The sequence below is a fragment of the Zeugodacus cucurbitae genome, chromosome 2 (assembly GCF_028554725.1).
Source record: "Zeugodacus cucurbitae isolate PBARC_wt_2022May chromosome 2, idZeuCucr1.2, whole genome shotgun sequence".
Lineage (NCBI taxonomy): Eukaryota > Metazoa > Arthropoda > Insecta > Diptera > Tephritidae > Zeugodacus > Zeugodacus cucurbitae.
In genome coordinates, this window is record NC_071667.1 from 23983313 (window position 1) to 24473792 (window position 490480).

The 490480-nt window shown below is 35.5% G+C and overlaps 40 protein-coding genes and 4 long non-coding RNA genes across 76 annotated transcripts; 25 read left to right on the forward strand and 19 right to left on the reverse strand.

Moving 5' to 3' along the window:
• Window positions 1-23904: 23904 nt before the first annotated feature.
• Window positions 23905-29618, reverse strand: LOC105219836 (uncharacterized). Its single transcript, XM_011196169.2, has 4 exons — window positions 29339-29618; window positions 28914-29134; window positions 24324-24443; window positions 23905-24248 (listed from the first exon to the last, which is right to left on the reverse strand). Exons 1-4 carry the CDS (start codon window positions 29528-29530, stop codon window positions 24029-24031), a joined length of 753 nt encoding a protein of 250 aa, XP_011194471.1. The 5' UTR covers window positions 29531-29618; the 3' UTR covers window positions 23905-24028.
• A 2279-nt stretch (window positions 29619-31897) lies between these two features.
• LOC105219835 (uncharacterized) lies at window positions 31898-32965 on the forward strand. Its single transcript, XR_852228.2, has 3 exons — window positions 31898-32093; window positions 32285-32590; window positions 32645-32965. It is a non-coding gene; the product is annotated as an uncharacterized LOC105219835 (long non-coding RNA).
• Window positions 32966-71152: 38187 nt separating this feature from the next.
• Window positions 71153-75064, forward strand: LOC105219833 (mucin-2). The gene is made up of 4 exons (XM_011196166.3): window positions 71153-73082; window positions 74292-74503; window positions 74620-74730; window positions 74794-75064. Exons 1-4 carry the CDS (start codon window positions 71541-71543, stop codon window positions 74984-74986), a joined length of 2058 nt encoding a protein of 685 aa, XP_011194468.1. The 5' UTR covers window positions 71153-71540; the 3' UTR covers window positions 74987-75064.
• A 14853-nt stretch (window positions 75065-89917) lies between these two features.
• On the reverse strand, window positions 89918-105856 carry LOC105217750 (uncharacterized). Of its 3 annotated transcripts, none has more exons than XM_054236172.1 (5): window positions 105556-105856; window positions 95559-96086; window positions 95100-95257; window positions 94919-95032; window positions 89918-90135 (listed from the first exon to the last, which is right to left on the reverse strand). In XM_054236172.1, exons 2-5 carry the CDS (start codon window positions 96009-96011, stop codon window positions 90015-90017), a joined length of 846 nt encoding a protein of 281 aa, XP_054092147.1. In that variant the 5' UTR covers window positions 96012-96086; window positions 105556-105856; the 3' UTR covers window positions 89918-90014. The 3 variants fall into 3 exon arrangements, with proteins under 3 accessions (XP_054092147.1, XP_011191212.1, XP_011191213.1); XM_011192910.3 differs by having other exon boundaries at window positions 105662-105855; XM_011192911.3 differs by lacking the exon at window positions 105556-105856 and adding an exon at window positions 105109-105442.
• A 39199-nt stretch (window positions 105857-145055) lies between these two features.
• LOC105217797 (uncharacterized) lies at window positions 145056-155171 on the forward strand. The gene is made up of 5 exons (XM_011192989.3): window positions 145056-145508; window positions 149703-150736; window positions 151774-152716; window positions 153706-154026; window positions 154181-155171. Exons 2-5 carry the CDS (start codon window positions 150013-150015, stop codon window positions 154479-154481), a joined length of 2289 nt encoding a protein of 762 aa, XP_011191291.3. The 5' UTR covers window positions 145056-145508; window positions 149703-150012; the 3' UTR covers window positions 154482-155171.
• Window positions 155172-159161: 3990 nt separating this feature from the next.
• On the forward strand, window positions 159162-184449 carry LOC105217751 (uncharacterized). Its single transcript, XM_011192912.3, has 4 exons — window positions 159162-160234; window positions 164708-165428; window positions 170509-170985; window positions 184091-184449. The coding sequence occupies exons 1-4, from the start codon at window positions 159715-159717 to the stop codon at window positions 184356-184358; spliced, it is 1986 nt and encodes a 661-aa protein (XP_011191214.2). The 5' UTR covers window positions 159162-159714; the 3' UTR covers window positions 184359-184449.
• A 62-nt stretch (window positions 184450-184511) lies between these two features.
• LOC105217798 (uncharacterized) lies at window positions 184512-186571 on the reverse strand. Its single transcript, XM_011192990.3, has 3 exons — window positions 185339-186571; window positions 184759-184869; window positions 184512-184668 (listed from the first exon to the last, which is right to left on the reverse strand). Exons 1-3 carry the CDS (start codon window positions 186427-186429, stop codon window positions 184533-184535), a joined length of 1338 nt encoding a protein of 445 aa, XP_011191292.1. The 5' UTR covers window positions 186430-186571; the 3' UTR covers window positions 184512-184532.
• A 199-nt stretch (window positions 186572-186770) lies between these two features.
• Window positions 186771-188387, forward strand: LOC105217752 (uncharacterized; the record flags this gene model as incomplete). Its single annotated transcript, XM_011192913.3, has 4 exons — window positions 186771-187041; window positions 187119-187429; window positions 188048-188158; window positions 188231-188387. Coding segments are annotated over exons 1-4 (672 nt in total), but the record flags the coding sequence as incomplete, so codon positions are not given.
• Window positions 188388-189413: 1026 nt separating this feature from the next.
• LOC105217753 (uncharacterized) lies at window positions 189414-191366 on the forward strand. 5 transcript variants are annotated; one of them, XM_054233666.1, is made up of 5 exons: window positions 189435-189577; window positions 189649-190537; window positions 190603-190919; window positions 190979-191089; window positions 191149-191366. In XM_054233666.1, the coding sequence occupies exons 2-5, from the start codon at window positions 190427-190429 to the stop codon at window positions 191312-191314; spliced, it is 705 nt and encodes a 234-aa protein (XP_054089641.1). In that variant the 5' UTR covers window positions 189435-189577; window positions 189649-190426; the 3' UTR covers window positions 191315-191366. The 5 variants fall into 5 exon arrangements, with proteins under 5 accessions (XP_028899566.1, XP_054089641.1, XP_054089649.1 ...); XM_054233674.1 differs by having other exon boundaries at window positions 189649-189774; XM_054233668.1 differs by having other exon boundaries at window positions 189448-189587.
• A 7007-nt stretch (window positions 191367-198373) lies between these two features.
• On the forward strand, window positions 198374-200766 carry LOC105217754 (uncharacterized). The gene is made up of 4 exons (XM_011192916.3): window positions 198374-199408; window positions 199673-199929; window positions 200003-200134; window positions 200206-200766. The coding sequence occupies exons 1-4, from the start codon at window positions 198788-198790 to the stop codon at window positions 200342-200344; spliced, it is 1149 nt and encodes a 382-aa protein (XP_011191218.1). The 5' UTR covers window positions 198374-198787; the 3' UTR covers window positions 200345-200766.
• Window positions 200767-201972: 1206 nt separating this feature from the next.
• Window positions 201973-202922, forward strand: LOC105217756 (uncharacterized). The gene has a single exon (XM_011192917.3). The coding sequence runs from the start codon at window positions 202138-202140 to the stop codon at window positions 202852-202854; it is 717 nt and encodes a 238-aa protein (XP_011191219.1). The 5' UTR covers window positions 201973-202137; the 3' UTR covers window positions 202855-202922.
• A 1023-nt stretch (window positions 202923-203945) lies between these two features.
• LOC105217757 (mitochondrial thiamine pyrophosphate carrier) lies at window positions 203946-206843 on the forward strand. The gene is made up of 3 exons (XM_029043730.2): window positions 203946-204387; window positions 205233-206088; window positions 206158-206843. Exons 2-3 carry the CDS (start codon window positions 205328-205330, stop codon window positions 206462-206464), a joined length of 1068 nt encoding a protein of 355 aa, XP_028899563.1. The 5' UTR covers window positions 203946-204387; window positions 205233-205327; the 3' UTR covers window positions 206465-206843.
• A 144-nt stretch (window positions 206844-206987) lies between these two features.
• LOC105217758 (uncharacterized) lies at window positions 206988-208630 on the forward strand. The gene has a single exon (XM_011192920.3). It carries the CDS (start codon window positions 207554-207556, stop codon window positions 208595-208597), a length of 1044 nt encoding a protein of 347 aa, XP_011191222.1. The 5' UTR covers window positions 206988-207553; the 3' UTR covers window positions 208598-208630.
• A 129-nt stretch (window positions 208631-208759) lies between these two features.
• LOC105217760 (N(6)-adenine-specific methyltransferase METTL4) lies at window positions 208760-210206 on the forward strand. The gene has a single exon (XM_011192922.3). It carries the CDS (start codon window positions 208773-208775, stop codon window positions 209907-209909), a length of 1137 nt encoding a protein of 378 aa, XP_011191224.1. The 5' UTR covers window positions 208760-208772; the 3' UTR covers window positions 209910-210206.
• On the reverse strand, window positions 209928-212326 carry LOC105217759 (T-complex protein 1 subunit gamma). The gene is made up of 5 exons (XM_011192921.3): window positions 212169-212326; window positions 212048-212109; window positions 211453-211952; window positions 210581-211395; window positions 209928-210516 (listed from the first exon to the last, which is right to left on the reverse strand). The coding sequence occupies exons 1-5, from the start codon at window positions 212200-212202 to the stop codon at window positions 210296-210298; spliced, it is 1632 nt and encodes a 543-aa protein (XP_011191223.1). The 5' UTR covers window positions 212203-212326; the 3' UTR covers window positions 209928-210295.
• A 499-nt stretch (window positions 212327-212825) lies between these two features.
• LOC105217761 (splicing regulatory glutamine/lysine-rich protein 1) lies at window positions 212826-215072 on the forward strand. Its single transcript, XM_029043739.2, has 3 exons — window positions 212826-213071; window positions 213129-213838; window positions 213894-215072. Exons 1-3 carry the CDS (start codon window positions 212929-212931, stop codon window positions 214709-214711), a joined length of 1671 nt encoding a protein of 556 aa, XP_028899572.1. The 5' UTR covers window positions 212826-212928; the 3' UTR covers window positions 214712-215072.
• Window positions 215073-215135: 63 nt separating this feature from the next.
• LOC105217762 (ADP-ribosylation factor-like protein 6-interacting protein 1) lies at window positions 215136-216754 on the reverse strand. Its single transcript, XM_011192924.3, has 3 exons — window positions 216458-216754; window positions 215903-216274; window positions 215136-215845 (listed from the first exon to the last, which is right to left on the reverse strand). Exons 1-3 carry the CDS (start codon window positions 216470-216472, stop codon window positions 215633-215635), a joined length of 600 nt encoding a protein of 199 aa, XP_011191226.1. The 5' UTR covers window positions 216473-216754; the 3' UTR covers window positions 215136-215632.
• Window positions 216755-217369: 615 nt separating this feature from the next.
• On the reverse strand, window positions 217370-219899 carry LOC105217763 (inhibitor of growth protein 1). The gene is made up of 4 exons (XM_011192925.3): window positions 219509-219899; window positions 219029-219391; window positions 218435-218973; window positions 217370-218352 (listed from the first exon to the last, which is right to left on the reverse strand). Exons 1-4 carry the CDS (start codon window positions 219645-219647, stop codon window positions 218146-218148), a joined length of 1248 nt encoding a protein of 415 aa, XP_011191227.1. The 5' UTR covers window positions 219648-219899; the 3' UTR covers window positions 217370-218145.
• A 196-nt stretch (window positions 219900-220095) lies between these two features.
• Window positions 220096-364658, forward strand: Jupiter (microtubule-associated protein Jupiter). 11 transcript variants are annotated; one of them, XM_054233260.1, is made up of 8 exons: window positions 307552-307914; window positions 308719-309003; window positions 357243-357376; window positions 358323-358355; window positions 360514-360780; window positions 361581-361598; window positions 361730-362230; window positions 363073-364658. In XM_054233260.1, the coding sequence occupies exons 2-8, from the start codon at window positions 308942-308944 to the stop codon at window positions 363207-363209; spliced, it is 1152 nt and encodes a 383-aa protein (XP_054089235.1). In that variant the 5' UTR covers window positions 307552-307914; window positions 308719-308941; the 3' UTR covers window positions 363210-364658. The 11 variants fall into 11 exon arrangements, with proteins under 11 accessions (XP_054089243.1, XP_054089249.1, XP_054089233.1 ...); XM_054233268.1 differs by lacking the exons at window positions 307552-307914; window positions 308719-309003 and adding an exon at window positions 220096-220496; XM_054233258.1 differs by lacking the exons at window positions 307552-307914; window positions 308719-309003 and adding an exon at window positions 224850-225021.
• LOC128922531 (uncharacterized) lies at window positions 258198-259961 on the reverse strand. 2 transcript variants are annotated; one of them, XR_008471748.1, is made up of 2 exons: window positions 259322-259961; window positions 258198-259253 (listed from the first exon to the last, which is right to left on the reverse strand). It is a non-coding gene; the product is annotated as an uncharacterized LOC128922531 (long non-coding RNA). The 2 variants fall into 2 exon arrangements; XR_008471747.1 differs by having other exon boundaries at window positions 259318-259961.
• On the reverse strand, window positions 260500-261805 carry LOC128922530 (uncharacterized). Its single transcript, XR_008471746.1, has 4 exons — window positions 261765-261805; window positions 261676-261706; window positions 261555-261607; window positions 260500-260688 (listed from the first exon to the last, which is right to left on the reverse strand). It is a non-coding gene; the product is annotated as an uncharacterized LOC128922530 (long non-coding RNA).
• A 1871-nt stretch (window positions 364659-366529) lies between the features above and the next one.
• Window positions 366530-367405, reverse strand: LOC105217764 (D-aminoacyl-tRNA deacylase). Its single transcript, XM_011192926.3, has 4 exons — window positions 367229-367405; window positions 367077-367167; window positions 366788-367023; window positions 366530-366722 (listed from the first exon to the last, which is right to left on the reverse strand). The coding sequence occupies exons 1-4, from the start codon at window positions 367269-367271 to the stop codon at window positions 366559-366561; spliced, it is 534 nt and encodes a 177-aa protein (XP_011191228.2). The 5' UTR covers window positions 367272-367405; the 3' UTR covers window positions 366530-366558.
• A 436-nt stretch (window positions 367406-367841) lies between these two features.
• LOC105217767 (uncharacterized) lies at window positions 367842-369128 on the reverse strand. The gene is made up of 5 exons (XM_011192941.3): window positions 368908-369128; window positions 368656-368844; window positions 368514-368598; window positions 368268-368423; window positions 367842-368209 (listed from the first exon to the last, which is right to left on the reverse strand). Exons 1-5 carry the CDS (start codon window positions 369126-369128, stop codon window positions 368078-368080), a joined length of 783 nt encoding a protein of 260 aa, XP_011191243.2. The 3' UTR covers window positions 367842-368077.
• A 783-nt stretch (window positions 369129-369911) lies between these two features.
• On the reverse strand, window positions 369912-370779 carry LOC105217768 (28S ribosomal protein S10, mitochondrial). The gene is made up of 3 exons (XM_011192942.3): window positions 370631-370779; window positions 370308-370573; window positions 369912-370240 (listed from the first exon to the last, which is right to left on the reverse strand). The coding sequence occupies exons 1-3, from the start codon at window positions 370637-370639 to the stop codon at window positions 369985-369987; spliced, it is 531 nt and encodes a 176-aa protein (XP_011191244.2). The 5' UTR covers window positions 370640-370779; the 3' UTR covers window positions 369912-369984.
• A 100-nt stretch (window positions 370780-370879) lies between these two features.
• On the forward strand, window positions 370880-372926 carry LOC105217769 (protein arginine N-methyltransferase 1). The gene is made up of 5 exons (XM_011192943.3): window positions 370880-371028; window positions 371106-371465; window positions 371537-371847; window positions 371907-372094; window positions 372158-372926. The coding sequence occupies exons 1-5, from the start codon at window positions 371019-371021 to the stop codon at window positions 372849-372851; spliced, it is 1563 nt and encodes a 520-aa protein (XP_011191245.1). The 5' UTR covers window positions 370880-371018; the 3' UTR covers window positions 372852-372926.
• A 119-nt stretch (window positions 372927-373045) lies between these two features.
• Window positions 373046-375091, reverse strand: Caf1_0 (chromatin assembly factor 1 p55 subunit). Its single transcript, XM_011192944.3, has 3 exons — window positions 374746-375091; window positions 374124-374681; window positions 373046-374066 (listed from the first exon to the last, which is right to left on the reverse strand). Exons 1-3 carry the CDS (start codon window positions 374765-374767, stop codon window positions 373357-373359), a joined length of 1290 nt encoding a protein of 429 aa, XP_011191246.1. The 5' UTR covers window positions 374768-375091; the 3' UTR covers window positions 373046-373356.
• A 998-nt stretch (window positions 375092-376089) lies between these two features.
• LOC105217771 (THO complex subunit 4) lies at window positions 376090-378121 on the reverse strand. The gene is made up of 4 exons (XM_011192946.3): window positions 377723-378121; window positions 376671-376872; window positions 376382-376606; window positions 376090-376327 (listed from the first exon to the last, which is right to left on the reverse strand). The coding sequence occupies exons 1-4, from the start codon at window positions 377945-377947 to the stop codon at window positions 376185-376187; spliced, it is 795 nt and encodes a 264-aa protein (XP_011191248.1). The 5' UTR covers window positions 377948-378121; the 3' UTR covers window positions 376090-376184.
• Window positions 378122-378396: 275 nt separating this feature from the next.
• LOC105217772 (dephospho-CoA kinase domain-containing protein) lies at window positions 378397-379638 on the forward strand. Its single transcript, XM_011192947.3, has 3 exons — window positions 378397-378622; window positions 378705-378996; window positions 379080-379638. The coding sequence occupies exons 1-3, from the start codon at window positions 378511-378513 to the stop codon at window positions 379366-379368; spliced, it is 693 nt and encodes a 230-aa protein (XP_011191249.1). The 5' UTR covers window positions 378397-378510; the 3' UTR covers window positions 379369-379638.
• Window positions 379639-389364: 9726 nt separating this feature from the next.
• Tgfbi_5 (transforming growth factor-beta-induced protein ig-h3) lies at window positions 389365-416409 on the forward strand. The gene is made up of 9 exons (XM_011192949.3): window positions 389365-389620; window positions 389780-389906; window positions 400770-400852; window positions 401407-401557; window positions 409448-409630; window positions 409800-410073; window positions 410146-410614; window positions 410680-411380; window positions 411454-416409. The coding sequence occupies exons 2-9, from the start codon at window positions 389830-389832 to the stop codon at window positions 411937-411939; spliced, it is 2424 nt and encodes an 807-aa protein (XP_011191251.1). The 5' UTR covers window positions 389365-389620; window positions 389780-389829; the 3' UTR covers window positions 411940-416409.
• Window positions 416243-420274, forward strand: LOC105217774 (uncharacterized). The gene is made up of 5 exons (XM_011192950.3): window positions 416243-416502; window positions 416688-416967; window positions 417464-417628; window positions 417707-418080; window positions 420101-420274. The coding sequence occupies exons 1-5, from the start codon at window positions 416360-416362 to the stop codon at window positions 420177-420179; spliced, it is 1041 nt and encodes a 346-aa protein (XP_011191252.1). The 5' UTR covers window positions 416243-416359; the 3' UTR covers window positions 420180-420274.
• Window positions 420275-423601: 3327 nt separating this feature from the next.
• On the forward strand, window positions 423602-426963 carry LOC105217775 (uncharacterized). 4 transcript variants are annotated; one of them, XM_029043735.2, is made up of 4 exons: window positions 423602-423970; window positions 425396-425789; window positions 426266-426611; window positions 426740-426963. In XM_029043735.2, the coding sequence occupies exons 1-3, from the start codon at window positions 423883-423885 to the stop codon at window positions 426483-426485; spliced, it is 702 nt and encodes a 233-aa protein (XP_028899568.2). In that variant the 5' UTR covers window positions 423602-423882; the 3' UTR covers window positions 426486-426611; window positions 426740-426963. The 4 variants fall into 4 exon arrangements, with proteins under 4 accessions (XP_028899568.2, XP_011191254.2, XP_054081138.1 ...); XM_054225163.1 differs by lacking the exon at window positions 426740-426963 and adding an exon at window positions 425887-425981 and having other exon boundaries at window positions 423622-423970; window positions 426266-426391; XM_011192951.3 differs by lacking the exon at window positions 426266-426611 and adding an exon at window positions 425887-425981 and having other exon boundaries at window positions 423626-423970.
• A 324-nt stretch (window positions 426964-427287) lies between these two features.
• On the forward strand, window positions 427288-429333 carry LOC105217776 (solute carrier family 35 member F6). The gene is made up of 4 exons (XM_011192953.3): window positions 427288-427570; window positions 427691-427838; window positions 427979-428132; window positions 428385-429333. Exons 1-4 carry the CDS (start codon window positions 427512-427514, stop codon window positions 429176-429178), a joined length of 1155 nt encoding a protein of 384 aa, XP_011191255.2. The 5' UTR covers window positions 427288-427511; the 3' UTR covers window positions 429179-429333.
• A 1766-nt stretch (window positions 429334-431099) lies between these two features.
• LOC105217777 (mitochondrial glutamate carrier 1) lies at window positions 431100-436505 on the reverse strand. The gene is made up of 6 exons (XM_011192955.3): window positions 436252-436505; window positions 435088-435132; window positions 432226-432360; window positions 431670-432155; window positions 431464-431604; window positions 431100-431394 (listed from the first exon to the last, which is right to left on the reverse strand). Exons 2-6 carry the CDS (start codon window positions 435129-435131, stop codon window positions 431247-431249), a joined length of 954 nt encoding a protein of 317 aa, XP_011191257.1. The 5' UTR covers window position 435132; window positions 436252-436505; the 3' UTR covers window positions 431100-431246.
• Window positions 436506-436781: 276 nt separating this feature from the next.
• LOC105217778 (interaptin) lies at window positions 436782-439333 on the forward strand. 3 transcript variants are annotated; one of them, XM_029043737.2, is made up of 5 exons: window positions 436783-437108; window positions 437172-437500; window positions 437567-437971; window positions 438098-438923; window positions 438982-439333. In XM_029043737.2, the coding sequence occupies exons 1-5, from the start codon at window positions 436928-436930 to the stop codon at window positions 439038-439040; spliced, it is 1800 nt and encodes a 599-aa protein (XP_028899570.1). In that variant the 5' UTR covers window positions 436783-436927; the 3' UTR covers window positions 439041-439333. The 3 variants fall into 3 exon arrangements, with proteins under 3 accessions (XP_011191258.1, XP_028899570.1, XP_011191259.1); XM_011192957.3 differs by having other exon boundaries at window positions 436784-437108; window positions 437567-437812; XM_011192956.3 differs by having other exon boundaries at window positions 436782-437108; window positions 437567-438923.
• Window positions 439334-439404: 71 nt separating this feature from the next.
• On the reverse strand, window positions 439405-443762 carry LOC105217788 (ATPase family AAA domain-containing protein 3A homolog). Its single transcript, XM_011192972.3, has 7 exons — window positions 443303-443762; window positions 442947-443101; window positions 442723-442835; window positions 442457-442663; window positions 441565-442389; window positions 441303-441501; window positions 439405-441238 (listed from the first exon to the last, which is right to left on the reverse strand). The coding sequence occupies exons 1-7, from the start codon at window positions 443508-443510 to the stop codon at window positions 441173-441175; spliced, it is 1773 nt and encodes a 590-aa protein (XP_011191274.1). The 5' UTR covers window positions 443511-443762; the 3' UTR covers window positions 439405-441172.
• Window positions 443763-445036: 1274 nt separating this feature from the next.
• Window positions 445037-447686, forward strand: LOC105217787 (protein asunder). The gene is made up of 6 exons (XM_011192971.3): window positions 445037-446040; window positions 446101-446393; window positions 446450-446908; window positions 446965-447134; window positions 447191-447317; window positions 447375-447686. Exons 1-6 carry the CDS (start codon window positions 445204-445206, stop codon window positions 447583-447585), a joined length of 2097 nt encoding a protein of 698 aa, XP_011191273.1. The 5' UTR covers window positions 445037-445203; the 3' UTR covers window positions 447586-447686.
• Window positions 447687-448073: 387 nt separating this feature from the next.
• LOC105217786 (zinc finger protein 431) lies at window positions 448074-450555 on the forward strand. 2 transcript variants are annotated; one of them, XM_011192970.3, is made up of 3 exons: window positions 448074-448382; window positions 448446-448879; window positions 448948-450555. In XM_011192970.3, exons 1-3 carry the CDS (start codon window positions 448212-448214, stop codon window positions 449822-449824), a joined length of 1482 nt encoding a protein of 493 aa, XP_011191272.2. In that variant the 5' UTR covers window positions 448074-448211; the 3' UTR covers window positions 449825-450555. The 2 variants fall into 2 exon arrangements, with proteins under 2 accessions (XP_011191272.2, XP_028899571.2); XM_029043738.2 differs by having other exon boundaries at window positions 448951-450555.
• On the reverse strand, window positions 450444-455370 carry LOC105217785 (arginine/serine-rich protein PNISR). The gene is made up of 9 exons (XM_011192969.3): window positions 454750-455370; window positions 454414-454690; window positions 454191-454356; window positions 453810-454034; window positions 453329-453431; window positions 453033-453089; window positions 452420-452523; window positions 452056-452353; window positions 450444-451549 (listed from the first exon to the last, which is right to left on the reverse strand). The coding sequence occupies exons 1-9, from the start codon at window positions 455192-455194 to the stop codon at window positions 450558-450560; spliced, it is 2667 nt and encodes an 888-aa protein (XP_011191271.2). The 5' UTR covers window positions 455195-455370; the 3' UTR covers window positions 450444-450557.
• Window positions 455371-455671: 301 nt separating this feature from the next.
• LOC105217784 (aurora kinase C) lies at window positions 455672-457845 on the forward strand. The gene is made up of 2 exons (XM_011192968.3): window positions 455672-455946; window positions 456019-457845. Exons 1-2 carry the CDS (start codon window positions 455839-455841, stop codon window positions 457279-457281), a joined length of 1371 nt encoding a protein of 456 aa, XP_011191270.2. The 5' UTR covers window positions 455672-455838; the 3' UTR covers window positions 457282-457845.
• A 124-nt stretch (window positions 457846-457969) lies between these two features.
• On the forward strand, window positions 457970-459798 carry LOC105217783 (uncharacterized). The gene is made up of 4 exons (XM_011192967.3): window positions 457970-458205; window positions 458271-458372; window positions 458914-459245; window positions 459351-459798. The coding sequence occupies exons 1-4, from the start codon at window positions 458139-458141 to the stop codon at window positions 459585-459587; spliced, it is 738 nt and encodes a 245-aa protein (XP_011191269.2). The 5' UTR covers window positions 457970-458138; the 3' UTR covers window positions 459588-459798.
• Window positions 459763-464615, reverse strand: LOC105217782 (nucleolar protein 6). Its single transcript, XM_011192965.3, has 8 exons — window positions 464461-464615; window positions 463108-464377; window positions 462488-462776; window positions 462309-462419; window positions 461570-462246; window positions 460952-461509; window positions 460488-460888; window positions 459763-460332 (listed from the first exon to the last, which is right to left on the reverse strand). The coding sequence occupies exons 1-8, from the start codon at window positions 464494-464496 to the stop codon at window positions 459763-459765; spliced, it is 3912 nt and encodes a 1303-aa protein (XP_011191267.1). The 5' UTR covers window positions 464497-464615.
• Window positions 464616-464981: 366 nt separating this feature from the next.
• On the reverse strand, window positions 464982-468548 carry LOC105217780 (E3 ubiquitin-protein ligase HRD1). 3 transcript variants are annotated; one of them, XM_011192962.3, is made up of 7 exons: window positions 468526-468548; window positions 467518-467685; window positions 467363-467419; window positions 467114-467302; window positions 466487-466992; window positions 465846-466422; window positions 464982-465784 (listed from the first exon to the last, which is right to left on the reverse strand). In XM_011192962.3, the coding sequence occupies exons 2-7, from the start codon at window positions 467641-467643 to the stop codon at window positions 465215-465217; spliced, it is 2025 nt and encodes a 674-aa protein (XP_011191264.2). In that variant the 5' UTR covers window positions 467644-467685; window positions 468526-468548; the 3' UTR covers window positions 464982-465214. The 3 variants fall into 3 exon arrangements, with proteins under 3 accessions (XP_011191264.2, XP_054092166.1, XP_054092165.1); XM_054236191.1 differs by lacking the exon at window positions 468526-468548 and adding an exon at window positions 467899-468053; XM_054236190.1 differs by lacking the exon at window positions 468526-468548 and adding an exon at window positions 467899-468046 and having other exon boundaries at window positions 467518-467771.
• Window positions 468549-468618: 70 nt separating this feature from the next.
• On the forward strand, window positions 468619-487041 carry LOC105217779 (probable ubiquitin carboxyl-terminal hydrolase FAF). Of its 8 annotated transcripts, none has more exons than XM_011192959.3 (21): window positions 468619-469151; window positions 470246-470523; window positions 470657-470984; window positions 471538-471686; window positions 471772-472757; window positions 472963-473220; window positions 473306-473905; window positions 476021-477400; window positions 477462-479224; window positions 479292-479607; window positions 479747-479900; window positions 480031-480181; window positions 480258-480566; window positions 480641-480752; window positions 480817-480926; window positions 481054-481405; window positions 481811-482070; window positions 482134-482704; window positions 482785-483192; window positions 484348-484489; window positions 485835-486070. In XM_011192959.3, exons 3-20 carry the CDS (start codon window positions 470725-470727, stop codon window positions 484471-484473), a joined length of 8265 nt encoding a protein of 2754 aa, XP_011191261.2. In that variant the 5' UTR covers window positions 468619-469151; window positions 470246-470523; window positions 470657-470724; the 3' UTR covers window positions 484474-484489; window positions 485835-486070. The 8 variants fall into 8 exon arrangements, 6 of the variants coding, with proteins under 6 accessions (XP_011191261.2, XP_011191262.2, XP_054092125.1 ...); XM_011192960.3 differs by having other exon boundaries at window positions 484348-484447; XR_852012.3 differs by lacking the exon at window positions 484348-484489 and having other exon boundaries at window positions 482785-483265.
• Window positions 484829-485828, reverse strand: LOC128919809 (uncharacterized). The gene is made up of 2 exons (XR_008469943.1): window positions 485695-485828; window positions 484829-485625 (listed from the first exon to the last, which is right to left on the reverse strand). It is a non-coding gene; the product is annotated as an uncharacterized LOC128919809 (long non-coding RNA).
• Window positions 487042-490480: the final 3439 nt, after the last annotated feature.

A 490480-nucleotide genomic window follows, 5' to 3' on the forward strand; every position in this document is an offset into this window, starting at 1 on the left:
AAAAGCTATAAAACATAATTTGTTTTACTCGCACTTATTTGTGATTTCGTAAATAATTTATTGATAATACGCTTTTGACAACACCTTGAGCTTTCAATGGAGCTTTCACATATGATAACCACACACATCGTATAGGCTTCAACGTCTGAAACGAAATTTGCTTTTAGTATTTCTTAAATACTTTCCACATACTCTACAAATTATTTAAACAATTTAACAAAAAGCTCTCCACTTCGTATAAACTTTGATGTAATTGGCGGTTGCAATTTCATGCATTTCTTTATTGATTTCATTAAAAGAAATAGGCCTCTTGAGTGCTTTTTGTATTTAACTATTGTTGCTAGCACAGCAAGTTAGTTAGACAGAGCTATACAGCGTGACGTCACTAAAAATTACTAAAAAAATATGTACATATTTCCTTTTATACTCAAAATCATTGGTATTCTAGTCGAAGATATCATATACACCTAAATATCTATCCCAATTCGAGCCAATTAAGGTAATATAGACTTTGATCCCCGTACGACGAAGCTTTATCTACTCTAATCGGAACCGAAATTAGTTTATGATAACTTAGTCTATAGTACTACCGATTTCGGGTATTGGATGCAAAACGGAAGCAGTGGGAGTAATAATTTTTTTATGGTTCAAACCAGAGTAAGATACCAATCAACATAACCCTACAAATAATATTTTGAGAGTATTGCTTCGTAAATAAGTATATAGTATATAGTCATATATATATATAATAGTCTTACACTAATAATTAACTAATTGAAGGTTAAATAAGTAACCAGATTATTCAAAAGCTATACTTATTTTTATATTCCACAAAGCAACTGAATGTGTTTGATATTTCAGTCATTGTTCTCATTTCTTTGTGCCAAATCTAACAGCGTTTATCCGTTAGCATTGGAACCATATTTAAAACCACTTAAAAACTTTTCTCTTCACAAACTCTCTGTACTTGGGGTTACAATAATTGAGCACACAAATGTTACAACAAGTTCGACTCGCTCGCTAATTCAATTGTTGTTTGACAACAAAGCAAGGATAAGCAAATTTTTACAACTAATATTACTTCAACATTTCGCCGTTTTAGCGTTGACCTTTTGTCGCTTGCATTTTGCTTGCCACTTCCGACAAATGAAATGCAAACTTCTTTTACTTACTCAAATACGTCCTGCCTTCAAAGTGTAATTCAAATTAACTGCATTCATTTCGAATAATTGTAATTTTTTGTAACTTGAGTCGAGTTATAGTTGGGCTAAAAGAAATTCGTTAAAAAATGATTACCATTTGACAAGCAATTTTAGTTGCTCTCTCTCGGATCGCATTTTTTGCTATTGTCAGAAAAGAATATGCGGCGCGAGGGCAAATCAAATTATAGGTGAGAGCAATGGAAGTCAAATTTGAGAATTCACCTTCCAATTACCTTAATCAACATTTGTATGACATTTGAAATATGACAACTCTTTTCTTGTTAGAGTGTAATCCCTTCTTCTTGACCTATTTGTCAGATCTTCTAATTTCATTTTTCATTATCCTTGGAATGCGACTATCTTTTGACCTCGCTCAACCTTTGCACTGTGAAGTGATCGCTGCTCTACTGCCTGAGAGAGGCGTTTCAACAATTCTCTCATCCTTGTTGAGTAGTATTCTTAGGCCCTAAGAGGACAAGGGCTTCCTTTTGGAAAACAGTGACAGAATTAAAGGCGTGGAAAGGGAGTAACAGAGAAAGCTAGAAGATAGAGAGAAAGAGAAAGGGAGAGGGAGAGAGATCTACGCCACAACTTCTTCCATATGAAAAGAACTCCACATGCAACTTGCTGCTACTAATTTCAGTGGCAATAACAACGATCAAAAGTATTTTCAGAAAACTCTAAAAATTCCACCACTTTCTGCATCACATTATATATGTATATTCGCATAATAACCAAAAAGTTTTAGTGTCAATTTTTTCGATGTACTCAAGTAGCTGCACTGTCGCTTATGCTGTCAAGTTCTGCACTGTTGTTGCCACAAACTGCTATTACACAACACTGTTGTCACTTAAGTGAGGCAGCTCACTTTTACTGCGCATCGCAATTATATTGTTTATGCGCTTGTTGTTGTTGGCACATATTGAATTATGTATGCATGCGCATGTGAACTTGTTTCTGTGTGTTCGTGTGAAGTGTGCAAAGTTTAATTAAAATTCCTAATCAAAAATGCTCAACATTTGAATGAAAAATTAATTAAAATAGTTTTCACACGCAACAGCAAATTTTCGAAACTTACAACAACAACAACCACAGGCGCAAACTGGCAAGCGTACAGCTCTGGTAGGCACAAAATAGCAATTTGTTGTTAATGTATGTATGTACTAGTTTTCACATTTACATACAACATCCATATTTAATGCGTTTACTTACATATGCGAAGCTGTTATGTAAACACAGCACTCATTTGTAAATAATATGGCAACTCTTACTTAAGGGGTTTCCTTCGCTTTGGCAGTGCTATAAGCTTCAGTTTAATTTGGTCCTTTATGTGGCTAATTATTATACTTAAATGTATGCATTTCTAGAACTTGCTTGATATTTACAGGGCTTCATATTTTAATTTTTAAACAATTCAAAAAACCTCCAAACATTCCGTTAGTTATGCTTTCTGCGGTCTTGATTGTGATCACAATGACACTTCCATGCTAAATGAGTACGTGACTTGGGAAACCTTTCTGATTCACCGTTGGTGCTCTTGGTTCCCTTTTAAAGTAAATTCGTTTCGACGGTGAAACCACACCTTTGATGTCTAATTCAAACGAAAACTTATTTTATTTTAGACTATTTTTTAACAAATATTTAGTTTTTTACTTCTAAATTATTAAACAACCGCAAACAGCCCACAGAGCAATTGAAACAACAAAATTACATGTCTGAACTTCCTTTGCACATAAATACCATATACAAATGAATCATGGAACATGACATAATTAAACATAATACAACATAACGTAAAGTAACGAAATATAACACAACATAGCATTAAATAAAATAACACAACACAACATAATAATTTAAACATAGCATAACTTAACATAGCATAACATAACATGACACAACATAACATAAAACTGTAAACATGAAGCATCATGCATAAAAGTTAACATTTTTTAATATTTAGGAAATTAAAAAAGTAGTAAAATAAAAAAAAAACAAAATGTGTGTAATAAAATTAAATAAATATTAAATATTCAAATTGCTAAACACACAATTAACAATTCAACAAAATTAAACCAAAATTATAAATGTTAATAAATAAATGTGTGCTAAAAGTAAAATTTAATAAATGTTAATATGCAAAATAAAATACACAAATAAAGAGTAACACTTAAATTAGTATTAAAATTAAAACAACAAGCGTGTTTCATAACTAAGCAGCGAACAAGTTTTGTAAATAATATTTGTAACTTAATTAATTTATATATATATATTTTTTTAATTTTGATGTTTTTTTTTGTAAAACATTTAAAAGAAAAACATAAATATTTTATTTACATTTACATTTACACTAAGGCACAAAACCAGCTGATTTCAGCTGCTGAATTCAAAATATCAGTATGTGCAGTAACAACAACAACAAATTTTGGCCACGGGTCATATAGAAAGTTCTAGTGAAAATCAAACGCATATACATATAATATATATTCAAATATACCTTCATATATGTATGTATGTACATTCACCGGCGTAATTGCATCGAATTCCAAATGTTCGTCAAATTAGTGTGCTAAAGTGCCTGAAAGGCAACTAAAGGCAATGACATAAACGATTTGTTTCAGTTTAATTAAATTATCGCATAACGATTGCGCTGCCTATTGATGGTCTATTCACAACAACAAAAACACTTAAAATATTTTAAAACACAATTTCAAATAAATTGCGCTTAAAAGCGCTGAAATTCGCAATTATTGGTAACTTCAAACAAAATGAATGAAGTCATCAACTTAAAATTCCAAATATATTTTTAATATTTCAATTTAATAGGTCAATAGGAATATTATTCATAGAACAACTCTATACCTTCCTTCGATTTATCAAAACGTAAATGAAAACATACAGTAATTTGTTTCCTGTTCGAATCAACGTTATAATGTAGGAAAAATTACTCTTTACTACGATTAAATTATAAACACATTTGCTTATTGCCTTTTCGCACAGCCAAATTAATTGATCAATTCAAATTTTAATTGAGAAACCTGTTTTTGCTCTTTGCACTGCCGGCTACTCAATATTCGCCCCTATTCCCGTTGTCGTTATCGTTTTAAAACGACTTAAGAACGCCTATTTGGCATTCCTGTTGGCGTTAACGACATTTATCGAAAATAAATTGAGATTTCCCAATTGGCAACGACTATATAGAAACGACATAGAAACAGTCGTTTTTTGTCGTTGCTATAATTGTGAGCGTCATAGAAACGACGCGGTTGTTTGAAGGAATATTTGAAGTAAAGATGAAAATTCCAAATCGGAAACACTTAATTTCTGAAATGGAAAAATATCCTGCATATGCCAAGGACTTTAGAAAAGGGATAAATCCTTTAAATTTCGATTTCTTGTGTGGGATATTTTTTTTCTCAAAAAAAAAAAACTATAGCCATTCCACTGCTTACTCGCGTCGGAAATTGTTGGCATTAATAAAATTGCATTTTTATATCTAAGAGTATATTTAAGATATGAAAGGTCTAAAAATTCAAAACGAAGAAAAAAATAGTACTACAACAAGACGAGGAGTTAATAAACACCTACCCATGTCTCTTTTGGCTGGACCACTAGGTAGAGTAGTCGGATTAGCCAGAAGCAAGGAGCATGAGACGCTGGAAGTATAACACATTTTAGAAGAAAGTTAGGAGGACGCAGATGTCACCACTACTTCTTTTAAAAAATCAAATAAAGATGGAAGACTAACATTGTTGTACGTAAGTACAATAATTACAGTGATAACGTTGTTTAGAGTAAATAGAGAATAGCATAAAATCCATTAAGGACTGCTTTAAAAAATTGTCTCGTTACATAAGAAAGAAATTTTTATATGGGAAAAGAGCGCCTTAAAGTATACTATATAAAATATGTAGACAAATTTCGATAACTTATCTTAGGCGTTACGATATACTTCAAGAATACCAATTTAGGAACGAAACGACGATAAGAACGACGACGACTTAGAAACGAATATTAAAACGACAACGACAACGGGAATAGGGCCGATTGATCAGCTGTTATGCATTCTTGTGTTTGTTTTTCATATGAAGTTTGTAAGTTTCTTCAGCTGATTGATGTCAGTAGCGACATCTACCGTCGAGCAGCTTGATTACAAATACGTTCTTTGTCGCATTGTTGCATTTCAATCGATAATTCGATTAAGAATTAATTTAGAAAAATTAAGTTTGTATATTGATGGTAAATCGATCAAAATCAGCGCTTTAATCGATCAAAGCCAATGATCAATTAGTTCCTATGCGAAATGGCTACTACTATAGACGCAATCTATTATTTAGGTATATTTCAGTGAATAGATCTAATCTTAAAATGTGTCAGAGATCGCCATCGTAATCACAGCTCTATTTATTTGGCCTAATAACTTTAATTTAGAGAAGCAAAGGCCGAAGAAAACTCTTAATTTCAATTGAGACTCTTTTGATTCACTTGAAAATCTCTTTGAACACAGGCTGCATAAAATGTGTTTCTATTTTCATAAGTCGCTGTGCTTCACTATGAACTTAGCCTTACATACAACGTAGAGATGCTTTCGATATTTGACTTCCGATTGAATTAGACTTTGCTTGGAAAATGTTCAAAAAGTTTTTTATTGTTTCCTCAGGGGCTATGTTGTACTGAAATATTTATTAAATCAATCAATTTATTCTTATATTTAAAAAAATACAATATAATTATACAGAGCTATTTTATGATTTTTTATTAATATTTTTGTTTTTATTTATTTTTTTTCTTTTTTTTTGCAATCAATATTTTATTAAATTTTTAAAATTACATTTCCTTTATTAGCATTTTTAGACAATCAAAAAAACAGTAAAAATAATATTAAAACAAATATTTATAAAGTAAATATTTATTTAAGGAAAACGTGTGACTTTTGTATGTAGTTTGTATGTAAATAAATGACGTTAATTGTAACGCATTATCATTTTTTATATGTATGTATATAAAAATTGTAAGATAATATTCACAAAATATTACATAATGTATTACATAGTGTATTCGTAAATGTGTTTAACTTGTGTGAACCACTGTATTGAATACACATAACGAAGCAACAACACAAAATCGGGAAAATCAACACGCTAAAATGTTCATGAAGCATATATTTTTATTAAAAAATTAATTACAATTTAATTAAATATGCTATAAAATGGTATAATTTTGTTACTTAGTAAATAAAAAATAAAATTAAAAATATAAAAAAAAATAATTAAAATTATAAAAGACCAATTGAATATCCCCTAAATAACTATTGCAACAAAAGCGAATAAATAAAATTTAACAAACAGATGCTCTCATTGGTTGTGTTTTTAGGTAAAGAATTATAAGCGTAGAAAGTAGGTGGACAATTCTTGTATTTTTTTCTAAATATTATTTTTCTAATACTCAAAAATATTGAAAAAATAATTGCAGCTTAAATATTTTTATTAAAAAAATATATATTTTTATTAAAATAAAATAGTTTTTATTTCTTTCTTTTATTAAAAAAGAAATATTAGTTTAAAACAATTAAAACAAATACATTTTTTATTTTTATATTTAATATAAAACCCTTTCCTCAAACCCCTAAACATAAAAATACAACAAAAATTGATTTTTGTAAACTTAAAGCACTTATATGTAGTGTTTTTCATTTAGAAACTCTAATAATGCTGTACTTGTATATAATATTTAGCCACTAAGTGCGTAAGCGTGTGAAACCGTGTGCTAAGTTATTTTTTAAAGGTAAACTAGTTGTAAGCGTAAATTAATAACTGCCACGAAAAAGACAAAGACAACACAGTACTAGTAGTTTAAAGCAATTGTAACATACCAAGCATATTGCGTAAGGCCTGATAGCCAACACATTCACCTAAATAGTCGCAAACAAGCGTGAAAAATAAACACGAAATTTGTCATAAAACAAAAATAAAATTTAATGGAAATGTAATAAAACAGTTAGCACAACTATTAATTATATAGCAAACAGTTAAGTAATTGTAATCAAATACAATTACAACAATTATGCAATTAAGGCCATGTAAAATAGCAAAGCGAAATATTCAATGAATTTTATTAGATCAAATAGTATGCAAAGGCATTTTAGATAACAAAAATTACATAAATCACATAACGTTCAGTAATAAACTGTGTGTGTGTAAGGGATGTGATGGTTTATTGGTTTTGAATATTGTCAAAACAATATATTTTAAATATATTGTATCAATATTTAATAATTTTTACTTATGTGTAATTTTCTAACATGATAAAAATATTTTTTGTGTCCTTTTAATTTACTTATTTTTTAATTAATTCAACTACTACTATTAAAAATTTTATTCTAATATACATGTGGATTTATGTCCATTTAAATAAATATTCTGTATTTTCAAAATTATTCTACCGCTAGTTGGCGAATTAGTAAACGTCCCGGTATAATAAGTTTACTCATTTCGGAAACAAAATTCACAGTGAATTCGCAAAAACCCCCAAAAAAAGCTATTTATGAAGACTTCACTTAATTCCTATCATTTTTGTCGTTAATTTAGATCTTAAAGCATCGTAAGGAGTTTTATAAAAGATAAATGTAAATGTTATGATAAATGTTTAAATATTTTTCATAACGCATGAAACTTGATTACTCAAATGGGACCTCCCGTTGACACACGATGGAATCCATATCTTGTTAGGAATCAAAGTATCCTAACAGCACATAATTCAATTAATCCCCTCACTGTGTTTTTACAATTCCCGATATTTCTCTTGAAGCTTTATGCGTTTTAAGCTACTTACAATACCGTTTATTTTATAGAATTAGAAGTTTGGACTTTTTATGCCTTCTGATAACCTCACTACCATATCCGTACAACAAGATTGAGGACTAGACTGTGTATGAAACGCAGAAGATAACCTCAAATACTTCATAATCTTTAGGTATAATAAAATAATGAATTTTTGGAGTTGCTCGCTGTAGCTGAGATATTCCGACTATAGAAAACATCGTAACCTGGTAACGAAAGAGAGCGATAGTTTTTATCAGGGATAAAGGGATGTTCAACTTATTCCAGTGTGAGAGCGCCTCAAAATTTGCGTTTTTTATAACATTTTGCATTATTACCAGATCAGACAAAATACTAATTTTTGGGCATTTAAATTAAAATACCCAACATTTATTATGGTTAAAAATTATTATATACTAAATGTTTAATATAAAATAACTTATTTCAATTTCATTTAGCGATAAAATAGTATATTAAAATAGCCGATTTTCGAAGTTTCAGTAATAAATAAGGTCAATTATTAAGTGTCAACTGAAAATAAATCAATTTCTTTTATAATTTTCCATGAAAAATTAGTTTCTCGATGCTGCAATTCACAAAAATATTCTTAAACCACTTTTAAATTACGCGTTTTCATTTATATTTATTGTTTTAAGTTCGTATTAGTGATCTTGCAAGGCGGCTAAAAATGTCTCCATCGCATTATTTTTTTGGCAACATTTCAATCTGGCCTTTCCAGTTTCCCAATTGCGAAACGTCAAAACCTTCCCCATCTCGACAAACTGTCAAAGTTTAGGTGGTTTTGACGTTTAATATTGCGCTCTCACTTCCAGTGATATGAGAGTTGTACATCTCTTTATCTCTGGTTTTTATACTCTCGCAACAAATGTTGCTAAAGAGAGTATTATAGTTTTGTTCACATAACGGTTGTTTGTAACACCCAAACGAGTTAGATATAGGGTTATATATACCAAAGTGATCAGGGTGAAGAGTGGAGTTCAAATCCGAATGTCTGTCTGTCCGTCCGTCTGTGCAAGCTGTAACTTGAGTAAAAATTAAGATATCTTGATGAAACTTGGAACACTTATTTCTTGGCACCATAGGAAAGTTGGTTTCGAAAATGAGCAAAATCGGACCACTGCCACGTCCACAAAATGACGAAACCCGAAAACACATAAAGTGCCATAATTAAGCCATAAATAAAGCTATGGAAATAAAATTTGGTATGAAGGATCGCTCTATGAAGGGGCATATTTGGATGTAATTTTTTTGGGGAAGTGGGTGTGGCCCCGCCACCTACTAAGTTTTGTACATATCTCGCAAACCAATAGAGCTATATAAACCAAACTTTCTGCAGTCGTTTTTTAGCCACTTCCTAATGTAGTCCAAAAATGAAAGAAATCGGATAATAACCACGCCCACATCCCATACAAAAGTTAGGTTGAAAATTACTAAAAGTGGGTTAATTCATTAACGAAAAACGTCAGAAACACTAAATTTCACATAAGAAATGGCAGATGAAAGCTGCACTCAGATATTTTACAAATTGGAAAATGGGCGTGGCGTCGCCCACTTATGAGTCAAAAACCATATCTCAGGAACTACTCGACCGATTTCAATGAAACTTGGTTTGTAATAGTTTCCTTACATCCCAATGATATGTTGTGAAAATAGGCCAAATCACTTCACAAGCACGCCTACTTCCTACATATGTATATACCAGAACTTTGAAGACAATCTGAATTGTTTACTTTACAATATATAAAGTAAGTACCAGTGAAGATATCGGTGCAGCACTTGCACAAATACTGCGTTAATAGTGTGGCAGCCCCATTCTAAAAATCGCCGAAATCGGACCATAGGTTTTTAAGGCCCCATATATCGAACACGAGGACCTCGGTGCTTCTAACCTAATATTATGGTTTCCAACTTTCAATGGACTTTATACAATATATATCACGAATATGTGGGTCAAATTGTGTATTATATAATATAAATAAAGTTAAATATATAAATTGCGAGAGTATAAAATGTTCGGTTGCACCCGAACTTAGCCCTTCCTTACTTGTTTCCTATACAATCAGTTTACAGACACAGACAAATACAAGAAGAATCTTAAATGGTTTCGAAAATACCCTGGCTAAGGCTTCTGTTATGAGTTATATTCGCTCTCTGAATTTCATTAAAGAACGAATTTATATTTTGATCAGTTAAAGAGAGTTTCTTCATTCGAGAGCATACATTTTGTAGATTCTTGTATTATATTTTTGTAAAATTTATATTTTTAATTATTTGTATTTCGAACACCATCCTCCCACACCCACAGCGTTGCATTCTCACAGCTCATGCCGTTACAACGCTCAACTTAATGCTATCAATCACAAGCATACATACATACATATATGTACATACACATATAACGCATATATCCATATACATATAGGTATATAGTGCATACATAGCAGCAGAAGCATAAGTATGTAAATCTATATCTCGTATAAATATATATATATATATGTATGTATTTCCATATGAAAACCGATTAAAGACGCAGAAACGTCAGCAACGTGGCGCCAAGTTAACATTTGTGTGTAAGTTGTATTTATACTTGTAGTATAAGAAAACATTGAACTAACTAATTACCGCTAAGTGCATAGGTATGTAATGTATATTGAAATTCAGTAATTAAGCTAGTTATTTACAAAAAAGAAAATCTGAAAATACTAATTACAATAAAAATACTAAGTAAATTTAATGAACTGGTATGTGCTAATTGAGTAATCGAAGAATTAAGTAATTCTTTGGCTTAATAATGCAAATATTTATAAGTATTCAAATAATTATAGCAATTAAGGCATGAAATTATTAAAACAAAATAATTAAAGAACTCTAAATGTAAATAGCTTACATACACAAACATTTTTGTTTTTTGTTGCAACCCATATAGTATGTATATGCGTTTTTTAAATAATTATGTTTCACACGAAAATTTCATTTAAGCAGTAAAAAATAAAACTACACACGTATATCGCCCGCTTAAGCTCACTTAAACTATGCCGTGCAGCTGCGAAGTATAAACATAATTGTATGTCTATATATAAGTTTAGTGTTAAAACATGTGTAAGTGTATACTTGAAGCACTACAGTCGCCATTTAGTGTAAACTTAAATATAAATTTAATAATAAATTGTTTTAATTGCATCGCAAAGAAAGCTTACAAATTGATTATTGGCACACAACTAAAACACTTTGAAGTTAAAATACCAAAAAATCACAGCAAAATAAATATTCAGAACACAAACGTTAAAAAATCGATATACGATAATTTCGATAATATGAATTATATAATTTCTTCGTGCTTTAACTTCAGTTAATATTTTATATTGAGCTTAATTTTTGCTACAGATAAATCGAAATATAGTATTTTTAGCTATAATTAATTTTGTTTTAACAAATACCATGACTTTGGGAATAAAAAATGTACTCTTCTATATTTGATATTATTATTTAAAATATATCGATTACGATTGTGAGAGTTTGATCCCATTTGTTTCAAATAAAATAAAGAATATTACAATGAAGTATATAAACAAATAAGATAGAAATTGCTACCAAAAATGTATCGAAACTGTGAAACGAACGATAACAGTGTTGTCGATTATTATTATTAGGACTACAAATTTGCTTCCGCCGTTTTTTTGTAAATTTAAGTTTTTTTTTATAAAAACGGTCAATGTTACAAATGTCGATGAGCCTCAGTCGCAGGATTTAAAAATTAAAAAAGAAAAACAAAATTTCCCGCAAATGTCGAGAATTCGGCTCAAAAAGCAACAGATCTCTTCAAATATTTTGTTGGGTTAATGTTGACACAAATGTCCAAGATCGATATATAAAACGATTTAATCGATTTAATCGACCAGTGCTTGACCCTAGAGACACATCCCGCAAACGTCGAGAATTCGGCTCAAAAAGTGACATTTTCAGTTGAGAATAAATTTGGGATGCAAACAAAAATTTTGTTGGGTTAATGTTGACACAAATGTCCAAGATCGATATAAAACGATTTAACCGATTTAATCGACCAGTGCTTGACAATAGAGACATCTATTGGAAAACGGCCGAAGCAAAGTTGTAGACCTAATATTATTTTGAATAGCATTATACAGTTATCAAAACTTTAAGATTCACCTTATATTATCATTTGCTTTCACTAATTTTTCGAATATTTTTCTATTACACAGCTTTTGGACTATACATACTTCGATACAAATGAAAACTTTTATCGCCTCCAGAGTTGTGTTTATTGTGTTTCACTATATGTATATGGATTTTTCATCACTTCGGGTAGCCAATGAATTCTTTAGAGTTTCAAATACGGATGGATTATTTGATAGATCATAGTAGTCACTACTCTCATTATATAATCTTTGACTAAGGAATTAAATGTATCCCTCAACTTTCGCTCTAAAATAATATCAAAAGTGATCGTTGGTCTTATGGAATTAAAGAGGGTGAATGATTTTCATGACGCTTTAGAATATTACATATACAATTGTATAGATCCCTTGAAGGTTTTAGAATTGAGACCTTAACGCGTTTGCATATAAAACTCGGAAACTTTTGAAAAAAAAATATTATAAATTTTCTTACGGAAATTAGCGCAATTTTTGTACTTCTATCCTATGTAAGTATCATATTTGTCATGTTATTGCCATATGCAGTGACCAAGTCGGTCGTATTGAAAATTCTCTCACTTATTTCCAAACAAGTCATGGTTCGAAGTTAATTTTCACTTTAATTTTATTTATTTTACTTTTTACAATTAAAATATTTTTGCACACCTTTGAAACATTCCAATTGAAACCATTAAATAACCACCAACGAGTCAATAAGCATGTATCTGTATATTCAAATAGCACTGTGTTAAATATTTGTATTACAAAAGAAATTCGAAACCAAATGCCAAACAATAATAGAAAACAATAAAAACCAATCATAAATAATGATGCATATGAATAACACACAAAAACCAATGCACTTTATGTGGCATTAAACAAACAAAAATAAACAAATGTGAAATGGAAAAAATGCAATTACAAATAAAAACAAAAACAAAAACAACACAAAAAATGAGATAAAACCCTGATTTAGTTTTTTTTATTAAGAAAACATTTAAAAAATGCGTAAAATGAATAAAATCGAATGTCTTCCAAACAAAGGTCGTCTTTTTGTAGTGTCTGCGTATTGCTAAATACAACTACACACGCAATAACAGCAGCTAACAGCAACGGTGAACAAGTTTAAGTGACAACAAACTGCATTAAAACTAACTGAACAATTTATATAATTGCAAAAAATGCCAACAAAATAAATTCAAGTCAAACCCATGTTGTATGTCAATGTCAATGTAACAGCAGTATACATATGTATATATTACTACACTGTGCGAAATGAAAAACAAAAATATAAAAACTTATTTGGGTGAAATGTTCTCAAAAGATTGTTATAGTGCAATAACAAAGCCAACACATAAATATTCGTCACAACAATTCATACATGCATATGGATATGAAGTTCATATATGGTATGTAGTTCACGGGAAAATTCAAGGCGCTTTAAAATCTAACTAACTGAACTCTTTTTACTACCTAACACAAATACCAAACATTAAAAACATATTTTTTTGTTCTTAAAAGAAACTACAAACGCTACAACTTAATGTTGACTGCTAATGCGCTTTCATAATTACAGAAACTCTAGGGTACTTAGAATCTTACACAACTACTTTTGTATCTACTCTTTTAGAAGTTTACCTCATTTTCGATATCAAGTTCGTGTTTAGCAACTTTCAGTCAAAAGTTTTATTTTCAAGAATTAGTGAAAGCTTATCTCAAAGCTGTCGCTGAACAAAAAATCAAAACTTATGATAGCTTATTTTTAAGTATAACATTTATTTCATTAACACTTTACCAGTGAAAGCTCAGAGCATGTAAAGAGTAACTTAAATTAAAGTTCAATTTTGCCACTCAACCGCCGACTATTACCATTATTTCATGTGAAGCATGTCAATAGCTTTCGATTCAAAATGACATAATTGTGCTGATAAAAGCTATTATTATTTATCAAAATTGACTTAAATATATCAAACTTAACATTTCAGACTAAATTTTAAATTTCAACAACTAAAGCTTCAATGAAATACGTATGTATATCTTAAGTTCGTGAAGGCTCTAAAAAACTTAATGAGCGCTGAACTTATAGTAATAAAAAATTATGTTTTCATGTCTGTTCATAATGGATCTTATATTAGTTTTTACTTTACTGAAAGCTCAAGTGATGTAAGCTTATTCAGAATTTTACGTTATTCTTAATAACAGAGAGATGCATACATAAATGCCGTAGAATTTCAAGCTCTTAAAAATGGTTTTTAACTTTTAAAAGTGCTACAGTCAAATCGTTGATCTTAAAACAACAGGCATATTACTACCACAAATTGGATGAACTTCACAAAAATTATCCCCGCAACATTTTAGACTTGTACTGAAAACTACTAAAGACCGAAAAAGCAGCTAATAATTAACATTTTTAGGCTAGAATTTTTCGCGCCATTTTTACAAATAATATTGCAAGAATATAATTTAAATATAATATATACACTTATATATGTATTTATAAAGAGGTATGTGTGGAAACATAAGAAATTGTAATTCAAATGCAACCCTGTCTGCGAATTGTCACAACTATTTTATTTGCAGCTGATTTTCTAAGCTTAAAAGTGTACGGAAAATGATAAAAAACTTATACAAATTGTGTATCACGTCCATTTTTTCAGTACTAAAAAATATAGTACTATACTATAAAATAATATAAAACCTATACTAACTTATAACCCGTAAATTCACATAAACTAATTTTTCACTCAAATGAATTTCTAAATGAATAATTAATTAAAATTATATAAATTAGTTTTTGAAAATTAAAATATTTATTTTTAATTAAAATCAAGTTTTCAAAGCTCTCACAAGCATAGTAAAACCAGTAAGATACACGATATTTGATAACTCTCTTCTGAGAGCTTGTGAGAGCTTTCGAAACATGATTTAAATGAAAACAGTAGCATCAATTCTAATGAAAGCTCAAAAGCTCTTTCTAAATACAAAACTCATAAATTTAAAAACTGTATGAGCTGGAGTAATCCAGTTCGAATATTGAATACGTTTTACTACGCCTATTAATGAACAATTACTTCAAAATATTAGCACAATATTTAGCTTTTAAAAAATTTCTTAATCAACGATTTCGCGGTTGTATTTATCACATAATAAGAGCGTACTTAGTATTGCACAAATAATTTAGATCTCAAAAAGTTGATAAATTCTTGAAATATTCTTGAACATTTAGTACAAAAAACGTTGGACATGATAGATAATTATGCTATTGTGTAAGATGCTGATTTCGACTTCGCACGTGATTGGAATTTTCATGCTATATTTATTGCCGGCCATTTTCATAGCGCTTTCTGCTATTATTTAAATGTTCAGCACAAATTCAAAAAAAAAACTATTTTCAAGTTAAAGTGAAAGCATGAATCTAGTTTGATTCTTAATAAAGAACAAATTGAATAATATGAATAAGAAATAAAACAGTTTTAGCAATGAAAAATAGTTTAACGACATTCAATAAAATTGTAAACAGTTTTATATTGAACTTTTATAATACTGATTTTACCATTATTTACCTAAATTTACTCATCCATGAAATCAAAAGCAATTAAACATACACCTTAAACCATGTAAACAATAATTAAAACACACAAAAACCATAGCAAAATATAAGAATATATTCGAAAATACCGAAATGTATGTAATGTATAAATGTAATCAAAAAGCAAATATTAAAATTCTGCTTGCCAATAAATAATTCTTAAAAAATAATATAAATATAAATCTATAAAACATGGTACTTAAGAAAATATAATAGTTAAGTAAAGCAAAATATGCAAAAAAAATTGTGGCAAACGTCATTGAAGCGGTTTCAATTTTAATGACTAGTGTTAGTACGATTTCAACGTAAAACAAATAATGATACAAAAATTTACAAATTAAAAATATTGCGTAAGCGACAGGCAACTATTTAGCAAGCTGTACTCTAGCTAGAAGTAATTAGAAATTATGAAACTAATATTACATATGACAGCACATGTTAACGCATACAAACACTTATAGATAATGAAACTTTGCAAAAACTTTCTTTCCTTGGGGTTGTGAAAAGCTACACAGAACATACTTCGTTTTCCATATTTTCAAATGGTGAGCCAATAAAATTCGTTTTAAAACTGTATAATTTGGCTGTATTTTAAACATTTTAGAATTGCATACAAAAGCTCTCAAGGAAGCTTAGAGTTTTCAAAGCGCTAACCACTTTACAATGTTTGTAAAGCTTTATTATTTCTTTCTTACTATTTTTAATGAAAATTAAGTTAAATAGTAGATTGGAGACATAACTAACGGCCGTTTTGATCTACGAAATTGTAAAATTTGGAAGCTTCCACTTCACATTCGTAAATTTCCTTTAAAGCTTTTATGCTTTAATGAAGTTCCTCATATTCAAAAAAATCGTACTTATCTATATTTTGTGAGACGCTTCATTTATCAACATTAACAATGTCAAAAATAAAGCTTTCATGCGATTTTATCGGCTAGATAATAATAGTAATAGTCAATATTGAAGTACATTCCAATTCAAATTTAAGCAAATAACAAATGCATTATGTATGTATGTAATCATGACGAATTTGAAAGCAGCAACTCTTATAAATACAATATAACGGTTAAATGTACATAGATCAATTACTATGTACTTACTATTTAAGTCACTTTTAAACAAATTTACACGTTCACATACAGGTATTTAAAATATAATATAATAATAAAAAAACTTAACAGGAGTAATAATGCTAAATTAAAATCAATAAAATTATGAAATTACAGTGTCAAATGCCATTTGAAACAGCTGACAAGAAAATCAGCGAGAAATATTGAATTTAAAAACTACTACTATTTACCAATACTAAAAAGGAAAATTGCAATAATTGTTACCCAAATCCAATAAGCATACATATTCATATAAATACATACTGTTGTACAGAAATATATATGCAACAAAAAAGCGTGCACCCGTTTCTACAATTGACCCGAAAAAGTTCGTTAATGTGTAAATTAAGCTTCTTCTTTTAAACAAATTTCTCGCCAAGCTTTGGCATATTTACAAATGAAAGCCCGTTGTCAAAGCTTGCATTTTGACATAAGGAAATAAGTGGAAGCTGCACATTTGAAAGCTCATTTCAAAGCAAAGCTTTCACCATATTTACAGTTCAGAGGTTTCATTCAATGAAGATTTAACCGAGATGTTTATCTTTTTTCTTTGCAAATACCCATACTTCAATTCACATTCGAAATGAAAGCTCATATTTCAAACAATATTATATACAAACCCGTTCATCATATCTATTGTATAAAATATAAAGGTTACTAGAAATGTTTCACATTTCATTTTACATATAGATTTTTCTCATTTTCTTTTCATAGGTTTTTATGTATATATTAAAGACAAGAGTTTATTATATTTGTTTGCTGATTTTTATATTATTATAGAATATGCTTTAATAAGTTTTGTTCTTTTATATTTCAAAAAGATTTCACTGAATTTAAAAAATACCAAAATAGTTTTGCTAGATTTACGTTTTTTTTTTTGTAAAAGCTTTGACGGAGCTTACATTCTGCTCTTCGCTTAAAATTTCCATACGATAACACGCTCACATGCTTATAAATATACAATGGTAAGACGCGCTCAGACGCCGTAAAATGCAAAAATTTTAAGAAAAAATATTAATTTACAACAAAAATGTATATATTAACAAAAATATAATAATATTAACTGTAAGCGCTGAGGGCTAAGTTAAAATGAGCTAAAACCATTACATAAGCACTCACTGCTGAGTTTTAAGTGTATTGTAAATGTGTGTAAATGATTTTTTGTACTAGACTATGTATGTATATTGTAAATTTTTTGTAATTTTGAATAAAAAAATAAATTAAAATACTAGTCCCTAAGCAACAAATTAGTAATAAGATTTTTGGTTTAAAGTAAAAGCTAAACGTTTTAACAAAAAACCGATAGTTATATGTATTGTAGATAAAATTTATTTCATAGTTTTAATTGCTTCAGAGGTCGGAGTAATAACTCTAAACAGCGAAGCGTCACTGGGGAAAACAACACCACAATAATAAAAAATAGATTATATTTTAACGAAAACACGGTTAAAACAAAATAAAGAGCAGACAAAGTAAACGGTTTTTTATTTCATTACATCAAACATGCTTTCCATTAAGTTTCTATTTACTTCATTTCATAGAACTGCCAGCTTGCATTAGAAGCAGCGTTGCCATGTGTGTGTGGTTTTAGCAACACAAAAAACGGTAAAAGAAGTGTTAATTTTGATAAACCAAAAGTTGGATGCCAAAAATTTAACAATACAGAATCGAAATTCTTAAGCATAATAGTAGTAAAAAAATTACAAACACACATGAGACAGCATGACGCAGATAATTTTAATTTTAGTAAAAAAAACCGATAGTTATATGTATTGTAGATAAAATTTATTTCATAGTTTTAATTGCTTCAGAGGTCGGAGTAACAACTCTAAACAGCGAAGCGTCACTGGGGAAAACAACACCACAATAATAAAAAAATATATTATATTTTAACGAAAACACGGTTAAAACAAAATAAAAAGCAGACAAAGTAAACGGTTTTTTATTTCATTACAACAATCATGCTTTCCATTAAGTTTCTATTTACTTAATTTCATAGAACTGCCAGCTTGTATTAGAAGCGGCGTTGCCATGTGTGTGTGGTTTTAGCAACACAAAAAACGGTAAAAGAAGTGTTAATTTTGATAAACCAAAAGTTGGATGCCAAAAATTTAACAATACAGAATCGAAATTCTTAAGCATAATAGTAGTAAAAAAATTACAAACACACATGAGACAGCATGACGCAGATAATTTTAATTTTAGTAAAAAAAACCGATAGTTATATGTATTGTAGATAAAATTTATTTCATAGTTTTAATTGCTTCAGAGGTCGGAGTAACAACTCTAAACAGCGAAGCGTCACTGGGGAAAACAACACCACAATAATAAAAAAATATATTATATTTTAACGAAAACACGGTTAAAACAAAATAAAAAGCAGACAAAGTAAACGGTTTTTTATTTCATTACAACAAACATGCTTTCCATTAAGTTTCTATTTACTTCATTTCATAGAACTGCCAGCTTGCATTAGAAGCAGCGTTGCCATGTGTGTGTGGTTTTAGCAACACAAAAAACGGTAAAAGAAGTGTTAATTTTGATAAACCAAAAGTTGGATGCCAAAAATTTAACAATACAGAATCGAAATTCTTAAGCATAATAGTAGTAAAAAAATTACAAACACACATGAGACAGCATGACGCAGATAATTTTAATTTTAGTAAAAAAAACCGATAGTTATATGTATTGTAGATAAAATTTATTTCATAGTTTTAATTGCTTCAGAGGTCGGAGTAATAACTCTAAACAGCGAAGCGTCACTGGGGAAAACAACACCACAATAATAAAAAAATATATTATATTTTAACGAAAACAGGGTTAAAACAAAATAAAAAGCAGTAAAAGTAAACGGTTTTTTTATTTCATTACAACAAACATGCTTTCCATTAAGTTTCGATTTGCTTCATTTCATTTTCATTTCATAGAACTGCCAGCTTGGATTAGAAGCAGCGTTGACATGTGTGTGTGGTTTTAGCAACACAAAAAACGGTAAAAAAAGTGTTAATTTTGATAAACCAAAAGTTGGATGCCAAAAATTTAACAATACAAAACCGAAATTGTTAAGCATAATAGTAGTAAAAAAAATGACAAACACACATGAGACAGCATGACGCAGATAATTTAAATTTTAGTAAAAAAATTATAAAAAATAAATAAATAAACAACTAATGCTACGCCAAAGTTACAAAAACACTACTATTTATGCTTACTACAATTGTATTTAAAATAAAACTGCATTACACTACCAACTAAACAACATAATACTATATATTTTGGTAAAATTACTGAATGTACTGCAAACACATTGCTATAACAGTAATGTAATCTATGTATATTCGATGTCTAAGGCGCTAAGTTTACGAAGATTTTTAATAAGAAATACAATAATAAATAAAATACCAAAAAAAAAAAAAAATTAGATAAAAACAAACTAACAACAACACACTAAATACTTATACACATGTTATCGGTGTATGGATTTGAAATACATAATTTTCGAATTACCGAAAAATTAAGAAGTAAGTAAAACCATACGAAATTGTATTGCATTTACATCTCACATATGAAAAGTTAATACAAAAAAACAAAATTACAAAAAATACACTACAACAATAAAGTAAAAATGTTAAAAAGTACTGAATAATATTTCTAAACACACTGCAAAGCTGTTTAACACTCAAATGTTAAGTTAATGTTAACGGGTACATACAGTTTGCGAGAGAAGAGAGTGAAAGAGATGGGAAAAGAAAATATTGTAAAAGACGCAATAGAAACATAAGACAAATTTGTAGATAGAGTGAGAGAGTGAGTGTAATAAATGCAACCATTCAGCCTAAGGCTGAGATCACACTATATGACAAGGAAAGGTAACGCTAATAAACTGGTTGTGAAGGAGAGTTGAGAGAGTTGCAGAAAACTAATTTCAACTAAATAAGCTGACAGCTTTTAGCAATGAATCAAAGAATTTAAATAAACTGGTTTTTACTAGCCACTTTTTTAACTAAAAATAATAATTTGATTGAAAAAGTTTTTGATTTTTTTAAATTGCAGTTTTTTTCTAATATGTTATCTCAAATTACTTCAAATTCATTAAAAAAATTCTCAGAATTTATTTAGTTTTCATTTTTAGAAGCAAATCATTTTTAGAAATTTTGTACAGAAATGCGAAAGAACATGCATATTTATTTTATTAAAGTTTATAGTGACCTACAATGCTTAAAGAATTTAGTATGCTGAACTAGCTGTCCATTTCTTGACCCACTTTGATAAAATGGAACGATATCACATTTGATAGATTAAAAGCTCTAACATGTGTTTGTCACAATAACTTTTACCGTCGTATAGTGTGATCTTACCTTTAGATATGAAAAGAGAAAACTCAAAAAAAGCGAAAAGAAAGTTACCGAAGACACAACAAACACGAAATCAACACTATACTAACAAACATTGCCACGCCTAAGATAATTGCATGTCAATAATTAAGAACAAAAAATGTTAACAACAATATAAAATAAAAGAGAGCGTCACATTAGAGACATTAGAGTAAGAGAGAGAGAGAGAGAACAGTTGTATTACGTATGTACCAGGAAGCGTTATAATTGTATTAAAACTAAAGGCTCGTTCACACGCGTACGATTTTTAAGTTTTGCGTCGAAAGATGCAACACAATTACAACACACTGTATATTAAAAATGTTAGACTATAATATTAAAGAATTATGCATAAATTATAAATTAATAAGAAAAACAAAAAAATACATATTAAAAAACACAAATGCAAAACATACGAAAATTTAAATTAATTAATTAATAGAGAATAAGTATAGATAATTCGAAAAAAAGTAAACAAAGTGAGAAAAACTAGTCTTTACAACATGGAATTCATGAAAATCAACATTTTGAAATTTAAATGCAAAATAACAGCATACAAATAAAACTAACACTTAAGTGCATAAATTATATAAAAAAATAAATAAAATTAATTTAATAAAGTAAACAACTCGTTGTAGCACATAAATAAAAATGTATGCGTTAAAAAATGCAAATTCTTGCATTGCAAAGTGAACAATTGAGAGTAAATTGACGCAGCAACACTATGAAACACACATGGAAAATAAATTAAGTACTAAGAAATTACTAAGAGCCTAAAGTAAAAACATAGATATGTAAGTTTAAGCAAACCATTTGACGGATTTTGTGACGTAATTGCAAATATGAAAAAATAAATTTGTGCAAGCAAACTTAAAAAAATATATATATAAAAAAAACTAAAATAACATATATATATAAAGAATCATAGTAAAAGTACTAATACAGTTAAAGTAATTATAAAATAATTGAAATAAACAAATGGTAATTATTATATAAATAAATGTTATGCGTTATTAAAAATACAACCAATAAAAAATGAGAAAATAATGAATTAAAAGCAAGAAAACAACTGATGAATAAAACAACAGAATCAATAAAATGCAAAAAATATATAAAAATAAAAACAAATTTGTTTTAAAAAATCTTCTAGTTATATTTCATTTGTTGGTAACAAAAGTCAACGTAAGTACTACAAGGAAGTTTTGAAAATCTAGTATTCTTAGCAAGCCAGTAAAGATTGTGACATTCTCTACATGCATGCAAATAGGAAAATTCGTTGTAATTATATAATATATACAGAGGAAAAGGAAATGTAGGAATCGGGTTTCAAGAACTTTCGTAAATTTAAGAAATAACCAAACGTAGAACTACGTAGCTTTCAGCCATGCCATAGGATCGCTATAACAAATTATTTCTGGATGACTTAACATATGATGCAAGAATCTCGATATCACCATGCAGTGGATGGGCTCGTCGATAAAGTGAGAACTAAGAAGAATTTAAAATTATGAAAGATAATAACCTAAGGTTAGGCTTAAGTAAGAAGCTGTTTTAACTTGCACCAAATATTCACCAGAAGTTTTCTTTACTAGAAATTTTTTAGAAATATAAATAAAAGGGTTTTAATTTTTATAAGTCTTAGTAATACTCTTTGATCTGGAAAGATATTCTTCCATTTGTTTTCCGCTTCTATTTTATTAAGACAAAGTATGTTCTATTTAAAGTAGGGACATCAAACGACGCTATAGTTTTTCCCACTCTTTGCACATTACGATACGATATACGATCCAACATCGAGTCGAAATTATAATAATAAAAATTTATTACCGAAATCGGAGTCAGTGACTTCGTCAATAATCAAAATCTGCATTACTGGTTAGGCCGAAATCCACACGTCACCATTGCAACCCCACGGTTTGGGACGGTTTATGGGTCGGCAGCGTGATTGGGCCGTACTTCTTCGGTGATGATCAAAACCGGCACGCTACCGCTCAATGATAACCGAATATTTTTGGCCCGAATTGGTTGATATGAACTTGGACAATATGTGGTTCCAACGGGACGGCGCCACAAGCCACACAGCCAATGTCACAATCGATTTATTGAAAATCAAGTTTGGTGAACGAGTTATCTCACGAAATGGCGTAGTCAATTGACCGCCTCGGTCGTGCGATTTGACGTCGTTAGAATATTTCCTGTGAGGCTACGTTAAGTCTATGGTCTATGACAACAAGCCATCGACGATTGATGAACTTCGTATGAATATCAAAAGTGAAATTGAGCAGTATCGGCTGATTTTGCTTGAAAACCGTCGAAAATTGCGTTCAGCGTCTGGGCTTCTGAAAGCGTGCCCGTGATGACTATGCAAAAGAAATCGAGTTCCATACATAATGTCATCGAATGTAATTTCACAAGAATGAAGAATTTCATTGATACCCAAACCCGTTTTTTATTTAAATTGTTGCATTACTCTTATTGAAAACCACTTTATATATATTTTAATGTAGGTCTTTGAGTTAATTTACTATTTAATCGATATTCTGCGAATAATTTTTGAGATATGTACTCTAATTCTCTCTCATGAACCAGTTAAACCATGTTCGATCAAATCCCGTTTTTTCATCAATGTGAAACAACATTTTTAAATAAAAAACAAAATAAATTTATTATATTAATAATTTTTTACACATTCTTATTATTAATCCTAGTTAGTAAATTATACAATATGACTAATATAAAATATTATCTTATGACTAATTATTCTACATAAACCCACGACCTTTATGCAAGCTCGTTAACAATTGTGGACTCTGCTTTGCCGGTGTTATGGAATATTTGCCAAAGGCCATTTCCAGCAAGGAGAAATGGCATTGCGCATGCTGAACGCTACAATCGAGTACCTCGCGACGTGCTCTTTTATATATACGATCATAGTGATGCACAATATCCGGTTCGTTATCATACACTGGATCCGTGGGTAAGCTGCATAAATTGGAAAGAAACAAATACTCACATATGGTTATTAATGTTTATCCAAATATTGTTGAAATTACTCACCTGAATATGGTTTTTACAATTTCCGTTAACATATTCCCGCGTTCTTGGCGATCGGCATGTAAATATTTCGACGACTCACAAAGCGCACGCGCAACGCACTCATGTCCGGCGAAACCCATGCTAAAAAAAAACCAAAAATTTAACAGAAATGAGTATAGTAAATAAAATGGAAATAAGAGGAGAAGTATTTATTTGTTTCGATAGATTATTGAACATGGCGCTTTCATAAACTGGAGTATGTTGTTATTCGTTGTCATATCAGTTAGACTTACGAAACGAATTTGTAACGAACTGTTTGAAATAAAATTTAAATTGTAAGTTATATCTTGACCTCTTCTTCTAATTATAAATGTAACTGTAAATTTATTACACTCTCTTTGAAGATTCGTACTGTCTATATAGGTTGTTCAGAAGTCATTTGTTTCCAAAAAGTGGTCTTTCAGAGTTTTCTGATAATTATTCTGGCAGGAAACTTTAAAAATTTAAAAAAATATTTAGGATCTCAACTCATATTGAACATTTTATGTCGAAACGGACTTGTTTCCTCTTCGAGTTTCAAATTAACACCAATTTAGGCAGTTTCTAATCGGGCGTCATTGCGAAGCCGATCAGTTATAGAACCAATTAAAAACTAATGATTCTTTACTCATTATGCTCTCGCAACATATTCCATAGAAGATAGTAGTTTTGTTGCAGATGAGCTAAATCGGACCATAGCCAGGCCCGCAAAATTACGAATCCTAGAAAGTGCAATAACTATGCCATAAATAAAGGTATGAAAGTCACATATAAATAAAATGGATCAACTTTTTAAATTAATTGTTTTTGGGAAAGTGGGCGTAGCTTCGTCCCCTACTAAAGTTCTGGATCTTATATCGTAAACTACCAAAGCTACATCAACCAAACTTTCTGGAGGTGAGGTCAACCTGAAATTTGGAGGTGGTGTTTTCATTTAAAGGAGGATGGAGTCATATGTAGAAGTTCACGTAAGTGAGGAAAGTTTCTGACTGGGACCCACCACATAAAAACGAATAACCAGTGAATAAGAAACACAGGCCTCGGATGAGAAACCCTTCTTTTGATGACGACCACGGCAAACGTATAAAGGACTATGATTTAAGGGCATGCACCTGGAATGTCCGGACCCTTAATTGGGAAGGTGCCTCTGCCCAGCTGGTTGATGTCCTCGTAAGAGTAAAGGCTGACATCACCGCAATCCAAGAAATGCGATGGACGGGACAAGGACGGAAGAAGGTGGGTCCTTGTGATATCTACTACAGCGGCCATATAAAGGAGCTCAAATTCGGTGTGGGATTCGTGGTGGGAGAGAGACTCCGTCGTCGAGTCCTGGCATTCACTCCGGTGGATGAACGTCTAGCCACAATCCGCATCAAAGCGAGGTTCTTCAACATATCGCTGATTTGCGCCCACGCGCCGACGGAAGAGAAGGACGAAGTGATCAAAGATACCTTCTATGAGCGCCTAGAACGTACCTATGAGCGCTGCCCCCGCCACGATGTCAAAATCGTGCTTGGCGATTTCAACGCTAGGGTGGGTAAAGAAGGTGTCTTTGGCACGACAGTCGGAAAATTCAGCCTCCATGACAAAACATCACCAAACGGTCTGAGGCTGATCGACTTCGCCGGGGCCCGAAATATGGTCATCTGTAGTACTAGATTCCAGCATAAGAAAATCCATCAAGCTACTTGGCTGTCCCCGGATCGAATAACTCGCAACCAGATCGATCATGTTGTGATAGATGGACGACATGTCTCCAGTGTTTTTGATGTGCGTACGCTTCGTGGTCCCAACATTGACTCGGACCACTATCTTGTAGCAGCTAAGATACGCACCCGCCTCTGTGTAGAAAAGCGCACACGTCAACAAACACAAGGAAGGTTCGACATCGAGAAGCTGCAATCACAACCGACAGCCGAACGATTTTCTACTCGACTTGCACTCCTGCTCTCTGAGAGCACTCATCAGCATCTCGGTATAAGGGAGCTGTGGGACGGCATATCAAACTCCTTACATACAGCTGCAACCGAAACCATTGGCTTTCGGAAAAGCCAAAAAAAAACAGCTGGTATGATGAGGATTGTCGTCTCGCAGTGGAGAGAAAACAGATTGCCTACCTTGCAATGTTGCGATCGACCGCAACACGAGCGGGATGGGAAAGATACCGAGAGCTGAAGAGGGAAGCGAGACGCATTTGCAGAAAAAGAAAGAAAGAGGCAGAAATGCGTGAGTATGAAGAGCTTGACAAACTGGCCGACAGGGGTAATGCTCGAAAATTTTACGACAAGATCCGGCGACTAACTGAAGGTTTCAAGACCGGAGCACACTCCTGTAGGACCCCCAGAGGTGATCTAGTGGTTGATGACCAGAGTATACTGTGTTTGTGGAGGGAACACTTCTCCAGCCTGCTGAATGGCAGTGAAAGTACAACACCAGGAGATGGCGAACCCGATTCCCCAATCGACGACGATGGAACAGATGTTCCATTGCCCGACCGTGAAGAAATTCGAATAGCAATTACCCGCTTGAAGAACAACAAGGCGGCGGGGACCGATGGATTGCCGGCCGAGCTATTCAAATACGGCGGCGAAGAGCTGATAAGGTGCATGCATCAGCTTCTTTGCGAAATATGGTCGGAAGAAAGCATGCCCGACGATTGAAATCTCAGTGTACTCTGCCCAATCCACAAAAAGGGAGACCCCACAATCTGCGCCAACTATCGTGGGATAAGCCTCCTTAACATCGCGTATAAGGTTCTATCGAGCGTATTGTGTGAAAGGCTAAAGCCCACCGTCAACAAACTGATTGGACCTTATCAGTGTGGCTTTAGACCTGGAAAATCAACAACTGACCAGATATTCACCATGCGCCAAATCTTGGAGAAGACCCGTGAAAAAAGGATCGACACACACCATCTATTTGTCGACTTTAAAGCTGCTTTCGACAGCACGAAAAGGATCTGCCTTTATGCCGCGATATCTGAATTTGGTATCCCCGCAAAACTAATACGGCTGTGTAAGTTGACGTTGAGCAACACCAAAAGCTCCGTCAGGATCGGGAAGGACCTCTCCGAGCCGTTCGATACCAAACGAGGTTTCAGACAAGGTGACTCGCTATCGTGCGACTTCTTTAACTTGATGCTGGAGAAAATTATAAGAGCTGCAGAGCTAAATAGAGAAGGTACAATCTTCTATAAGAGTGTACAGCTACTGGCGTACGCCGATGATATCGATATCATAGGAAACAACACCCGCGCCGTTAGTTCTGCTTTTTCCCGCCTGGGTAAGGAAGCGAAGCGAATGGGTCTGGTGGTGAACGAGGACAAGACGAAATATCTCCTGTCATCAAACAAACAGTCAGCGCATTCGCGTCTTGGCTCCCACGTCACTGTTGACAGTCATAACTTTGAAGTTGTAGATAATTTCGTATACCTAGGAACCAACATTAACACCGATAATAATGTCAGCCTTGAAATCCAACGCAGAATCACTCTTGCCAACAGGTGCTACTATGGACTAAGTAGGCAATTGAAAAGTAAAGTCCTCTCTCGACGAACAAAAACTAAACTCTACAAGTCCCTCATCATTCCCGTCCTACTTTATGGTGCAGAAGCGTGGACGGTTTCAACATCCGATGAGACGGCACTAGGAGTTTTCGAGAGAAAGGTTTTGCGGAAGATTTACGGTCCCTTAAACATTGGCAACGGCGAATACCGCAGAAGATGGAATGATGAGCTGTATGTGTTGTTCGACGACATAGACATAGTCCAGCTAATAAAAAGACAGCGGCTACGCTGGCTGGGTCATGTTTTTCGAATGGATGAAAGTGCCCCAGCTCTGAAAGTTTTCGATGCAGTACCCGCTGGTGGAAGCCGAGGAAGAGGGAGACCTCCACTCCGGTGGAAGGACCAGGTGGAGAAGGACCTGTCTTCACTTGGTATTACCAATTGGCGCCAAACCGCCAAAAGGAGAGATGCGTGGCGCACTGTTGTGGACTCGGCTATAACCGCGTAAGCGGTTTCTACGCCAGTTAAGAAGAAGAAGTTTTCATTTAAAGAGTGTGTCTTTGCCAAAAAAGGGTAAAATCGGGTCAATACTTCCTCCAGACACCATATAACTGATAAAAGGATTTCTAAACTTCCGGTGGACTTTATAACGTATATTTCGTGAAATATGTGAGATGTCTTAGTGCATTTAGTATATATATAATCTTGGATCTACATTATATCCAATAATGATGGCAAAAATATTGGAAATTGGTCGAAGAATAACCTCAGTCCTCATATTCTATACCCGAACTTAGCCCTTCCTTAATTGTATTTTATTGATAATGTGAAAATTTTAAAATCGAAAGAGGAATGAAAAGTTGAAATGGAAGAGTGGAGTACAAAAAGTGCAGAATATCTTTTAGTGCACATGGTCAATTTGTTTTCTGCCAATAACATTTAACTTTGTCCATCATTCCTCCTTTCCGCCCATCCACTCATACATTTTCAGCAGTTATCAAGCATCTCTCACTTGTAACACACTGAAAGCAATCATTTTTTTATTAACTACTTTATTGCTTACTTACTTCTCAATAATTGTTTCGAGCTTTCCAAATAAATCACGTCTCGACCGACGCATCGCCATCGCTTTGGTTTTCTTCACATCCTCGTCTTTCTTGAAGCCACGCGAATGCTCCTTCACCCAAGTGTAATTGGGCAGATTGTAAGCCACACCCCAATTTTCGGCCCAACTCAGATACTCCGTGATGGGATTGCCAATAACACCGATGGTCAAACAAAGTGAGGCCTTAAAACATAACGATTATCGCATGCGAGAAAAGCAATTAAAAATGTTGTAAAACTGTCACTGTTTGTCACTTGTTTTGTATATAGCAATGGCAGCGGCTTTCATTGCGCCACCTACAACTTTTTTAACACTTATAATGTTATTTACTATTTGCATTTTTTATTTTTCTTGTTATTTTCTTTTGTTTTGTTTTGTGACACTCACCGCCAAAGAGGAACCATCCGGAAAGGCTACATAACGCCTCTTGCGTGATAACACTTTCTCCTCACCGCCGGCCGCCTCTCGCTTCGGGCGCGGCGGACTGAGCGTGGCGAGCGTGCTGCTGATGCACAGCAGAAGCAACAAAACAGTTTGCAACTCCTTGTTGCCACTACTGCTACTGCGGCGGTGGCACATTTCATGTGGTGATTACTGACAGGACAGGACTGGACAGCTGGCGGGTTGACTGCTTGCTGGCCTACTAGTGACTGCTTGCCACCACTCAGCCACCGTGTCGAATACATTTTTATGATTTTCCAGCGGCGGTTTGTATCATTGTAGCTCGACTGTAAATGAAATCAGCAGTCAACTGCTACATACATGTACATATGTATGTAATTGTTCTGTGTTAAATGCTGTTAAAACGCCTTTTATGACGAAGCGAAGGTGTTATTGACTTAATGTTTTAGCATAAAAAGGCATTTAAATGCATTTACTTAGTGGTAATTATTCTGATTCATTGTTATTGCCAGTTTTTGTATAATTTTTGGTGGTTCTTTGCCATTGTTGTTGTAGCATCAGTCTCGTTGTGTAGTCGGCTCTTAAAAGCATATAATGTGTAAATTCACACGACAAAAGAATGATTGACAGGCATAATGCGCACACAATGTGCTTGATGACCGAATTTCATGGTAGAATAAGAAGTTGTTGAAGTGAGATATAACGTAGTAAGTAGAAGATCATATATAATTTCCGAACACAACATAAAAGCGTGGCATAGATGTCTCTCAAAACTAAAACTGGGTTATGTTGCATATGCTCGTATTAGGTCCATAGTGTTCCAAAGAGAAAACCTTATTAAAACTGGAAATACCCGGATGAGGCTGTGAGACCTTTAGACAATACACTGATCACAAAAACGAATCTATAACATATACTTTGTCGAAACATCGAACCTCTTAATTAGATTCTGACCCTGAAATGCAATTATAGGCCTAGAACCCATGATAGTAAGCACTACTTCGAACAACGAGGCTATCATTAAATAAAAAGTACGTAATCGGTATGCACACTTTTGCACACTTTTGCATCCATTTCCATTCTTTTATACCTTATAAGTTCTTCGCCGCCGTAATTTGAATAGCTCGGCCGGCAATCCATCGGCCCCGCTGCTCTGTTCTTCCTCTAGCTGATTCCCCAATCGATGACGATGGAATAGATATTCCATTACCCGACCATGAAGAAATTCGAATAGCAATTACCCGCTTGAAGAACAACAAAGCGGCGGGGGCCGATGCACTACCGGCCGAGCTATTCAAATACGGCGGCGAAGAACTGATAAGGTGCATGCATCAGCTTCTTTGTAGAATATGGTCGGAAGAAAGCATGCCCGACGATTGGAATCTCAGTGTGCTCTGCCCAATCCATAAGAAGGGAGACCCCACAATCTGCGCCAATTACCGTGGTATAAGTCTCCTCAATATCGCAAATAGGGTTTTGTCGAGCGTATTGTGTGAAAGACTAAAGCCCACCGTCAACGAACTGATTGGACCTTATCAGTGTGGCTTTAGACCTGAAAAATCGACAATGGACCAGATATTCACTATGCGCCAAATCTTGGAAAAGACCCGAGAGAGAAGAATCGATACTCACCATCTTTTCATCGATTTTAAAGCTGCCTTCGATAGCACGAAAAGGAGCTGCCTTTATGCCGCGATGTCTGAATTTGGTATCCCTGCAAAACTAATACGGCTATGTAAACTGACGTTGAGCAACACCAAAAGCTCCGTCAGGATCGGGAAGGACCTCTCCGAGCCGTTCGATACCAAACGAGGCTTCAGATAGGGTGACTCACTATCGTGCGACTTCTTCAATCTATTACTGGAAAAAATAATACGATCTGCAGAGCTAAATAGAGAAGGTACAATCTTCTACAAGAGTGTACAGCTGCTGGCGTATGTCGATGATATTGATATCATCGGAAGCAACAACCGCGCCGTTTGTTCTGCGTTTTCCAGACTAGATAAAGAAGCTAAGCGTATGGGTCTGGTGGTGAATGAGGACAAGACGAAATATCTCCTGTCATCAAACAAACAGTCAGCGCACTCGCGTCTTGGCTCCCACGTCACTGTTGACAGTCATACCTTTGAAGTAGTAGATAGTTTCGTCTACTTGGGAACCAGCGTTAACAACACCAACAATGTCAGCCTTGAAATCCAACGCAGAATCACTCTTGCCAACAGGTGTTACTTTGCACTGAGTAGGCAATTGCAAAGTAAAGTCATCTCTCGACGAACAAAAATCAAACTCTACAAGTACATAGTTCAGCGAATAAAAAGACAGCGGCTACGCTGGCTAGGTCATGTAGTACGAATGGATGAAAACACTCCAGCTTTGAAAGTGTTCGATGCAGTACCCGCTGGAGGAAGCCGCGGAAGAGGACGACCTCCACTCCGGTGGAAAGACCAAGTGTAAAGTAAAAAACGTAATTGTCTATTACCACAAAATCCTTTAGCTACATATTTTTAGATTGTGCGGCAACACTATCATGTGTTTTGTTTTCACCATAACCTCACTTTGTTTTTCAAACGTGTGAAAGAAATTTGGTGTTTTGTTCAATTTACGATGTCGCGAAATAATGAGTAAATTTATGTTGTTATATCTTCAAGTTGTGATATTTTTTTGTTAAAGTTTATAAATATATCTTTGTTGAGTGGAAAAGTAAAGTCAAAAGTGGTTTTTATTGGTTCTGTGAAGTTTTGTAAGAGATATTTTGTGACGCCCCATTTTTGGGGCGCTGAGCACATATGCCCACATGTTTTTTCATAAACTTTTTGTTTACATTTGTTAATTTTCAGTAAATGTATGACACATTTTTTCTTTCCGATTTCTTTTTTTCTGTTTTTTTTTTTATATTTTACGGAAATTCCATAACTGAAACTCACTATTCAGGTTAACTGTTGCTGACATAGTCGATATATATGTATAAGCTAGCTATATAAAAGATAGCTATTCCACAGCCATTATGTATCCAGCAGTACAATAGATATATGGGCGGTACTGACCGACTAGATCAGAATGTGGGATGTTATCGAATCAGTATCAATCGTAAAAAGTGGTACTGGCAGTTGATGATGTGGCCTTTGAACGTATCCGTGAACAATGCGTTTCAACTTTATAAACTGTCTCCAGATGGTCAAGAAAATCGTTCATTAGACTATCTTGCATTTATCAGAGTAATAACTACTACATATCTCGGTAAATATATTCATTATTCATGTTTCTATTTGCCATAATTACTTCTTTGCTTAGGAAATTACTCCCTTCCACGTACAATGGGTCGCCCCTTGAAGCCTTGTTGCAAGAGACGTAGCGTTCCAGACGGAGTTCGCCTTGATGGTCAAGGCCACATAATAATTTCAAATGCAACTCAAATAAGATGTGCAATGTGCCATAAAAACACAACTAAAAAGTGTCGAACATGTGATGTTTGATGTCACACAAACTGTTTTGAGGCTTTCCATTCATAATTTTATTTATATTTATTTTAATTCAATCAATTAAAAAGTGGAATCTGAATTAAATTTATAATTTTCTTTAATAAAACTGAAATCACATCTTATATTAACTGAACTACATAGTATATTTTTAGTGCTCCCTGGTGTGGCCAGCGCCCCATTTTTGGGGCGGCTATTTTCTCAAAAACTACGAGAGATATGAATAAAAGGCCTTAAGCGCTTGGTTACTGGTGTCTCATAGCTAACCGCAATTGCTTTCGTTCCTTCAAATTTTTTCTAGAAAAAAGTTGGGATTATATGGGTTAAAGAAGAAACTGGAGAGTCATGGAATCTTCTTAGCTCAAAATGAGCAATTTACATAAATCCATCAAAAACGCCCAGCTTTTGAAATGCATTTCATCAAATATATTACCAAAATAAAACGCCCTTCTACTATTCGACATTTCATCAACACTGTCGTCATTGAAATCACAAATATCCGTTCATACATGCAAATGATGGAGATGCGTTCAACTATAGCTTGCCGAGATTAAATTCGCTATTTTGTTGTTGTGCGTGAAAATAATTTTCATTGCTGTTGTTGCTGCTGTTGTTTTCACCACAAGTGATAACTGAAATATGCAAACTAAAGGAAGCGTAGCAATTTTCGTAATTTCCAAAGCTTGAGCGTTGGTAAGACTTGATAACAAACTTTGGTGTCAACGCAGCGTATAAAACGCGTCGCAGACGCTCATCCATGGATATGTATGTACATAAGTACTAAGCGTATATTGTTGTGCATACACATATGCGTTTATGCAAACGAATAACCTGCCCTTTTTGCCTGGCAAACCATTCATCTTTTCAGGTGCAATCCACACATGCACACGCGTTTCGCTCCGCAATTTTGTTGTAGCTGACTGGTAGTTGATTATGCACAGTTGGCCGTTGTTGGCGGCTGGAGATACAAGATTGCTGAAAATCTCAATTTGACTCGATGGAACACCGCTAGTTAAAATTGTATGACAAAGAACTATCACACACACACACATATGTGAACACTCAGTCTCGCCGATATATATACATATATGTATATAAGCTATATATTATATATATTTATTTACATCCTTCAAGGCTGCATAAACGCGCACGCGATGTGAGTGAGAAATTTACAATGCACCCACGCACACATATATAACCCATGTAGGATGCTATATTCCAAATAAGTTTGCCCCAATGTACATGTGTGTGCATATGTTTTTGCGAATATTTGCATATGCAAGTATGCAAGTTTGTTTGCCATGCGCACACACATACACGTGTATGAACATAAATTTCCGCATCTGCTTTGATGAATATTCATTTAAATTAACCAGCTGTTGACTGTTCTGTAGCCACAGACATATTAATATTCGCCAACAGTAAGGCGTCAATATAATTTAATGGAAACAGTCATAATAAACGGGACTCTTTAGTGCCACTAGGCTTAGGTTAGGTTAAATGAGGTAGAACGTTAAAACATATACAATGGGATGCATTTATGGTCTCGACATCAAACGATGGATGTCTACGGAATGTCTAGAGAGTAATGAAATGTAGTATTCGATACCAGGGTTATTTAGACAGGGTTATTCCTTATCGTGCATCTTCTTCCAAGAACGCCATAATAATTGTATAGCATTGAACCACAATCAACCATGTGTGAGAACAATCATAGCAATATTGAACATGTAGAAAGTCTTCAAAATGTTTGGTCATGCGCAGCGTAGATCAATTATCATTATCTTCAACACCAGAAGGTTGGACTTTAAGTTAAACGAGAAGACTATTATCAATGGGGTTTTAAGAAAAAAAACTTGCATTTTTCGAGAATTTTTCACGTTATAGGAATATCAATATAATGATGGAAAAAATGATACCGTTAATCGTTAATATCTGAACCACATAGGCACTATATATTCTAAAAGAACAATGCAAATGATGTTGGCATCATAGGCTTTACCAACACAGCTGTTTCCAGTCTAGAAAAAGAAGCGAAAGAGCTTACTATTGTGGTGAACGAGGGCAGGACAAAGTAGCTGGAGGTCACACAAAAAGATTCCCCTCGTCTTATGAAGTGCGTCATTGTTGTCAGCTATGTATTTGAAAAAGTGAAGAGCTTTGTGTATCTCGGAACCAGCAATTGGGAAGCTGATCCGTCTCTCCCACTCTATAAGTTTCTTATCATTCACTTCCTATTATACGGCGCAGAAACATGGACGATGACAAACCGAGATACTTTCTCATCATGAGATACTTCTCATCTTAGAGCATTCGAGAATACTGTTCTTCGCAAGATCTTTCGAGTCGTCCGCGTGAGCGAGAAATACCAAAGAAGATGGGACCATGAACTGTATGATCATCATCATCATCATTTGGTTCAGAGAGCTCTCTGTGAGATTTGGTCTGCTGAAAAATACGCCTCCAAGCTACTTTGTCTTTTGCAGTCTCTCTCCAGTTTTCCAGTCGGATCTTCTTCAGATCTTCGTTTAATTCGTTCTTCCATCTTGATTTTAGCCTTGCTCTGCCGATGAATGCTTTCTCGTCCAATACCTTCTTTTGGGCGACATGGATATAGTTAAATGCATAAAAATCCAACGAATGAGCGCCCACGCATCCAATGGAAAAACCAAGTACATGGGGAACTGTCTGCACTTGCGATGTATAATTGGCAAGACTTCTCAAAAGATATATATAGCACACAAAGAATTGTTAAATTTTTTTTATGAAACTCGTAACACTAAAATATATAGCCTCGAGCTTAGACTATGATTTCTTCTTGAACTGAATGTTATCATTTCGTTGTTGGACAGTAAACGCTGTGTTTAATTATTATTTTCAAATAGATGATCAATAATTCAGTTTCGATTGTGAATAATATTTAACCCTTCTGCTATGTTAGGAAAAAATTACACATATAGTGTTTTGGGTCAATTTGACCCACTTATAAAAACTCCACTAATAACACTATTTTATTTAAAGAGTTCATATTTTTTTATTTGAATCAAGTTAAGTGTATGTTAATCGTAGAAAATAGTTGAGATATGTATGTTTTAACGGCAATTTTCACAAACTAAGCTACTGTGTTCCTTGCAAACAAATTTTTGGCACGTACTACAAACAGCTGAATATTTGTTCGAATTTTTTGTATGATGACAGAAGAAACATCGCAGTCGTTTTTTGGTGGATTCATTTCTGGCAGAGCATAGAGCTGTGCAAAATATACTCGATTTCCGATAACTAGCTTTCTTTGTCGGCGTTTTTGATCGAGTGATGTAATAATAAACGGCAAAATGTTTAAAAATACTAGGTGGGTCAAATTGACCCAACAACGTAATAAGTGTAATGAAATTACATTTGGCATCCTCCAGCAACATAAAAAACAGATATTATTTTAATTTTCATATTTATCTATTCCTTTTACTGCAGTTAACAAATAGAAGAAGAATCAATACATTATAATACGAGTTTTACTGAAAATTGGGTCAAATTGACCCAAATTGCTGTTATTTATCGATTATGTCAACATTTTAAAAGCATTTGAATGAGAAATTGCGCTTAAATATTTATAAAAACAAGTAAGGAAGGGCTAAGTTCGGGTGTAACCGAACATTTTATACTCTCGCAGTTTATTTATTTAACTTCATTTATATTATATAATACACAATTTATATATTGTATAGAGTCCATTGAAAGTTGGAAACCATAATATTAGGTTAAAAGCACCGAGGTCCTCGTGTTCGATATATGGGACCTTAAAAACCTATCGTCCGATTTCAGCGATTTTTAGAATGGGGATGCCACACTATTAACATAGTATTTGTGCAAAGTTCTGCACCGATATCTTCACTAGTACTTACTTTATATATTGTAAAGTAAACGATTCAGATTGTCTTCAAAGTTCTGGTATATAGGAAGCAGGAGTGGTTGTGAAGTGATTTGGCCTATTTTCACAACATATCATTGGGATATAAGGAAACTATTACAAACCAAGTTTCATTGAAATCGGTCGAGTAGTTCCTGAGTTATGGTTTTTGACCCATAAGTGGGCGAAGCCACGCCCATTTTCCATTTTGTAAAAAAATCTGAGTGCAGTTTTTATCTGCCATTTCTTATGTGAAATTTAGTGTTTCTAACGTTTTTCGTTAGTGAGTTTAAATAAACTGCGAGAGTATAAAATGTTCGGTTACACCCGAACTTAGCCCTTCCTTACTTGTTTTCAACCTAACGGTGCGCGTGGTTATGATCCGATTTCTTTCATTTTTGGACTGTATTAGGAAGTGGCTAAAAACGACTACAGAAAGTTTGGTTTATATAGCTCTATTGGTTTGCGAGATATGTACAAAAACTTAGTAGGTGGCGGGGCCACGCCCACTTCTCCAAAAAAATTACATCCAATAATGCCCCTTCATAGTGCGATTCTCCATACCAAATTTTATTTCCATAGCTTTATTTATGGCTTAGTTATGGCACTTTATTTTGTCGGCGTGGCAGTGGTCCGATTTTGCTCATTTTCGAAAGCAACCTTCCTATGGTGCCAAGAAATAAGTGTGCCAAGTTTCATCAAGAAATCTTAATTTTTACTCAAGTTACAGCTTGCACAGACGGACGGACGGACGGACGGACAGACAGACATTCGGATTTGAACTCCACTCTTCACCCTGATCACTTTGGTATATATAACCCTATAACTAACTCGTTTAGTTTTAGGTGTTACAAACAACCGTTATGTGAACAAAACTATAATACTCTCTTTAGCAACATTTGTAGCGAGAGTATAAAAAATGCAGTATTAAAAGTAAAATATTGAACATTTCATGAATGCTATAAATCAAGGGAACAGTCATGCAGCACAACCGTTATTTACATATACATATATACATATGTGATATGAGATATAGTGTAATCTATATTCTAGCTTACATTTCATCCGTTTCACTTACTGATTCCAAAGCAATTTTTGCGTAAATAAATGCAAATAAAAGATTTATTGCAAATAGCCATCGTAGATTAATTTTGACTTTTACTCAGAACAAATTAATGTTCAAATAATTGAAAATGTGTCTGCGTTGATATGCTAGCCATGCCGTTATCAAAATTTAAAATTCACACATATGCATAATTATGTATATACGGAATGGAAAAAAATAAATATTGCAACAAGAAGCTAAAATATTACAAATAAATGGCTGAGTGAAAGTTGACAAATGAATTGATGATTTATTGACATATTAAGTGAACCTTTTATGCCATGCTATGCACACAGAATTGCAAATGGACATGAACTCAAATATAGCACAGAGCATAAATGCATATTCCATATAAGAGTATTCATAGCTATATGGCAACACTGTCGCACTCTCGCACTAATACATTTGCACACTCATGCAACATTTCGTATAAACTGAATATTGAAAAGGACAGCCATTAATTTGATATTTGGTTGCAGCAGCAAATGCAAATGCTGTTTACCAAATTGAAACAACAAGAACAACTACAACATATTGAAATGCCATGACATCCAGTTTTGCGCCGTAATTTCTGCACAGACAGCGATAAAGTGCTGGCAATCTGCAAATCTTTATTCATTTGCTTTGCGAAAAAATTCAGAAGCTTTCGAAACACACATATACTCACATATTCGTATGCAATCCCATACATACTAACTATATATAATTCATTTATGCAATATCCGTAATTGCGTAGCTAAAAAAATTCGCCACAAATGGTGAGCTTGACTTGGAAAAAGCGGTGTTGATGGTAGTGCTCACAGTTGACTTTGTTAAACCTTTTAAATAAATACAAATTTGTTGTTGTTGTTTTTTTAACTGTGAGACAATGTTAGTTTGAATTTCACTTTTTTCTTCGCAAGGTTGTTGAGCAAAAATATATGCGTGCCTTGGAGCTTTACCAACAAAGCATTTCGTTGAATCCAGACACCAAACAAAAACTCGTAATATCAACTGAAATGGATTTTATTTATTTTTTCCAATTTATTTGTTTGCATTTTACAAGTTTTTTTAGTGGAGAAAGTTTTATAACCCGCGTACAAAGATTCTTGAAGGCAATTCCAGAGCATAGAAGTAAAAAATTAAAAGTATAACTGAAGAGACATATTATCATTATAAGTTCCATGAAATAATTTTAAAATAAAAAATTATTATTTTAATACGACTTAACGTTCGTATTTAAGTGTGCCTTGAAAAAGTATTGTACGTAAACAGTAAAAAAGTTAAAACGCCAAGTAGATTACACTTTCCGACAGCACAGCAGCAAAGTAACAGTAATAAAGCTGATTTATAAAGAGCTATCAAATACACAAAAGTACTGTAACAGAAATTCCTATGAACAACAACAAGTACGGTAGAGCTCCTAGGCCCACAGACGGGTTAATATTTTAAAAATTTAGATGGTATTTATATTAAAAGTGTATTTCGTTCTCTTAATTTTACTAAGCCATATTGCAATAGTGACCGATATATGTATATGGTCTAAAGTCCATCGAAAGTTCGAAAATTTTTAGACTCTCGCAATAAAGTTGCACAGCAACAAATCTGCTTAGAGAGTATAATATTTTTGTTCACATAAAAAAGGGGTTATATGAATCAAAATGATCAGGATGACTAGACGAGTTAAAATCCGGATGTCTGTCCGTCCGTCCACACGCCTTGAAAAAAGTTTAAATCGGATAATAATCACGCCCAGCTCCCATACGAAGGTTACTATTAAATTACTAAAAGTGCGTTAATTCACTCATGAAACACTAGATTTTGCAGAAGAAATGCAAAAGGACCGATTTCAATGATTTGGTATATAATATTATCTTGACACCCCGATAACACGGTGATGAAAAATGGACGAAATCGGTTCACAACCACGCCTACTTCCCATATAACACAATTTTGAATTCCATCTTTTTCGTTCACTTTATAATATGTATATTGGAACCAATGAAGATAGCGGAATAAAACTTTACACAAATACTAAATTTGAGGTGAGGCATCACTTGTGGAAAAATTGTCGAAATGGGACTATAACGTTTCAAGGCCGGATATCGAACATAAAGAACTCAGTGGCTAAGGATAATTTTTGACCGAAAATATCTGAAAATCTCTCAGATATTTCAATTTAATTAATTTTGCTTTCAATAGTTGTGTTTCTGTACCATAAATGGTTAATATCGGCTCATAACTTCCCCTAGCTCCCATATATATTCGGATTATCAAACTTCCGGTGGGCTTTATACCGCATACATCGGTTAATATGTGAGATATCTTAGCAAAATAAATTGAGCATATAGTCTTGGATATAAGGTACACTCTTGGTTGTAAAAATGAGTGAAATCAGTACAGGAATCACCTTACCCCTCATATACTATATGTGATGATTTTCGTTATTCTATTGGACTTTATACCGAATATATGGGTCAAACTCAATCTGGATTTCATTTATTCATTCAGTCGGATCGATTTTTGGAGAATATTTGAAACATAATTGACTTGTTAAAAATATATTTTTTTTTCAAATTTCGAAATTTGGAAAGTCACCTACCACTCACTTTGGTCATACTTTAAGTTATTATTAATATTGCCGATATCTACTCCTTAAAATATTAATTTTTTTATAGAGCGAGCTGCAGCAAATAGTTGTCATTAAGCCTATGAGACAAAATTGCATACAAAATTTAATCAAAATATTTTAAAGCGAAATTGCTATAAAAAATATGGCAGCACTGTCAAATAAAATCAAGTGTGTGCTTGTTAAGCGGCACAAAATGCAGACAATAAAATAAATACCGCTAAATATGGCGTGTAAAATAAAGGCAACACCAACAACAACAACAACCATACAAGCTACAACGCCTCAATACCGGCATGCGGAAGCGCTATTTTTAATACTTGTCACTTTTATTTACTGATTTTTATTTATGTTTTATTTACATTGCGTATTTTGTATTTTATTGCACCACACACACACACGTATTTATCTATATTTACATTTCATTGCAATTGGGCGGCCATATTTTATATAACATTTGCGTTTACACGCTGCGCGTATTTATTTATTGCATTTATGCGCATATTTGTGAGTATGTGTGTGTGTGCTATGCTGCATGTTTACACACACTTCTCTCGCTCTCCAGCTCGCCCTTCGTGGTTATTGCATAAATCGTCCGTGCACAAGTTCGTTGATATGTTGCAGAAAGCTTAAGCCGCAGAGTGTTGCATAGTGTTGGGCGCAGTCGCTTAAATTGTCATGCGAAATCGCTTTTTTATATGTGGCATGACGACGTGCGGCCGGCAATGCGGCACTGCGCACAGACATACATAAATACATATATAAAGATATATGGATAATCCCGCGAAGTAATCAACAACGGTCAGTGTGACGTGTATAAAAAGAGAGATGAGAAGAAGCAGCAGCAAATAAATAAATATTATATAGTTTGTTGAAATTGCAGTATATAAATAAATACATACACATACATACATATGTATATAAATGGCTGTAAGCGCATAGAAAGCTTGCAATGAACCGCGGTAACCAAGTATATACATAAAATTGAATTTAATTCTTGTTGTCAGCTTCTAATTCACACACACTTGCATACATAGAAACATGTCTACTCTCCTCACAATAACAACCCATTTTATTACCACATTTATTACGCAGTTCGACCTCTCACCACGCTACACGCTATCGCACCACTCTACACCCTACCTCCTACCCTCCACTTCAACTGCGTTTAGTTGCGTCTATTTAAAGCCATTTTCCGCCTTTCAACGGTCTATTTGTAAAAAGTTGAAAAAAATCACATCCTTTGCATTGTCCTTTTCCGGGATATCACGTAAATTATGAGTGACTGCTAAGTGTAGTAACAAAAACAAATCTGAACAATGTAGAGTTATAGAGCACACGGAGAATGCTTGTGGCCCTCCGCTATGCAGTTTGCTATATGTACGTGTATGTAAGAGCACATAATAAAGTCGCATTTAATCGAGTTTTATGTCCGAGCTGACATTCATTACGTTGCATTAAAATGGACTGACTGCACGCGAACTGGCGTTCAAACAAAAAAAAAGAATTCATTTGTGGGCAGTTCGGGAGGTTTAATTAAATGCAATGCTAAAATATGGTAAACGCTTGTCAGTAGCTGCATAAAATAATACAATTTAATAAAAACATAAATGTAGCAACTAATTCTAATTTACAGCAAAGTAAATCAAGTTTTCAGTAATTAAATTACAGCAATTACATTACACAACTCAACACTTGAATTACTCAACAATTACATTAGATTTCCAAAGCGGTACTTAAAGCTTTCCCAGTGAGTTTGGCTTTAGCTTTATGGTGTATGTCTTGAAAGCAGTTTTTGCATAGTTTGACTCAGATTTTCTTATAGAAAATGAGTGTTACATTAAGATTTTTCAGAAATATTTCTCACTTTATAGACAATCTCGAAAGTTTAAATTCTCTTACAGAAGATAAGTGTAAATTAGACTAATTACATTGCAGTACATTAAGAGGATGGGGTCATGTGTAGAAATTCACGCAAATGAGGAAAGTTCCTGACTGTCATTCACTGGAGAGTGGTCAGAAACGATTATTCTCCACATGGTTCAAGCAGCTTACGACTCCCGGTTTTAGACCAATTATCCTCTGGGTAGAAAACAACCAGCTATTTGGAGGCGAGCTAAAGCGAGAAGGCGAAGCCCGCTTCAGCGGTTGTAGGGTTTGGTACTCAGCACATAAAAACGAATCACACAATTAATAATCGAAATTAGATGAGATCGGATGAGAAACGTCCCTTTTAATGTCGACCACGGCAAACATTTTAAGGATCACGATTTGAGGGACTGTCACTTAATTGGGACCTCTGTCCAGCTGGTTGATGTCCTCATACGACTGAAGGCTGAGATCACCACCATCCAAGAAGTGCGACGGACGGCACAAGAACGGTAGAAGGTAAATCCTTGTGACATCCAGTACATCGGCCATATAGAGGAGCGTAAATTTGGTGTTGGAATTGTGGTGGGAAAGAGGCTCCGTCGCCGAGTCCTGGTTTTCACCCTGCTAGATGAACCCTAGCCACAATCGGCATATCAATCAATCAAGGTTCTTCAACATATCACTTATTTGCGCCCACGGCCCAACTAAAGAGAAGGACGATGTGACCATAGATACTTTCTATGAGCGCCTAGAACGCACTTATGAGCGCTGCTCCCGCCACGATTTCAAAATCGTGCTTGGCGATTGCAACACTAGGGTGGGTAAAGAAGGTGTCTTTGGCACAACAGTCGGAAAATTCAGCCTCCATGACGAAACATCACCAAACGGCCTGAGGCTGATCGACTTCGCTGGGGCCCCAAATATGGTTGTCTGTAGTAGAAGATTCCAGCACAAGCAAATTCATCAAGCTACATGGTTGTTTCATAATCGAAACACGTGCAACCAATTCGATCATATTGTGATAGACGGAAGACATGTCTACAGTGTTTTTGACGTGCGTATGCTCCGTGGTCCTAACATCGACTCGGACCACTCGAACCACCAGCAAAGAATGCCCGTCAGCAAACTCGCGGAAGGTTCGACGTCGAAAATCTGTAATCGCAACAGACAGCCGAGCAATTGTCTACCCGACTTAGACTCCTGATCTTCTCAAAACATCTCCCAACTATAGATAAGTTCAAATACATATGTCCAAGTTCAATGTACATTTGTATGTAAAAATATAATTAAAATTCCGAATATACTCACTCGATTAGAATTCGCAGCAAATCGTGAAACAGCGATTGTCCACGCGCCGCCAGCAAATGGCGCGATTCACAGAAGGTGCGCATTATACAGTAATGAGGTGGGTAATTATAACTATTGTTTATGCAGCATAATAGCGAGAGCAACCATTTCGAGCGAGTAGGCGCCAAAGCACACCGGAAGCGCACCATATTCGGAAGTGGAATGTAAATCGATGAACCGAAAACGGGAACAAAGAACATGATTGAGAAAGGGCAAGTGGTTAAAGGGGGAGACAGCAACCTAATGAAATCAATTAACAGTGTCATTACAATGCAATTACAGGTACAGGCCAACAACAACAATAAATGATTGCATAAGCAAAACACCGAGAGGTATTTTTGTTGCGTGTAGGTGTGTGTGTGGGTGCAAATAGGAAGCAATTTTGAGGAAATATTTGAGTTCAAAAGCGTTCACGAAGGGAATGAAAAGTCTGGGGAAGAGTCTAGGGAATTGAGTAAACTTTGCTAACGCTGCAGCTTGTTTTTGCAAGACTTTTAAGTGTTTAGCATAGAAGACATGAAATGTCTGGGAATGGAATGTTGGGTGTTAATCGAAAGCGGTGAGGCAGCAGCAACACTAATTGTTGTGTTGTTGCTTCCCACCTGCTATAATTCCAGCAACAAATTGCCGTTCTATACATATATATAAACATCTGTAGGTACTTACATGTGCGCCCATTGCGCTAACAAATCAAAGAAAACACGTTCAGCATTTGTGGCAAAATGAAAGCCTTTAGCACGCTCATCAATTCGATGGCCGGTATCATCATTATTTTCAACATTTTCACCAACACCATCACTCCTCTGCTTTCGACCACGCTCAAACGTTTTCGCAGCGGCCGCACACAAGAGTGGTACATTCTGTTGCCAACTACCGTAGACATTTCGTCGTGTACACATGGCAAGTTGCTGCTGTGGCGGATGAGCAATCACTGGAAGTTTTGAAAGTTTTCTCGACAATTGGGGCGGTGTGAAGGTAACTGCATTCGCTGGTTGCAACGGCGCAGGGAATCCGTGTTGCTGTCGAACATTGTATTGTTTTCCGTATTTTTGTAGTTGCTGTGTATGTCCGCTGAGCCATTGTCGTCGTCGCGCTGGCATTTGCCACCAAGTTGGTATAGTTTCTTCCGCTGCAGGCCAATCGGTTGCAGTTGCATGCCACGGCGATAGCCAAATTTTCTCGGCATTGTTGTTGCTGTAATTGCTCTGACTTCCGCCAAAGGTTAATAATTTCGGCGTATGTACTGTTGTTGCATTTATTGTTGTATTTTGCTTTGTCATTGCCACTTGCTTCGTCTTGGTCTTCGCCTTCGTCGTCGGATGCGCTTTCCTAGGTTTGGGCCATATATCATCCACCGATGAGGGTAAAGGATAGCTAGTACTATATTCATATGTCATAAACATACCTCGTGGGTACTCTGATATTACAGCCTTCGCACAAAGTGTGTCCAACTACAGTGCAGAGAGGGGTGATACAAGAAAGATTATTTGATTAATTTCGCGACATTTGGCACGTATGGTCATTTATATTTCGAAGGTTATAGCACCCACCACTCCCATAAAAATTGCCATACTTGTCCGTTAATTACTTACTATCATTATTGTACCCTTCCCAAACAGCAAATACCGCCGCTGTCGTCGTAGCCAATTTTGTGGCATGTTGCTGTGTTGACTTGTCGTTGCTAACATGCTAGTGACCGCAGCTGTTGTTGCTGTCACTGCATTGGTTGTTGCATGTGTTATGCCTGTCGTCTCCACGATGAGGATACAATGAATTAGCAGCTTTGCTAGCAACACAAATATGCGTTGCAACATTCTGCGTTTTCGCTGGTGCAGCATTGCTGCAAAGTTACTTGCAACGTTGTTTATTTGCAACTGTTGGGTTTACTGCTGTTGAGTAGTCTTAAAATACTATTTTTGTTTTCGTCTACGCCGTGCTGTGAGCTGCATATGTATGTGCATATGCTACATGTAAGGCACCAAGTAGTTGATAATTTATGCTAATTCGAGAATTGTTAGTCGTCTGGCGATTTGAGATACTTTTTCCGCTCGAATTCTTAAAGTCGCAAAATTCTAAGTCATGCTTCGACAGTTAACTGTCACTAATTAAACATTTTACCAAGGAAATTATTATTTCTTTATCCTTCTAAATTGAGCTAAAAATCTCTGTAAGTTAATCCATGATTATTTTCTCAAAGTCCATTGTATGAATTACGCTCCCTAATAAAAGTACTTTCATCTGCTTCTTCGAAACCCCTATGAAAAAGAGAAAGCCTGAAAAATTGTATACTCTCGCAACATGTTCCACAGAGTAAAATAGTTTTATTCACATAACAGTTGTTTGTAAGTCCTAAAACCTAACGATTGAGATATGGTATATATATATATAATATATACCAAAGTGATCAGAATGTCGAGAATAGATTTGGAATACGCTAGCGATAGCTTGAATAAAATTTAAAATATCTTAATAAAACTTGGTACACGTGATCGGACCACAGCCACGTCTACAAAATGGCGATAATCGAAAACCAATAAAATGCTACAACTAAGCCATAAATAAAGCTATGAAAATTAAACTTTACCTTAGGCACTTAATTATGCAGAAAAAAATGGCTTAAGTCGGATTATAACCACGCCTACTTCCTATACCAAAGTTATGTTGAAAACTGCTGAAAATGCTTTAATTCACTAAGGAAAACAACCAGAAACCCTAAATTCTATGGAAAGATGGTAAAAAAACTGCACTATGACTGGTATACCAAATGGACGATAAGCCAATTTCACCATAATTCGGTCCATAACATTTTTTCACATCTCAATGGTACAGTTTGAAAATGATTGAAGATAATACCCCAATTTTTAATTCTTTCTCTATCCTACACTTTATATGTGATTGGCGTTGAACCGTTTAGCCGGTTATAACCGAATCGATGAGAGCGCGCCACTCCTCTCTTTCTTTCGCAGTTCGGCGCCAGTTGGAGATTCCAAGTGTAACCAGGTCGCTCTCCACCTGGTCCCTCCAACGGAGTGGAGGCCTTCCCCTTCCTCGGCTTCCTACGGCGGGTACTGCATCGAACACTATCAGGGCTGGAGTGTTTTTGTCCATTCGGACGACATGACCTAGCTGAACTATGTCAATGTCGTCGTATAACTCGTACCATCATACCATCGTTCCATCGTCTGCGGTATTCGCCGTTGCCAATGTTCTGAGGACCATAAATCTTGCGCCAAATACCTCTTATGAGGATTATATATTATGAGAAATTTTAGCAAAATTAAGCGAACGTAAAATCTTGGATGTAATGTAGCTTGATGGCAAAAATAATTGAAATCGATCCAGGAATTACCCCTGCTTAAATATCTATACTACTATTATAAAGAGAAAAGATTTGTTACATACATACAATCTCAAAAACTACTGTGCCTGCGTTTTGCAAGTCATTCTCTTCGCATCTCAATCGCGTCCAGTAAAGAGCGCTCACAACTACTTGCTGAACAAAATTTCAAAACCTCTCAAGTACGCGCTTGAGAGTCGAGTACGGAGCGTGTGCAGCGGCTTGAAGAACAAAATATTAGAAATATACAAGCACGCACTAGGGCGTCGCACTCGAAACCCCAGGCGTTCCCAACGCCTTCATAATCAGAGAGAAGGACATCGGACACCAAAGACTAGAGGTCGTAATCAAGTTTTAGCTCATTGCAAATATAATATAATTTCATGTTCGAATTTTCCTCATTTTACTTTTTTAAATGAACCCACGCAAGAAACGGGAAAGTACGTACACACAGAGGTAGTCAAAATTATTTACACACGGCGATTTAGCCTTTATCCTTGGATTTGGTTTGAGCAAGAGTAGTAATTGGATTCTATTGCATTCATAACAACCTAACTCAGCCTTAAAAATTTAAAAAAACAAAGGAATTATCGATTATAACTAGATTGGAGACTGTTACTAAGTTTAAGACTCGGGTTTCGGCTTCGGAGTTAGTAAAACTTTATAGAATTTAAAGGAATACTGTTTATAATGTTAATAGTAAAAAGAAGGAACCGAAAGGGCAATTTAAAGATAACTTGGCGGAAACCTGTGATAACTCAAAGAGAATGCAGAAGATTAGTAGGATATGTCATACAAAATCCCACAATTCGTCCTGTTAATATTGCAGCAGCATCGAATCAGCATATTGCATGAACAGTCAATGATGCTACACTGTTAAGGACATTTAAAAATAGTAACATAAAAACCAACGTGTGCATAAAGTTAACCACATCCGAAACCATGAAACTTTTATTTCCGAAACAAAAAAAGCGATATGCCTCTCATTTGCCATTGATTGCATCCTAAATACTGTCGTGGGCAGATAAGGCTAAATTTTAGTTCCAGGGCTTCTTTAGTAAACGCTTTATGCATTTACCATGTGAAAAGGAGAATAATGCAGTTTAGACGCTAAATGGAGTCGGGAGTGACATTACGATTTCTTGAAATTTTTTTGGAAATTTTCCTTACTTCTGTTTTGAAGATTTGGTACTAATTTAGGGACCCTAAATCATCCGGATATATCAGAATTCACATGACCATGCCATTCTAGTGGTCCGTCGGCCTGTTCCAACTATTGACTACATTTTACAACAGGATAATGCTCCACTTCATGAAGGATCTTTACCTTCAAAAGTTTTAAATGAAGCAAATCAAGTTGACCTCCACACAGCCCTGACCAAAACTTTAGTCAAAATGATTGGTCTTTCTTTAAATTTCAGAGGACAATTGATATAATAACCGAAAATGCCGAAATTACCGACATTTGGTCCAAATTAACAGTTAACTTAGCGCACAATTGTGTTGAATCAATTCGGACCATAAAGCAGGCTGTTATTGATGCCAAAGGCGGTGTAACCAATTATGAATTTATCACCTTAAAATAGTAACTTAGACTAAATTAAATTAAAACAAGTAAGGAAAGGCTAGGTTCGGGTGTAGCCGAACATTTTATACTCTCGCAATTTATTGAAGGAATTTGATTAAGATAACGCACAAATTTACCCATAAATTCGGCATAAAGTTTAATAGAATAACGAAAATCGTCATATATAGATATGAGGGCTGAGGTAATTCCTGAACCGATTTCATTCAATTTCACCAGCAAGGGAGACTCTATCCAATACTATACGCTCACTAAATTTTGCTAAGATATATCACATATTAACCAATACATATATGCGTAATAAAGCCCAACGAATTTTTGAAAAACCTATAATTAGGTATATGGGAGCTAGGAGATGTTGTGACCCGATTTTAATAATTTTTGGAACAGAGACACACTATTGGAAGAAAACAATTTCCTCTGAATCACATTAAATTAGCTGAGATATTTACCCATATTTTCAGTTAAAATTTAACCTTAGGCGCTGAGTTCAACATGTTCGATATATGGGGCCTTGAAAAGTTATAGTCCGTTTTCGACAATTTTTTCACAAGTGATGCCACTGATCATACACTGTATTTGTGTAAAGTATTATTTCGCTATCATCATTGGTTCCTAATGTATATATTATAAAGTGAAGGATTCAGATGGAATTCAAAATTGAGTTATAAAGAAAGATCGTGGTTGTGAACCGATTTCATCCATTTTCCACACATGTCATCAGGGTGTCAATAAAATATTATATACCGAATTTCATTGAAATCTGTCGAGTACTTCCTGACATAAACGACCCATAAATGGGCGATGCCACGCCCATTTTCCAATTTGTAAAAAGATCTGAGTGCAGCTTCCTTCTGCTATCATTTCTGTGAAATTTTGTGTTTCTGACGTTTCTCGTTAGTAAGTTAACGTACTTTTAGTCATTTTTAACCTAACCTTTGTATGGGAGGTGGGCGTGGTTATTAACCGATTTCTTTCATTTTTGGACTGTATAAGGAAACGGCTAAAAGAAACGACTGCAGAAAGTTTGGTTTATATAGCTTAATTGGTTTGCAAGATATATTCAAAAAACATATTTGGGGGCGGGGTCACACCCACTTTTCCTAATTTTATTTTCATAACTTTATTTATGGCTTAGTTATAGCTCTTTATGTGTTTTTGGTTATCGCCATTTTGTGGGCGTGGCAGTGGTCCGATTCCGCCCATCTTCGAACTCAACCTTCTTATGGTGCCAAGGAACACGCGTTCCAAGTTTCATTAAGATATCTCAATTTTTACTCAAGTTACAGCTTGCACGGACGGACAGACGGACAGACAGACATCCGGATTTGAACTTTACCCGTCACCCTGAGCACGTTGGTATATATAACCCTATATCTAACTCGTTTAGTTTTACGACTTACAAACAACCGTTATGTGGACAAAACTATAATACTCTCTTTAGCAACTTTTGTTGCGAGAGTATAAAAATTATCATTAAATAAGAACAGGATAATAGAGTTCAAGTTGTGTGTAAATAATTTTGTCTACTGCAAGCCCCTTACTAAGTTTTTTATACATATCTCGCAAACCAATAGAGCTATATAAACCAAACTTTCTGTAGTCGTTTTTTTTAGCCACTTCCTAATACAGTCCAAAAATGAAAGAAATCGGATTATAACCACGCCCACCTCCCATACAAAAGTTAGGTTGAACATTACTAAAAGTGGGTTAACTCACTAACGAAAAATGTCAGAAACACTAAATTTCACATAAGAAATGACAGATGGAAGCTGCACTCAGATTTCATGGAAAATGGGCGTGGCGTCGCCCACTTATTAGTCAAAAACCATATCTCAGGAACTACTCGACCGATTTCAATGGAACTTGGTTTGTAATAGTTTCCTAACCTCCCAATAATATGCTGTGAAGGCCAAATCGCTTCACAACCACGCCTACTTCCTATATACCAGAACTTTGAAGACGATCTGAATCGTTTACATTACAATATATAAAGTAAGCACTAGTGAAGATATCGGTGCAGAACTTTGCATAAATACTATGTTAATAGTGTGGCAGCCCCATTCTAAAAATCGCCAAAATCGGACCATATGTTTTCAAGGCCCCATATATCGAACATGAGGACCTCGGTGCTTCTAACCTAATATTAGGGTTTCCAACTTTCAATGGACTTTATATGACATATATAACGAATATGTGGGTCAAATTGTGTATTATATTATATTAATTAAGTTAAATAAATAAATTGCGAGAGTATAAAATGTTCGGTTACACCCGAACTTAGCCCTTCCTTACTTGTTGTAAATATTGTTATTGCATAGTAGATTGTTTTTTTTCTTGAATTATATATTTATATATTTGTTTTGTTTATTACAAGTAGATTGTTTTGCAACTAAATGTGACTGAATTGTACCTGAATTTTATATACTTATTATTATTTACTCATATTTATTTTATTTACTCATATATTATTACTTGGTTTTGTGTAGTATTGTATATATTATATGGGTGAAAATAGGCCCCTTCGAGAACCGAACACCCGAAAAAATCGGTAACGCGCCTATATTGCAACCTCTGAGGTGGTGAGGAAGAGCAATACATACGCAATTAATTATTGTTACGAATGAAATTTTTCATTAATATTTTCTTTCCAAATTCACAAAAATATTTCCATTTTGCAGTACGTTTATTTAAAACTCTGTGTCGAAATATGTAGTAAATCGAACAGGTGATCTAAGCTATGAAACATTTCCCCTTATCCAGCTGATTCTTTTGCTACTTGTAGGCATATACAATGGATTAAAGTTCCGCACTTCGGCTTTCGATGCTTCCCCCTACTATAAAAAAAGGGACGAATTACGGTTACACCCGAACTTCGCCCTTCCTTACTTGCTTTAATATTTATTGGTGCAAATTCTTGCCACAACTGATATTTACTGATAAAATTTAATTCCAAAAAAATTTGCTTGCTTTCTTATCAGTTGGAACTTTTCAATGAAACTTTTCACTTGGTTTTCTGTTTTGTCCGATTATCCGTTGAGCAAAAAAAATGCATAAAATTGTATAATTTTTATTAATTTATCAGTTAGAAAAAACCTTAAATTACCATTAATTACGAAAAAATTGTTACAGTATATTTAGTTGATTCTGAGTAGTTATATGACACAATCACTTTCGTAAACACGTGTCCGATTATTCGATGGAGCCACCATTAATGCTTTAGTTCCTAATGTCAAAGTTTTGAGAAATAAATAAGAACTAAATGACGTTGTTCCTGTTGGCTTTTTGTCGATATTCATATTTAGAGATCATCATCAAAAGGTTGAAGCAATGTTTTGCTTAACATGTTGCAAAATCTCTGGAGATATGGAATTCCATATTAAAGTGTGCGTAGCCTGAGGCAAAACTAGATAGTTTCTTAAATTTTAGATAGTTTATAGAGCAGTATCGCATGTTTAGTAGTAAATTTTGTTTTTGTAGCTGCTTGTTTTGAGGAACACAGCTATAATATTAGCTATACTATTATTATGAGTTAAGGACCTTCTGTAGAGTCATAAATCATCCCATTTTTATAATTTGTTTCTCATCTTATGATGTCTTTGGGTAATACTACTTTTTGAGCTTGAGAATTAATCAACATTCTTAGAATTATCTTCTAAAGTTTGGACCACTCTTGAAGATATATCTTCCAAAGATACATTAGAATTGAAAGCGATTAATTAACACATCTCGTACCAAATTTCCTAGAAAACCCCCCTGAAAAGCTTTTTTGGCAACCTATTTGTTTTTATAAATTAATATACATATATTTATGTAACGGTCTTATCGAGAATGCACGTATTCTCTTATTTACCATTGTCGTTAGCACTTAATGCAAATGTGCTCAATAGTTCCTATTGTCGCTGCTGTTGTTGTCGTTGTCGTTGTTAATATGCTTGCCAGCATTTAGAACAATAAGTGAACCACTTCTGCAATAAGAGGTTCGAACTAATTTAATTAACAACTAAATTCTACACTCGACTTTCTTTGTTTTCCAAGCTCTAGCCTCGCCTCCCCTTGTCACGCTTGCGTCTGTCATTCGTGTATGACGACAACGACGTCGTCACGATGCTGCTGTTACCGCTTCTCTTTTGTGCGCGCTTGTTGCTTTTGTTTTCCTCATACAACAAGAACAAACAGAGCATGATGCAGAGGGCCCTGGTGATTACGTTCATGGACGAAAGCTTGGACGGACGGACGGATGGTTGGTTGCTTGATTGGTTGTTTGACTACTCGCTTTGCCGGAATTGATTGGATTGGTAGGATTTGAATTGTTTTTGTCGTTCTCAACATTTGCGTCATTTGACGAACGAAACGGATGATGGATGGTGAAGGGCAGAGCTCTGGAGCGACGAAGCATGGGTAATGGTGACAAAGACATTTCGAAGATTGGTAATAGAACTTGGAGGAAACTCGAACGAGCGATTACTGGCAGCAATAACAACAACAAAAAAATACTAGAAACAACAGCACTAATATAAAAAAACATTACCAAACACAGCTACGCGCTGCACCGAACAACACAACCAACAACAACAATTTGTAGCTAAAGTGGCATTGAAGTTGTCATGCCAGAAATCTCTTTTATTGTTTTCTTCTTCGCCTCCACGATTTTGTTTTTACGCTCTAAACAGTTGTTTTTGTTCTTGCGCTTTTAGTTGCTGTTGTTGTTGTTGTTCGCCTCATATTCCGCCATCTGTTTGCAGCAGTCAGAACAAAGAAACAAGAACAAAGAAGGAGCAGCAGTCGCACGGAAATTGTAGGCAATCGCAGCAACTCAATTCAAAATCAAAGTGACACTCGAACAAAGTGGACTGCCACCAGTTTCGAATAGCGGTATAGCTTAAAATTTCCGTGCGGCACAAGGAAAAGTTGCTGAAAAGGTCAGGCGGCAAGTGAATTACCGACGCGTGTGAGAGCACAAGGCTGCAGTTGTAAACAAAATACGGCGCTGTGGTCATACAACAACAACAACAAAAACTCAATAGTGTATATGTGAGCGTGCGTGTGAATGTGACAGTGTAGTTTTCATTGCACGTTGCGCTTGTCGCCACATCATTTTGTATAGCCACCCTGTGACTCTACCATCTCCCCCCGCAACTGACTTGTGTCAGCTAATCCGCACATTCCGTTAGACAACAACATACCGTCAGTAAAACAAAAATCTCTGCAACAATTCCACGAACAACAACAAAACCAACAGCAAGTTAATACAACTGGCAACAATAGCAGTGGCAGCAGCAGCCGGCCACCAGCGAAGATGTTGCAAGTACAAGTACTTTTCGCATGCAACACCATTATAAGCCGCCGACCACTCGCACTCGTCTTGTGTGCTTTGTTTGCTTTTGTTATAATGGCTAATGTCGCCACAGTCAATGGCAAGTCTTTCGAGGCGTTGGATTTTGTTGAGAATTTCGTTGTTGCATCGCAGTCAAATGCGAAACTTGCGCACTTATCACAATACAAGTGTGGTAGCTGCAATAACAAAAACAACAATGACGGCCTTTATAATCTCACAAGTGTGCGGAATGTGACTAAGACGGGCGAGCTTTTATCGCGCCGCAAACGTTTCTTGGCATTTCCAGTGGGCTCATCATTTGCAGTGAGTACACTTTGGTGAATTTTGTTTGTGACTCTTTGCACAACTTGAAGTCGGTTGAAGTTGAAGTGTATCAGTATATATTTAGATAATTAATTTAGCATTAACGTGTATTATATAATTTTTTAATAAGTCTAAGCAATCACTTATCAACTGCAGGATCTAGCGGAACATTCATTCAAAACGAAAAAATTTTAAGCTCAAGTAAAGGATTTTTCAATAAGAACGGTTTGGGATATCAATGAAATTCCTTATTCCTGTGAAAGTACATTCGGTGTCAGTATGTATAGAACTCGATTTCTTTGTACGGCCACCACGGGCACGCTTGCAGAAACCCAGCAGACGCTGAACCGAATATTCGACGGCACAAATCGGCCGATACTGCTGCAATTTCACGTTTGATATTCGTACGAAGCTCATCAATAGTCGCTGGCTTGTTGGCATAGACCATAGACTTGACGTTGCCCCACAGGAAATAGTATAACAGCGTCAAATCGCACGACCGACGCTGGCAATTGACGGGGCCATTTCGTGAGATAACACGTTTACCAAACTTGGTTTACTATTAATCGCCGGCCCATAAATCGCACCAAACCGTATTTTTTTGACTGACTCCGAATTTCGGCAGCAAATTTTAATAAAAATAAAAATATGGCGTCGTTTGCTGTCCCTATCTGTCTACTTTTATAGCGTCTCTATTAAAAACTCCTTTAAATATCTGCTCAAAATCAGTAGAAAGTATTGATTTAGACAGAAAGTACGAGAATTGGAAATGATTTCACAAACTATGTATATAGCATAAACCAAGCTTTTCAGCTCTCTTGTTTTAAACTTTAGCTCATATTCGTGTATGTAAAGTTAGAATCTATTTTAAAATGAAGAAATCCTTACCTTAGTAATTGTAAACCTAGAGAAAAGTATGATGATCTTTGATGATATATTCGACTGGTTTAAAGTGCTGAAAAACGTTACTAGTTAATAAACGTACAGATAAGCCTATGAGTACCAGCCGAACTTCCATAGAAGCTCTTGCTGAGAGACAAACTTAATTTGTTCTACCTATAAGAAATCATTAGCATTCGGAGTGAAATACACTTTTGCCATCACTAACTCGGTATGAATATTTATAATATACTTTCTATAAACAAATAACTATTTATAGTTACGTAAATCTAAGCCTTCGCTGAGATCAATAGTTCATGGGAGATATATGTATATGTATTGCATTTTGAACCAAACTCATTTCGTTCGTCTATCTATCCTTGGAAGTAATACTAAGGTAGAACTTGTAGGCCTAATGGCAGTCTCAGAACTATTATTCTAAGAATATTCATATGACTCTAGAACATTATGTCCAGCTTACCCTTCGCTACGACTACTTTTGTTATGAATTTATTGTCTAAATTTTTGTATTTATAATTTGCCTGAGAATAATCAAACTATTATTTTATTTTTTCAAGTGCACCATCTGCTTGACCACCGGTGTGATTGGCAATCCTAACTATCAATACCTGAGCATGGGTCTAAATTGGGGAGTTGCCTATGATTTGCCAAATGCCACTTGGGTGCTGGATCATGCGAACGCATTGGGTCGCAAAAAGGATGACAAAGATATGGAAAAGAACACCATAAAAAGGCGCCATCGCAGGGATCTGTATCACAAAGTCGAAACCATTATAAATAGGTAAGTGAAAGTAATATGAACAAAGTAAGCTGAGCAAGCGTGTTTGAAAGGAATAATAATAATAATGATTACAAGTAATCCACCGATACTTAAATTGTTCAACAACCCAAAAAACATTTAATTAATCCCCCTACATGGTAACTCTAGAACGCATATGATAATTTGTATCTCAGTTCGCTTGTTGTTACTGCTTTCAACCACTACACGTATGTGTGTGTCTTCCATATCGTTCTCTTATTTGGCTCAAGTATGCTTTACTGCGGTTTTGTCGTAATTTTCCAGCCACTGAATAGTTACATTGCGAAAATGAAAATAAACAGTATTACCCTATAATTGTGCAGGCAAACACGTATGTATGTATGTAGTTGGGTGTTGTTACAACAGGCAGCATATCATGTAGCCGCAGAAAAAATTAACAAACGAAATAAATCACTCGATCAATATTGACTTTGTTGCGGCCAGGTAATTTATTCATTATTAAAGTGTTTACATACCTACTTGTAACTGTAACATAGTACATATATACGATGATATACATATATGTAAGTGGAAGCATACATTTCGAGTTTGTATATGTATGTATGTGATTGATGTATTCAACCGTTTAGCCGGTTATAGCCGAATCGATGAGAGCGCGCCACTCCTCTCTTTCCTTCGCAGTTCGGCGCCAGTTGGAGATTCCAAGTGTAACCAGGTCGCTCTCCACCTGGTCCCTCCAACGGAATGGAGGCCTTCCCCTTCCTCGGCTTCCTCCGGCGGGTACTGCATCGAACACTTTCAGAGCTGGAGTGTTTTCGTCCATTCGGACAACATGACCTAGCCAGCATAGCCGCTGTCTTTTTATTCGCTGAACTATGTCAATGTCGTCGTATAACTCGTACAGCTCATCGTTCCATCGTCTGCGGTATTCGCCGTTGCCAATGTTCTGAGGTCCATAAATCTTGCGCAAAATTTTCCTCTTGAAAACTCCTAGTGTCGTCTCACCTGATGTTGACATCGTCCAAGCTTCTGCACCATAAAGCAGGACGGGAATTATAAGCGTCTTGTAGAGTTTCATTTTGGTTCGTCGAGAGAGGACTTTACTTTTCAATTGCCTACTCAGTCCAAAGTAGCACCTGTTGGCAAGAGTGATTCTGCGCTGGATTTCGAGGCTGACATTGTTGGTGTTGTTGATACTGGTTCCCAGGTATACGAAATTATCTACAACTTCAAAGTTATGACTGTCAACAGTGACGTGGGAGCCAAGACGCGAGTGCGCCGATTCATGACGGAGCTTTTGGTGTTGCTCAACGTCAATTTACACAGTCGTATTAGTTTTGCGGGGATACCAAATTCAGACATCGCGGCATAAAGGCAGCTCCTTTTCGTGCTGTCGAAAGCAGCTTTGAAATCGACAAAAAGGTGGTGTGTGTCGATCCTCTTTTCACAGGTCTTCTCTAAGATTCATGGTGGACTTTCCAGGTTTAAAGCCACACTGATAAGGTCCAATCAGTTTGTTGACGGTGGGCTTAAGTCTTTCACACAGTACGCTCGATGGAACCTTATAGGCGATATTTAGGAGGCTTTTCCCACGGTAATTGGCACAGTTTGTGGGATCTCACTTTTTATGGATTGGGCAGAGCACACTGAGATTCCAATCGTCAGGCATGCTTTCTTCCGACCATATTTTGCAAAGAAGCTGATTCATGCACCTTATCAGTTCTTCGCCGCCGTATTTGAATAGCTCAGCCGGTAATCTATAGCCCCTGCCGCTTCGTTGTTCTTCAGGCGGGTAATTGCTATTCGAATTTCTTCATGGTCGGGTAATGGAACATCTATTCCATCGTCATCGATTGGGGAATCGGGTTCGCCGTCTTATGATGTTGTACTTTCACTGCCATTCAGCAGGTCGGAGAAGTGTTCCCTCCCATCCCGCACGTGTTGTGGTCGTTTGCAACGTTGCGAGGTAGGCAGTCTGTTTTGTCTCCGCTGCGAGACGGCATTCCTCATCGTACCAGCTGTTTTTTTGACTTTTCCGAAAGCAAATGGTTTCGGCTGCAGCGGTACGCAGTGAGTTTGAGATGCCGTTCCACAGTTCTCTTATACCGAGATGCTGATGAGTGCTCTCAGAGAGCAGGAGTGCAAGTCGAGTAGAGTATTTCGTGGCTGTCTGTTGTGTCTGCAGCTTTTCGACGTCGAACCTTCCTTGTGTTTGTTGACGGGCGTTCTTTGCTGCACAGAGGCGGGTGCGTATCTTCGCTGCAACCAGATAATGGTCCGAGTCTATATTTGGTCCTCGGAGCGTACGCACGTCTAAAACACTGGATACATGTCTTCCGTCTATCACAACGTGATCGATTTGGTTGCGCGTGTTTTTCCATCAGGAGACAGCCCAGTAGCTTGATGTGTTTTCTTATGCCGGAATCTGGTACTACAGACGACCATATTTCGGGCCCCAGCGAAGTAGATCAGCCTCAGACCGTTTGGCGATGTTTCGTCATGGAGGCTGAATTTTCCGACTGTTGTGCCAAAGACACCTTCTTTACCCACCCTAGCGTTAAAATCGCCAAGCACGATTTTGACATCGTGACGGGGGCAGCGCTCATAGGTGCGTTCCTGGCGCTCATATCAAGCATCTTTGGTCACATCGTCCTTCTCTTCCGTTGGGGCGTGGGCACAAATAAGCGATATGTTGAAGAACCTCGCTTTTATGCGGATTGTGGCTAGACGTTCATCCACCGGGGTGAATGCCAGGACTCGGCGACGGAGTCTCTCTCCCACCACAAATCCAACACCAAATTTACGCTCCTTTATATGGCCGCTGTAGTAGATGTCACAAGGACCCACCTTCTTCCCTCCTTGTCCCGTACATCGCACTTCTTGGATGGCGGTGATGTCAGCCTTTAGTCGTATGAGAACATCAACCAGCTGGGCAGCGGCACCTTCCCAATTAAGGGTCCGGACATTCCAGGTGCATGCCCTTATATCATTATCTTTAAACCGTTTGCAGGGGTCGTCATCAAAAGGGGGGTGTCTCATCCGAGGCTTTCTTTTTCGATTTTTGATTGGTACTCCGTTTTTATGTGGTGGGTCCCAAGCCCTACGCACAACCGCATAATTCGCCTTCTCACTTTAGCTCGCCTCCAAACGGATGTCTGTTGGCTACCCAGAGGATACTTAGTCTAAGACTGAGCTGCTTGAGCCACATGCAAAAGAATCGTTCCTGACCACTCCGAAGTGAATGACAGTCAGAAACTTTCCTCACTTACGTGAACTTCTACATGAGACTCAATCCTCCTCTCTTGCTATTATAAAAGTTATATTAACCGAACAACCACAACTTCATTATAAAATATTGAAACAATTGAAGCCGATAACCCCACACCTACTTCCCATACAAATTTCATGTGGAAAACCACTAAAAATTCATTCCATTCAATTAACAGCAAAAGGTTGATTTGAATTATATCCTGTAATTAATAATAATTTGTTTAATAATTTTTTTTTTTGAGGTATTCACTTTTTATACTCTCGCAACCTGTTGCACAGAGTATTATATTTTTGTTCACATAACGGTTGTTTGTAACACCCAAAACTAAACGAGTTAGATATAGGGTTATATATACCAAAGTGATCAGGGTGAAGAGTGGAGTTCAAATCCGAATATCTGTCTGTCCGTCCGTCCGTGCAAGCGATAACTTGAGTAAAAATTAAGATATCTTAATGAAACTTGGAACACATGTTCCTTGGCACCCTGAGGAGGATGCTAACTATATAAACCAAACTTTCTGCAGTCGTTTATTTTAGCCATTTCCTTATACAGTTCAAAAATGAAAGAAATCAGATAATAACCACGCCCACCTCCCATACAATGGTTAGGTTGAAAATTACTAAAAGTGCGTTAACTCACTAACGAAAAACGTCAGAAACACCAAATTTTACATAAGAAATGGCAGAACGAAGCTGCACTGAGATTTTTTTACAAAATGGAAAATGGGCGTGGCGTCGCCCACTTATGGGTCAAAAACCATATCTCAAGAACTATTCGATCGATTTCAAATTCGGTATATAACACTTTCTTGACACCCTGATGACACGGGTGGAATATGGGCGAAATCGGTTTACAACTACGTCTACTTCCCATATAACTCAATTTTGAATTTTTTTGATTCGTTCACTTTATAATACATATATACATTACGAACAAATGAAGAGAGCGGAATAAAACATTACACAAATACTGTATTTGAGCTGTGACATCACTTGAGGAAAAATTGTCAAAATCGGACCATGACTTTTTAAGGCCCCTGATATCGAGCATGAAGAACTCAGTGCCTAAGGGTAATTTTTCACCGAAAATATAGGTAAATCTCTCAGATATTTTTATGTTATTCATTCCCTCTGACTTTTTTTCTTATAACAGTTTCTCTCTGTACCTGAAATGGTAAAAATCGGGTCATAACTTCCCCCAGATCCCATATACCTAATTATAAGTAATATTAAATTAAGTGCGCGTATAGTCTTCGCTACATTGTATCTTGGTGGTGGTTTCGTTATTATATTGAACTTTATGCTGAAGATATGGGTCGAATTCTGTTATCTTTATAAAATTGCATCAATAAATTGCGAGAGTATAAAATGTTCGGTTGCACCCGAACTTAGCCCTTCCTTACTTGTTTTACTTATGACTCAATCTCCCGAAAAAAAATAGTTTGGGTCAACACCCAACCGAGGGTTATATCGTGTTATTGATTGAGGGTACAGACATAATAATGAATAATTATATGTTCCCATTTCAAAAAACTTACTATCGCACCCTCGTATCTATAGAGTGCCATTATATAAAATAATGATTATTGAATTGACCTCGTAGCAAATATTGACCTCAAGTTGTAATTTACTTATTGCGAAATTGATTTAAAACTGCCTTAAGCCATTAGATTTTTAATTTCCTCTCTACCAAACTAAATTATCTTGCACCCTTCTAAGAAGAAGGCGATTGCGAAATAAAACAGGCAATAGAGGGTTATGTTTATCACCACAGGCATGTGTATTTTGCCACTATACGATAGTAAAAAACTTATCGATAAAATACAATAGTATTGTAAACATCGCTGCTGGCAATAACAAAAACATATGTACAGACACGCATACGCAGAAGCAAATACACTTACGTAAATGTGAGCAATGCTTTTGTTGTAAATGTTTGTCTAGTTCAAGTTCGTCTAGCTGGACTCATCAGCTGGTCCGACATATGCAATCATAAAACGGCCGCTAGCATTGCTAACCAAAACAACAACAATAATAATAAATTTTGGTCACCAATCAACTAGGCAACTGAACAACAACGGTTCTAACTAGAAGCTATCCAAAGTATATGTGAGTGTAAGTATGTGTTCGTGTGTGTGTAGTCGTAAATAAAATGAAAATCGAAATCGAAATGAGCATGAACATGAAAATGTAAATAAAATAAATAAAAGCATTTGATGTTTGTATTGAAAGTTGTGCAACGAGAAATTTTACCGCTAACCCAAGCGACCACATGGACTTGAATATATTTTATTGGCTTTACGAAGCTTTTCCTGTTTGACAAAGGCGCAGCCCAAGTAGACACACATACATATATACATTTACATATGTAGCTGTTTCTTCAATTGTTGTTGTTGCTATAACATTATTATTTTCATGTTTTTTGTTGTTGTTGCTTTCCTATTGCGTTTTCTATTCTGTTTTCATTTCATTTTCGAATTTGCGCCCATTTCGGCATTTATTTTTTTGTCTGCTGTTTTAGTCGTTAAAGTGTGGTTGTACTTACATATATATGTATGTACATATGTATTGTGATGTTGTTGTAGGTGTATATGTACTATCTTATAGACTACTATTGCCATTGCCAACTCTCGCATAGTGTATATGTACTATCTTATAGACTACTATTGCCATTGCCAACTCTCGCAAGCCGCATTTGTTTAGGTTGTAATTTGGAAAAATAAATGTGGGTTTTGTTGTTGTTGTGTTTACAATTCAATAGCCAAAAAGCTCTTTATTCCCTAACACAACATCTTCCAAGGTATTTTTATAGTTTTATTTAGTTAATTTATTCAGTGTCCTCCAAAAGACACCAGGTAGAAAGTAGTCCTGGCACTATAGGGCATGTATAGCACAAATTCTGATTAGTTTAGACCTTGGGTGATATATCGTCAGTATTTCAATGGAAAGTCTTCGCATTACTCAAACTTATCAGTTGGTTTCATAATAGGAAGTGATCCGATCTTAATCATGGGCTATTAGATTAGAGTCGCGCTCAAATATTACAACATTCAAAACTCTCAAAAAGTATCCCAACACACCACACTGATTTACAAATTATAGACGAGAATGTAACGGAGCACGAAAAAGTCTTTGTTACCTTAGGGCTTGGTACTACACATGTTACAGGAAAAGAATGTACGGGGACGTGTCGATGCTATGAATTCATAGACTGCTATATTTAATTGTTGTTCTAAGACTTACTTCTGAGAACTGAACTCATAACTCATAGTTGAGCTATTTAAGTAACATCCAATTCTTTTGAAAAGACGAAGTGAAAGCGTCAATAAAATAAAAATGCAGATACTTTTGTTTTTTTTTTTTTCAAAATCTTAAGACGAACCGTGACATTAACTGAATATACTAATATAAGACAATGATCTCTTTTAATGAAGCTATTTGATATGTAATTGTAACTTTAATATTGAAATCAATCTGTTCAAGACCATTATGCCAAATTTTAAATGCAAAAATTAAATAAAACAAAAGCGATCAAGAACGAGAACACGTGGCTCTCAGTAAGATGCGATACCAAAATAATGTAACTACTACACCAAAAATATATATTACGCAGCCATAAAGCGGATTCCTAACAAAGCTCCTATCTCCCTTACTTGTATTTTTATCTATCTATCAACGCCATTGCCAAGTTGCTGTTTGCTGGACTCTAATTTACTTTGAACTCTAAAAGTTCGCCTACAACAAAGAGACTTTGTGCAGCTGTACACGCTGCGGTCGAGGGAACATGTACATCGACAGACGGTTGAGTGTACACTAACCAGGCGAGCCACAGCGCACAAATCCAACCACACAGAGACACAACGACAAAGCTGATTTGCAATCAAGCAATCGGTCGATACAGCGTATATTAGTGGCACGCCCTGAGGTTAATGAAATTTGGTCGTTGCTTCGAGTAATTTTACGAATTGTTTAGACGGTTCGCTCATTGCGCAAAAAGACACAGAAAAACTGTGAGCTCCGGTATGGACTCGATTGATTTCGGCATTTTATTTGCTTGCTTCTCCTTCTTTCGCAGCTGCTTCGTAGGCCTCTCTGTATGAAATTGGAAATAACTTAGTTTGTATCTAGTTCTTTCACTCCTCAATCCTGTTTTTTATTTCTTCTTTTCAATCTCGGTTTTTTTTATTAACATTTGTGTGTATATTTATCTATCTGTTTTATTGTGTATCCACCCGAGCATCATTAATACCAGTATAGTTGTTTGGTTCATTTGTTGTAAGGCGCTGTGTACATAACTCCTCAGCCTCCTGCTTCCAGTTTTGCACTCACATTCATTTAGTTTGATCTTTATTACGTCTCCTCGTCCTCTTTGTTCTATTCGACTATTAGACTGAAAAATACGGAGCAATAAAATTGAAATTCAAGTAGAAAATGAAAATGGCCTAAACTAGGTGATGGGAAAAATCATAATAAAATCATCATGCCTTCAAATAGTTTTAAAAAACCTTAAACTCACAGAATGAAAAAAGTCATAATGTTTTTTAACATCACTTCGACTTTTTGGCTATCTTCAAAGAATTGGTGCAGAGATTGGTGACAATCTCTGGAGGTACTTCGCACTCTCCTCTACATTCAATCTTTCATCCTGATCCATAAATCGGAAATGCTAACTTGATCATAATTTTTATACCCTGAACAGACAGGGTATATTAAGTTTGTCACGATGTTTGTAACACCCAGAAGGAAGCGTCGGAGACCCCATAAAGTATATATATAAATGATCAGTATGTTGAGCTGAGTCGATTTAGCCATGTCCGTCTGTATATATACGAACTAGTCCTTCAGTTTTTAAGATATCGTTTTGAAATTTTTCAGATGTTATTTTCTCTTCAAGAAGCTGCTCATTTGTCGGAACTGTCGATATCGGACCACTATATCATATAGCTGTCATACAAACTGAACGATCGGAATCAAGGGCTTGTATGGAAAACTTCCGCATTTTACTACATATCTTCACGAAATTTGGTGTGAGTTATTGTTCATAGAAATAATTTAATCTCCGAAAAAAATGTTTCAGATCGGTTCACTATAGCAAATAGCTGCCATAAAAACCGAACGATCGGAATCAATGGCTTGTATGGAACATTTTCGCATTTGACGTGGTATCTTCACGAAATTTGACATGGATTACTGCTTAAGGTAATAATATAATATTCGAAGAAATTGTTCAGATCTTCTTCTTCTTGACTGGCGTAGACACCGCTTACGCGGTTATAGCCGAGTCCAAAACAGAGCGCCACGTATCCCTCCTTCTGGCAGTTTGGCGCCAATTGGTTATTCCAAGCGAAGCCAGGTTCCTCTCCACCTGGTCCTTCCATCGGAGTGGAGGTCTCCCTCTTCCTCGACTTCCACCAGCGGGTACTGCATCGAATACTTTCAGAGCTGGAGCACTTTCATCCATTCGAACAACATGACCTTGCCAGCGTAGCCGCTGTTTTTTTATTCGCTGGACTATGTCTACGTCGTCAAATAACACATACAGCTCATCATTCCATCGTCTGCGGTATTCGCCGTTGCCAATGTTTAAGGGCCCATAAATCTTCCGCAAAAACTTTCTCTCGAAAACTCCTAGTGCCGTCTCATCGGATGTTGACATCGTCCACGCTTCTGCACCGTAAAGTAGGACGGGAATGATGAGAGACTTGTAGAGTTTTGTTTTTGTTCGTCGAGAGAGGACTTTACTGTTCAATTGCCTACTCAGTCCAAAGTAGCACCTGTTGGCAAGAGTGATTCTGCGCTGCATTTCGAGGCTGGCATTGTTGGTGTTGTTGATACTGGTTCCCAGGTAGACGAAATTATCTACAACTTCAATGTTATGACTGTCAACAGTGACTTGGGAGCCAAGACGCGAATGCGCTGACTGTTTGTTTGACGACAGGATATATTTCGTCTTGTCCTCAGTCACCACCAGACCCATACGCTTCGCTTCCTTATCCAGTCTGCAAAAAGCAGAACTAACGGCGCGGATGTTGTTTCCAATGATATCGATATCATCGGCGTACGCCAGTAGCTGTACACTCTTATGGAAGATTGTACCTTCCCTATTTAGCTCTGCAGCTCGTATTATTTTTTCCAGCATCAGGTTAAAGAAATCACACGAGAGTGAGTCACCTTGTCTGAAACCTCGTCTGGTATCGAACGGCTCGGAGAGGTCCTTCCTGATCCTGACGGAGCTTTTGGGGTTGGTCAACGTCAGCTTACACAGCCGTATTAGTTTTGCGGGGACACCAAATTCAGACATCGCGGCATAAAGGCAGCTCCTTTTCGTGCTGTCGAAAGCAGCTTTAAAGTCAACAAAGAGATGGTGTGTGTCGATCTTATTTCACGGGTCTTCTCCAAAATTTGGCGAATGGTGAATATCTGGTCTGTTGTTGATTTTCCAGGTCTAAAGCCACACTGATAAGGTCCAATCAGTTTGTTAACGGTGGGCTTTAGTCTTTCACACAATACGCTCGACAGAACCTTCTACGCGATGTTGAGGAGGCTTATCCCACGGTAATTGGCGCAAATTGTGGGGTCTCCCTTTTTGTGTATTGAGTACACTGAGATTCCAATCGTCAGGCATGCTTACTTCCGACCATATTCTGCAAAGAAGCTGCATGCACCTTATCAGCTCTTCACCGCCGTATTTGAATAGCTCGGCCGGTAATCCATCGGCCCCCGCCGCCTTATTGTTCTTCAAGCGGGTAATTGCTACTCGAATTTCTTCACGGTCGGGCAATGGAACATCTGCTCCATCATCGTCGATTGTGGAATCGGGTTCGCCACCTCCTGATGTTGTACTTTCACTGCCATTCAGCAGGCTGGAGAAGTGTTCCCTCCACAAACTCAGTATACTCTGGTCATCAATAACTAGATCACCTCTGGGGGTCCTTCAGGAGTGTGCTCCGATCTTGAAACCTTCAGTTAGTCGCCGCATCTTTTCGGATCACTAATTAATTTAATCTGTAGAATCAGATGGCCGAGGTCAGTTAGTGGAAACTCATTTAACAGTAAAGTGTAATAAATATTGAATATTTATCTCTCATTCACTCGTCCCCTCTCTACTCATACTCTCTCTCTGCCTCTCAATCTTCCATTGCCGTTATTGAAGAATAATTATTTTCTTTTGTTAATCAAACGCACACACATGCTCACCATTTCCCTTTCGGGTTCAAAGCGACTAATAGCAATTGTCGGCAGCTAATTAACTGCAACGAATGCAAACATAAACGCAGACAATCGAACGAGGCACGCAAAATTACACACACATAAACCTTTAGAATGTGTATGTACAGTTAGCAAAGCTTCTTTGTCATGCGCTTGCACGCTGCCAAACTGCCAAATTTGCACGCAACACACACGAGCACATGAACTTATATGAATGTATATATATATATGTGTGTATACAGCTGGTAATATGAGTGTATATGGATTAGTGTTGGCATGTAAATCCGTGCCGTTTGCAAAGTGGCCATGTGCATAGTTGATGCTTACACATGCAATTCAATTAGTACCAATTGCACGCATACAACACGCAACACATGTACCGTATGTTGTTGTTTTCGTTCGTGTTGTTGTTGTTACTGTTGCAGTTACTAAAATTTTCGTGTTCTCCATTTCGTTACTTGTTTGTCCATGTCCGTGCATTGTCAGCTAGCAAGTGACACACCTGCTCACATCCTGTTATATTCATAGATGTACCGTTAGAACAATTGCATCTCAAATTGCTTTTCATTGCAGTCAATTTCATTTCTGAAATTTTTTTTGGACATTTTGAATGATTGGTTAAGGTTTTCGTGGGTGTAAACTGATAGCAGATCAAAGAGACCAAATAACGATATTACAAACTCACGACCTTATTGGCAGGGCTATTAATCCTGTAGGGAACATCAAAAATTGTATCCGTTGGAAGAATAGATACTTAGCTTTTTCACATAAATGTCAAAAAGCATTTGAAGATCATCAGGTACTGAACTTAATGTGGTAATCACAACAAAAGATTTCTTTCTGTCTGGCATAAGTACGCGCAGAGAAGTTTTGTACTAGTTTTTTTTTAATCAGACTTCAATTCTTTTCTTTCCTTTGGCAAACAGATTCTTGACAGGACCTTAGATTTAAGTAGACAAATCTACTTGAGTTCTTTATAACCATTGCAGCTAATTTACCAGGCTATTCGAATATATTAGATCCAAATTGTTTCAGCTTTCATCTCGCGAAGACGCAGCATTACTTGGCTAACTAAAGGCGCCGGTCCGCAAAGAAGAATATCGCTGACGCGCTTTGTGTCTATCACAAATTTTATGAGGCTAATGCTCATTTCGGCCATTTCACTTGGTTTGCCAAAAGGTATAACTATCGAGATGTTTCAACCTCAGTCTTGGGAACCCTAGACAGTGGAGGGAAATTCCCAACCTCATCGCATGTATGCCTATTCCGAAGTGCCAGTGGAACTCCCACTATTGCGACAAGATGAACTTTTTAAAATTAAATAGTTCAGTCGACACTTTCGTTTCAGTCTGGGCCAACCGAACAGGTTCTGGTTGTTAACCAGCGTTTACCGAACTCGCGAGAGGTTAATCCATTGATCCAGCGCAAGAACGCAAGAGTACAACGGAATCCCGGCTCGTTGCCAGATCGATCTGTTAAGGTCTGATAGTGAAATAGCTTTACACTATTGATAATGAGCTTAAACACTCCTTAACTAGCTTTGGACACACATTCAGCGACCTTAGCTTCATCTACTGCTACATTAATTGCAGACACATCTGCTTGAAAGACACTGCATCTAGACCAATGCACTGAAACAAAGTTTGATGGAAAGCTCCTCACGGAAGAATTGGGCATTTAAGAAGGAAGTGATTCTCTATCATGAAAATACTACACGCAACAGGGTTTGATCCTCGACTTCACAGGGAGTAACTTGGTGCTATTGATAGTAAGGCTTAACTGATTTTGAGCACACGACCAGTAACCTTAAAACTATAGGGATATAACTGTAAATTCATTTCACGAAATCTAAGCTTCATTTTCTTTTTTTTTTCTTTGCTTCACGTCGTTGTGTTAATGAAAGTCGACGTAATTTGTGTCACAACAAATTAGAACGCTAGCCACTGCTCATTCGCTAAACGAAAACGCGGCTGAAATACTAGCAAACATGCGCGCTTTCAATGCATGCGCGTATGTATTGGAATGGGCAAACTGGAATAATACAGCGTTTAGCACATTTTCCTGGCAACACGCTTTTGACCAACTTTGCCATGCCGCGAGGTTGGCCCAGTTAACACGGGTGGCAGTGCAATTACAAGCAGCTGAAATGAAGTGTTATTGCAATGCACATATGTATAACAATGTATTTGTGTGAGTGTGTGTTAGTGCATTTCTGCAACAGCAATTTCTATGGCTCAACAATCACTCATCGTTTAACTGCTGCATCATTGGTATTTCCATCATTCATTGAAAATAGCTAAACTAACTGCTGCAGCAGCATCAAATGCAATCTATATTGTTGCTGTTGTTGTTGTTTTTACCATTTAGTCTGCCGGAAAAAAAGTTCGCTTCCACTGTTGTGTAGCGGCGCTGTGGTTTTGCTCGGCTCAGCCAACACCAAGAGTTAGCGGTCCAAACACCATCATTGTTCCGCTTGTCAACAACAGCAGTTGCAACTGCCCGCAACAACAACAACAAGAACAGTACACCAACAACAATCATTCACCGACATAGTGAAATCAGCACAGCACAGCAAAACAACAAAACACCAGCACTTACATCTAGCCCATTCAGTTGGCAGTTCACCAAATGGTGGCTGCTTTTCGGTTCGTTTTCAGTGTCATTGTAATTTCAGTGTGCGCCCGAATAACACAAACGAAGTGTGGAAGCTACAAAAGTTGAAAAGTTTTGAAATTTAAGTACCGTGAAGTGTTGCAGGGAACTGTGTAAATAATATTCGCTCAGTGATTTAAGAGGAATATCGAATTTCAGGACGTGTCTCTTAAATTAAAAGAAGTTGTTAGTTCTCGGAAAAGTCGAAACATCTTCGCTTCAGAGTTGTCGCAGCATATCATTTATTCCATAACACGTATCAAGCTAATATTCCATATCATCACGGATTTCTGCAAAATTTTCGCCTAAAATATTTTAAATTTAGCCAAGTAAAGTCTCCAATTATAAAATTATTATCTCTTCTCAACCTTTAAAATCGAGAAAGAAAAGTACTCAATATACTTAACTTTGTATTGTTATTATGGCTGCTACACATAGTTATTTTTCAAGGAGCAGTCGAGTTCATCTAATATAATTTCACTTGTTCGGAGATATCAGCATAACAATCTTCTTCTGGACCCACTTCGGTTTAGTAGATACTTATGTCTGATTACGTGTTATGTATGAGTAACAGTTTTACTGATGTCATTAGAGTTCAAGTACTCTGAAAATGGCTACCATGGAGGATAACGTGAAAGTTCATTATCTGGTATTGGCAGGTCGGTGATTGAATAGGTGTGAGAAAGCTGTGATACTGAAAGACTGACCATATGCATAAAGTATTCAGAAATGTTCTTCACTGTTTAAGTGCAAATAGCAGGAACTTCTGCGCCGTCGTTTCGTGACCGTTGCTAAAACATGGATCCACTGATATACACCAGAGACTAAAGAAAAATCGAAACAGTCGACTTCTTCCGGCAAACTTGATGCGTAGTATGTGAAGGTCATCTCAACGGTGGGAATGGTAACCACCGTTTTTAGGGATTCATAAAATGCATTTTCATCGACTATCTTAATTATTTGATCGATTTGACAACGAATTTGGGAAAATTGGTTCCATTTTATTATGCGCTGAGTGGAGTTTTCCCTTGATATCGAAGTTCATAAAAAACGTTTATAATAATTCAGTGTGTTCGTTCTAAAATCTCCGAAAATATTACATTATGAAGTACCTACTGATTGGCTTCTCGTGCGGATTTTCCGATCTGCATATTTTTAATAAAGTAGCCTTTTCATAAAACAGGTAGCATCTATATATGTATATATGTGTGTGATAGGCGTTGAACCGTTTGGCCGGTTATAGCCGAATCGATGAGAGCGAGCCACTCCTCTCTTTCCTTCGCAGTTCGGCGACAGTTGGAGATTCCAAGTGGAACCAGGTCGCTCTCCACCTGGTCCCTGCAACGGCCTTCCCTTCCTCGGCTTCCTCCGGCGGGTGTTGCATCGAACACTTCCAGAGCTGGAGTGTTTTCGTCCATCCGGACAACATGACCTTGTCAGCGTAGCCGCTGTCTTTTTATTTGCTGAACTATGTCAATGTCATCATCTAACTCGTACGTTTAGGTCTAAAACCACACTGATAAGGTCCAATCAGTTTGTTGACGGTGGGCTTTAGTCTTTCACACAGTACGCTTGAAAGGTTCTATCACGATATTTAGGAGGCTTATCCCACGGTAATTGGCAAATTGGCACAGATTGTGGAATTTCCCTTTTTATGGATTGGGCAGAGCACACTGAGATTCCAATCGTCAGGCATGCTTTCTTATCAAGCTGATGCATGCACCTTATCAGTTCTTCGCCGCCGTATTTGAATAGCTCGGTCGGTAATCTCTCGGCCCCCGCCGCTTTGATGTTCTTCAGGCGGGTAATTGCTATTCGAATTTCTTCATGGTCGGGTTATGGAACATCTGTCCATCGTCATCCATTGGGGAATCGGGTTCGCCATCTCCTGGTGTTGTACTTTCACTGCCATTCAGCAGGTCGGAGAAGTGTTCCCTCCATAATCCCAGTATGCCCTGGACATCGGTTACCAGATTACCACCTTGGTCTCTACATGAGGATGCTCCGGTCTTGAAACCTTCGTTAAGTCGCTTAATTTTTTCATTAAATTTTCGAGCATTACCTCTGTCTGCTAGCTTCTCAAGCTCTTCATACTCACTCATTCTTCATATATATACATATATCGTTTCAGAAAAAGTTGATTTCGTCAATCTTACATTGCCGAGCAGTCTTATGATTGTCAAATGTCATATGTTTTTCCCTGATTACCTCTTGACATACTTGGGTTGGAAAATTAAAGAAGTTACAGGGATTTCATGTCATTAACATATACTCGTCGCATGGAACCTTTTATAGCGAAACTCCTAAGGACCAATATAATTTAACGCCGTCAAGGATAACAATAAAAAACAATTTAAAAATCTCTTTATCATTCAAGTCAAGCTTGGTATTATCTGCCAACAACAATTTAGTAAACGCGGAAAATATTCTGTAATTTCAAAACAAAAAGTCAAATACAAAGAGAATAACGGTAACCAGCATTCAAATCCAAATCAGCAGCACTCAATCAAATACGCGCAAAATGTTTTGGCTCTGCAGCGTGTCACTCTCATTATTGGATTATCGTTTAATCGCAATAAATGCATTGATTTACGATTTAATTGCAACGGAAATTGTAAATGCGAATGCCCGCGTTGTTGTTGCGGCCACCTGCATGACAGAATTTGACAAATCAGCAACACGTGGAATAACAGGAACAAAAACAATAGCACCAACTAATACCAAGCAACAATGGATTGCACATGAAATGTCTATTACAAGTGAAGCAACAACAATGAAAACAACGACAACAAAAACAAGCACAATACGCAGCAATGCCACAGCTGACGTGGCATTTTTCGGCCAAAAACTGAGTGATGACAGCGATGACGATGAAATAAGTACCAACAACAACAGCAACAACGAATGTACACAAACAACAAATGATAGAAGCAACAACACCGCAGAACTGGCAGTACCAGCAGCAAGTGCCAACTTCACATTTGTTTCTACTGCTGCTGCAGCAAGGCCACTTGCTATGTGGGCGCACAACAACACTATGACCGTTATGCCAACAATAAATGGACGCGTTGACAATTTTCGTAATGGCAAAAAGCAAACGAATGAACGCACCACAACAACAACAATGGGGACGGCGACGGCGATGGCAGCAAAGGTCGAACGAAATGTGGCAGCCTCAACAGTTGCGGTTGTGGCACCAAAACGAACAACAATAACAAAGAGGATTGCAGCAACGTTAGCAAAGCGTCCCACAATAAAACCAACAGTCATAACAACAATAAAATCGACAGCAATGCATTTGACGACATCAGCGTTGGCCACGCCAACGATAATGACAGCAAGAACAACTGAAGCAACAACAACAACTACAGCAGGCGCACAAGTTGCAGAGTCAGCAATAGACAATACAGCAACAGCCGAAGCGTTCAAAGTCGGCTCCAAATGGGCAACAGCGTTAGCAACAACAACAACAGCAGCAACAGCAGTGAGGCATGCAACACCATCATGGCCAACATTGCGCAGTCATGATTTATTATCGTCAACAAATGGGATGCCAAATTGTCGTAACGCCATGTCCGTGTGTGTGCCCACAGAAAAATCGCATGCCGAAACAAATATTAATACAGCAGCAACCGCAACAACAACAACAGCGTTAAAGCAGACTACACTTGCACCAACAACGACAGCCATGAAATCAGCAACAGCAGCATTATTGTCCACATCATCGGCAGTTACGAGCACAACGACGTTCCAACGCACACACGTGACGGCTACTGCGTCGCATGCAGCAACGACAACAAACGCAGCCGCTGCGTTCAAAGCATATGTAACGAACTCACTTGACACAACAACTAACAGAGTTGCATCGACGCCAACGGGGTCTCTAACGCCTTGTTCCACTTACAGTTCACCCGCAACAACAACACTAGAAGCAACAAACACAACTACCATAACGGATAATGCAACTACAAATTCAACCGCGGCAGCATTGCAAACGCAGTGGCAACGCATTCTGTCGCGTCGCAAACGTTATCTTGCATTTCCGGAGGGAACGTCATTTACCGTATGTGGCAGCAGCAAAGTTTTATTGCTTTATTAATGATTGGTTGGGGAATTATAATGCGTTGAAAAATGCTTGTTTGCTGCCATCACTAAAATTACATAATTGCTTTGAAGCAATTACATATAAAGGGTGTTTCTTCAGAGGTGTCGAACTTTTAATTCGGTCAAATTTACATTCAGAGATTTTTAAGCGATTGCATACGATGAAGTCCGTCTTTTCGGTTCGGTCCAATTTTGACCCAATTTATCCAACATTTTTTCAAATATCTCGTCAGATATTATTTTCCATCGATGCAATTATAATTAGTTTATTATGCAAGTCCCTTCCATTGACGTATTTTTCTTCTTTATTGGTGTAGACACCGCTTATGTGGTTATAGAAGAGTTTACAACAGCGCGCCATTCATATTTCCTTTTGGCTGTTTAGCGCCAATTGGAAATCCCAAGAGCAACCAGGTCCTACTCCACCTGGTCGTCCCAACGGAGTGGAGGTCTTCCCCTTCCTCTGCTTCCACCAGCGGGTACTGCACTGAACATTTTCAGAGCTGGAGTTTTTTCGTCCATTCGGACAACATGACCTGCGTAGCCGCTGTCTTTTTATTCGCTAAACTATGTCAGTGTCGTCGAATAACTCATAAAGCCATAAATCTTCCGCCAAACATTTCTCTCGAAAACTCCTAGTGCCATCTCCCATTGATGTACTCTTCATAAATAGTAGACTAACGAAATATGATTCCTCATAAATTAGAGGGCTAACTGAGAGACCCATTCCGTAACTCTTCTTTAAAACATAACCATTTCAGAAACCCAATTTATAACATAGACTATCGATATTGAGGTGGAGTACCGTAACGCCGTCAATAATTTTCTTTCGGGGTGCTACACTAGACACAGGAACATTTCCAGATTTTAACTAGACAATAGTTTATGACGTCATTAACGAAAGAAGAGAAAGTCTTTATTTCGAACTATTATGAAAATTTAACGTATAATTTCGTTTATGACATCTTTTGATAGCTGTCCCTATATATCTCATACCTGAAAAAACACCATTTATCTGGTACTTTTGAAAATGGTTTCTCAAGAACCCAAATTTTCCGTGTCCTGTAATACATTTTGTTTTCAAATCCTTCCTTAATCTTAAAACTCGATTTTGTTTACAAATGTCAACTGACTTTGTCTACAAAAGCATAATCGTTCACCCTTTCAGGTCTCAGTCTGCGTTACAGTGGGTATCATTGGCAACCCCAATAACAGTTTAATGGCCTATGGTCTCAATTGGGGTATCGCCTATGATTTGCCCAACGCCTCATGGGTGCTCAATCAGCTGCATGGTCTCAGCCAACGTCCGAGGCCGATGTCTGCGCATCATAGACGCAGCAAGCGTACCATCTATGAGCGTATCGCTGAAACTGTGGACAAGTAAATGAATCTGTTTTACTGTAATTTTTGTATTTAAAATATCAAATATTTCTCTCAAATTCTCAATTATTCAAAGAACTAAATTTATTATTATATTAATCATCATCTACTTCCAGCATGGGCTATAATGGTCGCAACTGTGTGCTGCGTGCTTTGTGCGAGAGCCGTCAGTATTTTGCGCGCACGAAAATGGGCATGATTGGTGAGATTCTACGCGTCATCTTTAGGTGAGTTTGCATTCGAGTTTTTTCTTACAGATATAAAATTTAAATAAAAAATTTTTGCTGCAGTTTGCCAAAGCAACGCATATTTAGCCGCGAGTTACAAGATAATTCCGATATTGTCGACTATGACCACGCCTACCGCAAAGCCCGTTCGCTGGACTGCGTCGCTCAGTATGACTGTCCGTTTTCGCTGCTTGAATTAGCTTTTGGAAAGTATTTGATTCCGCCTGTTGATTACTATGGTAACTCAGGCATGTGACAGCAAGCATTTTTGCAATACAAATTTAATAAATATTCTATATTTCTATACATATATGTGGCTTTAGATATCTATAAATGCTTGTGTTAAATAAAAGAAATATTTATTTCATTAAACTCGACTGACCCCATCTGACGCCTCAAATGGTAAGCAAATCGAACTTCACGTGACCTCTTAAAATCCTAAGAAATCTGAAGTAACGTGACCCCATAAAATGTCAACAAACTTAACGTTACTTTACCCCCTAAAATGTACGCAATCCTGCTTTCACCTGGACCCCTTAAATGTAGACAAATTTGAACCCTTGAGGGGTCACTCAAAATATATACAAACCTGACCCCAAATGACCCCTCAAATTGTTCTCATTTTAAGGAGCCACATAAGATCAAGTTTATTAAATTTTGAGCGATTACGTGATACGAGGTTTTTATATATTTAGAAGCGTCACGTGAGGCAAGTTTGTGTACATTTATGAGTGCAGGTCAGCTTTGTATATATTTTGAGGGGTCAGGATAGGTCAAGTTTATTTATAATTTCAATGATTCAAGTTTGTTGACACTTAAATAATCTACTTTGGTACATGGTACAGGAAATTGGAATAAAGCCGAATTTTTGAACGAGCGAAATCTGTAACGGACACATAAATTTTGCTGCAATCAAAATGCTTCTCTCAATGAAAAGTAAGTATAAATAAACCTAACCCTTCCCCACAACACATATTAATGCCACCATACGCCTCGATTCTTCTTCGCAAAAGAAATAACACATCATTAAATAAAAAGTTTTCCAAGTTATCGATGTTTAATTTAATGGCGGAAAATTAATTGCCCCTCACATTCGCATGTGTAAAGAGAGCGAAAACCAAGTAAGAGCCCAATTGGCAACGAAGAACGTATGGAAGTGAACGAATGACGAAAATCGAATGGCCATTAAGAGTGAAATTCAAATTTTATTGAATTTTAATTACAGAAATTTTTACTTGCAGCCGCTTTCATGATAAATGGCGCTCCCACTTTCGAGTGCCTCTCTGCTGTGAGAGGAAAATTTATGCGCATTTTTGCATTTTCAATTAAGGTAATTAATTCGAGGTATTCAGCAACACGAAATTTTTGAATTTTCTTACCGCGCAGCGTTAAATTATTTTACACCCTTGATTTTGTATATATTTGCCTTTGTGTACATTAAATCTTAAAAGAAAGCAGTCATATGTGAACAGAAAGATATAGTGAGACAGACTTGAGTTCGTACAAATAGACCAATAAATAAAGAGCAAATTATTTTAGCTGCATCTCTGAACAGTGTATAATATTTACTCCAGTTTATTAAAGCTATCAGAGCTCGCAAAAAAATTCTCATATTCTAGATCTCGTAAATAAGATATGAAAATAAGCTCTAAAGATTTACTTTTATAAATTAGAAATGTTAACCATGCCAAGAAAGCTTTGAAAATATTCTTACAAGTCAAAGTTCAATAGAAAGAAATTTTAGAAAGATTAAACAACAAAAATCCCAAGATTTGTTAAATGCGAAATGAGCTCATGCTATGAAAGCTCTAAAGATTTACTTACAAGTCAAAGTTTTCTCAAATACAATATTACTAAAAACCCAAATTTCCGAAAGTGGAAATATATACATACATACATAGTGGATTCGTCCTCTGATTTTCAAATTCTAAAACCCTATCCTCGTTAGCTCGAATATTATTTACTGATTTTCAGGGAAACCAGCAGTTTCCCGAAATTTCCCGAAAGCTTTCCATTAAATAACCATCACTTGCAAATTTTATATAGACAATACTGATTCATTAAAACTAATTACCTCATACCCATCCTCACTTAAAACTCGGCAGCTCATTTACACCGTTTCGTCGGTTTTTTTTTTTTTGCCATCTGATATCAGCGTTTTCTCTTTAAATCCCCAAAATATTACCACTCCTCTCACAATTTATCGCATTCTTTGTGAAGAGTTTTTAAGTTTGCGTAGTTCTTCATTTAAGAACTTAAGTGTCCATTTCCGTGGATTTTGCAAATAATTCCCAAAAGCTGTCAGAACACTTGTAACAACAACTACTCTGCTCGCACTACTAAGCCACGAAAGCAAAGAGCAACACAAGTGCTGTCGAAGCGTCAGCGCACGTCGCGTCTTGATGTTGTAACATTTTCGTTTGATTGCAAGATTGATGAGGCGAGCTTACGTGATGCCATCGCAAGTTGAAACTTTTTCCATTAAAATTGCCAACATTAAGTGACGCTTGCAACACCCTGCAGTCAACCCACTCGCTCTCTCATACTCCACAGCTAATATCAGGCATCCTTTTTTCTTTATTAGAAGACAACACCTAAATCTCGCACTTCACAATGACCTCCGCAACTTTGGCCGCGCAATCGGCGACCACATAATAGACACCGCCGCGCCGTGCCGCGCCACTTGATCGGTTCAAGCTCTGCACCAAGCCAAGCCCAACAGTCAAGCAATTGTGCTCGTAATATGCCCCAAGCACGGCGCTTTGTGCTAATATCCACGGCAAGCGAAATCCACCGGTGCCATCCATATTGGCTGGCTGCTCATTGACCCGTTGCGCTGATAGCCATATTTCAAAAATGTTGACGCTACAGTTGTAAGCCGTATTGCCATACATACATATATACGAGAATGGAATGCTCAAAAAGGAGAAATTGCCAAGTTGTTAACAACAATAGCAACAATAACATATAGGCATTACTACAATTGCGGCACGTCTGAATGCTAAATTGGCGCACGAAACAAAAACGAATGAATGAATAGACGCGGCAGCCGCCAGGACGAAGAAAGGCAAGCACAGACACACAGTTGTACTAACTTATTGCCAACAGGAAGATGTTACGAATGCGCGGTTGTATGGATGATTTGTTGTAGTTACCTTTGGGCTGGCTGCTGTGGCATGCAGCATTTGTTGTTGTTGTTGCTGTTGTCACGGTGTTCGCTGTAGTAATGGCGGCAGGTAAACGGAAGTGAGAAATGTCCACAGCGAATGTTGAATGAAAATTTATGGTAGCAGCAGTAAGCCAAGGAAAAAGAGCAAAACGCGCTTAAGCAGCAGAATAAGAGCACGAACAACAACAACATACACAGCTACAACATACAACATGTAGCGGCTGTTTGTTTTGTTATTGCCTTTTTCGATTTTCTTCTTATTCACTTCTTTTATTTGCAACGTTTGCAGTTTTTCTCTACTTCTTTTGTGCTTCGTCACGTGAGTCGTTTGCACTCGCGCTCTGCTTGTTGCTCACCTAGTTTTCGTCTAGTAGCGTTTTTATTTTCCGTTTGCTCCTTCGCACTCTTTTTCATCTCCGTTGTAATAGGTTTTGCTGTCATAACTCAATCCTGTCGCGTTGTTAACGGTGTTCTGTCTGTCCAGCATAAGCCATGGGTCGGCTACAGGTGGTCGGTCAATCAATGTTGGCAAATTATGTCCAAACCGAATTTTATAAATGGAGGTGGCTTAAATGGAAATAAAAAAAAATAACGGCGAAATAAAGTCATTTTATTAGCAGATTCCACATTCAAATGAACATTACTTACATTTAAAAATATCGTTCTTAAAATCTCTATCCAAAGTAGCTGATATTTCTGAGCGAAATACTACATTTTCCACCTGGAGGGCTTGCTCTTCTCACATAGGAGCATTGATCGAAGAAACAGACATACTTCCCAATAACAAGCCAACTGTTTTTTCTTATGCTAAGTGAGACTTACAGACGATACACTCTCTCTTACCAATCAAAATGAAAAAGTTAAAGCCAATATATGGTATACTCTTCTATAGCCACTTAACTAAGTAATCCGAGCTGCTAAAATCACAGAGAACGCAGCCATATCCATGAATTACCAAAACGTTCAAGGAACAACCGCAGCAGTTAGCTTTAAAGAGCAAACCGGTCATAGAGCGACTCACTTCTCAGATGAATTGGTATCACAGCCGAATTGAACGAATAAGGCAACGCCCCATGAAACGGATTCTGGCGATTACTTTTTATTTCCAAACTTGGAAGGACGTGGAGCAAACGTTTTAGTTGAAGGATGACATTATCGCTACCAAGCCCACATAATGGCGAAAACCGAAAACACATAAAAATCCATAATCAAGCCATAAATAAAGCTATGAAAGTAAATCTTGGTACAACGGATCGCACTATGAAAGGTCGTATTTGGATGTAAGTTTTTCGGGGAAGTGGGCGTGGCCCCGCCCTCTACTAAGTTTTTGGTACGTTTCGTTTAGGTATCTTATATAGTCCAAAATGGAGGAAATCGAATTATAACCATTCCTACCCCCAATGCAAAGGTTATGTCGAAAACTACTAAAAATGCTTTCATTCAGTAAGGAAAAACACTAAAAACTTTAAATTCCATTATAAAGGAGGTACAGAAGAGCAGCACTTAAATTGGTATACAAAATTTTAAATGGGTGTGGCTGCGCCCACTTATGGGTCAAAAACCATATCTCTGAAATTACTGGACCACTTTCAATGAAATTCCGTTCGTAATATCTTCCTAGTTTCCCACTGATATGTTGTGAAAATTGTCCAAATCGGTACACAACCACGCTTACTTCCCATATACCAGGACTTTGAAGTCGATCTGAATCGTTTACTTTACAATATATAAAGTTAGCACTAGTGTATATATCCGACTTTGCGCAAATACTGCATTTATAATATGGCATCGTCCTTCTATCGCCGGAATCGGACCATAAGTGTTCAAAGCCCCATATATATGTGGGGATCACCACTCTACACTAATTATAATATGTTATCATAACTATTTACTAAATATATTCAATTATTTGTACTGTACATATTTATCTATTCGTACTCTACTTCTTAAGTTTCACATTACATATATTTTCTCCTAAAACTTAACGAAAGTAACAATGTAAGGATGTAAAAGCATAAGCATTGAAATAAAGCACAGTTGGTCAGAGATTAGCAAACCAATCGCACGCGTTCTTTAATTCGCTATCGCCAACGACAACTACAACAACAACTAGTACCGCATCACCACCAAATATATATATATATATATATATGGGTGATTCTACGATAAAAGGGAACTTGTGCGGCAATCAGCTTAAAGTATTGTTTTTGTCCTTTATGTTGCTATTTTTTTAAATGAATCACAACATATTAATGTATTATTAAAACACTTTTTTCTGAAATTCCTTACAAAGTCTAAAAAAGTCTCTCCCCTGGCTTGTCCCATTGCTACTTTTTAATTAACTTTCGGACAATACATATATTTTTTGTATGAGATGCTAAACCAAAACTAAGTTCAATCGGAAGTAAAATAATTAAAATTAAGTATTGTTAAATAAATAACAAAATTATTTTGTTTAGTTCATATAATTTTTATACTCTCCCAACAAAAGTTGCTAAAGAGAGTATTATAGTTTTGTTCGCATAACGGTTGTTTGTAACACCCAAAACTAAACGAGTTAGATATAGGGTTATATATACCAAAGTGATCAGGGTGACGAGTAGATTTGAAATCCGGATGTCTGTCCGTCCGTCCGTCTGTCCGTCTGTCCGTCTGTACAAGCTGTAACTTGAGTAAAAATTAAGATATCTCGACGAAACTTGGCACAAATATTCCTTGGCACCATAAAAAGATCAAGTTCGGAAATGGGCAGAATCGGACCATTGCCACGCCCACAAAATGGCGAAAACCAAAAACACATAAAGTGTAATAACTAAGCCATAAATGTGGATATAAAAGTAAAATTTGGAATAAAGGATCGCACTGGGAGGGGGCATATTTGGATGTAATTTTTTATATAAGTGGGCGTGGCCCCGCCCACAAATCGGTTATTTGTATTTAACTCGCAAACTAATAAAGCTATATAAACCAAACTTTCTGCAGTCGGTTCTTTTACATACCCCACCACACACCATGAAAATAGTTGAAATCAGATAATAACCACGCCCACCTCCCAAACAAAGGTTAGGTTGAAAATTACTAAAAGTGGGTTAACTAACTAACGAAAAACGTCAGAAACACCAAATTTTACATAAGAAATGGCAGAGGGGAGCTGTACTCAGATTTTTTACAAAATGGAAAATGGGCGTGGCATCGCCCATTTATGGGTCAAAAACCATATCTCAGGAACCGATTCGAATGACATTTTCCGTATATAACATTTTCTTGACACCCTGATAACACGGACAAAAAATGGGCGAAATCGGTTCACAACCACTACTACTTTCCTTATAACTCAATTTTGAAATCAATCTTTATAATGTAAACATAAGGAACCAATGAAGATAACGGAATAAAACTTTACACAATTAGTGCATATCATCTCTGGCTTCACTTGTGAAAAAATTGTCGAAAACAGACCATAACTTTTCAAGGCCCCAGATATCGAACATGTAATCTGCGCATAAGGATAAATTTTAACCGAAAATATGGGTAAATCTCTCAGATATTTCAATTGAATTCAGATGAAATTGTTTTCTTCTAATAGTGTGTCTCTGTTCCAAAAATTATTACAATCGGGTTATAACATTTCCATATACCTAATTATAGGTTTTTCAAAAATACGGGGAGCTTTATTCCGCATATATGTATTGGTTAAATTTCTTCAATAAATTGCGAGAGTATAAAATGTTCGGTTGCACCCGAACTTAGCCTTTCCTTACTTGTTTAAATTAACTTTTGTCCCGATTTTTTTATGTATCTCCCCTGCCAAATTTTGTTCCGTTTGTACGACATAAATTCAAAGACGATCGCATTGAAAAAAGTGCTCATGGACTCCTTTCAGCCTGAAGTTAACAATACTCACGAAATCCGTTTGAGCGCATTAGTTTTTTTTAGTTATTGCGCCCCGATCGTACAGTGTACTGGATTCGAAAACTGATTTTGTCTTTCCCCTGGCAATTCATATAACGTATGCTATTAATTTATTTTATTTGCCTTTATTGTCCTAAGTTACTAATACTGTGATAATTAAAGTGAAATAAATAATTAACCTAAAAAATAATTCAGTCAATTAAAACAATTAAATTTTTCATGAAAACTTCTCTCCCCTGTCGTTTTCCTCCTGGCAAAATAACTGCCAGGGGAGAGCGTTAGAGACCAGTACTATTCGTCATGACACCCGGACCGGAAGTCGTGAGCTGCTTGAGTCTTGATACTTTCTTGCGTGAGCTTCTGAACATGACCCCTCCCCCATTTCCACCCATCACCAGCATCTACAAAACCAAAAATATTAGCCTCGCAATCCAACGCAGAATCGCTCTTACCGACAGATGCTAGTTTGGACTGAGTGGACATTTAAATGTTAAAGTCCTCTCTCGATGAACCAAAACCAAACTCTACAAGTCCCTTATCATCCCCGTTCTGCTTTATGGTGCAGAAGCATGGACGATGTCAACACCCTATGAGACGGCACTAGGAGAATATATATATATACATATATATGTATATATAAATAAGATCAGGTTGGACCCTCCCCATGCCAAATCTTCTTTTCAAAGCACAGAGGATATATTACGTTTTTAAAAGGTCAGAAATGTTTTTGAAAGATCTTAAGATTTTAAATTTAATATTTTTTTTCGTTTATTTATGATAAAGAGTGAATTTATTGTTTTGTTACTTTAATTTTAGGGTTTATTCATCTATTAAAGAGAGTACCTTTAATTTGTAAAATTATTTTAATTTAATTTTGTGCTTTTGGTAAAATAATTTTCTACCATAAACTTTACGTCTCTCCCCTGGCCGATGTATTTACCCTGGTCGTCGAAAAAGTAATAAAATAAGTATTAAGTGACTTGCCCTTACGTGAGACGATAAATAAAAGGGGCACAAATCATAATATAGAGGTTTCATGAAAAAAATCCAAAGTTTTTCTTTGGCCGTTTTCTCTATGCAATTGAAACCTCTTATCGTAGAATCACCCATATATAGGTAAGTCTCTCAGATATTTTGAAGAAATTTGTATGGAATATTTTTCTTTTAATAATATGTCTCCGTGCCAAAAATGGGTGAAATCGGGTCATATCTTCACCTAGCTCCCATATACCTAAAATTAGGGTTTCAAACTTTCAATGCACTTCAATGCACCATATATGTATATGAAGAATATGTGGGTCAAATTATGTGTTATATTAATAAAATTAATAAAATTAAATCAATAAATTGCGGGAGTATAAAATGTTCGGTTGCACCCGAACTTAGCCCTTCCTTACTTGTTAATGGGGTTTATATTCTAATGATTTTTATATACCAAAAGGCACCATATGACAACTACGCACTAACGCTTTTGTTTTTACTGTACAGAATCGTTTAATCAGAGATCAACTTTTGACAAGGACCATATCCTCACTTATTTTTGTGTATATGGGGAGTATAATAAGCATACTCTCTTAATAAAGAAACAGAAAATTAGCCTTCGTAAACTGCTGCTCCTACAGTCCAGTCATGATTACACTTACATCTGATACTCCCAATATATCCCCTTTTGCAAGGTAAACAGTTTTTTAAGCTTCTTCCCACATTTCTAATTACTTTTTCACACCACTTTTTAATTTGCCGTATACCTATTAGTATGTGTTACTTAAACATATGTATATTTGGAACAGTCGTTTACGCAAACATATGCGTTTTCATGCTTACACATGTACGAATAAATGCCACACCCACCACGAATCATTAAAGGAGTTCTTGAAGTATACCATGTAGAGTAATAGTGTATGTTTGTGTGTGTTCATAGAAGGTCCATTCTATTCCTCGTTTGCCACTTCAGTATTCAGTCACGTACATTGTTGGCATTTCCAATCTACGAAGATACGCCTTTGTTTCCGCTGAACATGTTCTTTAGTTTCCCCCCTTCGGTAAATGTAATTAATGAGGAACCGACAACAAATTGCATACAAATGTAAATGCTCTATTATATGTGAATGTGTCCTACTTTAGTACGAGCGCTTCAGATTGTATTTATATATAGCCGTGAGCATATTCATATTTCTATGAATAAAGTGGTTTGTGATCAAATACTGAATGTTCTATATATGTGGGACGATAACATTTCTGAATTTTCGAGATGTTGTACTTTTCATAGAATTTAACCGTTTTTTGCACCATACAGGCTACAGTATTTCGGAAAACATTATTAAATTAGAAAAAACAAGTAAGGAAGAGCTAAGTTCGGGTGGAAAAGAGCATTTTATAATCTCGCAATTAATTTTTGTAATTTCATTAAGATCCCCATTTGACCCATTTATTCAGCATAAAGTCCACTGCGTAATTCCTGAATCGATTTCACTAATCTTTCACATTTTGGTCAGAAAGTTATTACCCTATTTCACTATTTTTTGGCACAGAGACACATTATACTATAAGAAGAAAACGATTCCCTCTGAATTTCTTAAAAATATCTAAAAGAGATTTGTCGGTATTTTCGGTAAAAAACTATACCAGTATCTTCATTGGTTCTTAATCTATATAGTGAATAGTGCACGATTCAGATGGAATTCCAAATTATGTTATTTGAGAAGTAGGTGTAGTTGTTAACCGATTCCATTATTTTTCCATCGGTAACATCAAAATGTCAAAAATATTTTATGTACCTATGTTCCTAGAGATTGGTCGAACAGTTTATTCGTATATTTTAGGTGTTTTTTTTTTAAATAAAAAATAGAACAAAAATGTGATAACTAATGTTATTAAGAATGATTATTATCCAAGTGGTCCAGGTGGTGGTAAGTATTGAAATCCTCTACTTCCACGGCAGGGAATGGTTTTAAGAGGTTTCAAATTGAATGAACTTAGATCCCTGAATCCTAACAAAGAAGAAACGATTGTTTCTTTCCATTTCTGGAGGTCAGTAGTTTAAACGCACAGTTTCGATATATATCTCCAGAAGGTTAGGTTTAAATTGAAATCTTCTAAAAGTCGTATCACAGTTACAGTTTTGTGATATTTACGCCGTTTTGTCAGCCTGCATTTGCATCAATATACTTCTTTAAATATCAGGATAGGTTTATACTTATATTTTGAACCTCAGATACCTATTCAGAAGAAGTGTTGAGTTTTTTTTTCAATTTGAATCCAGACGATAGTCTCCCGAGATCTGCATTGAATTAAATCATGTTTCTACCAATTCCTTTTAACTTATTGCCATTACAATACCGTTACGCAAATTCTATACAACTTAATGTCCATCCATTGTCGTAAATATTCGATTTGCTCTTGATTACTAACCAAAGTTGAGCATTCTTACTCAGTAGAAAAGTAAATTATTAGCTCTCTCTAAGTGGCTGAAGATTAAGTAGACTTATGCTCACACCCAATGCCTACACTGCGGGCAGCACATATACTTGGGTGGTCCTCATATCACCCCCTCAACAAATACAACTTTAATGACCAAAGCTTGACGTGTAACACACACTTTGGCGTTAAGTTGTGAAACGCCTTTCTCACAAAGGCGACAGACACACCAAGACGAATGTGCCACAGGCGCTGAATGTGCACCAAAGAAAGTATGTATGTATGTACCGTTAGTTTGCTTGAGAATGTGCGCACATTTATTTATGTCTCTCTGTTGGCCAGCGGAGAGTAGTGAAAGTTGGAAAATTTTAATTAACTAATTTTTCTCTTTAAATGCTAAATGCCAACGTAAGTGCAATTTTAAAATGAAAATACGCTAATTATGTGCGTACAAAGTGTGTTAAGCCCCCTCGAAAATATGCCACGAGCAGTTAATTTAGATTTGTTTGAATGCATAATGAAATGGAATTAATATTATTGCCTTTTTAAAGAGCACAGTCGCATTAAAGTACTTGCATAAATTATAAGAATTTTTAGAGGAATTATGTGAATTCAATAAATTATTGATATAAAATTATGCCTCACAATAATTGTATTTGTAGTTCAATTTAATAGAGAACCCAAGTATAAGATTGACTAGTACAGTTGAGAGTTTGGAGTACACTTGCCACATTCAAGTCAGCTATTAACCTACTTTTGGACTTCCCTATATCCAACTACACTTATAATACTGTGGAAGAACTCCTATATTTATTGTAAAAGCTATGTCGGAAATTTTAAATGTAGTGTATAGGAAGTACAGACCAAAAAGGCTACAAATTTTGATTGAAATTGGTCGTGTAGTACCTGAGATAAAGTTTTTGAAAAAAAGTCGGCGTTGCCACACCAGTAGTCCTCAAGGTATTAATCCAATATGTCACTTCGTACAGTGATCCCCTCTACCAAAATTAATATTTTAGCGCTTATTTGTGGATTAATCTTTCAAAAATTCTTCGAGAATAGTGTATCAAATCTCTTGGATTTTTTCTTGAAGTAATATTTTATTTAGAGCTTTGTAAACAATTAACTAGATTTATATCAAAACTAGCAGACCCGGCCACACGTTTTGTGGCTAAGATATATAATCAATCTTGGCTTCGATGATGATACAAAGTTAATTACAAAGTCGAGGTTGATTTATGTTATACAGCATGATGACAACTGATGCTACTCTTAAATGTTAAATTAAGTGGTGATAATCCAAGCAATTCCAATGATTATAAAAATCCTTTAGGATTGTTGGCTACGTCATCCTAATTTGTATCTGTGTCAGCTCTCCTGTAACGAAATTCTAAATTGTCGCATTGACATCGAAGACATCTTTGTTTTTTTGCGACCAATATAGGTCGTTCACTCAGCCAATTATGGGTATTAACTATATTGTAGTTTTTTGTCCGGAAAGAGACAGAAATCTGTTTGAAATGTTATTAATCCATTGAGGTGTCAACTGTGACCTTACCAATTCCAATATCTAGCAACTGCTTCTACAATCGCAGTTTCATCATGTTGCAAAAACACTTGTATGTTTAAATAAGCGATTTTTTATGCGCCGTACTTCCCAAATTATCAACTTGCATATCTGGAGAATCTTCGCTATAGCGCTATTTTTGGCGATTTTGCAAACTGGTGTTTCGTTGATTTGCAATTTAGGAGTAATTTTAATGCCGAATGTGCCGTTTGTGTGCCTACTAACAGGTTGCCAAGTTGCCCCTATTCCCGTTATGCTTTGATGGTGAAAATGAGTGAAATCGGTTCAGGAATTACCACGGTCCTCATATACAATATATGATGATTTTCGTTATTCTATTCTTCTTTATGAATATATGGGTCAGTATTGTGTGTTATCTTAATAAAATTACATCAACAAATTCCGAGAGTATAAAATGTTCGGTTGCACCCAAACTTTGACTTTCCTTACTTGTTGCAAATTGTTTTGGGCTATCGACAAAACCTTATACAATTGAACAATGACAAACATATTTTAACAAAGCAACAATGACTACCTTCAAAATATTATTATTTATATCATTAACAATATGCTACATACATATGAACATGCACATGAATTGAGAATTAACAAATGAAAGCGACTGCAAAAGTAAAGAATAATACGTATCTGAGTAAACCAAGAGATATGAATGATTGGTTAAGAAAATACTTACATCTAACAACTACCTTAACTACCTAATAATAAAAATGTAACTAAGTACTATCTATGTATCTCCTAACTAAATTTCATCAAAATCCGTTCAGCCGTTTATGCATAGCAAAACTCCCAGCAAAAACCATAAAAAAATCACTAACTCAATTCAGTTTTCTGCTTACTTCCTACCCTTAAGAACGATGGCGTGATTATTTATAGCCTATGACCATTTCTAGGTTATCATCTATCACCATACCAAATTTCATCAAAATCCGATCAGCCGTTTAGGCGTGAAAGAGTAACAGACAGACAGAGTTACTTTCGCATTTATAATATTAATATGGATATGGATGCTATTTTTGAAAAGACTCTTTCATATAGTTTACATTTCTGAATATGTAAATATTTTCTTGGACCCTTTAAGAAAGATATGGTTAAATTACAACCTCAAAACCCGATGACTTTAAAGAGTTTATAAGCTCTCGATATGAAAACATAGAACCCCATATTCTTAGACATATTCTTCTCTATTTCTATTTTCAGCCTTTTATATATAAACTAAGTAAACGCATTTCAATTTTTCCATAAATTATTCATTATAGTTTGCGATGAGAATAAGTTTGCTCCGAAATGTATGCTAGCAAATAAATTTATGGATAATAGAATTACCATAAACCGAATATGCATATATATATATATGTATATTCATAAACAAACATACACCATTAGTATTGTTTATTTTCAATCAATTTGGCTTTTAACATGCAGCAAATTAATTTGTCATTTCGCCAAAGGCATAAAACTCAGATGCAAACACACATCAACAAATTTAATTTTTTTATAATTTTTAATCAATCACAATAACAACAACAACCCAAAATACACATTGACCTTCAAACTATGGCACATTCATTGATTAACCACAACAAATAAACCACAAACATCTATATTCAAGCCATTTTATTGCTTGCATGCTTCCAAGCGCCCACCCAGTAAAAAATCGGATGATCCAAAGATTAATCTTAGATCGCTCCTTTGCGAGTAATGAATTACTCCACAATGCTCCGAGGCCCATGCATTTATTACTCCTTTTTAACATAGCATGTCCTTACGAGGGATCACAGCTTTTAAGCTCCTAATGGAGCGCAAACCGAGCATTCTTTTGAGCTCTTTTTGACCTCCGAAACGAGAGCAGAGGGAGTGATCTTTTTTATCTCCAGAAAAAGTACAAAAGGAGTAATGATTTTGGAATAGAATAGTACAAAAAGAGTAATGATTTTTGCCTCCAGAAATAGCACAAAAAAGAGTAATATAATTTACATCCAAAAAGAGCAGAGAAAAATATAAACAGTTTTTTTAAATAATTGAATTCAATGTTTTAATTTTCAAAATATAAGTATTAGTAATTCACATAAATTATAAATACATTGTATATGCATAGTTATAATGATTTAAAATCAAGTTATTATTTCGGTATTTTCCTGAGATGAAGCAGATTTTATTGAATAGGTCTTTCGGTAAAAAGTTGCCTTACATTTTCGAAAGGCCAGTTTAATCGCTTTTCCAAAATCTCCGTAGGTCGAATATGTTTCTTTAACTTATTCCGCAAAAGATGAAAAAATACATATGTACATATATGTATAAGTTACTTAAAATAAAATATACAAAACTCAGATCTTACCGTAAAAGAAAAAGTTAAACAGTCTGTATTTGTTTGTGTTTCAATTTCATTATCCAAATGTGTTGATATCAAATCATTTGGTTTCGACGCCTCTGCACAAGAAGTAGCTTCTCGATTCTTTGTTGAAAATGTTTGAGTTTCTTTTTTCACTAATCGCCTTGACGCTTAGACGCTTAGGATAAATATTTTCACACATTTTTTAAAATTAATTATCACTTGTTACCCGTATATATTCGCGACAGTTGACCACTTTTTATCTAATTATATTCACGATACTACAATACAATAATGTTCACGGGTTGATTACAAAATTCAGACTATTTTAAAGTGACAAAATACGCGTTTATTGTAAACAAAAGAATTCCATCAAAATTAACAGTTATGATTGGCCGTTATGGTTACTCCGTTATTGATACATTTTGGAGTAATAAACGAGCAATAGAAGTATGCGTTGCGTCTATTCCTCCAAAATGTATCAATAAGCGAGAAAACGATTTTTGTAAAAACTAACGAAAATGCTTCATTGCTCACTTAATGCTCGAAATGGACTCCAGTAATTACTCCTTTATTACTCGATTTTGGTATTAATCCAAAGATTTTTTACTGGGCAGGTATAGCTTTTATATACATATATACAGCTGTTGCCTAAAAAGCAACTATTGTTTAATTTCAACGGTTTTATGTCTGGGTGTGCGTGTCTACATAAATAATTGTGTATATTTATCGCACCACATTTGTGATGAAAATAGTGAAAATTAATTTTATTTTGCAAAAAATTACAAATTTATTACCACTTTTATTTACACATAATCAAACATTTTTGCTCACAATTTATTTCAATATTTCAATTCACACGTGCTCTCTCAAACGTCATCGGTATACGGTGATATGCTGTCGAAACTCAACGGACAATGGCTGTGTAATATTTGTTTACAATTTTCCAGTCGTAGGTAGGAGAAGTGGCGTTTGTCATGCTCATGCAAGCTGTAAATATTTTCAAAATGAAATTAAAAATGTTTACAATTTGGTTTATAAACAAATAAACAAATAAATTTCAAATTAAATGGATTACATTTCATTTGTACATAATCAACGAAATTGTACGTTTAATATTTAATTGGGTTTGAAATTACATTTTCAATGCATCCTAAAAGTATGCAGTTGATTTTCAACTGGGGCTAACGTTGCAGCATACTTCTAAGAGCCGAAAATTTTAACACCCCTTTATGGTTACAGCGAACATGCACCAATCATCAACATTGACTATTATTTGACATCTAGGATATATTCAGAGATGTCTAATGTAATTTCGATCTGACTTTGTTTCAACTCGGTCTTAACAATTTCACTTTTAGTAACGGAGCTCTAGAGAAAATTAGCATACCAAAGCACAACAAAATCACGTTGTGATAACAGGAACATATAGCTAATAAACTCAATACGCAATTTTTACATCAGCTCTCTGGAACCATTCATCAGAAAAATTAGCAACAAGAGTAAAATAGATCAAAAAATGAGATGCGGATTTACATATGAAAGGAAGAAAATTTATGAAGCATTCAATGAGTGGAAAGAATATAACATACTAAAGTACAGAAGGATAGTTTTAAAGCGTTATCAGAAGACTTAAAGAAGTTTTCAGGCCCATACCAGATTTCCAAATTATTCCACATAATAAGGTAATTTCGTATGAAACCTTCTCTGTCGATTGAAACTTAAGTATACTCCACTCCACTGGGCGATGTGGTCTACCCAACAAACAGCCATTTGGAAGCGAGCTAAAGCGGTTGTGCGGAGGGTTTGAACCCTCCATATATAAAACCCTTCCCAATGAAATGGAAACAATAGCCTCGGATGAGAAACCCCGACTTTGATGACATCCTTAGCAAACGTATTAAGGACTTCGATTTAAGGGCAATCATCTGGAATTTACGGTCCCTTACGGTGCCGGCGCTGCCTCCGCCCTCCGATGTCAAAATCGTACTTGTTGATTTCTACGGTGGGTAAAGAAGGTGTCTTTCGCACAACAGTCGGAAAATTCAGCCTCCAATGCCTGAAAATTCTACGAAAAGGTGCGGCGCCTAACAGAAGTTTTCGGTGCATTATCTTGTAAGACCCCTAGAGGTGATCTTGCGATTAATGCTCTGAGTATACTGAATTTATGTAGAGAGCACTTCTCCAGCCTGCTGTGATGTGGCAGTAAAAGTACAGAAACAGGAGATGGCGAACTTCATCGATAATCACGAGGGAAAATATGTTCCATTGGCCGACCATGAAGAAATTCGAATAGCAATTATCCACATGAAGAGGAACAGAGCGGCGAGGACCGATAGATTGCCGACCGATCTATTCAAATACGGTGGAAAAGAACTGATAAGGTGCATATTCTTTGCAGAATATGGTCAGACGAAATCATGCCCAACGATTGGAACCCAACTGTACTCTGCCCAATTCACAAATAAGAGAGACAATATCGTATATAAGGTCCTGTCGAGCTTACTGTATGAAGGACTAAAGCCCAGCGTCAACAAACTGATTAGACCTTAGCAGTGTGGCTTTAGACCTAGAAAATCTACAACTCAACAGATCTTCACCATACGCCAAATCTTTTAAAAGACCCGTGAAAAGATGATCGACACCATCTCTTTGTCGATTTTACGGTGTGACATTCTAATCATAAAGAGTACTACGGACTAAATATTAGATCAACAACCACCCTGGAATTTACTTCAAGGAACAAAATCAACTCAAATGAAATCTGTCCTACAAATACCTGTGTAAGACTAGTTAAAATCTATATTGATAAAATTCGACTGAGTAATATGGAACCGAATTCATTTTGATTTTTGTCTTATTGGCCAAAGTAAATCAAATATTTATATATTCGAGGGTATTAAAACCGTACAGAAACACTTCCTGAACGGTGAGACATTGAATGGATGTCACCACAAACGTTGCCACCGGGATTCACTACAATCGGCAATGTCGCAAAAGCCGCAACAACAATAAAAACAAGGTATATACACACAACCTTGAAATAAAGAACCTTAATGAATTCATGAAAAGAAAAAAACTCTCTAGACATCGAAAAGCCATCAACGCCATTGGACGCACTACACTACATACACAAACAGTTAACAATTTATATTACATTGCATTGCATTGCATGGCATTGCATTGCATAGCATAGCACAGCTTGGCATTGGCAAATGCTGCAGCCGCTTGTTCGATTGTGTTGTTGTTGTTATTGTATACGTTGTGACTAAGTTAAGTGTCTGCCGAATTTAAAAGCGCATCCCCTTAACACAACACATTCCACGCGAATGGCATTATGTGCTTGCGCTTGTTCGATGTTTTTTGTCCTTGCCATGTCGCGCTGTCATTAAATTAAAATAAATTGGTTTAAATTGAAAATAAAGCGTTGCACAAAAATTCACTTTATGTAACTTTACTTTTTACGATGGCAACGAGTTCGCGAAATGTTGATTGAAGAAGAGAGCATTTATATGAGGGTGTGTGTGTGCGCATAGACTTGGCAGATACCGAGAGTATAAAGGAATATGGAATAGTATGAGTGGATGTGTATTTGCGCAAAAAGAGTGTTTTTTTGGGGATATGAAGAGCTTTTTTGTTAATTAATTTGAAAATTTTATGGCATTTCGACTTTGAAGAGGGTCATATTTAGTACACATATCTGTAAAAATCTGAACCACATTCTCCGGCATAACCTTCACACGCCAATAGCGTTCCAAACATTGGTTTCTAACTGATCAGTTGTGCCGGTTTCTGAGTATAGATCACAAAGCGTAGCTGTGAAAAATTGCATGAACAAAGAGACCAATTGCTTGGCTAACCTAATGATATGATGCGGTCATCAAAAGTTATTTCTAATATAAGAATGGTTAGACAGGGAAATTCGGAGGTGACATATGAGTAAGTATGCTAGATATTAATGTCAAACTTTAGGCTCTACTTTAACAATAGTTTCACGGTTTTACCTCTAATAAATTGTAAACCACTTAAAAAAGCACCCTTTATGTATATGTACTGATTCACAGTTCAGGTTAGCCAGAGAACTCATAATGCAGTGATAGCTGTGGTGATGCTACTTTTGTGGCAACGGATATATTTATGATTAAATATGCATTGAATACTTAAATGGATATCAACAAATATTATATTTACCGATATTCAGTTATGCATATGTACATATAGACGGACATCATAGAAAGTACGTCATTGTAATTCTTAGTAATTTGTAAATATTTTGTATGATAATAAAAAGTGGGACAAGTATCTGATCATTCGGTGAATCCAGTGTTCACCAATCGAATATTCGAAATTATCAATTAAAATTACAACAGCCGCTCGCCGCCATTATCATCTTAATTCGAGAGCGTTAAGTGACCTTTCAATTTATGTGACACTTTAAGTGGCGATGAGGTCTATTAAGAAAGTGAGAGACTCACGGCTAATTGCATTGTCAGGCATTGAATTATTATCTGTTCACACCCTGTCATATTAAATTGAATATTGCAGCGAATTATTAATATTTATCTAATCACCGCACTCAATAGAACCAATTTATTTGGCAATGAATTATTTCGAAAATGATAATGGCATTTAATATACATAATTCAATCGACCATCTATCCTACTGCCAGTCGACACTTGCTATAGAGGTGTATATTTTAAGAGGGCAAATTGAACGTCAAGCAATTCAAGAATATAAACTTATGTAGAAGCCTTCACGAAGATAGCTCTATTTTAACTCAAGTTATTGCCAATACTGGCCGAGCTATACAAATACAGCGGCGAAGACCTGATAAGGTACATGCATCAGCTTCGTTGTAGTATATGGTCGGAAGAAATCATGCCTGACGATTGGAATCTCATTGTGATCTGCCAAATCCATGAAAACGGAGATCCCACAATCTGCGCCAATTACCGTGGGTAAGCCTCCTAAATATCGCTTATAAGATTTAATCGACCGTACTGTGTGAAAGACTAAAGCACGCCGTCAAATTGATTGGATCTTATCAGTGTGGCTTTACACCTGGAAAATCCACAATTGACCAGATATTCTTCTTGGAGAAGACCCGTGAAAAGAAGATCGACACACATCACTTTTTTGTCGATATTAAAGCTGATTTTGACAGCACAAAAAGGAGCTGCCTTTAGGTCGCGATGTCTGAATTTGTTAATCCCGCAAACCTAATACGGCTGTGTAAGTTGACGTTGAGCAACACCGTCATGATTGGGAAGGACCTCTCCGAGCCGTTCGATACTAAACGAGGTTTCAGATAAGGTGACTCACTATCGTGTGACTTCCTTAACCTGATACTGGGAAAAATAATACGAGCTGCAGAGCTAAATAGAGAAGGTACAATCTTCTATAAGAGTGTACAGCTGTTGGCCTACGCCGATGATATTGATATCATCGGAAGCAACAACCCCGCCGTTAGTTCTGCTTTTTCCCGCTCTTGCCAAAAGTTTCTACTTTGGACTGAGTAGGTCCTCTCTCGACGACCCAAAATCAAACTCTACAAGGCGCTTATCATTCCCATCCTGCTTTATGGTGCAGAAGCGAGGACGATGTTTACATCAAATGAGACGACTCTAGGAGTTTTCGTGAGGAAAATTTTGCGCAAGATTTATGGTCTTCAGAACATTGGCAACGGCGAATACCGCAGACGATGGAACGATGAGCTGTACGAGTTATACGACGACATTGATATAAATATAAATCAACACTTTATTTACTTACGTGAAAATCAGTTTCAGCATTTTAAAAAGCATGCCGCCGCTGATACTTGAATCCACGTCCAAAGCTGCGGTACAATAAGACTTCAAAACGCAAGCGCGTCCATCCAAGCCATGCCTAAAACACGAAATAAAGGTAAATAATAATCCCATATCTCTAGTTTTATTCAACCAAATGCACAAACCCATTGAGCACATCTTCCAAGGAATGTAACACATTGCGCTTAAAGAATGGACGACGTGACTCATCAGGACCGGGGAAGGGAAAATTAACACGAAATCCATAACCATAAGCCCAAAGGGTGTTGATATTCAAAATATTGTTTTTGCCTGCTGTACGCCACTTGTAATGGAAAATTAAAAAATTAAAATAAATAAATATTTATTTTAAAAAGTAGAGATACATTTTCCGATAGTAATCCATCGATCTATGCTGAATATATTTATAGAACCAAACACCATAGGTCGGATAAGGTATGAACTTAGTGGAGCTTAAAAGTTTAACTTTCAAAAAAAATTCTTCAACTCAAATGACTCAAAGGTAGCAAAGCAAATCTTACAGCAGCGAGATCTTTGGATTGTCAAAGAGAAGCTTATGTGGACTTGTCTTCACAGATATAATAAAAACACATTTAATTGCTTACCGAAACACGAGAACCCTTGGCAAACTGCAGATAACGCTTTCCACGTCGCAAGATACGCTCACCACCTCCGTTCTTTAGTAAGCCCTTCTTCTCAGCAACTGCGGCAATTGCTCGCTGATGGCGAGGCAGTTTTCTGTACGAACTCGCCGGTGCCAGTTCTTTGGGATCGCTGCTCTTTATATTATTACTCTCGCTGGTGGCGAACAAGGATTCGAAATCAGAGCTATTGTTTATAATGACAACACTGTCTAATAGCTTGTTGTTGTGGTTTAAATTATGAATTTCACTCTTATTGAAAGCGATCTCATCATTGTTGTTTGCTTGACGATTCAATAACTCATCCTCACTACTTTTGCTGAAGTTGTTTAGTTCTTCAATCTCAATGTGGTTTTTGTTACAGCTTATGCTTACTATCACTGTGCATAAAATAAGTGCACAGGTTTGCAATCGCATCGTGGATTCTTCTACTTTGTGAGGAACTTCGAAATATGTATTGTACTAGTTCAGTGAAGTTAGATTTAGGCAAAACTGCAAGAAAAAAATATGAATTTTTATAATGCGATTGTTTTTTTTTTAATTTATTTTAAAACTTTAACTTTAAAGTTAGCTTGGCTTAGGTTTCGGGTAGATCGTCTTCTATTGAAAAATGCTTGGAACCAATAACAAATATCTTAAAACAAGTAAAATCGACCTGACCTACCCATTAAACTACGGCTACTACTCGAGAATATTTTATGAGTGCTATATTTCATACGAATTTCCATTATTTTTCTCATTTCTTTTTCATGATTTATAAAAATTTGGGAACTTCAAACGGTTTAATTTATTTAATTAGCCTTTGACTCGAAAAATAGAAAAGTGAAAACCTTAATTTTAGGAAAATTTTACTTCTAGCGTGTTTTGAGGCGAGCGTTGGTATTCGTAGGTCATCAAGATCCGGGATTTGCTATGCACAGATATCCGAGAATCCCGAACTATTATTATTATTCCCGGAATTCTGGCATTTTTAGTAACAAATCATAACAGTATTTCGAAACATCCCATCGATATCCTCAAGAACCCGAATTATCAATTCTAAAACCGTCTCTGAGAAAAGTTGGCCTCGAATTGCATATACTGTTTACTTCAGTGGCCTTCCATGCTGTTACACCATCTTAACACCGTTAATTAATCATTTCTGCGACAACTAAAATTAAATTCATTCCCACGAAATTGTGGCCGAAGTAACGCAGCTGAGTAAACCAAACAGAAATTAACTAAAAATCAGCACAAAAAATAGAACATAAAATAGAGATTATCATGAGCAAGGCCAACTAAAATATCACCACAACAACAAGAACAACAAATGCAACCACAATAACATTACGCAGAAATAATGAGCAATATAATTCTAGGTAACAGCAACAAACTGTCTGCGAGCGACCACAATTGCAGCTGCAAGAAGAATAAGCAGAAGAAAGCGCTAACAAGAGTAGTACAAGGAAAATGTGAAAACAAAGACAAAAAACCGCATGCATTGGAAATTTACAAGGGGAACAGCGCAACGCGTGCATTTTGCATGAATTTGCGCACATTAGGGTGGTGCTTAAATTTTGAAAAATTAATTTTGTTGCATTTTCTCGTTTTCTAACGCAAAATTAGTTTAGCATTTGAGTGTATGTTGTATTTGCAAGTGTTCCTAAGTACACATTCTTAAGACGAGATGCAGTGGTCAAAGTACAAATTTTCAATCTGACCTGAAATTGGCTTCTGCATGCCATATATTCGATAATAGTAAGGTTTGTTGAGATTATGAGACCTAAAAAAATCAATTAAAATTAATTAATCAATTAAATTTTTTATTTTTTTAAGTACCCCCCTAAATTGTTAACCTATTTACACACATTATGCGCACATCATACACACCTACATAGCCCCATGCATTGTGAATGAGGTCGTCCATATCGCTACACTGGCAATCCTTCTGGGCTCACCTAAATTCGTTGCCGACAGAACTGCATAAATACAAACAGCCAACTGCCACATTTTGCAGCCAATGCTAGGCAGCTAACTAACTACCGTTGCCGCCGCTTCCGATGCCATCTCCGTTGTCGTTGCCACTGCCTTTGTCGCTTTTCGTTGTTGCCAATGGCAATGGGACAGCAAATACAACAACAACTACAATAGCGAGCAACTTGCAACATTAGCACCACCACTTCGGCGCTGACGGCAACTTGAGTGCGAAAAATGCAGCATAAATTGATAAATTGTTACAATTTGTCGCGTCTACTGATGCATTGCGTTGTTGTTTCAACCTCTATTTACTTGTTGTTATTGTACTGCGAGCTAGTTTAGCACGCTTCGTTTTGGTTTTAGTTTTTTATTATTGTTGGTTTGCTGCGCGTACGCGGTAATTAGTCATTTTCGCACATTAACACACGCACACACATACACCCATACATACACACTCAGTCGCACATACAATGCAATAGTCGCAGAGTTGCACTTTAAATTCAACTTTATTGCACTCTGCGCTGGCAATTTTTCACTTCACCTTTCGTATTAATTTGCTCATTACGGCCTTAGTAATGATGTTGCTGGATACTGTACTATACTATGCTGCGCTGTGCTATGTTGTTTTTGTTTTTGTTTTTTGTAGAGCAATATATGCATGTATGTACATATAAGTTATCACAGCTTGAGTAGCTATCAAAATATAACAACAACAAAGTTGTCGTAGCTTTCAAAATATACAAACAAGAACGTTGAACTTTAATCAGAAATTCAATTCAGCAATATTCTGCAAATAAACAATATCATTTGTTGCTCAATAAAATTCATTTCCAAAAATAACAACAACAACACATTCCGTCGGCACTAAACCAGAGCAGAAGCCGTGCCGCCGCAATGTAGGCTGTTTCTTGAGGTTTGCTATGATTATTGCTTAGGTTAGCATTATTGAATATATAGAAATAAGTACTAGTAAGTAAGAATTCGTACATATGTAAGTTTATAGTAAATAAGAGAAATATTGTATAAAAAGAAATGCAGTCAATAAAGTAGTTGAGTTCAACTTTACCATTCTAAGCAGTGCGTGATTATTTACACGGCGACAACCATTAACTGGCGCCCGAGAACTTTAAAACTTTGAATTGCCTACTGTACGTTTTGCAAGTTAAAAAAGTGAATAGTGCGAATTTTTTTCAAATCAAATGCAATGCAATCCTTTTTCGATGGTGTATAAAATTCTGTGCAAAAAATTATTGCTTATAGACATAAAGTGAAAAATCGTTTTAACAGTAAAAGCAAACTATTAAGTGTGTGACAAATCAAATCACAATACTAAAGTGGGCAACCAAAACGAAAACGCCGCCAAATCAACGCTTAAAGTGACATCATCCACCCCCCAGTAGAGGACTAACGCTTCAAAAAGGATCACGTGGACCGTCCGAAGAGAATGCAGAAGCTGATACTCCTGTAAGTTAATTTTAAGCTTATATAAAATTTAGAAGTACCCGATATATAAAATTGTTTAAAAAATTGTTAATAGCAATAAATATAGTCGGAAAAATAAACTTTTGAGTGTATGTAAAACTTATAACTATCTGACATATAAAAATTTTGTTAAAAATTGCTAAAGCAATAAAAATAATTAGTCAAATAAAAATTGTTGTAAAACCATAGTAAACCTCAGAAATGGAACAAATTCAGGAAGCCATTACACACCTAACAGGTGCTGTTAATGCACAGATCGAACAGTCCAAAATATTGAGCAATAGGATAAATCAATTAGAAAGCAGAATAAATCCCCACAACAAAAGTTCTATTTCTAATAACTATATTCACTTAACTGAGTCAGACCTAATAGAAATTAGCAGATTACCTGACAGCGTGAAGAACCTCCCAACATTCGAAGGAGATCCGATTCAATTCATATCCTGGATCCACAACGTCGAATCTGTTTTGCAGGACTACGAAGTAGTCAGAACAAAGCCATTGTATAGAGCCATCTTACGGCATATTAGACAGAAAATTAAAGGCCCTGCGGATACGGCCTTAATCTCATATAACATATTCAATGATGATTGGGGAACAATCAAAAACTGTTTATCACTTCACTATGCAGACAAACGCGACCTTAGGACTCTAGAACACGAACTAGGAACCTTATCCCAAAAACACTTCAGCATAGAACAATTCTACGCAAGAGTCAATCATCAATTATCACTGATAATAAACAAAATAAAGAGTCAGGATCATTCCAAAGAAACAAATAGTGTTCTACTGGAAACCTATACTAACCGAGCCCTTGATATATTTATCAGAGGCCTAAACGGCGAATTGTCCAGAATGCTAGTCATTCAACGGCCCAGGAACCTACCCGAAGCATACGCTTCCTGCCTGGAAATTCAAAACATTAACTTAAGAAATTATTCAATCTACGCAAAGAATGGAGATTACTCCAATCAAATTCAAAAACACCAAATGAATCAAAAACCAATATTTGTACCAAGGGTATTAAACCCTGCCGAAAAAAATTTAATCTATAATAAAAACTTCCAAAATCAAGCTCCGCCACCACCCAGACCAACCAATCCTAAACCACCAGTCCCGATGGAGGTGGACCCTTCAATACATTCACGACGAATAAACTATATGAATCGACCGAACAATACGCCTATAGTAAGGCCATCAAATTATTCTTCAAATATTCCTAGGAAAACCCAAAAATTATTTAACGTCCAAACAGAAGCCGAGGAAATAAATTTTATGACAGACGCCTGTCTAGCCTACCCTATTTAGAACTAACTTTAAAAAACGGGGATATCGTTAAGTTCCTTATAGATACGGGAGCTAATAAAAACTTTGTCTCCGAAAAACTTTAAAAAAATTCAAGGAAACTTGAGTGTCCTTTCAAAGTTCACTCAGCCGCAGGTCAAGTAAATATAACCCATAAACTATGTGGACCATTCTTCGGAAGTATAGGTATTACAAATAATTTTGATTTTTTTATATTACCTAATTTAAAACCCTTTGGTGGCATCATTGGCGATGATACCCTCAAAGAATTGGGAGCAGTCATAAATAGAAAAAATGACACGATAACTCTCAAGGATGTGGTACTGCCACTAAAACAAAATATCTCTAAACAAATAAATAATATTCAAGATAACCCCTATGAACATGATGTTAAGGAAATGATAAATAAATATGCGGAACTTTTCGGACCAGTCTCCGACAGTGGGACAATCGACACAACTGTATTAGCAGAAATTAGAACAACAAGCGAAGAACCGATCTATACAAAATCATATCCTTACCCAACCAACCTACGGGGCGAAGTAGAAAAACAAATAACAGAACTTCTAAACAATGGTGTAATAAGGCCTTCAAAGAGTCCGTACAACTCCCCATTGTGGATTGTTCCAAAAAAACCAGGCCCATCAGGAGAAAAAAAGTATAGAGTAGTTGTTGATTTTAAACGACTAAACGCAATAACAATACCTGATTCCTATCCAATACCTGATATAAACAACACTCTCGCTAGCTTAGGCGAATGTAAGTATTTTACTACACTCGACCTTACATCCGGATTCCACCATATCAGGATGAAGGAAAGGGACATAGAAAAGACAGCCTTTTCTACAGCCAATGGTAAATATGAATTTACTAGGTTGCCATTCGGTCTTAAAAATGCCCCTTCCATTTTTCAGAGAATGATCAATGATGTTCTCAAAACACTTATAGGAAAATCCTGCTACGTTTATATCGATGACATTATAATAATGGGAAAAACTAAAGAAGAACACTTACAAAATATTGAAGATGTGTTCATGCTTTTGTATAAAGCAAATTTAAAAGTCAATCTGGAAAAATCTAAATTTTTTAGAACAGAAGTGAATTTTCTAGGTCACATCGTTACGGGCAAAGGTATTTTGCCAGGTCCTGAAAAAATATCCGCTATTAAAAAAATTCCTGCACCTGCTAACCTTAAGGAATTAAAAGGTTTCCTAGGTTTTGCATCGTATTATAGGAGATTTATAAAAGACTTTGCAAAAATTGTCAAGCCACTTACCAATTTAACTAGAGGTGAAAATGCTCAAATAAAAGCAAGTCAATCAAAACGGATACAAATTTCACCAACAGAGGAAGGCTTAAAATCATTTAATGATATAAAATATCTACTTACGTCTTCTGAAATTCTGGTATTCCCAGACTTCAATAAACCCTTTATTCTGACAACAGATGCTTCCAATACTGCAATCGGAGCAGTGCTTTCACAAGGAACAATCGGGCAAGACAGACCAATAACTTACATATCTAGATCACTAAATACAACCGAAGAGAATTACTCGACAATAGAAAAAGAAATGCTCGCTATAGTATGGTCTCTTGACAAACTAAGGACTTACCTGTATGGAGCTAAAGAAATAAAAATACTTACAGATCACCAGCCACTGACTTTTGCATTAAGTAATAGTAATAACAATGCTAAGTTGAAAAGGTGGAAAGCAAGGATAGAAGAGTATAATTATAAACTCATTTACAAACCAGGAAAAACAAACGTTGTCGCCGATGCGTTATCACGGCTGCCAATAGAAATTAATATACTAATATCCACAGACGAAAATTCACAACATAGCGCAGAAGAGGATAGCTCAAAGCTCATTCCTCACTGTGAAGCTCCACTAAACGTTTTCAAAAATCAAGTTATATTTACAGAAGGAAAGGAGGAAATTATACATGAAGAACCTCATCCAAGCTTCCACAGATACCGCATTAAATGTGTAGTTTACGATACAGAAAACCTAAATAAAATATTGAAAAGAGTTTTAAACCCAAACATAATAAATGGAATTAAAATCCAAGAGAAATACATTTCATTGCTACAGCAAGTGTATCAAGAAAATTTCTCACAATTTCGTATCAGGATAACACAAAAAGTAGTTACTGATATCGCAGATGAAGATGTTAAATTTAAAATAATAGAACAGGAACATAAAAGAGCCCATCGCAATAGTAAAGAAAATAAAGACCAGATATTGGAAAAATACTATTTTCCACAAATGAGTAAACTGATTAAAAAATACACTAAGTCATGTGAAATTTGCGGATGTAATAAGTACGATCGACATCCATAAAAACCCATGTTACAGGCAACACCTATACCTTCGTACCCAATAGAAATATTGCATATCGACATTATAGAAATGTCCGGCGAAAAATATATTTCGTGCGTTGACAAATTCTCTAAATTTGTAAAATTTTTCAGAATAAAAAATAAATCAGTATTGCATATCAGGGATAAATTGATAAAGCTTCTACACTATTTCACTGTACCAAAGACTTTAGTCATGGACAATGAGGGCAGCTTTATAAGCCCAATAACTCTAAACTATTTGGAGGGGTTAGGAATTGAAATCTATCTAGCACCACCTCAGAAAAGTGAAGTCAATGGTGCGATAGAACGTGTGCATTCCACTATTATTGAAATAATCGGATGTCTCCAAGTAGAATATCCTGATTCTTTTATTAAAGAAATCGTCAACATTGCAGTTGACAGATATAATAACACGATACATTCAGTTACAAAACGGAAACCAGCCGACATTTTCTTTGGAAGAACACAAAGAATTAATTATCAAAATTTAACAAACTTTAAGGAAATAGTTAATTGTGACCTTCGAAATGAAATAGCTAGAAACCAAAAAAATACGTTAAATTACCACAACAAAAATAGGTAAAAAAAAATAAAAGAAATAAAAATAAAAAAATAAAAAAAAAATAAAGAATTACGAAGCAGGTGACACTATATTTAAAAAGAATAAACAAATTAAAGGCAAAACCAAACCAATTTTTAAGAAAGAAACTGTCGCTAAAGACAATACCGTCACAATAACTACTAAAGACAATAGAAAAATTCATAAATCGCATTTAAAAAATAACTGACATTTACTCTTTAGACTCTTACCGTACTGGACAACTGCTACAGTGGACACCTACGAATACTTTCCACAACACATGAACTGACTGAAAACAGTAACACTATCATTAGCTTTGTATATCATACTTAAACCAAAAAACAGAAATTCATTCTTTATCCCACCAATAATAGACTATCCACAGCTTTCAGTAACCAATAATTCTTAATCAGCGAGACGCTGATGCTTAAGAAGGGGGGAGTTATCACAGCTAGAGTAGCTATCAAAATATAACAACAACAAAGTTGTCGTAGCTTTCAAAATATACAAACAAGAACGTTGAACTTTAATCAGAAATTCAATTCAGCAATATTCTGCAAATAAACAATATCATTTGTTGCTCAATAAAGTTCATTTCCAAAAATAACAACAACAACACATTCCGTCGGCACTAAACCAGAGCGGAAGCCGTGCCGCCGCAATGTAGGCTGTTTCTTGAGGTTTGCTATGATTATTGCTTAGGTTAGCATTATTGAATATATAGAAATAAGTACTAGTAAGTAAGAATTCGTACATATGTAAGTTTATAGTAAATAAGAGAAATATTGTATAAAAAGAAATGCAGTCAATAAAGTAGTTGAGTTCAACTTTACCATTCTAAGCAGTGCGTGATTATTTACACGGCGACAACCATTAACTTATATGTGCCGTTTTAGAGGTAAAGAGCGAGGTCATAAGAAGCGACTTCTCTGTGTTCGTTCTTTTGCCCATGTAGTTGTAAGTCATGTAGGAACCAAGGTGGTAATCTGGTCACCGATGACCAGATCATACTGGGTTTATGCTCTGCTGAATGGCAGTGAATGTGCAATACCAGGAGATGGCGAAACCGATTCCCCAATCGATGATGATGGAACAGTTGTTACACTGCCCGACTATGAAGAAATACGAACAGCAATTACCCGCTTGAATAACAAAAAAAGCGGCGGGTGCAAAAGGATTTCCGGTCGAGCTATTCAAATACAGCGGCGAAGAACTGATAAGACGCATGCATCAACGTCTTTGCAGAATATGGTCGGACAAAAGCATACACGATGATTGGAATCTCAATGTGCTCTGCTCAATCCACAAAAAGGGAGACCCCACAATCTGTGCCGATTACAGTGGGATAAGCCTTCTAAATATTGCTTATGTGCGAAAGACTAAAGCCCACCGTCAACAGACTGATTGGATCTTATCAGTGTGGCTTTAGACCTAAAAAAAAACAGTCCAGATATTGACCATGCGCCAAATCTTGGAGAAGACACACACCACCTTTAGTCCATTTAAAGCTGCTTTTGACAGCACGAAAAAAAGTCTTTATGCCGCTATGTCTGAATTTGGTATCCCGGCAAAGTTTATACGGCTGTGTAAGCTGACGTTCAGCAACACGAAGAACTCCGTCAGGAGCGGGGCAACCGCACCATAAGTTCATCACTTTATTATCTGGGATAGATTACATTGAAATATTCCATAGATTGACCAATATTTTTGTAAAAAGTTAGTCATAGGTATTGAGGTACTCGTAGCCGATTTTTACCTTGGCTTTACCACTCCCAAAATTCTCTATTTGCGCACAGTTTTATTGATTGGTTATTGAATTATATACTTACATATATGTATTGTAAAGCAGGTGAATGAAATGGAATTGAAAATTTATTATAGGGGAAGTAGCTGTAGTCGTAAATCTCGTTTGAAACTGTAACATCAGGATATCTTGGAAATATTATTTCGTTCACATTAATTGAAACTTTTCGAGTTATTATTTTTTTTTTGCAGTGCTTCTATGCCATCTATAAAATTTACTACTTATGATTTTTTAGGCCTATTTAGAAGCAAAAGGCCACACGTGCTATAAATATTTTATTTATTTTATCGCTCTGGATAGACTTTTTGTTAAATAATAATTTCCTCCTAATTTATTTATATTTTTAGTTGCATAATTTAATTAAGTTTGCCACAAATCCATTTTTTGTTTCATTACGTTCATCCATTAACTTTTACCACACCTTCACACTCTGTGCAATACTATTTAACTGCATTAGTATGGTTTTACTCACTATATATTTTTCACTTGTATTGCAAAACACTGCACATTAATGCAATACACAATTTTGCAGCACTTTTGTTGTTGCACACTTCACAAACATCGGTTGCAGTACTCACCGTGTTGCTTCCAGACCAAGCTTCATACGAATGTCAAGCCACACAGCAAATGCTGGTGACAACCATCAATAGATAATAAAAAAATTGAAGGCCTCAATTACTAACAACAAATATACACCTAGAACATTGCTCCCACTTCTTACACGAGCCTAAACTCTCTGTGCATCAAAGTTAATTGAGTTGTTATTCGAGACTAGTTTGGTTTGTGTTCCTCATACTCATTTTGTCAACTTCCCTCTCTCCCACAAAAAAAACATATGTACTTCTCTTGACTTTACCAACAAGTCTGCACTCTCTCCCCACTTCTTTGACATCTCTTTTGGTACTGTTAATTTCAATGTTTAATATTGACTTTCAGTGCTTTATTTATGTTTACTATTAACCTATATTGTCGCACGCACTTACACACCTATATAACTGTATAGTTGTCAGAACTGTCACAGCTTGTACTTGTCATAGTTGTGTCAACTTTTACCTGATTCTGTTTATGCACATATTGTATAAGTACATGGGTAAACATATGGCATGACACAAGCTACGCTTTTCATGACAACTGCTTCAGTAATTAATAACATTGTTCACAAGAGTGGGTGGTTTTAAATCTTCAACATTTATCCATTCGAATTGTACACCTTAAGCCGAGGAGGATCATATTTTTTAAAACTTCAATTTTCCATTAAAAAAAATATATTTTTTTTAAACTCTGACCTTTCATTAAAAATTCTTTAGTTATACCCCAATCAATTTTTTTTTAATTTCAACTATTATAAAATTTGAGTTTCCTAAGTCTAAGTCAACGACAAGATTTTACGGAACTACTAAAGGGAAAATTGGACAAGCTTATTGTGGGACAAACCAACATAACATTCCCTTGACATCCTCGTATTCGAAAAATCGGCCAAATCGAAAAGCAACCACGATTATTTTCCATATAAATCTGTTTAAATTCTTTCGGACTCCTCACAATAAATAAATCGAACATCTATATCTTTTTTCAAGTTCTAGATACGACATTTGTGCTTATGTCTAACTTTATACCAAACAAATCATATCATTGGCCATATGAAAATCAGGATTTTTTAGATCCAACCCACAAATTGACATTGTTTGACCTTATGACTTATTAATAGTCATAGTAAATGCCAAGCGAATTGCAAATTGCAGACGTCTGAGTTAAATTATGGATCATTGAGATTCGTGGCAGGTAAACCACTTCACATTATAGCTTCAAGAACATTGCCATATACCAAAATTTTGCATCCAATCTGATTCGTCCACTTTACAATATATGTACGTATAAAGTAAGCACCAGTAAAGATATTTGAACAAAACTTTGCACAAATACTGCATTTCTAGTGTGAGATCGCGCGCCTAAAAACTCAAAAATTGGACTATAACATTCCCAGGCTCCAGACATCGAACATAAGGACCTCAGTGCTTGTGGTCAATTTCTTCCGAAAATATCTGTAACTCTCCCGAATAAACTAGAGAATTTCAAAGGAGATGGGTTCCTTATAATTGTGTGTTTTTTATAAAAAAAAAGAAATGAGCAAAATTAGGACCATATCCCCCATATACTTGATATACGGTTTTTCAAACTTCTGGTGGACTTTATATCGTATATATCGGGTAATATGTGAGATATCTTAGCAAAATTAAGTAAACGTAAAATCTTGGATATTATGTAGCTTAGTGGCAAAAATAGTTGAAATCGATCCAGGAATTACCACAGTTTCCATACACTATATATTACGATTTTCGCCATTCTAATTATTTAATGACGAATAAGCGGGACGAATTGTGTCTTAATAAAATTGAAAAATCCGAACTTACCCATTCCTTACTTATTCAAACATATTTGGTTTGCAAATAGTGATCGGATTTAGTTCAAATATGCGCTGTTTCGTTCGACTCTAATGTAATCTCGATGTTTTCACTGATTTGATCGGTATTCGTCGTCACAGGTCTTCAGCCGGCTGGCTTTTTTCACCCGATCTGAATCGTCGAAACCATTCCTCCGCAGTTCGGAGTGATAGAGTACCATCCCCCAAAACACCATTAATCTCACGGAACTTTTCTCTAGCGGGTTTGACTTTAACGAAGGAAAACTTTAAAATAGTGCGAATTTCGGCGTTAGTTTACGCTATTTTTACACTTATATAACTGTTGAACGTAATATCTAAACTAATCATGCATAGCGTCGTTTGGAAGTTATGTCAAAACCTTTCAAAGATGCATGGTATTGCCAGAGCGCTTTATACATAGCCGCGAAATTCCAAAGATAACAAGTAGGGAAGAGCTAAGTTCGGTTGTGACCGAACATTTTATACTTTCGCAATTTATTTATTTAATATTATATAATAGACAATTTTACCCACATATTTGTCATATATATGGTATAAAGTCCATTGAAAGTTGGAAACCCTAATATTAGGTTACAAGCGCCGAGGTCCTCATGTTCGATATATTAGGTCTTGAAAACTTATGGTCCGATTTCGGCGATTTTTAGAAAAGGACTGCCACACTATAAATGCAGTATTTATGCAAAGTTCTGTTCCGATATCTTCACTAGTGCCTATTCCGGTCGACTTCAAAGTTCTGGTATATGAGAAGTAGGCGTGGTACATACATACATATAATTGGGATGCAAGGAAAATATTATAAACCAAATTTCATTGATATTGGTCGAGTAGTTTCGGTGATATGGTTTCTGACCCATAAGTGGGCGGAGCCACACCCCCTTAAAATTTTGTGTACCAGTTTGGGTGGAGCCCTTCTGTACCTTCTTTATAATGGAATTTAAGGTTTCTGGTGTTTTCCCTTACTGAATTAAAGCATTTTTAGTCGTTTTCAACCTAACCTTTGTATGGGAGGTGGACGTGGTTATAATCCGATATCCTCCCTTTTTGGACTATATAAGGAAATGCTTATTAGGGGGTGGGGCCATACCCACTTTCCCAAAAAAATTACATCCATATATGCCCCTTCCTAGAACAATCCTTTGGAACAAATTTTATTTTCATAGCTTTATTTATGGCTTAGTTATGGCACTTTATTAGTTTTCAGTTTTCGCCATTTTGTGGGCGTGGCAGTGGACCGATTTTGCCCATCTTCGAAAGCAGCCTCCTCAGGACGCCAAGGAATATGTGTTCCAAGTTTCATCAATATACCTTAATTTTTACTCAAGTTACTGCTTGCACAGACGGACGGACAGACGGACGGACAGACAGACATCCGGATTTGAACTCCACTCTTCACCCTGATCACTTTGGTATATATAACCCTATATCCAACTCGTTTAGTTTTGGGTGTTACAAACAACCGTTATGTGAACAAAACTATAATACTCTCTTTAGCAACTTTGTTGCGAGAGTATAAAAAGGCGAAAGGTAGATGTTTTCCAACCCAATATTATTATCGTGAGGAAGGATTGGTTCAGGCAAATATGAATAAAACTGTGTTTTATAAGATGAACAGAAGACTGTATAGTTTAAGCTTTTAAGAAATCAATAATGTAAAAAAAAATTATGTAAGTGTAATTTAAAAGAAGTAGAAAGAATCGGTATAAGCCCTACTACACTACACTAGTACTTGTGATAAAATTTGCCGAAAATAGGCAGGTAAGTGCAAATGAATTTATAATTAAAATACAATTTCACTTATCTATTTATCAGTTGCTGTGTCCGATTGAAAAAATCCCCGTATCACGAAGGCCTCCAAGGCAAATATGGTGCAGATGATAGTTATTAAAACTTGAAATTCAGCAAAAAATACACGGATCGTACAAAAACACGTCCTCTTTAAACACTATCCTCTTTACTCGGATCCAATTGTAAGGTTGTGCCTAATCTGGCTAGTTCATCTGCCACACAGTTACCTGGAATATCACTGTGTCCAGAAACCCATAGCAGGTTTATCGTGTAGTATGAAGTCAGTTCCATTAATGTTTCTTGGCATTCTTTTACTATCTTAGAAAAGTGTCTCCTTAGTGTCTTAAGTGATTTTAAAGCCGCTACAGATAGCAAGTAAAAATATAAAATATATATAAAATTTCTCGTCGTAAGCATTTCTTTTTCCTTGTCTACCTCGCCCTCGTCCCTGATTATAAGTGACTAGTAGTGAAGATTCCCTCAGGCTAATTGCAGACTTAACTGCAATTTGCTTACAAAACAAGTCTATAGGCAGTAAGTAAAGAATAACATCTAATGCCTGACTTGGCGTTGTTCGACTAGCTCCGCTGATACATATACTTGCCGCTCTTTGTAAACTTTCCAAACGCTTTATTGTGTATTTCTTTTCCATTATTGGCCAACAGACCAGTATGCCGTAATTTAAAAATATAGTGGATTACTGAAATCGATTTTCATAACCCCCCTTATGGATTTCAGAGCTTCTAGCGGATTCCAAACATATGTACTGATATTTCCATAACAGTTGAGCATACTAAATGAAGCAAACACAAATAGTTTTGCATAATTAAAACAAACGCTAAACACGAACATTAAATTAGAGCAGGTGACAATGCCGCAATTTCGCGTGCAATTCTATTGAGACACACACACCCATACATACTTGTACGTAACATATGAGCGCTAGTGTGTCGTTGGGCATTAATATTTAATTGCTTTTCGAGCGTTTAATACGCAAAAATTTATGCTATGCACTATGCAATGATTGCAACAAATATTTAGATAAACGCGAATTTGCTTTGCATAAGGCAATAATATTAATGATAATTTTAATTGAATACAATTTAATAAAATTAATAACACCAACAATGCAGGCAGGCGGGCAATCGAAAATGCAGCAAATTGTGTTTAACTAGCAGCAATACCAGCAGCTAACTGTGAATTACAATATTGTCTGACTGTAGGGATGGCCTATCAAAGCCAGCTCAAATGAAGCACCCCCCACCACCACGACACACAAAGAAATGTCAGTGTTAATTTACTGTGGCCACAGTCAATCAACGTTGCAATTTGTTGCAGCAAAATATTTGCACTCTGCCACACACACCGACTCACAGACAGACAACAGCACACAAATAAATTGCGTTGCATGCAGGTGAAAGCCGCAACAATCACTGACTTTTGAATACTCCTGCATAGCTATCATTGTGTGTGTGTATATATCTCTCTCGCTATTTGTAAGTGTGTGTGTGTGTGTGTGTGTGCTTGTGTAGTTTGCCATTGTGGTTAGCCAGCAGCCAACCGGTTGTCATCATTATTTGTCGGTGTTGCTGCCAGACTGACACACAGAATAACCAATGTCAAATGTCACCGAAACGAAACGAAAAACAGCAACAACAAAACAGCTAAGTAAAATAAAAAAATAAATAAATGCAACAACAACAAATCAGCATTTGTGGGCGTGCGTCAGTCGAATTAATTCCGCAATGGTTATTGCCGAGAATTATTTTGTTGGCATGAGTCATCAGCGTACAAATGCAACTCTGCGCTGTGTCAAAAAACATTTTATTTTGGTAATTTTAATTAGTGCAATGTTAATTAGTTGGCAAATTGGCTAACTGTAAAGTGTATGCTGAAGGTTGAAGGACACACCATTACAAGTATTTTGGTAATCAGCAATTTATCTAACTTCAGCGATTGTGCTGTTACCACTGCGCTGGTTGTTGTTGTTGTAGTGCTGCGCATTAAAATTTCCTAATTGACGTTGCTGCTCGGCTGGCATAAGCTTGGTCGCGCTTTTTAGTTGCCAATCAAAATTGTCAATTTCGTGGCGCGGTGAAAATCTGCAACATTTCAGCTTTGTGTGGTTGTTGTACATACGAATATATATGTCAAGGTGGCTAGACCTTGTTGTACAACTCACATCTATCGGACAAATATATTTGTCAAGGTGGCTAGACCTTGTTGTACAACTCTCATTTAAAGCGTAAATTTACACTTTTTGAAGTTCTAGGCTGCGGTAACTCACGAAGTTGTTGTTGCTACTCCCCCGAGTCTACACCATCGGACTGCATCCGCATAATTCGGGAACCAAGGACCTTCACAGCGGCAGGCCTCTTCAAAACTACTTCGCTAAATTTTCAATGACTCTAAACAAAGACAATACAAACCAACATCGAAATTGACTCCCAGAAACGAGCCTCCAATATAGACAAACAAATTCTTTCCTCGAAAGAAAGGTATTTAAAAGTATTCAAGGTTTTTAAAGCTAAGACATATCCACAAACAGATAGATGAATTTACGTTGAAGCTCAAGCTCGTTCCTCATAATGTAGTGGTGGGATAGTCTTCTTGAAATACATATAGACGAGTACGCGAAATTTGTATACTCTCGCAATATGTTGCACAGAGAGTAATATAGTTTTTTTTTCACACAACAGTTGCTTGTAGACCATAAAATTAAACGAGTTAGATAGGGTTATATACATACATATATCAAAATCATCAGGATATCGAGACTAGTTGAGTGGGCTGGCTGTCTGTAAGCCCGTCCATGTTTCTTGGCACTGTGGGAGGATTACCATTGAAAATGGGCGATATTGCACCATCGCAAGTCCACAAAATGGCGATAACCGAAATGCTGTAAAGTGTTATAAATAAGCAATAAAAATGATATTTGGTGCAGAGAATAACAATATGCCCCTTCCGTTTTTGGATGAACTAAATGGGTTATTTGTATATTTCTTTCAAACTACCAAAGCTATATATACTAAACTTACTAGAAACACTTCCCTTCCGTACACCATCATGTACCATTAACACTGGTGAAATCGGATAATAACCACGCCTACCTCCATACCAAGTTAATGTTGAAAACTACTTAAAGTGCGTTAACTTCTTCTTCTTCTTCTTGACTGGCGTAGACACCGCTTACGCGGTTATAGCCGAGTCCACAACAGCGCGCCACGTATCCCTCCTTTTGGCAGTTTGGCGCCAATTGGTTATACCAAGCGAAGCCAGGTCCCTCTCCACCTGGTCCTTCCATCGGAGTGGAGGTCTCCCTCTTCCTCGGCTTCCACCAGCGGGTACTGCATCGAATACTTTCAGAGCAGGAGCACCTTCATCCATTCGAACAACATGTCCTAGTCAGCGTAGCCGCTGTTTTTTTATTCGCTGGACTATGTCTATGTCGTCGAATAACACATACAGCTCATCGTTCCATCGTCTGCGGTATTCGCCGTTGCCAATGTTATAAGGAACCATAAATCTTCCGCAAAACCTTTCTCTCGAAAACTCCTAGTGTCGTCTCATCGGATTTTGACATCGTCCACGCTTCTGCACCGTAAAGTAGGACGGGAATGATGAGAGACTATTAGAGTTTGGTTTTTGTTCGTCGAGAGAGGACTTTACCTTTCAATTGCCTACTTAGTCCATAGTAGCACCTGTTGGCAAGAGTGATTGTGCGTTGGATTTCCAGGCTGACATTGTTATTGCTGTTAATGCTGGTTCCCAGATAGACTAAACTATCTACAACCTCAAAATTATGACTGTCAATAGTGACGTGGGAGCCAAGACGCGATTGCGCTGACTGTTTGTTTGACGACAGGAGATATTTCGTCTTATCCTCGTTTACCACCAGACCCATACGCTTCGCTTCCTTATCCAGTCTGGAACAAGCAGAACTAACGGCGCGGGTGTTGTTTCCAATGATATCGATATCATCGGCGTACGCCAGTAGCTGTACACTCTTATAGAAGATTGTACCTTCTCTATTCTGCAGAGCTCGTATTATTTTCTCCAGCATCAGGTTAAAGAAATCATCACTTTTGGTGTTGCTCAACGTCAGCTTACACAGCCGTATTAGTTTTGCGGGGATACCAAATTCAGACATCGCGGCATGAAGGCAGCTCCTTTTCGTGCTGTCGAAAGCAGCTTTAAAGTCAACAAAGAGATGGTGTGTGTCGATCATATTTTCAAGGGTCTTCTCCAAAATTTGGCGCATGGTCAATATCTGGTCTGTTGTTGATTTTCCAGGTCCAAACGAAAATGTCCGAACCGTTTGCTCTTCGTACATTGCTGAAAAGCTGAAAGTTGAAAAGTTTCAATTGCTAAGTCCAAACTCCAAACCAAAATGAACTCCGCACAAAACATTTTTAACGTGCAGTTTTAATTAATTTAATTTTCAACTACTACAAATTATTTTCGTTAAAATGTTTAGGTTTTACAACTATTTGCAAATTTAAATATTTGATGACAAAATATTTTGAATTTAATTTAAATTGTCACAGCTTTAATAAGTTAGTGTACAATACCTAATTAAACAGCCTTATTTTATAATTACGTTTTCCGTGTACCTTTTTCACACCTATATCACTAATTTGGCTCAATTCCCGCTTCCGCGCTCGCAACTCACCATCAACTCAACGTACAGCGCTGTCCTTCGAGCTTGTTAGTATTGCAGCTTCAATTAGCTTCTTATTGCGTTACTAAATATTTTATGCAAATTAAGAAAGATTTAATGGATCAACAGCAACGAAGGCAAACACACACAAACAAACAAACTTACATAGATGCTTTGCTATGATATATTTATCTGTATGACTTTTTATTGAGAGTTTTAACAGGTAACACCGACATTATACGTTGATTCAGACGACGTTCTGCATCCTGCAAGCATGTATATATGCGCGTCTTTATATGTTTACAGTTTTATGGCAGCAGTCTCACAAGCCTTACCGCTCCTTGGCGACTTGGCAACTTAACGACACAGCTCAATGGCATAGTTTATCTAGGCCGTATAAACGAAAATATCCTGCAGCCATTGCCTGCAATGAGGCCGATCCATCTACCCATTACGCTCGCAGCGCGTACACCAACACCAAAACAGACTCACACACACCGGTGTACAGTTAGTCGACGGCAGTCATTATCTGTTTGGCGTATTCAGCTGTCAGTCGCTGCGGCGCTTGTTTGCCTTTAACGAGCACTTCTTAAGACTAATAAGACCGAATAAGAAAATATGACTTAAACCAAATTCGTAGCCGTATAGTATAGTACAGATATACATATTCTTGCTGTGTCACCTTTTTTCCACTGTATTTTTAGTAGCATGTAGTAAAATGCTCGTAAATTACACTGAAATAAAAGACGACGCGCTGCTTTATCGGTAGACGAAAGGACTAACGAACTACTTCGTTTGAATTTGCTTATTTACATGCAAAAACATCCACCATTTTGTTGTTGTCTAGTTGTCTTATCTGTGATTTATGACTGTTTTGTTATTATTACGCTGTGATTTAAATATTATTATTTTTGTGTTCTAAAAAATTTGTCAAGTCATGTAATAAAAGCTTTTTAGTAACTATATCTCCTTGGTGAAGGTGTTGAAGTTATTATCATAAATTAATAAAATAATACTTTTTTCATATATTTTGTAAACAAAGTAGTAGGAGAAAAGCATGCAAAGATCTTGTGAGCTTTAAGCTTTCACTAAAAAAAATTCATATAGTTTAAATATCCACTCATTGTGCGGAGCGGTGATGAAAGCTGACACTTAGGGGAGTATTTTATCTCATAGTGTTCCCTACTATAAACCCAGTATTGAAATTTCAAGCGAAGCTTTCATATAAAAAGCTTTTTGTGAAACTTACCAACCGATTAGAAGCACTACTTTTTTTCAGCAACCCCTATTGTTTTATGATGAAAGTCGATAATTAAATTAAATTCCACAAATTCGAATCGAATTTTATTTTATCTTTCATTATTTTCAAATCCAGTTGAAATGTTGAGCATATTTTTGTTTCCAAAAAATTTCAAACGAATTTCAAAACAATCTTTATCTACAAAAAATTATAAAACTAGCATATCGTTGATGGATCTGGAATAAAAATTCGCATGGAAGCATCACAAGACATAATTAAGGGCTTCAGGGTAGTCAGGATTTTCAAAAAATCTATTTTTTTTTGCATTTTCGTTAAGTGTAATATCTTAAAAATATTCTCTGAAAATTTTGGTCCGATAATAACTTTTCGAGTTATTCGACAAATAACAAAGATCGCTCGGGCGCTCAAAAGGCTCGAGTGAAACTTTAAATGCGTTTATCTGAAAACTATGTTTTTTGAACTGGTGACAACTGTAACTTGATAACCGCTCAGTAGATTTTAATGAAATTCATACTGCTTTTAGAATACATAATAAACTCAGGCGTGATCGAAGGATTTTTTTTCAAAAAGTTCGATTTTTTAAGACCATTTAACTGTTGATCCGAAAATCTAGAAAAAAATTTCCTGAGACTGCCATTTTGTTAATTTTTGAAAAAAAAGCTTCGATCAGGCCCAGGATTATCTATTTATAAAAGTAATTTTTTTTATCCGATTGATTTTAGATGAATCTCCAAGGATTTATGATTGTCACTGCAAAGACCTTTTTTTGAAACTTGGTCAACACAGACAGCTATAACTTAGGAAATTATAATTTTTTTTCAAATTTTCGTGACTTTAAGTCAAATTATTGTATAATAATGCCATATTATTACTTTTGTAAAACAACATGATTTAATAGCAAAACAAATACTGAAAACTCTAATTTTTTCGTGCCTCTGACTACCCCTAACCCCTTAATATATAATTGCGCTGTAATCAGCTGCAGTTGAACTTCCCTAACTCGAATCACCATAATCCACAAAAAATATTCGAGTTAGAAGGACTTTCGAGTTACGGAACGTAATTTGTATGAAGTTTGGCTTCTATTGCCAAATCAAGGGTTCGAGTTAAGGAGAATTTCGAGTTATAGAAGTTCGAGTTATGGAAGTTCTACTGTAGTTACAACCTTTAACTAATTTGAAGTACAAGCCGAACTGGTTCAGATTCCACAGCGAAAATTGTCATATTCATATTTAAAAGTCGCTGACATTTAATATGCAAATGTCCAACATTGCTTAGCATAGCCGCTGTTGCGTTGCTTTCATAAATAGAACACAAAATAAAATAAAATAAAACGCATAACACAAAACATTTGAACGAAATATTCTAGAAGTATCTTCAATTTTTACGTGATTTCATGTTGCACGTCAAACGAAAACTTGATCCATCAACAATGTGCTGGAACACGAAATGTCAATAAAGTCTTAACGGTACCGTGCTATGTATCTAAAACACACGAAGAAACGTTTACATAGACATTTTAGGTGGCAGCTACTCTCTTACGGGTCTGTATACATATGTATGTATGTCTGTATACATATGTATGTATGTAGTGCTTAGCAACATTTAGCTAGTAAATACCCCAAAGAGATATACATACATATTTGAGGCATCATTGTGAGACATGCATAAATGTGTATACAAATGTATATGCATACAAACAAATCACTGGGTAAATAAAAAATGATCTTGTAAATATTAAAAGTAGCACAATTTCATGCTAAAAGAATTTTGTTGATAACGGTATCTTTCATTGACCGTTAATCACGCGCGCACGCCAACGAAAAACGGCAGCTCAAAAGAAAATACTAATATACTAACTAGTACACATTTAGATACAAAAGCATATATGTACATACAGCTAAACAACTATATATAACACCAAAGTACTGACTGACTTACGGGCTAAGTGCTGAGGAAACAAGTGAGGTAAATGAGTAGAACGTATATATGTATCTGAGTATCCATATGTATTTCTTTAAGTCTGTGTTGGGAGCGCATTTTCGCACCTGAGTGTGACTTTTTACTTGTGCTCTATATTCTACAAGTATTGCTAAAGAATATATGTTAAACAAATAGACAAGAATATTCCGCTTCTATGTATACACTGACCATACGTATTTATATATGTTGATTTGTACTAAATAGTCCGTCATTTTTATTAATTCTTAAAGAATCTATCAAATCAGTAACTGACACACATTTAGTTGCTAATTTATTCTTCACGTTCAATCCAGTCATTCACCTATTTTGTGCTTGGATTTTCACATTTTACTAATTTATCACATATATTACTTTGGTGGTAAAGGTGTGAAAAAGTGGGAAAATAACTAGCTGTTAGCCAAATCTAAATACTTAACCGAACAACTTACTCAAAATATATATGTATGTATTTTCCCACAGTTCCTAATATGGAACATAGGCATAAAGACACTTTTTCATAAAGTCAACTGATATTATTTATATTTAGATAACACCCAAGTTAGATTTCGTAAAAAATATCATAGTATATGTAGAAACAAATAATTCCGAGGCTATATATGGTCCTCAGGTCATACATGTCTGGATATACATGTCTTACGTCGATCATAACCTGATCGATTTGGTTGCGCAATTTTCGATCACAAGTCAGCCATGTAGCTTGATGAATTTTCCTGTTCCGGAATGTGGTACTATAGATAACCATATTAAAGGCCCAAGCGAAGTCGACCTGATGATGTTTCGTCATAGAATGCCGAAGATATTATTAACTATGGGCTCATATTATAAGGCATAAAGCCGACAGTATGTTTTAAATTTCTTATACCAAGTATGCGGAGGCTAGAGGTAGCCCCCAGAAATTAATATGTGTAAACTTCTACTTTAGACACCTATATTACATATCATTTACTCTTTTAAATAAGTTGGTGGGAACTTTGAGATATTTCCACCAATTTTGTACATACTCAGCCTACTTGAACAGAGAATTAACGTAACCACGAAAACATTTAACGCACTCATTTTTATACACACAAAATACGTAAGTTGAGCAACTTCAAATTTCCATAATTCAGATTAAATACACCACCAAACGACAAAAAAACTCATTCATTTCCATTAGTGCGGACCAAATAAACATTATTTATGGAATTTATGAATTCTCATGCAAATTGCAGAAAATGTTCAAAGTATGGTAGAAGGCCAGAGCAGCGAGAGCAACCAAAGCGGATAACAAGTTGCTGGCATTTATATCACGTGACTTTTCAAATAGTTTAATGTAAATTTGTAAGCCGGTAAGCAACAAGTAACCCTGTAGTCAAATAGAGTGCGAAAAGACGTTTTAGAGAGCGTTAAGCCATCATTACCCTCACCTCGGGTAGGCAAGAAGATGCTCCGGTTAATTTAAGAATTCTCTGGTATATATTATATATGTATGTTCCCCCTGGATTTTATCCATGAGTTATTATTCTTATGAATATTTCTACCCACAAAGCTTTACAATGTGACATAATACCTCGCTTGGAAGTTCTCGGAATGTTTTATCAATAGTGAACAGTACTTAATCTATAGACTGAGCATGAAGTCACTGAAATCGGTCCAGACAGAAACCTTTATTATTTGGCATGCCCTTCAACGAAGCTATGCAAATCTCTATATTATTTATTATTGCTTCTACATCTCAGAAGACAGAACATATCGTGAAGTTTTTGTTGATCAATCCTTCAATTCAGCAATTCAAAGCCGACATAATCGGTTAAAATTTAAAGGAACCTTTATAATTAATAATGTGAAAGAGGAGATTTTAATTGGTCTGGTGTCTTTAGATAGAACATTCACATCTAGCATTATACTGATATTTTCTATATCTTAGACAAGGTTTTCCGTGGGTTCCCTTTTACCAGAATGTATTTTTTAAGTTTATAGAGCGAACTAAATGATGTGATCCAGTATCCCGTTTCTTTCCTATTACACTTTTTCGTTTTCAAACTACGGACCTTGTTGTAGTGTCATAAAACGTCCCATATATCTGGAAAACAAAGCCGAGTAGATGATGATAAATCCAGACTGGTTTCGACTTGATGGATCTGACAGTTGAGAGTACGGTCAGTCGTTCAATATCTCCTTTCATGATAAATTAATTCTAATCGACTATTTTTGGTACATACTATTCCACCTGGGTTGTAAATGATATGATTGGTTAATAAATGATATGAATTATTTGAAAACAGCCTTCAGAGCTTTTTTCGAGCTTTTTAACGCTTTCATCCAGTCATTATATACATACATATAATTAATAAGGTTTTAGGTGTTTTAAACTCGAGCTTCAAATTGTGTAGATTGCTTCTAAGATGCTCTTCAGGAAATCTAAAATTTAAAAGAAGATCTTGATTATCACATATGTCGATCTATGGTGAAGAAAGTTTTATATGACAACTTTCTGCAAAGAATATTATTTTTTATTTCCACAAATAATTTAAGATCCCTTTGTATTCTATTATTCAAATATTTTCCTCGCCAGGCAATTATAAATTTTACTGCTCGTTTATTTGCGAGCAAAGACTTTTACAGTTTGCAGCCAAATACAAACACACAAACAAAGAAGGACGTACATGTCATTTCAGTGCTGCATGTGCACGGAATAAACCGAGCATTTTATTTTGTTTTTATTGTGACGCAAATTTGTGAATTGCTGCAACAGCAAATAACTAAATGAACAAAACGAAAAACGAAACAATAAAACTTAGCATTCCATATTTAACAAAAACAAACACAACAAAAACAAAAAACATGGAAAATATTACATAAAAGTAAAAGTTAAACTATGCAACTCGAAAATGCGCAAACACACACGTGCATACACTTACACGAAAAATGGCAGGCAACTATGGAAAAGTCAAAACTTTAATTAGCGCTATTTGTCTGGCGAAGTAATGTGGCATGCATATATATATATATGTATGTGCTTACAACAAGTTTCTGTGTTGCTCGAAAGGCGGAACAAATACCTATAGCCACAATAGATACTATCTACGCATGTGTTTTTGGCTTTGCCCCCATTGTAGTTGGCGGTAAAACTTTTGTGTGCGCTCGCAAGTAGTAGTGGCAGCTTCCAAATCTAGTATTTGTGGATGCACGCACACATCCGGTTGTGTAAAATGTATTTGTAATATTAAGACTCTGCAAATTTCAAGAGGTGTTTGGCCGCACTTTTCATACAACGTCATGCAACAAGCTTGATTTTATGCATCATATTTGGGATCCGAGTGGCCACTGAATTTCAAACTTCAGAAAGGGAATGTCGAAAAAAATTTAACATTGCCTGTTGTAAGCTAACCACTGATAGTAAAATATATTCACCACCTCTGGTTTCCGAACTCAGCGTACATGCCACGTACTCAACGCTTAGTTACATTTTATATCTGAATTTTCAGTTTCATATATACATATGTAGCTATTTTTGAACCATCTTGCATGGCTCTGTATACGAAAATATTCACTTGTATACGAAAATAGAGCACACTGGGATTATGGAGGGAACACTTCTCCGACCTGCTCAATGGCAGTGAAAGTACAACACCAGGAGATGGCGAACCCGATTCCCCAATCGATGACGATGGAATAGATGTTCCATTACCCGACCATGAAGAAATTCGAATAGCAATTACCCGCTTGAAGAACAACAAAGCGGCGGGGGCCGATGGATTACCGGCCGAGCTATTCAAATACGGCGGCGAAGAACTGATAAGGTGCATGCATCAGCTTCTTTGTAGAATATGGTCGGAAGAAAGCATGCCTGACGATTGGAATCTTAGTGTGCTCTGCCCAATCCACAAGAAGGGAGACCCCACAATCTGCGCCAACTACCGTGGTATAAGTCTCCTCAATATCGCATATAAGGTTTTGTCGAGCGTATTGTGTGAAAGACTAAAGCCCACCGTCAACGAACTGATTGGACCTTATCAGTGTGGCTTTAGACCTGGAAAATCTACAATGGACCAGATATTCACCATGCGCCAAATCTTGGAAAAGACCCGAGAGAGAAGAATCGATACCCACCATCTTTTTATCGATTTTAAAGCTGCCTTCGATAGCACGAAAAGGAGCTGCCTTTATGCCGCGATGTCTGAATTTGGTATCCCTGCAAAACTAATACGGCTATGTAAGCTGACGTTGAGCAACACCAAAAGCTCCGTCAGGATCGGGAAGGACCTCTCCGAGCCGTTCGATACCAAACGAGGCTTCAGACAGGGTGACTCACTATCGTGCGACTTCTTCAATCTATTGCTGGAAAAAATAATACGAGCTGCAGAACTAAATAGAGAGGGTACAATCTTCTACAAGAGTGTACAGCTCCTGGCGTATGCCGATGATATTGATATCATCGGAAGCAACAACCGCGCCGTTTGTTCTGCGTTTTCCAGACTAGATAAAGAAGCGAAGCGTATGGGTCTGGTGGTGAATGAGGACAAGACGAAATATCTCCTGTCATCAAACAAACAGTCAGCGCACTCGCGTCTTGGCTCCCACGTCACTGTTGACAGTCATAACTTTGAAGTTGTAGATAATTTCGTTTATCTGGGAACCAGCATTAATAACACCAACAATGTCAGCCTTGAAATCCAACGCAGAATCACTCTTGCCAACAGGTGCTACTTTGGACTGAGTAGGCAATTGAAAAGTAAAGTCCTCTCTCGACGAACCAAAATCAAACTCTATAAGTCGCTCATTATTCCCGTCCTGATGTATGGCGCTGAAGCGTGGACGATGACAACATCCGATGAGACGACTCTTGGGGTTTTCGAGAGAAAGGTTTTGCGCAAGATTTATGGTCCTCTAAACATTGGCAACGGCGAATACCGCAGACGATGGAACGATGAGCTGTACGATTTATACGACGACATTGACATAGTTCAGCGAATAAAAAGACAGCGGCTACGCTGGCTAGGTCATGTTGTACGGATGGAAGAAAACACTCCAGCTCTGAAAGTATTCGATGCAGTACCCGCTGGAGGAAGCCGCGGAAGAGGACGACCTCCACTCCGGTGGAAAGACCAAGTGCAAAGTGACCTGGCTTCACTTGGTGTTTCCAGTTGGCGCCAAAAAGCAAAAAGGAGGAATGAGTGGCGCGCTCTGGTGGATTCGGCTATAATCGCTTAAAGCGGTTCCTACGCCAAATATATATATATATATACGAAAATATTCACTTTTAGATACATATTCACTTGGTATCTGGTATTGTCTGGCTTTCACTGTTCTGCCGCTTATGCTCTAAAACTATTCTTTAAATAGATCAGCAAATTTCGTCAGCTTCCTTCGTCTTACTCTGAGACGTATTTACTTACCACCGAAAGTAATGTAAAAAATTCTTACAATAAGGCGAGTCCAAGTTTTATATCCAAACCAGGACTATCAGATCGGAACAGAACAAAACATTATCCGAATAATTTTATGCTGTGACGAAAGCAACAACGGCAAAGAAAAGAAAACCAAATTGATGGAATTTATAGAATATAACTATGAAATGCAATGTCTTTTACGAAAAAGTAACTACAAGCAACACAAAATTAAACAAGTAAGGAGAGGCTAAGTTCGGGTGCAACCGAACATTTTATACTCTCGCAATTTATTGCTAAAGTTTTATTAAGATAACACACAATTTGACCCATATATTCGGCATAAAGTCCAAAAGAATAACGAAAATCATCATAAATAGTTTATGGGGACTGAGGTAATTCCTGAACCGATTTCACTGATTTTCACCACCAAGACACAATATATCGAGGACTATACACTCACTACTCAGGATGGAGTCATAGGTAGAATTCACGTAAGTGTAGAAAGTTTCTGACTGACTTCTTCTGATTCCCTTGGAAGTGGCCAGGGACGATTCTTTTGCATCCGTTTGGAGGCGAGCTAAAGTGAGAAGGCGAATCCCGCTTATGCGATTGTGCGTAGGGTTTGGAACCCACCACATAAAAACGAATAACCAATGAATAGGAAGCAACAGCCTCGGATAAGGAACCCCAATTTTTATGACGACCACAGCAAACGTATAAAGGACTATGATTTAAGGGCATGCACCTGGAATGTCCGGACCCTTAATTGGGATGGTGCCTCTGCCCAGCTGGTTGATGTCCTCGTAAGAGTAAAGGCTGATATCACCGCAATCCAAGAAATGCGATAGGTGGGACAAGGACGGAAGAAGGTGGGTCCATGTGACATCTACTACAGCGGCCATATAAAGGAGCGCAAATTCGGTGTCGTCAAGTCCTGGCATTCACCCTGGTGGATGAACGTCTAGCCACAATCCGCATCAAAGCGAGGTTCTTTAACATATCGCTGATTTGCGCCCACGCCCCGACGGAAAAGAAGAGAGAGCGCCTATGAACGTACCTATGAGCGCTGCCCCGGCCACGATGTCAAAATCGTGCTTGGCGATTTCAACGCTAGGGTGGGTAGAGAAGGTGTCTTTGGCACAACAGTCGGAAAACTCAGCCTCCACGACGAAACATCGCCAAACGGTCTGAGGCTGGTCGACTTCGCCGGGGCCCGAAATATGGTCGTCTGTAATACTAGATTCCAGCATAAGAAAATCCATCAAGCTACTTGGCTGTCCCCGGATCGAATCACTCGCAACAGATCGATCATGTTGTGATAGATGGACGACATGTCTCCAGTGTTTTTGATGTGCGTACGCTTCGTGGTCCCACCATCGACACGGACCACTTTCTTGTAGCAGCTAGGATACGCACCCGCGTCTGTGTAGAAAAGCGCACACGTCAACAAACACAAGGAAAGTTCGACATCGAGAAGCTGCAATCACAACCGAAAGCCGAACGATTTTCTACTCGACTTGGACTCCTGCTCTCTGAGAGCACTAATCAGCATCTCGGTATAAGGGAACTGTGGGATGGCATATCAAACTCCTTACGTACAGCTGCAACCGAAACCATTGGCTTTCGGAAAAGTCAAAAAAACAGCTGGTATGATGAGGATTGTCGTCTCGCAGTGGAGAGAAAACAGACTGCCTACCTCGCAATGTTGCGATCGACCGCAACACGAGCGGGATGGGAAAGATACCGAGAGCTGAAGAGGGAAGCGAGACGCATATGGTCGGAAGAAAGCATGCCCGACGATTGGAATCTCAGTGTACTGTGCCCAATACACAAAAAGGGAGACCCCACAATCTTATAAGGTTCTATCGAGCGTACTGTGTGAAAGACTAAAGCCCACCGTCAACAAACTGATTGGACCTTATCAGTGTGGCTTTAGACCTGGAAAATCAACAACTGACCAGATATTAACCATGCGCCAAATCTTGGAGAAGAACCGTGAAAAGAGGATCGACACACACCATCTATTTGTCGACTTTAAAACTGCTTTCGACAGCACGAAAAGGAGCTGCCTTTATGCCGCGATGTCTAAATTTGGAATCCCCGCAAAACTAAAACGGCTGTGTAAGCTGACGTTGAGCAACACCAAAAGCTCCGTCAGGATCGGGTAGAACCTCTCCGAGCCGTGCGATACCAAACGAGGTTTCAGACAAGGTGACTCGCTATCGTGTGACTTCTTTAACCTTGAAAAAATAGTTCGAGCCGCAGAGATAAACAGAGAAGGTACATTTTTTTATAAGAGTGTACAGCTACTGGCGTACTCCGATGATATCGATATCTTTGGAAACAACTCCCGCGCCGTTAGTTCTGCTTTTTCCAACCTGGATAGGGAAGCGAAGCGAATGGGTCTGGTGGTGAACGAGAACAAGACGAAGTATCTCCTGTCGTCAAACAAACAGTCAGCGCATTCGCGTCTTGGCTCCCACGTCACTGTTGACAGTCATAACTTTGAAGTTGTAGATAATTTCGTCTACCTGAGAACCAGCATTAACAGCAATAACAATGTCAGCCTGGAAATCCAACGCAGAATCACTCTTGCCAACAGGTGCTACTATGAACTGAGTAGGCAATTGAAAAGTAAAGTCCTCTCTCGACGAACAAAAACTAAACTCTACAAGTCCCTCATCATTCTCGTCCTACTTTATGGTGCAGAAGCGTGGATGGTGTCAATATCCGATGAGAAGAAGTTTTCGAAAGAAAGGTTTTGCGGAAGATGTATGGTCCCTTAAACATTGGCAACGGCGAATAACACAGACTATGGAATGATGAGCTGTATGTGTTATTCGACGATTGGGTGCAATGGGAATATGTATATGTACATTACGTTAGTATATTTTTTTAGATTTTAAAATGGATATGCAAAGTTTTTACTACAAAGGACGTAAGAAGAATGTCCATCAGCCAAAGTTAATCGCCGTGGTCCATTAAAAGAAAATTAAAATAAACGGTAACATAAGAAGTCTCGCACTGAGATCTTACAAGTGATCACTCATACCATATAGAGTTTGGAGGATTGTTGAAAGAATTTAAAATTCAACTATTAAATACCACTTTATGATGCTGGAGCTAGATATGTATATAGTGAGCAGAATTCTGCCACATTTTTCATTTCAGATATTTCAAATTGCCAGATAAGTATAAATACTTGGACTGACTTCTAGAGGCTACTTCTACTTCCGTCAGGATCGGGATGACCTCTCCGAGCCGTTCGATACCAAACGAGGTTTAATAGAGGGTGTCTCACTATTGTGTGACTTCTTCATTCTATTGCTGGAGAACATAATACGAGCTGCAGAGCTAAATAGTGAGGGAGGTGTAGTCGAAATATCTCCGAAACAAACAGTGAGCGCTTTCGCGCTTTGGTTCTCACGTCACTGAAGTTGTAGATAATGTCGTCTATATTGGAACCAGCAGCTTTGAAAGTGTTCGTTGCAGTACCCAGAGGAAAGGAAGACCTCCACACCGTTGGAAATACCAAGTGGGGAAGACCCTGGCTCCAGTTGATATCACGAATTGGCACCAAACTGCTCGAAAAAGAGAGAAATTTCGCCCTATTATTGATTCTACAGTCTTACAAGGTACGAATATTATTCATCTAAACAGGTTTGAGATGGACACAAAATAACATTTTGGAGCGTTTTCGGGGTCTCGTCGAATTCTGTTGAAACTCGTTATTCGAGGGTTTTCGCGGTCGCTGATTACGAATTCGGTGTCGGTTTTCCAAAATTCAAAATGGCAGATGCAATGTGGCCAATTTTTAAAATGTGTTCACCATATTGGTTCGCCATTTTGACTAAATACCTTTTGGTATTTGGTCTTTCAAGCCGAGTACATGGTTATTCAAGCAATTGGTACATGGTTATTACAAAAGCAAATTTGCGTATCAATATTTAATCTATTTTCTTAATATATATCATATATGTATAAACAATATACAAATATAATACAAGTAAGGAAGGGCTAAGTTCGGGTGTAACCGAACATTTTATACTCTCGCAATTTATTTATTTAACTTTACTTATATTATATAATACACAATTTGACCCACATATTCGTCATATATATTGTATAAAGTCCATTGAAAGTTGGAAACCATAATATTAGGTTAGAAGCACCGAGGTCCTCGTGTTCGATATATGGGGCCTTAAAAACCTATGGTCCGATTTCGGCGCTTTTTAGAATGGGGCTGCCACACTATTAACATAGTATTTGTGCAAAATTCCATTTTGTAAAAAAATCTGAGTGCAGCTTCCATCTGCCATTTCTTATGTGAAATTTAGTGTTTCTAACGTTTTTCGTTAATGAGTTAACCCGCTTTTAGAAATTTTCAACCTAACCTTTGTATGGGAGGTGGGCGTGGTTATGATCCGATTTCTTTCATTTTTGGACTATATTAGGAAGTGGCTAAAAAAAAACGACTGCAGAAAGTTTGGTTTATATAGCTCTATTGGTTTGCGAGATATGTACAAAAAACTTAGTAGGGGGCGGAGCCACACCCACTTTCCCATAAAAATTACATCCAAATATGCCCCTTCATAGTGCGATCCTTCATACCAAATTTTATTTCCATAGCTTTATTTATGGCTTAGTTATGGCACTTTATGTGTTTTCGGTTTTCGCCATTTTGTGGGCGTGGCAGTGGTCCGATTTTGCTCATTTTCTAAAGCAACCTTCCTATGGTACCAAGAAATAAGTGTGCCAAGTTTCATCAAGATATCTTAATTTTTACTCAAGTTACAGCTTGCACAGACGGACGGACAGACAGACATTCGGATTTGAACTCCACTCTTTACCCTGATTACTTTGGTATATATAACCCTATATCTAACTCGTTTAGTTTTGGGTGTTACAAACAACCGTTATGTGAACAAAACTATAATACTCTCTTTAGCAACATTTATTGCGAGAGTATAATAATAATAATATAGTAGCCAAAAAACAGTTAGCTTTTAGCACTGAAAATGAAATTCATGCGAAATTGATATTAATGAAATGCAAAATTAACAATAAGCCGATATTAAGCGCATACAAACAAACAACGTCAAATAGCAAAGCGCTATAAGCTCAACTATACACTTTCCCTTCAGAATAGGGATGGACAGGGCGTATGAGTAACCACAATTGGAAATCGAGTCGTATTAGCACAGCAAATGTGGCTGGTAATTCTTAACTGCCAAACCACTTGCCGCAATAAACACAATGTTGACATAAGATGCAAATAAGTATGTTTTGGTTGCATTTAACACAATAAATAGATATGTGTCTGTATCTGTGTGTGTTCATTTGTGGATTTGTGCAATCTATTGTCATAAGGCTACAATGGCAATGCACTCAAATCAATTAACAAATTTCCTCACGCGCTCACACTCATACATGCATATACGCACATGAACAGTGAGTGACGAGTAAGCCATACGGCAATAATTTATTGGCAACTGCAATTACAACTACAAATTCTTACATATATATATCTATTTATACAGTAGAGTGCATATGTACAACAAATTACCTAATGCTCTTTAGCACTGACGTTTGCCACAAATGGCAAAATAGCCAAGGTAAATACACATACAATCGTACGTAGACCAACACAGATGTAAAATACATATATATGCATCGATATTCAATTAATTTTGTTATTGCTCATGCCAGTTTTGTTGTCTCCAGAGTTAATATTATTGTTGTTGTAGCTGTGTGTTATGTTGTTATTATGGTTGCGGTTTTGCCGCTGTTGTGGCCTGTCAACAGTTATGGTCGCAGTTCATGTTTGTATTTATTTATGTCTCGTTGTTGCATTATGCAACTATAATTTTGATAGCTGCTATATATATTTCTGGCCTAGGCAACACTAAGTGTTGCCAGGTGCAATCTGACATTTCCATTGGAAAGTTTGACATTTTTTAGCATAACATCACTCAGAACGTTTTGTCATTTAATCGTGAATTGTTTTATTTACAGGGAATTAAAAAATTCATCTCGGCCAAAAAATGGAATTAACTCGTGAACATTTTCGTGCGATCATTTTTCACAACTTTCGACGTGGATTATCGCGACAAGAGTGCATCGATGAACTAAAATCTTTGTATGGCTATGAAGCACCATCCTATAGCACTGTGAAAAACTGGTACAACGAATTCAATCGTAGCCGACGCTCGCTCAAAGACGAATTCCGTGAAGGTCGTCCAAAAACAGCTGTTGTGCCAGAAATCATCGATGCCGTACGTGAACTGATAATGCAAGACCCTCATGTAACATACATTCAAATAGAGGCATACCTATGCATTTCTCCCACCAGCATACATTCGATATTGCATGAACACCTGGCCGTAAAAAAGGTTTGTTCTCGTTGGATCCCGCACAATTTGACAATCGCTCAAAGAAAGCCTCAAAAAAAGTGCTTAGAAAATTGGTTTGAGCGCATGCAAAAGTGTATAAATCTTGATGGAGAATATTCTGAAAAACCATTTTCGTTGATAAATATTCCTATTTTCATAATTAATATGATATGATTAAGGAGTGTTCTGTGGTCGAACTTCGATCTGTATTTGAAACTTTCCCCAATTCTGTACCGAAAAAACTTCGAAGCAATAAGGGTATACGTAGAGTCTTTCTAACAATTCGTTTCTTTTTCTCAAGCATTCTTGTGGATCTTGATTGGATCTATCGCAATATTCTTTTTATACTCTCGCAACAAAAGTTGCTAAGAGAGTATTATAGTTTTATCCACATAACGGTTATTCGTAAGTCCTAAAACTAAACGAGTTAGATATAATATCTGTCTGTCCGTCCGTGCAAGCTGTAAATTGGGTAATAATTGTTGTTTCTTGGCACCGTAGGAAGGTTGCTTTCGAAGATGGGCAAAATCGGATCACTGCCACGCCCACACAATGGCGAAAATCGAAAATACATAAAGTGCCATAACTAAGCCATAAATAAAGCTATTGGTACAAAGGATCGCACTATGAAGGGGCATATTTGGATGTAATTTTTTTGTAGAATTGGGCGAGGCCCCGCCCCCTACTAAGTTTTTTGTACATATCTCGTAAACTACTTGAGCTATATCAACGTCGTTCTTTTAGGTAATACCTTATACAGTCCAAAAATGGATGATATAATTTAGTAAGGAAAACCAACAGAAAACCTTAAATTTCATTATAAAGAAGGTCCAGAAGACCTGCACTCAAAATGGTAAACAAAATTTTTAATGGGCGTGGTTCCGCTCACTTATGGGTCAAAAACCATATCTCCGAAACTACTCAACCAATATCAATGAAATTTGGTTTGTAATATTCTCCTTGCATCCCAATGATATGTTGTGAAAATAGTCCAAATCGGTTCACAACCATACCTACTTCCTATATACCATAACTTTAAAGTCGACCTGAATAGTTTACTTTTCAATATATAAAGTAAGCACTAGTGAAGATATCGGAACAGAACATTGGTTAAATTCTGCATTTTTAGTGTGGCAGCCCCTTTCTAAAATTCGCCGAAATCGGACCATAGGTTTTCAAGACCCCTATATATTGTACATGAGGATCTCGGTGCTTCTAACCTAATATTAGGGTTTCCAACTTTCAATGGACTTTATACCATATATGTGATGAATATGTGGGTCAAATTGTCTATTATATAATAGGCGTGTTTTATTTGACCAGCAAATTAAGTTATTAGCTTATTTTGTATGGAAGACTTAGCCAACATAATTATGTTGGCTTGTCATAAGCTATCATAGCTTGTATATTGAACTAGAGGCATTGCCAGTTCATCACTTTTTTTCATTCACAATAGTTTGGTTCTTTCCATAAAAAAGTAGTTGGCAATAGCGAGAAACCCCATTTTGCCATATAAAAATGTAAACAAACAAAAATTTTAAATTCTATCGAACTTTATCCATATTTATTTTGACCATCCCGGATCGAATAATACTTGTAGATTCCTTAAAAATCAGAATATTATAGAAAAGCGGTAAACAAAAGGAAATTTGATTTATAAATTCAACTTTTTTTTCAAATAAATTACATTTCAGCTGAGAGTTCGGGACCGCATTGCCAACACAATTCATTTTTAAGCGAAGATATGAAATAAGCTAAATGCGTTTTATTTGTCCATGATTTAGCTATTAGCTTGTGGTGGTCAAATAAAACACGCCTAATATTAAATAAATAAATTGCGAGAGTGTAAAATGTTCGGTGACACCCGAACTTAGCCCTTCCTTACTTGTTTGTTTTGATAACTTTATAGACAAAAACCTCTAAATTGCACGATATCATGGATAATAAAGAGGTGCTTAGTATTTTTTATACCAATCTGAAAAACACTATTTCTTTCTTACTAGATTATACAACGAAAAATATATGAATGATAACACCGGTCAACACGATTTTTGGGTCTGACATCTAAAATACCGGACAATTTTTTTCCGGTTAAAGTTTGTTTTCGTAGAAATTAGAGCAATTTCACTATAGATTACTTTGATTACTGAATTTTGGGTTAAAATAGGCTTCATAGGCTTCGCAAAGTTTCAAATTTATTGATAGAGCAAATTTTTTACTTCTTTAATAAATCCACCGCAAATAAAACAGAATGAATTGCTGTTCGTTTGTGCCGCAGAAAAACGAGAACGGCCAAACCGATCTGGCTAATTTTAGTCTTGAAATATTCGTGGACCAGAAAAAGATTAGAAAGTGAGTAAATATGGAAAAATTGCGAGGAAGATAATAATAAGAGAATTTTATTCGAGTTGACAAGAAAAATATAAAAAGAGAAAACAAAAAAATAATATTTTGAAGGTTGTCATTGTTGCTTTGTTAAAATATTTTTGTTATTGTTCAATTGTATAAGGTTGTGTCGATAGCCCAAAACAATTTGTAACAAATAAGGAAAGGCTAAGTTCGGGTCCAACCGAACATTTTATACTCTCGCAATTTATTGATGTAATTTTATTAACTTAACACACAATTTGACCCATATATTCGGCATAAAGTTCAATAGAAAATCATCATATATAGTATATCTGATGTAATTCCAGAACCAATTTCAGTCATTTTCACCACAAGGTTAACGGGAATAGGGGCAACTTGGCACCTGTTAGTAGGCAAACAAACGGCACATTCGGCCCTGAAATTACTCCTAAATTGCAAATGAACGAAACACCAGTCGGCAAAATCGCCAAAAATAGCGCTATAACGGAAGATTTTCCAAATAATTTCATCTGTTAGCAGATGATTTACGCCAGACTTTTCCAATTATTCTTGGATCAACTGTTACTGACGGGCTAATCGCATTCCCAAAATCTTTTCATTTGTGGCGACACATAAAGAATCGCCAATTAACAACTAACATATGAGTGGTTTTGCAACAATATCAAATTGCGAATGTAGAAGCAGTTGGAAATGGTAGGGTCGCAGTTGACATCTCGATGGCTTAATAGCATTTCCAACAGATTTCTGTCACTTCATTGACTCGAAAGAGAAGTTTTCCTGACATGAAACCTCAGGTTATCATACCATAAATGACTGATTGAATGACCTATATTGGTAGTAAAAAAAAAGATATCGATGATCTTAATGCGACAAATTAGAGTTTCGGTTCAAGAGAGTTGACACAGCTACAAACCACAATGACAATTATTATCCAAAACTATTTAAACTTGCCTGTACTATTACCACTCACTTTGCAAATAAAGGTAGTGTGAGTTGTCATAATGTTACGCAGCATTATAAATCAACCTCGAGTAATCAATATCGTTGCCGTAGCCAAGATTGGACCAACTTAATTTAATGTATACCTTAGCCACAAAAGCGTGTGGCCGGGTCTGCTAGTGTATAAATAAATGTATACGATATCATTTTTAACATAATGCCATTTAAATTAATCAATTAATTTTAAAGGGCTAAATGCGCAGATATGTTTTCGTAATGACAACAATACATAGTGCAATCATTGTATTTAATTAATCGAGATTAAATATTTCACCAAATGCTTTTAATAATTGCACTCCTGGAAGTTTCTTCAAATCACTTGCCTGAATAAAAATATATATTATCTGGATATAACCGCAGTCATTACGTTGATTTATCTCCGATAAAATGTTTGTTCGAGAATGACCAGAAACGTAATTGAGTTCTTTGAGTTCACGTATTCATAAGAAAGTTCGGCTCTAGTTCGCTCCTAAAAACATTTGGAACTTTTATCTGCCTTAACAACCAAAAAACAATAACTTAGGTTTCCGACTATTTTGATCTACAGTGTGAAGTAATTTCTTTATGTTCTTCAATTACTCCAATTCATTATTAAATACTGGAACATCTATGTTTTCAGTCAAATGAAAGGAAAATATAAGGAAAATACCTCAAACAGTTGAGGAAACTAGTCAATAAGCACATACTTACTACAACCGAATTCGTTCCACTTAAATTTCTCTGTGCGAATTAAATGTAGACTAGCAACTTCTAAAATACTTTGGTTACAATTTATTCATGATTTATCAGTTTGATTCCTATTTACCTGTAAATATATGCTAAGCTTATTATAAATGTGGTTAAACTACACCACTTTATCATCCTTTCCCTGTTCGCAACAAATTCTATTGACCGCCCAAACATAAACAAATCAAAATAATTGCAGTGGCAATTATACATATATGGATGTGCGTATGCTGGTGTTCTCCATAGTTTTGGTTCAGTAATCAATGCAAATTGGGAATTTCATCGATGCACTGACAGACATCGCTCACTCATTAAATTAATTGATGTGACATGTTGATGCCTGCGACATTAGCATTGAATTTATTTAGCCAAATATGAACAGATTTATACATACTAGATATGGGAAAAAATTTTAAGTGCAACATAATATGCAGCTTAAGGCAATTAATTTATATATGCTCCATTTAACAGGCATAATTTTTGAGCCTGTTTAGATTTTACGGACATGGCCAGTGAAACTCCACAAATAATGTGCACACATTGTATTATATGTACGTAGTGAGAGAAATCATAGCCGTAAGCTACGCATAAAATACGTGCAAAATATAAGTGCCTCATTAGAATATATACTCTGCAAATGCTAGCGGCGCATAAACTGATAGATAATTTTTTAAGCTCATATTCAATACTTTATTGCGCTGACAGTTGGATTAAATTATAAACGGTCCATTGGTGAATTCAGGATTCAGTTGGCAATATATACATTATATATTTTGAAATACACCCTCTTCTTGTCATACCCTAAGAATTAGCATTAGCACTATTGCATTAGTGTTGCCGTATGTTCACACATACACATATACAACAGTGCCGTATATATGTACATTCTCTCAAACATTCCTCAGTACATTCATTAAAATAAAATATCAAATAATATGGAAATCAAATTTAGTGCAATTAAAACTCAGACATCAGCACTGACTGTTAATCGATTAAAACATACTTAATTTTGTCATTAAACAATTATTACCCACATTGATACTACACATTGATATATGTAGCCAATGAATTAATTATAAATATTTTCATTTTATTTAAATCTAATGTTGCGACTATTGACTATAATTTGATATGAAAACTTGCCAAAATTAAATGGCCACTAAAAAGTTTATTTGTATTGATAAACTCTAAAACACATTAAATATGGCTAATATGCGGAGTAGCTTAGTAGAAATACCCTTGCAGATTAGTGCCTTTTCCATAAATGAAATTCCATCCACAAATACTCGTACGAATATGCAAGTAAAATGTAAATATTCCTTTATATGTATTTGTATGTAAATATGTATTTAGTCATGTGCAATGACAAGCAACGTGCAAAGATGTATTTGAATTTTCGATGCTTTGAAGGTAAATGTAATGTAACGTTATGTACGAATGTAATTAACATGCATACAACCAAGATATCAGCTTAAAAATGTATATGTGTAGATGTTAAATATACAGGATACGCAGAAAACAACGGCGGTTTGGTGCAAAAGACGTAACATTTTTCACGATGGCGAAAGCTTACTAAAATATTTATATATCTCACGCGACCTATCGTCCAAGCTTAACGATATAGTGAACAGTATATTACTGGCGAAATTTTAACTAGATATGCCAATACCTCGAGCGATATTTTAATCGTCCAGTGAATAGGAGATTATGTTCCAAAGGTAACATACTGTGAACAATTATAGGAACTCAGTTATTCTAGATCTAATAGCAAAATTTAGATTTTACTTCACCTATTTTACCGCAGTTTCGTTTCCAAATTTAAAGGAGGCTCAAATGCAAGATGTTCTTTTAACATCTATACAGAAGATATAGCTTTCAATTCAGCGATTCTAACTCTATATTTCAAGTAGGAGATTGCATTTCAAGGCTACAAAATGGTCACATTCTTTTCTAGAAATTTCTAAACTTCAATAAATTCACAATGAAAAATAATACAGAGTAGGTGGCTCTTATATCTAAGCCACAGGGGCTTTAATAAATATTAACTCCCTCGAGATTTCTTTGGAACATCAGTTGGCGTAGGAACATTGTAGATCTTGGAACAACGTTAGTGCAGGGTGGACTGAAAACGTACTTTGGGATCAGATACGTTGCAGAATTAGATCCTGAACTGAACATGATGAAACTTAAGAGGAAAACATTTGTGAGTATCATACATATAGCCCCGCTAGGTCTTAATAGGGGTTTTCCGGCGGTCAGATAACTCACGCGGTAGTCAGGGAGTTCAATAAGTTGAGCTTAAGTAGCATCACTGCTTTTAAAACAAAATTAAATTGAGCGCTTCGAGTATGTTCTCACTCTTTTCTTATATTGAGTATGAAATATGTTTCTAAAAACCATGAAACTTTTTTAATATATCACTTTCATCTTTCTAAAAACTGATCATTTTTTCCACCCTGTATTTACGGGGATGCATGTATATTATTCGCTCGAAACGTATGGCTTTCATACTACGCTTTACTGCATTGGAATATTACTCTCGATATCAATGAAGAGCTTATAAATCTCTAATTCTCTCAGAATGCAATTATGCATATTCTTGTGCAAACAATATGTATATACATATATCAATATATATATTTACATATGTTTATACATTCAGTATTTCAGAGTTGTTTGGCAACTGATTAATTTAATACAAATATTTATCAAATTTATGGAAACGCATACATTTCGAAAACCACTATATATATTTTAAGTATGTAATAATATCTATACGAGTATAATGCTACAAAGGCTAGAAACCGAAATGTCACAAATTTGTTCATTTCATTTGCTCTTACAGTCAAGTACAAAGTCAAGTTGGTTATTCCAAATTTCGTTGGTACTTCATATCAAAATTAATTACTAGTAAATATTCGTGTCATCTGATTTGATTGCTGCTACTAGTAATTTGGTTAGATATTGCAAAGTATAAGAGTAAGTGAGTGGTGCGAATGGCAGGCACCTTGCCGTGGTGCAGAGGCTTACTCACACTCAGCCAGCCTCCGTCAGATCGTCAAGTTAGTTCCTTAGGGTACTACATGGGGCATCTGACGTCGGCTATGGGAGGGCGATGACCAAGAGCTGCCACCTCCTACTCCATGGTGTTATGCGAATACCATGCCCATTGGATGGTTTGCAGCCAGGAGGTAAATCCGACTGTATTTGTACGGAGCTGTGGGAAGTAACTGTGGCCTTACTACGTCAAGGGGCTCTGGCAGACCCTCTTGTTTCCCCACAGAAAATATAGACCATGAGGCTCACCCTTGAGCCAACTGGTCGTACGAAACAGATGATGCAACAACAAAAACAAAAACAACAACAACAAGCACAAACAGACAGCGCCAAGAGTACACCCAAATCGAGACGAAAACCTCGCTTCTTGGATGCATTGACAGCAGAGGAACGATCGCTGTTTGAAGAATATGCAAAGGACGACGACGTACCGTCCAGAAGTAGCGGCAAGGTAGGTAATTCACTACCACTGGCATCCCAGAGAGGGAAAAAGTGTACTAGGGAAGTTCGAGCAGAATCCAACCCCACTGAAGGGAGCGCTAAGGTAGTCAATAGCACACAGCGTGAGTGTAGAAGGCCCATAGCTGTGGCCCACAGAAGGACAAGGCACCCTCCCCTTCCTGATGCAGGATGTCTAGGTGGCCCTGACGACCCTCGCAGGATTGGCATGAGTGGTGCTACAGTGAAGTGGTACTTAAGGCATCTCGAAGAGGGAAAATCGCCCGATGCAGCGCAAGAGCTTGCTCTTGGCAGAGTGAGAGGGGACAGAAAGATGTCTCCAACGACTGACTCACCCCGTGAGAGGCGTTGCTCTGACCCCAAACGGTATGGATCGGACAGAGCTGGAAAGAGAAATAGCAGTCATGTATCGCCGCGCGAAATGCCCAATTCCAAACGGCCAAGACAAATCCCTTCACAGGACAAGGGCGGGCATTCTCAGGTCCAGCAACCAACGCGGGTAGTAGACAGCCAGCGCAGGTATGCTGATGCTCTAAGAAGTATACGCATAGAATTACTGCCGCTGAACTTCCCGGCTGAAGCAATGGAACCAAAAACGCTCACCGTCCTCCAAAACAGGATAATGAAACAGGTAGCTAAAGGTTGAGACACGCTCTTTCCTTCAATGGAATCTACTTCCGATCAGGTATGCTTCTGGTCGACTGCAGGGACGAAGAGACCGCCACCTGGCTTACGGAGACTGATCCCAAGCTTGAAGGGTGGGATGGTCCAGTCCTCCGTACAAAAAGAGGAGATGAGATACCACCAATGCATAGCACGACGGTATTCCTTCCTAGGAGCGCTGAAGAGCCTCTGGAGTTCGCCTTGGAGCTAATAACGGCACAAAATTCATTAATACCGCAGCTTAGCGTACTCTCAACAGTACCATCGAAGATTCCGGCATAAGACTCTACATTGGCATTGACGATGTGTCTTATAGAATTCTCCGGAAGGCGGGCTTCCGCCTAAACTACAGGTTTAGCGCAGTCCATATGCGCCCCTGGCGGCCTAAGCCCCAAAACGATAAAGAGGGAAGCAGCGCTAAGGCTCAAGGTGAGAAGAAATCAACCACCACTACTGCCCCCGTGTGTCCAGGAAAACAGGAATCCACTGTCAGCAAGATGGACACTCTTGTAGCGCCCCCCGTGAAAGAGTAGAGGAGACTACCTCTACCCAAAGTGATAAAGACAGTAGGAGCGCTAAGGCTCAAAGCGGAACGAAACCAATCGGCACTACCGCCCCCGTGTGTCCAGGTAAACAGACAACCACTGTCTGTAAGATGGACACACTCGAAGCGCCCCCTCGTGAGACAGTAGAGGAAGCCCCCTCTACCCAAGAGTTGATGGAGGGAATGGACAAATTAGTCGCTAAGGATGGAGAAGTTAGCGACTCTGAAGACTTGTCTCTCCTGGAGCCCATCCTGTGATGGACTCCCCCTTACAGATTGCTCAGGTGAACCTGCACCACGCCGTGGCAGCGTCAGCGGTTATCGCTAACAGGTACACAACAGAAAATCTGATCATCATCCTAGCCCAGGAACCTTGGGCTATAAATAGGGAAATCAAAGGCCTCAAGACCCTTAACAACAAGGTAATCTGGGACCTCGCTAGCGACTGGCCTAGAGCTTGTATTGTCTTGAAGAAAGATATTGATTTCTTCTGCATTTCAGAGCTTTTAACACAGGATCTGGTGGCTGTGCAGGTCAAGGATACAGAGGGGTTTTAAGTGGTCCTAGCATCAGCCAATTTTCCAGGCGAGACCAGGGTGGTGCCCCCTCATGGTCGAGTATTGCAGTCGCCACAACCTGCCACTTATCCTGGTGTGACGCAAATGCACACCATACAGGAAGGGGTAGCACTGACTGCAACGCAAGGGGTGAGTCATTACTAGAATTTATTATGAGTAAGAACTTAGCCGTTGAAAATGTGGGTTGTGGACCCACCTTTATCACTAGAGTTAGGGAGGAAGTCTTGGATATCACCTTAAGCAACGACCTTGCGACAAATGTGATCTCACAGTAGAGAGTATCCTCGGAGCCCTCCATGTCAGACCACAGAATCATAAGGTTTGGTCTTGAGGTTAAGATCAGACCTAACCCTCCAACACGTAACCCAAGAAATACAAATTGGGTGCCTTAGGCTGCGTGCATGTCGGAGCTGCGATAAGCGATAAGAGCGTCGATAAGAGCGAAGCGTAGAAAATTGATACATGTAATTTAATACAAGTGTGCATGTCGGAGCAGCGCGCGAACCCACTCTTTGCTGGCTATCATCGATAAGAGCGTGGAAATTGTAGGTCAGTAATTTCTTCGCTCTTATCGATGATGGACACGGAAGACTTAATAAGTGCAGTATTTTTGAAACCAGCAATCTGGTATCAAAAAGATCCAAACCACCACAACAGGTTCGTTTTGGATAAATTGTGGTTAGAAATATCCACACAATATAAAAATAAATTTGAAGCCCTAAATGTTCCACCATCACTCTGTTTACCGTAACCACCAACATCAATGCATATAAACTTGTAATTGGCATCTACTAATACTTGTAAAACAATAGAAAAAAAATTTTTGTAATTATAGTACATTGTTCCAGAATGTGCAGGACATTGAACACAAACGTGTTTCCCGTCTCTACTCCCAATACAATTAGGGTAATCCCACAAATTTTTGAAATCGTCCGCAATTTTTAAAAAGTCACTTTCGTCTGGAACTTTCATGTGGATGGGATGAAGCACTTCCCAGATAACATTAACAACTTCTTTTACAATTTGTCCAACTGTTGAAGCTTCCATTCGAAACGAAAACGCTAAACTCCGAAATGACTGACCAGTTGATAAATATCTTAAATAAAAAAGATTTAAAAACACATTTTAACAAATATATAAATTTAAAATTTGCATTAAGTATTGTTTAATTTTTTATTGTAGTACCCGTAGTTCGAAATAAATGGAAAGGCCTACGTGACAAATACAGAATTACACTGGCAAACATTTCCAAACCAAAATCTGGTTCCGCTCGATTGGTATTATTATGCATTAGTATTATGCATATGATAATATGCAGCAGTAGATGTCAACAACAAAATATTTTCTTCTTCAGAATCACTAATTTTTTTAGCTGTTCACTATACAAAACTTAAATTGCAAATGCAATTTACGCTCTTATCGCAGCTCTGTTATCCACACCACACAAAACTATAACTCGACGCTATGCTCATGTCGCTGCTCTTATCGACGCTCTTATCGCTTATCGCAGCTCCGACATGCACGCAGCCTTACAGGGCTAACCTAAATCTAAACCTATACAGGGTTGATCAAGATAAAACGGGCAGGTCTGTGGAATCTTTAGATACTAAGGTAACTACTGTAACCTGATTCGTTATAGACGCCTTCCATAGCAGCTGTCCCTTAAACAGAACCACCAAGAAGCAGACATGCAAATGGTGGAACAACAAACTTTCTCGTCTCAGGACAACAGTGCGTAAACTATTCAACAGAGCGAGACGCACTGGGTGCTGGGAAGAGTACAAATCTAGTCTGACCAACTACAACAAAGAGACAGACAGGCAAAGAGGAATAGTTTTAGGAACTTCTGCGAAGGCTCTCGTCAACACCTGAGGCGACCAGGCTGTATAAAGCTCTGGTCAGGGGAAATAGCGATACCACGCTAGCAATAAAACTCCCTGACGGGTCATATACAACCAGTGCAGAAGATAGAATTAGGGCACTGCTGAGCACTCACTTCCCGGAGTCGATCCGGGACAGTGAAATTGTAGAACCGGTCTTCTATAGACCCAACTACTCCGACTGGACCTTTTTGAAGTCTCTATTCACCTTCCACTCCGTGAAGTGGTCATTAGGGACTTTCAGGAAACTCCGCGCTCCGGGAGGGGACGGTATCTTCCCGGCCCTACTAATAGAAGGTGGAGACTTGTTGTTTCACTGCCTAGTAGGAATGATGAGAGAAAGTATGGCGTTAGCCTACATCCCTCTCCCGTGGAGGATTGCGAGAGTTATCTTTATTCCCAAAATAAGAAAGAAGGACTATTCACTGGCCAATTCTTTTAGGCCGATAAGCCTTACTTCTTTCTTGCTGAAAAGCATGGAGAAAATCATAGACAACGAGATCAGGACGAAGTTGCTAGAAACACACCCTCTGCATAACAGTCAGCACGCCTACAGAGCTGGCAGGTCCACAAACACCGCACAAGCTCTCCAACTGACGTTCGAAATCCAGAAATCCCTGGAGGGTGGTGAGGTAGCACTTTTCGCCTTTATTGACAATGAGGGTGCGTTCGACCACGCCTCTCACACCAGTATTATCGAGGCGATGAGGGGTAGGCGGATTGCTGAGCCTATTTGCAGATGGACAGAAGCGCTGCTTCGTTCGAGGGTAGCTGAAACATAGTCTGGAGACAATTCAATCCAAATAGGCAACACGAAAGGCTGTCCAGAGGGAGGAGTTCTCTCCTCCCTGCTATGGAGCCTTATCTTATATAACAGAGAATGATATCCGATGCAGGGTTACGCTGATGACATCGTGTTAATCGCAAAGGGCAAGTTCGAGAGCACTCTCTGCGACATAATACAGAGAGGACTTGGTCTAGCGAAAAGATGGTGTAGGGAAGTCGGGCTGAATATAAACCCAGATAAGACTACCATTGTGCCCTTCACCAGACGAAGAACCCTGCCAGCTCTAAGCACTATAAAACTTAGCGGCAGTGATATTGCCTTCTCCAGCCAAGTGAAGTATCTGGGCGTAACCCTGGACTCTTCACTTCGATGGAACACGCACTTAGACAACACGGTTGCGAAGGCGACTAAAGCACTCATGGTATGCAAAAGGACTTGGGGTTGTAGCCCATACATCATCAGATGGATGTACACCATGATAGTTAGGCCGATAGTCACTTATGGAGCGGTAGCTTGGGCCCACAAGGCATTGTTGTCCACAATGCAACAGAAGTTTGCAAAACTGCAAAGGCTTGCCTGCGTATGCATATGTGGAGCTATGAGAATATGCCCAACGGATGCACTCGAGGCAATCCTAGAACTCACACCGCTGCATATAGTGATCAAGCATTGCGCCAACCAAATAATCATGCAGATGACGGCAGATGGATATGGCAAAGGTAAGGTGAAAAAAAAAATATGATGGAGATCAGTACGAGGTTTCCTCTAGCTCCCCTACCTAGGGATGATATCACCAGAGAGACAACTTTTTTCAGGAGATTCAATATCACATTAGGCAGTATAGGCAGTATGGGACAGTCTGGCATTTGAAACGTTACTCAAAGGCCACTTACTGCACTGGTATACGGATGGCTCAAAAACATGCGAAGGCATAGGTGCATGCATTATGGGCCCTCGTACAAAACTTTAGGTGCCAATGGGCATGTTCCCTAGCAAATTCCAAGCAGAAGTATATGCTATCTACCGATGCGCCGAGGCCAACATCGAGCGTAAATATCGGAATGAACGCATTGCTATTATGAGTGATAGCCAAGCGGCACTTAAAGCTATCTCTTCATATGAGACAAAGTCCCGCTTGGTAAAAGAGTGCATTGATAGGCTAAATACTCTGTCTCTGCAAGACAGTTTTCACCTAATTTGGGTGCCAGGACACAAGGGAATAGCAGGGAACGAAGTAGCTGATGAACTGGCGCGATCGGCTGCCTCCACTAAGCTGCTTGGCCCAGAACGCTTCATAGCAGTGGGGCCACACACAATTAGGGAAGTGTTTCGGAAGGAACTGAGAAAAGAAAGGGAGAAGTACTGGCGGCAGACTACGGGTCTACGCCAAGCAAAGTGTTTCATTGGAGGGTATAACATTAAAAGATTTAGGTGTGTAATAAACCTCCCCAGAAATAAACTAAGAGTCTTGGTGGGACTATACACAGGCTACTGTAAGCTTAGGTACCACCTACATAGCCTAGGCATAGTCTCATCCGCAACGTGTCGCTTCTGTGACTTGGAGGCAGAAACTCCCCTACACCTACTCTTAAATTGTGTAGCACTTCACAGAAATGGAGAGAATTATAGGGTCTCAGCAACCGAACGGAGGATCGCATTGACTCTCTCACTCCAAGCACCATTCTTGAATTTGTTAGGGTGCTGGGACTGATGGAGTTGTTGTAAACTTAGGGAGGGTACAAAAGACCACAGGTCGTAGTGCATTCCTCTATAATTTCTATTCATTCTATTCTAAGTGAGTGGTGGCTGTTAAACCTTGGAGATTCGTGAATCGAACAAGCAACTGGTAGAAATCAAATAAATTGACATAAACTGTTTGATGTTGAATAACAACTTTGTATACCACTTTTATAACAAATAGTAACTTTTTTGTGGTTCTTAAAAAATTTGAAAAGAGAGTAGAGCTAAAAATGGGTAAGCAAATAAGTGGCGAATCGAAAAATCAAAATTATTTTTTTTATCCATCAACATTGTGTTATAATCCCGTCTTTTCCCCTTAACTACTATTTATAACCTCGTTCCTTATATTAAAGATAAAGAAGATATTATTTAGAGTGACAGTCACAACAAAACTGCAAACTTTCCTTTCCACACTCCATTAAGTACTTAAGTACAATTTAATTGAGCAGCCATGCCCAAGCGATAATTTCTGAAGCATTTCATTGAATCTCTCGTGCGAACCGTAAAAAGTTAAGTGTCAAGTATAAAACTGTATTTGCTTTTGCAACAGCTGGCTTCAGTATTTTAAATGGAATGAGTACGAACTAAGTACAAATTTATTCACTGTAAATACGAGCGAAAAAATACGTAAAAGTTGAAGTGATATTTAAAAGGCATTTAGCGCCCATAATTTCACGCACGTTGAGAAAGTTAAAAATAACTATGCAGGGAGAATGTTCTTGAACCAACAACTGACGATCTCTAGAAGTTCTATTAATATATTGTCAAGTTTCCCTATCATCAATCCCTTCTAAATCCCACACGGATATATGCAGCTTTAAATAGCCTATATATCATAAACAAGAATGTAGTGATTGTAAGCAAGTATTATAAGCGAGTACATCGGGATTACTCTCTATACACATGTTTTAAAGTAGAATTTAGTTTTAATTAGTTAGTTTTATGGAGTTCTATTGCTGAAGCTAGATGGACGATAGATGATCATTGTAGTATATTTTAAATATCTCTACGCTTTTAAGAGAAAATCTCTCAGGAAAAATAAATTAAAGTGAAGAAGACTAAGAAATGAAATGAAACTAAGCGATTATGATTACAGATGAGAATGTTGAACAAATCGTCAAGCTTTCAGGTCGCAATCAGTTAGAGTTCTCTGAAGGAAGTATCGACGTAAACGATCTAGCTAAAGTCATTATAATTTGCCAAAATTGGCTGGCGCTAACAGACGCTCGCATCCTCACTGATTGTTCCATATTCAGCCGTGGAAAACCTAAGATCGATAGGGAAGTCGCTGAAAAGTTTCTGTTTTTGTTTTTTGTTGTTGTTGTAACGATTATTCAGACCTCAATTGGAGTCTAGTTGTCAATGGGAAGGCCCAGAAATCAGACTGTTTCGACAGTTCCGACTCTATTGTAGATTGGTGTTAGATGAGTTCGGTTCATTGGATATGCACATAGGTTGGTACGAAGTCTACTCTGAATACGAAGTTTAGTCTAGGATTTAGACTCTTATTTCCCGAGTCAACTCGAGCTCGTCGTCTGCAATGGGTGGTGTTCGTCCAAGGACGCCATTCACTAGAAGGGCATTGGTGGAAGGTGTTAATGGTTCCGCTGTGAATTGCATTCAATTGTATAAGACGCTCTAACCCTGATTGTATCGGTCAGTTTTAAATATAAATTTCTTTCTTCTGTCCTTTCTGAATTCTTTAAGACACTCGATTTTTCGAATCACCTCAAGACTTCCACTACAAACAAGAGAGTTGCTTTAGAAGCCGACTAGAAAGTACGTTGACTGTATTCTTTAAGCGTATAATTACCAGTAAGTTAAACCAATCCCACAAATCTGTGCATCAGTTAACTATTTATGGTTGCACTATACACTCATACTCACTCGCAAAGCGCTGCCCACACACGCGATTAAATAAATATTGAATGGCTTTTAACAACGCTGGTACATGAACCATGCATTCCTATACATACATATATTGATATAGACTGGTGTTAACATAAAAATGTGTTAATTGTACAATTAAATTTCAGCAAGAGCAACAATGGACGCAACACAATAGTAACAACAAAACTGTTAATCTACTTATGTACGAATGTTGTTTACACTTCAGCGCCACAGAAGCAGCAATTTACAACAACAACAACAATACACAATGTAAAGTAACAACATTCGAAAAAAAACTCGACATTTTACTAAAATTATTTGCTTCATAAATTTGTTGAATGGCTTTTTAAGAGTAATGCTTGAGCACAACCGGAAAGTAACAACAGCAACAACAACAGGCGCCGAAAAAGCAAGCGTTTACGTTGCACTGCCGCCAAACTTCCACAACAGTCGTCGAGTACACTTAATTGTAATAGATACCCAGTGGACGAACGACAACGCCAGCCAACTTTGACTAGGCGCGCGATTTTCGACGCAAAAATAAGTGAAATATAATTTACGAAAAAAAATAAAATAAAATAATAAAACAATAAAAGGAACGCCAGATGCCAGCGGCAGTGTAAAACAGTGACCAACAGTTTGAAGCGTCCATCCAAACTTTCAGTTGGCGCTCGAAAATTTGCGTGAAATGAAATTAAATATTTTGTGGCTTATTATAAATGAGACAAATTTTGGGTGGAGCGAACGTACAAAAAGCAATAAAAAAATCACAATTATTACCAAACAAAAAGGAACATATTGACAGCGGCTACAAGTCTGGTGGCGTATAAAAATCTGTAAATATTTTGTATGCATACATTTTTCAAAGTGACAACAGCAACATAGTTTGTGCAACATGTTGAATAACTTTACAGCAACGCGTGAGTGGGTATATGAGTGCAATGTTTGTGTATGACAGTGTCGTTTGTAGAGTTTGTGCAATTTCGCGCTTGTATTGCTGGCATATTTTGTAAATTACAAATTATTATTTTTTCGCTTTATTCATATAAAAATTTACGCTTGATTTGTGGCGCGTAATGTTGCATATCGAATGGCTGGCATATTTTTGTGTTCGCTATTTGTAGCTGTAGCGCAGTCAACAGAGAAGTATGCGTGTGGAAAATTTATTTCGAAATTTTTTATTTTTAAAGTATCTCAAGTATGTAATAACACTGGTCTACAAAATGTAACTTTTTGTGTGCCTTTCAATTGAATACTTTATTTTTATATTGCTTTGAGGTTACTGAATAGAAAAACAAGAATATGTTTTTTGAATTAGCTCTAATTTTGGAAATATACCTAATATACAAAATTTGGCTTTTAGTAACACGTTAAAGTACAAAACATTTTATGAAAAAAACTATAATAATTATTTACTATTATTTTTTTCTTTTCACTTATATAAAATTGGAAATATTACAATTTTAAAAAATAACGTATTTGATTAAGATTTTCTCTTCTTTTTCGGTTGTCTTTTGTAATCACTGTTAGGGGTATCTCTTTTCAAATTCCAGCAGTAGTCCGCTAACATCGGCCCTCGTATCTCTTTTCCATTGTCGAGATATCTTGGTGGAATCGTTCACCATGTTCGTCACTTACATCACCGCAGTTAGAAGGGAAAAAATCAAAAAAAAAAAAAATAGGCATCTAAAATTAATTTCATATTTTCGTATGTTTCTTTAGTATGTGCAGCGTGGCATAACGGAATCGATGGTTGTGTGTTACCTTTATGGAGAAGAACAGCTTTTAAACTTAATTTTGAGGAGTCTATGAACAGCCGCCATTCCTGTGGATGGTATTCAATGTTCAAAGCGTTCATCAAGCCATTTACGTTATTACAGAATGCAAGCTGCTTTTCGGATTTGAAATAGGGCATCAAGTTCTTCTGACGATATCTGTATAAACTGATTTTGACATCCGGTTGAAGCAAATTCCATTGCTTAAGTCTCGATCCTAGTAATTCCGCTTTATCTTTTGGCAAATTTAAATCTCGTATAAGGTCGCTGAGTTCATCTTTCGAAATCCTATGAAGTTCGTCACCAAAAATATTATCACCCACAAACTGTGGCGATTGTGAGGTTGTAGGCTCATTGTAGTCAACTTCCATTGAATTAATCGCTTCTTCAGAATCTTGCTGGTATTCTTCGGGAGGTCGAGGAACAGGTAAATCGATTCCATGTAATACAGGTCGCGATACAGAGGCTACGTCAGGGTATACTACACTTCGTTTCTTTTTCCGTGCTGGATGGGTGGAGTCAAGCAAAAGTAACAGTCATTCGCATGATTGGTAGGTTCCCTCCACATCATTGATACACCAAAAGGCAATGCACGTTTCTTTTTGTTTAGCCACTTAATCAGATTTGTGGAGCAAGTTGTGCAACTAAAATGTGGTACCCACGATTTGTCTTGGTTTTTAATTTTAATTCCAAAATAATGGAAATAAGCAGTTTCTAAACGTTGTGTTATTGAGCATCTTTGGTTAGTAAGGGTCACCTTACCACAAATGTAGCAAAAATTGTCTGCACTATTAACACATTTACGCGACATAACGAAAACTGCAGATTTTTCACTAAAAATGCCAAAAAAAAACGGTAACAATTTCACGTTTTAACTGTTGAACAAAACACAGTCAACGTTAAACACAACAAACAAATGTGAAATAATAAAATTTCCGCGGGTAATCACTAAATATTTTGAGTTATCATCATTAATGTTATAAATCTGTAGCGCTACCCTCTATTATATTTATAAGGCATAAATGCACAATACGAGCTAATTATGAATTTTAACTTGTATATTTATGTTCAACGAGTGAAATACAATCAATATAGTATATTTTTATGTAGAAGGCAATTTTGATGTAGACCAGTGTAATTTTTAATATTTTTAAGCGGAAATATCTTTCGTTTTGAGTGTAAATATTTGAGATTTTAAAGTGCAGAATTCAATATTTTTAATTACAATATTTACAGGCCAACGTTGAGCCGCTTCAAGTTAATTGCTTGAATAAATTTGTGAAATGTCTGAAATATATCTAGATTGAAGAATAATTCTTCATTTTCTGGAATTTTGCCTAACGCCGTACGTTTGTAACTTAATTTATAATATTTGAATTATTTTTTGCGATTGGCAAAAGTGTACAAAATGAACAAGTAAGGAAGGGCTAAGATCGGATGCAATCGAACATTTTATACTCTCGCAATTTATTGATTTAATTTTATTAATATAACACACAATTTGACCCACATATTCGGCATATGTATATATGGAAACTAATTTTTGGCAGAGAGAGATATGTGTTATTAGAATAAAAATATTTCTTCTGAATTTCTTCAAAATATCTGAGATACTTACCTAAATTTTCGGTTAAAAATGTATTAGAAGGACTGAGGTCCTCATTATCGGTATATGGGGCCTTTAAAACTTATGACCCGATTTCGGATTTTTATAATGGCGATGACACACTATAAATTCAGTATTTGTGCAAAGTTTTGTTCCGATATCTTCACTAGAGCTTACTTTATATATTGCAAAGTAAAAGATTCATATTGACTTCAAAGTTCTGGTATGTGGGAAGTAGGCGTGGTTGTGAAACGATTTGGACTATTTTCACAACATATAATTGGGATGCCAAATATTATGAACCAAATTGGTCGAATAGTTTCGGAGATATGGTTTTTGACCCATTTAAAATTTTGTATACCAATTTGAGTGCTGCCCTTCTGTATCATCACTGGGACCGCGCCCACTTTCCAACAAAAATTTCCCCAAATATATTCTATCCTAGTATGATTTTCTCTACTAAATTTTACTTTCATAACTTTATTTATGGCTTAATTATTAGCTTATGGTGGGCGTGTCAGTGATCCGATTTCGCCCATTTACGAAAGCAAACTTCTTATGGTGCCAAGAAACATGTGTACCACGTTTCTTCAAGATATCTCAATTTTTGAACATGTTATCCCTTGCAGAATCCGAATTTCAATTCTACTCGTCACCTTGATTATTTTGATATATATATCTATCTAACTAACTCGTTTAGTTTTATGACTTACAAACAACCGTTATGTGAACAAAACTATTATACTCTCTAAGCTAAAAAAGTTCCCTAACTGCTGACATGATTCCGACCGAATGAGTAGAGTTCGAAAAGGTAATATTAAAATTGAAGATATATCCTATACAATGACCTAAAATTTAAAAAAAATATCAAAAATTAACAAAATGGTGTGGTTCTTAAAAAATATTCCTTTTGTTGGGCAAAAAATGGTCAAATCAAAATCGTATTTCATTGTATAGTAAATATATACAAATATATATATGAATATATATATGAATACTCAGTTTCTCGTTAAGTTATGGTATCAGCAAATTTGAGAAATGTCGTTTCGAGAAAAACGCGTTTAAAGTTTAGACTATAGCGGCTTATACCTGCGAGCGGTCGCTTTTTAAAACGCTGTCATTCAAAAACTGTGCAAGATACGCATTAACAGGAACATTTTGAAAATACAAAGTCAATTCTTTAAAAATGTCACAAAGCTTCTAAAGTTCTTATTACGACCACCTACTGTACGGTTTTTACCTCAGTAAAATTCTTGCCTTGTTATAATAATTGAACATCATTTAAAGCTTCATGAGTATAAGCTTTGAAATATCGGAATGTTTCGAACGCCGGAATGTTTCAATATGATGAATTTTGGAATTGGCACTTCAACGAACAGTCATTAGCTGAAAAGCTTAGTGAAAGCTTTTATCAGGGTTTTCGCATATTTATCCCTCATGAAAGCTTTCACTAACCCTCAAAGTCAGAAATCGAAGCAGCTTTCAAGCTGTTTATTTAAGTTTTAACACAAACGTATATTAAATTAATGAAATCTATTTCAGCAGAATTTCAGGAAACTTTACAGCAATTTACATATTTAAATAGCATATAAATATTTATGCGATATTATGTAAATATTTCGTAATAAATTTGTTTACTTTTACTCAAGTGCAGAGTAGTGTTTCGGCTATTTTGATGATTGAATGATAAAAAATAAATATTTCATTTGAATTGTGGATTAAAAACGCCAAATAACAACACACTAAAAAACGCAGAAAACCAAAACAGTACAAGAAAAACAAATATTACCAAAACCAAATGATATTGCAAATTAATTGCAAAATCAATTTGAAAAATTGAATTTCAACAGCGCAACACAAAAAAGTGGTGTCAAACCGCAGTTGAACTTAATTAAATTTTACACACTTACAAACGAACGCAAGCGACCGAAAAAACATAATATAAAATTGTGAGCGGCGATGGCTTTGACAAGCCGCACAAAACCGCTCAGCATCACACCGTTTGTAGCTGTCGGTATGTTGATGTTTATGCTGGTGTTGGGCAATGCAATTGTAGTCTTCATGAAATACAAAAACAACAACAATGGAGATGCAAGCGTTTCAAGCTTGGAATATACGAGTGGCAACAACAACCAAGTCAAAACTCAGCTAACCGGCGCCGTTGAAATAACGCTGTTAACGAATGAATTAGCAACAACAATTAGCGCGAATCGGGGGATAAACAACAAAAACAACACCTACAATATCTACAGCTATGAGCAACAGCAACTTGATGAAATTAACGCCGCTGTTAAGCATTCTACCGACACTATGGCCACGCTTCGTCAGAATAGTAATAATAATAATTTGCTGCACACTCTTCCCCTCACATCTCATAAACGTTTTGATGATGAAATTAATATAAGCAACCAACGCCATGAATTAAATGGCCATCCAACAGCAGATGAAGTAGACAAAATGCCGGCGGCAACGAGTGAGTCTCACTCCTCAACGGATAACCCGGTCGCTGAGGCGTTGATCAAGCCAGTGGCTGCGGAGCGCGGTGAAGGCGCCGGTGTGCAATATACACCTTTGCAACAGCAGGAAAATCAAGAAGGCCGAGGCAATCTCGCAAATACGGAATTACTATTACATCGCCAAAAGCGCTATTTGGTCTTTCCCGAAGGCAGTTCTTTTCAGTTGGGTGCGTACTAACAAGAACGATTGTCAATCCCATAAATTATGCAATTTGAAACGTCTTAACTAAAGAAAGTGTTTGCAGAGGCATATTGTTATGAAAAGCCGTGTGTGAACATGCTCTAGCTTTCGACTCAATCAATTAACAACTTTTATGCTGTTAACATCTTCCAGATTGCAAAGTATTAGACCGATTTCATCTTAGAGTTTCCGAGGGACGCTCTTTGTATAGTTTCGAACTGTTGATCTGGTAAGATCATACTTTATTTCTTTATTGATTACGACTTCCACCTATGGTTCCTCGAACTGTTGAGAAAAAAATTGTAATCCCATTCCAGAAAATTTAAAAATCCCTTACCATTATTTATTTGGTATCACTGAGAGTTCTCTCTTTATACCTTAAGCTGCACGGAAAGTATTAAAAATATATACAGAGTTCGGGATATGGATTGTTAAGCTCCTTGAATATATTGTCTTCAAACCGATGTCCAACAGAGTTCGACCGAATATACTTCTCGAAAAAAATTACACTTGAAACTCTTTTCAAAAATTTTGAGAATCTAGTTAGTTTCGTCACGACTTTAGTGCTCTTGAAACACCTCCACACTCAATTCCATCTAAAAGCTCCTCTTAATGTTAAGCCTTTACTGTTGTTTTAAGGGAACCGTCGATATTCAGTATATCAGATTCCACAGTTTTTTTGACACTTCAGGGAGTGACACCTTTTATAAACCTAAATTCAAATCAGCATCCATGATTCCGTCTGTCAGCATGAAGACAATATAGATATTATCTCCATTACTAAAGCGCTCTTGAGCTGTGACCATACAGAGATCATATCGTGATGGACCCCGTTTAAGGTGCCAGTATGAGTCATTAACATTCCCACTTCTATTATTTGGAAAGCTCAACAACTATGCACCTCTTTATAAATTATTTTAGATCTTCCCCTTCTTCCCACATCTTGTTATTGTACACCGTGAGAACTATTTTTTGTAGCTTTATTCACTATAACAAAGCAATCTGTTTATTTACGCATTTCAGTGTTTGATCTCATCATCGGCATTGTTGACTACACGAGTTATGCTATTTTGGGCATCACTTGTGCCGTTGCCTGGGAACTGCCGAGTAAACCGCCCAGTGAATTAATCGAAAATTTACATGACAAAATATCCGAAGGCATTTATCCAACAAGTGGTACGAAACCATCCACAACAGCAACAATGACAGCGGCGATGCGACGCAATGACAGCGTTGGCAACGCCAATGAGTATGGCCTAGACGCTGCGGGCATCAAATATGTGGATAATTCAAATGTGGCAGCATATAGTAGCAGCAAGTATGAAAATTCGCTGCAGCAGCCGATAGCGACAGTCGGGTTGGCACAATCACCACAGCCGCACGAGATATCACCTTTAATTGCCTACGAAACGGCACATCAACCCAATCTATTCGCTGTGCCCACTACCAGTTATAGTAGCTACCATAAAGAGATGCCTGACGCCCATGATGACATTGCCAACAGTGCTTATAGGCCGATAAACTATTACGCGAATATACATAGTGACTACAAAAGCAGCAACAACAAGTATTACCATCCAACGCACAAATACGGTTCTGCTGATAAAAATGCGAAGTCAAGTTACTATGGTGTCAGCGACAGCTACAACAAAAACCCCTTTGGCAATACAGCGCATCGTGATTCAACAGATAAACTTCCAGTGAATTTCGCCAATCGGTGGCAGCAACAGCAACACCAGCAGCCACAGTACAAAAAGTGGCAATCATGGCAGGATTATGACAGCAACTGGCAGTCATATCAGCAGCCGCAGCAAAAGCATACGAAATGGGCACAACGGCAACAACAGCAAAAATGGTCAACTCAGTCGAAATATGTGGGGAAGGACAATTGGTGGTCGCGCAACAAGCCACATGTTACGGACAGTTGGCGCACAAAGCAAGCTGATGGTTCGACTAACCGTGTGCGGTGAGTAGAAAGTGTATAGTAAATTAGGGACAATGTAAAAGAAAAACTAATTAAACTCGAGGTTATTTGAGGTTTTTATTTTTTACTAATCATAACGGTACTAATGACAATTTACTTCGAGGAAGTGATGGATAATGTTATTTAATTAGCTTTGGTCGGTCTTTCAACAGCTTGAATGTTCTCCAAATGAAGCTCAAAATGTTCGAAGAAGCACTGAAAAGAAAAACTTCATTCGGAAAATTCACAGATTGCTTTTACAATCTATTTCAAAAATGGTCTTGGAAGACTGCATATTTGGAATAGATCGATTGAGGTTCGACCATCAATCATCGAGTGAAAATTACTTACTTCACCCCCGCCATAAACTGAGGGATCTGTGGGGGCAGAAGAAATATGGATTGGATTTGTGAAATCATTATTTAAAAATACACTACATATATTTCTATCTTCGAAAAAACAAACCCAAGAATACGTATTCTACTAACATGTAGTAACCTCTAACGGTTCGAAAATTGATACCGATGCATTTTTGCGCCAGTCTTAGGTTTTTTAAAAACCATAACTAGTCCAAAAACTTTATTTTTCTTTTTGTAAACAAAACGGTAGGCAATCATCAGCTTAAGTTTCCGGTTTACACCTAACGTATGGAATTCAAAGAGCCTTGTCATTTAATGATCGATACTTCGCTTTTGATATTGATGGCTAAACTTTCATAAGTTTCTTTCTGAACTGAAATTAATATGTGGATCCTTATATACTATTTTATATATCTTATGTTTAGTTTCAATTGATCCAAAGAAGTTCTTTTCAACAAAATTGGTATTGAAAACTCAAATATATTTCTGACTTCTCGTAATATATCAAGGTTTCAACTTTAACAAAACCATATATCATAAAGTAGATCATAATTTCAGCCAAACAGCCAAACTTCAATTTTACTTTTAGCTCTATAAATAAACTCAAACAAAAAATGTATTTATTCCCTACAGCAATCCCGGAGTTCCAATGCAACCTCGGCAGCCTGTGCTGACTTATGCACCAGCTAGTGCCAGCCCGAAACAAACGGAAGCTACAGACAACTCGAATGCCGATACCGTGGAAAGCCGCAACTTTGATGAAGCTCAACGCCGCCTACTCACAACACGCCCAAAACCCAGAATTTATCCAGTCTTCGGACGTCGGCGACGGAGGCGACGTAGCGTCGATGCCGAATTTGGTGATTTCGAATATAAACTGGAGCATATACACTTGCGTGAGCAACTGCGTTCGCGGCAAAAGCTTTATGGCAAAATTGAGAAACTCTATGAAACGTGAGTGGATGGAAATTGCATTTTTTTACTAATCAAAAATTTTTTCGAAGTATTTTTTCCAAAACTTCGAAGCGGACATGACCACTTCATGTTGTAATCTGCAAAAGTTGTTTTTGTTTCTACATTTTCACACTGCTATCATTTTTCTTTACAGCCGCGGCATGAACGGCAGTGCCTGTGTGTTGCGTGCGCTTTGCGAAACTGGACAGCAACAACAAAACTATGAAGAGGATACAGCGGAACCACAAAGTTTCATCACGGAACTCTTGCGCGCCATTTTCGTGCTGCCCACAACTGGCGCGCGTACAGGACTTGACAATACTGTGAACGCCGAAGAGCCGGCTCTACACCCCACCGACTTGCAAATCATTGAACGCCCGTACAGGGAAGCGCAAGCGCATCGTGGCAGTTGTTCTCAACTTTTTACCATGTGTGAGCACAGCATCTGGGAGTGAAGTGGCAGCATAATAAATGATGAAAAACAAATATGGAGATGAGAAATACAAAAAAAGTGCAAAATAATACCGAACTGTCAAACTGTGGAGTTTCTTTAACTAGAATTGTTTTCGCTATGCAAAGGAATTTTTTTGCTCAACTCTCATTCCTAGTCTGCCTTTGGCTCTGCCGATTCTCTTCTGATGTAATAAATATCCATTATTTAATGTTATTCATATTACCATTGTGGATTATTCAACAATTTCATTTAAAACGTTACAGAATCGTTTAAATCTTAAGGACAAAACAAGCTTTATGTTAAAATTCAATATAATATTTAAGTTCATCTGCAGAAAGACTGAGCAGCAGGTTTCCCACTTGAAAGGTTGAAACACCAGTCCTTCGTGATTTAAAATGGCATTAAATTACCCTCAAGAATCGTCGATACGATACGATGGCGGATGACCAATTTGCTCGTGATGATGAAATGGTTTCATCTCGACATTCTTCGAACAACTTTGGTGTTTGCCGTCGGTCATGATTATCCTCACCCAACGTATGTGTTATAGACAATCGCTGAGCCTTGCTACCAGCAAGTAATTCAATTGACCTCGAATTGACGATGGATCTCGCAGACATCAATTGAAGCTCCCCGACCTTCACGTAACCTCAGTTGTCTAGTGCAAGTGGAAGCGGCTAATCGTTCCAAGTCTGAAGCTATAGGTTAATTCCGGTTAATATTTTAGTCAGCTGAACTAGGTACCGGCTAGTTGTGTTAGTCATGCTTCTACATCAGTCAAAATGACGATCTGCATAAAGAGATTGTCAATGAGGCTCGTCGAGAGAATACTTTAAGCTCATAAAATATATTGTTGCCATGTTTCTATGGGCTTACATCCAGTTGTTCTTTACTCGTATAAACGATATAAAATCAAACTCTACAAGTCGGTCATTATTCCAGTCATAGTTTATGGTTTATTATATACGATGACATGTACATAGTTCAGCGAAAATGACAGCGGTGATGCTTGCTACGTCATATTGTTAAAATGTATGAAAACACTCCATCTTTGAAAGTACCCGCTGGTGGAAGCAGAGTAAGAGGAAGATCTCAACTCTGTTGGAAAGACCAGGTGGAGAGCGACCTGGTTCTTTTGGTTAAATATACCTTCAAAATTATAGATGGTAAAACTGATCGTCTTATGTCCGAATATTGATTTTTAACGAATCAGCCCTGTCAGCATAGATATTTTGGGCAACAAAAGTTAATCCCAAGGAAGTGATAGATTCACGTACTATATGGCATTTTTGATCGTCCAGTATTGAAAAAATTTATACATTGCACTTTCTCTCAAAAAGCAGAAATAATTTTCACTAACACAATTCAATTCAAATACCTAAAATTCCACCTTATTGTCCTCATCCTCAAGTTGTTGACAATAAAACTTAAAGAGACTTGAAACGCTTTGAATTTCGTAACAATTAAAAGGCTAATAGAGTGGATATTAAAGACAGACAGCCAACAGCACTAACACACACATATGTATGTATACACATATTAACAATATTGCCAATACAACCGGACCCAATTGCAATTTATATTTTTCTATGTAGTTGAGTGTGTCTTTATTTCTCTACAACTTCTGACACGGCAACGTGCAACAAATAACCGGTCAACTGTCTGACAACGTATCAATACAAAAGTCATTGGTGAAGAGCAGCACGAACACGAAAGAATGGCTAAGCATCATTGTGTAGTGGAAACGTTTAAAAATAAATTCAAGCATGCCACTACAGAGCTAATGGCTGGAGCGGTGCGTTTGAAGGGAGAATAAGATACGTTTAGAATTTCAAACTGCTGCAATCAAAGCTTTTTACAAAATGGATGTTAAAATATGGCAAGGGCGGAACGGAAATTCCATACAATTTAAGGTTATATTTAATTCAGGGGTTTCCAACAGTTGGCTTACGCTTGGACTGATAAAATTATAAACCAGATGTATCTGGCTTTTAACTGTAAATACGGTCATATAGTCTCTCTAAACATATTTTAAATTGTTTCTGCCTTTATGACTTTCCCTATTACCAGTTTACAAAGTAGATAAAACAAGCTTCAAAAATCTTATTTCTAATTAATTATAATTTTCTCTAGGTATTTAGTTCTCATATTCTCCCATTTGTTGTGTTAAGTAAGGTAGATAGAGACCCTTAAAATGTTTGCTTCTTCTCACCAGCTTCCTTCATTCGAGTGTCCACTAAGAAAGGCTGGTTTGTTGCAGACAGGGTTAATTGTTGATTAGCTTGGAAATGTGCTATGTTTCTGAGATATTCAACACTGAGACCTGGGGTGGACTAATATCCGGGAACTGATCCTTTCTGGACTTTGGATATATTCATTTTACAAACAGGAATCTATTGGCTTCTAACAGGAAACATTTTTGTAATGTGAGATCTGCAGTTGAAAAACGATCCAGATGGAAACCAAAGCTCCACAATCGATCACTTCGCAGACTATAAAAGAACTAATCTCGCTCTATATTATACGATATGAAACTTCAATACACTATGTATAGGTTATGTTACAGACTAGTAGCTTAGTCCCAACAAGACTCAGTTTGAGTAGCACTGCCAAGGTGCATATACAGATGCAGTAAATGATGCCACAAATTTAGTAAACTACACCAAAACTAACGAAAATAATAACAAACTGTACAAAACAAAAAGTATAAAAAGTACTAGAGCAACAATGGCTGGGCTGGCAAGCGACCGAGAAGTGTTGGGAACATTAGAAGGCCACCGAAATTTTCCGTTAGCTTGTTTCTGTTGAATATAAATATAAAACTTTATTGGAAATTGGAGTCAAACTGTTCCCTTTTACCATAAAAAAGCTACTCGGCAGAATTCTGCGCAAAAATAAAGTTAGGTGAAATGAAAAATGCGAACGCAACGAAATGTTGTCATTTAAAACCAACACATCTGTTAATTAAATAAGGAGCAAAAGGCAAGCGCACAATAAAAGGATGCAATGAAAACGTGAAATAAATTTGAGAATATGAAATGAAATGTGAGTGTGGAGAAAGCTGGAAACTACAAGCTATTATGCACCGTTATTGTGAATTAAATACGATCTCACGCAATAATATTGAGTTGAGTTATTAGTTTTCGAAAGATGAAAATATAAAAAGAAGTAAAGAAATACTAGAGGATGTAACCAAACATTTTATAATCTCTCAATTTGCAAGGCATAATATCAAAATAACTAGGTGTAATATGGGAAACATAAGCAAAAAGATAACCAAACCCATGAATTTATTATAATGAATGTCGTCGAATAACACATACAGCTCATCGTTCCATCGTCTGCGGTATTCGCCGTTAACAATTTTCTGAGGACCATAAGTCTTGTGCAAAATTTTCCTCTCGAAAACTCCTAGTTTCGTCGCATCGGATGTTAACATCGTCCACGCTTCTGCACCATAAAACAGGACGGAAATGATAAGCGACTTGTAGAGTTTGATTTTGGTTCGTCGAGAGAGGACTTTACTTTTCAATTGCTTCCTCAATCCAAAGTAGTACCTGTTGACAAGAGTGATTCTGCGTTGGATTTCGAAGTTGACATTGTTGGTGTTGTTGATGCTGGTTCCCAAATATACGAAATTATCTACGACTTCAAAGTTATGACTGTCAACAGTGACGTGGGAGCTGAGACGCGAATGCGCTGACTTTTTGTTTGATGGCAGTAGATATTTCGCCTTGTCTACGTTCACCACCAGATCCATTCGCTTAGCTTCCCTATCCAGTCTGGAAAAAGCAGAACTAACGGTTATTGCTTCCAATTTTATCAATATCATCGGTTACGCCAACAGGTGTATACTCTTATAGAAAATTGTAACCCTCTTTTATTCAGCTCTGCTCGTATTATTTTTTCAAGCATCAGGTTAAAGAAGTCACACGATAGTGAGTCACCCTGTCTGACTCAGAGGGATCAGACGCCTAACAATTAGTGAGAGCTGCGTTACCGACTCTATCGAAGGTTATATAATCAATCATAAATCTCTATAATGCAATCGCGTAACTTTCTCTGTAAAGCTGCCTATGTCCATCGAACAGTAAATATTTGAAAATCCAAAAGCTAACAAAAAAGCTTTCGGGAATACAGATAACATTTACTGATATCTATGAGCTAATATTCTGATTCATGCGAAAGGGTTAAGGTTATTAAAGCCTTCAGCGGTTCACACATTTTTATCATCGGAAATTAAGACATTGGAAAGTTTGGAGGTTAGTGTGCTTCCCTTAATACTTTTAATTTATAAGATTCTTAATCATAACCATCAATTTCAATTTTAACGCATAACATGACAGTAATCTAGTAGAAAATGACAGTTGACAGCCGGGTTGTTGCTTTAACAGTTAATCTAACTTCACTTACACTTACACCACTTAATTGACTTTTCATTTCCATTATTACTAGTTGTTTTTAAATCGTATTTCCAGAGTTATTCAACTAATCGATCAGAAATCTAGCCGTATGCCAATATGTCACATCGAAAATTTTGCCTCTCGCTATTTTCACATACTTTCAGATCTATACCGTTACTTAGCTATTTTTTACTATTTACTTTTCATATGCTTCATTTAATAGTTTTAATGAACTAAATCAACCATTCCATTTCCCCTCATAGATTCTATTTGCCGCCTTCAGCCGCCTATAGCAGCAGCACTCCGTTAAGCCATGGCCACACGAGCTGAGCGCTAAATAAAAAATTTAAAAGCAAGCAAACACGAAAAACGAAAAACAAAGCTGGAAAAGAAATTTTAAAAGCAATTAACAACATTTGCTGTCAGCTTTCACACAAACACACGCACATATAACTGCACATGGGCGCACGAAAAAAAAATAAACTAGAACAAAACTATAGTCAGAGGCAGCATAAATGCAGAGGAATTAGTTACGAGAAGACAACATGAAGAGCAAGGCCAACAAAAAGAGTGCATTTTGAAGCAGAGTGAATTTTATTTGAATTTAGTTGAACTCGACCGACGCCCAGTTGCAAGTGCGACGAGTTGATTTGTGCAGTGAACTGCAGTTATTTGATGAAAAGTGCCAAGGATTTAATAAATATTTGTGGAAATGGAATATTATTTTCGTACAAATAAACAGTTAAAAAAATAAATTCATGAAAAATATTGAATACTAAAATACATAAAAAATAAGAAATTTTCAGCAGCGTAAATTAAAATTGTAAAAAAATGCACACTCGTCGCGCACAAAAATATTTCATTTTTCTCAACATATTGGCAACACTGCGCCAACACCCGCGACTACAGCAACACCAACAAATTGCGACAATTATTGTGTCAGCAACATCAATGGCAGACGACATAACAACACAAACAACTATGCAAGCTTTAAGTGATTTTGCAAGCGTCAGGGTAGCAGCAGTAACAAAAGGAGGTGGTCCAGCATTCGCAAGGACAACATCCGCATTCGCTTTTGTTGATGAAGTGTTGCCGCATAATGACAGTGTTGCCACTACAACAATGTTGCATGCAAAAGCGATTGACAGCAACGCTAACAACAGCAATAACAACGTTAAATACAATAACAGCGAAGACTTTGCACAGCTGATAGAGCGCAAATTGCAGGAAGAGCAAAAGGCGACAGCGGCATCCGCTTCGTTAACGGTGAATGCAGCTGCACCGCCGGACCGTTTACTTTCGCGCAAACGTCGTTATTTGATCTTTCCGGAGGGCAGCTCATTTCAAGTGGGTAAGTCTGTCTGTTGCGAGTTGACAGCACCCAAAGTGCCCGAGTGGACACAATGGGGCGCTGCATGCGTAGGCTTATGTATGTATTCTGATTCAAAGTGAATTTAAATGCATTTCAGGTAGCAAACTAACTGAGAATATTCAAACCGAAATTGCATTTCATATAATATAGTTCGTATAACTTTTAAAGCATTTGAATAAAGTTGTAGGCAATGGTATTCAAGCATGGCCTAGGAAATGGAATAAAAGTTAAGATAGTGCAAGACAATTTACGTGAAATATAGAAAAAGTGGGGTTAGGTTAGAGGAATGATAAAAATTTAAAGACACAGAACGACAACGTAACTGGCAATTCTTCCAAATGAAAACGTAGAGAGCGGTTGTTAGAATACGATTCGATAGAACGATTGAGTATAGTACAATAGTTTCTTGATGCCGTCCTCGATAGTAACTCTTATAGATTCGGACCTGCCACCAAGTAATTACTACCGGTTCTGTCCTGCCTATGGCGAATACATTTGCTGCTAGCAAATCGTCTCTTGAGTAGCTTGTGCAGATCGACTGTCCCAGTATTTTACAAATTGGGAAGAAGATTTCTATAAGATTGATATTATGAAATTATCTGCAAAGTTTGTACAAGTTATCAAACAAAACAGTGCTTAAATCGGCTCATCTAATACTGAATAAAATTTTCAATTTAATGCAAAGATAATCGATTTTTATACTCTTGCAACAAAGTTGCTAAAGAGAGTTTTATATTATAAGACTAAGATTATAGTTTTTTTCGCATAACGGTTGTTTGTAACACCCAAAACTGAACAAGTTAGAATAGGGTTAGTTAGTTAACCAAAGTGATCAGGGTGAAGAGTGGAGTTCAAATCCGGATGTCTGTCTGTCCGTCTGTACAAGCTGTAAATTGAGTAAAAATTAATATATCTTAATGAAACTTGGCATACTTGTTTCTTGGCACCGTAGGAAGGTTGCTTTCGAAGATGGGCAAAATCGGATCACTGCCACGCCCACACAATGGCGAAAACCGAAAACACATAAAGTGCCATAACTAAGCTATAAATAAAGCTATGGAAGTAAAATTTGGTAAGAAGGATCGCACTATAAAGGGGCATATGTGGATGTATTTTTTTTGGAGAAGTGGGCGTGGCCCCGCCCCTACTAAGTTTTTTGTACATATCTCGTAAACTACTTGAGCTATAACAACAAAACTCTCTACAGTCGTTTCTTTTAGTTAATACCTTATACAGTCCAAAAATGGAGGAAATCGGATTATAACCACGCCCTCCTTCCATACAAAGGTTATGTTAAAAACTACTAAAAATGCTTCAATTCAGTAAGGTAAAACACCAGAAACCTTAAATTTCATTATAAAGAAGGTACAGAAGGGCTCCACCCAAATTGGTACACAAAATTCATATCTCCGAAACTACTACTTTGTAATATTTTCCTTGCATCCCAATGATATGTTGTGAGAATAGGTCAAACCGGTTCACAACCACGCCTACTTCCTATATACCAGAACTTTGAAGTCAATCTGATTAGTTTAATTTACAATATGTAAAGTAAGCACTAGTGAAGTTATCAGAACAGAACTTTGCACAAATGCTGCATTTATAGTGTGGCAGCCCCTTTCTAAAAATCGCCGAAATCGGACCATAGGTTTTCAAGGCTCCTATATATCGTACATGAGGACCTTGGTGCTTCAAACCTAATATTAGCGTTTCCAACTTTCAGTGGACTTTATACCATATATAAAGGGTGATTTTTTAAGAGCTTGATAACTTTTTAAAAAAAAAAAACGCATAAAATTTGCAAAATCTCATCGGTTCTTTATTTGAAACGTTAGATTGGTTCATGACATTTACTTTTTGAAGATAATTTCATTTAAATGTTGACCGCGGCTGCGTCTTAGGTGGTCCATTCGGAAAGTCCAATTTTGGGCAACTTTTTCGAGCATTTCGGCCGGAATAGCCCGAATTTCTTCGGAAATGTTGTCTTCCAAAGCTGGAATAGTTGCTGGCTTATTTCTGTAGACTTTAGACTTGACGTAGCCCCACAAAAAATAGTCTAAAGGCGTTAAATCGCATGATCTTGGTGGCCAACTTACGGGTCCATTTCTTGAGATGAATTGTTCTCCGAAGTTTTCCCTCAAAATGGCCATAGAATCGCGAGCTGTGTGGCATGTAGCGCCATCTTGTTGAAACCACATGTCAACCAAGTTCAGTTCTTCCATTTTTGGCAACAAAAAGTTTGTTAGCATCGAACGATAGCGATCGCCATTCACCGTAACGTTGCGTCCAACAGCATCTTTGAAAAAATACGGTCCAATGATTCCACCAGCGTACAAACCACACCAAACAGTGCATTTTTCGGGATGCATGGGCAGTTCTTGAACGGCTTCTGGTTGCTCTTCACCCCAAATGCGGCAATTTTGCTTATTTACGTAGCCATTCAACCAGAAATGAGCCTCATCGCTGAACAAAATTTGTCGATAAACACATTTCGAACCGAACACTGATTTTGGTAATAAAATTCAATGATTTGCAAGCGTTGCTCGTTAGTAAGTCTATTCATGATGAAATGTCAAAGCATACTGAGCATCTTTCTCTTTGACACCATGTCTGAAATCCCACGTGATCTGTCAAATACTAATGCATGAAAATCCTAACCTCAAAAAAATCACCCGTTATGACGAATATGTGGGTCAAATTGTATATTATATAATATTAATACAATTAAATAAATAAATTACGAGAGTATAAAATACTCGGTTGCACCCGAACTTAGCCTATCTTTATTTGTTATTTTTATACTCTCGCAACAAAAGTTGCTAAAGTGAGTATCATAGTTTTGTTCACATAACGGTTGTTTGTAACATCCAAAACTAAACGAGTTAGATATAGGGTTATATATACTAAAGTGATCAGGGTGACGAGTAAAGTTCAAATCCGGCTGTCTGTCCGTCTGTCCGTCCGTCCGTACAAGCTGTAACTTGAGCAAAAATTGAGATATCTTGATGAAACTTGGAACACGTATTCCTTGGCACTATAAGAAGGTTAAGTTCGAAAGTGGGCATAATCGGACCACTGCCACGTCCATAAAATGCCGAAAACCGAAAACACTTAAAGTGACATAACTAAGCTATAAATAAAGCTATGGAAATAAAATTTGGTATGAAGGATAGCACTATGAAGGGGCATATGTGGATGTAATATTTTTGGGGAAGTGGGCGTTGCCCCGCCCCCTACTAAGTTTTTTGTACATATATCGGAAACTACTAAAGTTATATCAAGGAAACTTTCTAGAGTCGTTCCTTTTAGGTACTACCTTATACCGTCCAAAAATGGAGGAAATCGGATTATAACCACGCCCACCTACCATGCAAAGGTTATGTTGAAAACTACTAAAAGTGGGTTAACTCACTAACGAAAAACGCCAGAAATATTAAGTTTCATATAAGAAATGGCAGATGCAAGCTGCACTCAGCTTTTTTTACAAAATGGAAAATGGGCGTGGCGTCGCCCACTTATGGGTCAAAAACCATATCTCAGAAACTACTCGACCGCTTTCAATAAAACTTGGTTTGTAATAGTTTCCTTACATCCCAATGATATGTTGTGAAAATGGGCCAAACAGCTTTACAACCACGCCTACTTCCCATGTACCAGAACTTTGAAAACAATCTGAATCGTTTACATTACAATATATGAAGTAAGCACTAGTGAAGATATCGTTGCAGAACTTTGCACAAATACTACGTTTATAGTGTAGCAGCCCCATTCTAAAAATCGCCGAAATCGGACCATAGTTTTTCAAGGCCCCATATATTGAACATGAGGACCTCGGTGCTTCTAACATAATATTATGGTTTCCAACTTTCAATGGACTTTATACAATATATATGACGAATATGTGCGTGAAATTGCGTATTATATAATATTAATAAAGTTAAATAAATAAATTGCGAGAGTATAAAATGTTCGGTTACACCTGAACTTAGCCCTTCCTTACTTGTTATTTTTGGTGTTCGATCGAGAAATCCCAGGAATAGCATCTATTGGCTTAAATTATAATTATCGTTCATTAATCCGATCATTCTGCATTTGAGCACTGTGCATGCTCTTTGCAGGCGGAATTTAATAAATCGAAAATTACCCGCATGCATTTTTATTCCTTTGCATCGATGGTTACAGCTTCTTTGTAAACTCTTCATGTAAAAATACATGCGCTTTAAAAAACCCGTTTAATCCAACAACTTTATTAAAATTGTTTTTATTTCAACTTCAGTATTTCATACCGTGCCACTCAAAGTTTGCCTACGACATAATATTTTATTTATAATACTCTACCCTCTTTGTAAATCTGTAAAATCAGAGTTCAGTTCGAAAAACTTTACTTTGAGTTTAACTATGGCAAATGTCACTCAACTCCCCACTCACCCTCTCTCTGTTCATTTTAAACAGTATATGACGGCATCTACGGCATTGTGGATTACACCAACTATCTTATTCTCGGCATAACCGTTGCCTTGGCTTGGGAGCTGCCCAGTAAGCCGCAAGGAGAAGTCATCGAAGAAATCGCCACCCGTTTGAGAGAACCCACAAACGACTTGCGGCGTAACGACACGGCAACACACATCACGTATGTGGACACAAAAGCGAAGCCAACACAAACACCAAAGCAACAAAATTTGCAACCGTCGAAGAGTTTACAACCGAACTACATCAATCTCATGACGTTGACAAATCCTGCCGCAAGGAAGAGTGACTCCCAGTATTACTATATGAAAGCGGATCGACTGCCGGCTGCCTTCCATGTGCCAATGCATCAGAAATATTATTATTATAAGGGCAGTAATCAATATGATTACAATAACAAGAAATATCATATGTTGCAACGGCCCAAAGACAGTTACTACCGCACTCAAGTGGCACGACCCATTGGTGGTTATTATCGGGAACAACCGAACGATTGGCGACGCAAGGACCAATACTACTATGGTGGCGGCAATAAAAACAAATTTTATAAAAGCAACAACAACAACAATTTAAAGACGCTAAAAGTGCATCCGTTCAACAAGTGGACGTCGCAACAACAACAACAGCGCACCTCTTCACTCCGCAGTTACAAGCCTCAAGCGCAGAGCGGGAACGTCCAGTATCCCTGGTGGAATCTGAGATCGAGGTAAGGGTAATGCTAAAGTGAAATCAATTTACGTTGAATGGAGTGATGAAGTGCGGCATATACGAGTGTGTCATCTGATGTGAAGCATGTGAAACTGTAGTCTCAGCTGTCACTCAATGGAGCCATGGCTTCATAATATACAGATATGTTTATGTGAGCAAGTTTCATATAGCAGAGAATTTACTTTGCAGCTACTCAAGTACAATTTACAGTGGCAGGCATTTAACATTTATTTTTGTATATCCGAAATATCAAAATTTTCGTAAGGCGACATCAACTGTAAACAAGTCTATCAGCCCGTTCTTCTGATGGACAGAAATCAGAAAAAAATGTATTTAAAAAAAATGCATTGATAGATATTCTCGGTATACTACTCCAACTCAACAGAGGAAAGGTGAAAGCAGTAGCATATGCAGAAGATATAGTGTTGATGGTATCAGGCATGTTTCCTTCAACAGTCAGTGAGATTATGGAAAGAGCCCAACACAGATTAAACCTATGGGACTGTGAACAAAGGACTGTGCGTTAATCTTAATAAAACTGAATGGTGCTAATCACAAGCAGAACTAAAATACCCCAACTTCCGGTACTAAATGTTACAACATACTCTCTGACCCCCTCAGCTAAATACTTGGGATTGGAGATTGATCCTACTATATATAATACTAGCAGACCCGGCCACACGTTTTTATGGCTAAGGTATACATTAAATTAAGTTGGTCCAATCTTGGCTTCGGCGACGATATTGATTACTCGAGGTTGATTTATGTTATGCAGCATGATGACAACTCACACTACCTTTATTTGCAAAGTGAGTGGTGATAGTACAGGCAATTTTAAATAGTTTGGGATAATTGACTACGTCATTGTGGTTTGTAGCTGTGTCAACTCTCTTGAACCGAAACTCTACATTGTCGCATTAAGATCATCGATATCTTTTTTTTTTTTACTACCAATATAGGTCATTCAATCAGTCATTTATGGTTATCATATTGAGGTTTCATGTCAGGAAAACTTACCTTTCGAGTCAATGAAGTGACAGAAATCTGTTGGAAATGCTATTAATCCATCGAGGTGTCAACTGCCAACTACTTCTACAATCGCAATTTGATATTGTTGCAAAAACACTCATATGTTAGTTGTTAATTGGCGATTCTTTATGTGTCGCCACAAATTAAATGATTTTAGGCATGCGATTAGCCCGTCAGTAACAATTGATCCAGGAATAATTGGAAGAGTCTGGCGTAAATCACCTGCTAACAGAATCATGGCTCCACCAAAAACGTTCATCGACAATCAAGATCTTTTAAAGTCCTATGCAGTACCTCCAGCGACTTCTTGAATATTTGGAAAATCTTCGTTAAAGCGCTATTTTTGGCGATTTTGCCGACTGGTGTTTCGTGCATTTGCAATTTAGGAGTAATTTCAAGGCCGAATGTGCCGTTTGTTAGCCTACTAACAGGTTGCAAGTTGCCCCTATTCCCGTTAATCTTGATGGTGAAAATAAGTGAAATTGGTTCTGGAATTACATCAGCCCTCAGATATTATATATTATGATTTTCTATTGGACTTTATGTCGAATATATAGGTCAAATTGTATGTTATCTTAATAAAATTACATCAATAAATTGCGAGAGTATAAAATGTTCGGTTAGACCCGAACTTAGCCTTTCCTTATTTGTTACAAATTGTTTTGGTCAGTCGACACAATCTTATACAATTGAACAATAACAAAAATATTTTAACAAAGCAACAATGATAACCTTCAAAATATTATTTTTTTGTTTTCTCTTTTTATATATTTCTTCTCAACTCGAATAAAATTCTCTTATTATTTTCTTCCTCGCAATTTTTCCATAGTTACTCACTTTTTAATCTTTTTATGGCCTTCCACGAATATTTCAAGACTAAAATTAACCATTCGGTTTGGCCGTTCTCGTTTTTTTGCGGCACAAACGAAAAGCTATTCATTTTTATATTATATTATTATCAAACGACAATTTTTTAATTCCGTACAGGACCATTCAGTAGGGAATCGACCGCGCGAGTGATCTTAACCCCCTTTCCGTACCTCCATGCCCGAGTGACGCCTACAACTGTACAACGCATAGTCAGCCGCCGAGCGGCTTTTCAAAATTTTTAACTCGTGATATCTTTTGAATGGAAATTCAGATTCTAATAATTCAAAAAGTTATGTATATAAAGGTTTTGAAGCGATCTTAAATAAATCATTTATTTCGATCAGGATTAATACTAAGGTACAAATAAAGAGGCTTTTCAAGTAGTGGTATTGTAATTAATTTTTTTTTATATAAAATCGCTTATTATGACAAAACTATAATAGTTAGAGATAATTATAATTTCTACAAAATTGTAGTACATCACTTTGTTATATCTTCAATCGTTTTCGCAGCATTCGCGATTAAAGAAAGTTTTTTGGTATTTTTTTTACATTATCGGAGTTTTGGTAAGGAACCCTATTTGTTTTTAAACTAAATATAGCCTATGTTACTCAGGGATAGTATAGCTTTCCAATGGTGAAAGAATTTTTCAAATCGGTTCAGTAGTTTCAGAGCCTATTCGAGACAAACAAACAAAAAACAAACATTTCCTCTTTATAATATTAGTATAGATAATCATGTGGATGTAAACGGCTCTCATTAGACCAATACTTACGTATGGACCACTGGTATGGTGAACAGCACTAAAATACAACATCAGCACATTAAATTGAATAGAAGGAGCAGCAGGTGCAGGGATTACTGATGCTATCAAGAACCAGAAGAACTATGAACATAGTGGTATCCTAAACCAATTCAAAGTAAACGTCAATAAATCAAACCACATTCTCCCAAAGTTGGACTTCAAGAGTTACATCCACGTAAGGATACCCTCAGTCTATACCGACAAGTCCAAAATGGACTGCAGAGTAGGCACGGGAGTGTACTTCGGTGAACTGGACATTTCCCTCTCTATCCGTGTACCGAGATCGGCTAGCATCTGAAAAGCGGAAGTACTGAGAATAGAGAAGACTTGCGAAGCTCTGTTGAATTATTATGAGAGGATACATAGAGCAAGAATATACACGGATAGCCAGACGGTCCTTGTCGTCCCCCATGACTAATTTCAGAATAGTCCATAACTGCAAGAAGGTATTGAGCTCACTGGAGAACAAACTAAACCTAGACTTGATTTCAGTAACAAAAAAACAGATGAGTTGGCAAAGGCAGAAGCTTTTCTAGATGAATCCGTGGCTGAGTTAGTACCATGCCCGTTAGTATCGATCAGGAGAGAGCTCAATATACAATTTTAACAATTAGCCAATAACAGTTGGAAATATACAACAAATTGCTAGAACTAGGGACTTATTAAATATGTCCAAGAAAAGTATCTTCATTGGAAATGGAAACAATTTTGCACATTAGTATATCGGGCATTAGTAGCATCGTCGAAAGCACAAAATGGTTTAAACGAAAAAATGAAACGTGATAGCAGTAATAAAAAGGTTTACGATTAGTGCCTCAAAATGGCACAGTTAGTTCAAATTGAGTACGAAATTAAACAGGACTGCACTCATACCTAAATAACTGGTGCACGATCCAAAAATCTCATTTGATGTATTCAAGAAGTAATATAGAAAAAAATATATATCGTATAAAATACTAAGTAAGTTTGGAGATACTCTGCTTATAAATGAGCCGGTTCGGAACATCTAATTTAAAGAAGGTTTACAACGAATAATCTATTGTCAACGATCAACCAATCTTAGAATAAATTATCGATGGTTTCAAGATTTGTATGGACTGGCATTCAAAATATTTTTGTATAAGGCCATAAGGCCAGACCTACAAGAATCTGACTGTTCAAATAGGTGAACCACAATATACTCATTACAAGTAGAAGAAGTTCATTTCAAAATGTTTACGATTCTTGGATTAAATCAGAACTTAACCATGCAAACCCAGATATGATTTTATTTTGAAGACTAAAATGCGATCTAGTGAGTCTTCAAAAGCCAAAATTCTCTAAAATTCACATACATCCATATTGTGAGAGAAATGATCCTACATAACTCTTTGTATCCAAACTTCATTATAATGACATTGGTCTACTCTTCTGACTACCAGATATAATTTGATTGTCTTTTTTCTGAATCATTGGTATTTGGTTACTTAAGAACCATCAGAACAAAATTACTATGAAAGCATCAGAACAGAAATACTAATGTAGATTTTTTTAGAGTTTTAGTGAATCCTTATATTTCTTTTGCAGCAATTAATTTTTGATCAAAATTTGAGATTACGTTATCTGCCTCGCAATCGGCCATGATACACTCAGTACTGGCTAGCTTTTAACTGTATGAGAGCACATTTTAAGTAATATTTGTCATTTCTTAAAAACAAAAACCTCAGTCTCGGAGAATGTTTCTCCATTATCACTATCAGTGATCATTCACTTGATCTTTAAAAACAGAAATAAGGGTCTGTTCTAGGAATCTGATCCGAATAATACGATGAATGCGGAACCAATTAGTAGGCCAATTCATGCAATGTGAATGAACATGGAGAAACATCACTTTAGTATTCTTCAAATAGTGCCGCTATATAGTATATGTCGTTATTGAAGAGTCTCTTTTAAAAATTCTCAAATTCATATTTTAAGAATGACAGATTATTTAATTTTACGATCATCCTGGATGATGTACATTAAGTCGTTGTTTTGGCACTTCCTATAATGTCTCATATCACCGTACCGCAAATCTCTGCGAGTTCAAGAGCAAAAATGCAAGTTTTAATCATTTGAACTAAAGTTAATTTTATAGCGAAATAAATATAGCGGCCAATACTTCCGATCATTTATTCTATGGCTAAATTCTTCTTATTATTCCCGAGTATTGAGATATAGAGCATTACTTGTTTAAACATCATTTCTTCACCTAAATAGGCTTAAATACGCATATTGCAGATCTTATATATATATATTTATACTATTATAAATATATACTAAGCAAAAACATATTTACTCACTTACAGTATGTACATATGTATCAGAGTATATCCATATAGTTTTCGTTTTACAGGCTATCGAATTCATTGCGTAGAAAACCAATTCCCTCAAGACGTATTGACAGTGGCAGCAGTCAGCCAATGCAACAGCGACAACAAAAGCAACAACAAGGATCAGCTAAACAACAACAACAACTAAGGCAACAAGAGCAAGTGCAACAAAAGCAAAAACAAGCCGCATCCGGATTTTATCAACAGCCACCTGCCACAGCACGGAAACATCGAATTTATCCGGTTTTCGGTAAGCGCAGCATAGCAGATGAGCCTGCAACAGCGCACTCAGCTGCAGCAATGCATAACAACAACAATAGCAACAACAACAATTCGCATACCACAAATCATGGCGAAGAGCAAGAGTCAACGCCACATCGTCGCTATCGTCGCAGCGGCATTGCCGGCAACGAGTTGAGTCGCATGGAGCGCATACATGTGCGCCATCATCGCCGAACACGGCAAACGCTCTACGAGAAGATTGAAAAGTATCTGGACAAGTAAGTGACACATTCATTCTAACTGTGCACACACACATACATACACATAAGACTCTTGCGTGTTTACCTCGCATTGCTTGCGCCTGTCTCTACCGAACGCCTCACCCGGACCGTTGGTGAGAAATGTCGTAAACGTGCTGTTTGAAATGTCGATACATTTGCAAATATAGAATTTCATAGGGGCAAGCGTGCTGGCGTGTTTACTCACAGTCATACACAGGAATATGTGTGTGTGTGTGAGCGCGTAAGTAAGCGTGGAAAAATTGCAAATATCTTCAGAGTAGAGTAAAGACAGCAACGAGATTACTTTCAAGTCGATACATGGCATTAAGGTGATTTGTTTGATCTGTATGCAGCGATGTTGGCTTTTAAATTCACGACTTTCGTGCTATTAGACTAAAGAGCAGTACTTACTACTCACGGATGTGGCGTCGTTAAAGACTAGTGTAAATACGAGGCACGTTAAATAAGAGCGTAAGAAATAATTAGCCTAAATTAGGTTAACGCAGTTTGGAATGTACACGGAATCTTAGCATTCTCAAAAGCTCGAATCCATTTGGCAATTATTTTTGTAGAAATCATAACGAAATACAGTAGTTTAGCAAATTTAAAACCGACTCCAGTTACCAATGGTTCTTACACATCTAAATTACATAAATGAAGTATATATAGGAAGCTTTTGTTAACTTTTGTCTGATCTTTCACACATATTTACGATGCTGCCTTAATACTATCTAACAATTGAGGGTTATAGAAGATCAAATCTCTTCAAAACTTTTACTAAATTTATAAGAAGTTGTATGAAGCTATAAACATATTCTGATGTTTGCCATTGTCCGGCAAATGTGTTCAAAAATTTCTTTATGCTGTCCAGAAGATAGAACATATGCTAGATTCAAGATCATGTGTGGTGGAAAGACCCACATTAATTTATCACGGTGACACGCTATATTTCAAAGTCAAATGATAAAGTGCATGGCATAAGGTTAAAACGATTCGGTATCTAATATCGTCTGAGGCCCTATGCTCCAGTAGAAACTACAGGAAATAATGATGTCGTCATACATTCCGAACCCATATCATACAGACCTGAACTACATGAAAACACCTCTACAACCACGAAATCCAATCATTTATGGTTTATGTGTGGCAGTATCAAAGGTTCCGTAAGAAACTTAAAAGCATTACATATTTACATATATTTATGTTATTGGCGTTCAACCGTTTAGCCGGTTATAGCCGAATCGATGACAGCGCGCCACTCTTCTCTTTCCTTCGCAGTTCGGCGCCAGTTGGAGATTCCAAGTGTAACCAGGTCGCTCTCCACCTGGTCCCTCCCCTTCCTCGGCTTCCTCCGGCGGGTACTGAATCGAACACTTTCAGAGCTGGAGTGTTTTCGTCCATCCGGACAACATGACCTAGCCAGCGTAGCCACTGTCTGTTTCTTCGCTGAACTGTGTCAATGTCGTCGTATAACTCGTACAGCTCATCGTTCCAACGTCTGCGGTATTCGCCGTTGCCAATGTTCTGAGGACCATAAATCTTGCGCAAAATTTTCCTCTCGAAAACTCCTAGTGTCGTCTCATCAGATGTTGACATCGTCCAAGCTTCTGCACCATAAAGCAGGACGGGAATGATAAGCGACTTGTAGAGTTTGATTTTGGTTCGTCGAGAGAGGACTTTACTGTTCAATTGCCTACTCAGTCCAAAGTAGCACTTGTTGGCAAGAGTGATTCTGCGCTGGATTTCGAGGCTGACATTGTTGGTGTTGTTGATACTGGTTCCCAGGTAAACGAAATTACCTACGACTTCGAAGTTATGACTGTCAACAGTGACGTGGGAGCCAAGACGCGAAGGCGCCGACTGTTTGCTTGGTGATAGGAGATATTTCGTCTTGTCCTCATTCACCTCCAGTCCCATTCGCTTCGCCTCCTTATCCATGCGGTCGGCGTACGCCAGCAGCTGTACACTCTTGTAGAAGATTGTACCTTCTCTATTTAGCTCTGCAGCTCGTATTATTTGTTCCAACAACAAGTTAAAGAAGTCGCACGATTGTGAATCACCTTGTCTGAAACCTCGTTTGGTATCGAACGGCTCGGAGAGGTCCTTCCCAATCATGACGGAGCTTTTGGTGTTGCTCAACGTCAATTTACACAGTCGTATTAGTTTTGCGGGGATACCAAATTCAGACATCGCGTCATAAAGGCCTTTTCGTGCTGTCGAAAGCAGCTTTAAAATCGACAAAAATGTGGTGTGTGTCGATCCTCTTTTCACGGGTCTTCTCCAAGATTTGGCGCATGGTGAATATCTGACCAATGGTGGATTTTCCAGGTCTAAAGTCACACTGATAAGGTCCAATCAGTTTGTTGACGGTGGGCTTAAGTCTTTCACACAGTACGATCGACAAAACCTTATACGCGATGGTGAGGAGGCTTATCCCACGGTAATTGGCACAGTTTGTGGGATCTCCCTTTTTATGGATTGGGCAGAGCACACTGAGATTCCAATCGTCAGCCATGCTTTCTTTCGACCATATTTTGCAAAGAAGCTGATGCATGCACCTTATCAGTTCTTCGCCGCCGTATTTGAATAGCTCAGCCGGAATCTATCGGCCCCTGCCGCTTTGTTGTCCTTCAGGCGGGTAATTGCTATTCGAATTTCTTCATGGTCGGGTAATGGAATATCTATTCCATCGTCATCGATTGGGGAATCGGGTTCTCCATCTCCTGGTGTTGTACTTTCACTGCCATTCAGCAGGTCGGAGAAGTGTTCCCTCTATAATCCCAGTATGCCCTGGACATCGGTTACCAGATTACCATCTTGGTCTCAACATGAGGATGCTCCGGTCTTGAAACCTTGGTTAAGTCGCTTCATTTTTTCGTAAAATTTTCAAGCACTACCTCTGTCTGCCAGCTTCTCAAGTTCTTCGTACTCACACATTTCGGCCTCTTTCTTTTTTTGTCTGCAAATGCGTCTCGCTTCCCTCTTCAGCTCTCGGTATCTATCCCATCCCGCACGTGTTGTGGTTGTTTGCAACGTTGCGAGGTAGGCAGTCTGTTTTCTCTCCGCTTCGAGACGGCATTCCACATCGTACCAGCTTGTTTTTTATCGTTGCCGAAATCCAATTGCTTCGGCTGCAGCGGTACGCAGTGAGTTTGAGATGCCGTTCCACAGTTCCCTTATACCAAGATGCTGATGAGTGCTCTCAGAGAGAGGGGGGGGTGCAAGTCGAGTAGAGTATTTCGTGGCTGTCTGTTGCGATTGCAGCTTTTCGACGTCGAACCTTCCTTGTGTTTGTTGACGGGCGTTCTTTGCTGCACAGAGGGGCGTTTACCAGTACTAGTACCAATATCAAATTATCTAATTTCATGCCGTGTTATTATATTAGATCTGGAGGGTTTTCTGTACAAACTATATCTTAACAATTTTGTATGAACCGCCTTATCAAGCGGATCCCGAATGAGTTCAGCTTCAAGATAAATTATTTGTGGATTTCTTTACTTTTCTTCATCGAAATCTTTCATGACTAATCCGTTTGGATTCATTTTGATGATTAGTCAGGCTATTCAACCCAATCGCAGCGGTCAGCTAGTTTCATCGAGTACTTACCTCAAACCCCCAAAAACAACCTAGTTAAGTTAAATACAGTTGGCTCAATATACTGCATTTTGCAAAACCACAAGTGTAGCATAGCCACTTCATTAGCAACCAATCAACATTTGCCAACTTAGCTTTGAAAAGTTGTGGAAATTCTTGTTGATGTTACGCTTACATACATTCATACACAGACATAGAGTAACATTCAATATCATCTGCATATCGCTGGTAGTCATTGACGACAATCCTATTTGGTTGTAGTTATGCACAACATCCTGCTCGGCATCGATCTGCAATAGCACCGGCAATGAATAACCGGAAGTTGTAATGAAGTTGAGTTGGCACAGCACAGCGACTGTGGCAATATAGGTCGAGTGGCACAGTAAAAGAAATAGAAAGTAATGAAGTAAAAGATAACTGCATTTAATATACATAAGCCCGACTGTCGTTGGACGTTGAAGCCACAATTGTCCACCAGTGCAGAACAGTATGGAAAGGCTCAACTGGTAGTAGCACGCACCAATTGGTACTGAAGGTGCATATCAAAATCAGGGCGTTGATCAATGTATTGTATTGTTATGATGTGTTTTTGAACACCGTGAGGTACTCAAAAGCAGTAGTTAACATTCGTAATCCTATGGATAGTCTGGTAGGTCAAACCCACACACGGACCAGTTTTGGTCCTTTGCGATACCAGACAGAGTGCCGTCACATAGTCAATTAGGAATAGTAATCATTAAGGTTGCCTGCGCTTATCCTAGAGTTTTATTTAAATTTAATGACCCATAAATTATTCAAATTAATCGTTGATATAATCTTTCCGATGGTTTAATATTACTTTCATTAATATAATTTTATATAACTATTTATTATACTAAGCCCGAACGGAACTGAAGACTCTTGATTAAAATTAATGTAGTAGATACTAATTTATTTTGGAGTTAATTAAGACTGTAAATATTGATATCTAAAGACTATTGATCACACAGACCAAATATTTTAGATTCGTTTTAATTTTGTTTAAGATTCCTCTACATTCTACGATTCTTACCAGTAAGTTTCCATTTCTTCTAAAGAGCTTAGCTTCTTTACGATCTTGTTGACATTATGAGCATGTGTCTCTCTCTGTCTGTCAAAATTTACAGCTAAAATTAGCTGTCAGTATAATATTTTATTTAGAAATGTAGTATTTGTCACACCTTGTACTCTCCAAAAACGAATTGAAGCGAATTACAGCAAGTCAAGAGCTTTACAAAACATTCAGAAAACAATACAAACTGCATGCATACAAACTTTTACAGTTTTTGCATCACGACTAACAAATGCGATACAATCTCAGTAATTGCCAATCAATTTTCAATTTGTTTCACTTGAAATAATAAAATTATTTGATTACACAATGCTAAAATGCACACGGGAGTATGTATAACAGAACGGAATAGAGTATATATCTATATAATCCTATGTAAATGCATACATATGCATTTATGTATACATATAATGCACCTAAACTGTATGCTACAACAAGCAAATAAGTTGGAAGTAATCATTCACAAAGGCTATTCAACTACTAAATTGTATGTGTGTATATACAGCTCCTAGTAGTGATTGTTCTCAAATTCATGGCTTCACCAGTTTTGATTCAGTTGTCAGCAGCAATTACTATCTTGTAACACAAGTAAAATTTCATAGCAAACCATTGACAAAAGACTAATTTCAAATTGCTGTCAAACACATTCATACATACATATATATGTACATACATAGAAACTTATATCCGTAGATATAGGCATTGACTTACATAAGATAAATGCATGTTACATATGTATATCCCCTTGTCAGTTCAAAACTGAATTGATCATATCAACATTTAAGACTACAAGACAAACCATTCCATGTGGGAAAACGAACTAGTCCCACACTGGTTCAATTTTAGTACATTTAGCACCATTAGCATCCCCATAAGCATGATATGAACATAACCTACAAATTAGGACCAAATTGAAACAGAGCGACGGTCTAAAAATCGAGACCATCACTTCTTTAATATTAAGTATTCCTATAAAGTTCTTTTGTGACTACAATTTCAAAAGTTCAAAATCCGAACTCATGATTTATGTGGGTAGGATCTTCCCTGTTCTTGAACCGACTTTCGTAGGCGTATCTCGAAAGTGTGGCAATCAGCAATCTATAACTAAAACAGTGATCATTCTTAGAAGGCATTTTTTAAGACCCTAATACGTAAGAACACTCAATAAATTGGTCTTAAATGTCACCTGTGGTTTATATTGATTCCTGTATAAGTAGTAATACTCTAAATTTCCCATTTCGCTGTCGCTGAGCTCCTTGCCCGTTGGCTTTTGTGTCTCTGAAACCCTGAGTTCTGTCATATTAGTCAACTTGAGAGTCTCCGAAAAAAGTTATTAGACCAGAATATGTATGCTTTCTATATGTAAAATTCTATCTATCCCAACCTAATGTCTCCATAATACTTGTCCACAGCCTTTTCTTACAAATTTCGAATGTCAAGTGAGGAGTTAAACTGTGTCACAACTCAACTGTTACTGACATGACTGGCTGTCAAAACTACTTTCCTAAGCAAAGGGTAATGAACAAAAGCATATCAATATGTGAAATTAGAGCACGAGACTGATACTAGAGTATCTTTTTGTGACGAAAAGTGAATAAAGCAATCTTAGTTACTTAAAACATTTATTAAGATAAGAGAGATTAGGTAAATGTGAAAAGAATGTGAACAGAGAGTTCGAAATTCAATCAGCATGGAGGGCTAAATATGTTAAATCAAAAATACTATGAAGGGGCATATTTGGATGTAAGCTTTTTGGAAAAGTGGGCATGGCCCCGCCCTCTACTAAGTTGTTTGAACATATATCGTAAACTACTAGAGCTATATCAACCAAACTCTCTGGAGTCGTTTCCTTTAGCCACTTCCTTAGAACCACGCCCACCTTCCATATAAAGGTTATGTTGAAAACCACTAAAATGCTTAAATTCACCAAAGAAAAACACTAGAAACCTTAAATTTCATGGTAAAGATGGTACAGAAGAGCTACACTCAAATCTTATCTCCGAAACTTCTCGACCAATTTCATTGAAATTCGGTTTTTTCCTGGCATCCCAATAATATGTTTTGAAAATGGGCCAAATCGGTTGACAACCACGCCTACTTTCCATATACCAGAACTTTGAAGTCGATCCGAATAGTTTACAGTGCTCAGTGCTTCTAATAATTTTTTTTTCCGAAAATATAAGTAAGTCTCTTAGATATTTTGAAGAAATTCAGAAGCGAAGCGAAGCGAAGCGAAATTCAGAGGGAACATTATTCTTCTAATAAAATGAGTGAAATCGGGTCATAACTTCTCCTAGCTCCCATATACCTAATATTTGGGGTTTCAATCTTTCATTGGCCTTTTTACCATATATATCGGTTAATATGTGATATATAAACAAAATTTAGTAAGCATATAATATTGGATTGAATGTAACTAGATGGCAAAAATAGTTGGAATCGGTCCATGAATTAGCCAGCCCCCACATATATAGTACTGATTTTTGTTTCCTAATGGACTTTGTGCCGAATGTGTGGGTCAAATTGTGTGTTAAATTAATAAAATTAAATAAATAAATTCTTCTTCTTCTTGACTGGCGTAGACACCGCTTACGCGATTATAGCCGAGTCTAAAACAGCGCGCCACGTATTCCTCCTTCTGGCAGTTTGGCGCCAATTGGTTATTCCAAGCGAAGCCAGGTCCCTCTCCACCTGGTCCTTCCATCGGAGTGGAGGTCTCCCTCTTCCTCGGCTTCCACCAGCGGGTACTGCATCGAATACTTTCAGAGCTGGAGCACTTTCATCCATTCGAACAACATGACCTAGCCAGCATAGCCGCTGTTTTTTTATTCGCTGGACTATGTCTATGTCGTCGAATAACACATACAGCTCATCGTTCCATCGTCTGCGGTATTCGCCGTTGCCAATTCTTAAGGGACCATAAATCTTCCGCAAAACCTTTCTCTCGAAAACTCCTAGTGCCGTCTCATCGGATGTTGACATCGTCCACGCTTCTGCACCGTAAAGTAGGACGGGAATGATGAGAGACTTGTAGAGTTTGGTTTTTGTTCGTCGAGAGAGGACTTTACTTTTCAATTGCCTACTTAGTCCATAGTAGCACCTGTTGGCAAGAGTTATTCTGCGCTGGATTTCGAGGCTGACATTGTTCGTGTTGTTGATGCTGGTTCCCAGGAATACGAAATTATCTACGACCTCGAAGTTATGACTGTCAACAGTGACGTGGGAGCCAAGACGCGAATGCGCTGACTGTTTGTTTGACGACAGGAGATATTTCGTCTTGTCCTCGTTCACCACCAGACCCATACGCTTCGCTTCCTTATCCAGCCTGAAAAAAGCAGAACTAACGGCGCGGGTGTTGTTTCAAATGATATCGATATCGTCGGCGTACGCCAGTAGCTGTACACTCTTGTAGAAGATTGTACCTTCTCTATTTAGCTCTGCGGCTCTTATAATTTTCTCCAGCATCAAGTTAAAGTGAGTCACCTTGTCGCACGATAGTGAGTCACCTTGTCTGAAACCTCGTCTGGTATCGAACGGCTTTTGGTGTTGCTCAACGTCAGCTTACACAGCCGTATTCGTTTTGCGGGGATACCAAATTCAGACATCGCGGCATAAAGGCAACCCCCTTTTCGTGCTGTCGAAAGCAGCTTTAAAGTCGACAAAGAGATGGTGTGTGTCGATCCTATTTTCACTGGTCTTCTCCAAAATTTGGCGCATGGTGAATATCTGGTCTGTTGTTGATTTTCCAGGTTTAAAGGCACACTGATAAGGTCCAATCAGTTTGTTGACGGTGGGCTTTAGTCTTTCACACAATACGCTCGACAGAACCTTATACGCGATGTCGAGGAGGCTTATCCCACGGTAATTGGCGCAAATTGTGGGGTCTCCCTTTTTGTGTATTGGGCAGAGTACACTGAGATTCCAATCGTCAGGCATGCTTTCTTCCGACCATATTCTGCAAAGAAGCTGATGCAAGCACCTTATCAGCTCTTCGCCGCCGTATTTGAATAGCTCGGCCGGTAATCCATCGGCCCCCGCCGCCTTATTGTTCTTCAAGCGGGTAATTGCTATTCGAATTTATTCACGGTCGGGCAATGGAACATCTGCTCCATCGTCGTTGATTGGGGAATCGAGTTCGCCATCTCCTGGTGTTGTACTTTCACTGCCATTCAGCAGGCTAGAGAAGTGTTCCCTCCACAAACTCAGTATACTCTGGTCATCAATAACTAGATCACCTCTGGGGGTCCTACGGGAAAATTGAGCCTCCATGACGAAACATCGCCAAACGGCCTGAGGCTGATCGACCTCGCTGGAGCCCGAAATATGATCGTCCGTAGTACCAGATTCCAGCATAAGAAAATACATTAAGCTACTTGGCTGTCTCCTGATCGTAACACGCGGAACCAAATCGATCACGTTGTGATAGACGGAAGACATGTCTCCTATGTTTTAGACATGCGTACGCTCCGAGGACCTAATATAGGCTCGGACCATTATCTGGTCGCAGCGAAGATACGCACCCGCCTCTGTGCAGCAAAGAATGCCCGTCAACAAACACAAGGAAGGTTCGACGTCGAAAAGCTGCAATCGCAACAGACAGCCACGAAATACTCTACTCGACTTGCACTCCTGCTCTCTGAGAGCACTCATCAGCACCTCGGTATAAGGGAACTGTGGAACGGCATCTCAAACTCACTGCGTACCGCTGCAGCCGAAACAATCGGTTTTCGGCAACGACAAAAAACAAGCTGGTACGATGAGGAGTGCCGTCTCGCAGCGGAGAGAAAACAGACTGCCTACCTCGCAACGTTGCAAACGACCACAACACGTGCGGGATGGGATAGATACCGAGAGCTGAAGAGGGAAGCGAGACGCATCTGCAGACAAAAAAAGAAAGAGGCCGAAATGCGTGAGTACGAAGAGCTTGAGAAGCTGGCAGACAGAGGGAATGCTCGAAAATTTTACGAAAAAATGAAGCTCCTGTCTTGAAGGTTTCAAGACCGGAGCATCCTCATGTAGAGACCAAGGTGGTAATCTGGTAACCGATGTCCAGGGCATACTGGGATTATGGAGGGAACACTTCTCCGACCTGCTGAATGGCAGTGAGAGTACAACACCAGGAGATGGCGAACCCGATCCCCCAATCGATGACGATGGAACAGATATTCCATTACCCGACCATGAAGAAATTCGAATAGCAATTACCCGCCTGAAGAACAACAAAGCAGCGGGGGCCGATAGATTACCGGCAGAACTATTCAAATACGGCGGCGAAGAACTAATAAGGTGCATGCATCAGCTTCTTTGCAGAATATGGTCGGAAGAAAGCATGCCTGACGATTGGAATCTCAGTGTGCTCTGCCCAATCCATAAAAAGGGAGATCCCACAATCTGCGCCAATTACCGTGGGATCAGCCTCCTAAATATCGCATACAAGGTTCTATCGAGCGTACTGTGTGAAAGACTAAAGCCCACCGTCAACAAACTGATTGGACCTTATCAGTGTGGCTTTAGACCTGGAAAATCGGCAGCTGACCAGATATTCACCATGCGCCAAATTTTGGAGAAGACCCGTGAAAAGAGGATCGACACACACCACCTTTTTGTCGATTTTAAATCTGCTTTCGACAGCACGAAAAGGAGCTGCCTTTACGCCGCGATGTCTGAATTTGGTATCCCCGCAAAACTAATACGGCTGTGTAAGTTGACGTTGAGCAACACCAAAAGCTCCGGCATGATTGGGAAGGACCTCTCCGAGCCGTTCGATACCAAAAGAGGTTTCAGACAAGGTGACTCACTATCGCGCGACTTCTTTAACCTGATGTTGGAAAAAATTATAAGAGCTGCAGAGCTAAACCGAGAAGGTACAATCTTCTACAAGAGTGTACAGCTCCTGGCGTACGCCGATGATATTGGTATCATCGGAAGCAACAACCGCGCCGTTTGTTCTGCTTTTTCCCGCATGGATAAGGAGGCGAAGCGAATGGGTCTGGAGGTGAATGAGGACAAGACGAAATATCTCCTGTCATCAAGCAAACAGTCGGCGCATTCGCGTCTTGGCTCCCACGTCACTGTTGACAGTCATAACTTCGAGGTCGTAGATAATTTCGTATACCTGGGAACCAGCATCAACAACACGAACAATGTCAGCCTCGAAATCCAACGCAGAATAACTCTTGTCAACAGGTGCTACTTTGGACTGAGTAGGCAATTGAACAGTAAAGTCCTCTCTCGACGAACCAAAATCAAGCTCTACAAGTCGCTTATCATTCCCGTCCTGCTTTACGGTGCAGAAGCTTGGACATTGTCAACATCAGATGAGACGACACTAGGAGTTTTCGAGAGGAAAATTTTGCGCAAGATTTATGGTCCTCAGAACATTGGCAACGGCGAATACCGCAGATGATGGAACGATGAGCTGTACGAGTTATACGACGACATTGACATAGTTCAGCGAATAAAAAGACAGCGGCTACGCTGGCTAGGTCATGTTGTCCGAATGGACGAAAACACTCCAGCACTTAAAGTGTTCGATGCAGTACCCGCCGGAGGAAGCCGAGGAAGGGGAAGGCCTCCACTCCGTTGGAGGGACCAGGTGGAGAGCGACCTGGTTAAACTTGGGATCCCCAACTGGAGCCGAACTGCGAAGGAGAGAGAGAGGTGGCGCACTATCGTCAATTCGGCTATAACCGGCTAAACGGTTGCAACGCCAATCACATACATCTATACTACTATTATAAAGAGGAAAGATTTGTATGTATGTTTGTATTGAATAAACTCGAAAACTACTATGTCGATTTCAAAAATTCTTTCACCATTGGAAAGCTAAAGGGTGATTTTTTAAGAGCTTGATAACTTTTTTAAAAAAAAAACGCATAAAATTTGCAAAATCTCATCGGTTCTTTATTTGAAACGTTAGATTGGTTCATGACATTTACTTTTTGAAGATAATTTCATTTAAATGTTGACCGCGGCTGCGTCTTAGGTGGTCCATTCGGAAAGTCCAATTTTGGGCAACTTTTTCGAGCATTTCGGCCGGAATAGCCCGAATTTCTTCGGAAATGTTGTCTTCCAAAGCTGGAATAGTTGCTGGCTTATTTCTGTAGACTTTAGACTTGACGTAGCCCCACAAAAAATAGTCTAAAGGCGTTAAATCGCATGATCTTGGTGGCCAACTTACGGGTCCATTTCTTGAGATGAATTGTTCTCCGAAGTTTTCCCTCAAAATGGCCATAGAATCGCGAGCTGTGTGGCATGTAGCGCCATCTTGTTGAAACCACATGTCAACCAAGTTCAGTTCTTCCATTTTTGGCAACAAAAAGTTTGTTAGCATCGAACGATAGCGATCGCCATTCACCGTAACGTTGCGTCCAACAGCATCTTTGAAAAAATACGGTCCAATGATTCCACCAGCGTACAAACCACACCAAACAGTGCATTTTTCGGGATGCATGGGCAGTTCTTGAACGGCTTCTGGTTGCTCTTCACCCCAAATGCGGCAATTTTGCTTATTTACGTAGCCATTCAACCAGAAATGAGCCTCATCGCTGAACAAAATTTGTCGATAAAAAAGCGGATTTTCACATTTCGAACCGAACACTGATTTTGGTAATAAAATTCAATGATTTGCAAGCGTTGCTCGTTAGTAAGTCTATTCATGATGAAATGTCAAAGCATACTGAGCATCTTTCTCTTTGACACCATGTCTGAAATCCCACGTGATCTGTCAAATACTAATGCATGAAAATCCTAACCTCAAAAAAATCACCCGTTACATTCACTTCTAGTAACATAGGCTATATTTATTGCTAGAATCACAACTTTCAGGAAGTAGTTCCCAGGTTATCAAAAGGGTATCAAAAAAACTCCGTGAGGGAGAATCTTAATCTGAAACTGAAAATCGCCCTGCAAGTCATTCTCTTCACATCGCAATCGCGTGCCAGAGAGTCGAGTAACTAGTGCTCGCAGCTGCTTGCTTAACAAAATTTCAAAACCTGCCAAGTACGCGCTTGAGAGTCGAGTACGAAGCGTATGCAGCGGCTTGAATAACAAAATATTTAAAATATACAAGCTCGCACTAGGCCGTCGAACTCTGAGCGTTCCCAACGCCTTCATAATCAGAAAGACAGACAACGGACACCAAAGACTAGAGTTCGTAATCAAGTTTTAGCTCATTGTAACTAAAATATAATTTCATGTTCGAATTTTCTTCATTTTACTTTTTTAAAATGAACCCACGCAAGGCAAACGGCAAAGTACATACATACATATGTATGGGACAGTGTGTATAAGTGTGTAAAAACTTATAACTTTTGAAATGTTTGTTTAAGCCCGTGCGAAGCCGGAGTGGTCTGCTAGTATATTGTATTTTAAATGATACTTTAATTTTTATAATAAATAACTTTTTTTATTCAACAGACTTGAAATAGCAAACAGTCATCATTGTATTTTGCGTGCTCTCTGTGAGACTGGACAAAAATCGAAAGAGCTTGCGCCGGGCACTTTTGTTGGTGAATTAATGCGTGCTGTTTTTACAATGCCCGAAGCTTTGGACGAAGATATAATGGAGAATCGTATGCATTACAAGGAAAAACGTTTTGACACTGCCAATGCATTTCAAGGCAGCTGCGCCGAAGAGTATGCACTCTGCCAGAAATCTCTATGGGAATCGGAATTTGTTCAATAAAGAAATTTGATTCAAAATAAAAATATTGCGGGATAATTGAAGATATAAAAAAATATTGACAAAATAATATACTAAATAACTTTTTTATGAAGAAAACACTTCTTGAGTTTTATTTATACATTTTTTATTAAATTAAAAGTCAATTATCAATAATATTCTTGAGTACCAAAATGGTTAGCCCTGTTTCTGTCCCATTAGCCAAGAGAGCACATTAAATGGACACGCATTCTTTAATTCGTAGTCGCATGTTTCATAGTCCGCTTGCACAATGCGGCTGTATTCGTCCTCCAGACCTGTTTTTGTTGGAAAACTGTGGTGAAAGAAATTATATAATAATTGGAAAAAATATAATAATAATTTATATATTTTATTTCATTTTTGTAAATTTATTCAAACCTACGTAAACATCACACGGAGTATATCCTGCACCAATGAATATCCTGGTGGTAACAAAAATCGTTTACAATCACATATTGCGCGCATAATACAGGACTTCAAGTCTATCCCAAGACTGTAAAACGAGAACAATTATAAAACTTTTATTGCAGAATTTCTAAAACAGTAAATATCTATAAAAATCTTATACAAAATAAGAAATGGCAAGCTAAGACTAAGCGCAAAATAATGTCACAAAGGTTTTTTATACTATATCGAGGATGGAACAGAAATCTCAAGCAATCGCTTCGGAGCTTGGAGGGTAAAAACTCGAAAAAATATTCGTTTATTGAATCTTCACGAAAATCTAAGTTGTTCATCTAATAATTCTGTACAAATAAGTTAGAGGTAACCTATTAGATCGTATATGACTATAGCGCTTTCACACTCGCGTCTGTTTCTGCTCTTTGACTTTGCTTTATGTTTTAATAACTGAAGACTTAATAAAAATACAACACTACAAATATAAATTTTTACGATCACGTCCCTTAAGCTTTGTTATTTTTTACCAAGTATTTAAGTTTTAGTAACAATAAAACACTCACATATTACTCAAACCGTTCAGCTGATGAAATATTTGTCTGCGATCACGATAGTTGTGATAATGTTTCCACTCATGATGATCTTCTAATTCAGGAAAATGCATGTATAAGGGTTCAATTTCCTCAAGCTCCTCTAAAACGTCAACGGAACTCAGATCAGCTTCAGAAGAGGAATCATCTTCCAGCGTATTTTGCTCCTCGGTATTTTCTTCTAGCGCTGTGTCGCGTTGCCAGCGTCTACCTTGGGTCCAGGTCTCACCTGCACCTGGGGGTTGCTCCCATTGCTGCCACTTTCTAGCCTTTTGCTGCCATTTCTTATTTGATGACCAAGGCAACGGCGTAGTTGTCCATTTATTCCATTTCGCGTCCTGCGACAGCCAATCAGGCTGCTTGTCAGGCCATTGCTTTGCGGGTGTCCACTCATAACGCTGCGCATAACCAGGTGCACCATACTTGGACCATTGCTGCCACTTATGTGGTTGTGTGTAGTACTGCGAAATGGTTGAGGTTGGCGGTCCTACTGGCTTCGCATCTACCCACTGCAAATGATGACCCGATTCGTCGATACGTTGTACTTTTGATGGTTTTGTGGCTGGTTTGGCTTTGTACCTGATCAATGAACCTGGTATTTGTATAATGAGTGGTGTGGTGGGACCCTTTGACTTTGGTTTCGGTGTAGTCTTTGGACGCAAACGTTTCGGTATTAGATCGAGGCGACTAGTAATCATAGGGTAGTATACAGCCAATTCCATATTGAAATTGAACCCACTGGGAAAACGAGCGAGTAGTTTTTTACTAAGTCCTAAGGTAAATTTTAGACGCGTTTTAGCAGGCGCGAGTAGAAAACGTTTTTTACGCGAAAACACGCGTTCAACGATCGGACGTAATGTGGTGATGCCGCTCAACGAATTCGTGCTGCATGATTTGGGTTTGATCACTTTCGTAGTTGACGCGTTTGTGGTATATATTTCCGTTAAATTCGAAATTGGTAATGAATTTTCGAGTTTTGGTTCAAATAGATTTTTAGTTTCCGCACTTAAGTAACCGAATAGCAGCAATAAATGCAGACAACTGTACGTACGAATTAATTTCATTTTTTTCACTACTTTTTCTGTTATATGTGTGCCATACGTACTTTTCGTTCGATTTAAGAAATAATACTACTTGCAGTGAAAACTTTGGAACTATCAAAAGCCCCAAAAATATAGCGCAATTACATGCACTCACTTAACGGCATTTTGGCCGGAATTTAATATATTGAACTCACAAAATTCTTCTTTCACTATCGCCATTTCATTTTTTTGATAAAACCAATTGATCACACCAACGACTTGCGCTCAGCACTAATTGAGCCATCATCGGCTCACTTGTATGCACATACTTCTCATTACTGTTGACACAAACCATTTACAGCTAGTTGACATTTCTCTTTCAATTGACTGTTAATAAAGCTGTCAACAAACGCATTTGATACTCCAATAACCTAAATATTATAACCGAAATAATTTATTCAATACATGAGACGCAGATGGTAGTGGGTTCTACTAAATCCACATTCTATATGCTCAATCAGTCGCTTTTTATACTTTGTAACAGACATCTCGACAGTCAATATGAATTGGAAAAGTATTTTTGTAGTGCTCACGCCATTATTGGTCGAACGCTCGCAGGCTTTGATTTATCCAAACATGTCCACTTCTTTAGGTGTAAGTATAACATGTAGTTCCTCTATTCTCCGTTTTAAATTTTGTATAACCGTAATTTATCTTTCTCTCTTCCTCAGCTTGTCCACTCGGTTTCATATCCCGTTGTGGAGTACCTTCCTGAGCGTAGTATACTCATGGATTGGTGCTTTCAAATGTCTTACAATTTGCCCGGTTCGGTTTCGGCTTTCTACAACATACCCATTTGGCCGGGAATACAGAATCCAAAACCGCGTAATAAACGTAGTATTGACCGCGATACTGATAGTCTGGAGGTGCAGCAACATTTGCAGTGGTTGGATAAATATGATCGCAAAATAAATGTAAATCAGCATCCGATGGATTTAACGGCTGGGGAGCTATATCAAGGAATTGAGGATTACTTTTCCAGGTATTGGATTTATATAATTAGCTTGTGAAATGTTTGGTATATTTTCGACTTTGCCGAATTTAGTAGTAATAATGACCGTTAACCCCACATAGTGCTACTCTAAAAACTAAGTTTATGCTGTTTTTCAAACTAATAAGACTAGAAATTCTAAGAATTTAAATTTAAATATGGGTAGTTCAAAGTCTAATTTTTCAGGGATCTTTCATTAAGTATAGTGGTACCAGGATTATTATGTATTGGCTGCAATCGGCTTTCCAATACTGGGATTTCTGGACTGTACAGATGTTTAGAAACGTAGAAACTAGGCACCTCAAGGCAACAACCGATTAGATCTATCCTTGAGTAAACAAAGTAGAATCGGCAGAGTGCAGAACATGTACATTATAAAACATTAGAGCAGTACATCTGCGAATGTCCAGCCTTCAGACAGTTAGATTGGGATATCTTCCAAGGATCCAGCGAATTGTTGAATGGTGTTTAGTTAGAACTCATTGAAGAGCGAAATAAGCTTAAGAAATTGTCTTTCCAAAGAATTAAATTATGTTACATCTACTTTTTATAAGAAATTATAATATAATATGTACTTAATAAATCAAAATCAATCATTTTATTACACAGCTTTGGCGTACATGAAACTTGCCTCTTACGTAGCGTTTGCGAGTTAGCTCAACATCCATTTGATGATGACCATCATACAATTCTCACGGAACTCTTAACATTTATATTGACGTAAGTAAAATAATCAGAGTAAAGAACTATTGTCTTACATTTAATAAAAAATATTGCTTTTGTAATTATTAGGCCCTCCCTGCATCAAGGTTTCGCCAAACACGAAAAAATTTACAGGGAAACATACGAAGCTGCCGAACTTCATGGATTTTTGGGTGAAAATTGTACTGCTCTCTATGCCGATTGTGAAAGAGATATTTTAAGTGTTGTAACTAAAATTATATTAATAAATGACTGATTAATTAAATAAAAAACTAAAAAAATATTTAGAAAAGTAAACTCAGAGATCTCTTATCAAACATTATTATCTTATTATTATCTTATCGTTACAAACCATTCTTAAACGGTATTTCAAAGTTGATTTGGACCACTTCACCATCACAACCCATGCGGATCTGTTTGTCTTATTGTCGCCCTATATGTATATGTCTATATGGGCAACGAAGTCTTATATAAAAGAATATCAAAATCAATCTGCTCTCCATTCAAAAAATACACTGTTGTATGGTCTGTCTCTTAGCATTAGCTCAAAAAATTGATTTTATTGCAGCTATAAAACATCCAATAGGCACGGCCTATATAGAGAAATGATGGTTGTGTTTGAAGTTTTCTTCCAATAATGAATTCATCTTTTGTATCTGCTACGGAATTTTATCCATGAATTATATTATATTTTTATCTTAGAGCTCTCTTCTCATAAAGATAAAAATCACCACATGCGCCGGTGTCTTTTAACAATTCTCCATAGAGACATCCTGAACAAAAAATATCACAAATATCTTAAAGCTGCCTTTTTGCGCGATATTGGCATAGACTCCGCTTTCTCGAATATAGCCATCTCCACCTGATCTTTCCAACGGAGTGGAGGTCTTCCTTGACATCCACCAGCGGGTACTGTATAGAATATTTTCAAAGCTGGAGCGCTTTCGTCCATTCGAACAACATGTCCTAGCCATCGCAGCCGCTATATTTTCATTCGCTGAACTATGTCTATGTCGTCGAATAACACATACAGCTCATCATTCCATCGTCTGCGGTATTCGCCGCCAATGTTTAAGGGACCATAAATCTTCCGCAAAATGTTCCTCTCGAAAACTCTTAGTGCCGTCTCATCGGATATTGACTTCGTCCACATTTCTTCACCATTAAGCAGGACGGGAATGATGAAAGACTTATAAAGTTTGGTTTTTGTTCTTCGAGAGAGGTCTTACTTTTACAATTATTATTATTTATTTCAATTATTATTTCAGTTTTTTCATAATATGATATAAAAGATCAAAACTCATATCCAACAATTAAAAATGGTCTAACGATTTATAAATAATTGTATTCGACTGTGAATTTGAATTGAGAGACTCGAGAGTGAGAAGCGGCCGACTCGTCTCTATGGACAAAATCCGATTGTCATGGATATCTACGGTAGCGTACAGTATGTTCGGTTAATTTATTCATTTAATTTAATTAAGATAACATATATTTTGACATACAAGAGCTGTCTATGAGCTATGATATAGCACCAGAATGAAATAACAATAATGCCGAGTTATTAGAGACGTCATCATATCTACAAAACTGACACTCTGTCCGAAACTCAAATATTCGTTCAGACGACCACGGTATGAATCTTTAAAGGCTCGGAGGGGTAATATGCTAAAGAAGAGCCGATTTCTCGGGTTGGAGTCTATAAAAACGATTGTTCGTCGGAATGCTTGACTTGTTTCAATAACAGTATATTCTATATATATATTAGAACTTAAGAACTAAAACTTTGACTCTCTGTTGATGGTAAAAAACAAGCTAAGCTCAATGTAACAGTTATTTTTTTAGTTTTTATATACCAACAACCATTACAGACTCATTATCAATGTTAATATAGTTATGCTATCACCTTGATAATTTAATATGTACATACATATGTATATATTAAGTGATATTTGCAAATCGTGATTGGAACACCCTGGTGTCCAATGAGTATTATGTCACAAGACAATCTCTTACCAAATCTTTAACAAGACTTTAAATTAACACATTTTCCATAAGCAAAACATTGGCTTTGGAATTCATTAGCGGTTTGAACGTAACTTAACTGCAAGTACATAACTTATTAAGTGAGGTTTAATTGTGAGAATAACTAAAACAATGTGTCAATACGCATGTGTGGCACAAACTACTTGCCGACAATGAGATGTCGTGGCATTCAAATCACAATGACTACACATTTGGCATTCAAATATTAGAGATTAGCAACAACTACGAACAGTTGACAATATGTTGTCGCGCTCTTTTGTTATCAAAATTTACATCTTCGTAAGCGTGTTTATCAAAAGCTTCCACATAGCTGCCACATACTTACTTTATCCTAACACCAGCTGGCTGCAGGTACAAATATTCATTAAAATTGTGTGAAATTTATTTAAAAATAATAATTTTTTATTTTGTTTTAGTTAACGGTCTCCATATCATATCCGATTATTGACTTATCGTTGCATCGCACTGTTCTCTTCGATTGGGGCTTTCAAATGAACTACGACTTTCCATTTAGCCCCACGTCTTTCTACAATGCTCCTATTTGGAAGTTGGAGAAACGTGATGTGCACAACAACAACGATACTCGAAGCTTTGATAAAGCAAACTTCAATGATTTCGAAGCAATGGAGTACGTTGGAGCATTTAAAAATTGGTTAGTTCCATCAAAAGATAAGCATTTCTTCGACTTCACAGCTGGTGAATTGTATAACGCATTGGAAAACGTAATAGCAAGGTAAGCGTCGACGACTCTAATAAAAAATAAACTTTTTAAATTTATATTCATCTCTCAAGCTATGGCTTTCACTCCAGTTGTTTGCTCCAAAGCGTCTGCGATATCGCTAAATATCCGTTTGATGCCGAAGAACGTCACTTAATACGTGATTTGCTCACATTTATACTTACGTAATGCAAATTATATATGCAATTTTTATGATTATATTAAATCTCTTGAAACTCTGTAGGCCCTCATTGCATTCGGGTTTCGCCGCAAGCGAAGACGTGCAGCGTAAAGCTTACGAGACAGCAGAATGGAGTGGTATGCGTGGTTTAAATTGCAGAAGACTCTATCCAGCTTGTAGAAGGAATTTCCTGCGTATTATCTCAAAAGTAATTTTCGACAATACATGATTATGTTAAATTTGAAAAGTAAATATACCATTTATAACTGCATAATATTAAAATGTCTAAATTTGTTGTCCTTGTTTTCAAGACATTATTTTTAACTCTGAACTAAATTCACAAGGTGTGGCATTTAAATGCTTGTTTGTCTACAAATAATATATACAAATACAAACTGCATGTGAATATCAATGCAGTTTAAAAAGTTGCAAGTATGTATGTATGTTATTGGCGTTCAACCGTTTAGCCGGTTATAGCCGAATCGATGAGAGCGCGCCACTCTTCTCTTTCCTTCGCAGTTCGGCGCCAGTTGGAGATTCCAAGTGTAACCAGGTCGCTCTCCACCTGGTCCCTCCAACGGAGTGGAGGCCTTCCCCTTCCTCGGCTTCCTCCGGCGGGTACTGCATCGAACACTATCAGGGCTGGAGTGTTTTCGTCCATTCGGACAACATGACCTAGCCAGCGTTGCCGCTGTCTTTTTATTCGCTGAACTATGTCAATGTCGTCGTATAACTCGTACAGCTCATCGTTCCATCGTCTGCGGTATTCGCCGTTGCCAATGTTCTGAGGACCATAAATCTTGCGCAAAATTTTCCTCTCGAAAACTTTTAGTGTCGTCTCATCTGATGTTGACATCGTCCAAGCTTCTGCACCATAAAGCAGGACGCGAACGATAAGCTACTTGTAGAGTTTGATTTTGGTTCGTCGATAGAGGACTTTACTGTTCAATTGCCTACTCAGTTCAAAGTAGAACCTGTTGGCAAGAGTGATTCTGCGCTGAATTTCGTGGCTGACATTGTTGGTGTTGTTGATACTGGTTCCCAGGTATACGAAATTATCTACGACTTCGAAGTTATGACTGTCAACAGTGACGTGGAAGCCAACACGCGAGTGCGCCAACTGTTTGCTTGATGACAGGATATATTTCGTCTTGTCCTCATTCACCTCCAGACCCATTCGCTTCGCCTCCTTATCCATGCGGGAAAAAGCAGAACAAACGGCGCGGTTGTTGCTTCCGATGATATCAATATCATCGGCGTACGCCAGGAGCTGTACACTCTTGTAGAAGATTGTACCTTCTCTATTTAGCTCTGCAGCTCGTATTATTTATTCCAACATCAAGTTAAAGAAGTCGCACTATAGTGAGTCACCTTGTCTGAAACCTCGTTTGGTATCGAACAGCTCGGTGTTGCTCAACGTCAACTTACACAGTTGACGTTTTGCGGGGATACCAAATTCAGACATCGCGGCATAAAGGCAGCTCCTTTTCGTTGTGTCGAAAGCACCTTATCAGTTCTTCGTCGCCGTATTTGAATAACTCAGCCGGTAATCTATCGGCCCCTGCCGCTTTGTTGTTCTTCAGGCGGGTAATTGCTATTCGAATTTCTTCATGGTCGGGTAATGGAATATCTATTCCATCGTCATCGATTGGGGAATCGGGAATCGGGTTCGCCATCTCCTGGTGTTGTACTTTTACTGCCATTCAGCAGGTCGGAGAAGTGTTCCCTCCATAATCACAGTATGGCCTGGACATCGGTTAACAGATTACCATTTTGGTCTCTACATGAGGATGCTCCGGTCTTGAAACCTTCAAGACAGGAGCTTCATTTTTTCGTAAAATTTTCGAGCATTACCTCTGTTTGCCAGCTTCTCAAGCTCTTTGTACTCACGCATTTCGGCCTCTTTCTTTTTTTGTCTGCAGATGCGTCTCGCTTCCCTCTTTAGCTCTCGGTATCTATCCCAGTGAGTTTGAGATGCCGTTCCACAGTTTCCTTATACCGAGATGCTGATGAGTGCTCTCAGAGAGCAGGAGTGCAAGTCGAGTAGAGTATTTCGTGGCTGTCTGTTGTGATTGAAGCTTTTCGACGTCGAACCTTCCTTGTGTTTGTTGACGGGCGTTATTTGCTGCATAGAGGCGGGTGCGTATCTTCGCTGCAACCAGATAATGGTCCGAGTCTATATTTGGTCCTCGGAGCGTACGCACGTCTAAAACACTGGAGACATGTCTTCCGTCTATCACAACGTGATCGATTTGGTTACGCGTGATTCGATCAGGAGACAGCCAAGTAGCTTGGTGTATTTTCTTATGCTGGAATCTGGTACTACAGACGACCATATTTCGGGCAACCGCGAAGTCGATCAGCCTCAGGCCGTTTGGCGATGTTTCGTCATGGAGGCTGAATTTTCCGGCTGTTGTGCCAAAGACACCTTCTTTACCCACCCTGGCGTTAAAATCGCCAAGCACGATTTTGACATCGGGACGGGGGCAGCGCTCATAGGTACGTTCTAGGCGCTCATAGAAAGCATCTTTGGTCACATCGTCCTTCTCTTCCGTTGGGGCGTGAACGCAAATAAGCGATATGTTGAAGAACCTCGCTTTTATGCGGATTGTGGCTAGACGTTCATCCACCGGGGTGAATGCCAGGACTCTGCGACGGAGTCTCTCTTCTTGGATGGCGGTGATGTCAGCCTTTAGTCGTATGAGGACATCAACCAGCTGGGCAGAGGCACCTTCCCAATTAAGGGTCCGGACATTCCAGGTGCATGCCCTTAAATCATTATCCTTCAAACGTTTGCAGGGGTCTTCAACAAAAGGGGGGTGTCTCATCCGCGGCTTTCAATTTTTCATTGGTACTTCGTTTTTATGTGGTGGGTCCCAAACCCTACGCACAACCGCAGGAGCGGGTACGCCTTCTCACTTTAGCTCGCCTTCATACGGATGTTTGTTAGCTACCCAGAGGATACTTGGTCTAAAGCCGGAAGTCGTGAGCTGCTTGAATCATGTGGAGAAGAATCGTTTCTGGCCACTTCCAAGTGAATGACAATCAAAAACTTTCCTCACTTACGTGAACTTCTACACATGATCCCATCCTACAGATTCCCATAATTGAATTTACGTATATTACTAATATCAAACATTCTTCCCTACTGAAGCCACGAGGTTCAGAATTTCGAATTGTACAAGCCTAATCACCTTTTATACTGGACGATGACAGTGATGTTTAACGTACAATGTCTTCTTCCGTCAACTCCATTACATTACATCGAAATGACTCGGACAAGACCATCGATGCCAGGTTGGCAAGTTCTCAATTATCAAAATCACCTACCTGGAGGTTTAGTTCGGGCCTCATACACTACGAGCTCAAAATGCCCAATTATCCTTTGTAAGCGTTACCAGTAATGGAGGCTCTTTGTTGAACGGGCCTTGAAGAGTTTACCACAAATAGCGCGGTGACTGATAAAGCGATCGTTTATGAATGATCTTTTGCCCTTAAATCTTTAGTAAGCTTTGCTGTTTCCTTCGTGTCATTGATTTTTGCAGTAACAAGAGGAATATTGAAATCATACCACTTATCTTGCTATTATGCAGGCAGTATAGCGTACCAGTTGGAAGTTTTCTTCCACAGTGTTTGAATAATCATTTTTGGATAGAACTACAACTTGCAAAGCGATCAGATTATACAGCCTTACTACGTTATCTTAAAATATGGGGTTCCGCTATTCTCACCTCAAAAAAGAGCTCAGCGTTCCATCGTTATGGGTGGGATTTCAAGGCTGACATTGTTGTTTGTGTTAATGCTGGTTGAATGCAGAGAAAACCTACATGCTTGTATTTACAAGGAAGTACAAAATCTCTCAATGGAGGTTCCCCTCGCTAAACGGAACACAACTATCACCGAAGGACCGCACCAAGTAACTAGGAGTAGTCTTGGACTGTAAATTGTTGTGGAAGCAGAATGTGGAAGAAAGGGTAAGGAAGGCCAGTAATGCATGCATGCTCGGCACTACCTGGGGCTTTCTCCCTCTCTCAAGCACAGGTGCTAGACAGCAATTGTGAGGTGAGGTATGAAGTTATTGCTATTGAATAAGAAAATCAGCTTACCGGGAGCCAATGGAAAGGGTTCAGTGGCTCGCAGCGTTTTGTATAACGGGTGCTCTAAGTACCACCCCTACGGCGGCTCCTGAATGGGTACTAAACCTGCCGCCGATAGATCTCTTTGCCGAAAACTACGAGGCAAAATCGGCGGGGCGACCACTGGCGGTGCGACTACTGGCGGGAGTAGTATTTACATATAGTACCTTTGGACAGAAGTTTCCGAGTGAACCTAGACAAAGACGGCTGGCGTAAAGGAATGACAGCCTCACGCAACACATTAAATATCTATACAGATGGTTCGAAAATGGAGGACGGAGCAGGTGCGGAAATATACTGTCCGGAGTTAGAAGTAAAGCAGCCTTTCAAACTTCCGAATTACTGCAGTACATTTCAAGAGCTAGCCTTCAATGCGGCAGCCGGCTACTCCAAAGTCAATATCTACTTACATAGACAGTCAAGCAGCAATCAAGCAAAAACCTCGGTTCGCATTTGGGACAAACATATTTTAGATATCAGGGTGTGAGTAGATAGGGTTGCCAGGAACATGTGTCTACACTTCTAATGCGTGCCAGGCCATAAAGGCCTTGATGGCAACGAGATTGCCAAGAGTGGTGTACAACTGTCATCCGGAAACGTGACCGACATTGACAAACCCATGCACTGTCTATGCGATGATCTGGACAGGGGCATGACAAGGACAATCTTAACACGTTGGAAAAATATACCGGGGTGTGAAACCGCTAAAGCCATGTGTAAAGCGGTATACCAGAAGTACACAAAACTCCTACCGTCATTCGATGGTCCTGCATTGTCAATGGAACGTCTTCGGCCCTTGGGGGCCTCACAATATGAGAATCTGGAATTGGTATCGATAGTTAAGCCGCATAAGATTTTAAAATTCGCGCCAAGCGCAGCCATCCTAAAGGATGACTACTCCTCGTGGACAACGTGGCCAATGGCACTTCATCTGGTATCACAATGGACCGAAGCTGGTCTATGCGTGACTTATTGTCCTACCAGTATAACCTAACCTAACCTAATGATGGTGTTATGCAAATATTCGTCGAAATAAAATTCGTTTCTGACTGTAGTTATCTACACAACATTGCATGGACTACTACTTACTTTACCCAACTGAAAGCTATGTAATTAATGGTTCGCTTGGAGATTCTGCGTTGCCTCCTGCTATATATGGAATTATTCCCTAGACATCATCGGTTATTGGTATCTGATAGAAATCTATTAGATTACCTTGGGGCTGTGGACCCGAAAATTTAATAATATATTTCAAATATTCGTTCTGCTCTCTGCACTGATTGGGTTGAGTGGGTTCGAACAACTTATTGTTTTTGTTTATTCAAAGAATAACAGTCCTGTAGATAATTATCGAGCTTATTTTTATTGCTTTTCACTAAAATTTATTTTTTTTTTTTGTAGATTTACAGAAGCATTAAAAAGCCTTCACCGTATTTTTCCGTTATGAACTCCACCTTTTTCCTATCCTAAATTAAATTTTAATTTATCGACATATCTATGTATATACATATCTTTAAACATACATATGTATATATACATATATGGACAAAACTCGTTAAGTGTTAAACGTACATTATTGTCATTAAATCGGTATGAAAATTATATAACTGCAAATGAAATGCGATAAACACAATCAGTTACAATACTTATGTGATTCACAACAAAACTAAAAAAACTTGATTACAATACGATTGTTAAATACAAATTTTTTATTGTTTTCTCTCTAATAAAAATTGCTCACTTGCCATTCAAATATATTAACAAGTTTATAAAAAAGTTTTCTTTTTTCTGTAACTGTATTTATCATATTTGTTTCTGACATTAAAGGCGAATCTCCTAATTAGTAATGCATTGAAGTGCTCATTAATTTTATTGAGTTAGTAATTTTGCAACATTTCCAAATTTCCATTGTGAAAAATATTTATGGATTTATTTACGCATTTTATTGCAATTAGCACATTATCACACCGATTTGATTGTAGTCAAACAAATGCATTTGTATTGTAATTATAAATTTACAAATATTTATGGATAATTCAAATGAAATAAATTGCATGAATCGCACAAACTTACCATTGATTCGAGAGATTCAGACAAACTTCATATGGAAATTATGAAATATGCATGATTACAGCGTTAAAACGAAAAAAAATCATAAAAAATTCTGATTATCTTTCACATGCTTAATTGCCGTGCAAACAAAATAAGTCACGCATACGCCCTGGCGACCGAACTAGCAAACAAACAAAGAGTGGCTTATTTGCCAAAGTTCTTTGCAAACCTTTTTGTAGTTTATATGCTGTAAAAGTTAGTTGCTGTTGCTTTTTTCGTTTGATATTGTTTTTTGTAACACTAAACTCAATTTGTAGTTGTTGACTTGATAGATGTGCACTACAAGTCGCTTGCATGACGCTACATATAGACACATACGAGCACATACGTGATTTTGGCAGATGGTTACTAATATCCGACAAATTTGCAGTGACAAGGTAAGCTCTTTGTGTGAAGGGCAATAGTGTTGAGTACTTGAAGTTCATCTTCGAGTTTTTGTTGAAAATCGCGAGATACTAATCTCTCAAAAGCTTTACAAAGTGTCTTTTAGGGTCGCCGTATTCTACTCATTACTTTTTGAAAGTAGCACAAACTCGAAAACCGAAAGCCTAGAACCTTCTAGGAGAGTTTAAATATATTTAAGGAAGTAATTATACAGTCTATAGTGATAAGATTATATTTTTAAAATTGGATTTGATGTTTACCCTTGACAATCGTTGTTTTACCGTATCCCGTTATCTTTTTTCTCTGATTCATCTTTATTCTTGTTCTAAATTTATTCCAAATGTGGTGCTCCCTTTGTTGCCTATAGATTCTAAATGATCCTCTACATTAGCTTCCTTTGCAAAAATGTTTCTTTCTTTGTTTTATATCAAAATAGGGTTCATAGTGACCCTTTATCTGTGAGGTCCCAGCCGTAATTCGTATTTCTTAATTTTTGAAAACATTTGTGAGGTTAACTGTCTTCAATAACTGTTGAACTTAACTTAACTTAGAGAAATATTTTGATAGGAAAAACTCTTCGCATCACTGATATATCGCGCATACCCTCGTAAGAAGTATGCAAAATGTTTTCGAAAAGATTAGGTGAAGACGTTAAATGCAGACGACATATTTTAATTCTTAATAAGCTTTGGTCGTGAAAGCACTCAAGCGTGAAGTTTCCACCGCATGGCAGCTCAGCGACCAAAAAAATAAGCACAACAGTTGCAAAAACAATAGCAAATTACATAAATCGTGAGTGCTTGCTTGCAGTAAAAAGAAAAAAAGGCAAAGGAAAAATTCAAATATTTGAGGCACAAATCTCCATTGTCTTAGGCAGCAGCGCACACACTCACACACACAAGTAGAATTGCCTACAGCCATAAATATCAAATGTAACAACAAAGCGTGCGCACATAAATTACAAATTAACATACTTAATGTAATTACAAACGCCGCCATTCTCGCGCATATTTACACGCTAAGCTCACGCCTTCGCCTGTCGGCCGAGGACTACAACAATACCAGTACCGATGGCGGCGCATTCATACGCAGGATTCGCTGGATTCATGGATTGTATGCGCCGCTACTGGCTAATATGCTGCCAAATAATACTATTCGTTTGTTTGTTGTTTTTGCTAATAGCATTATTACGCCCGTCGTACATCTTGACCAACGGCAATGACAACGCGTACAGCAACAACAACAACCACAAAGCAAGTACGCAACGTAACGATGATTTTCCAACGCAAATTCGCAATAAATTAGATGAGAATCCCAACAGTCAGCAGGAAGCGCAACAACACCTCAACCGAAGCGTTGCCGGCGCCGTTGTTGGTGTGGTCATCAGTGGTTTACTTGACGACCACAACAATTTGCCCAAGTCACGCATCGCTGCTGGACGCGACTATGGCGTAAAAAATGCTTGGCACGCAAATAGCAGCACGCCCGCGGAGGGTACCGCAGTCGTTATGGATGACGTAGAAATTAGTACCATCAGAGCTTGGAGTCAGTATAACAGTGAAGTTAACAGCTGTAATGCAGTTGACAATAGAAGCAGTGTGCAGAATTCTTTTCAACTCACAGCTTTGGGGAATATATTGAAGCGCAGACAGAAAAAGTTCATAATTTTCAATGGAGGCGGTACGGTGAAGGTGAGAACGAAGAGATGATATTTATTTGATATATCGATCTCGATAAATCCAGAAATATAAACAGTTATATCAATCAAAAAGTAATACTTTGTAATACTTTCTTAAACGGATTCTCAATATATTACTGTTATAATTTTTTTAGTTAAACGCTTAGTCTTCCATATTCCAAAACGTTATTATTCGCTCACTCAGTATTTCTACTAAAACACTCTATATCTAAGGTAAAGTGTAAATGTTGATTGAGTTTACCAATTATCTTTTCAGTACCTGGTAGCTGTATCTATACCAATTATTCTACCCAACCCGCAGCACTCAATTTCTCATTACTATAATATACAAAGTCCCCATGTACCACTACCAAGACCGCTTTATTGGTGGGATTTTTTCAACTCCAGCACTTTTGCTGCACGTCGTCAGCAGCGTCAATTAACCGAGGCCACACCAGTGAAGCTTCATCCCAAAATTAAGCACGATGCAAGTCGCGAGTATATTTACGAAGCACTCGAACAAATTTTTCAACAGTAAGTCAAGTGTCGCATTGAATTCTTCAAAGCGTACATATACATATACTGAGTTCGTCATATCCTTTTTTAGGCATGGTATACCAGGTGAATCTTGTTTACTACAAGCCATTTGTGAAGTCTCTCAACTGCCGTTTCATGTACCACACATTTGGAGAAATGATTTGCGACACTTGTGGCACGCCATGGTTAATGCCATTTTAATGTAACGAACTATTCAATTATGAAATACTATGAGTACATATATGAAATTAATTTTGTCTACTCACTTTATAGACCCACTGTACCCAATGTTGATATGAAATATTTGCATGCCAGCCAAGCGGGACGTTTCGGTGTTGACTGTCAACAAGCATTTAGTGAGTGCCCACAAACAGTAAATGAGTGGCTGCGCAGAGTGGCTAATATGGTTTGAGATACGAAATTATTTAATGAGAGCTGACCAAAAGCTGTGCAAATACGTTTATCAAATCAGCATGTATATTCATTGTAGCGCTAAACTCAAAGTGTTGCGGAAATGGAAAACTAATAAAGAATTTACTACCGAATTTTATGAAATAGAATAATGGTGAAAAATTTTTCAAAAAAGTATAGACCAACTGGATACACATTATGTCCATATTTTCATTTAAAATTTACAGTTTGCCTTTTTATAATGGAAAGATATACAATCCAACAATGAGTCGAAATTATTAAAATTTACTACCCAAATTCGGAGTCAAGGACCTCAACTTTAAGAGAGCTACGTCAAATTTATAGTCGTCATAATCGTTCTGTCAAATCAACAATTGAGCGTCTAGTAGAAAATGAATTTGAACCCCCAGGCACAGTACAAAATGTTCCCGAGCCAGTGAGACAAAGAAGACCCCGTAGTCTCGAGAATATTGCTGCCATCATTGCATCAATTGAAGAAGATCTAAATCAGTCTCTCACACGTCGTTCTCAAACGTTGGGCATCTCTGTGACGTTGTTGTGGCGAATTTTGCGAAAAGACCTTGGCCTATATTCTTACAAGATCAAATTGACGCAAAGACTGAAGCCGCTTGACCACCAGAATCGTGTTATGTTAGTCAACTGGGCTGGGTCCGGGTTTTCATCGAAAAATCATCTTCAGAAATGAGTCTCATTTCTGGCTGAATGGCTTCGTCAATAAGCAAAATATGCATTATTGGTCAGGCAGCAATCCACACGTACTCCATTGGTCACCATTGCATCCCGAAAAAATTACGGTTTGGTGGCGTCTTTGGGCCGTACTTCAATGATAACCGAATATGTTTGGCCCGAATTGGATGATATGGACTTGGACAATATGTGGTTCCAAAAGGACGGCGCCACTAACCACACAGCGAGTGTCACAATCGATTTATTGTAAACCAAGTTCGGTGAACGTGTTATCTCATGAAACAGCCCCGTCAATTGGACGCCTCGGTCGTGCGACTTGACGCCGTTGGACTATTTCCTGTGGGGCTACGCCAAGTCTATGGTCTATACCAACAAGCCACCGACGATTGATCAACTTCGTACGAATATCGATCGTGAAATTGCAACAGTACCGGCCGATTTATCCTTTAAAACCATTGGTTCAGCGTCAGGAGTTGTGCAAGCATGACCGTGATGGCGCTCTTATTTTATTAGACTGTTTTCTTAACCTAAATTTACTTTGATGTGTTGGCATTCAGACCTCAATACGTTCCTCCGTTACACACTGACAAGAGATGCCGGAAATGTCTTACCCGAGCTAAACGATCTCGCATCACCGAATCACAGTAGGACCAGTTGTCTTTCAACGGGATCGAAACATTTGATCACTCGCTTCATGTAGGACATATTTCGAATATGGCGTCGAGTCGGTAGAAGTTTAATTACAATAACGTGAATACTATTGTAAAAGCATAAGTAACTATTCCCCTTTAACATTATTAAGATCCGCTAGATCCTACAACAAGAGTACTTTACACATTATGGCTACAAGAATACTTTTGTATATTTTTAATATTTGCTTGCCAGTAGGCATACATACAAATACTCGACATGAAATATGTCATCTATTTTCATTTCTTCATAAAAAATTTGTGCAGTAACAACTTCTTTCGGTGTAAAAATATTAAAAAAAAAGAAATAGAAAATATAATTCATAACTATTGGCTTATCTAAAAATTCGAAATTTTCTTTACGTCCATACATAGTATATTTAATTTGGAAAAAAAAATGTTTGTTTCGGCCTTATGTGGACGATCTCTGGCTTATGGTGGGCGACAGCTTATGTCAAAGGCTATCCTTTCGGCGCCGATTATTGCTCAGGCACAGACTGCAAATGTACGAGGCAAATCGACTATAAATTATCGAGCTCAGTGTTCTAAAGATGGTACGCGTTTGAAAAAGTCAATGAAAAAGCCAAAAACCATGTGGTTTAATCCTGAATGTTGTTTGGATCCGTGCCCGGATATACAGCCGCGTTTCGATGACCTCTATTACAAAGCATCCGATAAGGCAAAACGCAAATACACTCAAACGTGGGTTGAATGTCCGAAGATGAGGATTGCTCGCAAGAAAATCTGCTGCGCTGATAATATAATACCGCCAACTTTTCAGCGTCGTTCTCACAAGAGAAAAACAGCCGAGGAAGAGTGTAAACCGCAACCTACCAATTTACTACCATGTAAGAGTTACCCAAAAAGGAAGTGTCCAAGATTTATTTTACCTGGTTGTAAACCCGCTCGCGACCCGGCAAAATGTGGTAAACCACGTCCGAAGACAGATTGTAAAAAAATCTGTACCCCGTATCCGAGTTTCTCGGAATGTACGAGAAAGAGAAAAGGTCCACCTCGACCGATCGAATGTCATTGTCTAGATATACCAATGATGTGTGAAGTTTGGATAGAATTTCGACGAACTATAGGCAAAAAGAAGACTAAACAAAATTAAAAATGTAGATCCTTTGTATGGACAAAAAAACTGTAAAAATTAAAATAAAAAGTGTAACTTTCCAACAATTTGAGAATACTTATTTATAAGAATTTGTCGGATATTTTTAGGAATTCTTACAAAAACAAAACATCGAGCTATCGTGCAGTTTCCTGTTATCTCGGGTTGTGGAGTTTTTACGAAATTCTTTTCAGTTTACTCCAGCTTACTAGCTTCCACGTTGATCGAAAAATGTCGACTACTCAGTAGGCAACTACTCCATTTAAGATAATGGAAAATACAAAATCATATGAGGGAGCAGAAGTGTAGAAACTAATGTTGGTGGCAACGCACTACGGACTGAATGCATCTTTTTTCACCCAGGAACCAGAGGATATTCAGAGACAGCTGGAGTTCCTTCCTAAAAATCTGTGCCGTTGTAGTGTCCAAAAACATTCCCAAAATAATGAGTGCTGCCAAATCCATATCCTTTCCAATTCTGTAATAACGTACTACCTATCCGGATCGGACCTATACATTTTAAATTTAATTTTGTATTTATTAGGTTTTCCAATTGAGATTTCAAACATAAAAGGAGCATTACAGGCGAAGTTCAACTTGTTCAGATCGCCGAATTGTCACCCCATGCCGCAAAACCCGGATCAATTCCTGTACTGCAGAACCGACTGTCGTGGGAATTGCAAACTCGCACAACTCCGTTCTGGATTTTGTACCTATCCACACAACCACGACATGCTTGCCGGTTCATGATCATTTTATTGAAATTTCTTTGAAAGTGTTGGCGTTTCAGTACCCATGACTTGTTGGGCTGTTATGTAGACTCGACTGTCGAGAAAACGATTTATGTACCCGCCAAAAGATTGGAGATCAGTCACTTAACAAACAATAAAAAATACTAACAATGTAATGTTAAAGTATATATGTATGTATACTCCTTAAAAATTATAAGTAAATTATTTAAAATTAGTAAAAGAATTTATATAAAATATGCAAGAAGGCAAACTAAAATTTTAAACGCTCACACTGGCAACGTTATTAAATAGTATCAGCTGATGAGCTGTCAAATAGATGGTTCGCCGCGCAGAGAGCATGCACATGCACAAACAAACGAACAAGTATAAAGCAATGGAATTATAAGGTGCCTGCAGAATTTCATCAAGATCTCACGTATTGCACAGGAAAACACCGAAAAGTAAAACCAGTTTGGTTTGAAAGCAAAAATTGTAAACAAAACATTTTTAAGTTCAAATTGCTGGTTGCGGTAAAGAGGAGTGGCGATTTTCCACTAAGAGTTGGCAACGTGAAGAAATCATAAGCGCGGGCAGCATTTACTGAGGCATATGCCAACTAGTTTTGTTTACTCATTATTTAATACACTACATTCAGTATCAGTAAAAAGAAAGTTTCGTTGCATAGTATTGCTTTACGCGTCAAAGTAAATGGAATAGAAGTGTACATGACTGCGAGTTGCATGCACGCAGCCTTCATAACAACCTTGCTTCGATGCACTTTTAATTTCTGTGTCTAATATTGGTAAGTAATCTCAAAATAATTCTGGACAAATAACGGTATTATTTTATGTTTATCTATTTTACAGATAAGGTGAGTCTACAAATATAATTCAATAATTGCATTCATATATATTTAGAGATCGTTTGGAATTGAATTATCATAGTGTAAACGAAAATCGTGCTTATAAATTGCCGTTTCACTATTTTCGATTGGAGCTAATTCAAACGTGTAAATAGTGTTTTGTTCGTAGTAGTCAAGTACTTTAGTGAAATCCAAAATCATATAACTACAAATATTCTATGGCTGATTCCTAAATTGCAATTCAAATTAATAATTAATGCATTAACCATATAATGGCTTTCTGTTGCAAGTTTTTCACGCTTTATACACATACAAATAGGTATGTATGCAACTTAAAAATGTTCATAATGCATGTAGCTTGGTTGGTATTTTAACGCAAGCATACTTAAAGTTCATTTTTTATTCATTATTTTTATTATTTTCCATTACCTTCGTAATAAAATTACAGTCGTCAACTGAAATTGCAGAAGCACATAACAGAGTGGAATTAGTTGGTTATACAAAACTTTCGCTTCGTTCAGGCATAGGTAGCTATTTACATGAAGTACATAAGTTATTTGTCTCCGCATTTCATTACTGATGTAAACAAAAGAAAAAGATTCACTTGAGCCGATAAAAGACAACACACGCACATGAATTTCTTGACCTTAAAGAGGTCATTTGTGCTTGAGTTATTTAAAAACAATTCACTCATTGAAATGCACAGTCATAAAGCAGCACACAAAAGTTAAAATAATAATAATTTACATGTTGCCTAACAAATAATCCATATTATTATTTTTTAGAAATATATGTAGCTCGTATATATTTATAGCTAAAATAAAGTACAAAATACGAAACGAAATCCGTTCTACAACATTTCAAATTTGAATTCCTGACAATGACGACACAACTGGATGCCACTAAAACTAATACTATATCACAAACAGGCGGTGGTGATACTGCAACTGAATCGCCAACTTTAACTATAGACAACCAACGTACATCGCCAGATTTTACAAAATACATCAAGGAAAAATGGAAAATAAACAGCGCATCGGAGCAAATAAGCCAAATAATATCCGGTGGCTTAGCTGCGGCTATCACGCGTTCTTTCTGTCAGCCGTTGGACGTACTAAAAATACGTTTTCAATTGCAAGTAGAGCCACTGAAGGAGCACATCAATCAACAGTCCAAATACACAAGCGTAGCGCAAGCTATACGCACAATTTACCGCGAAGAGGGTATACTCGCCTTCTGGAAAGGTCACAATCCAGGCCAAGTGCTTAGCATAATTTATGGTATATCACAGTTTTGGACATATGAACAATTGAGTTTGGCCGCCAAGCAAACTACATACCTCAAAGATCACACAAACACATCGAATTTCCTTTGTGGTGCCACAGCTGGTGCAACGGCTGTTATACTTTCAACGCCTATGGATGTAATACGCACACGTCTTATTGCACAGGATAAAAGCAAAGGATATAAAAATGCGACGCGCGCCGTATCAACAATAGTACGCACCGAGGGTATACGTGGAATTTATCGCGGTTTGAATACAGCGCTATTGCAAATTACACCATTAATGGGAGCCAATTTTATGCTTTATCGAATTTTTAGTAAATCAGCAATGCAATTCTATAATGTAGAAAACCGAAGGTATATTTTCTTTAGATAAAATATTTAACACTTAATATTTATATTTAATATTAATATGTATTTCTGCAGTGAACTGCCTACGTGGGTGCTACTTTGTTTGGGCGGCTCGTCGGGCATGCTGTCTAAGTCGCTGGTATATCCATTTGACTTATTGAAAAAGCGACTGCACATACAGGGTTTTGAATCAAATCGTCAAACATTCGGTGAAAATATCCGTGCTACTGGCGTTTTTAGTTGTCTGCGGAAGACTATACAACAAGAGGGTCCCACAGGTTTGTACAAAGGAATGGCTCCCACACTGCTGAAATCTACAGTTACGACGGCATTATATTTCGCCATTTACGATAAACTCAGGCAGATACGTTGGTTTTCTTAACTACACATATAGCGGTTTAAGTTAAAAGCTTAATATGTCTCTTTATGTTGCTATAAGCATTTCAGAGTAATGCTAGACAAATTTTATTTAACATGCAATTTGTTATGAATGCGACTTTTATAATTTTATAAGATTTTATTTTATTTTTTTCTTTATTTTAGCTAACAATACCATATTTAAAAAAAGAACAAACTTTCCATTTTGTATAATACTTTGTAAAAAAGTAAAAATAATACAAATAGTTAAAATGTAACGTAACGCGGTTGTTATCAGGCATATGGGACATAATATATTTTGAACCAGAAGAGCCTTAATTATTTTAAATAAAAAAAAAAAAATATTTCTAAATAAAACATAATGTAAACTGAAAATTACAAAATATATCGAGTGCCTCCGTTTCAGTTAATAAATTTTTTATCAAATTATAAGCTGTATATACATACATATGTACTTTATTGGGAACAAATTTTATTTAACTAATGTTAAAGAGGGTATAAATAAAAATGTATTGTAAAAAATATATATAAAGCAAACCTTTCACTATGGCACTTCCTTATACAACACATCGCAATGAGAATCAGCTGTTTAATGTAAACAAAAAGAGAACCATTTTTGTTTACGCTCGTTTAAACGTACAGTGGGAAAGGAAGAAGAAAAGTATTGCAACGACAATTTTTTTTACGAAGTAAATCTATCCAAAAATTAGAAAAAAATAGTTTCTACTTAAAAAATTACAATAAATTAAAATAGTTATGTATATTTAAATATGTACTACTCTTATCGTGATAAAAAAATGTTTATTATGTTTATAATATGTTTTATAATATTTGAACATTCTATAATTTTAACGCCGCTAATTGAAAACAACCCTGCCGCAATACTCTGTGAACATATCAGCTTGCTTTTGGGAATCCCAAGTTAATTGTACACATTTTGTTTTTTTGATAGCTTGTATATACACATATATACTCGTATTTGCAAAACAACTTACAAAACATATCCGCGCATATCTAGTCAATAAAAATTTAAAACATTTACGACAATCGGCAAGAGCATTAAAAACTAGCAAAATCTTCTTCAAATTGTTTTATGGATTTAGTAGGCATAACAAAAGCAAATCAATGTGGCCAAGAGCAGCAAACAAATAGCACAGCCGAATATTACAATGATAATTCTTCCGAATTGTATTACTCTGAAGAATCAGAAGATGATGATCCAACAGGATTCGGGCTGTATGGTAAAATAACAACGACACAACTCAAAGAAGCATTAGAGGAATCAACAGCTATTGCTAAAGATCCTGCTAAATCAACAAATCTCGATATTATTTTGCATCAAAACTACGGAGACCGTATAGTCTATCTCGAGTCCACGGAAACAATTGAAACATCCGGCTTTCCATATATTATAATGTTTCACAGTTTTATTGAACACGCCTCCAAATTGCGTTGCTACACTGATATGCTTTATGAATCTGCACTGCAATACGGAGATGACATATGCTTTGCCATAACAGATTTTGAAAACTATGAAGCCGTGCTGAATTATCGTCCTGGCACTGAAGCCTACTGGAAGCGTTATAAAAAACTTGGCTTTAGCAAGTATCGAAGGCCGGATATTTTCGCAGTTGATACTGATAATCGTATTTATCAATTCGTTGGACATCTTAATGCAGATAATATAAAGCAATTTAGTCATCATTTATTGAATGATGAATTATACAAAACTGAGCCAATACCAAAGGACGACGAAGAGGGATTTGTTCGCATTGGTGTAGCGAGTAATTTTGAGCAGTTGGTGCTTAAAAGCGATATTGACATTTTTCTAGTGTTATACAGTAATAAATGTCCGTGCTCGCGAGAATTAATGCCTATATTGGAGGAAGTCGGGAAGCGTTTGCAGGATGAAGATATAATAGTAATGAAAATTAATGCAGAACAAAATTATTTACCATTAAAATATTATGCTTGGTATTATCCTACAATATTCTTTATAAGACGAGACGATAAAAATAATTTAATAGAATATGGTGCAGCCACGCGTACGGTCCAGGACATTATCAACTTTATAGCCAGACATGCTACAGATGATTTACTGGAATACAACAGAAATGGTAGACCAAGATTCGATTAATATATTATTATTTTCAATTTTTATAAGTTAGTATGGTGACTTTTGTTACATGCCGCATAAGCGCAATATAAATGAAACAGCTGATGCTGAAAGCAGAAATCAAAAACAAGCTACGCATTATATGTGAAAAAAGTATACGGCCGACTCCGGCAAAAAGTAAATTTCGTACCTAAATATGTATAAATTCAAAATACGTAATAAAACCGCCATATATCTCGATCATCGAGAATTAATTAATAATATGTATAACAAAAATATTGCTGAAGCAGAAAAAATTTGTGAATTACAAAAGGAGCTATTCCATTTCCATGAACGAGGGAAAGATATTGACGGCCACAGTGTGACGCAGAAACCAAAGACTGAAGCTAAGAATGTCCAACAGGCAAACGACCAAACTAATGCAAGAAAACGAAAGTCAAAAAACATTAAAGCGATTACAGAGCTTACCCATTTTCAAGCCGTAACAGAAGATATTTTGCAGCACCTCAGGCAATATAAACAGTTCCAACTAATCGAAAAACACACTGATAATAGTTTTCCACGATATTGGGAAGAAATTACTGCAGAAGATTTTCCCATTTTTAATGGCGCGAACAACACTACCGCATTCCAAGACTGTAAGTTTGGCGCGCTTTCTTACATCATACCACCACAATGCAAGTTTTTCAACTGTCAGGTAGAAGAGTTAACAAAATTGCTGCCACAATTAACAGCAAATTCAGGAGGTTACGACCTCATTGTATTAGATCCACCTTGGCGCAACAAGTATATTCGGCGTTTAAAGCGTGCGCGTCAAGAACTTGCTTATAAAATGCTTAATACCGAGCAACTAAGTCAAATGCCTATGCAGCATCTAGTGCATAAACTTAGCATAGTGGCCATATGGTGTACAAATTCCAGTGAACTTCAACGTGCTATTGTTGAGGAGTTACTGCCCAAATGGAATTTACGCCTATTGCAAAAATTATACTGGTTGAAAATTAACACTAACGGCAAACTAATTGGACCCATCGACACAAGTGGTATGAAGAAGCAGCCCTTTGAAATGCTATACATAGCGTGCCATTTGGAAAGTGAACCAGATTTTGGCGCTGTTTTGCAAAATGTTACAACGATTCTGAGCGTACCAAGTATTGTGCACTCACACAAGCCGCCACTGCTGCCTTGGCTTAAGGAAGTGCTACCGGAAAACCCCAATTGCTTAGAGATATTTGCGCGTTATTTGCAGCCCCAATTCACATCGATTGGATTAGAAGTATTGAAATTAATGGATGAACGTCTATACACAAAGTGCAGTAAAAGCGTAGTATAAATTAAATTAAGTAATACATTTTAAGTTATTTTTCATTTTATTGTTAAATGTTAATGAGAAAGTGTACATTACATATATGAAGGCGACGTTGATCTTGCAATTCGTCACAAGCGTTTACGATATAGTTCAGTAGCGTACGGTAAATTATTTAAAGCGCAACTTTTGTGTTTATTTTGTTTCATTCACTTTTAATAGAACTCAAATACAAATTTTTTAAGAATCAATAAAGAGTGTGTGTTTAACAGAAACACAGTGTAAGTGAAAGTATTTAAATATTTTTTTTTTTTTAATTTGTTTTAAGCAAAGTGAATTGTAGTTTTATATAAAGTATATATTAGCGACATTAAAATGGTAATACGATTTGATCATGCTTTTTTTCTTGATCTTTATTCTTGGCCCTGTGCGGCAGCAGCAGGGTTCACAATATCATCGCCTCGCTTTTTCGAGCCGGAGACAATATCGTCAATACGCAGCAGTAAAATAGCTGTCTCAACGGCGGTTTTATATGTCTGCATTTTCACAGCCAATGGTTCCCAGATACCCTTGATATTCATATCTACGATTTCGCCTGATTCGCCATCGATACCCCAAGCGCAGACTGCATCACCTGAAAATAAATATTCAATTATATACATATTGTTCAGATCTTTTCACTTATTTCGACCTCTCACCAGAGTGGGATGCATGTTTTGCACGCAACGCAGTTAATGTACGAATGGTGTTGGCACCACAGTTTTGTGCCAGCGTACGTGGAATGATTTCCAGTGCTTGTGCCACGGCAGTATATGGTCCTTTCAGTTGCTTACGTGACAATAACTGGGATACAGCCATTTCAATGGCACCACCACCAGCTACCAAACGTGGCTCAATAATTAAGTTTCTGGCCACATGTAGAGCATCTTGTAAGTTACGTTCGGTTTCGTTCAATATGTCTTTGGATGCACCGCGTAGTAGAATAGTGCACGCCTTGGGGTCTTTGCAGTTGGTTATAAATGTGAAGTACTCATCGCCAATTTTCTTTATCTCAAAGAGACCAGCACCAGTGCCGACATCTTTTTCTGACAATTCCTCTGTGCGGTTGACAATCGTAGCACCACATGCACGCGCAATACGTAAATTGTCTGTTTTACGCAGACGTCGGATAGCGGTAATACCCGCCTTGAGCAAGTAGTGTTGCGCCAAATCGGAAACACCTTTTTCTGTGAACACAATATCTGGTTTGACGGCAATGATATCTGCGCAGATGCGTTGCACAAACTCTTCCTCTATTTGCAGCATGCGGGTGAAATCTTGCTCACCAATAATTTCAACGTTTGTTTGACTTTCGCCCTTCTTATATTCAAGGGAGCAATCCAGCAATACGATACGTGGATTTTCGATGTAACGTCTCATTTTAGGGTGTGTTACATCCTTGTTGATCATGACACCCTTCAGTACACATGATTCGTCAATGCTTCCACCGGGGATTTTCTCCACTTTAGCATATCTAAAATAACATGACGTGTACGAAAATATCCACTTATAAATATACAAATATTCTTACCGCTTAATGTCAACTTCCAAACGGCCATTTTCATTCAATGCCACAGTCTGAACAGCATCCAAAGCAATTTTCACAGCTAGATCAGACCATTTTCCAATGAATTTTGTGCCGACACATGCCTTGACAACTTCAGCCATTTTTTCCTTGTTGTTTACGTCAAGTGGTACACTCAGATCTGACTGTAAGTGCTTGATGATATCCTCAAGAGCTTCACGGTATGCACGAATAATGACTGTGGGATGAATTTGTTGTTGCAAAAAAGGCTCAGCAGCGGCCAACATTTCTCCGGCCAAAACAATTACAGAAGTGGTGCCATCACCAACCTCTTCATCCTGTGTGCGAGCAATTTCAATCATACTCTTGGCAGCTGGATGTTGGACAGTAATTTCACGCAATATGGCATTACCATCATTCGTCATTACTATGCCACCCATGGGGTCCATAAGCATTTTTAGCATAGCCTGTGGCCCAAGACATGTGCGAATAACGTCCGCTATTGCCTATTATTGAGAAAATTCAACATTATGTATCATATGTTCAAGAATATTCGCTCACTAATTCTGTAGTATTATGAGTCACGCTACTGTATACTCACCTTTCCGGCATTTATATTCTCCAGCTGCACCTTACGGCCGGATTCACGCTTTGTGTTTTGACCTAATAGCAAATATATTAGCTTTATCGCAATTATGTGGTTGTAAACTTTTGTTACTTACTTAACACAAGTATTGGTTGTTGTCCTCCAAACATTTTTAAAGATTTTTATTGAACTTTCTCACAGCTAATTGAAATCACTCGTGCAATACTCGCGTGCGGCTACCAGTTGTCAAAAAGCAAAAGGCGTTGAAATGACATGAGCAATGTTTTGTGAGGTTATATGAGTATTCCACTGAACTGTGCCAACTGTCAATTGACAACAGAATGAAATAGAAAATCACTGTTTACTTGCTTTGACGGTCATTTGAAAGACCGAAATGGAAGATAATTGCTCGATACGGAGATGTGTTTATTATTTATTTTAAATATTTAATTTTTTATTAGTAAAACTAAAATTAATTGTATAAATTACGAATAGTCATAATTCAACTTTTTTTATTATTTTGTTTATTTTCAATTGCAAAATTTTTATGTTATGATTGGGATAATATTATTTTATATTTTTATTTATATTAATTATTTTTAGTATGGCGAAATCTTGTTAAATGCAGCAAATTAGTGAGATAATCTACCAAACAGCTTAAATCTTGGGATTAAGTGTCATGGTAAAATTAGAATAATTAACATTATTTTTTTAGTTTAAATAAAATTGTATAAATGTAAATTTACTAATAATGATAACCTGTGTCAATCGTTTATTACATTTTTATAATCTTCTAATTGTCAAAATCTAATGCAAAACAGCTGATTTTGCAGTTGTTTACACTAGTTTATTTAACAAAAGTAAAACAAGAGTAAAACGTAAACATTTACGTTAAAATGGACTCCAAGAAAATATCCTTTGGATTTAGTAAAATAACTAAGAAGTCAAATTTGTTACCATCAAATAGAGATAAGGAGAAACAAGAAAACAAAATTGAGCTTATAAAATGCTTGGAAGGACAAGAAATAAAACTTGTGGAGTGAGTATATCTCTTAAGAGTATTTTGTAATATTTAAGTTATCTTCAAATATTTCAGAGAAAAGAAAGAGGATGCCCCAATGATTATACCGTTAAAGGGAAGTACGAAGACTTCCTCTGCACTTGCCAGTTTAATGAAGAGACGTGCTGTTCTTTTAGGTGAGGTAGATGAGCCCCCAACTAAAGAACAACCCAGTGAAATAAACAATGGCAGTAATAGAAATAACGTGAATGAGACTCTAGAGGAGAGAGCAGCTCGTGAATTGCTTGCTTCCGTACAAAGTGACGGCAACGAGTTTATTGATCAAAATCTTGTGCTCCCTGCGCTAAAAGCAGACGAATTACCACTTGATGGAGCCAAACAATCGACAATAGATGATTATGACAATGTGCCCATCGAACAATTCGGCAAAGCTATGTTGCGCGGCATGGGCTGGACTGAGCCAATTCAGAAGAAAGGTGAACCAGTTGATGAAATGCCATTTGTGCGCCCAAAAGGAATGGGTTTGGGCGCTGATAAAGCACTCAAAAAACAACCATTATTAGTGGCACCGGAAAAGAATGAAGTACTAGAAATCAAGAAGCAAGCGTATGTTCGAATTTTGGGCGGTAAGCATAAAGATATGTATGGACAGATAGAAGGCTTTGACGATCATGCCGGCCGGGTTATTGTTAAAATGGCAATAGGCGGAGGCAAAGAAGCCTTCAATGAGTTTTTGTGCCAACCTATTTCGAAGAAGGAATACACGCAATACGGCAAATGCATAAGTAATACATATGAACCAAATGTTGAGAACAATAACTAAAATTTAATATTTTTCAGATACTGTTAAATATGAAGAGTACAAAAGAATGGAAAATGAACATGGACAAATTATTATAAAAAAAGAATATTATGATAAAAAACACTCGACACTAAAGGGCGAGGTTAAAAGCGAGTCTAGAAAAGAAGATAACAAGTACAAGTCGGAAAGAAGGGATGGATATACTCGTGACGAACCACGAAATAATTATGAAAATTCTCAGAAGAGCACAGATACAAATAAAAATGACGGGGGTAGGGAACGCTTTGATCATCAAAGTAGTTCGCGTAGACAACAGATGGATGACCGGACTAGTTACCACAGTAATGGTAATCGAGCTGAAGGGGACAGACGGCGTGATGGATACCGAGATAGTAGTTCTCGACACTATGAACTAGATGATCAACGCAGTAGTTGCAGTCGCCGTGAACGTTACGACGAACGTCGTAAAGAGCGTGATACAACCAAACGTAGATCAAGAGAACGAACCAACCGGACCGAGCATAAGGAACGCATACCATCAAGCAGTAGCTGCAGCCGACGTCAGCAGTACACTGACGACACTAGCGCCTCTTCCGGCACTGATAGTGATTCCGACTCGGCATATGAACGTAAGCAGAATAAGAAATCGAGCCACAAATCAAAGTCAAAGAAAAAGAGTAGTAAAAAATCCAAACGTAAACAACGTCATAGGGAAACGGATACTGAGTCTTCAAGTAATAGTGATAGCGAGGAAGACGATAATCGTCGAGAGAACAAGTTACACAAAAAGAAGTCAAAAAAAAGCAAGAAACCACGTTCAAGATCACGTTCACATGATCGCACCAGTAGAAGATGATTGTAGTAAAACATTAAATTCCGTTATATGCACTTCGTCGCTTTTGTAAACTGAAATCAAAATTTGTTTTGTTTTTAATTTTAATGGGGATATTTATTGATTGTGTAAAATGTCAACACGCACGACACAATATTTTATTTATATTTTGTAAATTAATCATGTGTGCATTTCAATATGTATGTATATCGCCCATAGGAAAAATGTATATCTATAATTAAGGGTTCCCGTTCATCATTATTTTTATAATTAATAAATCACATTTATATAGAGATTACTTGAATATTTAATTTGAATGGATCATGATTATGCCGTTTAAAGTAAATATTGATGATTTTCAAATAAAATGCTGGGTGAAAGATTACTTAATGGCACTAGGTTTAATGGCAATATTTTTGAAAATCTTTTAAAGTACTTGTGATGTAGAATTTTGTAAAGATGTTGCAGTTGATGATGGTTAAGAGTACGTTAGCTTACTTTATATCTAAAACATTAAATACAATTTTTGGTGATTCGTATTTTTTTTTGGATTGTTGCTTTGAAGCTTATTTCCTTAAAACTTGTTTTGTGGTGGTACAACATTCAAGTGAGAATATTGTAATATTATATATTGTTTTAATTCAATTAATTTGCATTTATACGCTTCTGATTTCATACTTTTAATATTTCATTAATTCAGTAATTCATAGTGGTTTGTTATTTTTCTTTTTGTTTTCAAAATGTTAAATATTAAATCTAAAAATTTGAAACACATTATCTGTGCATTTGTATAATGATTTTCATAAATGGTATACTAAAAATTAATAGACTACAAATTTATAGCTAAAATAAATAAATTTAAAAATGCAGTTTTTTTTCAAATTAAAAATCTAAACGCAGCGTTTATAGGCTTTCGCTACTTCTTCGAAAGTCTCACTTCACTCTTTAGTCACTTTTCTTATTTTTTTCACGCAATTTCTGGAATTTAGAGTTAACAACCAATCCAAAATACTCTTTGACTTTATAGAGCATATTTTTCTGTAGTACGCCTGGGTACAAGCACATTACCATAGTGATCATGTACATTAGCAGTAAATTGTTGAGTATAGTACCGATCCAAGCAAGTGTTAGTAGAGTAAGACTCATGATTGTGACGAACTGGAAATATAAACGAATGGTGATTTCAAATAAAGTACGCATTAACAATACACTTACCAAGGTTGATTTGCGTTCCTTTGCTGAAAAAAGATATTCATACCATCCGCTAAGAGCTGCTTTTAAATAGCATAATTGGGTGCAGACGCGCTCAAATTGTTCTTCTTGGTTACCATTCCAATTATCTGGGCTGAAGAGAAAGCGCGACACTGATGGATAAATGTAATCTAGTGCTAGCGAAAACAGGCCCGCCAGTGCCAGTGTTGTCACAGTCGACATATCCAATGCCCATAGCAACAAATAGAAAGCGCTAATGGTAACAGCAATGATTGCTGGATAATAATTTTTTTCCCACGAAATTACCGAATCTAAGTGTACAATGAGATTGCGCCATGGCTCCAAATCATGCTTCAATTTGTTGTATGCGCGCTTCTATAAGTCCATGCATAAGTGGAACAAAAGGAAATCAACATTAAATAAAAGGAAATTAAGGGTGAGTGAAATTTCATAAACGAAACACCAGGCCATATTGTTTAGCCTAAATAAGTGCCAATACCTCGTACATACCAATGTTTCAATAGTAAATTAGCTATAATAATGAAAAATTTTTCTCACCTGTTCCACTGACATTTTTCCTTTTCAATAATTAGTTTTTATGGCAGAATAGAACGATGTTGCAAATTTAATGCTAAAATTTTCTTTCTTTTGTAAAATCAATAGGCTTTTATGCAGGATCAGACAGAAAATATACCCACTTCACCCTTTTCAATATGTGCGTTTTCCTTCAGATTTTGTATTGCGCTGCGATTTTCCAATGCGCTTTGTGCGTCTTCCGTTTGTTGTTTTTCTGTAAATTTTGTTGTTTTATAAGAACCGTTCTCTTTGAATGTAGCAGGGATGTTTCAGCAAAAAATTAGCGATGTGTGTATTTTGGCTCAATAATCTTCAACTGCGCAAAAATTCGTTTTTCGCATATCGATCGAACAAGTATTTAACCACAATAAAAATTTGTAACCGATTAAAATAATTACAAGCTATTGTTCTTTCAAAGAAGCAGCTTAAATTCTTAATAAAAGATAATCAAAAAAATGTTTCGATAATAAATCAATATTATTGCAAGCATTTTGTAAAAATATGGCAACACCAAGGTTAAAGTTGCAATATTTTGGGATCAACTTTTTTCGTACAAAATTTTTAATATTTTTGATTAACAAGTTATATGTTTAGTTATAAATTTTTCTAATTGGATTTCAAATCATTACAACTTTGCTTTCTAAAGAACGAATTTCCCGAAAAAAATAGAACAGATATTTAAAACTATCTTGTAAATTGATTGAAAAATAGGTGATTTTTAAATATCACAAAGGACTATTTAACTCCTGAGTGCAAAAATGTAATAACAAAACTGATATTTTTTTAAATAAAAACACCCAAATAAATAAAAATAAATTTAAATATTTTTATAATATAATTTGCTTACCTTTGCTTATGAAATCCTATTAATAACTCTTTCAAGAATACAATACATTTATAATATTTAAGAAACTTCAGATTTATTTGAAACAAAATCAACGTCAATATTTTATAAATTTATATTAAACAAAAAATAAAATACAAATTAAAATACATTTTCATGTTTTTAAGTAGCATCAGTAAAGAACATATTTTTGCCAGTTTCTGACGTATGACTTAAATATTTTACATTTACAGAGAATTGAAATTAAAATAAGTTATTAAAATCCAATTATCGAAGCGAATTTGAAAATTCTCTATGTTAAATTTACAAGATATTCCACGATACTTAGCTTTCTATGTAAATTTACATTTTCTATGTATAAAATATTTACTTCTTTTACGTACTAGGTTTTTAATTTATTCTAATACAATGTACATTATAAGCAACACAGGAAATTCAGTGTGAAAAAAGCAGAATGAGAGCCGCAACCATACTTTGCGAACTAATAAAAGAATGCGTACGCATCGCACTATGTGCTGGCGTTACTTTAGACTTTCAGTTTTTTTAAATTAAATTTAATAGACATTGATATTTATAAAATTCAAATAGACAATTCAAAATGAAAAATAGAAAAAAAAGAAAAAACTAAAACGTAAAAACGTAAAGGCGTATTGCTTTTAACTTGGCGTTTAAAATGGAATTTGAGCTTTACTCAATACAACGCCTGCACCGAAGTATATATGGTAACTGAAAAGAAAGCATCCTTCGTTGTCACTACGGTCGTGTGAATATATTGTTTTAGCTCTCTCTCTCCCTAATTTGCTGCAACTTTTCACATGTGCCCTATTTAGGTTTTTTCCTCTTTTTCTTTGTTATAACGTTCCAGCTCTTTGAGAAATTGAGCTTTTGGTTTCATCACATTTGGACGATCCCCTCGACAATTCGGGCAGAACCACTTACCTTTTGGTTTCAGTACCAGTGAAACGCACGAAAAGTGGAACCACTCGATGGGGCACAGGTCATTATCGCAGAGTATCATTTCACCAAAAGATATCTTAGTTAAAGGAGAGTAAAAAATATATAATTAATAAAATATATTTATCTTTTTATCAATATATGTATATTATTTTACATACCTGATTGCATACACAATATGTTGGTTCGTCTGGATCAATGGGATCCGGAGGTGGTGTCTCTTCACGTACACTTGCCTGCGCTGATTGTCCACCGCGCGTCTTTCTCTTCTTTTTCTTGCCGGAATTGTTACCACTACTCGCTCCAGCTCCAGAGGTATTTCCTCCACCTGTACCACCACTGCCACTGGCATTTTGGTGCTGATAATTATGTTTTTTCTGCGCTGCACCACTACTCACTGAAGTTTTTTGTCCAGATTGTCGTTCATTGCCAACACCTCCATTACTTCCTCCACCTTCGTTAGCGGAATTAGACTCATTTCCACAGAATTCCAAGTTGCTATTATTGATAATCGCACTCTCATTACGCCTTCGAGGGCGTTTATTAGCCGAACGTTGACTTTCTACGCCGATTATTGAAGCAGTTCCTGCATTGCTGCCGCCATTAGCCGTTCCACTTCCACTGGTACCATTACTTGCATGGCTAGATCGCTCAGAATTCGGCGTTGAGCCTCCTCCACCAGCACCGCTCGATGAACCACCTAAAATTAATTATTATGTTGATTTCTTGTTTTAAATTTTATGAAACGTCATTACCATTTGCACAAAATGTGTTGCTATCACGTGTTGGACTTGAAGCTCGCGCTTGTTTTGCTGGTGTTGGTCCTCCAATATCATCAGATTGTTGCAATTGATCAATACGACTCTGTTGCTGTTGCATTTCCTCTTTTATATCGAGATTCTTTTGATCAGTGTCTAGTTGCCGTGTTTTATGATCTATCAACTCCTGCAATAAATTTACTATTTGCATTTTTTCATCGCCTAATTCTTGTGCCTGTATAAGGCTCTGTTGCATGCGCGCAATAGCTCTGGCACGTCTAGTACAATTCCCTTCACTGCCGTTATTATTCTGTAATGAACGCCACAAATCATAATAATGATCAACATCACGTAGCAGGCCTGGAAATATGAAATTAATACGTATGTAAGATATTTCGCAATCGAATTTGAAAGGCAAAATGCCACAAAAGGTTATGTCGAGTGAACTATCAATCTTTCACAAACTGGAATACTAACTCCTGTACTGCACATCTATATCACGTATTCGGGACAAATGTCGCTGCACATCATCTGGAAGATTTTCGACCGAGTCTATATAATTATCGACATATGTAGCCGAATAGAGTAATGCCTCAGTTGAAACGGGATTCAACATTTTGTAAATGATACTTTCTTAACTTTCTGGAACCACATTTAATAAAACTTGAATGTTTACTTGTCCTATGACTTTATACTTTACAGCAACGCTTGCTACTTTCTCAATTCACTAATTACACAGTGATAAATATATTTCTATACATATATTTTGGAAATAATTTAGGGAAAATCTCCAAACTTTTCCTAATTGTTGAGATGTTTAACGAATCTGTGTGGCGTATTTGTGGAACGAACCAGTGGTCCTCATTCGTCGACTGTACTATTGTGGATTTTATTTATGTTTGTAATAGATTTATTGTGACCAACTGCAGGGTTGCATGGTAAATATTTATATAAAATCTCTCAACGCACATATTAAAAATCCAGCAAACTAGTAATCGACTAAACTTTCGATGACGAACATGTATAATCGATACATTTTGATTTGGCAATCGTGCTTCGCTAGTCAATTCGCCGGTTATTTGATTTCATTCACTTTGCGTCTTTTGTACCATCCGGTCATTAATTTGAGATCATTGGTTTGTTATTTCGCTTTTATCCGGTTTATATTCCTTGTTTGGTAACATTTAATTTTGTAGTACCGCTACATTTTAAAGAAATTTGTGTAGTGTGCAAATCTGCAACAAAGGAATTTTATTTAGTGCTATAACCTAAAAAGTGCTTGACTACCCAAACGGTAAACTATAAAAGTGTGAATTTTGACGTGCGCACATCTTTTTCGTACGGTCTCCATATTTTGATAAACTTTTAATTCTCAGTTTCTGTCGAATCTAAAACAAAAATCAATCAAAATGATCAGCAACAGCAACTTCTCCGGCATCACCGACAACAACAAGCCCACTAGCAAGTAAGTAAATATATATGTAGTATCAATTAAAAGGAATATTGTGTAGTTATTCGGTTGCAATTGGTGAAATTTGTAGAGTTCAAACGGGATTATACATAATCCACGAAGATGCACTTGATCATATTTTCAAGTCTTGCTTTCTGTATCCTTTTTATTTTGCATTCGCCAACACATGCGCGGTTATAAAAGAGAAACGTGATAAGTAAAAGATGTCTACGATTGCGCAGTTTGCTCTCTCGCATGTTTGCAATAAATGCCCTTCGAAATAAGGCTACAAAAGGGAATGTCAATAAATGAATGTATAGGGTTAAAATTCGCAAGAATAAATTTTGAAATTTTATTTTATATATGCAGTCATTTTGTTGGGAATTTATATGTAACGCTATGTTAATAGGGATCATAAAATCTAAATATAAGTGTATTTCCTATACTAGGGTTTGAGTGAAAAACTCTGCACAGATATATTCCCTCAGTTTTTTTTTATTCCCATTGCTTCAATGGCAGATTAACATTTTATGGCATTCTTAGAAAAATTGTTATATAAAAATGTTAACTTGTAATGATGTGTTAACGAACATAAAATAATATAATAAAAATTAATATATAATTTATTAATATAAAATGTTAATAATAAATGTTTTAGAGGAATCTGATTCTGATTTTGGTCCTCAAACAAAAAAGTAACTTTACACATTTTTTATTAGTTACGTGAGGAAATCAAGAATGTATGACTTATATTTGGCGTATTTTAGATTTTTAGACCTTCTAAAATCTTGAATATATATACATATATTGTACTATTAATGGAATATATTGTTTTTTTTTTTTGTTTTATTTATAGCAAAATTTTTACTTTAGTATATAATAAAATTTATTTTAATTTTAATTGTCTATTTTCTAGATAATTTTATTTATGTATTGTTAATCATGTCATTAACGTTTACACGCATATGTTATACATACAGTTTGTCTTATCGCGAAATTAGAAGAATATAGAGCGTTTTGTTGCGGCCAATTACTAATAACTTTTTTTGCCTTTGCCTGAGAAGCGCTAGCAACGATAAGTGGATTGACGAGCAGCTGATATTATTGTTATTTTTGCTTTTCTAATGTTATTGTAAGCCGTATGTTACCGGCAATCACTTTATGGACCAACATGCATACATTGCTTACATATTTATACATATAAATAAACTTAATTTGCTGTTGTAATTCAATATTGTGGTTGAATTGACCGTTAGTACTGTTTGAAAATCTAAAACAAATAAAATTATATATGACACACTGCAAGTGAGAAATGGTGTACTCATAACATGTGCTTAACTTTGTCAATGTATATACACATAGAACACTTATCGTTGTTCGTGAAACCCATGTCTTATCGCCGTCACATTTTGTGTTGATTTGTTATTGCCTCGACTTCCTACAATTTTCGCATAACAAATGCACAGGCATATATACATACATTGGAGCATGGGGAATACTGGCTTCCATTTCTAATGAGCCAGTTGCTCTCTGTATTTTACAGAGCTCCACTCCGTTTTTCACATTATTTCAAAATAACGATCGTTGGCAGCTTTTCTGTACGTATGGGCAAGCAGTGGGTGTTATATAGCGTAATGGTCATATTTCTTGTTATATGAAATACACATGTGTATATACATATGTACATAAATTTATAGAAATTTATATGTTTATGTAATATTAATAATATTATGTAATATTAATAAGGTATAAGCAACTGCATCTTGGCATATAAATTTTATCGCAATTGCCAACCAATTTTGCATTTTGTTATTAATTTGATATGTGCTTTGTTCCAAACAACCGACTGGAATTCTCTTTCAAAAGTATGTATATGTTCATGCCTCTCTTTGTTCAATTACTTGCCAGCTGGTGATGAATTTCTACCTAGTTTTATTGCTTCCTCTACCCTTTCGTGAAATGTCCGCAAGTGTTTTTTTTTTTTTTTTGTTACCGACACCGGTGCTTGTCACCTCGTGGAGGAGGTCTTTATTCCATGGACTCTGGAGCGAAATCTTATGAGTCATGGATACTTTGACTTTGCCGGTAAAAGTTTTCGTACTATGTGTGCATATGAATATATGTATACGTGTGTGCATAGTGATGTATGATAAAATTAAATATGTATAATTTCAATCTTCACTGTGCAAAATGTAAGAATTGTTGATATTAATTTTGATAGATTCTATGTACATTTGAGAGAGGTACATCAGGCAGTAGTAAAGAAAACTTCATATCGCTTTGATTCATAGGCAGTTCATGGGGAAGATAGGACAATTCTATAATGTACTGTTGATCTTGTGTTTAGACATTCCAATATCGGTTCTTAGCTATATCAAATGTTATTTCCCCGTAATATGTTTGAACTTACATATATATACACGCTTAATACATGTATTTTGTACAAACATATGTATGTACTTGTGTATAAATTATATATTATTGCAAACTTTCATCGTGTTTGCGTTTTCATTAATTGCTTTCTCTTGCGAGCAGAGAATTTTGTCCTACTTGTTGTATTTTCTTTGATTATATTTTATTTTTAGTGTATTTATTAATTATTATTATTTTTGCAACTATCGCGTGTGTTAACTCATCAATTCCATTGAAGTACACTCATTTTGGTTGAAGAACAAAGAAAGTTACACCAAAAAGAATTTATAGCGCCACTTGGTCGCCAGTTCCGATATATTCTTCTTGAATTTATGCCCATCTGATGGAAGTTTATGATCAAATCGGAAAACTGATTCATCCGCTTTACAGCATATAATGAAACTATTAATTGCTTATCTGATGAATCACCAGTTCTATATAGATAATGATTATTCTATTTAAAGTTGCAGGTTTCTTATGTATAGTTATAAATGCTTCTGAATGAATCATATAAAACAAATAACAGGAGGTATTCTTGTAGTACGCACTTTTATGTTTAACAATTGTATTTATATTTAATTTTAAGTAAAATCTGGAAAGTGTCGCTTTTAAATATTAATTTAAATTACAATATTATTTTTTTCATTGGCGTCACTAATGTCACTTACTGATTGCCAATTATTTCAGTCAAGGCAATGTAATATATGCTTAATATATACACATTCATATGTATGTATGTACATATGTATTGAAACCATTTTCTGCATTCAAAAAATCAATGTAAAGTGTTGTTGTTGACATTATATTGTACTGCATGTACACACAAAGGACGTTAGAAAATCACAAAGAAGTAAGGGGACTACGTACAATGCGGTAATAGGCAATAGGCTTCTACTAGCACATTACGTTACTACGTTCAGCATGTGCCATGGCGCAACGAAAGTCTCTTCTTGACCTTTCCCACTTGGAACAGGAGGGACGATGTTAGCGTGCCGGCAATTTAACCTCAAATGCGAGTGGGTGTGAGTTTTTCATTGATAGTAGATGTGCGGCAAATTCTTACATTTTTCTTTATACTTTTTACTAAGCAAATTGTTAATGTTACTATATATTTTCTCTCATTTTGATTGCGCTTTATTGATCGCATGATTGAGTGACATGCTTTGTTAATTTGCGTAGTTGCAGAATTTCCATTTGTGGCAAGTACATACATACATATATCTGTATGTATGTGCATATGCAAAATTAAATAAATTTTGGAGTGAGATAATTGCATGCTATCTATGTTGTTGTTGCAGTTATTTAGTGTATTTTTGCCCAACCTCTCTGCAGCCGATTAGAGTCGGCATAGGCTTTGTTTGTTGTGGAAACACTCCTTGAAGACCGCAATTAAGATTACATATGTTGTCAGTATAACTTATTTATTAAAATTTTCATTATAGTTTGGGAGAGTCATGCGGGGAAAAAATATTGCAGACGTACGCACACATGTTTGTACATTTGCGCTTACTGGCGTGGAAAATCCGATCAATTCGCTGAATTCGCTTCTGATGTGTAATAAGTGAGTCACTTTTCACTCTTCAAATATGTCGTTTTCCTAAAATGCGTAGTACGTACATGCCTACATAAACGAAACGAAAACGCGATCATTGTCAAGGACGGTTGCCACAGCTCATCTTGTGTCGATCGGTTGCTGTCATGTCATACGTTCAAATTTACTTTTACCTACCCGTTTACGCATCATTGCCTCACTGTTTATGCACCGAAATGTGTTCCACCTTCCCAACTCACAGCGACCCTCATCGTTGTGCTCCTACTCACTTATGCGGCTGCTCTCGGCTGTTGTGTGTTTATCGTTACTTCCCTAAAATGGTTCGGCTCGTCAACGATTGCCGGTGTGCTGGGCTGGGCTATTAATTCATTACTGCTTTCCGTCTTGTTAATTTCTCGTACAGTTTTGTACGTTTTTTCCAACGAAAAGCACTTAAAACTCGACGGTGGTGCTTTCGATTATATTTTCGCCTTTTTAATACAATTTTCGACCGTTTTCACCCAAAATGGCTTTACAGGATTTGCATGTGCGTCGCGTGGCAGTTCCCCTTTTCGAATGCATACCTAATGTGGACAGGTAAATAAGTGCAAGAGTGCATGATAAATTGTATATATTCAGTTGAATGTAAAATAATGTGTTATTTCGTCGCTCCGCTTTGTTTTTTTTTGTTAAAGTGGCATTCTTCTAATCGATTTATAAGGCTTCATATGCTTCCGCTGGATATCCTGTTAGCGGACATTTACTGAAATAGGATATGCTATATATTTGCTTAAAAATTACTTTACTTGCATGACTAGACTGCATGTTTACACCGAAGTCCTCGTTCATAAATTCACAATTTTTCTTGTAACGCCATTCTAATTAGAACTTCGTTACTACATTGGGTGTGTTATTTCAATAGTGTATCAATAAAATGAAAATAAATAAAATGTGGTTACCAGTTAGTCAATATAATTTGTCATTATTTGAGCTATTCACGTAAGATAATTGAAAAAAAATTCATCATCTCACGTTGTACACTAGCCGGTCAGCTGGAGTACTGTTCATCTCTTACCATGAGAGACGACTTTAAATATAACGGAACGGTCCCAGAACTCTTGCGGGCCATGGACTATTCAATCGACAGCTTTACTCAAAAATTTGTGGATATTTTATCGATTTGGGACAATAAAATCATAGTTCAAAAATAATAATACAGTTTATTATTTATTTTTTTTTATTGTGAAGATCTGCCATCAACAGTTGCATACGTTTTATACAATACTGTAAATATCATTGAATTGTCAACTTGAGTACGAATTTTTTATTAAGAAAGTAAAATTAAAATTTTTTATTTATTGTTTATTAATGGTTATATAAAAAAATATTTCGTATAAAATTTGAATTTTAAAGTTTCAAATATAATTAATAGTTTAGTAACATTAACGAAAAAATATATATATTATAAGAAAAAAGTATATAAAAAATTTAAATCGATATTGCTCGACTAAAAAATGCTGTGAAAATTCCCACAACTTGCGTGTAGCTTTGCTATAATTTTCGATTTTGGAACCAAATGAGGTTAATAACCTAAATACATATTTGCCAGACGTTAGTCATGCAACGAGCTTACTTTTCCACTTCCTACCCAACTACCTACCAAACTAGTAAAGGGTAGTTGACATCACCTTACTATTGACATTTTGCCGGACAAATGAACATAGAATGCATGCACAAATTTGTATAAGAATATTTGTCAGTATGTCTATTTAAGTTTGAGTTTCAAAGTAACAATTTGTCCATTTTTTGTTTTCTAAAAAATTATATGAGACACACTACTGAAGCCATACCTTTTCCAAAAATGAATAAGTATCGACATGTGTCACCTTCTTTCCTGCATATTTTGGTACATAAAAAATTCATTAAGCGCATTATGTGCATAGTCTACTATTTTAAGGGTAGTTTACACTAACATATATTCATTGTCTGGTGATCCAATGCTGTCGATACATAATTACTGACTTGTTCAGCATATATTTTTGTTTTTTATGCTACCCTGTCTGTACGCAGCGCTCATAATTTTAGGTTTTAAGACAAATATTCAAATTTATTATGCAAGAGGCGATATTTTCTTCTTTATGTGACTTTGTACACCTGATTAATTATCGGGGAATTCATAAATGCACGTATTAAAAGGAAATGAATAATGTTTGACGGTTCGTCGCGTATTTTAAGAGTATTTTTATTTATTTTAAAATTTAAATCACTAGGAATGCTAAACAAATTTTGGTTACTTAAAAGTCTTACCTTGTATTTTGAAATTACTGTTATATGTATTTAGTGCGGCAGACGAATGGGAAGATTGATAACACAGAGTTGAAGTTTTTGTAGCATATTTAAGTTTTAGAAAATATAAGTGATAAAGAATAAACACATTTTCTGGAATTTTTGCCTAATGATTCATAACTTCTATTTTTTTAATACAATATAAATTTATATAACTGATATAAATGAAACACATAATAAAATCAAACTAAAACCACAAGCGAACGTCAAATAGTAATGCAGCGCTACAGATATACTTATACATTTAATAAAATGTAAAAATAAATACAATAAATTTGCAAACGAGCAAAAAGTTTCGCTAGAAAACCCTTATTCGCGGCATTCTATAAAATATGAACTACACTCTTCACGTGATAAGGATCACGCGTCGCTGGTCTTATTAAAATATGTAACCGGTGTTGTTTTTAGACGTGATGGTTTCATGAGGCAATACTTTTGTCGGAGTTGGTCTTTTTGACAGTTTTTACTTGATTTATAATCAGTTTGGTTTCATTCCATTTCATAATGAACAGACTTTCTTAGGATCGAAAATTGGGCCTCTCAAGCAAACCATTATTTTTATAATAATTCTTGGTCACAACATTGAATAATATAAGTTTTATTTCTTCATGAAAACCACAATGTATCTGAAAAAAACACCCTTTATATTGCACATATGCAATATTCGAGGTACTGTTGTCATAATGAAGAAAGCAAATGCTGGTAGCTGTAAAATAAACATAAATTGTTTGAAATTAATTTTGCGGCATGATAAATGCTGACTTTGCAGTAAACCATGTAGCAAAATGCAGAAAAATTATTATGTAAGAATTAAAAATGCAGTAAAAAGCGTTTATGGCAGCCACTCATACCAGGAAGTGATCCGCATGCGTTGATAACAATTAAACATAATGAAGGAAAAGCGAGAAGAAATTGGAAGTTTAATAAAGAAGAGAACTTTAAGCTGTTAAAGAAATTAAAATATTGTCTGGAAAATAGAAAAATAAAAATAAAAAAATTTAGAATGAAGTAAATGCATACCATAGAAATGAAGAGAGTGGCTCACATTCATAAGAATTTATTTTTCAAGAAAAATATTATTGACACGCAATAAAAATTCTTTACAAAATTCTAGAATGCAATAAAGTAGCAGAAAGTAATGAAAGCACATTGCATAAGTAATGAAAAACACACCCAACCACAAGCCACCAAACATACGCACATTTTTTTGTTGTTGTGCAGCGAATGCATATTTCTTGCACGTGAATTGCGTGAGCGTATGCACGCGTGCAATTCCTTACCAACCTTAACATGCACTTAAAAGGTGCCTTAGTATAAATGCTATGTCTGCGTGCATGGAAAATTACAAATGGTCATGCCATTGTTTTATGAAAATTGCACCAACAATTATATTAAAAATTTACGCATGCGGCATCTTATTTAACTCATTACATATTCTATAAACGCACTTGGTATTGGAATATACTTGAACTTTGTGTGTGTTGCAATATGTTAACGTCACCGATGCACCCATGATGGTGACGTATGATAATGTGGTATCATGAAATATGCGTTGTGGCAGACCAATTGCGCATCGCATCGCATTGCAGTTTACTACTTTGGCCTTTCCCCGATTCGGACGTAATACTAAGCGTTGTGTTCTGTATTATCAATAAATTATATAATATTTATATTCTATAAATCGGTTTTGATGTGCTCGTTAGAAGTACAAATGTGAATTTAAAAGGGTGATATATTGAAATATAAAAAAATATAATTATAAATTATCTTCTTCACTTAAGTTAAGTCGTTGACAAGAGACTGAATCTAATTTTTAAATGAAAAACTTGCTTTCCTTTTGAAGCGCTGATACATTATTTTTAAGATTTTATAATTATGAAATACTCAGCATTTCTCAAGAGATGAGATCACCGTATGTTACAATTTATGTTTAATCTAATTTAGTATGAAAAATGAAGTTTAATCTGTTAAGTTTGTGGTTTTGTGGCAGTTTTTGTATTCGATTATGTTATAATGTTAGTCACATTAAAATTGCACAGCATTTTATATTCTTATTTATATTTGTAATATGTTATAATAATTACTACTTTGATTACGCCTATCGGTTTACACTTAACCAAAAAGCCGCTGAATATCAAAATTACTGTTATCACTTTCCTCGGAATAATTTTAAATATATACATATCTGACATTTGTATATTTTGAAATGTGATAATATTTATCTCGCATCAAGTAGTAGGCGTTTCCACTAAAAATACACTGCCAATACAATATTTTAATGCTTTGAAACGCTAATTTAATCTTCATATATCGACTAAATATAACCTGCTATATCTCTCTCTGTCGTTCTTTAAAATAAAATAAGCAAATATTTTTAAGTTATAGGTTATAAAATGTGAAAGTTATAGGTTATAGAGTATAAAAGCTGCTTTGATAATTTTCTTTTTATAATCAAGTCCAGATTTTTTAAAATTATTTTTGAAACTCTGTATCCGAAAGAGTTCAAATTTTTCTTCCAGAAACGACGTGTGATTTTTTTAGTAAAAAAATTCAATAAATACAGAAATACATATTGGAAAAAATATTTATTTTTAGACGTGTGGTTCTAAATGAGGCAACAGTTTGTCGGAGTTGGTCTTTGACACAGCTGTTATTTCAGCTCAGTTTCGTTTGCTATTTCAGAATGAACTTCCGGTGGTCACTTGCTCAAAATCATTTTTAAAATTTAATGTCAATTCCATATCTTTGTAATAAAACTAAATACTTGGCCATAACTTTAAATTATATACGTTTTATTTCTTTTTGAATACCACAATGTAATATGGTAATTATTATTTTCACTGGAAAATTCACAGTTCGCTATACATTTGAATGTATGTACATATGTAGTACCTAAATTCGTGTTAAATACTTTGAGCACCTAAGTAAATAAATACCTAACTAACTGTAAGCAGCAGGCATGAATGAATGAATGGATGGCTGAATTCTTGAATGACTGGTGGTCAGCAAATAATTTTTAAAGAGCCTAAAATAGGCGGCAGCATTTACATGTGGCTGTGTATATGTAATCCCAACATTTTTATGCACTTAAGACGCCAGCGCGACATTGACTCCAGCATCGACTCGAAGTGCTAAACGTTTGTTTGCCACCTTTTTAGCGGCTATTTGGCGAGTGCGCTGACTGCCAACTGCTGCCTGGTTGACTGTTGGTTTTGGGTTATTGAACGGCTGTTTGCATGCACAGATGACAGTGCAAATGCATATTGTGTGTGGGTAAACAATGCAAATTCTAAGCGAGTTGCGAACGCCGTTTACAGCCTCAGCCTTCAAAAATGATTTTATACTTATATCAGTATGTGTCTACACACATACATCGGATGCTGGATAATGGTTGGTTTGGTTGGTTGATGTCTGACGGTGTCTGGAGGTGGCAACAGCGTTGAAAAAATTTGCAGCCATGTGGGCACAGCTGCTCATTGCCTGCCGCGCTGATATCTGTCTCTACCTTTGCCTTTGCCGTTGTTTGGTTTATTGTATGTATGTATATTTGCATACCTACATACATACATTTGTACATATTTCACTACCGCAAGTTTTGTTATAATTTTAGCAATTTGTTGCTGTCATTTTTATTCCTCAAGTGCTTGCAATGCGTTTGTCAAAATTCAAGGCAGCTGTTAGAGTGGGAGCTGCTAAAGTTTTCAATAGTTAGGCAAATAGCAGCTGAGCAGATAAGATCATTTGATAAGTAATTTTTGCGCTTTTTTTATTAGTCATTGCTTTGTTGAAATGAAAAAGAGTTGAAATAAGTACTCATTTATTGACTCTTGAAAAGTAGTATGCAGCAAAAGTTATTAAATTTAATTAGGCTATGTAATAGGAAAAAATATACATTTTATTTGTTTGATAATATGTCTTTATGCAATGGTTGCCCAAGTATTTAATCCAGTCGATGCCCTGGTAACTTTTTTGTTTCCAAATTTTACCAATGTTTAAATTCATAACTAAGCGTCGTTATTTTATGGTGATTCATTCCCGCTTTGCAAGCTAGTCATAAATTGTGGCTTTGATAATGTTTCATACATCAACAAATAATTTATACAAATATTTTTTATTTTTATAAAACTTATTTTCCCAAGTGGTTAATAATTTTGAAATTGTGGTTAAGAATGCCGTCTAATTATCGTGTGCTGGACGTTTTAAGTGCTACTTTGCAGTATAACTGACCTGGTGTTCTGGACTGTTCACAATTTGTAATGCAATTTTCAATAAAATTAAAGTTCCTTTATGTTGGGTGGCGCAAAAGCTTGATATATTTAAGTATGTGGAGGCAAGAGTTAATGGGCAAATGCAACACGCAATTCCCAATACTGCATGCATACATATGTATGATGTATTTTGGCACGAACCTTTTTCCAATTTTAATTTCAATTCCAATTTCCTTTTCAATTTGAACATTGCTTCCCTTTTTCTGATATATGCGATATACTCACTTACATACATATGTATATACACAATTTTGCAATTTTGAAACAGCGGGTGGCCAACAAAACGCTTCAGGAACAATCCCCAACAGTCATACATGTATATATAATACATACCCTGGAGACTTGCAAAATCTACTTTTTCCAGAGGATTCTCGGATTCTCTCCCTTTCTAGTGTATTCTGTCACCGCTACTCAGCACCACGCCCTTACTGTGTGTTGCGTGTGAGCGTGGCGCGCATGCCAAAAATTGCTTTCATTTTACAACTTCGGAGCATGAAATAATGATGCCAACGCGCAGCCGATCATATTGGCATTATACTTGTTTGCCTTTTGTTTTTGTTTTGTTATCCCGCTTACAACAAGTTGAAATCGCACTAATGTTTTTTCATATGCTGCGTAATGTGTGTTTGTGATATGGTGAAAAAAGGGACATTAATTGTTTTGGTGATTTTCGAGAATGATAAAGTCACTACACGATGGAAGGAGGGTAAGGATAATGCAACTTGTGTTTCGTGGAAGAATCACGGGATAAATGCATTTTCAGTTGCGTTCTTATTGTTGTTGTTTAATTACATGTGCGTGACACGCCCTTTGGTGATTATGTATGTATGTATGTATGTATGTACGTGAGTATTTATGTGGCTGCAAGCGCATATGTCAGTGGCAGCATGTGCATGCTAAATGTTGCTTTGTATTGAAAATAATGATAGTTGTCAGCAGTGCCTGTTCTGAACTGCATTTTTGTAACTCCCTGACAGTTGTCAATAAATCCGTTGTCATTCTACAAATAACTCATCGGTGGGATTGGAATAGATTGTTAATTTTTTTTCACTAGTTATAGAAGCATTTGCAGATTTTGGATTTTGCTATTGCTACGAGGGTAGTCTGATCAGTACGTGAGATTTGTATAAAATAAATGTTAGCCTCGAATGATAATGATTGTTCTATATTTCAAAGTTTTCATTCATCAAGATACATTAGTTGTTGAAATAGCTTCCAGATCAGATGAGAGAAGTTTACGTTTATTCATATTAATATTAGTCGGAAATAATTAAGTTTTTTAAATGATCTTAAAATAATGGGTTGATTGAAGGAGCTCGAGTATATCCAAAAATGGTAGTTATAGTTTATAAACTTGTTCTTCCGACATGAAATTAACTTGATTGTCGGCAGTTTTTTTCCCAATAAAATTCGGCCAACTATTAGCTGTAAGTATTTGTTTATTACCGTTGTATGTTTATACAGTATTACCTGCTTAACTGAATTTTAGTTTTATAATAACATAAACTAGTTTACAGATCCAACTGTTAATCGAAAACTCGCAAATGAAGCGGAAAATGCATAAATAAATTGATTTTAATATATTATTGTTTAGCGTTTCGATCAATTTTCGAAATTATATAAAACAAATTTAACCAAAAAAATTTTTTTTATATTAGCTTTGAAATATTAAAAAAATCTAAATTTCCCTCCAATTAATTTATACTGTTATTTACTGTACTATAAACTGCCGCAACCATAACGACACCTTTATGCCAGACACTAATATTGCAGCGTGTGTATACATTCATATACATATAGTATTGATATGCACTAGTGCAACGGCAATAATGACGTTTTTGTGGCATGTGATATGTGGCACGCGATCCGCCGATTTTATTTTTGATTTTTATTTGCCGCTTTACTTTGTTTGCCTATTACTATTTACATACATACAGATAATTATATATCATTTTCCTCAAATTTAATACATACACACACACAATGACCGCTCTGAAGCCATGGCAGTCGGGCCACTGAACTCGATTCGTGCCAATAACAAATGGACAAACACTTTGTGTGATGTTGGTCACCGCTGGAAATGTGAAAATGCACAACAATTGCATAATTATTTATACGTTATTTTCCAACTTTTTTGTTATCTTCATTTATTTGTCGTTTTTTTTTTTTTTGCAAATTGCAAGTGTGATTACTGCTCGTTTCTTGTTTGTGACTGTAGTTAGTTAAAACAAGGACACTAATTGCAATTGTTTTTATCGAATCGCAAATTGTTCTATCTCCCAAGGTGCAAATACAACTGTGCAATCTAATACAAATCGGTAGGACGGATTCAGAAATGATCGTATCCAAAACGAATAAATTGTAAGATTCGAATCCAAAAAACACACTAACACAACTTCTTTAAAATTGCTAAAGTTTTTCGTTTTGGAATGAACGCTTTGTATCAACTGCTTGGATTATAAAATATACCGGAAAAAAGAGTTTCTTTAATTTCCTTTACAATAACTAATTTTAATAGTAAGCTTTGCTGGTTAAGGGCATTTAATTTTCATATTAACATCGACGCCTACACACAGTACCGATGTATCCCAACCATTATACCAAAAGGCAAGCAAAAAAGCCACTAAAATCACAACAACCACACATTTGTCGTTCAAAATAATGTGAGCGGTAGCAAGACCCTGTGCGCAAATCGCCTTGAAATACACTTTAAAATGGCATAAAAGTCCAAGGTAAAATAAAAAGTACCAACTTTTGAAAAGAAAAGTTTGATGAGCGGACTGAAGTCTGCTTGTTTGAGGAATACGTACAAACATATCCACATTGAGCTTGACAGCCAAGGTAATGGGTTACAAAAAGTTAGCTGCTTAGTCATTTAGTCAATATGCATAACCTTTTTACTTCATCTTCAGTATTTAGGTACTCAGTACTGAGTAGTTCAGTTTACTGCACTTACGACGAAGTCGTTGTAAGGTTATGCTGCAAATTACTCAGCGGTTCAGCTGATCGCTTGGCGTATTGATTTTGTCACAATTGTGACTTTGTACCTATTTTCGCCTTGTTGGGCTTCTCGAACCAACTAGTATAGCGTAGTAGATATTGACATACATACATTCCTTGCCTTTGCACATTACTTTACATTTTCAAATGATTACTCATGCTCAGTACCATTACTATTTACATATTTACTATTGTATTTACTTACATATATAAGAATCAAAAATAAAGAATTGTTTACACCTGCACTTTAATGTCGGTTTGACGTTACCGATTACCCGCTTCAAGTGCCATGTAATTGATGTAGATATCCTTTATAAATTTGACAACCACAAAAATTATGAATTTGAAATACAATATTTTAATATATGATGAGTATAAAATTAAAAATTATACGAATGGTATAGATCCACTCATATTTGGAGAGTGGCGAAACGAACATATAATAAGATATAATATCCAATAGTTTAACAACTTCCACTGTGTACTCAAAACTTCTCTTTTATTGAAATCAACTGGCTAAATCTGTTACTGCTTCCACATGAACAGATGATAAGACCTTAAAGTGGTTGAAAAAGCATTTTCATTGTTCATTTATATTACTTATAAATGAGTAATTTCCTATTATCCTGCGGTTCAGTCTCCACTGGTTTGATCTTCCTACGCGTCACGGATTTGGAAGCAGCTTTAAATATAAATCTGTATTTTCTTTCTTCTAATGCGCTTTTATCATTTGCTATGATTTTATTGAATTGATTATTTTTTTTATTCTAATCATATTGTTTTCTTCTCTCTATTTCTAGGTAAGTCTTCAGCTTTTGTTTAATATATTTCAACAGCAATTTACCTTCGGAATACGTGGTAAGAAATTATTATTGTGAGTCTTAAGCAGAAGTAAAAAAATTCTTTTTTCCGCCTTTTGAAGATTGCTAAGAGTATAAGGTTACCAAGGTATGATAGTTAAAAAAATAAAAATATTCTGGGAAGTGAATAAGTTCTTACTGCGGTAAATCCGTAAGACTTTAAGAAATCTGATTTCAGACCTCTTTGATAAAGGGAAATGCAATACATTTATAAAATCAAATAATAATATCTAATGAACTGCATTTAGATATGGCATACTATATTCAGTATATCACCTTAAAATATTAAAACAAAATTATATTTACATAAATAAATTTGTAAATTGAGTATTAAAACTACGATAATTTAGTTTTCTTTTAAAATAATGCTGAAGAAGTTTTGATATATTCTATATAACATTTTCTATTTTTTCCTTGTGATATTTGTAATCAATTATTTTAACAGTATTCACTGATATATATAATTATAGAAATAAAAATACAAATTTGTTTGATAAAGAAATTAAAATCTCAACGCTATGGATAGCCCTAGTGTATACGAAAATAAAAACGCTTCTTTTATGTAAATTTTATGTACATGCGTACTTATCACAATCTAACAAAAGTGGGTATATTTTTCCCACCCATTATTCAAAGCATTTTATTAGACAAACAACTTGCTAAGCGAAATACTCCTACATGATCAAAAACAAATTGCGTTGCATGAATTCCTCGAGTGTTTATTTTTGCATTACACTTCACTGCACGGCGGCAACAACAACAACGCAGCTACTGCACTCCTTAAAGACCACCACTGTCTCCACCAACACTGAAGTCAGCGTGCATGAAAGTCACTTCAGACATCTTCTCAGCATATAATTTAGAAGAGTTTCATTGCCATGCGGTTGCAGTAGCGGAAGAAATGAAATGCCGTTGGAGGCCATGGAGGTTGTAAGGCCGTGAGGATTTCGAGGTTGCAAGGCAACGGCATATAAGATGTAGCGTATGTGTGGTGTGTGCGTTCGCGTTTGTGTGATTGTTTTGGCAACAAAAGAGTATAATTATAGGCACTTGTACACGTCATGTCAAGCGTTTATTTACACATTCATTCTAACGATGTGGCCGACGGCGCGTCAGAATGCAGTGCTGCTTCTACTCAGCCATTGCCCAAAGCACAAAAGAGCGCGCCATAGGACCGGGACTGAGCAAAGAAAAGTGAGAAGAAAGTGAAAGTGCTGTATGCTGCAACACGGCAGCCAACGGCGGTTGTGTTGGTAGTGGCGGTACGCCTCAGGGAACCGTTGCAGTAGTACCGCGGGCCTTGCGAGGTGAATAAACGCATTGATGCATAAATTCCGTTTTTTATATTATCCTTTTTTATTTTAATGCAGTCAAATGCAATTAAAAGTACATATAATGCAATAAAGCCACAGTGTTGATAGCTAACCGGCACAGTTGTAAAGGTGGCGGTGGTGTGCTGATGATGATAGCAGACGGCTGTATTTAAAAATGCGCTCGCGCCTCAGTAATTGCAAATTAAAATGCTAGCAAACACATTAATTGACTGACTACAATGTGTCCACATGTGAATAAATGTTTATACAAGGTAATAGTAATGCATAAATACACACTTCAATGGCTAGCATACATGCACACATATCTTCATACACTTAGTGGCACCACCTAGAATGGCTGTGCTATGTTACGCGCATGTTGAATGATTACAAAATGCCAAGGCAGTGGGAACGTAGCGTTGTAACTTGGATGCAAATAAACTAGCGAGGTTCATTGCAGCGGCCACTGCCCTTTCCAACAATGAGGAAACGTTTCTATGAAATACCAACTATGTTGTACATATGTATGTATGTGTCTTCAATTGAGCGCAAATCAGTTTCTATGGAATTTTTCGCTCTACAATGCTTCAATTGGCAATAACAATTTGTCAATCATTTTGCAAATAAACAATTAATATAGCGCTTGCAACAAACATATAAAAAATATATAAGCTATCAGTTATTTGCTCGTCAAGCCGCACTGAAGAGATTTATTGTTGTAACTACTACCATTACGTGTTTTGAATAAAATTAATGAAAACACCAGTCAAGTAAAAAATCAATACAGGGTAGTACATATGGTATTTAAATTTAATTTAAAAATATATATATATTACAAAAGAATAATATTCCGATCACGGATTATTGTATAGGAAGGAAGTATAAATAAAGTTCACACGGTACTTTTTCTAAAATTTGTAATCATACCTTCGTATTGCTCTCCTTTAAATGATGAACCGTGATACCAAGTTTTATATTACAATAAAAATATTGAACCCAGCTTCATATATTTGTAGAATCTTTCATTTACCAGATAATAACAAGGTTAATTTTCAATATTATTTATTTTTATTATATAGTGTTTAGCTCTTCAAATTTTCACAGTTATAGTTCAACACAAAGGTTAATTACAACTTCTGTTTATCGTTATTTTTTATACCCTTTATATAAGACTTGCGTTCTTCCAACCGGCTACTTATCGCGCCTTAAAAGGCTATTGTACTATTGTGTGCATAGGATTATAAACTCTTTTATGCATTAAAAAACAAATTACAAAAAAACTCTACCGCCAACTGTGCAACCCACAAGTGTTTACAATTTATTTGAATGCTTACAAAGATGTTTGTTCATTGTTTTTATCGCATTATACTTTCTCTATTATTTCTGCGCTCGCAGTACAATGTAATTTTGATAAGAATATAGCATAAAGAATAACGAATAATTTGTTTACGATAACATAAAACCTATAGTGCGTTGTACTTTGATGATAAATGAAGTCAAATCTATTATATATTACTAGCTTAAGACAACGTAGAGCTCAAGTTGGGGTTGAATATAAATTGTATTTCACAAATGTGGTTGCTTAGCAGTGACAGAACTGAGGAAATACAGCGTTTAGAACTGAAACAATATTTTTTTAAACAAAATTATAATTTTCAATTTTTAAAAAATATAATCTACGACTTGAGAAAAGTATAACTTGAAAATATGTAGTACTATATTGTGCCAATTTAATTAAAATTTTATTTTTCTAAATGAATAATTTTCAATTTTTGTTAAGAATTAATAATAACTGTTAAATTGTGAAGGGAAATTCAATTGATTTTAAAATCTGTATATATTGCAACTAGGCGGAGAATAAACATATAGACCTCTAATATTGTCCATATTATCCCAAGTTCTACTATTTTTTATAAATATTTCAAATTCTATAATACAAAGAATATATATAATGAATTATTATTATGCAAATCTAAGCTGTTTTCAGCTCATTTTATATGTAAATCTGTGTTTAATATTTCAAGTTTATTTTTTAATGCACTTCAGTGGAATTCGGTTTAAAGAAGCCGCTCTCAACAACTTTGCAGCCACGTCTTTGGCAAAATGCCAGTGATATTTCATTACCTTAATTAGCAGATTAACTGCTCCGAAGCCATCAATTTTTGTCAAGCGCTTAAGAAAAACAAAATTGATAAATTTGTGTGTGAATCAACTACAGTAGATATAAATAATCAACATAAAGTGACACTAATTGCATTGCAATACTTTTTAAAGTGGGGGGAAAAAGGTATAGTAACATATAACATATATCACATATGTATGTATATATGTAGATACATAGCAGTTGTCGCTAACCAAATTTGTTATTCTCCTTTTTTCCTATATGAAACTCAACGCTGTACTACGAGCGACTTGTCGGCAAATAATCCGCATAACCATATTTGCTATGGTTACCAACTACAACTGTGGCAAATAGAGGAATTGAAAAAAAGGAAAATAAATATCTGAATAAACACAAAATCAACACCATACAAGTCGCGCTTACAAACGCACAAAAAAAATTACATAATTGTATAACTGTATGTAGGCAATTGCATGTGAAAAAGTCACACTGAGTTAATTGAACGAAAGTGAATTTGAATTTTGTTGCCAAAAATGGCAAAGTCAGCAGTAACGTAAAGACAAAAAAAATTATATTTGAATTGTTGGCATCAGCAAATTTCAAATTTATTTTATTTTTTTTTGTCATAAATATTCAATTACTCTCAAATGAGTATGTAATGGATTTATATATGCATGTGTTTGAATACTGAAGGCATTATTTTCAAATACTTTTGTCCGCAATTATAACCTTATTTCGAGCGCGTAATCATCTTTAATTGATGGCGGTTAGACGCGTCGTTTGGCGGGTGCATGTACCTCAACGCACTTTCAACTACATACAAAGATACTTATGCCGAAAGTATTATCTCTATTTAGATAAGTGGTTGCAAAGAGCACTGATGTGCATACATTTGTACATATTTCTATCAAAAGTGACTATAATTTATGGCAGATACATACATACATATATGTATGTAAACAATTTGTATGCAAATTCTTCGTTTGGTGTGACTCATTATGTGGCGCCTGAAGTAATATAAATACTCCACTCTGTGTGCCTTTTGATTTTTGACTTGGCTCCATTTGTGGAGTTAATAAATTGTTGTAGAAGTTTATAAGGCCATCGAAGCGATAAATATACGGCTGCATATTTGCATCCTTTGGAATTTGCTTTTGTAAACAATACAAGCATCGAAGATAAACAATGGGGTTCCATGGCGACACTTAAAATAAATATGCAAATCAATTTTCATTATTTTAGACGAATATTGTTTGGAATTTTACTTTGGTACTTCAGCGTTCTTGTATCAAGTGAGACAAAATTGAAAAATATAGATCGTGAGCAGGCATTTGAAACCGCTATAAACATGTATGACATGAAAACAGCTTATCATAATCATCATAATACATATATGGAAGAAGATTTAAATGTGCAGTATATAATATTTTATAAAAACTGAGATGAGATGAGAAACAATTTTGAAACTCGTTTTGTACTCTCATTGAGTAGTTTTTTCATCGATTGTCAAGTTATGCTCCCTTCAAGTAGCGTTTTCGTATCATATATAAAATAAATTTAATTAAATTTACATTTCAGTCTATTCCTTGGACTAGAATTCTTTAGAAAACCGATAAACGATATTCCTTTGCACTTCGTTCGTACGGCAAATGATCGATCTGTATAGATTACTCTCTGCTATAAATTATTTTATTCAAAAACGTGCTATTTTGCACATTTCAAGTTAGAAGTATGAATTTTTGACTGTAAAGTATTCACTCTTCACCAAACTGAATGCTTATGAAGTCCTGTGGGCCTAATTAGCGCCATCTGCTAGCGAGTTGTGTTGTCAATAGATTTCGTTTTGTAATCTGAGAGGCATGATATATAAATTCTAAAATAAATAGATGTACATATATGTATATAAATTACCGCTGGATTGACTGCATATATGAGGTCTTTTCGGAGCAGTGCTTCTTTGATAACCACTCACAGATTTCATTCAGATTGAAGTACTGTGATCGCGGTAAACATAGAAAGACTTATTAGTACCGCACTGATGATTTGATTAATACAAATATTAATCTATTGGATCAGCTGAAAAAGAAAAGTATTCTGAGATGTTTCGGCAAAAAACTTTTTTAAGTCCTTGATTAGGTTTAAACAGCACTTTGAAATATATGACGTCGATATACGTGTGTGTGTCGGTATCCATGTAGATACATACTTACAATTATGCACTGCAGTACCCAGAACAGCCCACGCATCATTAACCAACGCTGATTTGATCACCAAGTGAAGTTGTCTTTGCCTATATTATGTACTAGTACTCCTCGCATGGCATACAAATAATATTTCTGGGGTGTATATGCATGCCCACTTGACATTGAAGTGTAGCAAATTGTAACGCACACACGTTGCAACTTCTTGACATGATGTACGTGTAATTTTATTTCTGATTTGCCAATTTCCAGTTGAGTGCCGGCATATACCAACAAGTACTATGCATGTGGCGCGCATTACCAATGCCAATGTACTATCTAGCCGTAAAGCAAATGAATTGCAACGATCACAATAACAACAATATTAACATTAACAACATTGTGTAGGTTTAATAGCCGATTATGAAAAGTATTAATAGAAAATACTTAAAGCTGGATGAAGAGAGCAAAATTTGCAAGATCTGCCACGCCATCGAATAGTACGAATCAAAAATTATAATAATTTCATGCTTGTAAAAAAAGTAAGAAAATCATTTTCGCCTCGATATGATTTAATTTGGCGCAGCAAGCAAGAGGTGGAGTTGCTGCTGCATTTGTTTGGCTTTCTTTCTTTGCCACATTCTGCGGAGTGATGTTTGCGTGCGATATGCGCCTGCGCATGTGCCGCTATTTCCTGTCATCCGCAGCGTTAGGCGTGTCCCCACACAAAGCCACAAAGCACAGAGGATACTGAACTCCACAACAACAACACAGCATACGTCTACTGACTTGTCGTGGCGTTGCACTTTGTTGTCTGTCAGTGCCAGTATCCGTGTGCTGTCAGCGATCACCATGTATGTATGTCTGATCGAGTATGCGCAATAATATTTATACAGTTGCTTTGTAGTCTTCACTTTATACGAGTTTTGACTTCTATGTTTTTTGTTGTTTACTTTTTTTCGATCTTGTGTGCGTGTGCTGTATGCATTTGGTGCTTACTTTTATTATTATTATTACGTCTGACATTTCTTGGCCATGATTCATGCCATACGAGTACATGCATACAGAAGTGTGTTCGCCTCAAATTATGGCTGTGCTTAATAATTGATTTATTAAGTTAGCAAAAAAGGAAACACATCGTCTTTGTGAGCCTTCAACATTACACTCAGTGCATTAGCCTGACAACATAGCGTTTCTTTGTTCAGTTATTACAATACATATTTACAAGTATTTTATATTCAGTGGGTTGCTAGACAAAGGAGTGCAGTTGCATTGTTTTTGTGTCTTCATGTGGATTGAGTCGGTATCCTTATGATGACTAATCTGTGTTAATATATATTTTTTACTTTAACCGCTTTATTGATAGCTACTGAAAAGTTGTTTTTGTATAACGAATGAAGCATTGTTTCAATCACATTGGTAACCAACTATCACCTCAAAGCAGCTGCAGTATTATCCAATTGAGTTCATTAGTAGAGTATGTGGATATCTCATGAAGAAATTATTTATTACAAATTCTCTCATTCCTCTACCAAAACTTAATTTTTGATACAATTACAAAACAAATGATGAAAATTATTTTTTATAACTGCCAAATACGTGTAGGGAATAGTACAAACAAGCGTTGATAACAATTTTTAAGCGTTACTATAATATGTAATAATTTTTCTAAAGTTTTACTCTTCAAAAAATTTATATAAATAAGATTTCAGTACAAAAAAGAACAACATTAAATGATGTGGTTTTTGATATAAATATTTTATTATTCGTATTTATGTTTACAAATGGTTTTTCATTAAGCGCTCTACAAATTTAAATAAAACAAGTAAGGAAGGGCTAAGTTCGGGTGTAACCGAACATTTTATACTCTCGCAATTTATTTATTTAATTTTATTTATATTATATAATACACAATTTGACCCACATATTCGTCATATATATTGTATAAAGTCCATTGAAAGTTGGAAACCATAAAAATAGGTTAGAAGCACCGAGGTCCTCGTGTTCGATATATAGGGCCTTAAAAACCTATGGTCCGATTTCGGCGATTATTAGAATGGGGCTGCCACACTATGAACGTAGTATTTGTACAAAGTTCTGCATCGATATCTTCACTAGTGCTTGCTTTATATATTGTAAAGTAAACGATTCAGATCGTCTTCAAAGTTCTGGTATATAGGAAGTAGGCGTGGTTGTGAAGCGATTTGGCCAATTTTCACAACATATCATTGGGATGTAAGGAAACTATTACAAACCAATTTTCATTGAAATCGGTCGAGTAGTTCCTGAGATATGGTTTTTGACCCATAAGTGGGCGACGCTACGCCCATTTTCCATTTTGTAAAAAAAGAGTGCAGCTTTCATCTGCCATTTCTTATGTGAAATTTAGTGTTTCTGACGTTTTTCGCTAGTAAGTTAACCCACTTTTAGTAATTTTCAACGTAACTTTTGTATGGGAGGTGGGTGTGGTTATGATCCGATTTCTTTTAAATTTTATTTCCGTAGCTTTATTTATGGCTTAGTTATGGCACTTTATGTGTTTTCGGTTTTCGCCATTTTGTGGGCGTGGCAGTGATCCGATTTTGCTCATTTTCGAAAGCAACCTTCCTATGGTGCCAAGAAATAAGTGTGCCAAGTTTCATCAAGATATCTTAATTTTTACTCAAGTTACAGCTTGCACAGACGGACGGACAGACAGACATTCGGATTTGAACTCCACTCTTCACCCTGATCACTTTGGTATATATAACCCTATATCTAACTCGTTTAGTTTTAGGTATTACAAACAACCGTTATGTGAATAAAACTATAATACTCTCTTTAGCAACATTTGTTGCGAGAGTATAACAAAAACGGTTTGGGATATCAATGAAATTCTTTATAGTCTAACGGCGTCAAATCGGACGACCGAGGCAAACAATTGACTGAGCCATTTCGTTGTTTTGGTGGCTCACCAAACTTGGTTCTCAATAAATCGCTTGTGACATTTGCTGTGTTAATTAAAGTTCAGGCAACTGACTACGAATTATTATTATAGAACATAATTTCTTTCATATACAATATTCAAAGTTAAAATGTAGTTAAAATATTTTTATTAATAATAATACTTCACAAAAACACCAATAAAAACTTTTTTTTTTAATAAATATTTCCATTTAATATTCCAAACTTTTTATCGATCCGAGCATATTTGCATTTGTTTTAATAGGGACCATAAAACTGCGATGCCGAGTCCTGTAATTCTAAAAAAATTCAAATTACCTGACAACCATTGTGAATATATATGTACATATGTATGTGTGATATTTTTGTGTAGGTATTGGTATTACACTCCTTGCCAATAATTAAGCTAATTCACACATCATTTGCCACGTGTCGGTTTTTTTTGCAAAAATATCAGTATAATTGTTAGTGAGATTCAATATACATATATATTGATGTACGTATGTAAGTGCATTCAAATCGATAGCAGCAATACTGCAGGCAATAAATCATACTTACACACTAACAACACAATTGCAATAGCATTAATTTCCGTCATTGGATCGAATTGAAAGATACAGGCAGATACAGATATACCAGTTCAAACATATACACACATCCATACAAATGTGCATATGTATATAGATCACATGCATTTAAATAGGGTTGCGTTGAAGCCCAATTGAGAGACACCCGGGAGTACGGAAACTGTCATTCATGCCACATTTTTGGCAAAATGCAAATTTATTGCCGCGAGCACCGAAGACATAATTACATGGATTTCGTTGGGGATTAAGAGCACTTATTACATTGCATACATATGTATGTATATAAACACATATGCACAAGCATCAGCGCTGCATTGAGTCGAAGAGAAGTTTGCATTGTCTTTGATTCGACACGCATACGCAAGAGTTGTGCAAATAATAAGGCAATTCGCTTGTTTCCTGGCAGGAAAAGATTGCTAGCTGACAGTTTTCGCTTTTAATTTGCGTAAGGATTATAACGTTGGCGACTATGCTTTAGGGTAGTGCACTCAATAGGGTGTTCCGACTGGTTTCATTGAACAAATTTAAACAAATAAACTCTTTTATTGAGATATAAACCCTATTAAATAGTTTTTTCTTTAATCCATGAAGCTGTTGTTTTTTATCATAAATTATCTGCACTTTTTCCACCGATAGCTTTAGCCTAAACCTAACCTAACCTTAAAACAATTAAAAAAAGCTCCACCCTAATGATTTAAAAAATACACACCTATTTTAAGATAAATTTCCAAACTTAAAAACATAACAAATACAAATACATGCAAAATTTTATTCATTATTGACATACTCGAGACAACACTTGTCGTCGTGGCGATTTTATGCAGCAGTTTGAGTGCTGGAAAGGATAAAGCATGTCGCTCTTATGCGTCATAATAGCTCTCACTTTTCAAGCCCTTGCACAACTAACATTGTTGTCCTTGATATATATTTTTTTTTTTGTTTCTGTCTGCTATATTTGTTGTTGGTTTTTTACCCACTCATACTATACATACACATAATAAGTTTTGAAAGGGAAAGTGCCGCTCGAAGGATTTCCTTGTTGCTGGGTGTGGGTAAGTGTCTGCAATTCGAGTCTCAAGGGATTTTTTCGCATTACTGCTACAACGTCATCACAATCACCACTACGCCGCCAACACATTTTTGCCTCTGTCTCCCTCACCAGTGCAACAAATATATATATTACTTTCATCATGCAGACGGCGGCCCACCACAACAGTTCGCTGCTTATTGCTGCAATGCCCTTGACGCCATAACTACCCCCAGACGCGGGCTTTGCTTATTTTGTGCATGCAACACTGCACGCTATAAATAAAATTTTCGGTTGTGAGCGCCCCCCAACTGCAGCGAAATTTTTGCAGTTGTGCGAAATGAAAGGGTGAATGTACATAGAGCCACAGCCATGAGCCTCAAGGCTCATCAAGCGTACGCGCCTGCCCATCAACCAACCAGTCAGCCAGCCCGCCGGTGCTTTGTTTGTCCAGTCAGCAGGATATTTGCATCGTTGCACCGCTTTTGCTCTTATGTGGCCTTTAATTCTTCCACTAGAAAATCATGCTTCCAAAACGCAAATAAGAAAATCATGAAATAAATCCTGTTAAGCCACCATTTTCGCCAGCGCCCATCAACCCTTTTCACATTAACGTCAGCACTCCGTCATTCGTTTGGTAATTTGATTTTTGCATTTTTGTTTTAATTATTTTTATTGCGTTTACCTGCAATTTCAATAATCGCTGCCCTGTAATCCAGCAGTTTTTCGATTGCATAATCTATTTAAAACTTATGTTTTTGCTTTTCTGTTGTTTTTTTATTTCACGTTTGACTGCACGTTCTGTCTCCATTGCAATTTTTGTTATTTTTCGCACTCATTTCACTTTCTATTTGACCTTTTCAGTGGCATCAACTTGTTTTTTCTCGTTCGTTTTTGTAACCCCTTAAAAAAACCGTCATTTCACAAACGTTGTTGTTGCGCTTGGTTTGTTGCCAAGCGCCATTTAGCCTTCTAATTCTCGCTGTGGAAGCTGTCTTCTTATTCATTATTTGTTATTTTTTTTTCGCTGACGCCAGTCAACATTCTCTAGATGGCTATAAATCTTTAAACATTTTTAATTTTTGTATTTGTTTAATAATTATTAATGTTTTAAGGTTCTGTGGCTTATGTCTAATATCATAATGCTAAGGAGTGATTAATCTAATAAAAATATTATTTTAATATAACGGATTTTTTTAAGGAAATTATTCACATTGAAAATTTATTGGCAATATGACTCGTCATCATTGTTAGTGTGCTAAAACATATCGCTGAGGACTGCATGGCGGCTGAGTTTGGTAGAAGTGGCATCCGTCGACCTATTTCATCATGCTGGGACAGAGTCGGAGCTCTATTATCCTCTTGTGCTCTAGCACTGGATCACTGGACCTTTCGCGAGCTTGGTAAACTCTGGTTAACGACTAAAACCTGCACTGTTGCGCTATCCTTTGGCCCAAATTGGGGCACAAGAGGTCGGCGGAACTTCTTCTTCTTAACTGGCGTAGAAACCGCTTACGCGGTTATAGCCGAGTCCACAACAGTGCGCCACGCATCTCTCCTTTTGGCGGTTTGGCGCCAATTGGTAATACCAAGTGAAGACAGGTCCTTCTCCACCTGGTCCTTCCACCGGAGTGGAGGTCTCCCTCTTCCTCGGCTTCCACCAGCGGGTACTGCATCGAAAACTTTCAGAGCTGGGGCACTTTCATCCATTCGAACAACATGACCCAGCCAGCGTAGCCGCTGTCTTTTTATTCGCTGGACTATGTCTATGTCGTCGAACAACACATACAGCTCATCATTCCATCTTCTGCGGTATTCGCCGTTGCCAATGTTCAAGGGACCGTAAATCTTCCGCAAAACCTTTCTCTCGAAAACTCCTAGTGCCGTCTCATCGGATGTTGACACCGTCCACGCTTCTGCACCATAAAGTAGGACGGGAATGATGAGGGACTTGTAGAGTTTAGTTTTTGTTCGTCGAGAGAGGACTTTACTTTTCAATTGCCTACTCAGTCCATAGTAGCACCTGTTGGCAAGAGTGATTCTGCGTTGGATTTCAAGGCTGACATTATTATCGGTGTTAATGTTGGTTCCTAGGTATACGAAATTATCTACAACTTCAAAGTTATGACTGTCAACAGTGACGTGGGAGCCAAGACGCGAATGCGCTGACTGTTTGTTTGATGACAGGAGATATTTCGTATTGTCCTCGTTCACCACCAGACCCATTCGCTTCGCTTCCTTATCCAGGCGGGAAAAAGCAGAACTAACGGCGCGGGTGTTGTTTCCGATGATATCAATATCATCGGCGTACGCCAGGAGCTGTACACTCTTGTAGAAGATTGTACCTTCTCTATTTGGCTCTGCAGCTCTTATAATTTTCTCCAGCATCAAGTTAAAGAAGTCGCACGATAGCGAGTCACCTTGTCTGAAACCTCGTTTGGTATCGAACGGCTCGGAGAGGTCCTTCCCGATCCTGACGGAGCTTTTGGTGTTGCTCAACGTCAACTTACACAGCCGTATTAGTTTTGCGGGGATACCAAATTCAGACATCGCGGCATAAAGGCAGCTCCTTTTCGTGCTGTCGAAAGCAGCTTTAAAGTCGACAAATAGATGGTGTGTGTCGATCCTTTTTTCACGGGTCTTCTCCAAGATTTGGCGCATGGTGAATATCTGGTCAGTTGTTGATTTTCCAGGTCTAAAGCCACACTGATAAGGTCCAATCAGTTTGTTGACGGTGGGCTTTAGTCTTTCACACAGTACGCTCGATAGAACCTTATAAGCGATGTTAAGGAGGCTTATCCCACGATAGTTGGCGCAGATTGTGGGGTCTCCCTTTTTATGGATTGGGCAGAGTACACTGAGATTCCAATCGTCGGGCATGCTTTCTTCCGACCATATTTCGCAAAGAAGCTGATGCATGCACCTTATCAGCTCTTCGCCGCCGTATTTGAATAGCTCGGCCGGCAATCCATCGGCCCCCGCCGCCTTGTTGTTCTTCAAGCGGGTAATTGCTATTCTAATTTCTTCACGGTCGGGCAATGGAACATCTGTTCCATCGTCGTCGATTGGGGAATCGGGTTCGCCATCTCCTGGTGTTGTACTTTCACTGCCATTCAGCAGGCTGGAGAAGTGTTCCCTCCACAAACACAGTATACTCTGGTCATCAACCACTAGATCACCGCTGGGGGTCCTACAGGAGTGTGCTCCGGTCTTGAAACCTTCAGTTAGTCGCCGGATCTTTTCGTAAAATTTTCGAGCATTACCCCTGTCGGCCAGCTTGTCAAGCTCTTCATACTCACGCATTTCTGCCTCTTTCTTTCTTTTTCTGCAAATGCGTCTCGCTTCCCTCTTCAGCTCTCGGTATCTTTCCCATCCCGCTCGTGTTGCGGTCGATCGCAACATTGCGAGGTAGGCAGTCTGTTTTCTCTCCACTGCGAGACGACAATCCTCATCATACCAGCTGTTTTTTTGGCTTTTCCGAAAGCCAATGGTTTCGGTTGCAGCTGTACGTAAGGAGTTTGATATGCCGTCCCACAGCTCCCTTATACCGAGATGCTGATGAGTGCTCTCAGAGAGCAGGAGTGCAAGTCGAGTAGAAAATCGTTCGGCTGTCGGTTGTGATTGCAGCTTCTCGATGTCGAACCTTCCTTGTGTTTGTTGACGTGTGCGCTTTTCTACACAGAGGCGGGTGCGTATCTTAGCTGCTACAAGATAGTGGTCCGAGTCGATGTTGGGACCACGAAGCGTACGCACATCAAAAACACTGGAGACATGTCGTCCATCTATCACAACATGATCGATCTGGTTGCGAGTGATTCGATCCGGGGACAGCCAAGTAGCTTGATGGATTTTCTTATGCTGGAATCTAGTGCTACAGATGACCATATTTCGGGCCCCGGCGAAGTCGATCAGCCTCAGACCGTTTGGTGATGTTTCGTCATGGAGGCTGAATTTTCCGACTGTTGTGCCAAAGACACCTTCTTTACCCACCCTAGCGTTGAAATCGCCAAGCACGATTTTGACATCGTGGCGGGGGCAGCGCTCATAGGTACGTTCTAGGCGCTCATAGAAGGTATCTTTGGTCACATCGTCCTTCTCTTCCGTCGGGGCGTGGGCGCAAATCAGCGATATGTTGAAGAACCTCGCTTTGATGCGGATTGTGGCTAGACGTTCATCCACCGGAGTGAATGCCAGGACTCGACGACGGAGTCTCTCTCCCACCACGAATCCCACACCGAATTTGCGCTCCTTTATATGGCCGCTGTAGTAGATGTCACAAGGACCCACCTTCTTCCGTCCTTGTCCCGTCCATCGCATTTCTTGGATTGCGGTGATGTCAGCCTTTACTCTTACGAGGACATCAACCAGCTGGGCAGAGGCACCTTCCCAATTAAGGGTCCGGACATTCCAGGTGCATGCCCTTAAATCATAGTCCTTTATACGTTTGCCGTGGTCGTCATCAAAAGGGGGTTTCTCATCCGAGGCCTGTGTTTCTTATTCACTGGTTATTCGTTTTTATGTGGTGGGTCCCAAGCCCTACGCACAACCGCATAAGCGGGATTCGCCTTCTCACTTTAGCTCGCTTCCAGACGGATGTCTGTTGGCTACCCAGAGGATACTTGGTCTAAGACCGGAAGTTGTGAGCTGCTTGAGCCACATGTAAAAGAATCGTTCCTGGCCACTCCCAAGTGAATGGCAGTCAGAAACTTTCCTCACTTACGTGAACTTCTACATATGACTCCATCCTCCTCGGCGGAACTACGTGCACTTAAAAAGGTTCACCTTGCGGCAATAGTAAGAGTACACACCGGACACTGTGGAATAGGCATACATGCGATAAGGTTAAGAATCCTGCCGGACGCAAACTACCATAGCAGTATAGAGGGAAACACGAAGACATTTCCTCCTTCACTGTTCAGAAGTTGGAACATCTCGGTAGCTATAATTTTAGCGAACCATACGAACTTGCAGGAATAGACATTAGCTGCCTCATAATATTTGTGATAGGCGTTTCGGCGATACGGAAGGGTCTTCTTTACGACCTCAAAAAAACCTCAAAAATTTCGAAAATTTAGACAGACATTTCGATGTCTTGCTTTGTTGCAAAATACAACTCTGTCGAGTTTTCTTGCTTCTTAAATATGTAGCTTTCAATTGATCGTCTACTGTTTAATATCACTGTGAAGCGTTCTTTGTTCCATTCGGTTGGCATTCAGCACAACTTATTTGCATACAACTCTGGGATACTTTTTTTCAATTGCAGAACAACTGCACAGACTTGTCTTGTGATCTTGTGCAACTTCAATTCCGTAGAAAATGTTTCTTTTAAGGTTTTCGTTTTTAATTTCATCTTTTGCAAGTTTCATAAGTGCATGAAACCGCAAGTGCAAAGTTATTGGGCAAATACAATGGAAGGGGTGTGGCAAGGTTAGTAAGAAGACAATCGATTCCTATTTGTGCAAGAAAAAAGTGTGCAATGAAGAACTTATGTATGAGCTGCATACGTAAACATTGCAGTAATGGCGACTTTTACTTTCTGTTGCTCAAACTTTTGTTTTATTATTTTCGTCTCTTTTACTAAGAATGCCTTGTCTTGCCTTTCAGCTACATCAGTTTCTCGCATATCTTTGCTAATTTTCAGTTCTATATTTTCTCTTATTTTCATTCATTTATTTACTTGGCTTTGTATGATAGCCAATTAGCCTAAGTATACATAGTAAATAAAGTAGATATATGCATAAGCACTTCAGACAGTAGCCACTAACGTCAAGTTGAATCTAGCAATGCATTGAAGTATTTGCAAGTGCATGTGGCTGGCTACTCCGTTTAATGAGAAACAAGTGAAACGGTATGAAGTCTACTTAAGGGCTTAAGCATTCAACTCAGCCACGGCGCAGCGCTAGAAGTAGATTCAGATGTATGTGGAGCGGCTAGTGTGGATTTAATGCCTAGCGGCTTGATTGCATACCAAACCAGTTTAAGCTAAATACTTCCTATTTAATATATATTTTTTTATGCAATACGCTCGGTTACATTGCAATGGAGTTGTCATCTGCTTACTCCTCTACACCTCTCTCGCTGCGGCACTTGCTCTTCCGTTTCGTTTGGTCTGTTTGTATTCATTGCATTCCCATCTCACTAGCCGTCTGCATAATAGCTAGCGACTCGTAAATCCTCGGCTTACACGTATTACCGTAATATAATAGCATTTTTCGCTGCGGCATCGAACCGGCTTCCAAGTGGTCAGTCTTTCGTGCTCTCCTTATGTTGCTTTATATATAGATATATATATATATTTTATTTTTATATTTTTTCAACATTATTTTCTAGTATGCTAATGACATTTGGCAACTCTAATGTTGCATGCAGCAAATCTCGTTTTCGCCGCCGCTTAGTGTAACTGTTATAAATAAGGCGTCACATTAAATCAAGTGATCGTTTTACAATTTATGATTTCTAACTTCACTTCCCTTATTTCTTGATTTTGTAATTATGTGTATATATTTTTGCGATAACATTTGCTCGAATTTCTGCAATTTCCTGTTTGAAAGCATATTTTCACTATGGGTTCTTTAGTTTGCTTGCTTAATACGTTTTGTTTTAGATTTGCATGAACAGTGCCTGCCAAAAGTGAAGACACATTGAAAAAATATATTTTTTAAAATTAATTATATAAAATAAAACTAATTATACAAAATAAAATTATAAAATCACCATAAATTTACAAGTAGTCATGAAACCGAAGATTTATTTTAACTTTTTTTAATTTACAAGATTTTTGTTCCCAATATTTCAGTAAGTTACTTAGAATTCCAAGATTTTAGCATTTAATAAGAACTCTTCAGTTTTGTACCATGTGTGTATATTCACATGAACATACAAACATTTTCGAGTGCAGTAGTTTTCCGAAACAACGAACACATTAATTGTCAAGCCTGTTCGTTATATCCAATTTTTCGTTAATTCGAGTACTCACTTAGAGGTATGTTTTTCAATAAAAATGAGTTAAATATCGTTTTATTAATTAGTTCTTAAAAAATGAAAAACCATAACAAAACAATTCAAATCCAATAAATTCTTCCAAAATGAACCAATTCTGACACTTATACTTCTATTTGGTGCTGATCAATAATTTTAAGTTTTTTTAATAAAATTCAACATTTTTTTCAATTTGCACATTTCTTTTGGGCTTTTCCAAGTTTTATTTTTAATTATGGTTTGATGTTATTTGATTTTTTCTCTTTCTTCATATGACTTCTTCATGTTGTTCGTTAAACCGAGTACTTACAAATCCCCTATGTTCGTTATTTAAGGTACTCAATGTAACAAATTTGCTTGTTCGTTATAAGCGGGTTTCGTTAAAACGAATATTCGTTATTTAGGAAAACTACTGTATATTTCATCAGTCTTCGCTCCGTAATATCCACATGCATGTATCTAATAATTAATTGACATTTGACTTTTCTTCCTCTGTTCTTGTTTCCGACAGATCATTGACCAGGCTATGCTGTTCGACTTTAGGAGGCTTCTCTGCTTCCTTATGCTCTTCAGATTCCTTTTTTTTTGTTGCAAACACACCTCATTTCCTTTTATTTGTTTGTGTTCCATACACTTTTTAATTCTTGCTATTCCATTTTGTTATGCTTTCTGTAAAGCTTTTCGTGTTGCGGAACCCGGTTTCGGGTTTAACTTACAACAACTACTAAATACTATGTTAATGCTGTTTTAATGCACTCATTCGTATTTTTATGTTGTCTTTGGTTTTACTTCTTTATGCTTAATCCCAGTGTTCGATGTGCTACTTATGTATTTAAATCAGTAATCGATAATGTAGTGATGATTTGATGAAGCAAAGGGGGAAACTTTAGTATAGTATCCCCCGATTTCAGGGTTGAAATGGGTACGGTTGGAAAGAGGACGATCTCCAGATTACGAATATATATAATAGTTGCCAACAGTTGAGACTTATAATTTTCGAGATATTCGCATTTTAAGTTGAAAATTTCACAAATGTGGCGATTTTTCGATTATTAGTTAACTTTTAATTTATGTAATGCACTTATTATACACTAACACTTCATTACATTGTTTCTACATATTTATTAAAACATTAAGGCACTTCCTTTTATCGGAAATGTGCATTTTCAATCAGTAAAAGTCCAGCAACAAACAAATATCTTCGAGTTCTGAAGAGTTGAAATTTCATTCTCACTTTGGGATTAAAAATGAAATTGTCGGTACCTTTTGTTAAAAAATATATTTCCCCTCAATGAAGTTTCCATTAATTTTACTTTCTACTTCAGTAAACGTTTTGTATATTTTTTCATAATCGGCACAACTTTTCCGTACATAACTATTAACATCAACACGTTAGCGTTCTATTTTTGCAAATCTGCTAATTAATTGCGAAATGGTTTGTTGTTAATTTGCAAACAAAAGTGTTTAATAGTTTATATTTTTGTGATGTGTTTTTAAAGGGTGATTTTTTAAGAGCTTGATAACTTTTTAAAAAAAAAAAACGCATAAAATTTGCAAAATCTCATCGGTTCTTTATTTGAAACGTTAGATTGGTTCATGACATTTACTTTTTGAAGATAATTTCATTTAAATGTTGACCGCGGCTGCGTCTTAGGTGGTCCATTCGGAAAGTCCAATTTTGGGCAACTTTTTCGAGCATTTCGGCCGGAATAGCCCGAATTTCTTCGGAAATGTTGTCTTCCAAAGCTGGAATAGTTGCTGGCTTATTTCTGTAGACTTTAGACTTGACGTAGCCCCACAAAAAATAGTCTAAAGGCGTTAAATCGCATGATCTTGGTGGCCAACTTACGGGTCCATTTCTTGAGATGAATTGTTCTCCGAAGTTTTCCCTCAAAATGGCCATAGAATCGCGAGCTGTGTGGCATGTAGCGCCATCTTGTTGAAACCACATGTCAACCAAGTTCAGTTCTTCCATTTTTGGCAACAAAAAGTTTGTTAGCATCGAACGATAGCGATCGCCATTCACCGTAACGTTGCGTCCAACAGCATCTTTGAAAAAATACGGTCCAATGATTCCACCAGCGTACAAACCACACCAAACAGTGCATTTTTCGGGATGCATGGGCAGTTCTTGAACGGCTTCTGGTTGCTCTTCACCCCAAATGCGGCAATTTTGCTTATTTACGTAGCCATTCAACCAGAAATGAGCCTCATCGCTGAACAAAATTTGTCGATAAACACATTTCGAACCGAACACTGATTTTGGTAATAAAATTCAATGATTTGCAAGCGTTGCTCGTTAGTAAGTCTATTCATGATGAAATGTCAAAGCATACTGAGCATCTTTCTCTTTGACACCATGTCTGAAATCCCACGTGATCTGTCAAATACTAATGCATGAAAATCCTAACCTCAAAAAAATCACCCGTTATAACGTTTCTCTATTGTTTTTTTTTTTTTGGTTATTCCTTTCTACTTTGTTCATTGTTTATATTTTATTTTTCAATATTATAGAATGGGCTTTTTTGACTTTACTTTTTTGTTGTCACTTTTTAACTGCCGAACAAGTTTTTCAGCAAATTTCTTTGTTTATTATCTAACTTGTTCACAGCCCCTTCTTTCTCTCTTGCTGACTTTTGAAAGCAAAACCACATCGTAAATAAAAAATGCCATTAAGCCTGATTTTTACCACAAAATTATAACAGTTCTCCCGCTCGACTTTGACGTTTATCTTCCAAACTGCTTTGATTTTGTTGTTGTTTTGGTTTATGTTCTTCTTTCTTTTTGTTTTTTTTTTCCGCGAAGGTATTAAGTGTTTCAGCGATTATTAGCACTTTAGAGAATGCGGTGTTAATTTTATTTTTTTTTATTTTTACTATGTTTTATTTTTAGTTTTAAATTTTTATTTTTTAAATTAACGTCTGAGGTTTCACGCCTTTGAATGACTTGTTGAGCTGCTACCCTCTTTATTCAATTTTCGCCTATAATTATCGCATATATTTGTTTATTTTCTACTGATCGATTCTTATAAATAGAAATTCGTGTGTAAAAATTAATAAATGCACATTAAATTATAGAAAAGTTTTTGTATTATAAATTTAGCCGTTTTCCTCAATTGAATTCGATTTTATCGCATATGTTTTTGATTATTAAATATACATACGTATATTTCATATGCACTTTGAAATATTTTTTATTGTAAGGGTTCTATGTATAAACTGAAAGTTTTAAGCTAGAAATTAAGTTTTCCTTTGCAATATGTTATACTTTAATTGTCATATTTAGAAAATATTAATGGTTAAGCAGGGATATTTTGGTACATAATTTGATCTGTAGTTTCTTACTGGACTATTTTACAACCATTGTATATTATTTATTCTAATTAATTATGTATTTTGTTATCATAAATCTAATTTCGTATTTTTTCTATTTTCAGGTAAGTTACCATTAATATCTTGACGAAATCTTTTAAGGTCTATACATATGTGAGTATAAAGGGCTGATATAACGTTAAGTTGGATGAATTGTTTTTGTTTATTTAAAAACTAAACTATTATTCTTATTAGAAGTTTTTTATAGGAATTTTGTCAAATAAACAAGTTAAATTGATTTTTTTCTTTCGAATAAATATGCCAAGAGTTTAGCTTGTTTCAGACCTCATACTGGCCTCATATTTGGTATATTCAATCGGAATGTCACAATTTTTCTTTACTGTGATACTTAAAACTTGGAAACTATTAGACTTATCTCTCACCAGAATTTTTTGTAAGACTTGTTTGAATTCGTTCACCTGGCTCTCAGAAGAGCCGCCGCTGTACCCACCCAGTTTGACCTCCATCAATTGAGCATATTTATTTAAGCAAGAACACGCATAGCTCATCTGCTGCTGTGTGACTACGATTGAGTGGCCAGTTTGCTTTCCCACCAGTAAAGCGGCTGCAGCCACAGCAGCAGCGCGCAACCGCTAGCCGATTAGGCCACCCATATTTTTTCAATTTATCTGAACAATTTCATTTCCACTTTGGTAAAAAATAATTTACGTAAGCACAAGATATGCCGCGCAGCAATATAAGTATATGCTTATATAGATATTTATGTGCATATATAGGTGTATATATGTAGCTGCATGTATACTCACACTTTTGGCTTTGTACAAGTTAAACGTTGGACCTCGATGGTGGTTATGCCACACAAAAAATATTATCCATTGAACGAGTCAATAAATTGCCCGATTACAAAGTGTTCATTTTGTGAAATGATGCTGCGAATTTTGTGCGAAATACAACGCACAAGCACACACTATGATTACAAACATACAAACACACATATTTATAATAATACCACCAACAACAGCAACAACATTAAAAAAGCGCATACCTATGTTGCTGACGTTGATTGCGTCAAACCGCACTGAGCGATTATTTATTGGCAGCAACAATGTTATGCGCTTGCGCAACAGTTGCCACTATGCCAGCGTGCTACGCTACGCTCGTCTATTGTGTCGACGGCTGTATGCCTCAAACTAAAATTCTTCAACGCGCTTACATTCTTGCCATAGTTATGTATCCCAAGCGCTGGTTATTTGCTGCTCAACTAAAAGCTTTCTATGTAGCTGTTGTTGTATTTTTCATTGTTGTTGTGCTGCTTTGTTTGCAAACATTTCTTTTGCGAATGCGGTGATTGAACCTGTTGTGCAGCATCATCATCATCATCAGCATCGCCACCATCAAACCATCACTACAATCAACCATCACCGCCTCGACAAGTCAATAGTTGCTTTTATTTGTCCACCTTTTCCCATTGTTGTTGTTCCTTAAAGCTGTTATCTTTTGTGTACGGAATTGTGACAGCGAGCACTTCGTTCGATCTCTTAGGTAGTTGATCACTCGGAGGCGGCAACAATTGCAACAACAACAATAATGCAAAAACTGAATGGAAATGTGTTAGTCAGTCAGGGCAATCAGTATCAAGAGAATTTCTTCCAGTTCTTTCTTGTTGCGGTTGTACAAAAAGATACTTATGAGCACTCATACATTGTATGCTCGGTTAATTTAATGCTTTCTTCTTATTTTTTGTTTGGTTTTCATTCATTCAAGTATACAAACTCTCAATGACAGCAAAGAGGCACAGAGACCACAACATAATAAATCGACTTTCAGTCTGGAGAAAATGATTATATAATACATACATATGTATATTGGTCAGAGAGTATTCAACTTTAATATTTGAGTATTTATTTAATACAAATATGTATTTATGATTTATATTTTTTATAGAAGTTATACGTTCAAAAATCAGTAATAAGTCCTGTTTTATAAATTTTATTAACAAATTTGGCAATTGTTATTTACTTCTGTCAAAATAATGGGTTAAGACATTAAAATTTTTAGTTGCCATCACAATGCACAGGTTGTTCTTGTTGTTGTTGTAACGGTTATCTAAGCCTGCCTGCACCGGCAAACACAAATCAATTGTCATCGAAGTCATCTAATGGGAGGCCCAGAAAACAAGCTTTTTCGTCACCCTATTTTCGTAAGGCAAATCGTGCTCGGTGTCAGCTATGGCTGATGATTTGACGCTAAGTATGTCGTTCACGAGGAGATCCTCTGTGCTTGTCGGAAATCAGTTGCGTCCGAAGTCTGGTCGGTATAGTGTTCTAGATCGTCGACGTTTTTTTTTTTTACTCTTGATGGCTCTGGGAGGCTCTTAGCAAGTGACTACAGGGATGATTTCTACGAAAGCATCTGAATAGAAATTGCTTGGAGAGCATTCCATTATGATCCTTAATAAGATGCATATTCAGCAATGCCATTGAAAGATATATTTAAATCTGGAGTGTACTCCTTCGCGCAGTTGGTGAATATATTCGCTGTAGATTTAGTTGAGGAGAGTTTTAAGATCCTAGCAGTAAGGAACTGAGTAAAGGTCGAGGAAATAGGTTTATTCATCGATTCCCGTGCCCGACGTCAGACTACAGCTAACTCTGCAAACTATAACAATTATTCCCTGATAACCTTGGTATTTTACAATCCCATTGTTTCATTCAAAAGTTTTAATTTTTAAATCAATAATCTCTCAATAATCAGTTATTTGTAGGAAGTTTAAAATATTAAAAAAATTAAATGTTTTAAGGCATTGAAAACAGTAAATTGACAGAGAAATGTTAACCAACATTTGATGAAAGTTTTCTTCAGCTTTCAACTTTTTATTTGTATGTCAACAAAGAAAAAAACACAACGCAACCAAAGAAATGTTTAGATGCGATAAGAACAGTTTAAACACATATTACCTTGTAGTAGAGAGAAAAAACAAGGTAAACAAGTACAAGATACTACCTATAAATAAAGGCGGTCAATACATTCTGCCAGCTGCGCCATACATGTGTACATAAATGGTTATAAATAGTGAGAGCTGTCATTGTGACTTGCGTTGTTGCAAACTTCACCTGTTCACCTGTGGCGCATGTGTTGCAGCAACTGGAATTCAGTGGAACACTATTTCTCTTTTGCAATATATCGAAGACAGAGAGTTATAATATGAGCGAACATACATATGTTTGCTTTTTGAAGTTTGTGCGTGTAAATCATGTCATTTGTCATCTTCCGATCATTGTTACTGTGTCAAAACTAATACATATTTTGTTTCGAGATTGGTTTTAACGACTTTACTATTTGTCTGTGTAACAATTCGCTGCGCCTCATTTTTCGCACATTCCATGTTTTGCTTTCTTCTTCGTTATTAATTATGGCTTTTACGCATTTTTTATGTTATTATTATCTTGTTTGTAGTTGTTGTGCCAAAGAAATCATGCAATTCGTTTCAGTGTCGAATGTTAATGAACTTTGATTGTTGTTGTCTGTGATAATACATCTCGTGCTGAGCTTTAATCGTCAAACGTCAATATTGTGTGTCACTTTGCTATTGATGAGTTTTCTTTGTCATTTTTTTCGCAATATTTTTCTTATGCTTCAACTTTCTTGTACACTTTTATAGTTTTGCAGTTATAATATCTGATTTTCTTTTGCGATCTTACACTGGCATGCGTGTTTAAATCAAAAAACCCACTTACACCAAGCCATTATACGCTCTCCTCCTTTGTAGTTTTCTTTTGTGCACATGTGGTAATTATTGGGTTGTGGCTGCTTGATTTTATTTAGGTCGCTAGCCATGCTGGGTCAACAGTGTCGCCTCGTTGCGCCTTGTCACTTGCAAATTGGAGAAGCTCGCGAAATGACAAAAGAAAACAACGAATACGAATGCCATACATACTTACAAATCAAAGTTAATGACTTTTTCAGAAAATTTAAGTTTTTATATATGTATGTATATTTTTTCTCGTTTTCTTTTATTAACAATAGCAAAGACAATAATTTCTATGCTCTGTCGCTCCACAACTTGAATTCCCAACCTAACCTCAATTGCTTTTTGCATTATATTAGAAATATTCTAAACTACTCAACGCATTCTGTAACATCTGCTGCTTTTCATCACTTTTGTCACACTGTAGAGTAATGTATTTTCTCTTATTTGCGAAATTATTGATTTTTGCAATCTTATCAATGCAATAGGTCATAGTAGTATTAAACACTATTGCACTTGCCGCCCGGCTTTTTCTGCACTCAAGCGTTGAACGGTGACGCATGATGAACTCGTGCGCATCAGGTGATTGGTCACATAAAGGGGGGAGAGGGTTTTTTAGGCACATGGTTTTGTTGGAGACTAAGTTCACTCTAATTGTAATAGTTCTCTGTAACAATTGCCGAGCCTTTAGTTATACTGTATTTCGATTTTGAAGACTAACTTTTTTTACTTATGACTCAATCTCTCGAAAGAGAATTTGTTTGGTCCAATACTGATTGTCCAAAACGCGATTTTGCCGTTAATATAACAAATAAGAATGTGTAAAAATTATATTTGTATGAATTATAACCGAGAACCCTGCAAGACGGGTATTTTTCAGCTAACATGTTACAGCTGTGTTACTCTAAACATTAGCAAAAATTAATTTGTCTGTTACTTTTGTTCGAAGCGTGGGAAAGAAGTAACACTATGGTGGTTCCGTTCTACGATAACACTTATACTTGCCTCCTATTGGTCAAGTTTTGACAACTTACCGTCTGTTAATGGCATCATATATTTTCATGTTTGGCATGTTATATATATGTTACCTCTGCTGAAGCATATGTTAGCACCTATGTTACCCCTATGTTATTCAGAACAGATGTATTTGTTACCGAACGGGTCATTGTTTTGGTTAGCAGTTTGTTACCTATATTTGTTATATCTTTCCGCTAACAGGTAAAAACAATTCATTTTTTTTTGTTTTTTAATTTATTTTATTACATTTTCAATCATTACAAAATCAAATATGTAGATAGTACAATCTTATAAACTTAAACAGTTTAAGCTATTATTAATTTTTTACATTTGCAAGTTATTAACATAAAATTTATATTTCTATATAAATTATTATAATTATGCAATTTATGTTCTAATTTAACAATTCAAATGATATATAATCTTATTTTATTCTTAATCTACATATATGTATGTATTTTAACATTGTTGGCGAAATAAAGCCCTGTCGTCCTGTGGTCCTTGCAGGAATAGCAGGAACAAATATAATATATATATTGTTGCCTGGAAAATAAGAAAAGTATTAGCTGATTTATATATGCAATTAATTATCTCCATAATATCTACATAATATGCTTAATAGATTATGTGGATTATTGTATTATATTGCATAAACGAAAATATTAGTATAAAATGTTATTAAATATAACTATCAATTGTAACCATAAATATCAATTATGATATGAAGGCACACGACTGTTTTGGTTCAACTTAAAAGATGGTATAGATTATATTTAAAATTTTAGCCGCAATGGTCATCCGACTGTCCATTCGGTCATGCGATAATTTGAATTGAAATCTTGATGCCCAAATAAAACTTCGTACACGCTACTATTCGCAATATCAGATTCTATTATAGATTGGCAAAACCGCACAAATACAAAATAAAAATAAAAAAGAAACTTAAGTAAAAAATAATACTTGCAACATTTATTCACAGCACGGAAGGACATTGGGATTTATACACTTTCAGAAGAGATTTCAAAATACATATACTTTATCTACAGGGAAGCGAAAATATAGGTAAATCTCTAAATAAATTGCGAGAGTATAAAATGTTCGGTTGCACCCGAACTTAGCCTTTCCTTACTTGTTCTTCTTATATTTAGCACTTTTCTTTTAATATTATGATTATTTAATTTATTTAATTTAGCACTTGAATATTTGCATATTATCATTTTATATTTAACCATTGAGGTTAATATGTTCAGCATTCTGCAAACGAGCAGATATGCTGACATTCAAACGCACATATTTAAATGAGTTGAGTACCAACCGCTTGTATATCCAATTCATTTCTTTTTTTCGCTTTTTACCTACACACTTTATATATAAAGCTAATTAATTATGATAATATTAAAATAACTTACATTTTCTTTTGTATAAAATGAAGTCCCGGTCGTTGTCTTTGCTTTGATTTTGCCTGCAATTTTATTAAAACTTTATTAGTAAAAACACACAAATTATTAGATAAACACAAATCACACTTACCTTTTAAAATTAATTCTTTTATATATCTCCTCTATAAAAAACAAATCAATTAATATTAACAATAAAATTTAACCAAAAAGTAGCCTTACCTCTTCAAGCCCAAATTTTTTATAAAATGGCCAAATTGCCATTTTTTCTTTTTTTTTTTTCTTTTTCTTTTTCTTTTTTTTTAATGTAATATATGTATTCTTTTAGAATGTTATTATATCAATATGCTTACAGTGGCAATATTTTTTCTTGTTCTAACTAAAGCTTTCTCCAATTCAATTCCAATTGTAAACAAATGTAAGTGTTGTAATTGTATGTGTAAACAGCTGAAAAAGTTTGATTGTGTTTGTGCAGTTTGTTACCTCCGTCTTGCAGGGAAGGAGTAATTTATGAAAATTTTTATTATTTTTCCGAGGTTTCAAATGCAGCTCTGCGTAAAGAACTCAATCAAAGTATCTCAGCTGTCACGTGATGACATAAAAATTAGGGACATTGTAAATTCTCGTATGCACTCGGTAGAACAGTGAAGCAGTTGCGAAGTCAATTTCTATCTTCCACGCAATTGACTTCAATTGACCTGCACACAATTTTCAATTAACGGTCGATGACATGTGCGAGGACGATAAGTTTCCCTATCGAATTGGATTTCAATTGAAAACTCAGTTGGCTATAATTGCATGAATAAAAGAATGGGTCAAACATTTTATACAATTTACTAAAATGCACCAGCACAATAAATCAGGGATTAATTATAGACATCGCCACTGGCCTAAAGCATTATATATGTAAGTATAGTATTTGACTGACAGACATTTAAAAGAGCAATCAAATTAAAGAACAGCTGAAAAATAGAAAAGAAAAACATGAAATGTGGTTACGTGGGGAGTAATTTCTCAATAAACCAATAACCAGGCGTAACACCAGTCGTTCGACTACTCGTCGAATACAATAGATACCACTAATCACTAGGGATCACACTACCCTGTTGATCACCTTATACCCTAATTATTTAAATGGTTTCATAGTTGCATTTCGTGCATTCTCAGTGCGAACATCTGTCAATTTACCAACAACTAACTCCTTTACTTTGTATGGATTCAATGTATCCCGTTGTTCTTACACGGTTTGCGAGCGTGTTAAGCAGGTAAGCCAACACTAACTTCCCGTGCCACATCCGCTAGTGTTGTTCGACTGTTGTTTTTGGTTTGATATCTGCCATTGGCATTGCCAATAATGATTTGATGAATATGTGGTATGTATCGGTGTTAACCGGCACTCAATTTCGGCATTGCCATAATATTACTTACTTACTTGAGAGCATTAACGCAACAACACTACCCCACCAGAGGCACTATAGACTGGGGAAATGTATTTATAATGACGGCATAAATTAATTTATGACTTACTTGCATTGCATTTTAAGTGGAAATTATTGCTTTGCGATTGCATGCGAGCGCGCTTCACTGTCAATTGCCACAATTAACCGCAACATTTCAGTGGGATTATATGCAATCGTTCTTCCGAAAATAAATTGTTTCATCTCTTCTTTTGCTTTTGCTTCGACCAGCATGCGCGCGCTGTAGCATTTATGTACCATCTAATTGCATTTGACCTGCTGATGCGCAGATAAGTTATAGACATTAATTCTCACATACTTTTTTGCCTGATGTCCATAGCAAAATAAATCTACTTTTTCGCTTGTGCCCACGCTCCTCAAGCGCTTCAACATTTATGTGTGCTTTTATTACAGCCAATTAAGTGATAATGATTTTGTGGCTTATCAGCAGTGAATTTATTTCATTTTAAAAGATTTTTGTTTTTATAGAATGTGGATTATTATTCTTTCTTTGTTGACAGTTGAAAAATACCAGAGTTCAACACTTACTATTAAACTGTCACTTGTTCAGACTCTCTTTATTTCTATTTCTCTTCGTATTTCGTTCAATCAACGTTAATTAAACTTAAATCCGAAAAATTGCATTCTGAATATTTCTTATTTACCAAGTTCACTGAACAGCTGCGAATTCTTTCTCGCATCATTCCCATATGTTTGTAGGGTTCAAGAAGTCATTGCATTTACTTAAAAGGTTACTTTTCTACAGTTTGTGTAATTTATTCTTACTTCCTTATTCGTTATTAATTAAATAAGTATGCTTTCAACTTAAATATTATAATAAATTAAATAAAATTAATATAATTTAACTTAATAAAAATATTAACAGATGTGATCAAATATGTAGTTAATTTATGTTTTTAAAATCAAATTTCGGTGAACCCCCCAACAATGAGTTGTTGACATTGACGTGTAACTGTCATTGTCTTACTGCACTGTCAATGGTTATTTTATTTATTAGTACAAATGAATGTACGTACGGGTATATTAAATACTTTTCGTGTTTTCAGACATCATTAACTTTCTTTTACAATTACTACACAGCAGCAAAAGCCTTTCTTCTTTGACTGGCATAATAATATCATTTATTTGGTGTTGCAACAGAAAAGCCAATTCAAATAATACAAATTGAGTATTACTTTATTAAAAAAAACTGAAAGTATATATTTACAAAAGGAATATCTACATTGTTTTTTTTATAATAAAAATTGTAAGAAATTTCTTTGTAGTAGGAGCAAGCATACGGACATGTGTATCATATTATTGTAACCATTTGAAAATTCGTCAAGGCTTGTTTCACCGACTGCATACTCCGATCTCTTACATGACGTGTGACATTCACTACTTTTTCACTTCACTTTTCAATTACTATTCATTACTACAATACATTCGATTCATGATTAATTTAATTCAGTTTTCTTCAGACTGTCATTGTCTATTATATATATATTATTTTTTTTAACTAATATGTCCTCATTGGCAGCTGTCAAGTACTAATTGATCACAAAAGTAAAGGAATGTTTATATCATATAAACCTGAGCATATTTTTTAAAGTCTTTAATCCCTTTTACTTTTTCATTATTAGTGTTTTAATAGTAAAGCAAGTAGCAGGACCGCTTTCTATCAAAGTACTAACATACAGTTGCTTAGCTGATAATTATATAAAAAAATTAAATTGATTAATAAATACAAATTATTTATACATAAATATATATATAATTTTTTGGAGTAATTAATATCTTAATTTTTTAAAGTAGTTCCACATTTCTTGATGTTACTTAATATGAGCGTCATAATATAATTTGTGGGTACAGTGGCGTCGATGTGCTTATGTCGCGTTGGATTTTGTTAACTTTCCTCGTTGAAGCTTTTTAGTAGTGAAGCTTACCACAATTTCGATACATATGGTTTGTGTACTTGCTAAATATTCACGCCTAAAAGCAGGCAACACAATTTAATGCTTGGTTAATTGTGAACGTTGTCTCTTTTGATTGTGGTGGAAAAGTTTATTGTGAATGAGATGTCGAGCAAACGTGAACGTAATAGATGTGGTTTGTGTCTTTTTTAAGCTGAAGATGAGCTTTTGAAACTTTAGTTAAATGTATAGTGGCAACTATTTACATTAAATATATGTATTTTATTATAAATAAATAATTTTTTTATACTCCCTTAGCAACTTTTGTTGCTTGTTTGTTCACATAACGGTTGTTTGTAAGTCATAAAACTAAGCGAGATATAGGGTTAAAATGATCAGGATGACGAGACGAGTCAAATTCCGAAAGTCTGTCCGTCCGTCCGTGCAACGGATAACTTGAGTAAAAATTAAGGTAATAACCACGCCCACCTCCCATACAAAGGTTAGTTTGAAAATTACTAAAAGTGGGTTAACTCACTAACGAAAAACGTGAGACACACTAAATTTTACAGAAGAAATTGCAGAGGGAAGCTGCACTCAGATTTTTTTACAAAATAGAAAATGGGCGTGGCATCGCCCACTTATGGGTAAAAAACCATAACTCAGGAACTACTCGACCGATTCGAATGAAAGTCGGTTTATAATATTTTCTTGACCCTGATGACACGTGTGGAAAATGAATGAAATCGGTTTACAACCACGACAACTTCCCATGTAACTCAATTTTGAGTTCCATCTTATACCTTATCTTTATAATATATACATAAGGAACCAATGAAGATAGCGAAATAAAACTTTACACAAATACTGTTTATGATCTGTGGCATCACTTGTGAAAAAATTGTCAAAATCGGACTATAACTTTTCAAAGCCACGAATATCGAATATGAAGAACTCAGTACCCCATGGTAATTTTTCACCAAAAATTTCGGTAAATCTCTCAGGTATCTTAATTTAATTCAGAGGAATATTTTTCTTCTAATGTGTGTGAAATGGTTAAAATCGGGTCATAACTTCCCCTAGCTCTCATATACCTAATTATAGGATTTTCAAATTGGGTCAAATTGTGTGTTATCTTAATAAAAATTTATCAATAAATTTGCGAGAGTATAAACTGTTGGGTTGCACCCGAACTTAGCCTTTCTTTACTTGTTTATATTATTTGTGTTAGAAAGCATACATATATACATATAAGTAGGTGATGAAGAGCTGTGAAAGAATTAATTAACTTTACATTAAATTTAGTAATTTTTGAAAACTAGATTGAAGTGATTTAATTTGATATCTATTTAACTTAATTCTTCGAGAACATCTATTATAGAGAATATATAATACAATATTATTTCCACTTCTTTTCTCAATACTCCACACTCTCCCTCTACTATAATGCATTTCAATTGCATTGCATTAGAAATTCCGAATATTTGAAAAACTCATCAAACACTTGAAATTAAAAACCAATTCAAAAACGTACTATTCCATCAATTACGGTGTGTGTGCATAGTTTGAAGTTTGAAGAGAAAAGCTATTTAAAATTTAAATTGTTTTTTGTTGATTGATGTGTGCTTGTTCCAATGCTCATTTCAGAATATATATTCATATACACAATGTTTGGTATAATTAGGAAACAATGTATTGAAATGGAAGCCACTTATACAAGAACTGACAGAACCCCACGAAAACTCCCTTACACTCGAAATTAGACAGTGTAAAGATCGATGTTGAAGTTCGTATTGAAATGGCATAATTAATTTCATATTGTTGCTTCTACTTGCAACAAGGTGGCGAATGACTTATTGAGGAAATGATGTCATTATACTTATTGAAATCGGCATTACTTTGTTTAAGTTTTTTCAAGTGATTTAATAATTACACATTTTGTATATTTATTTGGAAAAAAAAGCAAAGTTGGTACACGATATTGAAATTGAAAAAATGAAAAAATTGGGGAAATTTATTTTTTTATTTTATCGCTATCAAATATTATCAAAATTCTATAAATAAGAAGCGTCTTAACCTCACAAAGTGCAGCCAAAAGTGAAATTTTAAATGTCAGACGTTAAATAAGTGAAAAAAGACCAATTCTCATACAAAAGCTAAATTCAAAAAATCAATATTTAAAATATATTTTAATCTGTTTTGTTAAATATTAAAAATATATTAATATTTTTTATATTTTTTTATCTTTTTAGGTAAGTTGAACTTCACTTAAGTCAGAGTCTCATTGGCAAATGTAACAATTTCGTAAGTGAAAAAATAGTATGTGATTTAATAACATGTTTTATTCGAAATTCCAAAAAAAGTAAGCTAAAAATGTAATTGAGTTAGATTTATATTTCGAATAACAATTTATTTATATTTAAAATATATAATAGGTGAATAGTCTCTTCATATAATATAAAATACTGTTTGCATTGCATTTCATATAAATATTCGTGCCATTTTATAACTGTGCCAAGCTGATTAAACACTTTATTTATTATGCTCATATACAATTTTGCATTGGTCACTTGTCGTGGCGCATGCGCATAGCCGCGACTCTAAATACTCGTACATATTTATATAGTACTTAGTCATTACCCACTTAAGATAGCCAATTTTCCTACCAAATAAATAATTAATATTCAGCGGTTACCTCAAAATTGAAGTTAAATCACGGAATGTGATTGGCAAAGGTGTGAAATCAATGCAAATTTCCAGTTATTCCTTATTGCTGAATGCTTGATTGCATTTCTTATAATATTTTGGCAGCTACCACACTTGCAGTTGCCAGAAATAAATTATATTTAAGTTGGGGTTTTTATATAAACACGTATAATTTCCGGGTTTGGTCGTGAAAAGAAAGTTTTGTGCCAGACTGTGTCTGGGTTTTGGGCTGACCAGAATAAATTATCATTTTGAGTTAGGGTTTTTGATGCATGACTGCAATTGGCACATATAAAACTAATTTATATTTCTGTTTATTATTATTTTTTTTTTTTGATTATTTATGACAGCTGGTCATTGTGTAGTTTTAATTCCTCGTCCCTTGAGTTTATAATGTTATAAACTAAATGTTAGATAAACTGCATAGAATGATTAAAGGAAATGATTAAGATCATACCAGAAGGGTATAAGTATTAACTAAAGTTGGAAATCAGACATCTTGTCATATGAATCTTTGAATGTGATTAAACATTAATAAAAAAGTAAGGTTATTATCTCACAAGCCCGAGCAATTTGGGTCGTTCTGATTCGACGTAAGGAATATGCCGCTTTTAATTATATTTCTTCTCTTCACTCCAGCTTTTGGGATATGTATAGACTAGACCACATAGAGGCGATTCCGACTAAATTAGTTACATATGTATATACATATATCCTTAAACATTCTCTGATATGAGTCGAGAATATTAAGTTCAGTTGTGGTCTATGGTCATATGGTGATGGGTACAACCCAATGGAAGGCTCATTGGAATTAATATTTTAATCAAAATATAAAATAATACCACCCACGTGATCCATGGAGATCTAATGTAACAATAATAATAAATAAGTGGAATAGTAAACTAGGGTTACAACGTACAACATTATATACGAATGAAGACGCTGCACGTACCACATTTGAAGAAATGTCAAAACAAATTCAAACAAATATCTTGGAAGGAAAACACTAACCAACGAAAAAGTTGCTGTATTTTAGTATTTTATCTAAAAATAAACGTTTCTGAAAATTCAACAAACCCACACATACATATATACTTATACAAATATCTAAATATACATATACAAATAGTATATGCATATGCAACGTTCTTGGGTACAAAATTACTGCAGGCATTGAAGTGTAGAAAAATTAGGCGTAAAATGGCCTTTGGACGAACACGGAAGACAACGCACGAACAGTTGCATGCCACAATTGCGTGCGCTCTGCGCTGCGGCGTACACATTTTAACTTGACTTGTGCGGTACAGGCCAAGGCAGTACAACAGGCCAACAAATATTGACACACAGTGGTGGAGATGAGGACGCACAGTGGTACAAAATGGTTTCAGTAGTGTAATATTAGTTTATTAGTTGTTGGTTTAATTTCTAAATATGTATTATTGGTATGTGGAAATTATTATTAAGAGAACATACATCTAAAACCACAGAGGGACTTTGGTTTGATTTTCTAGGTTTTATCCACAAATTATATTTAGTGTGTTTACGTTTTGAAAGACGTCATATAAGTCACATCAGATATCTGCCTTCTTACTCTTAATATATTTTCTTGCTCTTTATTTGCTCTTTATTTGTTACAAATCGCACACTGTGCGCGGATGGACAAATGGCCAAAATGTGCATCGTTTCTGATATCTTTAGTGTAGCAACAATTACAATAATAACAGTAACAACAGACATTTGCATTAAATATGTATGAATGTATGTGTGTATGTGTGGGGAATATTAAATAAGTGGAAGATGCGGCAACGACGGCAATGGATGCTGGCAACTACTGTTGCTGCAACGCATTTCCAAAACCAAAAAAAGGAGTATTCTGAAAATAAACATGCATTTATTGCTAAATTGTACATACATTTACGCGTGTTTCTATAAATACAGATGCGATTGTTATGTTTGTTTGCAGAAATATCTAGCTGTATGGCTAGCAAAAGCTCCACTGGCAATGACGACCAAGTGGCGACCGAATGGAATTAGTGGTCGTAATTCGTTTGCTGCACTGTATCTACATGAGACAACCGCAAAAGCGACCAAAGAAGAAGCCAAAATTAAACAAAAAAAAATATTTCTGAAGATCACATTGCATGCTTGCCGCATGTAGCAAGTGGCAAATAGCAAATATTAAGTGGCAAATGGCATGTGCCATGTCGCATTCTCGTCGCCAAGCGGCAGCGCTAGTAAATCGCGAGTGGGCAGTGCTCCAGTGCGAATGTGCAAATGCGTGAATGCGTTACTTAAAATAGCTGATAATTTTGAATAGTTTGCTACTGTGTATGTGTGCCACTCATACATAAAACATAAAATAAATGCTTTCGCCTTTGCTAAAGATACTCGTTAATTTTAATTTGCACATTTTTTCTATAGCTCGTGGAAGTGCGGCATGCAACATATTGGTTTTTATTGCAACTTCTAAGAAAGATGTCATAATGCGTTAGGAATTTTCTATTTCTACTTTAATGTGCTCTCGCTGAAAGAGCGCTAGAGATTGGAGAGATTGCGGCAAACTACTTCAAAAACAAAACGAAACGAACTGTCAAATTTCCATAGCTCCTCTCCTTACGTTCATTACGCTCCTCTCTGACGATACAACATTTTTCTGACCTCTATTCTTTTTATAATTTTTGAGCTAAATTGATTAAACAGTTTAGCGTTGTTGTGTTCCGCTTTGTACAAGGAGTTTTCGTGAAATGAGGTTTGAAGTTTTTTCTTGAAGAAGAAGTTCGAATTCTAGCGATTTCTATAACAATTAAATTTGTAACTCGCTCGCTCTTCGCATGTAAGATTGAATGTTTTCGCGTTATTTCATTTTTATCTTACCAATGGAAGTATAATTATAAAATCAAATATTCAGTTTCTAAAGTTTCTAATTTCTTATGTCATTCAGGCTATCCGACTATTGCAGCGATTTTCAGGCGGACGTGGCTGCAATTAAGGCAGTGACCGATATATTGCTTCGAAGCGCAGCAATCTTTAGGGAGTTGACGATCCACTCTGACTCAGTTTCTAAAGTTTCTAATTTCTTATGTCATTCAGGCCATCCGACTAATGCAGCGATTTTCAGGCGGACGTGGCCTAACCGATATATTGCTTCGAAGCGCAGCAATCTTTAGGGAGTTGACGATTCACTCTGATAGTAGAGCGGCGATACTAGCCTTGAGTTCGCTGACTATGCGCTCAAGGTTTGTTAATTAATGCTTATATTCCCTATCACTGTTGTTATACTTTTCGATTAGATTGGTCTGGGTTCCTGGCCACTGCGGAATCGTGATAAATTGTAAGGCTGATGAACTTGCAAGGTCAGCAACGTTAGTCCACTATTAGTAGCATGGAAGCATATAGAACCACCGTTGGCCTATTGCGGTTTACTAATGGACAGATGGGCCTCGGCTGAGCTAGGCAAGCGCTGGTCAGTCGTAGGAGGTCTACCGAGCGCTTCCCCCTTAGTAAACTTCTCCTGAGTCGTAGGGATTCTTACTGGCCCTCGGGATCCACGCTGTAAGATTAAAAATCTTACCGAATGCTAGCTATAGAAGCTGCATGAAGGAGGACAAGGTGGAATCGTATCATCACTTTCTTCTGGAATGATGCGATCTTGCTTTTTCGAAAAATTTTGCGAAATAGTGAATATAGAAGTGAAATATATCTGCAGATTTGTAGAAGGTGCGTTGTCGACTCCTAATAGCAAATCAAGAGAGGGATCCTGGCTTCACTGGACTGTCTTTCATAGTCTACGTGTGCTTCCCTGTGGGTAACAACCTTATAACCAATCTGTCAGATACTTTTAATCGATAATTGTCAATCAATAAAATATGATATGCCTTTAATGCGATATGCTTTATTTATTGATCTTTTTATTTTTCTGTCTGTAAACTAAAGTTTATTTTGTTAAGATTAGCCCCTATTTATTTAAAATTCAATTTGTTATTTTTACGGTCCAAATTTTTATAATGATTGATTTCCATTGATATTTCCCATTAAAAAAGAGATTAGCAATTTCCTCAGACACATTTAGACAAGAGTTGTCTTACCCTAAATGAAGTGTTACATATTTCTTCTACTTTTTTTTAACGATAATCGTATGTATGCCTTCTCACATTTTCGCCCATCAAAACAAACATTAGCGGTGGAAATGAGATTTTTCGCCTACAGACCGTCCAGATAAGAATTTTTAATTATAAATTATGATTAACCACTCACATATGAATATAATCGGAGTTCTACTACTTCACAAACAAATGTTACGAAGCATACACAGTTGCTCATGTACCTTATATGTAGGCAGGGAAATTTTTACAAGCGCGGCACTGCCCACCACTGGTAATGATGACGGGTTCAAACGAAGAATGCGTGGAAAATGCAACACCCAATGATGAAATAAGAATGTATGAGTGCATTCCCTAAAACGAAATGATACGAAGACACAGCAGACAATGACTGTGCGGCATTTTGTGCGAGATCGGCGACCATGATAAGATGCATACTAGGTGAGGCGGGTAAAAATTATGAAGTGTATGTGACTGATGAGAACAGCTACGAGGAAACCATCTAACGCAGGGGCATTCAAATTGCAATTAGTTAAATGTTGAATTGGAGAAAGAGACTCCGTAGAATTGTGTAAGTGGCGCGTTGCCACAAATGAAATAAAATCACGTTGGGTGATGCAGTATCACAGTGGAAAATCTGAACACAGAGCCCCATTACTTGGAGATAAACTGTCGACACACAGCTGTTACGTCGAAGATTTGTGTGCCACAGTATGAAGCAGCCTATCAACAGAACGAATCGGGTGTGAATTGCCAGTTAGTTGGCCGGCTGGCCGACTGATTGGAATAACTGAGCGCTGAACTGTGTTGCCCGTTAAAAATGAATTGTGCGCATGCGCGCAGAACACTCGTAGTTCTTCTGTGGAGATAAAAGTTGGCGATAAATTTGTTTTTATTTTCTTTGAATTATAGTGATTTGGGGCTTGAGATATGATGGTATTGGATATATGATCATAGATATATATGTGACTTATCTGTGTATAGTTTTATATTTTCTAATGAACTCATTTGACAATTTTTTATGAATAACTATTTTGATATTCAATATGTGTGGTAACCCCGTTTAAAGTTATACTAAAGTCCTTGAAAACAATTTAATTGATTCATACACATTTCTTAAAAATTTTTGAAAATACTAGAAAATTGACCATCAAACCGGTTGATGCTGCCAGATTAACACATAATAAGCATAAAATTATTAAATTATATGTCGTCATGCATACATATGTATGCACCTAGCTTTGATTTAATCGCTTTAATCCCACTCATTCACCGCTATACTACATTAATCGCTGACTTTTCAATTTTCTAATAATCCCCAATGACATATTTGTCAAGTCAATGAAAGTATTTATGCATTCATTATCTACCCATAAATATCTATATAGCATATCCAATTCATTGTACGTTGTTTGTTGTGTGCACTTTTGTGAGTGACATTTGTATGCAACGTTGCGAATTACAGCTGTCAAATTGACTGTCAGTGTCAACAGCAAAATGTCAGCATACCGCGGCGTATTGGCAGTAATAACTGTACTTACCACAACGTTTGCTGCAATTTTTCCTCAATTCAATTCAATTATTGCACCAACCAAAATGTCTTTTTTTTATTTATTATTATTTATTATGTATTATTTTGATTTCATTCAATTTCTTTCATGAATAATTAAAGTTTGAGGGGCGTTGCCAGTCAGCCAGTCAGCGTTGCAAGAAAATGCATTCTTCCGTAAAAGCTGTAAAAGGCAAGCCGCACGCTGCATTTTAATTGAAAATTCAGAAAAACGCGTGAATCAAAGAAATGAATTAAACCGAATGGAGCAATGAGTGGTGGCATATTTAGTGTCGGGGGAAAGAGAATACCGCAAGCGACAAGGCGTGAGGGTGCGCAGCGTGAAGAAAGTCAGCGGTAAAAGACCCGTTTTTGTGCAAAAATTGCAATTCCAAATGTAATTTCTCATTTCGCGCTTGCTGTCCGCCCGCCTTCTCTGGTACTCACGGCTTTGGTTGCTAGGCGCGCAGTGTGACGAATGCACTGACTCAACTAACCGCCTGTGTTTGTCTGTTCAACTGTTTGTTCGACCATGTCGTCCGCGTTGTCCTCATTTTTTTCGCTTCGACTCTTCTCCGCTTTGGTTACTTATTGCTGCAACGGTTTGGCGGAGCAGCGACTTTACGTTAATCCCAGACGAGACAAGACAATCCATCAAATCGTATGCATCGTACGTGCAATTGTTTGTATATATTACATGTATGTATATATTGCATTGTTCGGTTATGGAAATCATATTAAATTATCAAATCTAATATGATACAATGTATTTGTTGCATGAAACATATTATTTTAAATAATTAAATTTAAATTGAACAAAGCTATAATTTAGTGAATGAGTATAGACAACTTTTATTGCTAAAATCTCAACTTTCTAATCTCTAATACTCTTCCAATTTTCTTCAGTTTGAGCCCATATGTTTGTTGTATAAAAATAGTCTGTTGATTTCGAATCAGAAAATCTTTCGCAAAACCTCTCTCTCGAAAACTCCCAGAGTCGTCTCATCGAATATTGACAGCGTCCACGCTTCTGCACCATACAGCAGGACGGGAATAATGAGAAACTTGTAGAGTTTGATTTTGGTTCGTCGAGAGAGGACTTTCCTTTTTAATTGCCTACTCAGTCCAAATTAGCACCTGTTGGCAAGAGTGATTCTGCGTTGAATTTGGAATATCTACGACTTCAAAGTTATGACTGGGGAGCCAAGAGGCGAGTGAGCTGACTTTTTTTGATGACAGGAGATATTACGCTTGTCCTCATTCACCTCCAGACCCATTCGCTTCGCTTCCTGATCCAGTCTGAAAAATGCAGAACTAACGGCGCGGTTGTTGCTTCCAATGATATCAATATCATACGCCAGCAGCTTTAGATATTGTACATTCTCTATTTAGTTCTGCAGCTCGTATTATCCAGCAATAGGTTGAAGAAGTCGCAAGATAGTGAGTCATATAAAACAATCAAATAATTGTACCAGAAAAACAATTATAATTTGTACTGTTAGGTTGAAAGATAATACAATAAAGATTTTTAAGAGAGCTAAACACTTGTTAAGCTTCAGAAATTCTATTTGTCTCAAGCATTAACTTGAAGTTTTTTTTACGTTCAAAAAAATTAAATTATTAAAATCGTTATAGACTATAGATATCAAGGAAGTACTATATCTCGGTAATCCAGGATATAAAAGAGCGGCAGATAAAGGAGGAACGGAGAACGATTTGGAGGTCGTCAGCATAATTGAGCAGAATTATTTAAATTTCTTTTCTCTATGGGGTCTTAGCTGGTTTTATCAAGAAATTATTAGTTAGAACTCTAATACTCTAACTCTAATACATACATATAAACAATTTAAATTTTAAAGCAATATTTAATGTTTAAATTCAAGCTGAATATCATACAGTTTTCATTTACTACCATGTCACTGAATGCCACTAGAAATAAACAACACCTTGCTGCAACTCCCAACTGCAAGTTGAGCAGAGCGTCGCCAAGGCAAGTGTTGTGACAGTAAAGATAGCAGAAAATAAAAACCACAGCAGAAATGTCAGCATCCACAGTGAATAATACAACGCCATAATAACAAAAACAATTAGGTGACAAAAGTGGTGTACCACTAACTCTTTGGAGGTGACGGCATGACCGACTAAAAAACATAAAAAATAAAGCAAAATAATCTGAAGCGAATAAAGAAACCGTGGAAACGACACATAACAAAGGAGTAAATGAAGAAGCAGCAATTGCTTGTGGATACAACGCTTTGCATTTGACATTTAGCGGTCTGGTAGTCATTGTTAGTGTTGCGTTTTTCTCTCATTTGTTATGTTGCAGCTAAAATGCGACGACAAAGTTAAAATGCAAATACTGTTAGAGAGAATATTCGCTCGTTTGCATTGTTGTGCGACTGTTGGCTGCAATTTTTATTATTATTGTAATATATGTAACTGTCTCCCCAGGTACATTTTAATAAATTTAGTACCGTGTGACAAATGTTGCAATGCAACTTCAGTACGTGGCGCCAAAAAATGTAAAAACAGAAAGAAAGGCATTTAGCTTGTCTCGGATTATTTATTACTTTTTTCACTCTAGCTGACTATTTTTCTTGAGCTGCAGAAAGTGTGGAGCGTTTAAATAAACGTTTCTGCACTTTCCTTTAAAAGTTTTTTTTACTAAAAAAAAGTCGTGGAAAAATTGCAAAAAATTTGCATCCTCAAGCCTTCACTACTTAGCATGGTCCAGCGCCCGTTAAAGTGTTTGGCACTTTACACTTTTACCCCAAAAAAAATCGGGTGTGTCAGTGTAAATATGTCACTGCCAAAAGCCGCCGTGGCAAGTCGCACCACAGCTTAACAGCCGCAACAATGCCACAGCCAACACATGCATCATTGTATTTGTAGCAACACGCCTTTTTTAAATGCAAAAATTGTGTTTGCTGTAAATTTGTTTGCCGGTTTGTTTACATTTTTTCTGCACAAACAACAACAACATTTCACTAAATAAAATCAAAACCACTGCTAATCGCTGTTTATTCACACTCTTCTCAATTTATTTATGTATATATATGTACTTGCTACATGATCACTTACGTGACTACTTACATGTGTATGCATAATTGTACACAACAGTGTACCTTGCAATCGATTGGTCATACATCGCCGCTTGATTTGCACAAAAACAAGTGCGTTTGTATTTTGCTTGCAGTTTATGCCACTGTTTTGTGTGTGTTTTTGTATTTTTTGCTCAGTAATTTTGCATGTCAGTTGTCTGCATTATACTGTTGTGGATTACCAGCTGTCATCGTAAATGTCAAAATGTCAATGTGTTTGACGAAACGAAGAGTTGCAACGCAGATATCGTTGTACGTTGCCGATGTTGCAACGGTGGCTGTATTGTATGAAATTGTGAAACAATAGCAGAAAAGTCTAAAGCAAAATTTAAATACATTTTAAAATGTGGATGTAATTAAAAAATGTCCTAAGTTTAAAACATACAAACATTGTTTATTGAAATGGATTAATACTTTCTATATTATATAGTTAATTTAAAATTTTTTTTTTTTTATTAAAATACTAATAAAATATCTTTCTTTTTTCAGGTAAGTCAAATTAGTCTTAATTACAATCGTCCTCTAAGATGTTAGCGAATAGTGAGTATTAGATATGACATATAGATTTAAAATATTTGGGTTTTATAAAGGGGTTTTCAATAACGGTTTGGGATATCACTGAAACTCCGTGAAAATACATTCCATGCCCTTAAGTATGGAGATCGATGCTTGGGTACGCTTGTAGCAGTCGAGACGCTGAACCCAATTTTCGACGGTTTTCAAGCATAAATCGCCAATACTGCTGCAATTTCACGTTCGGTATTCATACGAAGTTCATTAATCGTTTCTGGCTTGTTGGCATAGAACATAGACTTAACTAGCCCCACAGAAAATAGTCTCACGGCGTTAAATCGTACGACCGAGACGGCCAATTGACTGAGCCATTTCATGGTTTTGGTGGTTCACCAAACTTGGTTCAATAAATCGATTGTGACATTCACTGTTTGGCTTGTCCTGTTGGAACCACATATTGTCCAAGTCCATATCATCCAATTCGGGCCAAAAATATTCGATTATCATTAAGCCGGAGCGATTCCCATTCACAGTAACGTGCCGGTCTTGATCATCACGGAAGAAGTACGGCACAAAAACTGCACCAAACCGTATTTTTTTCGGGATGCAATGGTGACTCACGGAGTACGTGTGGATTGCTGCCTGACCCATTCACAGTTAGTATAAGAGACTGATTTGAGTCTTCCTCAATTGCTAGCGGCAGCAAATTCTTTTGTCTGGCACGGAACATTTTGTACCGTGCCTGTGGATTCAAAATTTCCCATTAGACGCTCATAAACTGGACGTAGCGATCTTAAAGTTGAGGCCACTTCGAATTTCGGTAGTAAATTTTAATAATTTCGACTCGTTGGATCGTATATCTTTCTACGATGAAATGACAAACCTTACTGAAGAGAAATGCCTAAAAAAAAATTGGGTAAAAGTATGGCGTCGTTTGCTGTCCCTATCGGTCTACTTTTGTAGCGTCCTATTCAGATATATTTTAATTAAAATTAACTATTTTATTTTTGAAATTTCTTCGCAAAAGTCCAACAAAAATTAAATATTTACAATTCCGAAACAGTATTTCACATAACAAACTTTCAAAAGCGTTTTGTTTATATAACCGTTACATATGTGCACAAATGTTCGGTTAAATTTGTAAATTAATTTATTATTATTACAACTAATTCGTGGGAACACAAAAAAGCAGCAGCAGGTAGCGACCTATAACTTTTTAATTGCACGTGGGCGCCTGTAAACACTAATCCATAAGTGTTAAAGTAGCTAAATGATTTAAATTAATTAATTGTTTACGAGCAACATAAATTAAATTGCGGCTCGTGCGTTTTCGGTGTTTGCTGTTTGTTGTTTTCATAACCTAACATTATTTGTGGCAGCCTAAAAGCATTAAGGTTTGGCCAACTTTGTTACTAGTCCATTTATTTATTTATCTCTCCTTTTTTGTTTTTTACTTTAGTTCAGTAAATTGTGAGTGGGCGTACAAAGCGATAAATTTTCATGCTACATAACCTCAAATGGTTAGTTGTTAACTTGTACACGGCTGCTGGTAACAAGTGTTATTGTTACTCTTGTATTTAGTGGTAAATAGTAGTGAATTTGTGTTGTTGTCACGCCTGTATTGCTGCCTTAAATGTCATTTGTGGTTAAAAGAAAAATAGTAAAATAAATACTGTTATGTTGCAGAAATATTTATTAGCTTGTTAAAAAGCTATAAAAATTAATTTGTTATCTCTCGCCAAACGTTGTGTGCAGATGTGCATGTGTACATAAATCGAGTTCTGTACAATGCCGTAAATGTTAGCAAATTGATTAATGACAACAAATAATAAATCATTATTTATTAAAAATTATTTAATATTTGGTGGGTGTCAAAAAAAAATATTAATTCAGCAAGAAATTTTAGCGATCTATTGGATGTAGTTCTTTAAATAATCATGCATGATGTATTTGCATTTAATAATTCATTTTTTTGTTTGCATTATAATTTTTAATTTTTACTATTTTTTACATTAATTTTTTTTAATATCATTTTTTATATTTTTTTAAATATTTTATTTTTGTTATTTGTTTATTTTTTGTTTGATTAAACAATCTAAATTATTTTAATTAATATTTTTTTTTATTTTATTCTTTTTTTTTATTTATTTTATTGATATATTTTATTTTATTTAAAACTTATATTATTTTTATTATTCTATTTTATTGACTTTTATTTTATTTTTTATTTAAAATTTTTATACTCAAATATTTTTATTTACATGTTCTGGTTTTCTATTTTGATTTTTGAGCTAGAGAAGACATCATCATAAAATCAGTAAATTTATTCTGCGGTTAACCAATTCGCTCGCGCAAGTAATGGCACTATAAAATAATGATAGCAAAAACACCAAAAACAATCAATAATAGGCAATATTGTAGAGTAAATCCAATTCAGTTACTGGCGCCACTCTTTTTGGTACGCCAGCGACAACAGCTAATCCAAACTTGTCTTTGTGGTAAATATATAGATACATATGCACATAAAAATGCATTCCAGTCTTGCCTCAAATATAATTTGGATGTAGCGAACTATCTATTATAATATTATATATTCATGCGCTGGCATCACTGAGCGTTCAAGCGACTAGTACTTCTGTCTTTTTAACATATGCCAAATGCTGCTATTGAAGCAGCCTTCCTTCTATGCCAGTTTCAAAACAGTTTTTTTTCTTTTGCGAGTTTCAAGTTGATTTTACAAGAAGTTTATCTAGAAGTACGGAGTTGGCGTCAACTATGCAGAGAGGTGAAGACTCTCCTCAATTTTACCCGTTAAGAGTCTAATCTATGAGAGATTTATAGCTATCCACGTTTAAAATCAGTAGTTTGAAGGAAGTCAAATTTGTTGAAAAAATAGTGTTGATTGCGGAAATTTTTGAACGCGAAGTCCTCTACCAATACGAGGAAACCCATTCCATTCGTCATCAAGTCGCTATTTTGTAATTGATTTGAAAATCGTAAAATGTGCGGATTTTATGTTTGTGTTCGCCGAGTTTATGTGGGTGGAAATCAATTAATTAGCAAGCCTTGACAGCTTTGTATGGTTACAAGATATTCAATATTTTTAATTGAATTGTAGAAATGATGTAATAAATGCGCTGCTCTATGTACATACATACTTGTACATATGACGTTTGTATAAATTTGGCAATCGTGTGCCACAAAATAGGCTCCCAGAAAGAAAATGAAAATATCTAAATCTTTTCCAAAAAAAAAAACAAATAAAAACAAGTAAGGAAAGGCTAAGTTCGGGTGGAACCGAACATTTTATACTCTCGCAATTTATTGAAGAAATTTTATTAAGATAACATACAAATTAACCCATAAATTCGGCATAAAGTTTAATAGAATAACGAAAATCGTAATATATACTATATGAGGGCTGAGGTAATTCTAATATTAACCAATACATATATGCGGAATAAAGCCCACCGTATTTTTAAAAAACCAATAATTAGGTATATGGAGCTGTTATGACTCAATTTTAATATTTTTTTAACAGAACACTATATTTCCTATGAACTACATTAAATTATCTCAGAGATTTACCCAAATTTTCGGTTAAAATTTACCCTTAGGCGCTGAGTTCAACATGTTCGATATTTGGGGCCTTGAAAAGTTGTAGTCCGTTTTCGACAATTTTTTCACAGGTGAAGCCAGAGATGATATGCACTATTTGTGTAAAGTTTTATTCCGCTATCTTCATTGGTTCCTTATGTTTACATTATAAAGTGAAGGAATAAGATGGATTTCAAAATTGAGTTATAAGGAAAGTAGTAGTGGTTGTGAAGCGATTTCGCCCATTTTTTGTCCGTGTGTCAAGAAAATAATATATACCGAATTTCATTCGAATCGGTCGAGTAGTTCCTGAGATATGGTTTTTGACCCATAAGTGGGCGATGCCACAACCATTTTCCATTTTGTATTTTGTTCCTGGCGTTTTTCGTTAGTGAGTTAACCCACTTTTAGTAATTTTCAACCTAACCTTTGTATGGGAGGTGGGCGTGGTTATTATCCGATTTTTCAACTATTTTCATGGTGTGTGGTGGGGTACGTAAGAGAACCGACTGAAGAAAGTTTGGTTTATATAGCTTTATTGGTTTGCGAGTTAAATACAAATAACCGATTTGTGGGTGGGGCCATGCCCACTTCCCCAAAAAAATTACATCCAAATATGCCCCTCCTAGTGCGATCCTTTATTCCAAATTTTATTTTTATAACTTCATTTATGGCTTAGTTATGACACTTTATGTGTTTTTGGTTTTCGCCATTTTGTGAGCGTGGCAATGGTCCAATTCCGCCCATTTTCGAACTTGATCTTCTTATGGTAGCTATATAAACCAAACTTTCTGCAGTCGGTTCTCTTACGTACCCCACCACACACCATGAAAATAGTTGAAATCGGATAATAACCACGCCCACCTCCCATACAAAGGTTAGGTTGAAAATTTCTAAAAGTGGGTTAACTCACTAACGAAAAACGTCAGAAACACTAAATTTTGCAGAAGAAATAGCAGAAGGGAGCTGTACTTAGATGTTTTTACAAAATGGAAAATGGGCGTGGCATTGCCCACTTATGGGTCAAAAACCATATCTCAGGAACTACTCGACCGATTCGAATGAAATTCGGTATATAATATTTTCTTGACACCCTGATAACACGGACAAAAAATCGGTTTACAACTACTACTACTTTCCTTATAACTCAATTTTGAATGCCATCTGATTCCTTCACTTTATAATGTAAACATAAGGAACCAATGAAGATAACGGAATAAAACTTTACACAATTAGTGCATATCATCTCTGGCTTCACTTGTGAAAAATTGTCGAAAACGGACCATAACTTTTCAAGGCCCCAGATATCGAACATGTTGAACTCAGCACCTAAGGATAAATTTTAACCGAAAATATGGGTAAATCTCTCAGATATCTCAATTTAATTCAGAGGAATTTGTTTTCTTCTAATAGTGTGTCTCGGTTCCAAAAATTATTAAAATCGGGTCATAACATTTTCATATACCTCATTGTAGGTTTTTCAAAAGTATCTTCTCATAGCTCCCATATACCTAATTATAGGTTTTTCAAAAATACGGTGAGCTTTATTCCGCATATATGTATTGGTTAAATTTCTTCAATAAATTGCGAGAGTATAAAATGTTCGGTTGCACCCGAACTTAGCCTTTCCTTACTTGTTTATTTTTCATTTAATTTAATTTTTTATTTTGTGTTATTTATTTTTTATTTTACATTTGGCCTAGTGTACATACTTTCTTACACACACATTTCGGTACATATTTAAATATTCCAACGCACATCTAATAATATGTTGACCTGTTGCAATTGCAACGCTGTGAGGGTGAGGCGGCCCCTTTCCTCATCATTAATTTTCCAACCTTGAGGTTAAGTTAATTTAATTTTCACACACCTCAGCAAACGCTTCCAGGTTCATATTGTATTTGTTAATATAATTTTTTTATCGACTTGCCGGAAGAAATTTTTAATAGCCAAAAGGTAGTGACACTCTTTGTATCTGCATTTCTTGAAATGAAACTGTTGTTTTGTTATTATTTACACATAAACACACTTGATACGTTTTATTCGCTGTTTTGTGCTTTTAGGCTATCAATCATATTTTCTTCGACGTTAACGCACTTTGCCTTTCTCCACTATGTTTTATGTAAAATTGTTTTTAATTTTTCTTACAACGGGTAATCAACATTGAAGTTTAGTAATTAGCAAGAAGCATACATATTCCAGGTAAATGGAGGGTTTGGCCTTATTGTGAATGGTCACACAATCTTAATGGAAAATATACGAATTAAATAAATTTTTTGTATAAAACAATTGGAAGACTAGAAATTCTACAAAGGATTAATTACCAGTTTTGGGTGGTGAAAAGTTCATTTCAGATATCATGACTCAAAAAACACGACAGAAATGTGAAAAAAAATATATTTTGTTTAAAGAAGCTTCACCTTACCCATTTGATTTTATAAATTCCCCGTATCAGCTTTTTTTTCAAATATAATAGCTCCTATTTTTCTGAGAAGTTTTAAGATAAACATCTTCTTAATATTTAATGAGAGGCGTCTTGAAGAAAAATGATTCGAGCTAATTATAAATTGACAATTGAAACACTACAAAATTGAAAACACTTATGCTGGAGAGTGTCGTGAACTAACGTAACCTTGTCTAATTTAATCTTTTTTCAATAAGATTTTGTTTGATTCTATTTATAAATTAATCTAGCCCCCGTTTAGTTGCCCCTAATTATTTACCGTTATGCAATTAAGTTTCCTCATCCGCATTTTTGCAAATTGTGTCAACATCTCACTCAATCTGAAAGAGTAAGTCTAAACTTATTTCGCACAATTTATTTGCAAAAAAAAGTTAAAATACCTACAATCATAAAAACAACACTTAAATATGTGCTCTGTCCGAATTTCAAGCGAAATGCAAATAAAAAGCAGTAACAATTAAATTGCGTATAAAAATTAAGTCATTAAATGTTTTGTAGTTTTACCACGAAAATTGGGGGAAAGGCAACAAACTCAAATTTACCAAAACAGTAATTTGCGTTGAAAATGAGTACAACATAATATTAGCGCAAAATGTTGATGAAAATTGAAAGTAATAAAGAAAATGTTATTATTAATTATGCGAAATTGTTTATGGCATGAAACGTATGTGTGTTATATTTAACCACCCAGGGTGTGAAAGTTGTTATAATTACACTGGTCGACAAAAAGTAACATTTTCTCTGATACAAAGATCAGACAATGATATTCTTATAGGATTTTCATCGCTGAACACGAATATGACCTCCAGAAGTGCCCATCACGTCGAGATTTTGAGCGAAATGGACTCAAAGTCTCAAAAAACCCTGTCTTTGACATTTTTTGATCACGTGTAGAGAATTATGCTGACGTGCTAGAAGTCTCTAATTAGGCTTAAATTGAAGCTTAAACTGTCAACTATAAGAATATTCGTGTTCAGCGATGAAAATCCTATAATAATATCATTGTCTGACCTTTGTAGCATTTTTTGTGTCGACCAGTGTTATTTTATTCAAGTTAAAAAAAAAAATCATTAATTAAATAATATAAAAAAGAATAGATCAAGAAAAAACTTTTAATTTGGTTAATTTAATATAATATTATAAATTATATTAAACGTTTTCTTATTTACTGAATTTATTATTTAAGGTCACAGTCCATATGTGATACATACAAATGTACATACGGTTTTTGAATCATAGCAGATCATCAAGAGTTCGTAGCCAATCTTTAAATTTGATTTTGACGTCCCAAGTCGAAAGGTTTGTTTGTACCTATAGATCATCAGTAGACATTGGGAAATTCTTACTTCATTGCACATCAACATCTTATTAAAGAATATGCGTTTTTAACCCTAGTGAATAAAATAAACACATTCCTATTCTTCGCTGACTTGACTACACCCTTCAGAAATCGTCTTATATCGACGTAAAGTAAATTTCTTAATTTTTTACAAACTCAACAATATTAGGCAGAAGATCATATAATTTGTATTGGTAATATTTTTTACACGAAAAAGTGCCAATAAATATTTAAAATATTAGCTAAATCTCATATCATAATAATTTGACTACGGCGCCATCTAGTGAGGCATTTGTAATTTCCTTTTCATTGCCAATAAATTATGTCGAATATAAGCGAAATTGAATCATAAATAAAGTTTAATAGGCCTCCGGCACCAGCTATCAGATTTTTACTCGTATAGTAATATACTTTTTTATATTTTAATTTAACCCTTCTGCACAAATTGGGTCAAAATGACCCAAATTTAAGAAACAAACGCGTATTACCATGCCTTAGGATGGCTAATTTCTTATAAAACCATTTTGATATCCTAAGTCTGAGTCTTATGATGAGTTGTACGTACACATTTTTTTTCCAGGACGAGCCAGTTTTTTTACATAATTTTTTAAAAACTTTTCGTACGCGTATACAATTTGTGGGTCATTTTGACCACCAAGAAAATGTATGCTCAAATGTGACTAAACAGAAAAAGCGTGCTAGTGCTTCATCATTCGGCAGAGACTAGGGATGGTCAGAAAAAGAAACCAGAAATAATACATCACTATAATGCGACTAAAGCATGTGTTGATGCGCTGGACCAATTAGTAGCAACGTACACATGTAAACGCCAAACGAAACGATGGCCAGTTGCACTATTTTCTAATATGGTCGATGTTTCGGGATATAACGCATATGTTATATGGACCGAACTTAATCCCGAATGGAACAGAACTAAAAATTTTAAGCGGCGATTATTTTTAGTAGACTTGGCTTCTTTGGTAACCCCGCACATTGCACGCCGAAAGCGAATGCCCTATGGTCCTTCTGCAAAAAGAGTTGTGGAAAACATCCAGGAAGCAGTCGCAGCAGACACTCCCAGATTATCCACGGTCGTGCAGCCTCAAGATTCTCCTTTATGCTTCTTGGGTAAGAGACAAAGGTGTTTTTATTGTCCACGTACTAAAAACTCCAACAAGCATTCAGTTCGTTGCGATAAATGCTAGAAATTTATATGCAAACAACATAGTGTAAAGGCATTTATGTGTATAAATTGTCAGAATTGATGTATTTTTTACTGACTCCTATTGAAAACAATTTTGAATTTGTTAATTTTATGTTAGAATAATAAAAAAATGAGTTTGCCATTATAATTTTACCATACTGACGTGTTTTTGCTATTGGGTCATATTGACCCACAAATTGTTTATGAGGGGTACAATCTCAATTTGTGCAGAAGCGTTAAAAGATATTCTTGAACCATTTTTTCAATAATTTTAAACAGAACTGCGGTTCCTCTTCATTGCATTTCCTTTTACATCACTTGCTTTCGATGCTTATTTTTCATACGATTTAAATTTTTTAATTAATCATGACATTCTCGAATGTTGAAATCGAGTTTTTCTGGCCAAAGTACTTTCAACATTTTTCACATGCATATGCAGGTATGTGTGAGAACGAGAAAGGCGTGACCAATTAAAGAAAGCGCACCAAAATCAATTATCCAGCATTATTCGAAAGCAAGCTCATCTCTCACTGTGCCGCAACTTCGGCCGCCGCTTTGTTCTGTGCGCTTATAAAATAAAAAAAAAAAATAATAGTTTATTTCCAATATTTAATTGTTTTGATTATTTTGTTCTCGCTTTTCATGCATCCTATGCGACTCAAGAGTTGAAGATAATTGATTTTTCCTTATTGTTGTTGTAGTTTTATTTAAGGTGTGAAAAGTGTGACGACCGAGTTGTTTCCTTTCCCAAAAGGTTCATCTCATCAGTCAAAATGTGTTGCGCCAACCGCTTTGCAGGTGTTAATTTAGCTTTACTTTAGAGATAACGGCACAGTTTGGGTGAAATAATTACACCAACAACAGCAAAGAGTGCATGAAATGATACCCAACCCAGATGTCATGATTACCCGTTCTACTACGCCGGCCAATGAATGAGACTTAGACTGAAAGTGATTAATTTTATTCTTCTTTTTTTTGCGTCACTACTTCGACAGTGGGTTGTTGTTATGGCAAGCAGCATTTCGTACAACGTGACTGTGCTGATGGACAGCTCTGCAGCAATTGGCTTGCTAGCGCTTAAGCGGCATTTCAGAGTCGCAAGTGACTAGCATCTAGTGCAACATGGCAAGTCGAATGCAAATGCTGCACGATACAGCTGGAGTGAGTTGGAGCGTTGTCTAATTTTCCACTAATGAAAGCAGCAGAAGGCGTCGGTAATGCTGTACAGACTAGAAAAAAAATGCACGTTGAAAGGTGAAGAAAAGCAGAAAAATTAAAGCGATTAGGTTTTAAGCGGCAATTTGTCACAGGTGTCTGTAAGCAGGTTGCTGCAGATGTTCACGTCGCGATGTAGGCCAAAGTGCAGCAATTAAGGCTTCGCGTTTATTGAATAGGAGTGTGTATATTTGTGTGTGAGTACTTTTCTCAAATCTGTATCGTTTTTCATGTTTCCTTGTTTTGTTAGGTTATTGTGGTATGTTACTGAAGCGTCGTATTTTGGGATAGCCACGTAACTTATTCTCTTCCGATCTGTTTTGGAAAGTAGCAATCAGATATTACTTCGAAAATCTGTCGCCAAAAGCCTCATAAAATTTATGATTTCAAAGCACCTCTGCAATTATAGCACTGAGCTCGCTGAATGTGTGCTCAAAGCTTGTTAAATAGTGCATTAGGTCATTATTGATGGCGTCAATCTATTTCACTATTGGGCTCAGCGGGAAAAGCTGAGAACTGCAGATCGAATGAGCTCACAATAATGAGAACCAGTCATCCTATTTCACTCAGGAGAGGGGGAAACACCATGTCTTTTTCTTCTACACCGTTCGGCGTTCGCTTGACTGAGGTTGGAACATCTTGGTATCTCTACTTTTGGTGAACTATGCGAACTTGCAGGAATAGACATTGGTCGACTCATAAAATTTGTGAAAGGCTCAAAGAGCTTAGGCGTTACGTAGGGATCTTCTTAGCGGTCCATACTTAGGCGCCTTTTGGCATCACATTGAACCTTCACCGGTCGCAGCGGTTCAGCCCTTGAACCTAATTTAACCTGACAGTCTCCATAGACTATTTACTTCTGGTGCTGGGTTATTGTTCAAGCGACATATAAATTCCCGATATATAGTTTTAGAAAAACTTTCGTCCCGACTTATTTCCTCTTGTCTAGTACAAGAAATTTTAAGAATAATTTCGACCACAAAAGTTCTATAAATTTGGTCTAGACATATCGGTATAAATTTGTGTAATAACTGATTAATTTCTTCAAATCATTCATTTATGGTAACATTTTCGACTTTTGCTAATAATACTGTTTATTGTAATGTGCAGTTATTTCTTTACGCTTATTCTTCGTAAACCTTTCTTGCAAATAATGTTTGAACTTAATTCAGTTGCTACAAAAATTTTAATGCAAGTTTCCGCCAGTTCTGAGAGCTCCAACAGCGAGCAAATTTAATTGAAGACAATAAACCTAAATGTCATAACATTTTATAGTCATCAACACTTCAGACATGTCCGACAATTGTCAAAATGCGAAATTAAAATTAATAGAAGTATGCAACAACGACAAACACAGCAGCAGACTATTAATGCAATTTTTACAAATTTACATATGTATGTACCATATGTAAGTACAACAAACGCTGCAGCAGCCGAAGTAGGCTACAAGTTTTCGCTACGTGGCATCTTCCTGTGTACATGTGCATATAACTTCTACTAGTTAATCGCATAAATTATGACAGGCAGCTGTGGAAATTAATTGCAAAAACATACTTACAAATCTATGTATGTGTGCGATTCTTGTTCTTATTTAGACACTATGCGCAAAATCTAATTTTTACTGCATTTTTTCTTCTTCGAAAATGTGGCTCCATCACCTTTCTACCGCGCTTCGACGCTAACAACGCTGTGCCCCACTTAGCCGGCATTTGTTGATAAACATTGTCTTTGCTTTGTTGCCACAAAATACACAAATAATAAATAAACCGTTATTTGTTGCATTTGGCTTGCACTAGTATTATTTTGATTACATTTTTTGTTTTGTTCTGATTTCCAAGATCTTCGAATGTAATTGTTGTACTCTTTAAATGATTTTTAAAGGTGAACGCAATGAGTAAGATGTTTGGGTTTTAAATAATCTTACAGTTTGAAGTTTTTTCAACTCGAAAAGGATTAAATATTGTGTCCATCTGAAACTGTTTGGATGGTCTCAAGATTCCCACAGTTTCAGTTATTCTGCGATTGTCCCGTTAAATTAACTATATTTCATTGTGAATCGCTGATCCTACAACATGTTTCGGACGATCTTACCTTGTGACGTGGCATCTTCAAAGTGTTTAACATCTAAATAGTAATTTTCGACAACTCATACAAATCAAGCTTTATACTTGTATCTAATTTAGTCACTAACATAATTTTAAGACACTTAAAAAATAAAAAAATAAATGTATATTTGAAAAGTGGAAAACCAATTAAACATTATTTACGCACATCAAGCAATTTTCACTTAATTTCCAAATTTTACTTTTACTTGCACATAAATGAAAAGCTTACACTAATAAAAAAATTGCCTAAAACATAGCATTCGTGAGACTTTTCTAAATGTTGTTATTATTGTGCCATAATTATCTGAAAAAAAATAGAGTTGAACAACTTAACCGAAAATTGGCAGTAATCACATAAGCAGCATCTAGCTACATACATGTATGTATATATAAAATTGTGTTTATTTACAAAGCAAAAATACTTAACTCTAAATCCAAGCACACACTCTGTTAGCCATGTCTAAATGCAACCAAAACAAACAACAAATATACCCAACAGCTAGACAACCAGGTCAGATTTTAGGGCTGGCAGCCTGCCGAAGTTACATTAACTTCAACTCTTTACACATATTGTTGTTGTCTGATTATTTCCCACTACAATAAACTGACTGTTGTAAGTGATTATACAAAAGCTAAAAAATTTTCTTCACCACAGAACCTGCGCGCTGTGCAGGCGAGACTCGTATGATGTGAGCAATTTGAAACTTTTATTTTCACTTCAATAGTGGATTCATTAGTATGTTGTTGTTGTTGTTGTTTTTTTTTTTTTGAGAGTTTTTTTTTGTGGATTTTTGTTTGTAGATTTCTTCGTTGTTAAATATTTTCCTCTTTATTAACAAAAAAATGACTAATGTGCATTTTATCAACCGAAATGCATATTAGTTAAGCATACATAGTAGTATATACATAGATATATAGACAACCCAGTATTCAAAAGAGTATTTTTGCTAAAGTCTTTCTATTTTTTTTTTCTAAGTTGACTTTTAAAACATTCCTTAATAATTATCTCAAACATAAGCTCGCGAGTTGCCCTCAAGTCGAGAAATATTTGAGTAATTAGTACCTTCTTTTACGTTAAGATCAGATTTCGAAATGTCTCTTCTTTTTTCGTTGCAATAGATATCTTAAGCTGAGAACACTATAAACTGCTTGTTGAGATTTACAAATTCTCAACTTGGTCGTTTTGCTTTATGATTTTTTTCTTTTTCATATGAAAAATTTATCTTTAAAGTAGCGCTTTTAGTTGACAACAGTATAATCCGTTTGAGAAAGCTTTTTTTACTATCTATCACACTTTGAAAACGTTTGCTGGGTTATATCTAGATACCTTCATGTATTTTGCTCTGTGAAAAGAGGTGAGACCGCCTCAAAGAATGCATAATTTCGATGTACACAAAACACATTAAAAAATTATACTGTAAATAAAAAACGTTTTAAAAGTCACATGAAAACAAAGGGCCTGCCAAAGCACTATTGCCACAACACAAAAATTTAATACATAATAAAGAAATAAAAATAAAAAATTAAGCAAATAGTTAAAACTTTTTAAGCTCACACGTAGGCATTTTGAAACAATAGAAGCGTATTAATTTAATTAAATGAAAGATAAACAGCATTAAAAGCTCTGTGTCTTTGCTGTTTGTTTACGAGTATATTTTGTCGTCTTGCAAGCAGCAGCCGCATCAGTGCATCTTTATCCACAACGTTGGTCCATGTAGAGATAATGCACTTATCCACTAAGCTAGCTTACACTAAGCGAAAGTTATAAATCATTTCTCTTCTTTTTTTGTTTTTTTTTTTTTGGTGGCTTCATTTTCGTTCTCCACCCTGCGGATAACTATTGCTGCAACTGGCCTACTGTGCATTCCACAGCTCATAATTAATGTGTAGATATCGCTTTAAAAGTTATGACGCTTCTGCTCACTTCGTAATGTATATCTTTTGGGAAGAAATGCATTCACACAGTTCATACTACATAGGAAGCGTATTTAAGACTTTATCTACTACATATTTGTGAGTTTTAATCTATGCGACTAAAGAATGCAATGCATTGGTAATCTGGTGTGTATTTCCATACGTCTTCTTATGCACTTTTGAGTTATGGGTAGCTCTTTATTATTGATGAGATGTTTAAAATATTTACTAGCAAATTAAATCGAATTGAGTTAACTTGATTTTATGAGGCTACCGCTATGTATTTCTATTACTATAAGATTGGATTTTAAATCCCTAATAATAGGTGAGCTCTTGGTTTTTACATATTTGTATGTCTTGCTTTTGACCGACGAACAGAGATTGATTTCTATATTTTCAGCTTAGAACTATGCTTAGAACATTGCACGTTTTGATTAATTGTCGTCCCAAAATAAACCACTATCCGCAAATATAACTTCAGTTACAATCTGATCCTGAATTAGACCAATAAAATCGGTACCACTACTTTGAATGGATTACGAACTGATTTTGTTGGTACAGATGGCACGGTTGTGTCATATATTTAGACAATAATTAACCATTTGACTTATAGTTAGTTTCCATATCAAATAATTTTATTTTTTATACTTGAAACACCCTGTATAAGTTATTTGCCCATATACATTTGAGTTAATAATAATATAATATTTATACTATAACAAGGCTTCTAGCTCAGCAGAAATTAAAATTAATATGTATTATGTCTCTATAAGATATATTCATAACATTTCATAGTGTGTCGAACATTATGTGTACATAGACTCATTCGTTCACCATTTGTCGTTTAACGCGCGCTCATATGTCAAAATATTTACACTAACCCTTTGGTCGGGTTGTCATTATAATGATTGATTTGTTCAACTTGAAAGTTCCGCTGCGCTACAGTGGCTGCCCGCCCATTAAAATGCCGAACTACTACCAATTGTCTGTCCAGCAGTCTGGTCGTTCGTGTGTCGCTGGCAGGCCCTTAACGGTTTGTCCGTTCGATATGCGCTACTTTACACGCTGTGTTGACCATCCGGTGGCAGGTGAAATGTTTGCATCCACATAAAAAAGAACCATAAATACCTACACATGTACTCGTAGATACGACAATTTAATGGTTTATTAGACATTTTTAGTTCTTTACACTTTTAGGTTACTTGCCTTCTGCATGTTGTTGTTATTTGTTTGAACGGGCGTTTAGTTCAAATAGTTTCTTTCTTTCCTACTTTTTTCTGTCTTATACATATGTTGAACCCAACTTTCTCGCACTTCTACGTCACAGCTGGTTTCTCCAGATTTGTTACTTTGACACTCGCACTTACTATTATTTTTTAGCGATTTCCAACGTCTGGTTGATTGTCTTACGAAAATTTATTGTTGCCTGACAATCGTGTCAGTCATTTAACCGTAACGGTTTTTTGCGTCTACAGATTGTAGCTGTCTCATTGGCTACTCTGTTTACGAATGGTTGATATTTAATTCTTCCTTCAACGTTATTATTATTGTCTTTGGTAATTACTTTATTATATAAATAAATAGTAATTATCAAATAATTGGTACTTTTAACAATTTTGACGAGTAGTTACCAGTTCCTTTTCATTTGGTAAGCGCGTAATTTTCGTAATTTCGAAAATATATTTGTTGTTATAGATATATTTATGGAGAACGATACATACTACGTTTATGCTTCATTTTTACTCGGTTATATTATACACGGGTAAGTTCAACCCACATGCATAAACACTTTTTCACCACGAGTTAAATGATCTACTCGGATAGAATACACACATTTTCTTTACGTATGTAGACGAGTTAACTCGGATGCATAAACGGATTTAGAGTTAAGTTGAACGTCAAATCAGCTGATTTTTTGTGCCGGTGTATATTGTTTTGACAAATTGCATATACAGGGTTCTCGTATTGCCAATTTTTCGCTAAAAACCCCTACCCCACTTACTACCGAATTTTTGCGGCAAACGCCTGGTACTGTGTAGTACTACAGTAACCGGTTATTGGTTACTTTTTGGCACCGGTTTTTTTGTGGCCCACCCGTGGCACTGTGGGTAATCGGATGGTGTAGAGAAACCGGTTTTTTGCAAAAACTTCGACGAGTAGATAGTCGGTTTTGGTAGAAAAACCGGTCAGTGGTAGGTTTTGCTCGTGCATTTCTGCCCGAACACTTCTCAACCGATTTATGCCGCACACCCCTTTTATCTGGAAAATACGGACATAGCCCTCAATTTAATTCAATTCAGAATTTACCTCGAGTAGAGTATTTGCCGCTTATGCTTATAGGCTTTGTAGAATATAACCGAGTAGAAATGAAGCATAAACGTAGTAACAGATAGTAATGAGATCTTTTCCGAACAAAATCTTAATTTCTAAAAGTTCGTTCTATTTTTAAATAGAAAATATTTGCTGTGATTTCGAATTTCGAAAATATTTTTTGTATTATATATTAATCGAAAAGGAAGCAGAGGTAACGAGATTTTTCTCGAAAAAAATTTAATTTCCCAAAATTCGTTCTAGTTTTAAAAGGAAAACTTTTTTAGAAATAAAAAAAAAAATTGCTGTGATCTGGAAATGTAGATTTAACAAAACTGAGCTGATCAGACTATTATACATAATTGTAGCCACCATACCATTCCATCGATAGCCATTCAAAAAAGTGCGTCCATATATGAAGTATTCTTTTCGCGCCATATTCGCAATATTCTTAATGTGATTGTTATGAAACGTCATAGACATAAGTACATACAGTCAGCGTCATATTTCATCGTACGGCACTCTAAAATCAAATTTTCCGTTTTTAATCTATTTAAATGAAAAAAAGTTCTTCTATGAACTGATCAAAATAAAAAACAAAATATATTTCATATTCCAGTTGCAAAAATTATTTGCAAAATAAATATAAAAAATAAAAAAAAAACTCATTGTTTATCGTTACTTTTAAGAGTTTCTTGTTATCATTTTAAAAGAAAATAGCTTCAACATAGAAGTGGAATCAGTTTATCACGTGCTGTGAAGTGGACCAGTGGTTATTTCCTATTTTGACAATAATAGAGAAAAAATATGAAACTTCCTCAGATCTTAGAGAAATTATGATTTAATAACGAAAAGAAGCAAAATCAAAGAGCGAAATTGATAAAACTACCTCTAAATATAAGTTTACAATACAGAACATACTAGATTCGTTTATAAAAATAATATTAGAGAATAAAAAATGGATCGACAGGCGCGCGAACACTTAATGATAGACATAATTAGGGATAAGGTACGAAAAAAATTTTGTGTGAGCTGTTCAGAAACAGGCAGTGAAATGGAAAGAGCTTCAGAAATATGGTTGAGCAAGTATACAATTCAGAAAACATTACGGCGTAATGGTTATCTTCACCAACAGCGAGACGGACACCACCTATATCTGAATCGAACAGTCAAAAACGCATAACTTTCGCAAATCAGCGCTTGAGGAAGGGTATTGACATTTGACAGACTGTACTTTTCACAGACGAAAGCATATTTAATCTTTTCGGCGATGATGGACCATAAAAAATTTAGTGAAAACCGGACACAACGCTTATTACTAAAAATTTGCGAAGTACTGTTAAATATGGTTTAAGAAACTTGATTGTTAGGGGCTGTATGACAGTTTCTGGAGTTGGAAAGTTGATCTTTATTAGAAGAAAATTGACAATGAACAATATTTAGAAATTTTGAAGCAAAATTTAAAGCAGTCAGTTGAAAAAATGGGCTTAACTGATGCTTATGTTTAAAAAAAAAACATAACGATCCAAAGCATACTGCATATTTGGTTCACGAATGGATGCTATATAATACGCGAAACAGCTTCACACCTTTCCATAAGGCTCGGACTTCAATCCCATTGAATACTTAAGCGATTATATAAAAAATAATCTTTAAAAACTTACAATTTCGTATGTGTCACTTCAAAAAAGGGCTTAAAAGAAGAGTGGAACAAAATACCGACTACTTTTACAGCTACACTCATCTCTTCGATGCTAATTAGAATGAAAGACCCACAAAGTACTATATTTTAAGTTTCTAAACAAATGTAGCACCGTACGATGAAATATGACGCTGACTGTAAATACATTATTTTATGTTTATTTTGTATAAATTTTCTTATAATGTCCTAATATGTTTTTTTATTTCTCTTTTTAGGTAAGTGCTCCGTTCTAAAATAAACTACTAAAATTTATACGATATTGTATTATAATATTTGTGTAAGTATTTAGGAGCAAATAATAATGCAATTGTGACTAAATTAATTTATATACACAATTAATTATAAAACATCCACATTCAACTCGCAACCCTTTACGTGACAAACTGCAACTGCTATAATTCCTTTAAACGATCCATTTACAAATCACAATTAATTACAGTCATGAGCAATAACAATTGAATATTTTAAATTTATTGCCTCCACTAATAAACCTGCATTAAATGCTGAAAAATATCAAATTACAAATCACGCGCTTTGAAAAATTGTGGAAGAGCAGTCTAAGATGATTTGAGTAAATCGATACCGATCTGTGGAGAACGTCGCTCAATTGACTGCAATAAAAAAGTATCCAAAAAAGTAATAATAATTTAGCGTTGTAGAAGAAATGCATTTTTAAAAGTCAGCTTGTTAAGTTAATTTGCTTTCTCCTAAAGCGCTACGCCTTTTCACCCTTTTGCTTGCGCCGCCGCTGCATCGTCGTCTTTAATAATGAAAAATCGTGATTTATGCCGTACGGTTGAGTGAAAGAAATCCAAATCGAGTGTTACCACGGACTAAGAATCGAAAATTACGTTTGCAATAGTTGTAAGCTAATTTGGGGGAAAATAGTAAACGTGCAGGCAGTTAAAGAAGGCAGCGAATGACGCCGCGTTTAGTTGAATTTTGGTGGAGCCATTATAAATGCAATGCAGTTATTAGTATTGGATACATGTCTGTGGCTTTTTAATGGTATTTTACATATTTTTTACGAGGCAGTATAATATTTCATTATTTATTTTATTTTTTTTAGCTTTTTTAAAGTTTCTTTATTTTGCTACCTCTTTAAGTAGTTTATTAGCTGTGAACTGACTTGTTTGCGCACACTTCAAACGAAATTGACCGTCCAACTTGACGTGCGTTGCTATGTGAACGTCGCTACGAAGACGTAAAGTACGCATACGCAGTATTGACTTTGTGATTTAAATAGAAATGTTAAGCAAATTTGAGCTCAAAAAATGCAACTTACTGTTGAGTGCAATGTGATTTTTTCATTAATCAGTTAACATTGTTTTATTCCCAGGCTGTCAGTGTAATTTCTGACAAATTACATATTATTTTTTTTATTGTTACGACAGTGTGATGATATGCATATTTTTTAATAATTAAAGCAAGAAAAGTAGAAAGTTGTGCCTTTAGGAGCTTACATTGTTGTACTTTAGAAAAGAACATGTTTTGTTAGTAAATCTGTGTTTAAGGTATTTCTTTCAATTTGAGATTGCTTTTCATAGATCTAGGTATGGTTTATGTCTATCTTAGTTTTCTAGATATTCCATATACTCATAAATATTCCAATATTTTCTTCATTTACGATGAATTGCTCTGTGTGCCAGTACAGATTCCATTGACACTCGATAATAAAACTGTAAATTTCCATCACAAATGATTATAATAATTTCTGTAGTAATTAATGATTTATGTAAACCCTATACTAAATTTCCAAAATTATTATTTTTTTCCTAAGACCCATTTCATAACAATAATCTAAAAATCCATTCGATTCTCGATACAACAGTCGAGAGCTAGAAACGATTTTCCCATGATCTCATGAATACTGTTTTTTCTTCTATCATGTTTTACATCTATACGGTTTTAAATCAAGTCTGGACTCTTTTTTTGTTCTGATAGGAATCTATAGTTTTTAAAGAGACTGTGCCTACGTATGGTATACAAGCTTAGGACTAACTAACTAATAGGACTAACTTTCTTCTTTTTTAATATACAGATAATTCATTCTTTTGAATCTGTAGCTTTTACGATACATCACAAATCTCGCATACATAAATATCCCAAAGTTCATCTGGATTATGGATTTTTATTTTCTATAAAAAAATATGTAGAGAAATACATTGAATCAGAAATATACCTTGACCTCGAACGCTTATGTTTTCGAATCCTTGAATAAATCATTGTATTACAAAATCTATTTCCTCATTGCTGATTTTATACATACATATCTATAAACAAATATGATGAAACTAATATGATAAACAATGTATTGAAAAATGACAATAAACTTTTAAAATTGCCGTTATTGCTCTTTTATGTGCGCCGCCTCGATTGCAATTTTAACTAGCTTTCGATAAATATACACATACAGCCATATGAATTTATCCACACATGAACCACCTTATCAACACATATATGTATGAATTTATTGACCCCACAAAGTGACAACAACAACAACAACAATGATAATCAATGCCACTCCCACCAGCGGTCGTGGGTGCGCCACACTATTAAAATAGCACTTCAAAGGCTTTCAGCGAATTACTTCGCGGTTTGCTGTGTTGGAAAATGAAAAATTTCGTTGATTCCAACCGCAATTGCAGCTGCCTGTGTTGTGTGTGTTCACTGCCAGTCGCGGGGTCATCCTCACCTCATACACATGCAGCAATTGCAACAAGTGCCAGTGCAATGGCCTGATAACTCAATAACGAAATCGAAAGTGAAAATATGAGTAGACAATCATAGTGGTGATTATTTGCCAAATAACTGAAATGCCTGTGTTTTTTTATCTTGCTAAAAGAAAATGGGTTTACGCTATTAAGACAATTGGACAAACACAATTGCATATATGTAATTGTCGCCTTGATTTTGTGAAATCGAAGAAAGCAAAGCAATGCATTTCTATGTTTAAAACCCATATTTACTTAGTTATATTTGGTACTTTGGATTTTAGACGATTTGTTTGAACAGTCAAAACAATCAGTAGTGGGGAACAATTTTGTTGGTTGTATTTTCATAACATCAAAACAGTGTGTTCTAAAATTGTCGAAAACTCGATTTTTTTTTTGATGATCGCCGATTACGAATTTGACGTTAATAATCAATAATTTAAAATGGCGAACCAATATGGTGGAGACATTTTATACGACATCGGATTCGTAATCAGCGACCGCGAAACCACCTACTAACGAGTTTCAATCGAATCCAATGAAATTTTAAAAATTCTGTCCGCCATATTGGCTTTCTGGTGTTATGTCAGAACCCTGATCCGTTGGGGTTAAATGGACCACGTATTCGGATTCAGCAAAAAACATAAGGCATACATAGTAAGACCCTCAGGTCATGATAATTTTTTTTGTGTGGCTGTGTAATTTAATCAAAAAAAGTTTAAAATCTCAACAGAAAATAAAATAAAATTTAACAAAAAATACTTGTAGGCCATTAAGCCCAAAAGTTTCCACTTATTTTAAACAATAAATAGCTTGTAAAACAATCATTAAAAAATACTCGTACTCATTTAGGATTTTATAGTTCAAAATCTACTTTAATTTTTAATTGTTATAACCATAAAGAGTACAGTTATGCAATGACTTTCCTTTTCCCCACAACTTGCGGCTAATTTTACTGCCTGTTAATATTTCAGCAGGGCAACAAACAATGAAAACAACAAAAAACCGCAAAATGAGCCATGAAATTGTGGCAACAGTGGCGGCTAAGCATTCAAACGCTACAGTTGGTCATCCTGTTTATGACTGAAAATCATACATATTGACCAGTTTGCCACAGAAAAAAAATCGGCCGACAGATTTAAACCGCAGCAATAATGAGCCACAACCAGCGGCAACCAGATGGTAGGCCCTACGAGTAACTCCATTTATCCAGTGGTCCATATGCCCTACAATGTGCTCAGAAATATGCGTTCGTATGCCTCACCATTGTGAGATCACATACAATGTGAGCTTTACTGCTCTTACTTAAAAATGTGTGTACCCAAAGCAGCCCTTAAGCTCAGACCAACAATGACGCGGCCAGGCGATGCAATCTCGGCACTATTTGTGGGTTGAACATTCTGCTGCCATCGTTCGTAAGTTAAACTTCATATCGATCTAATTGAACACACACATACCAATACAGACATACAAAATGTTGGTGCGTTTAGGAAATCTCAGTCTGCTATAGTCAATAAGCAAACAACAACAATGATAACCACTATTCCAGATGCAGACTCCCAACTCCCGACAAAGCTGAAACCAACATCAAACCCAAACAATCTCATCATCATTAATCATCGTTTCATAAACCCATATATATAAACGTGTACAAACATACATTTACTTTGTACATATGTATGAATGGGTGTATTCGTCTTTGGCGCTCGTTATGACTTCTTTAAGACCTTATCATAATCTTATATGACTCGGGTGATGAGAATTGTAAATAATATTGTTTGTTAATGTTTTTGTAAACCGCTTTGATTGGACTTTTACGATTGGTTATGCTTGAGAAAAGCGTATAGAAATTGTTGTCTATTACAGTACCTATGGTTGCCAGGTCGTTGCTATTATTAATGATAATTCATACACAGATGTGTAATGTTTCAAATACTGCTGAAAGCTTGTTGAAAATGAAAGTGATTGATTTTCGTTTTGGAAAGTTGGAGAATGTAACGTGTAGATTGGGTAATTAGAAAATTGTATACATATACCAAATGACTGACACTAGATTTTAGATTTTATAGCGCTTAACTACAAATAGTTTTCCTCCAAATATTTATTGCTTTATAACTTGAAATATAATAAGAAATTGCTTTATTTTACACAACAGACAATATTTATAAATGGATTTACTAAGCATATTTGGTTAAAAATGAATTTATTTCTAGACCAAAAACTTTAATCAAAAGTTGATTTTGCTCTTTTTTCTTCACTTTTCAATTACGATTATTTTGCAAGCTACTATGATGGTTTTCCCAACCTTGTTGTGCTATTGTTATTTCTTGGTGTCTATTTTTTTTGCTCACCTTTTTTTCTTGTTTTTATCTTCTGCTCAATCAGCATTAAAATCTGCAAATTGCAAACAAATTCGAAGAGCAAAAACACAGTGCATACAATTTTCAATCAATAATTTAGATATCAACGTGCTGATAAATACATATACATATATGTATGTATGTATGTAAGGCTTAGTGGTATCAGTATCTTGGTTGATGTATCAAAAGAAAAAAGTAGTTATGTATAAAAACCGAGTAATTGCAAACATTCCAACGAAGAAAACCGTCACTGATGTGGAAAGAAAAACAAAAGTTAAAGACAAGGTAGAGTTGTTGGCTAGTGACAGAAGGAGCACAGCAGTAGGAAACGCCTTAATGTAGGAGGCACACTTCATTTGAACTTTTGTTTTTTCAACTCACACTTTAAATTTTTACACTTTTGTTTTTTTTCTCGAAAGGATGGTCTGCGAAAGGAAAAACAACCAAAGCAACAATGACGGCAGGAAGAACGTCATGCGCAACACTTAAGTGTGGCATATCAGACATCAGTGGCATTGGCCTGAACGCGCGGCTCAACCAGCTCAATTGCTATCGTCGGCGTCGTCGGCAGCAATGACAGTGGCAGTGACCGTGGTCGCTCGGGCGTTGTCTACTCCTCCTAGTTGGAACGGCCAGTGTCGGCTTCTGTGTTGCCAACCGGGCGTTACGTGGAAAACTAATTACTGATTAACAACGACAATGACCATAATTACAACACTTTTGCGCTACAATTTTATTGCGGTATTCCCTCGAACGTTTGCGCCGCGCTTGATTTGTTGCTAATTTTTTTTTGTATATTTTCCAATCGTTTTTTTTCATTGTTCGTAATTGTATTGACTGATGACTCGGAAGTTGTTTGTGTTTCTACAGACAATAATTTTGCGTTTGCAGAAATTTCTTTTCCTCCATGAAATTGCAACTTTATCGGCGGCAAAAGTGGCAAAATCAAGCGGTGTTAGCAATGCCCGTACTGTCAAGTGGCAGCAAATTACAATTGCTGTCGCCGTTGATTGTTGTTATTGTTTTGAGCTCTCTATGACCGTAGTTATTATTAGATTTAATTGAAATTGAGTTGTGATTAAAATTATGCAATTTTATTTTTAGAAAATAATATATTGCATAAAAAATAATTACTACAAAATTTGCATTAGTTTAATACGTAAAGATATCAATGGACCGTACGTTAATTACGAATTATTTTAAATAGTAAAAGCGGAACTTAAATCAGTATAGAGCAAAGACCACACAAAATCTCAAGTCATTTCGAAGCTCGAAGCTAAGAACAACCTCAGGCCAAAAGGTTAAGACATCTGTTTTAAGTTGTCGACTAAATTAGTTTTTGGTTAGGCGCCTCGTCAGACTTTCCATGGTAGCTTTCCAGTCAATTCTGTATTTTTGTCATTGTTATTTTGGAATTACTCTTTAGATGTCACTTTTGGCCGAGCACTCTTTTCATTTCAGCTCTATTACCACGACTGTCGAGAGAATTAGTTACTACAGACTTCTAAGCTCTCGTGTTTTCATCAGTCCTCCACAACAAACAGAGTTCAACTTGTGAGATCGAGCCTTAACATAATTTACCAAATTTTTAAGCGAATCAGAAGAGTCTCCAGAGGTATAAAAAAAAATACTCAAACTTGGCGACCGACTGGCAGTCAGCACTTCGTGTACTCCACAAATATGGTTATCCAATAACGAAGTTACATTAAATCTGAGCGTCTGAAAAGTTCATTAGCGGTTAATGAGAAGCTAGAACAACACATGTCGACACACATTTCTAAAAAATTCGACGTCGTTGCAAACATATACATGTTATGTATATACATATACATACATATGTAAAATGTAAAGTTTATGGATTGTTAAAATGATGCTAAAAAGATTAGACACATACTGCGGCCACTTGACACGCAAGACTCCGAACACTCGCTCGCTGTCAAATGCGCCACGCAGTATCACATTTCTTCCTACTTCTGCTGCCAACCCACCTGTATACGCCCCTCGGTTCGCATGTCACCCACTCATAAAGTGTTAACGCACTGTTCCTTTCTTGCTGCGTCCCACATTGGAGGAAAGCGTGTGTGTGCCGTTTGTGCTGCCTTTACCAACACAGTGATGTCTGCTGTCATCCGTCGAAAGCCATGTAACCATGCGTGTTTATTTCTGTTTTTGCATATGATTCTACTATGTTATTTGCACTATGTATGCAACTATTATGCAATCACCTGTCTATATGCGGATGCCACAATGTCTACGCATGTGTTTGCCACTTTTCTGTACATTCAGCGCTTTTGGAGAAAGACACTTGTTCTTGTTCAAAGTGTCAAAGCACAAAAACAAAACGGCGGGCGAAAGTGGTAGCAAATAGTTGTATGTTGCCTCTGTTTGTGTGCCGCCAGTCATTTAGCCTTCTAGCAGCCCATATATTGCGTTGGCACTTGCCGCCTTACACTTAGCGCAGCTTTCAGCTGTCAACATGACAATTTCTGGCATTTTCCAGTTTTTCGCTCCTCACTTGTCTTTTATTTTAATTTTTCCCACTAGTTTCTCGCTTCGCATACTCTAATTATAGCTAGAGTGTAGGACTCTATGTATACTATTCTGTTATTCGTGGGTATGAGCGGCTCTTCACTCGCAAGTATGTACACTTTTACATGCGCCTTTGTCATTTTCCTCGTACGCCTTTTTGGTGTCAAGTTGCACATGAATGCAAAAATAATGCAAAACAACAACATGAAAACATCCACTAATTATCTAATAGTACTCGCATTTAAATACGCCACATATGTGTATAGTCTTTATATAGACTTGACAATAAACACAATTAAATTTTGTGTAGTAACTAAATTCACAACGTTTTTAGTTTAAAAAGTCCATATTTCTCCAAAATACTATACAAGTCTGTTTACATTCTCGGTATATCAGATTTGCTGCATTATTGATTTAGACAGAAAACAGAAAATTAATTTAGTCAATTTGCAAATTGTGTTGAAGAAAATGCTAATAGATTCAATTAAGAGTGTGTAAATTATATTCTGTTTTTCTATATCTATTAAAATTGTTGTAGCGATTAACATCGTGCCATTAGACCAAATTTATAAAGCTTATATAGGAACAAAAAATGGTGGAAATTATACGGGAACCGATGTAATTGTTTAACTGGACTCTTATCTTGGTGAAACACTATTTATATAACCAACCTGGTGCCGGAAGCTGATAAAATTCCGTTTGATGAAATTGTCTTATTATTATTCTAGATATTCATACTATGTATTATATTTCGATCCCACATATGTGTATGTATATTTATTTGAACTGCTTTATTCAAAGAAGTCTTATCTGCTTTGAGGTTATCTTCTGGGAAAATATAAAGCATTAATTCATTTGAGTTCGAAAATTCTATTTGCAAGTTAGTATTTTTCTTCAATATCTGTCTACAATGTAACAAACAAATGTTTCATTTTATGCGCCTACATAAGATCTAATGACATTTACAGTTATATTTAACCCAAAAAGTATTATCACATTCTAAAGTAAACAAACAAATTAAATATAAATCGTATTTTAATTTGCTACTGATAGTCACACACTTGCACATGGTTGATGCCACATATGCAGATAGTACCATTATTTTGTTGTAGTTGTTTTTGGGCACTTAGTTTTCCATTTTTGTTATGCCTGCCATATTTTAGTCGCTTGCCACACTTTTATGACTATTGTTGTTGTTACTGCCACTACTACTACTACAACTATAACTCCAACGGCGGCTACATACCACCACCGCCTTTGTTGATGATGAAAGTGATTTATCTGCCACACGCGCTGTTGATTCAAAGAGATCACTTGCTGTTGATAGCTGCCGCCCGCGCCGCTGTGTCGTCTTCTAACTGCAAACACATGCGCCTATGTGAATAGTAAGTGCAAACAGACGCGAAAATTGCAAACAAATTTTTAACAGCATACATATCTACATAAATATTTACATATATATACATATGCAAATATGGTAGTTGTAATGTGGGCGGCTGGCTAGTAGTTAGTTGAGTGGAGTGGAGCAACGCATTTTACTTTCAATATCCACAGCTGCCTTTTGTGGGTTAAATGATGCACTCATTTTCGCTGTTTGCAACCCAAAACGCCGTTACGGAAGGTGAAAATGCGGGTGTGCAGATGCGTTGTAAGTTGTGTAGATGTCTTGTTGCAAGTAGTGTGAGTGGGCGCAGTGTCGATCAGAGCAGAGTTGTCGTAAGTCTACAAGCACATGGCTCACTGGGTCGCCGTCGACGGCCTACTGACTGTATGTCTGCCTGCTGCGCCTTTTTGCAATAACTGCACATGTGTGTGTGTGTCGTAAGAGTATTTTATTGTCATACTTTGACTTTTTCGCATTTTTCTACATTTCTTTTTCGCTGCAATGTAAAATGGAAAACGCATTTTCAAGTGATTTTGTGCCTCCGTTATTATCCCAAATAACTTCAACATTTGTCTACTTTTTCGCAGTTTTTAGTATTTTTGCTATTTTTTTCTTTCTTTAGTATAAACACCAAGTAGTAACTTCGCTTGTTTACTACCACGCCTTTTACTGAGTGCAGTATCCGTGTTACCCATGAAAGTGATCATAAATTTTATAATAATTATGTGGGAGTCACATCTTCAGTAAATCTTTCTTTCTTCTTTGTTTGCTTCAAGTACAAAACATAAAAGTTTGAAATTGAAAATGCTTTTGTTGCAGTTGAGTTGACATGAGCGAAAATCCATAAAACAAAAATTGTGTTCATATCCAGTTTTAAGCTGTTCAAAATGTGTAATTTTTAGGTTAGATTGTCATGATAGTCTCGCCATTTAAGCTGGTTATTTATTATCCAGTGGCTGAGGTGAGGAACACCTTTTACTATTTTTCTTTATAAATTCAGCCACTTTCCCTATAATGGCATCTTATTTTAAGCTTTTATTGAATTGAGGTTATGTAGCAGTTTTTCATGCTCAGAAAAGGTTTACGCTTAAAGATGAATATCAGGGGAACAAGTCGTGCTGCATATTGAATCTCATATAATCTTCTCGATGCTACCTCAAGTTTTCGGTTTTGATCCTCTATGTGACATCCCTGGCAGTTCAGTTCGTTACTCGTCTAGCATCAGATATCAGACATACAGTCATTGCTTCTTCGAAATATATTAGTCAAACCTCACAGTATAAAGTGCGATCCATTTCGGGCTTCAATACTTTCTTAAAGAAAACAGAACAAACATTTAAATTTTAATATCATTCCAAAGAACATTCTTTGGCATTTAATTTTGAAAGATTATCACTTTTAAATTTTGGCCGCGGCTACGTATCAGATGGTCCATCCATGTCTCGTTCGAGCATTTCGAATGGTAACTGGCGAGTAACACGCGTGGTGTGTGTTTTGCTCCAATACCTGAATATCGAAGCGGGATTGTCTGAATAGATTTTAGACTTTACATGTCCCCACAGCAAAAAGTCCAAGGGTGTGATATTGATCTTGGTGATCAATCGACGTTAAATTATCTGCTCACCGAAGTGTTATCTCAATAAATCCATTGATTGATGCGATGTGTAGGAAGTGGCGCTGTCTTGTTGAAATGTCGTCGAGATTACGATCAGGCGTCAAATAGTCGGTTATCATGGCGCGATATTTGTCGTCATTGATGGTTGCGTTCTCACCGCCAACATGCCAACCAATACTGAACAAAATAAACATGACAGTGATCTGTTAAAAAGAGGCTATTAGAAAAAGTCTGTCTACTTTAATCACTTGATATTTTAAATCTTCTTATGGAAATTATTTCAATCCTATTGACTGATTTTCGGTCAGCTATTTGCTCTGGAGTTTGCTCGACAAGTCCTCTTCTCACTCGCTTAAGGTCATATTAGGCTGGTATTGGAATCATCTATTGATCTCCACGTCTCGAATTAATTATTTTCTATTAGATTTTAAAGTATTAACATTTCTAATTTTCTAATGCGTTCTAATTTTTGCTCATCTTCTATTTGCATAGTTTGCATCTTTCATAACTGTTCATTTCCGTTCCGTTGCATATTTGAACGAGCTTTTATTGATATTTTTCTCCTCCACTTCGCAAATGCTCACGCTCTCAAAAAAAATGCATATATGTATTTATTTGCAAAAAATAAACACCTGCAGCATTGCAGCAAGCTCTGCAGCACAACAACACTACATGTGCGTGTGTATACACCATAATCGCTGCGCCTACGCTTCGCACGCACGCAAGCAACATTTCTACACACGCATACGCATCTGCAAATAAGCATATAAAAAATTGTCTTACAAAATAACCGACAACAAAACGTGACACCATATTCCGGTTATTGAACTACAGTGCTTGAAAAAAAGCAGCAACAAGAACAACAAGCGCTACCGCATGCAATGTTAGTCATCGTGCGCACCAGCAACATGTTGCCAGCTATTTTGGCACGCGCTACAGATGTTGCTAACGGCATACACGGCTTCACCATACATACATATGTGCTCAACAGCATCAGCAACATCATTTTCGAATGTGTGTGTGTGTGTGTAAAAGTATCTAAGCACAACCTAGGCCAACAAATGCAGACAACAATGCGCATCGCTCCGACGGCGGCGTTGTTGTATTTGTTTATTGTTTTTGTTATTTGACTCCACTGAATATGTGCCGCTACGCCAAAAGCGCTGCAAAGCCCCAAACAACAAAGCGGCCACAAATCAGCTGTATGTGTTGCCATTTTACTGAGTACAACTCATATGAGTTTGCTTTTGTTTTTGTTGTGCACTCCCTGTACACTCATATGCACATATTTGATGAATGAGTACGAGAGTTTGTGGGAGCGCGCTTTATAGTAAACACTCTGCTCATCATAATGTTCTTGGAGAAATTGTAGCTCTGCGATGTTGGGACACTTGCTGGTGTTGCCAGCAGTTTTTTTTTAATTTTTTTTTGTGGTTTTGAACCACACAAAAAGGTTAGGTTATATTAATCGAACAAATCATAATATAATAGAATTATTTGGTTTAATATTTAAAAAATATAAATTATTTGACTGCAATTAATAGTATTCCAATTGGAAATTTTGATATGAAAAATGTTTACTAAACACAAGGATAAGTCAATTATTAAAATTCTTTATAAAAAATATTGAACAAAAGCTGTAATATATCTTCGAAGTTTGGTCAGAAGTATCTCATAAGTGAAGTTCTTCAAATCAGCTGCGCTACAGCTGCCAATCTGTACCGTAAAACCCAACTGATTTGTGACTGCTAATAAAAAGTAAAAAAAAGAAAATTCTGTATCCACATTTATTACCGTATAGTAATCCCCAAAATAATTTCGTTAGAGCGTAGCATTGTTCTAGATGTTTTTGTTACTCAGTCACTGCCACAAGAAAGTATTTTCTTTTTGCTTTTTACTCGCTCAGTTGTACGCTCGCTCATACAACAGACAACATCAGACGGTTTTGTTTACCACCAGGCGGCTTTTTGACTGCAATGCTTGCTGCTTTTGTTGACTTTTCTCGACTCACGAGCGAGCATACGTTTACGTATTCCCGTTGCTTCTGCCTTTACTTGCCACTCTCTGGCGGCTGGCTGGCACATTAATCACACCACTGCTTTTCTGCTCGTGCCGTGGTGTTGCATAGCGCTTTTCCGCATTACTCTCTGCATTTGTGTGCGCTCTCGTGAGTGTGTCTTCATGCCATGCGGATCGATATAATATAAAATGTTTTCCACTTTTCCATTTACGGTTCAGTCGAAAGCTTCAAATCGTTACGTTCACAACAGAGGAAAAAAGAAAAGCGCATAATACGCATTCACGCACGAACAGTCATATAAAGGAAATATTTATTTATTTAATAAAAAAATAAAAAAGTATAAAGTATTAATAAATTAAAGAAATTCTAAAGATCTTCCAAATATCCAAATAAATTTAAGGCAAAGTAAAATATTACTATATTCAAACGAAAACGTGCAGAAAAGCGAAAACAGTTTCGAAGTGTGCTCAATATTCAGTATTATCCTGCCGCGTTTACAGCTACAGCAATAACCGTTAAAATATACGTTCTTGGTTACAAACGTAAAGTGTTGGTTTCTTTGTGAGTTTAACATCGATAAAACATAGTAGAAGTGAAAATTCTTGAATAGAAAATTGTGAAATATTCCAAAGGACTCAACGCCACATATAGAAAAGTTTTATCTCATAACATCGCCGGAGTGTTGGTGGTGTAACGCAGCAGCATTGCAGCTGGCCTACGCATTATACTCGTGCAGCCAAATGGCCGCCAGCATCCCACAGCTGTATTCAATAGCGCTTAAAGCTGCGCTGCGCTCACATCCTGTTCAAGGATACGATTTACGCTCTTCGCCGCTCATTTAGCTTTTGGTCGTTGTTTTTTGTGCACTTGGCTTCAACGTAAATGATTTTTTTACGCTTTACTCCTGCCACAGTACAACCCACTCAAATGTATCTATGCAAAGTTTTGGTCTCTCCGGCCATATGCGGTATTGATTTTACGACTTCCTGCAAAAGTTTACGCACTTTTCAAGTATAACAATTCGATTGTACCGCAATGTGGGAGTTCTAATGGCATTTATGGCGTACCATTTATTTTTTTTTTTGGTCTGTTTTTCAAAGTCAGCGCTGACTTTTTGACATCCCACACATATCCTTGACAGCTGATATGTGACAAGTGACGAGGATACGCAATGATAATATATGAAATAGACTTTGTGGCATGAAATGTCACTGTGTGTGGAATTCTAAAAATTCTATCAGAATTCTGCGCTCAATAATGCCTCGTCCTTGTTTAAAACTTTGGAAATATTTCACAATTTCCTTGATACAATCTCCCTTAAAGACATTACTCAAGCGTTTTTTGTTTCTTTGTGCTCGACTTTAGATTACTTTCTTGAGAAAGCTAAAGAAACTTCCAGTAGAGCACTTACCACAACTGCATACGTAACGACGTAGCATCCGGCGAGGTTTTTTTGATCAATTAGAGGTACGAAAGGAAATCCGAAATCAACTGAGTCAACGATCTTTAACGTGTCAGCATTGCAATTGTGCAATTAACATTTAAATTATATACAACTACATAAAAAATCAAAATAAGCAACACAAAAATGGCCACATACGCTGCATTCAAACATGTTGAACTCTACAATGTTGGCAAAACTAAAAAGAGGTAAGCAAACAGTAGTCGAGCGTCAAACCGATTAACTCCATATGTAAATAAATAAATTGGTATGTGCTTCCATATGAAGATTGACTGACAGCTTGTACGGCTGGGTAGTGACTTTCCAATTCTACTTGAGACTAGCAATTAAAGTGAAAGGGCTGGCAATCGTACTAAGCGTCAATTTACTAACTCGTAGCTTCTATTAAAATGTTCAACCAACTGAGCGGCGATCTGTGTTTTAACTTGCTACTGGCAATTTGGGAATAACTTCTGAATACTTGCATACAGTTATACAAAAAGTAAGTGCTTAATTGCAGAAGATGGTTTAAAGGCAGAAAATTAAAAAGAGAATGTATCTCAAGGCGACTCAGCACTTTTCAGTAAGGGCAATCTAACGGAGTTTTTTGAATGGATTCTAATACTTCTTTACTCTTGTTTGAAATTCACATGATAAAGCCTTCGGTGATTTTTCACTTAACTTAAATCCTAACAGGTACTTACTTTTATTATTTATTCTATTATGAGGTCGTATTATTCCACTATATTATACTTTCCACGAGTTGTATACTTCCTATTGGGTTAAGACTCTTCCGTTCTAGAAAAGTTTTGTACTACAAAAGGATCGTTTAGCTTGTTCTATCTTGAGACTATCTTATTGTTATGTGTCTATAGAATTTAGCGATGTAAACACCAATTTTACCATACAATTGATGTTCTACATAGTCTTCTTTGGGTATGGTCTTCTTGTAGATATGTTGGAGTCTCAAGTTCGCCATTTAGCGATCTCTACAAAATAAGCAACTTTCACTGAAAATATCAAGAAACATCTCTTTCGTAACTTATTGATTTTACATAAAAGTTCGTTTGAAGAGCTTTTAACTTTTAAAACTCATTTAACATTACACTACTACTCTTATACCCTGATATCTTCTACATTGATATCAAATACCAACAACCGCCTCACCCTCCAATGGTAAACAAAATGAAATCAACTATCTGCTGAATGCTCATTAAAAACACATTCATTAGTTAGCATTTATCGGTAATATAATCTTAGCAATTTACCGAGAATATACACGTAATACCATAAAACCATCCCACACCAAACTCAGACATCAGGTAGGGCTATCACATACGCTCATACCACCGCGTAAGTCAACTGAGAACTTTAACACTATTCTTTATTATATTATAAAGAAGTACACACTTACATACCAGCAAACGTACGCTCGCCCCCGCAAGCACCCATACAAAGATGCCAGCACTACTTGACCCCGATAGTGGCAGTAGAGAGTATGGCGAAAGTGTGCTTGAGGTGAGAAATGAGGTTAGAATAAACTTAGAGGGGAGAGTATTATTTATAAAACATATGGTCAACCCTCGACAAGCTTTAAAATAACAACCTCATTTTAATTTCTTTTTAATTTTGTGGCCCGCGCAGTTTATATTGGAGGTATTAAAAACACCCTTACTGGTGGGTGGACGTGTATCGTTTTAGTTTAAATCAAAAATAAAAATGCATTGTAATGTTGCACATGCAAACAACCCCTGTTTACTCACTTGCTTATTATAATTTTTTATATCCCTTTAGAACTCAAACTTTATAAATGACTCGTATTAGATCTGAAGTCACCTAGATTTTTTTTGCTGAGTGGGATTTTATAATTATAACATTTTTTACCATATGTGTGCGGGCATAAGTTTTTTGAATAAAATATATCTTTTCGACTGAAATTCAGTGGTTTCATGAAAGTATCAATTTCAAAATATGGTTTCGCAGAATTTTTGAATGAACTATTTTAAAGTTTGTGGACTGAAATATAATATTATCTTTCGATTATCATTTACCTGATGACCTAACATGGCTATATTTACGTAAAAATTATTACGCCATTTGATTGGATAGTCTGGTTGATCCGGTTGATATATCAACATATATTTTTAAATACAACATATAATTCGAAACATAAGTTCTCAGGTCCGTAGGATCTAGCGTCAGTATCGCCGGTTTAATGATCATAATTTTCTGTAACAATTTTATATTTGAGTGTTCTTTGTGGTCAATTCGGCTAGTCCAATAGCCTTCGTGCATAACATTGTTGATTTGTTTCCCTTAAAAATAACTGTCTATCAAAATTGTTGTATAGCCGTCTGCATACATCGGTTGGTTGGTATATTTTAAGGCTTACAGCGCTATGAAAACATTAGAAACAGTGTTGACCGGTACGTCAGCTGGCGCTTCATTATTAGATTGCGTGTAACCGTGTTTGGAAAAAAGGTATATACGAAAAAAAAACATATATTAAATGTTGTTGAGAAACACGCGACTTGCGTTGCGCACGTTTTACGGTTTATCTAACGGTACGTCACGTCACGAACAACTAAGGTTGGTTGACCAGCCGTATAAGTGGCAGAGAGGGCGGCAGCGGGTGGTCATTTTTTCATGTATGCTAATGTGACGCATACTACAATCATTTTTTAAGGTTTCTCGCCGTTGCGACAGTTTGTCTGACGGCGTAGCACGCTTTGTGGGTGTGTTGCGTTGTTCATTGTTGTTAAAAGAAAAATCTATAGCTTTTTGTGCTTTGCTTTACCATCCATACGTGTATATGCATATAATGTACATTGCTGTTGTTGTAATCAGTCATGTCTGGCGCTGTGTTCTTAATTATGGCATCTCCAACGCTATTCGATTACCAGCTGTCAATATTGATTTTTCTGCATTGCGTTAGAACTAGCAATTACGGCCGCAGATACACACACACATGATGCGCCTATGTTTCTGTGTGTTCGTTCGTTGACTTTTCAATTTTGAAAATTCCACACTTGTAAAGTGCATTAACCTCGTCAACTTTTGATACGCGCGCTGTCTAGTCTATGCGCAACGAAAGTCGACAATTTGACTACGAGGAGTCATAAACCGTTAGATATTTACATATATATTCAGTATATATAAGTTTCTTACAGTCAATCAGCGTCAAACTAGTGAATATTCTTTGTTTCAAGTTATCCTCACGCTTACTGAAACCACTCAAACGGCGGGTTACCGACTTCCAGCACTTTGTCCGCTCACTTCCTGTCGGCTTACTTTCCATACGTATGCAGATTGTATATTTGTAGGCTTGCTAATGCCACATTGCGAAACTCATGCCGCATTCTAAACAATCGGCCGCCACAACGAACCGAATTCGCAAATCAGCTGCAGTTCGGCCGTATGGTATCTACAGGAGTAAGAGAGTAGTCGGAGCTATTGATTTTCGTGCCGTTAGAAAATTACTAAATTCGCCTTGGTCACTGGTTTGTATAGAGTTTGTGCAAATGTATGCTTGTAGTAGGCTGTTTTCTCAGCTAAGCTCGACCCACCTGCGCCGCATACTTGTCGTTCTTTGTGCTTTTACTCAAATCAAACAGTTAATGCGCTCGGTATGCTTGACTTTTCCAATGTTCTTGCGCTATGTAAAAGTTTCCTTGACCATTTTATTGCATTTACCTTTGAAATTTTGCCCGATTTCTGGTTTTTGCTTTCCTTTGTGGGGCAGAACATAAGCGTGCAAAAAATACGAAGCCGAAAAAATCAAGTGCGGGTTCAATGAACCCATTCCTTGCTTACAGTTGGCTATATCAGTATGTACTACATATATACTATGTAAATACATATATGTTGCTAGTGTGTAGGCAGTTAAATTTTAATCGTTTCCAGTTGTTACTGCTATTCTTCTCCATTTCACTTCCTTGACCAGTTAACTACTATTTGTTGTTTTTGTTGTCGCACTACTGCTCGTACATTTAACAATTTTATGGTACATGAATAATCGGCATAGCTGACTAAGCAAGCAGTCTATGAAGTCGCCAGCCAACGAACTATGTGTTTGTATATTTATTTGCGTGCTCTTTTGTCGGGGTGCAATAATCAAGTTAAGCAGCTAGCAGCCAGTTCTGCCAAACACGTTCATATTCCCGAATCGCCAAAAATAAACTGCACTTCTAAGAGTTGGTGACAAGTTGCGCTTTGCTTACCAAAAGCCCCACGTCTTCCACTTGCAGTGCGGTCTTTCAAATTAAAACTGGAAACTTAAAAACTCCAGAATTCTACGAAAAACTTTGCAAAATGCTTTATATACATACATTCACTTTATTTTGGCACTTTGTGGCACTCAAATCTCCTCCTATTTTACTTTTTATCATTCCATCATAAGAATACTTACGCCAGTTTATTGTTGTTGTTGTGTATAGTTACTTTTTTCAACTTCCACAATTTATAGCCAATAAACTTTGTGAAGTTCGCAAATATTTTTCTTAATCTTTCTAGCAATTAACTGTTCCCGCTAAGCCACGGAGCTTTTAAAGCCATCTCTAAATGGAATTTGTGCCTGTTTGCTTACAGTTTGCTTAAAATTAGCTGCAGCAAACATGGAACTTTTATTTCAAAACTCACTCATGTCTAAGGATCCCTTATGTGTTACACACATATTATGTACATTAGGGTGGCCCTTAGTTGTATGGAGGAAAAAAAATGTTTCTGAATTCTCGATCGCACCCCCTAGAAATATTCGAATAGCCCAAAAACTAGTATATACAAAGTTTTGGGTCAATCAAAAAATGTTTAGAGGTAACGCAAGGAGCTTGAAATCCTGAAAAATTAAGAATTTTTGCATTTTTTATGTCTCAGACTTCCATATTTCAAAACAACAGAATTAGTTTTTTGTCTATTCTCATATTTCTAGGGCGATCGAGAATCGGAATACTTTGGAAAATAAGGGCCACCCTAATGTACATATACAATGAACATTTTTGAAAAGAAAAGCCATAAATAGCTTTGGAAGAGCTAGCTTTAAGTGGCTTTTCGTTCTCGATTTTTCACTTTTATGGCATGTCATCTAACAGTCGGCACATTTCGGCACCCATAACTTTTCATTGAGTTATTTTTAATATGCAGTTAGTACATGCAACATACATATTTACATATGTAAGTGTTCGTGCCTAGTATTGTCGTTCACGATACATACACCCGACAGTCTCCATAGTTTTCCATGCGTGCTATTTATGTAATTTGTGTGGGTTATTGCTCTTGTTTTCAAAAATTTCGTAAGCCTTTCGTTCTTTTTCTCTTGTAGCGGAAAGTGAGAAGACGAATTTGCTATACAAGGAAGTAAGGTCCAAGATTCATGTAAATTAAATGCTGAAGATTATAGGAAGGTTTAAAATCTCCTTGTACAGCAAAAATTTGTTTTTTGAATTTTTTAGTCCAAAAATATTATGTTCTTTTGCCTAGCTTTTTGGAGAACCGGAAAATTAATGATCTTCGGACTCCCAAAAAATTAAAAAGTCTTATAAACTTGACGTAAGAATGTATAGATGTACTTCAAGCACCCCAAAATATTTTTTTACTGGTGATTTCTGTACGATCTAAATACATATCTCAAGAAACTTAATTAAGGTCCCAAGAAAAATATAAAAATTATATTACTGAAGAACTTTCACTATACAAATCTTGACGAATTTCTACTTGAGAAACAATGAAAAAATATAGCGCTCAACACTCGGTTTTGAGATAAGATTGCAATTATGGTCTTCTGTGGTCAGTTATATCATCCACTGCTTGACTATCTTTATTTATAATAAAATGAAGCATAGGTTCAGGGTCAGCAATCTCTACGGCTCACTTTCACTCTCCAGTTCTGAGTTCACTAGAAATTAAAGAGCATTACTTTCAATGTCAAAAACATTAGACAGACAATAAAAATAAGCATTGCCATGTTTGGAAATATTAAGTACGTATTTAAAATAAATTCATTATCAACAAAGTCATTCAATCATGCAACAGTTCCTCATATTTAAATACATAAATGGGTAATTAATTCTAGAGAGAATCTTACTTTAACCGCAAATTAACTAGCAAAGCGTAAAATGTGCCCATATATAGCAATATACAAGCATATGTATTTAGATATTGTGGGCGCGTGCCACTTTCGCTTTTCAACGTCTACTTTTTTCTATAATTTTATTTTAATTTTGTTTTTTTTTTTCCAAAGTTTTATAGTTTTATTTTTACGGTGTTAACTTCCTGTCAGAGGTCATTAATTTTGGCGAATGTGCGCTTTTATGTGTTTTATTTGCTTTATTTGGACGCAAATAGAAAATTGATTTATCACTTTTTATAATCGCAGCAAAAAAACGCTCTTTACTTGGTAGCGCCAACTATAACGAGTCGCTTGAAAGGGTAAATAGTCTATGCCATATGGTATACCTATACTCTAGTTTACCAGCACTCTTTTCTATTACCCAAGCGGTGCTAATCTATAATGATTTGGTATGCATACATTCATAAGTAAGTTTAAATTTTCTAATTCCGGTTCTACCAATATTTCAATGTCACCATAAATCATAAGTAAAATGTCGCGCCTTATTCATTTCATTGGCGCTTCGCTGCATTTTATTTACAATTTCTTAGGAAAACATTAGTTCGTATTTGTTAGTGTTTTAATTCATTTCGAAACATTTTAGTTGTATTTTTAAGACCTTAGTGTAAGTAAAAAAAAGAAAAAAAATTAAAAAAAAAAATTAATTATTTAATTTAAAAATTTAATTATTTAAAAATTTAATTATTTAATTAAAAAATTTAATTTTTATTAATTGAATTTTTTTATTTCGTTTTTTCAACATTCAAACTGCTATTTTTTAGCTAAAAGGTATTTGTTTTATTTTTAACTAAAATTTTTAATTTTTCTTGCTTTCGAATAGCGCGTGGCCCCGCCCCCAAATCGGTTATTTGTACAGTCGTTTGCAGTTCTGCGTTCTGCAGTCGTTTTTTTAACCACTTCTTAATACAATCCAAAAAAAAAAAAAAAATCGGATAATAACCACGCCCACCTCCCATACAAAGGTTAGGTTGAAAATTACTAAAAGTGGGTTAACTCACTAACGAAAACGTTAGAAACACTGAATTTCACATAAGAAATGACAGATGGAAGCTACACTAAAATTTTTTTACAAAATGGAAAATGGGCGTGGCGTCGCCCTCTTATGGGTCAAAAACCATATCTCAGGAACTACTCGACCGATTTCAATGAAACTTGGTTTGTAATAGTTTCCTTACATCCCAATGATATGAAAATAGTCCAAATCGGATCACAACCACGCCTACTTGCCATATACCAGAACTCTGAAGTCGATCTGAATCGTGTACTTTTCAATATATAAAGTAAGCACTAGTGAAGATATCGGTGCAGAACTTTGACCAAATGCTATGTTTATAGTGTGGCAGCCCCATTCTAAAAATCGCCGAAATCGGACCATAGGTTTTCAAGGCCCCAAATATCGAACATGAGGACCTCGGTGCTTCTTACGTAATATTATGGACTCAATTCTAACTTAATTCAATGGACTTTATACAATATATATGACGAATATGTGGGTCAAATTGTGTATTATATAATATAAATAAAGTTAAATAAATAAATTGCGAGAGTATAAAGTGTTCGGTTACACCCGAACTTAGCCCTTCCTTACTTGTTTTATTTTATTTTTATGACAAAATCAATTGCTGCACTTTTCTCTATAACGTAAGTGTTCCCCATTGTGTTATGTTGAGATCGCTTTCGATTTGTCATGCATCACAAGATTTGCTCCATAAAAATTGATTTTAATATAATTTCAAAGTGAAATTTCATTTTTTTCCTCTACAGTTTACTTAAAAAATCATACTTTTCTTATTATCTGCAATATAATAACGGCGCTGCTACTGTTTCAAATATACTATTGCCCATATGTGTAGCGATTTTAAACCACCATAAACTTTAATGACCATACACAAAAAGCTTTTCGGAAATTTTCATAAATTTATTACCAACTATGAATTATTACCAGTTATCTCGCAGCGTTTTATCGCGCATTTGACGACTTTTGAGGCTTTTTTATCTGCTTTGGCATTACCACATGGCAACCAATTTTTTTCGGTACAGCATGTATGGCAGCAAAAGAAGTTTGTACTTGTTGCTTTACGCTCGACATTTTCACATACGTTCGCATCGTAAAAGTACGGTTAGTCGTTTAAAATGAAGAATAACAAAAAAAAAGTACGCCAGTCACCACTACCTTTGTTCTACTGACTTGACATTATTCCATTCGCAGTAGCAGCCAACACAAATCGTTTCCTAAGCTTATTTCACAGCTCTCGTTCAGTGAAATTGTAATTAAAATTAAGCAAAGTGTCGGGATTCATAATGCTATTGCTTGGCAACGCTTTCCATCGTGTATCTTTTGTGTTCTCAGCTGCTGCTTAGCTGCTGTTTCTATGATGCTGTGCTTTCACATATTTTTGCTTCTGCAAGCACTTCCTGTTGCTTTTCTTGGTAGCTCAAACAATTTTCCACACTTTAATTTCTTATAATTTGGTTTTATTATAGTTTCATTATTTAATTTTTATTTTTTTATTTCTTTGTAAGAAAGAGATTTTGTTTTAATCATGAAAAGTGTTGCGGTAGCTGGGAAGCACTGACCGATAACCGGCATTAATGCTAGTGATTCTTGGTAGTGTTTCATTTTAATTTTTTATTTGATTAGAATTATCTTATGTATATATGTATGTATGTGTTTGGGTGCACTGACGACGTCTTGCCGAAATGCGTTAATTTTTTACGATTTTCACCGTTCTGTACACACCAATGGCTCATTACAAAACTTCCTACTTACCCATGCTCTTCCTGAGTATTTTCTTTACACTTTTCTACACTTCGTTCATTGCTTTGTGTTATGTAATAATTTTTTGTTGCTAAACTTTCTAAGTTGCTTAGTTACTTTTTAACGCTTTTATATGTCAACTTTTACGATTTCTATGGCAAAGCTACGAACAGTTGCGAATACCGTGAATTCGCATCGTAAACCCGTCGCGCTTTGACATTTCTCACAGTTAACCAATTGACCATGCATTTTTATTGCAGAAAGTGTAAAATTATTTTAAATGCTTTAGACAGAATTTAAAGCTGACACATACACACATACACACATACAAACCACATCCTTTATGTATATCGCAATTCCGCAAACGTTTAAAAGCGTATAAAAAAAGATTATAAAAATTAAGCGAACTTCTGTTTACGCATGCCATGAAATTTAGGCCAACAAACCGATTAAAATATAACAAACACAATTAAACAACAAATCTATGAGACATACACACATCCGCTAGCATGCCACTAGCTTACTTTTGATTTCCGTATCCATTGCCGATTCCTGGCCACATGTCCTTGTGTGTGTGTTGTCTTTAAATTCCTTACAATGTTTTGACGTTATCATGGCAATGCCATATATATTCGACTTCAGTTGCTGACTAACTGCTTGATTTGAGTGATAGTTAGTCGCTCGTTGATTGCCTATGTTGGTGAGGTACCACGCGAATGCCGTACCTTAATGCCTACAGCCAGCCCAACTAAAAGCTCAAATAGTGGCGGTACTTTAGACCTTATGGAAACATGTTAGCATTTAAATATATACATTTCTACACTATATATTTTATATGTACATATGTATGTTTGTTTGTGCCTATGTAACTACTAACTCGGCTACACCATGCAACCTTTAATGCCAATACATTCCTCACTACACCCTGTCCTCTATATTTATTAGTGCTTCCTGTTAAAAAAAAAAAAAAAAACAATTTTTTTTGTGGAAAATATATTATATAAATGCCTTTGGTGCCAGCTACCGCCATCGCCTGCCATTGTTACTGTGCCAAATATTCATCCGGCTTGCACACGATAATCATATTGTTGTGGCGAAAACTCTACGAATTTGACAAATGTGAGGCCATTTTATTGTAGTTACTATTTTCAGTGCAAATTACATACATACAAAGGTGTGTGCAATTGTTGCTAATATTTTTGACTTAATTTGTATTTGCACATTGTTGCCTATATCCTGGTCTTCACAATTTTCTCATTCTGAGTCCTATTTATACCGCTTACACTTACTCCTTCCACTTGTTTCATTTGCTTATTAATAATATCCTCTTATTTTTCATGAGAAATGTTTTCCTTTCGCGCGTAGCAAAAAAATAAGTTTTTTTGGGATTTTGACATGATTTACTAAATATTATGATTTTGAGGTTAGGTTGGGATCCTTCATCTATCAAAACCAGAACATGATGTTGCCAACTTTAGTATAGAGTATTAAAATATAAAAACACAATCTCTGTTATGTTTTAATGTGATGTGATGTGAATATAGTGAGGTTTTCTGATATATCAAAACTCTTTTAAAATCAAAACTCTCGAGGTTCTCGAACAATGCAGGAACAAGAAAAGAAAACAGTATTGTTATTTTGACAAATATGTATTTTCATATTAATATACATATATACATTGATTAATTAAAATATTTCCTTCATTATTTATTTATTTTTTTCTTATTGCATATTCTTTTCGTTGTTGTTTCTTATTGTTTTTCGTTGTTGTTGTCACATTTTACCGATTGTAATATTGTTGTTAAATCAATATAAAATCCATTGTGTTAATAAATGCCAAAATGTAAATTCGTTTTCATTTACACGTAAATATGCGGAAGACAATGGAGAGATAATGCAAATTTCGGATTGCATGATAATTTCAATAAAATTCGAGCAAAAACAAAAAAAGAAAATCGGCATTAAAAAAGTTCAAGGAAGACATTGTATTTTGATGATAAACATACATATATGTAAATGAATGGAAATTGGTTTTATATTTTATTAACAATGGCATTGGTATAAATACTACTGTTCATAGAGTAATTGATTTATCTTATTATTTTTTTATGTCTTCTTTGAATTAATTATTTATTTAACTTCCAATGCGTTTATATATATTATTAGTCTTTAATATAAAAACGTTTTAGCTAGCTTTTCCATCAGCTTTTATGGTATATGTTAATATATATTTTAATCCAGATGGCCACCACATAAGATAAGATATATGTAAAAATAAAATTTTGAATAGATAACCCATGCCTTTAATTAACAATGGTAATATTAATATTTTTACATTTTGTTATACATAATTTTTGAAACTAATAAAAGTGGCAACTTTGCTTATGAGACGCCCTCAGTATAAAATATTCTAATTTTTTGCTATACGTTTTAACAAATGTTATATGTATATGAAGACTACCATATAAATTAAAAAAATTATCCGAGAAATTACATTTACATACTTGAGAAGCATATAAGCTTGCAAAGTTATGTACCTATCCGCTCTATTGATTTATGTATATATTTAAGTATATACCTACACTTACAACAAGGCTTACTCATTCCCTGCCTTAATAGCGACAAATATATTATGCATGATAGATAAGTATATATGTATATATATACCATTCATATATATATACATACATACTTGATTATACATATTTTGCTCCCGTTTTCCTACAATTACCCACAATTCTATCCTGCATTCTTGCAGTGTCTCGAACTCAGCGCCTTCTCCCTTTTCTCATGGCATTTTTAGTCCCGTCGAGCTGCCTCAACTTTCCTTTCTTCTCCGCTCTTTCCATGTTTTTCTTTTTATTTACTGTTTCACTTCCGCTTTTCGCATACTTCCTCCATGCATACATCCTGTGTTCCTTCACTTTTTTATTGCAGCAATTGCACAAGAGCCTCTGCCGTAGAAGGATTTTGTAGATTTCAAAGGAATTTGTATACTTCGAATTTGTGCAATACTTGGTTTTTTAGTATATACAAGAAATTTACTGCAGTACTTGGATCCATTGTGCAGTATGTGCTTACTGGTAGGAGGCTGGTAGGAGGGAGGGCGCGTGTCATGAGAAGCTCTCTAATGTTACCTTTGTTGTCTATGTAATCTCGTTGCAGCGCATTGACCAATGTAAGCATTACTCGCAAAGGCGCTTAAGTGGATTAAAGTCGCTTTCCATTTAGTGCAGTGCACGTTCGTGTCGATTGTAGGATATTATTTGTTCGTTCTAAGAGTCTTAAGTTGGTGCTGTTTTGAATAGCTTTACTGATATTAAATTGAATCTGGAGTGTGTATATGCATACAGGTATATATTTGTAATTTTTAGCTTCTCACATAAGTAAAAATACAAAATGAAATAAGTAAAATTAAAACTTTAAATTAGATTTAGAAAAAAATTGTCTATACATTTTATCCTATCAAGTATTCATTGAAATCTAATAATTTTTAATTTTTTTCTTTGCAGGTAAGCATACAAATTTCCCATCTACGCACAGAGAATCGGTCTATATAGAAAAATTTCTTCTGATAAGTATATTAAATATTAGTTTTTGACACTTTTGATGCTTCGTTGAAGCTTTGACTATGGAGGCTTATGCTTGCGGGCGGTCGCTCTTTAGAACGCTGCCGTTCACAAACTATTCAGGATTTGATTGATACATATTTTGCTTACCGCTTTCACAGGATATTTTTAAAAGTATTAACTATAGAATAAGAAAAAAATAAAAAAATCGATTTTTTGAAAATGTCACTCTGGTATAGCCCCTTAAATAGAAATTAATTATAATCCAAATATTATTATTCATTGAGCTCAACTGCATACAATTTTTGTCAGATAAATTCTTTAAGAAATATCTAATACGCTTTTCTAAAAGCTTTAGAGTTATGGAGGGAACAATTCTAAAAGCTCTTAATTTATTGGGACAGAAATTGCGTTTCTTTTTAGTCAGAGTTTGAGTTCAAATGTGCAAATAATTTCAAAATTTCTCTAGCGTTTTCATAGATTTTGGTTTTAGGGCACTATTTGAATGCATAGTTGGCCACCTTTTTAGATATGTGTGTATAAATAGTTGTACTACACCGTCACCTGGCTCTTTATCACTAATAAAAACGAAGGCATACATTGTATTTATTGTTGTTGTCTTCCTTTTTATTGGAGTTTACTGTTTTTTCACCGTCTCGCCAGACTGTTGCGACTAATAATTAAATTAATTATATTTACGTACGACACGAATGACGCCGCTTTGCCAATAAACAATTTACATAGATTAGAAAGTATGTGAATGAGGTCCTTTCGCTTTTCATAAACTGCTAAATGCTAAAGGCGGCAACAGAGAGACAGACCTGAGACTTCCAACTTTCTACATCCTTTCGCTGACTGCGACTGCGTACGTTGTTTACATGTCACTCACACGATTAATAACCACCAACAAAGTGGCAACAAAACGGTGAAAAAATATGCAGATAACAATAACAACAATAAATAAAAGAAAGCAAGTGCAATGCTAATAGCAGCAACAACAACGCCATAAAATAGTTATAATGACAATAGTTAAACGCTAGGTTAGCGCAAGCGCGCAAATCAATCAAAGCGGCGCAAACCAATTGACCGGCAATAACTGCATACATATTTACATGAATATGTATATATGTATATGTACTAATATGTTATATACATATATATATATATCTATAGCCGTGACATTGTTATTTTTATCTGCGTTAAACTGATGTATATTTCTTCCAAGTCCAGTCGCTGTGTGTGACTAATCCCCAAGTTGCGCCTCGCCGGGTGATGGCAACAATTACAACCACATGTACACATACGTATATCATTGGCCAGTGCTTGTAAATTGCTACATGTTGCTGCAACATGTGCCGCGCGAACGCATGCGAAACGTGCCGCCAATGCTAAATAGCGAACTTGCCACATGCCGCTTGCTGCACGATGTATCCATGCGCATTGCAAGCTACAATATCTATATGTATGTATGTATATCAATGTCCATCTGTCTGCCCGCTTAACTTTGGCTCGCTAGTCGCCTGTCAATGTCCATTTGTCGTTTGTCATTTGATTGCTTTAGTCGGCGAGGCTGCAAGCAACAAATTACCGCATTTTACTTTTATTTTGTCAAAATGGTTGTCTAATTTTGCATTATTTCGTTGTTGTTGTTTTTTTTCTGTTTTCTTTTTGTTGTGTCTCTCTAATTTTTCGCCATAAACGCAATCAAATTGTTTGCATCTAATCGATAATTACCGATCAACACATGTTGCGGCGCACAAATGTTGGTGCGCTTGCGCTCATTGTATGCAACTTAGACATACATATATGTGACATTATCGATAATTGACAATCTCGTTTTTTACAATATTTTACTCAATTTTATTTATTTTTTTGATATTAAATATATATTTTTTAAATTTATTTTTTTTTATTTTATTTTTTAACTTTTTTTTATATTGCTTACCGCTCTTCGGCAACCACTTATCGCAATTGCATTGCCAATTATTAATTATAAAGCGTGCAACATACTTATTGTCAAGGCGTAGTTGTGGCAAGCACTTATCTTCGTCATATAGCATATATATGTTTATCTGTGCAAACAAGTTTGTGCAACTAAAACTGCAAAAAACATCAACAATTTTGTTGTTGTATGTCGCACAAGCTCATTTGCAACATCCGCAGGCGTTTGCCAACCGAGTACCGGCAGTGGGCAATGTCAATGATAGCCTGCATGAGTAGGCATACGCTGCGGTTGTTGTTGTGACGCTGTTGCAGAGGCTGTGACACCCACTTGAATGTGTGCAGATACTCACACAAATACATACATATATGCTTGAATATAATCAGACCTGATTGCAATTGGCTTTTCTGGCGGTCTCAGCTGGGCGTTTGTGGCTGCCACAAAACCGCCCAATAAACGACGCACCACCTAGGCACTCGCAGTAAATTGGGTGTGTTCGTAGTTGTTGTTGTGTGTGTTTTTTTCTTCGTAATTTTCCCAAACCACTTAAATGATAGTATTTTTTAGTGTCAGTTACTCACTTAACTCTACGGCTGATGATCATATGCTTTACTTGATGGCATTGTTGTTGTTGTTGGCAGCAAGTAGTAATTAAACGCAACAAATTAACAAAATCGAGCATGCAAATGCAGGATATGTAATGTATGTCATAAAATCTAATAAACATACTATATGTTGTTAAGTGCTTTGGCTGATTGTTGGTGATATTTTCCTATGAAGTTTGCTAATATCCCGAAAAATTTGATTTTTTGTTGCTTTTATTTTTGGTTTATATATATTTACTTTTGTTCGCTTGAAGATTCCCTAGTTTTGTTATTTTCTAACCATATAAACCATTTTCATAAATATTCACGAGTGTTGTTTTCCTCTCATACATAAGAATATTGTTATGCTGGCTGGTACACTCAGCACGAAATTTAAGGATACTTTTAAATATTTACCAAAGTGAGCACAACTGCACGTCTTCTAAATACACATATGTATACTAACTCAATCTAGAATGTACAGTAGTGAACCTTCAAAGTAAGTAAATAAGACTAGTTACCGTCAAAGTTGAAGCTTAAAAAAAATTGCAGCTCAATGTGTTAATTTCTTAAGTAAAGAGGAAAAACAGCCTTCACTTAACAACCTAATGCAAAAATTTACACTTCCATGCAGACAAGTTGTTGTTTTATTTTTTAATTACAAATATTGCACAAGAAATTTTCCCACAGCAGCAAAGTAACAAGCAATCACCTCTGCCAGCATTATTTTCCCCAACTCCTTCAGCAGCCGTCGATTCATGGAAGCAAGCAGCTTTTTTTCCTTGTAATAAACCAAACACCGCAAGCCTGACATTGACTCTCTTCACGAGGCATTCATTTACGCCATTAACACCAACACCCCGAGTTATTTTTTCGGTTGCTTGCCGGCCAATTGCTCGCCAGCTGGCTAAATGCGCTTACAAAATGCAAGGCAAGGTAAACACAAAAAATAAACTTAAAACAAATTATAAGAAAATCCGCTGGACTGCTGGGTGCGCCATAATTTTTTAAGCCGAGTTTTTATTTTATTCGAACTTTTTTTTTTGCAGTATTTTTTGCTTGTTTACAATGGCCAATCTCTTTCAGTGCGAAAAAATTGTCCACATCAATGTAATTGTCCACAATTGATTTAATATGCAATTTGTCGTCCACGCTGTCTACACAAACAAACATGTATTAAATTTTATTTCTTATTTTTTATTTTCATTTTTATTGCTTTCCGTTGGCAAGAGAGTTGTCACTTTTTAGTTGCTTGTTTGGTTGTTGCTTATCTGTCACCTGGCGCTGTGATTTATTTGCACGTTTCATTTGATTTAAATGCTTATTACTTACATTTAAGCGTGTAATGTAATCAAATATGTCTTTAATTGGTTTTTTGTGGTGTGATTGAACTCGCGCGATTACTTTGACATGATGTTGAAATTTTAATTTGAAGAAATTGGATTTTTGTTTAGTGTCCAAAACGCCTTATATTTTGTGTTCTCAATTCTAGTAAGTTGTAAGCGATGTAATCTTGAGTTTTTTAAATTTAATTAAATTTTTAAAAGTTTAAGGTGACAATTTTGGTCACTGAAATTCGTAGCTACAATTTATCTAGGAAAGTTTAGTTGCTACTTATCATAATTCATAATTGAATCAATAATATTTAATCGCCAACTAAATTGAGTTCATTTAAAATAATAGATAAAATTTTGTAGTTTGATTGATAATTTAACACTAATTGGCAATTAGGAAAGTATACTGTAAATTTAGTAACAATTAAAGATTAATTTGTTTAAGGGGTTAGGAGTTAGGAGCCTTAAAAATGAGGTTTTCCAAACATTTTGCCTGAGAAAACTTCTAATTTGAAAGAATATTTTTTGACAAAATGGCGGCTTCTAAAAAAACATTGATTTCTTGCCATAATTTTGGCCTTAAATTGTGTATAAAAAAACAAATTTTTATCGGTAATAAAAAACTTCGATTTAGTACTAGAAAATATAGTTCAGAAGCCTGTGTAAAATTTTGACGCTAATCGGTTCAGCCATTTCCAAGAAATCTTGGTCACCAATTTTCAATACACAGTTTTGAGAAAATTCTTTCAAATGCTCTGATGCGTCGTTACAATATTACGAATCCATTTTTTGAAAATTCTAACCAGATTTAACCCATTAATTTTTGAATCAAATATTTTCATATATCTCCAGTTCAATGCATATGGTCAGAGAACAGATATCTCGTAGCCATGTTCAAAACCTTTAATTAAAAGATTTTATGATAAATTGTTGGGAAATATTTTTATAAGTTTTTTAACAATTAAATAATATTTTCCCCAACTTGGTTCTCGGGAAAAACCTTTTCTCTCTCTCTCTGCTGAAATACCAAAATACCAAATGAGACTTCAGAGTGAGAAAGCTTTTCTTCGTTTTAAAGCTTATATAGGACGATGGACGATGAACTCTCATTGAGTCTCATATATTATAATACACCTACTTTTCTAACACCTCAGCAGCTAAGTCAATAACACTTGAGCATTTGTATGTAAGTATAGATTTACGATTTCTATTTTTCCAAGGTAGATTTCTTCTCACCAAACGCAAGCAGAAGGTTAAATGCGGGTCGCCAAAACATTCAACACGGTGGCAGCTAACAGACAAATAATAAATTTGCTTACATGACTACTTAAAAGCTGTAAAGCATCACATTTTGTTGTTGTCACTACATATACCACATATGCACATGTTGTGTTGTGGCATTAGTTGCTGTTGTTTGTATCTGCAGCATACGAATTTTGCATAAATAAAAGAAACCGACTTTTGTGCGTCTGCGCATGCGCCTGCTTGCCTTTGGCCGCAACGTTACCTTGACAGCTACTACATTTACTTTTGGTGGTTGGTGGTTTTAAGACCGCCAGCATGTCGCTGTCGTCCAGCTGCTGCTCGCCTGCCTGCCTGTCTATGTCTACTCTATTACACTAAGATGACAGTGTGTAACATATGGGATGTAGCGCCTCCGCTGCCACAGCGGCTTGGCCTTTTTGTTACCTCGACTGCTGTTGCTTCTGTCACGCGGACAACGTCAACATTTTGATTAATGCATTTGTAATGTGCAAGCATGATATGCGCATGCGCATGCGTCAAGCCGTTCTACGCATACACGCGCTGAATTTCTGCAGCAGCAATGATGAGGTGGTCATTGTGGCTGCGGGGGAGACAGTAATTCACGCGTGTCTCTTTACGGCATTGCAACTGTTTTTCTTGTTGTTGCGGTAGTGCTGCTTATTGAATTAAAACTTTAATTGGTTAGTTAAGAAATTAAATGAAAAGCTGAGCGCGGTAGCGCCAAGCAGCAATTGATAGTAGCCAACTTTTTGTGCGTGCGTAAATCACCAGTCCACCTCTCTACGGTGACTTTAACCACTAAATTTTTGCATATACAAATCAATTGAATTTATTATGCTTGCCATTTACTTTTCACAACTTCTTTATTGCTTCGCTGCACTTTTCTTTCGCACCGAGTCAGCAGCCGTCCATTTGCTGCGCTGTTGTCTTCCCGTGCAGGCTGTCTGATGGACAGCTGTTGCTCATAAATCACCGACGCAGTGACGCGTAACATTGTATTTTCGACCACGCGATGTCTGCATTTTTGTTGTATTTTCTTAGTTACTTTTAGAAGAGGTGCGTGTGTCCGAGCTATGCAGCCTCTGCTTTTCGTCCATGCTGTTCGCCACTGCGCATGCGTGTGAGTGTGCCATATTTTGTAAAATCTCTCGGTACCGAATAAGGATAACCAAGAGTATCTTAAAGTATCCCTGCGAGCTGCAAATCGGCATCTGTATGATTCTTAAATTACAAAATTGTTGGAGATATGATTTAAATTTGAGAATGGGTTAAATTAATAATCGAATATCTATATAACTGTTTTCTTAAAAAACAATCGTGACCAAATCTTTTTTCTTGTTTTTAATTTTCAGTTATAATTTTGATAGATTTAAGGATATTTTCTAAAAAGTTATTTGTCATCGATATTTTTTTGTCGATAACACATAATTTTAATAAATATGATACTAATTTGTTTGTACATTTTTTTTTTTTGTGAATTTACCACCAGTGCATACAGTTTCCCTACACACCCCTAAAATTTGCTATAAAGAAAAGTGAAATGAAAGCAATTCAATTAACGCAAATCAATTTGGGTGTGTCTCGCAGTATGGACATTTGTATTAAAAGCGCACTTTAGCCGAACATTACACGCATTAAAATGTCATTAAAATAGTAGACGATAAAATAGTGATGAGAAAAAAATATGGCTACATACATATATTTGTGAATGTTGGTAATGTGGAAGATTGTGTAGGAGCAAATGATTGATTGAACAAATATTTCACTATTAAAGCAGTTATAAACATACATTTTTGTGTGTTTCTGTGCTTTTATGTCTTTGCAAATTAAATGCATGAGGTTACTAAAAATTTCCCAGACAGCAAATCGATCGATCGACCGCTTGAACATACGACCAATAAAAGCATGCAGTCAAACCAAAACAGATGTGTTTATGTGTGGGGAAATGCAACTTGCCACATGCCGTTGCAATATTAAGTGTTTTAACTCTGCTGACGGCTGGCTGGCAACGCCGAACTTATCGCCGAATTGCGCGCCACAGTGTGACATGAAAGACTCCTCCTACTGTTGCTTGTTTTGATAAATGGAAAAGAAATTTTTGAAAGCCTTTAAAATAATCGAAAATCTGTCAAGCTTTGTATATGTATACAATAACAACTTGAAAGTTGGTCAAATGTGCAGTTGGACGAGTTAATAAATATATATAAATATATAGCTTGTTCATTTGTATGCATAACTGTTAACATTGTATGAAGGTTTCAAGGAGTGGAAATGTAATGTTGAAAATGTTACAAAAAAAATAATTGCTTTTTAGTGTGCTCAGCTTAATTAATAAATGTTGTTCAACCAAAAATTGGAAGATTAAAAAAAATCAAAAAATATTGACAGCTAGCAGAGTACTTTGGCAGTTAATTAAAAACAATATTATTCTTATAATAATTTTATTTGTTTAATATTTTTCTTTTTTAATCTTTTGAATATGTGACAAGACACGATTACCGTAAGTTAATATTTGTTTTGAAAGTTTTATAATTGGTGAAAGTGCATCAGGGAAGGCATAGATTGAGAGTAGGTGTGACGTAAAATTAATGAATGTTATATGCATATTCTATATTTTGAGACTATGTTTTTAGAGAATTGGGCTTCTTTCATTTTTGTTGAAGAAAAGTACTTCATATGGCAAAAGCTCTAATGTACAATGCTCATGAGTTTTTATAAACAAAGATATTGACGTCTATAAAAATGCATATGTTTATCGATAATTATTATTATAATCATGTCGTTTATCCATATTCGAATTTTTTGTTCGTTCGAAAAATCGACAATCATATAATTAACATCGAAAAAACATAAAAAAGCTCACTTGTTGCTGTTTTCGAATCGATGGCAGATTTAGTGAAGCGCAAAAACCTATTTCCGTTTCCGTATGAATATATCCTCAGTACTTTCATATGTAAATACATACATATATATAATATATATATTTATTTTGGCAGTTTGCCCTACAAACATTATCTATCGGCCACCCCATTTTATGTGCTACACCTGAGTGAATGTTATACACAATTAAGTACGACGTGCCATTGCCGTTTATATATCTACTTACGTTCATATAATTCATAAGCGCAACAGTAATTGATACTGTTGATTTAACAGTTATAACTTAGACCAGCATCAACTCGACTCTGGCTCACATACATTTGCCGGCGATTGCAATCGCTATTGTTTTCAATATTTTATTTTGTTTTCACATTTAGAATTGACTTCCCGGCCGAGTTGGCTGACTGGCCGTTTGGACCTTTCCCTCAAAACACGCTAAACACACACACACCCACATCTACGTCTGGGAGTAGCATTTTGCCACACATGTGTGCTTTGAAATTATAGCTTCTGTTGATACCCATTGTCTAGTTGTTGTTGTTGTGACCACCTTTCTTTCGACTGAACTTTCGTTCCTCTGCGATTGTTCCGACTGTGCTCGCGCATGCCCGCAGTTCCGTTCCATTCCATTTGCGCGATGTCATGATGCCGCTTGCCACCGGCGTCAGCACTTGGTAAATAGTATTTATGACCACATTTGGATTTTCCAGCAAACGGACAGACAAACAGACCAATGCCAATACTAAAAAATAGTAAATAAATAAAAGTCGAAAATAAAGTCAAAAATACCGAAAATAATACAATTTTTCATGTGTCACTGTGTAATGAAAGGGGCCAGACAACAACAGAAAGCGGCTTTAGCGATTTTTCACATTTCATTAAGTTTTTGTTTCCAAAACTATCGCTCTTTTGTGTGTTGCATGCAACAATTTTTTTTTGCCATTTTTTGAGTTCACTCATCGCCCCTTTTCGCTTATTGTCTTAACCGTGTCGTACTTTCACTTGTACACTCGTGTGTAACTATATCTGTATTATATACATATATACATCCAAATAAACCTATTCCTTCCCGCCATCTGTCAAGCATGATTCGATTACGAGTATTCACTACTTTTGGGATGTTGCTCTGACCATAGTCCAAAAAAAAAAAACGAAATAACAACAACTGATTAGCTGATTTCTCATTAAGTAATTGAATTGTATGGCATGTGTCAGAGGTTGACAACTCACGGCGGTATATCCCATGACAGGTGGCTGCCAAAGCACCCATACTACAACAATACAAAATGGAAATGCACTATTTGTGACCGGCTGTGCTTAATCGACTGGGCGGTCGGTCACGTACTTAATGATTGTTAAATCGAATGTGTCGAAGAGATAGTTAAATTGTTCACTCGGAAAGTGTGCAATGATAGTTTGTCAGTATTAAACTTATTTGGGGTAAATGAGCTACAATTATACATATAAACACTGTTAATGAAGGCGTTAATGTGAAGGTAAAAAGTTGTGTTGTGTTTCGTTTTTATTTTATAAAATCTGTTACACTTCTTAACCTAACTTATTGATTAAACTAAACTTCCACAATATTTACAATCTCTAACCTCATTGACCTGCCAATTTATATATTTTCTCCCACTTTTCTGGTTTCATTTGACAGAAAAATCAACAATGTTAGTATTATTTTAAAGTTATAAAAACTCATAGTGTTTATAATAATAATAATGAAAATGTTCCCATAACATATTTTTAAATTAATGTACTAATTCCTTTTTCTTTTTGTTTACAGGTAAGTTTCTCAATTATTTTAGTGGCATTCGAATAAAAACTATATACCCTATCCATTTAATATCGTAAGTATTTCAGTCTTGATTTCACTAAATTAAAATCGGCAACTTCTTCATAAGGAAAGATAACATGTCGCTAACAACTATATTGATCTCCTCCAAGTATTAAACAAGGGCTTTAACAGATTTTGGCTAAGGTATATCGAAACCCATATTTTATTATAAAAGACTTCAGATTCAGTAAATGCTATCAAAGAAGAGATAAAAAATAATACTACCAAGATATATTATACAAAAGCTTATCACTACAATCTACTCAGATAAAGGTGTAGGCGCCACCCTCGCAACTAAATATGGACAAAGAGAACAGATTTAAAAAACGACGTATTACAAAGAGTTTTCTTTAGAAATTTTTATTTGTTGTAAGCAAAAACAAGAACAACAAACGTAACACCAGAAAAATTAAGATTTCAGAAAATGTAGAAAATTTCCTGAGTGTGTCTACTTTACAACAAATAACATATTTTTGGAAGTATTTTCCAACTCTACAACTATAAAACTCCACGAATAGTGAATTTATCTCTTCTCTTCCCTATACCAAAAAAAAAAAAACAAACGAATTTACTGTCAAATTATTTGAAGACGCCCAAAATGTCAGATAAATACATGCCTGCTAAACAATTGATTTAATGTGGTGCCTAAAACTAAATTCGCCAATTTGTTTTTCGATGATGCATGAACTTTTGCTTCACAACAAGACAAATCATTAACTAGTTCCGACCACCCAGCAGCAAAATAGTATATGAATGGACTGCATAGTATACCCATTCATAAAGCTTGTTAACTTAATTTGCCCATAAATTACTGCATAAAGGCCGCAGGCAATATTAAATTGTGCTGTTAGACAATATTATAGAGTGCAATAGCTCATTCAGTCAAAAAAATTGATAAATTGATAGATGATTGCCAAATATTTGCATACTAACTACAGCAGAGAGGGTAATCAATATGCAAGAGATATGTATTTATGTACATATATGAAATGTGTGGCTTGATGTGGATGAAAAAGGAAAATATGAAAAAGTGAAATGCAGAGCATAAAAACAAAAAAAAATTAAATTAAATTTTTAAAGAAAAAGCAAAATGAAATTGTAAGCCATAAGCTCTAAATCAAGCCATCAATTGCTTGGCAATCAGCGCGGAATTCATTAGGTGCAATAAATTGTGTACTAAACTACAAATACAAACATACATACTTTACTTATATTCATACACATGCTGCTACAGTAGGTGCAAGGTGAGCGCAAATAGCCGCAGCAAATATTTAAAGCAGCAGCTGTTGCTGTTGCTGCCGAGCAACTGAACGCTGATCGCTGCTGGATATACAAGCAACTTCATCAATGAAAATTTTCTTTCTATCCAACGTTTATTTTTTCGTTGCTTTTTAATAATTTCGCTATTTTTGCACTGAATTTTGTTATTTGCCTCACTTGTGCTCATGCATCCTTTGTTTTAGACCATTTTAGCTCGCAGCGAAATTTTCCTACCTTCACATTTTTCAAATCATAGTTGTTATTGTTGCTGTATATATGCATATATGTGGCTCATTGTGGCTGCTGCTCAAATCAATGGCAATTAATCAAACGTTGTTCCACAAGCCTTATGGCTGGCTGCCAGAAGTGAACTATACTGTGCTATGCTGTGCTGCGGTAAGCTATGCTATGGTGTGGAAAAAAAAACAGATGTGAGATGTGAATATACCAGCCATACATACCGTTTCATTGTGTAGAAGCAAGCAAAAAAACAAATAACTGTGCATGCTTCACAACTTCATTACATGCCACAGCGAAATACATCAAATGCCATGCATGCTCCAACATGGTCGTAATATGAGCAAAAAAACGGTGCTAGGCACACACAGCCATTACCATTTTTGCCAAGCTCACACAATAAAGCTCACATTCACCGCATATGTACAATCACACCGGCAATCACAATGGCTGCTGCAGCAGCGGCACGCAGCGGTGGCGATTCCAGCGGCAATGGCAGTGAACACCCACCGCCTACCCACCTAAAACAAGCCTGATGGCGGACTGGTAGGATTTACGAATTACAGTCCATATATCCTAAACACACGTACATATGCACAATACAGCATGTGTGCTGCCTTCGCCGTATACCGAATACTCACCCGGTTGCAGTGCCACATTTGTAGCGGAATTTAAAGAAGTGAAAAACCACATTGTGACAAGCGCGCCTACGTCAATTGGTGAAAAATGCAATTGTGAAGTGTATACTCGTATAACAATTGCATATGCGCGAAACGATGATGCTAAAAGATTATAGTAGATATAGCACATGGGCGCGCAACAACTGGAAATTATTTCCTTCCTTGCTGCCTTGTTGCCTCACGCGCTACTCACCTGGAGCTAGCATGGGAGTTGGTAGCTTCGAATACAGCAAGTAAGAGTCAATCAGAACAGCGGCAGCGCCACATTGTATTGACCATTTCGGGTTAACGAAGAAGACAAATTGTCGTCAACGCCACCGTTGATAGACGAGACGCCCCTTCAAAGTAAGCTACTCGTTCGAACAATGTTTTACCCTCAATACACGGCGTTCGTGTGCGAAGAAGTTGCCCAATAAACAGCATAAAAAATATTTGTCCTATTTTTGAGAGATTTCACGTTCTCGGTGGTGTATTAATTTCCAGTTTTTAAAATTACACTATCTAAAAATATTTGCGCATTTCTGAAGTAGAAAGTATCGTCATATTATCTTTCTCGAACATCGTTCTCCAATATTCTAAATCGATCGTAAACGTTCTCCTAAGAATATTATCCAAATTATTTCAAAGTATTAATGTTCAAAGATAAATTCAAGTTGGATTCTGTACACCATTCTCAAATAGTAGTCTAACTTGAGAATAAATTTTAGTCCCCGAAATGAAATCGAACAACATTTTCCATTTTCCAGTTAATCTTGAGTTATAAAATGGAGTAACGATCCCGACTTTCTGTTTTGAAATTCCTATGTAGTGTCTAAATTAACATATCCGATCGTTATTTACTTCTTGAATCTACTGGATCGCTCGCACAGACAATATAATTAATTACAATACTTTACTGCATTATTATATATATATATATTTGGGGTAAGAACCGCTTTAAGCGATTATAGCCGAATCCACCAGAGCGCGCCACTCATTCCTCCTTTTTGCTTTTTGGCGCCAACTGGAAACACCAAGTGAAGCCAGGTCACTTTGCACTTGGTCTTTCCACCGGAGTGGAGGTCGTCCTCTTCCGCGGCTTCCTCCAGCGGGTACTGCATCGAATACTTTCAGAGCTGGAGTGTTTTCTTCCATCCGTACAACATGACCTAGTCAGCGTAGCCGCTGTCTTTTTATTCGCTGAACTATGTCAATGTCGTCGTATAAATCGTACAGCTCATCGTTCCATCGTCTGCGGTATTCGCCGTTGCCAATGTTTAGAGGACCATAAACCTTGCGCAAAACCTTTCTCTCGAAAACCCCAAGAGTCGTCTCATCGGATGTTGTCATCGTCCACGCTTCAGCGCCATACATCAGGACGGGAATAATGAGCGACTTATAGAGTTTGATTTTGGTTCGTCGAGAGAGGACTTTACTTTTCAATTGCCTACTCAGTCCAAAGTAGCACCTGTTGGCAAGAGTGATTCTGCGTTGGATTTCAAGGCTGACATTGTTGGTGTTGTTAATGCTGGTTCCCAGATAAACGAAATTATCTACAACTTCAAAGTTATGACTGTCAACAGTGACGTGGGAGCCAAGACGCGAGTGCGCTGACTGTTTGTTTGATGACAGGAGATATTTCGTCTTGTCCTCATTCACCACCAGACCCATACGCTTCGCTTCTTTATCTAGTCTGGAAAACGCAGAACAAACGGCGCGGTTGTTGCTTCCGATGATATCAATATCATCGGCATACGCCAGGAGCTGTACACTCTTGTAGAAGATTGTACCCTCTCTATTTAGTTCTGCAGCTCGTATTATTTTTTCCAGCAATAGATTGAAGAAGTCGCACGATAGTGAGTCACCCTGTCTGAAGCCTCGTTTGGTATCGAACGGCTCGGAGAGGTCCTTCCCGATCCTGACGGAGCTTTTGGTGTTGCTCAACGTCAGCTTACATAGCCGTATTAGTTTTGCAGGGATACCAAATTCAGACATCGCGGCATAAAGGCAGCTCCTTTTCGTGCTATCGAAGGCAGCTTTAAAATCGATAAAAAGATGGTGAGTATCGATTCTTCTCTCTCGGGTCTTTTCCAAGATTTGGTGCATGGTGAATATCTGGTCCATTGTGGATTTTTCAGGTCTAAAGCCACACTGATAAGGTCCAATCAGTTCGTTGACGGTGGGCTTTAGTCTTTCACACAATACGCTCGACAAAACCTTATATGCGATATTGAGGAGACTTATACCACGGTAGTTGGCGCAGATTGTGGGGTCTCCCTTCTTATGGATTGGGCAGAGCACACTAAGATTCCAATCGTCAGGCATGCTTTCTTCCGACCATATTCTACAAAGAAGCTGATGCATGCACATTATCAGTTCTTCGCCGCCGTATTTGAATAGCTCGGCCGGTAATCCATCGGCCCCCGCCGCTTTGTTGTTCTTCAAGCGGGTAATTGCTATTCGAATTTCCTCATGGTCGGGTAATGGAACATCTATTCCATCGTCATCGAATCGGGTTCGCCATCTCCTGGTGTTGTACTTTCACTGCCATTGAGCAGGTCGGAGAAGTGTTCCCTCCATAATCCCAGTGTGCTCTGGACATCCGTTACCAGATTACCTTCTCGGTCCCTACATGATAATGCTCCGGTCTTGAAACCTTCTGTTAATCGCCTCATCTTTTCATAAAATTTTCGAGCATTACCCATGTCGGCCAGCTTTTCAAGCTTTTCATACTCACGCATTTCGGCCTCTTTCTTTTTACGTCTGCAAATGCGTCTCGCTTCCCTCTTCAGTTCTCGATATCTATCCCACCCCGAACGTGTTGTGGTCGATCGTAACGTGGTGAGGTAGGCAGTCTGTTTTCTCTCCACTGCGGAACGACAATTCTCATCGTACCAACTGGTTTTTTGGCGTTGCCGGAGACCAATTGTTTCGGCTGCAGCGGTATGCAATGAGTTTGAGATGCCGTTCCACAGCTCCCTTATATCGAGATGCTGATGAGTGCTCTCAGAGAGCAGGAGTGCAAGTCGAGTAGAAAATCGTTCGGCTGTCGGTTGTGATTGCAGCTTTTCGACGTCGAACCTTCCTTGTGTTTGTTGACGGGCGTTCTTTGCTGCACAGAGGCGAGTGCGTATCTTTGCTGCTACTAGATAATGGTCCGAGTCAATGTTTGGTCCTCGGAGCGTACGCACGTCTAAAACACTGGAGACATGTCTTCCGTCTATCACAACGTGATCGATTTGCATTATTGCAAACTGCATTTCTCCAGTTCTGGAACCACATTGTAAACTTTAGAAACACTTCAAAACTTAACCTCAAATTTAACTGCTTATTGGGTTACTGCATTATTTATGTACGGCTATGTTATGGGTACATGTACCCAACAGACAGTGTGGACATTTATCTGTTTGCCCCGCTGCCTGGTTGGGATTAATGCCGCCTTCGTTTTTGGCATTGAACCGAATATTGTGAGTTGGCGAAATTTACAATGTCTGAAGTTGGCGACAAGTAGGCAGTAGTAAATTTCAGACGCGCTACCTAACCATGTAGGTAGCCATTTGTGGCAGACAATAGTCAGCAATAGTTTTTTGATTGGCGACAATCATTTTGTGCCGGAGTCATCGCTGATTACTCGAATCAAGTTGCAACGACTCGACGACTGTTGGTGGTATAGTGTGGTGTCTAAATTCGGTTTTAAATGAAGTTGTCAAACAGTTTTTACTGTATTGTTGAAAAGAAAAAAGTACTCTTTGCAATGTGGAGTTAGTAGTCTGTGGTCGATGATTGGCATTATGGTTGCCGCTGCCGATGCCACGCCGGAGTTTCTTTTCACTACGCTGACTTATTACCATTGCCTTTTGATGGCTTACTACTCTTGCATTTATTGTTTTTTATTAAATTTTTGTAATAATTTCTTTTCGTGGTGGATTACTTGGAAATGATACTCGAACAAATCTTCGCTTTTCTAATTAAAAAAAAAAAAATATGGCGCTTTTAAAGTTGCTGAAGAATGCAATTATTGTTATTGCTTTGAGTGAAAGTTTCAGTATGATGATAAAGTTCAGTTTCGATCTGGTAATCTATCGTGAGAATATAACACTGCAGCACGTAAGACACTGTTATAGTGATTTCCATGAAAGCTCTTCATTTCATTCTAAAATTATTTTTATTAAAATCCGAGGAGAGCTCTACTACATTTTGAAAATTACTACTTCAACTGACGAGTCTTTTATGGAGCATTTACTGTAAATTGATTTTTATAAAAGCTCGAGAAAGCTCTAATACGTTTTTTTCAAGTTTATTGAATGGACTCAGTTATAATGAGAGTATGATCGGTCACATTTTAGCTAGAGGAATCATACCTAAATGAGTATAAACACAATTCCCGTTAACTGAACTAGTAGGAAGCAAACTAAGCTAAATCATTTTCTGGAATAAACTTAGACCCCATTGTGATCGTGCATAGCCGCACATAAATGTGGATAATTCCCATAATTTGACTTACTCACTACATAGTTGATCTTATATTTTTTCTTTCATACCATTTTCGCATGCAACAAAATTCTGCGCTGAGATTTTTAGCAAATGCGGAAATTTACTGGCACAAATTTATTTTCCTTACAGCCGACACTAATTTGCAAGTCGCCGTTGAAGTCGGTGGGGCTTGCAATTGTAGGCGATGGAGATTAAGTTGTAGACAGTGGTGAAAATAAGTCAAACTCCCACAGTACTCCATCCGCTTAGATTGTTCTTACATATATATATACATAATTTGCGCTTTACATTTTACACTAGTAAGCGTACGTGTAGTAAAAATTGTCTTCCTGTTTCGCGAGCGCGCAAATTTAGAGCAAACACCGATTACATAGTAATGCTTTTAAATGGCTTTAATGCTGGTTGCCGTCCAGTAAAAAAAAAAGGTGAAGAATACATTTAAAGAAATTATAGGAATTTAACTTACAATTATCTCGCCTTAAATGAAATGTAGAGAGAAAAATACTTTGCAACGAGGTTACAACTTTTTTCGTGCCATGTACCGTATAATTGACCATGTGTATTGTACTTACACTAATTGTAAGATTACAATGGCGGTGGTGTGAACAGGTTGAGAATTTCGTTAGCTCCAGGGCTTAAGCCACTGTTGGCTGTTAACTAGTTGTAGGAATGTGTAAGTGGCGTAAATTTGAGGTTAAGCAAGTTGTTTTATAATTATTTTAGTTAGGTATTGTGTATTCTGTATATACATGTATAAACTTAAGCTTTCATTTCTTCAAAAGCTCACGACTGCAGTGAAAGCCCAAGCGACATAGTAAATCATGCGATTTTTTTAATCGCTTTATTTTGTTTTCAAAAATTATTTTCCCATACATATTAAGTTCGATTTCTGTTTTTCATACAACCATATGTATACGTATGTACATTAGGGTGGCCCTTAGTTGTATGGAGGATAAAAAAGTTTCTGGATTCACGATCGCACCCGCTAGAAATATGCGAATAGCCCAAAAACTAGTATATACAAAGTTTTAGGTCAATCAAAAAAGGTTTAGAGGTTGCGCAAGGAGCTTGAAATCCTGAAAAAAATAAGAATTTTTGCCATTTTTATGTCTCAGACTTCCATATTTCAAAGTCACACTATCCCTTACTGGTTTTCCATACCGTAATAAGATAATAAAAATAACATTAGAACCGTTATAACGGTATATCACGAGCATGCGACGCTTGAGAATGCACCACATTAAATTTACTTTCATATTTGTATTTCTGTAACTCTACCTTCAATCGACCGATTTTTAAGATTGTGGTAATTTTGGAAAGGTAATAAAATGCAGATCTTATTACGGTATGGAAACCAGATAGTGTGGCTTTGATATATAGAGACATAAAAATGGCAAAAATTCTTAATTTTTCAGGATTTCAAGCTGCTTGCGCAACCTCTAAACCTTTTTTGATTGACCCAAAACTTTGTATATACTAGTTTTTGGGCTATTCGCATATTTCTAGGGGGTGCGATCAAGAATCGGAATACTTTGGAAAATAAGGGCCACCCTAATGTACATACATATTATGGTTCTACATAGAGTAATACTTATTTTTGTGACATTTCATTTTAGTGAAAGTCAGTCACTTCCTGCTTAAGATTTACAGCGTATCATATGGTTTAACTTTGCTCAATAAATCTGTTTAGAGCACTCACATGTCTGACAGCAATGTCAGCAGAGCGCTTTGCAAACGTCAAATGTCAACTTTTGTTAATGCTGTGTGATATTTTTCTTAACGCGTTTACTGTGGTCTCACATGTAATGCTTACAATAGAGGTGTGAAGCAATAGATGCCGGTTGACAAGTCGTCACTGCTTACTATATTCTATACTTGTGTTAGACTGTGAGCAAGCGTAACTAATCAGTGTAATTTTACGTTTTTCTTGCGTTTCCGGTAATGGAACTAGTTTTTATGTACGAGTTTTCAGAGGAAAAACTTTTTTTTATATATTTATTTTTTTTTAAATATCTTCGACATCTTTGGATACAAATTTTTTAAGCAGCAATTTGAAAAGAATTCGTTTAACCGACTGATCATATCTTCAGACAGATTTTGAGATTTTTATTTAATATACATTAATTTAAATTTATAGAGAATAATTCTCTACTGGATGATTTTTTCTTTGAAGAATGCATTCACCTAAATGTCTTCCGCTGGAAATCACCTTGTAGTATTTTTGCACAAATTATAGAATGTTAGCTCTTGCTAGGTATTCTTGCCATTTGCTTCTTTATAATGCACTCAAGCACTTCAACTTTTAAGCAATACCTGTCGTCACAAAACTGCATAACATTTTTTGGGAAAATTCCTATAAACATGCCAAAACTCCAAACAAATGCTACTTTAATTTTTTTTACGCTGCTAATTAAAAATTTCTTGCACCATTACGTTGCAACTGCGCTGAAATTTTTACGATCATAATTTACATTTTTTATTCTGCCATTTAATTTGCTTGCATACAAATAATTTTTCTCACCAGCAACAATGCGCAACTAATGAATTTGCGCTCATTTTTCTCGGCAAATGCTAAACTGCACCGGCACATGCAAAAAGTGCGCTTGCATTGTTTTTGTAAATACAAAAATGCTTGCAAATGCACAATTTCCATATAAACAACTGTAACAAAAATAGTAACTGTAAAAAGCAGTGAAGTAAAAAAAACAACAATGCGCTTACTCACACGGACTTAATAGCAACTAAAACAAAACACGCTAATAACGAAAATAGTAAAACAAATAACAATAACCCACACTCACCCCTCGAGTCGCCGTCAAACCCGGCATTCAATCATGCAAGCAATCAGCAAGCCACCATTCACCCACTTGGCGCGCTACTATTTCATAAATGCACTTGCTTGTGCATTTTCTGTGAGTATTTATATGCAAGCTCATCATTATTATCCTCATCATAATACATAAACAACAATAACAACAAGTTTATCTTTAGTTGCCTTTGGCATGGGAAACTGTGTTAATAAAGCATTTCAATCATGTAATCGGCAGAGTAGAGTAGGAGTAAAAATAACAGAAAACACAACAACAAAAATCAACTATTTTTGGTTGGAAACTCTTTAGTGACGCATTACTGCAGGGATTAATATACTTTTAACTTTTGACCTGTTAAATACATACTTTTTTTACCCAGATGGAAGAGGAGAACCTATTCTATAACCACACTTATTCTGTTTCATTGAACATCGTGGAGTTTAAAGTTTTATTTCAACTGTGTTCACTTGAGAGACATCTAGTATTCAAATGGAGAAATCTTAACTATACAAGAGTAAAATATTTTTAAGCTGTTTAAGTTATCTATAATTAATATGAGAGAATGGGATGGTATTTTTGTACATAATCTACACAATCTCAATCACGTGATCAACTGTGTTAATGAGATTAGTGTCAGTTATATATCGAATTAAAAAAGATTTTCCCTTCATAATCTACTTAACGTAAAAATTATAACATAAGCTACCTTTTGACAAAAACTCGTACATTGTTAGCTGTCAAAATTATTGAATAGATTTTGATGTAAGGAGATTATTTTTTTTGGGATTTTGTATAACTCACTCACTAGTTATCCAAAGTAATAGAAATACAAAATATTTGCGTAAAAATTTATAGGTTGACACCACTATAAGGGGTGCTTTAGTTTTATCCGATACTGTTTGTAGTAAATTTGGGTTGTTAAAAAAAGATCACCACAAAGCCTGTCTGAAAATATGTTGTAACAGTACAGTTTCTCATCATCATTATCGGTAATTGCGCAGTTTTATATTAAACACTGTGAAGATTTCACAATACTTGGTTGCGTGAAAAAGGCAGACTATCAAAAATTTACGAAAAAGTAAAATTGATAATAAATAAATAATAAAAATAAAATCTATTTCATGAATTATTGAATGCCATTGCAAAATCGGCATGCAATCTTAACGTATATACACGCATATGTCTACATTTGCATCTGTGCAAGTTTAGACAGCTTTTTACTTGTACTAATCTTGCTACCTCGTCGTTTTTTCCCAACACTTACCAAAAAAGCATTTTCGTTTAACTGCATGTCGCCTGCAAACTGCAATATTGGTTTTTGTAGGATTCTCCAAGCGGTAGTTTTTTGCTCTTCCCTTGTTGTTGTTATAACGAAGCACTGCCTTCCTGCCTGCTACCACACATCACTGTCGCTGCTGCTTTTATTCAATGCAATTTTTAGAGCTATTTACTTTGTGTGTGTTGCTAAATATGAACGTTTGTATGTATGTGTGAGATTTTTTTTAAATTAGTGCTTTGGCAAGAAATGTTTCTTATGTCTTTTTTTGTCTGCAACGGATCGCCTACTACGAAATGTTGCACAAGCAAATGTGTCTTCTAAACACGTTTGTATGTGTGAGAGCAATATGTTGGTGCAACACCTGGCGCTGATGCCATAATTGCTTGCGGGCTTTCTTTGTAGTCATAGCTTATGTAATGCTGACGGCGGCAAAGAAGGGAAATGAAAATGAATGGTGGGATTTGTATATTTGTGGTTTGTGGTATCTAACTTTGAAAAAGATCAGGGAGGGTGTAATAGTACAGAAATATCATTACTGCATTTTCTTAAATTTCTTTGAGGAATTCTGTATTAACGACATTTTAAAATATTTAAATAACGGGGGAAACACACAGTCGCGACTTGAGCTTTATTTATAAAAAAACAGTATATTGATTAAATATTGTAACTATCCAAACTAAAAATATTAATAAAGATTTAGGATTAATTGAACTTTATTTTTTTTTTTGAAGATAATTTAGAATAAATTTCATTATTTCTTTAATTTTATATTTAATGTATATTATTTATATTCTAATATTTTTTTTTTACTATAATTTAAATATTAAATATTTTTTGCTATAATTATATATTTTGTTTTTTATTTTTCAATCAGTAAAATTTCAATTATTGGTTTGCCAAAGAATTGCCAATTGTCATAAAATTTGATTTATTACAACAACAAAATTTAGCCGCAGGATAATACATTCTACTATATGTGTTTATACCAAGCAGTTTTATGTAGGTGGAAAAGTAATTGGAAATTGCGACTCAGCGCGATTGAGTATAGATAGGTTAAGAAAAAAGTACAAACTAAAGCTGCAACCTTTCATTTCGTTTAAAAGAAGTGCACGCATGCGCATAAAATATAATGCTGAAACTCTTATTGCAGCTGTGAAAACATGCAATATGCTTTCGAAAATTAAAAAAAAAAACATTTTTAAAAGGATAACGGTACATTTCACATGCTTTGTTCACATGTTGCTGACTGACCGCCCAGGTGACATGTTGCAACACAACATGACAACATGTGAGCCCGCTTGAAGCACAATTGTCTTTTTCAAATATACCAACGTTGTTGTTATTGTTATTGCTAGTCTGTATAATGTCGACATTCACCTGTCGCGGCGGTAAATACATACCTACATATACAAATGGGAGGCTACAACATTAACAGTTGGCACATTCGTACTAAGACAATTTATTTGTCATGATTTGGCAGTAATCGACTTTTATGAGTACTGCTCGGAACAAAGAAACAAATAAAAATGAAAGAGGAAGCAACATTTAAAACTGAAAATCCTATTGTGTCCAAGTGAATCTTTCTCTTAGATTTTTGCTTCACCGCACTTTTTACAGTTTTCATATTTTGCTTTTTTTATCTTTTTTATCACCTCTTATTATTCTCACAACTATTGGGTGTTTATGTGTGTGCCTTTGTGTGGTCACATGCTACTTTTAAACTAAGAATATACGACTAACAGGACTTTCGAATGCATGTGTGCAGGTCTGTTTGCTTTTACTGTTCCATTTTGCAGCGCTCAAGATAACACAATAGCAAAAGCGAATAAAAGAGAACTCATTTTTCGAAAGTCGCACTCCAAATAACTATAAATCCTTAGCGACTGCACAGCAAGAGTGCCGAAAAGTGTTGAAAGTCTCATATATTTTGGCACAAAATGCAGTGTTATATATGTATTTGTATGTGATGTGTGTTTGTACCACTTTTCATGCTCTGTTAAATACGTTTGAATCCACAGCCAGCTGAGTCATAATCGTAATTTACTTTTGCAAGATTACAAGCTGCTACTTAGCTTAGCCCAGCGCGACTCTCACACCCACTTTCAATTTACAACTTTTTCGGTCATTCCATCGATTTTGCGTTCAACACTTAACTTGTCGGTTTTTTGTGTGTAAATATGTATGCTATTGCTACCGTCGATAATGTGAAAGTCCAAAGGCAATGCTTTCAACTATTTGCGAAATGTTTTAATTTTTTTTTGGACTTCTTATTAACCATGTAATTATAAAATATGTAAAAGTAAATAAAAAAGAAATAATTATCACATTTGTTAGGTCTCTCTAAGAATTTTTCAGTATCTACTACAGTTATAGTATATCGGTCAAAATTGAAAAATTATGCTAAAAACACCCTAGTACCAAATCGGTATTTTTGAATAAAAACAACGAAACTGAGCTCTTTGTCTAATAAGCTTGGCGAAAATATTAGATATTTAGATATTATTTATATTTTGTATTTTTTAGTAGCTATATATCCTGTAAGCAATCAAATTTTTTTCCGAAAGAAGGGAGTACGATTTTTTTTATTTATAACTAAATCTCCCGGAAAAAATATATTTTATTCCATTACCCAGCCGATTTTGTACAGTGTTATATTTGAATAATAATTATTGAAGTATTTCTAATAATTTCACACACATATTGTTTACATTTAAATTAATATAATTTCTTACTTTTCTTTGCAGGTATGTTAAATTCTGTTCACAAACAGCAAATACTATATTCTTTGGAAACTTGTCTAAAATAGGATACACAGATTTGTATAAATTATAAGTAAATTGTATATCACAACTAAGATGTTCTGCGTTTTTTTCCACCCGCTTACACGGGTTCGCCATTGGGAATAAAAATATATGAAAGTTAATCAAGAAAAATAATACTAGAATCAGAAAAACCAGGCGTTAACCGTTAATAAGACTGCAAGATGAAATTAAAAAATATGAACAAAAATAAATATTAGTATATGCATATTTAGAAAATCCTGCATAAGTAACTATATAGTAAGTAGCAGTTTGTATATATACATACATATATAGCTTAACGTACTGTTTAATCCATCAGTATAGTCACACATGATACATATACACACATACATATTTGCATGCCAATAAACCGAGTTCATGTAATAACGGTGCAATTAATACGCAATTAACTCATATAAAATCAGCTTTGCTCTTGCGCCTATATATATGCCTCTGTGTGGCGAATTATTGCCGCGAGTGAACAGCTCTCAGATCGATTGACGGCGGCGAGTGCTGAGTGCTGCAACATTGTTGCTAGTAAATATTCATTTCTGCAAACATACATACGTACATATTTTATGCACACATGCCTAGTTTTTAAATGATAGTCAATAAAATTATGGTATTTTCTGCTGCAAGGCTAATTGGCCTGTAAGTAGAGTTCATGCCACCAACTTCCGGGGTCTGCATAGACGCTTGAGTTTGTGAAAACGTTTTAAGTTAGGCATATTTATGTGTATGCTTTTTCTGTGTGGAAGTTGATTAAACCAACCAACCATCTTGTAATTGAAAAGTGAAATTTACATGGAATTAAAATTTTAGAAAATAATCAAATTTTAGTTATTACTACTAAACTAAATTATTTTCTAGAATTAAGTTTCCCTTATTACCAACATCCTTCTGGCGAAGAATTTAATAAATCCACTTACGCCACAATCATGTATAAATTTCTTTGTATACCAATAATTTTAAATACAACCCAAATAGTATGAAAATTCCCTTAACTGCTAACCATTTTTTTACGTAAAATTTCAAATATTTGCAATTTTTACATATTTTTATTGCATGAAAATGGGTCTGCAAATAACTATTATGTTTTATTTTAACCATTTGCCATTGTAAAAGGTCTTGCGAATTTCTCAAACATTTATACTTTTACCTTTTTCCCCATTATAAATCGTTTCGTAATTTCTCTTGTCTACTTTGCTGCTCCATTGTAAGTCGTTTGCAAATATTTTCACAATTTTTGTATACAATTTCCTGCATCTCCGCAAATGGTGTCGAAGTGTGGCTGAAATCAAAATTCCATTTGTTAGCCCTTGGACATGCCGACTAATGAACTTTCGCTGCAGAAATTATCCAAAATCTTTTGTTGTAAGGCTTAACGGTTATCAAACCATGGATAATTTCAATAGACTTGAATTCCCAAACCTTATTTGTGCTGTTGATTGGAATTTCTATGAAAAGTATTCAAGCGCGAGTTGTTGATGGACGGTAGATAGCTGACAATAAAAATTTATATGTATGTGTGTTCAAATGCTTAATGGCTTAGATGAAGGAAGCAAAAGCAAACATTTTTGCAATAAGTAGTTAGCTAATTAAACTGAATGGAAAACTGAAAAGAATTTGTAGTTAAATTATTATTATTCAACATTTTGTTGTTGTAAATTAATTCCGGTTAATTAACATCTGTATTTAAATTGTTAGCCTAGTATATTGATATATGCGTGTAACTGTGTAATATATGATTGGCGATTTAATAATAATTAAACTGACATAATGTGAAGTAACACGTCGCACAATACATACTCGTAACTGCCAAAACTGCTCACCGTTTGCTTTCACACTTGATGAATTGCAGTTATGCAGTCGTTTGTCTGTCTTCTCATGCACTTTTTACTCTGTGGTTTTGTTTGTGGCCATTGGTGTTTGTTTTGTCGTCATTAGTTCGGCTCAATTACACTTTCAATTTCATATCCAATTAAAGTAATTAACATTTCAATTGCATGCGATTTGTTGATTTTTCTTTACTTACTCTTACATACACTTGTGTGAGCCAATATCATAGGCTGACCAGAAAAAAAACAATATACAAAAATTCAAAAGACGTTAAAAATTTTTTAATACGACGACAACTTAACTTACATAAGCAGCGTATTTCCGCTTTTTTTTACTTACAATTTCCAGATTTCATGCGTGTCTGGGATATTTGACGACAGAATAATATTTTTTCAATGCTATAATTAACGAGTTTGATATTTCAATACACACACGTAGCTACTCTTGTAACTAAGTACATGTAAACATATATTTATATGTACTCATGTATTGCATTCAGTAATCATTTTTCTGCAATTGTCTGCAATTCATTGTCTTTTATTTTGCATTCCTAGTTTCTTGTGTGCAGCTATCGGCACGCATGCGCAACACTTTGTAACTAATAAACTGCACAAATAAAGCACTAAACCTGCGCTCACATGTACAAATGTATGTTGCTATGTACTTACAAATGTTTGTGCAGCCATTCATGCAATCGTTCACTCACTCACTTAGCCATGCCACTCTGCAGTTTGCCTGTCAGATAGTCGGCATATCGTTTAGTCTAGTTTAGTTCACCAGGTGTGTAACGATGTGTTTGTATGCGTGTGACTGACTGTCGAACCATCATTAGTACCACTCGTGGCCATAAATCTAAGTGACAAAAACATGTTGCAAGTATGCATATGATTGCAATTGTATATTTGACACTCATACGCCGTGGAGCACTATTTATAGTACAAATACATGTTATAACGTATGTTTACAAAGCAAGATCTAAGTATTTGTAAAGTATTTACTTTTGCTTTTGTAATTTTTTTACGATCATACTTATTTGTAATCTGATCTACTCTCTTACTGCGCCAGTTCACTTATGGCGCATGCGCAGCTTCTTTTACATGTTTCTGCCAGCGACACTTGCTTGCATTTTGTCACTTGCCTCGAGCGCCATCATCCATCTACTATAGCTTTCGTTTGTTGCTTTCATGTTGACTCTTCTTCCATATTCTCCTCCCATATATTTTCTACATCATTTATTAGCTTTGAAGGCTTTAGTTATATGATTGCTGTCACCACCAGCAAAGTCTTTCTTTTCATAATGTCAACACTTTGTTGGTCATCACTTCTTTATTGCCATTTCATTGACGTCAATTTACTTTAATGCTTACATTATTATTTCTTTTGCATATTTTTATTGTTTTTGTTTTATTCCCGGGTGGTTCAATGACAGCTGATGGTATTAAATTTATTTTATTGCGTAATATTAGTTTATCCGTTCTCCGCTGCAATGATTCAATATATTAGATACTTATATGTTTTTATAATGTTCTTTTTACTTAGGTAGAGCGAGAGTTATATTAATCTACTCTGTAATTTTGAAAAACGTTTTCTTTACTGCGAGAAATTAATTTGTATTATCTTTGTACAAAGTGGTAATTTTCTTAGTCGATTGGTGTGAGATAATAATGTTTTTGTAGCACTCTAATAAACCGAAATACATTTCGCGAGATCAGGAATCAATTTCAAATAAATTTAAACTTAAGTTTTAAGTTTTAGTGATATCACACATTTCTAATTTCATTTCATAAACCATTATGTATATGTATATAAATGTGTAATAGCAACAATTATCACAGCAATAATATTGACACAATAAAGATTACGCCAGAGAAACACTTTTCCCATTTAAGTGCATTTTTCCACATCGAATTCCTTCAATGCCACAACATACCTTATAGACACTTGAAACTAAGCAAAAACAAAAAAGTATTAAAAAGCGCAAACAAAAACAAATATTTACTTTTTGTTGTTGCTATCATTGTTTGCTTGGCGCCTTAGGCCAAACACTTCGATTCAATTGCTTTCTTTAGTAGCTCAATTAACATTGATGGTATGCAGCACTGTTGGTTTGTTAGACATTCCAGTGCTGGCATTCAAGCGCCTTCTATTATGGTAGCCTGTACTTATGGACTTTATAGCGCTAATGTTGTTATCCGAATTAGCTTTTGCTGTTGTTGTTGACACTAGTGCACTTCTTTTTGTGCATTGAACCATATTAGGTTCGATTGCTATTGCCGCATTGAAGCTTTTTTATTTAGAACCGGCGTCTTATTCTTTTACAGATTTTGAATAATTTTAAAGTATACAACTGCTAACGATATTTCTCATAAGGGCATCTCTAAAAACACAAACTTTATAACAACATAATTTTTAATTTTTTTAATAAAACATAAAATGAAATTTTTCCAATGTTTGGTGAACTAATTGATGTTGAAATCGTATTACATATACCGTATGCCTCAATCTAACCACTAAAAAATTGCACGTTAATTAGAATACGTATGTGTGTATGTGTTCATAAGTCAAGTGTTGACAGCCAGTAAATTGGCTATAAAAATATGCCACTTACACCCATATTATTTTTTAGTTATGACTTTCGCCAACACAGCGAAAAATGAAGTGGCTTGTAGCAACATCAATCATGCGCATGCGTAGGCTTATCTTATATGCCACTAGGCGTGCTACAATATAAAAACTCGGATACATACATAAATATCTTCTTTCCGTCGCTATTTTGCACCGACTAAGCTTCTGTCATTTCTTTCTAACGATGCTTTCAAGTAACCGCCAACTCCCCGTCCACGTAGTCAAAAACTATTACTTTCCTTTCAATGCTGCAACATGCAACTTGTAAGTTGCAATGCTTTCCTTCATCATTTACCATTTAATCTTACTGCCAAACCTTTTATCTGTTGGCAGCGCTTAATTAAATGACTATTTTCTTTTCGCAGTTTTAAGATTAAAAGCGCGCATGTACATATGTGTGCAACAACTGTGGAGGATAGATGGCAGAGGTTGGCAAACGAAAGGCCAGTAAAATGCACTAATTACCTTCTAGTACGCAGCTGCGCCGGCGCAGCATTGTTAGTGACGGCAATAACTAACCAACAAGCGAATGCCTAATGTGCCGGCAGCAACGCAGTTATACTAGTTAGTTGTTGTAATTAGCAACAGTCATGCCGGCAGTCAACAAGTCACCAAGTGCACTTGTACTCATAACCTCGCGCTGTATCCAACAAAGTAAATGATAGTGTTGTAACAACCACTCAACAGTTGTAGCTGCTTGGGCCTTGTGGACCAACCCACATCCTCACCGCCGCAGGCCACGCATCTGTGCCACTCAGCCACTCAATTTTCCTTAATTACTCGCATAAGTAAATTCGTATCGCAACAGCTAGCCAGTTGACTTAGTGGCGCGTTGTGCTTTCGCTTTCTAATCTTTAACATCTTTCACCGGCATGGTTTCGGTTGGCTTTTGACCACGCAGCCACCAGCAAACGAACTATCTCACTCCAATGTCGGCATTGCATTAATGCGACTGCTTGCTGCCGTAGCCGCAGCCGTTGTGTCACTTGTGCTCACTAAACTCATCAATTTTTGATCTTTCAAAATTGTTCCGCTTCCATGACATACATCCACACAGTTATAAATGCAAGTATCCACATACTTCTGTCAACATTTACTCTATCTCTTTTGGCGGACTTTTGCGTGCGGCGCACCTTGTTCGCATGTGAAAGGATCTCAAACTGTTTTTAATGATTGTTGTTGCTATATAGGCGTAGTTATGGCATCTACTTTGTTATTAATTGCTGCCAAAGTGACCATTTAACTGAAATATATTTATTAACAAGCATTTAATTGCACGTGCAAGTGAACCAACTTTTTTCCTTCGGGCCATTTAAATACGCTGATGGAGCCAAATTCATTAGCGACTCAAAACCGACAAGGCACGATATTGGTTGCGCTTAAATATATTTTTATTATATTTTATCACATACAAATACATATGACTGTTGACAGTCATAACTTTGAAGTATTTCTAGGTACCAGCATCAACACCAATAATAATGTCAGCCTTGAAATCCATCGCAGAATCGCTCTTGCCAACAGGTGCTACTATGGACTGAGTAGGCAATTGAAAAGTAAAGTCCTCTCTCGACGAACCGAAACCAAACTCTACAAGTCCCTCATCATTCCCATCCTGGACGTCTTTTATGGACGCAGACGATGGAATGATGAGCTGTATGTGATATTCGACGACATAGACGTAGTTCAGTGTCTTTTTACAGCGGCTACGCAGGCTAGGTCATGAATGCTTCTTTGACAGCGTCAATAGTCACAGTTTGGTCTTAGAAGCCACGTAGATACAGCAAAATCGGCTTGCCTTGAGTTACTTTAAGAAGAATCCATTCTACTTCGAATGAATAACTTTCAAATTTTTATTTTTTTATATTTTACTTTTAAATATGGTTATTTATTTACTTTCAAATTAGTAGCAACTTTAATTGCTATTACATTATAATTTTAATTTAGAAAAAAAATTTTTTCAGCAAACATTATTAGTCATATTTCTAGTGAAAGCATACAACCTCCTTTCACCTTCGTCATTACTTGACCAACATTCTCTCCACAATTAACAGTTAAACCAATATCAATATACGAGTATGAGTTCAATAGACCTTTTATTCTTCTACAATTCAAGATTATTAAAAAAATTTGCAGCGAAATCTTTTCCACTCGCTAAGACTTCTTTTCGTGGCTTGTGCCATTTCGCATGAAACCTGCAATTAAACTCTTACCCATTTTAAACGCCTCAATTTTTCTCGCTTCCAACACTGCATGAGTTGCTTCGTTCATATTTTAGTTAAGTACAAGGTAAGGTGCTTTACCTCTTGCATTCCCAAAAGTTTTTTTACTATTATTTTATTTATATGTATGTGCATATTTGTGTAGTATGTGTATTGTAGCACACAGGTCAAAGCCATAAACCGTGAAATTCATTTCAATTTGAATTTACTAAACTTTATATTACCATTTCGTTACTGCTATTTTAGGTACATTTAGATGTACGTGTATGTATAGTTGCACGTAATGACTGTTACTGAAATTATAGTCTAGAAGGGTTATTTACTCTCGTGGCTTTTATGTGGCACATTTTGTTGAACTTAGACCATGGAATTAAAAATAGTTAGTTTAAAAATAGTTAGACAAGTGTCTGCATATAAAAATATAAAGTAACTAACCTCTAGACCAAGAGTGCAATAATGTTTTTTTTTTATACTTATTTGGAATACAGATATTCAGGTTTAGTTTCTAATCAATTTATAGATTTGCACGCTGAATGGACTTTGTACAAAACCCCAAAAAGAGTACTCTAAACACATACTTAGATAAATACGTTACGCCTGCAATCCTATCATTGTAGCTTGTTGTTAGGACTATATAAATTATTTATTTGCTTAAGTTTAATCTGAAGAACAGCTGTTAAAACCATCTTTGGAGAGTTGCATACCAAACAAACCCAAGTTGTTATAAGACTTTTATGAGATACAATAATCTGAACTTAGTAGAATATAGAGCAAAAAAATAGACCTATTAGCCTTTTCATACAGGAATTAATTGATCAATTAAGCGATCGAAAGAAAAAACAAAATAATAACTGAATACTTAATATCTTGATAATAGTCTAGGAGAAATCATAAAATAAAAAAAAGGGGGATGGTACTTATCCATCGTGTTGACAATTCCAATTCTGTTACATATTCCAAAAGGTGTTTTAGCCGACGAAAACATCAAACGATTTTTAATTATATTTTATGATTTTATTTACAGCAACAAAACCTTTTCACTAATATTCAATGTATTTTCGAATTCTTAATGAAAAAATATAAATATAAATATACAAGGATTGCTTGTTTAACGAAGCATTTCCTGTCGTGGTTGTTTCATCGAGATTTCACTGTATAACAATTATGCTCATAATTTGTCTACATGTCACTGTAAATCACATTTCCAATTGGAGCGCAGCCGTTTATATTAAATTTCGTATTTATGTTATAAAAATATGAAAATTTCGAAATACTCGGTATGTACATAAATCAAATACCAGCAATAGTAGACATAAAATATTGCGCTTGACTTTAGTTTTTAATTGCAACCATTTGTTTTCATAACAACTGACAACACTATTATAAATTATATAAAATAGTGGTTTACAATAAATTTTACAACTCTATAAAACCATAATTTGTTCATGCCACATATGTACATACATACACACAAATGCATATTTATTTGCTAGAAATGCAACGATGCGAAGCAATCTTTGATTTATTCATTAGTAAAAGAGCTAAATTTCCATTCTAAACGAAGATAAAACATAACTTACATGATAACTGTATCAAATGCGCTAAATGCTATGAACATTCTCTAAGCACATCAACTACACACAGACGCACACATGCATGAATATTTTCACAAAGTTCCACTCCAAGGGTGGCGTTAAGAAAGCACGCGCTGTGCTCGCAAATATGGCAAGGAAAAGCAATGAATGCGCTTGTCTGTGGTTAAAGCAACGCGCCTGCGCACATGTGCAACGCCAATGGGGTCGTTTGTATTACCCGCTGTGCGTGCATGCGCCAACTGTGCAGTGCAGCGCAGTCCAGCTTATTATTGCTTTTTTTATAGGTGCACAATCTAGCAAATCATAAGCTGAAGAAAAAAATATTTAAATTAAAAAGCAAATAAATTGGGCGCAAATATGAAATTGCTGGTGCAAACAAGCGCACAAAATTGGTATAGAAAATGTATGCAAACAAAAAAGTGTTGCTCGGCAATTGCCAACCAAACAATGTTTGTAAGTTGCATACAAATTTTATACATATCCATGTTGCACAGTTTGTGGCTGCTGCACATGCGCGCCGTTAAAGTTCAAAGTCGTTGGAGCATCATTTGTTGCAGTGAAATAAGAAGGCATACATACATACAAACATATAAACATTCAGTAAAATAAGCAACAGGATAACAAAATGAAGTGTGGCGCTGCCTCGGCGCTGACATTTGGTAGCAAATTTGCAACAGAATTTCTTACCGCAAATTCAAAACACACATAAAACAAGTCATTCAGTAGCGTGGTGACTGCAACCAGCAAGCCAAAAGAGCGCATAAAATGTTGGCAGCTGCTTGAAAATAATTTTCTTTGGAATGTATGCCACACAGTCATGTGCAACATTGCAACTTGGGTGCCCACAATGCGCTGTACAAGGGTCAGCATTGTGAAACTTGTGTTTTCTCATATTTTTTATGGACGTTATTGTTTTTGTTGCGCACCAAAAAAAAAAATATTTTATGCCGCACAAAGGTGTCATACGTGCTAACAACAACGTATTGCCGAAAGCGAGCGCACATCGAAGCGAGTGTGAAATATCATTGATTACACTCGTAACTGTTCGTTCGGTGTATTCATGCGACTTCTGCGCATTTTTGATTGCCAAAAGGCATTAACCAAAGACAAACCTATCATAAAATATTCAAATATGTATGCAATTGTCTGAAGTTGCCATACAGCATTCAGGGTGCGGCTGCTAGAAGTCTCTTCGAATTGAATTTTTTCCTTCTTCATCGTTTTTCACTTTCATTAAAGCTTTCTTTACACTTACATACCTTTCTTTCGTCCAGACATATCGTTTATCATCGTTTTTACAATAACTCGCGGAATTGAATGCCTGTCTGACACTGACACCTCGCGCGCATTATTTGTGAATACAAATCGAGAAAAGTGTTAAGTTAGTCAGCCATTTCGACTAGACAGTGCAGTAATTGCAAGAAAATTAGTAAAAAATTAAATAAAAGTGAAATAATTATAAAATTTAAAATTGTAGAGGTGAGAAAATGTTAAGGAATGTAGAGATATGTAGTTATAAGTTGACAGCGCAGCAAAGAAGTCTGGTAGTAATAAATATTTTTATTTTTTTATGTAACGTTCTTTATTAAGAAACTCGATAAAAGCAGAACAAATTTCTTAAATATATTTCTTCTTAAAAGTTAATTCGTCGTTTCCCTGCAGAGTTGCCACATACTCAAATAATTTTTTTATACCGCATATACTTTTAAAGTTAAAACAATTATGTTTTTACATTTAATGTAATTAATTAAAAATTTATGCAGAAAAGAGGACAGCAATGGTAATTGAAAAACGCCCAAAGTCATAAAGGCAAGTTGCCGCATGTAGTGGCACGTTAAACCAAATTGGTTTGCCTATGAGGTAGTAAAAAATGCTGTAAAATTATATTAGTTGAAAAATTTCTATGCGTTTATATGTACATATGTTTCACAGCAGCAGAAAAAAAACACCTATTTTAGACTAATTTTTTACTTCCGTAATTTCTCCCCTTTTCAGTGAAATAAATGAAATTCATTCATATATGTGCATACAATTTCGTTTATACACAAGATAAGTTTCATTACAATTTAGTTGTGATAGCATATAGTGTAATTTGACGTTTATAAACCAATAAAATATAACTCTAGATATTAAAATAGTAATTAGTACTGAAAAACTAAGAAACATAACCTATAATATGCATGAGCATTTTTTTCAACCACCAAAATGCCATTTAAAAAGTCATGAAGTCTTCATGTAAGGCATGTTTAGTTTAGATGAGGCGTTCAATACTAATGTAACTTTACCTAATTTTTCTTAATGGATACATTTATTGTTCAACTTTTGTAAAGAAGAATTATTCTTAATGGTTTCAATGTTGAAATTTTTAACTCAAATGATACCATCATTCATTGCATTAAATTTTCGGGTGAAGTGAATGAATAACAGCAGTGACTTTTGTTTCTGGTAATTATTTTCAACTTTTAAAATTTTTACAACATGTTCCAATCTATTCCAAAACATTTGTGAATTAAAGATCCGTAGAATTTTTTGCATTTGCAATATTGAAATATTTTTTTTCGGGAACCATATTGGTTAATAATCCACAATGAAACTATTTGCAAAAATTAATTATTCTCTTTGTACTAAATTCCATCGAAAAGATAGCGCGCAACTTGCATAACAACAACATAAGACATTATTGCAACAGCAATCTCAAGCGGAAGCAAAGTGCAGTGTTGCACTGCTTGAAAGAAAAATTATGCAGTCTACATACATGTATATCATTAAGTTTTCCACTTTTCTAGCTCAGATTCTTTGAATGCACACAGTTGCATGTATTAAAATACATTTTTATCTGTACGCGCTACTGGATTCGCATCGCTGCCTTAAATCTCATAAAACCATGAAATTAACTGCAGTTTCCGTTCAAACAACACCAATAACAACAACAACGCAGACGTTGGCAACAAAAATCGCGCCAGTTGTCCAATTACAACAACTTCGGCGCGCTGGTCATCGTCATTACCGCAAACGTTGTGGCGGTGTTAATGATGATGTGCCGTTCTGTTGCTGGCTTGTACGGTGATGGTATTGCCTGCAATGTTACTGACTGCTTGTTGCAATTGCCGCTGATGATGATATAGCTGATAATAGTGGCGCTGCTGATGATATTGCTCACACGCTTTACTTTGCTAATGCGTATTGGTGCAAGCGCAGGGTGGAGCCACAAGTAAGTCAAGCGTTTTTGTGGAGCAAAAGAACAGCAGAGAAGTGCCAAAATGCACCTGCTGTTGCATCAACTATTTAAGTGCATTTCTACGCTTCGCTGGTTGTCTAATTCTTGCGCATAATGTAGCTGACCGACCACTGTTCCTTTGATTACTGGCTAAGTTTGGACTACGTTTATTGTTGTTATATTCGCTGGCTTTTGTTTGTTATTGTTGTTTATATAGTATTTCGCTTGTAAACTTTTTTAAGTGGCACTATTTCGCAGCCCTATCAGCTTACCATCTTATTGTTGCTCTTTGTATAGGCTATTTCAAAGAAATTGCGCAGTTGTTGCCTGTTTTCTCATTATTATTTTCTTCGTTGTTGTTGTGCCTGCATTTTCTTTGCTGCAATTAAATGCAACAAGCACATTCGGCCACTTGCAATGGTCACTGACTCTATAAAGCTTGCCATACTTACCATCGAGCTAATTACTCATTAAGCGATGAACATGCATCGTCGATTTTAAAATTTATGCAGACGCACATACAGCATATCATAATACACATCATATATATACCATGCAAGTCCTTAGCTAGATCAAATCAGATGTTTCGTTAGCGCATTGAAGTATACTGCGATAATTGTAAGCCATGAAATTGCATTATATTTGTTGTTGTAATATGTTCTACATCTACAATAATAATTATTAAAATACAACACAAAATAAGATAATCTCATATTTAAAAAAAAAAACAGAAAATATGAAACAATTTTAAATTATATTATCATCTCAAAAATATTTATGAGTAATTCAAAAAGTCCCATCGTCAAAAAATTTCCTCGAAAATTGCCCAGAATCACGACCAATCAATCACATTAACACGTATCGAAAGGAATTAAAGTAAATAGTACAGCCGAAGTGTGTTTTTAAAAATGCGGCCAAAAATTGGCAAATTTTTAACTTCTTCAAATAAAATTAAAAAAAAAAATATTATAAAATCATGTCTGAAGATTTCTTGATGAGAATTTTCTTATTTTTTACATTTAGATTTGAGGGTTTCAATCATAACCCTTAAACATTTAATAACCATGAAATTTATTAAGATATTCATAACTCCAATTTACTCATTTTCCTTTTTAGGGTCCTCAGACCTCCAGGCGGTGGCACTAGCGACATCTTCGGCGGTGACCTTCCACAGACTCCACGCAACGTGAAAAATCACATGCAATCGAATATTTTCTCATGTGACAAAAATGGCGCTATCAAAAATAACGGTAAGTTGAAATTACAATAAACAATAATTAATCCATTGAACATAATTTTACATTTGTATTTGAAAAGAAAGAAAACAATATTTAGTTACATAGTGTAGTTATATTCAATTCACATTCGCATTGTGCCATAAACTCGAGTTTATTTTATTGTTATAATTAAAAATATATATAAACATATATATTACAAGAACTGGTTAAGTGTTTATGTAGGTGCATACATTCCTGTGACTCAAAAAAGATGGACGCGTGTTCAAAAATTTTAACACATATTTGACAGTTCTCCGTTTGCAAAGAAATGTCAAATTAAACTTCAAGTTTCTTAATCATAAATCAAAAACCTTTAATTCGAGTTTGTGGCTTAACAAGAGTGATCTATAAGCCTGAAATTGGAAAATGCAAAATTTAAAGAAATAATTAATATAAAAAAAATTATAAAAATAAAATTAGAATCTGTATGTCTTGTTTTAATGAAATATTTTATCAAGTATACTCTTAGGCTATATAAGAGTACGTGTGTATTTGCTATAGATACATACCCTCATGCATATGTATAACTTTCTTCCTCTGCTTTAAAGCTTTTCTATTCACATTCAAAAATATATACCTTTTAGTTACTCCACTAAGGATAGACACTTACAAACATATGTACAGATTTATTATTTATATTTAGTGAATTTAAATATTTTCATTTGTTATTATATAAATATAATATATAATTATTAATTATTGTAGTATGTCATCGCGCTGTGTAAATATGCGAAATGCAACGCTATATTTCACTTATAGTTTAGTATATTTTTTATTATTTAAAATCTTAAGTGTTACTCATATTTTTCCGGTAAATGTCATGAAAAACGCAAAAAGTTAAGACAAATTAATTAAATGTCAAACATTTTATTTTTTTCTTGTTTTTTTTTCTTTATTTCTTTTTTCCATGCCTTTGCAGTACGACAAGGAGCTCACAGATTCTATTTCATTGGTACCTAAATATTTGTCTCTTTGTAAAGCATATCAAAGTTTTTTAATTGCTACATATTTTTATTTTGTGGTTTACCAATGTTCGTTGTTATTATTGTTAACTATTGTTGTTGTTGGTTCAAAATAATGCCACTTGGAACACCTTATACCACAAACAGTTTACCAATAGCTCAAAGCAATATTAAAAAAAATATATTTATTATTATTAATTTTGTTCATAACCCTCTAAATGCTAAAGAAGCAATTGTTTACACTATAAGCGGTACTAAAAAAAAAAACAAATTTCCCTTGCAAAACAATTATATTTGTTACAAATAAACAAACAAAATATATGAATTTTGAACCTCATAACAAGCATTTTAGGAATTTTGGCTTTCGGCACTTAATCAGTTTATTCATTATTAGCTGAAGAAAGCGCTGAAGGCTAAATCCTGGTATGAAGTTACAATCTTATTTCGTTTGTTCTTATTGTTGGATATATTCTTCAAGTCACATACACTGGATTTATTCTGCTAACATTGTTATAAACGTATACTAACTTTTTGGCAATTTTTTAATTTTATATATCTTTCGGTTATTTCTTAAATTCGATTTTTTAAGTAACATAATTTCAAAAACTTAATACGGTTCAAAGACTTTTTCCCCCACAGTTTCCTGGTTACATTACTGAGGTTTCATTTAGTATTTTTTCTACTTTTTATGGAATAAAAGCAGTTAAAAAATAATAATTTTTTTTTTTTTGGATGTTATATAATTTTTGTATTTATGAATATTTCCCCAGAAGTTTCGAAAGTATGAAGAAGGAATGAATTAATGCTTATTGCAAATAACTACCAATAACTATTTTGATTTCAAAACAAACCTTAAATCAGTCGCGCTGCACTCGTATGCGTAGAAAGTAAGCTGGACCATAATTTAGCATTTCTATCATTTCTACAAACTAATTCGTACTACCAAGCCTGGTTTGCATTTTGTGTGCACACGGCTTGCGTTTAGCAATAAAACCGCAAATTACGACTGCATAAATAAAAGGCTTATAAAAGAGTCTCTACAAGTGCACGAACATTTTGCCGGAATTAATGTGGACAGTAATTGGCATTAAATCGTTAAACGATGCGCACGCTAACGAAGGCGTAAAATCGAGCTCTTTTAACCGCCTCAGGACGATTGAATGAATGAGTAAAAATGCAACGCTGACTTTGGCAATGACAGTGAAATGAGAGGCAGCAATAGCCGTTAGACGTTGTTGCGACAGAAGCGGCAACCTCTTTTAACTGCTCGTAATTTCAGTAATGTGGCAGCAAGGTTTGAAGCACGCGCTTCAAAAAATCGCAAAATTGCTGTGAAACAGGATTATAAGAGCTAAACATAAACTTTGACTTTTATTGCTTTGAACGCAATTATTACTTCCTTCCACTTTAGAAAAAAAAAATGGTTCATGCTATATGAAATTTAGTATATGTTTACGAAACTGTTAGATTTGTCTATTTTGTACACGTTATTAATGTTTTTAGTAATCTGCAATATGTGAAGTAATGAAATATTAGTAAAAAATAAAAATCCTATCAACCGCTAGTTTTTAGTACTGTCATTCATCACAATGCGAGTTAAAAACTATTATATGCATTTAATAATTTGATCAAATAGTATTCCCACTTGTTTCAAATTTTAATTATGAATTATGCGTCTGCTAACGCCTTCACGTTTACGTAACCGCCACCCGCACTCCCTCAGTATGCTACTATTCAGCTACACGGTAAAATGCAATTTCCAACACAGCGATTGCTACAAAAAATTAATTATTTTTTAACAAGTAAAAATTTAAATTGTTTATGTACATACGGAGATGCATATATGTACCTATGTATATGCAATAATCTTGTTATAATATATGTATATATATAACCTAAAAATCATGTTGTAAATTATTGTACATCAATTTAACTACCTTTTATACCTATATAATTACATATGATACATACCTACTTATCCTACTACTTACATACATAATATACATAAATATTACTATATTGCCCAACAATTTGCATATTTGATCTAATTATATATCTTGTTTTTTCAACATGTGGACTTTGTTTGCCCACACACAAAACAAACAAACAATTCCATTTGTTCTCCTTCTTCATACTTGCAACAAGCAGGTGATCAGCCACGTCGCGGACAACAGAAAGTTGATTCTTATCAGCGTCTCTTCGGCGAGCCAGAACGTCCAAACACTCCCGCCAGGAATCACATGAAGAGCAGCATTCCATTTGGTTCAAATACTGAGGCCGCCCAAGAATTATTGGCTAACGGTAATGGTCATGGTCATCACAGCAATGGCAAAGGTGGTTCAGTGTCCACTTCGACTTCATCCTCGGTATCGTCGTCCACTGAAAATTTGAAGATGAACGGTGTTTCAAAATTAGGTGAGTAAATGGGAAAATTATATAGTAGATATAGTGTGAAATAATTTGATTAAGATTAATGAAACTGTTTTATAAAAATATTCGTTAGAAAAATTACGTTTATACTTCTGTAGACTTTTGAGAAATTTAATCATAGTACTACATAATATAATAGCAATTACGGAAATATTATGCCGAGCCTTTACCTACAAATTTTAATTTGCACCTAGATGTTCTTCTTCAAATGAGAGTCTCACCATTTTGGAAATTCTCTTCGTCTGAATGTTATTGACGGAAGTTGTTTAAGTTAAACAAGCTCTTGAAAGTCTGACAACTCTTTAGCTGATTCTTAATAAGAATGAAATCAGTACAGGTTGTCTACCCATGAAACCCTGAATGTCGGCCTTAACCTCAATATATTATTTATCTGAAAAATCTAAATCTTCTTAATAAATTTCAAGGCTTTATTATATGCATAGAAATATTATAAATCTATTTAGTTTGTACACTGCTTCGGAACTGCACTCACAAACTCATCACTTTCTTAGGTTTTCAACTCATAAACCAAATAGAAGTTCAAAACTTTTAATATTTTGTTTTGAAAAGTCAAAAAAATCATATTATTTTGTTTGTCATTAATTAAATATTTAAAAAAAATAAAATACAAATATTTTAAAATACTTATTGTGGATATATTTTTAAATAAGTGTAGCTAAAGCAATATAAAAAATATAATATTTTTTATTTGTTTGTCCTTCGTCCATTTTTGCACGCCGCATTTTCTGTCGTACGCACTTAACACTGTCACTTGCAACAAACAGTCTTCCGCAAAATGAGCAGTAAGTAGAAGTATTTTTCTTTTGACTCCTCATTTAACGGCAATTCAATATCCTATTACGCCACTGACCAACTCCTAACAAACCCAATCCATTGTCAAAATCCAATCAATCAATATTACCAACTCAAACAGAAGTCGATGAAGCATGTCCACCACTCCCTGTACCGGAATCAAGTTCACCGCCCAGTTCCAATACGCCACAGCTAAGCATAGATTTGCCATGTGACACTAAAGCGGCTGACAACGGTGAGTTGTCAGCACGTTCTCATATAACTGTAAAAGATGCCAATTTATCAGCACGTTCGAAATTGAGTGAACAACCTCAGGCGACATCACGTTCCAAAGCACCGACAACAGATCATACGCCAACGCGCTTCAGTTCAGCGTCAAAACATAGCCATATGGGCGCCGGTGATGTCGCTTCGCAAACGCGTCGTGACACTGGCACAAATTCAGACAATACATATTCGTTTGCGAAAATGCAACCCGCCAAAGAAGTGCGCCACGAAGTGCTAGAATCGTGTGACAATCGCGCACCACCTGCGCCAACGCCACGTAATCCCATTACTGGTTTGGGTTTGGGCGAAGATGGTGTTGGAGGCATAAAGCCGAAGAAACCCAAGGATCGTCGAGGTTTGCGAGACTGGGAATACATTTTTGATATTTTATAGGACGACACAGCATTAATTAGAAAATAAGAAATTAGACCGGAGTAACTATACGATCTGCAAAGGCAAAATCTAATATGTTAGATAGATCTGCTAACTATTTTTATTTCCTTATCTATAACAACATCGAATTCACTGGCGGTTCGGTAGCCTTTTCAACCTCATTCCCTCCATCTTTAGGCTCTAATTAGATGAAATCAAATTCAGTTACTTGAGTTTCAGAAACAGGAAGAAGAAGCAAATACATTTTACACATTTAGCATATGATGATCTCGCGACCCTCGCTGATTATTTAATGCGAATCAAATATTTGGATTCTTGATAAAGTAAAAATTCACAAAAAGATAGCAAATATTTGTTCATACTTTTAGGTCGTCAAAAAATAGCTGTATAATATTGCCGTGCAGAAACTTCACACTAACGTCAAAGGTGTACTTGAACTTAAACTTATTATAAAGCACCGCGTCTAAACTACCCTAACCTAACTATTTTATACAAGTTGATTTAATTTTTATATAAAGACTAAATACATTATAGACGTCTTTATATACATATGTGTATGGATTTGTAGAAAGTTTCTTTTTTTTCAACACTTCCTTTAAGAAGAAGTATCTAATAATTCTTGAAGAATGCTAATTTTTATTTAATGGCTTTGGTTATTTTTTACTACCTCCAGCGTTATTTTTTTTTTTAAATATCGCTTAGTTGTATTTAGGGTTAAAAAAGAAATATTTAAAAAAATTAAAATTTAAATATTTTCTAATATACATATTAACAATTTTTTATTTTTTTTTTATTTCAATTTAGATGGTAATCCCGTCACCGGTGAGGGTTACAAGCCCAGCAATTCTTTCAACAATGCAGTGCCCAGCCTGAATGGTGCCAATCAGGTCATCAACAAGAATCGCATTCCACCAGGTGGATTCTCTTCAGGCCTCTGGTAAATCCAGTTTGTCGCCTGTGTATTGTTCGTTCCGTGTTTGGGATAAAATCAACAACAGAGAAGCGAGGGTCTGAGATGAAGTGATGAAACCGAAGAAAGATAATAAAAGATCAAATATATTCACATACACACAACCAACACAAAAATTAAAAATAACTAACTGATCATCAGCATCAATCACATGATAATATTGTAGGAATTAAAATTTCCTGCATATTTTAAAAAGCAAGAATGAATGTATGGATGGATGGAGAGCTACGGTGGATATTCATATATAAATAACCGTGTGGGGGAAAATTATGAGCAAAATTTAAAAAATAATGAAAGTAGTTTGAAGACAGTAATGAATTGATGGTAGATTGCAAAATAATTAGTATTTAAGCTAATCAAGCAGAAAATAAAAAAATTATACATGCATACACACATAGACATACACACACAACCACTGTTATACGGCGAAGAGTAGAAATACATCATTTATTTGAAAATTTGTGGCCCCAAAACCTGCAACGAAAGAAACTGACTGACTATTGACTATTCGAACATGAAATGCAAACAAAATAACGCAGCAACAACAATACAATTTAAATGCATATTATTGAAAATACAATTTATAGCAATATTTGAGCAGAATTGCAAAGATGCGGATAATACGGACAGCAATTACTCTACAAGTAACAAATGTTCATAGCAAAATTGAGATTTATGCACTCGAGCATAAAATCTATAATTTTCCAAAACTAAAAAGCGCGAAAACATACACACCTGCATGACATTTGGCATTTTCGTACGATCAACCGCACCACCAACTCCCACCATCACTACCCACAAAGTCATCATCATCGTTATCATCAAGTCAAATTTAATGAATTCCAGCTTTTGAAATTGTTCAGAGCTTTTGCATTTCATCATTATTATGTCACATACATAAACATCAGCATCACATGAATACACACACAAACACAACCTTAGCGTGTACGAAAAGTGCTCAACAACGAACTGCAGCTCATAACAACAACAACTCAACGAACTTAACAAACGACGACGTCGGCTTAGACGATTAACAGATGTTGCTTTAGAAATTAAAATAAAAAAAAACGAAAAAATAAGTATTTGCTCAATTCAAAGCTGCAGTTTGTCGGTAAAAAAAAAAACATATAACTAACAGCCATTCAAATGCATACCTCTCTTAGCAGTTGCTGTATATGTGTAGTTTCTGAATCTTAGCAATAAGAAATTAGGGCGTCGGAACAACAATTGGCGTGCAAATTTTGCATTTTCATCCCAAGTAAAAACAAGACACAACCAACCAACCAAATCCTCCCACATCCAATCCAACATCATTCACAACAATATTAATGAACTGAAGAATTATAAGCTAGAACAACAACAATGAATTATAAAACATTAATCACTACATCGTATTAAAAAAAAACAAAAAAAAAAAAAACTTAAAAAACGTCAAAAAAAACAAGAAAAAAGATGTAATTAAACATCCTTCATACCATCATACATACATGCATTCATATAACCACTAGCATTCATTTCTACGATCTGCGATCTGCGATCATACATACATAATTAATTAAACATTAAAATGCGTATAATTTGCATTCATTTATTTTAAATCATAATTATAATTATGTTCTCCTAATATATATATTTTATATCTATATAAACGATACATCTACGTATATATAAAAAATCAAGAAAATTTAAAACAAAAACCGTATATATGCATATAGTTATACAACATACGTTTTGTAATTATGTTGTATAACTTGTAACAATTTCAGTAACTTGTAAAAGCATGATTTTGTCGAAATTCTTAAATTGCATTTTTAGCATATATATATCTTTTTCCGAAATTATACAACACTTGAAATATTTTAAAGCATGTTAAAATATACAGTTAGATACTCTATCAACGCATCTTTAAATATATAATACACGTAGTTGTATAACTAATTGTAATAAATTAATAATGAAATGAGTTAAAAATACCATACCATTTATAAACATACGAATAAACACACACACATACACATGTACACGAAAATTACATTGAAACAAGTACACATTTGTAAAAAATTGTAAACAAAATTTGTTTAATAAATTTCGTATATTGAAAAATTCACTTAAAATAAAACACTTTGTTTCTGTATTTTAATGGAATTGGAGGTGAGTTATGCGGTTCCACAAATGAACGATGGTTTATTAAAAATATTAGGTCTACAACTTTGCTTCCGCCGTTTTCCAATAGATGACTCTAGGGTCAAGCACTGGTCGATTAAATCGATTTTTTTATATCGATCTTCGACATTTGTGTCAACATTAACCCAACAAAATATTTGTAGAGATCTGTGTGCATCCCAAAATTTTTCTCAACTGAAAATGTCACTTTTTGAGCCGAATTCTCGACATTTGCGGGAAATTTTGCTTTTCTTTTTAATTCTAAGAAAAGTGCGGATGAGGATCATCGACATTTGTAACCGTTTTTATACAAAAAAAAAAGCTTAAATTTACAAAAAAAAAACGGCGGAAGCAAAGTTGTAGACCTAATATTTAATAAATCCATACAAAAATTAAAATGGGAAAGCTGAAACTTAGGGAGCAGGGTCGCACAATGGAGGGGGGAATATGATGGAAGTAAAATAAGTAAATCAATTAGTAAGCAAGCCCTTCTCCCATTTAACGATTTTCTTAAAAACTAGTAAAAGTGCAATGATTAGGAAAGTGTTAGGTTAGGTTAGGTTAAGGGGTAGATCTTCGCAGCTGCAGAGAATTTCACTTAGACAGATTCGATTAATCCCAAACGAAATTGGTTGGAATAAACGCTAATGGTGTCGAATCTGAATCAGAAATCAAATCTATAAAAAATTCTAATCTAATATATTATTGTTTTTCGATGGCATGGAAACCAATTTACTAGATTTTTCTATCAGCAACAAACCAAGAGACTTAATACTGACAGATTTGAAATATGATAATTCAATTTATTTCCACAGATTAAAATTGAAACAGATTCTGTGACACCATTGAAATTCAGAATTGGCTTACAAAAACCGACAACTAAGCAAATATTATATATCTTGGATCACCTAATATTTCACTAAAACTTTTCAAAACTGAATTATTCATTTAATTAATTGAATTGAAAATAACTAAATTATTGAAAAATGAAACAATAATGAATTCCTTTTCTGACCATAATTTAATTAATTTAGTCAAAAATCCATTTTACGTTCAGCGCAAGGTTTGTATACCTATATACATAGATATTTTCACATCTATAATGGTAATGAAGTTTTGCAAAAATACTATGTTTCCTAAATAAATATTTATTTACTTCATTTATCGATGTCAATAGACGTACATTCAGGCTGTATTATTTCTTTTGAATTATTCACTTTTGTTTGAGAATGTTTACTAACTTCCACGGGTGATTCTAATTCAACAGTAACGGGACCATCATTTTGTATGTGCACTTGCATGTAAGCACCAAATTTACCATCTGGGAATTAGAAAGCTAATTAATGTAATTATACAAATAAATACATACATTATAAGTATGCATACCTTTAATTTTTGACTCATCATAATCTCTACCCAAACGTTTAAGAAATGAGTTGTATAAATTCTGCGCCGCATCACCTTGCATTGCTAAATGGAAATCTGGTTTATTTCCTTTCAATCGATGATAGAGTGTAAACTGAGAAACACACAATATTTCCAGTTGTTCATCTTTAACACTTTTCTGCCAACGTTTACCAGCTGTGTCTTCGAATAAGCGTATTGCAAGCAGTTTTCGTGAACTATAATAATTATATGTTATTAAATAAATCAAACAAGAATGGTACTGTCTCACAGATATTCAACATCTTTTTCAGTGTCTGTATGTGTTATACCCACGAGCACACATAATCCACGTCCAATGGAGCTTATTAGTTCGTCACCAACTGAAATGCGGTATTGTAAATATATGTAGTTATATATATAATATATATTATTCAAATTTACCAGTAACTTTTGCGGCGGAAACTCTTTGTACTATCACTTTCATTTAAAATGCGTTTATTTAAAACTCTAAAAGATAAAATGCTCTGAATTTGTCCCATCAGCTGATTTTTATTTACGCCAAAGCAGCTGATTAGAATAAATTTTTATGCGTACTGTACTCGGTAAGAATGATGTTTTTATTTTGTTTTGTGCTTGCTTCCGGATCATCACAAATCTATATTCTGCATATAATTGTTATTTTCAAACTGTAATGTTAACGCAATAAATATTTAATGATCCAACAGGCGTACGTTAATAATACTAATAGTATTGAACGAATCACCATAATCCCAAAAAAACTTCGAGTTATGGAGGGTAATTTGTATGAAATTTTACTTTTATTGTCAATTCAAGAGTTCGATTTATTGGGAACTTCGAGTTATAGAAGTGGGTGCGGTAGTTGTTGGCATTAAATTGAGTTTGTGGATATTAAATTCATTTCCTAGTCCAGTCTAAATGCGAAATTATAAACAAAAATCCAATATTGACGGTCACAATAGTAAATCACTTTGTAAAATTATTGTGCAAATAACTTATGTATGTATGCACGTGAATGAATGGTAGGTCGTGGAGATTATTAATACAACATTTTATTGAGCCATAAATTAACAAAGTAAGCATTATGCACAATCTAATCTGCTGGTAAACATTTTTGGGATTTATAAAGATTAGTATACAAGCTTAAGTAGTTAATAAAATGCACTATAAATAATGCGCGAATTGTGCACTTCATTGGCGAATTTATGACATCTGCTTTATAGTATAAAAATTGTTTTTATTTCAGTCTTATTAAGTTTTTGCGACAGTATTTTAATTGAAGGTATTATCGTCTTTGCAATCACCTGGGGGCCCATTACCAAATATTGGTTCTCCGTCACCGCTACCACCAATTATCTTTATAATATCAGCTAAAGTGTATTGGCCAATTAAAGAGTTTATGCGCTATAAAAGAAAATACAAATTGCTATACTATTTTTATGGCGATGTATGCAAATCTTACGTCTTGAATATATTGCTCTGCAAGATCCTTTTCATCTGTCCAAAGATCTCCCAAAAGTTCCAAACCCAGTTCGTTTACCAAAGCATGCAAAAAATTATTTATGCGTTCCTCTTCGAGCAAATTTTCAAAATCCATATATATCTCACCAACTGTGATCTACAACAAAAATTGAGTTCAATAAACTTATGTAAATAATCCAATAAATAATTACTTTCAATTAAACAATCAAAATATTGAATGACATACCTTGATACTAAAGTTTCTAATGCTAAGAAATTTTCCGATTCTCAAATTAAACGAAATTCTCAAGTTGAAGTTTTTTATATGCGCACTATAAAAAAATCAAAGTTATGCAAAGCTCACAAAAAACAAAATTATATACACTTACTCTGCATTGCCATCACCGGCCAAATTCAATATATAGGCCAGAGAACCTTTAGCAGTGTAAATGGACGTAAATGCTGTCATCGGTAAATTAATATCAATTATTGATTTCTTTAGTGTATTAATCTGCAAGTCTTTTATATCGAAATCCGATAAGCCTGTCAGATTGAAATTGGTGACAGACCCTGAGAAACTGTATATAATTAGTACGAGGATTAGTAAAGAGGAATAATAATAATAACAATTACATACTTACTCTACTAAATATTTGTTATTCATTTCTGTTTCGACATGAGAGATGTGAAAAGGATCCAACGCTGGCAATCCTAACTGTGGTATAGGATGACACATGCGTACACGTAATTCCTCCAAAAAGTTCAAAATACCATCAACTTTCACGCACTCGGTCTCCGGAGTGGTTTGTAACAATACAGCTATTGCCAATAATATAAGTGGGCTCAAACGGCTACTATGCATTTTTGAAAATCTGCTTTGCTATATTTTCCTTTTTACTTATCGTCTTACCCTCAGCAATAACTAAAACGTTACTGGTCATTGCAAGCATCGGTTTATAGAAGTTATTTTAAAAGTTGCCATATTCATATGCCATACATACTCGCATTTATGTAAATAAATATGAAATATACGACTAGAAGATAAACCCACTTTATCAATAGATTTGTGTTTTTCTTAACCGCACATTATTTGAACTATGCAATAAACTAAATGATTTATGGACTAGTCCGTATGTAACTTATTTTAAACCTCGTCTGGTCCCAAATTGCAAACGAAGCTAAATAAATACCTACAAAGACATTTGCTCCCACAAAAACAGCAATTTTGGACATCAAAATGGTAAGTTAAGGCATGTTAACAATATTATAAAGAGTTTAGAGGCCATAAAAGAAATATATACTTCCCTTTTAGGGATATTACTAAACACAAAAAATATTTTGTTTTCCTTACAGTATATGCAAAATACACTTTCAAAACTGGAGTGTTTTCGTCCATTTGGACAACATGACCTAGCCTGGAAGTGTTCGATGCAGTACCCGCCGGAGGAAGCCGAGGAAGGGGAAGGCCTCCGCTCCGTTGGAGGGACCAAGTGGAGAGCGAACTGGTTACACTTGGAATCTCTAACTGGCGCCGAACTGCGAAGGAAAGAGAGGAGTGGCGCGCTCTCATCGATTCGGCTATAACCGGCTAAACGGTTCAACGCCAATCACATACATACATACATATGCAAAATACAATTAACGATTCTTTCATTCATATCTTATTATATTTTGCAATTCAAATGTAAATAACTAAAACACTCCGAATTCGATTATAGTTAAATTTCACTTGGTGGTTGCCGCAAATGCTCTGGAATTTCTTGTATCTCTGTTTTCGTCGCGTTCAAAGCAACGCCTTCGGGTAAGTTGCGTTCAATGTACTCCAGGAAAGTATCCAATGTTGATCCCGTCATTTTATGAAAATTCATATAACGAAAATATGTGCGTACCTCATATTGTACACGATGTTTCTTATAAATATGTACGGATTTTAATAGAGTCAAGCGATCGTGATGTGCCTTACGCTCAGCCCAACTTAAAAGTATTAGAAAACATTAAAATATTATAAAGTAAGTTAATAATTTGTATTTATAAGCCTTACCTTTTGCCTACTTCTATATTTAAGTGATTTGCCGCTGTGTTGGCAAACCAGGCATAACTTTTTAACACTGCCGGATCTACACCACGTAACTCAATTTCCAATTTACTAAACAATTTATCCTTCTCGGCAGTTACTTCGTTGATTCCAGAGGTTGTAATGTTTTGTACGGCCTCTGGACTGCTGGTGGTGGTAGCTGTGCTATACAGCGCTGATGTAATACGAGGCAGGGTTAAACCAGCACGCTCTAACAAGAAATTCCGAACAGCCTGTAAGGGTTAATACGTTAATATTTATTTATTAATATAATAAATTTCTATGCTCACCGATATCATGATTCTTAAAAGTTGAGTTTGTTTTGGAAAGAGTGATGGAGGTTATGTAAGCCAATCAGCTGGTGATATTTTGTTTTTATATAGTGGGTATGCACTTAAGCGATGGTTTATAATCGCTAGTTCACATACTTTATACACGTATTATTCAATCTAAATTATATGCCTAATAGCTGGAAAATACAAACTTTAACACAAAATTATGGGTATACACTTCAAATGTCTAAAATTTAAATAGAATCAAATGCTTACGAAGTATTGTTATAAACATTAAATAATTTAGCGTTAATTTAATTTTTCATGAAATAAAACGTTGGCAACATTTGCATTTGTGCACACCCGTGTTTCCAGCACGTGTGATTGTTTTGTTTTTACATTTACAATGGATCAAGGTAGCTATATATTTTGTAAATTTTTTTATACAACGATTTTAAATATTATTATATGAAACATATCCATTTTTGGTAAGATATCCCTGAACTGGTTGATGAGGAGCACAACGATGCGTGTGCCAATGGGGCTAGTGGTAGCGATGACGATGATGATTTCTACGAAGTTGATATGGGAATGGAAGCAGTCCAATGTTTATTTTGTGAAGAGCAATTACCATGTGTAGAAAAAGGATTGGAACATTTAAAGCAGGGACACAGTGTTGATTTTCAAATATTGAAAAGTAAATTCCATATGGATCAGTACGCATTTATTAAGCTTATAAATTGTATACGTTGCGAGGAAGTACCAGCGAAAAAAGTTTTAGCAGCGGATATACCCTTTTGGAATGATGAAAAATACTTAAAAGCGCGAGAGTACGAAGCGTGGCTTAGTTATGGTAATTATTACTATTAATATACAATGCTTGAGATATATAAAAATATTAAAATATATATTTCCTATTTTAAGATTATGATGAAATGCCGAGAGCAGCTGCGATAGATAACGATGGCGCTACTAAAAATGATTTATTATCAACTATAAAATCTTTACAAGAGAAAGTTAAAGAACAAGAACTTTTGCTGGAACAAGCAAGAGAGGATATGACCAAAATGCGTGTAAGTTTTCAACGACTTTTGGACAATGAACCAACGCCAACAACGAATGAGCGAAATAGAAAACTAAAAGCACCCAATTCAGTAGCATCCCTTTCGTTGGAAGCCGATAGTAGTTATTTCAGTAGCTACGCACATTTCGGCATACACCATGAAATGTTGTCCGTAAGTAAAAAGCACTTGTCCTTAATTAGGTCCTAATAAAAGTACGCTTATAAATTTAGGATGTAGTTCGCACCACAAGTTACCGTGACGCTTTAATATTGAATAAAGAATATGTACACGGTAAGGATGTGCTTGATGTTGGTTGCGGCACCTCAATATTGTCAATTTTCGCATCGCAGGCAGGAGCCAAAAGCGTAGTTGGTATAGATAATTCCGATATAATATATAGCGCAATGGATATTGTGAAGTAAGAGGCTTGCTTTGTAATTCTACTGTTACATATTTAAAAATATCGTAATTATTTCTTTAGGCGAAATAATATTAACAATGTAACATTGGTGAAAGGGCGTTTGGAAGACACTAATCTTCCACAGGAAAAATTCGACATAATCATTTCAGAATGGATGGGATATTTCCTACTATTTGAAGGCATGTTGGATAGTGTCATTTATGCGCGTGATACACATCTTAAACCGGATGGTATTTTGCTGCCTAACCGTTGTACAATGAGCATAGTTGGCTATGGAAGTGAGTCACTCTACAAAGACCAAGTGACATACTGGGACAATGTGTACGGTTTAAATATGTCAAATATGCGTAAAGAGGTACTACATGAACCACTTATTGATGTGGTAGATGCCGGACATATTCTCACTGAAGCAAATATTGTAGCCGATTTGAATCTACTGAAAGTTGATTTGAACTATTCAAACTTCACGTATTCCTTTGATCTGAAATGTATCAAAAGTGGCGAGTTATCTGCATTTGTGGGCTACTTTGACACATTTTTCGATCTTCCTGTGCCAGTGATGTTTAGCACATCGCCCAACAGTAAACCCACTCATTGGAAACAAGTTGTATTCTTTTTAGAGAAAACGCAAAAAATAGCAGTTGGTGATACGGTTAAGGGGATCATTGTATGTCGTCGAAGCCGGAATAGCGCTCGATCTTTAGACATAACGATCGAATCTTTTGGAAACAAATGCACCTACTATTTGGATTAATTTTCTAAGCATCAATGTTGAAAACATATTTATAATATTCCGAATTATTGAAAATAAACTTTGAATACCATACAATTTGCATTGAGTGAGGTTTATATGAATTCTCTTTCACAAACATTAAACAGGCTTAATTTGCCACAGGGATTGTAGATTCTAAATCAAATTTGGACAGTCTAAAAATAATGAATCTACTCTTTGCATTATTAGATAGTATTTTTCTTTATTTGGACAACCTGTGTCCATGTATATGTATGTACGTGTGTATATTTGAGACAATGCGCGTTCATCACCTAACTTACAAGTTATAATAGATGAACGTTAGCATACTAATACAGAACAAATAAATTACTAAAAGTGCATACATATTATTTATAAACAGAAAAGAATTATAAAAGAAGAATATATCCTTGTTTTACACACGTATGGATATTGACATAGGTATTAATCCAAAACAGTAGTTAAAAAACATGTTTATAATATATAAAAAGACGATCATTTGAATCAGTTATGCGGTGGCTGTTTCCAGTTCAGATGCTGGTATTTCGGGCTCTTCGTCATTATAAACATTTTCAGCCATTTGCCATACTTGCATTATGTTGTCCTCCGAAACCGAACAAATTATCCACGGTTCGTTTGGATTCCACGAGAAGTCCGATATTTTAGCCGTATGTCCACCATGAATGAATAGCAGCTCTGGTGGTCCATCTTCAGCATCTTCTCCGCTCTGTTCTTCACCAATTTTAGATAAATCCCAAACATGTAGTCGACGATCCGTACCAGACGAAGCCAAAATTGTTTCATTATGCGGTGACCATTGTACTTGGAAAATTTCGTCTTTATGCGACTCGAAGGAATGTAATTTCAATTTGAGATTGCGCAAGTCCCATAATGCCACTGTTTTGTCAGCCGAACCGGTAGCCAAAATAAATTCAGAATAGGGATTAAAACTCAAACAATTCACTTCGGCTGTATGAGCATCCACCGTATGCGATGGCTTGGATGTATTATTATTACGCGTGTCCCAGATCATAAGTTTCTGATCATCAGCAACAGAACCAAAAAGTGATTCATGCAACAAATGCCAAGCAACGTCTTCCACGACCGCAGTGTGACCGGTGAAAATATTTTTAGCATCGATAACCCGATGCTCCTTAGGCGTGGCGTTAATATCCCAAAGGCAGATGGTATGATCGTCAGATGCAGACAGCAAATATCCTACCCATAATGAATAAATTAGTAAGTTGTTTATAAAATAATTGATTAATTACTAACCATTTAAATTTGGATTCCACGACAGACCATAACCCTCTTTTTGGTGTCCCCGCAATCGCAAATCAGGATGACATTCTCCGGATGGTTCGGGTTTACTAGGATGTTTCGTATAATCAAAGACAAGCACATCACTCGACGGCGTTTTCGTAGCAATAACACAAGCATTTTGGGGCATATAACGTGCACGATTTACTTCCCCTTCATGATTGATTTTAATTTCGATTTCTATCTTTCCGCAAACCGATCCGAATCCTCCAAATTCTCCTTTTTCATTATCATAATGTGAACCGTCGAATTGAGCATCTTCACTAGGTAATTGAACACTTGCAATTAGTAGGTGGTTTTGTTCATCCGAAGTATGAGTGCCCAAAATTAGGCGATGTACGGAATAATCTTTCCCTTCTTGTTTAGTAACATCCGGAAGCCACTGCGCCGTCAACGAAGGCCACTCCAATGCATGTGTCATTACCAAATCGTAAAGAAATGGCGTATTTTTCTTCCATATTTTATACTCCTCATTAATGACACGTTCTTCAACGGCATCATCAAAAGATTCAGCTATAAAAATATATTCATTATATTATTAATTTTATTACCAAATATTCAAAACAAAATATCTCACCATTATCACTTCGATCAACCATGGTTGGTTTATTATTCACGCCGCTAGCGTTGGCTCAAAGGCGCCAAAACAACAAAGCAACAGCGGCGAAAGCTACGATAGCAGCGACGCAGACAATTTATAAACTGGTATTGGCAATTATTACCAAGTGGCCTGCGAGTGTACAACACCTTCAAATTATTTCTTAAAAAGTGATATGCGGTTTATAATATAATTCTACCAAAATAATGAATATCTTTCGCAGACAAACTTTTGCAATAAATTAAATTCACCGGCAGCGAAATTAGAAGAATTATAAAGAAGCCGAAGTGCTTTTCAAGCGAACTTGGCTGCTGTTTAATATGAAAAAGCGGTAGAGTTAGCGTTGCCAACCATGCAGATTACACATGGGAAGTGTAATAAGGCTGGGCTTAGACGTTGAAAATAACATTAGTTTATTATTATTTTGCTTTTAAAGAAGTATAGTATTTTATTATTTTATGTATATATGTAGTAAATTTTATAGTTATTATTATATAAAAGTTAATTGGTTTTGTAAACACTTTTTTTAATTACAGTTATATTTTAATATAATGGAATTACTTAAAAGGACTCATTGTGGATTTATTAATCCCTAGTCTATAAAAATATAGGTTAAATTTTGGGAATCCATATGAACGCCTTAACTGTAATAGTGTTCTGTTTTTAAATTGCTTACCGAGTTCTGGGAAGAGTTTTTCCAATGCAATCGATTTAATTTGAATCTATGCCTTAATAAAATGTTGCAAAATGTACAAAATCCAGATGGATCAGTTCCTTTCTTTCTCTAAAGCTCAGGTAAGTAAACGCAACGAGCAAGTATTCAATTCAAGTTTGTTTCATTATTAGTTTCCAAAATGGTTTTTTGTATGAACGACCTTTGTAATTTACGTGATCATTTACAAACACTGAATATTAATTAACTAACTAACCACACTTTAAGCATGTTCCAAGTAAAGATTGAGATCAGTGGAACATCTATTATCAATAACTTTCTTATATTACCCAATTCAGGTCCCATATAAAATATGATTTGTTTAAATGCAATCTTTTATTTACAGTTTTGTAAAATTACTCATTTTTACGAAAATGCGGATTATATATAAAAATTTAACGTTGATTTGGTAAAAATATACCTTTGAAAGAGTATGCATTTAGTTTTACGATTTAAAAATTAGTGCAGAATTATTGAGTCAGCTAATACATTTATGATACATAAACAAAAACATGTAGGCAATATATAATGCAGTGATATCGTACAGTGTTGAAAATAAGGTGGTAGCAGTTTTGAATTCTTGTACTTTTTGGTTTTAAAGATATCATTCGTAATATTCATGTAACATTTATTTCAAATATTTTTAAGTCAAAGTCAATATGTAAGTATTAAAGTCGAGTCTTAGCTAATAATTTCTATATTATTTCTAAATTTTCATATCATTAACATATGCATCCAGCTCGGCATCTAATTCAGCTGCCGTCTTTTCAGGGGCTTTGGTGCGCCCGCCGCGTTTTCCTCCAACTGGCGCTTTACGATTTGGTGGGCCGCGGCGTGCTGCGTTGTTTGCTACAATACATATTTAGTTAGTTTTGATTTTGAATTAACTTGTAAGATTATTACCTCCACGTCTGGCAGGTGGGGCTGCTCCAGTTCTACGCTTGACAGGACTACCGCCCGCTCCAGCACCAGCACCTCCACCACCGACACGACCAACTCTTGTCAAAGCAGAAACGTCGGATGTAGTTAATTGAATATTCATAGGGCGTCCATCCAAAGGTACACCATTATATTGTTTAATAGCTTTGAGTGCGTCTGAGCGGCGTTCAAATACAACATCAGCGGTACCTATGAATATAGTTTTGAATGTTAATTATAGTATAGATTATTAAAATCATATGTCATATTTCACCTAAAGACCGTCCAGAGCGATCATAATGTACGGCTGCCTTCTTCAGCGGGCCGAATTCGGCAAATAACTCCTGAATATCCGAGTCCGATACACCATAATCCAGGTTGGAGACGAGTAATTTTGATACTTCACCTGATCCTTTCAAAATACCACGTTTTGGTCCGTCGTACATGTCATGTTTCCAAGCGCTGTTTACATCGCCCTAGAGGGAGTAGGAGTAGTAGGTTGTGATGGATTTCTTTTTTGATCAGTTGTTCTGGAGTTTGCGATCTAATCTATTTTTTGTTCTGGTTCGATTACGATCTCCGATAGCGTTGCTGCAGTTATACAACTTTTCTCGCAAGTGCGTTTTTAGTTGTTCTAGGACCACTGGTCACAAACGCCGACCGCTTAAAGGTGACGGTGACGGTCAGCAGTACACGACACGGTGCGTTTTACGTGCCAACGTAAGAACGCGCGAAACTAACGAACGAATTGAGAACCGCTGACGCATCAGTCGATCGGTCAAATCAAATCAAAGTTAATAAGTTATTCAATAAAATTAAACATAACCACTGCTAAGCAGAAATTTACAATACAAGTAAACAGTTATCGTTCAATTTAACTGGTTTAAGAAGTACATATAAAATAACAATATAGGACATGTTAATTGACGCAATGATCTTTGTGGTAAAAGTCAAATTCCTGTCATGGCTAATGCACACGACAGCCACACAATTTCCTCGTATCAACTCATCCCTCTTTTCGATTATTTTATTTCAAACTGCTTCATCCAAAAATATTGTAGCTTTCAGCAAGTCCCGTTGTGTAGCCATTTTATGCACTCGTCTTCTTTTATAGTATATCGCGAAAAAGAAAATTGCAATCGCAAATATATGCTGTAATTTTATCATTCTGCCGGCCACATTATTAGGATACAAATGGCCAAACAAAATTAAATTCAGCAAAGAAAATACATGACTCCACAAATGGTTTTTACTGCCGAATGCTAATTTTACTCCCAAATTATGAAATCCCACGTATCGATATCCTTTTTAATTCATATTCTTTACCCTTGCGAATTTCGCCTTTTGTATTCCACCTCCTCTACCACGTCCTTTCAACGTGGCTCCACCAGCGGGCTTACGACGTCCGTCAGTATTACCGGCGCCACCACCGCCGCCGCGATTTGGTCTTCCACCGCCACGACGAGGTCCACTGGCACCACGCACGCCACCAGCTTTTGGCTTTTGACTTTTAATTATGTCGTCCAAACTCATATCAATTTTATCAACCATTTTGTCGTTGAATATTATGTGTTTATTAAAAAAAAGATACAAGCACTATAAAATTACTAAAGTTCTATTAATAAATTAATTTATTCAAAGTGATGAAACTATCTTATTTTCGCGCACAAATTCCCGTTCTGAACTACACAAAGAATTCACGGGCGAACAGAAAATAAAATGGCGACTGCAAATGTGGTGTTACCAAGCTCACCAGCAGGGTTGATTCGGTACTATTCACAGTGCTGTATTTTTGTGAAGATATAAAATACTCAGATTTAGAATTTAAATTATTAAATTTTCAAAACTAATTATTACAGTAGTCTTCAATTTTGGTTAAAAATAATCGGAACTAAAAAAACTGACAATGCTAAATACTTTTAAAATACTATATCGAAAGATTTTTAAACAATGGTTGGCAATAAGCCCACAGTAGAAATTCACAGACTGGAATACTCTGTTATACTCATATACTAATGTCAGCTGTGTTATAACAGCCAAATGTATTTAGAATTTTCAGAAACTAAGTACAAAAAAAAGAATCTTGAGTAAAAATATTAAATAAATATTGAAAAATGTTTATAGTAGCTATAACTGGAGGAATAGCTACTGGAAAAAGTACAGTAAGCCAGGTGTTCCTAGATAATGGAATACCAGTGGTTGATGCTGACAAAATAGCTCGAGAAAGTGAGTACTTAGTAAATGCTTTAGAATAATAGTAATAATTAACATTAATTAATTTTAATGAACGTTGTTAATTGATTTTCAGTCGTGCAACCTGGTACAACATGTTGGCATAAGATACGACAAGTATTCGGAGATGAAATTATTCTGCCAACTAAACAAATCAATCGTGAGGCATTGGGCAGGGCAATTTTTAATGACAAACAATTACGCGGAAAACTAAATCAAATTACACATCCCGTAATACATCGCACTATTTTCCTACAAGTTTTCAAACACTTTATGAGTGGGCGCTCGTGGATTGTGCTTGATTTGCCCTTGCTTTTCGAGACCGGCATACTTATGGAATTCATCTATAAAATTGTTACTGTGTCATGGTAAATGTAAACCAAAATATGTATATTTCCAATCCTCATACATACATACCGTAAATTAAAATATTGTTTTACATATTTTTTAGTGATTCTGAGATCCAATTAAGTCGGCTCATGCAAAGGAACGAGTATTCAATTGAAGATGCTAAAAAGCGTATTGACTCGCAAATGCCATTAGAAAAGAAATGTGAACAGTCTAATTTCGTAATTGATAATTCGGGTAGTATTGAAGCCACCCGGGAAGCGGCTTTACGCATAGTACAGCTAATGAATGACTCGAAACACCATTGGCGTAATCGTGTGACACTTTTTGGTATACTGTTGGGATTATGCTTAGTGGTATATTATTTAAATAGAATTTTTAAATTCTATTAGTTTGAGTTCCTAAATAAAATACATTCCATAATAAGCATAACTGGTTAACTAACTATTAATCAAGCTTTGGTAGTGACAAATAAAAAAATTTATTATTTTTTAATAATATTTATTAAAATAGCTAACTATTAAATATTCTTGCATATAATATTAAGTTTTAATGAAAATATGATATCTTAGAAAATATATATTTAAATATTCCCTATTTCACATCTATAATATATTATACATTATATAACAAGACCGATCATTTTAATTATATCATTACAAAGAGTTATGATTGTAATTAATTAACATTAATTTACTATTCGCGTAATTTTTTTTTTAAATAAATTTCTCTTCATTCGCAAACATAATTTTTATATTTTAATTAAGCTTAACTTCGTAAATATTTCAAGTTTATCACCATATTTTTTTACCAAATTTATTTAAATATTATGTTGGATTCTGAACTTTTTATTTAAAGTGTAAGTTCGTGTTATTATTTCGTCACAAAAAAAAAAACATTTAAATTAAAGTAGTAATTGCATACAATTTCCATAATAAACTATATATGTACACAAGCACAAACATATTTGTTGTTTTAATTATTATTAATACATATAAAAGTATGCAAAAGTAGTTCTCCAGCAAAATCATTTGTTCACAATGTCTGATCGAATGCGTGATTATTAAAATTACATACACATATTTCTATATTCTGTATTATTATGATTTAAAGCGAACAAAGACATTATTTTATAGTAGTATTTTTATGCTGATATGGTTGTATTTTATATCCAGGTTCCATTATATAGACCCGATTGTCGTGGAAACGGTAATATTTTTCGAATGATGTTACAAAACAAACATTAAAAAAAAACAAAAAAAATAATTAATGAATCAACCAAAAGCTAAAAGAGCAGACCTAATGTATTTATATACCTAAACCCACCATATAAACATATGTATGTATGTGTGTATATTCGTGTTATAAGCCCGCTTCAACATGTTACCTACACACAAATGGTTCCATTAAGTGTGTGAATAATATTTACATATTTACATAAATAAATTAAAATAAAAGTTGATAATAGTAAAAATATTTTGCTGCTATCAACAATTTTGGTTTGGCTTAACATTGACATTTTTTCTAGAAAGTCAATCATATTTACAAATTCAAATGTGTGGTATGTATAATGTATAAGCGATAATATATTGTATAAACAAGGTCATTTATTAGTGACATAGTATTTGTGATTTCGCATAAGTACACACGATAGGTCAAATTGTATGTGTATAATATACAATATGCATAAGTATATATGTATGTAATTCTATATAATGAAATGTGACCTTTAGCATGATTGGACCTCTTTAAAGAGCTCATCATTTTAACAATTATTGCCGAAAACCTCCGGGGAAAGTTCATAATTTGCTGCTTTTAAAGGAATAAAGTATATAGTCTAAAAAGGGAATATAATTTATGATTTATATTCATTTACAAAGGGGATGACTTTAAATTATTACCATAAATAATCGGTAGTCGGTGAACGGAAACGAAAATTAATAAGAACGAAGAACGACTATTTAATTTCCGGTCATCCTCTCGACGCCAATACTATTAGTATGAAAAACCTCATCATACAAATCAAATACCAAAGAAATTATGAAATGAAAGCTAAAATCAAAAAGATAAAAGGGAGAAGGAGTAAATTTCCCCATGATCATTTTGAAATTTTTATCTGTGATTATAACCTGGGAAACGACCATTTGGGCAGTGCTATCGGCATTATACAGAGTATAGCATAATAATTTAGTATTTTTTGCCGCGAAAAGAAAATGGCATAGTGGTATTTTAGTAAAAAATAGATTATGACTCACAAAGTATTTTGTAAACAACGTAGCCGCACTTGTTAAACAATAAAATAAAACATAAACGTTAAATTATAACACATGCGAGTACATACCGACGCGAGTACTCATTTATCAGAGCAATGAAAATTAAAAGGCTTTTCTGAGAATTGAAGAAAATCTCTATTGTTTTAATTTTGTACAGATGCATGTACATGCATATATATGTAATTGAAAATTGTACATGTAGGTACATATCGCTCATTTACATGAATAGTGTAATAACTCAAAAAACACGATTTTTGAGTTGAGTATGCAGAAATATGCGCAATTTCATCGTCCATATTGTATACAAATTTCATTCTGATGCGTCGAAAAATAAACCGTGAAATAAGAATGTGCGTTATTAAACTTGTTATGTTGCATAATTTTTTAACCACAATAACGACACTTCCAAGTAGTGCCAAAATTAGTAATAATTTTTTTTACGAAATAACGACATATTTTGTGTTACAACACATATTGTGAAAAGGTGAATTTGGTTTTCTTTTCAGAAAGAACGACACATTTTGTATTACAACGATGTGAAAAATTAATTAAAATTTTCATATTGCTTTTTTCAGCAAAAACGACACATTTGACTTATGACGGCGAAATTTATTTATATTTTTCACAAATAACGACATAATTCAAAGGGGGTCACATTTATGCCCATGAAAAAAAAAGCATTAGAGTGTACTATTTGGTCCATTTATGCTCAACATTGTATTTAATAAATTACACGCCACTAGAATTGTCAATAAACTTATGGCATTTTTCTATATTTGCTAAATAAGAGACAACAAGAAAACTTTAAATCGCTATCCTCAAAAATCGTATTTTTTTAGTTGTGACACTATTCAAGAAAATGAGCGACATATATGTATGTATGTACATATGTAATTGTTCTCGAAGGAAAAAAATGGTGCTTTCTTTTTTTAAGCATGTCTTGAACATTTCGAGTACAATAATAGTTATGTAAGCTTTTTTGCTCCGACATGATTTATTGATAGTAAAGACATGACTCGAGTTTATCGAGGGGAATTCCTATTTGTACACAAGTTTAATGCTTCGTTTAGAACTGAGGAGCATTTAAGTTCGTACAAATATGACTGGCTGAATAAAATGAATAATCTTAGTAAATTTTAATTTTAACGAATAAATATAAAATTCAAATGTACTGATTAATAACATTCATTGATATATTTAAATATAACTAAAAAAAATTTAATACGATAAATTAATCGCATTAAAATACTAAAGGCTTGGTATAGAGACTCCAATTATTGAAGTGAATTGGAGGATGGGATCATGTGTAGAAGTTCACGCAAGTGAGGAAAGTTTTTGATTGTCATTCACTTGGGAGTGGCCAGAAACGATTCTTCTCCACATGGTTCAAGCAGCTCACGACTTCCGGTTTTAGACCAAGTATCCTCTGGGTAGCCAACAGACATCCGTTTGAAGGCGAACTAAAGTGAGAAGGCGAAGCACGCTTATCCGGTTGTGCGTAGGGCTTGGGACCCACCACATAAAAACGAAGTACCAATGAAAAATCTACGAAAGCCTCGGATAAGACACCCCCCTTTTGATGACGACCCCTGCAAACGTTTTAAGGATAATGATATAAGGGCATGCACCTGGAATGTCCGGACCCTTAATTGGGAAGGTGCCTTTGCCCAGCTGGTTGATGTCCTCATACGACTCAAGGCTGACATCACCGCCATCCAAGAAGTGCGATGGACGGGACAAGGACGGAAGAAGGTGGGTCCTTGTGACATCTACTACAGCGGCCATATAAAGGAGCGCAAATTTGGTGTTGGATTTGTGGTGGGAGAGAGACTCAGTCGCAGAGTCCTGGCATTCACCCCGGTGGATGAACGTCTTGCCACAATCCACATCAAAGCGAGGTTCTTCAACATATCGCTGATTTGCGCCCACGCCCCAACGTAAGAGAAGGACGATGTGACCAAAGATGCTTTTTATGAGCGCCTAGAACGTACCTATGAGCGCTGCCCCCGCCACGATGTAAAAGTCGTGCTTGGCGATTTTAACGCCAGGGTGGGTAAAGAAGGTGTCTTTGGCACAACAGTCGGAAAATTCAGCCTCCATGACGAAACATCGCCAAACGGCCTGAGGCTGATCGACTTCGCTGGGGCCCGAAATATGGTCGTCTGTAGTACCAGATTCCAGCATAAGAAAATACATCAAGCTACTTGGCTGTCTCCTGATCGAAACACGCGTAACCAAATCGATCACGTTGTGATAGACGGAAGACATGTCTCCTGTGTTTTAGACGTGCGTAAGCTCCGAGGACCAAATATAGACTCGGACCATTATCTGGTGGCAGCGAAGATACGCACCCGCCTCTGTGCAGCAAAGAATGCCCGTCAACAAACACAAGGAAGGTTCGACGTCGAAAAGCTGCAATCGCAACAGACAGCCACGAAATACTCTACTCGATTTGCACTCCTGCTCTCTGAGAGCACTCATCAGCATTTCGGTATAAGGGAACTGTGGAACGGCATCTCAAACTCACTGCGTACCGCTGCAGCCGAAACAATTGGTTTTCGGCAACGACAAAAAACAAGCTGGTACGATGAGGAGTGCCGTCTCGCAGCGGAGTGAACAGACTGCCTACCTACGTTGCAAACGACCACAACACGTGCGGGATGTGATAGATACCGAGAGCTGAAGAGGGAAGCGAGACGCATCTGCAGACAAAAAAAGAAAGAGGGCGAAATGCGTGAGTACGAAGAGCTTGAGAAGCTGGCAGACAGAGGGAATGCTCGAAAATTTTATGAAAAAATGAAGCGACTTAACGAAGGTTTCAAGACCGGAGCATCCTCATGTAGAGACCAAGGTGGTAATCTGGTAACCGATGTCCAGGGCATACTGGGATTATGGAGGGAACACTTCTCCGACCTGCTGAATGGCAGTGAGAGTACAACAGCAGGAGATGGCGAACCCGATCCCCCAATCGATGACGATGGAACAGATGTTCCATTACCCGACCATGAAGAAATTCGAATAGCAATTACCCGCTTGAAGAACAACAAAGCAGCGGGGGCCGATAGATTACCGGCTGAGTTAATCAAATACGGCGGCGAAGAACTGATAAGGTGCATGCATCAGCTTCTTTGCAGAATATGGTCGGAAGAAAGCATGCCTGACGATTGGAATCTCAGTGTGCTCTGCCCAATCCATAAAAAGGGAGATCCCACAATCTGCGCCAATTACCGTGGGATCAGCCTCCTAAATATCGCATACAAGGTTCTATCGAGCGTACTGTGTGAAAGACTAAAGCCCACCGTCAACGAACTGATTGGACCTTATCAGTGTGGCTTTAGGCCTGGAAAATCGACAACTGACCAGATATTCACCATGCGCCAAATCTTGGAGAAGACCCGTGAAAAGAGGATCGACACACACCACCTTTTTGTCGATTTTAAAGCTGCTTTCGACAGCACGAAAAGGAGTTGCCTTTACGCCGCGATGTCTGAATTTGGTATCCCCGCAAAACTAATACGGCTGTGTAAATTGACGTTGAGCAACACCAAAAGCTCCGTCATGATTGGGAAGGACCTCTCCGAGCCGTTCGATACCAAACGAGGTTTTAGACAAGGTGACTCACTATCGTGCGACTTCTTTAACCTGATGCTGGAAAAAATTATAAGAGCTGCAGAGCTAAACCGAGAAGATACAATCTTCTACAAGAGTGTACAGCTCCTGGCGTACGCCGATGATATTGATATCATCGGAAGCAACAACCGCGCCGTTTGTTCTGCTTTTTCCCGCATGGATAAGGAGGCGAAGCGAGTGGGTCTGGAGGTGAATGAGGACAAGACGAAATATCTCCTGTCATGGTGGAGAGCGACCTGGTTACACTTGGGATCTCCAACTGGCGCCGAACTGTGAAGGAGAGAGAGAGGTGGCGCACTATCGTCGATTCGGCTATAACCGTCTAAACGGTTGCAACGCCAATCACATACATACAATAATTAAGGGGCCAGCCTACGATTTTCAAAAGCAATAAAATCTGCATTAGCTAGAGCTAAAACACGAAGTGCTTACTAGCATGTCTCGTGTAAATTAAATTAACATTTCACTATATCTTTAAAAAAGAGATTCCGAAGATTGGTCGGTTGCCGTCATATCGCTTCACAATATCAATACAAATTTGTTTTATACATTAAAATTCAAGTTTAAAAAAGTCTGAAAGAGAGTAATCGAATCTTTTTCCATTACTCCTCAAAAGCATTTCCAGTTAGTTCCTTTTTAAGGGGTTACTGGTCTAACTCTTTAATGGAGATAACACCATTTAATAATTCAATATAAATATGTATATAAAGCAACCTAATAACATATTTGTCAACTTAAAGTTACTTTCGATAACACAAAAACTAAAATGACTTGTGGTAATACCATCAGATTCATCACAATTAAGATATACCTATCGGTTTAAAACCTTGATTTATTCCATTTAATAATAACTCGAACAACAAATTAAAAATGTTCAAGTATAATCTTTCATTTTATGTCTTGATTAACGAAATAATAATTAACGGAGAATCATAAATAGTGAGTTTCGCTTAGTAAGGTTATATTTTAGTAGATTCAGCACAATATTCTGGGTACAAAATACAATAATTGTCGTGCGGTCTAACCAGTCTTTAAAATGGATAACGATTGTAATTAAAATAATTCTCTTAAGGAAAATTTCAGGATATTGTAAAAAAACCAAATTATAATCCGTGATCCTCCGCACTCAACATCCGACATGTAGTTTTATCTGTTCTCATTCCTTTTTAGTTCTTTTTACCTTGCAACGCACAATTTTCTTATGACGCTTGCAAAACCTATTGCAACAAAGATCAAATTGCATACTTATTTAGGTTTCTACCTACAAATATGTTTAAGTTTGTTGTAGTTTGTATTGTTTTCTTTGTCCACGTACGTATGTAAGTATCTTTACTATTTTATTTACAATTTGCCTGATGGTGTTCCTTAGTTTCAACGAATTGATAACAATAGGCTTTTCACTTGAGGCTATATTCATATGGACATGTGTAAATGTGTGATTGGTACATCCAATGGAGTGACTCATTCAATAGCAAATAATAATGGAACCGGTGACAGTGCTAATGAGTTGATTTACATATGTATGTATATGTGTACAGCAGTTGTCAGCTAATTAGCTACGCTCCCTTATACATTTTTTTAATTTGCCGTTATTTTTGACGCTTAAAATTTTTGCATTAGGCCCAGTGTACATAATTCTGTATTTCTGGAATTAAATTTCTGCTAGTATTTTCCTAAACAGTACAAGCGTTATTAAGTATAACGTAAATAAAGCGAAGGAGCTAATTAGAATTAATTAGAAACACTTCTTCAATGATTGAAATATTGGCCAAATAGCACAGTTTGGGTAATAATATTACTGATTTTTTGTTTTGAATACGTTTCTTCGAGATTTGTATTGGGAAAAAGCACACTACTGCACCCCTGTTCTGCGTTGCTCTATTTTTGACCTTCATTAAGCTGAAAAGTCATTCAGTGAAATTGCAAAGCAGGCCGAATGTTAAAAAAAGAAGTATTTGATGCCTTAAAGCATATCCAAAATTTGAAAACCTCTACTAATGTTATAATGTTATACGTAAAACGGTGCGCAATTGCACACTGTCTTTGCAGAGTCCCATTGGTCTAGGACTACAAAGTGGACGCGGATCAATGGAAGCATGTTATTTTGAGCTATTAACCACACAGATCATGACTGCTATTTTTTTCGTGTTGTGAAGCATGGATGTATGACGATGTCTCTTCAGGTATGGCGTTGGTCTACTTGATCGATTTTTAAATAAGGAGAGCTACGTCGATATACTGAGAGCTGACAACGACAGTAAGTAATTGATTAATAATGAACGGAATTTATTTTTTAATACTTAGTTTATTGCAAGACAGAAGTATGAAGATATGGAAATAATTTTTATATACAAATATAATAAAAACGGAAAAAATTATGTTAAATTCTTCGTCAGGGCTTGCGTTGTTTCTGTTTTTTTTTTTTTAGTTTTTAATAATTATTAGTTCTTACAGTCACTGTACAATTGCTACAAAATTTAAATAAGCTAAATTTATTGTTTCCTCTTCCAGCGAAATTATTTTCTTTTCATAATTTTTTGAATTAATATTTTCATGGGAGATAAACAAAAATAATGCTTATTACGAAGGAAGAGTGAAACAATCGAAGGTGATAACTCAACAAAATACACATATATACGTATATTAGTTCAAAAGCAATGCGAAAATTAGAATTTGTGCAACCGCACCACTTACTCTTACATATGTATATACTTTTGTTCTTTTCAGAATAATTTAAATGTCTGCCTGATGCAGCCTGTATAATTAAATGTCTGTCTGATTTTGTAGTAATAAAAAATGGATTCCTTTTTGTATGTAAATATGTACTTATACTGTAAGACACTGTATATGTCTTCGACTGATTTGAGTCTTTATTCGAATAAGGCAATTCACGAAGCCTGCTTTAGAAATGTTTAATTTTGGGAATTTTGTTGTAAAAACTTTTCAGTCGTTCTCAAACAAAAAATGCAAATATCGTGAATGCAACTCTGTTTCATATATGCATGTAATTATTGATTTGTACTTGTCAGCTGGCTTTGTTTACGTTTTTTCTGGTACGTATACGTATATACCGTACATGTTTAATTAAATTGTTTATGAAAGTCTAAAGTTAAATCACTGAGAAAAATAGTAATCAAATACATGTAAATAAAATTTATGAAAGATTTACTCATTGATGAAGTGTTACCAATTGATGAAGTATAGAAAATATACGTATTATAATGTTCCTACGAATAATTGTATACGAGATACCTACAAATCGATATTAATACAGAAAGATGTTTCGCCAATAAAAAATACAAATAAAATCATTAAAATATAAAAAAAGGTTTTCCTTATAAAAAGATATTGGCACTTACGTATAAATGCGAAAAATTTAATAAATTTAAATCTATTGCATATATTGCGCTTTGAGGCTAATGTAACTTTAAATCAGTGAGTTAAGATATATCGATGGATATATTCCCAGAAAACTAATTGGCTACCAATGTGAAACATTTTTGCATTGAGCCCGCTGTTTATAATTTTCAAAACAAATCTTTGAAATGTTAGAATGATAACGGAGTGTTAAGAGTCAATGCTTTTCGTAAATAACTCTCGAGTATAATATGCATACTTAAATATAAGAAGATTATTCCTTGAATGGTCACAAAAAATATATTTTTAGTCAGAATTGCCTTGCAAAATTGCATTAGCTGGGATGTTGTACTGCGAAACCTTCAGTAGAGGTGGAGCTATACATATGGTATATTGTATATAATTACATAGATATGTATATACATATATACATGGATATTCCAAAATTTAAGACTACAACAGTGAAAGAAAGTAAAGATCGAGAACAATACAGTCGTCGTGTATACATATGTATGTATAAACAGCACTCTACTTCAAAATCACAGCGTCAGAGTTTAGTAGAAAGTGGAAAAGGCAAAAACGCTGGCAGACAAAACAATAAAAAATAACGAAGGGAAACTAAGAAAAAAATCAAAACATAAAGTAGTTTACAAAAATCAAACCAATATTGCATACAAATGAATTGAAAGAAGCTGCATGGATTAATGCGATAGTGTGTGGGGGGAGTAGGCCAAATCGGCGTCAATCCAAAGGCCACTCATCAACAAAAAAAAACTGAATATACATACATTCATACTACGATGCAGCTAGCACTCGCATCCAAACACAACAAAGCTAACTCTTACTCATACAGGCAGTCAACGAATACAAGCAAGAGGAACAGCCAGGTCGCCGCCGGGCCAAACCTCATCAGCCGCTAAAGATTTTACCAGCAGCAGCAAAGTCATCAATAAACGAACTAAACGAGCGGGTACCGGCCTGCCAGCCGATTGTCACACACACGTACATACATATTTACATAGAAACAAACCAACTCGTAGATGGCGATCGCGCCGCTAACAACGATCTGTTCAGGTGGCAGGTGATGTAGGGGGTAGCGCACCTTATAAATACCGGCACTGTGGTTCTGTGTGCTCAGTTAATATTGAACGGTGCTATAGAGAACAACGTGCGAATACAGCAAAACTAACGCTACGAAACTCGTAGTTGACTACGAAACATTGGGATTTTAAAGTGATCTAGAAAAATCATACATACACATTTAATATATTGCAGCAAAAGAAAAACCAAATAGAAACGAAAAACGAACTTTATAGACTTGTTAGCATTTCAAAAGAAACTTACAAACCAGTATTTGGCAAGTAACTCTTGCTTTATAATTACGGTAATTAAACAATTAAGACTGTGTAAAAAGTGCAGAGTGAAGAAAAATTATTTGAAAAAGAGTTTAAAACTGCAGTGACAACTTTGTTGCTATTTAACATACACATATATATTGACACTATCTTGTCATAATTGAGTGATTTTCTTTTCATTATTTTAGTAACTATTTTGGTGAACATTTCACTTTTGGGTGAAAATTGCTAGCAAAAGATGTTGCGCGATAGCTTTTTAGTGTTAACATTGCTCCTAACGATCGGATATCTGCAGGCGGTGCCATACTTCGGCGAGTAAGTAGTTATGTATATACATTTATATGTACATATTTTACAGAGATTTACAAATATCCAAGTTGCACATATCCAACAATTCACTACAATATACATATATCGCCGTATAAACATAACGCTATTGCAATAGTATCTATATATGCAATAAAAATGATTGTGCGCTGCAGCTGTAAGAAATAGATCAAAATTAGTGGTGTTCCTATTGGTATCATATATTTTAAAGATAATAATAAAAAGTTTCTTATTTTTAACACCTATCAAATTTATTAACGAATAGCGGTTTTTGGTTTTAATTTGTATATAAATTTTATTACAATTAGTAAAAACTCAAATTAAACATAATTTTCTAAATATAATTCTCTAGTAAAAATAGTTCACTCATAGACACAAACTCTAAACTTTAACTGAAATATCGAAAAAATTGCGTTGTAGTCCTTACATTGCTGTTAGAATTAGGTTTTGATAACATTACTGTTAAGCGTTGACTCTACAAGCTGTTTCCGGTAAAATTCTCTGGAAATACTTTTCAGAACTTCTTTATAAATATTATAATATTAATTTTCAAGATAATTTAATAGTACAAATTACTATGTATAAAAATTTAACTTTTGATTGTATTTCAATACATTTATTTAAATTTTATATATTTTTTGAGTCTCCTTTGCTCGAAAACTCGTTAAATTATTGGTCACTTTATCGTTCAATAATTACATTTATGTACGTTGTCTAACCCGAAAGTCAATTTATTATGTCGATTAATGTGTTGATGTGCTAATTAAAAGCCTGAAAAATTCACGTAAAAAAATAAAAAAAAAACTTAAGTATAAAATTACACTGTTATGTGTATTTGTTTAATTTATTTGTCAATCATGAAACGCTTTAATATTCATTTTTTCAGTTTCACCGCATATCAATAATTTTTAAGCTCTCTAAACTTTTTAGTAACAAATAAAAAAAAAATACAAGTAAGAATAACCCTAATGCATGAAAAAATATGCGCGCTAGTATGTTTAAAGTGTTTAATAACATTCTCCATCAATTTGCTTGTACATAAACATACAAATCATAATTGAATTTGTTCAATAAATAATCTCACATTTCCAGAAGCCATTATCTACATATGCATACGTACATATATAGACATATTTACATACATCCAAACAAACATAGTATGCATATGAGAAGTAATACTCGTACCAGCAGCACATTTGCACACACTTCATGGTATTATCAGAATATTTTCTTTGATTCAATCTAACTGGAAATTTCTTGATTTATAAAAGTGTGAGTTAATGGAGGGATCATTTCCATTTAAAGTGAAATTACGTCTCTACAGTATAAACATGAGGCAGGGCAATTGAAACAGTTGAACACAGCCGTATGTAGTTTCTAAATTACACGAGTTACACTTTATTTTCGCTAATTCAATAGCTAACGAAACCAATTTCGTAGTTAGTGTAGAGTTTCAATTAGTGTGAATTAAGGTGGGAATCTACAGTTTAAGGATTTATTCACTACAACTGTCAGTCAAACGAATTGCACCCACTGTCGGTGACATAAATAAAAGCAAGAAAATACGCTTAATGAATTCGAAATGCGCCACATATAAATTTTGCGGATCTAACTAACGTAGAATAGAAAAAAAATATAAAACTAAAATATCGATAGAATTGTATATATTTACATATATGTGTATATATATGCATAAATGGATACCAAATTTTATAAGTGTATATAGCACGTTTGTATTGTTTAAAGCAGTCTTCTTTTTTGTTGAAAATATTTCAGCACATTTCTGGTTATAACAGCCGCATTGTCATGAATTTCAAGTACAATTGATTGCTTTGGGCAAAAAAATTAGGGGAAATACGTCAAATTAAATAAATTAATTTGCAAAATCGCATTTTTGCGTATTAAATTTGGCAAATTACAGAATATTTGTAATGAAAATGTTCTCGACATCATAAATAAAAATATTTATTCTAAAAAAATCAAATATTTAATACTTGGGTATGTTCGAACGTGTTTTGTAATTATTTGTGACTACGCGGCAGCATTTCTTAAAAGTATTTGATAATTATTTTTCTTTTTCTATAATAACAATAACTAGGACTAACAACGGTAGTTATAACAACTAAGACTGAAAAATTATAGTTCGCATAGTGCATATTTCGAAAATAATTTGACACATTTGACTCTCCGATGGGTCCGAGACGACATGGGTTCCGATATGTCTAATTGAGAATCTGAAATAAATTAATAATTAATTATTATGGTATATGGTTATCAAAACACAATTGAATAATAAATAAGACGATTTCAAATTTCAACATTGTTCTTTAAGTTAAAAATGTCGATTTTGTGTTACTTATGTATACAGATATATATAGCAGTTTTCCCTTTTGTCCCGCCCAATCCAAGAGCTATGGCTAAATACGGCTAACTAGTTTAAATTATAATTTCACCAAGCGTATATGTATACATTTTAATGTATATGTATAATAAATGAGTATAATGGCAAAATAAAATAAATATAGTAGTATCTTGCAAGCATCGATTTTATTTCAATAAGAAGAACGAATTGACAAACACTTTTGGGTACAAGTGTAAATAATGTGGCAATTACTCATTATAAAGCAATCGTTTTAACACTAAAAAAGTTAATTGTTTCTCAAGCAACTGCATATTTATAAGATGAAATTGGAAGCGTAGGTCTACAAAAGTGTTTCTCGATGGTTCTATATTAATATGTCTGCATATAAAGAGTACATTAACTCTTTATTTTAAATGCAAATGTATATATGATACATACATATGTATGTATGTACGCAGTTCCACATTTTTATTTATTTATTTACTACATATGTATATATATTATATAACGGTTATTATTAATATGAAATAAATACAAGTAAACAAATTTGTATAGAATTAACCTTTCACCACCGCTGTTGCATAAAGCTGTCATAAAATAAAATAATATTAAATAATTATTTAATAAAATTGCTTCAAACACAAAAAATTAATAAGAAACAAATTTCTACAAGGAAAAAAAAATTAAAATGCATATAAATATGTATATACGAACATTTTATAACTAAGTATGCAAATAAAGAGCGCTGTTGGTGCTTCTTTCGTTTTCTTCATTATCTTTGAATGCATGCGCGACTTTCTTCTTTCCACACAACTATGGAGTATGTTTGTGTAACTAAAAAATGAAATTAATTTTTTTTGTGGTTGTTTTTGTTTTTAGTTGTCACACATTTTCTGCATTTGTATAGTTCATTGGCACTTCTTTTATTTAATTTATTTTTATTTATTTTTCCAATTTGTTTATTTTTTTTTGCACATTTCTTGGAAAAGGTGAAATTTGGTTGATTTTGTATTGCTTTATTACAACTGCAAACAAAATCGTATCGAATAAGGTCATAAAATGCAAAGAGGCGCAAAAAATGAAATAAGCTTCTCGCATATCGAGTGTTAATAGTCACTTCTTGTTGCAGTATTAACTATTGTATTAAAGAATTTCCGACCTCGTTCGATTGCAACTTAGTTACGGCTTATTTGAGAATGGCAAAGCGGCAGCAGTTCCGCTGATTTATCAAACTCATTGCAGTTTAACTAAATTGGTTGGGTCTTATGCATTTATTTATCTGTCGAGGTGTATATTCATAAGCACATCATCTACGTGAATATATTCGAATGTACCTATATATGTGTGTGTAAATGTGTGCCAAGAGATCACTTAGTTCGAGGGTACTCACAGCTTACTGTCTGTCTGCGGCTGTTGCCTTCAGCCATGGTAGCGCTTGCGAATCGTGCAAATCTTAGCATTTCGGCGCTTCTTCACTGCTTACAACACGCTTACGGTGAACTTTATTTAAATATGTATTTCCTGAAAACATTGTTTTATTGTTTTAATTTGTATATATATATATCCAGTAATAACTCTGAAAGCGCAAACACACTTTTTAGTGTTGCATTAATGGCTTTTCCTACTCCAAACTAACTGCTAGGGCACGACTTTTACGAAGTGGGGCCAAGCAAGATATTTTAAAGTGGGGCACCGGGTCTCTTCATGTTACTGTTGTTTTTATGTTGTCTCTGTCTGCTATGTTGTCTTTATCTGCGTATTTGCTGAGCAAACAATAAAAATGAACCATACAAGCGAAAACAACAAAAACACTATTTTGTGCACAAACACATACTCGTACTATAAATGTATATGTATATACTAAATATATACAAGTGTGTGTAATTTTCAGGCAGGGCTTAGCATTTATTATTTAGCACTTTTTTAGAATTACTGCAGTACTGCTGTTCCACACGGTTAATTCTAGAAAAATACGAGTACATCCATGTTTTGGCTTCCGCGCCGTGTACGATAAGCAAGAACGGTCTTGGCTAAATTTACGATTTACAGTTTAGAATCGGGCGGATTCAAGGTGTTCTGCCAATGATGGCAAAAATTAACACATTTTCGTATGTATGTATGTATGTATATACAATGATCTTCTTGCCAAAGTGGTGTAATCGCTTTTGTCGATGGCAATGGAAATTTACGGAAGTTTGTTAACACTATAAATTTATAGCTTTTTTACATGTATTTAAATGTGTATGTTCAAACTAAAAATAATTCCACTCAAATGCTAGTATTTGTAATTATATTTTGCATACAAATAAAGTAAAGTTATCGTAAATTGTATGTTTATTGTCGCATTTATGGCTTATGGTCGAGAAGATGCTGGTATGGAGATCCCAAATGTTATATAACGTGTTTCTAACAACCAATAAGATTAGACATACTAGAGTACTATTACCAGGTTAAATATTACAACCAACACAATTTAATGCTGCATCAAACATTTAATATTTTTATAGGTTATGTTTTCCGTTTTAATACGATTTTATATATAATTTCTTTTGGTTTAACAACATAGAATATGTCTCTTCAGCAAAAATGTTCACTAACTAAGTACTATATCATAGTTTTCATGCTGTAATAACCCAAGATTCGACCTGTGATCACAAAATTTATAAGCTACAAACACGGACTTATCAAAGAGTAATTGTATTATAGAAGAATTGCGGAAAAATAGTCTCGCTCAGTTAATGGTAACCAATAGAATCTACTAGGTCGTCCGAAGTGTGATCACAAAATTTATAAGCTAGCTGACGATAGACTGTATCAAAGAGTAGGCTGCTGATTAGACGGGTTGTAGCGACAACTCAGAAATAGTATTTAAACATTAGCTCTAATATAAATAATATTTTAATAAAGTATACTAGAGGGTTTCGTTATCTAATAAGTGATCTGGCAATGTGATACCAGCTGCTTTAAGTTAATCAGTTACATACATATATATATTATATGTAATATTATAATATTGATTTTGTCATCAGCTTTGTTTGGCACACTGTATACATAAACTCCATTTAGCGCATTTTATGTATTTTTTATTTTCGAAAGAATTGCGTGGAAAAAGTGTGCCCAAAACAATTTTATTACGTTTACAAATTTCAACTAACGTGATTTTCATATTAATTGCAAGTAATAAGACAAGTATTTTTTACATACATATTTATGTATAATGCAATGCATATATGCTTAATAATGTTATTATTTATTTACACAAATTATATGCAATTATTGTATTAGTGAGAAAATTATGTGTGTTTAGTTGGATCATTTTAATTTTCAGGTCACACTAATTTTTCGGCTTTCTGGTTTTATATTTTTTAAGTATTTGTTTATATTAATTATATGGGTAATCTATAAATGGAGGGTTTGTTAACCTTATAAATAATACTTTAGTAATTCGAACATGGCAAACACATAGCCAAAAAGCTTACTAGGAAGTATAATACTACAGAGATATGCACATATATATATAAGGACAAATCGTACAGTTTAAAATATTTAGTACGTAGAACAAAACTATATGTTAAACAAGTAAGGAACGGCTATGTTCGGGTGTCACCGAACATTTTATACTCTCGCAATTTATTTATTTAATTTTATTAATATAACAAACAATTTGGCCCACATATTCGTCATATATATGGTATAAAGTCCATTGGAAACCCTAATATTAGGTACATGGGAGTAAGGTGAAGTTATGACCCGATTTCACCCATTTTTGGCACGAAGACATATTATTAGAAGAAAAATATTCACTACAAATTTCTTCAAAATATCTGAGAGACTTGCCTCTATTTTCGGTAAAAAATGATTAGAAGCACTGAGATCCTCATGAACATGAACGATATATGGGCCTTGAAAACATATGGTTCGGTTTCGGCGATTTTTAGAAAGGGGCTGCCACACTATAAATGCAGTATTTATGCAAAGTTGTGTTCCGATATCTTCACTAGTGCTTACTTTAATATTGTAAAGTAAACGATTCAGATCGTCTTCAAAGTTCTGGTATATAGGAAGTAGGAGTGGTTGTGAACCAATATGGCATATTTTCACAACATATCATTGGGTTGCAAGGAAAATATTACAAACCAAATTTCCTTGATAATATTGGTCGAATAGTTTCGGAGATATGGTTTTTGACCCATAAGTGGGCGGAGCCACACCCATTTAAATTTTTCTATAACAATTTGACTGCAGCCCTTCTGTAACATTTAAAGGTTTCTGGCGCTTTTCCTTAGTGAATTAAAACGTTTTAGTAGTTTATACATAACCTTTGTAAAAGAAACGACTCTAGAAATCTTGGTTGATATAGCTTTAGCAGTTTACGAGATATGTACAAAAACATTAGTACTTCCTCAAAAAAATTGCATCCAAATATACCCCTTCCTAGTGCTAACCTATGTACCAAATTTTATTTTTATAACCCATTTATTGCCCATTTTCAATACCAACATCCTCAGGGTGCCAAGGAATATGTGTTCCAAGTTTCATTAAGATATCTCAATTTTACTCAAGTTATCGCTTGCACGCACAGACTGACGGACAGACGGACGGACAGCCATCCACATTTGAACTCCATTCGCCATCCTGATCATTTATATATGTATATATAACCCCATATCTAACTCTTTTATTTCTGGGTGACACAAACAACCGTTATGTGAACAAAAAACTCTCTTTAGCAACTTTGTTGCGAGAGTATGAAAACTTCGGATGGTTTTTTGTGAACAATTAATTTCTGTTGTTTCTTTCACCAATACATAAATTGCTATTATAATTACAATAATATTTTGGTTTTTGCTTCAAACTTCACAAGCATAAATAACATAATTTTTTTGTTAATATTTTTTCCGCTAACAAAAAATGGTAGCCAAAAGTTAATACAGTGCAACGAAGAACAAATTAAAATGCACAGTAACGCACGTGCTTTGACACAGCGTGACTCATAATTTTAATTGTTTCGTGATTTCATGTTGGAATAAGTCTTATGTGTGAATGATGTGCACAATAAAAGAGAATTTGAATTGTAAAAGCCAACCAAAGTGATTTATATGCTAATAACAAATAAATAACATATGTGTAACATACATACATATATGTTTATATAGGATGTATGTATGGCAGTTCTTTCAACTTTGAAAGGAAGTAATATTTAAATAACTGAGCTCATCAAAACTTTTTGTAGTTGCAATTTTTCAAGCATAAATATAAAGTATGTAGAACGAATGTCTTTTAAATGCCAAAATTTAAGCAAGGGTATTAACAAAATTCTAAATACAAATTTACGATTTCATTTCATTTTTAAAACCTTATTAAATACTGTTTCCACTTAAACATTTTGTTTTTTTACGCGACACTTTATGATTTCTCAGTCGTCAAAAAGGAAAGGTTATCAGCTTATTAGAATTTTGATCACATTTTTTTATTGTTTCTAATTCTCTGTAAATGAAGTGCGTCAAATAAGTAACAGCAAAAGTTTGCGCAATGAATAATAACAATAAGTAGTATTGTTTCTATGTCAACCTACGCACAGAAGTGGGTCAAGAAATTTGTTAGGAGTAGAAGGGGTACTTGTAATTAACTATGGAATCGGGATATGACAGAATTTTTATACTCTCGCAACCTGTTGCACAGAGTATCATAGTTTTGTTCACATAACGGTTGTTTGTGTCACCAAGAAATATAAGAGTTAGATATGGGGTTATATATACATAAATGATCAGGATGACGAGTAGATTTGAAATCCGGATGTCTGTCCGTCCGTCTGTCCGTCTGTCCGTGCAAGCGATAACTTGAGTAAAAATTAAGATATCTTAATGAAACTTGGAACACATGTTCCTTGGCACCCTGAGGAGGTTGCTTTCGAAAATGGGCAAAATCGGAAACCGAAAACCTATACAGTGTCATAACTAAGCCATAAATATAGTTATGAAAATGAAATTTGGAACATAGGATCCTATTAGGGAGGGGCACATTTGGATGTAATTTTTTTGGAAAAGTGGGCGTGACCCCGCCCTCAAATAAGTTTTTTTTGTATATAACTCGCAAACCAATAAAGCTATATAAGCCAAACTTTCTGCAGTCGTTTCTTTTAGCCATTTCCTTATACAGTCCAAAAATGAAAGAAATCGGATAATAACCACGCCCACCTCCCATACAAAGGTTAGGTTGAAAATTACGAAAAGTGGGTTAACTCCCTAACGAAAAACGTCAGAAACACCAAATTTTACATAAGAAATGGCAGAAGAAAGCTGCACTGAGATTTTTTTACAAAATGGAAAATGGGCGTGGCGTCGCCCACTTTTGAGTCAAAAACCATATCTCAAGAACTATTCGACCGATTTCAATGAAATTCGGTATATAACACTTTCTTGACACCCTGATGACACGGGTGGAATATGGGCGAAATCGGTTCACAACTACGCCTACTTCCCATATAACCCAATTTTGAATTCCATCTGATTCGTTCACTTTATAATGTATTCATAAGGAACCAATGAAGCTAGCGGAATAAAACTTTACACAAATACTGTATTTGAGCTGTGACATCACTTGTGGAAAAATTGTCAAAATCGGACCATGACTTTTCAAGGCCCCTGATATCAAACATGAAGAACTCAGTGCCTAAGGTTAATTTTTCACCGAAAATATAGGTAAATCCCTCAGATATTTTAATGTAATTCATTCCCTCTGAATTTTTTTCTTATAACAGTTTCTCTCTGTACCTGAAATGGTAAAAATCGGGTCATAACTTCCCCCAGATCCTATATACCTAATTATAAGTAATATTAAATTAAGTGATCGTATAGTCTTCGATACATTGTATCTTGGTGGTGAAAACGAGTGAAATCGGTTTAGGAATTACCTCAGTCCCCATATACTATTTATGATGATTTTCGTTATTCTATTGAACTTTATGCCGAATATATGGGTCGAATTGTGTTGTCTTTATAAAATTACATCAATAAATTGCGAGAGTATAAAATGTTCGGTTACACCCGAACTTAGCCCTTCCTTACTTGTTGACTTTGTTTTTACACATACTAAAATGTTAGTTTTTCAATCGAGTAGATTCCCAAAATAATGCGACACTGTGTACTGATACGAAATTTAGAAACATACTTTTTACGATTCTATAATGTTATTTTTTGTTTTTTGTTTCCTGCCCAAATATTTAAGTCTGAAATTTGTATGCTTTAATGATAATCATATGTCCATAAAAATCACACAATAGTACAATTTTATAGTTGTGGAATATTTGTTTAACACAGTAACACTTAATAGTGAATATTATTGGTTTCTATTGCGATTGATTGTTTCTATTTTTTTGTTTGGAATACAGTTGAACTTCCATAACTCGAACGTCTATAAGTCGGAGTCCTCCATAACTTGAGCTCTTGAGTTGACAATAGAAGTCAAATTTCATACAAATTTCTTTCTGTATTTCGAAAGACTCTCTAATTCCATGTTTTTTTGTGGATTATGGTGATTCGAGTTAGGGAAGTTCAACTGTATTTCATTTTACTCTTTAATAACTTATGTAAATCCATACATTTGTATGTACAAAACTTGCATTTATCGACTTTATTATATCTTTTTGTATAAATTCATTCTTTCTTTCACTTAAAAATTTCGACTGCGGTTTGAATTTAATATGGTAATCACGATTATGTATCTGGAATACAGAATATTCATTAATTTTTTTACTAACAGCACCCTTCAGTTATCTTAAATATTCTGGTCACATAACATGGAACACATACTCATATTTATCACATTAATTTCAATTCATTTTGCACATACAAAAGAGTCTATATATTTTCGTACATTAATAATAAAAAAAAATATATACATATATTTATTGAAAGTGTGTAATTACTCATTTGAACGGTTTGACAACAGATTCCATATAGAAAATTATAAGCAGAGAATTTTAAGATATGTATATACTAATTGAACGGTTTTGTCTTAAAATAAAACAATCGAATTATTGTAGATGAAGGTAATTACTCATATCAAAAACATATGGAATCAAATACTAATTTTTTATCACTCCTGCCTAAAAACACGCTTTCACAAAACATTAAACTAAAATACAAATTTCTTTCTAACAAATACATACATACAAACATACATTAATAATAAAGTATAGTATTTGTAGATGCATACAAGTAACGCCTCAATCAAAAACACATGAAAACATGCATATTTTATTTCAATATTCGTAGTATTGCGCATCTACATCATATCACAACACCGTTACAACACCGCCTTTTACAACCCATACCATTAATACCATTCGCACCATTACCACCCGCACCCGCTGTCGATACACAAGTAGTAGAAATTGTTGAGCCACAAGCGCAAGCGCAAGCAACTGGTGGATATCCAAGACTTTGGCAAAATTTTGCTAATTCATATCCTTTAAATCTGGTTTCTAGTAATTTCGATGAAGAAGCCGAATTTGTGCCGCTCGAAAAACAGGGACGTGCCGGTTCACCGAATGTCAGGGAGAAACCATTTGGTAAGTAATAATTTGATTTTTGATAGAAATATAATTAAATATGTAGATTTGTATACTCAAATTAAATACTATTGCGAAAGCAAATGTTTTCAGTCGCTCATAAAAATATGTTTGGAGTTAAGTTAAGTTAAATTAAGTTATGATAAATTTTTCAAATCGTTATGTTTTTTATTTGAATATAAAATAAGCCATAAAACTATAAAATATTAAAAAAATTAATTTTCAATTTAATTTTAACACAATTTTAATGGGAACATTTAATGAAGTTTTAATGAACTTGGTGATCTTCAAGGGTCTTCTCGATGTTATCTGGTTATACCTCGGTAATCATTGCTAGATATTTCCCTTTTTGGCATAATATTGGCTATTCACAAAAGCCTACCAAAAAGTTTTTGAGTTGTGGAGCTGGATCCAAAGTTCGTCAATATTCTCCTTTTAATTTTTATTTCGTAATGATACTAAAAACAAAAGAGTTTTTAATAGGAAAATTACTATTAAAAGCTATTTTCATCCAAAAATATGTTAATCTAATATAAATTATATTTATTTTACAGAAGTTGATGTTGTGACCAGTGAGATTAATGGCGGTAACCAAGCCCCCGGCGTGTATTTCCAACAATCATTCCCCTTCCTCGGAAATGATTTCTTTAACTCATTCGGCGGTTTTGGTTTTGGAGGCATCCCACAAGAGCACTGGTGGAAGGGGTAAGTGGAGTTTTCTTAAGATTTATTATAGTCAATAGCTTTATAGAATTACTGTAGAAAAAATGTATTACTCATTGCGGTCTTAGATATTATTTCTCTTTAGATCTATGTACGTATTACACACTCACAAGTGATAATTAGTAAATACTTTTACATATAATAAATAACATTGTTAGACAAAATCCTTCACATTGCAATGACGTTTGACCACAAAGCGAAATTCACAGAGAAATTTTATGTTAAACAAATCAGAAATATGAAAGGAAAATATAGTGATAAAATAATAAAATAAACAAAATATAACATAAAGCAACAACAATAACAAAGTAACATTGAATGACGCTCATTGACATCATACCGTGATAATTTCGCCATTTACCAATTGCAAAGTGAAATCGCTCACTGTCAATTTACACATTTCTTCATAACCGACACAGATTGGACATTGCGAAGAGCCGAACTCCCAGTTTATGGGGTTATGGAGTGTCTGAGCATACCTTTATACATGTATGTATGTTTATAGTACATATACATATACTCGTATGTATGAATGTATATAGAATATGGCATAAGTAAGGGTATGAAGGTACTTTTACTCCAGTAAAGATAGTTATAGTTACAAAATACGCTATCCTATCCTCTGACTGTATCTGTACTGTACGTAGCTCCTGACCGTAGCTCCTGACCGTCCGAAGGTATTTTGCTATTATCGAGTACATATTGTACTATATAGATATTTAAGTTATCTATCAATATTATACTGCGCATTACTGTAAATATACAATTGTAATAAAAACTCTTTCGCTGTTTAATCAGAAGATATACCATGAATATACATACATATACTCGTATAGTCATACACGCCATTCCATTCTTTACAGGGTTTGGATTAACTACATTGCTTCCTTCATTTCAATTAATCCTACGTACATGTGTATGTACATCGCACAAATACATCCATAAAGTATGTCATTAAAAACAAGTAAGGAAAGGCTAAGTTCGGGTGTAACCGAACATTTTATACTCTCGCAATTTATTTATTTAACTTTATTTATATTATATAATACACAATTTGACCCACATATTCGTCATATATATTGTATAAAGTCTATTGAAAGTTGGAAACCATAATATTAGGTTAGAAATACCGAGGTCCTCGTGTTCGATATATGGGGCCTTAAAAACCTATGGTCCGATTTCGGCGATTTTTAGAATGGAGCTACCACACTATAAACATAGTATTTGTGCAAAGTTTTGCACCGATATCTTCACTAGTGCTTACTTTATATATTGTAAAGTAAACGATTCAGATCGTGTTCAAAGTTCTGGTATATAGGAAGTAGGCGTGGTTGTGAAGCGATTTTGCGTATTTTCACAACATATCATTGGGATGTAAGGAAACTATTACAAACCAAGTTTCATTGAAATCGGTCAAGTAGTTCCTGAGGTATGGTTTTTGACCCATAAGTGGGCGACGCAACGCCCATTTTCCATTTTGTAAAAAAATCTGAGAATATGTCCCTTCATAGTGCGATCCTTCATACCAAATTTTATTTCCATATCTTTATTTATGGCTTAGTTATGGCACTTTATTTGTTTTCGGTTTTCGCCATTTTGTGGGCGTGGCAGTGGTCCGATTTTGCTCAACCTTCCAATGGTGCCAAGAAATAAGTGTGCCAAGTTTCGTCAAGATATCTTAATTTTTACACAAGTTACAGCTTGCACAGACGGACGGACGGACGGACAGACAGACATTCGGATTTGAACTCCACTCTTCACCCACATCACTTTGGTATATATGTATAACGCTATATCTAACTCGTTTAGTTTTGGGTGTGACAAACAACCGTTATGTGAACAAATCTATAATACTCTCTTTAGCAACTTTGATGCGAGAGTATAAATATATACATATGTATGTACAGTAGCGGACAGTGAAATCCGGACAACTAAAAAATCATAGTTATTTCATATTATTTTAGTCAAATGTTTAAACTTTTTACTTTAAAACAATAATATATGTAGAATAATTGAGTATTACGTGTAAACAAAGTCAGTGTTGTTGATTGCACTTATTCTTCCATTTATTTTAATTCATTTTAGATATTTTATCATTTTGGTAGCTAACAATATAAACAGTGATATCTTTTTTGTTCTTTACCCTAAAGAAATATTTTTTTAGCATTATTTAAAGGGAACATTAATTGATACGAAAACATTATAATTAGTAGTTTGTCGAACCTCCTTTGTTTTTTATAACGGATTTTATCCGCTCTTCCATTAAATTTATCAGATTTTGTAATGTTCCTGCTGCGATACCGTTATACCACACATCTTAGAGAATTCTATGCAATTTTGCTAAAGTTTTTGTGATATCTGAGTCTTCATTATAAACCAAAAGTTCTCAAGCTGATTGAAATCCGGACAATTACCTGAACACTATAAAGTCGAAACCTCGATTTTTGATAAATAATTCTTCACATGAAAGAAAAATGAAAGGACAATTATAAAATTTGTAATTTAAATTACAGCAATAACCTCTAGATGTACAAAAAAATTCATACTTACAATTTTGGCACGCTGTCATGGCGCAGAGTCATCCTGAAAAATAAGGACATCCGCTTATGAAAAATGGTCCTCTATTGAGGGTATTAAATTCGTCTCAAGTATCTCTTGGTACTTAAACCAGATGACGGTTCCATCTATTAGGACTAGTTGTGGAAGGCTATGCTAAAAAAAGCATCCCCAGACCATTCGGCTGCCTCCCTGCTTAACGATTCATTGAAGACATTCGTCCTTGAACCAGTCACAAGTTCTCCGCCTTACGTACGACATGCCGTCGCTACAAGAAGGGTTAAATTTTGATTCATCCGAGAAGATAACATTTCGCCAATGAAAATGACTCCAATTTTCATGATCTTTTGCCCATCGTATACGGTTTTGATGCATGTTTGAGGTCCAAAGTCGTTTATTGGCGGACCGAAGAGCGTTCAAATTAACATCTTGAAGCCTTCAACGATCGGTTCTTGCGCAAATTTCTGTACCGACATCTTGAAATAACTTCACTTTAACATCCTCAGCAGTTTTGAAGCGATTCCTCAAACAAATACGTCCCATCACTCGATTTTCCTTTGAATTTGTCTTCATCTTTGCTCCAGAGCCAGTTTTTTTTCTTAAGAGACCTGGTTCTATCGATTTTTTTAAGGAATTCTCCGACAGAGGACTTGCTGAAGCCAACTCTATCACTTATTTCACGAATTGCCAGTTTTTATTTTTCCAAAATCATTTCGGAAATTTTTTTTGAAATTCGGCATATTTAATTTTTAGCGAAGCACAAGCACAAAATAAATTATTAAACTCTTAAAAAATAAACTAAAAGTTGCTTTAAAACGTGTACCGAACACGTATTTATGTGAAAGAATAAGCCTTTCGGCAAAAAAATATACTATTTGGTCACAATCGCCCGTTAAATACAAATAAAATGGTTGTCCGGATTTCACTGTCCGCTACTGTATATTATATTCGTATTGCGCTTTTACAGTTAAACTATGACTATACTTTGTCGAGTTTTTTTCTAAGGTGTGTAGTCATTGAAGTACAGCCTCCCCTTTCTATTTTACAGTCTCCCATTTAAGTTTGTCAAAACTATGAACACGCATATATATTTGCACCTAGTAATTCATACATACATGTACGTACATATACATATGTATCTATGAATATCTGTGTTTGCGTGTGTTGGTTGTGCCAAATAGTTCACTTTAGCAAACAATGAATTTACTGTTATGTGCAAAGCGCGTCTCCAATCTGTATGCATTAGTACTTAGAAATATAGTATTTGTTTGTATATGTATATGGTGTTGACGCACCAATTTGCGCTTAGCCGGCAACTTTCGCGCTAATTCGTGAAATTTCTACTAATAAATGGGGACTAATGTGCCGCTGTAATGTTGCCGTTTTGGAAAACAATGTGGGGAGCTTTCATGGCTACATACATATGATATGTATCCATATTTATAGCCATTTGAATGCATTTGGTGTACACGTCTATTTACATTTACATATGTATGTATGTATGTGTTTATGTGCCCCTATAACTATATTCATCAATTATTATTGCACTTTGCCCGCAGCTGCTGCATGCATATCTCGTTTAGTTACATCTACAACAAAAAATCAATTAAATGTGAGCGATTAGCTGCACACATGCATGTCTGTTGTACATACACATGCCTATATACATATATGTCTAGGTATATACGTATATACATATAAATTGTCTTTTTGTTGGCATTTTAATAACAACAAATAAAAGAAAACATAACAACCTGACCGGCCGGCAAATTGGCACAGTGCTTAATAGTATAAATAAATATGGATATAACTACATACATACACACATACTCGTACATGAATGCATATAATATTTCATATAAATAAATAGACATGTGGATCCAAACATATTTTATTGCACATTTTTGCTTCTGTACAATATTGTTCGCGGCGTAAGCAACTTTTGAATCGTAAGCTATACATACATATGTATGTAGTATGTAAATGCCTTTTATCATTCATACAAATCAAATACGCTTAGATATTTACATATATACATATCTACACATATACTATCTTCATATTCAATAAATACATATATATATATTTACGTAATTAGTAAACGTAATTACGATTTTTTCATCTAGAGACAGATTGAATATTTATGCATGCAAAATGGTGCTTCTGTATACAACAACAACAATAAAACATAAACTAATGGAAAACTTTCGCTTAATTTATCAAAGAGAAGAAATTGCAACTAATAAATATGAAATAAAAACAAGTAAGGAAGGGCTAAGTTCGTGTGTAACCGAACATTTTATACTCTCGCAATTTATTGATGTAATTTTATAAAGACAACACAATTCGACCCATATATTCGGCATAAAGTTCAATAGAATAACGAAAATCATCATAAATAGTATATGGGGACTGAGGTAATTCCTAAACCGATTTCACTCGTTTTCACCACCAAGATACAATGTATCGAAGACTATACGATCACTTAATTTAATATTACTTATAATTAGGTATATAGGATCTGGGGGAAGTTATGACCCGATTTTTACCATTTCAGGTACAGAGAGAAACTGTTATAAGAAAAAAATTCAGAGGGAATGAATTACATTAAAATATCTGAGGAATTTATCTATATTTTCGGTGAAAAATTAACCTTAGGCACTGAGTTCTTCATGTTTGATATCAGGGGCCTTGAAAAGTCATGGTCCGATTTTGACAATTTTTCCACAAGTGATGTCACAGCTCAAATACAGTATTTGTGTAAAGTTTTATTCCGCTAGCTTCATTGGTTCCTTATGAATACATTATAAAGTGAACGAATCAGATGGAATTCAAAATTGGGTTATATGGGAAGTAGACGTAGTTGTGAACCGATTTCGCCCATATTCCACCCGTGTCATCAGGGTGTCAAGAAAGTGTTATATACCGAATTTCATTGAAATCGGTCGAATAGTTCTTGAGATATGGTTTTTGACCCATAAGTGGGCGACGCCACGACCATTTTCCATTTTGTAAAAAAATCTCAGTGCAGCTTTCTTCTGCCATTTCTTATGTAAAATTTGGTGTTTCTGACGTTTTTCGTTAGGGAGTTAACCCACTTTTCGTAATTTTCAACCTAACCTTTGTATGGGAGGTGGGCGTGGTTATTATCCGATTTCTTTCATTTTTGGACTGTATAAGGAAATGGCTAAAAGAAACGACTGCAGAAAGTTTGGCTTATATAGCTTTATTGGTTTGCGAGTTATATATAAAAAAACTTATTTGAGGGCGGGGTCACGCCCACTTTTCCAAAAAAATTACATCCAAATGTGCCCCTCCCTAATGGGATCCTATGTTCCAAATTTCATTTTCATAACTTTATTTATGGCTTAGTTATGACACTGTATAGGTTTTCGGTTTCCTCCATTTTGTGGGCGTGGCAGTGGACCGATTTTGCTCATTTTCGAAAGCAACCTCCTCAGGGTGCCAAGGAACATGTGTTCCAAGTTTCATTAAGATATCTTAATTTTTACTCAAGTTATCGCTTGCACGGACAGACGGACAGACGGACGGACAGACATCAGGATTTCAAATCTACTCGTCATCCTGATCATTTATGTATATATAACCCCATATCTAACTCTTATATTTCTTGGTGACACAAACAACCGTTATGTGAACAAAACTATGATACTCTGTGCAACAGGTTGCGAGAGTATAAATATTAAAATTCAGGTTACTCGACTTCACAATCATAAGCAAACATTTTGAAATAAAGCTTAGCTTTTATGGTGTACCTGATTTTTTTCGAACTTCAGCATCCATATTTTAATTAATTGAACCGGTAAAATATGATCATATTCAAGTAATATACAGAAAATTAAAGAATTACAGCCGATAGGTCCATATTTCGGCATACTTAGTTTTCAAGTTTAGTGGCATTTAGTTTGAACATACTATCCGCTTTATGAAGAATATATTGTCAGTGAAATCTTGCACCACATTTTCTTACCAACGGTATTACGAATTCGGTAATTCTCACATTTGTCTCATTGCCGATTTCTGCGAAGTGTTCTGTAGGCTGAATGTGTTCTGGTAAACTAGTTTGAAATCTGACTCTCGAGCAAACTCTCTATATGTATATATAAAAAAATACTATAAACACCATTTATATCAAATTAATAAGATGACATTTTAGAATAATAATTGGAGCATATTAAGTAAGGTTCATAGTATTCATCAGTGAACTGGTTTGCATTTACATAACACTTTGGAGATAAATATATATATTTTTTTTTTTCATACAAAATAATGCATACTGTATGCATTAAAAGGCACAATTTGAAAGATAAATAACGCTCGTGAGATTTTTATTAATTTTTTTTATGCAATTTACTTAGCACAACAAGTGTACATTCATACACAGATATGTACAGGTATGTAGGTTAATAGTAACTACACATGACACTTGTAGAAAGTTAATTGACTGTCAACAATCAGCTAATTACCGGTTATGAGTAATCAGCATGTTTAAAAAGTAGTCCACGAAAAAGAAGCATAAGGAGGTGTTGTGACAATTTTCAAGGTCAAAGCTTGTTTATATAACATTTAACTATTTTCAACTACTGAGATCCACTGATTGGCGACTTATTTATATTTCAATAAATATTAACGAACTAGTGTATGGAAATAATTATACATAAAGGATTATTGTTTGTAACTATAAAATATAAGCGTAGAAATGAAGTTCACCATCAATATTCAATATATTTAGAATGGCGTCGTTTCAAATTTAAATTTCAAATACATATTTAAAACTATGTAACGATTTTGTAGTCAATATCTTTGGTTTCACCATTTATTTATTTTAGAATTAAATTGCAACTGTTTAAAATTAGATCTATAATATATAATATATCAAACGCGGGAACTTATTATCTTCCCAGAACTGTCCTTTCAACATTTTTTAAAGCTCAATAAAATGAGGACAAGAATGTTTAAAAGAATTCCATTATTGTTTCTAAAAATATTTACTCAAGAACTTCTAGACGATATTTACAAAAAGTTCGTTAATTGTAAAGCTGCTAAAAATATTGAAATATTAAAAATAAAAAAATTATTGAACATATTATTACATATTTACATCATTTGTACTTTATTTAAAGTTGTGTTATACCTACTTAATGAAAAAAATCATATTTACATAATTTACGCTGCAAAAAAAAATAGTTTTCCGGTGATGCCGTCTTAAATATGTATACAATTTAAATAGAAATTTAAAATATGTACAAGTGAAAACAAAATTATATTTCGAATACTTTAAAATTATTTTTACAGCCCGAACGTGTGTACCGACAAAGAAGAAGACGTAACTACAGTCGATTCGAAAGCTAGTGGAACTGAAGAGATTGCACCCGGTGTCTCAGAGAGCGTTGATGTGAGACCCAACATATTTGGACAGTTCCATATTAGCCTTAATTCATGTGTTGAGAAGCCGAATAAACATGTATGCACTCGTGTGTAAGTATTCAAAATATTTACTTAACGTATCTATTCGTAAGGCAGTACAAAAAGTAAAACAAAAAACTCTAGCGTCACAAGCTTAACTCTGTTTAGTGCTGTAAGCGTGTTTCTATTTATTAAAAAAAACACCCTTTTCTTCATATTGCTTCTTCTCTATATATATTAGAGTTAACCAAAATGGCAAAAAGAAGACCATCACGATCACACGTCAGTGCTGTCATGGTTATGGACGTCCACGTAATGCTGACTTCGCAACACCATGCGAAAAAATGGAAATCAAAGGCATCGATGCAACAGCAGCCGATATGGGAGCTAAAGAGTTCGTGGCAACAGCGAAGAATGTAGGCATCGGCGAAGTCTTGAGCAACAAAAACGTGACCATCTTCATGCCTGTGGATGCGGCATTCAATAATTACATTGATCAATTGCAAAGCGAAAATGTAAGTGAAGAGCAAAAATAATAAGGCAATGGTTTACTAATATCTTATTCATGTTTTTCTTGAAAAATTTAGAACGCTGTTGAGCCCAAGGGTGATGCCGCAATGAAGAACTTATACAAACGCCACATTGTTGATGGTGAAGTCAGTTTATATGATCTCAAAAACGACCAGTTGCTGAAGACTCAAGAACCCGAGCAGTCCATACGCATTAATGCCTTTGAAGTGCCATTGGCTTTGGGCGGTGAACCCTACCGCTTTACCGCCAATTGCATACCAATTGAAAAGCATGATAAACTATCGGAACAGGGTTTGATACACACCTTGGGTGGTGTTATGAAGCCAGTAACAAAGAATGTCATGGATTTGATTCGCGAACGCCCCGATATGTCGATCATGCGCACTGTACTCGAAAACACCAAACTAAGCGAACTGCTGGAGGGTGAGAAACCAGTAACCATCTTTGTGCCAACCGATTATGCCTTCGAAAAAGTCGATCCACATCTACGTCGTGCACTCAAGGAGGGCAAAGGCTGTGGTGCTAGTAAGTATATTTTTGCGTATATTTTTACAACTATTTTTTGCTAACAAATCGTTTCACTTTTGTAGATATTTTGAAAAATCACATACTCGATCTGACCTTCTGCTCCGTTGCCTCTATACCTGGTGCCAAGACAACCGCCTACAACTTGCTCGGTGAAGCGATGCGTTTCAATCGCACCGAATCGACCGTTGGCAAGTCAGAGGTCGCCGATTTAGTCGGTGAACAGCCGGTAGTGATCAATAACATTGCGAAAATCACTGAAGCGGACATAATGGGCACAAATGGCGTGTTGCACGTAATTGATACTATCCTACCAACCGAATCGGCATTGCCGCTATCGACACTGATGCAAGAAAAGAATGTCACTATCTTCAAGCGACTACTTGAGGCAGCTGGCTTGGTTGACAAATACGATGACATGGATAATGTGACTGTATTCGCGCCAACTGACAAGGCATTACAAGCCACCAAGTGGGCACAGATTTTGGAAGAGTCACCAGATTCGTTGCGCAATAATGCCGAATTGGTTGAATTCCTTAACTATCATTTTGCCCAGCCGATGACAAAGACCTGTGACTTGTCCGATTCCATTTTACCGACTATTGCCGGTCCGGAAGTGCGCATCAATCTCTACTCCACACATTCGCTCTTCTCCAATGTTATGAATCGTGCCACGGTCAATTGCGCTCGTCTCGTGCATTTCGATGATGAAAGCTGTGGCTCTGTGTTGCATCAAGTGGATAAACCGCTAGTGGCACCAAAAATGGTAAGCGGTGCAATAACATCGCCATATTCCACAAATAAACCTCTAACTTGCAAAACATTTTCTTTTTTTGCAGAATCTATTGCAACTCTTGGAGTCCAATCCCATGTATAGCAAATTCCTCGAATTGGTGCGTGCCGCTAATCTCACTAGCATCTTATCGAATGTCAGCGACAGCTACACTTTGCTCGTGCCCAAGAATGATGTATTCGAAGAAGTCGCCGACTGGGAAACGACACTTACAAAAGATAAAGCCGAATTGGAGAATCTGATCAAGACACATATTGTGAATGATGTTGTCTGCTGTGCAGGTATCATACCGACAAACTGGCCATTTGTGCGTTCGATTGAGTCGTTGAATGGCGCACACTTGCGCATTACACGCGAACGTCGTCCGAAGATCGAAAATGCTGGCGTTACCAAGTGTGATGCGATCGCCACGAATGGTATTGTGCATGAGATCAATGATATTATAGTTCCTCAAAGGCGTCAACAACAACAGCGACCACAACAACCGTTGTATCGACCTCAAGTGGACACTTTTGGCGACTTATTCTTCTAAAACACTGAAATACGCGTACACACATACGTACACTTTGTAGCGTTAGACAACAATATATACAAACATCATTGTAAGGTGTTTTTTGTTTTAGAATTGTATAGCGCTTTGAGCACTAATTATATAATAGATTTGTTGCAACAAGCCTGAAATTGCGATATTTTTTATTTGTGTATTTATTAATTTAATGAAATTTCTCTATAATCTGATATACATTCGAATATACATATACATACATATATACAATACGTCTCTTTTTAAATATAAATTATACGAATGCGTATTAAAGCGTGAATAACGGTCTTCACGAAATATATACATATTTAAATAAAAAAACTCATACGTAGTTTTGCTTTTGCTTTATTTAATAATGCAGGTGAAAAGTAACTATTCGAGTAAAAATTTTCGAAAAAGTGTTTATAATATTCAAAATTTACATAAAAGCGAAAACTTTGAGCAATTATATATGACTAAAGTAAAAATCAAAATTTTGAAAGAAAATAATTATAAGAAAGGTAAAATTATAAATTCTATAACCAACAGTTTTCTCGAGCTGACTTCAAGTCATATAATTTTCAATATATTATTCAAAAATATAGCCAAAAGATCGCAAATAAATAGCCTCTATCGTTACCTTAGAGAACTAAATATAATTCGAATACCTTCAACGATTCATAACATTTAATCCAGTCGTTCTCAAGTTATTATTCTCAAAATGGAGTTGGCCATTTTCCTATTTTAATATTTCGATAAAACAGTATTTTTGGGGAGACAAACACCTTTCGTTAAATATTACAGCAAATCTGATAGAACAATCTCTAGTCAATGAGTACTTTACTGAATTTCGTCGTTAGCAAACTAGGACAAATGATGCACAGTGTTCACAGAGGCTACAAGAGGCAATAACATCAGTAAACATCGCGAAAAGTTTTAAAATTGTATTGAGTGACTGTAAAATCAAATTAAGAGAGTTAGTTAAAATCATTGGCTTCTAAAAGGCATTCGAAGGTAGTATCAACGTCTTGGCTCATTCAGCCTGTGATATGACCGTGGTCCCAGCGACAATTTCCTCTTTCCCACACTCAAAAAATGTCGTACAGGAAAAATGTTGCTCTCAAATGAAGAGGTCAGGATAAAAATAAATACTTATTTTGAAATACTGAAGCAGAATTTCAAGCCAAAAACCTACGACTTGGTTAAAAAACCAAAATTTTGTTCTTAAAATCTATTTACAATCATGACATATTTTAATATAGATTCTAAATCACTTAATCTCAATTTGTGGAAACATAAGGAAGTAAAGATCTATTATCTATAATCATAAATAGATAACAAATAAAGAAGTGCTAAGTTCGAGTGTAGCCAAATCTTACAAGTATATAGGTATACTATCGCAATGTGTAATAAGAAAAATGTGTAAAAAAAAAAAAATTCGAAAAATTAGTCTGAAGTAGGGATAAAGGAATGGAATTCCGACTTTATTTAGCATGTATAATATTTGAGTGTATATAAAAATTGTACCAACATATTGATCGAAAAGTGAGTCAATCTTCAGAATAACAGTTTTAAGAGATCATACATTTAAGGAACTCATGCTATCCTTAAGACTCGCCATTAAATTATGTATTATGTAGCTCTATAACTATTTTTCGTAAAATAGCGATTTTTTTTTTAATTTTTTCCTGTAAAAATACAAAGTAAATTGTTTGTAAAGACATGTTGCAATAATAACAAAAAGTCATCTGAAGCTAAAGTTAAAATTTCAAACCGATACCATCGCCACGCAATTTGAAAAATGCAGGCTGACCCGAACCCTTCGACACTACAGCGAAATGAACAGAGTGAAGGATTTTTTGTCCTACCAATTGAATAATGTTTTTTAATGTTTTTTTTTGTTTAAGTACAAAATATATCCTATACTAGCCTTTCAAATATAATTTTTCTCTTTGATTATCCCTACTAATATTATAAATGCGAATGTAAGTTTGTTTGTTACGCTTTCACGCAAAAACTACTGAACCGATCATCATGAAACTTTGTACATATACTCTTGAAGGTACTAGAAGCAACATAGGGTACTTTATATTAATAAAAAATTTTTTAGGAAAGATAAAACAATTGTTTGTCAACAAATTTATTTTTTCCTCGACGAGACAATATGGATGATTTTGAGAATGAAATTGCACGAGAGCTAGATTATGATTTCATAGCACTGCGACATCAAGTGACAGAATTAGTTCCTCAATTACTTCCAGAGCAAAATCATGTTTTCTATCAAGTTTTACGTAAAATAGACTCCGGTAGTGGTGGACTCTTCTTTCTCGATGCACCAGGAGAAACTGGAAAAACGTTTTTACTAAACTTATTATTAATGTCCGTCAGAAAAGACCAAAAAATAGCAGTTGCCGTAGCTTCGTCAGGTATTGCCGCGACGCTATTAAACGGCGGTCGTACGCACATTCCGTTTTAAAATTACCATTGAATTTGGCACAGGAAGATTCGCCAATCTGTAATTTTAGTAAAAATAGTTCACGAGGTAGAATGCTGCGAGAATGCAAGCTTTTAGTGTGGGATGAAAGTACAATGTCTCACAAAAAGGCTATAGAAGCTTTAAACCGGACCCTCCAGGACTTGCAAGATAGTACAGATATAATGGGAGGCATGGTGGTTTTATTGGCTGGTGATTTCCGTCAAACCCTCCCAGTGATTCAGAGGGGGACACCAGCAGATGAAATTCAAGCGTGCATTAAATCGTCAAGCTTATGGTCGACAGTTAAAAAACTCCGCCTGTAAACGAATATGAGGGTGCATTTTCATAATGACGTGGATTCAGGACTTTACGCAGAAATGTTGTTGAAAATTGGTGATGGTTGTTTAGACGTTGACGCTGAAGGCTACATATCACTGTCAAGAGAATTTTGTAATTTAGTAAAAAGTGATGTGGATCTCATTGCTAATGTTTTTAAGGAATTAAAACAAAATTTGTGTAGTGATCAGTGGTTGTGTGCAAGAGCAATATTAGCACCAAGAAATGAAATTGTTAATAGGATCAACAATGACATTTTAAACGAGGTTCAGGGAGAAATGAAGGAAAATTTGTCAATGGATACAATTATGGATACGGAACTAAGTACTTCACATCCTGTGGAGTTTTTAAATTCACTTGAACTATCGGGTGTACCGTCACATAAACTTCAATTGAAACTAAATGTACCAGTAATGCTTATGCGAAATCTAGATGCTCCTAGGCTATGTAATGGAACAAAGCTTCGGATAACAAAATTGGGACAAAACATACTTGGTGCTACTATTTTAACAGGTGTCGGTAAAGGAAATAGTGTTATAATACCTCGGATACCAATTATTCCCACTGACTTTCCATTCCAATTTAAAAGGATTCAGTTTCCCGTCAAGCTTAGCTTTGCTGTTACTATAAACAAGGCACAAGGACAAACATTACAGGTATCAGGAGTGCATTTAGAAAACCCATGCTTCTCTCATGGTCAGCTTTATGTAGCCTGTTCACGTGTATCTAATGCCAGGAATTTACACATATTTGCACGCGACAGGAAAACTTATAACATTGTCTACAAAAATATCTTAAATTAATACTTTGTATTTTATTTTTTTAAATTGTTAGAATTCAGAATTATTTATTTGTGTGACGGTGAAATATATTTTAACATTTGTTGTTGCATTTCAATAGGCATATATTAAAGTGTTGAAACTTCTGTCTGTAGTAATTTTTAAAAATTGTTGATCTCAGCCAAACAATCAAATTTAGTTATCAAATTGACTCATTTCTATTATTATACCCTTACCCTTTATCTCCCATACTTATGACTTACGTAATGACTCCACTGCAGGCGAAGCCGCGGGTAAAAAGCTAGTATTATATATATAAATATATAATTCTCTTAGGTTCACACTTGAGTGTTCTTTCTTTAATTTGTAGTAAATTAGAAACGATAATGTGTCACAATATAATTACTTGATACAGTATATATGTATATATTCTTAGATTTTATATGCACATGAGTATGTGTTATCAAAATACCACGTAGGGGGGACGACTGCTATATTATCAACATATTTTTATAGTCAACGCTCAATTGAACGCTCACCGGCCTATTCTCAATTTACATAAGTGGTAGTGAGAGTGAACTGAAAAAAGAGCCGTATGTACTCTTACCCAGTTTAGCAAACATATGCAAATATATGGTAAGTATATACACTCCTTCATACGAAAACACCTAGTACATATGATATTTAAGGCTTTGAAACAATTATTCTCAGTCCACCGGCACTTTGAGTCGCATAAAGACGCGAAAATTATTAAATTGCAAATTGTATACGTAAATTCTAGTTTTTCAAGTTTCAAGTTTTTTGTTGTTTGGTTTTAGTAAAAGCGTTTAATTGAACAATGTCCACACTTCCCGCAACCTTTATTAAAGATTTCCACGATGAAGAGCTCTGCAAGCGAATGGAATATCGCAAATTCGGTCTCACCGGATTACAGGTGTCCAAAGTGGCTTTGGGCACTGGTACTTTGAGTGATTTCTATGGGTTAGTAGATTTTATATTCATTTATGCACCTAATTGGTATTTTTCCACTAATCTTCATCACATGAGTACTGATAAGCATATGCTGTGAGGTGAGCACTTGCTTGCGTGCTCTTCAAAATTAAAAAAACACTTCAATTGTATTTATTTATTTATGAACATTTTTTAATATTCTTATGCGCCGGCAGTGATCTTGATGTGGATGAAGCGATAAAGACCATACATTCAGCCATCAAGTCAGGTATTAATTATATTGACACCGCTCCATATTATGGACAAGGACGTTCGGAGGAGGTATTGGGCATGGCTTTGAAAGATATGCCCAGGGAGGCATATTATATTGCTACAAAAGTTGGACGTTATGAAAAAACGTATGATAAAATGATCGACTTTTCGGCTAAAAAGACCAGAGAGAGTGTGGAGAAGAGTTTACGGTTGCTTGGTCTCGATTATGTTGACATCATACAGGTATGTATGTATATGTACCGGTATTATACGAGTACAAACAGTGCAAGAAAAAGTACTCACAAATTTCATATGAATGAATTGAGATCTTAACCACGAACACAAACCATAGGTCATTGTGGTCCTTTTAACCCATCAGATCAGGGTTTCGACATAACCCCGGAAAAATATTATGGCGGACAGGTTTTGTAAAAATTCATCGGATCCGCATGAAACTCAATATTCGGGGTCAAGGATTACGATCCGGTGTCGGTTTTTCAAAATATAATATAACGATCCATTACAGCGGACCCTTTTTTGAAAAAAATCATCGGAATCGCTTGATGATTACGAAATTCAAATAGAATATCAAACTGATCTGATGGGGTTAAATGGACTTCGAATTCGGATTCAGCGACTCGAAAAAAAAATACGGTAGACATAGCAAGATCCCTCATCTTATAAAACGACTTTATGTTACATTTACTTACTATGTTCATATACTTATATACAATTTCAGATCCATGACATCGAATTCGCTAAAGACCTTGACATTGTGATTAACGAATGCCTGCCGGAATTGGAGAAAATCGTAAAAGAAGGAAAAGCTAGATTTATTGGCGTAACCGCATATCCGTTGTCACGTTTAAAGGAATGTATTGAGCGGGCGCCCGGTAGATTTAATGTAAGTAATTATATACAGTCACATTTTCCAAAGTCATCGATTACTTTCACATGCATTATAATTTTCTCGCACCCACAGTCGGTATTGGCTTATGCGCGCTATACCCTACTGGATGACTCGCTCAAGTCGTATTTGGACTTCTTCCAGCAACAGAATTTGGGCATAGTGTGCGCTTCCGGTCATGCACTTGGCCTTCTGACCAACGCTGGACCGCAGGTATGGCATCCAGCCGGTGAGGAAGTAAAAGATATATGCCGGAAGGCTGCAAGTATTTGCAAGGAGGCTAATGTTGAACTCGGTAAGTTAGCCATGTACTACTTTATGCAGTTGGACGATGCAAGCACTTTCCTAACCGGTATGCAGACACGCAAACTATTGGATATCAATCTGTCGGCATACTATAATGGATTGACCAAAAAGGAGCAGGAAGTCTTACAACTATTACGCGAAACGTAAGTATCTACACACAGATGTATGTAACTAGTTGAATGTGCATTACACAGATAACATGTACCCATTAGTGTGCATAGTGACCGAAACAGGTAACTAGTATGACCAAAGTTGTTGACTGTTGCTGTTGTTGTACATTTTAGTAGTATTTCTACCAAAGTGGCCGGTTGATCTGGTGGCCCGCTGTTGTACACAATTGACGCTTGCAATTGTCAAGTTTTTCCTATTTTTAAAGTCGGATATAAAATAGTGCAACTCGGATATGAAATAAATACCGTTAGTTATGGCTTGTGGCATTTCTTTTGCGGAGATTATATTATGTAAGTGCTATGTGTGTGTTTGTAGGTATGCAGTGGGTATCAAATTGATCTCGTTGAAGTATTTAATAGCTACTAACTTGTTTGCAAATGTCTTATTAAAATAATTTTTCGCACGAACAGTCTTCATGTTCATGGCCGTAAAACAATTGTCTATCTAGTTAATTGGTGAATTGGATAGCGATTAAAAATATGCCTACTTTTTCATGTATATACTTTACGAATATTTATATACAAAAGTACATAACGTTAAACTGACAGTTATAATGGGTTAGCCCACACCATAGTGCAGAAGACGAATCAATGATAGACCAATATAAAGATGAATTGATCTACGAGAAGGAATTCGCCACTGAAGCACAAATTCCATTTTTTCCGTTGTCGAGTTACACCCATTCAGACGATAAAATGGCTTTCGAAAAACTATTTTTTTAAGAACATGAGACGTGCACTATTCAATGGGTTGACATCCTTTGGTCTAATCAAGAGATAGCCCCAAATAAAAAACAATTTTTCCTATAGCCAAACTAGCCTTAACCATAGTACTATCCAAGCTTAATGATATTTCATCCCATTTACCGGTTATTGGCCTCAAAGTGATGCCATCTTTAATTTTTCAGGAAAAACACCGTTTATATAAAGCAATGGATTGATAAGTGTTACGGGAATTTTGCCATAGTATTTTCAACGGTCAAGTACTGTTTTGCTGAATTTCGTTTTAACCGTCCTAATGCAATTGCTTGAAGTACGATCCTGAAAAAGTTTAAGTCAGTATTTTTTAGAAATGCCATAGAATCATTTTTCCAAACTACTTCAAACAAGGTAAAGCAATACATAAACAATAATACCGTGAGTTATTGAATCGAATTGCATTGATATCAAAGTAAGGCCAAAGTGTTGTGCCAATGACTCTTCAGCCCATGGCGTAGAAAGGTTTTTATTAACTAACATTTTCAATGTTCCAAATTCTACTTTTTTGAACAGTTACTTACTCGAGATATCAGAGGTATGGCTATATATGAATTTCCATTATTTCAAACTTATTTATTGTCACTTTATTGCTTTATTACTTGATCATCTAAATAATTGATTTATTCAAAATAACATCTTTAGAAACATTGGGAATTCATTCAACTGATTACTTGTACCTCTTAACTGACCTAATTCTATCTACGCCACTGGTAGAGATGCCCTAAAACATGTATTCGTGTCTTAATTAACCGTTACTTATGTAGTAATCAACTCAATGCTCATTTCAATAAAACTAGTTCAAGTAGTATCAGGATTACATAAAGCTTTAGCGATTTTATAAAGTATTAATTTTCGAAACTGATACGTAATGGTATGCTCCAGATCAATCAAAATAATTTTGTATTTTATTTATTTATTTAATATATAAAAAACATTTAGATTATACATATAATTGCTTAAAATTTGAAGAATCAATTTAAAAAAAATGTAAGAAATTGTGCTAGGAGATTTCAAAAATCGCTTTAACGGTATTGAAAGATAATATCCTGATAGTTTCTTTTGATAAATTTCGGATATAAGTAGAATATGAGCTGTTGAAATATTGAACAATTTTTTACAGTATAATATAACGATAATTTTATTACGAATGATTAGTTGATGATATTTTGTTGATTTATAAAATGTAATTGTGAAAACTTATATTTCTATATTACGTTCATGATTTCATTAATAGCGTTTTCACAAAATCACTCAACTGGGAAGGACTCGAATTGGAAACTTATTGGGCCGCAATGAAAACTAAAAAAGAATAAGTAAGCACACGGAAGCGAGTATATATGTACATAATTGAAATGTTTTTATAACTGCCTAAATAAAAAATACGATTGGAATAACAAAATATTAATAATCTGTAATTCTTATTAAACCAAAAGTAAGACAATGCTATAAATAAGATGGGAACAGAACGTGGAATCTATATCTGTACCTAACAAATAAATCACATTTATATCAGTTGTTAAAATACATACTGGGATAAATGTATGTACATATTTCATAAACTACTTAAGCTCTCTCAAAAATCATGACCTTACATACAGCAAAGGAATATGTGTACATATTTACTAGAAATGAAAGTTCAATGTTCAACAGGACGTATAAGCAATATTTAGTAGAACATTTGAAGGTAGACATCCAGAGATAGTCAAAATTATTTACACATCGAACATGTTTTACAAATTCCATAGAGAAAGCTTTTTCCTGTATTTGTTGTTGTTTCAATGGAACAAATTGCTATGTTGTTGAAAACATTGATCAATTCCTAATCGAAAGGTTTCAGCTTTTTCCTGTATTTGTTGTTGTTTCAATGGAACAAATTGCTATGTTGTTGAAAACATTGATCAATTCCTAATCGAAAGGTTTCAGTTTGGTAAGAATAGCTGGACATATGACAGAGAACGAAGCGAATGAACTGATGACGCGCAGTAGTCAAAAGTATTTACACACCGTGATTTGGCCTTTATCATTGGATTTGGTGTGAGCAAGAGTATCTATTGCATTCATAACAACATAGTCTTAAAACATAAAAATTCCTAAATAAAATGACGAAACAAAGGAATTAACGATTATAACTAGATCGAAGACTTTTACTTATTTATGAAAAAGTTTTCCTTGCTTCAGTTTAGAGATTTGGTACTAAGTTAGGGGTACTTAATCAATCCGGATATACCATAATTCAAATGACATTGTACTGATCAATCGGCCTTTTCCAACTATTGACATGGTTTTACAACACGACAATGCTCCCTATCATGAAGGATCATGAAAATGTTTGGATTTTCGTTAACTATCAGAAAACAATTGATATAATGACCGGATAGCAGGCTGTTATAGATCCCAAAGGCGATATAACTAATTAAGAATTTAGCCCCTTAGAATAGTGAATGTGACTACCTCGGTATGTATGTGTATATGTAGAATACTTAATTTGGTTAAATATTTAAAAAAAAAAAAACGTTATTATGTATGCATGTATAATAATTTTTTTTATAAAAGTCGTGCCATTAAAATCAATTATAATTTCAAAGTAGGGAGCAAGGGACTACCAGAGTAGCTAGCACATTGTGTAAAACATTTACGATTTTAATAATATTTTTATTAATATTTACGTACATACATGCTAATTTTACATCGATCGAGCCAAAATTAATGAACCGGCAATGATCGCTTTTTCCTACGCCAGCGACCTATATGCTCGTATGTATTACGTAGTTGTTCAATTACAGTTTATTTACACTCCATCCACTCCATTGCATATGCATGACAGTTAATAAACCCGTGCATAAAAGCATTACACACATAAATCGGAAATAAGATTTAATTACTTAATAGGTATTTAATGCCGACACGAAGAAGTGGTAAAAGTGGGCACTACAAATAGCCGTTGCTGCAGATACAAGTATGTATGTACGTGGAACAGTTTTGTACCGTGTTGTACCAACGCACGCGAACGCAATGATTTTAGTAGCGATTTGCACGAATTTTAGCTAATACGAAAGAAATGTGGGCAAAAAAAGTGTACAACTACAAGAAAATACTTGCAGCAGAAAAGATACATAAAAACTTCCATGCAAATATGTATTTATGTATGTACACAAATGCACTCGCCTCCATAGCAAATTCAGAGTTTATTAACATGGCGTCGGATTACCACTAGTTGCAGCGGAACATCGCAGATTGAAATGATCGGAATGGTTGAATGTTTGAATGTTTGAAGTAAAACGAAACGGATGGATTTTGTTGAAATTAATTCACTGTATTTCTGTACACAGTGGTACAGATGTTTGTTTGCCGTGAAATGCGGAAAGAGATTTTTCTTCTTTTAATTTTAATTTTCCACTTTTTGCTACGTCTGCTTCGTAGTGACTTTTCCGACTTAATGAACGCTCTTTGGTTTTATCCATCACGCTTTTCTTATTGTAGCAAGCTTTAGTAGTTTAGTCTATGCATAAATAAACAAGGCGCAAAGATTGGATTTTGACGTATATTGGCTCTTTGTAACCAACACGATTGTGTGAGAAAATTAACACAACATAAAAAAACATTAATTAGATTGTCTCAATAATGCGAAGAAGCGGGAAGATGGAAGTCAATTAACGGAAATAAAGTGGTCTGTTAAGAAATAATAATTTGTAAATCGGTTATATATTAAACAAATTTTTGGCAGTCATTTAATACGCCCATGACAATAGTTTCAGCATGAAACTGAAGAATTTGTTACTTTGATTTTGAAAACGTAAATTTTTTTTTCAAAAAAGAATACATAATCTAGATTTCACGAAAATCGGAGATTTGTAGAAGGTTTTTCATGTGGTAAGAGATCGTTCGGTAACATAGAGAAGTCAGTCATGAAAGCGCGATAATCAATGAAATGAAATTAGCACATAACTTAAATAAGGCAATATTTCATGAAACAATTTCTTATATTTTCAGCTCGTTAACTCCCTTAAGATTTGGAAAGGTAAACATTAACTTGTCTGATTAAACTGTAGCTATTTTACTTTACTCGAAATGCGTTAAAATAAAATTTTTTTACGTATTTCTTGTTATCACAAATATATTAATTTTTTTTAAACAAGTTTTTAATTTTTTTAATTAACTGATTAAATAATTTATTTTATATGTTTGTATAAATGCATATCTTATTATTATATCTTTCTTGCTTAACTGCCGTTATTTTTAGAAATTTGCAATATATACACAGTGCATAAGTAATTGCGAAATATGTGCGCATGCGCTTCTGTTTTTAGCACAACAGGGTTAAATAAGCGTAATGTAATGTATAACTGTGCACCTATATATGTATGTGCATTTCAAATGTAAACAAACTGATTTTACAATTAAGCAATAGACAAAATCGCGTATTTCTTAATTACTGGCAGTGCTTGCAGACAGATATATTTGGTTATTTATAGTTGTATGCATTTACAACACCGGCTATCAACAATTCATTCAATCGTTCATCCGCATTACGTCGTGTTGCAGCCAATATTTGGAAGCAGGTCTACTATCACCGCTCTTATTTTTTCCACACTAGCCACGAAGAGTTCGCCTATGCAACATAACCATTTATATCCCCTGGAGCATAGCACCTTCTTGACTTTTCTCTTTCCTTCTTTCTCTTTTACACGCACATACACATGTTGTCAGCGTGGAAAAAATCATACTGCCGCTGACACCTGTCCACCGCTGGCGTAACGCTTGTGGTTAAGTCATCACTCGTGCAACCGCCGAACATTACCACCGCCAGTCAGCGCTGGCTTTTATATTCTCCATGACCGGCGTGCTTGTCTTCAGTCGTTACTTTTGCATTTAAGCGCATAGTCCATAGTCACGGGAAACAAAATCATCGAAAATCATTGTCGGCAACAAGTTTTTGGTTAAATTGTGAATTTGTGTAGTTCTCCGTTAAAAAAAATTGATATTCATAAAATAAAATAATAAACAATTTTTACTAAAATGCGCGCTATATTCCTTACAATCAGCATCCTCCTTTTGGTGTGGAATGTATCTAGTGATGATAAAAAGAAAGAACAAAATAATGCAGGTAATCAAAGAAATACTTAATATTTCTTTTTTGGAAGTACTTACCGCAGATAAAACGGGTTTAATACGTACTGAGCACGTCAACAAAACTTCTTCACCAAGAATTTAATTGCGCGAAACCGGATTTCTTTCCGCGTAAACGTCAACAAAAAGAACAAAGCAAAAGAAAGTGTCAGACTCGCGGTGCTTTTGTTGCTTTACAGTTATTTGGTAATGTGCGTGCAGTAGATGCGAAGATACTTTACCACATTTCGAAAATACTGTTAATTTTTATACTCTCGCAACATATTACACACAGAATAATAGTTTTGTTCACCTAATGGTTGTTTGTAACACCGAAAACTAAACGAGTTAGATTTAGAGTCATATGCATATACCAAAGTGATCAAGATGACGAGTAGAGTTGAAATATGGATATCTGCCTGTATCACCGTCTGTGCAAGCTTGCACTTAACTTGAGTAAATATTGAGATATCTTGATAAAACTTGGCACACAAATTCCTATGGGACCATGTGAGGCTTAGTATATATGGCAGATGGGTGAAATCGGACCACTGACAGGCCCACAAAATAACGTTAACTGAAAATCTTTAATTGGTATATTTAGAAATTTGGTACGGAGGATATGAAGGAAGGGATATAGTGGAAGGGATATAAGACTGAAATTTTTTGGAAAAGTGGGCGTGGTCCGCCTGTTAGTAAGTTTTTTGTATAAATTTCTCAAAATCTAAAGCTATATGAACCAAAGTCGCTTCACACATTTTCTAAAGTATTCCATCTACACCATGAAAATGGGTGAAATCGGATGACAATGCCCACCTCTCATACAAAAATTATCTTGAAAAAAGTGTTTTAACTCACTAACGAAAAACGTCAGAAACACTAAAATTGTGTGGAAAAGATTGTGTAGAAGGGCTAACTTTACACAAATATAGCTTATAATGTGTTATTTTAATAAAATTAAATAAGTAAAAAAAATTACGAAAGTGTAAAATGTTTGGTTACACCCGAACTTAGCCAATCCTTACTTGTTTATTTAAATTATTATCGGTGTATTACATTTAACATTTAATTACATTTGTTTAAATTATATTATTTTCTAAGGAAAAACAATACAAAATATATTAGGTAATAATAGAAATGGAAAACAACGAAATAAAGTCCATTGTAACTTTCTCCTGATCTTGTTAATTGGGAAGTTTCCGAATGATGTGAACCAAATAGAAAAAGATTTTAAGAAATTCAGCTGATATAAATGGCTAGAAAGACTACAGTGATCATCCGAATCAGGACTTACACATATATATACCATATATGCTATTCTAAATTCAAATAACACTGATTTATTACAATAAAAGATAGTACTTTCGAATATTTAATTTTTATTTCCTATTCTAAATTATATAATTTATTTTATTTTCTGTAGAAATCTGGCAGCAAGATTTAACCGACACGTTTAAAATTGAAGGTTCAGATCAGGGTATTCAAAAGGTAAATCTTAAGTGTGGTTCCAATTCCATGAACGTTATGTTGGAGACAGAGAAACCATTCACTGGCGTAATGTATACGCGTGGAAGCTTTTATAAACAAAGTGCACCCTGTTTTGTTAAGCCAAGTACACAAAGTTCACGTTCTTTGGAGATGAATTTCCAATTGGACCAGTGTCAAACCCTAAAGGATGGCGAACTCTATTCTAATATTGTTGTCATACAAAATGATCCGGAATTGATTACTCCCGGTGATTCCGCATTCTCGCTGGAATGTGATTTCCGTCAACCGCGCAGTTTGGATGTTGAAGCAAATATGCAAACTCGTGAAAGGTAATATTGAAAATTAATTATATTAAACAAAAGCTTTGCTGCAATGCTAAAAATCATCACTCGTATTTCCAAATTTCAAAATATATATGTTATGTAGACATCCGCAAAAATTGCGAGGAACCAACACGCATCAGCGACAATAGATAACCAAAAACGCTTAAATGCCAAGCAAACAAATGCAATGTATATAAGGTATACATATATATAATATATACTACTTGTGTATGATTGTGATTACAGTAAGCACACAATGCAAATGTATTTGTATTTATGCTTTTATATATAAATGTAGTTGGTGAACACATAAACATTTAATACGAATATTTCATTATACAAATTACATATTAACTCTAATGCCATTAAATCATATGCATGTATATACATAATTATTTATCCTCACATACTGATAATTGATTAACACTGAAGTAGCTGTTTTCACTATAATACCCAACATACACACAAATTTGCTTACACAGAGTTGTGCGCGGTTCCAAAATCACACTTACAAGTCCTGATCCTTCAACTGCAGAGAGTGACTCGAGCATTTCATATCAAAGTGACACAGACAGCGTTGAATACGTGCCAAGGCAACAAAGTGGAAACATAAATCAAGAAGACGTGATACATGAAGCTGAGACGGTGCGTTTGGGTACGGTAGAGGAAGTTACGTACACACTTGAGAAGGATGAGCTTTAAAGGAAATGAGTGTTCAGGATTTCCAAGCGATCTGACAACAAAAATCACTGAAAATTTACCATAAAACATGTACACAAAATAATTATACATATTTTATACACAATCATTACTTGTCCTAAGCACCAGGTGAGAGTTGCAAGTAGCTAAAATGCTTTTGATAGCAGAAAATATATGGTGTGGCTAATTTCACAAAAATATTGCCTTTGTTTCTCAAACGCTGTTTATTCATTTACTTATGCTGCTTTTCCTTTCAGTCGAAACGGACGTAACGAAACGGAGGTGGAGTCGTAAAAATCTAACCGACAACATACATATGATACTTTTTGGACAATACAATTCATTCAGTTTCCATATACTTTATAAGTTAATTTTAAAAGAAAGATGTTCAAGGTAAAGGAACTGTAAATTAATATAAATCCTGTGATATGTTTGAAGATGATTGGTCAGAATTATAATGAAATATATAATATCTTTTGTATTTATTGTGTTTTTATTTATTTTAGAGTTAAAAAGTAAATTACTGCTGTTACAGCATCGGAAAATTACACATTCCAATAATTTCAATAATATGTATATGGGAATTTCAAATTCGAAATAAAAATTCACAACGGATCCCCTTACGAATAATTACAATAAAATATGGATATTTGAACAAATACGTAATTTCCGCTTCCGTTTATATACATTTTCCATTCATTGTGAACTTAAATGTATTTATTCACATTTCAATACATCCCTGCTGCTGATTTATTTTTGAAGTGGCAACTCTTGCACATATAAATATCTTCCAAATTGTTGTTGCCTAGCCGTTGTTTTCTTGTTTTTATTTTGCACTTTTATTCTGTTATTTTCTGCTCCTGACTTATTTTGTGAATACTTGCAAGAGAGCAGTCAAGAAAATCAACAACGAAAATTAGGAAAATTGTAATTAAATTAGAGCAAAATTTAACAAACAGTAGGCATTGTTAACTATTGCGAAATACTCAGGTACAACAATTGTTTTAACAACCGGCGCTGTTGGTGAAAATGATGTATTTACCATTATTATACGTTTTAACAGGAGCTTTGAACGTTTTACTACTAAAGTAAGTGCATATTTATAGTATAACTGCGTAAATTGTGTAAGTTATAAAACTTCTTTATCGTTACCTAAACTTTATAGCGATTATTTTTATGCATACGTATAATCAAATGCCATTGTTTAGGTGGAGTGACACTTTGGAAGGCGAATGTAGCGATGGAAAATGGCGTCGTTTCCAACATCCAGTGGTTCAAACTGCACTCATGTTCTTAGGGCAATTTCTTTGCTTCGTCTTTTACAAAGCTGCATTTTTCTTCCTTCAGCGGCGCGGTGTAAGTTGCCAACACAAATACTTTGTGCGTGTGTATATAATCAGTAATACGATTGAGTGTTGTTGATAAGCGCCTTTGTTATTCCAGTAGATGTGATTATATTTTTACGAAAATAAATATAACATTTACGTATTTTCTAGACGGGTGCAGAGGGAGAAAATATATTGACACGAGGAGGACGTGAATTTTCACCGCTTCAATTGTTTCTACCAGCTGCATTGGATGTAATGGCTTCTGTTATACTATTAACAGGTCTCTATTTAACATATGTATCCAGCTTTCAAATGCTAAGGGGTGAGTAATTTATAATAAAGATTAAATCACCAATTATGTTCAAATATATTGAATGGATAATTATATAAAAGAAACAATATGTGCATGTATTTATGTATATACACATTTCCGGAAATACCGTACACTCATGAAATCTAGTCAAATCGAATGAATTTGAGTGGAACTCACACACAAAACAATTACGTTTGAAGTTGTTACTAAATATTATTATTCTTTCTTAGTAAGTAAATGTGGTCACTTATGTAATTCCAGTTGCTGCTCTAATATTTGTTGGAATATTTGGTGTCATACATCTAAATCAAACGTTAACTGCACGTCATTGGATGGCTATGTTCACCATCAGCTGCGGTATCTTTGTAATAGTTTCTATTGATGTACAACGCGTTGGATATGACCGTATTTTATTGCCAAATTGGGATAGTAATGCAGTATTAACCGGTAATTTACTGGTACTTTTCGCACAAATTTTCCACGCAGCTAAATTTGTCTATGATGAAAAGTGCCTAAAAGGTACGGATATACCGACCATGTTGGCTACAGGTTGGCAAGGTATCTTCGGGCTATTGATCACAGTCTTGCTAGGGGTATGCCTGAATTTTTTACCCTCACCAGTGCCGCTTAACCATAACAGCCGAGGTGTTTTTGATGATTTAGGAGATATTATACCACAGCTACGCAGTAATCCCACTTTATGGGCACCCTTAATTATTTTCGTTTTCTCAAGCGCTTGTTATAATTTTGCTTCGCTAACCATTGTAAAGTATTCATCATCAGCTAATCGACTGCTGGCCGATGGCTTACGTGTTCTGCTCATTTGTTGGATGGCGTTCATGTTGGAGTGGGAATGGTTCAACCTTATAACATTAATGGGTTTCATAATATTGGAAATGGGTACGATTGCTTATAGGAATGCGATATTTATTGAGTGGTATAGATCGCTAATAGCACGTTTGATGCGTGGGAGATATGCAGACTTAAGCAATGAAACAGCCAACGACAACGTAGAGCCTGGTGTATCGACAAATCGTCCGGCAGATGCTATTTAAAAAAGCTTCAACTGATATAACGCACTGTTGTGATATGCAAATGTAAGAAAGTGAACCTTTCAAGAATTTATAGAAAAAAAAAACACGAGCTACGGGAGTGTAAAACTGACACGACTAAATATATAGTAAACTATTTTTCAATGTATTTAAAAAAAGTTTTCATCTTTTTTGCTTATTTACAAATATAAAAAATGATTAAACTATCTTATATGTGACAACCAAAAATACGATGAGACAATAATTGAAAGATCTCCAAAATCCTGAATTTGATTACATGTATGTATAAAGCTAAAAGCATGATTCATCAAAATTTATATCTATAATTTTCTATTTAGTTTCATGTAGTTATAAAAAATTGCACTAAGTGCACAACTTGTTGGTGTCACAGCTAAAGTCTAAAATATTTAATATTTAAAAAATAAAACTCATTTATCTGACTGTTGGAGAGAGAAATTAGGCGATATTTGACTAAAATTAAGTAAATCATTAATTATTTGAAAATAAACTTATTTAAAAAAAAAAAATGTTATTGATTATTTAATTTACCATTTTATTGTGTAGCTCGATGGCATTCTTCACATTATTTAAATATGTTGGTACAAAACCAAAAAATATTTCATTACAAATACTTTCAGCACTTTTTTCCTGTTGAAACTATTAAATAAAAAGTCAAATTTATAGAACGCTCATTGATACACCTAGGTTCCAATCATTGAACATACAACATTTTATCGACCAAAACCATAACTTCGCCTTATGAATGTCCATGTGTTTGCCAAAAATAAGACAACTTTACAAAGAAACGTATAGGGAGATGTGCAATTCAAAGCAGAATAACAATAAGCACATGTAAACTTTGTAGTAAAGTTTGTCATGCCTTTAGAAATTCCAAAAAGTGAAAGCATGTTATAATACTTCGAAAGAAAGCAATTTATAATTATACATATTTAAACACAAAATTTTTTTATATATTATATATTTCTATAATAGAATACACGTATTTATGAGGCAATCACAATATGTATTTATTTAAATGATAATTCTTTAAAAGAAGCAACAATATTTGTTCCTATGCACATTAAGCCACATTAACTTTGCACTGACTGTTATATAAATATACTGTGTATGTAAGTATATGCACAAAAAACACTAAAGAAAAAACTATTATACAATTTTACAAATTACAATAATTGCAAGAAATAATATGGCTAACACTTCACCAATGTCAATAATGCTCATTTTAAAATAAATCCAACTTCACTTGTTAGAATGTTCATATATAAAGTGTATACTTTAGCATTCGAATTAAACAGAGCTTATTTTATAAATTCATGAATTTCTATGCATCTAGAGCTGCTGCAATTTATTGTCATTTCTTTAACCGTTATGGTAAGATTGTAATTAAACACAAGTTGTGTGTTTGTTTTGTTTGTAATTAAAAGTTGGTATGCTCACATTTGCATAAATAATAAGAACATTATTAATAATTTGCATTCAATAAGCACTATTCCTTTGTTGTTAGATTTTAATTTTTATTTATATGCATACATAGTTGTTTGGGTTGCGTACATACATGATCAAGTATGTGCATACATACATATAAATCAATTAATTAGTAGTTGACTATAACTAGGTATACTGTTCTTTTCGTTTGTAAATTGGTTTAAGCATATGTATAATTATGTTTTTTGAGTTATATGTTTCAATTGACTGCTTTATTTCCACTGTAGAATTACTGTTAAATTTAAGCATATTTTTAACAAAATTTTCCAACAATAATAACGTACGTATTGCACTCTCAGTTATGTCTTTAAATTTTAACAATTATTTAGTGCATGGAGTATATATGGACAGAACGCAATAAATGCATGACACATACTTATTTATATATTACATACAATTCTGAATGTATGGATTTGAGTTTGATAGTATTTTTTTTTTTTTTTTTAACTGCTAACATCAGTTAAACCGCACTTTTTGTAAATACTAAATTTACAATGATCTTTTAACTTCATTTAAACTTGATATATTAACTAAACTAACAGTAATTGTTTTGCGGTGTGCGTCCTTAGTCCTTCTTGTTCACGCCTAACAGCCCCTCAGCTACGCCAAGGAAGTAAACCATTTGTGCAATGCCAAAGAGTGGCGCAATCACGATCATACGACACAGACCACCCTTGAAGAACGCTGTCGGACCCTCATACTTGAACGTTTTGCTAAACAAAAACGAAATTAATTATAAATAAAGTCGGAAACAATATTTCATTGAATTTAACACCACATACCTAATGCAATCTACAATGCCCTTAAACTCCTTCTCGCCATCCGCTTTCTTAATCGCCTGTAGACGTGTCTTCACCACATCCAATGGATTCACAAACAGCGCAGCGAATGAACCAGCCGCCAAGCCAGATAGGAAGGAACACCTATAATTTAATGAAATTTTCGCTATTTTCACTGTGATAAGATAAGCTAAATTTCGTATACAAACCAAAATACTGCCTCTCCAGAACCATCATTTCTACGTGGTCCAAGCGCATTCAATGTGGCAAACAGCGGGAAGTAAACTACTGAGAAGGTTACATCGCGCGCACCAGTTGCACCAATACCCTTGTATAAACCAAAAATACCCTTCTCTTTGAGCAGCTGTGAGGCCAATTTGGTTGCTGAAACTTTCTCAACCGTTTTACCCGTCAATTTGGCTTGTGCTGCAATACGGCCAGCGTCTTGCATTTGAATTTTCAATAACTCCATAGGAGTCGTAACAATGATTTGGAATGCACCAGCTAAACCGCCAGCCAACATCTGACTGCTCATTGGCAGTTGTCCATCCTTGGTGGTCAACTTGTGACGGAAGTAATCGTTGGCAGTCAGTTTGATAGCCTTCTCGGGCGTAATGAGTAGAATGTTGACACCCGAACCGCGATACATGCCGAAGTAACCCTCAGCACGGTATGTCTTGCGGAAGCAGTCGAACCTTAATGATTGAACAAAAATTAAAATTAATATTTTTATTATTTAAAGAAAATATTGTATATGGCACTTACATGTTTTTATACATCTTCTCGCCATTTGGACCGACTTGTTGATTCTGCAAACGGGTTTTGACCAAATCCAAAGGGAATACGCAGGAGACACCGATAATACCGGCGATACCACCATTGATGATTTTCGGCAGCAGACTAAATGAGGAGATAATGTAAATGGTTAGTATAAAAGGAATTGATGAAAAAAAAAACAAAATCAAAACATTTTAGACTAGTTTTTTAAACAAACTGATTTTATATTTATTCAAAACTCGACCACTTAAAATATATGGACATACATATGTATGTGTGTCGCTGGGATTAGCACAAAGAAGGGCTAAGTTCAACTGAACTAAGCAGACCATATAACGATACAATAACTATAACAAAAAAATGTTATGGCTAAGATTCTAAATGTCGTATATTGTTTGGGCTCTACTTGTCCGTTTTTAGACCTGATAAATCATTGCTATTTGTGTGTTCATTAAATAGAATTAAATTTCTGTTATCAATAAAAAAGTCACGAAAAACGATTTGTTTTCAAACCCAGATTTGATAATTTGACGCGTGCCCTAAGTTGCTTACGTCCGCCGCAAATAGCTATCAATAATTACAAATTTGCTTGTTGGCAGAAGCTTGATTTTTGCAAATTAAAAAATTATTTATTGAGTGTTTTTTATAATCGTACATGTGTGTGAATAAGTACATACATATGTATATACGATTTATAACGAATATTTTATAATCATTTGGCGCTTTCAGTGTTTTATTGAGCGTAACATATTTTTAAATTAATAAAAACTGGTGGGCAAGTTAGTAACTGATTTTCACATTTTCTCTAATAATAATTACGCCGAGATAATATTTTCCATTATTATGTATATGTATATGTATGTACATATGTATGTATGTACATAATAACATGCCATAACGGTGTTATATTATCAGAGTTAAAAAGAAAATTCACTTATCTACAGCTATCTATCAGCAGTTTCAGCAGCAAGTGTAAATGATAAAATCAAATAATAAACGCATAAACACCTTCTAATTTAAATTGAAAACCTTTTAAGTTATATATATTTATATACAAATTATCATATATATACATATGTAGACAGACTGGCGGCTTAACGCTCGTGAAAATAGAATTTCACACATTTTAAATATATGTACATGCATACATACATATGTACACACGAATCAAACTCTGAAGAGCAAACAAACAGATATTGAAATAAACAAATGTTATCAGCTACATTTCAAGCGCTCGACAATGATGGGTTTGCTTTTTTTTTCTCAATTAAGAATTCGAAATTAAGACCTTTTGAAAGCCAAACAAAATGTTTATTCTTATGTAACATCAAACTTAAATTATACATGAAATTAATAACACATTCTCTACATATAATTAGAGATATTAATTATATATATTTCAATACATAATGTTAATTGGCAATATAAACAAATTAAGTATATATATTGTCACAACTTGTCATATAAATCTACATATGCGCACTCATTGAATCATTTGACATATATTACAGTATTCCTAATATGCCTACATACATTCATAAATATGTACATTTGAAATATTTTCAACCTTGATGGGTGTCAGTTTTTTGCGAACAACATAATAGAATTTAAAAGTAAGCAAATAATATTCACATTTTCTTAAATGTAAATACGTATGTATGCACCTATGTAAGTATTTCTGCTCTCATTTAAATAAAAACAAGCACCTTAACCAGCGATAAGTGGGCAAGAAAGAACGGCAAGGGGGCCAGTTTATTCACATTTATAAATTTAAGTATACACATAAGTATACACATACGTACGTAACAGAGCAGACGGAGCCTCAGCTTTCATGCTTGTGACTATTATATATATTTGTATGCAAACCAATTCTTCACAAATTGGGATTCTCGATTTTGGTCAAATACTTTAATTAAATTTTTTTTTAATATTCATAAAATATACACGTTGAGTTTTGGTTAAAAATGCTTCTTAATTGTATGCAATCGCGTGTAGTTATGCATATATTAATATAAACATTTAGATACATATGACATCCATATAGCTACTATATACATATAATATTATGAGTGGTTTAACGGGTATACTTGTCGAGGTTTTTTTTGTCCAAATTTTTATAGGAATACGCTTTTTTCATTTTGATATTTAAACACAACTTAAATCAAAACAAATAAAATACATTTCTGGTCCAGACGATTGTTTTTAAAGGAACGGTAAATAACAAATATGGCTCACACATTAAAAAGTTCTAAAGGAAGTTATGGTAAGGACAAGGAGCTTGCACTTTTTGTTTTGGATCGGCTTATGATTATATACCAGGCTTATGTGCGGTACATAGGAAGAGGTCATAAGCGTATTTTGTTGTTGAAACGGTTACGCTGCGGATAGTGGCTCCGGTGTTGACCATGAAGATATGTAACATATATAATACATGGTACAGAAACAAGTCGGTTGGAAAATTTTACATACCGGATAGACAAGTTAGAGTGAGTATACCGATTAATTAATTTGATACCATAATAAAAAATTTAATGAAGTTATAAGAAAAGATTTTATAAAAATAATTCCTTTACCAGTCGGATCACTTCGGTTAATTTTATTAAGGAGTGCTTGTGTTCACGTCTCTATGCTCTAGTATCTATGCTCTACCACGGACGCAAATAAAGCTATATTTATTTTAATTCGTTAGACATTGTTCTAAATTATTGTGAAGCCAATATTCATCAAACCTATGATGGCATATTGTTTAGAGCTATAATTGTTTATATTTTATGGTACAAATATATTAGTGTTTGATTAAAATTCATTGAGTCAACAATGGATTTTAATTGGTCATCAAAACTAACTTACGCAAATTGCTGTTGTTGCGGTTGTGGCAATGCTTGTTGGGCCATTCTGTAATTAGATGATAAAAAATGCGAAATATAATATAATATTATTCACATATTATGTTTGCATGTATGGATGTATATGTAAATATTATTTTAATAAATTGAACCATTAATATCCTTTAGAGGCTCATAGCAGTAAACGTTATTAAATTTCACAAATAAACACTTCTATACCTCAGACATATTTAAATATTTATATATACATACATATGTATGTCCATATACAAATATTATTTAATTCTACAAACTCATTAAGAGTACTTTTTTGAGCTCATTTATTCGAAGACTTTCAAATACATAGTGTTATTATCTGGCTTTTATCAATATTATACAAGCCTTATGGATTTCTATTTATTATTTGCCGACTCTATTTGTTAATGGCTACAATACATATGCCGATTAGGGCCATAAATTCGATAAGACAAGTTATGCATGTACATATGCTTAAGAATATAGATTATAAAACCAATAGTCATATTGTATATTTATGTAATGAAAATCATAAATAAGGCATAAAATATTTTTAAAATTATCATAAACACAGTTGTGAAACTTTGGGTTATAACTAAAGTGGAACAGTTTAATACAATATTATTGATAACATCGCTTAAAGCAACAGGGTGATTACCATTCCATGACAGTCGTATCTACTATACAATTAACTTAAATGACATAATTTATATTGAGAACTTTATAATCCATAATTTTATATAAGACTGTTTTACACCTCAGGCGTGAATGCAATATTGGCATACAATTTTCTTAGTCCTCTCAAATGGAAAGGAAATATGTGCCCAACATACCACTCCTAATATATTTGTATATGAGTGGATTTTTAGGATGAATAGTGATTGTACCTTGGCTTTGGTACATACAAATGCTATATAAAAGTAAATACTTTACGGTTTTAAACTAAAACAAAATATTTGTATGCACTAAATTCGAAAGTAGATGTGACCTCTCGATGTATGTACATATATAGCTTTGTAGCCAAAAATTGTTGACTAGATAAATACTTATATAAGATACCGGTATCGTAGGTTTTCTAAAGGCATCGATTTTTCAAAGATCTTATGTATTTCGAAATGTTGATTTTGAGCTAACTTCTCTGCTGGCTACTTACTTATTGATGTTGCTTATTGGTTTATTTATAAGGGGCGGAGGTACACAAACTACTTTGCGGCAGAGGTATTATATTTTCGCGTATAATGTAATGCTGTATGTCCAAATTTTATGTGTCGTAAATTTGTATATTTATAACTATTAAATGAACATTGAATGCCAGTATCCAGACGAATTCACGAAAATATTCAACCACAGTCCAACAACCGCACGTATTGGATTCTGTGCAAAACTGTACAGATGTTTTTGACTAGTAAATTATATACTTTTTTGACATTTTCTTATCAGACTAATTTTCTTATCGGTACGTCAAACAATAAATAGTTGCCAGCTGTGGGGAACGATAATAAGTTTTTTTTGAACATTCAAATGCCGTCAGAATTTAATATATCACCAATATTACTATAAATAAAGTGAAATATGTGAGTTGAATTAAGCGTATAGCATAAACATTGAATTTCATTTTCTCATAACTCTTAACTGGAAAATTTGAAGAGATGTGGCAACATAGGAAAAATAAAATGATTTTATCTTGCAAAGTGGCAACATCGTTTTACGTATATTTGTTTCTCCTACTAAGGAGATCTGAGAAATATATTTTCATTGTATTTCTTCAACAATTTTGTAAAGTTTGTTAATGGGAATAGGTGAATTTGGCAAAGACCACCTCTAAAATTATGACAGGCACAAGATTTGCTCGCACCGGCCGATGCCGGTTTTTTGCGTGTTTAGCCGTACTGACCGCGATGCTATGTATGGTGGCGATTTTTCACAGCTCTCAACAACAACTGGATGAGACACGCGAACAACGTTTACGTTGCGAAAGGCAACAGGAACAACTGAATGAACAACTTCAAAGTGAGTAAATCAAGTAACTTTAAATGTTAGAAATGTCCAAATTTTATTATACACAATCCATAGATATGGTGGAACAAAAATACAATCAACAAAAAACATTGGAACAAGAGCGAAACGAACAAATGGAAGCTCGACATAATTTGGAACAGAAACTGAAAGAACTAACTATATTGCGAACAAAAGAACAAATGGATATAGAGTTTCGTTATGATAAGTTACAACAGGCGCATACATTATTAAAAAGCGAACATGATGAATTAGTAACTGAGTGCCAGAAGAGTAAGAAGGAACTCTTGGAAAGTACCAATGCTCTGGAAAAGAAGCTACAATCTGCTCGTTCCGAAGCGGATAAAGAGAAAAATGTACTCAATGGGGAAATTACATTATGGAGGGTGAGTTGAAATCTTACCAAGCATTGTTTAAAAATTAATATTTTCTCATAATATTTAAAATTGTAGGAAAAATATAATTCCGTGTTTGCTGAAAAAGAACGTCTTGAAATTTTGCTCAACGCGTCTGGCAAAAAGACCGAGTTACATAGCAAAATTATAAGCTTGGAACATATAATCGCACAGTACGAGCAACATTGTGATTACAAACCTGAAACTAGAATGAACAACGAGAAACCTTTGAATCCTCCAAATATATCTCGTAATACAAGTCCCCAAACACGCATTGAGAAGTCTTTTAATGAACAAGTCCGAGTGAGTTCCGGCTTATATCACATCGATATTAAACTAACTAACAAAACGGAAGAAGTTGCTTCGTCAAATACGAATCAAACTATTTCGCCTACTAACAATATAATAGGTTCCAAATCGAATGCGCATAGTGTTGAGCGTAAAGAGAATGAAAATGAAAATGTAATTTTAAAAGCTGGTAGCGATATTGTTGCTGGTGGTGTTGGGTTAGACGGTGTCGGCGGCTTTTTGCCATATCTTTCACGTAGTAACCGCAGCTTAATACTAAATTCTGTTGAAAATTTTCAGATTTTACCAAAACCAATTGAAAAAGTGGCAGATGGAGTTGAAGCTGATGCCAAAATCTTGAATCAAATGCGACAACCACCAGCGAACCAATCAGAGGCATCTGCTAACAACAAATTGATATTACCATTAAGCGCACCCCGAAAGGCGGCAACAACTGAAACGTCAAAATCCGAACAACATGTACTCGAAGTAAATGCTCCAATTACAAACACGAACAATACATCAACTACTAGTGGCGCTTTTCCACCTCTACCAATGCCACCAAACCCACGTAAATTACCAGAAAATGTAGCCCCCATACCAGCCAATTTTGAGGAACTTCTAAAGGAAGATAATGCTAACCAGAAGCCGGATGTTGCAAAAGCGGCAAATATAAATGCGCCCCAGGAACTACAAAAGAACGAAAATGAAGGAGCAAAAAATGATAGATATGCAAATGCAATTAATGAAATGGAACCGAAAGCTTCACATAAAGAACAAATTATTGCGTCAGCTAATGCTGCCAACGAAGATTCTGGTGCACATGAAATCAAAGATAATGATTTCATAAATGATCAAAATTTCAATTTGCCAGCCAACGAAGAGAATAACTTCTTTGATGGAGGTGTTAAAAACGAACCGGTAGGCAACGTTGAAGAGAAGCCCAAAGGTGAAGATAATGATGATGACGAAGGGTTGGTTGGTGCAGTAGATGCAGGAGATATAGCGGTTAAAAATCACAACTTGCTGGATACCAATAATTTAAATAATGAGGTTGCAGGCGATCAGGGAAAGGAATTTCCCGATGAGTTGCGATTGGAAGAAAATAACGAGGAAGATGAAGATGGTGATTTTGTGAATAAAATGTGAAATTTTTGCACACTTTTAAACAGTTGTCTTTACAGAAGATGATTATTCCAATCCGGGAGCGCGTCAGCAAGGCGAACAAGCAATTAGAAATTAGGAAAGAAAACCTAATAGTTTAACAAATAAGTATTTATAATAATGCGGCATTTGCACTAAGCACATTAACATTCGAATAGCATCGAAAATCATGAGACATGCATACATCTCATCAATTGCACGTTAAACACACATACACACCAACCCAGTAGAACCGCCAAAAAATGCTGCTATTTAAATAATATCCCTTAACGGGAAATTTCAAAATAACCAGTAAAGATAATCCATTAAAATTTGAAAAAAAGAAGACCCAGTATCCAAAATCCCTAAATATTAATATAAATGTACTATCTACTAAAAGCATATACAAATATAAGTTACAGATATTACTATATTTTATCTGTTTTCACGGGTTTCTGTGATAGTTATAAAAGGGTTCTGCAATAATTGAGTCTGCTCTCACCTATGGTGCCCCAAAAAAAGTACTTTTTGCTTCCTATAAAATAAGCTTGCCTGTTTGTATATATGGGTATAACATTTAACAAACATTTATATTTAGAAGACCTCACATTTGTATACATATTATTGGCAGCTAAAATTACCGCATTTTAGAAACAAATATCTAATGTAAACATTTGTTTAGTTGCATTAAATATAATTAATATAAGCTAAAATTATTGTCAATGTTTAGGTTTTATTTTTGTTTAAATTGAAACTTGTCTAATTTAATAAGACAAATTCATGTTGAATACAGCGGTATATTGTAAAAATATTTTTTTTCTTTCGATATTTAAAGTCGGCAATGTGCACAGCAGATCCTGATATCATTTTAGAATTAAGAGAAAGTATTTTTTTGTAATTATTGTATGATCTTAATTTTAAATAAATTATATAAAGTAAATTTCTTTTTACTCCCCAATATTCGTGACTTTTTCTTTAAAAACACTTATGTGAATGTACATACATACGTTTGATGAATTTGAACTTAGAAAAAGGGAAACTCGGGCTCTCACACAAGGAGTGCTACATCTACAATACTCGGAATACATTTATAAGTTTCACAAGTTTCCATGACAGTAATCTAATACGCTTTAAACGCCATTAACCGTGGAGCCATTAACACTTCCTGCCTCCCTCCCAATGAATGGCGTCATTGGAGTCAAACCACCACCCATAACAGGCGAAGAGGTCGAGTTGCCACGTGAAGCCAGAGTGACCCTTGCGTAACTTCGTTTGGGATATTGTAGCAGGTTAAACCCCTACCTATCCAAACTGAACCCCGACATACAGAATACATGTCCTGCATGCAATGAGTCTCCGCATGATACTAGTCACCTCTGCATGCCCAATGAACCCAACTCATCTAAAACCCCTTTCCCTTTGGTCCGACCCCATCGAAACAGCATGTTTCCTGGGTGTCCAGTTAGATGACTTCGACGACAACTAGACTTCCGCTTTCCGTTCCAGCAGGTCTGGATAATCGTTACAACAACAATAATGGGCTGCATGGGCCCTCAGTCAGTATCCACTAAAATGATTTTACAATTTGTTCATTTTTCAGCCACTGCAACAACCAAATTTTTTAGCTGTAGAAATTGTGAAGAGTTTCTTTATAACCATTTGCATTATATTATTATGTTTAGCAATAATAACAACCGTTTTATAATAATGTACACACATACATAAGTATATTTAACTTTCCTTATTTAATTTTTAAACAAAATCGACACCTCCAATATGATTAAAGACAAATTCAGAGATTTATGTTAAAAGGCATAAAACGTTACCATCCAAATATACCAAGTAGAAGTTTAATATAAATTTCTAAAAGTCTTGATATACAATTCCGTTAAAAAACGTTATGCATAATAGCAACAAGTCCGCAAATCCTCTACATACTGCGTTGTCACATTCAGGTACAAATTTAAATGCAAGGTAATTTTTGTATATGACCTTGAACAGTGTTGGGCAGTGTTAAAGCTTTGCGGAAAGCGAAAAGCGGATGTCGTTAATCTACTTATTTCATAACTTTATGAATAATAAAAAAAAGAAACTAAAATCATATTTTTTAAATGCTGGCGCACACTAGCAAACGCACTCATCCCACGCATTGGCGCAAATAAACGTTTGTGTATAGGAAGTTATCGCCAGCATCTTTGGAAATATAATTTTCTTTACGCTAGTTCATAATAATTATGTGCTTTTTGCACCGGTTATAGATTTGTGATCACTGCGCTCTTGCTCTGACAACCAAGCCATCTGTATGGAAGAAAGATTCAATTTCAGTAAGCAATTTAAATGATATTAAAAAAATTAAAATAACCTTTTGTTTGTGTTGGTGGGCAGCCGCATGGCAACGATCCAAAACCATTTTCTCGGTCAAGTTGCCATCTTCGGAAGCATAAACCGCTGCTTGCCAAGATACTCCCAATTTAGATATTTCACGACCGGACATTCCTTCACATATTTTCGCCATCTCCGTACAAGTAGCACCATAATCGAATTGGTCCAATTTGAAACGCCTGAATTAATGTTAAATAATTCATTTTCGCATCTTTGACATAAACTATAATTAATTTACTTACTTGTGACCCTCGGAAGCCGGTTGTAAAACATATTTGTCAAAGTATAGTCGTAACAAGCGTTCACGCTCCTCCAAACCAGGCAGTGAAAATTCGACCATCTCATCTAAACGATCATTTATGGCATAATCGAATTGTTCGGGTGTATTTGAAGCTAAGACCAACATAAACTTAGAGTTCTGCTCCGATGTGCGATAAAGGAATGCATTTAAAGCTGCGCGTAAATCCTCGGATATATGTTCCGATGAACGTTTGCGTAAGAATGCATCGGCTTCGTCCACAAAGAGTAGTAAACCACGACGACTAGCTTGCGACCAATCAAATACTTTATGGATCGCAGTAACACCCTCTTTACCCATAGGTGCTACATCGCCACCAGTCATGATGGCATAATCCATACCCGAATGGGCAGCTAATCGTTTGGCAAACATTGTCTTACCAGTACCGGGTGGACCGTGCATCAATACATTACGATACATGCCTTTGTTGACGCGTGTATTTTTTGTTGCAATAGCAATGTCACGAAGACGTTCCTCCAGCTTAGGATTCAAAATAACGCCTTTCAAAGCGTCAGCTGGTTTAGAACGCAGCTTTTGCACATACTTAATGGGATGTTGTATGGCATCAAGAAATGCAAAACGCGACGTCTCTCCAACCAAGGTGGGTTTGCCTATGCGCGCTTCTACGTAACGAGATGTTACACCAGTAGCTCCTTTTGCAGCGTAAACACCCAATGCGAGCAAAGATAAACCACCAGCTGCAGTCAATACCTTGTCCCAGTCAGTAAGCATGGCTTCAACACCAGCACCAACAACTGTTCCAGCAGTGCTAAAATTTATATTATAACATTAATGCTTTACCTAAAACAATTATTTTGTTATTTAACAAAATTTACCGTATGCCTTCAAGCACAGTTGTGCGATGCTCTTGAGCCTTCAAACGAATTTGTTCCAAGTTTATGTCGCGGTTTTCACGATCTACCTTGGCCTTAACACGCATTTCATGTTCCAGCAATTTAAGACGGTTTTTTTCTTTCATCTCAATTTCATGTTCAATGGTCTGTCGGCGCATAGCTTCTTGACGGGCCACACTCTCCTCCTGTCTGTTAGTAATAAACATGAATATTACTAATACTGAATTTTAATTCAAACATTTACTCACTTTCTCAGGTTTTCCTCTTGGACCCGTTGTTGTTGAGACAGTTGCTCTTCATAACGTTTTCTTGCCAACTGATCCTGATATTGAGCACGTAACTGTTGTTGCTTTGTTTCTTCCTGTAAGCATATAAATGATTGGAGTATTCAAAAAACAATCATTTTATAGCAATACAAATAGCTTATAAATATTTTTAGTATTTTATCAATAATTAAAGAAAAGTAGCTTACAAGTAACGTTTTACGTCTCTCTTCATGGTCAATTCGTTTTTGCTCAACTTTGGATTGCTCAATGTGGGCTTCGTACTCTTTGACCTTTAGTTGGTATTCTTGCTGCCGTGTCGATTCCTGCATCTTGGAAAGTTCCAAAGCTTCGCGGGCATGTTCTGTGCACGTAATAAATGTTTAATATTTAATTTCATATATTTAAAATTATTAATAAAAACGTGCAATTAATTTACATACATAGGTATATTTATTACATAGCACATACTTTTACATATGTATTTATCATGAAATTATAGCGATTTGTGGTTATGCAACCGGCGAACGAAAATCTGGTTTTGGATGAATGGTTAGTTACTTACTTGAACGTTCCAATTGCCGTGCTGCTTCCGCAGCTCGTTCCAGAGCTGAGGAGTCAAAGCGATAAGCCTCCATGGCTTTACGCTCCGCATTGCTGAGCTGGGCATCACCACTACGACTCCCCGCAGTTTTACCCTCTGGGTCTGCCCCATCCACGCTTAATGGTTCTTGAGGTTGCTGAGTTCTATTTCTTCCGAGTAACCAGGACATTTTCAAAAATTATTATTTTTTCCACTTTAATACAACCGAATGAAATGATGACAGAATCGAAGTCCCAATCACTGTGTGTAATCTTCCGCAGAGAAAATAGGGGCAAATTACAAAAACGTGATAACCGCGGCGAATTCTTCTTCATTCACCACATACGCTTAAATTCGCCAAGAAATGATCAGCTGTGCTAATCAATTATGAAATTAAAGTTTCTCAGGGATGGAACATCAATTTCAATTTATCTATGTAAAATCCAAAAAAATAATTATCACTACAAGTAAGACCCCTTTCACACGGGCAATTTTTGTCGCGGCAATTCTTAGTTTTATAGGAGAGGGGGCGACGAGGAGAGGAGAATCGCGCCGAGTCTGCTGTGTTCAGGCAACACGCTTTGTGTTCTTATTCGTAACAGTTCGCTGCTACGTAACAGTGTTGCATTTGCACACATTTTAAAATTAATGTTTACATATATTTGAAAATTTGAATTTAATCATTTAATTTTATATGTAATTTGCAAATACATATAGAAATATGCATAATATAATTAAAATGTGCTAGAAAATTGAGAATAACGATAAAAATTACTTAATGAAATATATTTTTGTGCTTGGAAACGATGCGTACAAGAAGTTGAGAAAATTATATGAAAGAGAATGAGAGAAAAACACGAACAGAGTTGTCGAACAAGAATTGCTCGTGTGAACGCAAGGGGCGACAGCAAAAGAGAATCGCCCGAGAATTAGCAACAAAAGTTGCCCGTGTGAAAGCGGACTAATGTGCTGAACACATAGAAGACGACAAGCGACGAGCGACATCTGTCAAATATTAAAATACACGCGTTCTTATGGGCACAGATTTTTTGGCAACAGCACGACTTCACCACAAAAGGGTTGAAGTCTTCGCTGTCGCCAAATTTGAAATGTTTCTAATTTTGCCGACGACAATGGCCGCTGTAGAGCTGCCACTAACATGTGAAATGTAAAATTATTCAAAGTTCTCACAAGTATGACGTTATTTTGCCAGCAGAAACGTAAAATAGCTTTAATATATCATTTATAATAACAATCGATTGTTTAAAACAAATAAATCGACCATTTTTACATTTTTTACGTAAATAATTTCACTTTAAACTAAATATGTAAATTTTATTGAAGTGATAGATGTTAGTACGGCAACAATGAAATTGCTTTTTGATATGTCGCTTCAAAATGTACCAGACGCTGGCTTCAAAGCGACATTTGTGATTAGCCGTCGCTACGTCGTGTCGTGTCGTGTTATCTTTGGTGTCGTCGTCTTTGTGTTCAGCACTTAAGGAAACTGAAAATTAGTAAGTGCGTACATAAATATATAAATATCTGTGTATTAAATCATTCAATAATAATTATTGTGCACAAACTCTGCAACCTTTGTTTTACAACCTTTAACTTTTAAAGTAATTCTCAGTGTAATAGTTTTGTGATTAATTTAAAGACTTTTAATCGCCAACGCGAAATCGAAATCATCGTGGCATCTCTTTGACGATACCAAAATAAACGAGTAATCGAAAACTTCGTGACATCTCTTTGTCGATAACAAAACATGTATTTGCTGCAAAGTAAATAAAATAGCTTTGGAAGAAATACCTGTGTGAGAAATGATAAAAGCCCGGTTAATTATTTACAGATTTCATTATTGATTTATTATTGTGCGAAAGATGACTGCGTACGATCTTAACCAAAAAACTATTTTCGTACTAGACCATACCCAATATTTTGGGATATCAAGTGAAGATTACATTCCGCTAGAATTGCTCAAAGGCAAACCGGGTATTACAGAAGGGACAAATGATGTATCTAGTTCTGTTGGAGAGGACGTTCGATTCAGCAAAAGCTTATGGACTTGCTCTGTTGAATCCTCCATAGAATATTGTCGTATAGTATGGGACCTTTTTCCCCGGGGAAAATTAGTTCGCTTCATTGTTAGTGACACAGCGGCACATATTGTTAATACTTGGAATATGACTACACAAAATATGTCTCACGTATTAAATGCCATGGCACTTGTCGGTATTCCACCGGAAGATGAATTGATGTCCTCAGACTTTTCGGTTATACATGGTTTACGTGCCGCTATAGAGGCACTAGCTGAACCAACGGAAGCTCAGCTTGCACGGTTACAAGACCGCGAAAGGGGTGCAAGTCAAAATGTGTTGCCAAATAAGGGACGTGTAATATGTATAACTTCTGCACGCGATAACTCTAGTATGTCAAGCCTGGAAGATATATTTCATAATGTATTGAAACAACAAAATAGTTTAGCGGCTAAACAACGAAAATTACTGCACATTGATCACTGTCATTTAGTAATAATAAATGTTGTACCTCTTGGCATTGACTCACTTGTGACTAGCCGTGCCAAGATGGACTTTTCGCCGGCTTTGTGTAGTGAAATTCACACTACCAGTGCACCTAATATTTCAAATAAATTAACACATCTTATTATGAGCCACTACGACTTGGCAAGCACTACAGTTACTGGAATACCTATGAAGGTATGAATATGGTATGATACGTATATAGTTGTGTAATTATTAACCTATTTATTTCTGCAGGAAGAACAAAATGCTAATTCTAGTGCAAATTATGATGTGGAGATATTGCATGCTCGAAATGCCCATACTTCTATTTGTGGCAGTGAGGCACTATTACCCACAAGCCGTAAAGAAGGTGCTGAATATGAAACCGTTACTTTAAAATGGTGCACACCAAGAGGTTGTGGTTCCTCCGATATGCAACCATGTTTAGCTCAACATCGTGTAACTCCGGTTGATGTCACTTCACGGCCTAGTGCATGCCTCATCACATTTTTACTGAATGGTCGTTCAGTATTGCTTGAAATGCCCAGGTAAATTATGAAATTGTTTAATTATTGGGAATATTTTTTACATTGCTTTGTTACAGAAAAACAGGTGGAAAAACAACGAGTCATTTGCTCTCAGCACGAGGTGGTGAAATCTTCATCCATGCTTTACAAATCACGCGTTCCTGCCTCGAGGACCTACCTTCAATATCAGAAGGACCAGGTGGACGTGTAACCGACTATCGAATATCTGATTTTGCATCTCTTATAAAAGCCCATCGCTTTGTGCCGCTTAAAGGGAAATCGAAGCCTGAGGAAAATCTGAATAAAGCTCGCGAACGACTTCAACGACGTTCACGCTATTTCCCTCTGACACTTAACTCAAGTTTGATATTTAATCTACAGCGCAACCTTAACTGGGTACCGTACTTTTTACGCAAAATTAGCAAAGAAGATATGGATAAAGCTGATGAGGCGCAATGTCAGCAGTATATTTTTGAGCTTTATACCGCTGCATCACGTGGGGAACCACTGCCATTCCCAAACATGGGAGTCGGTCGGTTAGTTTTTAAATTACAAAGTTAAAACAATGTAGAACTTAACATAGACTTTTTAGGTTAAAAGGATCAAAAAAGGGAGATCAATACAAGTTGATATGTGCCGAATTAGAAGTGCTGATACGTGCTTTTGCAACTACACCTCATCACAAAGTCATTTTAGAGAGTGTGCAAAATGTGCGCGCTGCCTGTGGAGATGCCACAGTCAAAACGGAAAATGATGGAAGTCGTAAGTAGATAATGTATAAGCGCAAATATATGTATAAAGAAATGTTCGTAATTAAGGTGATTCAGCTACAAAAGCTGTAATGCGTGATTCTCCAATGTCGCCTCCCCACTCCATGGACAGCAGCAGCAGCAGTAGCATCGCTTTGCATAAAACCCACAAACGCGCTCTCAGTGGCGGACAACGGTATGAGATGTTTGAAATTAATTTGGCTTATATTATATTTCACTTTTGACTTTACAGATCCCTTTTGGACATCGTTACGAGCACCGAACGTAGTCAGTCTGCGAAAAGAGTTGATTTCTCTGGCCGTCTTTGTACACCAGTCGGACAAGTTGCAAAATTATATCCAGATTTTGGAAGTAAGGAAAAAGATGCCAACTCTACAACTGCCACAACTGTAGTTAAGGACGAAAATTTAGGAATTAAATTAGAGTTGGGTGCCCGAAATTAAATAAGTTGGAAGTAAAAGTATAAAATTAAGTTCTAAAAAATGTATACTATACATATATTAATGAGCTAATTTTGCAAATTAAATTTGATTTTACACCTTCATCCGAACAAACTTTAACTTGATCCGAACAATGTTCGTAACAGCAATCGATTAAGCAGTGCTCTTGGAAGAAATCGATATTTAAAAAAATACATAACTTATTAAATGCTATAAATTTGTTTCTATTTATTTGTTTCGAAATATGGATAGCGATCTATGTAATTCTTATGTCAAGTGAGAACATACTAGTATTTTCGATATTCATAAAATGTTACAATCGATAATGCTTCAAGTATTTTAAAATTAATTGTCAACGACAATTGTTAAAAATATTAAAAATATTTGTTTGTAAAGAAATAAACATAAACTTTGAAGCAATATAAATCAACAACTGCAATAAAATTCAAAACTAGGTAATATCGATAAACGTTTCATTAATCATCTGTTCCTTGTTTATTTTTGTAGCACATCTCTACATCAGTTTGTATATTTTTGTCATGAAAGTGAATATTTTCTAAAACAATAATTTAAATATAAATATAAAACGTATATCCTTGTGTACGTAATTATAGTAAGACATTTAGTCAATGGATACTGAATGCACTGTTTTAAGCCTGAGCCTGAGCGATGAATCGTGTCGTAGCTGTTTAAAAAACTTCGCTGCCTTAAACTCCCTCGACGCTGAAGTAGAATATGGCAATGATACATTTGTTTTGAAAAATTTATACATGAAACTCTTACCCGCAACTAATTTACAAGTAAATAAAAAAAAATAATACTAAAATGTAATGTTTTTAATTTGTTTACTCCCGGTATTTCAGACGACTGTTCTCAATCAATATGAGGTTCAAACGGTACCAAACCGAATCTGTACGGATTGCACCCTTAAGCTTCTAAATGCTTATGATTATATATGTTTAGTTGAAAGGTCGGAAACTTTGTTAATGCAATATCAACATCCGTCTCATACCAAAGTGAAAACAGATGTGGAATCATTTGTCATTACAGAATTGAAAAATGACATAACAAGTAATGAAGATAGTCAGAACGGTGAAGCATTAGAGACAGAATATCTACTTGACGATTACAATAATGATGAAGATGTTGTAGATGTAGACAGGGAAAGAGGTGATGACGAGGTTTCAATTGTAAATAAAAATGAAGTTTATGTGGACGATGAGCTTCAATTTGAAAATTTTGAAGCAATAAATATTGAAGATGTTAAAGAGGAAGTGGAACAGGTTAGCAACAAGAGGTAATTGAAATATTTAAAATTTTATAATTTTTTTTAATTAAGTAAAAATATATTAATTTTCTAACTAGAAGACATAAAAGGATATACCAAAATAATGATGTTGTAGGAAAAAAGCAACCACGATTCGCAATCGGTTCTCGTCTGGGAACATTTGTCACAACCAATTGGCGCAAATGTCCTCATTGTGAGCGTGTTTTCGCCAGAAATGTAACATTGGAAAAACATATACAAGCAGCTCATACAAATGTGCCAGCGGAGTGCATTGCCGCTATTGCACCCAAACCTACCGAAGATAAGCCAATACAATGTGACCATTGTCCGCGTACTTTTGCTCGACACTTTGCATTGGAGCGACATCTTAAAGCCATGCACCCGTCGATTACAACCTCCGCAGATAATCTTGAATCGAATACAAATCCCGCTGAAATTGCAAAAACGAAAAAAACGTATAAGCGTGGAATATGTCCACATTGCGGTCGCAGTTTTGCTCAAGCAAGCTTAGTAATACATATACGCCGACATACAGGTGAAAAGCCATACCAATGTGATGAATGCCAAAAAGGTTTCCCTCGACGTCAAGATTTAGTTGTACATAAGCGGCAACATACGGGCGAAAGACCACATGTATGCACAGTTTGTGGAAAATCGTTTACCAGACCAAATAAATTATCAAGGCACATGCGTATACATACAGGACTTCGTCCGTATAAATGTTCGGAATGTCATAAATCGTTCACACAATCGAACGACCTGCGTATTCATATGCGCCGACATACTGGCGAAAAACCCTATAAGTGCAATATTTGCAACGAAGCTTTTATAAGCGGTACAGCGCTCAAGGCTCACCGCATGGCCAATAACCATGCTGCACCGCCGGACGCCGAAAACGATCCATATGCGAAATGTCGTTTAAATAAAGCGATCAAACTTGATAATCCCGAATGATTTCGGTATTCTTAGCAGTTCAAATATTACATTTTATCAAAACAACTATAGGAAAAATATTTTATAAATGAATGGTACATATGTTGCAGTAAAGGCAATAACAATAAAGCTTTTGAAGATGTCGGAAATTTTTGTGTATGTGTTTTATTAGATTTAAAAATGTGTATGTCGGAAGAGGAATTTTATAGGCTACGTATGCTTTATCTAGAAGACATTTCTATTAAGATGACATTTTAAACAGTTTACTTTGGATAGTAACACCCAATGACTGAAAACTTGATCTGTTCCACATTTTTGAACTCACGTCTGATGAATTGGTCTTCCAGTGATGAGTAGTGCAATCAAGAATCCCATAAATAATATTTTGAAATAAAAGTTTACATTTTTTGCGTTCTTTATGATATTTATTTTCAAGCGGAATTTTAGAGAGTTCATTGTTATTTGAGTTTATTATTACTCAACGCGTATATATTTTATGTGGTTTAAAAGAATTTCATAATAAATACACCTATTTGAAGTTGAATTTCTTTATATACAATATTTCCGTTATGTTCAATGATGCCGGAAGAAAATTAAATTTAAAAAATGTATTACCTGTAGTTAAAATAAGAGATATGAGAAAATATTTAAATCAATACAAAAATAAGAATAAAAAATGATATAAAGCATTCGAAATAACACAATACATTGCTTTGCTACAATTATAAAGACACTACACACAAGCGCCATTCAATTAATGTCTACGCCAATGCGATGAAGATGAGTATGTTGAACGGGAACGTGAACGCGAACGTTTCCTCGACGAACCATGTCGCGAAGATGAATAACGTGTTCGACTGTCGTTGTCATCCTCAGCGCTGGAGTGGCGATAACTGCTGCCGCGTTGACTATGGTGATGGCTGCGCTGACGACTATGACTGCGACTGCGCCCACTCCTTGCGCTGCGATGACTACGTTCATCACGCCGCTTTCGCCGATCATACTCATGCTCGCGCCTTTTCTTTGACGAAGTCGATGTGCGACTGTAGTGGCTTGATTGTTGCGAAGATGATGAAGACGATGTTGACGATGTACTCGAGGTATCCGTATCGCTGGATGATGTTTGCGATTCATGTTTGTTATCATCCTCATCGCTAGAGTGTTCGTCTCGTGATTTTTGATGATAACGATGCTCTTTTCCGCGATCATTATCACGCGCATTTTCGCGCTCCCTATTGCGTTTCCGCTCTCTTTCACTGTCACGTTCCCTATAACGGTCATTTTCTCGATCTCTATGATCATAATGCCTGCTACGATGACTGCGTTCTCTTTCCGAGCGTGAAGTGGACGAACGACTGCTACTCGCACGATGACTTTTCGTAACTTTCTCATAAGCAGCCTCAGCTGCGTTTAATAGATTTTTATTTAATGCGGTTACACCACCACTACTGTTATCATCCACAAGTTTTGTGCTAGCTACATTGTAAGCGATATGAGAACTTTCGGTAGACATTGCAGCCGAAGGTGTTGATGAGCTGCCAGAAGTCAGCCCCACTGAGGAGGCGATTGTGGTTGATGAAATAGGAAAAATTGTGCTACCATTTGCATTTCCACTCAAATTTGCGTTAGTGCTGTGTATTTTAGACATATAGGTTGCGGCGACAGCAGCAGCGCTTTTCGAATCTTTATTATCGCTGAAACGTGTTGTTCGTTCTTTTCGCGAATTCCGTTCCTTTTGACGCTTGCCTGCGAATACAAATTATTAACAAATTTACTTTCTTTTTAGCTGAATATTTAGTGATATCTTGCAAAGGAAGATGTGAATCCATAATTTCATAAATAAATAGAAAATGGATTGAATAGCACTATCTTTACAAACGCATGATAAAAATTAAAATATGCTTCGTTTGCTTCGCACAATGAAATCCAAGGCAAATAATCAATTAATATAATTTAATTTAATTTTGTTTGAAGAAATTTATGTTGCAATTAAATTGTGTTCTAAAAATTTTAAACACGTAATTTTTTCCAATTAAAACTTATATACAATATCGGTTCGAATTGTATCTGAATCTTAATACAAATATTATTAGTCCTTTAGCTAGCTTCTAATGTCTACAAATTTAAAAAGGAAAATAGGCACAGCCTTTATGTGCTTATTCTTTAAATTTTAAACGTTTTTGCCGATTTCATATGTATTTTTCTTTTAATTTTTTAGATTTGGCAGAGAAAATGTATACGAACAAACGCACCGTTTGAGTTTTGTAACTTTGTTTCAGTTGTCTCACCAAAATCCCGGTCGTATGATTTACTAACTGTGCTTGTTGTGGACGACGACGTGGACGGCCTCACACCACTTGAATTTTCATCACTGCGCTCAATTTCGCCTACAGCAATCTCTTTCTTGTACATCTTATTCTCCTCCTTTCGCTTTTCCAATGAAGAGTAGTACTTTAGTTTCTGTTCTTCACGTGCCGCATTCGCCACAATGCTTTCCTCAATGTCATCGGTTATTTTTGCAAAAGCGCGTCGTTTCGCACGTATGGACGCCTATAAACATAGTTTAACCGTGCAATATAATTTATTTATAATTTAATTTAATATAGTTTATCATACCTTTATTTCCTCCTCTGAGTCATTGTTTGGATCATTATCCGCGGAAGCACCATCTTCAGAGTCGCTGCTCTCGTCACCTGTAGAATCGTCGTATGCTGCTAAGCCTAGAAATAAATGTGCTGCTAATTCGAATGCTAAACCTTTATTCATTTGGTACTGTTAATGTAATCTACAACAAGAACAGCACGAGTATTGGGCGACCGTAATATTTACTAGGAGACAGAATAAGTAGGCAAGTTTGCAAAAAAATTTATAGAAATCCAAAATAACCTTAATATGACGAAAAAAAAATCGAAATTGAAAATTTTTCCCAAGAAACTAAACCAGATAATGACACATTAACAATAATTTTACTCAAAGCTGTAACATGGACATACATATTAAAATGTATCCATTTCAGACATTTCTTCGGTATTTTTCTTTGGAAAACGAATTATTTTTAACATTGATCAGTTGAGCCGTTCAAAATTTCCCAACCAAATATTTATAAAGTAATAAAACCAACAAAAACTACATAATAACTTCGAACAAGTGGAAAAATATATACATATGTATGTAATTATACCTATGCATACATATTTGTAATAATAATAAACATAGAAAGTTGACTTACCTAATTTTCCGGTTATGGAGGATAGCGCGCTTTTACGGATCACTTGAGCTGATGACGCTTTGTTTATACAAATTCGTAGGTATCGCGTATATGTAAAATGTACATAATTTCATTTGGTTAACAGATAAAGTTCGTTCTAATATACATGGTTGCAGTATAAAGAGGCAAATGTTAAACAACAACTTAAAGAATTTTATGCATGTTCAATACTGCACCAATGCCTCAGCAACGATAATATCACAAAAACACTAGAAGGAAATATGCATATGAAATAACTTAAATTTTAGACTTAGTACCTTTGGCTTTGTGCGCATTGACTGCTTCTTGCGCCAAATTTGTGATCTCCTGATTTGTAACTTCAAGTAGGAGTTCGGTTAATGTTGTCCGCACCACTATCATCTAAGCATGTTTATTTTTTAAGATTTTATTTCCAAGGTTGGTCAAAGGGGGGTAAGAACGAGTTCAGATTGTATGTGAGGGTAGGTGTATCATATAATTAACACGGTACAGAGGCACATATTTATTTTTTCCGTAGCGAGCAGTTGTAAAAGTTCATTTCAATTTTTATGTTTAGTTGTGTGATTTCAAATCATCATCATACATTTTTGTATTATTGCAAGTCAAGACAGCACATACAAACACATGTTTGGCGTAAACATCACATATGCATGTATGTAAATGGCGTATTTCGATTTGTTTATTAAATGAAAAACAAAAATTAAAGCTTAGTGTACTAAAGTATATGAATCATGATGAAAATTATTTTAATGTACATACCAGGTCTGCGAGTCTATCTTCATAGCTTCTTTTACCCTTATAATTTTCCTGGTCAGTAGTATTTTCGTTATCTGTTTCATATTCGGCGCCACTAATGCCACTGCCATTATCGTCGTTTGTTGTAGCATTTTGCGGTAAAACCAATGTATCTTCGTTTATAGCCACGCCATCTAAGTCTTCTATTTCTCCCTCATCCTCAAAACCTGATCTTTCGTTCTCCCTCTCCTAAATTGTTTCTTATTTAGTAAAACACTTGTCTTACCTTTCACCATTCTCTCTAAAGTCCTCATACTTAGAGAGTTTGAAATGAAAGGTTTCATGTGATGAGGCCGGAAGCAACACTTCAGCCATTAATTAACTAAATAAGAATTTTAAACTTACCGCAGACGGTTTATATTTCATGTTTACCGTGTGCGTTGCATCATCGGTTGTACCTACAAACTCTGTATATTTTTTGCCATCGATATCTTCCGGATCTTCATCTTTTTTGCTTTGCTCCCTTTCTAATTGTTTCTGTTTTTCTCGCTCCATCTTTTCCAAACCCTCCCTGTTAACAACATATAGCATCATTTAAAAATATATTTTTTTTTAGAAATATATTTACCTTATCCATGCTGGAAGCATTTTTCTTTTCTTTGCATCCACCACGGATTGTGTTGGGTTTTGTTCGCCTGTATTAGCTGAAATCATTCTTACAGTGTTAGGGTTTGGCACATTCATCTTTAGTAGGGATGGTATATGTGCTGTAGGATTTGGCAGGGAACTATTTAACGGTACATTCAACATAGTTGGAGGTACTGGTGGTGGTAAGTTTATACGCGGTGGCCACACGGTGGCATTCCATTGTGGCGCTGATGGAATGATGGGGCCCGAGGTACTACCTAAAGGAAATCAAATCCCTGTAGCTTAGAAATTTTTAGTTTAGTAAGACTTAACATACCTATGTCAGTTATATTTTCAGCTACCGGTGGCCCAACAACTAAATTTTGCTGCTGCATATACCATGGTGTTTGTGGTTGCATAACTAATTCTCTATTTTTGCCTTGTTGAGCCGGAGGCGCTGGTGGTGGCGGTGTAATACCACACCTCGCACTTTCTTCGTCCTCGTCCATGTCCATATCAGCCTCTCCTTTTTCATCAAATGACTTCTTAATTGTGGTCCCGGAAGACGTAGCCGTCAAATTACTATTTACCATATTAATCTCATTAAACGTATTACTGATATTTGGTGGAGGCGGTGCATCTGGCATCGACATAAAATTACTAGTATCATGCATCTGAATCCACTGCTGGGCCATAGCTGCCCAGTCTATCGACCCACTCATGCCAGCAAATTGATTTAGACCGCTTAGGCCGTCTCCACTTGAATCGCCAGCGGAGTACATGTTAAAGTATTCTTCTTCGATATTTTTACAATATATATTTTAACTAGCACACACTTCTTTTCAATCTTTTAATCCTTATAAATTCACTAGAATATTTTTATTAATACGCCATCTTTTGTAAAATAAATTCTCTTGTTTTCCTTCCAGCGTTTCCCAAATTAATATAATTTTTCCAGCGATGCCACATGTAAGTGAAATTAATTAACTAAATAAACAGGAATCAAAAACTATAACTTAAAACTTTTATATTGTATGCAACAATCTGACAAAGCCAAACAATACATATTTCTTTATACTGTAAAAAAAGTTTTATTTTGAAATTAAATAAAATGGTTTAATAATCTCTTGGATTAGTTACTAATAAAAGCAAAAAATTTTCTATTTTGTTTTGGTTTAAACTGATTTTATATTGCTTTTCAGATCTGGCCATATTGTTGAACAGCCTTATCGACGTAATGACTTGATGTCTAAATGCATTTGCCACTTACCAATACCAATAAGTTTTCAAAAAGGGCTGTTATACGCACATTGCATTTTCAAACGGCATTTTTGATACAAAATTACTTCTTGTAGAGAATTAGAATTATTTTTATTAACAAATATAACTGAAATATTAAAATAATAAGTTACAGACAAAAAGGGAAATGTATAGAAAGACAGTGAGTGCTCTAAATGGCAAGGAAAACCATTTGCAGACAGTAAGGCCACTGCCACTGCCCCCGCCACCGCAGAAACAACATAATACGAAAAATGTAAGTGTTTGATATGGTATTTTTTAATAAAAGTGAAAAGTATGTAATATTATTAATACACAACTTTTATAGACCTTTAACGAAAATGTAAAGGGTGTAGCTCCAATAGCTATGCCAAGACCAATGTCGTCCCATAGAACTGGCAACTTGATAGCAGGACTACCTGCGTCGAGAACAACTCAAGTTACGTCTGCAGCAGTGTCACAGAAGAAATTATTGACAAATAACAATACTGTTCGCACCGCGACAGCACCGCTGGTCTCATCGACTGCGAAACCTATAAACCAACAAACCGTCACACATTCAACTTCTGGATCCATGACAAAAACTAGCGTCTCTGTTGCGTCAACCTCATCTAGTAATAAGATTACATCCAATCAAGCAAGAACAGAAAAAGAAAAATCTAATTTTGAACCAAATGCAAACTCAACAGAAGTACCAGCAAAAACAATTGCAGAAGTTGAAAGCAAAGATTCGAAGGAAGAATCAAATAAGGCTGAAATTGAAAAGACTGGTGAGGGTACCAAAAAAGAAAAGAAATCGTGGTCCTTAAGTAATTTCGATATAGGAAGACCACTTGGACGAGGTAAATTCGGTAATGTATACCTTGCGCGCGAAAAAGAATCCAAATTTGTTGTTGCACTCAAAGTGTTATTTAAAAAACAAATACACGAGTCAAACGTAGAGCATCAAGTACGGCGAGAAATTGAAATACAGTCACATTTGAGACACCCGCATATACTGCGCTTATATGGTTATTTCCACGATGATGCACGCATTTATCTTATTTTGGAATATGCTCCCAAAGGAACACTTTTCAAGGAACTGCAATCACAGCCATTAAAACGTTTTAACGAACCAACATCAGCCATTTATATACGCTCACTAGCATCTGCATTGCAGTATCTACATGAGCGTGATGTTATACATCGCGACATCAAACCGGAAAATTTATTGTTGGGACATAAAGGCGATTTGAAAATAGCAGATTTTGGATGGTCAGTGCACGAACCGAACTCTATGCGCACAACATTATGTGGCACACTTGATTACTTGCCACCTGAAATGGTGCAAGGCAAACCACATACTAAAAACGTAGATCTTTGGAGTTTAGGTGTACTATGTTACGAACTGATAGTGGGTCATGCGCCATTCCTTGCTACTGATTATGACGAGACATATAAAAAGATCATTAAAGTCGATTACAAATTACCCGATTATGTTTCACGCGCAGCAGCACACTTCATTTCCAAGTTACTGGTGCTAAATCCCCAGCAACGCCTTCCTCTGGACCAAGTATTTCTACATCCTTGGGTTGCCGCACACATTAAATAACAATTATACAAATGGCTTAAATCAATTCTTTACATTTATTTATATTATTTTACATACATAACGAAAGGATAGCCTTGCAAGTCAGTTGGAAAAATGTTCAAAAAACAATTTATACGACAACTTACTTATATAATGCGGTATTTGCTTTATATATATATATGTGCGTTTGGGTAAATAATACTCAAATTTATAGGAGACATTTTTTATTTTGATATTAAGCGCTATCCTTCCTTTGTTCCAAGTTACTACAAAGAGCTAAATTTTAAAACCTTTCTGTATTGCAACATTAGCAGTCTGCACTTTTTAGTTTTGCATTTTAATTCGTGTAGTGATTTGTATATTATTTAGTAACTTGTTCGTTTATTTTTAGTTTTGAGCTGATTTATTTTTTTACCCATCTAAATGGATTTATCATACGACATACTCAATTCATTACATCAGCATGCATCTATGGAATATAACTCGCCATTAAATTTCTAAGAATGCATTTCGACGAGTTAAACGTACTGTTAATGTCTTTTTAAATCATAAATAAATTTTGCCTTTATAGCTAAACATTTTAAATCTGTTTAATGTTTCTATATAATTAAAGAAAAATTAAGAAATTTCCATAATTCCATATTTTGTGGCTGGGAACATTCACACTCAACATAGTGGGTGTGGTAAAATTATTCAGAAGTCACAAACTTCACACACTATTAAGCTGCTCAAATTTGCATTTCGATGCTTTTCAAAAATTAATATAAAAAAATATCATAAAACGAAACTAAGGGAACTATTAAAGAAATTCAAAATTCTATCGAATAACTGTTTTGGTCATACAATCCGGCTTATAATTTCCTAACAGAAAGGTAACAATGAATCCAGATCCAACTATACGAAAAGTAGTGCAAGTGGCGGAGCAAGCACAACAGCCTCTACATGGTAAATATGTCCAAGCTCAGTACTTTCCACAGCTTGATTAAAAACATGACGATATCTACATATAGTGCCTGTTGTCGTGGGTAATGAATGTTTTATAATCACACAGCAAGATGTACGAAGAATTGAGGATTCTCGGCTTTTTTCATACAATAAATTGAATGCAAAAGGTGAGAAATATTAATAAATAACAATATATTCTAAATATAATAAATTTGATAAGAGATGTCTACACTTTCGTTAGATTCGGTTCAATTTAGAGATAATAATGAATTTCATATCAGAAATACATTAGATGAACTTAATTTTCTTAGTATGTAATATGTACTAAGTACTCCACGCAGAGGCTTCTATAGTTGTTTTTAAGTTAAGGTAGAAATGTGTTAGGAGAATGATTCTAAGATGTCAAAGGAGTTATTCTTCTTTCTTTTTTTCGAAAAGATCTTGTATATCTGAAAGAAAGTAATACGAAGGCTTGTTCAGATTTTGCAGCCAAACAAAACAAGATTGGGATATATAAACATACGAGTATGTATTTTGGAGCATGGATTTAAAGATATTTAAATTGATACAATATCAACGATCGAATTATGACACAAATTTAATTGCATTTCGTCAAATAGTTAATTCCCAAATGTGAAATCGAAGACTAATAATTACTAAACTAGTTCTTAGTGACTCTACTCAGTTTGTTCGCTTGATTATTTTTAGGCGAAGTGGTACCTATGGATACTTCGGGTTTTAATGCAAGTGGACGTGACGCTCTGCTAGCCGGTACACAATTTCAACAAAATGCTTCTATTAATCCATTCAATATGGGGATATTATCGGATCTAGTAGCACGTGCATACAATGTAACAACATCAATGCAACAGCAACAGCAACAAAATGCTGCACAATTAGCAATGACAATGCCCGATTTACTTTCATTTAACCAACCACAATGCCTACAAAGCGTAGGATATTCACCGACTGCGGCAACGCTTCAGCAACAGTTGGATTGGTCGAAAGCTTGCAACACAATGCCGACACAAGCGTCCATGGTATGATGTAATAATGCGGCAACTATTTATTGTCTATTTGTTGGATGTCATAAACTCTTTTGGAACATGCATACTAATCTATTCACAACTTATTTTACTTTATAGTATCCACTCCATCAAACCTTGGCTACATCGACAACGGAGATTGCGCGAACACAGAGCGTTGCCCAAACACCCTCACCCACTAAAAGACAGTGTTGCACGCGCGGTTGTAACACCGTATGTAACACTGATGTCAACTTGTCACCAAATGCGCAAGTTCCTTCGACCACCCGTTCAGCCACTTGCTTGTGCGCACGTCAACAGGCGAAACAACGTAAAATGACACAATTCCGACTCTAAGCCAATTTAATCAGATTTAAAAATATTAGTATGAAGACTGTTGGTGTCGCTTTTCGTCGTCGTACGATCTCATATGTGACTGTTGAAACGAAACGTTTTTTTACTTTTGTTTGGAAAATTTTATTACTTTAATTATGTTTATAGTGTTTGGATCATATTTAACTAAAATTAAATTTTAATGTTTATTGCTCGTCGCAACAGCGGAAATGAACAACTTTTTTGTTTTTAATTTTTTTGTCTTTCCGTTTTTGTTAATATTCTTTGACTTTGTTGTCAAACCGTTTATTAATGAATCTTTTGCTAACTTCTTTTTCAAACGATTTTTCTTAGCACTTGCCTCCACGTCCTTCGAATGTTTTTTCAACTTTTTAGTCTCAATTTCTGTAACGGAGTCTTCTGCATGGGAATTGGAAAAGTAGCGTTTTTCTCCAGTTTTGTGCTGGAAATTACTGTTAATTCTGTCAGTTTTCTCAGCCATAGTAGGCAGCGTATTACGTGAAGCAGTCAACACTTCATCAACTGTACCTATCCTTAGATACATTTCTTTTAGTATAAATTTCAAATCCTCAACCAAAATTTCTTTTTTAACAAAGACTTTTCCACTATTTTGACTGCTCAATGAACAACCATTCACTTCGTTCACTTTAAAATCTCTTTCGTTAGATATATCAGGCTTCCAGATTAACGCTATTTCCTTGCCACCATGGGGATTGTAGAAGAATGCAGCGAAGTCAGAAAAAGCCTCCTGTTGAAATTAGAAGAAAATAATAAATAGTTTATGTTCTTGTTTTTATAAAAATTTAAAAGAAAAAACATTTTGAGTTTCAAAGCTTTACGCTACAATAGTTTACATAAAAATTCCTAATACTAATTATTTATTTAATATATGTATGTACATACCCGTAACTTTCCCATTGTGTTCGGCAAGAAATTACTATCTGCTAAGGGCAGACGCCAATTTGGTCTCGTACGCGATGTAAATGATGAACCGAATTCATGTGCCCAAGAATTAGATACCAAATCCGGTTTTAATTGAATTACTAAATCGTAACCATTGTTGGGAGCTATGAAAAGTTGGCCAGGTTTTATAAAAGTTTTCGTAGATAGCAACGCCTCTTCAATTATGCCCAAAGCGTGTTGCGCTAAAAGCGTAACACGTGCCAACACATTAATATTGGGTTTACCCGCGGAAGTCCACAAATTACCAATATGATTTTGATCAAATGATGTTGCTATACAAAGTGGCGGGAATGTGTCACGTTCTGTGCTAAAGCGATGCTCCAGATCAGCTACAACATTTTCTAATAAAAAACACAAACATAAAAATTAATAATGATAAAATTACGTATTATTTTATAACGTACCATCCATTGAATTGTTAAAGTTCAATAAGAACAACTCGCTACGCCAATCGGTGCCCGCAAGCAATTGCAGAAATCTTATGAAGCCTGTTTGTGGCGAACTGGGATTTTTTTCTGCAGGTGTTCTTAAAAATTGTGCGGCAATTAACAATTCTGTACATACTTCTGGCCACAGGCCATCATCGATGAATTGGGTACTCAGCCAACGTTTGGCCATCATTACAGTGCCTCCGAAACTGTTATGCACTTGATATAAGGCATGTAATGCACCCGTCACTTTAGGCAGAATATAATGACGTTTCTCTACGGCAATGCTGGCCTCACAGTCGACATACTGTGTTAATCCACGTTCACTTTTCTCTTTCTTAAGCAGTGCAACCTCCTTGGGATGTGCCATTTCGATAGCAAAACAGTATCCTTGTTTAAGTACCAAAATGCCATCATAGGTGACTTTCGCTTTCAAGTTATATTTTTCCCGCAACAAATTAGCTATTTGTATGTAAAAAGCCATTTTGAGAGCGCGCAAGGCACCTAACTCACTAGGCCATTTACCACTTTGACCTGAAATAGGTAAAATTAGTATTGTTCTGATAATTCAAAATTATTAGTTTTCATCTCTACCTAATTGTATAACACCGTGTTGCACTTGCATAGCATACATTTCTTCACCAATCATGCGCGCTTGTGGTAGAATTGGTACAGGTTCACTGTAGCGAAACACTGGTGATATGCCCGCAATGGAGACAATCTCGAGCGGAAGTTCATTCAGCGCATGTAGTTTGCGTGCCAAGTCATCAAAAGAACGTATTACATTGAGTGAAGTATCCTCGGCATCGACGTCCTGTTCTACTTTGAACTTTTCAGGCATTTTATCCGTTCGGAAAATAGGTGTTAAGCGGTAGGAAACATCTAATTCACCAGCAATATATTCGAAATCTTTATTTTCTAATTGAAAATGATGTTGCAATAGATGCGTAACGATGGAACGCAATACCAAGCGTCGCTTCCATAGGCTGTCGTTAGCTGCAGCCCACACCACCGACTCAGTAATACTACCATCTTGAAAGCGTCGTAATTGCGCTTTGTCGCCCCAAAATTTGCGAAATTCGTCGGCGCCCTCTGCGATGGTTTCTGGACCTTTGTCTAAGACTTCAAATGCCTTATCAGGATTAAGCACAATACCGAGATGACAGTAACGCGCGCAGTCTGGTGGGCTTTTTGTACAGCTCCAAGCATCGACCACCTTTTCGATCGGTATTAAAGCGCGAATACGCTCACCAAGTCCTTTACTAAGGAGGCTATTCGAAAAATGTAAATGTATTGCTTGAAAAATAAAACAAAAATATTGTATATTAATTACCTTACAACGACCTTGAGTAGCACGGGATATGCATAACCAGCGAAGTTATACTTGTCCGCTGGTTTCACATGCATTTCTAAGATTTGCTCGACAATATCCTTTTTGTTTATTCTGGAAAATGAATAAAATAATTAATGTACACTGTATAAATTGATAAAAATCTACATTATATTTGTTACTTGAGCATGTTGTCGAATTGGCTGTAGAGTGGAATTTTCTTCATGAATAATATCTGAAAACTATTTATTTTCATATCATTTAACATATCCACTGCCAATTTAGCTTCCAAACGTACACGCCGATATATCTCCGAATTCAGATTTGCGGCGATGTTAAAGAAGCCAGTAACATCTACGAAGACCACGTCGTAATATGTATGGAATTGCTCCAATGTAGGTTGATTGGCGAGATCTGTAGAGTTATCGGACAAGGAAATACCTTTACTATCCTCATCCCAAGCGCTGTACGCTGCGAAAGAAATAAATTAAATTTATATAATTTTTTGGGTTTATGTATTAACACCAACGCAGCAAGTGTGCAAGCGGGCTTCTGTTGAGCAAATTTTTTTTCTCTACATTTCTACATTTGCAGTCTTCGGCCGCGCATTAAAAACATAATCGTGGCCGATCCAACAACGGGATGTCCTTAGTCCCTAACAGCGGACAACAGATAAGAGTAGTGTGCGAAAAAACTTAGGACACCCCGGTGTAAGATCCTTTATAGTTATTATGTTCACACTGAGTAACTATAAATTTTTTTCTGCGGTGGCGTAATACATTTTTTGTATTTCTTTACATACCTAATTGATTCCAAACAGTACGTGCGACTTGGTAGCTGCTCATGTTCATATGTAATTTACGTTGTTTGTACAGGTAGGCTATGAACATGGCCAGTAAATGCGATGAAAATCCATTGAAACCTACATCGAATTCGCGCTGCCTTAACCAAACCTTCAGCAAAACTAAACCTTCTTGAAAATTTTTGCGCTCATCGAAAATGCCATGCAGTAATTGCTGATTTCTCTGCATAGTGAGATCGAACAACACTCCAGCGTTATAGTTTGGCGTCGCCATTGGAATAGATTCTTCATTATCATCACCGAAAATGCTGGCGCGAACATTATTATTCCAAGGTACGAAACGGTTCAGTTTGAAAGCACTCTCCTCCGCTGCCACAAATAGACGCAGACTCAACTTACTTGCAATATTCGTTTTCACGTTACCCTCGGTTAAACGTGTTGGCGTGATTTCCAATATTGGTTTGAGTGGGTTGTTATTATGATAACTAAATGACAATTTCTCTGTCGTCAGTTCCTTACCGAATACGCGGCTGCTAAGCAATTTATCAGCAATGTAAGTTAAATAATATGCACGCTTTTGGTCGTATATTAAATTAAGATAATTCTCTTTCTGAAAGCATTCTTCCGGCATTAGGATACAAATATCGACGTTTAATTTGGGGCCGAGTAATGACTGCGTTGCAGCTGCTCCTATAAGGTATGGCGATACTTTGGGTTTAATGAATTGAAATTGAAAAATTTTTTGTTGTTCAACATGCAAATTATGCAGCGAAATAGGAAATTTAATCTGACATTTCTTCAACCACGCTTGATTGTTCATATCCTCTTTCTGTGATTGATTTTGTAGTTCGTTTAAAAACTGCTTAAAACTTTCCAACCAATTGTTGATATAGTTGGTGTATTTGTCTTTAATTTTTACTTCCGCCAACATTTCTTTCACTTGTAGTCGAAATAGGTTCGAATGAAACAGATTACGAGTTTCCTTAAGTTCATTAATTTCCTCAAGAGTAGGTGGTTTCACTTTTTCAGCGTTTGGTTTATTTAACTTTGCTTGGCTAGCATTATTATCGTTTGTGGCAACTTTTGATGTGCCATGTGGCAATGAATCCTTTCGTACCTTTTTCGACTTCTTTTCTGATGGTTTAATGTCTGCGTGTTTCGAGAAACCTTCGTCACTGTCATTATTCTCACTATCTGACGTATTTTGATTTGATTCCTCATCGCTGGTTCCATTTTCAATCATCGAGTCCTCCGCTGCATCATCATCCCGCTATGTAGTAAATAGGTTTGGGAATATATATATGAGTTTAGATTTAATTCTTACAATTATATTGAGAAAATGATTTACACTACCTTTTTAACCACCACTTTAATTTTATTTTTCGCCATATTTAATGTTTTAAACTTCTGAAGCGCTTTAAAAAAGAAATATTCCGACTACACGTGCGATTCATCAATAGCGTGCGAAGCCAAGTAAAAACGAATGTCAAAAAACATATGTTTTTTCATTTATTTCTTGTCTCGATTTTCTCAACATTAACGTGCAATAATAGATACATTCAAGTTCAAAATTATAGCAGTGAATGTAGAAGCAGCAGCTATTGTTAATCTACCACACCGTTCTATATTTTATATATGTATGTATATCTACCACACAATTGAAACAGTAGTACATCTGTAGTCATCAGACTAATAAAAAATATATATGCCAGAGAGAATATTAATTATTCATATGAAGAATTAAGAAATAAAATCATTAAATAAATCACAATAGTACTGATGGCACTAGAATGAGTTGATGTTTTCCGCTAAATATTGTGTACAATTGCCAACGTGTTTGAACACATATTAAAAAATAAATATTACAAGTTAAGTTCTCATGTATGTATGTAAGTATATATTCTTTTTTATTTATATATTATTAAATACAGTTCAGCTCATGATCTCTTCATTGTTTGCTTCTATCATAACTTCAACGTACTTTCCGTCTTTTTATATATCGTTTTTCTTTTTGAATAGCAATTACTTTTTTCCACCCTTTAATTTCCCAATAAAACAAAAATCTTGAAAAACAAAACTTAAACAACATAAAGCTAAAATTCCTTTTCTAATCGCTTGAAGTGTTTTCAGAATTTGTTGTTGTTGTTGGCGTTGACAATTTGCTGACTTCCTCAAGGAATTTTAAACGTCGTTTTCTCAGTTCACTAAGCTCGGCATTCTCGGGTTGTTCAGCTGTGATGTTTGTAGTTTTGTCATCAGTACTGATCTCAAATTCCGTCGTATGCACTGCGGATGAGGCCAATACTGGTGAAGCATCAGCACTGTGCGTAACACGGTACTCATGCTCTTCCCCACCTAAATCTTCAATTGTCACATCGCCATACTTTTGCAATGAAGGATGTGTAGAATTTTCTGTAAGAATTGTTGGTTTCGCTATTGCTTCAGCGTTACTGACGCGAGATGCATGCGACTGACTTTCAGCAAGCGCAGCAGCAGCAGCCGCTGATGTACTGGGTCCATCGTTTGTGTTATTAACAGTAGCATTGGTTGTGTTTTTCGAAGATGTTGCAGTTTCGGTTGGTAATGGTACTGTCGGTTGCAATCGTGCAGTAATTATTTGGTAGTTATTCATTAATATTCCTGCAGCATTTAACATCAGTTCAATGTTTCGTAGCAACTAAATTAAGTAGAAAGAGGGTTTGATAAAATTGCTTGTTAGGTCTTATGCAACTACATACCTTGATACGCTCCTCAACATTGCGGCGCTCATTTCCTTCTAATAATTTCAATTCTTCATCGCTCAAAGTACTTAGATCAGATGGCATAGGTGGTGGTGGTACAGCATATGGTGCAATAAATGGGAATGGAGGAGGCATCATGAATGGTGGAGCCAAAGGCAATGTTGGGAAATTTGGTGGTGCCGCTGTTGTTGGAACCGACGGCAAGCCACCAGGTATATTGGAACCGACATTGCCTACGCCAATATTTTCAAACAATCCAGGGATATTTGCAGCATTAGGTGGTGCTGCTCCATCAACCCGTGGTATGTCAGCACCGTTTGCCTGATTTGGTAATGGAGCAGCAGCAGCGGCAGCTGGACCAGCACCAGCAGCTGCTGCATCACCTTGTACTGCAGCTGCCCCACCAACTGCTTCGTCGGGTCTTGGAATCGCTGTAGAGTTGGCATTAGGCGTTCGTAATATATTTAGTCGACATGTTGGGCAGGTTTGCTGGCGTTGAAACCACGAACGTAAACATGTGGTGTGGAAAATATGACCGCAAGGCAATTTTTTTGAATGATTAACCATGTCTTCTCTGTGAAATAATTTTAACAAGTTGTTTTATTTCAATTAAACAATAATAATATTATATTACTCACCTGCATATTATACATATGTTATCTGAAAGTCGTAGTTCTTCAGGAGTTGCGTCGGGATAAAGTGTGTTCATATTTCGTATAGCACGTCTTGACATAATGACATCGCTCAATGCTTTCTTGAAATTTCTTATTGTAAAGAACATTGGGCGAAATACGAACATCGGTAATGCGTATATTTTGGCCATTATTACAACGAACAACACATAGAGTATTACTTTGATCATGCCAATTACCAATTCAGTGTAGAGCAAAAATACGGCTTTATTTTCCCATGGTACATCGGTTCTCATCTCAGCAGCATGTAGAACATATTTGATGGCTGTACTCGCAACAACAGTTAGCAATATTGCATATTCAAAGCCAAAAACTAACTGCACTGTTGGGCCACGAACTAGGGTCGAATTGTAGGCGTGCATAAGTAAGAAGTAATCCAAAACGCCCAATACTACGAGCAGACTTGCTACGCGTATATGAAATAGCCAACCCAATACAGGTGATCGCTCCATCTGCAAAACATGTATTTCTATAAAATTTTCTTGACATGAATATAACAATGTACAAAGATAATCTTCATTACCAATTTTCAAATATATTTCAATTATAAGACTGAAGGTATGAAAAACTTACAAAGTCAACGCGTTCTTCTGCCAACCAATGGAATGATTTGAGAAACAATAAAACTGTAAATAGTGCTACAAATCGCGGATTGAAGTCATCACGGAACACAGTAAACGCAAGACATGTTTCTGTCAGCGCATACCAAAACCGCTCTAGTAGATGTTCAAACTCAGCTGCTCGTAACGTACCCAGAAATATCTAAACAACATTGTTTAAAATTAATAATATTATAAAAATTAAGTCATATGTGTTACTAACCTTGCGCAATAACTTTCCAAACATGAAAACTATAACGAAAAATTGTATATAAATAACCTGTAAAAATAAAAAAATAGTAAACAACTATTCGTATTTTTGAAGAATTGCCATTTTTAGAATATAAATACACACATCTGTGTATACATGATACATACGGCCATAGATGCATTAGATTTGGTGATGTACACAACTGCAGGATAGAATTGCTTCTTCTGGTAGTAGGCGTTCCCGATGACGACGCTCGTCAACGCCAAACATATGGACGAAAGTAATATTTGCATGTTGTATTTGTTGTTAGCTCGCACAGCCAACAGGCTGATTGACTGCAGAAATATATTAATTTTGAATTATGCTCATAAAATTTTCAGCTCACTACAGTATAAAAAATCCCAAATGAAGCAGCCAACAACTACATTGAATAGGGAAACACCACACACGTCAAATACAAATAAATACAAAACCAGCAAACTGTCTGTACAAAATTTTGCAAAAGACTTGTAACTTTCGAAAAAAATTGCAAATACTAAAAGTATTACTTTTTTAATTTTCCGAAATCCGTAATTTACGTATTTTTTTAGTTTTTCGATGTTTTATAGAACAATCCTTTCCCGATATTTCATCGAGACACGTAGTTTTTTCCGCTTTTCGTTTTTCTTTCGTTTTGGAGTATATAGGAAATGTCAAATTCCAATTGGCTTTTTAAAGGTTGCCACTATCTGTATTTATTGGTGGATTTTCTATATGATTTTGGTGAATACAACTAACGATAATATACGCCATATACAGTTCAGCATCAGCTGTTTTGTTAGGTGAATTCCTAAGCCCATGACTTTCTTAAAGAGAGCTTTTAAATCCCCGTTATACATTTTTGACACTAAGTTAAGAAGGATTTTTAATATATATAATCTTTAAAATATATATAAACTTTCTGTTTTTAATATTTCACATGTGATTTTGAAAATGTTATATATCGCTGGTAGTATATTTTGGAAACCAAGTTAATGCAAACAATTTGAAATATATTCTGACTAAAATTGCCATGCATTCATATAAATAATGATTATCACTTAAATTGTATTCTAAATTAATCACGAATGATCGAATTTCTTAATGATATAATGCTTATATATATATACATGTTTGTGGTAATTTCTTTTACTTACACTTAGCAACTCTATTGAGGAATCAAAACGGACATAATTCACCTCACAACTGCCAAACATCGAATGACGTCTGTTTTCGAAAGAACTCGGCAAGTTTTTTGCAACGATTCCCGAAAAGTGTCGACTGATTTTTGTAAAACGACGCAAAGGGAATTTGTACTAAATAAAAGAATTTAAATTTAATTAATATACGGAAAAGAATATTCAGCAACAACGAAAGGTGTTAAACTTCGTGAAAAAATTGTTTAAACGAGTAATTTCTGATTGTAAAAAATTACGTGAAAATAGGAAAGGTAGTAAAGAAGGAAAAATCAAAGCGGAGCAGCAAAGAGTCTAGCAAGGAAGATCCTATTTCACCACAGTGGCTAAGTCGCCATTTTGTCTGCTGGCCGGCTGATTTTACTTGCGGGATATGGAAAATTGTCTAATTTTCCAAAAAAAATATCTTGATTGGAAGTTCTAGTTGAGAAGATCGAGTGGCAATTGTGGCAATTCCAAGGATAAGTGAGAATTGGGAATTGTTCAAAGTTACGGTAAAGAATTGTAAAGTGGTCAAATAATTGCAAAATCAAGACAAAGAGGAATTCGAGTGCAATTCAATGGTAATAGGGCGGATGCAAAAAATGGTGAGTTAGGAATGGAAGGAAGAAATAATATGATATTGCGAAAAAGAAGACATAACGACGGCGAAAAGAATGCATTCGAGAAAGACAGGAAAATTAGTAGATTACAGCTGTAGGGAGAGTGAGTGCGCGATAACGGACTGGCTTTGTGTGAAAGAAAATTGCAAAGATTCTCTGTGTTTGCTTTTGAATAGTCCGCTGTTGGGGAAAAATGAAAGAAAACAAACAAGATTATCAAAAGCATTAGCAAAAGTGTTGTAAACATAAACGAATATTGCATTTATACGAATTAGAAGTAAAAGGTAAATAGATAACAATTTTGTGCGAAGAAACGAGTAGTGATGAGTAAACAACGAAAAGTGCGCAGCTGAGACGAACATCGAAATGTGAAAAGGAAATAGGGATATAAAAATCAATAATCGATATGCAACTGAATTTTTTACATTGTGTTTATACATGCAAAATTTCTCTTACGACTTCTTTTGGAACTTAGATGAGTGCGTAATTCGAAGTAAAAATAAACCTATATCAATTAATAATTCTGTGATATATGTTAATATATAACGCATCTGACAAAATGACATACCGGTGCGTTATAATAAGGTGTCGTATAAAATAACTTCAAACCTATTGGTTATAAATAAAAAGTTGTGTGTATGCACAATAATATATTTTAACTTAGAAATGGTGAATAAATATTATATGTTAAAACATTAAATACATAGATGTAAAAAGAAATGACAAAAAAATTGAGATGAGGCTACATATAATTTTGTTTCGAATAAGTAGACTCAAACTTGCTATTGAATATTGAAAAGAACAATGTGATATAATATTACTATAAAGCTTAATAAATTTAAAATAAAGTATTGTAGTGTTTGAAGAACCAATATAGTGGAAAAATAAGCAATAACAATTAAATGAGAAATGTGAAACCAACTAACAAATTTTATTAGTATCGATTTTCCGTTTTTCTTGACTAATTCCATCTTTCTTTGCGGTTACATTTATATTCTTCGCAATTTACCAGATTTTGTAGTGATTTCTGTTACAATGTTTCTGATGAATTTCCTTTTGTTGGTTAACTTTATTTGCAGTAAATGGATTTTATGTATTGAATATGTAAATGACCGATAGTAACATCAGTAAACAATCTGTGTTTAATTAAAGGTCACGTAGGTAAAAGCGCAGCAACCTACTTATATTCAAATTAATTATAATCAATAATTAAAAATAAAGCAATAATTTGAGCAGCAAAGGAATAATTATTGCAGCAGCAATTAAAAGAAACCATCACAAAAAAGTTACAACGGCTAAAGCAACGAAGCACAAAATCAAAAGTTTGCTCCTGTGGATACGGCGGTGGCTGTAAAAGGTATTTAAAATCGTTAAAAGGTATTTAAATTCTACCAAAAATCAAGTTTTAGGCTATACATTTCAACTTACGAATATTACAAAAGAGTCAACAGTTTGATGCATAAAAATTAACGAATAAATATTTCAAATAGATTAGAGAAGTTGCATTTAATTGACAAAGTGCAGCAGTATTAGTGCCTCTCGTAACTACCACGAAAAAATGACGTTTGATACACGCGGTCGCCAGACAGGCGGGGGAGGTGGAAGTACCGGTAACGATAATTCCAATGTGGGTACGGCAAATACAAATAGCAATTTAAATAGTAATAGTGGCACAACCCTTGGGAATACTACTGGTGGTGGCAGTGGCGGAGGTGTGAACAATGGCACCGCAGAACAACCTACACCTTCTGCAGTTAATCCGGACGCAAATGCACTGTGTGGAGAGGCAACCACCAATAACGCTGTTGTGGACAACATGTAAGTTCCTATTACCGTAAGATTCTTTCGATTTTTATTATCTGATTTATACATTATTAGAGGGCTTTATAAATATTTTCCTTTGACTTTAGTGACCACATTGTTTACGTTATTTTTAACATGTATTTAAACGACAAAAATGCAATCAAGAACAATTGAACATTTTTTTACGATACTACTCGATTCTCGCATATTATTGCCTGAAGCCTTGCAACATTTTAAACATTTATTTTTACTATTATTAATTTTGTATGCATGTTTTTTTTTATTAAAAAAAATTTGGAATATTTATTTTTTACATACTTATTTGAGTAAATATTAAATTATTTCGCGTCTTATCATAGCATAAATCAACAAATACATACAATGACGAAGAAATTTAAATGTTAGGCAATAAAAACGTACAATACACAACTATTTATACATATCAAATGTATGAGTCATATAATATGCTTAAAATATACCTAATCTTTGTTCTCACTTTCATGAAATTACAATTTTTCAAGCTATTGCAACAAAATATATTAATAAATTTTTCTTTTTTGATTATAAGAACGCCCGAAAAACTGATTTCATCGTTTCCTACGTTAAAATTGCGTTCATTAACACAAAAGATCTCAAATCCACGTTGGGTAGTACCGGTACTGCCCGAACAGGAGTTGGAAGTATTGCTTAACGCAGCAATTGCGCTTACAGCTGCAGGTATGTACAATTTTTTAAGTCAAATAAAAAAAAAATAAAATACAAACCTCAAGGAATTTATGAATTTTTTTATTTTATGTTTCAGGTGTGGATCATGATTGCGAACCATGCGTTGAATTCTATCGCAATGCGCTTACTACTTCCTTTTCGAAAATCCTTACCGACGAGGCGGTTAATTCATGGAAATACAATATTCATCATTGCATTTTATTGTCCTGCGGCAAGTTACTACATTTAATTGCCATACATATGCCGCGTGATAATCCCTATTTATTGGATTTGCTAGCAATGGTATTTGATCCGGAGAATAAGTTTAACACATTTAACGCAGCACGTCAACCCAGCTGCTTTGCTGCACCAGAATTCCTTTGGGGCGTATTAGACGCTAATAAAATGTTTGCCAAACCACCACCCGAGCCTAAAAATCCACGTGGCTGGCTTGTTGATTTAATCAATCGTTTCGGTCAGTTAGGTGGTTTCGACAATCTGCTGGAACGTTTTAATTGTGGTTTGCAGTTGTTAAAAAAGAATCAAGAGCAAAGTGGACTCGAGTCGTCGGGATCCGGCCTGGATTTAAGTAGCAAGACCAGCAAATCGTCGCAGGCGTCCGACGATAGTCAGGATAATAAATTAACACTGGCTTTGATATTTAGTTTACTACGTCCATTCGGACAGTGCAGTGAACTACTAACACCTGCTACTATTGCCAAATACTTTATGCCAATTTGGAATGTGGTACTGGACCTATTAGATAGTTTCTCCGATGATGAATTGAAACGCGAAGCGAAACCAGAGGGACGAAACGACTACATTAACGGCATTGTTAAGTCGGCACGTTTGTTGGCAAGTCGTTTGCCAGGACAGGAGGATTTGATACGAGATCTGGAAATGTTTCGGTTGAAAATGATACTACGTCTATTACAAGTATCTAGTTTCAATGGCAAAATGAATGCACTAAACGAAATAAACAAGGTGCTTAGCTCCGTTTCATATTATTCACATCGCACGCAGCAATTACAACACTGTTTGCCCGACGATGAAATGGACTGGTTGACGGCGGAACGAATGGCTGTGAGTAACAAATTTTTATATTTAAAAGGAGTTAATATTTTATTGGTAGAAAAAAAAAAAAGTTGTGTTTTAAAATTATAGTTTCGTGTACAAATTTTTTTTCATAATTAAATAACAAAAGTTAGTTCATGTTTTTAATTTTAACTTACACTTTTACGAAAATATTATGTAGAAAATTTATAAAATTTTTTTCACATCTCAACAGAACTGGATTAAGGACTCTGATGTACTGGGCATTGTTCTGAAAGATTCACTGCATCAACCGCAATATGTGGAGAAGTTGGAGAAGATCATACGCTTTCTGATTAAAGAGCATGCATTGACGCTCGAGGATTTAGATGCAGTTTGGCGTGCACAAGCGGGTAAACATGAGGCGATTGTTAAGAATGTGCACGATCTTTTGGCGAAATTGGCTTGGGATTTTACACCCGAACAACTGGATCATCTGTTCGAATCCTTTCAGGTAGAAAATATAATAAGTTGAATGTATAAATTGGATACAAAAGAATAACAATTTCTCTTATTTCCATCTTCCAACTCATTAACAGACCAGCATGACAAACGCTAATAAGCGTCAACGTGAGCGACTGCTCGAATTGATCAGACGCCTAGCCGAAGACGATAAAAATGGGGTAATGGCACAAAAAGTTTTGAAACTTTTTTGGACGCTGGCACATAGTCAGGAAATACAACCAGATGTATTGGATCAAGCTTTAGTGGCACATGTGAAAATCTTAGACTACAGCTGTTCGCAGGAGCGTGACGCGCAAAAAATAGTTTGGTTGGATAAATGTGTACAAGAATTGAAGAGTGGTGATATTTGGGTGTTGCCCGCCTTACGTTTAATACGTGAAATCTGCTGCCTATATGATTCTTTGCCCAGTCATGCACCGCGTACACAGCAAACACTTAATCGTCAACAAGTTATCGAGCGTTTGCAAAACGACTATACTCTGGTGATTCTGGTGACGAATAGTTTAACAACGTATATGGATAAAATACGCACGATGATCGCTGAGATACCGAATGTGGAGCCGAGTACATTATGTATCGATGGAAGATATCCGCATAATATGCAAATACAAGAGCGCTTAGATTTTCTGAAGTTTTTGCTGAAGGATGGACAGTTGTGGTTATGTGCCGAACAGGTGAGTAATAAGATTATGAAGATTGTGATGAAAGAGTTAGCAAAGTCAAATGATGGCAAACCAATATGTATGTATGTATGTGATTGGCGTTGCAACCGTTTAGCCGGTTATAGCCGAATCGACGATAGTGCGCCACCTCTCTCTCTCCTTCGCAGTTCGGCGCCAGTTGGAGATCCCAAGTGTAACCAGGTCGCTCTCCACCTGGTCCCTCCAACGGAGTGGAGGCCTTCCCCTTCCTCGGCTTCCTCCGGCGGGTACTGCATCGAACACTTTCAGGGCTGGAGTGTTTTCGTCCATTCTGACAACATGACCTAGCCAGCGTAGCCGCTGTCTTTTTATTTGCTGAACTATGTCAATGTCGTCGTATAACTCGTACAGCTCATCGTTCCATCGTCTGCGGTATTCGCCGTTGCCAATGTTCTGAGGACCATAAATCTTGCCCAAAATTTTCCTCTCGAAAACTCCTAGTGTCGTCTCATCTGATGTTGACATCGTCCAAGCTTCTGCACCGTAAAGCAGGACGGGAATGATAAGCGACTTGTAGAGCTTGATTTTGGTTCGTCGAGAGAGGACTTTACTGTTCAATTGCTGTTCAATTGCTATCTACGACCTCGAAGTTATGACTGTCAACAGTGACGTGGGAGCCAAGACGCGAATGCGCCGACTGTTTGCTTGATGACAGGAGATATTTCGTCTTGTCCTCATTCATCTCCAGACCCATTCGCTTCGCCTCCTTATCCATGCGGGAAAAAGCAGAACAAACGGTATCAATATCATCGGCGTACGCCAGGAGCTGTACACTCTTGTAGAAGATTGTACCTTCTCGGTTTAGCTCTGCAGCTCTTATAATTTTTTCCAGCATCAGGTTAAAGAAGTCGCACGATAGTGAGTCACCTTGTCTGAAACCTCGTTTGGTATCGAACGGCTCGGAGAGGTTCTTCCCAATCATGACGGAGCTTTTGGTGTTGCTCAACGTCAATTTACACAGCCGTATTAGTTTTGCGGGGATACCAAATTCAGACATCGCGGCGTAAAGGCAGCTCCTTTTCGTGCTGTCGAAAGCAGCTTTAAAATCGACAAAAAGGTGGTGTGTGTCGATCCTCTTTTCACGGGTCTTCTCCAAAATTTGGCGCATGGTGAATATCTGGTCAGTTGTCGATTTTCCAGGTCTAAAGCCACACTGATAAGGTCCAATCAGTTTGTTGACGGTGGGCTTTAGTTTTTCACACAGTACGCTCGATAGAACCTTGTATGCGATATTTAGGAGGCTGATCCCACAGTAGTTGGCGCAGATTGTGGGATCTCCCTTTTTATGGATTGGGCAGAGCACACTGAGATTCCAATCGTCAGGCATGCTTTCTTCCGACCATATTCTGCAAAGAAGCTGATGCATGCACCTTATCAGTTCTTCGCCGCCGTATTTGAATAGTTCTGCCGGTAATCTATCGGCCCCCGCTGTTTTGTTGTTCTTCAAGCGGGAAATTGCTATTCGAATTTCTTCATGGTCGGGTAATGGAACATCTGTTCCATCGTCATCGATTGGGGGATCGGGTTCGCCATCTCCTGGTGTTGTACTCTCACTGCCATTCAGCAGGTCGGATAAGTCTTCCCTCCATAATCCCAGTATGCCCTGGACATCGGTTACCAGATTACCACCTTGGTCTCTACATGAGGATGCTCTGGTCTTGAAACCTTCGTTAAGTCGCTTCATTTTTTCATAAAATTTTCGAGCATTCCCTCTGTCTGCCAGCTTCTCAAGCTCTTCGTACTCACGCATTTCGGCCTCTTTCTTTTTTTGTCTGCAGATGCGTCTCGCTTCCCTCTTCAGCTCTCGGTATCAATATATATATACATATATACAATTGACAAACTTGACTTTTCTGGATGACCCACGCAACAACTTAACTTGATAAGCTTTTTTAAAGTAATTTCTACACTAGTCGGTTTATCATTTTCCGCCAAAAATGTTATAATTGTTTGAATCATGCCCTTGGTCTTATACCTCAATCTAAATCTATTAGCAATTAGCCCAATCTAAGTTTTTATATCAGTTAATTTTAAAGCGTAAAATAATTTTAATAAATTTACTAAATTGTGTATTTATCTCTCTTACAGGCTAAGCAAATATGGCACTGCCTGGCCGTGAATGCAGTATTTCCAAGTGATCGTGAAGAATGTTTTCGTTGGTTTGGTAAATTAATGGGCGAAGAACCCGATCTGGATCCAGGCATAAATAAAGACTTCTTCGAAAACAACATTTTACAACTCGATCCGCAATTGTTAACGGAGAGTGGCATAAAATGTTTCGAACGCTTCTTCAAAGCGGTCAACTCCAAAGAGGATAAATTGAAAGCAATACATCGCGGTTATATACTTGACAATGAGGATCTCATTGGCAAGGATTATTTGTGGCGTGTAATAACCACAGGTGGTGAAGAAATCGCCAATAAGGCTATTGATCTGCTTAAAGAGGTTTCAACAGCGCTGGGGCCGCGCTTACAGGAGAGTATTTGTGATTTTCATGAAATGTTCATTGCCGAATGCTGTGAACGACTACGTACACATTATAGTAATATAATTATTTTGGGTAAAACGATCGGCAGTAACAGTTCAAATGATCCTAGTCAAGCCGATGCCGATTCGAAGGATATAAAGGATCGTTTTATTGAAGCTGAGAAAATGTGCCGTATTATCAAAGTATTGCAAGAGTATATAAAAGAATGTGATCGTTCATTTAATGGCGATCGCTATCTATTGCCTCTCAGTCGGGTGACACGCGGCAAGAATACTAGTCTCTATATACGCTTTCAAAATCCCGGCCGGCCCATTGATGACATCGAAGTGACGACACACAGTAACGAAACGGTCGCCTCATTCAAACGCAATTTATTGAAACGCATTAAAGGCAGTTCGCCAGCCAACATTAAAGTCGATTTATTTTACAATAATGGTGAACTTATTGAGATTAGCGATGAGATCAATCCACTGTATCAGTATGCCATACGCGATAAAATGATACTCACAGCAAAGTTGACACCAGTCGGTCCAGGGCTGGCTAGTAGCCCCGATTCGTCGAGCGATTCCAGCACCGGCTCACCGCCACGACCCTGTCCCGACATGCAACGCGTCGAGTCGGAGAGCACGTTGCCCGGTGTGATCATCGCACAGAATTACAAATATACCGAGTTTTTTCTGAAGCTCTACCAACTGGGCAGCGATTTGGATCATGGCCGTTTGCGTGAGAGCGCGAAATCGTTGTTGCATTTGTTGCCGTGCGATTGGCACACCGTAAAGATGCTGCAAACCATGTGCCGCGTACAAGGTCAGCTGCAGGGCGGCGTTAGCGACGTTGTTAGTGCTGCAGTGACGGTAGAAGCGGGCATTGGCACCAGCGCCATACCAAGTGGCGTTGTTAAAGAAGAAGAGGCTGAAACGGTGGGCGTAGGCAATGGCAGCGTTATTGTGCAAAATACAACCACCTTTGATGGTGATCAGGTAATAAAGGAATTTCGGAAAAATTTACATTTTATTTACAATAAAATATTATTTTGTATAGATTAATCTGCAGGAATGCACGCCTGAGATGCTATTTCTGCATGGCTCACCCGCGCAGGTGCTATACAATTTGGGCGTTTTGAATGGTCTGCTGATACCGGCTTTAGATCCCTACGGCGAGGCGGCAATGCAAGTACAATCGGCCTGGCTACATTCGGGCTGTGCACATTTCATATTGGAGTTGTTAACCAAAAACAATTTCTTACCCAATGCCGATATGCATACCAAACGTGCGGCATTTCACTGTGTGCTACACCTGGCACGATTGTTCCTCTACACTGTGGGCTATGTGCTGTCGCGAGTCGGCGACGAGCCGATGTTACGTGACTTCGATGTAGGCGCACGTTCACAAGTTGAAATACTTAAGCAAATACTGAATTCGATACCGAACAACTCGGAAAGCACCATGCGCGCCATCTCCACAAAATTGGCTGAAAATTTAGCCGCGGAAATGCTTTCCGCCAGCGCCGAAGGAGAACGCTGTCGCATATTATTCAGCTCGACACTGCAGTGGTCCTGCCCAGATATAGCTACCATTAAGGCTGTCATCCAATTGGCTTGGTCATCATCGTGTGGCAATCTGCAAGCGTTGGGTAATAAAAATGACTTTGCTAATGACATCACAATGCCGGATGCCCAGGATTTTGCCATGTGTAAAGAGGCTCTCGAAGTGCTAACCATTTCATTGGTACTTAATCCGAGCGCTAACGAAGCGTTAAACAACGATCCCATTTGGCCGAAATTCATTACATCGCTTATATTGAAGAATCCATCGCGTCACGTGCGTCAGATAGCCGCCGATCAGTTGTTCCTTTCGTGCACTTACTGTGCCGGCGATCGACGACCATTCGCTTATATGGTTAATCTGCTGGTGAATTCACTAAAAACGCTAGTGCCACAATACGAGGCAACATGTGCCGATTTCTTTCAACTGCTCTGTCGCACACTCTCATATGGCAGTGTGTGCAATTGGCCGCTCAACATTGGTGATGGCTTGCTAACCGAGGAGATCAATTGGTTGCAGAAGATACGTGAAAATGTTATACATACCGGTGACATACAAGTACATGAAGATCTATTGGAGGGTCATTTGTGTTTGGCCAAAGAGTTGATGTTCTTCTTGTCGCCAGAGACAAAGTCCCAACTTACCGAACTGATCGACGAGATTATTGACATTTTCCTCTTTCCGGCTTCACGTGAATACCTGCACTTACGTAAGTTCAACAAATTGCAAAATCCAACATCACCGCCACCCGTTTGCCGTAGTCCCCACACCATAGCGGCGGCTTGCGATTTCTTGATAGCACTTTGCCAGAATTGTGTTCCTAATATGAAATTGCTGACCAATACGCTGATCGATTTCGTATGTACCGATACGGACCCGTTGCGTGAGTGGGACTTTCTGCCGCCGGTTGGTCCACGACCCGTTAAAGGTTTTTGTGGTTTGAAGAATGCCGGCGCCACGTGCTACATGAATTCAGTGTTACAACAATTGTATATGGTGCCATCCATACGTGTCGGCATATTGAAGGCCGACGGTGCTTCTACAATTGAGAATGAAGATTTCAGCGGCGAAACAGATGTGGCTAGTATAAATAGTGCGCTGTTTTCCAGTCCCGGTAACGGTGAAGATAATGGCAGCGGTACTGATGTGCGAAAGAACTATCATGTAGTCATATTGAAATATGTGCAGGCGATATTTGCCCATCTGGGTCACAGTTCGTTGCAGTATTATGTGCCACGCGGCTTGTGGGCATATTTTAAGTGAGTTGCACGAAACTGGCTTGTGTAGTTATATATACTATATACTCATACTGCATACTGTTTTTAGGTTACAAGGTGAACCCGTTAACTTACGCGAACAACAAGATGCAGTTGAATTCTTTATGTCGCTCTTCGAGAGTCTGGATGAAGGTCTCAAGGCATTGGGCCATACGCAATTGATGAATGCCACATTGGGTGGCTCGTTTAGCGATCAGAAGATTTGCCAGGAATGCCCACATCGCTATTCCAAGGAGGAGCCGTTCAGTGTGTTCAGTGTGGATATACGAAATCATAGCTCATTAACAGAATCGCTTGAGCAGTATGTCAAAGGTGAACTGTTAGAGGGCGCTGATGCATACCATTGTGATAAATGTGATAAAAAAGTAAGTGCAATATAACAAAAACATAACTATCTGGCTAAAAAGGTTTCGGATTTTTGTGATATTGATTAATATTCTCAAAACTTATTTCATTTAAATGCCCACATTATACTCAATTTCTCTCATATCTTTTATATTTCAGGTAGTTACAATTAAGCGGTTGTGTGTGAAAAAACTTCCGCCTGTGTTAGCAATTCAATTAAAACGTTTCGAATACGATTACGAGCGCGTTTGCGCCATTAAATTTAATGATTACTTTGAGTTCCCACGTGTTCTTGATATGGAACCGTATACAGGTGGGTGAAAATCACACGAATTCGAGTGAACACGGCAATCAGTTCATTTATTTAATGAAAACAACACTGTTGTTGTCGAGTTTCCTAATCAAATTAACCAAAAAACAACCGTATTATACCTTTCTTTCAGTTTCGGGCTTAGCCAAATTGGAGGGTGAAGTCATTGAGGTGGGCGATAATTGCCAATCGAATGGCGAAACAACAAAATATGAGTTGAGTGGCATTGTGGTACATAGCGGACAGGCCTCCGGTGGCCATTACTTTAGTTACATACTTTCTAAGTAAGTTGCACCATATAGCATGTTGAGAATATTATTGACATAACATTAATTACTCTTAAACATTATATTTTGTTAGAAATCCCTCCACTGGCAAGGAACAATGGTATAAATTCGACGATGGCGAAGTGAGTGAATGTAAAATGCACGAGGATGAAGAACTGAAAGCGCAATGCTTCGGTGGTGATTACATGGGCGAAATATACGATAACAATTTGAAGCGCATGCAATACCGGCGACAGAAGCGTTGGTGGAATGCATATATGCTCTTCTATACACGTTGCGATCAAAAACCCATACAATTCGAACCCTGTGTAGAGCAATTGTCATTGGCCGAAAGTCGTAATTTCGTTTTACCGCTGCCAAAGCCAATCGAACGTAGCGTGCGGTGAGTGCATAATGCCTGATGTGAAACATAAAGACTGATTTTTATTTATTTTAATTCTGTACCTATTTTTACAGTCACCAAAATGTACGATTTCTGCACTCGAAGAGTATTTTCTCGGTGGAATTCTTTAATTTTATTAAGAAATTAGTTAGTTGTAGTATACCATCAACACGTCCGGACAAAATGGTATGACAATTTGCTATTATGTGGTTTTGATATGTATAATTACTTTCTATATTTACGGACACAGACACCAGCTGCTGAGGAGCTTTCATTGCTAGGCGTTCAACTAGCATCGCAATTCTTATTTCACACCGGTTTTCGAACGAAAAAATCGCTGCGAGGACCAGTTATCGAGTGGTATGTTGGCTTAGTATACTATTTATGTACATAGATCTAACGTTTTTAGTTGATAAACAAATTATTGCTTACATCGATTTTAGAAATTTCAAATTATACTTATGTTCGATTTGCTTACGCTTTTCAGGTACGACACATTGTCACATCACATACGGTTTTCTTCGCTTGTGCGCAAATGGTTCGCCGCCAATGCTCTACTCAATCCATCATCCCGTTTGGGTGAATATATATTGATGGCACCTTCGCCGGAAGTGCGAACTGTATTTGTCAAATTGGTGGTTTTCTTCTGTCACTTTGCCATAGCCGACGAGCCGCTGGCTGGCTATGAAGGCAGCAATTTGTGTGAACAGATTTTAGTAAGCGTTTTGGATTTGTTGAAGTGTGAAGCCGTCGATTATGGCAAACATTTGCCGCATTACTTTAGTCTGTTTAGTATGTATGTGGGCTTGGGCATACCAGAGAAGCAGCAATTATTGAAGGTACGAGAAGAGTGACAAATTGTTTTGTTATTTTTTAAATTTTTCTCGTCTATTTGATATATTGTTGTGAATTTGTATATAATATGTATTGTATATATTTTGTACATATGATATATGTTAATGGCGTTTTTAGTAAAATAATATATTTTTAATATTAATTGACTAGTTATTTATAAAACATTTTTTTTAATATATCTATACTTTTTTCCTAAAATATATATTTTTTTTAAATATACATAAAATCTTTGTTAAATTAATATTTTTTTAATAGTATTATTATTATTATTATTTTTTAATTTTAAAATTTTTTTTTAATATTATTATAATTTTTCAATACTATTATTATATATTTTAATAATATTATTAGTTTTTTAATATTATTATTATTTTTTAATTCAATTACAGTTGAATGTGCCGTTCATATTCATGCAAGTCGCTTTGGACGAGGGTCCCGGTCCATCGATAAAATATCAATATCCCGAACTGAACAAACTGCATCAGGTGGTTTCGCAGTTAATACGTTGCAGCGATATTTCTGATAAATGCCAGAATTCGAATCAAAATGCACAACCACTTGAGAATCCATTTAAGGATTCAAATATTAGGCGTGAAGAATTGGTGCCATTATCTCCAGAATGTGCTGACATTCTATTCAATCGAACGGGGTAAGACACGACTTTAGTATAACTTTTGAAATTCTCAATACTCATCTTTCTCCGTACATATAGCTATATTAAGAAACTTATAGAGGACACAGCTGTTGGTGAGGAAGGCATAAAATTGCTGCAGTATTGCAGCTGGGAGAATCCACATTTCTCACGTGCTGTGTTAACCGAACTGTTGTGGCAATGCGGTTTCGCCTATTGTCACGATATGCGTCATCATACCGAATTATTGTTGCATATATTGCTAATCGAAGATTCGTGGCAAAATCATCGTATACATAATGCACTCAACGGTGTGGCGGAGGAGCGTGAAGGCCTGCTGGAGACGATACAGCGCACAAAGACGCATTACCAAAAGCGCGCATACCAAATAATCAAATGCCTTACACAACTATTCCACAAATCGCAAGTGGCCCTACAGATGCTTAATTCGAATGCCAGTATTGCACGACATTGGACCATGGCAGTGGAATGGTTGCAAGATGAATTGGAGCGACAACGTAGCTGCCAATACAATTCGTACTCATGGTCACCACCGGCCCAGAGCAATGACAACACAAACGGCTATATGCTGGAACGTTCACAATCTGCTAAGAATACGTGCACTATGGCGTATGAGTTATGCCCCGAAGAGGTACACTAACAACACTAGCAACACCACAACTACAACTAACTGAAATTTATGCATTTTTATCAATGTTTACATGTTTACAGGAACAAGAGGAGACCAATGAGTCGGACATAGAGCCGACCGATGAGTCACAGCGACAGCAGCAGCAACAACAACAGCAGCAGCAACAAATTACACAGACGCTGCAAGCACCCGTTGCGGGTGATACGTTAACAAGTGATACAGTAGTACCCGCTAGTCCAGCACACAAACCGTTTATGGTGGGACCGGTGAATAGCAGCAGTACTGCTGGTTATTGGACTGCTACGAATTCATTTGCGGCTGATAGTCATACAACAACAACTACAACTACAGCCACCACTAGTAGTGGTGGTGTATTGACTGCGATAAATAGCACGGAACAACAACAGCAACAACAACAAGCTAACACAGATGCAAACATAAACGGTTTGACATCCAGTGTGAAACAGCTGACGCTATCCCCAAAAACGGTAATTCCCCCCTAAAAGTCGACAGTAGCATTTCTAATGTACTCGTACACTCCTAAGCATACCAGAGCAGCGGGTAAATGAGTTTTTCAAGCATACTACTAGCGTATTAGTTTTGTTTGTGTTTTATCCGTACGAATATCGTTATCGTTATTATTATTATTATTACTATTATTGTTTTGTTTACACAGTTGAAGTTTTAAAATTTTATACTTTTTTGTTTCATATGCTTTGGGTATTAAATTGTATAGATGTGTATAGGAAATGTTAGTATACTCGTATAAGTATTTTGAGGTTAGAATTTATCCTTACATGTGTTTTCAGTTGTTTCTACTAAGACCTGTACGACACAAGTAGGTTGTAGAATACGCATACATATGTATATATATAATGTTAGGAATGCTAATTAATGTAAATTAGTTGGCTAACCTAAAACGGCAATCCAAAGAAATTATTAATAAACACAACTAAATTACTTAAAATTAATATTTTTACTAACGAAACAAAAAATAAAAAGTCTTTCTAAAAAATTAAAATAATTAAAAATTAAAAATAAATTGGCGTGGGCCATATTTAAAGTATTATTTTATAAACTTTTTTAACTTTTCTAAAAAATTTTTTTTTGCAAATATTTTGCCTCAAAGTAAAACTAATTTTATATAAATAAATTGTGTAAAACAAACGCATACCTGATATACATATATACATATATATTTATGCATAAGTTGTGTAAGACATGTTTCTGCTGTTAACCAATCTCTAATAACACCTTTAATCCATGATAGCGTTTAATAACTACATTCTACTAATTTAACCAAGTTAAGTTTTGAATGTTAAGTGTTGAAAAATAAACAACAATTAGTTCTTAACAAAAGTATCTTGATTAATATTTGAAATTTATACCTTACATTAATGCATTTTGCCATTTTGGAACAAACTCATCTGATCTTAATTGTTTTGGCCGTTCTATTCTTATATTCCATCTCGACGTTTACGTTAAAAATGACACAAATTTGAACAACAACACGCATACAAATACATACATATACACACAAAACTATTTCTCTTTCGCCCTATGTATTGATATATATTTACATATATGTACAATATATATATATATATATATATATATATATATATATATATATGCCTCATTAGCGTACCTTGGGAATTAGTAAACATCACCAACAGCAGCTACAACAACATCAACAACAACAACACCATCAGCTACAACAACAACAACAACAACAGCAACGTGGTAACAGTTCAAGCCGTTTAGTATAATTTACATTAGCGCAATGTTAGTTGAACTTAAATTCTCTTTTTCGCTTTGTATGCAAATCAACTGTAACAAGATAACCAATAATCACAGGGGCAATCACTCTCACCCACACACATAACTACATATGTACAACACATACATACGTGCACACACTCACACGCCTGTCTGTTTAGCATTTGAAGATGTGTTGTTAATTAATAATAATATTCACTATCATGCGACATTATTCAGCATTATTTGTGTATTGCAGCGTGTATTGTTGTGTATTGTTTTCACTGCATTCACCCACTGCATTGCTGCGTTTGCTTTTGATCACACACAAATGCAGATAAACACGTAAAAGCGTTTATTTATAGATTTTGCAAAATTGTTTACGCTATTTTACAGCTTTATTGCTAATAAATTCGTTTTTGTTGTGTAAATGTTGTGCTCAAATCCATTCAAATGTCGCGATTAGTTGGTGTTTTTGTGTTCGAAGAGTGCTTCATCAGATCAACCCTCGCTATTTATATAAAGTATTTGATTATTATTATTTTTTTATTTAATTTTAGTTTGATTATATCTCACATTTTATATAAAAAAGTACAAAAAATGTATTTCCTTATTTATTCTGTATTGTACCATTATTATTATTTAAATATGTTTTACAATTACTTTCATTTTTATAGTCAAGATTAAATGATTATTATTTTTTAGTTTAATGAATATTATTTTTTTAATTTAATTTAATAATTAATTGAATTTGATAATTAATTTGAACACTAGAACTTTCTAAGGATGCTAAATTATACGGTAAATGTATGTATGTATGTATATATATTCACATTTACATACAAAAGCGTTTGAAAATAGCACCTCTGACCCCTGGACATACACACACTCACGCTTGACGCAAACACCACTAATACATATGTATGTATGTACACAAACACACATACACCGTTTCACTGCTTTCTATTCACCGTGTCCCTTAGCTTTTGTTTGAACTAGCTGATTGTGCCAGCCGTTTGCGCCCTGTGTTCCTGTGTTGTGAACTTGAGCTTAGGCTTAGATTTTCTTAGGTTGCAAAAACGTTTGATGCTTGATTACGAATTAATATTGTAAATGCTTTGATTTAACTATTTCGTTGCAAAATGATTTTTGTAATTATTTGGCTGTGTTGTAAAAACAAAAAATTATCAAAAATTAAATTTTATTCGAAATTTTGTTAACAATATATTTACAAATATTTCATATGTACTATTTTGTTAATTTCTCTCCTTCTCATTTTACATACGCCTGCGCGGCTGCTTCATGATGACAACCACTACAACCATATTGCTGCTTCTTTAATTTTTCATTAATTGTTAATACGAACACACAGTCCACCAGCGGCGGCATTGGTGAGACGACAACGACTACAGTGACGACGACGATGATGACTGGCCAAGACATCGAAAACCCCAAACACGCAGCGCTGACAGCACAGCAGCAGCAGACAATGGCAATAATGTCGCCTGCATTCATACAACTACAACAACATCAATCACAACCAACGGCTGTAGTTCCATTAGCTGCACTAACGGCAGCCACATCAACAAATACCACAACAACAACAACGATTTCAATCAGTTTGCCTGTAAATACAATAATTGCAACAGCAACAACCACAACACCGGCTACAGCCTGCATTGCACCAACAACAAGCACACTAATCAACACACTCACAGCAGTAGCAGCAACAAAAGCAACAACCAAATTGGAGAATGGCGATAATATAACAGCAGCAGCAGCAACAACAACAACAACAGCACTCAATGAACAACAATCGATAACGTAGATGAAGTTTTAAAATACATAAAAGAAATGGCACACACACATACACACATGCAATAAATGCAACAACACAACAAATATTAATAATAAATGAAAGGAGCAGAAATGGAAAAATATACGTAAAACGTGCGTTTTTCAACGTTTAAGAAACAAATACAAACACACTTACATATATACAAACACAAGCATATAGAATGAAGGAAAGGCGAAATGAAAGCGAAGCAAAGCAAACAAACACAAAACAAAGATGCAAATATTATTAATTTAATTTATTCATTATGATAATAAAATAAATACAAAATATTGCAAATAATAAAACCAAATGCTAATCAAAATGTTGGAGTGGACTGTGGAGAAAGTGGTGATGATAGAGAGAGAGAGAAAAGAAGAATGAGTGTGGGATAGTTAGTAGAAGAGGAAGGCAAATGGGATATAGCATAGTAAGCGAGAGGAAAATTTGCGGATGTGACTTGGGGAGCAACTGAAAATGGTGCAGCGCCTAAAAGCAGGCTACAAAATTTGCAAGGTTAGCAAACTACTTACTCCTACTACACATACACATTAGTTAGCGGCGTATTCTAGCATGTAGTTAATCTTTTGGCGCATACTGGGATGCACGAAGTACACTACAGAGTCGCTTAAAGTCGGCGCAAGTTACAACGGAGAAGAGTCTTAGTCAGGCTTTTTAAAACGACACACAACACACACTAGTTATAAACTACATAATTAAGCTATTCATACGAAATAATTAGCAATACAAATTTAAAACAAACATAAACAGAGAACACACACAACTGCATGAGTTATAAGAATAATGTAAAAAATATTATGTTATAGAATTAAATTGAAGTGCAGTCAGTGAAGGTCAGTTAGAAGCGGTAGAGCACACAAGCAAAGGCTACATACCTAACACACCTAACAAAAATTCATTTATTGCTGGAAATTTTGCTGTTATGTTGCGTTTCATATGCGCTTGATCAACTTGTCGGCCATAAGCTTACGTTACAAGACACGGTGTTGCTGGAAAATACACATATACACACACAAAATTATATGCAAACAAAACGAAGTTAATGTAAGAGAGTCACTGTAAATGTTGGAGAGCGCATAACTAATTTTAATATTTTTTCATAACTTTTTGCTCTGCAAGAAAAACGCAAACTAACTCGGAATAATGAAATACTTGAAAAATAAAGTTAAAAAAAAATAAAAAAAAAATAGTAAACTAAATACATGAATATTTATGTATAAGAAATGCAGCGACATTATACATACATAGTAACGAAATAATTAGCAAGAAGACTAATGTATTGTATTGCGCTGCCATGGTTGTGTTGGGCGCAACTAGCTTTGTTGTATTTGTTGTGTATACATTGAATTTGATTTTAATTTTTCCACTGTGTTTTAAAGCTACACATTTCCATGCTTTTTATTTAACTACATGCATAAATATTTTATTTAAGAAGTTACCATTTTGTTTTTATTTGTTTTAACTTTCACCACATATTTTTTAAACGCCTGACATTAGAAGCATATAATAAATAACTTAAGTTAAAGGAAAACATGATGGTAACATAAATGAGTATAAATCTAAAAATTTATTACGCTTGAAAAAAGAAGTAAAATGTTTAATAAACAATAATTAATACATACTTATATATATACAATTAACTTTACTAAATAAATAAAAGAGGAGTAAATAAATCAAAGTTGAATTCAAACTTAACGCGTACACACAAGTACCGTTTTACATGAATCAAATATTTGGAGATTTATTTTGAAATATATTAATTTGTATGTATGTGCGTACAGCTACACAGTTTTAGATACGGAATTGCTATATTTCGGTTTTTTATTTAATTAGATTATGTAAAATAAAAAGAAATCTTTATTAACAATACATAATAATAATACAACAACAAAGTAGATAAATAACAGATACGAATAAAATAATACACACATAAAATGAAAATGAAGCCAAATTTGCATTGTATGAGTGCGTCCCAAATATTCTATAACGAAGTAACGAAGATCCTTGAAAAGGCCGTGTGCTTCGTCTAACAATAGTAATGAAATGTAAGAAACTGGGAAACTGAAAACGAAAACTGTTAGTTACGAAAGTATATGGCAAATGATATAAGAAAATATTAAGATATTATTTTATAAATGAATGTTAATGCGAGTAGAAGTGCACGTTCAACGTTGCACAGATATTTTCAATATAATTTTTTTTTTTAATTTTTATTTATATATTAGATTTATTAATTATATAAAATAATAAATAAATAAAAAATAATTCAATTGAAAACTAAAGAATACATTAAAATCAAGTATATGTATTAGCGAGTGAAAAATATATATTTGATTAAGCAGTGAAACGTTGAATTGTAAAATTTGTTAATATATACATATACGCATATATTTGTTTAAACTGTGTTTCTTTTGCTTCAATTTTGAAAACATTTAGTTTTGTAGTGTTTCCTTTAGGCCATATTTCTATTGAAATTTGATTTGAAAACGATCAAAATGATTATTTCATTGCTGTAACCGTTGACCATGTGTACTCAACCGAAAAAATACAAATAATACTATCTTCTATTTTAACAACTTTATTTTATAAACACAACACTTAAAGAGAACTAATTTCAGTTTGCAGTTTGTTTTATCTTGTATCCTTTAAAAATTGTTTTATCCACATACAATTCATAAATATTAAATTGTTCACAGTAATTTTCAACAAGAAATGTTTATAATTTCCAAAAAGTTTTTCCAGAACTTTTTCTTCCGATTTATGTGCCTACGTTATTGCGCCAAATTTCTCCCTCATAACTACACACCTATTCTGTTAAAAAAAGTCTAAATAAATATATATACGATAAATAGGTTCTAAAAACTGTAACTAACAAGCTACTATATGAAAATTCGAAAAAAGTTGTCATTACGTTACATGTATGTATGTATACTTGTTAACAGCCTACTGCAATATAACGTAATGCAAAATATGTATAAATAAATTTAATTTAAGTAAATTTGGCATACATGCAACATATTTTAACTCTTTACTACTACGAATATTTAAAAATAATTTAAAATATAATAAAGGAATTATTAAAAATTCTATGCATATGATTGATTCCAGTATAAATATATATTTAGTTTAGTTAAACCAAAAAAAAAATACAATTATTACGTTTTATGAATTGCAAAAATAAAAAAAATTAGAAGTATTCTTATTTATATAAAAAAGCAAAGAATTGACACAAATAAATTATACGTAAAAAAATGAAAACAAATATTTTTTTTTGTTTAAGAAGACCTAATAGAAAACAGAGTTTTATCACGCAGTTTTTTTTTAATATGTATAAATATTTAAATATGTTGAGTTTAAAAGATTTTTCAATTTTTAATATTATTTAGAATTATAATTTTGTTATTATTTTATTTTACTGGATTCTTCTTGTTTAGGTTTTAATTCTTTCAATTTACTTATTTTTTATTAAAACAGTAGACCGTACAATCTCGGTTCAGTTTTCCTGGTATTTTTTTATGTATTTATATACCTACAAGGAATTTTTTATAGTACACATTTTTTGCTGTAAAAAAATCTTATTTTTTGTTTTAATAAATTTACACTTATAAAAGTTAAAACTTTAGCAGTTCATAAAAAATAGAAATTTATATTTTTTTATTAACTTTTTTTGATTAACAGTGATAAATAATGTCTATGTCATGTCAAATCAGCAATAGTCTTATCAATTACCTTTAAATCGATTTTCTTTGCAATATACTTACATATATAGTTTGTTGAAAGTTGAATTGGTTTAAAAAATATGCAGCTCTACTTCCTGTACGCCCTAATTATTACTCCATGCACTATTGAAGTTTTTTTATATTCTACACCATGAAGAAATAACTGCTTCACTGGGGAATTATGAGATCTAGGCACTTAAGTAATATTGAAAATCATTTCGGTAATGTAACGACTGCATATAATTTCATAAAAGATTCTAACAACAATTAAAAAATGTATACATATATACCATTAGGACAGTTTTCAAAAGAATTAAATGTCTTTAAAACTTGACTTTGCTCGAATTTAAAAAATAGAAAATATATAAAATTAGTAAACTGAACTGTATATTTATATGTATATTGAATTGATATTCGAAAAATATATTTCATAATGAACTAAAT

Excerpts from the sequence above, each read along its gene's own strand:
- LOC105219836 (XM_011196169.2), bottom strand. The coding sequence starts at position 29,530 with ATGTGCCACCGCCGCAGTAGCAGTAGTGGCAACAAGGAGTTGCAAACT. Across the intron at positions 29,135-29,338 it reads CGGATGGTTCCTCTTTGGCG|GCCTCACTTTGTTTGACCAT; the intron begins GTGAGTGTCACA and ends TTATGTTTTAAG. Across the intron at positions 24,249-24,323 it reads ATTGTAAAAACCATATTCAG|CTTACCCACGGATCCAGTGT; the intron begins GTGAGTAATTTC and ends CAATTTATGCAG.
- LOC105219833 (XM_011196166.3), top strand. The coding sequence starts at position 71,541 with ATGTTTTGGCTCTGCAGCGTGTCACTCTCATTATTGGATTATCGTTTA. Across the intron at positions 74,504-74,619 it reads ATCGCTGAAACTGTGGACAA|CATGGGCTATAATGGTCGCA; the intron begins GTAAATGAATCT and ends ATCTACTTCCAG. Across the intron at positions 74,731-74,793 it reads ATTCTACGCGTCATCTTTAG|TTTGCCAAAGCAACGCATAT; the intron begins GTGAGTTTGCAT and ends TTTTTGCTGCAG.
- LOC105217750 (XM_054236172.1), bottom strand. The coding sequence starts at position 96,011 with ATGCGATTGCAAACCTGTGCACTTATTTTATGCACAGTGATAGTAAGC. Across the intron at positions 95,033-95,099 it reads TTGGAAGATGTGCTCAATGG|GCATGGCTTGGATGGACGCG; the intron begins GTTTGTGCATTT and ends TTCGTGTTTTAG. Across the intron at positions 90,136-94,918 it reads ATGCTGAAACTGATTTTCAC|CTTGCATGAGCATGACAAAC; the intron begins GTAAGTAAATAA and ends AAATATTTACAG.
- LOC105217797 (XM_011192989.3), top strand. The coding sequence starts at position 150,013 with ATGGCTTTGACAAGCCGCACAAAACCGCTCAGCATCACACCGTTTGTA. Across the intron at positions 152,717-153,705 it reads GGTTCGACTAACCGTGTGCG|CAATCCCGGAGTTCCAATGC; the intron begins GTGAGTAGAAAG and ends TATTCCCTACAG. Across the intron at positions 154,027-154,180 it reads ATTGAGAAACTCTATGAAAC|CCGCGGCATGAACGGCAGTG; the intron begins GTGAGTGGATGG and ends TTTTCTTTACAG.
- LOC105217751 (XM_011192912.3), top strand. The coding sequence starts at position 159,715 with ATGCACACTCGTCGCGCACAAAAATATTTCATTTTTCTCAACATATTG. Across the intron at positions 165,429-170,508 it reads TGGTGGAATCTGAGATCGAG|GCTATCGAATTCATTGCGTA; the intron begins GTAAGGGTAATG and ends TTCGTTTTACAG. Across the intron at positions 170,986-184,090 it reads ATTGAAAAGTATCTGGACAA|ACTTGAAATAGCAAACAGTC; the intron begins GTAAGTGACACA and ends TTTATTCAACAG.
- LOC105217798 (XM_011192990.3), bottom strand. The coding sequence starts at position 186,429 with ATGAAATTAATTCGTACGTACAGTTGTCTGCATTTATTGCTGCTATTC. Across the intron at positions 184,870-185,338 it reads CTGAACGGTTTGAGTAATAT|TCTTGGGATAGACTTGAAGT; the intron begins GTGAGTGTTTTA and ends CTCGTTTTACAG. Across the intron at positions 184,669-184,758 it reads ATACTCCGTGTGATGTTTAC|TTTTCCAACAAAAACAGGTC; the intron begins GTAGGTTTGAAT and ends CTTTCACCACAG.
- LOC105217753 (XM_054233666.1), top strand. The coding sequence starts at position 190,427 with ATGTTGTCGCGCTCTTTTGTTATCAAAATTTACATCTTCGTAAGCGTG. Across the intron at positions 190,538-190,602 it reads CTAACACCAGCTGGCTGCAG|TTAACGGTCTCCATATCATA; the intron begins GTACAAATATTC and ends ATTTTGTTTTAG. Across the intron at positions 190,920-190,978 it reads TTGGAAAACGTAATAGCAAG|CTATGGCTTTCACTCCAGTT; the intron begins GTAAGCGTCGAC and ends TCATCTCTCAAG.
- LOC105217754 (XM_011192916.3), top strand. The coding sequence starts at position 198,788 with ATGGCGGCGCATTCATACGCAGGATTCGCTGGATTCATGGATTGTATG. Across the intron at positions 199,409-199,672 it reads ATGGAGGCGGTACGGTGAAG|TACCTGGTAGCTGTATCTAT; the intron begins GTGAGAACGAAG and ends TTATCTTTTCAG. Across the intron at positions 199,930-200,002 it reads CTCGAACAAATTTTTCAACA|GCATGGTATACCAGGTGAAT; the intron begins GTAAGTCAAGTG and ends ATCCTTTTTTAG.
- LOC105217756 (XM_011192917.3), top strand. The coding sequence starts at position 202,138 with ATGTTTGTTTCGGCCTTATGTGGACGATCTCTGGCTTATGGTGGGCGA.
- LOC105217757 (XM_029043730.2), top strand. The coding sequence starts at position 205,328 with ATGACGACACAACTGGATGCCACTAAAACTAATACTATATCACAAACA. Across the intron at positions 206,089-206,157 it reads TATAATGTAGAAAACCGAAG|TGAACTGCCTACGTGGGTGC; the intron begins GTATATTTTCTT and ends GTATTTCTGCAG.
- LOC105217758 (XM_011192920.3), top strand. The coding sequence starts at position 207,554 with ATGGATTTAGTAGGCATAACAAAAGCAAATCAATGTGGCCAAGAGCAG.
- LOC105217760 (XM_011192922.3), top strand. The coding sequence starts at position 208,773 with ATGTATAAATTCAAAATACGTAATAAAACCGCCATATATCTCGATCAT.
- LOC105217759 (XM_011192921.3), bottom strand. The coding sequence starts at position 212,202 with ATGTTTGGAGGACAACAACCAATACTTGTGTTAA. Across the intron at positions 211,396-211,452 it reads TTGGAAGTTGACATTAAGCG|ATATGCTAAAGTGGAGAAAA; the intron begins GTAAGAATATTT and ends ATGTTATTTTAG. Across the intron at positions 210,517-210,580 it reads AAAACATGCATCCCACTCTG|GTGATGCAGTCTGCGCTTGG; the intron begins GTGAGAGGTCGA and ends ATTTATTTTCAG.
- LOC105217761 (XM_029043739.2), top strand. The coding sequence starts at position 212,929 with ATGGACTCCAAGAAAATATCCTTTGGATTTAGTAAAATAACTAAGAAG. Across the intron at positions 213,072-213,128 it reads CAAGAAATAAAACTTGTGGA|AGAAAAGAAAGAGGATGCCC; the intron begins GTGAGTATATCT and ends CAAATATTTCAG. Across the intron at positions 213,839-213,893 it reads GCAATACGGCAAATGCATAA|ATACTGTTAAATATGAAGAG; the intron begins GTAATACATATG and ends AATATTTTTCAG.
- LOC105217762 (XM_011192924.3), bottom strand. Across the intron at positions 215,846-215,902 it reads AGGAACGCAAATCAACCTTG|TTCGTCACAATCATGAGTCT; the intron begins GTAAGTGTATTG and ends TTATATTTCCAG.
- LOC105217763 (XM_011192925.3), bottom strand. The coding sequence starts at position 219,647 with ATGTTGAATCCCGTTTCAACTGAGGCATTACTCTATTCGGCTACATAT. Across the intron at positions 219,392-219,508 it reads TATAGATGTGCAGTACAGGA|GCCTGCTACGTGATGTTGAT; the intron begins GTTAGTATTCCA and ends TCATATTTCCAG. Across the intron at positions 218,974-219,028 it reads CAACACATTTTGTGCAAATG|GTGGTTCATCGAGCGGTGCT; the intron begins GTAATGACGTTT and ends AATTAATTTTAG.
- Jupiter (XM_054233258.1), top strand. The coding sequence starts at position 224,951 with ATGGCTTTACAGGATTTGCATGTGCGTCGCGTGGCAGTTCCCCTTTTC. Across the intron at positions 357,377-358,322 it reads TGGCGCTATCAAAAATAACG|TACGACAAGGAGCTCACAGA; the intron begins GTAAGTTGAAAT and ends ATGCCTTTGCAG. Across the intron at positions 362,231-363,072 it reads GAAACCCAAGGATCGTCGAG|ATGGTAATCCCGTCACCGGT; the intron begins GTTTGCGAGACT and ends ATTTCAATTTAG.
- LOC105217764 (XM_011192926.3), bottom strand. The coding sequence starts at position 367,271 with ATGAAAGTGATAGTACAAAGAGTTTCCGCCGCAAAAGTTACTG. Across the intron at positions 367,168-367,228 it reads TTCCGCCGCAAAAGTTACTG|TTGGTGACGAACTAATAAGC; the intron begins GTAAATTTGAAT and ends ACCGCATTTCAG. Across the intron at positions 367,024-367,076 it reads GAAAAAGATGTTGAATATCT|TTCACGAAAACTGCTTGCAA; the intron begins GTGAGACAGTAC and ends TAATTATTATAG.
- LOC105217767 (XM_011192941.3), bottom strand. The coding sequence starts at position 369,128 with ATGCATAGTAGCCGTTTGAGCCCACTTATATTATTGGCAATAGCTGTA. Across the intron at positions 368,599-368,655 it reads GCCGGTGATGGCAATGCAGA|TGCGCATATAAAAAACTTCA; the intron begins GTAAGTGTATAT and ends ATTTTTTTATAG. Across the intron at positions 368,210-368,267 it reads CAGAGCAATATATTCAAGAC|CGCATAAACTCTTTAATTGG; the intron begins GTAAGATTTGCA and ends TTTCTTTTATAG.
- LOC105217768 (XM_011192942.3), bottom strand. Across the intron at positions 370,241-370,307 it reads AATATAGAAGTAGGCAAAAG|TTGGGCTGAGCGTAAGGCAC; the intron begins GTAAGGCTTATA and ends AATACTTTTAAG.
- LOC105217769 (XM_011192943.3), top strand. Across the intron at positions 371,466-371,536 it reads CGAAGCGTGGCTTAGTTATG|ATTATGATGAAATGCCGAGA; the intron begins GTAATTATTACT and ends TCCTATTTTAAG. Across the intron at positions 371,848-371,906 it reads TACACCATGAAATGTTGTCC|GATGTAGTTCGCACCACAAG; the intron begins GTAAGTAAAAAG and ends TTATAAATTTAG.
- Caf1_0 (XM_011192944.3), bottom strand. The coding sequence starts at position 374,767 with ATGGTTGATCGAAGTGATAATG. Across the intron at positions 374,682-374,745 it reads GGTTGATCGAAGTGATAATG|CTGAATCTTTTGATGATGCC; the intron begins GTGAGATATTTT and ends ATATTTTTATAG. Across the intron at positions 374,067-374,123 it reads GTGGAATCCAAATTTAAATG|GATATTTGCTGTCTGCATCT; the intron begins GTTAGTAATTAA and ends CATTATGGGTAG.
- LOC105217771 (XM_011192946.3), bottom strand. The coding sequence starts at position 377,947 with ATGGTTGATAAAATTGATATGAGTTTGGACGACATAATTAAAAGTCAA. Across the intron at positions 376,873-377,722 it reads AAAAGGCGAAATTCGCAAGG|GGCGATGTAAACAGCGCTTG; the intron begins GTAAAGAATATG and ends TACTCCCTCTAG. Across the intron at positions 376,607-376,670 it reads TCGCTCTGGACGGTCTTTAG|GTACCGCTGATGTTGTATTT; the intron begins GTGAAATATGAC and ends CTATATTCATAG.
- LOC105217772 (XM_011192947.3), top strand. The coding sequence starts at position 378,511 with ATGTTTATAGTAGCTATAACTGGAGGAATAGCTACTGGAAAAAGTACA. Across the intron at positions 378,623-378,704 it reads TGACAAAATAGCTCGAGAAA|TCGTGCAACCTGGTACAACA; the intron begins GTGAGTACTTAG and ends ATTGATTTTCAG. Across the intron at positions 378,997-379,079 it reads AAAATTGTTACTGTGTCATG|TGATTCTGAGATCCAATTAA; the intron begins GTAAATGTAAAC and ends CATATTTTTTAG.
- Tgfbi_5 (XM_011192949.3), top strand. The coding sequence starts at position 389,830 with ATGTTGCGCGATAGCTTTTTAGTGTTAACATTGCTCCTAACGATCGGA. Across the intron at positions 400,853-401,406 it reads TGTCAGGGAGAAACCATTTG|AAGTTGATGTTGTGACCAGT; the intron begins GTAAGTAATAAT and ends TTTATTTTACAG. Across the intron at positions 410,074-410,145 it reads ATCAATTGCAAAGCGAAAAT|AACGCTGTTGAGCCCAAGGG; the intron begins GTAAGTGAAGAG and ends TGAAAAATTTAG.
- LOC105217774 (XM_011192950.3), top strand. The coding sequence starts at position 416,360 with ATGTCCACACTTCCCGCAACCTTTATTAAAGATTTCCACGATGAAGAG. Across the intron at positions 416,968-417,463 it reads ATTATGTTGACATCATACAG|ATCCATGACATCGAATTCGC; the intron begins GTATGTATGTAT and ends ATACAATTTCAG. Across the intron at positions 417,629-417,706 it reads GGGCGCCCGGTAGATTTAAT|TCGGTATTGGCTTATGCGCG; the intron begins GTAAGTAATTAT and ends TCGCACCCACAG.
- LOC105217775 (XM_029043735.2), top strand. The coding sequence starts at position 423,883 with ATGCGCGCTATATTCCTTACAATCAGCATCCTCCTTTTGGTGTGGAAT. Across the intron at positions 423,971-425,395 it reads GAAAGAACAAAATAATGCAG|AAATCTGGCAGCAAGATTTA; the intron begins GTAATCAAAGAA and ends TATTTTCTGTAG. Across the intron at positions 425,790-426,265 it reads AATATGCAAACTCGTGAAAG|AGTTGTGCGCGGTTCCAAAA; the intron begins GTAATATTGAAA and ends TTGCTTACACAG.
- LOC105217776 (XM_011192953.3), top strand. The coding sequence starts at position 427,512 with ATGATGTATTTACCATTATTATACGTTTTAACAGGAGCTTTGAACGTT. Across the intron at positions 427,571-427,690 it reads TTGAACGTTTTACTACTAAA|GTGGAGTGACACTTTGGAAG; the intron begins GTAAGTGCATAT and ends GCCATTGTTTAG. Across the intron at positions 428,133-428,384 it reads CAGCTTTCAAATGCTAAGGG|TTGCTGCTCTAATATTTGTT; the intron begins GTGAGTAATTTA and ends ATGTAATTCCAG.
- LOC105217777 (XM_011192955.3), bottom strand. The coding sequence starts at position 435,131 with ATGGCCCAACAAGCATTGCCACAACCGCAACAACAGCAATTTGC. Across the intron at positions 432,361-435,087 it reads CCGCAACAACAGCAATTTGC|TCTGCTGCCGAAAATCATCA; the intron begins GTAAGTTAGTTT and ends CTCCTCATTTAG. Across the intron at positions 432,156-432,225 it reads GAGAAGATGTATAAAAACAT|GTTCGACTGCTTCCGCAAGA; the intron begins GTAAGTGCCATA and ends TCAATCATTAAG.
- LOC105217778 (XM_011192956.3), top strand. The coding sequence starts at position 436,928 with ATGACAGGCACAAGATTTGCTCGCACCGGCCGATGCCGGTTTTTTGCG. Across the intron at positions 437,109-437,171 it reads ACTGAATGAACAACTTCAAA|ATATGGTGGAACAAAAATAC; the intron begins GTGAGTAAATCA and ends CACAATCCATAG. Across the intron at positions 438,924-438,981 it reads TAACGAGGAAGATGAAGATG|AAGATGATTATTCCAATCCG; the intron begins GTGATTTTGTGA and ends TTGTCTTTACAG.
- LOC105217788 (XM_011192972.3), bottom strand. The coding sequence starts at position 443,510 with ATGTCCTGGTTACTCGGAAGAAATAGAACTCAGCAACCTCAAGAACCA. Across the intron at positions 442,836-442,946 it reads AGAGACGTAAAACGTTACTT|GAAGAAACAAAGCAACAACA; the intron begins GTAAGCTACTTT and ends ATATGCTTACAG. Across the intron at positions 441,502-441,564 it reads CCGGCTTCCGAGGGTCACAA|GCGTTTCAAATTGGACCAAT; the intron begins GTAAGTAAATTA and ends ACATTAATTCAG.
- LOC105217787 (XM_011192971.3), top strand. The coding sequence starts at position 445,204 with ATGACTGCGTACGATCTTAACCAAAAAACTATTTTCGTACTAGACCAT. Across the intron at positions 446,041-446,100 it reads TTACTGGAATACCTATGAAG|GAAGAACAAAATGCTAATTC; the intron begins GTATGAATATGG and ends TTATTTCTGCAG. Across the intron at positions 446,909-446,964 it reads CCAAACATGGGAGTCGGTCG|GTTAAAAGGATCAAAAAAGG; the intron begins GTTAGTTTTTAA and ends TAGACTTTTTAG.
- LOC105217786 (XM_011192970.3), top strand. The coding sequence starts at position 448,212 with ATGGATACTGAATGCACTGTTTTAAGCCTGAGCCTGAGCGATGAATCG. Across the intron at positions 448,383-448,445 it reads TACCCGCAACTAATTTACAA|ACGACTGTTCTCAATCAATA; the intron begins GTAAATAAAAAA and ends CCGGTATTTCAG. Across the intron at positions 448,880-448,947 it reads GAACAGGTTAGCAACAAGAG|AAGACATAAAAGGATATACC; the intron begins GTAATTGAAATA and ends TTTTCTAACTAG.
- LOC105217785 (XM_011192969.3), bottom strand. The coding sequence starts at position 455,194 with ATGTACTCCGCTGGCGATTCAAGTGGAGACGGCCTAAGCGGTCTAAAT. Across the intron at positions 454,357-454,413 it reads ATGCTTCCAGCATGGATAAG|GGAGGGTTTGGAAAAGATGG; the intron begins GTAAATATATTT and ends TGTTGTTAACAG. Across the intron at positions 454,035-454,190 it reads TGAAATATAAACCGTCTGCG|GAGAGGGAGAACGAAAGATC; the intron begins GTAAGTTTAAAA and ends GAAACAATTTAG.
- LOC105217784 (XM_011192968.3), top strand. The coding sequence starts at position 455,839 with ATGTATAGAAAGACAGTGAGTGCTCTAAATGGCAAGGAAAACCATTTG. Across the intron at positions 455,947-456,018 it reads AACAACATAATACGAAAAAT|ACCTTTAACGAAAATGTAAA; the intron begins GTAAGTGTTTGA and ends CAACTTTTATAG.
- LOC105217783 (XM_011192967.3), top strand. The coding sequence starts at position 458,139 with ATGAATCCAGATCCAACTATACGAAAAGTAGTGCAAGTGGCGGAGCAA. Across the intron at positions 458,206-458,270 it reads AGCACAACAGCCTCTACATG|TGCCTGTTGTCGTGGGTAAT; the intron begins GTAAATATGTCC and ends ATCTACATATAG. Across the intron at positions 458,373-458,913 it reads CAATAAATTGAATGCAAAAG|GCGAAGTGGTACCTATGGAT; the intron begins GTGAGAAATATT and ends GATTATTTTTAG.
- LOC105217782 (XM_011192965.3), bottom strand. The coding sequence starts at position 464,496 with ATGGCGAAAAATAAAATTAAAGTGGTGGTTAAAAAG. Across the intron at positions 464,378-464,460 it reads TTAAAGTGGTGGTTAAAAAG|CGGGATGATGATGCAGCGGA; the intron begins GTAGTGTAAATC and ends TTTACTACATAG. Across the intron at positions 462,247-462,308 it reads CTACTCAAGGTCGTTGTAAG|CCTCCTTAGTAAAGGACTTG; the intron begins GTAATTAATATA and ends TTTTTCGAATAG.
- LOC105217780 (XM_011192962.3), bottom strand. The coding sequence starts at position 467,643 with ATGCAAATATTACTTTCGTCCATATGTTTGGCGTTGACGAGCGTCGTC. Across the intron at positions 466,993-467,113 it reads CAGAAGAACGCGTTGACTTT|ATGGAGCGATCACCTGTATT; the intron begins GTAAGTTTTTCA and ends CATGTTTTGCAG. Across the intron at positions 466,423-466,486 it reads AACATATGTATAATATGCAG|AGAAGACATGGTTAATCATT; the intron begins GTGAGTAATATA and ends ATTATTTCACAG.
- LOC105217779 (XM_054236150.1), top strand. The coding sequence starts at position 470,725 with ATGACGTTTGATACACGCGGTCGCCAGACAGGCGGGGGAGGTGGAAGT. Across the intron at positions 473,221-473,305 it reads ATCTGTTCGAATCCTTTCAG|ACCAGCATGACAAACGCTAA; the intron begins GTAGAAAATATA and ends ACTCATTAACAG. Across the intron at positions 480,753-480,816 it reads CAACACGTCCGGACAAAATG|ACACCAGCTGCTGAGGAGCT; the intron begins GTATGACAATTT and ends TTACGGACACAG.